The sequence below is a fragment of the Antechinus flavipes genome, chromosome 2, assembly GCF_016432865.1.
Source record: "Antechinus flavipes isolate AdamAnt ecotype Samford, QLD, Australia chromosome 2, AdamAnt_v2, whole genome shotgun sequence".
In the NCBI taxonomy this organism is placed as follows: domain Eukaryota; kingdom Metazoa; phylum Chordata; class Mammalia; order Dasyuromorphia; family Dasyuridae; genus Antechinus; species Antechinus flavipes.
In genome coordinates this window covers 346,858,529-347,387,516 of record NC_067399.1, presented here as the reverse complement: position 1 = coordinate 347,387,516, position 528,988 = coordinate 346,858,529, and the positions used below count along the sequence as shown (strand labels likewise).

The 528,988-nt window shown below is 34.8% G+C and overlaps 1 protein-coding gene and 1 pseudogene across 7 annotated transcripts; both read right to left on the bottom strand.

Annotated features, from left to right (window-relative positions):
- Positions 1-41,864: 41,864 nt before the first annotated feature.
- On the bottom strand, positions 41,865-466,841 carry PACS2 (phosphofurin acidic cluster sorting protein 2). 7 transcript variants are annotated; one of them, XM_051977991.1, is made up of 25 exons: positions 466,024-466,841; positions 334,857-334,944; positions 313,960-314,049; positions 271,809-271,934; positions 254,912-255,074; positions 236,041-236,114; positions 235,694-235,774; positions 224,909-224,968; positions 214,706-214,863; positions 214,093-214,180; positions 213,685-213,747; positions 186,192-186,328; positions 167,074-167,206; positions 154,315-154,419; positions 152,975-153,081; positions 124,431-124,585; positions 121,472-121,582; positions 118,249-118,357; positions 91,212-91,244; positions 79,439-79,481; positions 76,082-76,124; positions 74,879-75,014; positions 51,661-51,887; positions 43,972-44,085; positions 41,865-42,908 (listed from the first exon to the last, which is right to left on the bottom strand). In XM_051977991.1, the coding sequence occupies exons 1-25, from the start codon at positions 466,140-466,142 to the stop codon at positions 42,790-42,792; spliced, it is 2,682 nt and encodes an 893-aa protein (XP_051833951.1). In that variant the 5' UTR covers positions 466,143-466,841; the 3' UTR covers positions 41,865-42,789. The 7 variants fall into 7 exon arrangements, with proteins under 7 accessions (XP_051833951.1, XP_051833947.1, XP_051833948.1 ...); XM_051977987.1 differs by lacking the exon at positions 91,212-91,244 and having other exon boundaries at positions 213,685-213,750; positions 235,718-235,774; XM_051977988.1 differs by lacking the exon at positions 91,212-91,244 and having other exon boundaries at positions 235,718-235,774.
- LOC127549723 (elongation factor 1-alpha 1-like) lies at positions 228,048-229,721 on the bottom strand (annotated as a pseudogene).
- Positions 466,842-528,988: the final 62,147 nt, after the last annotated feature.

Sequence of the window (528,988 nt, the reverse complement as noted above, 5' to 3'; positions counted from 1 at the left end):
TGCGAAATCTGTTCTTCTTTTTCACTATAGAAGATATCTGTAGTCAGAATTTGCTTTGCTTTTTTACTCATTTTAAAAATTTATTTTTATTTATTTATTTTAAAAATTATAACTTTTTATTGACAGAACCTATGTCTGGGTAATTTTTTTACAACATTATCCCTTGCCCTCATTTCTGTTCTGGCTTTTCCCCTCCCTCCCTTCACTTCCTCCCCCAGATGGCAAGCAGTCCTATACATGTTAAATATGTCACAGTATATCTTAGATACAATATATGTGTGCAGAACCGAACAGTTCTCTTGTTGCACAGGGAGAATTGGATTCAGAAGGTAAAAATTATCCGGGAAGAAAACAAAAATGCAAACAGTTTACATTCATTTCCCAATGTTCTTTCTTTGGGTGTAGCTGCTTCTGTCCATCATTGATCAATTGAAAGTGAGTTAGATCTTTTCTTTATCAAAGAAATCCACTTCCATCAGAATACATCCTCATACAGTATCATTGTTGAAGTATATAATGATCTCTTGGTTCTGCTCATTTCACTTAGCATCAGTTCATGTAAGTCTCTCCAAGCCTCTCTGTATTCATCCTGCTGGTCATTTCTTAAGAACAATAATATTCCATAACATTCATATACCACAATTTACTCCACCATTCTCCAATTGATGGGCATCCATTCATTTTCCAGTTTCTAGCCACTATAAACAGGGCTGCCATAAACATTTTGGCACATACAGGTCCCTTTCCCTTCTTTAATATCTCTTTGGGGTATAAGCCCAGCAGTAGCATTGCTGGATCAAAGGGTATGCACAGTTTGATAACTTTTTGGGCATAATTCCAGATTGCTCTCCAGAATGGTTGGATTCATTCACAACTCCACCAACAATGCATCAGTGTCGCAGTTTTCCTGCATCCCCTCCAACATTCATCATTATTTTTTCCTGTCATCTTGGCCAATCTGACAGGTGTGTAGTGGTATCTCAGAATTGTCTTAATTTGCATTTCTCTGATCAATAGTGATTTGGAACACTCTTTCATATGAGTGGAAATAGTTTCAATTTCATCCTTTGAAAATTGTCTGTTCATATCCTTTGACCATTTATCAATTGGAGAATGGCTTGATTTGTTATAAATTAGAGTCAGTTCTCTATATATTTTGGAAATGAGGCCTTTATCAGAACCTTTAACTGTGAAAATGTTTTCCCAGTTTGTTGCTTCCCTTCTAATCTTGTTTGCATTAGTTTTGTTTGTACAAAGGCTTTTTAATTTGATGTAATCAAAATTTTCTATTTTGTGATCAGTAATGGTCTCTAGTTCATCTTTGGTCACAAATTTCTTCCTCTTCCACAAGTCTGAGAGATAAACTATCCTCTAATTTATTTATGATTTCGTTCTTTATGCCTAAATCATCGACCCATTTTGATCTTATCTTGGTATACAGTTTTAAGTATGGGTCCATGCTTTACTCATTTTTTAAAAAGTGGGTATGTGCAAGGAAGGCTTTCCAAGCTTCTTCTATAGGCACCAGTAGACCAGCAGCAGAATGGTTTCTGTGCTGGGATTGCGCTGAGTCACTGTCTGTGCTGGGGGTGTGGCCAGGTCCCATGAGACTCTTTGGGGGGTCATTCTTTATCTTTTGTGTTTGTGTTGGATATTTTATAACTTCTGTGCTGATCTATTGGCTTGCAACCAGGTCAGTGTAGCCAACACTGTTGTAGATTCCTCCCTGTAGATTCTCCACAGCACAAAGTCTGCACTGGCTTGTGGAGACTGCAATCACCCCTGGTCTTGTGCTGGCCTCTGTGCTCTGCTTCCCTGCCTGCGCCTGGCCACCTCCTGTGCCCAACCAAAACAGACTTTTTCTCGCACTCTTTGAAATTATCTTCTGCTGGTAATTTGCTGTACTCCCGATATTCGTGGATTCTGTCAGAGACTGAATTTCGTAATTAGTGTAAGGGTGGTAGGAGAGCTCAGAAAGAAACATGTGTCCTCTCCAACATCCTGACTTTGCCCCTCTATTAACTTTTTAAAATGAACATCATTAATGTAACCACCTCTATTCCTGGAGTGTAGGAGAATGGTGCCTGTAGCTTCACTTCAGCTCTCCCCTCTGACCTGAAACTCCAAACCAAAAGCTTGACCCTCCTTCTAGTTCCGGCAGCCAACAGCATTTCTTTTCCATTGCTTCCGTACTCACTTGATAGGTTGCTTCCTTCTCACTCAGGACAGTGTTTTAGCAGCACACCTGGGGTTGGTCAAGTTTCTCAGAACTCTGACTCCCTAGGCTGTTCAGAAAGTGAAAATTCCTGTACTTTGGGATGAACTTATGTCCAAAGTCAGCTAGCCTTAGAGCTACTTGCTTGCTGTTTTTGTACACCTGGCCAGGAGGTGTTTATACTTCACATGAGTTTAACCCAATTCTAGGCTTTTTCTTTGGATCTTCTTAGATTGTACCAGAAAAGACCCCTATTTTGCCCCAGTATTATTTGTTTGTCACTGATCTATGTTTGCCTTTAGGCATAATTTCATTTTATTTGTGGGGGAAAATCTGGAGAGCTTGGAATTTTCTGACCTACTCCTCCATCTTCCCAGAATCCTCCTTTTATAGAGTTTTAATCATTATACCAACATCTCACACCACATACAGAGATAAAATTGGTATATAATTTAGATATAAAATATAATATCACAAACAAATCAGAGGAGCATGGAACTTTTTACCTATCAGATTTGTGGATAAGGAAAGAATTTATGACAAAAGAAGAGGCAGAGGGATGAAAGATTGTAAAATGAATAATTTTGATTCCATGAAATTCAAAAGTTTTGTACAAACAAAACCAATGCAGCCAAGAGTAGAAAAAAAGCCAAATACTGGGGAAAATTTTTATAGCAAGTTTATGTGATAAAAGCTTTATTTTTCAAATGTGTAGAGAACTAAGTCAGATTTATGAGAATATGAGCCATTATAAATGGTCAAAGAGAATGGGCAATTATCCAAAAAAGAAATAAAATTTCTCTATATTCATACAAATGCTCTAAACCTCTGTTAACCAGAAAAAATTGTAAATTGAAAAACAACTTTGAGGTACCCCCTTATAACTATTAGACTGGCTAATATTACATAAAAGAAAAGTGATAAATTTTGGAGGGGAGGTGGGAAAATAACAATAATTCAATGTTGGTTGAGTTGTGAATTGATCCAATCATTCTGGAGAATAATTTGGAAAAATTTTATAGTCCAAAGAGCTAAAAAAAGGCAATCCTTTGACTCAGCAATACCTGTATTTCAAAGATATCAAAAGACAAGCAAAGGGAACAATAATTACCAAAATATTTATAGCAGCTCTTTATGTGGTGGCAAAGAATTGGAAATCAAAGAAATGCCCATTAATTGGGGAATGGCTAAGTAAGTTGTCTTATATGGTTGCGATTGAATAGTATTGTGTAATGTCTGGGCTAGCTCTCTAGAGGACCTCGGGATCAGCTCAAGTCCTTGATCTTTAGGTGGAGAAGTGAAAAAGGAAAGAGAGCTACCATGTGGCTGGTCAAAGATAAACTTTGGAATCTGGAGTCTGGAGCCTGAAGTCTTCTTTGTGTTTGTGGCTGAGAGCTGTGGCTGAGGACTGTGGCTGAGAGAGCCGTCTGTGTTTGAGACTCCCTTTAATACCTCAGTACAATTACATCCCTACAGCACACTGAGTATGTGCAACCATTACATCACCATAAGCACCATGCTGTCCTAGAGTCAAGTATACTTCTTCAGAGTTCTGGCCCTCCACAGTATTGAGCTTTAAAAAATGATGAGTGGGATGTTTTCAGAAAAACTTGGAAAGACTTATATGAACTGATGCCAAGTGATGTGAGAAGAACCAGAATGATGTATGCAATAATAGCAACATTGTACAATGATCAACAATGAATGATTTAACTATTTTGTAATACAAGGATTCCAAGACTATTCATTCTGAAGGACACATGATGAAAAACGCTATCTACCTCTAGAGAAAAAATAGATGGAATCTGAATACAGATCAAAATATACTTTTAAAAAACCTTATTTTTCTTGGAAGCTTTTTTTTTGGGGGGGTACAGTGTTTTCTTTTTCAGTATAGGTAATATGGAATATATTTTGCATGATTTCACATGTATAATCTACATAAAAAAGGGAGTGGGTTTTGGAACTGAAAACTTTAAAAATGAATATCAGTGATTGCAGATAATTTTGAAGACAATGATGAAAAATGCTATCTACTTCCAGATAAAGGACTGATAAGAATCTGAATGCAGATTGAAGCATAGTTTTGTTCACTTTAGTTTTCTTGCTTTTTCTTTACTACATGACTAATATGGAAATATATTTTGTATGATCTTAAATGTATAATTGATTTCATATTTCTTGCCTTCACAATGGGTCGGGGACAGAGAACAGGCAGGAAAGGAATTTGTTACTCAGGTTTGTTTTTTGTTTTTTGTTTTTTTAAACAAAAAGGTAAGAAAGTATTATGGAAATTCCATTGAAGGCTTTTGAGCAATATAGCATTGGATACCCCTCAACCACTTAGGGTTACACATAGAATCTTGAGGGGGAGGCAGTGGCCAGTAGTCGAATGGAGAGCTGTCTTGCTTTTATGAATGGGAATTGGTAGAGTAGATCTGTATTACTTGTGCATTATGTTCTTACATGTAACCTATGTATTTGGTTAATGCATGGAACTCTGATGTGTGATGCTTAATGTATGATTTTGGTATTTTATTACTGTGAATGTAATATATTTTACTATACATGTAATATATTTTAAGACCCTACATGGTCTATAGTATGCACTCCAGTAGTTTTGCCATATGTACTATTGTTTTATATTTTTTATGTTCTCATGATTTTTGCATATAATTCTAATGTGGATAATATCTATTTGATGTTTGTACATATATTATAACTATATAATTGGGTAATCACTTATAACTGTTACATATTTATATATATAAACTGACCTTGAGGAGATATTTGTTTTTTTTTTTTTTAACAGCTACAGCATCAACACAACTTAAATTTGTTAGTCAGGCAGAAGACAAAGCAAGTAATAAGAAGAAGTCATAATATGGTGTCCAGATAAAGTTGGGGAGATAAGAAGAAAAAGGAAGTAGAAGAAAAATTAATTAACATCACTCAAGGGAGTTACAAGACTCTTGCTGATTATTCTTCTTTAAGTATCATATAGAGAACATTTAGGTTTTCTGTTCCTTGTCTATATTTAACCAGCATTGTGAAGCTACATTCTTTCATAATCAGAAGACTTGAGCTGGGAGCATGCCAGAGAAAAATATAATTTGTGGAATGATAGAGGAAGAATCAGAGAGACTTGGGTTTTATGTCTTATTGTATAGTTAATATAACTTTTGTTAATATATAGTAATAGAGATGGAATGGTAGCCCAAAGTTTGGCCTCAAATACTAGTAGTGTGATGTTGTATAAGTTATTTAACTTCTCTCAGACTCAGTTTCCTATTATGTAAAGTGGAAATAATAATTATATCCATCTCACTAGATTATTTTGAAGATCAAATAATATATTTATAAAGTACTTCTTTGAAAATCCTAAAGTGGTATGTAAATATTAGCTATTATTATTAACCCACTAACTAGCTATACCTAGGAGAATTATTGAAATTTCTTGCAGTTTACCGAGTTCCTAAACTACTAGTCTATGATGAAAAATTGGAATATTTTTTCTTCCACTGAGGTAGGAGATTGAAAGCACTGTACTTCCTTTTTTGTTGTTCCTAAGGCAGAGAAGTAGGAAAGAAATTATGTTCCTCTATGGAGAATAAGAGGACAATTAATTTATGGTTAGTGTGAAAGTGAGAGGAGGGAGATACTTATGACAGTACAGCTGAACGACCTATTTCTTTCCCTTCTCTCCTCCACTTCATCTAATGGGGCAACAGTCACCTTGGGAGGGGACTGCTTTTGCTTCCATTATGCTAAATTATACCTGCTGCAGCTTGATATTACTATATTTCCCTTAATTAAACAAAAGTTTTACTTTGATAGAAGAGCTAAGTGGTTTCTTAAAAACCAATACAAAAATAGTTATGGAGAGAATATAGTTCCTCAAACTTTTGGCATTTATGGGTTACACTTGAAAATATAACTCTTGCTCCCTGATCTTCTCACCTCTGTCTTTCTGCTGTCCCCATACCTGTTCTTTGACCTATTTAGGTAAACCAGTTTGGTTCACAAGTAGGTAATTTAGATTATTCATGGGTCTGTAGTATTATTTGAATTGGGAAACATTGCTAGTTCCTCTTTCTGCAACCAGTTCTTATTCTTGGCCTAGAGAAGCAGCAATTAAATTCTAGAGGAATTTCAAAATAATCTGCATCCAGACCCATCTTGATATCAACAAATATTTGGGTTAGATCTGCTTAGGCAATTCTTTTGTATTTCAGGAATGCCAGGGGAGGAAACTAAGGGGTTGATTGGCAAGTTTGGAAAATTTTAAATGAGTTATCTACATTGACTGAAATTCTGGTTGACTTAACTTTCCTCTTTTCCAAAGATATCAGGATCAAACAGAAGATCAAGATAAGCTAGGTCTACTTGGGATATGTGGTGATGACTTAGTGTCTCTTTAAGGGGAAGGCTTTATTAATCTGACTGAGTCTGTGTTGAGAACTCTGGGAATTGTTTGTAGACATATGAGCTGGGTCTTTGTGGGGAGGGAGGAATGAAGGAGAGATGGTACTTTATATAATATATACAAATATATTCCCCATTTTGGGGGGAATGGCAAACAGTCACAGTTTGAATTATTGAAGGTGGTGGTAGTTGATTATGGCAAGGGCCCAAGTACAGTGACACATTGTTGAAGGGTATAGCACAAAGTGCATATTTCTAGCCAATTTATCACTACATATATTTATTAGTGCAAGTGAATGTCATTTAAAATTACTTCTCATTGTAACCAAACTTTATTGAGAAATGTAAAAAGGCAAACATCAGCCCCTCTAAGAAAAAGCAGATTACTTACCAAGACTTTCCTAGATGTCCATTTTATACCTGGTTTTCACAGGTTCCTACTCTGCCCAGCTGAAAGCTTTGTCTCCTACAGTGTGTCCAAGTGCCCATTAATCAAAATTACTTTCAAATCAATAGGGGCTCCTTGAATGGAATGGGGAGAGGGTAGGAACACAGAAGCCTGTCCCAGAAATGAATTACTAGGTAGGACCTCTGGTGGATTTTTAAAAATAGTATTAAATATGGAAGACCCTAATTTGATTAGTAGGACAAATAAGGCCTGGGGTTAAAAGAATACTTGAGTTCAAATTCAGACTCAGATACAAGCTAGTTGTGTGACCCTAGGCAAGTCATTTAATCCCTCTTTGCCTCATCAGTAAAACGATGATAATTACCTCTCAGAGTTGTTAAGGATCAAATAAGTTAATGATTGTAAAGCACTGTGCCTGACACATAATAAGTACTAGAGTCACTGGTACTAAGTTAACTAGAATACTAGTACTAAGTCAGCATAATTATTATTTTGCCACATAGATTAATGATTTATTACATAAGCAACTGATATTCTTTGTAATATTTTTATTGGTGGTCTGTCCACCATATACTTATTCACATAGAAGGTCACATTCTTATGAGTTGTTTATGAACACAGACATGTTATTTATCTAGATCATACCACCTTTTGGGGAAAAAAACAATTGGTAGGAAAATGACTTACTCAAAACAACTCAGTCATAAAAAGGAAGCTTAAAGCAAAATGGAATTGAATTATGCTAAGTTGACAAATATATTCCTAATAATTTATTAAGGAAATTCAGGTTATTTTCACTACTGAGAGGCAGCTAGGGATTTGCCCTGCTGGGTAGGCTTGACCCTTAAGGGAAGGAGAAGCACTTGGTTTTTTGGGTTTACTGGTGCTTTGTGATTGTAATAATATGAAGAAAGCAGTTAACAATTATTAGTGAGGTGAAATAATGAAGAAAAACTTATATTTGCATGTATTTCTATTAAAATCTTATTTCGATATTTTACTTTGATGTGAAAATGATCCTGGGTTCTCAAATTATAATCCCATAGTACTGCAATAAAAATTCTGGCAGGTTCTATCATGCTAAAAAGATTTCAAATACATGGATTGTATGTGTCAATCATCTGATGACTAGACTAGACAAGTAAAGAAAAACTCATCAGATTGACCACTTTTCACTCATAGCAAAACTTTGAGAGACTCTCAACTGAGATATTTGAGAGTTAAAACTTCTGTTAGATTAAGGAATATATCCAAAAACTCACAGTAGGGCAAATATCCTGAGAGAAAGCAATGTGTAGTGTGTAGGGATAGAATCTAAAATCAAGAAGTTGTTAAGACTTTTCCATTGTGTCCAATTCTCCATGATCTTACTTGGAATTTTCTTGGCAGAGGTCCTATAGTGGTTTGTCATTTCCTTCTTCAGCTTATTTTATAGATTAGGAATTGAGGCAAATAGGGGTAAATGATTTGCCCAGAGTCACACAGCTAGTTAGTATCTGAGGCTAGATTTGATCTCAAAAAGATGAGTCAGACGTAGGCCCAGTTTTCTATCCACTTTGGACCACCTAGTTGCCCAAAGTCAAGAAAACCTGGATTTAAATTTTACTTCAGAGCTTTGCTCATCATATGACTCCAATAGATGCCATTTTATTTCTCTGTGTTCCAGTTTCTCCCTTCCAGCTTTAAATCTGTAATTTCTATTTTTTAAAAAATGTGGGCCATATCTGAGAGATAGGTAATTTCCCTGGGGTCACATGGCTAGTTTATGGTAAAATGCCCTCTAGGACCTAGATTTCACTTTGAATCCACAGATCTCTATACTATTGAATGCTGACATTTTTAGAGAGAAGAAACCATAAGCAATAGAGATAGAAGCACCTAAGAAAGAAGCATAGAGGAATAGGAGGGAGAAAGAAAGCACCTGATTTTTGTTTATCCCCAGAAGCTCATTTTCCTAATGACCCAGACATCTCTCCTCCTTCTTCATCATTCACAACTATTTATTCACTAAGTTTTACAGATTTTTCCTCTGTGTCTCCATTTACTCTTCTGTAGCCAACATTCTATAAAGTCCCTCATCATCTTTTGACTGGCGTATTAATGTAGATACTTTTTAATCAATCTTTAAGATTCTAGTTCCCCCATCCTGTGTTGTGTTTCTTTTTCTTCTTTTAAAATAAGTAGCATAGTTCTCTCTGGGGAAGAGGTGCAGGTTTCTCGGGGAGGTTTTCTTGGAGGCAGCCTTAGTATCAGTTGAAAGTAATAATCACCTCAAAATGCAGCCAGGTGATAAAAGTTCAGATCTTTTATTGTCTCTAATATAGCCCGGTTAGCTTAGAGCCCTCCAAATGTCTCCAAATCCAAGGGTTTTGTCCTTCAGCCTCTGCCTCTGCTTTCTTCTGCCTCCAGCCAGCACAAAGATGGAATGTATCTCTTGTCTCCTTCACTTGGGGCTCGGCTAGCTTTCTGGTGAGTCTTTCACACCAGGTTGGTCTCAGTGGGGGCATGTAGGAACCTAGCCACCAACCACAGTGGTGTGAGATGAAGATGAATCTGGTTGTCCGCTGAACTCTCGACTCATAGCTTCTTCCTCTGAAAACTCTTTCTTCTGCCACCAGCCAGCCAAGTGGAAAATATTCCTTCTTGCCTTGGAGAGAGGGCTTCTGGCGTAATTCCGCTGAATTCTGACGGAGAGCCTCTGTCTGTTTCTTTTATACAAAAGGGAGGAATTGTGGGATACGAGAGAGAGGGATTATGGGTTTTCTCCCATAGTGCTCTCTGGCCCTAAGAGCTTCAAGGGAGGTGTGAATTCACAAAGTTACAAAGTTTACTTTATGAATCTCTCATACTTGTGAACTCCAATGAGTAAAGGTGTAAACACAAGCATTGTACTAATTAGTTCTACTTAGTACCTTATTTCAGGTTCTGGCCCAAAACATCTTCTTGTAAGATCAGATCAACTCTAATGAGTTAGCAGTTTGTAAAGATTCCAACATCTCCCCCTTTCTTTTGTTTTAGAACATAGGGTGGTCATGACCTCCCTGACTTCTCAAGGAGGTGAGAACCCTCCAAAAAAGGTGATCACGCCTTCCCTGACACCTCAGGAAGGGAGATGAAAACACCAAAGGAAATAGGAAGTCAAATCAGATTAGCGGGTTTCTGAAGGGGCTCACTAGAAACAAGTACACATAAATCCATCAATATGGATCAGAACTTTGAAACACATATACATGGTATACGTAAATCCATCAATATGGGAGGCATTATACATAATTTACAATAGCACATAGCAATATAACACAGGCTAGTAGTAATGTAACATGAAAATTTAAGTACTGCAATAGTCTCATCAACAATATTTCATCTCAAGAAATCCAATGATTCTTGCAATTACATAAAATACATAAGCACATAGCAATATAACACAGACTAGTGTTAATGTAACAAATAACATGAATCAACCTGAAAACTTACACATGTCCATAAGTCCTAGAAATAGTCCATAAGGAATCCATTGTCCATTAGTTCATGTGCCAGGAATCTAATAATTCCTGTAAGCTTGAAATACTGCAAAAAGTTTCATCAACAATTTTTCATCTTAAGGAATCCAATGATTCTTGCTGTTTTTTTTTTTTTCCAAGAACTAAAACAGTCTCATCTTGTGTTAGGAAATCCAATGATTCCTAAAGTTTTTAAAAGTCCTTTTAACAGTCTCATTGTCAGCTATGCTCTTTCAATGGTGAGCACAATCAGCAACAGAACCACCTGATGTTTCTTGGATCTTCTCCTTTGTTTCAAGGGTCTGCTCCATCTCTCTGTGATGGACAAGGCGAATAGGGCTCGTTGGCACCCATCTGATTCCTTCTCCACATGTAGAGATGCAAGCAAACCCTCTCCCCCAAGCAGTTAACCTATCTGGTCCCTTCCATTCACCACTTTTTGGGTCTCTCCACATCACCTGGCGATTATCTAAAGATAGTGGAGCTGCTCACACTGGACACTGCTCTTCTGATGGGTTATAAAACCTGTCTGCCGGAGCCAGTGCATCTTTATCAAAGATTAAAAAATTAATGGTATAGAGAACTAAATTTAGAAGTTCTCTAGGGTTACCTGTGGCTCCCCCTTTCTTTTGTTTTTGGAGGAGTGGCTTAATGTCCCTGTTTCTTCTTTCTACAATTGCCTGACCTTGAGGATTAAAGGGTATGCCAGTAGTGTGTAAAATCTTATACTGTGCATAAAAGTGTTCAAAATGTTTGGAGGTATATGTTGGTCCATTATCTGTTTTTATTTCTTGTGGCACACCCATAATTGCGAATGCTTGAGTGAGGAATTCAAGTGACCACTCGGGCTGTCTCTTTTGCTGCTGGTATTGCAAAAGTGAATCCTGAAAAGGTGTCTACTACAATGTGGATAAAAGACAGATGGCCAAAAGATTTATAATGGGTCATATCCATTTGCCAGATTTCATTGGGTCTCAAACCACGAGGATTCTTCCCTGGAGGCAGTGTAGGAGCGTGGAAAGGAAGGCAAGATATACAGCTTTTTACTATGCTCCTAGCTTCCTCTTTTGTAATCCCAAATTGTAAATGCAAAGCTCGAGCAGCCTGATGGTATTTAGAATGGGATTCCTGGGCCTCCTGAAATAAAGGCGTACTGGCTAACATAGTTTTTTTTTTTTTTTTAATAACTTTTTATTGATAGAACTCATGCCAGGGAAATTTTTTTACAGCATTATCCCTTGCATTCACTTCTGTTCCACTTTTTCCCCTCACTCCCTCCACCCCTTCCCCCAGATGGCAAGCAGTCCTTTACATGTTGAATAGGTTACAGTATATCCTGGATACAATATACATGTGCAGAACTGAACAGTTTTCTTGTTGCACAGGGAGAATTGAATTCAGAAGGTATAAATAATCCGGGAAGAAAAACAAAAATGCAAGCAGTTTATAGTCATCTCCCAGTGTTCTTTCTTTAGGTGTAGCTACTTCTGCCCATCTTTGATCAATTGAAACTGAATTAGCTCTCTTTCTCGAAGAGATCCACTTCCATCAGAATACATCCTCAAACAGTATCGTTGTTGAGGTATATAATGATCTCCTGGTTCTGCTCATTTCACTTAGCATCAGTTCATGTAAGTCTCGCCAGTCCTCTCTGTATTCATCCTGCTGGTCATTCCTTACAGAACAATAATATTCCATAACATTCATATACCACAATTTACTCAACCATTCTCCAATTGATGGGCATCCATTCATTTTCCAGTTTCTAGCCACTACAAACAGGGCTGCCACAAACATTTTGGCACATACAGGTCCCTTTCCCTTCTTTAGTATCTCTTTGGGGTATAAGCCCAGTAGAAACACTGCTGGATCAAAGGGTATGCACAGTTTGATAACTTTTTGAGCATAGTTCCAAATTGCTCTCCAGAATGGCTGGATGTGTTCACAATTCCACCAAAAATGTATCAGTGTCCCTGTTTTCCCACATCCCCTCCAACATTCCACATTATCTTTCCCTGTCACTCTAATGGCTAACATAGTTAAAAGGCTATCTGCCTTTGAATTTCTGTCAAAAATAGGACCTGGAAGTCCACTATGTGAGTGGACATGCAAGATATAAATCTTTCCTGGATGCTTTCTCACTTGCTCTTGAAGTTCCTTAAAGAGCTGATATATATTAGAAGCTGCAAATTTTATTTGGGCTGTGGCAATTCTTTGTACCACATCTACTGAATAGGCTGAATCAGATATTATATTTAGGTCTCCTGGGTAATAAGTGAGAGCTAGCATGATCGCATATAATTCGTTCTTCTGAGTGGACTGAAAAGGAGTTCTGACTACTCTTTTTATGGTTAAATCATGAGAGTATACAGCACAAATATTTTGTTTGGCTGCGTCTGTAAAAATAGTTGGTCCTTTAAGAGGAACCTTAGAAACCTTCTCTTCAAAAATCCATTGCCAATTATGCAGTAGTCTGGTTATCTTTAATGGAGATCCATGTGCAAAATTTGGAGCCATGGCCAATAAAATTTGCCACTCTGGGATGGTCTCACAACACACATTAATTTGTGCATTAGTATAAAAGGTGTATATCTTATCAGGTCTTGTCCCAGATAATTGTACTGTTCGCTTAATGGCCTTTAATAAAATTCTAGCCACAAGCACTGGGTAAGGAGTAGGCTTTGTTCTGGTTGTGCTGAGAGGTTCACCCACTCTATCACACTGTCTTCTTGATGAAGGACTCCTGTGGGTGCTTCTTTCGTAGCAAAAACTGATATTTCCAAGGGTTTTTGAGTTACTTTTTCAACCATATTAGATAAAGCCAGTTCAACTTCTCTCAAAGCCTCTCGAGCTTCTTTTGTAAGCTGGCGTGGTGAATTTAAAGCAGTGTCTCCCCTTAAAATGTCATATAGAGGTTGCAATTGATTGGTAGTTAAACCTAACACTGGACACATCCATTGGATATCTCCTATTAATTTTTGGAAATCATTTAAGGTGTTCAACCTCTCTGTTCTTAAAGACAGTTTTTGTAGTGTAAGTGCCTTAGGATATATTTCATATCCTAAATATTGAAAAGGAGCATGCCTTTGAATTTTTTCTGTAGTGATATGAAGTTTGTAGTTTCTCAGTGTTTTTATGGTCTTTTGTAGACATGCTTCTAACATTCGCTCCTCAGGTGCACATCCCAATATATCATCCATATAATGTAATAGCATAACTTTTGGAAATGTTTTTCTTACTGGAGCAAGAGCAGCAGCAACATACATTTGGCATATAGTAGGGCTATTTTGCCACCATTCCCTGTGGCAAAACTGTCCATTCATATCTTTTATAAGGCTCAGCTAAATTAACACTGGGCACTAAAAAGGCAAATCTTTTCATATCCTCCTTATCTAGAGGAATAGAATAGAAACAATCCTTGATATCTATAACCCAAAGAGGCCATTCTCTAGGCAACTGAGTAGGAGATGGAAGTCCAGGCTGAAGAGTTCCCATAGTTTCCATCTGTTCATTTACCTTTCTTAAATCACTTAACATCCTCCATTTTCCAGATTTCTTTTTTATAATAAATACTGGAGAATTCCAAGGACTTAGAGAAGGTTGTAAGTGTCCTTGGTCAAGTTGTTCTTGCACTATATCTACTAGGGCTTGGATTTTATCTTTTGTTAAGGGCCACTGTTCTACCCACACTGGTGTATCAGTTTTCCACTGAATAGGAATTGTGAGAGTTCTGGCAGGCCTTCAAAAGCAGCCCTGCCTAAAAAGCCGAAGTACTTAATTTTAATCCTATCTGCTGCAAAATGTCTCTTCCCCACAGATTGATGGGGATTTTTTCAACCACAAAAGGAATAAAAACTCCTGTTTCATTTTCAAATGTCCATTTCATAAGGGCAGCACTAACTTCTGCTGCTATTGATCCTCCTACACCAGAGGAGATGTAGCATCTCCTTATATAGGTGTCTGCCTTAATCTTTGGCCAGTGACTGGGCCAGCTGGCACCTCTAATTACAGTATGATCTGCACCTGTGTCTACCAATCCTTTTAGTGGTATTCCATTCACATAAATAGTGAGCATAGGTCAGTCATCTGTCACAGCTGCAGTCCAAAATATTCCTGGACTCTGCTGCTTGAAGTCAGCATCTGGGCAACCATCATCAGATTGTCTATCAGGGATATGTAACAGTAAGCCTGATGCTACTACTTCTCCTGGTTGATAAATCACAGGTTGTCTACTTGTGTTAGTGACTGGGATATTAGCTACAAATTCCCCAGTTTCCCACACCAGTGTGTGGATGGCCACTGTTTTGTAAGCACCCTCAGGAGGTGAAATGGTCAAGCCTACTGTGCCCGGAGGCTGGACAGGAACAGATTTCACCTCTCCAGGGGATATCTCAGTAGTCTCTACTGCATACTACTTAGTACCTTGTTTCAGGTTCTGGCCCAAAACATCTTCTTGTAAGATCAGATCAACTCTAATTAGTTAGCAGTTTGTAAAGATTCCAACAATCCTGTATATGCTTCTATATTCATTTTTATTATTCCTATTCCTTTTTCTTGAAATATGATGGTTATAGGGGATCAAGATGGTAAAATAGCCTGACATATCATATAAAATAGCCCCAATATCTCCTGCATACAAATCCATCCACCCACATCCACACACTCATGTGTGTGTGTGTGTGTGTGTGTGTGTGTGTGGTGTGTGTGTGTGTGTGTGTATTTGTGTATTTTTGGTTCTCATTGTAGATTTTCCTGCACAATTGCCCTAGGGATGTAGTTAGTAGTCCATGATTCCCTGTTACTTTCAAAGTTTGCAAAATTCTCTTCAACAAAATTGAGGAATATGAAAAAGAGAAAGAGAACTACTCTGTCACACCAAGACCTCTTTTTCCTATCCCCAGGTAATTTTTCTTCAACAGTTTTATTGTAAAACTACACTCACTCCAACCTTTCAAATGTGTCAGGTCTAATTTGATAATATATAGATTTCTAAAATATGAACATCTTTTTTCATATTATGCCAACATGATTCCTATGCAATATTTTATGAGTTCTAAGGCTTTTCGATAATTGAATATACTCACACTATGTAACCTATGGTAAACTGATTGCTTTCATCTGGTTAAGTTACCAGGGAATCTTACAATTTTCTTTAAGTGTGGATGAGGTGACTTGATTGAGTAAAACAGTCTATCTCATGCTAACAGATTTATTGATGGAAGAGATGACAGAAAGCATCTAGTCTAATTTCCCCATGATGAAATTGACACCCAGATAGGTTAAATTACTTTCTCAAGGTCATAAAGTTAATAAGCATCAGAATTAAGATTTTAAATGACACCATAACCAGTATTCTTTCCATCATATTCCCAGTGTTCATATCTAGACTCTGGACCTTATGGATTCTCTTTGACTATTTTTTTTTCCTGTAGCAAGACTACTGAGGGCTCAAAATTCTGCCAAATATATATATATATATATATATATATATTTCTATCTGCTAAAGCTTGATTATCATAGCTCCCCAAATGCTTCTAGCAATCCATGAAATTGAATGAAATCCATTAGGACCCAGGAACATCTCTCCACATAGGATTGGCTCTGAAGATCCACATTTGGATTTCCTTCTGCCATTTTACATTTTAACCCAAGAATTGTCTCTGAGCACACTTGGAAGCACTCCCTCCTTCATATCCCCTCTCTTTCAAACACAGTTATTCCTTTTCACCCATTCTTGCCATCATAAGCACACCCAGAGAGAGATCTTGTGCCATCATGACCATCATGACCTCTAGCATCAGAAGTCTATTCTAATGAGTTTTATTGCCTAATGGCTTAATTAATAGTTTCTAACAACAGTATACATATATTATGCCTTTCCCTAAAACTCCTCATAGATGGGAATCTTGCATTAGTTAAATTTAAGTTATCCTTGTGGATCATTGGTTCCTCATATTACATTATGGCCAGAAGTTCCACAATATCCTTAAATTTGTCAGGATCCCCATCCCAGGAACACTCCTCTTTTTATTTCTATCTTTTTGAAGACACTGTTTTCCAGAGTTAAGGCCTAACAAGCAAGCTGTGTTCTGAGCTTGGCATAACAAGAATTCTTTACACTCACTTGCTAAATCATAGGAATTTGTTGTTCCTGATTTCAAGCAAGCAAACACCAGCACGCCCAGTTATGAAGCCCTGCTATGGATAAACTTTTTGCAAGGTTGCCTGGATGTTACTATTATGCTTCACTACTTTAATTCTTTGTCTAGATGCAACTATATGTACCAAGGCTTAGCCTCACTGCCTTGGATATTCTTGTAGAAGAAAACTCTAGCTCATATGCTCAATTTTTCTCCTATAGTGAAAGTTTTTTGCTTATAACTTTTGTGAACTCTTTGTTGAGTTGGTGAATAACATCCATGACTCCTTGGTTATTTATTTTCAGGGTTGTCAAATTCATTAAAATTTTTTGGTTTAATAGCATTAGTCTCTAGGATTTAGCTTTGTATAGTGTCCTAATCATGGATTGCCAATTATGGCATAAAAAAGTTGATAAAAAAAAGAGAAGCATATAAGATGTCATTAGAGAAATATATGATTGGATAACAAGATAGAAAGTAAAGTAGAAAGTGATTAGAGTAAGAAGTAAACCCTAGTTATTGATGATTTATTATGCTCAGTGGACTGTACATAGACCAAAAATATCCATATAATATTATCGAGAGAACTTGGTCCCCAGTTCAAGGGGTAAATCCTGTGAAATGTTTATGGGAGAACATGGACAAGAATCTGCAAGAATGATGCCTATTACTTCTAAGTCACAATTTCTAAGGTCTGGTTTTCTTTAGGTGTAAAATAATTCAGCAATAGAAAGAACCCATGATGTCTAGTTAGAGGAATTGGGTTCAAATATCCACTTTACTCCTTACTACTTATGTGATCTTAGGCAAGTAATTTAATTTCTCTGGGCCTGTTTCTTCATTTGTAAGACAAGTGGGTTGAACTAGATGACCTCTAAAGTCCTTGCTAGCTCTACAATTTTGACCTTGTGATCAGAAGGGGAAGTTAGAATGGAAGCATATTTGGGAAAAGTTTAAATGCCAAGTTAAGAAGTTGATTGTGCTTTTTATTGACCTCTGCTTTAATTGATAGTTGATTGTGCTATATATATTGATCTCTGCTTGATCTCTGAGGTCCATTCTAACTACAGAGATATAATTCTTCATATCCTACATTAATGAGATACAATGAAGTAGTTCATTAGTTCTAGTAGAGGAGAGTGGAGTAGTTCTCTCAGGACCACCTGAGAACAGGTTTTTACAAGTCCTGATTGATCTGGATTTAGCCATTTCACCAATTTTGCATCTTGGATAATGTTAAACTGGAAACTAGTTGAGCTGGAGATTAATTCTTTCCAAGTGAATCTGTAAAAGAATAGGTTAAATCTATGGTCTGAAGTATCATCATTTAGATTAAGACAGTCAATTTTCCAGCATTGATTCTCCTTCAGGCTGTCATTGTGGGCTTCTGAGGAGAGAAATGAAATTTTATTCACTAAATATTAAGCACCTAATTGGAGAAGTTATAAATCACTAAAATATAAAACAACATACAAAAAGATACAAAAATGTGTTATAAAAGTTCAGAAGGGAAAAGGTCATATATTTTTGGATGATTGGGAAAGACTTCATGTGGAAAATTTTGAGGGGGAGTTCGAAGCAAGGGCATGCTAGGAAATGTGAATCTTTGAACGTACCTTTCTCTAAATATAATTATATTAAATTTCAATTAATATTTTCTCAATAATATTCTTAAGTTTAGACAATCCACAAAGCCACAGAGTCATATTTGTAGTGTTTGCTGCTTTCCAGGGTCTAAATATGTTCACACTGAAAATTAAAAAAACAATTTTTCCAGATCTCATTAGAGCAGCTCAAGTGCATTGCTGCCTTGCAACTTTGATGAGATGGACTAGTACAAAGAACATATACTGGGCTTTTTAACAAAACTGACTGAGTTGAAAGGATAGGTTAGATTTGGGGGGCTGGCTAATAAAGACATAAAATTCTGAAAGACAAAAGTATAAAATAAGACTGTATGGGAGACAGAAAGAGCTCTCAATGTTTAGTTAGAGAAACCTGGTTCAAATATGCACTTTATTCCTTACTACTTGTGTGATCTTAGGCAGCCCATTTAACTTCTCTAGCTCTCAGTTTCATTTGTAAGATAAATGGGTTGATCTCTAAGGCCCTTGCCAGCTTCTACACTTTTGACCTTGTGATCAGATGGGGAAATTAGAATAGCCATATTTGGGAGAAGTTTAAATGCCAAGTTAAGAAATTGATTGTTCTTTTTTCCTCCCAGCAATAGGGAGTTCCTGAAGATTTTTGAGAAAGACACATGATAATACCTGAACATTAGGAAGATATTTTGGCAGTTATACAAAAGATAAAATGGAGAGCTTTTGTCTAACACTTTTTTAAAGATGTAATTTTTGTTGTAAGAAATATGTTAGAGATTGTGCTTCATTCAGACAGAGACTACAATGCTTGTTTGGGCATTATGTGCACAGATATCTTGGGACATTTCTAATTCTCTTCTCTCCCCCTTCATTCTAGTGCAGATTTTGGAAAGGGAGGAGGCACAAGACAAGCCAATAGATGAATTATTCAAGGAATATATGATCTTAGGCTACATTTATAGGACATTTAATTATTTCAATTCAACAAGCATTTCTTAAGTGCCAACTGTATGGATGCCATGGTATTAAGTACGAATGATAACAAAATAGGATAGTCCTCTAAAGAAGCATACATTCTATTGAATATTTGTGCTTAGAAAGGATAACACTTGTATCCTCTCTTGTGGTCAGATTAACTATTGTATTCAATTCTGGACATCATTTTTTGGAAGTGGGAATATGGGACAATTCTGGAGGTGATTAACTTATTTTGAGAAAACTAAATTAAACTTTCAGAAAATAAGATTTGTAAGGTGACAGGACATTTTTTTTTTTCCTGAGGCAATTGGGGTGAAGTGACTTGCCCAGGGTCATACAACTAAGAAGCGTTAAGTATCTGAAACCAGATTTGAACTCAGGTCCTCTTGACTTCAGGGCTGGTGCTCTATTTACTGCACCAACTAGCTGCCCCCAGGATATATGTCTTTTAAGTGCTGGAAGTTTTGCTGTTATGAGGCAGACTTATTTGGTCCCATGGGGGAGAACAAAAACTAGTAGATGGAAATCACAGATAGAAAGATGTACAAATTTGATTCAATTTCTTAGAAATGAGATCTATGAGACAAATGAGAAACCTACTATGAAGACTTCTCTCTACACCACCATTTATCTGCTTTTCTTTTAATTTTAGCTGCATTGTTTTCATTGTGTAAAATCTTTTAAATTTTATATAGTCAAAACTGTTCATTTTGCCTCCCATGTTTCCTGTTAGATCATGAACTCTTCTTGTAGATCTGACAAATAATTTCTTCTACCTTCCGCTAACTTGTCTATGTGTCACTCTTTGTGTCTAAATTATGTACCAAATTTGAGCTTATCTTGTATACAGTGTGAGATAATGGCTTATATCTAGGGTGGTTTTTGGTTAATTTTTGCCAGACCACTTTCTAGTTATCCCTACAGTTTTCATTGAATAGTGAGTTCACTCAGTAGTTGGGATTTTGGGATGTATCAAAACACTAGGTTACTGTGCTTAGTTTTTTTTTTTTTTGTTTTTTTTTAATATTGTGTACCTAATCTGCTCTATGGATCAACCTCTCCATTTTTTTATCCAGTACTAAAATGTTTTGAGGATTACAGCTTTGTAGTATTGCCTGAGATCTGGTACTGCTTGATTCCTCTCCCCATTTTTTCCCTATTGATTAGTTTGATTTAAAAAAAAAATTGTTCCTCCAGATATATTGTATTTTTTTTTAGCATTATGAAACAATTCTTTAATAATTTGATTGGAATTGAACTGAATGAGTAATCTAATTTAGATAGTATTTTTATTTTTTAAAATATTGGCTCAGCTCATTCACAAGCAATTAATATTTCTCTAATTATTTGATCTGCCTTTCTGTGAAGTCTTTGTAATCTTGTTCACATGGTTCCTGTGTGTATATTGGCAGATAGATTCCCAAGTATTTATTTTATTTTATTTTTTATATTGGAATATCTTTTTAAAATTTTTTATTATATCTTTTTATTTATAAAACATATGCCTGGGTAAATTTTTCAACACTGACCCTTACAAAATCTTCTGTTCCAAATTTTCCCCTCCTTTCCACTACGCCCTCCCTAGATGGCAGATAGTCCAATACATGTTAAATGTTAAATTGTATGTTAAATCTAATATATGTATACATATTTATACAGTGATCTTGCTGCACAAGAAAAATCTGATCTAGAAAGAAAAAAAATACGAGAAGGAAAACAAAATGCAAGTACACATCAAGAGAAAGCGTGAAAATGCTATGTTGTGGTCCACACTCAGTTCCCACAGGCATCTCTCTGGGTATATATGGCTTTCTTTATTACTGAACAATTGGAACTGATCTGAATCATCTCATTGTTGAAGGGAGCCACGTCTATCAGAACTGATCATCGTATAGTCTTCTTGTTGCTGTGTATAATGATCTCCTGGTTTTGCTCATTTCACTCAGCATCAGTTCATGTAAGTCTCTCCAGGCCTCTCTGAAATCATGCTGTTGGTCATTTCTTATAGAACAATAATATTCCATAATATTCATATACCATAATTTATTCAGTCATTCTCCAATTGATGGGCATCCATTCAGTTTCATTTCTAGCCATTATAAAAAGGGCTGCCACAAACATTTTTTCACATGCGGGTCCCTTTCCCTCCTTTAAGATCTCTTTAGGATATAAGCCCAGTAGAAATACTGCTGGCTCAAAGGGTATTTGATAACTTTTTGAGTTTAGTTCCAAATTGCTCTCCAGAATGGTTGGATTCATTCAAGTATTTATTTTAAATGAAATTTCTCTATTTCATTCATTTCATTTCTATTTCATTCATTTCATACAGTTGAACAAAATAGCTCTTAATAAATTGCTTTTATTTCTTTTTTCTTTGTGAATTCATCATTTTCATTTCTGATATTGATAATTTGGTTTTTCTTTCTTTTTTCAAATTACAGAGTGGCTTGTCTATTTCATACTTTCTTTCTTTCTTTTTTTTTTTTTTAAAAGCTCCTACATATTAAACTAATATACATAAGTACAAATGTATATGTATGCATGCAGACATACAAAAAGTTTGATATAGATTTATATTTTTATATATATGGGCACACACATATATCTCTATCAAACTTTTTGTTTAATTCTCTGATTTTTCAGGATTTCCATTATATTGTTTAATTGGAGTTTTTAATTTGTTGGTTTTCTAAAGTTTCATGTTCAGTTTTCGATCTGAATTTTCTTTCATTTAAAAATAGGTTTACCCCTAAGTATTGATTTTTCTGCATCCCTGAAGTTGTTTCTTTGCTCTATTGTTTGACCCACCCTTTCATTAGAATTAAGTTTGTTTAGTTTCTGATAAATTTTTAATCTTTGCTTCAGTGCTTTCTTTGTAAAGTTTTTAAAAATCCTAATGTATTACCATTTTTTTTTGGTACAACTGAAAAGCAGCTATACATTTTTCTGTTGACATTTAGTATTCTCCAGAGGTCTATGAAATGCAATTTTTCTAAAATTCTATTCGTGTCTTTCTTGTTTATAGTTTAAACACACCTATACATACATATATAAAAATGTTTAAAAGATGCAAATTGAGGTCTCTTAGTATTATTTTGCTTTTACTTTGAGATTATTATTGTTGCCCTTGCTTTTTAAAAATTTCAGCTGAAACACAACAGATTCTTCCTTAACCCCTTATTTAAGTTCTGTGTGTACATTTCTTTTTCAATTGTATTTCTTGTAAGTAACATATTGTTGCTGGTTTCTAATTTATTCTGGTACCCTTTTCCATTTTATAGGGGAGTGAACCCATTTGCATTCAAAATAATGATTTGCTGTGTATTTTTATTTATCTTTTTTAATATACTTTTCATTCTTTTCCCTCCCCATCTCCTTTTTATAAGAATATATGTTTTTTGACTAATGCCTCCCTTAGTTTACTTTCTCTCTTTTTTATCTTTTCCTTTCCTTAAATTTTGTTTTTTGTTTTTTACTATTTCCTGTTGGGCTATGGGATTTTACCAAGAGGGAGTACCAAGGTCACCTCGACCTTTGGTGCACAGCAAGTTTTCTGTCACATTGCAGAAATGCCTTTATTGAGCAAGGAGCAGTGATGCAGACATGGGAAGGGGATTGATCTGAGGGTCACAGCACAATTGCTCATAAGCAAGAATGCCTTGATAGGGCCTTTTGCCTGAGTGGGTTGTTAAAATGGCTGGATTGACTCACTCCTCCCAGTGGTAGATACCATGCATACGCAAATCCCATGAGCTGCTTCTCTGAATGGAGATTGGGGATTGTCCACTATGATTTCATTTTGTGACTCAATTCTGGAGCTAGCTTAGTTCTCTTTCTATTCAATTATGGATCTAGTTCAATTTTTGTCTTGTGAGAAAACTTAATTCAGTTGTAGGAACTGTGAGAGGACTTCATTGAATTGTTTGAACTTAGTCCTGTGAGACTGGAAAACTAGGCCATATCTACCTGATATTTATGCTGAACAGAACCCAGTCAGATTTGAAGATTGAACTAAGTTTTTTCATAGTTATCTATCTCAAGCAACCCATATATCTATCTGGAAACTGGTCCCATATTGGTCAATCAGTTTACTATTTCTATGTTTCTTTGACTGTTTAGACCCTTAGGCAAAGTGGATGCCTCTCTAATTTCTTGAAATTACACTTGTTTGCTTTCTATCTCTCCCAATTTGGAAAGTCCCTTAATTTCCCCCCTAATTAGAAATCAAACAACCAAATTTTGTATCATGGCTAATTGTTTTCTTTTACTTAATTGGTCTTGTTTGATAAATTGGTTTTAATGCATAAAAGTCTATTTTTCCCTTTGTTGAGGGTCTGTGCCAAAGCTAAAGAAAGTTACTGATCCTGATTTGCTGGACAATTGACAAGCATTGCTTAATAAATCAATATACTCAGAAGCTTAAATCTTTTTTTTCCTCAGTCTTTCATCTTTCATCTGCCACAGGTGGCACAAGACCATCACTGTTGAGATGACTAGAAGTTGGAACATTGTGTGTACTTCATCTGTTTTGTATCTAGAGATAAGATCAATCACCACCAAGATGCTTAGAAATGTCCCATCCTTGTTGAGGCTGAGGAAGAATATCCTACTTATGTAGTTTGGGAGAATATCCTAGAAAAAACCTATTAAAACCCTACTCAAATAGTTACTGACTGGACAGCCTATCTTCCACATTTGGGAAATGCTAAGATTACTTCCTCCAACCCATAAGAATCATCTAATTCCCTGTATAGGAGCACTACTCCTTTTCTCTCCCTGTCCCCATTAAGTTTTATCTTTGCTTTTCCACTTTCCTCTGAACTATTGTGACCTACCATTGATTGATACTGTTGGTAAGCATCAATATATCACTAATAAAGCTTCCTGTAATGACTCTTGCAGTAATCTCTAACAGAATCCAAATGAACTAACTAGATGGCTAATAACTCAACACTAGGCTACAAGTTTATTAGCCACTGACCAAAACTGTGACTATGGTTCCTGGCAGCTACAATTCTATAGATAGAATGGGACTGGAAACTTTACTTCTTTCTGCCCCACCTTCCTCTCTAGAGAATTCAAGGGCCAGCGTCATATGCTTCAGTGGGAATGAATGCCTTACTCATATCTTATCTCATATATATCTTCTCTCATATATGTTCAACTTTCAAAAGTATTCCTCATACTTGGAACTAGTTAGCCAGGCAGCTGCTCCCAAATCCTGATGAGAATTGTGCCATAATTTAGGACTCAAACGCAAGAATTCATGATTTAGGGTGCTGATCAAGGTTGTAACAATGCTCCCAGTCACCTTCTTGGGCAAGATTTCCTGTCCTTACAAAGACCAGAGCCTGAACTGCTTGCCTCACAGACAGAGGATTCTCCTTCTCACCCATACAAACCACTGACCTGGGCCAGGATGGTTTGTTATGTGCTAGTGATAGGGAACTCCTCTACTGCAGTCAAGGCAAAGCCCAAGTCCTCTAAGCAATACAGAAGAAATAAAGAGAAATAGAAAGACAATGAAATGAAAGAGAGTAAGGAAGGAGAAGAGATTGATGTCACTGAGAGGGCCCAGTGGAAAGGGAATTAACAAATAAATGGGGCAGGGATGAGGAAGCATAGTGTGTGTATGGGGGAAATAATTAAAAGGCATAGGGAGACCTCAAAGGAAAAAATAAAAAAGAATAATACAGATCCGGGATAAACTAAATGAAGACCTTTCATCGGAATGTGGCCTTAAATTATGCCCTAATTGTGACTATATCCCAAAGGTATCAATCCTACTCCCTACAAGCTCTTCCCTTTCAGGCTCTAGTGGGCCATTCATTCCTTTCCCAGAACCTTTTCCTAGTCACCTTAATATATCAAGTCCCATTCTGAAGTAAGTCTTTATACCTAGTTGGGATTGAGGAAGACAAAGAAAGCAAAGAAACCTGTGAGCTATAAGGAACCTTACAGATAATCTTAGCCAATCTTTATTTTATACACTTACAAGAAATGGAGGTCCAAAGAGGTTAAGTGATTTGTCCACAGAATGATAAGCGCTTTGAGTGAGCCTTTTTCTAGGAAGGAACAAGGACCTTGGGAAAAGGGGAAAAGGGGAAAAGGGGAAAAGAGAAGATGGTTTGGGAGGAAAGATGTCATGTCCAGGAGCCAGGGCTCATGTGAGAGAGACAACACAGGAACATGGTAATAATTCCCAACAAGATAATCAGGGGTTCACTATGACCCTTGATTTCATTAACAGAGTAGAGATTAAGTCAATGTCTCAGGTTACACAGTCCAATCAGATATTTCTATATCTGCCTTCTGGCAGAGAGGAACATTTTATTATCATTATTATGCTGTGTTGAGGGTAGCTAAGTGCACAGAAGATAAGAATGCTGGGCCTCACTCATCTTCCTGAGTTCTAATCTGGCCTCCTGGGCAAGTCACTTAACCCTATTTGTCTCAGCTTCCTCACTTATAAAATAAACTGGAGAAGGAAATGGCAAACCATTTTATTAACTTTGCTAAGAGAGAAAGCACTCCCACCCCCATCCCAACACTGTCTATAATTATGAACCTAGCCCCTAGGGAATCCAAAATATATGCAAACAAGTCAAACATTTGGAAAGGTAGGAGCTGTGCTCTCTTAAATTATAAAACCTGGTTATAAGATTCAGCAATTAAGAAATTTAATTGTTTTAGCTAAGCAAAACTGAAGACAAAGCAAAAGAAGACAAAGAATTGTAGTATATTCTGACTTTTGAAAAACCCATGTACTGGGAACAAAATCATTGTGTTTTAAAAATAAAATTTCTAAGGCATTTTATGGCTCAGATTACTACATAGAACGCAATGATTATTTTTTCCTAGTCTACGGTTGAGAGACTAAGCTCCATTAACTCGGAAAAAGAAAGTTTTTTTCTTATTCCATTCAACGGTTAACTTAGTCACAATCTTATACGATGATTCTGTTGAGACTTTGTTTCAGATAAAGTTACACAATAGAGCAATTCTAAAGAAAGACTGAAAGTCAGATAGTAGTGCTTGATGAAAACAGAAAGGTGCTTGGACTTGAAATGAGTCTGACCTTTTTCATTTAAAGGGGGGATTCTGACTCCATGGTATTTATGGTAATTTTATTTAGGAAAACTTTCTTTCCATATCACTAAGCCAATACAAAACTACTGAGGTGACCAAAAGAGCTGCCAGAACTAAAGGCAAAGAACTGTGTTACTTTGGAGTTTTATAATTTTTCCAGAATATAAGCAAGTTATTTTATCCCAGTGTCATGCATATTGGTCATTCAGTTTGAACTAGCATTTTATTCCAAGGCTATCCACAATCAAGTCTGCCTACTTAATTCTGACAAGGCCGACTCCCACTAACTCAGCTCTCACACATTGGCTTTATTTTCTGTATGTAAGCTCTTGGATGGCTGGTGATCTTTTACCAATTTTTTTATTTTTTTTATTTATTTTTATTTTCTATAGTTTTCCTCTGAAGTGTACAAAATCCTTAGAGTATTATTGTGGGGTAAATAAAGCATTATTATCCTCAATTCTTGAAAGAGAAAATGAAGCACATTGAAGTGACCCAAGTCACACAATGAATGAGTCAGGCCAGGACTAGGACTTGGAAATCTTCTTTCTAGATCATTCCTTGATCTCTTAGTTTGTTGTTGAAAAGAATAAGATCAGAAAGATTTTCTGTATGTTTCTGAGGAAGTGCTGAGTAATTGGCTGTAGTTGGCAGAGAACTAGAGTACTGATGAGATTACTCCCTGGGGCAAGCACTGGGAAAGGCACTGATGGAGATCAGTTTTTGCCCTCTGTGAAGGTCATGGGCAGCCCCACTTTGTTATGTCTGGCCAGAAATCTAAGTTATGTCAAACCCCTGAAGTTAAATTTACTCTATAGATCTGTCTATGGCTCATGTCATCTTTGCTGAACATCCCTTGAGTCAATCCACCAAGGCACTTTGCCCTATGGCGTTTCTTCTTTTCCTTCCATCTTCCCCTGGCCATATGGTGTCTTTCCTCTCAATTCACCATGCCTTATGGTGTTCCCTCCTCTCATTTCCCACTATGCCTCTGTTCTCTTCTCCTTTTTACAGCTAACTAGCTCTTTAGGAACTAAACTCTTCTATATAGATTTTGCTTGCCAGCTACAGGCATAATCCAACAGCATATTCCAATGGGTTGGAACCTATTTCTCCTGGTTAATTATTTCCCTAGGAAATTTTTCTTTTCCAGCATTAATTGTTAAAACCCCTTTCCTTCCTAATTATATGCTCTCCCAACTGTATTTCATATTTACCATTCTTAGTGTCTACTGTATCTCTTTATTTTGTCTGTAACCTCTTTTCCTAAATAAACCTAGCTTTTGTCAAGGAGAATGACCATTAAGAATTCTTCACATGATCAAACTCCAACATTTGGTGCCTAAATCACATCATTTGGTACTAAAACCTGGGAACAATTCCATGAATACTTCAATCCCTCTCTGCCAACTGCACTGTTACTCACGACTTCATTTTCACAAAGGAACAAAGATAGGTGATATAATTAAAAAAAAATCCTAGTAAGTTAGTAATTAAACATTAAAATCCTAGTAAGTTAGTAATTAAAAAAGATGTTGGAAAAAATCCTCAAAAAACAAAACCACTAACAGAAACCTTTTGTTATTAAAGCCTATATAGGATGCCATAGAGAGAAAATGGGAATTACAACTTGAACAGGTGTAAGAATCAGAACAGTTAAGAAAACCTCCAAAAAAGTTTTTGAGAGATGGATTCATGAATAATTTAATTTGCAATTAAGCTAAAGAATTAATAGGAAGGCTGAAAATGACTTTTGTATTTCCCAGGTCACAGAAAATACCCATATCTCTGACTTCTCATTGGATGTGACCTCCTAGGCTGGAAGGAGATGCAAAGAGCAAATCCAGTTTCCTGAAGTACAGTGATTTAGAATACACTATATAATCTAAAGAAAGATAGAATAAAATGAAAAAGATATGTAAATGTTTCAGTCACTTGTGGAGCAAAGAATATGGGTGTTAGCAAAGCCTTGTTTGATACCATTTGTTAATGGTTGCTTCAAAAGCAAAGTTTAAAGTTTGTCTTTTCTAGGAAAGGCTATGCCCAAGATCTTTATGGTAAATTGTAAACTGCTTTAATAATAAATTGCCAGCAAGATTAACACTACTGATATTTATAGAGAAGTTGGGTCCAAGTTAAATACATATTTATCTTTTGCACTTGGTTTATTATGGATTAAAGAGTCAAAGAGGGAGATTCTACTAATCTTATAGACTTATAGAGTCTTTCCCTAAGGGGCAAAACGAAACCAGTCCTGTACCAGTAACAGAACAGGAAACTGAGGAATTCAATGCAATGCTTCTCTCAGGAGATTAAAGAAATGAAAAGACATTAGGATGAAGCCTATTTTCCATTTAAAATTGCTCAATAAATATAAAGTTATGTATGGAAGCAGATTCCTTCATGCACATTGCCCAAATGAAAATTCTTTTTGTTTAGGGTTTTAACCCTAAGTTCAGAAGTAGAATAGTAGCATCAAAAAAAGGGAGCTATGAAAAATATTTAATAAAAGAAAAATGAAGAAATAGATGGAAGGATACAATGTAGGAGGAAATTTTATCCCTGAATATTAATAACTTTTTAAAATAAATATAAATCTGCCTAAACACTTTTAGCTTTCTAAAATCCCTAAAAAGCACAAAATCTAGTTGGGACCAGTTCTGACTACTCAAAAAGTCAGCTGGGACAGAGACTTGGACTGGTGAACAATGAAATGCCCAGTATGGGAGAAGGCTGAGATATTTTGAGATCCAGCAGCCCTTAAGGAAATAACAAAGGACTGAGAATCAGAAATGAACAATAAAGAAAATAAAGTGGGCAGTGAAAGAGATTGAAAGTACAAAAGATTCCAGGATGAAGAAATCTCAAAGACCTTGAACATAAATAATAATTGAAATATAAATAAATAATAACTGAAAAAACTAACAACAAAAGGAAATATGACTTCTAGTTTGAGTAAACGAATTCAGGTATTTATGAACAAATACTATAAAACAAAAGAAAATGATCCAACATTTTCACAGGACCCTGTGGAATTTAAGGAGAACATATAGTTCCCAAGTAGTTTAAAAGACAGAGGAAACTTAGCAGAGCAAAATTTATGTCCTACACAGGCAAAAATAAGCAGAATAGAAAAACTTGAAACCGCAGAGTCAAGCCTCATCAAAGAAACAAAAGAGAGAACAAAAGATTGGGCATGAAAATACACAGAAGAAAAAGATGATATAGAAAAAAAGAAGAACATAAAAAGAAAATATGCTCACTATGCAAGCAAAACCAATTGGTCTTGAAGACAGGATATATGAAGACTACCTAAGGATCACAGGTCTCCCAAAAGAGCAGGGCAGGACAAAACATCTTTAACATCATAATGAAGGAAATAATAAAAGAGAGCTGTCGCTGTCCAGAACTTCACAATGTAAAAAAATAAAAATGAAATTTCAATGGAGAGACCACCAATTGCCTCCAGAAAAAGAAACCAACAACACTCAGTGCTGTAAATTCTGAGAAAATAGTGGTTAAATTTATATTCTATTCAGAAACAAGTTCTGCAAGTCATCTAGGAAAAAACCTTTAAATTCAAGGGAAAGGAGAATATCTTATATACATTAGGAAAAGAAGGGAATAGAATAAATAGTTCTAAAGAACTTGAGTTCAGGATGCTGCCCAGGATGACCCTATCCTGCAAATCTGACCCTAACCATATAAGACAAAAGAAGGTATTCAATAATAATGAAATTGAGTCTGCAACATTTTTTAGAAAGAAAACCAGAATTAAAGAGATTATTTGCTTTTCAAACATCCCCCAAAACATAAAAACACAAGAAGAGTGAATAAATGTAGACATCACCATCATCAAAATGACAAAAGAAAAACTAGAGACCTCTAAGGATACATGAGGTGAAGGCAAAAATTTGGGCAAAGCATCAGTGAAAGAGGTGAATACAGATCATTATGGTCAGAAATTAAGAGAATCTGTAAGAAATACAGATGAATGCTTTTTTAAAATGGGGTTACAATATGTTAGGATACAGGGAAGTTTGGGAGAGAGGATAAGGGAGATACAGAGGACTGATGCTTCAGGGTCAACTCAAAAGCTAGCAATGAGGGAAGGTGACTTCTTTGGTCTCAAAAAGAGAAGAGTCTTAAATAGAGTAGGTGGGGAGTGGGAAAAGATTGAAAAGAGGAGGAAAGGAAAAGGCCTTATTTTGGAAGTGGGAGGGTATTGCATTGATGAATGCTTCTACTGGTGAAAGGGGACAAGAAATCTATCCAGAGTGAAGTCTAGGGGTTTTGGCCCCTGAAAAATATACTTGTCTTGAAGAAAGATGGGTAGAGTTGTAATTCCTGGGGGCAGGTGGCATTTGGAGGAATAGGAGAGATTAGATCCAGGCAGATTTCTGGGGGGGGAAAAAGTCAATACCAGAGAAGATCTATTATCAGTGAGATGGAGGTGCCTTATCATGGGGCAGGGTATTCTCTGATACCTGCATAACTGACCCTGTTCTGAGAGATAAAATGAAAAAGGGGAATTCATGGGATTAACCCTACATAGCAGAAAGCACCTATAGGGCAGAGTCTAGAATGGATACCTTGGAAGCTTTGATTTTATGAAGAATATAGAGGAAAGCGAGAGATCAAATGATTATAGAGGCCATCAATTAGAAAATGAGAGTCTAGAATAAAGAGAAAACATAAATACAGAAGAGTGAAAGAAATTCTTTTTTTTTAAATGGTACAAAAAAAAGAAGTTAAAAGGAAGGGGGAATCTACTTGAGTAAAAAACAGAGAGTAGAAATATATGACCAAATAAAAGCAGGTGAAAGGAATAAACAAAAATGTAAAGAGAAAGAGGTAAAAATGAGAAGAGAGTCTTGCAGTGAAATATAGTCAGAACAGAGTCAAAAAAGATTAAAGTAATTAAATAAACATAATTTAGGTTATTCCTTCCAGATTGTGATTTTCCCCTTTGGGATTTCAATATATTTTGGCATAAGAAATTAAATAGAAATTTTTTAGGAATTTTGCAGAAAGTGGTAAATGACAGAATCTATGACCAAATAATTTGTTAAGTCCAAACTAGCTCCCTGGAGGCCTCAGGATAAACCAGAGTCAGGATAAGTAAAAGTCCTTGGTCTTTAGGGGGAGAAGTGAAAGAAGCGGGCAAACTGCCAGGAGTTTTGCCAAAGATTTCTTCTCAATTCTGGAGTCCAGAATCTCTACCTTTCTCCTCCTTGTCCTGCCACCAAGTGACAGGCTTGTCTCATCCCACCCTCTAATTCTTGCCTACGATTATCTTAAGATCAAACATTGAGTAAGCACCAATTAGTTAGAAGAGCCATTTTCCCAAACATATGCTAATAGTCATTGGCTCATATCGAATAGGTAATTAGCCTTAAGTGCTCAGTTGTCTGATTCAAATACACCTTTTCATAGTTTTAGCCTTTTACATCTCCCCCTTTCTTTTGTTTTAGTACACAGATGGTTATGCCATCCCTGACTTCTCAGGGAGGTGAGAACTCCCAAAAGGAGGTGATCACGCCCTCCCTGACTTCTCAGGGAGGAGAAAGCATTAAAAAGGAGATGATCATGCCCTCCCTTACTTCTCAGGAAGAGAGATGAAAAACATCAAAGGGAAGTGGGGAGTCAAGCCAGATATTGTTAGTGGTTTCTGGGCTGAAGGGTCTTACTAGAAACAGGGATACACAAACCCATCAACATGGAGGATATTACACAAGCACATAGCAATAAAGCACAGGCTAGCAGTGATGACTCTCCCCTAGCCGGTGCAGGCCCAATGTGGTGTAACAAATATGAATTGCACATGCAAGTAGTGATATAACAAACAATATGAATCAACATGATATTATGAAAGATTTCTAGAAGTCCTAGAAGGAGGGTATGTAAATAACAATCACATATACGCCTCCTTCAGCACCCAAGAGATAGTCCAAAATCAATCTATTGTCCATTACTTCATGTGCCAGGTAATCCAATGATCCCTGCAAGTTTTTGAAGTTCTGCAACAGTCTTTTTATGTATTAGGGAATCCAATGATTCCTGCAGATTTTGAAGTCTTGCAACAGTCTTATCATATCTCAAAGAATCCAATAATTTCTGAGGGTTTGAATTCCTGGATCAGTCTCATTAACAATTTTTGATGTCTATGAGTCAATAGCCATAACTGTCATGCTCTTTCAGTAGTGGGCACAGTCAGCGATGGGACCACCTAATGTTTCTTGGGTCTTCTTCTTCGTTTCAAGGATCTGCTCCATCTCTATCTGATGGACAAGGAGAATACAGCTTGTTGGCACCCATCTGATTCCTATCTGTAGAGATACAAGCAAACCCTCTCCCCCAAGCAGTTAATCTATCTGGTCCCTTCCATTCACCACTTTCTGGATCTCTCCACATCACCTGGCGATTATCTGAAGATAGTGGAGCTGCTCGCACTGGACACTGCCCTTCCGATGAATTATAAAACCTGTCTGCCGGAGCCAGTGCATCTTTGTCAAAAATCAAGAAGTTAATAGTATAAAGAGCTAAATTTAGAAGTTCTCTAAGGTTAACTGTGGCTCCCCCTTTCTTTTGTTTTTGAAGGAGCGTCTTAATGTCTCTGTTTCTCCTCTCTACTATTGCCTGTCCTTGAGGATTAAAGGGTATGCCAGTGGTGTGTAAAATCTTATACTGTACACAAAAGTGTGCAAAATGTTTAGAAGTATATGCAGGTCCATTATCTGTTTTTACTGCTTGTATAAGGAATTCAGTGACCACTGGGGCTGTCTCTTTTGCTGCTGGTATTGCAAAAGTGAATCCTGAAAAGCTGTCTCCACTTTTCTCCTCCTCATCCTGCCACCAACTGACTCTGGCTTGTCTCATCCTACCTTCTAATCCTTGCCTGATTATCTTAAGGGTAAACAGTGAGTAAGCACCAAACAGTGAGAAGAGCCATTTTCCCAAATATATGCTAATAGTCATTGTCTCATATCTAATAGATAATTAGCCTTAATTACTTGGTTATCTGATTCAAGTAAACCTTTTCATAGTTTCAGCCCTTTACCATAATTAGCCCAAATTTTAAAATAAGGTAAACACCCATGGAAAAAAAAAGAAAAAAAATCCAGACTTCTTTAGTTGAAGAGAAGGATCAAAAAGTTTTACACAGATTTTACAGACTGTAGGAGTGCTGGCTCTAACCCACATAATATGAAAAAGATAACTGTACTTTGTTTATGGCAGAAAGAGGGAAATCATAACTTGAAAAAAAGCCCAATTTTAGAGATAAATGATAGGAAATATAAACCAAATTCTTATAACTTAAAAGTGAAGGGATTAAATAATTCAATAAAATAAAAGTCACAAATTGGATAAGAAAACACCTAAAATCTGTTGCTTGTCAGAAATACATTCGAAAAACAATGGCACACACAAAATAAAACTGAAGAGATGGGAAAAAAAATTTACTATGCATCAAATGAATTTAAAAAAGTAGGAGTTGCTTATCATACAATCAGACAAAATAAAAATAAATATTCAAAAATGAAAAAAAGGAGAAACAAGAAAACTATCTCATGTTGAAAGCAGTCATAGACAACAAACCAAAATCAGTAATGTACTTAAATGCTTTAAATACCGAAAGGAAAAAACTGAACTTTAAGAAGACAGACAGTAATACAATAGTGACAGAAGACTTCAATATTCTTCTATAAGTTTTGAGTAAGTCTAACAGAAAGATAAACAAAAGGGAAAATAAGAAATAATAAATATCTGGAGAAAGTAATGAAATTTATGATGTTTTTTAAATGGGACAGCAAAAGAACACACATATTCTTTGTACCACGTGGAACTTTGACAGAAAATGACCATGTACTAAAGCACAGAAATACTGCAAATAAATGGCTAAAATAATCAATGTATTTTTTACAGACTATAAAGTAATATGAATAGAGATTAGTTTATGGACCACAAACAAAAGATATTTAAATGTCTCCAAATGGAGATTTAACAATGAAATCTTAAATGAGTGGAATGAGGTGGTAAAATGCATTTCCCTCAAGGATGATTGCCATGTCAAGAAACCCCTTCAGAAGGTTTAAATTTTACTCATACTGATTTGGCAATGATTTTGGGGCTTCACAAGTTTAAATACAAATTCTTTCTCAAGCATAATTTGTTTTTGTTTTTTTTCCCCTCTTTGCATTGTCTCAGTCAACTTTTGACCTTGTGTTTGCAATTTGCTAATTCTAAGCATGATTTTTATCGATATGGTTTTCAAGGCTACTGAACAGAATGCAGATGTATGTAAATGAGGAAAGATGGCATGTACAGGAGTCAAGGGAATAGCCTTGAAAATGTAGCACCAAGAATGAATTTCTTTTGCTGGCTGATTCTTTTTTCCAACTAGTAGCCAAAGAAACTAAACCTACAAAGAAAAACTAGAATTAGTCATTAGAATGACATTTTTTTGGAAACTATATGATGAAATCAAACTTCAAGAGCAAGCGCTCTTGTGATCCAGGATAGGGAATGAAACATTTTGCTTTTACTTTATCAATATTCTTGTTGACTTCAACCTGGTACAAAGATCTTAAGTATGGCTGCCAAATATCAACTTTAGAAGAGTTAGATGTTGGAGTCCAATTTTTTTTTTTTTAACAGAAATTCTTGATATCAAGGTCTCAAAGTGTTAGGAACTCTTTATAAATAATTTCAAATCAAAACTATTTTGGAACACTGTCTCAGCTGGATTATTCTCAAGAAATTCCAGTAATTCTTTGGGAAATTCTTTCCATTTGAATGAAATATAATCTAATTAATGCCCAATGGAAATGAACAGTATTGCAGATGGCTTAAACACAGCAGTTCACAGAAAGAAAATTCAGACGTGGGACACAAAGAGCACATCAAGTCCTCAAGGAACTTAACAAGTCTGGCATAGGAGGGAGTGCCATCAGAAAACCAGAGACTACAAAGACAGAGGAATTTGAATATCTCTCAACATCTTTTTTTGTTTGTTTTTGTTTTTTTTTTGCTGAGGCAATTGGAGTTAAGTGACTTGGCCAGGGTCACACAAATAGAAGTATCAAGTGTGTGAGACCATATTTGAACTGAGGTCCTCCTGACTTCAGGGCTAGTGCTCTATCCACTGCACCACCTAGCTGTCCCATCTCTCATCTTCTTAATGATTCTTTCCCAAATGCAAAAAGGGAAGCTGGAATTGTATATTTCCCCAGCTTCCCTGGTAGTTCTGAAAATCTCTGATTCTGTGAAGAAATATTTCAGAGTAATAATATAACCCATTGCATCGTATCACAAATAATTGTTCCTCTATTATTACTATTGCTGGATTAATATGAAATGAAACCCTCTTGAGACATACCAATGAGACCCAAAATATTAAAATGTTTTTCAGATTCATCTCAAAACTTGTTGCCTTCAGGAAATTCCCAGAGCAATATGCAGAAAACTTTTATATCCTCGAAGTAAATAGTTTCTGTTTCTTGCCATAGAAAGAAAAATAAAGGTCTACTTTTGGGTCATTTTAAGGTTTTTTTTTTGTTGTTGTTTTGTTTTTTTACAAAAAAACAAAGACTATATTAATTTCTATCCTTCTTTATTTGGCCCTCCCCATATTTCCTGTACTCAATAGGGAAAAGAAGAAAATACACATTTAGTAAGGACTTTAGTATAGTGCCAAACACTTTGTGAATAGTGCTCATTGCTCAATAGTAAAATTTTCAAAGCTTTTGCACACCTTTCTGATGGCTTGCTTTTAGAATGGCTTCATTGACTTTGACTACAAAGAAAACCTATGGATATAAGTTTCTGATATCTCAAAGAGATATTTCTAATCACAAAAGATTGTGAAATCAGAGTTACTCACCTAGTCACTATTTTCAGAATTGCACAAGGATGTTTTGCTAATTAAATATACACAGCTAGGTGTTTGCTGGGGAAGCAGGTGGCAGCAGAAAAAGGAAGACTTAAGGAAATGTTGCTTTAAGTAAAGATTGGACTAGGTGACTTATAAGCTGCCTTCCAACTCTGTGATTCTATGCTACCCTCTCCTTTTCAGCCCACATGCCTTCCTGTGTTATGCCACAGTTCTCTTTTATTGTCCCGACTCAGTCTCCCTAATTATCCTGACCCAGTCCTACTCAGTTTCTCTGCTTCAGTTTATAATAATCAGCTAAAAACTCAGTCCTGCAAAACCTCCCCTCCCTCTTTATCAGAATATTTGATAAGGATAAAATATCTTATGTTTTAGAATATCAGAATGTCTCTTCCCATTCTAAGCAATTGGAATGTCAGATACCATTTTATCAAGATGCCTCTACCCGTCTTTGGGGTTCTTCCTCCCATTAGGTCATCCCATCTCCCATGTCCTGTCAGAACCAGACTGTCAGAGTTTCATTCCTGCTCTCAGTACCCTGACTCCACCCCTGCCTCAATCTACCCCCTGAGTCTGAGCCATGTATATATGGGTCATTGAGAACTTTGAGAATTTGAATGTGTCATTGAGAATTTTGGAGGCTTCCTACCAAGATATTAGAAAAAAAGCAGGATTAGAGATAAAAGACCTTTGGGTCTTCCCCTTGGGCTCATAGTGGTTGGGGATCTGGGTTCTTTGCTTAGAAGAGGCCAATCCTCTGAATTTTTTTCCAGAGTCTCCAGGAATAAGCAGTTTTCAGCCATATCTGTGCTTTATGGTGGATACTCCATTTCGGCCATAGAAGAGTAAGTCTGTAAGTCTTAAGACCTGTTATGTTCTGTGCTAGCGTCTGGATTCCCAGAAAAATGAAATGCTGACGGACATAAATTCTGAGAGTGGTGTCTTCTGGATGCAGGGAGCACTACCTGGTGTCTAAAAACACATCTGATTCTGTGTGCCAGTTGGCACAACTCTGGGCATTCCAGAGTATAAATCTGGATGTCTTTTTTTTAAGACATCTGGCTAAAAAAAAAAAAAAAAAAAATCTCCATTTGGATTCTGGGAGGAAAGATTCTAGAGCTGACAACTTCTCTCAGGGCTATTCTAAAATTTCCAGATTAGCCCCTGATCTGTGTGTTACATTTTTGGCTGCACAGTCATGTCCATGTCTGTATGTGATTTGTTTGTCTGTCACTTGTTTGTGACTTGTTTGGTTCAGAGCTCTGCTAAATTAAGAAATTTGGGAATTAGTTAAAATTTGCTTGTGATTTTAAACTTTAAAAACAGGCACTTGGGTAGTCTAAATTCAGGTGTGGCTTGGATTGAGCTAACCTAGATAAGGCCTCTGGAGAACAAAAGAGTTTATGCTAATTGCTTTGAACTCTGGCTGGAGAAAACATCTGATTAGAGATTTTAGGATGATTTTAAATTTGTGGGAAATAATTTTACTATTGCCTTTGCATGTCAGATTTGTTCTAAATAATCCTTTTGGGAAGTTTTAAAGTTGTGGGAAATAATTTTACTGTTGCCTATGCAGGCTAGATTTAGTTATCTTTCAATGTAAGATCTTAAGAACTTGGAGTGAAATTCTGTTAACTTGCCTGAAAGGGGTCACATACCTTTAGGAAAGACAGGTCAGACTTTCCTAAAGGCCAAGTTGGAGTTTAGGAAAAGTCCATTGGGAAGGGTGGCCATGTGAAATACTCATCCCCACACCCACCCCACTAAAGGCTGGGTGGGGTAGGGATCTTTTGTCTTCAAAGGTGAAGATTAAACACCTCCACTGCTCTCTGCTACTTCAGCTACAAAGCACTTAGTTAGCCTGGGGTGAAGGTTAGCTTGCCTTCCCTCCCCCCTGCCTCTCGGGAGGTAAAGAAGGGAAAAGAGTGGCCACCTAGAATTCCCCCCCCCCACCCCCCCACTGTGTGTTCCAGATTTCAAGAGATAGGCCTGCTTTTAAGTTAACTGATCTATAATTTGGTAGGACTATTTCTAAAGGTTTAAAGGATATTTTAAGAATTTTCTGTAGAATTAGGTATTCTGTATAAGTTTAATTGATTGCATCCTGAGGTTATGCCCATCATTTAAAGGCCTTCTGAAAGTAATTGTTTTTTCTTGTCCTTTTGAAAAATGTTTCTGTTAAATATGAAAGCTAACTTGTGAACTTACTGAAACCAATTTATTACTGTTATCAATATGAGGTTATGGTATTTCTAAAAGTTTAATATTTTAAAGAACTTCTTGGATTCTTTTAGTATATTCTAAGTTTTAATTGATTGTATTAGGTCATCCTGAAGTCATTTAAAGAGCCTCTCAAAATTTTTTTTGTCCTTTTGAAAATGTTTCTGTTATAAACAATATGTAATTTGGAATATCTGTCTATTTATTGGGTATTTTTAAAAGGAAACTGATTTGTATGTATAATGTTCACTTATGAGAACATCTACTTAGATATGAAAGAAGTGAACTTAACTGAGACAAATTCTTACTGTCATAAAAATAAGGTTATGGTAAATATCTGTTTACTGTCTGAAACTTGGTTAAATAGAATTTGTTAGTAGAAGTAAAATTCCTTGGGCTTATAATTAATACTTTTTGGGAGTTTTAAAGCCCCACCCTCTGACAGTTAGTGGGACAATTAACTGAATAATGAATTAAAAATGAATTAAAGCTATTTTATTCTGTTTTGCTGAAAGTTACATTTTAACTGCTTATGTTATGGTTGTATCCCTGCATTTTTTCCTCTAGTAACTAATTTCTATGATCAAAGCAATGGTCAATAAGGAATTGTTAATGCAATTCAATTATGTAATACCTTGCTATTTCCAATCTGGTTATATGTTATACCTTGCCATTTCCAATCTGGTTATATGTAATCATTATATACTTGGCAAATAAGTATTTACCCAGGTCATCTATCTGTTACTGAATATTTGTGTCTGTGGATATTCAGGTTTTTAAAGGTTTCTAAATAATGAGAGGACAAAAGCCTAACTGCTGTTTTATCTATTGGGAAGCTGCTGGCCAATTCATAGTGGCCTCTTCATGTTTTGTATCAATCTGTTCTAACCTTTACTTGTTAGATTTGTATGTTTTTCCCTAGATTTTGGTCAAAATTACAGGTATTGACTTGCTTCTGAGACATGGATCAGCCCATCTGAAGCTTTGGTATCAGGCAGCATGGCCACGCCCATCCCCTCCAGAGATGGAGCATCTCCTCAGCAGGAAGCAGGGGGAGTGGGAAAGTGGTTGAATTACTGTTAAAATTTTAACTGTATTACTGTATTTAAGATTTGTTAAAACTGGCATTTGTTAAAACTGTTTAGCTATTGCTGTATATTTTAGGGATTTTTAGGAAACTTATTATACTAGTCTGTTACGTATAGAAATTTTGATTCACTCTTGGGATTTATATGTGGAATTTGATAATTCCTTTTCTGTGAGGAAAAAAAAGGGAGGAAGGAAACTGGTTGAAATTGGTCAGGAAATTGGGAAAAACTGATATATTTTTCTACTTCTGCCTTGGCCCCTATTTCATTAGTTCAGATTGAATTGGAAATTATTTAAACAGTCCTTTTCGTTTTTACTCCTTTCTTAAAATTTACTGGATTATGATATACTAGTTATATTTTAACTTTGAAATCCCTTATTCTGCTGGAATTGCCCTGGCAAACTCAGTTTTTGGGATTATTTTTTAGAAACAACCAGAAATCAGACACCTGTCCTGGGACTGGCAGTCTCTCTGATCTGTTTATCCACTCCTGTTACCCCAGTTCCTTAATTAGTATTTCAGCATACTTAAAAGGATCTTGCAGTATTGATATCAGAACTCTAATAGTTCGGGATTGCCTGCCTTGGTCTAACTTCATAATTTGCTCAGAAACCTGTTTCCCAGTAGCAACTCCTGTTCTATTGAGAGGGAACAGGTGGAGCTACTCCAGGCCCCATTTTTCCCCTCTTTGAAGCCCCTGACAGACTTGGGGTGCCCTCTTAGGGGCAGGACTGTGGCTGAGTTAAATGCACACATGACCACAGATCTAACACAGTGAACTGTCCATCTCAAACTGGATTCTCTGGCTGAGATACTCCCCAATTGCAGAGGACTTGCTATTTCTGCAACAGGGAGGCCTGTGTGTCTCCCTAAATGAGGAATGCTGTTTTTATGCTAAGGACTCTGGAGTTATCAAGGAGAGACTAGTCCTTGCCATAAGTCCTTGCATTTTCTAGTTTTAGTTTGATTTGCTTTACATAGGAGTGATCAAAATTATGGTGCTAAGACCTTCTAGAGGAAGCTAATTCAAAGATACTGCTATAATTTTAAATAAGAGAATTGTTCCTTACATTGTTGATTGTTTATAAGACTTGGAAAAGACTACTTGGAGAGGTCGAGAGTGCATCTTTTGGAATGTTACAGATTTATATTTATATTTAAAATCTTGTCCTGCTAATATCTTCACTGCCCAAAAGATGGTATAGAAGGTATATACTGCCATCTAGTAAGATTTTATTGCAGGCTTTAAGAGTACACAGTTCTCAGTATCAAGAAGACTGTTAAGCTTAGGGGGAAAAAAAAGCTTTTACTTAAATACATTTTTCCTGGAGATGAAAAAGTGTGGACAACTCAATAGTTTGTATCTATGGTGTGAATAGACCAATAACATAAATACAAGCTCATAGAAACCCTAGATACTGATTCTAAAACCTTAAAAATTGACATATGTACCTTCTAAAGTATGTTCATCAAAAAAAAGCACATAGTATTTTCTAAAGGATTGTATGTTTTGATGATACTAGTATACTTCTTTGGTTCAATCCAACAGAGATTTTACCTAATACCCTAACAATCACTCTAAGTGCAGATGATGCATTCATGTGTCAATAGCCACAAACACAGATCAGTTACTTCTGAAGATGCACAGGACATTTTCCAGGAAAATGATACCAAGTGTTAATGGAAGGTATATGAATACAAGCTTCCCAGAGCAAATGAATGCCTCAGGAATCAGAGAAATATTAAAGGTATATATAAGTTTTTTACTTTTCTAGGAGAGCCTGTTTTGTGGCTCCCCTTTGAGTCAGTCTTGGCTATAATAAACTTTATCCCCATTATTCTATATCTAGTACAGTAGCCTGAGACTAAATGAATTGGGGTGCTAAGAGTGAGAAACAGAGAGAAAACAATTTAGCAAAACACTTTTCTAGAGGTGAATAGATCCATTTTAGGTAGTGTATACGATCCATTTTAGGTTGTTTAGCTAACAAAAGTCACAAGATAATAATGGTGTTTTTCAACAAAACATAGGAGGTGAAGTCTATAGGAAAAGTTGCATGACTGGTGAGATTTAAAGAAAGTAGTATTTGAGGCTGTTTGCAGCATTTGGATGTTAATTTAGCTGGTTCTATTCCAACAATGGGGATGCAGCAGAATGATCTAGAGATCACACCTGGCTCAGTTACTAGTCACCAAAGTAATGCTGAGACATAAGAACAAAAACATTCCCCCATTTTTTGGGAGGAATAAGTAAATTAAAGTATACATGTTTAAAAGTATTTTTTAAAAAATCTGCTACTAAAAATATGTTTATGAGGCTGGAGGTTTTATTGAAAAGAATGAGTTGGTGAAAAACTCTAAAGGATAGCAGCAAGCCTGCTGACCACCAAGCACTGGCAGCAGTTTCCTGGAAACAGGAAGAACACGGGTGGTTTGAATTTGGAGTGGCATTGTCCTTGAGTCTCTTGCCCTTAGGATTTTTTCCAGGTAGGAGCACTAAATCAGATTCCATCTTGACTGTGAATCACCCTGGGCAATTCTTCCTCAATGACTTATCTGGGAGCTTCCTTCTCTTCTACCTTCCACCCGCTTTGAGATGTAGTGAGCTGAATAGTCCCCGTTTGAGCACGCCAGATGGAATCGTTAACTTGATGCAAGTGACTTACCCTTTTATACTATTGCTACTTGAGAAATCTTCAGATCTCATATTCTCTATGAAAAAGATGGTGGAGAGCAAGAAAATATTTCCTGTTTCAGAAGTTCTGGGTAGAAAAGTACCATTTGGAAACCTCAAGTTGCATATCTTTTTTTCTTTTCTTCAGTGTTTTCCTTTCCCCACCAAACAAAAAAAAATCCTAAATGAGATTCCCAAATTTTAGTTTTGTCCTTATTCTCTTTCCCCAAGATCTTTCTTCAAATATGTTCAACATTAATAAGCAGTGCAGTTACTTTGCTCTCCAACTTGGGAGTTGTTCCAATTAATTTCTAGCTTATAAGTACATTCATATTTAAGACTGTTCTTTCTTTGTGTTTTTAAGGGCATGTCCCTTGTGGTAAACTGAAATATTAATAAAAAAAAAAGTAATTCAGAAAACATTCCAGCAAAGCAGTCAATCATCTGCAGGTTAGAAAGCAAAATGGACTTTCAGTCAGCAAACAGGTAACACTTGATAGTTCCAGTGAGAATGATCATCCCTCACTTATTCCTTGCTTGTTCACCTTTCAGGAATCTAGAAATTGAATTTAGAGTGTCCAAAGATGTATATAGGGAAATGCTTGACATGGGAAGACCACTGTGCTGCCAATTGAAAGAACTTGACGTCATTCCATTCTACTCCATCAATGAGAACTAGATAAAGAAAGAAACAAGAATTCAGGTTTTCCAAAGCATAAGTCAAACCAAATTCTCTGCTCTGATAAACTTTTTTTTTTTTAAATAACTTTTTATTGATAGAACTCATGCCAGGGTAATTTTTTACAACATTATCCCTTGCATTCACTTCTATTCCGGTTTTTCCCCTCCCTCCCTCCATCCCCTCTCCCAGATGGCAAGCAATCCTTTACATGTTGAATAGGTTACAGTATATCCTGGATACAATATATGTGTGCAGAACCGAACAGTTTTCTTGTTGCACAGGGAGAATTGAATTCAGAAGGTATAAATAATCCAGAAAGAAAAACAAAAATGCAAGCAGTTTATATTCATCTCCCATTGTTCTTTCTTTGGGTGTAGCTGCTTCTGCCCATCTTTGATCAATTGAAACTGAATTAGCTCTCTTTATCGAAGAGATCCACTTCCATCTGATAAACTTCTAATGTTTATATGCCTGGCCCATATCATTCTAACTTTGTAATAATAAGATTTTTTTTTAAGTGTTCCAATTATTTTTCATTATCTGTTATTCCAGGTTAGCCATCAATGAAGGAGTCTGAGGGGTATATAATATAGGTTAAAAAATGAGAAGACAATTTTTTTTTTTTTTTTTAAAGAAAGACATTGTGTTAATTTTCCAGCTCAAGTGTACACCCAGGATTATATTAAGTACTGTTATCATTCTGGGAGCATTTAAAATAATCCCAAGTTAACTGATTTTGCTAGGATTTTTCAGAAGGAAGATACAAGGATAGTAAGAATGCTTACAATTAGGGGCAGCTAGTTGGTGTAGTGGATAGAGCACCAACCCTGAAGTCAGGAGGACCTGAGTTCAAATCTGTCCTCTGACACTTTAACACTTCCTAGCTGTGTGACCCTGGGTAAATCACTTAATCCCAATTGCCTCAGCCAAACACCTCCCCCCCCCAAAAAAAACAAAAAACTTACAATTGAAAAATACATTAGGAATTTAAGAATATTCTAGATTAGAAACACAGGAGTTTGTGCAAGTTTTTTTAGAAAATAATTCAGCACTTACCCCGTAGCATGTTCTGCTGATGCTTTGCAGTACAAATCAACCTACTAATTCCTTCAATACATTGACTCTTAGACTCAATTTCCTTGTCCTTTGTTTTCTTAGGCAAAAACATTACTAGGGGGGAAAAAAAGCAAATTTTATCTTGTACATCAATTAAATATTTAAATTCTGATGTTCAAATCTGTACATAAGAGACTCTGGGTAGGTTTTGAAAAGAAAAAAAGTTACATTCTTTTTCATTATTAAGAAATGAAATCATGGCAATGGAAGATGCAGAGTTGGCAGCCTGAAAAAACAAAATGACACCTAATATTCAAAATTATTTAACTGGGAGTAGAAAATGAAATTGTGCCAATTTATATTCAGTATTTATATAATACAATTCATTCTTGTTATGGTCAGGCAAAAAGCTGTTTTGGACGGCCTAGTTTTTCTCTTCAAACAATTGTCTATGTTCTAGACACATTTGTTCTTTTGCTTGATACTTTCTCCTCCCAGCCCTGTGCCTTTTTTTAACTCTCTGTATCTGAATCTACTATGCTTAGAAGTCTCTAGACTAGAAACAAGAGTTTGTTAGATAATTTATATCTCCTTGCCTATGACTACAAAGGTGGGAAGCAAATTAGACTCATATAATAAAATACCTGAATTGGCCCGATGATATAATTGAACCCAGAAGTTTCCATTCAGTGAGCACTGTGAATTGCCTTTTCTTGTTACACCCTGAAGATCACAAAACCTGGCAATACCCTTGGTTATATCCATTCCCTTCTATTCCTTGCCTTGTTTTCATAGTCCAGTTCCCAGTATATTAACTCAGTAGTCTGACTATATAACTTAGTCCTTCACCTATAAATATTTTTGTACATCTTTTGTTAGTTTTCCTTAGAACTAATTCTTCCCTTAATCTACCCTTCTAATTTCATTTTCTTCCTTTTCCCTCTATTCTCTTAATTCCCTATTGGGTGGGTTATATTTTTATACAAGTGTGTATGCCTATTCTTCCCTTTTTTGACCAGCTCAGATGAAAGTTGGTTCAAGTGTCAGCTGATTCTCATTCCCTCCTTCTTGTTGGTATTAGATGTCTACTTACACACCCAGATTATGGGAAATAATTTCCCCATAATCTTCCTTTCCTCTCCCCAATCCCTATTATACCTATTCCTCTCCCTTTCCAATCTTTTCAAGACATAAAGGAAAAGAAAACAAGAATTTATAAGGATCCCTACTATGTATGAGGCACTATGCTAAAAGCACTTCACAAAAAAATCTCATTTGATCTTCACAACAACTGTGTGAGGTAAGTTATTCTAATTTTACATTTGAGGAAACTGAGGTAAATTGAGTATTTGCCCAGCATCACACAACTAATAAGTATCTGAGACCAGGTTTGAACTCAGTTCTCCCTGACTCCAGGATCAACTTTCTAGCCACTGCACTCTCTATATCTAATAGAATCACTCCCAGACTGGTTTTTTTTAGATTCCCTCTTGACCCTTGATTAGGATTGAGAGGAAACATAAACTTCATATCCCCATATTAGAATCAATTTATCCTTGATTAGTTCTTTTTTTTATATTTCTCTTAATTCCTGTGATTGAATCTTAAGTATCCTATTTTATTAAAGGTCTATTTTTTCTCTTGTAGAATTATATTCAAATATGCTATCAGTTATTACTGCCTATGTTTCTTGTTTCCTGAAATACTACATTCCAGGGTCTCTGCTGCTTTATGGTAGAGGTTGCTAAGTTGTCTGTGGTTTCTTGGTACTTTAATTCTTTCTTTCTGGATATTTGCAATATTTTTTCTTTGATGGGTTTTGCCCAGGATGTTCCTGAAGGTTTTTGAGTTTTGTTTTTTTTTTAAAGTAGGTGACTAGTATATTCTTTCTCATTCTATTCTGCCCTCTAGTTCTAAGATATCTGGCTAGTTTTTTTTTCTTTTTAACGATTTCTTGGTATTTATACATCTATCTAATTTTTTTTCTTTGCGTCATGGATTTTAGGTAGTCCAATGATTCTCATTTTTTTCTTCTATTCTTTACATTTTCTTCTTTTTTAAAAAAATAGTCTTTTGACTTTGTTTTTATATTTCTTTTTGTCTCATGGAGTTATTGGCTTCTTTCCTGTCTATTCCAGTTTTCAAAGCGTTTGTTACTTGGGTAAGATTTTGGACCATGCTGTTAATTACCTTTCCAATTTTTTCCCCCACAGCTCTTCTGTGAGCCTCCACTGCCCATTTTTTCTTCTAGCACTTACTTCATTGACAAAATCTTTTTAAACTCAAAGTTTTAAAAAAATTAAAAAAAAATTTCATCTGTTCTAGGATTCTAGGTGAATTTGTAGTCATAATATTTGGAGTTGTTTTCTTTTAGGTTTGCCTTCAGTTTCTCTGTCACGACAATACTTTTTTGTAGTAGGATTTGTTTGTTTGTTTCCTCATTTTTTTGGCATATTTCTTGACTTTGGATTTGATATTAAGGTATGGCTTGGTGTGGTTCTGAAAGCAAGATGTGGACTGAATTGAAAATAAGTTCAGAAAGTCACAGAATCCCACTTATACATAAAATCCTTCTATAATAGTTCTAACAAACTGTCATATAAGCTTTGCTAGAACTCTAGAAGGTAAACCTCCTCTCTCCTGAGGTAGGCTGTTCCATTTTTGAATAATTAGATATCAGGACATTTTTCTTTATCTCAAGTCTAATTTTTTTTCTTTTGATTCATTGCTCTTAGTTCTGTTTCTCAGCACTAAGAACAAGTTAAATCCCTTTTAGGAAGACAGTACTTCAAATATTTGAAGACTACTCTCTTCTTTTTTAGGCTAAACAGCTCTACTTTCTGGAAACTATTCTTATATGGCATGAACTCAAGGAATTTCCTCATTTTGGTTATCTTCCTGTAGATGTGTTTCAGCTTTTCAATGATGTTCCTAAAAATGTTACCAAGATTTGAACATGATAAATTTGCTACTATTAAATTTCATTTTATTTGATATAATACAAACACCTAATCTTTGAAGATCCTTTTAGGTCCTGATTTTCTCATTTAATGTGTTGGCTATTCCTTGTAACTTTGCAATAAGTAAAATTTTATTACATGCTTTCATTTAAGTTGTTAGCAAAAACCTAAATCACATAATCTAAAACACTGATAGATTCCTTTTAGAAGTCCACCAGAGAAATCTAATATTAAGCCTTTTCATGACTGCTCTTTTATTTATCAATTCCAAATACTCACAAATATAATAGGATAGACTTGGTTAAATTCTTTTTAAAAACCTAATTTTGATATTCACTTGATTTATCAAGATAATATCCTTGACAAAGGAAAAGAGGTTATTCTGATATAATTTGTTTTTGATGATACCCACCATCAAAGTTTAACTCATTTAATCATTTCTTTCTAGGACAAAGATAATTTTATGTGGCCAAAAAATCAAGAAGAACATAATATGGGACAATTCTGGCTTTTCTTTGTCATTTGTTATTATCATTCTATCTACTCTGTCTCTATGTGCACCTAGCTAAAAAGGTGTTCCCCTCCCTTTTTTTACTCTTCTCCAACAGCTTGAGTACACTCCAAGATTTAGCTTTCTCTAACACTATTTTTAAAAAAAAAATGTCATATTTTGTTTTATATCCTCTGTTTATGTGCCTTTGTTTCTATCTTATCTATTTTAAAAAATCCTGGTTGACTAATTTCTTGTATACTTACATTGGTCTTTTTAAAAACCCTCCCCTCCTTTCTTTTTTCCTGAATTGTTTCTTAATGTCTTTACAACTTCATTCTTAAGTGACCTTCACTAATACTCCTAAACAGATGACCTTGTAAAACTTCAGTTCATAGAACTAGCCTTCTTTTGAATTTTTTGACACTTGTTGTCTCAAAAATAAGGAAATTATGAATTATTCTGATTTTGGTGAAGAAATTCAGAAATTCAGTAAGGATAATTGAAATTTCTCATTATTTTGGGGTCCCAAATTACAAGTTCTGAATTTACAAAGACTTGATTCAATCCTGGGGGATTTTAATAAACTATTCTTTTTGACTTGTTTTGTTCTCATCCAAGGCTTTCCTGTGGAGTTTCAGACCATAGTTCAGATTTCATTCGCCACAAATCAACTCTTGTGGAAACACTAAGTCCCTACTATTGGAAAAAAGGTACTTTTCATTTCACCTCATAGGCAATACAAAACAAAAAAGGCACAAAAATTCATTGTTTTGATTTAAATTTCATTTAAACCCAACATTCCATTGAGACTCACCTGCACTCCAGGGATCCAGGTCTTTAATCTTTCAACATCACCCTACCCATATATCCCAAATTTGAACCCTCTTATTTAAGGAGTCCCCTTCTCGTGGGATCTGCACCATATTAATAATTATTGTAGCAGAAGACAAAGTCTAAGTTTTGTTCCGGCAGCTACAGGGACACATAATCAATCCTTGGTTTAGCAACTCTATTATTTCTTCATCCCCTTAAGACAGCAAGGATTCATGAACTCCTACTACTTGACTGCAAATATCCTATATCACATATGATATTTTTGGGATTAAAGTAAATGTTTCTGGGGCAATTGCAAAAATACTTTGGCATGAATGTGTTGCAAAAGTCAGGTTTTAGCTCAACTAGGCACTTAAGTGTGCTTCACGTTTTTGATTTGTCTTTATTCCACACTTCTGTATAGATCTGGAACAAAGAGATGACTCTGTTCCATAATAGCCTAAGCTACTGAAGTTATCCTGGCATTAAGCTTAATCATTTTATGGTGATATTGGTACCTATTAAGGAGACATAAAGTTCTTTATATATAATCAAAATCTAAAGAGTCCAAAAGTCCCTCATCACTTTAACCTCATCAGATTGATCATGTTTTCCTGATCAATTTCGTATACATGCTGTTATGACATGAATGTCTTGAAATTAATTCTGAACTCTTCATTTCAACATCTTTCTACCTAGATGGTTTGCAGTATATTCTTGATGACAATACTGCTTTCTTTAGCTGATAGTATCTTAATATCCTTCTTTTTTTTTTTAACCTATTTTTCAATTCTTGACAGAATTATAATATTCTAGAGCCCTAAAAGTGGTCCAAAACTTCCAACTGATAAACATTTCCGTTACACATTTTTACTTGTCTTCCCCTTTTATAAGAATCCTCTTGATTATTTTCTGTCACCTTAGTCTTTTGTGGCAACAATATATTGCCTATTACCCTGCTTCAGCTCTCTCCCTGACTCACCCTAAATTTTGGGGGTTCTTCATTTTTCCTAAAGATTTGTATATTGTTGATAAACTACCATCAGTTCTGGAGGGCTAAAAGGTCCAGGATGTAATTCCTCTCAGTTCAACATTTATTATTTAATGGATGATTTTGTTCAAAGAAAGATATAATATCTCATTACTATCTTATAGTTGGTTTTGCTTAACTGTTTTCCAAGAAAATTTTCTAAGAAGACTCTTTGAGATGATATGCACTATGAAATTAAAAAAAAATCAATAATACATTTAAAAAATGAAAAGAATGATTCTTCAATTTTATATTTTAAAAATCTATATCAGAGTAATGTGCTAAGTGTGAGCTCAGATACAAAAGTCAAAAAAAGTTGGCATGTGGGAAAATCATATAATTAACTATAATATAAAACAATACTTAGTACAAAATATGATATGACGGAAGAAAGGTTAATATCAATTGTGGAAAATTAGGGAAGGGTTCCTAGAAGAGGAATAAATATGTGATGAAAAGAATAGCAACATATTGAGGGGAAAACTTAGGGAACAGTATAAATTAAGTAATAAGGTTAGGAAAGAACAGGGTACACTTATGCAACATCAAGAAGTTTAATTTGGCTGCAGTGTAATATATGTGAAGGAAGAAGTATGAGAAAGGCCTATATTAATCTGTATTCCTGATGTGGCTTGAATCTTAGACAAAGACTATAGAGCACAAAGACTATATGAAAATTTCTAAGCAATGACTAGATTTACGTAAATAATGTAAATTTGGTAGTGGAATAAAGGATGGTCCATAGAAAATGGAACGAAAAAAACTTATTAAGAGGCTATCACAATATCCCAGATAAATGGTAAAGAGGGTCTATATTAAAATGACAAAGGGAGGAACAGATATGAGAGATATTTTAGGCCAAGGATCAACAGGGTTTAGCAAACCTTAGCTTTGTAAGGTTTGCAAAAAGCTTCTCTCATAGTAAGGATGTGAGGTAGGTAACATATAAGAGATGAAAAAAAGGGAAAAGTAAAAAAGTAAAAAAGAATTGTGGTTTTTAACATGAGAGACAAAGTCAAGAGAAAATGAATTAGAGGAAAAAATAATGAGTTCAGTCTGGTACATTCATTCATTCAAGTAATATTTATTTAGCACCTACTATGTGCTAGGTGCTGAGGGTACAAAGATAAAACAAGGACAATTCCTAATGGTATACACCCACCCATCCCCATCCCTACATAGATTAATATGGATACATGTGACACCTGTCAATTTGTCAGGCACTACAGTAAGCATTTCATAAATATTACCTCATTTAATCTTCACAATAATTTGTGAGACAGAGGCTATTATTAATCTGATTTTAAAGATGAGGAAACTGAAAACTGGAATCATTAAGTTATTTGTCCAGGGTCACACATCTATTAAATGTTTGAGGTGGGATTTGAATTAAGGTCTTCCTGACTCCAGACTTAGTGCTCTATTTACATTTCAAGGAGATTATGGTATAGTGATCATACTGAATTTGAAGTAGTTAAAAAAAGATTTGGTAGAAATGTGAATCTGGAGCTTAGAACAGAAGTTGGGATTTGGGGATATGGATTGAGAAGTCAGTTATAGAGAGATGGTTGTTGAAATAATGAAATTATGAACTCCTTGTGAAGGACTTTTTTATTTTTAGCCTTTTTTGGTAGTGTTTAGTACAGTGCCTAGTACATTAGAGGCACTTAAGTAGTTGTTGAACTTAAGAGAAGAAAAGAAGACAGAGGAGAGAGAAAAAAAAAAGAGAGGCAAGAGATCTTTTTGGAAAATCCTCTCTGCTAACATGTCATGAAGAGGACAAGAAACCAATGAAAAAGACAGAGGAGTTGATAGAGAAAAAGACATCACAGAGTATCCAGAAGGAGTTGTGGCGAAAAACTGTAAAGGATGAAGATGAAGATTAGGATTTAACAATGAGGAGGAGTGGTACACCAGTGGAAGCAGAAGTCAGATTACAAAGGAGAGACCAAGAGTTGGAAATATGGAGAAACCGAGTTTAGATACCTTTTAAAAGAAGTCCAGTAATGGAGAGAAGAAGATAATAGTTAGTTGATTAGGAAGAAGGGTCAAAGGAAGACAGTCTGAGGCAATAGGGTCAGAAAAGATGAGTGATAATGCTGAGAATTTTGGGGAAGAGGAGAGTTGAGAGACATTCTTTTACACAGTCTAATGATTTCAGCAAAGTGGGTGGTTACTTCTCCAAGTATGACGAATGGGGAGTTATGACAGGGATATAAGGAGAGATCATAATATAATGGGAACATCTTTATGGAAAATGAAGAATAGAGCCAATCAAAATAGAATGGAATGGATGTAGGCAGAGCTCTCCAACAATGTCCTATGTCTTAAGACAGACCCACGTCTTGCAAAGGGTGTATAAGGTGCACCCAAGTTCATGTTTCCCTTCTTACCTTTTTTGTTTTTCTCCTTTGTTACAACAGTCATGGACATTGTTGGAGTGACTATTGTCTCACCACTGCTAGGAAGCCTGCTAACTTGGAGAGACCGGAAAGTGCATTTCAGTGTGTTTTTGGCAGTGGAAGGATCTTTCTTTTCTGTGTCCTTCTTTTTTTCCATGGGCTGAGTAGCAATCCAGTAATCTACTTGCAATCCCATTAATTCAACACCAGTACTCTGACTAGAAAACAGAAGGTGGAAAAAGAGCTAGTTACTTTATCATATTGTATATTCTTTTCTAACTTCTTAATAGGTGCCCAAATATCACTAGAAAATAATTTAAATTTTTTCAAGTTTTATAAACTAATCAACATAATATATTTGAACAATATCTTAAGACATTTTTTCATCCTGAAAAATGTGCATGATACTATGATTTAAAATTTATTTGTTAGACGCTATTGATTACAATTATTTGTCTGAAGAACACATAGATGTATACATACCCTAGTTATTTTCTCTTATTTTACTTTTTTTTTGGACACACATTCTTGAATTACTTATCATAAAATTATGGTTTTATCCCATGGGATAATAAGCATGCCATTTATATACAGTTCATTTTTTCCAAGCTGAGTCTTGGTTAGAGTTCATAGGTTTTCTTTTTTATTAATCTATCCCTCCCCCATTCCACATCTCCCCCACCAATGAGCAAATTAAAAACAAAACAAAACAAAAAAACTGAAAAATAAAGTCCTCAATACACTGCTGAATAATTCTCACAATGATCACATTCAGAAATATATATCTTGTTCAGGATTTTAAATTCATTACCTCTTTGTCAGAGGATAAGGAAGTGATTTATTTTATCTTCAGCATTTTGGGATTTGTTTATATCATTGCATTTTACAGCAATTGATCAAAATTCTAAAGTTACTCAAAATTGTTTTTATAATGTATTTTTTATATAAATTGTTCTCTAAGTTCTCACTTTGCATCAGCTGAAGTTCCTCTGAAACTGTTCATTATTTTTCATGGCATAATAATATTACATTTTATTTAATATAGACTAATTTAGTCATTAGCCATTAAGATATCCCCTTTATCTCCAGACTTTGGTTATAACAAAAAAGCCATTATAAATATAGTTGTACATAGCAATTCTTTTTTTATTTCTTTGGGATATTTATCTATAATAACTCCAAATTATTTTGCAGAATGATTGAATCAAAGAATAAATCCATCATCAATGTATCTGTTTTCTCATAGTCCCTGCATCATTTGTTATTTTCCTTGTTTTCTTCATCTTTGTCAATCTAATATGCACGAGATAAAGCCTCAAGAGTTGCTTTAATTTGCATTTCTCCAATTACAGGTGATATCAAAATTTCTTTCATAGGGTTGTTTTTGCTTTTTCCTAAGAAAACTGCCTATGTCTTTTCAGATAATAAAACCAAAGCTATCTATAGTTATGAAAAAAATGCTCTAAATCATTACTGATAAAAGAAATACAAATTAAAATGATTCTGGCACACTATCTCATACCAATTGTATAATATGACAGAAGAGGAAAACTACAAATCTTGGAGGGGATATGGGAAACACTAGGATTGTACATTGTTAATAGAATTGTGAACTTATCCAACCATTCTGGAAAGCAATTTGCAACAATGCCCAAAACACTATAAAATCTTTGATTCAGCAACTATTAGGATTTAACAAGGAACTTAAAGGACTTATGTAAACTGATACAAAATGAAGTAAGCAGAATCAAGAGAACATTGTATATGGTAACAGCAATATTGTACAATGATCTATGAATGACTTTTTAGATATTCTCAATACAATGATTCAAGATAGTTCCATAGAACTTTTGATGAAAAAATATTATCCACTTCCAGAAACAGATATTGGATTATCTAAGCATTTTTGTTTGTTAATCTGGGTATTCTCATTTTTAAAAATATTCATTGATTTCCTCCAACTTACCATTTTTGTTAGCATATCCTAAGGTAATTTCTGATAATTTCCTTTACTTCCTTTTCAGATGCTTCCTTTTGATGTGTGATACAATTTGATTTTCCTCTTAAAAACAAGATTACTAAAAATTTTAAATTAAACTAAATTACTAAATTTAATAATAACTAATTAATACTAAACTTTTAAATAACTAAATTAATAAAATAAATAAATTTAAAAAACAGCTCCTATATTTTTGAATTTTCAGAATTTCTACTTTGTTATTTAGCTGAACATTTTTTATTAAGTTTTAGTTGGCTGCCTAATTCATTAATTTGTTTTCTCCCTTTTATTGATAAAAGTATTTACAGATAGAAAATTTCCCCTCAGAACAGCATTAGTTGTAATTAATAAGTTTTGGTATGATGTTTTTATTGTTTTCTTTGCTGAAATTTTTCTATTGTTTTTGTAACTTGATACTTTACCAGTTTTTTTTTTTGAATTATGCTTAGTCTCTAATTGCTATTTATTTTAAATTTCCTTCATTGAACATATTTTTGACATTATGATCAGCAAACAATTTGCTTAGGACTGTTTTTCAACACTTTGTTATGTTGCCGTATGATATGTAAATTTCCTTTCTTGTATGTAATTATCAAGTATCTATCCTTTCTTATCTTCTAAAGTTATATTCAGATCCTTTTACTTGTTTAACTTTTAGTTAGATTTTCTAAGTCTGAAATGGCCACTCAATTTTATTGTTTTACTATTTATTTATCTCCAATTAAACTATTAGGTGCTATATTATGGGCTGCATTTATTTGATATTAATCATGATTTGTTATCTCTGGTGCCCTTAAAGATAAAACTTCCTGGTTTATCTTTTTATTCTGTCTATATTTAAGAGAGGCTGAACTGATATTATGATTGCTTACTACTGCTTTTTCTTTAGTTCAGATAAAGCATAGGTAATAGATTTTACTTTGTTCCCCTTATAGTAACTTTATGAATATCCTTGTTTCAAGTATTTTTCTAGAAATCTATTTCTGAATTCTGTTACTAATCCATTTTATTATCCTTTTCTTTTTAGTGGATATTTTCCCATTTTCATTCAGTTGTGACTGTTTATTGTGTATTTCCCTCCATCTATCCTCTTGTACTTTTTTTCCTTTGTTCCCACATACCTGTTTACAAATAAGGTGATTGAAAAAAAAAAGTGATCTAAGGGAAAATCTGTTTTTCCCCTGTTGCTTTTTCTTCTCTTCTTACTCTGCCTCTTAACACAGGTTTTCAGTCTTTCTTTCCTTTTAATTTCTACTTCACGTTCTTCACTCTAACATATTATGGTTATGACTAAATCCTTACCTATCTTACCCTTCCTGTTAAACCCCTATCTCCCTCTTCATTCCTCATTTCTCCTTTTGAGTTTAATGAAATCCCTGTGTAAAACTGTGTTCAATCTTCCTTTATTGGATTAATATGAAATTGAGGTTCTTTAGATGCCGCTTGCTCCTTCTCTTCCAGACTTTCCTGTGGACTATGCACTCATTTTATGAATCTCCATTATGTAAAAGTGTTTTGCACTTTTTATCCTCCTCCCTTCTGTATAGTCCCGCATTCTTCCCATTTTTTCTTCTCCTAAAACCTTTGCATCAGAACAAAACCACCTATTATTTATCATTTAACCATTTTCTATAACTTCTAAAGATTACAGAAGACTTTTTTTAGTTCCCTATGAATATGGAATCAAGCAATGACTATATAGTCTTTTCTAATGAAACAAATATGTCTATCTCTCAAGTCTTTCTCTTGCCACCTGCATTTTCATTTAAAAAAATTCTCCTCAGTTCTAGCCTTTTCATCTGAAATGTTTTAAAATATTTTATTCCAAGAAAGGCCCATTTCTGCTCCCTGTAGGATTATATTTAATTTTGTCAGAAAGGCAAAACTTATTTGTAAACTTTTCTTTTGGATTCTGGAATATTCTATTCCAAAGACTTTTTGCTTTTACAGACAGTAAACAATCTTCGACAATCCTTTGAAAGGCTCCTTGGTATTTTGATTCCTTCTTTTGGGGTGCTGGTAATATTTTTTCTTTAACCTAGGAACTCTGGATTTTGGGTGTGGTGTTCCTGGAATTAATTTTTTTTTTCATTTTGGGTGATCAGAAGATTTTACTTTCATTTAGTTTCCTAACTTTAAAGTAAAAATAATTCTGGACAATTTTTCTTAATAATTTCTTGAAATTATACTATCGGTAATCTTTTTTCTCTCCCTGATCATGATTTTCCCATAGTACATTAACTTTGACTCAGAAAATAGATCAAGAAGAATCTAAAAATCATTTTGGTTTTCTTTTGATTAATAAGTTTAAATTTTAGGGCCCTAAGTTCTTGAGGTTTTCTACCATCTATTCTGTGGTTTAAAATTTTTCTTTTCATTCCTCTCCAGCTTTTCTATTATATTCCTGTGGTTAAGACATTTATTTTCCTCCAAGGGATTTGTATGTTTGCTGTCCTCCTCAAACCAAGGTATTTTCTCATGGTATTTGAGTGTGAGCATCCCCTTCCATTTTGGTAATTAAGCTGCTTGGGGGGGAGGGGCGGGGAAGAGGTCTACCCTTGGTTTAAGCTACACAATTAAAAAAGAAATTTTTTTTTTGCCTGGTTAGTCCTGAGTATAGTGGTTTACACTAGAGCTTTCTTTCAAGTGACTAGAACTGCTATGATCCTGGGATTGCATTTTATCATAAGACTTCTGAACCTCTGCTTGGGGTTATTTCTCTCTGTGGCTGGGCTCAGGGGTTATTTCAGTGCTGGGTGCTTGCTACAGCCTTCAGGGCAGCCTTGAGTTTTGTTTAAATGCTCTCTCTTCACTCCCCATTTCCAATGACTTGATATTTCTCTAATTAGGCTCCTACATTCTAAGGGCACTTGGCAATATTAATTTGGGCAGAGAATGCTGTACTGGATCCTGCTGGGAATTTGAGGAAGGGTTGGGTTGCGTTTGGGATAAGTTAAGCTTGGGAACTTACTGGCTCAGGCAGAGAATGAAATGCTATATTCACCCACAATACTTCAAAGCCATTTTTCTGGTGTTTCTTTAACAATAAAACTTTTTTTTTTTTTTTTTTTTTTTTTTTTTTTTTACCATAGCCTTGGGTTTAGTGAAATTTCTTTGTCCGAAGTCCCGCCTTGGACAGCTGAACCTTACCCATTCCTGCCTAACCTCTTCTTTAATACCCTCAGCCCTCATCATTTGGTAGCCCTTCCATGAGGTTTTCATCCACAAGGGTCTTTCCGACTGAGGTAAGTCTATCATACTACCCTTCTATAGCAGGGGACAGCTCGACTTCCCCAGGGCACACACATGGAACTGTCTGGAGCCTTGCACTTGTGCAGATTTGTCTCTCTGAGGATGCTTGAACAGATAAACTTCTGCAAGGTGACAAATAGCCCTCTTACTGAGGAGAGCTTTTGTCACATCTTTCTATCTCTCTGGGGATGCCTAGAGCAGACGAGAGCTATAAAAATGGGGACAAATTCAGCTTGAGAGATTTAAAATTGAAAAAGTTCATCTTATTTTTGCAATACTGTCTGGCCACAATATAAGTTAGACAACCAAGAGGAACGGCCAATTAATGGCTCAATGAATTTCACTACTATTAGAATATAAGTCACTGGACTTATTTTGCAAGAGACAGGGTAGATGGACCGAAGTTGCCCATGTTCAGGCCTTCATAGGTCTGTCTCAGGATCCTCAATTTAGATTAAATTGCAGGATGTTGCTAGTTAAGTTTATTGCGGGGGAAATGGAGATAGATACTGATTCCCTAAATGACCCCTTCTTTTCCATTTCTTTGGGGGTGCAAGGAGCGTCTGCCCCCACTGAGGCCCTCAGCAGGACGCTTCTGAATTGCCTCCAAAACCTGCCCCCTTATCAGAAAGGGAACCTCGGATCCCACGCTATCCAACTCCCCTCTCCCTGAGAGTTGGACTCTGGGACTACCTCACTCCTTAGTCCTTCTTAGAAGAGAAGCTGTGCTTCCTCCTTCTGAGGTCCCCCTGCCCCAAGCCTCTATCCTTCTCTTACTCCTCCCCAGGAACCTGATTCAGCTACAGCTGCTGCTCAGGACCCTGATTTGGCTACCTCCTCTAAACTTTGCTCCTTGAGGAAAGTGGCTGACTGGGGGGGGGGGGGAGGGAGGAGGGAAAGACAGGACAGGGGAACTCAGAGTGCAGATGTCCTTCTCCATGTTGGATCTTTCCCAAATTAAGAAGTTGGGCAGAGATTCTGAGGATCCCAACAAGTATGAGGGGCTTAAAGCCATTATCCTCCAATTCTATCTGTCCTGGGGAGATATAAATATCATTATCTCCTCTTGATGTACCATAGGGGAGAAAAGGAGGATCTGGGATCTGGCCCAGAAATTTGGGGATGACATGGCTGCCTCTTTATATCAAGCAGAGGCCATTGCTGTGCCTGTCTCAGACCCTGGGTGGAATTATCAGGAGGGGAGCAGGGACAGAGAAAAGAGGAATCATCTCCTAACTTGCCTCACTGAGGGTATGAAAACGGGGATTAAAAAGCAGGTGAATTACGATAAGCTTAGAGAGATCACCCAAGCAGCTAAGGAAAACCCTGCCTTCTTTCAGGGTTGCCTTGTAGAGGGCCATGAGGAAATATACTAATCTGGACCCCCCTTCTTCAGAGAGGACCACTGTCTTTGGCATGCATTTTATCAATCAGTCTTCCCTAGATATAAGACAGAAACCCAGACTCCCATGACTCAGTTACTGGTTGCCTTTGGGGTATTCAATAATAGGGACTGAGAGGAGTATCGGAAGGCCAGAGCAAAGAACAAAGAGCAGGTCTAGATTCTAGCTGCTGCCATTTCCAAGGAACCCCAAGGCTCGTGCTTTAGGTGTAAAAGGCACTGGACACTGGGCAAGGAATTGCCCTCTGAAAAGTCAGCCTCCAGGCCGTTGCCCTAGATGCAAACTGGAAGGACACTGGAAGAACAACTGCCCAGGGAAGAGGAGGGCCATGGCCTCCAGTCTCACTCTCTGGGCTTCTCAAGACCTGGACTGAGGGCCCAGGGTTTGGCTATCGCTCCCCTTACTCATCACCACCACAGAACCCAGGGTCACTTTGGACATAGCAGGTATGTCCATCTTGTTTTTCTTTGATACGGGGCCTCTCTTTCTGTTCTGCTCATGCATTTGGGTCCTGCTTGTCCCTCCCCCCATAAGGTGATGGGAATTGACAGGAGACACCATAAGTGCTTGAAAACCCTTCCCCTGCCTTTTCAGTTTGGGGACCTATTGTTTCTACATTCATTTTTAATTATTGCTTCCTGTCCCACCCCATTAATGGGGAGAGACTTGATGGTGAAGCTGGGAGCCCAATTCTCTCTGCTCAAACCTCCAAATAATCTCTTTGTGCTCCTTTCCAGATCCTTCCACATTCCCTATAAAATCTGGGGGGACATAGACTCTTCTGTGTGGGATCAGGGCATCCCTGGAAGAGCTAAGCATGCCACCCCAGCTCTCATTAAGCTTTGGGATCTTAGTATATTTCCTCATAGATGCCATTTTCCAATTATTCCTGGGAATACATGATGGTTTTCTATCCAGCATCTTAAAGATGCCTTTTTCTGCATACCTCTGCATAAGGTTTCTCTTTGTATTTGAATGGGCTAAGCCAGGGGAATTCCCCTACCAGTTAACCTGGACTGTTCTGCCTCAAGGCTTTCGGGATAGTCCATACCTGTTAAGGCAAGCATTAACTGAAAATTTGAGAGACCTTGAGCTGCCTGGAAGCAGCCTTATCCAATATGTGGGTTATATTTTGCTCTGCAGCCCCATCAGGGAGGAGTTCCTAACAGCAGCCACAAAGACCCTAAATTTCCTAGCCTAGAGAGGCTACAGGGTGTCTTCCTACCAACTGCCCACATAGCCTGCCAGTCTGTCAAATATTTGGGCCACAATCTCACCCCCACCTCTCACTCTCTGAGGAGAGGAAATAAGCTATATTAAGCTTCCCAGACCTTGCCTCAAAGAAGCAGCTGCATATCTTTTTAGGCATGGCTGGCTTCTGCAGGATCTGGATTCCCAATTTTGGGGTTATTGCCAAACCCCTCTATGATTCTATTCAAGGTTCTAATAACCTTCCTCTTGAATGGGGACCTGATCAGGCCAAGGCTTTAAAAACCCTGAAAGCCAAACTGACCTCTGCCCCTGCCCTGGCCTTCCCTGACTTACAGAAACCTTTCACTCTGTATGTAGATGAGAGGCGGGGACAGGCATTAGGAGTCCTTACTCAGCCTCTAGGACCTGATTCCAGACCTGTGGCTTTTTTCTCAAAGAAGCTGGATTCAGTTTCCTTAGGATGACCTTCCTGTCTCAGAACAGTGCTTGCCACAGCCCTGTTAACTGAGGAAGCCTCCAAACTGACCTTGGATCAGCCATTAGAGATTTTAATCCTCCACAGAGTCCAAAGTATTCTAGAAGCCAAAGGGCACCAGTGGCTCTAGAGTGGGAGGCTTACTAGGTACCAATTCCTTCTGCTAGATATCCCTGACATGACTCTCCTACTCAATCACACTTTAAATCCTGCCACTCTTCTCCTTGATGTCTCTTAATCAGAAGAGATTGTCCACAATTGCGAGGAAGTTATGATTCTGTCTACTCCAGCAGATCTGACTTAAGGGACACCCCCCTTGAGAACCCAGATGGGGAGTAGTTCACAGATAGATATAGCTTTCTTGAGAATGGGGAGAGAAAAGCAGGTTATTCAGTGATGTCTCTTCATAACACCCTTGAGGCTAAGCCATTATCTCCTGGGACTTCTACTCAGAAAGCTGAGCTCATAGTCCTAACCCAGTTTAAAACTGGGGAAGGGGATGAGAGTCAACATCTACACTGACTCCAAATATGCTTTCCACATTTTACATGTTCATAGAGCTATTTGGAAAGAAAGAGGCTTGTTGACAGCGGAAAAACTCTTCCATTAAACATGCGGGAGAAATTCTGCATCTATTGCAAGCTGTCCATGAACCTAGAGAGGTCTCGGTCATATTCTGTAAAGAGCACCAGAAGAGAGATTTACTTCAAGCTAAAGGGAACAGGCTGGTAGATTCAGCTGCTAAAGCTGCTGCCCTTTCACCATTGACTATGGCACCTTTGATTACCCAGCTGCCTGAGTCTTTTGTTCCTTCCTATAGCCCACAGGAAAAGGCTCTTGCAGAGGAAAGGGGGTTCACCCTTTCTCCCTCTGGTTGGTTTCAAATGCCCTCAGACCACCTCTTAATCCCAAAGGTAAGTCAGTGGAAACTAATCTCTGGTCTCCATCAGGTGTGCACCTGGGGAGAAATGCTCTCCATTCCCTGGTGAGATGCATTTCACTGGCCACAAGCTGGAAGAAACCATCAGACAGGTCTGCCGGGTCTACCCAATTTGTGCTCAGGTGAATCCCGAGGGAGCTGTTAACCCCCCACCTCTCCTGAAGACAGTTCAGAGGAGAGGCACGTACCCTGGTGAGGATTGGCAACTAGACTTCAAGCATATGTCCCCTTGTAGAGGTTTCAAGTTGCTTCTGGTGTTTGTTGACACATTCACTAAGTAGAAGCTTTTCCTTCCAGGACTGAGAAGGCTAAAGGAATATCTAAGTGCTTGCTGAAAGAGATCATACTGCATTTTGGCTTGCCCAGCACTTTACGGAGCAATAACGGGCCTATCTTCATTTCTCAGGTAACCCAAGGGGTAGCCAAAGCACTTAACATTTCTTATCATCTCCACTCTGCCTGGTGTCCTCAAGCCTCTAGGAAGGTGGAGAAAATGAATCACACATTTAAGAGACTCCTTACTAAACTATGTCTAGAGACTTGAGAGGACTGGATAAAGAATCTACCATTGGGACTACCCAAAGTCAGAATTGCCCCCGGGGAGATAATTAAACTGAGCACCTTTGAACTCCTTTATTTGGCCCCTGCATTTTCAGATTGCTTGTGAGATTTGTTTCTTCTAAACTTCCAGCTGCAAACTTCCAACTTCTCCTGCAACCTGGGGATCATGAGACAACTGATGAGCAAACTCAACATCCACTGGATGCTGCAGCTGCTGTTTTCAGATCTTGTTTCTCTCCTTCAAGCACAACTCCCTATTAGGGGAAGCTCTACGACCATTTTCAGCAGGAAGTAGTTATAGAAGACCTGAGACCTTCTACCCTTTTCCCAAAAGAATTTGTTCTTACTGCTTGAGGGGAGAGATGATGAGAGTAAAACTGTGCTTGATCTGAGTCAGCCCTGTAAAATTATGTAAAATCACCAACAAAATGTCTCCTTTGATCTATAAACCCAAATGGTCTTGCATCCTCTGGAGCAAGATAAGCTTTCTTGGAGGAAGTCACAACCCCTGGCAAGATTTCCCTTCCAATGGAGACTTCTCTTAGACTCGTGCATAAAATGGGTCTTCAGAAAATGACTCTTTGCTGATCACTTCTCTCTTGAGAATGATATGCCCTCTAAGAGAATCCCTTTTGGTGTTTCTTTAACAATACATACATACATATACATACACACACACACACACACACATACACACACACACACACACATATATATATATTTTTACTACCATAGCCTTGGGTTTAGCGAAATTTCTTTGCTGGAACTTGAGCCTTGGACAGCTGAACTTCACCTATTCCTGCCTAACCTCTTCTTTGGTACCCTCAGCCCTCATCAGTTACATATTTCCCAAATACTACTATTAATAGTATATTAGCCACCTTATTTTAAAATTGTAGATGCAATTATATAGAAGTAGTATTTGGGAAGTTAAATTCAGAAAGATTCTGATGTGGTTTGAATGGTCTCAATTCCTGGTGATCAAGAGGTTAGTAGCAATAAGAGAGTTGTTAAGAATCCCCTTAAAATTGGCTGCAGGTTTAGAGTGAAAAAATTCACTCATTCCTGAATTATCAGTTGCAAAATGAAAGTTTATTATTAGATAGAAATCTGTTTCTAGTGGGAAATGGAGTTTTGGCACTGAGAATACTTTCTCAATGGGCAGAATGGTCCTGGCAAATTGCTTAGTCCATCTGCAAAGACCTTGGTTGAGGGAGGCTGTTATATTGGGTATCCTAGTGGGAGCTGGGACAGTCAGACCAGGTAGGGGCTGGGACAGCCAAGGTTCCCGGGTTTAGATTCTTATCAGTTTTCCTATTGGAATTAACAACATTTCAAAGGTGTGCTTTTTGACCAGGATTTCTAATTGAATCTGGCATTCTGGAAAGACAACTTGTTTGGGGAGGATATGCCTTCCCCAGGAGGGGCTGAGAATCTGAAAGGGATCACAGATCAAAAGGAAATATAGTTTCTTAAAGAGACCACAACTTAGTAAAGGAAACTGTTCCCTCCTGCTTCAGTCCTATACGGACTAAACTATTTATAACAATACTTTCTGTAGTATCACATCATAGGTGCTCATCAAGCATGGAATATTTAAACAAATTATGGTACAGAAATGTTATGGAATATTAATGGTTTATTATTATGCCTTAATAAACAATGAATATAAAGAATACAAAGAATCATGAGAAGACCTAATTGATCTGATATTGGGTGAAATATGCAAAACCTGGAAAAACCATATATATGACAATAATGAAAAGAAAGAAAATCAAATAAGAATTGAAAAAAAATGCATTTCCTCCATTATGGAAGTAGATTGTAGATTTGTAACATTGCATATACTATCAAATTTGGTTGTTGAGTTGAGTAAGTTTTTTAGTTGGTTTTGTTTAATTGCTTCTTTTTCCTTCTTTCTTTTTTATTCTTAGGAAATATTCTTTATTTATTCTTTATGTCTTTCTGAGAATGGAAATGCGAAGGATATATTTGAAAATTAAAATACTGTAAAAATGAAAGCTATTAACATTTTTTAACATGCAGAAAAAATGCAACATTTCTTTTACAAATTGTGGCACAGAATTTCAAGTATTCTGTGATCTATTGCTTATATAAAACACGGACTCACTAAATTGCTGATTCTTGCAAAAAGCTGGCAAATGCTCCAATGAAGATCAAATTCAGATTAAAAATCTGGAGACATTAAACTTAAAGCAAAAATGCTCATTCAACTAACACTTGTGTGAAGTTTTTTTTAACACAATTTCTCCTCTAAGTCCCCCAATGAATTTGCCAGAGGGGATCCACACAATGTGCCAGGAGTTGTATTCAATTTCTCTAGGTGGTATAAAGAAACACCCATATTGTTTATTGATTACCTTCACTCCTATTATGTGACTATGTTATCTTTTTTTTTAATTGTTCATACATTTCTTTGATGCTATCCTTTGCTGTAGTTTTCCTTCATAATTCCTTACTTGTGGGCAAGGCAAGACAAGGCAAGAAATACTTATAAAATGCTTACAAATGCAGGCAAAACAACAAGTTCTAGAACGTGTGTGCGTGTGTGTGTGTGTGTGTGTGTGTGTGTGTATGTATGTAAGAGAAAGAGAGTACAGAGTGGGGGGGGAAGTGGAGGGATCTAGAAAGGACCAAGTGTTGAAGTTTTATAAAGATTGGCCCACTTGGGTCCCCTTTCAATTGAGGCTCTAGGGACATTTCTGGAGAGCATGATGTTAAAGTTAAAAAAGTCAGAAGGCATATCTGTATTTGTTATCTTGTTGCTACTCATACCTCTGTACTTCTCCATTACCTTCTGGATTATGTTTATATTTCTAATTCTTCAGAGGCTATAGCATTCCATGACTCATACCAACATACTATAATTTTCTTTTAAAAATCTTTTATGAACTTGATCAACAAACTAATCAAGTAAATTTAAAAGCTATTTATATTCAAGTAGTTAAACAAATAATAACAGATAAAAATCTGTTAACAATTTATGTTACTTCCTTTATGTTCTCTCAAAAAATGTTGGGGGTCCATTTATCTTAATATATTCATGTACTATTTTGTTGGTTTTTTCATAAAATCAACTCTTAGTTTTATTTATTAATTCAATAGTTTTTTTTTTAACTTTCAATTTTATTAATTTCTCCTTTTCATTTTATAATTTCAAGTTTAGTATTTGATTGGGGGTTTTTAATTTGCTCTTTTTCTAGCTTTTTAAGTCTTAAGCCCAATTCATTGATCTTCTCTTTCTGTATTTTATTCAAGTAAGCCTCAAAGATATAAAATTTCCCCTTCTTACCGCTTGGTTTGCATCCCACAAATTTTGGTATGTTGTCTCATTGTTGTCATTCTCTTGGGTTAAATTACTGTGTCGATTCACCCAATCATTTTTTAGGATGAGATTACTTAGTTTCTAATTATTTTTTGGTCTATTTATCCCTAGCTTTTTGTTGAATGTAGTTTTTGTGAGGGTATCCTTTAATTTTGAGGTCTTTATGTCCTAATATGTGGTCAATTTTTGTAGAGGTTCCATGAACTACCAAAAAGAAAGTGTACTCCTTTCTGTCTCCATTCAGTTTTCTCCAAAGATCTATCATACCTAACTTATTAAATATTCTATTTACCTCTTTAACTTCTTATTTGTTTTGTGGTTTGATTTATCTAATTCTGAGAATGCAAAGTTGAGATCTCTCACTATTTTAATTTGGCTGTCTATTTCTTCTTGCAACTCTCTTAACTTCTCCTTTAGAAATTTAGATGCTATACTACTTGATGCAAATATATTTAGTATTGATATTGCTTCATTGTCTACACTACCTTTTAGCAAAATATAGTTTCCTTCTTTATCTCTTTTAATTAGATCAATTTTTTGCTTTTACTTGATTTGAGATAAAGATGGCTACCCCTGCTTTTTTGACTTCACCTGAAACCTAATAGATTCTGTTCCAGCCTTTTATCTTTACTCTGTATATATCATCCTGCTTTAAATGTGTTTCCTTGTAAACAACATATTGTAGGATTCTGGCTTTTGATCCACTCTGCTATCTGCCTCCGCTTTATGGGAGGGTTCATCCCATTCATATTTATGGTTAAAACTAATAATTCTGTATTTCCTGCCATCTTATTATCCCCAGATTATGCTTTTCTTTTTCTTTCCCCCCTCACCCTCCTCCCTAGTATTAAACTTATGGGCCCCACTTGTCTCACATAGCTCTCCCTCTTTAGAATCCCTCCCACCCCCTTTGAGTCCCTTCCCCTTTCTTATACCTTTCCCTTATTACTTTTTTCCTTTTCCCTTTTCCTCTCCCACTTTTTAATGACGTGAGAGAAGTTTCTCTGTAAACCAAATATGTCTAATATTTTCTCTTTGTGTCAAATCTGATGAATGTAAGATTCACACAATGTTCCTCCCCCTTCCTTAATTCCCTCAGATATGATGGGGTGGATAGAATTTCCCTCTTTTTATCTCCCCTTTTCCCTTTTTCTGATATTATCCTCTTTCCACTTCTAATTCTCTTTTTTGGGGAGTATTATAACAGTAAATAAAATTATACACACGCTTTTTATGTATGCCCATAACAGAAATACAATTGTCAAGAGTTCTTTTTATCTTTTATGCTTCTCTTGAGTCCTATATTTGGAGATCAAATTTTTTGTTTAGCTCTGGTTTTTTCATTAGGAATAAAATGGAATTGACCTGTTTCATTGAATGTCCAACTTCTTCCCTGGAAGAAAATGCTCAGCTTAGCTGGATAGTTTATTCTTGGCTGCATTCCAAATTCTTTTGCTTTCAGAATATCAGATTCCAGAACTTTTAATATGGAAGCAGCTAGATCCTGAGTGATCCTTATTGTAGCTCCTCGGGATTTGAATTTTTTTTTAATAGCTGCTTGTAATATTTTTTCTTTAATCTGATAGTTGTGAAATCTAGCTACAATATTCCTTGGAGTTTTTATTTTTGGGTCTCTTTCAGAAGGTGTTTGACGAATTCTTTCAAAAGCTATTTTACCTTTTGATTCTATTACATCTGGGCAGTTCTCTTTGATGATTTCCTGTAAAATATTGTCTAGACTCTTTTTTTTGTCATAATTTTCAAGACGTCCAATAATCCTCAGATTATCTCTCCTAGATCTATTTTCCAGGTCTGTTGTTTATTTATTATTTTTAAATTTATGTTTTATCATTATTATTTATTTATTTATGCATGTATTTATTAATGTTTTTAATTTTATTAATTTATTAATGTTATATTTAACATTTTTTCTATTTTTTCCATTTTTTTGGTTTTGCTTGATTGATTCTTCATGTTTCAAAGAAGCATTCATTTCTTTTGTTCAGTTCTGATTTTCAATGTTATTTTTTTCATTAGCTTTTTAAAAACTTTTTGTACATGTCCAATTGAGTTTTTAAATGAGTTGTTTTGCTTTATGGAATTTTTTTCCATTTCGCTATTTTTTTTTTTTAACTGAGTTATTTTCTTTTTCCAATTCACATATCCTACTTTCCTGGGAGTTCTTTATCTTTTCCAATTCACATTTCAGGAAGTTGTTTTCTTTTTCCACTTTACCAAATTTTTCTTTTAATGAGTTATATGCCTTTTCCATACTCTCTTGCAAAGCTTCTCTTTCCTTTCCCCATTTTTCTTCTAGCTCTCTTTTAAGATCGTTTATAATTTCTTCTAAAAGAGCCTTGTGTGAAGGGGACCAGCCTATATTTCCCTTTGGCGTTTTGTCTGGAGACTGCTATTAATCTCCTCAGGGTTGGAAACCTGTTCTCTTTCTGTATAGAAGCTATCTATAGTTAAAGCTCCCTTTGCTTTTTTACTCATTTTTTAAAAAGCTCTTGAGGTCTGCCTTCAGGGCAAGAAGGCTACCAGCTTCCTCTACAGAACAGGGATATATGGACAGTAGCTGTCCTGTGAATGGACTGCAAAGAGCAGAGGAGCTGCAGAGTGCAAATGCCCTGGGCAGGGCCCCATGGTGGAAGTGCCACTGCCTTGGGGGGAGTCCCGCTGTGCAGAAGTGTGACTGCTCCAGGGAAACACCTCCTTCTCCTTCCCCTCCCCCCCCCCCCCCCCCCGCTCCCCTCTCTGCCCTCCCCAAGTGTGATTGTCCTGGGCAAAGGCCCTGTGCTGTGGAATGCAGCTGTGCAGCTGTGCGGTGATCCGTGCTGAGTCACTTCTGGTGTTGGGTGGGTGTGACTAGGTCCTGTTAAACTCTGAGGTTTTGGGGTACACTCTATCTTTGACATTTGTGTAACTTCTCTGATGATTTACTGCTTTGCAATCAACCTGTGGTAGAGTCTTCCCTACAAATTCTCCATCTTTGGAGACTGCATCCAGCCTTTGTCTGCTCAGCATGGGCTAGCCTCTGTATTCTGCCTCCCTACCTGTGTTGGCCTCCTGTTGCCCTATCAAGACAAACCTTTTCTGGTGATCTGCCAGATTATCTTCCGCTGGTAATTTGTTGTACTTCCAATATTTGTGGATTCTATCAGTCAAGCACTATTTCAGAGGCTGAATTTGGTAATCAGTAGTGAGGGTAGAAGGGGAGCTTAGAATGAAGTGTGTGTCCTTTCTGCCATCTTGGCCAATATATTCATGAACTGAGGCAGCATTGTGTACTGCATAACAAGCTGGTCTTGGAGTTGGGAAAAATCTATTCACGCTAGCTAATTCCTGGCCTTGTGATCCTAAGCAAAGTCATTTAACCCCTTTGTGCCTCAGGCAACTCTCTAAGACTACATTATAAAACAACTATGGATTTGGTCTGGTGGACAGTTTCTTTCTGGGAAAGTAAAATTACAAAATAAAAATGAAAAAATTTGCATATTTTTCTTTTAAAATCAGTTTAATCTGCCCTTTTCTCATTTTTTTCACTCTGCATTATTTCATATTATTCCTTCCATATTTACATATGTTCCTTTATACTGGTCAATCTTAACAGCATTATACTTGAAAATGATGTAGATCGTTAATTCACTTAATCTTTGGATTTCCTTAAAATTTTTCCTTAAAATAAAAGGGTTGATGATGTGATAATGATAATGAGAATGATGATAGCCAGCATTCTGACTCCTCTCTTCTAAACAACCAGATAAAACAAGAAAGGGTGAGTCACTGTAAAGGGCCAAACACTTTAAAGTTCTTTAGTCAATTTGAATGAAATTGATACCATAATTCTAGGGGCCAAGAAAAACAAAAATTGAAAAACCAAACACAAACTGGCCAAATCCTAAAAACAAATTAGCAATACAAGAAGAGGTGACTTTGGAAGGAGCTTTCTGCATTTGAAGATCTGCTGTTATATCTTTTGAAAAAAGTGCCACAATCTAAGTGGGGAAAGAGGGACCCCAAAAGTTTGGGTTAAACCCATCACCTAGTCAAGAAACAAATTTTATTGAAAGTAATAGTAATGCCATTACAAAACAGACTAAATTGTAAGGAATTCAGTAAAGAAACAGAAGCAAGGAGAGATATTTATCCAGCTTCTACCATAGATATGCTAATTCTATGGCTCAAGGATAAGGCTAGGGAGTCTATCACTAGCATATTAATTCTATGGCCCAAGGGTAGAGCCAGGGAGTAGTCTCCAAGTTGAGGGATAGTCTCCAAAATTTTATTATCACTTACCAGATCATTGAATTGAGAAGTAATCTATTAAGAATCAGGTTGGGCGTGAGAGTTCCTAGGGCAGACTCCCAAACCAAAAGACCCAGGATTTCCTGACTCACTGCCAGAATAGATGCCCTGCCTAAAATCAGGGGACCAAAAAATCATATTACATCATAAGGGAGGGTTCATTTCTTTTCTTATCTCCTACCATGGCAATGGCATCTTGTAGGAGAAAAAACGTGACTATGACACACAATAATACTGTGGTATTGTCTAATAGGAGAATTCAAGAACATGAGCTGCTGAAATATCCTTCTTTTCATTTTTCTAATGAAGAGGAAGTTCAAGGAAAATGAACTTGGTGCCTAGAGTTGTATCCTGCTGCTTGGTAGATGTGTAAGGCTCAAAGCCTCTGAGGAAGCAGACATGGTGAGAGTACCTGGAAATCCTAAGATAATCACTCTGATTCCCTCTGAGTCTAACACCGCTCTAGTCTATGGTGGGAGAACAATGTATTGTGTAGATGACAGGACCAATGAAAACTTGGAAGAATAAAATGGCTTGCTTAGCAAAAAACCTATATGGCACATTATGAGAAGATATTAGGTTTTCTGCAGGGTCAGTTTCATTTGTATTGTTCTCACATAGGGCTCCTCATACACAATCTCTGTACATGCTAATGTTCCCAGCTGATGTGAATGTGGGAGAGTATACTTAATATTTATGAGGGGGAAACTTTTTTTTAAACTAATGCTTCTTCAGGAATTGTGTTTGCTCTTTGATGTTGTTCCCTTTGGCTAAAAGGTAAAAACACAGATGGAACTGCATGATATACAATTTTATAAACATAGTCTCAAAGGGTATCTTGAACCTAGATTGTCCTCTTCTTAGGTATCTAAGCTACAAGTACAAATTGAGTGTAAGTACATCCTTTCTACAAGAAGTTTTGTCATCTTAATACACAAAAATATATTCAGTCATTCCCTGATTGCAAGACACTTCAGTAGTTTCCATTCTTTTTGGCAATAATAACAAATGCTGACATGAATATCTTTGAACATATAACCATTCTTTTTAGAATGTTCTCTTTCTAGAATACATTCTTTTTAGAACGATAATTTCTCAATAATGAAATTGTTGGGTTAAGGAGTAACTTTTGAAAAATATGAATGACAGTACTCTAAGAAGAGATTTTGCCAGTTTGATTCAGCAGATCTGCCAGCACTGCATTAATTTAATCAATTTTGCAATTTTGATAAGTGATATATTAATAGGCAATATAATTGTATTTGATAATTGATGAGATTAAATGTTTTCAAGTAATGTACAATTTTTGTTTCTTTTTTTAAAAACAATCTTTTCATATCCTTTGATACTTTATCCATTAGGAGTAGGGTTTGTTGTAGAATTTTCTTTTTATTATTTCCTCATATTTTTTAAAATCTTTTTTTCTTCCGGAGGCAATTGAGGTTAAATGACTTGCCCAGGAAGTAGGCACACAGCTAGGAAGTGTTAGGTATCTAAGAACAGATTTGAACTCATTCAGGGCTGAGGCTCTATCCACTGCGCCACCTAGCTGCCCCATTTTTTCATATTTTTAAAAGTTAGGTTTTTATGTAGCATGCTTATCATAAATATTTTTCCAGTATGCTATTTTTATCTTGAAAATCTTTTTCTTTCGTACAACCATTTTCAGTTTTTGTGTAACACATTTACTTTGTAATTAATCATTTCTTCTATTTGTTTAAAAGATAGAAATTTAGTTTTCATCTATCACTGAGGAAAACATTCTTGGGATATTTCATTAGCGCCACTGGATCAGATTATCATCCACTATATGAACAGATTAATACTCGAATCTGTATATACAACACTTATCTCTGTCCTGAACACCAATGAAGGATCACCAAGTGCTTCCTGGGTATTTCCTCCTGAAGGTATATATGTCTCTCAAACTCAATATATACAAAATAGAACTAATTATCTTCCCCTTTTAGTCCACTCCTATTCAAACTTTCCAGTTTTGGATGAAAACAGTCATCTTACTAATTACCTCAGTACATATAAACCATATCTTATTTCTCCATACCCAATAAAGTGCCAAGTTTTGTGAAATTTACCTTCATAACATATCTTAGAGCTGTCTCCCTTTCTCTCCACTCATGGCCTACATTAATTCAGGCCCTCATTGTCTTTCACCTGGACTACTACAACAGCTTTCTCACTGGTCTTTCTGTTTTAAAATGAGATTGTAAAACAAAACAAAAAACTTGCTTAACACGGGGCCTGGTACATAAAAGGAACTTAGTAAATAGCTATTCCCTTTTTTTAATGTGTTCTAACCCATCTTCCATAAACTTTCAAAATAAACTTTGTAAAGGAGAGATGTGACCATGTCAAATCTTGGTCAAAAAGCCTTCAGTGGTTTCCTACTGCAAATAGCATAAAATAACAGTTCCAAAACTTTTTGGTCTTATGATTCCTTTATACTTTTAAAAAATTATTAATGACCCAAAGAACATTTGTTTATATGGCTTATACCGATAGTTACCATATTAAAAATTAAAACTTTGAAAAATGTTTAAAAATATAACAATAATAAACCCATTACAAGTTAACATAATATTTTTCATGAAAAGTAACTTTCAGAACAAAAAAAACCGGTGAGAAAAGCAAGGCCCTGTTTTACATGTTTTTACAAAATTCTTTTTTGGGCACATCTCAAATGTCTGGCAGATGGATTCTCATTTCTGCTTCTACATTCAATCTGATACAATATATTGTGTTGGTGAAGTGGAAAAGCACCCCAAATGGGACTGTGAGAAACATAATCTTGAATCTTTGTAGTTAGAAATTTATCACTAGTTCTTCACTCCCTAATGCAGATGGGTATTTTTACACCCCAGGTGTAAACCTAAAAAAACCTAAGACCATGACAACTTGATAAACTTAAAGAAATACTGCTTATTGCTGTCTGGGAATGACTTCATTAGAATGATAACTTTTTGCCTCCTGTTTAAAATAGAAATTCCTTTATTATGACAAATGTATCAAGAAACATTTTGATGTCTTTCTTCTTTCTATAAATATATGTCCCTGAGGCCACTCATCACTCACCCCTCCCGTCTTGGTGTTGGGAGATCAGTCTTGGCCAGTAATAAAGCCTCTTAAAACTTCATTATTTTGGCTGCCCTGTTTTTCTCTTGCCTAGGTACTTCACTGGAATCAGCCAGAGAAGATATGTAGTTAGGAAAGGAAGGCATATTTTAAAAGGCAAATGACAGCTAAATATTATTTGAAAAGTTTTAACCTCATGGACTCCCTAAAAAGGTCTCATGGACCATACTTTGAGAACTTTTAGCATAACATATTAAATTTTTAACCTGATATTTAAGATACACCACCATCTAGCTCAGACCTATTTCCTACCCTTATTACACATTACTGTACTTTAAGAACCCTAATATTCCAAAATGGAAAACTGTTTTCATCTTAGACAAATTGTATGGGTATTAGTGAGTTTAAGGATTCTATGAAAGGTGTTATGGGCCAGAACTCTGAACTTGAAACAAAGGATTCTTACAAGGTACTAAGTCAGTGGAATTGATAAGAGACAATAATTTAGCATGGTTCAGTATGATTGGTTTAATACTACAAGGAGATGTTATGGGCCAGAACTTGAAACAAGATACTAAGTGGAATTGAGAAGATAATGGTTAAATCTAGTTTAGCACTGATTTAATCCTACAACAAATGATGATTTCCTAGTGATATAATGATTGGTGTGTACTTAGTGTACATCATATAAGCAAGAAGCTCTCAGGGCCAGAAAGGACAAGCACACTAAAAGCTCTTGAAGTCTCAGCCAGGATTCAGTCAGGGAGATTCAGAAGCCAGAGAAGGCAGGTGGGAACGCAAGCTCTTGGAACCAAGGCCAGATTGAAAGACTCTCCAGAAAGCTGCCAGCCCCAGGAAGGAAATAATAAAGGATCTGGATTATAAGAAGCTAACCAGGCTACGGCAAACAAAACACAATACAAAGAACATCTCGACTCCTGTGAAAAGGTAGCTGGTGCAACTGTATGTAGACATGCTTTATAAACTATTAACTAACTTTATAAGCAAAAGGCTCCATTTATTTTAAATAAAATTGAGTTCTAAAAAGTATACTCATAATTTTTAACAAACTTTTTGGCTTTTATGCAATACAGTATCACAAAAGTATTCAAGCTGTATTCTAATAGAGGGCTCTGGAAATACTTAATATCCTTCAAAGAGACTCAAAAGATATTATGATCTAGAGTGGAAGGTCCCTTAAAGATGACTTACTCATTACCTTAATCATTACCTAGCATTACCTTTGAAGATGAAGAAAATGACTGGCAGAAAAATTAAATTAAATGATTTCTCCAAAGATGTAGAAATAAATAGCAGTTAGTATTTAAACCTAGATATTATAAAACAAATCACTCAATTGCTCAGAGCTCAAAAAAAAAAAAAAAAAAGCAAATGTGTGCTGGATTTGGAGTAGTCCATCTGACTTAGAGCAGTCATATTTGAAGCGATTTACAAACCTTAAAGTATGTTACAGTATTACCACTTATTACCACCACATATAAAGTTATTTGCAAACCTTAAAGCATTATATGTCATTATTAAGCTCTCTGGTTCCCAATTATAATGTTCTTCTAAAAATGTAATATTCTCTGTTGAGCTTTTCTTGGGGTCTCTGGAGGCAACCTTCGTTTCAGTTCAGTAATCACTACAAGTGAAGCCAAGTGTTAAAGTCCAAATCCTTTATTGTCTCTTTTCAAGTCTGTCAAAGTATGTTGACACTGTGTTTGATATGCTGGCTATTAGACTAAAGTCTCAAGGTTAATAAGCATTACTTTTCTAGTTTGTGCTGGCAAATCTTACCACCCTATGATAGAATATCCTTAACATTGGTACTTTCAAAGAAAAAAAGGATGACATTTCCTTAATGCAGAAGAAGTCATTAACCAGAACACTATGTCTCAATGCCATATAATAACTTTATGGATTTACCTTCATATTTAGTGTGAATATGCATGTGCACAGTTTTGTTTGTGTTTCATCACTGGATTGAATCTGTGCTAGATTTTTGATTCCCAGGGTAAGGACTATGTTTTCCTCAGTCTCAAATTAGCCCAAATACTTGAGAACTTGAAAATTAGATATATGATCCGGACAGAGCTAATGAAGGAATACATCATTGCTCTGAGGAGATAGAACAGCAAAGACTGTTTTCACCCTTCTGATACAGATTTCATTAGAACTTTCCAGTCTATAACCTTACTGAAGTATCCTCCTTAATTAAACCAAGAACAAAAACCCAATTCTTACTTTAGTTTTCAGTGGCTCAGTGTTTCTTAAAATGCATTTAAGAGTTGATCTTAATTATTGTTCTAGTTTTGTAAGAACCCTATGCATTGCAAATTATTTCAAATGGTAAAAGAAAATTAATTTTAAATCAAGCAAAATACAAAGAAAAGTATAAACTATCTGGAAGTTTTTTATGTGTGAGAATTATGATGAACCAAACCACATATCAATAGAATATTTACAATCTCCTCTGAGAGGCCCTGATTTTGTGGGAGTATGCACCAGGCCTTAGGAAAGAAAGTTAGTGAAAGAGGTGGCTATCAATGTTACTCATGTATCAAAGTCTCCTTTTTTCTCTAATATGATACATTTCTTTTGAGGGGAAAATAAAATTTACCTGGGAGAAGAAAAGCCGCTTGTCACAGATGGAGAAGAAGGAGGAGTAGGTGATGCTTCCTTTCCAGCAGGAGACATTGAAGGTGGGGTAGAGGAAAGAATACTGGAACTAGAGGGAGCTGCATCATCTGAATCACCTTTAAAAGAGAAGGAATTAACACAATCAGCCAGATAGTTGCCTGTTATCGTCTTGGAATTATCCGTCCATGCAAGGCAAGACAAGACATGAACTCCTCACCTAGAAAAGATAAATTTAAAGATCAAATAAGCATTGACCTTTACCTCTCGGAAAGGGAAATGGAGGTGTATGTTCTATGGTGAGAGTAGTGAGATGTAATAGAGGATTTTGGTTCTGACACCTAGTTTAGCTATTAATTTTAGGGATACATTAGTAAGTGGCATGGTAAGTGCTGAAAGAATTTCTTGCTGAAACTGAAACTTGATTCTTCTACCCCTTTCCCAGAGTTTACTACTTTCTTCTTTTAAGTTTAATGGAACATTTTGACCTTCTCTAGTTAACCTGTCCTGTATTATTATATATTATGGTTATCTGTTTTTGTGTCTTATCTCCTTCCTACTAGATTGTGTTATATGAGTGCTAGGACTATGTCTTATCTAGACTTATCTAAGTCTCTATGACCCAGCATATGTTTTACATTCAGCAGATACTTGTATTTATTTAAATTTTTTTCCATAGCTTTTTATTTACAAATTATACGTATGGATAATTTTACAGCATTGACAATTGTCAAACCTTCTGTTCCAATTTTTCCTCTCCTTGTGTGTTTTATTTAATTTAATAAAAAGTAAATGCTAGCTTTGACCTCATACATCAAAGAATAAGGTGAAACATTGAATGAGCCAGTATGTTTAGCTTTATATTCTTGGGGAGTAGAGGAAAGGACAGACAGGGGAACAGAACTAAAAAGTATTGTTAATAGTTCCATTAAACTATAATACAAACAAGGCATTTCTTTCTTCCAATGTAAATAGAATGAGTTGATATTTATCTTGGAAAGGAACAACAACAACAACAACAACAAAATCCAGGACTTCCAATTCTACCACAAATATACAATGAATGTGTGTGCCTAGGTTTGCTTTTAGTTCTACAGGACCTGGTCAAACCAGAAAACCTAACTAAGCCATTGGGAATAAAACCTATCAGGAAACAAAATATATGTGTGTACATGAATCAATTTACCTGATGCTGCAGAAGATTGTTCTACTATTCCAACCTTCACCACCTAGAAAGCAATGACATAACTAATGAATTATGAAATATATAATTGTGGGCTTGAGTCTAGAAGAGCATGGAGGATGTCACAGAGCTGGTGTTAGTTTGAGGTTTTATTGCTATATTTAACCTGCTTTCCACTATGCCTCCATATAGGAAGCCGTATGAGAAAGTTACAACCAGACAGTATCAGAGGCCTTCTAACTCTATGTTCTGAGTATACATACCACTCAGGTGTCCAATTTGAGGTCCTTTAAGTGGGGCCTGAATCAGATTAAAATGTAGTTGAGAAATGTTTAACAAAATAAGTAAAATTATAATACAACATAAATAATGTTAATTTGTGGTTTTCTACAACAATATATGGCCCAAAGGAATTCATTTGAATCTGACACTACTGATAGGCGATCTTGCCTGGGCAATGAAATATCTTATATGTGTCTCAATGAATAAATTCCAGAAAAGTAAGACTTGTTTCTGCAACTTCTATATTCTGCACAAGGATTACAAGGGGCAAGCAAAAAACTTGACTGCTTGATGGTTCAAACTATAAGGCTTCGGCAGATGTGGGAAGATGGGATTTGATTCTATATTATAGGCAAAATCAGAAAAAGTTTATTAAAATTCATTTTCTCGGTAGTATGATGATATGATTTCTACGACTGACAAAAGCCTCCTGCTAGTTACTGGCTAATAATGAATATTGCTAGTCATTTATTTTAAGTTGTAATCATAAAAGTCTTTTAGTAAAGCAAAATACAATGATATTTTCCCATTGGAACTGATGTATTTCTTGGCTCTGCTGTATAAGACTACTTACAAATAATGCTTGGCAAACGGATTGGACCTATGAGGATATTCTTTCTACTGAGCAAGGCTCAAGCAACTTAAAAGTCTTAGAGAGTTGTTTGGAACACTTAAAGGTTACATGACTTGCCCAGAGCTCACACAGCCAATATGTATCAGAGACAGAATATGAATCCAGGTTTTCCTGAATATGAGAGGCTGGCTTTTACATTCATGCCAGGATGTTATCTATTTTGAAACATAGCAGCTACTTCATCAATACTTGTTGAAATAGATTAGAATAAATATCCAACAAGTCAAGAGATAATGTGTGGAAACATTTTGCAAATCTTCAAATTCTATATAAATGTTTGCTATTATTATTATCGCCTATCCAATAAAACTAATTTTAAAATAGTAATACTCAAATGAGAATTTTTCTGAGAACATCATGCAATTCACTTATAGTGAATGAAGACTTTATGCAACTGACCAGATGATAAAGATGAGATCATAGTTGTATTAGATAAAGAGACCAGAATACTGTAAACTATAAGTAAAAAGGTCAGGAAGGGGGAAAAAAGTAGAGTAACATCCTTTAGACCCACAACCAAGTGGATAAATGAAATGTAAAAGGAAGCAAAGCATAGGGCTTAGTATAAATAGTTTAAGTCAGAGATTTGAGGCAAAGTTGATCATTCACAGACTCCCAAATGTTATTGTAAAATAGACTTTACATAAATATATATGTAGACCTATATCTGTGTGTACATTTGTGCATGTGTGTGTGTGTAAAATAAAATATATGTTAGCACCTATACAGGACTAAGGGCCATTTTACATTTTTAAGCATGCATTACCTCACCTTCCCAACAATTGTTTCCAATCTAAAGCATAACTATGTTATCCTCTTATGAGATTTTTGGTTAAGTTTCTAACACCTTAGTTTTGGCAGATGGCACAAAGTAATCTCATTACATGTTATCAACAGAAAATAGAATGATAATCTTATAATTATTAAAACTAAAAGTTCATTAAAGATAATTTAGTCTAACTTTCTCTCTCTCTCTCTCTCTCTCTTTTTTTTTTTTTGGCAGATGAGGAACCTAAGTTCAGAAGAATTTTAGTCATAATGCAGTCACTCCCAATTTTTAGTATATACTGATCACTGACTTGATTTTATTAAGATTTTTATATTATTTTTCTCAAAACAGCATTATTATTAATAGTCATGTAAGATTAGAATCGTGAAAACTCTCGCTAGCCAAAATTCTCTAAACTATTTCAAAGCAATACATTTTTTTTGAAAGGTAAAGTAGTATTCATAAAATAGACTTTTAAAATAGGTTTTCCTAAGGCTTATGTCAAGAAAAGAAAACACAGTTGCTTGGTTGAGTATTTTAAATTCTTAAAAATGGGAAAATTATAACTAATTCTTTACCAAGAATTTTTTTAAAACTTAAAACTTTTAGATCCCAAAAATATGTTCAGTGTTAAATTTAAAACTAAGATTGCACAAACATCACTATATGTATGTACATATATATTAGTATGTATGTGTGTATATGTGTATATATGTATGTACATGTATAAATGATTCTTTCTTCAGCATTCCATTCCAGCAATGAGATAGATTTATCAGTAATTGATCATAAATATTTTAAACAACTAATCAACATACATATATGTTTTTTTAAAAAATAGTTTTAATCTACAATCATAAAAAATTAAATTAAAATAAAAAAAAACTGATTAAAAAGACAGGTTTAGGGGAAGCTAGTTGGTTCAGGGATAGGGTACCAGTCCTGAAGTCAGGAGGATCTGAATTCAAATCTGACCTCAGACACTTAGCACTTCCTATCTGTGTGACCCTGGGCAAGTCACTTAACCCTAATTGCCTCAGCAAAAAATAAAAAAATAAAAAGACATTATTCATTCATTTCACTTTCATATACAGACATATGAAATAAGGATTGGAGTCCAGTCATAATGATACACGCTTATAGTCCCGTGGAGTTCAGGACTGCTGAGCTGGATAGTAGGACTGAAGGTAATTAGGTATTTATATTAATTTTGGCATCAAAATAGTGAGTTTATAGGAGTGAAGGGCTATCTAGCTGTTTAAAGAGCACAAATTAGAAAAATGTAACAGGTTAAAGTTTTCACGCTCATCAGTTTTGCAAGTAATTCTGTGAGAGGCCACTATACCTCTACTCTGGAAGAAAAAGAGATCCAGGCTCAAAAAATAAAATGCAGTAATTAATGCTTTTATATTTTAGTTTCCTACTGTGGCAAGAAGTCAAAGGAAACAATCAAAACAAGTGCCACAGGTTGCTAGAGTAAGAAAAACAAAACAGTTTTTGAGTTGAAGTAATTTACATGTACAATTTTTAATCAAAATGGGGAAGATGATTCAAAAGGCTGCTTCACTGTGGTGGAAATCCTGACAGCTTGTCTATAATTTGCTGATGAGATGACAAAAGCAACCAATTTAGGAAACATACTTAATTTCAATTGCCATGTTGAAGAAATACTCACCCCAACAAAGGGAATGAACTTTTGGGAAGATTCTTCATCAGGGCTAAAAGTAAGAAAAACACAGATAGTTAATACTTGTTTTCAAAGTACATCCAGAAAACAATCTGTCTATAAGGCATGCAGCAAGATCTCAAAAGACACAAGTGTTGGTTTGTAATTCTTTCTTCAGCATTCAATTGCCATTAATGAGAGAAACATCAACAGTAACTTATCTGATCATCATAAATATCGTAAGTAACCAAGTCAATAAGCATTTATTTAAAACTTGATATGTTACTAGGCATTGTGCTAGATGATGATACAAAAATTTAAAAAAAGTGAAACAATTCCTACCCTCAAGGAGTTGTAGTGGGGGAAACATCTCTATAATTAAGTATATGCAAAATCACTACAAGGTAAATATGTCTTTGGAGGAAAAGCTATTGGAAGCTAGGAATGTGGGTAAGGGGATGGACTGGAGAAGCCTTTATGTTGAAGGTGAAGTTTTGAAAGCAATGTTTTGAAAGAAATAGGAATTTTAAAAGAGATTCCAGGCATGGAGCAACACAGCTCTAAAGGCATGGAAAGAGAAGAGGAAGGACCTGAAATCAGTTTGGGTGTGAGGAGGTCAGTCCAACCAGATTGGAGAGTGTAAAGAGTCATATAATAAGATCAGAAGAGTAGGGTTGGAGAGGTTGTGACTTTGAAAATAAAATCCTAAGGATATTAGGGAACAATGGAATGGAATGAGTAATGATATGGTGTGGCGTACTACAGGAAAATCACTTTGGCAGTTGAGTGGAGGATGAAACAAAGTGAGGAGAGACAGAAGCAGAAAGTCCAATTAGGAGACTACTACATTAGTCCAGATAATTTGTGACAGAATATGCACTAAAATGGTGGCCATATGAATGAGAAGAAGATGCATGCAAGATATATATTATGAAAGTAGAAACAAGAAGATATGGCAATTGCAGAGTAAAGGAGAATAGCTGGAAGAAAACGTTGAGGTTGTGAATCTGGGTAAATGAAATAGTAGTACTTTCTACAGAGAAAATAAAGTTCAGAAAGGAGATAGTTTTGGGAGAAAAGGAGTCAGTTTTGGATATGGATAGTAGTTGGAATAAGTAGTTGGAATGTATGATTGGAGCTCAATAAAAAGAGGTTGAGGCTGAGAGAGAGGATAAGAGATTTGGAAGTTATCTTCATAAGGATGATAATTAAACCATGGAGGCTGATGAAGTTATTAAGTATATATAGAGAAGAACCCCTACCAACAAAAGTAACTGAGGAGAGAATATATTAATAAAAGAATAAGTAAGAGGGAGAAATGTCACAAGAAGAGAAAACACAGTATCTAGGAAGATGTATCATCAATTCTGGGACACAGGTACCATTATTATTCCTATTCATCAGATGAATAAACAGGTAGGTAACTTGCCCAGGGACATACAGCTAGTAATTGCAATAGGATTTAAAATCAGGTCTTTTGAATTCCATATTTTAGGCACACATGGTGCATTTAGACATAATTATCCTCCCTGAGGTCAAATATAATTGATATTTCAGTTTTTATTCTTTGAACCCATCAATGTACAAATTTAATATGAGCAGATGATCGAATTGATGGCTATTTACCCAATGCCTCCCTTCTTTGCTCTCCTTTTTAGAATGGTTAGCAGGACAAGAATTGAGAAAAGACCATTAAAAGATCATTGCATTGGTAAATTTGGATTAATTTTAACTATTGCAATGTAAGACTGAGAGAGGAGTGAAGACAATAAATATAGATAGTTAATTCTTTGAATTTAGTTATGAAAAGTGACCTATATGAAAGGAGCACAGCACAAATTCTAATCAGAGTTTTTCCCCCCCAAGATTGGAATGAGACAAAAGACATGGATATGTTTATAGGTAGTAGGAAAAGAACCACAAGATAGTGATGAGAGAAAAAAAAAGTTGGTTACAGGGGTGATCTGATAGAGAACAAGAAGGAAGGCAATCATGGTTCTGTGTTGAGAGAGAGTGGCTTTGGTGAGAAAAATCACCTCCTCACTGGAAGGAATGACATGATGTCACTAAAATGATGATGGGTTTTATGATGAGGCAAAGAAGGACCTTACAGAGAATGAGATATATTCTCAATTAATTGATCAACACGTATTTATTAAAAACCTATGCAACATACATTATGCTAGCCACTGGGTATAAAAAAAGACCAAAAAAAAAAAAATCCTGACTCTTGCAAAGCTGACATTTTATTTGGGGAGATAATATGATTTATATAAGTATAAAAATAACAATACAAAATAAATGCAAAGTTGTTAAAAATCTCTCTCTCCTATACCCCACCCAATGATAGGGGGAATCAGGAAAGCTTTCATGAAGGTGATGGTGCTTGAGTTACATCTTAAAAGAAGCAAGTTATATATAATGTTCTATATAACATTAGTAAAAAGGGAGTATATTACAAGTTCTAAGATGGGAGATGGGAACACTGTATATGAGGAAACAGAAAGCCATTTTAGTGCCAAAAAGTTATATGATGATAGATAACATGTAATAAAGTTGGAAAAATACACTGGGGTCTTGTTGTGAAGGGCTTTAAAAGCTAAACAAGGAGCTTCTGTTTGATCTTAAGATATATTAGGGAGCCACTGGAGTTCAAATAAGTAGAATAACATGATCAGATTTGTGCTAAAGAAAAATCACTTTGGCAGCTATGTCTATGAACTAGAATACTCAAAGTAGAGACTGATTAGGAGGTAATTGCAACAACCTAGATGAGAGGTGACGATCATGTCAAATAAGGTTAGTGACTGAGAGTTGAGAAAATTTTTTTTTTACTTATTGAGTAGATTCAATGGGTGTCTTACATATAATATCTGACAAATGATTGGTTATTTGGGATGAGGAAGCATGAGGAGTTGAGAATGATACTGATACCAACAGAGAAGTTTGGTAGAGGGTGGACTTTGGGGGAAAGATATTGAATTCTGTTTTGGATATGTTGAGTTTGAAGACATTTTTGAAGTAAATTATGATTTATTTATTTATTATGGCCTTTACTCTACTGGTGAATTCAGAGATAAAGGTGTACTGTAATTTGATGCTGTTGTTCAGTTGTTTGCAGTTGCAATTTGCTACTCTTCCCATTTGAGGTTTTCTCAGCAAAGATACTGGAGTGGTTTGCCATTTCCTTCTCCAGCTCATTTTACAGATGAGGAAATTGAGGCAAATAGGTTAAGTAACTAGCCCAGGGTCATACAACTAATTAAGTATCTGAGACCAGATTTGAACTCAGAAATATGAATCCTCTTGACTCCAGGCCCAACATTTTGTACACTGTACCACCTAATTGCCTTAAATGCATTGTAAAGATCATAACAAATAGGATATATATTGTGCAGAAGGAAAAATTAGCTCTATTACATTCAGTACCATGCTTACCAATACAGGAGTTTTCAAACCTGGTATCAAAGTCTCCATACAGCTATACTCCAATTCTCAAGGCTGCTTATGAGAAATTTAGAACTAGAATAATGTCTATATCTGAACACTGGCATATACTACAAGTTCCAAAGAGCTGTCTACCATGTTTGGCTGGCAAGTTCAGAATGATAAATATTCAGTTAATTGCTATGGCACCCAAAAAAATTAATGCAATCAAAAGCTGTATAGACATATAACTTCCAGGACAAGGGAGACAATAGTTTTTATTGTTTTCTGGCATATTTAATTCACAATTGAAGTATGGTACAATTCTGGGTGCAAGATTTTAGGATGAACATCGATAATTTGGATAATGTCCAGAGGAGGATAACTAGGATAGTGAGGCACCTTGAGTCCATTCCAATTAAAGACCAGTTGAAGAAATTGGGATGTTAAACCTAAAGAAGAGTTAGAGAGAACTGTCAGTTGTCTTTAAGTGTCTGAAAAGTTGTTATGTGGAAGAGGATTTAAAACTTATTCTACTTGGCCATAGAGAGGAGAACAAGGAATAGAAGTTACAAAGCAGCAAATTTAAACTTCATGTGAGGAAGAATTTCCTAAAAATTAGAGCTAGCTAAAAGACATTCAGTATGAGAAAAGAGAGTATTATTTCTTCTTATTTGAGGTCTGGAAACTTGATTTAATGATTAGGTATACTGTAAAGATAACACTTTTTTCCAGACATGGCTCTTGGACTGAAAGGAGTCTTACAATTCTTTGCTTGGAAATCAATTTTTAAACTTGCAATTGTGTAATCTCTGGTTGTACTGAGAACTCCTGAACAGATACTAAAACTGTGATTTTAGGAGATAGATATGATAGTGAAAGAAATAGGAATGAAAGAAAGGCAGAAAATGGAAGAGATCAGAATTATAACCAAATATTTAATTATTCAGAATAATTAGTAATGGCTAATTACTTTTTAATTGCTAGTAAAATTGGAGCTTCCACTTTCAGATGCCTACTAAAAAAATAAATCTTGAATTTATTCAAACAAAGACTGCTAAAAAATATAAACAAAATATCTGAAAGTTTCCAACTGTTTCTGACTGAACTCTTTTAGGAGATAATTCTAAGTCCTTTCTCCCATTAGTTCATTCTTTAATCCATCAGAGACACATTTAATATCTCTCAAGGGATGGCTCTATAGAATTCCAATAGCAATTCAAAAGTTACAACTAATCATTTAACAGTGATGATAATCCTATATGAGACTCCAGATTTTGTCTTGGATATTTTTCTTAAGGCAAAAAATACTTATACAGAAATTCCTAAGCTATCTTAACAGTGAAATGGCAATAATGATCATTTTCTTTTTTCCAATTTTTAACTTTAATTTGTGGAACAGACTAATGCTGAAAAATCTTTGGATAGACTGGCATAAGTAAAGTAGATGACTTACCACTTTGAGCAGATAAAAACATGACTTAGTCCTGGAGCTCACTTACTTCCTTTTAAGTAAAACCCTTATCAATGGGAGTAGAGAAGGTGGAAAAAAAAAGATAAGAAAAAAGATCCTAATATTATAGAAGCTGGACCTCATATTTGAAGATTTGCGATGAAAGGAAAACATAAGAGGGTTATACATATGATAACTTAAAGAAAGGGCAATGGGGTAATATTAGAAACTTTTGAAATAACATTAACGTCACTGTTATTAAATGATCTTTCATATAACTGCTGAGATACTTAATTATTGGTGATAACTGAAAGGTAATGGGAAATAAAGAGATGGTATTGTAGGACAAAAAAAAAAGGGCAAATAACCTGATCCTTAAAAACAAAGGCCAGTAACTTCAGTCCCTCAAAAATAACCTCATGCTATTCTTGTGAAAAAGATGTAGAGATATGGGATTAGGTAATAATTAGATTAAGAACAGGTTGAAAGATCTAGTTCAGTATTAATAGGACCTCTGGGATCTGTATCTGGTGTCCCATTATTTAACATTTTTTATCAATGACTTAGTTAAAGTATAGATAACATTTCTATCAAATTAGCAGATGACACAAAACAGGAAGGGATAAACAATACTGGACAATGAGAGTCAGGATTCCAAAACATATGACAACAAAAAACTCTGGCCTCAATAAGAGACCAGAGCTACTAAAGAGAAAGAGCTAGTCTTAAAGTTAAAAAATTATCTTCACAAGTATACTATAGGGGAAGCATGATTAAAAAACAATCTGTCTGAAAAACAAATTTGTTTTGATGGACTGCATCCTCAATTATTAAACAATGTGATATAGGAACAAACTTGTTTAAAAAAGAGATAGCTTCCAGGAAAATGAGGAGATGATAAAACCAGGTTGGTAAAGGGTCCTAAGTCCATTCCATATGAAAATGGGTTAAAACAATTGAGGACATGAAGCTCAAAGAAGAGCAGACTTAAGGAGAATAACTGGAAGGTTTTCACATGGAAGAGAGATTAGATATCTTTTTGGCTTTGTTCTTTTTGACTCCAAAGGGCAGGACCAAGAATAATAGTTGGAAGTTATTCAGAAACAGATTTCAGAGGGAAAAAAAACACACACACACACAAACTTATATCAAGTAAAAACACTAAAAGTAGAATGAGTCTTCTCTGGAAGTTAGGTTAACTTTTACTGGAAGCTGTTTAGAAATAAACTGAATAACTATTTGCTGGATTATTACAAATGAAAATTCTTTTGATCATAGATTGAACAAGATGACAGCCAATATCCCTTCAACTTTAAAACGTTTTGATTCTGTGATGACATCTCTGATTTTGAGATTCCTTTCAAGGATTTGTGATTTCTCAATTTGGGTCCTCTGTCAACTGTGGCTGATTTTCAAAGTAGCTGATTTTCAAAAGCTGTTACAACAAAAAAATCCAACACCCTGCCTATAATCTGATGATATATATCTTTAAGCTTAGGTAGGATAGTTCTCAGATAATAGATATATTGTGCCCATATCTGAAGTTATTTCAATTTAGAAGGACTGATCAGAATTCTAGTTATGCTGACAAAGCATAAGAGAAAACAAACTCACTCCATCACATAAGGAAAATCTGGAGAATGTTAATTATGAAGTCAAAATCTTCCTCACATTATGTACCCTAAACAATATATAACTATTACTACTCAAATTAGGCAGTATTTACTATCTATCTGCATATCTCTAGTCATCAATAATAAAGACTGCTAATAGCTAGATATCTACATTCTTCTAACTCTTCAGGAAAGGCAAATAAAATTCACAAATATTCCTTCTCAATAGCTTATTATTGAGTAAATAATGAGTAAAATTTGAGTAAAACTCAGAGCTAAAAATAAGATCAAGGGCTTCCAAAGTAGAATATCTCTCTAGTTGAAAGAACACGTGAAATGTTACCAAAAGATGTTAAAAAAATTTTTTTAAGGCTATATGCAGAAATAGTAAGTCCTTAAGTAGATATTTTAATGTGAAATTTGTCTAATTTTAATGAGTTCATCATTTGTAATGCCAGTTATTTGCAAATGTCATTTCTATTATTTAAAATAATTTTATTTGTAATTGTATCAGAATTAATGATCTCAGCAGTTAGGTGGTCTAATGCCATCTAATGCCATCAGTTTACAATTTTAAAAGGATTCTGAATCTATTTCTGCATGTTAAAAGGATTTATATCAGCAACCTTTATGCATAGTGGGAAGAATGTATACCCATGCAGTAAAGAAATCAAAATAAAGATAAATTACACACTGATACTTTGAGTATTCTTATTGCTGTACTTGGCCAATAAGGTAGTAAATTGGGGACTTCATCACATCATTCAGATTAATGTTGATGTTCATGAAGAGTTCTTTCTAAGAAAGTGTGAATAGTTTCACTCAAGAAAATCTGGTAACAGTTAGTTACTTAAAAAAAAAAAAAATCCCCAGGAAAAATAAAAGAGAACTACTAAGTATTTTAAGGCCCTATATTTCTCTTATTCACAAATGTCACTTTTTATTGAATTTGAAACTTTAAATAAAAAAAATAAAAAATTCTGTGGTTTCACTGGTCCAAGTTTTCTTTCTAATGCATATTGTAAATGCATAAAGGTTGTTTCATGTATTGCTGTAGCCAAAGAAATACATCAACTTATGTGATAATCATTTCAAACTTAAGCTAGATTGGTCTTCAGATGACAAACACTAAGCCCAAACTCAACTCTTTTATAGGTCAGTCATTATGATTATGCTGTCTTGGAATTCTGTTAAAAAACGTAAACAAAAAAATGAAACAAGAGTCAACATTATACTATGAAACATCTCGATACCATGATGAAATATCATAAGAGGAATAAACATAGTAGTTTTCATGAGGGCACAGTGAGAATAAAACTCCAAAGTAAACTTGAACGATAAACCCTTGGGTTTTAAAGCAAAATTAGCAATTTTTTAAAAAAGAGACATTAACTAAAGAAATATATAAAAACTTGTCATTATTATAACAAAGCAAAAAAAAAAAACAGCTTTGGATAAAGGAATCTAAACAACTCACATTCTCTCCATTTCATTTATCTGCTCATTTCCCATCTGCTTTTTGATAAGGTACAGAAGATATTTATGCTTTTAATTTTTGTTTATACCCCATCTTCCATAACATACACCAGCTTGGATTTTAAGCAGTGAACTACAGTTTTCCCTTTCTACTTCAGCAACTTTCACATTTAGTAATTATAAGGAACTTCAATAGTAATTTCTAGATGCTTCCTAGGTCACAGATATAAATGGCAGATGATCATATTTGCACATGTTTTGGGTTATTCCAAAGACAAGAATTAGTTAGGATATGGCAAATATCCGAAGGTCATATTGCCTCTGAGCCACCACTTCTTTCACACTCTTCCATCTCTCAAACTGGTATAATTTGTAGTAGAAGCTAATATAAACTCAATTCATGGAGTAGAGTGTTATAGCAATAACAATTTCTTTACAAGACTTCTCTCCTGAGCAAGGCACAGAAAAAAGGACAATAACATATTTAGTATAGTAAATATTAAGTATGGAGAATATACCAACATGTGAAGTTTCCATGTGAAGGAAACTGCTCAAATTTCAAAAGCCAAGCTGTACCTCAAGATTCATGCAGACAACATCCAGGGACTATATGAGAGATTCTGAATTACAGTGGGTGACAGAAATGACAGAGTGGATAAAAATTGATTTTGGAGTCAAGAAGATATGATTTCATGTCCCAACTCGGCTATGTAATGATTGTATGTACTCTGGGCAACTTTCTTAGAATATAATTTGCAAAAATGGTGGCTACTTGAGTTGATAGCATTTTCTCACCTATTAATTTACTCTACCAGTGAAATTATAGATACAGATTTTAACCCAATGAATGCTCAGAGATTTTATAATAAATTTTCATTGACATGACTGATATGGTCATTTATACATGGAGACTATATATATCTCCCAAATTCTAAATATATTGTATAATACTTTTTTCTTTATGAAGAATGAGGCTCAAAAATTATCTGTAATCTCCATATTTCTTTGGGTTAAACAAAACTAGGTTTTCCAAGAAAGATGGTGTAGAGAAAAGCACTCTCTATTGCTTATAAACTCATTGATATATACACTTGTCTGAGTGTCTATTAATATATGGAAGACAAAAATAAGGCAAGTGGTTGTTTTGCTTTTCAATTTATATAGCAGCTCTGTGCAGGCACAACTAAAGATGACAAAAGTTTTTGTAATTTTTAAAAAAAATTTCAACTCCTCAAAGAGGAGAATTTGGTTTTATTTTTTAACTGTTCTCAGAAAACACAAAAGCAAAGCAATGCCCACAAAGCATTAAAGTTGAATACATATAAATTTCTAATTGAAAAAGTCAAAGAACTATCATAATTGTTAATCACATTCCTAATACTGACTATTCTTAGTATAAATATAATTTCTTTTCCTCAAAGAAGATAAGGGGCTTGTTTTTCTGTTCCAACTGTCTTCTGGGGAAAGGTTTTGCTTTAACTGTCATTTGAGATTAATTCATATGGGATCAAGGGAGAAGGAGAGGAAAATAAAGGTATTTTCTGATGGTAGTGGGGAGGAAGTTGTGACATCTTACTTAATAAATCCAGGAAATTGCCACAAAACAGCACATTTTATTAACACCAGTGAGCTTTTCTTTCAATAGCTACTTACTAGACCTATATTTGAGAATGATGCTACTCAATACCCATAGAGCCTTCCACTTAGCACAATGTGTCACCCAGTGTAAAACAAGAGAGACAGAGAGGGAAAATATATTTGTTTGTTTTTCTCCCTAAAGCCAAAACTTTGGTCAAATTTAGCAAAAAAGATTTAAGAAAAAACCCCACATGATACACAGCATATTCACAAGCAGCACATGCTTTAAGCCTTTTGTTATAACCATACAAAGAGATAAAAAAAAATCTATAGAGTTTTGCTCAGTACAAAAATCTAGGAAGATCAGAAAAAAACGCATAGAAAGGTGTACACCATGACTGGTCTTTTCCCCAGGGCAATAAAGGCTTGTTTATCAGAGCAAATTCAGGGATACCAAAGTTGTCTCTCTACTTTACATTTTAAAAAATTTTTAAGCCATTTCCAGAAAGTAGTTCCTCTCCCAGAACATACAGCCCTTAAATTAAAAAAAAAAAAATCAATGACCTGAGAACTGTGGAGGCAAGAATGCTGGACAGAAAAAAATTTAGTTTAAATTGGTCATTCTTTTCACTTAGATAGACTTTAAGTGTTCAAATACTTTCAAATACACCAGCCACTTGGGTAATAGAGTAAATCAATCTTTCAACTTTAGAGTAATCCTTAAATTAATTAAGAAAAAACAACAATAACTAAGGAAACAATGTAGGACAGAAAGGAACTTATCCATTCAAGTGAAAAGTTTTTCTTATTCTGTTGGCAAGAAGAATCAACCCAGTTTGAGGATAAAATGGCAATTCTATTTTAAAAGGTATCTCAGCTCTGAGAACAGAGAATGTTCTTATAATCTACAGATAAAAAAATTCTTTGTTAAGGAAGATCATTTTATAATACACTATTTATATTGTAGATATTTACCCTGATAGGTGACTTTAGATTCCACCATTCCTATCTACACAGTACAAAGACCATAACTTATTATAGTTATAGATTCACAGTCTTATTAGCATCTGAGTAATTCTCTGAGGTGGGTTGAAAAGATCTGGCAGAAACTACAAAATGCTAAAGGAGGAATCCTCTTAATTTATCATTCAGAGTGCAAAGAGTGCGAGAGAAACTAAGGAAGAACAAATAGAGCAGCACAAACACAAAAAGAGCTTTTAAATTTCATCTATAATAAAGAACCAAGAAAGTAAGTGAAATTATTAAATCTATGCTGTAGGCAATTTAGTTGCTGATTCTCCAGACTAGAATTCTTGAATTCTCTCTATTTTTGTTACCACTGTGGCAAATGTTTATTTTGTCCCCATTAAATTGAGCAGCATCATTTTACAGAACTCCATGTATCTATATATATACATATGAAAGAGAGCTACATATTCTACCCTACCTCTCTGCACTTCTATCGAAACCTTCTAGCTCATTTAAGAGAAATACTTAGATGTCACTGTAGATCAGCAGTACCAAGATTTTATTTGTGGAGCCTATAGTTGATCTCAAACTCTTTCCTTCTTCCTGGATAAAAATAAAGTAGAAAATGTCCTTGTTATCTGATCCCAAATAATCTTAATGTAAAGGTAAGAGGATATTTTACTGCAAAATTCCAACAGCATTAAGTCTGAATTCTGGGGTTCTGAAGATCCCCATAACTTTTTCCAGTGGAATGAATTCAAAATTTTTACAAATTGTTTTTCTTATAAGCTGCTCTCTATGGTTTAGAATATGAGAGAAAGAACTAGAGCAAGTGGTCTTGCTTTTCAAATTACATAGCAACTCTGTAAAGAACTAAAGGTGACAAAAATTTATATAATAATTTCTTCTGATTTCTTTATATATCATCATCCACAAAACTATTTCTTATATCCTTTCCAAACTAACTTACTGTGATATTACACATATTTCCAGTTTTATAATTTTAAATCAGTGCAATTAAGCTTGAAATTGGTTGGCGGCAAAGTGTCCATTAGTATATACTTTAGAAAAGAGATCAAATATAGTCATTTTGTGGCAAAGATGTGGGAAGCACCAAAGCAAAAAATTGAATTCGGAATGCAAAGTATAGATTAAGTATCCCAACCTGTAAAAACTGTTAAACAAGACTAAAAGACCAGCCTGGAGAAAGCAAAAAAAAAAAAAAAAAAAAAAAAAAAAAAGGGAGAGTGAACTTTAAGATTAATACCTTAAGGTAAAATCAAAATGAAAGGTCTTTTTCCTTTTCAGAAAGCCACCAAAAGAAAAAACACACACACATTATTACACTTATCAAAGAAAACAACTCATCAATTAAAAAACAATATAGTCTATTTCTTGATTACCTTTAAAAGGGGCTCTTTAAATAAGAATCTTTAAGTTACAGAATTTCTATTGAGGTATTATACCAGCAAGCCATTTCTCAAAAATCTCATTAAGAGAGTTAACCTCTTGCCCTGAAATTAGTACTTTGTCTTTTGGCTTTAAACAAATCCATAAATAAGCCTATCAAAAAAGTCTAATGAATTTTTCATTATCAAACAATACAATATGTATAAAGTATTTTGCAAGCCTGAAAGGACTATATGAAGATAAGATGTTATTATTTTCACTACATAGATAGATCTTATTCATCCAACTAGGTTGTTATTTTTTTAAGAGGAGGACCATATAAAGTAGTATGAATTACTTGGAACAAAGGAAAATAATTAAATGTGTTTGATTTCTAGAATAGACATTAAACTTGTTATATCATCTTAAAAATTTTTTTTTATTTTTAATTTTATTTTTTAAAATAATTTTTTTTTGACAGAACCCATGCCAAGGTAATTTTTTACATTATCCCTTGCACTCACTTCTGTTCCGACTTTTTCCCTCCCTCCCCCAGATGGCAAGCAGTCTTATACATGCTAAATAGGTTCCAGTATATCCTAGATATAATATATGTGCGCAGAACCAAACAGTTCTCTTGTTGCACAGGGAGAATTGGATTTAGAAGGTATAAGTAACCCGGGAAGAAAAACAAAAATGCAAGCAGTTTACATTCATTTCTCAGTGTTCTTTCTTTGGGTGTAGCTGCTTCTGTCCATCCTTGATCAATTGAAACTAAGTTAGATCTCTTTGTTGAAGAAATCTACTTCCATCAGAATGCATCCTCATACAGTATCGTTGTTGAGGTATATAATAATCTCCTGGTTCTGCTCATTTCACTTAGCATCAGTTCATGTAAGTCTCTCCAAACTTCTCTTCTCTTCATCCTGCTGGTCATTTCTTACAGAACAACAATATTCCATAACATTCATATACCACAATTTACTCAACCATTCTCCAATTGATGGGCAACCATTCTCCAATTGATGGGCATCCATTCATTTTCCAGCTTCTAGCCACTACAAACAGGGCTGCCACAAACATTTTGGCACATACAGGTCCTTTTTCCTTCTTTAATATCTCTTTGGGGTATAAGCCCAAAAGAAAAACTGCTGGATCAAAGGGTATGCACAATTTGATAACTTTTTGAGCATACTTCCAAATCGCTCTCCAGAATGGCTGGGTGTGTTCACAATTCCACCAACAATGTATCAGTGTCCCTGTTTTCCCACATCCCCTCCAACATTCCGCATTATCTTTCCCTGTCATTTTAGCCAATCTGATAGGTATATAGTGATATCTCAGAGTTGTCTTAATTTGCATTTCTCTGATTAATAATGATTTGGAGCATATTTTCATATGGCTAGAAATAGTTTCAATTTCTTCATCTGAGAATTGTCTGTTCATATCCTTTGACCATTTATCAATTGGAGAATGGCTTGATTTCTTATTAGAGTCAATTCTCTATATATTTTGGAAATGAGGACTTTATCAGAACCTTTGACTGTAAAAATGTTTCCCCACTTTATTGTTTCCCTTCTAATCTTGTCTGCATTAGTTTTGTTTGTACAAAAACTTTTCAATTTGATATAATTAAAAGTTTCTATTTTGTGGTCAATAGTGATCTCTAGTTCTTCTTTGGTTATAAATTCCTTCCTCTTCCACAGGTCTGGGAGGTAAACTATGCTATGCTCTTCCAATTTATTTATAATCTCATTCTTTATGCCTAGGTTATGAACCCATTTTGACCTTATCTTGGTGTATGGTGTTAAGTGTGGGTCAATGCCTAATTTCTGCCATACTAATTTCCAATTTTCCTAGCAATTTTTGTCAAATAATGCATTCTTATCCCTAAAACTGGGGTCTTTAGGTTTGTCAAACACTAGATTATTAAAGTTATTGGCTGTTTTGTCCTTTGAATCTAATCTATTCCCTTGATCAACTAGTCTATTTCTTAGCCAATACCAGATAGTTTTAGTAACCACTGCTTTATAATATATTTTTAGATCTGGTACAGCTTATCTTCAACATCTTAAAAATTATATATAGTATATGTCCTTTCACTTTACCTGTTTTACATAATTTGGAATGAAGTTAACAAGATTCTGACATGCTATTCAATTCTTCATCATGAAATTACATTTTTATCACATTGGCTATTAAATGTATCTTTAACTTCTTTCAAATCTATTCTTGAACATGATCCATAGATTTTTTAGTAGCACTTAAAATTGTAAGAATCATCAAGCCATTAAGGCATCTTTATTCCCTTCTCAAATATATATCTAAACTTTTCATGACATATGACATGGTGTATATAAGACTGTGTTGCAGTTTTTCATCTCCATTTGGGAATGAATATCATTATAGAATTTTTCTGTTTCTTAGTATATCAGAATATTTATCAAAATTTATGATTCCCTCAAAGGAAACAAGAATGAGAACTACTGGAAGTATAAAAAAATCCTTAAAACATCGTTGGATTGGATGTTGTTACACTTTGATCAAGACACTCAAATTTTAAAAGAACTCTTGGGCTTCTGACAACATTTTCATTTCAGAGCAGCTTTGAAAAAACAGATTGTCTGAATATCTTTTTTCAGTCTTCAGTACTCTAGTGGGACACATGTTATTTCCATTAGCAATGAATAGCAGTAGTTAATTTTTTTTTTAACTTTTCCATTGTTTCTCTTTTAATAGTTATACTATAGAGGAAATAATAACAACCCTTTTAGATGCCAGTTGTTCTAAAGGCTTTAGCTTCATTTTCTGAGGATTAATTAAGCTGTTTCATATTAAAAGTTTGTCATTCTTTGTGTCATTTTTTAATTTCAATGCACTCTGTGGGTCTGAATGACTATTGGAAAAAAAAAAGTTGAGTTTTCCACAATAGCTGTTGCAGTACCTTTAAGAGCCACAACTTTTGCACATATCTTTGGAGTAATATTCCTTCTTTAAGACACAATTTAATATAAAGTGGGAAACAAAATACATATTTATTGAATGTCATCTAGCACTCAACTGAGAGAGAATAAGATCAAAGGTGAAGAAACCAGCTCAAACTGTTTTTATCTATTCAAGATCAGATGTTCTAGTCAGCCTAGTGTAAGGAGAAGCCCACCTGCATAATCAATGCTATTCCAAAATTAAGCCATTAAAAAAAAAAAAAAAGCCTCAGACTTGGATCACTGCAACTATTCACTACTTCATATATATACAGCAACTATTCACTACTTCATACACACACACACACACACACACACACACACACACACACACTAGTGAACATGGAAGGAGTAAAAGCACACAGTTGCTGTGACTGAACAACAAATATACACATTTAGTGGATCCAATCATTTCAATTGTTTGACACTTGGTGACCTCATTTGGAGTTTTCTCCACAAAGATACCGCAATTGTTTGCCATTTCCTTTTCCATTTTATACAAGAGGAACTGAGGCAAACAGGATTAAATGACTTGTGCAAAGTCACATAAAGAAAACTCATCTTCATGAGTAGATCTGAATTCATGAAGAATTTTCCTGATTCCAGGATCACTGCTCTATCAGTTGTGTACCTAGTTGCATTAAAAAAGCCAAACAAACAAAAAACCTATTATATCATCTTAACTGCTGCTCTGAATTCTCAAAGCCCTCATTGCTATTAGTTTTCTTAATAATACTTCCCTTAACAATTCACTATCCCATTCTCCCTACTTGCTTTTCCAAAGCTTTTCATCTTTTCTCAAACCTCGAATGGTAGGTACCTTCTTCCTCAAACTCTCAACTAACAAATTTGCCTCATATTTTACTGAAAAAATTGCCATTTCTCAAGCATGTTTTCCCCTATTCCTCCTCTTTCATTCATGTACCTTCTGCTACTGTCATATCCTTTCTTCCTGTCTCATATGATTAGTTAGCCCTATTCTTTATTAAGGCTAAAACTCCTACCTGTTCAAGCAATTCCATTCACCTCATCTCCTCCAAGAGCTTTGCAATCTTCCCCAACCCCATTTCGTCTACTTATTTTCAGTCTTTCCCTATCTACTGGCTATTTCCCTACTGATTATAAATATGCTCCCTACCTCAATTAAAAAAAAATTCTTGATCCTTCCATCACCTGATATTGTTTACAAATAACAGGGCAGATTATAATAGGTACCTTTAACCTTCTCTTCTCTCACTTTCTTAAATATTTACAATTAAGCTTCCAACCTTATCCCATTCAAAACTGTTCTCTCTAAAGTTATCAATGATCCAATAACTTTTTCTCAATCCCTATTCTCCTATTGCTTTCTGCCACCTTTGATACTATTGATTAATGTTATAAAACAAGTAGCCTGCATTGACTTAGAAAACCTCAAATTAATATGTTGTACTGCATCTTTATTTTTATTCAAATTTCCCAATTTTAATCTTCTTCTGATCCTTATGGGGAGTTTTAGTGGTCCATGCTAGGATAACCTTGATATGAAATCTCTGATGTTGATCACAGTCAATTCCTAGATACTATCTTCTAAGCTAAACTTCCTGTAACGCCATTCTCTTCAGGTATTTCTCTTACCTACCAAATTTCTCCTTTATTGGATTTTATCAAGATCGTACCCTTTGTCTTGGACCCCATTCTCTTCCTTCTCTATACAACTTCACTTGGAAATTGCTTTAGTTCTCATGGATTTAATTACAATTACTGGTGTGGACTTAGTCTCTTCCTCTGTTAGGAAGACCTCATTATCAGACATAACCAATTTCTGTTTGTATAGAGTGATTGTGAGGATGGAACTATCAACCTCTACTGTCTATCCCCCAGCCTCTGGGGATCTTTAAACAATCTCTGAGATATTGATTAGTATATCTTTAGAGAGATGTGGGACCTGGTCTGCCAGATGCATTCTATCTCCTCCTTGACTCCTTCCTCTGAGCTGCCAAATTCTTCCCTGGTTCTGAGATCTCTAAAACTGTATTTCCCCTATAACATATCTGTTCATGATAAAGATCCTTGCTAAGTCCTTTTCAAGACTAAACCCACTATGGTTTCTCTATTCTTCCTTCCCTTCAATGGAATCTTTGTCTTTACTCTAGCTATCTCTGTTTAGTCTGTTAAATTCCTCTATGGATCTGTGCCAATCACTGGCACACTCAGGCTTTATTGCATATTATTTTAACAGATTCTTCCCAACTCCTTTCCTTGATAATGGTTTATACCTGTTTCCCAATTTTATTTCACATCTTATTTTGTCAGTACTCTCTTCTCTTAAATAAACCTATCTTTTGGCAAAGAGAGTGGCCCCTGTGAGTTTGTCATATGATTATTTTGAATTAAGAATTGCTACCCTTAATAAACTGGGAAAACATTTTTACACTCAAGGGTTCTGTTAAAGGCCTCATTTCTAAACTATTTAGAGAACTGGCTCAAATTTATAAGAATTCAAGCCATTCTCCAATTGATAAATGATCAAAGGATATGAACAGACAATTTTCAGATGAAGAAACTGAAACCATTCTAGTCATATGGAAAAGTGCTCTAAATCATTATTGATCAGAGAAATGTAAATTAAGTCAACTGAAATACCACTACACATCTCTCAAGATTCGCTAAGATGACAGGAAAAGATAATGATGGACGTTGGAGAGGATGTGGGAAAACTGAGACACTAATACATTGTTGGTGGAACTGTGAATGGATGGATCCAAGCCATTCTGGAGAGCAAATTGGAACTATGCTCAAAAAGTTGTAAAACTGTGCATATGCTTTGATCCAGCAGTATTTCTATTGAGCCTATATCCCAAAGAGATCTTAAAGGAAGGAAAGGGATCAACAGTTTTGGCTGTTCCCTCTGCACAGTAATGGGGAAATGAAATTCACTCTGTTCAATTTTATTTGCATGTGAAAAGAAAGCATGGCATGAAAATATGCCTGATACCCTATCAGCCCTGGGACAGTTTAGGTTATGCACAATGATTTGTAAGCCTCTGAAAATCTTTAGGCTCTGATGAGAAAACTCTATTTGAGAGAAAATCTCTTGGGACTATAACTGATATACTTTTGAGTTTTGAATTTGGGTATGATTGTCTGACAGATCATAAAATTAGTAATCTACCATTCAAAAGAAATGCCCTAAGTTACTCAGAAAAATGCCATTCTGATATTACAAGTAGATGTCTCTACATTTGGGGAAGAACTGGAATGACAATCTTGGTGTTTGCTTAAAGTTGGATCCTTCTGACTCAATTTCCCAGTTGTGTTCCTTTGAACATTTCCCACCTGATTATTCCTGAGCCTGGTAATAGAGTGAAATTTATTTCTGAATTCCTACTTGAAGTCAAATAGTTATGGATGCGTTGTCCTGTAATTATGTCCTGCTTTTTTTTTCTCTTATACCAAATTTCTATACTCAGAGCAAGTGGGCAGCAAAAGCTGTCAGCAAAGTGCAAGCGCAAAGATCTTGCTGTTTTCTTCTTGAAAATGTGTAGTCATTAAATAAATTACTGTTTTCCATCACTGGGTAAATGAATATTTGATCTAGTCACCTTCTTTTACTAGAGATAGAAATATGTTTGTATGTGATTTCTAACCTTTCATAATGTAAGAACAACTAGGTATGAGACTTACCTGCTCTTCTCATGCAAGGGGGTTTAGAGAATTTTAGTATAAAAAGTTATTTAGGAGATGTAACATAGTTTTTTGTTACACTGATGTAGAAGTCAATTTTGAGCTAATGTGGAAATAACATGTTTGTCCTGTATGTCCTGTGGTACAAACATGTTTTCGATCTTTATTTATTTATTTTTTAAAAATAACTTTTTATTGACAGAACCCATGCCAGGGTAATTTTTTACAACATTATCCCTTGCACTCTCTTCTGTTCCGATTTTTCTCTTCCCTCCCTCCACCCCCTTCCCCAGAAGGCAAGAAGTCCTATATATGTTAAATAGGTTACAGCATATCCTAGATACAATATATGTGTGCAAAACCGAACAGTTCTCTTGTTGCATGGGGAGAATTGGATTCAGAAGGTATAAATAACCCAGGAAGAAAAACAAAAATGCAAGCAATTTATATTCATTTCCCAATGTCCTTTATTTGGGTGTAGCTGCTTCTGCCCATCTTTGATCAATTGAAACTAAGTTAGATCTCTTTGTTCAAGAGATCCACTTCCATCAGAATACATCCTCAAACAGTATCGTTGTTGAGACATATAATGATCTCCTGGTTCTGCTCATTTCACTTAGCATCAGTTCATGTAAGTCTCGCCAGTCCTCTCTATATTCATCCTGCTGGTCATTTCTTACAGAACAACAATATTCCATAACATTCATATACCACAAGTTACTCAACCATTCTCCAATTGATGGGTATCCATTCATTTTCCAGTTTCTAGCCACTACAAACAGGGCTGCCACAAACATTTTGGCACATACAGGTCCTTTTTCCTTCTTTAGTATCTCTTTGGGGTATAAGCCCAGTAGAAACACTGCTGGATCAAAGGGTATGCACAATTTGATAACTTTTTGAGCATAGTTCCAAACTGCTCTCCAGAATGGCTGGATGTGTTCACAATTCCACTAACAATGTATCAGTGTTCCTGTTTTCCCACATCCCCTCCAACATTCCGCATTTTCTTTCCCTGTCATTTTAGCCAATTTGACAGGTGTGTAGTGGTATCTCAGAGTTGTCTTAATTTGCATTTCTCTAATTAATAATGATTTGGAGCATATTTTCATATGGCTAGAAATAGTTTTAATTTCTTCGTCTGAGAATTGTCTGTTCATATCCTTTGATCATTTATCAATTGGAGAATGGCTTGATTTCTTATTAGAGTCAATTCTCTATATATTTTGGAAATGAGGACTTTATCAGAACCTTTGACTGTAAAAATGTTTCCCCACTTTATTGTTTCCCTTCTAATCTTGTCTGCATTAGTTTTGTTTGTACAAAAACTTTTCAATTTGATATAATCAAAATTTTCTATTTTGTGGTCAATAGTGATCTCTAGTTCTTCTTTGGTCATAAATTCCTTCCTCTTCCACAGGTCTGGGAGGTAAAGTATGCTATGCTCTTCCAATTTATTTATAATCTCCTTCTTTATGCCTAGGTCATGAACCCATTTTGACCTTATCTTGGTGTATGGTGTTAAGTGTGGGTCCATGCCTAATTTCTGCCATACTAATTTCCAATTATCCCAGCAGTTTTTATCAAATAATGAATTCTTTTCCCAGAAGTTAGGGGCTTTGGGTTTGTCAAACACTAGATTGCTATAGTTGACTATTCTGTCTTGTGAACCTAACCTTTTCCACTGATCCACTAATCTATTTCTTAGCCAATACCAAATGGTTTTGGTGACTGCTGCTTTATAATATAATTTTAGATCAGGTACAGCTAGGCCACCTTCATTTGATTTTTTTTCATCAATTCCCTTGAGATTTTCGACTTTTTATTGTTCCATATGAATTTTGTTGTTATTTTTTCTAGATCATTAAAATATTTTCTTGGAAGTCTGATTGGTATAGCACTAAATAAATAGATTAGTTTAGGAAGTATTGTCATCTTTATTATGTTCGCTCGGCCGATCCAAGAGCACTTAATATTTTTCCAATTATTTAAGTCTGATTTTATTTGTGTGGAGACTTTTTTATAATTTTGCTCATATAATTCCTGACTTTCCTTTGGTAGATAGATTCCCAAATATTTTATGGTATCAACAGTTATTCTGAATGGAATTTGTCTTTGTATCTCTTGCTGTTGGGTTTTGTTGGTGATGTATAAAAATGCTGAGGATTTATGGGGATTTATTTTGTAGCCAGCTACTTTGCTAAAATTATGAATTATTTCTAATAGCTTTTTAGTAGAATCTCTGGGGTACTCTAGGTATACCATCATATCATCTGCAAAGAGTGATAGTTTGGTTTCCTCATTGCCTACTCTAATTCCTTTAACATCTTTCTCGACTCTTATTGGCGAGGCTAGTGTTTCTAATACGATATTAAATAATAATGGTGATAGTGGGCAACCTTGCTTCACTCCAGATCTTACTGGGAAAGGTTCCAGTTTTTCCCCATTGCATATGTTGCTTACTGATGGTTTTAAATATATGCTCTTGACTATTTTAAGGAAAAGTCCATTTATTCCTATGCTCTCAAGTGTTTTTATTAGGAATGGATGTTGGATTGTATCAAATGCTTTTTCTGCATCTATTGAGATGATCATATGGTTTTTGTTTGTTTGGTTATTGATATAGTCAATTATGCTAATAGTTTTTCTAATATTGAACCAGCCCTGCATTCCTGGTATAAATCCTATTGGTCATAGTGTATTATCCTGGTGATGATTTTCTGTAATCTTTTTGCTAATATTTTATTTAAGATTTTAGCATCAATATTCATTAGGGAGATTGGTCTATAATTTTCTTTCTCTGTTTTCAGCCTACCTGGTTTAGGTATCAGTACCATGTCTGTGTCATAAAAGGAGTTTGGTAGGACTCCTTCAATCCCTATTTTTTCAAATAGTTTATTTAGCATTGGCGTTAATTGTTCTTTAAATGTTTGGTAGAATTCACATGTAAATCCATCTGGTCCTGGGGATTTTTTCTTAGGGAGTTGATTGATAGTTTGTTCTATTTCTTTTTCTGAGATGGGACTGTTTAGGATATTTACTTCTTCCTCTGTTAGTTTGGGCAAGCTATATTTTTGGAGGTATTTTTCTATTTCATTTAAGTTGTCGAATTTATTGGCATAAAGTTGGGCAAAGTAACTCCTAATTATTGCTCTAATTTCCTCTTCGTTAGTGGCGAGTTCTCCCTTTTCATTTTTAAGACTAACAATTTGATTTTCCTCTTTCCTTTTTTAAATCAGATTTACTAAAGGTTTGTCTATTTTGTTGGTTTTTTCATAGAACCAACTCTTAGTTTTATTAATTAATTCAATAGTTTTTTTACTTTCAATTTTATTGATCTCTCCTTTTATTTTTAGAATTTCAAGTTTAGTGTTTGACTTGGGGTTTTTAATTTGTTCCTTTTCTAGCATTTTTAATTGCAAGCCCAATTCGTTGACCTTCTCTTTCTCTATTTTATAAAAATAGGCCTCTAGAGATATGAAATTTCCCCTTATTACTGCTTTGGCTGCATCCCATACATTTTGGTATGATGTCTCATTATTATCGTTTTCTTGGGTGAAGTTATTAATTATGTCTATGATTTGCTGTTTCACCCAATCATTCTTTAGTATGAGATTATTTAGTTTCCAATTATTTTTTGGTCTACTTCCCCCTGGTTTTTTGTTGAATGTAATTTTTATTGCATCGTGGTCTGAAAAGGATGCATTTACTATTTCTGCCTTACTGCATTTGAGTTTGAGGTTTTTATGTCCTAATATATGGTCAATTTTTGTATAGGTTCCATGAACTGCTGAAAAGAAAGTGTATTCCTTTCTGTCTCCATTACATCTTCTCCAGAGATCTATCATATCTAACTTTTCTAGTATTTTATTTACCTCTTTGACTTCTTTCTTATTTTGTAGTTTGATTTATCTAATTCTGAGAGTGCAAGGTTAAGATCTCCCACTATTAATAGTTTTACTGTCTATTTCTTCTTGCAGCTCTCTTAATTTCTCTTTTAAGAATTTAGATGTTACACCACTTGGTGCATATATGTTTAATGCTTCATTATCCATGCTACCCGTTAGCAAGTATATTGTGCCCTTCCTTATCGCTTTTAATTAGATCAATTTTTGCTTTAGCTTGATCTGAGATCAGGATGGCTACCCCTGCTTTTTTGACTTTCCCTGAAGCATAGTAGATTTTGCTCCAACCTTTTACCTTTAACCTGCATGTATCTCCCCGCTTCAGGTGTGTTTCCTGTCAACAACATATTGTAGGATTCTGGCTTTTAATCCATTCTGCTAACCGCTTCCTCTTTATGGGGGAGTTTACCCCGTTCACATTTATGGTTAGAATGACCAATTCTGTATTACTTGTCATCTTGTTAACCCCGGTTTATGCTTTTCTCCCTTCTTTCCCCTTTCCCCCCTTCCCAGTATTAAGCTTGTGAGCACCACTTGCTTCTCACAGCTCTCCCTTTTTAGTATCCCTCCCCCTACCTTAGAGTTCCTCCCCCTATCTTACCCCTTTCCCTCCCAGTTTCTGTATTCCCTTCCGCTTAGCTTATTCCTTCCCTTTTCACTTTTCCCTTCTCACTTTTCAATGAGGTGGGAGAAGTTTCACCATAGATTGAATATGTCTTAAGATTTTTCACTTAAAGCCAATTCTGAAGGCAGTAAGATACCCACTATATTCATCCCCCTCCATTCTTTCTCTCAGATATAATAGGTTTCCTATGCCTCTTCATGAGATGTAGTACCCCCACTTTACCCTTTTTCTGGTACAATGTCCTTTCCACATCAATTTCTAGAACAAGGTATACATGTATTCTTTATATATCTATATAGTCGAAATATAGTTCCCAAGATTAATCTTTACCTTTTTAGCTTTCTCTTGAGTTCTATATTTGTAGATCAAACTTTTTGTTAAGTTCTGGCTTTTTCATCAGAAATAGATGAAATTCGCTTACTTCATTGAATGTCCATCTTCTTCCCTGGAAAAAGATGCTCATTCTCGCTGGGTAAGTTATTTTTGGTTGCATACCAAGTTCCTTAGCCTTTCGGAATATCATATTCCAGGCCCTTCGATCTTTTAATGTGGATGCTGCCAGATCCTGGGTGATCCTTATTGTGGCTCCTTGATATTTGAATTGGGTTTTTCTAGCCGCTTGCAATATTTTTTCCTTCGTCTGAGGGTTCTGGCATTTGGCCACTATATTCCTTGGTGTTTTGATTTTAGGATCCATTTCAGTGGGTGATCGATGAATCCTTTCAATGTTTATTTTTTCCTCTGTTCCTATGACTTCTGGGCAGTTCTCTGATAATTTCCTGGAAAATAGTGTCCAGGCTCTTTTTTTCATCATGTTTTTCTGGAAGTCCAATGATTCTGAGATTGTCTCTCCTGGATCTATTTTCCAGGTCTGTTGTCTTCCCCAGAAGGTATTTCACATTCTTTTCCATTGTTTGATTTTTTTGGATTTGCTTGACTGATTCTTCTTGTCTCCTCGAGTCATTCAATTCCAGTTGTTCAATTCTGATTTTCAGTGAAGTATTTTCTTCACTCACTTTTTTAAAATCTTTTTCTAATTGTCCCATTGAGTTCTTTTGTTCTGTGGAATTTTTTTCCATTTCGCCAATTTTGTTTTCCAGTTCACCAATCCTATTTTTCAAGGATTTTACTTCTTTATCCACTCTTTCTTTAACTGACTTCTCCAGGCTCTTTTGCCAAGCCTCCCTCTCCTTTTCCTAAGCTTCCCTCTCCTTTTGCCAAGCCTCACTCTGCTTTTCCCATTTTTCTTCTAGCTCCCTTGTGAGAGCCTTTTAAATTACTTCTATGAGGTTCATCTGTGCTGAGGAACAGATGATCTCCTCCTTTGGGGATTCACCTGGAGACAGTCTGTTTTTAGTCTCCTCAGGATTTAGAGTCTGCTCTCTATCTGTATAGAAGCTGTCAAGGGTTAAAGTCCTCTTCAGTTTCTTGCTCATTCTGTCTAATAATCAAAGACAAACTAGCAAAGAAAAACAGAAAAAACTGGAGTCTTTCTTTGGGGGAGGGGCTGGGTGGTGTTACCGAGCTTCCTCTCCAGACTGCGGGGGGCAGCAGTGAGGCACTAGCAGGACTGTGCTGCGCCTGCGCTCTGAGATCCCAGAGTGTGCTGAGTCACTGTGGGGGGGGAAGGGGGAGACGGCCAGGTCCTGAGAGACTCCAGCTGTTTGGGGTTGTATTCTCCCCGGTGTTTTTAGCTTCTCTGCTGGGCTGCTGACTTGCTGCCGGAGCAAAGTATCTAATCCTGTAGCGAAGCTCTCCCCGCAGAGACGGCTGCGATCACTCCCCACCCCCGCTCCAGTCTGCTCCCTTCACTGCCGCTGCCCGCCGCCTGCGCCCGATCTAAAACCATCCCAGCCCTCCAGTAAAGACAGACCTTTCTTGGCGAATCTCAAGGATGGCTTCTCTTGGTAACTATTTGTGAGTTTTTTTTTCAGTCAAGCATTAATTCAGAGGCTTGTAATGAAATGGATAGTGAGAGAAAGCGTAGAGCTACACAGATGTGTGCCTCCTCTCCGCCATCTTAACTGGAAGTCCGACCTTTTGTTTTTCCATATGAACTTTGTTGTTATTTTTTCTAGGTCATCAAAATAGTTTTTTTGGAGTCTGATTGGTATAGTGCTAAATAAATAGATTAGTTTAGATAGTATTGTCATTTTTATTATATTTGCTCACCCTATCCAAGAGCATTTAGTATTTTTCCAGTTGGTTAGATCAGACTTAATTTGTGTGGAAAGTGCTTTGTAGTTTTGCTCGTGAAGTTTCTGATTTTCCCTTGGCAGATAGATTCCTAAATATTTTATACAATCAGTAGTTACTTTAAATGGAATTTCTCTTTGTAACTCTAACTGTTGGGTTTTGTTAGTGATATATAAGAATACTGATGACTTAAGTGGGTTTATTTTGTATCCTGCAACTTTGTTAAATGTGTGGATTGTTTCTAATAACTTTTTAGTAGAGTCTCTGGGGTTCTCTCAGTATATCATCACATCATCAGCAAAGAGTGAAAACTTGGTTTCCTCATTGCCTATTCTTATTCCTTTAATCTCTTTCTCAACTCTTATTGCCAAAGCTAGCATTTCTAATACAATATTAAATAGTAATGGTGATAGTGGGCAACCCTGTTTCATTCCTGATCTTATTGGGAACGGTTACAGTTTGTCCCCATTACATATGATGCTTACTGCTGGACAAACATGTTTTCTTATAAACAACTCTGAGCCACAAGAAAATGGCTTGCTGACAATCTATTACACTGTCTTTCTTACTCCTCTAGTTCTTACAGTAGACCCTGGCAAAGAGGGAATATATTCTTCCCCTTTTTGATGGTTTCAAACATCCTTGGATCAGCTTCTAATCCCAGAAATAAAGTGAAAACTTTTCCTAGGCCTCCATTAAACCTCCTCTTCTAAAAGCTGTTCAGAGAAGGGATACTCGTCTAGGAAAAGGGCAGAGAAGTTTAACACAAATGCCTCATGTAGAAGTTAGGGCAAATGCCTCTATCTCATGTCCTGCTTTTGAAAGATAACTGTGAAACGTATTAAGGAAAAATTCTGTCAATATCTCTGATGGGATTCCCCTTTCTAAAAATTGTTTTTGGGTTAAGGTCTCCAAAGCAGTCTCCTTTATGGGGATCTTAGTTATTCTCTTCGCTTGGCACTTCTAATCAACACCACAGCTTTAAGTAGATCTTTTGTTCTTAAGTAAATTTTTGGTGGAGGTCCCTAGAAACCGAGATCTCTAGAGATTCTTCCTGCTTTTAATTGTTACTTCTGGATTTCTTTATCAACTGAGTACAAAATATCTCCTTGAAGACAATATATTCTCTATTAAAAAAGCTGATGCCTAGCTATTTACAATTTTTAAGGAAAGATATACCTCTTTCCTCTTCTTTCTCTCCCTTCTACTCTCCCCATGCTCCACTAATCTTTGGTGCCCCTTTTAATATCTATTTTACCTCTTATTTTGTCTGTACCCTCTTCTCCTAAATAAAGCTACCTTTTGACAAAGAGATTGGCCGTTTTGACTACATTCCTTCCTTCAAATAAGGAGGAATAACATTTGAACCACACTATAGGCTGTAATATGAACTTTCTCTAAACATTTTTGAAGGTTCTAGTAAGAAAAATGCCTTTGATTGCAGACTCTCCCCCCCCACCTGTTATCCTCTCTAATCAATGCCTAAATTCTTTTGAATATTATGGCACATATATCCTTGCTTACCCAAGCGACCTTCTTACTGTCTGTAATGCTAATGTCCCTAATCTCTAATTGTTAGATTTGTTTTCTCCTAAGTTTTGATCAATTCAATGATCAGCACTGAGCAGTTCAGGGATCAGACTCAAAACCCCATTAAATGTTACTTTAATCAGTTCCTGGACTATCCCTTGACCCTGTAGGATGACCCAGCTCTATAACCAAGAATATATATTCCTGGCAGGAAGTATTTTCAGAAGAACTTTGGGTCCCATTTGTTTGGGAGGAAACTGATCGTTGATGCAAATGAACCTCAGCAAAATACTACCAGTGTCTGAGTGGGTTGCCACTAAGGAGAAAACAACTGACCCTGTGCTAATCTCCACTATTGTGCTCTGGTAAACAATTTTGTACCCCTATGGTGTCACCAAACTTTGGCTACTGTACTTCACTCCCAGTTTCTTGACAGCTTCTATACTTGTTAAGCATAACAAGTGTGTTTTCAGCATTGTTTTTAAAATCCCACCCTGTTTATGGACAACCCCCTCCCTCCTCCAACATTTTTTTTGAAACATTTATTTTGCAAATCAAAGAGTAGGGAATGTCTCCTGTCAGGAAGAAACCTACCCGGTTATTATCAGCCATAACCAATTCCCAGACTATCTTGTTTGTATGATGACTGTAAAGATGGAAATCTTTTTTTTTTTTAAATTTTATAATAACTTTTTATTAACAGAACCCATGCCAGGGTAATTTTTTTTTTTACAACATTATCCCTTGCACTCGCTTCTGTTCCGATTATTCCCCTTCCTCCCTCCACCCCCTCCCCTAGATGGCAAGCAGTCCTATATATGTTAAATATGTTGCAGTATATCCTAGATACAATATATGTTTGCAGCACCGAACAGTTCTCTTGTTGCACAGGGAGAATTGGATTCAGAAGGTATAAGTAACCCGGGAAGAAAAACAAAAATGCAAATAGTTTACATTCATTTCCCAGTGTCTTTCTTTGGGTGTAGCTGCTTCTGTCTATCATTTATCAATTGAAACTGAGTTAGGTCTCTTTGTCAAAGAAATCCACTTCAGGATGGAAATCTTTATCAATCTCTACTGTCTATCCCCCAACCTCTGGGGATCTTTAAGTAACCTTTAAGATAATCATCTGCCAGGTGGCCATCTGGTTTCTTCTTGTTTTCTTCCTCTGAGCTGCCAAATTCTTCCCTAATCCTGAGAATCTCCAAGGCTGTATTTCCCCTAAAAAAGATCTATCTGCTCATGATGAAAATCTTAGCTAAATGTATTTCAGGATGAAGCCCACTATGAAGTATTCTTTTTCTCTCCTCATAATGCCTTCCCTTTTTTAGCTAACTGTTTAGTCTGCTAACTCCTCTATGCCAGTCAAGGGCAATCCCAGGCCTCATGGTGTATTCCTTTAATGAATTCTTCCAACTCCTTTCCTTGATAATGAAAACTCTGCTGCTCTCCCAACTTTATTTCATATTTGCCACTCTTAATGCCTATTTTACCTCTTATTTTGTCTATACCCTCTTCTCCTAAATAAATCTACCTTTTGACAAAGAGGTTGGCCGTTTTGACTACATTCCTTCCTTCAAATTAGGAATTGCTACCCTGACCTCAATTACCATTTCTATGCTGATGATTCTCCGAATTTACTTACCATGGTCCAATTTCTTTGCTAAAACCTCTCTACCTCCTTCTCCTATCTTCTCTATTAGTAAAGAGGGCAACATCATCCTCTCAGTGCCTTAGGCTTGTGGCCTAGGAGTTATCCTGTACTTCTCATCCCACACTCTAAATATACAATCTAGTGCCAAGACCTGTCAGTTTCATCTTTCCAACATTTCCAAAATATATTTTCCACCCTTCTCTTCTCTGACACTTCCACTGATCTGGGGCAGGCTCTTTATCACCTTATACCTAGACTATTTCATAAACCTATTGATGGACCTGCCTGCTTTGAGTCTCTACTTACTTTACAATCCATCCTCCATTCATCTACCAAAGTAATTTTCCTAAACTCAAGTCTGACCATTTCATTCTCCTACCCTTATGACCTCCAAGATCAAATACAAAATGCTCTATTTGGCATTCAAAGCCCTTCATAATCTTTCTCCCTCCTATTTTTCCAATCTTCCTATACTTTATTCCTTGATTGTACTGATACTGAACTCCTATCTATTCCACTTCATCTCTCACTGCTGAGCCTTTATAAGCTCTTACTGTCTTCCAGTCCTGGAATACTCTCCCTTCTGATCTCTTCCTGACTTCCTTAGCTTCCTTTTAGTCCCAAATAAAATCCCATCTTCTATGGGAAGCCTTTCTCAACCCCTTTTTAATTCTAGTGCCTTTCCTTAGTTAATTATTTCCTATATACAACTTCTCTCCATATATTTGTTCACTTTTTGTTTCCTCCAGTAGACTGTGAGCTCCTTGAGTGGAGGAAGTCTTTGGCCTTTTACAGTGCCTGGAACATAAATGTTTACTGACTATGCTTATGACCTGTTTAATAAATGTTTACTGACTAATTGAAAATTACTTTGTCCCAAGTAATTTGCCTACAATATCACTTCTTGTATATTCCATAATGCCTTCAATTCCATAATACATTCAATGAATATTTTATTGACAGTATTTCAGAATATTATGTGTGTTGTTCTGCTAAATGGATACATTCCTGAAAATTAACTTAGTAAGTAATGTTATATAAAGATCATTGGGTTGGAGGACAGAGGTAGAGTAAAATAATCTTCTAGTCCAAAAAACTTGGAAGATCGTTTCATTTGGATTAAAGGAGAACACAGTCCACGAGAGGAAACATTCTACCAAGCCATCAGCAAGTCCCACTTCAGCAAATCACTGAAAAATCCATTATAGTAGAACAGGCAACACCACATCAGAAGAACTCACATGCCTCAGCACAATCAGGGGAAAAATCAGCTCTGAAAACCAAGCAGGGTTTCAACAAATCCCCTAGAAAACATAAACCTCTGGACCCTGCAGGTGCCTGAGAAGATTGCAGACACCAATGCAGGGAAATGTATCCTAGCATGATCAGATAAACAGACAGACGTCAATGGAGGAAAGCCCTATGGACCTCTAAAAAGGAGCAGACTCCAGCTGTTAGACTGGCCACATTGCATCAGCATAGTCCTAAGGAAATAGGGAGATGTCAGTGCAGTGACCCTCTCCACTCAGGCCTCAATATGTATCAGACACCGGCACTGGGAATCTAGCTCAGCACCAGGTAAGTTACTAGACCTATATGGCCTCCAATAGTGCCAACCATTCCCTACTATATTCCTTCAGCATAGAATCACCTATGAGGGTGGGCTTCAGGACAACACAGTACAGCATCAGGGAAAAAGCAAGTGTTTGTAGTACCTGGCACAAAAAGCTTGAAACTATGACCCTTCTACTTCAGGAGCAGAGCTCAAAAAGGGAAAAGGCTGAAAAAATTGAGCAAAAAACAATAGAAAAATAATCTGACCATAGAAAGTTATTATGGTAACAGGGAAGCCGATCAAGACACAAACTCAGAAGAGGACCACAATGTCAAAATAAAAAAAAAATGAGAATTGATCTCAAGTCCAGAGAGAACTCAAAAGAGCTCAAGAAGGAGCTCCAAAATCAAATAAGAGAGGTAGAAGAAAAATTTGAAAAAGAATTGAGAGTGATGCAAGAGGTTTATGAAAAAAAGATTCAACAGTTTGAAAAAAAAGAAAACAACTGCTTAACAAGTAGAATTGGTCAAATGGAAAAGAAATCACATCCCTTGAAGAAAACAGCTTCTTAAAAAGTACAACTGACCAAATGAAAAAGGAGATACAAAATCTGAGGAAAATAATGACTCTGAAACATCAAGAATCAATCAAACAAAATTAAAAGAATGAAAAAATAAAAGAAAATGTAAAATAACTTACTGGAAAAACAACTGACCTGAAAACAGCTCTAGGAGAAATAATGTAAGAATTACTGGACTAATTGAAAGCCATAGTCAAAAGAAGGTCTGGACAGCATCTTTTAAGAAATTAAGAAATTAAGAAACTTCCCTGATATCCTGGAACCAAAGAGCAAAAAAAGGCATTGAAAGATTCTACTGATTAACTCAGGAAGAAGATCCCAAAATGAAGAACACTAGAGCCAAATTTCAGAACTATAAGGGAAAAAAAAAACCTGTAAGCAACTAGAAAGAAACAATTCAAATAACAAGGAGCCACAATCAGGATTATATAGGACTCAGCTGCTGCAACATTAAAGGATCCAAGATCATGGGAAATGATATTTTGGAAGGCAAAGATATAACCAAGAATTATTATTATTATTATTAATTTTTTTGGTGAGGCAATTGGGGTTAAGTGACTTGCCCAGGGTCACATAGCTAGGAATTGTTAAATGTCTGAGGCAAAGTTTGAACTCAGGTGCTAGGATAATACTGCAAATGAAAAAATGGTCATTCAATGAAATAAAAAGATTTCAAGCTTTAATAAGGCCAAACTCAAACAAAAAACCTGATCTCTAATATCAAGACCCAAAAGAAGCCTAAAAAGATAAAAAGGTAAAACAACAACAACAAAAAGGATTCTTTTGAGCCAAACTTCCCTATATGGGACAATGATACTTGTAATTTTGAAGAATTGTATTGCTAATAGTGCAATTAGAAGGAATATACATAGGCAGAGGGTATGACTATAAGATGCATTTGAAGGAATGACATAAAAAATTAAAGGAGGAGAATAAGAAGTATAATGGGTACAGAAGGAAGGAAGAAATAAAATGGGGCAAATTATTTCACATGAAGAGGCATGAAAGACCTATTACAGCGAAGGGAAGATGGAAGAGTGGGTGAACCTTGACTCTTACTTTCATCAGAATTGGTTCAAAAAGAGGAAGATATATGGATATAGATATATAGATAGATATGGATGAAATGAATTGTGAAAGCTGTCTCACAAGATGGAGACAGTATTCTAAAAATTGAGTGAAAACTGGCTGTGCCCCAGGCCTAAGTTTCTTTCTCCAGAAATTATTTTGATTTACAAAGAATGGGATCATATAATCCTTTTCTTTGTGAGACTAAGGGACATTTTGACATTAAAACTCCATATAAGGTAATTTAGTAATCCTAACGATGTGATTGGATCAGAAGTATTCCATCATTTATGACTTAGAATTTGAGGTCATTTGTTCTGACTAATCAGAACAGAGATCCAGCCTATGGGGAATGTTACCCAAGAGTTGTATATAATCTTTGTCTGCTTTCTGTACCTTCTGTCTCCTTGTCTGACTGCCTGTTGGGAAAGAGATGCCCTTTCTGGCAAGAACATAATAAAATTCCTTTCTGCTTCTACTTTGAGAAATTTCCTTGATTTATTTGAGCTGGTGGTCTTTGTCCCATACAGATAGATAGGTAGATAGACAGATAGAAAGATAGATAGATGTAGATATATACACAATCAGTTATACACAGAAATCTATCTTACTCAACAAGAAAGTGAGAGGAAAGGAAATTAATTAAGGAATGAAGGGGATTGACAGAAGAGAGGGTAAATTGGGGGAGGCAGTAGAAAGAAGCAAAACACTGGTGAGAAGAGGAAGGGTGAAAGGAAAGAAGGGACAAAAAGATAGAAAAATAGGATGAAAGGAAATATATGTTAATAATCATAACTCTAAATAAAAATGAGATGAACTTTCCCTTAAAAGAGAAGTGGCTAACAGAGAGGATCAAAAACTAGAATTCTATAATATGTTGTATACAAGAAACACACTTGAAGCAGAGACACTCACAGAATAAAGATCAGGGACTGGAGCCCTAGAGGAAGCATCTATTATGCTTCAGCTGAAATAAAAAAAAGTAGGGATAGGATTCGTGATCTGAGACAAAGTAAAAGCAAAATTACATCTAATTAAGAGATAAGAAAACTACTTGGTGCTAAAGGGTATCATAGACAGTGAAGTAATAATAATACTAAACATATATGCACCATGTGGTATAACATCTAAATTCTTAAAGAAGGATTTAAGTGAGTAGAAAGGCAGAAATATTAAATGTATCCTTTTTGGATCATGATATATTAAGAATTACATTCAACAAGTGATGGCAGTGGAAAGACAGCTTAAAGAATCAATTGGGGACTAAAACAACCTAATTCTAAAGAATAAGTGGGTCAATCATAAAAATAATCAATAATTTTATTAAGTGCATGACAAAAATGTCATTTATGGGAGTCAGTAGGTAGATGAAAATTAACTTCTCTAAATTCTTACGTCAACAAAATACAAAAAGAACAGATGAACTAGGCTTGCAACTAAAAAAAAAAAAATTAGAGCAAAACAACAAATTAAAAATCCCTAACTGAGCACTAAATTGAAAATACTGAAAACCAAAAGTGAGCTTAATAAAATAGAAAATAAACAAAAACAAAACTATTGAGCTAATAAATAAAATTAGGTTTTATGGAAGAAAAAAAAACCTCACAACCAAACAAACAAAAAACAAACATGACTTAATAAGACAAATAAACCAATGAATACTTTGAGTTTAAAAAAAGAAAACAAACTACTCTGTATCAGTAATGAAAAGGATGAAATCACCACCAAATGAAGAAGATTTTAAAGTAATTGTTGGGAAAAGGTGACTGATTATATGTCGATTAATCTAACAATCTGAATGAAATTAATATATATAAAAATATAAATTATCCAGATTAACAGATGAGGTAATAGAATGCCTAAACAACCCCATTTTAGAAAAAGAAATTGAACAAGCCATTAATGAACTGCCTAAGGAAAAAATCCTAAGGGCCCGATAAGTTTTGTAAGTCAACTCTATGAAATAATTAAAGAACAATTAATTTCAATACTATTTGGAAAAACAGATAAAGAGTCCTACGAAATACCTTTTATGACACAAATATGGTATTAATAACTAAACCAGGAAGAGCTAAAACAGAAATAGAAAACTATAGTCTAATGTCCCTAATGAATATCGATGTAAAAATTTTTAAATAAAATATTACTAACAAGATTACAGCATTATATCACAAGAACCATAGACTATGACCATGTAAGATTTGTACCAGGAATGTAGGGTTATTAGGAAATTTATCAACACAATTGACCATATCAACAATAAATCCAACAGAAACTATATGATTATCTCAAAAGATGCTGAAAATGTTTTTGACAAAATATAGCACCCTTCCTATTAAAATACCAGAGAACACAGGAATAAATGGAGTTTTCAAGCATAATTTGTAATGGAGATAAGGTAGAAGCCTTATCATCTTGTCACATCAGGGGTGAAGAAAGGATATCCACTGTCACCACTATTATTCACTTAAGAGTACTAAAAATAATAGAATAATTAAAAACTTTAGCAAAATTGTGGGATATAAGACATACTAATTATGAGCATTTCTTTTTAGGACAAACAAAGCTCAATAGCAAGAGATAGAAAGAAAAATTCCATTTAAAATAACTGTAGATAATATAAAATATTTAGGAGTGTACCTATTGAGACAAACCCAGGAAGTACATGAAAGCAATTAAAAAATGCTTCACACAAAGTCAGATCTAAACATTGAAAAATATTAATTGCTCAAGGACAAGCTCAGCTAACATAATAAAAATGGCAATTCTACCACAAGTAATTGAACTAATCAGGGACATACCAAACTACCAAAAGTTATTTGCTAGAGATATAAAAAATGATAATAAAATTCATCTGACGGATCAAAAGTTCAAGAATATCAAGGGAATTAATGAAAAAATTCAAAGGAAGGTTGCTTAGCAATATTATATCTAAAATAATATTGTAAAGCAGAGTAGTGCATCAGTGGAATAGATGAAGCACAGAAGATATAGTAACATAACATAGTAACCTATGTCTGAAAAACCCAATGATTCCAGATTTTGAGATAAGTAGTCAATATTTGACAAAAACTGGAAAATAAAAGGGTACAAACTAGGTATAGACAAACATTTTACACTGAATACCAAGACAAGGTCAAAATGGGTACATGACTTAAAAATAAAAGGTGATACCATAAAACAAATTAGTAGAACAAGGAATAGTCCACGTATTAGATCTATACAGAAAGGAACTGATGACATAACAAGAGAGGGAGAACATTAAAAAAAATGTAAAATAGAAAATTTTGATTATATTAAATTTAAAAAAACCCTGCAAAAACAAAACCAATGCAATTAAGATTAGAAGGAAAGCAGAAAGAGAGGAAATAATCTTTATAGCAAGTATCTCAGACCTATAGATAATGAAGTCAAATTTTATAATAATACTATGTATAATACAACCTATTTCCCAATTATAAATGGTCACAGGATATGAATTAGCAGTGTTGTTACTGTTGTTATTGTGTACAATGTTTTTTTTAATTCTGCTCCTTTTACTTTGCTTCAGTTCATACTAGACTTTCCAGGTTTTTCTGAAATCTGCCAGCTCATAATTTCTTAATGCACAATAGTATTCTATTACATTCATATGCTACAACAATACTGCGAGATGATCAAATATGATTTGCTTCTCAGCAACACAATGATCCAAGACAATTACAGAGGACTCATAGTGAAAAATGCTATTCACATATTCACATCCAGATAAAGAATTGATGGATTTTGGATGCAAATCAAGGCATAGTTTTTCCTTTTTTTTTTTTTTTTTTTTGGTGGCTTTATCCTTTGGATCTATTTCTTCTTTATAACTGTGACTAATACAGAAACATGTTTTACATGATTGCACATATATAACCTATATCAAATTACTTACCATTTTAGGAAGATATTAGGGGAAGGAGGGAGAGAGAAAAATTTGGAACATAAAATCTTGTAAAAATGGATACTAAAATATTCTTTATGTATATTGGTAAAAAAAATTTAAATACTACTAAAATATTAATTGTTAAATAGGATGGCTCTCAGGGAGGGAGAGGATCAGGAATACTAGAAAAAATTATAGTAATATTTTAAAAAAAGCATTAAAAACTTAATTTTTTTAAAAATGGAAAAAATATGCTGGCTGTTAAGTATCTGAATGGTTCCAGATATAAATTGTAATAAGGTATTAACACTTGTTTCTTGAACATACTTAAAAAGAAAGCTCAGAGACTTAATTCAACCTGGTGGGGAAAAGGAGGAAAAATACATGTTTTTTCAATTCTGGATTGAAGGGATGGAAGATGAGACATTCCAATGATGACAGTAAAAGTGTTCTTGAAACAGCAGTAGTTAATGGCAGCAACTGTTTCATGAGCGGAAATATACAGTGAAGACAAACTAGATGTTTTGATGAAAGGTAGCTTCATCACCCAGAATCCAGAAGAAAGCTACTATATCTAGAAGGAACTTTAATTATCTCTCTAATTGGTATCAAATAATAACTAATGGGAGAACAAACAAGGGCAGTTTCATGATAGTACTGAGACAATATCCTCTATTCTCTCAAAGTTACTCCAAGAAACATGAGGAAAGCAGTAACCAGCTATCCCCTGAAGATTCAATCTACTGCTGTGAACAAAATTGGAAAATTGAGTCTCAGACCCTCTATGACACCAATGAAGCTCCTATATGGACTCCTTTGTGCTTCTAATGAAAACCAATTTAATTGAAAAGAATATCTGACATTCAGCCCATTACTATTACTTTCACTAGATTTTCCATTTCCCACATCATCCTCAGGCAGCTGATGCTAGAGAGCAGAAGTGGACATTGGCTTTTTGGACATTGGGGCTTACACCCCCAAATGGGTGTTCTGGGAATGGATATCCTATCTTCTAAAGGCAGTGTTCTTGATAAATCAGTACTATTCCAAAAAAGGAGGAGGGTTCTCCATTCTAGCTATTTACTTCATCTAGCCTTTAGGAGTTCTTAACTGATTGAAGGATTAAAGATTAAGAAGGACTAATAATGGATATAGCTTTAGGTACCCTTCCCTAACACTACCTTACTCCATTCTCTGTGTATTGCCTAGTATTTAAGGTTTCTGTTCTCTTGTAATGCTGGAGAAACTGAGGCAAGATAGAGATTAGAGAGTTTTATATATTTTATTTATTGGAGAGCGTAATTGATTGACTGGACAGGACTCTCGTCTCAAAGTATCCAGCGGTGAATGTGAGACTCTCAGATTTTTTTTATAGGACTATAGTAAGAAGAGAAACAAAGGCAGGAGGCAAAGAGTGGGAATTTAGAGGGATGGACCATAAATTCTATTCTAGCAGGATGGAATTTCAGTATAAATTCTTACTATCTGAGAGGCCAGAGTCAAGATGTCTGAACAAACAGAAGTAAAGATATCAATAAGGTATCTGAGATAGTCTTATCTTTTGGAATGTTTAGAGTGGGTAGTACAGCCCTAATGGATAGGAAAAAAGGTAGGGGTTGCATACTAACTTAGGGCAATGGAGATATAATTCAGGAAAACTAATGCAGAGAAACTGAAGTGGAACAGCTCAAGGATGCTGTGGCATAACAAAAGGTTCTATGCAAATCAGGAAAATGGTTCACTTCATCTTTAAATTTGTAAGAATTCTTTCACCCAAGAATGGTGATTAACATTGTGACAGAAATGGTGACTCTTCTATTGCTACAATGCTAACTCAAAACATCCAATTTTGACTAGATAAAATTGAACTGAGTTGGTATTTTCCATCTTTGTTTTGTTCTCTTATTGGTTAACAGTTACATTTCAAGTTGCACAAATCTATAGAACTATTCCCTTTTGTTATAATATCAGTTCTATTATTTAAATAAGATAAACCAATCTTGATTCTCTTTCTTTTTAAAAAATTCTGGGGCAACACAGAAAATTCCAGATACTGTATTGTTCTGGATATAGTATATAATATAATGTAATTATATTATATATATAAGAATCCTACATCTTAAATAACATATTTAAACAACTGTTAAGAGATTCTCAAACAATTATTATTGGGATGATTATTAAGCATTTCAAGGACCAGTAAAGTTCATAATGAAATAGGATCAGTCACACCAAAATGCAAAAGGAAATGCAGGCAAAAATGAAAATCAGTACCTATAGTTAAAAAATTATTGTTATGAAATAGCCTAATTAATCCTCAGAAAATGAAGCAAAAATCTTCAGGAGAACTGGCATCTAGACGGTTTGTTACTGATTCTCTATAAGCTTCTTGAAGTTGGAAGGATATAAGCTGATCTCTGTTATAAAAAATGCTTCTCAAAAGCAAACCATGAAATTCATTTAGTTCAAGCACAAATGTGCCTGTAAGATTTATGTATCTTCATCAGACAGTATGAGTATGACCTTTACTTCCAAAATATTTGGAGATTTAAAAAAATTCTAATAGGTCTGTATTGTTCTCACTAAAAAAGTTAGAAACATTAGTAAATATTCTGATACACTGAGAAATAGAATAGTTCCAGAATTACAGAAATTCTCAAATGGAGATGAAATATTACAGCACAACTTGTTCTATGTCACATGTTATAATATAGCTAAAAGAGATAAATGTGTTTTAATGACTTGAGAACTCACATGATTTTAAAATTCAATTTAAATTTAAATTCAACTGAAAACTGATGAGTTATATAATCAAGACTAAATTTGGGAAAATGGATTATTTGTTAAAATTATACTTACTATTCAATGGATAGAAGTATGGTTTATGATCAAAAATTAAAGAATGTCAAATTTTGCAACAAATCATAATGAATGGAGGACATTAAATATTAAAACACTTAAGATGTAAAAAAAAAAAATTATAAGATTTCCATATAAGTCAATACATCTTAATTATTATGCTTTGTCCCAAGTAATTTATACATTTCTCTATTTGCCAGGATGGGGGGGGGGGGAGTCCTAACTGGGGATATCTTTCTTTGAAAGTGCTCTACAAATGAAAAAGTCAGCACAAAGGAAATTTACTACTTTGGATCAGTCAGTTTTTGTATTCAATTTAGATATATTTCACTGCATTTTTTCATGCCACTGCCATTTCTAGAATAAGGATTAATAACAGATTTTACCTCTTCTGCTTATACGTCAACATAGCTTCTGCAATTGGTAACTGATGGGAACAGTTAGCCCCCGCGATGTACTGTGTTATTCGGGACACAATATCTGGGGTTTCCTGAACTGTAAGAGAATGAAAAGGACAGATAATCAGGATTATTCCTCAGCAAGGTTTTGCAAAATTTACATGCTATTAATTTTCAATTCAATAAACATTTATTAAGCACCAATAAATATGTATTAAACATTATATGTTAGGTACTGTACTAAGTATTAGGGATATAAGAAGAGGCAAAAGACACTCCCTGTCCTCAAGGAGCTAAAAGTCTAATGGGGGAAACAAAATCCAAACATACGTACGTGAATACACACACACACACACACACACACACACACACACACGTACAAGCCAAATGTAGGAGGAAGAGGAAATTGTCAGGAAGGCAATGGAATTAATAAATGCTCTTACTGTAGAAGGCGAGATTTTAGTTGGGACTTAAAAAGAAGAGTGGTCAGTAATTGGTGTGGAGGAAGGAGAGCACACTAAACATAAAGGACATCCAGAGAAATGCCCTGAGCTGAGAGATGGAGTGGCTTGTTGGTGGACTAGCAAGTACGCCAGTGCCTCTAAGAGCACGATTATTAGTGTGAAAATAAGATAACCAGCTAAATCAGTTATCAGTAGTAGCTGCTCTAGGTCAAGGATTAAATATGTTTTCATAAGTAAAACTTCAACAGGAGTCTATAATAGATTTCTCTTACATGCAAGTCAAATTAGTGCTAACTAACCAACAAGTATTTTTCTGAACCTTTTCATTATTCCCCAGAAAGTTCTTTCTGGAATATCATTTCAGTTCCTGAACTCATAGTTCATAGCTCTCTGCCCATGAACTCCTTCCTTTGACTGGAAGGTACAGAGCTCCTTTCAGGACATGCAATAAAGGATTTTTACTGAGGACAACTTTATCTTTGTTTGTTACACAGCTGCACTCCTCTAGACTTCTCCCTAATGCCCCTATGATAGGTACCATCCTTTCTTAACCTCCATCCTTCCCCTCCTCCCCAACTTTCTTTTTTAGCTTCTTTTTATGTATTACTTTAATGAAAAGCAAGCTCCTTGAGGGCTTGTTTTTCTTTTCATCCCTAGGACTTAGCATAGTGCCTGGCATAGAAGTTACTTAATAAATGTTTCTTATTTCATCTATAATGTCTCTGAGAACTGTACTAGGTGCTAGGAATACAAAGACAAAACCAAATAATTCCTGTTTTCGGTCTTCTGGGGGAAAGAATATTATGTATATAAGTATACAGTGAATAAACACAAAGTAAATACAAGGTAGTCAGGGAGGAAGAGCACCAGTAGTAGGGGAGACTAAGAAATATTTACTTTGAAAGAAAGTGGTGCTTGAGCAGAGTAATGAAGAGAGAATTATTCTGTATAGATGAGGAGATAAAAAAGAAAATGCATTTCTTACATAGGAAGTCACCAGTGCAAAGGTATAGAGGCAAGAGATGGAATGTTATATGTAAAGAACAGAAAGAGGCAAGTTGGGTTTGAAGCAGGTTGTGGTCTCTTTAAGAAACTGTATTTCCTTTTGATCTGTGATCCCTTTCAGAGTCTCAACCATTCCTGGGGAAGGCATATAATCCCCAGATAAGTTACTTTTCCAAGATGCCAGGGCCTTTGATTCAATTAGAAATCCTGGTCAAAAAGCACCCCTTTGAAGTGTTGTTAATTCCAATAGGAGATCTGGACTGTTCCAGCCCCCACTGGGTCTGACCTGCTTGGGCTGTCCCAGCCCCCACTAAGAGTCAGTATAGTAGCTTCCTTCAATGAAGGTCTTTTGCAGATGGATCCAGATAGTTCACTCAGTTATCAGGACCCTTCTGTCCACTGAGAACTGTATTCTCTCAGTGCAAAACTCCATTTTCCAATAGATCTGCCACTATTAGAATCAGTCTCTTGGTAAACTGATTTCTATCCAACAATAAACTTTCATTTTGCAACTAATAATTTGGGAATGAGTGAATTCTTTCACTCCTAGAACATGCAACCTATTTAAAGAGTATTTTTAACAACTCTTATAGCCACTAATCTTTAGACCACTAGCAATCTAGACCACTCAAACTGCATCAGGCTGGAGTGTAGAGTGCAGGCAGGGGCTGGGATATGAAGGAACTTTAAAAGCTAAACAGGAATTTCTATTTGATTCTAGAAGTACTAGAAAACAATTGGAATATAATGAATAGGGAAGTGATATCATCATATCTGCACTTAAGGAAAATCACAGCTGTATTTAGGAGTAACAGTCAGACTTAAGGCAAGAATGTTAATTAAGAGGCTATTATAATGATCTAGTTGAGATTGAAAATGGCTTAAACTGAGCTGATGGCTCATTGAGTAGAGAAAAAGGAAACAGCAACAAAAGGCAACTAGTTAGGTATTTAGAGTGAGAAATCAAGAATAACATTGAGATTTCAAAAACAGAAGACTGAAATAATGGTGGTGCCTTAGACTGAAATAGAGAAGTGTGCTAGAAGGGTATACTTTGAGGAAAAGATGGGTTTTGTTCTGTACATGCTGAATTTGAGCTATCTACAGGATATGCTGTTGATTAAACTCATGAGAAAAAAACACAGCTAATAATAGATATCTGAGACTCATCTAAAAGATGATAACATCTGTGAGATAATAACAAGACTTCTGAAGACTAAAGAAGGCCTATGATAGATCCTTGAGGTATCTTCCTATTTAGAGGAGTGTGTGTGAGATATGAATAATTAGCCAGTAAAGGAGACTGAGGAGGAGCAATCAGGTAAGTAGGAAAAAACCCCAAAAAAACAGAAGAGTAAAAGTGTCATGAACATCTAGAAAGAAAGGAAATATTAAGTATATAGAAGGAAAAAGGGTGTAACATGATCAAACGAAACAAAGACATCACAAAGACATCACTATAAGACAAAATACCATTAGATATAGCAATTAAGGTTACTCTGGGAAAAGAAAGTTCAATGAGCACAGTTTAAAGCATTACTAAGAGATGTAGGATTTTGTGATACTGAAGAAAAATATAGGGAAAAAAGATGAAAGTCTGGAGGGAGATCTAAGTATTTTATATATGTAAAAGTTAACAAAAATATAATCTTTTAATATTTCCTATTGTGTGACATTTTTATTAATGTAAAACATTCATATCATTTGCTGCATCAGAGCAAGATATGGAAATAACTTCTTACCAGCAGTATGTGTTTCAAGTTTACTGAACAAATCCCTCCAGGCCAAATCCTGGAAAAAGTTGTTATACCGATGATCAACAGAACCAAGATATTTAGCCACTGGATGAGAACCTAGAGCAAAGAAAATGAACTTAATGAATATGAAATACAAATTTCGTATGCATAATGGTATTTGTAAAGAAATAGGGATCAAATGGCTATTTTCTTAGCACATCTAACATGTTGACCATTCAAATTAGTTTATTATACACATGGTCATTTTGTTAATTTTCAATTAATCTTCTGGAAGAAGTTCTTTCCTATCTAATTTGTAATTCTCAGAGCTCAGTAAAAAAAAAAAAAGACATTGAAATGTTACTTCTCTGAGTAGGTCAATGTAATTTATACTTGTTTTTGGATTTATAAAAGAAAAAAGAAAATGTGAGAAAGGACAAATTTTTTTTTTTAAATGTCACTTTACTATTAAAAAAATTAAGTGTTTAACACAACAATATTTCTACCCTGTAAATAAAAGTGTTAATATTATTCTTAGTTAACACAAACATAGAGGACTTGTCCTAAAGAAAAAAGTGAAAATCAAAGCTGCTAAACTATAGATATCAATAAACATTTATTAGTTTACTATGAACTCTATTGTGTTTACTACATAACAGGCATCGTTAAATGCTAGGGATAAAAAGAAACAGTTCTTGCCCTTAAGGAACTCAGATTTAATGGACACAATGTACATAACAAGTACATGCACATTAGGCTACCGAAGAGTTGTCTTAAAAGAAGATGGTACTTGAATTGACTATTAAAGCAAACCAGGTATTCAAAATGTGACCACTATTGTGACCTGTAAAACTCAATTATTGCTAGAATCAAATAAAATGTAATTGAGAAATATATAACAAAAGAAATAAAAATACATTAATTTGTTGTTTTCTAAGTCAAAATATGGGCTGCAGGGATCTGTTTCTAATTGAGCTTGATACTATCATTCTAAAAGATCACAGTGAGAGAGAGCATTTAAGGCATGAGGTACAGCCAGTACAAAGACATGGATATAAAAGAGGGAACATTATATACTAGAAACAGTAAATATATCAATATGATTGCACAGTAGAGAGTATAGAGGGGAAAAATATATAGGAATATTAGAAAGATGGAAAGACACTGGGCTGCAAAGAACAGAAATGTAAGAGAAATTACTAACAGAATAAAAAACTTTAAAAAATTTGACCCTAGAGATATTGGAATATAAACTATAAATGGAGGAGACAAGGTCAATTCTGTGCTTTTGGAAAAATCATGCCAGCTGTATGCAGAACAGATTGGAATGCAGAGAGACTAAGAAGAAAGTTAAGAGGAGAAGGTAGTCAACAGTGGCAAATGCTGCAAAGAGGTCAAGGAAAAATGAGAAAAGATCTGGTAATAAAAAGATGACTAATAGCTGAAGACAGTAGTTTCAGTTGAATGATGAGAAGACAAATATCACAAGATTTAGAAAACAGTGAAGGGCAAGATAATTGTATAAATATGTATGCAAATATTGGATTTAACATATATTGGACTATTTGCTATCTAGGGGAGGGAGTAGGGAAAGGGAAGGAAAAATTGGAACACAAACTTTTTCAAGGGCTAATGTTGAATAATTGTCCATGTATGTGTTTTGAAAAATAAAAAGCTTTAATAAAGGGAAAAAAAGAAAAGAAAAGAAAATGCATTTAAAAAAATTAAAGAAAAAAAAGAGTGAAGGCACTAAATATAGATGTCTTTTTCAAATTTAGTTGGGAAGGGGAGTGTAGGATTGTAACTGGCGGAAATGTCTCACTATGACTAGTGAGACTTTTTTCCTCTTTTATTTTTAAAGAATGAAACAAACTTAGAATGATTATGGCCAGCAGGTAAAGGGCTAGAATATAAGAACAGATTGAAGATAGGAAAAAGACAGTTGGGGCAATTAGTTGGGAAGAAATGAGATCAAGAGTATATATGATGTTATTTGGCCTTCATTTTGAGGAGGACCAATGACATTTTGGGATTAACTTGCTTGGGAGCTAGATTTAAGTGAGACAGAAATGCACAGAATAATCAATCTTAATCTCTTTTCTAGAGACATCAAAATCTAACAGCAAGACAAAAGTCAGGACAATTGACTATGGCCTAGAATGCAATAGAGAAGAGTTTCTTAAACTTTTTCCATTTGCAACCCCTTTTCATCCAAGAACTTTTTACATGACCCTGGGTACATAGGTACATAATATAGGGATAAACATCAAACATTTAACTGATAATAAATCATAATTTTGTAATCCCCCACACTCAGTTTATGAGATATCATATGGGGTCATGAACCACAATTTAAGAAGCTGGGCACTAGATGACATTGGCCTCTTTGATGTCAGGATAAGAAGGACAAGAAGTAAGATTGTAAAGAGTTAATAAGACAGAAAAAAGGAAGTGAAAGCACCTATTGTAAAAGGCTTTCTCAAGGAATTTACTCACAGAAAAGTATAGGATGCTAGTTAGTGGGAATATTAAATAAGAGAAAAACCAGGAAAGATCTTTTGTTTTTTTTTTTATGGATGGGGGTAACATGGATATGATTGCAGGCAGTAGGAAAACAGCCAGTAAACAGGAAGTGATTGAAGATTAATGAGAAAAGTAAGGATTATAAAAGAGGAAATCTGCTGAAAAAGACAGGATGAAATGGGATCACTTGTGCATAGAGAGGTACAAAGAGACCAGATTTGAACTCAGGTCCTTTATCCACTGTGCCACCTAGCTGCCCCAACAAATTGATTTCCTAAACACAAGTACATACTGCTAGCGATTAGAGGATATGCACAGACAAATAAGGTATGGATCCTGCCTTCAAGGAGTTTACTGTCTAAGGAAGAAAAAACACATAACAAATAACTATAATACAACTAGTAAGGAGATACACAAGAGTTGTGTGAGATTTCTCACTTACCTAATGGGATGATGAGGAATCTCATATAACCAAGCCAGTCAGGGGTTTTATGAGACAACTGTTCCACAAAAAGCCTCAATACAGCACTGAGATAGTTCTGAGCACCTGCTACAGCAATCTTCACTGGATTGGGAGGCTGAGAATTGCAGTTACAACTGAAATCAATCAAGAAACTTAATTAAGTACTTACTTTGTTCCACATACTGTGCTGAAAAGAATATGAATTTTTTAGAAGTTTTTATTAAATATGTTTGCTATTTTAAAACACAATTTAATTCTTATCAATGAATGAAAATCCACCTCTTTCTCTTCCACCTCCTTTCCCATACTTGAAAAAGAAAGAAAAAAAATGCTTCCAACAAAATAGTCAATAAAACAAATTCCCCACACTGGCCATGCAAAAAACAAAACGTTTCTTTCAATCTACACTCTGAGTCTATCACCTTTCTATATCAGGAGGTGAGTAGCATTTTAATTGCAAGTCCTTCAATATCATGGTTGTTCCTAAGTCTTTCAAATTTTTTTTTTCAGTAGTATTATTACTGTCAAAATGTCTGCTCACTTCACTTTGAATCATTAATTCATACAAATCTTACCAGGTTTCTTCAGAATTATACTCCTCTATTTCTATTTCTTTGGTACCACAAAAAGAGCTGCAAAGATTTATTTTCAATTTATATGCCTCTCTTTCAACTATAGCTATACTGATTTTGTTTGAGCAAAAACTTTTAAACTGTATGTAACTAAAATTTATCCATTTTATCTGCTCTCATCTTCTCTATCTTTTGTTTGGTTGTAAGCTTTGATGATTATATGGTTCTGAAAGATTACATGCATCATTTCCCCATATTAGAATGTAATCCTTGTTTAGTTCCTAATTGGACTACTTATTCATATTTGCTTTTTTACATTTCTCTTGACTCCTGAGTTTGAAACATTTCAAAGTTTCTACTTAAGTCCAATCTATCTCTTTTTAAAAATTTATTATTTTATTTTTTCCTCAATTATATGTAAACACAATTTCCAACATGTTTTAAAAAATGAACCCCCTCTAAAAGAATTTCAGATGTTCTCTTTCCCTCTTCCCTTCCTCCTCCCATTGAGAAGGGAAACAATTTGATATAGATTATACATGTGCAGTTAAACAAAACATATTTGCATATTAGCTATGTAAAAGAAAATAAACCAAAATAAAAAAAAAACAAGAAATATAAAATTTTAAAAAAGTGTGCTTTGATCTGTATTTAGACTCTATCAATTCTTTTTCTGGAGATGGGCAGCATTTTTCATCGTAAGTCCTTCAGAATCATTCTCCAAATGATAAATGGTTAAAAAATATGAACAATTTTCAGATAAAGAAATTAAAGCAATTTCTAGTCATATAAAAATGCTTTAAATCACTATTGATTGGAGTAATGCAAAATTAAGACAACTCTGAGGTATCAATTTCACACTTCTCAGGTTGGCTAAGATGACAGGAAAAGATAATGATGAATGTTAGAGGGAATGTGGGAAACAGAGACACAAATGCATTGTTGGTGGAACTGTGAAATATCAAACCATTCTGGAAAGCAATTCGGAACTATGTGCAAAGGGTCACAATACTGTGCATACCTTTTGACCCAGAAGTGGCTCTGAACCTGTATCCCAAAGAGATCATAAAAGAGGGAAAAAGATCCACATGAGCGAAATTGTTTGAAGCAGCACTTTTTATACCAGTCATCCTGTATTGCTGAGAACAGCTAAGTCATTCATAATTGATCATCTCAGAATATTGTTGTTATGGTGTTTTTCTAGTTATATTTATTTATTTTATTCTGCAACAGGTCATTTTCAGGTTTTTTTTGAAAGCATCTGGCTCATCATTTGCTATAGCCAACAGTATTCCATCAGAACTATATACCACAATTTGTCATCCCTTCAATTTTCAATTCTTTGCCATCCCAAAAGAGCTGCTATAAATATTTTGGGGGTATATGTCACTTTCCTTTCCTTAAAAAGTTTTTTATTTTTGCATATAGACCAAGTAGTAGTGCTTTGTCAAAGAGTATGCATGATTTTATAGGCCTTTGGGCATAGTTTCCAATTGCTCCCCATAATAGTTAAATCAGTTCACAATTCCATCACCAGTGTATTAGTTTCTCATTACCTCCCATTCCCTTCAATATCTGTCATTTTCCTTTTCGATCCTATTAGTCAATCTGATAGATGTGAAGTAATATCTCAGCTTGCTTGATCAACAACTCCAATCACTAGTGATTCAGAAATTTTTCTCATATAGTTATAGACAGCTTTGATAATTTCAGCTGAAAATTTTCCATATTTTATCAATTGGGGAATGGCTCTTATTCCCATAAATTTGACTCGTTTTTCCATATATTTAAGAGATAAGGACTTTATCAGTGAAATTTCAAAAAATTTTTTCTGTTATGACTGCTAACTGTATTTCCCTCTGTCCTATTTCTTCTTATTTATTTTACTCTATCTTCTTTCATTCTGTTCTTAATCAAGTGTTTTGCTTGATTGCCCCGAACTGCCTTCCCTTTTATGAAACCCTCCCTACACCCAAACTTTTCTCATCCCCTTTCCTACCTACTTTCCTGTACCAACTGAGAGTATATGTTATTCCCTCTTTGAGCCAATTTCGATGAGAGGATTTCCTACTATCAAACCCATTTCCCCCTCCACTGTAAAAGTTCTTTCATGCCTTTTGTGTCAAATAATTTATTCCATTCTATCTTTCCTTTTCCTTTCAGTGCATTTTTCTTTTTCACTCGTTTTATTTTTAAAGATATCAACCTATCATATTCAACTTACACCTGTGCCCTCTGTCTACACATATTCTTTCTAACTGTCCTAATATTGAGAAAGTTTTGAGTTACTATTATTTAGTTCTGAGATACAAGTATAATCGTCTCCTGTAGGAATATAAAAATTTAATCTTATTAAGTCCTTTATGATTTCCAATTCCTGTTTACCTTTTTATGTTTTATCTGAAAGTTAAATTTTTTATTCAGCCCTGGTATTTTTCTTTCAAAGTACTCAATTTCAGGAGGCGGAGTCAAGATGGTAGACAGTGGACAGGACTTTGAACTCTTTCTGGCTTCACTCACATCAACACCAGATCAAGCCTTTGAACAGATTTTGGAGTGACAGAATCCACAAATATTTGCAAAGTAACGAATTTCCAATAGAGGATATTTTGGAAGAACTTCAAGAAAAGTCTGTCTCAATTGGGAAGGGAGGGAAGCCACCCAGAACAGGCCCAGCTCAGGGATTCAGGGCAGAGAGATATTCCCCTGTTAGAGAATCTAGTAGGAAACTCTTAGCCAAATCACAGCAGCATTGGCTACTGGTTCAGAAGTCAGCAGATCAGAAAATTAGCTGTGAGACATTCAATATAACTAAAGAAGGCAAATAGTGAGCGTCTTAACCCCAGACAAAGGACTTGGCCATGCTTACCAAGCATGGGAGGAAGCCAGAAGCACTGGCCCTGAGGTAGTGTGAAGAGCTGTTGCCTACAGAGGAAGCCTAAGCAAAGGGGACAATCTCCCCTTTGCCCTAAGAGCAGACCTCAACTTTTAAAAATGAGCAAAAAGAGCTCTGACCATAGATAGCTATTATGGAGATAGTGAAGAACAGACCTCAAACCCTGAGAACACTAAAGACAAAACATCTTCAGATGAAGGTTCATACGAGTTGCTCTCTAACTCAAAAGGCTCTCTTGAAAGAATTCAAAAAGAATCCTAAAAGAGGATTAGAAGAAAAATGGGGGAAGCAAATGAGAGCTTTGCAGGAGAGTTTTGAAAAGGAAACACAGAAATTATCTCAAAAAATAGATTTCGTGAAATGGAAAAAAAATTCAATGAACAAAACAACTCATTTAAAAGTTCAATTGGTCAAATGCAAAAGAAGATAAAAAAGCTAATTGAAGAAAATAACTCACTAAAAATTAGAATTGAACAAATGGAAGTGGATGACTCAATAAGACATCAAGAATCAAACAAAACCAAAAAAGAAAAAGAAAAAAATGATGAGAATTTAAATTACCTCATCAGAAAAACAACAGACCTGGAAAACAGGTTTAGGAGAGACAATCTAAAAATTATCGAACTACCTGAAAACCATGATGAAAAAAAGAACCTAGATAACATCTTTCAAGAAATCATCAAGGAAAACTGCCCTGATGTCCTAGACCCAGAAGGAAAAATAGCCATTGAAAGAATCTACTGATCACTTCCTGAAAGAGACCTCTAAATGAAAACTTCAAGGAATATCATAGCTAAATTTCAGAATTTATCAGATTAAGAAGAAAATACTGCAAACATCCAGAAAGAAACAATTTGAATACAAAGGAACCACAATCAGGATTACCCAGGACCTAGCAACTTCCACTTTAAAGGATCAAAGGAGCAAATGAGCTTAGACTGTAGCCAAGAAGCAACTATCTAGCAAAATTAAGCATTATCTTTCAGGGAAAAAGATGGACATTCAAAGAAATAGGGAAATTTCACTTATATTTTATGAAAAGACCAGAGCTGAATAAAAAAGTTGATCTTCAAATAAAGAATTCAAGAGAAACATAAAGAGGTAAAAAGGGAAAGAAAAAAAAAACACTTTGTTTTTTAAAGGTTAATATGGTTACATCTTCATATAGGAAGATGATATGTTTAACTCTTGAGAACTGTATCTTTGTTAGAGGTATACTTAGAAGGTGTAGGTATAATATGACTTTATTGTGATTTTATACACACACACACACACACACACACACACACACACACACACATATATATAAAACTGGGGAGGAAAAAGGAATGTACTGAAAGAAAAAGAAAGGGGAGGTAAAATGGAGTAAACTACATCACATGAAGAGGCAAAAAAGGCTTATTAGAATTTAGGGAAAGAAGGGAAAGGGATGAGCATTGTGTGAAACTTAAACTCACCCAATTTGCCTCAAAGAGAGCATATCAGGTATATTTAATGTGATGGTGAAATTTCCTATAGGGAAGTAGGAGGGGAAAGGGGAAAGGAAAGGAAGAAAGGAAATAGAAAGGAAAAGGGAAAAAATGGGGAGAGCGACTGTAAAAGGGGAGGGCTGATTGAGGGAGATGGTAATTAGAAGCAAAACACTGGAGAAGAGAGAAAGGAAAGAGAAAAATATAACTTGGGGAAAATAAGATGGTGGGAAATACAGAATTAGTAATTTAAACTGTGAATGTGAATGGGATAAACTTTCCCATAAAATGGAAGTGGATAGCAGACCAGATTAAAAGCTCAAATCCTATAATATGTTCTTTACAAGAAACACATTTAAAGCAGAGTGATACATATAGAATAAAGGTAAAAGGTTAGAGCAGAATTTGTTATGCTTCAGAAAAAGTTAAAAAAAAAAAGGGTAGTAATCCTGATCAACTTAAATTAAGGAAAATAGATCTAATTAAAAGAGATAAGATAGGAAACTATATCTTGCTAAAAAGTACCATAAATAATGAAATAATATCAATATAAAACATATATGCACCAAGTGGTATAGCATCTAAATTTCTAGAGGAGAAATTAAGAGAGTTGCAATTAAGAAATAAACAGCAAAACTATACTAGTTTGGGATCTCAACCTTGTTCTATCAGAATTAGATGAATTGAATTATTAAATACAGTTATCACATAATTTTGTTGCCCTGGTGTACAATATTCTCTTGGTTCTCACTCCATTTAGCATTACTTCACATAACTCTCTCTAGGACTTTGTGAAATTATCCTGCTGATCATTTCTTATAGAACATAATATTCCATAATGTACATGTATCATAACTTATTCAATTATTCCCCAACAGATGGGCATTCACTCAATTTAGGAAGGTGATTCTTGGTTGAAGCCCTAGCTGTTTTCTCAGGAATATAACATTCTAAGCTCTCTGATCTTTTATATAGAAGCTGCTAAATCTTGCATAATCCTGACTATGGCTCCATAATATCTGAATTGTATGTTTTTTATTCTTTTTATTTTCTTATTCATTTCCTTCCTTCCTTCCTTGCTTCCTTCCTTCTTTCCTTCCTTCTTTTCTTCCTTGCTTCCTTCCTTCCTTCCTTTTTTCCTTCCTTCCTTCCTTCCTTTCTTCCTTCCTTCCTTCCTTCCTTCCTATTCTTTCCTTTTTTTCACAATTGAGATTAAATGACTTGCCTGGGGTCACACAGTTAGAAAGTGTTAAGAGTCTGAGTCTGGATTTTAACTCAGGTCCTCCCAATTTCAGGGTTGGTGCTCTATCTACTGCACCATCTAGCTGCCTTTTCAGTTCTAACTTTTAAGGAATTATTTTCTTCATGAGGTTGTATACCTTCTTTTCCATTCGGTTGATTCTGCTCTTTTAAGGAGTTGTTTTCTTCAGTGAATTTTTGTGTATCTTTTCCCACATGACTAATTCTGTTTTTCAAAGCATTCTCTGCTTCACTGGCTTTTTGTTGCTCCTTTACCAGTTCACCTAGTCTGTTTTTTAAGATCTTATTTTCTTCAGTATATTTTGGTATATTTTTTTCCATAAATTGAATTATTTCTCATGTTTTACTGCACCAATCTCATTTCTCTTTTTTCTCTACTTTTCTTACTTGATCTTCAAAATCTTTTTTAAGCTTTTCCATGGCCTGAGATCAATTAATCTTTTTCTTGTAGGAGTTTATATTTTTACTATCTTCTTTTAAGTATGTGTTTACCACTCTTTTGGCTCTGGTTTATGAGAAATCATAAGCATTCTTTTCTGCCCTAGAACTGTGAGGAGGGTTTCATCATTTCGTGATGTTGTAGTGGAGAGCCAAGATGGTGGATTAGGGGCAGCTATTCAACTAAACTCTGCCAAGGTTCCCCTCCAAACAACTTTAAAATAATGCCTCACATTAAATTTTGGAATGACATAGACAACAAAAGGTCAAAATGAGACATTTTTCTGGACTGAGAAAACTTAAGCTGTCAGAGAAATCAGTGGAGGTTTATCTGGAGTCCATATGTGAGGCAGTGGCAACACTGCTAACAGTAGCTTTCAGTGCTCTTATCCAGGGAACTGGCCAGAACAAGATTATGGGGGACCTTTGGCTGGCATAGGGTTCAGCTGGAACTGATTGGCAACTCTATTGCCCATATGTAGTTCTGAGTTGTAGGTCCAGAACTGATAGGAAGTACTGATAGTGTCATTCACAGCCACAAAGAGAAATGCTACCACTTGTGGCTGCAGAGGACCCAGGATCCTTTCTGGATAAAGATCAAAGCACAGACTAGGAGAGCTATGGACCATTTTCTCTTTTAGTTTCACACCATTTTTGAATTGCCCAAAACTTGCAGACTTCTAGAACTAGCTCTGAAAACAACAAAATGAAAAAGCCTGAAGCTTGGGAAAATGCAGGAAGCAGAGACCAACTTAAACATAAACTTAAAAGCAAAAAGAAAAAAAAAACTGGGAAAAAATTATATTTAATGAAATAAATAGCTTTGAATCATTCCTGAGGAAAAGACCAGAGCTAGCTATTCAGCTAAAAAAATTTAACATATGGGGTGAAGCCAAAATGGTGGAGAAGGCACATGCCACATTCTAAGCTCCTCTCATACCTTCACTACTAATTACTAAATTCAGCCTCAAAAATAGCACTTGACTAGTAGAATTCATGAAGACTGGAAGTATAACAACTTACCAGCCAAAGATAATCTGGAAGATCAGCAGAAAAGGTTTGTCCCGAGTGGTGAGACCAGACCAGCGCAAGCAGGGATAGGAGAGGCTACCATTCGGAGCGGACCAACGCAGGGGCGGTCCCTGTGGCTGGAAAATTTACAGGGAGGACTCTACCACAGGTTGGTGGCACTGCTTTGGTTACAAAGCAGTAGACCAGCAGAGAAATTAAAATCAAAGGTAGAGGGTACTCCTAAAAACCTAACAGGATCTGACTATACCCACCCAAAACTGGAAGTGAGTGACTGAGCACAGACCACAGCATAGCTCTATGCAGTTACATTCTGCAGCATGGGGCCCCAGAGCAGTCACAAATCTGAACAGCAGAGGGGTGCATGCCGGGGGCAATAGAACTTCCACAGCCATGACTGTGCTCCCTAGAGCAGAGACACTTCCGGTGCCTGGTGCTGTGTGGGGCTATTCTCAGAACTGCTATTACCCATAGCCAGCTTCTGCTGGGATAGTGATACTTTTGCTGCTCAGCCTCTAGCCCCAGGGCAGTCACTAATCCACATAGCAGGGCTCTTTGCAGGGCACTTCCTCAGCTTGACAGAACTATCCAGGCCTGAATCACTTCGGTGCAGAGATTTTCACAGAGCATTTCCACAGCTTGGCTGCTCTTTGCAGCCCGTTGACACGATAGTTACTGTCTATCTACCTATCCCTGTTCTGCAGAGAAAGCTGGTAACCTCCCTGCCCTAAAGGCATACTCTAAGGGCTTTAAAAATGAGTAAAAAAGCCAAAAGGACCATCAATAGCTTCTATACAGAAAGAGAACAGGTTTTCAATACCAAGGAGACTAATAGCAGACAGTCTCCAGACAAAACCGCAAAGGGGGATGTAACCGGATCCCCATCACACAAGGCTCTCCGAGAAGAAACTATAAAAAGTCTTAAAAGAGAGCTAGAAGAAAAATGGGGAAAGGAAAGAGAAGTTATGCAAGAGAGTAACAACTTCCTGAAATGTGAATTGGAAAAGGTAAAGAACTCCTAGGCAAATAAGATTTGTGAATTGGAAAAGAAAAAGAACTCCCAATAAAGTAGGATTTGTGAATTGGAAAAGATAAAGAACTTCCAAGAAAGTAGGATTTGTGAATTGGAAAAAGAAAATAACTCAGTAAAAAAAAAAAAAAAAATTAGTGAAATGGAAAAAAATTCCATAAAGCTCAATTGGACATATACAAAAAGAAGTAAAAAAAGGTAATGAAGAAAATGACTCATGAAAAATCAGAACTGAACAATTAGAAATGGATGATTCCGTGAGACATCAAGAATCAGTCAAGCAAAACCATTAAAAAAAAAAAATAGGAAAAATGTTAAATATCTACTTGGAAAAACAACAGACCTAGAAAATATCTGAGATATTTCTGAGATATTCTGAGGATTATTGGACTTCCTGAAAATTATGATGAAAAAAAGAGCCTAGATACTATTTTACAGGAAATCATCAAAGAGAACTGTCCAGATGTAATAGAACTAGAAGGTAAAATAGTCACTGCAAGAATTCATCGAACACCTTCTGAAATGCCCTAAAGACCCTAAAATAAAAACTCCAAGGAATATTGTGCAAAATTTCAGAACAATCAGACTAAGGAAAAAATATCATAAGCAGCCAGAAAAAAAAACAAAAAAAAAAAAACAAAAAAAACAATTCAAATACCGAGGAGCCACAATAAGGATCACTCAGGATCTAGCTGCTTTCGCATTAAAACATAAAAGAGCCTAGAATCTAATATTATGAAAGGCAAAAGAACTTGGAATGCAGCCAAGAATAAACTACCCAGCTAAGCTGAGCATTTTCTTCCAGGGAAGAAGATGGACATTTAATGAAAGAGATGAATTCCATTTGTTTCTAAGGGAAAAACCAGAACTAAACAAAAAAAAAATCTGACCTCCAACCATAGAACTAAAGAGAAGCAGAAAAAAGTAAAAAGAACTCTTGAGAACTGTATTTCTGTTATGTATAATTTGTATACTTTGTATAATTTGATGTATAATTTGATTTTACTGATATAACATTTAAAAAAGGAAGGGGATAATGGAAAGGGTATAATATCAGAAAAAGGGAAAAGGGGAAATAAAAAGAGAGAAACTACATCCCATGAAGAGGCAAAGGAAACCTATCATATCTGAGAGAATTTAGAGAAGGGGAGGAATACTGTGTGACTCTTACACTCATCAGAGTTAGCTCAAAGAAAAAATAATTGAGGTTTTTGGTTTACAGAGAAACTTCTCTCACCTCATTAAAAAGTGGGAGAGGAAAAGGGAAAAGAAAAAGTAATAAGGGAAAGGTACAAAAAAGGGGAAGGGATTCAAAGAGGGTGGGAGGAATTCTAAAGAGGGAGAGAGCTGCGTGAGGAAAATGGTGCCCATAAGTTTTAATAGTGGGAAAGGAGGTAAAGGGGAGCAAAAAAAAGAAAAACATAATCTTGGGATAATAAGATGGCAGGAAATACAGAATTAGTAATTTTGAACGGGATGACCTCTCCCATAAAGCAGAGGCGGATAGCAGACTGGATCAAAAGTCAGAACCCTGCAATATGATGTTTACAGGAAACACATTTAAAGTAGGGAGATACATACAGAGTAAAGGTAAAAGGCTAGAGCAGAATCTATTATGCTTCAGGTGAAGTCAAAAAAGCAAGGGTAGCCATCCTTATCTTAGATCAAGCAAAAGCAAAAATTGATCTAATTAAAAGAGATAAAGAAGGAGACTATATCTTGCTAAAGGGTAGCATAGACAATGAAGCAATATCAATACTAAACTTATATAAACCAAGTGGTATAGCATCTAACTTCCTAAAGGAGAAGCTAAGAGAGTTGCAAGAAGAAATAGACAGCAAAACTATAATAGTGGGAGATCTCAACTTTGCACTCTCAGAATTAGAAAAATCAAACTACAAAACAAATAAGAAAGAAATTAAAGAGGAAAATAGAATATTATAAAAATGAGGTATTGTTAGAATCCTAGTGATAACTCAATGGAATTGATGGAAGCAATGCTTGTGTGCTTGGGTTTACACCTTTAAGAGTTTACATATTAGAGCTCACACATTAGAGTTCACACATTTAAGAGAATTTACACATTGGCTCACAGATTGGAGTTCACAAGTACGGGAGATATACAAAGTTAACTTTGCAACTTTGTGAATTCACACCTCCCATAATCCCACTCTCGGAGAAGGAGTTAACCTTTGAGTTTACACCTCTAAAAGAAAGTATAAAAAGAGCTTCAGTCAGTCAATCAGTCAGTCAATTCAGAAGACTGACAAGCTAGACTGCAGTTGGGCAGAACGAAGGATTTGGAGGAGTAGAACCAAGACTGAGAGGGAGAGCTGGAGGCAACAAAGGACAAGCTGCAAGAGCTCTTGGAACCAAGCAGAGAGATAGGCCTCTAAGAAAACTAAGCAGGCTATTTTGGAAGAGACAATAAAAGACTGTACTTAAATCCCTGGCTGCATTTGAGGTTATTATTACTTTGACCTGAAACTAAGGCTGCCTCCAGAAAACCTCCAGAAGAAACCTGCTCCCAGAGAACCGTCATATATTAGAGAAAAGAAGAGAACACTACAAGGTATAACAGATCTTTGGAGAGAACTGAATGGTGACAAAAAGGAATATAGTTTCTTCTCAGCAGTTCATGGAACCTACACAAAAAATTGACCATATGTTAGGACATAAAGACCTCAAATTAAATGCAGGAAGGGAGAAATAGTAAATGCTTTCTTTTTAGATTACAATGCAATAAAAACTACATTCAACAAAAAGTTAGGGGTAAACAGACCAAAAAGTAATTGGAAACTAAATAATCTCATCTTAAAGAATGATTGGGTGAAGCAGCAAATTATAGACACAATTAATAATTTCAGTCAAGATAAAGACAATGATTAATATTATACCAAAATTTGTGGGATGCAGCCAAAGCGGTAATAAGAGGAAATTTTATATCTTTAGAGGCTTGCTTGAATAAAATAGAGAAAGAGAAGATCAATGACTTGGGCTTGCAACTTAAAAAGCTAGAAAAAGACCAAATTAAAAACCTCCAATCAAATACTAAACTTGATATTCTAAAATTAAAAGGAGAAATTAATAATATTGAAAGTAAAAAACTATTGAACTAATAAATAAAACTAAGAGTTGGTTTTATGAAAAAACCAATAAAATAGATAAACCTTTGGTAAATTTGATTAGAAAAAAGAAAGAAGAAAATCAAATTAATTAGTCTTAAAAATGAAAAGGAGAACTTTATACCAATGAAGAGGAAATTAGGCCAATAATAAGGAGTTACTTTCCCCAACTTTATGCCAATAAATTTGATAACCTAAGTGAAATGGATGACTACCTCCAAAAATATAGGCTTCCCAGATTAACAGAGGAGGAAGTAAATTGCTTAAATAGTCCCATTTCAGAAAAAGAAATAGAACAAGCTATTAATCAACTCCCTAAGAAAAAAATCCCCAGGAACAGATGGATTTTCATGTGAATTCTACCAAACATTAAAAGAACAATTAACCCCAATGCTATATAAACTATTTGAAAAAATGGGGAATGAAGGAGGCCTATCAAATTCCTTTTATGACACAGACATAGTACTGATACCTAAACCAGGTAGGTTGAAAACAGAGAAAGAAAATTACAGACCAGTCTTCCTAATGAATATTGATGCTAAAATCTTAAATAAAATCTTGGCAAAAAGACTACAGAAAATCATCCCTAGGATAATACACCATGACAAGTGGGATTTACACCAGGAATGCAGGGCTGGTTCAATATTAGGAAAACTATCAGTATGATTGACCATATTAATAACCAAATTAACAAAAATCATATGATCATCTCAATAGATATCTCAATTGATAAAATCCAACATCCATTGCTATTTAAAACACTAGAGAGTATAAGAATAAATGGACTCTTCCTTAAAATAGTCAGTAGCATCTATTTAAAACCATTAGTAAGCATCATATGAAATGGGAATAAACTGGAACCATTCCCAGTAAGATCAGGAGTGAAAAAAGGTTGCCCATTATCACCATTACTATTCAATATTGTATTAGAAATGCTAGCTTTGGCCATAAGAGTTGAGAGATTAAAGGAATGGTAATGAGGTAATGAGGAAACCAAATTATCACTCTTTCTTGATGATATGATTGTACATGTTATGAGCCAGAACTTGAAACAAGATGATAACTCAATTGATGGAAGCAATGTTTGTGTGCTTGGATTTGCACCTTTAAGAATTCACACATTAGAGCTCACACCTTTGAGAGTTCACACATTAGCTCACCCATTGGAGTTCACAAGTTCGGGAGATTCACAAGTCAAAAATGCACAATCCCACTCTCTCAGAGGAGGAGTCAACCTTTGTGTTCACACCTTTAAAAGATCATATATAAGAAGCTCTTAGAGCTTCAGTCGGCCAGTACAGTTCAGAAGAAGCCACGAGTTGGAGTTGAGCTAGAGCTAGAAGTCACTTTGGAAGATTAGGTGAGAGTTCAGTTTGGGAGATTGAGAAGCTAATCTGCGGTTGGGCAGAACCAAGATTCAGAAAGAGGCTGAAGCTAGCAACAAGAGCTCTCAGAACCAAAGAAAGCTAACTGGGCTATTTTGGAAGAAACAATAAAAAACTACCTTAACACCTGGCTGCATTTGAAGTGATTGATTATTGATCTTTACCCGAAACTAAGGCTGCCTCCAGAAAACCTTCCCAAGGAACCTGCTCCAGAGAACGATCACATATTATATAAAAGAAAAGAACACCAAAGGTATACTTAGAAAACCCCAGAGGTTCTACTAAAAAGCTATTAGAAATAATCCACTTCTTTAGCAAAGTTGCAGGATACAAAATAAACTCACATAAACCATCACCATTCTTATATATCACTAACAAAATCCAACAGTTACAAAGAGAAATTCCATTTAAAGTAACTGCTGATAGTATAAAATATTTGGAAATCTATCTGCCAAGGGAAAATCAGGAACTATATGAGCAAAACTACAAAACACTTTTCACATAAATAAAGTCAGATCTAACCAAGTGGAAAAATATTAAATGCTCTTGGATAGGGCAAGCAAATACAGTAAAGATGACAATACTACCTAAACTAATCTATTTATTTAGTGCTATACCAATCAGACTCCCAAAAAACTATTTTAATGACCTAGAAAAAATAACAACAAAGTTCATATGGAAAAACAAAAGGTCAAGAATTTCAAGGGAACTAATAAAAAAAAAAAAAAGTCAAATGAAGGTGGCCAAGCTATACCAGATCTAAAATTTTATTATAAAGCAGAGATTACCAAAACCATTTGGTATGGACTAAGAAATAGACTAGTTGATCAGTTGAATAGGTTAGGTTTACAGGACAAAACAATCAATAACTTTAATAATCTAGTGTTTGACAAACCCAAAGACCCCAGCTTTTGGGATAAGAATGGTCCCACATGTGCAAGTTTGATGTGTTGTACAGGAGATTGCTTAGAGGATTTGGTGGGTGGAGTGTGAGAGCCAGAGGCACTGCTGGCCGGATTTGTGTGGCGATTGTTCTCACTTTGTATCGCCATTCCCCTTCACCTCTGCAAAGAATAAAGATCAAGGATTTTCCCTTATGCTGACTCCGGCTGATTTTAATATACTCTGGGTGCTAAATGCGGTCATCACAGACTTTTACTTGACTTTATCAATTAGTACTGGTTTGTATATTTTCTAAATGTTTGTAGAGATGTGGAGAGACCTGACTCTACTTTTCTTCCATTGCCTTATATTAGCTGATCACTCCATAAATGTTTGTTGATTGATTGCTTACTATTAAGATTACATAAGATAATCTCATCAAACATGATGTCCAAAAGACAGGGAGAGAAGGTATTCATGATACTGAATGTGTATGTGAGTGTACATGTATGTGTGCGTGAGGGTGCATGTGTGTGTGTGTAAGGAAACATTCTGAACATCTGAAAATGCTATGCAAATGTTATCTTATTCTCAGACAGTATGTAATGCAGTAATTCATAATTCTGTATTTAGAAAAAAAGCCTTGAGTTCAAATTTTTGCCCAGCAGTGTAACCTGGGCAAATCATTTAACTTCTCTTACTTTGCTAAGCTATAAAATGGGGATAATAATATTTGTAGCACTTTTAGAATTTTATTTATGTACATGAAAGCAATATATTCTATTACATGACATAAAAAAGAAAATCAGAAATGCTGTATTATAATTCAGCTCTTTGGCTATTTTGCCTTGAGAGATGTTTCCACAGAGAGGTCCTACATGAATGCTATAGGATTTGATTAGGTCATCATCTGAAATAAGAGAGTGCAAATGTGCTAGCCAACATGGTAGAGTAGAAAAGAAACTCCAGGTATATATTTATGAATATAGTTAAATATGGAGCTGGGATCATAATACAGTACTTCTGACTCCTTTCCTTCTTAATATACAGGATTTCTATTTGGGTTTGATGTGGGTGAACGCTGTAAAAAATTAGGTACCCTTTGAGCTATTAAGAAGGGAGATTCGAGTCTTAGGCCATCCTGGGAAGACTATCTCCCCAGATAAGTTAAGTGGTGTCATTGGACTGGGCCTTTTCTAAGGCAAATCACCACCTCTCTCCCTGCCTCATTGGTAGCTGGATCCTCATTCAGAAAGCCTTCAAAGTGATTTTCATTCAATTGGAGATCGGGGCTTGATATTGATAAACATCTAGGCCGAAAACTTTGTCTTTCTTTTCTATTTGAAACCTGGCCCTCAGATTTCCTATTAAAGGGAAATTTTAAACTCATTTCTTTGCAGAATGTCCAAAGCAGGACTATGCCTCTTCCCTTGACTTAGCTGCCTGTCAGGATTCCTGCTCGCTATGAAGACAGTCTCTTTTCAGTGACAAACCCTATTTCCCTAATAAGACTTTGCCACTCAGAAGTCAGTCTTCCAAATAAAGCTGACTTCTCATCCGACAATAAACTTCCCTTTTTGCCACTTAAAACTTTTTGGGTTTGTGAATTCTTTCACGAAGGACCTGTGCCTGTAATCAAATGGGGATTCCCACAACTCTCTGACTGCCACTAGAACACCATCAGGTTCGCTTGCTAATTCATTCTACAGGGTCTGATTTTCAAACGTTTCCTCTCTAGCTTTATCACATTGAGATCATATCTACTAAGGATATACTTAAGGGCATCTTTATACATACAAAATTCCACTACATCAAAACAATTTGGATATCCCAAGGAGTTCAAATTGGACTATATGTGCCACTTAATTACAAACAAAAGATGAGGTAGTCTTGTTTCCTGGGGAACTGTTTAAATTTCTGTTCCTATATGAGAGTAATAAACCACAATATTGGGTCATAAGTTATCAATCAACAAACATTTATTAAGTGCTTTCTATGTGACAAGCTAAGTGCTATACATACAGTTGAGTTCTGAGGATATAAAGAAGAGGCAAAAAATAGCCTTCTCCTTCAAGATGCTCACATCCTAGTGAGGGAAATAATAGGTATATAAATATACAATAAGCAAGATACATACATAATAAATGAATAGTGGCCTCAGAGAGGGTAATAGGAATCTCCCGCAGAATATAGTCCTTGAGCAGATTTCTGAAAGAAGCCAGGAATTTTAAGAGTGGAAGTAAGGGAAAAAAAAAGCATATAGTCACAGAAGACAACCAGTGGGAATGTGTCAAGATAGAAGATGGAATATTGTGGGTGAGGAAAAACAAGTTGGTTAATATGGCTTAAGCATATAGTGTACAAAGAGGAATACTACCTAAAAAGACTGGAAAGATAAAAAGGGGCCTGGCTGTGAAGAGCTTTCAGTGCCAAACATAAAAGTTTACATTTGATTCTAGAGGTAACAGACACTGGAATTTACTGAGTAAGGGGCGGGGAATGCAGGAGTGTGGGGGTCCTTTAAGAAAATCATGTTGGGCTCTCCAGATTTCTTCCATAAATAGAACAAATTTGCACCTGGGTGAACACAGATCAGTGAAAAATCAAGATCATTTGGGATAGAACAGGGTTCCTCCAGATACAACCAGAGAAGATTTGAAGAAAGACCTCAGGGCTGGGGATTAACCTGTCTGAAACATCTCTGGGCTAGCTCTGCATAAACATTAAGTGGGGACCCTTGGGGCTAGCTGGTTGTGGCTGGACTTCAGCAGGAACCACAGAAACTTTTACCTCCCCTATTGTTTATATAGTGGTGTTTGAGTTCAGGAAGACAAAGTGAATGTTAGCTGATTGGGAACCAGGCCCTGCTGTGCTGTGACTACTTGCAGGACAGAAGAACTCTTGGTTTGGGATTCCTCATCAGAGTGGAGGGCTGAAGGCCTGAGGCACTGTGATCCTCCCAACTCATGATTAGAGGCACTTACACTAATACCTTGTTAAAAAAATGAATTGTCAAAGAAGAAATATACTGAAATATACTATGGGAACAGGGAAGATGGTATTCATCTTCAGAAGAGGACACTTTAGTAAAGAAAACTTCTACCACAAAGAGTAACATGAAATGGCTCCTTGCACAGAAAGAATTTATAGAAGAACTAAAAAAAAAAAATTTAAAAATCAAATGAGAGACAATGAGGAAAAATTAAAAAGAAAAATAAAAACCATCCAAGAAAAACAAGAAAAAAAAAAGTTAAACAACTAGAAAAGGAGGTAAGGAGTCTCAAAAATGAAAATAATTCTTCAAAAATTAGAACTGGGCAAGGGTAAGCCAGTGAAGTTGTGAGAAACCAAGAAATAACAAAATAGATTATAAAGAATGAGAAAATAGAACAAAATGTGAAACATCTTTTAAGAAAAATGCAGATCTAGAGAACAGATCAAGAAGAGAAAATATAAGAATAATTGGTAGAAAGATATGACCAAAAAGAGAACCTTGACACAATATGCAGGAAATAATCAAATTGTCCTGGAGTGATAGAACATGAGGGGAAAGGAGCAACAGAAAAAATATATCAATCACCACCTCAAAGAGATCTTTTGTGAAAAACACACAGGAATGTTATTGTCAAATTCTGAAACCCCCAGATCAAAGAAAAAATTCTGCAAGAAACAAGGAAAAAAAAATTCAAATATGCTAGCAGCAGCTACAATAAAAGACTACCTGAGGCCAAAATTGTCATATCCAGCAAAATTATCTGTAATTTTGAATGGGAAATTCGAAAAAAATAAAAAAGATCAATTTTAAGGAACTTAACATGGACCAACTATTTAAACATGGACAAATTATGTTTTAAAATATATTACACATATTACATATTAATAAATACACAATATATTTAGTAAATATATATTTAACATATTAATATTACATATTAATATTTAATACAACAGAATAGAATATATTTAATATAATATATTATGGAATATAATAATATATTAACATATATGATATATAGAATTAAATATATCATATATTTAATATATGACATTTAACATATTAATAGAATGTTTAATAACATATAATATGATTTCTATAATATATTAATATAATTTAACATAATTATATATTAACATATAATACAATATAATATATATATTATATGTTTAAGATTCACATCAAGAATAGAACGATTGGTAGAATTAAGGTAAAAATAGCAATCATGTTATACAAATGAAGTGCAGAGGAAAATATACACAGAGGTATTAGAGGGAGGAGGAAGGCTTTTGTTCAAAGAAGAAACTTTATTACATTGGGAATGGGTTCAATAAGAAACACTACATATATATCATGAAGGGTATAGAACTCTCCAAAATCTATAAAGAAATAAGGGAGGAGTGATGAGTGGATAGGGAAGCAAAGAATGAGGGAAGAAGACAAGGGAAGAATTCTTGGGTGGAAGAAGGTTAAGTAATGACAAGGCAAATTAGGGAGCAAAATTTAATTAAGGAGGTAGCAAGAAAGACATGTTTGTGTATGTGTGATGTGTTTAAGTGTGTGTGTATATATATATATGTACACATATTTATCTTTTCTTAACTGAGGTTTGCTGGAGGGTGGAGTATGAAAGGGAGAAAAAAGAATAAAGTAAATAAGGTGCACAGCAGAGATCCAAAGAACAATTTACAAGGAAGCAAAGAAAAAAAATGATCATTCATGAATATAATTTCTTCTATTAATATATGTACTTTCTTGATCTGGTAACATGTTGTTATGTATTTCGAATCCTCCTTGATGTTCTGCCGGGTACATAACAATGTTCTCTTTTGTTTTGCTTTATTTTGTTTTATATTTCTTTTTTGCTTTTCTTTGTTACTGTTTTTTCAAATAAAATAAATTAAAAAAAAAAAAAGAAAAGAAGAAAAGAAAATCATGTTGGGAATTCTGGGGGAGGAGCAAAGATGGCAGCATGAAGCCAGGAAACTGCTCAATTTCTCCCAGTTTCCCTTGAAAACTAAGTCTCTGAAACCATTTTCCAGCTTAAGATAGACTGAAAGGAATTTAAGAAAGGTCAGTCTCACTGAGGTGAAAGAGGTATTCAGCCCAGCTCAGATGGTAATTGGGAAAGCTAGTGAGAGAGTCTTAATCACAACAGATCAGCAATTGAGAGCCTCTGTCCTGGCTCAATAGCAAGGCAGACCAATGGGACAGCCTCCAATCCCAGCTCAGAAGGCAAATTCTGGGAAACCAGGATGTTTCTTAGAAAAAGCAGTTTAGGCTACCCCATGGCAAGACACCAAACACAGGGAGTCCCAGTGCTCAAAGTCAAGGCTCAGAGGTGCACAGGAAGTTTGAGACAGAGTCCTGTTTACTCCAGGAACAAAGCTTGACCATAAAAAGCACAAAAAAGGAAATTAAAAAAGATGAGAGAAAATGAGCAAGAAACATAAAAGAATCTTAATCAGTAGATCAATTCTATGGTAACAGGGAAGACCAAAAGACCAACTCAGATGAGGACAAAATGTTTACAGAGGAAATCTCAGAGTGATATGAATAGATTTCAAGCCCAAAGACACTTCTTGGAAGTGCTCAAAAAAGATTTTAAAAGGCACATAAGAGAGGCAGAAAAAAAAATGAGAAAAGAACTGAGAGGTATGCAAGAGAGAGTCAACAGATTAGAAAAGGAAGGATAAAAATAGACTGAAGATAAATAATTCCTTAAAAAACAAAACAGGATAAATGCAAAAATCCATTGAAGAAAATAATGCTTTTAAAAGTAGAATTAATCAAATGGAAAAGGAGATGCAAAAACTAATTGAAGAGAATCACACATTAAAAACTAGAATGGGGCAAAAGGAAGCTAATGCTTCTGTCACACATAAAGAATTGGGCAAAACAAACTAAAAAGAATGAAAAAATGGAAAAAAATGTAAAATACCTTAGTGGAAAAACAGCTGACCTGGAAAATAGATTCAGAAGAGACAATTTAAAATTTATTGCTCTACTTACTAAAGACCATATCCAAAAGAGTCTGGATAGCATTCTTCAAGAGATCATCAACAGTTATACTAGACCCAAAGAGGGGAAGAATCAGTGAAGGGATCCATCAAATGCCTACCTATCCAGGACAAGATTCCACAAGGAAAACCCCAAGGAACATTGTTGCAAAACTCCACAACTAGAATCTCAAGGGAAAAAAAAAATACTGAACTAGTTCAGTAGTACTGATAGAAACAATTCAAGTATCAAGGAGAAATAGTCAGGATTACCCAGGATCTGGCAGCTTCTACAATAAAGAATCAGAGGGCCTGGAATACTATATTCTAGAAGGCAAAAGATGGGGTTACAATAAAAAATTAACTAACCAGTGAGATTAAGCATTATCTTTCAGAAGGGAGTTGGACCTTCAATGAAGTAAAAAGAAGGTGGACTAACTTTCAATCATTTGAATTGAAAAACAAAACAAAACAAAACAGAACTAAACAGAAATTTTGATCTTGAAACACAGGACAAGAGAAGCATAGAAAAGTAAGTGGGGGAAAATATATGTATATTATTTAAAGGTTAAACTGTTTAAATCTTTAATGGGAAATTTTATCTGTAACTCTTGAGAACTATATCTGTTAATGGGGAAGTTAAAGGGGGTATACCTGGATGAAGAACATGGCTGTTGAATGGGTTCTGATGCGATGTGTGAAAGAAAAAGAAATTAAGGAATGCAAAAAAGATTGTACTGAGAGAAAGGGGAATGGGGAAGAGTATAAAGGGACAAATTAGATCACATAAAGAGGCAAAAAAGATTTATTACAATAGAAGGAAAGAAGGGAAAGGATTGAGCATTATCTAAATTTAATCTCATCATTTTTGGCTCAAAAAGGGAATAATATAATCACTCAATTGGGCATAAAATTTACCTTACCTGTAATGGGCTGAGGCTTGAGTTGATGCACTGAGGTCCCAAGCACATGAGGCTAAATAGTAATTGGACCATACTCTATTAATATATAAGCTTGGAGAAAGAATGGCCCCTGCCTACTCTTTGTGCAAGTCCTGATGTGTTGTATAGGAAATGACAATTCTGGTGGGTGGAGGCAGGGAAGTGAGAAAGGAAGGGGAGGAGAACTCAGATCTCTCTCTCTCTCTCTCTCTCTCTCTCTCTCTCTCTCTCTCTCTCTCTCTCTCTTTTCTGTTTGTTTCTCTTCTTCTTTTTGCTTTTTGCTGAGGCAGTTGGGTTAAGTGACTTGCCCATGGTCACACAACCAGGAATTGTTAAGTGTTTGAAGCTGGATTTGAACTCAGGTCTTCCTGACTTCAGGGCTGGTGCTCTACCCACTGAGCCATCTCCTCCCGTTTTCTTCCCCTTCCTTTCTCACTTTCCTGCCTCCACCCACCAGAATCATCATTTCTTATACTACACATCAGGACTTGCACAAAGAGTGGGCGGAGGCCATTCTTTCTCCAAGCTTATATATTAATAGAGTATGGTCCAATTACTATTTAGCCTCATGTGCTTGGGACCTCAGTGCAGCAACTCAAGCCTCAGCCCATTACACTTACCCTTTAAGGAAGTAGGAGGAGAAAGGAGAAAGAAAAGGGAGGGGCTGTGTGGAAGGGAGGAGAGAAACATTGGGAAAAGGGGGTAAGAGAAGGGAAAGGGGATGATAGAAGGTAGGGTAGGTAGAGAGTGGGGTGGACTAGAAACAAAGCATTATTAATGAGGTACAGGGTAGAAAGAGAGAACAAAATACAGAGGAGAAAATAAGATAGAGGGAAATACAGAGCTGGTAATCATGATTATGAATGTGAATGGAATAAAGTCTCCTATAAAATGGAAGCAAATAGCAGAATATATTAGAAAGCAGACTCTTATAATATGTTGTTTATAAAAAACACATTTGAAACATACAAAGTAAAGATAAAAAGCTAGAGCAGAATTTATTATGTTTCAGCTGAAGCAAAAAAAAGCAGGTATAGAAAAGTAAAAACAGATCTAATGAAGAAGAGATAAGAAAGGAAACTACATCTTACTAAAGGGTATCAAAAACAATGAAGTAGTATCGATACTAAATGTATATGCACCAAATGCCAGAGCATCCAAATTCTTAAAGAAGCTAAACTAGTTATAAAAAGAAATAAGACAGCAAAATTATATTAGTGGGGGACCTCTCCTCAGAATTAGATAAATCCAACAATAATATAAACAAGAAAGAAACTAGGGAGCTTAATAGAATCATAGAAAAATTAGATTTGATACCCTCTGGAAAAACCTGAATAAAGACAAGAAGGAATAAATCTTTTTTTTCAGCAGTACATGGCACCTATACAAAAACTACCCAAGTGTTAGAGCATAAAAACCACACAATCAAATGCAGAAAGGCAGAAACAATCAACATTACCTTTTCAGATCATGATGCAAGAAAAATTATATTCAATAAAAGGCCAGAAAGACAGACTAAAAGCCAATTGGAAATCAAATAATCTAATTCTAAAGAATGAGTAGGTCAAACAACAAACATCATAGAAATTATCAATAATTTCATCCAAGAGAATGACAACCATGACACAACATACCAAAACCTCTGGGATGCAGCCAAAACAGTTCTTAGGGGAAATATTATATCTCTAAATAGTAATATGAATAAAATAAAGAAAAAGGAGATCAATGAATTAGATATGCAACTAAAAAAGCTAGAAAAAGAATAAATTAAAAACCTCCAGTTAAATACCAAATTAAAAATTCTAAAACTTAAAGGAGAGATTAATAAAACTGAAACTAAGAAAATGATTGAACTAATAAAACTAAGAGTTGGTTTTATGAAAAAACCACTTTGATTTGAAAAAAGGAAAAAATCAAATTGCTAGTATCAAAAATGAAAAGACTGAACTCATCACTAAGGAAAATGAAATTAAAGTAATAACTAAGAGCTATTTTGTCCAACTGTATGCCAGCAAATATGATAATTACAAAAATATAAATTGCCTAGATTAACAGAAGAGGAAATAAATTACTTAAATAGTTCCATTTTAGAAAAAGAAATTGAACAAGCCATCAACGAACTCCCTAAGAAAAAATCTCTAGGGCCAAATGGATTTACAAGTAAATTCTACAAAACAATTACAGAACAATTAATTCCAATACTATGTAAACTATTTGGGAAAACAGGTAACAAAGGAGTCTTGCCAAATTCCTTCTATGATACAAATATGGTACTGATATCTAAACCAGAAAAAGAGAAAACAGAAAATGAAAATTATAGACCAATCTCCCTAATGAATATTCATGCAAAAATTTAAATAAAATAATAAGGATATTACAGCAATTTATCAGCAAGATAATATACTATGACCAAGTGGGATTTATACCAAGAATGTAGGACTGGCTCAATATCAAGAAAACTATTGCCATAATTTATCATTTCAATAACAAAACTCATCTCATTAGATACAGAAAAGACTTTTTGAAAAAATTCAGCACCCATTCCTATTAAAAACACCAGAGAGAAAAGCAGCTACACCCGGAGAAGGAACACTGGGAAATGAATGTAAACACTTTGCATTTTTGTTTTTCTTCCCGGGTTATTTTTACCTTCTGAATTCAATTCTTCCTGTGCAACAAGAGAACTGTTCGGTTCTGCACACATATACTGTATCTAGGATATACTGTGATATATTTAAACATGTATAGGACTGCTTGCCATCTGGGGGAGGAGGTGGAGAGAGGGAGGGAAAAAGTCGGAACAGAAGTGAGTGCAAGGGATAATGTTGTAAAGAATTTTTTTTCAAAAACAAACAAACAAACAAACAAAAAAACAAACACCACCAGAGGGCATAGGTATAAAGGATGTTTTCCTTAAAATCATTAAGTACCATCTATCTAAAACCACCAGCAGGCTTATTTGTAATGGGCAGAAGTTAGAAACGTTCCCAATAAGATTAGGGGTGAAACTAAAGATGTCTATTATCATCAGTATTATTCAATATAGTACTAGAAATGTTGACTTTAAGAACAAGAAAAGATAAAGAACTTAAAAGATTTAGAATGGGCAATGAGAAAATATAACTATCAATCTTTGCTGTTGATATGGTATACTTACCGAGTAGTCTAATCATCCAAAAACTTACTTGAAACCATTAGTAAAGTTGTGGGATATAAAATCACCACACAAATCATCAGCATTTCTATATATTACTTATAAAGCCCAGCTGCAAGAGATATAAAGAGAAATTCCATTTTAAAATATCAGCAAACAAAATAAAATATTTGGATGTTTACCTGTTAAAAGAAACCTAGGAACTCTAGGAACACAATTACAAAACACTTCTAACATAAGTAAGGTCTGATCTAAACAATTGGAAAAATGTTAATTGCTCATGGAGTAGGCTGAGTAAACATAATGAAAATGACAACTCTTATAGAGCGAGAAAAAATAATAAAACTCATCTGGCAGAACCAAAAAATCAAGAATATCAAGAGCATTAAAAAGAAAATGCAAAGGATGGTGGCAAAGCAGTATCCGACTTAAAACTATATTATAAAGCAGCAGTCACATGACATAATTATCAATGACTATAGTAATCTAGTATTCAATAAATCCCAAAACTCCAACTTCTGGGATAAGAACTTACTATTTCACAAAAATTACTGGGAAAACTAGAAAATATGTCAGAAACTTGGCATAGACCTACATCTTACATATCATACCAAAATAAGGTCTAAATGGGCACATGATTTGGGCATAAAGGGTGATATTACAAATAATTTAGGAGAGCAAGGGATAATTACCTATCAGATCTCTGAGAATGGAAGAATTTATGACCAAAGATGAACTAGAGAACATTATGAAATGAAAAACTTTGATTACAGTAAATTAACAAATTTCTGCACAAAATCAACACAAGATTAAAAGGGTAGTACAAAGCTGGGAAAAATTTTTTTACAACCACTGTTTTTGATAAAGGCCTCATTTCGAAAATACATAAAGAAGGGTCTCAAATTTATAATACAAGTCAAGTCCCAATTGATAAATGGTTAAAGGATGTGAACAGACAATTTTCAGATGATGAAATTAAAGCATCTATAGGCATATGACAAAATGCTCTAAATCACTATTGATTGGAGAAATGTAAATTAAAACAAATCTGAGGTACCATCTCACACCATTCAGATTGGCTAAGATGACAGATAATGATAAATGTTGGAGGGAACCTGAAAAAATTGGGTCACAATGTTATGGGCCAGAACTCTAAATTTGAAACAAGGATGCTTACAAGGTTCTAAGTGGAACTGAAGAGACAATGGTTATCTAGTTTAGCATGGTTCAGTATGATAGATTAATCTTACAACAAATAATGGTTTCCTAGTGATATAATGATTGGTTTATACTCAGTGTAGAACATATAAGCTAGGAGCGTTAGACAGGATTCATTTAGAGAGGGACAGAGCCAGAGAAGACAAGCATACAGAAAGCTAGAGGCTGGAGCACAAGCCCTTGGACTCATCTTATACCATCCTGGTGGCAGGCTCTCCTCCTGTATTTCTCCACTGAGATCAAGGCTAGTCTGAAAGGCTCTCCAGAAAGCAGCCCAGCTCCAGGAAGAAGATAATACAAGATCTGGACTATAAGAAAGCTTACTGGGTCCCAGGAAAGAAGACAAGAATTTGAAAGAGATAATAAAGGATTTGGACTTTAACCCTCGGCTACTCTTGTGGTGATTACTCTCCTGAAATGAAGGCTGATCCCAGAGACCCCAAGAAAACCGAACCAGAGAACATTATAACACAATGCATTGTTGTGGAACTGTGAAATGATCTAACCATTTTAGAGAGAATTTGGAACTATGCCCAGAGGGCTATAAAACTGGACACACCCTTTGATCCAGTGCTACCATGGCTTTGTATCCCAAGGAAAACATAAAAGAGGGATAAGGACTCACATCTGCAAAAATGTTTATAGCAGCTCTTTTGGTGATGGCAAAGAATTAGAAAATGAGTAGATGCCCATCTATTAGGGAATGGCTGAATAAGTTATGGTACATCAAAGTAATGGAATATTATTGCTTTATAAAAAATAATGAACCTGATTTTAGAAAGGCCTGGAAAAATTTACATGAATTGATACTAAGTGAAACAAGTAGAACCAGGAATACAGTATACACAAGAACAGCAAGGTTGTGCAATGATCAATTATGAAAGACTTGGTTCTTCTCAGAGGTTCAGTGATTCAAGACAATCCCAATAAAACTTTGGACAGATAATGCCACCTGCATCCAGAGAGAGAACTATGGAGAATTAATGTAAATCAACATAAGCCATGCTTACTTTTTTTTCCCTTGTACTTTTCCCTTTTGTTTTGATTTTTCTTGCCGAACATGATTCATGAGGAAATGTGTATTTAAAAAAAAAGTTTAATGTACTTGTATAATTAGAAAAACAGAAAACAATAAAAAGAAAAGAAAATCATGTTGCAATGTAGAAGATGGATTGGAGACACTTGAAATAGAGAAATCAATTAGAATGCTATTTGATAAATTGGAAGAACATAGGATAGTTTAACTCTCAGACCTGTGGAAGAGGAAGGAATTTATGACCAAAGAAGAACTAGAGATCACTATTGATCACAAAATAGAAAATTTTGATTTTATCAAATTGAAAAGTTTTTGTACAAACAAAACTAATGCAGACAAGATTAGAAGGGAAGCAAAAAACTAGGAAAACATTTTTACAGTCAAAAGTTCTGATAAAGGCCTCATTTCCAAAATATATAGAGAACTGACTCTAATGTATAAGAAATCAAGCCATTCTCCAATTAATAAATGGTCAAAGAATATGAACAATTTTCAGATGAAGAAATTGAAACTATTTCTAGCCATATAAAAAAATGCTCCAAGTCATTATTAATCAGAGAAATGCAAATTAAGACAACTCTTGAGATATCACTACACACCTCTCACATTGGCTAGGATGACAGGAAAAGATAATTATGAATGTTGGAGGGGATGTGAAAAAACTGGGACACTGATACATTGTTGGTGGAATTGTGAATACATCCAGCCATTCTGGAGTACGATTTGGAACTATGCTCAAAAAGTTATCAAACTGTCCATACCCTTTGACTCAGCAGTGTTACTACTGGTCTTATATCCCAAAGAGATTTTAAAAAAGGGAAAGGGACCTGCATGTGCAAGAATGTTCATGGCAACCCTCTTTGTAGTGGCCACAAACTGGAAACTGAGTGGATGCCCATCAACTGGAGAATGGCTGAATAAATTGTGGTATATGAATATTATGGAATATTATTGTTCTGTAAGAAATGACAAAAGATAGAGAACCAGCCCTCAAACATGATCTCAGAAAGGCGTGGAGAGACTTACATGAACTGATGCTGAGTGAAATGAGCAGGACCAGAAGATCATTATTTACTTCAACAACAATACTATATGATGATCAATTCTGATGGACAGGACCTTCTTCAACAGTGAGATGAACCAAATCAGTTCTAATAGAGCAGTAATGAATTGAACCAGCTACACCCAAGGAAAGAACTTTGGGAGATGACTAAACCACTATAAAGACTTCCCAATCCCTCTATTTTTGTCTGCCTGCATTTTTGATTTCCTTCACGGGCTAATTGTACACTATTTCAAAGTCCGACTCTTTTTATACAGCAAAATAACTGTTTGGATATATATACATATATTGTATTTAACTTATACTTTAACATATTTAACATGTAATGATCAATCTGCCGTCTAGGGGAAGGGGTTGGGGGAAGGAGGATAAAAGTTGGAACAAAAGGATTTGCAACTATCAATGATGAAAAATTACCTATGCATATATTTGCAAATAAAAAGCTATTTTACAAAAAGAATGCTATTTGAGCAGTTTATGTGAGAGTTTATTCGATGACTTTGATCATTTGTTATGGCTACTATAATTCCCTGAAAAATGAAGCAAGGAACAAACAGAGACTTTTAAGAGTTGCAGCCAGAAATCTCTGTTACTGGTCATGCAGTAATTTCTCTGGAAATTTTCCAAACAGGAATGGGAGTTGCTGCTGAAACATGGTAGGTACTATTTGCTGTAAACTGAAGTTTATTTGAAAGATAAGTAGTCCCTTTATCTCCATTATCTGGGCTTGCTGCTCAGGAGTATGCTTTGATAATTCTGAAAGGAAAAAAACATTGTCCACCACCCATTTAAAAGAATGTATTTTGTAGTAAATCACTTTCATAGCAGCTTCCATTCCTATCTCTAGGTTTCTTACCATTTTTCATGGGAAGAAAAAGCATCATCATTATCATCCATGAAAGAAGTTTATGTCAAGATTATGGAAAGGAAGTTAATTAACAGGATAATCAGTACTTTATACTGAAGCAATTCCTCTACTTTAACACAGATTTCTGTAAAGCTTGGCCAAAGGAAGAATTATAAGAACTTACTATCGCTGGATCCGTGAGACAATAGTACTGAAAGCTGCTTGAATATCTGCTGAAGAACATGTGCAGACCACTGGGAGGGTGTGTTTTTGTAAAATATCTGAAAGAAACTAAAATTAAACAACATTAAATATATATACACACATACATGCACACATAAAATCTTGTTTGCGTTTACACACATGTAATCTTATGTATACATATGAAGAATTCTTTGTGTGTGTACAAATACACACATCCACATCCATGAGAATGACTATCAGAAAATTTTCATTCTCCCTGGGGCAGCTAGGTGGCACAGTGGATAGAGAACCAGCCCTCAAGTCAGAAAGTATCTGAGTTCAAATCTGGTCTTAGACACTTAACACTTCCGAGCTGTGTGACCCTGAGCAAATCAACTTAACCCCAATTGCCTCAGCAAAAATTTTTTAAAAAAAGCAAAATAAATAAATAAATAAATAAATAAAAGGCTCCCTTGAAGGATGATCGAATTGATTTTTTTTACATATACATTACTACTACAATTTTTTTCTCAAGCCTATCATTTACAAAAGAGAAAAAATATAATTAAAAGCAAATTTTGCTAAAAATAAATGAACCAAATAGTATTTTGATTTGAGATATGATTAGATTTAATAAAATTTTGTTCTAATTAGGATGACTATTTCTCACATTCAAAAAATATTTCCCACTACGTTTGGGGCTTCATGATAGGTTCTATGAAGGATATAAAGTTATATAAGACACAATAAATTCCTGGCCTCAAAGAATTTATAATTTAGTAGTTGAGATATAAATGAATTTTCTTTATATTATATCATATTATATTTTTTGTGTATGTGTTCCATCTGTTCAAAGGAATTTAAGTTCCTTGAGGCCAAGGACTGTTTCATTTATTTTTTTGTATCCTTAGCATTTAGCACATACATTTGTTGAGATTAATCACAGAATCATGTCCAATGTGTGAAAAATGGATGAATGGCTGTATATAACATTCCTGGACAAGAATGTTATACAAATGACAACAAGGAAGCATTTGAAGACTATGTCTAGCCATTTCATTGCTAGAAATTGAGCTGAAGTGAAAGAGATTCACACTGCATAGTATTAGGAAATAGATCTCATGGATAAGGTATATCAATTATACACCACAAATTATGTTGATAGCACTACATTAGATATTACCAATAGTAGATAGAAAATCTGAAAATAACCTTGTTCAATCACACCAGAATAATCTGCATCTATTTTCTCATTTTATCCTTCCCTACCCTAGAGCCAATCCTAATTTTGAAGGAAAAAAAGGATAAAATGATAACAAACAATAGTGTTTATCTTCTTACCTGTCCTTGCCAGTCAGAAGTATTAACAAGTATTATATTTTCAGGCAGCTGGTCATCAGAAATTAAAATGTGATTTAATTGGTCATATACAGTTTTTCTTGGGATCTATTAAAAAAAATGAAAAAATGCTACAACTCAATTCTTTTTTTTCTCCTTAATTTTGAAAGCTAGCAACACTATCCAACAAAATTATAATAAAATAGCAGAAATCAAATAACTTGTATAAATAAATTTCTAAATTATAGGCAAGATGGTACAGAAAATACTCAAATATGCAAAAGGATTATTTTATTAACTATTACCAACAATGAGCATGTCACTTCCTCTCTGCTTCAGTTACCTCATGTGTAATATGGGGAGGTTGGATTAGATGATTTCTAAATCTCAATCCTATACATCATTTTAATGCAAATGCGACTTTTTTTTCCTTTTTTTTTTTTTTTTAATTATAGCTTTTTATTTACAAGATGTATGTATGGTAATTTTTCAGCATTGACCCTTGCAAAACCTTCTGTTCCAACTTTTCCCCTCCTTCCCCCCACCCCCTCCTCTACATGGCAGGTAGACAAATACATGTTAAATATGTTAAAGTATATGTTAAAGACAATATATGTATACATATCCATACATTTAATTTGCTGCACAAGAAAAATTGGACTTAGAAATAAAGTAAAATTAACCTGAGAAGGAAATAAAAAATGAAGTAGATAAAAACAGAGGGAGAAGAAATGCTATGTTGTGGTTCACACTCATTTCCCCAGAATTCTTTCGCTGGGTATAGCTGGTTCTCTTCATTATTGAACAAATGGAACTGATTTGGTTCATCTCATTGTTGAAGAGAGCCATATCTATCAGAATTGATCATCATACAGTATTGTTGTTGAAGTATATAATGATCTCCTGGTCCTGCTCATTTCACTCAGCATCAGTTCATGTAAGTCTCTCTAGGCCTTTCTGAAATCATCTTGCTGGTCATTTCTTACTGAACAATAATATTCCATAACATTCATATATCACAATTTATTCAGCCATTCTCCAATTGATGGGCATCTATTCAATTTCCAGTTTCTAGCCAATACAAAAAAGGCTGCCACATACATTTTTGCACATACAGGTCCCGTTCCCCTTCTTTAAGATCTGTTTGGGATATAAGCCCAGTAGTAACACTGCTGGATCAAAGGGTACGGACAATTTGATAACTTTTTGAGCATAGTTCCAAATCACGCTCCAGAATGGCTGGATGTATTCACAATTCCACCAACAATGTATCAGTGTCCCAGCTTTCCCACATCCTCTCCAACATTCATAATTATCTTTTCCTGTCATCCTAGCCAATGTGAGAGGTGTGTAGTGATATCTCAAGAGTTGTCTTAATTTGCATTTCTCTGATTAATAATGACTTGGAGCATCTTTTTATATGGCTAGAAATAGTTTCAATTTCTTCATCTGAAAATTGTTCATATCCTTTGACCATTTATCAATTGGAGAATGGCTTGATGTCTTATAAATGAGTCAATTCTCTATATATTTGGAAATGAAGCCTTTATCAGAACTTTTGACTGTAAAAATGCTTTCCTAGTTTATTGCTTCCCTTCTAATCTTGTTTGCATTAGTTTTGTTTGTACAAAAACTTTTCAATTTGATGAAATAAAATTTTTCTATTTTGTTATCAATAATGATCTCTAGTTCTTCTTTGGTCATAAATTTCTTCCTCTTTCATAGGTCTGAGAGGTAAACTATCCTATGTTCTTCTAATTTATTTATAATCTCATTCTTTATGTCTAGAGCATGAACTCATTTTGACTTTATCTTGGTGTGTGATGTTAAGTGTGGGTCAATGCCTAATTTTTGCCATACTAATTTCCAATTTTCCCAGCAGTTTTTGTCAAACAGTGAATTCTTATCCCAAAAACTAGATTTGTTAAACACTAGGTTGCTATAGTTATTGACTATTTTGTCCTCTGAACCTAACCTATTCCATTGATCAATTAGTCTATTTCTTCGCCAATTCCAAATGATTTTGGTGACTGCTGCTTTATAATATAGTTTAATTTCTGGTACAGCTAGGCCATTTTCATTTGATTTTTTTTTCATTAATTCCCTTGAAAATCTTGACCTTTTGTTCTGCCAGATGAATTCTGTTATTTTTTCTAGATCATTAAAATAGTTTTTTTGGAGTTTGACTGGCATAGCACTAAATAAATAGATTAGTTAGGTAGGTATTGTCATCTTTATTATATTTGCTCAACCTATCCAAGAGCACTTAATATTTTTTCAATTGGTTAAGTCTGTCTTTATTTTGTGGTAAGTGTTTTGCAGTTTTGCTCATATAGTTCCTGACTTTCCCTTGGCAGATAGATTCCCAAATATTTTAGACTATTGGCAGTTACTTTAAATGGAATTTCTCTTTGTAACTTTTTTGTTAGTGATATATAAGAATACTGATGATTATGTGGGTTTATTTTGTATCCTGCAACTTTGCTAAAGTTGTGGATTATTTCTAATAGCTTTTTAGTAGAATCTTTGGGGTTCTCTAAGTATACCATCATATCATTTGCAAAGAGTGATAATTTGGTTTCCGCATTACCTACTCTAATTCCTTTAATCTCTTTCTCAACTTTTATTGCCAAAGCTAGCATTTCCAATACAATATTGAATAGTAATGGTGATAGTGGGCAACCTTGTTTCACTCCTGATCTTATTGGGAATGGTTCCAGTTTATCCCCATTACATATGATGCTTAACTGATGGTTTTAAATAGATACTACTGACTATTTTAAGGAAAAGTCCATTTATTCCTATATTCTCTAGTGGTTTTAATAGGACTGGATGCTGGATTTTATCAAATGCTTTTTCTGCATCTATTGAGATGATCATATAGTTATTGCTAATTTGGTTATTGATTGAACCAGCCCTGCATTCCTGGTCATGGTGTATTATCCTAGGGATGATTTTCTGTAATCTTTTTTCTAATATTTTATTTAGGATTTTTCCATCAATATTCATTAGGGAGATAGGTCTATAATTTTCTTTCTCTGTTTTCAACCTACCTGATTTAGGTATCAGCACCATTTCTGTGTCATAAAAGGAATCTGGTAGGAGTCCTTCATTCTCTATTTTTTTCAAATCGTTTATATAACATTGGAGTTAATTGTTCTTTAAATGTTTGGTAGAACCCAAAGAAAGAACACTGGGAAATGAATATAAACTGCTCGCATTTTTGTTTTTCTTCCCGGGTTATTTATGCCTTCTGAATCCAATTCTCCCTGTGAAACATGAGAACTGTTTGGTTCTGCACACATATATTATATCTAGGATATACTGTAACCTATTTAACATGTAAAGGACTGCTTGCCTTCTGGGGGAAGGGGTAGAGGTAGGGAGGGGAAAAATCAGAACAGAAGTGAGTGCAAGGGATAATGTTGTAAAAAATTACCCTGGCATGGGTTCTGCCAAAAAAAAAAAAAGTTATATAAAAAATAAATGTTTGGTAGAATTCATATGAAAATCCATCTGGTCCTGCAGATTTTTTATTAGGGAGTTGATTAATAGTTTGTTCTATTTCTTTTTCTAAAATGGGATTATTTAAGCAATTTACTTCCTCCTCTGTTAATCTGGGAACCACTGGGAAGTACTATATTTTTGAAGGTAGTCATCCATTTTACTTAAATTATCAAATTTATTGCCATAAAGTTGGGCAAAGTAACTTCTAATTACTGCTCTAATTTCATCTTCATTGGTAGAAAGTTCTCCCTTTTCATTTTTAACACTAACAATTTGATTTTCCTCTTTAAATGCTACTCTTTCTAAGTCAAACATTATCTACTTTTTGGTTTTGGTGAGAGAAAAATAAGGGACTTTAGCTTACAGATGAAAAGGAATTTTTAGGGTGACTTGAAAGGCTATGGAGTTGTAATGAGGGATAGTGTGAATGAATTTGGGAAGCAGATATTTGGAAAGACTTGATAAGAAGCTAAAGAAAGAAGAGAATTGCAAATAGAAGAGAATACTTGGGGAAAAGAAGGACCTGAAAAATAGGAGAAGGGGAAGAAAAGTACTCAAGGAGAAGTAATAAGCAAGAAAGATGAAAATAAAAACAACATACTTTTATTGTCCAACCTTTTCTCCCTTTCTCAGCTACACTCCCTAAAAAAGTGTCTTTACTTGTTTCTTTCATTCTTTAATCAACAAAACTGGGCCCAGAAAGTAATCTGGTTTTTTAGCTCATCACTTAACAGACATTGCTTTCTCCAAAGATGCTAGTGATCTCTTAATTGACAAACCTGGTGGTCTTTTTTCAATCTCTATATTTGTAGCTCTCTCTGCTGTATTTGACAGTACTGACCACTATTTCCTCCTGACTCCTCTTTTCTGTTCCCTTCCCTCTCCTCCTCCCTCCCCCAACCATGCCTCTTGCTTTACTTGTTTCCTTGTAGAGGGCCAGTATTGAATAAGTCCAAAAACAGCTAAAGTTCAGTCCAGGTATTAATAATTGTAAAGACATATTTGGTAAAATTAGGATAGTGCTAATGGAGAATGCATGCCACAGGAACAAGGAATTTCAACTATACTATTTGCCTGTATTAACAATGTTCAACTATACTATTTACCCTTAAAAATGAATGAAGGACATACTTAACATAAATATATTAGTATGTCAAGTAAATTAGCATATAAAATATGCTATTTACTACTCTTTTCGACAAGATAAACTGATACTGATATCCTGATACAACATTATAGCTATTTACCATTTTCTTGATGTTGGTGAACATCACAATTAGGTTATTTACAATTCTGTGTTGATAAGTATCCTGGTATTGATATTTAAGGTGCATACTGAAAAGTCAAAGAATGGAATGTGCATTACCCCTGGAGGAAAATAATGTCAACTGAAGGTAGCTAGTAATGTTGTAACATTAGCCTAAAAGGTATATTAAGCGTGGCACTCAGATTAATAACTGAAAACTGCAAAGCACATCTTCCTCCTGGCTTTGGGTATTCATTTCACACTCTTGGTTTTCACTGGAGTTAGATTCCAACATTTCCTTTTCCTTTCAATGTCTAACCTTTCTTTCTCAGTAACCTTTGATGGTTCAGCAATTACTTCATACTATTTAATTGTAGATGTTTCCCAAGGTTCTATCCTGGGCTTTTTCCATCCCTGCTCTATAAATCTATGAGTTTTTGTGAGTTCAACTATTATCTACATGCAGGTAATTCCCCTAATTACCTCTTGGATATTTCAGACTACTCTCCCCTGAGCTTTAATACTGTATCACCTAATTGCCTTTTGGATTAAGACCAGATGTCCTAAATATATCAACAAGTCTAAAACTAAAGTCATTATCTTTCCCCCAAAACCTTCCAAACTACATTATTTTTGTTGAAAGCACCATCATCCTTTCAGTATCTCAAGTTGGTAATCTTAGTATTATTCTCAACTCCTCACTCCATTTATAAAATCAATCACTAAATCTTGTGGTATCTACCTTCATATTTTTCTCAACTTTCCCCTTTCTCTCTACTCACACAGATACTGCTTTAACTCATGTCCTCATAACTTCTTTGCTAGTTTACTGAGCAGCCTCCTGAATGAGACTGATTGGATGAAGTATTTTTCAGTATTGAATCACATGATCCCTGTTCCCAGAAATGGGAGATTGGGCTTTGGACTCTGGGTCTGGGAATGACCCAGGGGTTTCACATGATCTCTGGAGGGATGAACCTTGAACACAGGGGTGCAGGAAATTAGTGAATTTACAGAAAGTGACATGATCTGTGGGAGGCAGACAACATTGGTGACCACTGGCCAAGGATGGTTATGTCCTTTTAGTCTATCCAATGGAAAAGCTCGGGTCTTTTGTTTTTAAATCCAGACAAGCTAGAAACTGGCCAGATTCAGGAACACATGGCGGGATTTGGGATAGCTCCCAGATTGTTAGGGCCTTTTCCTGCAGGGATTAAATAAATGCTTTATCTCTGTATCTGAAGATGTCTCAAATTAGTTAATTTCAAAAAGGGGGTCTAGCACCCATCTCATACACTTTACTCCTAATTGGTCAATTTGCTTAAATTTTTTCACTGTTCTAATTCAAAGTAATTTTTCTTAAACACAGATGATTTCACATGTTTCTTCTAGTCAACCAAAAATGGTTTTATGATGCCTTCAGAATAATATATAAACTCCCTCTGTTTAACTTTTAAAGGCTTACATAACCTGGTCCCAATTTACCCTCCTGCATCCTGCAATCTAGGGAAATTCATGTTTATTCTGTTCCTCATCCAGGATATTCCATCTCCTGTATTAATATCTTTTTGTCCACACCTGGTATGTATTTTCTTTCTACTTCCTCCTTTTAGAGTCTTGCTCTTTAAAATGCAGCTCAGACACAATCTTCTGAATGCTTTTCTGCTTCTCCCAACTGTCAATTTGTATTGCTGCCATAGCCAAATAATTGCTTTCTATGCCCAAAGTATAAAAGAAGAGAAGATAAAATGGATCAAGAAATGTCTTTTCACTCTCTTAAGTTATTTAGTAGAGAAATGTTGAAGTAAAACAGTGGGAGAAAATGGGGAAAGAAGAAGAAGGGAAGAATCTAAGGAAGACACAGAAAAGAATCCTGCATTGTGTTGAGAAGCTGGACAATTAAAGAATGGCATATAGAAGAGAAAGAACAATGAACATTTTGAGTTGCCTAAGAAACAGAAGTGGGTAAAAGGTGCAGACATAAATTTAGGCTTGATAAAAGGAAAAACTTCCTAAAATTTCAATCTATTCAAAAGTAGATAGTCTCTGAAGGTGGTAGATTCCAGGCACTGAATGAAGGTCTTCAAACAGAGGCTTGAGGACCACTAATGAGAATGCTGTAGGTGGACTTCCTTGTCACTTACTGACGGGGATGAACCCTAAAAAGTCCTCCTTGACTTTTGGGGTGATCCACCCTTCAGGCAGTTGAGTGGTTTCATTAAGATTAGCTCAGGATCACTCTCTACGAGCTTGAACTTAAAGTGGTCTCATTCAGCTAGAGATCTGGCCTTGATATAACTTAAGTGGTCTCATTCAACTGAAAATCTAGGCCTGGAGACGTGACAACATTGAAGGAATCTCATTCAATAAAAACTCCAATCTCAGAATTCTTATAAAAAGAATTTTAAACTCATACCTTTGCAGAAGTAAATAGGAATTATGCCTTGCCAAGGGACCTCTCCTCTTGGCACAGCTACCTATCAGGACTCCTGCCCACTGTGAAGAGACCTTCCCAGTGATAACCGCTTATTATTTCTCTGCCAGGACCTCTTGCAACTGAGGAGTCAATCTTCCTAGCAAAGCTGGCTTTTCAGCCAACAATAAACTTCCCTTTTGCCAGTTAGACTTTTCCAGTTTGTGAATTCTTTCACATTGAACCTGTGTCGCTGACTAAAAAGGGGATTCCCACAACTCTCTCTGTACTGCAACTAACTACATCATTACAATTCAAGTTTTGAGGCTTCTTCCAACTCTGAGATTCTGTGATTCTGAAAATCCTAGGTAAACTGCCTTTTTTATATTATCTTGAGTTTAATAATCTTTTAACAAAAGTATATACTAATGTTTCATCCTGGATGTTAAAATAAAAAAGTTATCTTTAGATTAAATTGCTAACATTTTTCTCGAAAATATACTTTTGCTAAAATATACTTTTGGCCCCTAAACATTTTATAAATGGGTTTTTCTTTATTACTTTCTGATCTTCTCGTCCATGTTTAGATAAAGTTTTTTGGACTGGATTGCCAGTGGTATTATGGATCCTTAATGTGAGTGACTCACTTCTCTCTGAGAATCTGTTTGTTTTGAATCTACCCAGATTTTCCCCTAAGAACAGAGAGATTTGGCTCATGGTTCTACATAAAAAAAAAAAAAAAAAAAAAAAAAAAAAAAAAAAAAAAAAAGGCAAAGGTATTCTTTCCTGTATGTGCATTTGAGCTGTAAAATTATCAATCAAAAGACACTTACACAGAAAGTGAGCTCACACTTGGGCCTTGAACAGTTGAGTCATTTTCTGGAGGCTATCATAAAACACTTCATTATGCTGGAGTCTCCCTTTCTTACGAACTTAATACTTTCCACAAAACTCATAGTATCAGTGAAGGAAAAGTTCCAAATTGCTTCTTAGTGAAAACAATTTACTGCTATATCAATTCTCCTTCCCCCAACCCCAGGACCAAAATATGATATGTTTAGTTACTTCTTAAATGCCTTTAAATATATTTGATCTTTCTTATTCTTAAAAAAACTTTCACTCAACTTTATCATTCTGTCATGCTATATCTGTCCTCTCTTTCTCAAACAAACTCCTAGGGGAAACAAACAAACAAACAAAAACAACAAAGCTGCCTAAATTCATTTGTCACCATTTCCTCTCCTCTTACTTATACTCAAATCTTTGTAATTTGGCTTCCAAATAAGGGAAATCTGTTTCTTTTCACATTATATCTTTTCATTGTTAAATCTTTTTTTTTTCCCTTTTCTTTTCAATCTTCAGCTTTCTTGCCCTAATGCCCTGAATTTGACACTGAAGACCATTTTTTTCTTCCTGGATATTCTCTTTTCTCTTGGTTTTCTACTTCAACCTCTTTAACCATGCTTTTTTGGTATCCTTTCCTGATTTATTACCTATCATGAACTTTGTAGATTTAATTATCATCCCTATGCAGATACCTAGTAGACATAAATATATGTAAAATACACACATAATAAAGCAGGTTGTGGTCTCTTTAAGAAACTGTGATTCCTTTCAGATTCCCATCCCCTCTTGGCTGAGGCATATCCTTCTCAGACAAGTTGTCTTTCCAGGATGCCAGAGCCTTTGATTCAATTACAAATCCTGTTCAAAAAGCATCCCTCTGGGCTTGTCCCATCCCCAATTCTGACTTGCTTGGGCTGCCCAGCTCCCACTGGTTCTGATCTGCTCACTGTCCTAGCCCCCACTAAGACAATATAAAAGAGCCAAACTAAAACCCTCTCTTTGCAGAGAATATGCCAGCTCCATGCTTCGGATGCCAAGGGCCTCTGTCCACTGGAATATTCTTTTCCATGTTATCCTCTCTTTACCCTCACCTGTTTCCTTAAACAGACTTCATGCCTCTCTGTCAGGATTTCTAACCTTACTTCCAATACCCATAATAAACTTCTTTTATCAATCTTCGTTTTCAGGTCTGTAAATTCTTTTACAGAGGACCGCTGCACCGCCAGAAGGGAGTCCCCAAAACTCCCTACCCTTGCCCCGAATCCCAAAGGGTTGCAGGGGAGCCAAACCTCTCCATTTGGTTTCCTGAACCTCGAACCTGACACTAGACCTTATCATTTAACTCTTTGACCACCAGAAACCCTAATCTCATTTTGGTTCCCTAAATCTAAACCTTATCAATAACACACACAGATATGCCTAATTTAATTCTGAGATTCAATTCCACACAAACAGATGTCTGGGAGACATATCAAACTTAGTATGTCTAAATATATAACTCATTTACCTTTTCCATCCTTAATTCTTCCTCTATTCTAAATTTCCCTCTTTCTGTCAAAGGCATTATCATTCTTTCAGTCCCCTAAGCTTGTAATCACAGTATTACCTTTGAGTTTCCTTTTTCCACATATCCAATTAATAGCCAAATATTGCTATGTCTCTGTCCAGAACATTTCTCTCATCAGATCTACTAATAAAGCTATAATCAGATTCCACTTATAAAAATGCTACCACCTTTGTTAGTCTTTATCATTTCTCATCTAGATTACCACAATATTCTCTTAAATGGAGTCCTTGCCTCAAGTTTCTCCCTACAACAATCAAATCTTACATGAGGAAATAAATAGAATCCTGAGCCTGAAATCAGGAAAATCTGAATTCAAATCTAGTCTCAGATACTGTGCGACTCTGGACAAATCATTTAATCTCTGTTTCTTCAACTGTAAAATGGAGATGGTAACAGAATATTTTTTATGAGGTTGGTGTGAAGTCCAAATGAGATAAAATTTGTAAAACATTTAGCATGATAAATAAGCACATAGTAGGTGCTTATATAAATGCCTATAGCCTTCCTTTCTTTTTCCTTCTCAACTTCATTGTTGCCCAAGTTCTGACTATGTCAATATCCCACTCATTCAACTCCTCCATTGGTTCTCTGTTATCTCTAGCATAAAATATAAAGTTTCCTAAAGCCTTTGACAACTGGACCACAACCTATCTTTCCAGGCAAATTGTATATTACTTCCCCATTTTTCTGACATTCTCTATATTTCTTACATATGACACCTTATTACTTTGCAGTGGCTTCCTGTCAGACTTACAATGCTTTCCTGTTGGAATCTTTACAAACTGCTAACTCATTAGAGTTGATAGATTATTGATCTGCTCTTACAAGAAGATATTTTGGTGTTTGTAGCAGCCCTGTTTGTAGTGGCTAGAAACTGGAAAATGAATGGAAGCCCATCAATTGGAGAATGGCTGGGTAAATTGTGGTATATGAATGTTATGGAATATTATTGCTCTGTAAGGAATGACCAGCAGGATGAATACAGAGAGGCTTGGAGAGACCTACATGGACTGATGCTAAGTGAGATGAGCAGAACCAGGAGATCATTATACACTTCGACAACGATATTGTATGAGGATGTATTCTGATGGAAGTGGATTTCTCTGACAAAGAGACTTAACTGAGTTTCATTGGAGAAATGATGGACAGAAACAGCTACACCCAAAGAAGGAATAATGGGAAATGAATGTGAACTATTTGCATTTTTGATTTTCTTCCCGAGTTATTTTTACCTTCTGAATCCAATTCTCCCTGTGCAACAAGAGAACTGTTTGGTTCTGCAAATATGTATTGTATCTAGGATATACTGCAACATGTTTAGCATATATAGGACTGCTTGCCATCCTGGGGGGGGGGGGGAGGAGGGAGGGAGGGGGAAAAAACGAAACATAAGTGATTGCAAGGGATAATGTCGTGTAGAAATTATCCTGGCATGGATTCTGTCAATGCGAAGTTATTATTAAATAAAATAAAATTTATTATTAAAAAAAAAAAAAAAAAAAAGAAGATATTTTGGGCCAGAACCTGAAACAAGGTACTAAATAGAACTAATTAATACAATGCTTGTGTTTGCACCTTTACTCATTGGAGTTCACAAGTATGAGAGATTCACAAAGTAAACTTTGTAACTTTGTGAATTCACACCTCTCTTGAAGCTCTTAGGGCCAGAGAGCACTATGGGAGAAAACCCATAATCCCATTCTCTCAGAAGAGTCATATATAAGCGAATGAAGAGTGATTAGAGAGAATAATTTCCTCTTGGTTGGCTGGTGGCGGAAGAAGAGTTTTCAGAGGAAGAAGCTATGAGTCGAGAGTTCAGTGAAGATTGAGAAGGCTCTCTCATAGGTACAACCAGATTCATTTTCATCTCACACCACTGTGGTGGCTGGGCTCCTGCACTTCCCCCACTGAGATCAAGCTGGTCTGAAAGACTCGCCAGAAAGCTAGCCGAGCCCCAAGTGAAGGAGACAAGAGATTCATTCCATCTTTGTGCTGGCTGGAGGCTGAAGAAAGCAGAGGCAGAGGCTAACGGACAGAACCTTTGGATCTGGAGACATTCGGAGGGAGCTCTTGGAACCAAGCAGAGAGATAGGCCTCTAAGCTAACTGGGATATATTAGAGACAATAAAAGATCTGAGCTTTTATCACCTGGCTGCATTTTGGGGTAATTATTGATCTGAACTGATACTAAGGCTGCCTCCAGAAAAATCTTCCCCAAGAAACCTACCCTCTCCCCTAGAGAGAACTATTCTACTTATTTTAAAAGAAGAAGATCACCACACACTCCTTCCTCATTCCTAGTTCACAGCTTTCTTCAAGACATAATTAAAATATTGTATTCGCTATGAAATCTTTATTGAACTAAGCTTCCATCATTTTCCCTCTCAAATTACCATGTATTTAATTATTTTGAATTTCCTTGTATTATTATTATATGTTCTATATGTATTTTAAAATAAATGTCCTTGCTGACTTGCTTGTTAAAATGTACTATTTATTATATTGTATCTCCTGTATGAGGCCTGATACATAGCAAGAACTAAATCAATGATTATTGACTTATTGGTTGATTGCTTTCTTCAAAATTTAAGATGCATGACACACTATACACTGTTTTCCTCTCTTTAAATTCTAAGTGGAGTTTTCACTTCTGCTCAAGTCCCTGTCTTTTCTACTCTATCAACCAAATCCTTTATCAGTGAATAGGGTTCAGAGCTGCAGTTCTGCGATAACAGAAAAACAATAGGTTGTTTTTTTTTTTTTTCTACCTATTGAAGGGTAATTCTCTGTGCTATTATTACTCACATATTTACATTGCTTAATTATTCCAATGAAAATGTGGCAGTATCCCTTTATTTTCCAAAGAAAAATTCTTAGATAAAATTGTTAATCTCTACTTTCCCCACAAATTTAAAGAATGCTCACATTCTTCTGATGTAGTATAAAGTTGTTTTCTTTCTAATACTTCTCTTGATACTTAGGAAAGAAGTCATCTAATCTGAATTATCACAGACCAAGTTTAATGGTTAGATAAGAGTTTATTTTCTGTCTTTTTAGTGTTTTTCTTGGGGAGTTAGCCTTATCCTTACACATAATTCAATTGTTACTATAACTTCTGTAGTCAAATGGTTCAGACCAATTTTTTCCTTTTCTTCCCAAACCAAAGGAGTAAGTTATCTTCACCTGCAAGTGATTCCTAGTGTCTGGTGAGCGCTCATTATCCAGACTGTTAGCTCGTTCATTCTGTGGCCTCACAGGCTGTCTTTCTTTTAGTGAAGTGCTTCTACCCCGCCGACCAGTCTGCTTTCCCTCTGACCTGCAGAGACAATAAAAGGAGAGGTTTTTTTTTGGGGGGAAAATTGTTTAATTATAAGAAGCAGTTTGTTCAGAGATTGCAGTGAGATAACACTGATACGTTGAAATACACCCATTAATCATCAAACCCTTGCCCACCAGTGGTAGGTCAGAGTTTTGATGTAGAAAAAACAAGACCTTATAAAGTCGATCAACTTATTAAAAAAGCCTTCCTTTATTTTTGCCCCAAATCATCTTCCCCACAGGAATGCTTTAAGAAGCTGAATGAAAAACAGAAAAATATTTTACTAGCTCTACAAAAGAAGAATCAGTGAAGAAAGAAATGCTAATAAAACTACTATTATAATTCTATCTACAATGTAATAAAAAGGCAACCTGCTTATTACTATATGTAATTTCTAATGAAAATTTTCATAGATATCCTGACAGATAACAATTAAAAGGAAAAAAATAACAAAATATCAGGTACCTTAACCTTAGATTACTTAAGTTCAAAATATTTAAATTCAAAGTATCTGAATGAAAAGACATTTAATCAAAGATAGATATAGGGCCTTAAAAAGCTCCCTAGAAAAAGGTGAGATAAGCTTATCAGATGGTAGTTTTTGAAAGCACATTTGAACTCTTAGACTATCTATAATTTTGTCAGTGCAAGTATTCCCCTCCCCAATGCACACTGTAACCCCAGTATAAATTTGTAGAAGACCTTTGGTAGTTGCTGTGGCTAAATAATTTACTATTCTGATCAATTTCATCAACGTGGTGTTGGAACTTTTCTCAATTAACCTGGTCCTTATGCAACATACCTTCTATCTCTGCAAAGCTTTTCTCATTTGGGAGAATCTGTTAGGAGCTTATTCTTTATGGACATCATTTTTAAGACTCCCAGGGTCACCTCCAAATTATTGTAAGGCTTTATTAGAAGAAAATGTCCATATAAATTATAAACATTAGATAGAAATGGTACTAAATGAGTACAATTTTAATGGTAAAAATTCACACACACACACACACACACACACACACACACACACACATATATATGTGTGTATATATATATATATATATAGAGAGAGAGAGAGAGAGAGAGAGGTATACAATGCACATATAAACATGTAATAATAATTAGTGAAATTAATTTATTTAAACTGCTGAAATTCCAAAACATTTGCTTAAAAATATTGCTGTTCTATAATAGGACTACAGAGAGTATTTTTATCAAAGATAAGGAAAATATTCAGAGGCAGAAAAAAGCTATAAAGGAAAATAATTACTTCTTAATAATAATAATAATGATAATAATGATAATAATATTCCCTAAGGAATCATAGCAAAAACCAATGCTTTTAAAAATATTTTTTAGGGATTACCAATAAATATTTAAAATTTTTATTTAAAATTTTAAAACCATATCCCATGAAATCCAAACTTGCACATTACTGCCAGATCTTTTCAAGTCACTTAACCCTGATTGCCTCGGCCAAAAAACCCCAAAACATTATGGTTTCTCCCTCTATCCATGAAAACAACTTAACAGACAGTACTCAGGAGTAGTTATATGGCCGAAAAATTTGTCAATTTATGGCCAATATGGGGAAAAACTTCTACAAACTTTGAAAGGCTAATGCTTTTCTAGAAGCAGCAGTAAGAAGGTATTTCTCAGAAAAGTATAAAGCCTGTTGCTGTGTCCATATTGCAAGCCTTTTTATCTTGATAGGACTAGATAGACTAGGATAGAGCTTGTGCTTTACTGGTATAGGTTTGAAGAACAAAGAGTTATTTTCATACTATGATATGAAATAATTTTAGTGAAAGCACTAACAAATTAATTTTCTTATAACTGATAATTAGTAAATACCTTCTCCTTAAAAGAAGAATGTGTCTTCTAATTCTGGTAATATTGTATTAATATCAACATTTATATTTGAACTTTATTGTTACTTCCCTATGATGACTTTATATTTTTATAGTCATGTTTTGGGGATCTCTTTTCCTTAACAATATTCACTTGATATAAATATTCAGATACCATTTGTTCAGTCATTACCCAATGCTTGAATTCAGATTTTTTTTATATTTTGTTATCACACAGAATCTTAATATGAATATTTGAGTACATATTGATTGCTTTTCTTGTTAATAAGTTCTGTTAATAACATCACAGTTTCATTAAGAAAGTTCTGGAATTCAAAATGAAAAGAACATTATTAAATTTTTTTGGTCCAATTTCAAGTTGTTCATAAAAATTCAAACAAATCACATATTGTAAGATAGTAAACTAGCATTTCTTTCTTCTTGTAGACTTTCATACAATCAGTTTCCTTCTCTCCACTCCTCTATTTAGAAGTATTTTATTTTTTACTAATACACATTCTGATTTTGAGTTCCAAATTCTTTTTTTTTCCTTTCTTCTCCTCCACAAGATGGCAAACAATCTGAAAAGGTTCTATGTGTATATTCATATTAAATATATTTCCACATTAGTTATGTTGTGAAAAAATCAGAACAAAAGGAGAAATCCACAAAAAAAAAAAAAAAAAAAACCAAACAAATAAAAATAGTGAAAATAATATGCATCGATCTGTATTTAGAGACCTTAGTTCTTTCTCTGGAAGCGGATAGCATTTTTAAATTTTATCATGAATCTTTTGGAATTTTCTTAGATCACTGCATTGCTGAGAAAAGCTAACTCGATTAAAGTTGATCATATTTTTCTTCCACAATTTCATCTAAAAACTGCCTGTTCATATCCTTTGACCATTTATCAATGACTTGTATTCTTATAAATTTGACTCAATTCTCTACATAGCTGTGAAATGAAGCCTTTATCAGAAACATTTGCTATTAAAATTGTTTCCCAGCCTTTTGCTTTCCTTCTTAGTTGAACTAGTTTTGTTTCTACAAAAACTTTTTAGCTTAATATAATCAAATTATCCATTTTGTAAATTCTTCCTTCTTCATAGATTTGATGGGTAAACTATTCCTTGCTCTCCTATGTTGCTTATGGTATCACCCTTTATGTCTAAATCATGTACCCATTTGGACCTTATCTTGGTATACAGTATGAAATGTTGGGTCTATACCTAGTTTGTGTCCTCTTGTTTTCCAGATTTCCCAGCAGTTACTATTAAATAATAAGTTCTTATCCTAGAAGCTGGAGTCTTTGGTTGTATCAAACAATAATGACTAGTCAATGATTTCTGTGTCTTGTGTACCTCACTTATTCCATATTTTTTAGCCAGTATCAAGTAGTTTAAATGATTGCTACTTAAGTTTTAGATCTGATATGACTTGTCTACCTTCCTTTGCATTTCTTTTCCATTAATTCCCTTGATATTCCTGATCTTTTGTTCTTTCAGATAAATTTTATTTTTTTTTTCAGCTCTATAAAATATTTTTTAGCAGTTTGGTGTGGAACGAAAAAAACAATTTAGGTAGAATTGTAATTTTTATTATATTGGGGTGGTCATGAGCAACTGATATTTTTCTAATTATTTAGAACCTGCTTTACTTGTGTGAAAAGCATTCATATTGTTTTCATAAATAGTTCCTGGATATATCTTGGGAGATAAGACTCCCAAATATTTTATACTGTCTACAATTATTATAAATGGAGTTTCTCTTTCTATCTTCTGCTGCTGGGTTTTGTCAGTAATATAGAGAAATGTCAATGATTTCTGTGGATTAATTTTATATTCTGCAACTCTGCTAAATTTGTTAGTTATTTCAATAAAGGTAGAGTTTTTTTTGTTGATTTTCTAAGTATACCATCACATCATCTATTAAGAGTGATAGTTTTGTTTCCTTATTTCCTATTTTAATTTCTTCAACATCTTTTTCTTCTCTTATTGCTCATATTGAATAACAGTGGTGATACTGGACATCCTTTGTTTCATTCCTGATCTTACTGGGAAAGTTGCTAGCTCATCCCCATTGCATATCATGTTTGCTAATTGTTTTCTAATGATTTTAGATAGACACTGCTTAACATTTTCAGAAAAGCTCCATTTATTTCTATGTTCTCTAATTTTTAAAAATAGGAATGGGTGCTTTTTTTCAAAAGCTTTTTTCAGCATTCATTGAGATAATATCATTTGTTAGTTTAGTTATTGATATGGTAAATGACATTGATAGTTTTTCTAATATTGAACCAGTCCTGCACTCCCAGTATAAATCCAAATTAGTCATAATATATTATTCTGGTGATCAAATACTGCAATTTCTTAGTATTTTATTAATTTTTTTGCATCAATATTCATTAGGGAAATTAGTCTATAATTTTCTTTTTATATTTGGCTCTTTCTGGTTTATGTGTGACATAAAAACAATTTGAAAAGATTTCACCTATTTTTCTAAATGTTTTACATAGTATTAAACTGTTCCTTAAATGTTTCATAGAATTCACTTGTAAATCCATGTGGCCCTGGAGATTTTTTTCCTTAGGCTTGTTTTATTTCATTTTTTTCTAACATGAGGTTAACCAATTTTACTTTATTTTTTGCTGAGACAATTAGGGTTAAGTGACTTGTCCAGAGTCACATGGCTAGAAAATGTCTGAGACCAGATTTGATCTCAGGTTCTCCTGACTTCAGGGCTGGTGCTCTATCTACCTAGCTGCCCCTCTAATTTTACTTTATTTTGTTAATCTGAGCAATTTATATTTTTGTAACTATTTATCCATTTCACTCAGATTGTCAAATTTATTGCTATACAGTTGGTAAGATATAGTTTCTTTCCATATACCTTTTAATTAAATCTATTTTTGCTTTATTTGAGATCAGAATTGCTACTCCTGTTTCTTTTACTTGTAAACAACATATTGTAGGATTCTGGTATTTATTCCACTATGCTATTTGATTCAATTTATTGCTAGCTTAAATGGTCTTCCCCAAACCAAAAAGCACTACTTTATTACTCTGCATGTGCATTTATTCTTTTTACATTTATTCTATAACACACAGACACACAGACACACAAGCAGAATCTGTTAGTATGTAAGCTCCTTGAGGTTAAAGATTATTTTATTCTTTCTATTTATATCCCAGTATTTAGCACAGTGTCTGGCACACAGCTGGCACTTAATAAATACTTGTTGATTAATTAGCTTATACAATTCCTTCCCTCTTTCTCTTGGATTTTGTTAGGAAAATAAAGAAAGGCTAATGATTTTACAGATTTATATTTTTCTACTTTAATGAAGGTAGTGTCTTAATTTTTTATAGAGTCTTAGCATGTCATCATTATCTCCCAATATACTAAGTTGTTCAGTAGAAGTGAGCCTCATTGAAGGGAGGGTTTATTTTTATTTTTGTCTCTGCATTCCTGGTATCTGAAATTTTTTTTTTTTGGGGGGACAGGGAGGCCAGAGGTATAAATAAATAATTTTATTGGTACAGGTTGTACCTGAATTAAAAATTTCTTCTACAAATGTATGTCACCACATTCTTGCAACTTCTGAGTCCAAAGACAGTTCTATCCATTATATCTTGTTGTTGCTTGCATGGCAGAAAGTAGCTGCTTAATAAGACTGATGAGAAAAAATACTGAGAAAGCTCACAGTATTTCTCTGTTACAACTAATGCTAATTTTTGGTTTTAAATACTTGACTAAAAATTTAACATGGATAATTACTTTGATCTACTAAACTTATTTAATAAAGATTTATACTTAACACATAATTTTAATACTATCAGATTTTAAAAGAATTTTCCTTTTAAGTTCATTTTGGGATTATTTCATTTTTCCATTATTATTCATTTTCTTGTGGTATGATTAAAGAGAGGCTGGGTATGATAGTGGATGTGAATCAGAAGTACCCAAGTTCAAGCTCTGATGTATACTGGCTGTGTTAATGGATGAATCACTTAATTTCTCAATCTCACTAGGCTAGTATTATTGCTAGTATAAGATAAACTGCCAATCTGTATCAATGCAAGAAGTTTCCTTTCCAAGGGTTCTTCAGACCAAATGAAATCAAAGGTGAAAATTTAAATTCTATTTGCCAATATGAAAGAGGCAGTTTAATTTTTCCATTTTTGAATAATGAGATTTTCAAAAGATTATTAAAACCCATTTGTTTCTTCTTCAGAAAATTGCAATATGTCTTTTAATCAGTTATCATTTATCCAGTGATTAGAATAATAGTTTACAGATTCATTAGGAGTTATAACTCTGACATTTAAACATTTCCTTATATATTTTAGAAGGCAAGTTTTTTTATTTATTTTTTATTAAAGCTTTTTATTTACAAAACATGGGTAATTGTAATGGGCTGAGGCTTGAGTTGATGGACTGAGGTCCCAAGCACATGAGACTAAATAGTAATTGGACCATACTCTATTAATATATATGCTTGGAGAAAGAATGGCCCCGCCCACTCTTTGTGCAAGTCCTGATGTGTTGTATAGGAAATGACATTTTTGGTGGGTGGAGGCAGGGGAGTGGAAAAGGGAAGCGGAAAGAGAGACTACTGGCTGGCATCTTGTCACAGCTGTTCGTATTGCTATCCCGACTGCCCTTCACCTCCGACCCCGCTCTGCAAACTGGCTTCCTGTCGCAGCTGCCCACATTGCTATCGTAATCCTTCTTCACCTCTACTGAGAATAAAGATTGAAGATTTTCCCCTTAACCTGAATTCCTGACTCCGGCTGATTTTAAATACACAGTCATCACAGGTAATTTTTCAACATTGACTTTTGCAAAGCCTTCTGTTTCAAATTATCCCTTACTTCCTCCCACCCCCTTTCCTAGATGGCAGGTAGTCCAATGCATGTTAAACATGTTAAAATATATGTTAACGCTCATATATGTATACATATTTATATAGTTATCTTGTTGTAAGAAGGCAAGTTTTTATTACGTTTGCCATTAGTATATCTGCCCCCACTTTTTCCAAATACATATCTTTATCATACAAAAGTAGTTACAACAAAATGATTGTCTTTCTACTTTAAAGTCATTTTATAGGCTGAATCTAAAAATATTAGTCCCAAGATGGAGCTAAGAGATGAGTAAAGATAGGGACTCACCCAAGTGCTACCAAATTCTCTTACAAATAATGTTAAAATTATGCCTCAAATCAAATTTTGGAATGGTACAATCAACAAAAGATCAAGGCAAAATAGTTTTCCAGGTCAGAAAAAGTTAAAAAGTTTCAGGAAAGGTCTCTCCCAAGGGGATGGGGAGATGAGGAAGTTGAACCTGGAGCCCTAGCACAGACTGAACAATGTACACCATCCCAGGTACCAGCAGCAGGACCCAGGAGGCAGTTTCCTAGCAACATCTTCAGGAGCCCTCAACCCACAGATGGTAAGAGAGAAAGATAACTAGTCAGAAAGAAATTACAGGGGACCCTCTGTTGGCAACGGGTGCAAGAATCTGTCATACTGCAGTTCCAGATCTAAGAGAAATACTAAATTACTAGTACTTGAAACTGCAGGAGATGCGAGGGCCCTGGTCTACCAGGGGAGAGTAGAGTGTTTGTGGTTGCTCAAAGGCCAAAGCACAAGCCAAGAGACCAAAGTCCAAACCTCTCATTTGAGCATACCATCTTGGAAGAAATGAAAAACTACAGACTCCTAGCTCTGAAATAGCAGCAAGAAAGATCTAGAGCTTGGGACTATGTGCCTATACTCTGGGAGGAGAGCCTGAATGTAACATGAAGTCAATATATAAGCTGGAAAAATCAGCAAACAACCAAAGAAGAAATTGGTCATAAAAAGTTACTATGGTGACAAGGAAGATTAAGACAAACTCAAGAGATGACAATATGATACAGCTACATGGAAAGCTTCAAAGAAAAATGTTAATAGGTTATAGGCCTAAAAAGAATTCTTGGAAGAGGTTTTTTTAAAAAAAATTTTTTTAAAAATTAAATAAGGGAAATATGAGAAAAAGTGAGAAAAGAAATGAGAGTGATGCAAGAAAATTATGAAAAAAGAGTTGATAGATTGGAAAAAGAGACAGAAAAAAGAAATATCTTTAAAAAACTGAATTAGCCTGAATTAACTGATTAAAAGGGGCACAAAAATTCACTGAAAAGAACTGCTTAAAAAGCAGAATTGGTCAAATAGCAAAGCGGGTACAAAATTCACTGAAAAAAAGAACTCCTTAAAAATTAGAACTGGTGAAACAGTAAAGAGATATGGTACTAATGCTTACTAAAGAAAATGATTCCTTACAAATTGGGCAAATTAAGTTTATAACTCCACAAGATATCAAGAAATAGACAAAAAAGTCAAAAAATGAAAAAAAAAGTGAAATACCTCATTGAAAGAACTGACCTGGAAAATAGCTCCAAGAAAAAACTAAAGAATTCTTGGATTATTTAAAAGCTAAGATTTTTAAAAGAGCATAAACATATTTCAGGAAATTATTAAAAAACAAAACAAAACAACTGCCCTGATATCTGAGAATCAGAGGATAAAATAGAAATTGAAATAATCCACTGATCACCTTCTGAAAGACACATTCAAATGAAACATCTCCCAGGAATTATGGCTAAATTCCAGAGCTCCCTGGAGAAAACCCTGTAAAGAGCCAGAAAGAAACAATTCAAATATAGATAACATAAGATCTTAGCATTTTCTATGTTAAAGGATCTAAAGCCTTAGAATGTGAGATTCTGGAGGGCAAAGGAGCTAGAATTATAATCAAGAATCACCTCCCCAATAAAACTGAGTGTAATCCTTCATAGGAAAAAATGGATATTCAATGAAATAACGTAGTTTTAAATAATCCTGATGAAAAGACAAATCTGACTTTCAAATACAAGACTAATAGGAAGCATAAACAAGTAAACTGTGAAAGAGAAATAATAAAATGATTCAATAAGATTAAACTTTTTACATTCCTACTTTTAACTACTAAAAATTTTATCATTATTAAAATAGTTAAAAGAATTACACATAGACAGAGGGCACAGAAGTCAGCTGATTATGATGGGATGATTTTTAAAAACAAAATAAAATAAAGGGATAAGAAAGAGTGATAGATTGGGAGATAGTGAAAGGGAAAAATACGGGGTAAATTGTCTGACAAAAGAATCATGAAAGAAAAAGCTTTTACAGTGGAGGGGAAGATGGGAAGTGGCAGATAATGTTTGAATCTTACTCCCATTGGAGCTGGCTCAAATAGGGAATTACAAATAGGGAATACACATTCAGATAGATATAGAAATCTATCTTGGCCTATATATAAGGAAATATGAAAGGAGGGGGATGAGAGAAGGCAGGATGATAGAAGGAAGGGCAGATTAGGGGAGGTAGTGGTCAGAAGCAAAACAGATTTTTGGGGAGGGAGAGGGTAAAAATTGGGATGGAAAGAAAAAACAGTAATCAAAACTGTGAATATGAATAGGATAAATTCACCCATGAAACAGAGGCAGAAAGAAAAGTGAATTAAAAACCAGAATCTGACACTATGTTGTTTGTAAGAAAGACAGCTGAAACAGACATAGAATATATGTTGAGAACCAGGTATAGAACAACAGCCCACACCATATACCAAGATGTACTCAAAATGGGTATACGATTTAGACATAACAGGTGATATTTTAATTAGTAGAACATGAAATTACTCTTGCCTCTCGGATCTATTAATGAAGAGAGAATTTATGACTAATCAAATGATAAGAGGGCACTAAGAGACATTAAATAATTTTGATTATATAAAATTAAAGTTTTTGTACAAACAAAACAAATGCAGTGAAGATTAGAAGGAAAGAAAAAAACTGGGAAAAAATTTTATAGCAAATTTCTTTACTAAAGATCTTATCTTTCAAATAGAGAAATGAGTCAAAACAATAAGATTATGAGATATTTCCCAAGTTGATAAATGGTCAAAGAATATGAAAAGGCAGTTTTCAGAAAAAGAAATCAATTAGCTACAGTCATAGGGAAAAAATGGTCCATTTTATGACTGCGAATACAAATTAAAACAACTCTGAGACTCTACCTCATATCTAACAGATTGGATAATATGTCAGAAAAGGAAAATGACAAATGTTGAAAGAGATGTGAGAAAATTGGAACATTAATTAGTGGAATTGTGAACAAATCCAACAATTCTGGAAAGCAATTTGGTCAGAAGCAAAACAGACTTTTGCTTTGCATATTCTTTGACCCAGTAATATCACTATTAGATTTGTATTCCAAAGAAATGAGAGAGAGAGAGAGAGAGAGAGAGAGAGAGAGAGAAAGAAAGAAAGAAAGAAAGGAAGGGAGAAAAAGAAAGAAAAAGGGAGGGAGAGGGAGAAAGAAAAAGGTTTATATGTACAAAAATATTTATAGCAGCTGTTTTTGTGGATGCAAAGAACTGGAAATTGAGGGGATGCCTACCCACTGGGATATGGCAGAACAAGTTGTGATATATGATTGAGATGTAATACTATTGTGCTATAAGAAATAAAAAGCAGGACTGGTTGCAGAAAAACTTGGAAAGACTTACATGGATCGATACAAAGTGAAGTAAATAGAACCAGGAGAACATTTTACATAATAACAATTTCCTTTGCTTTAATCTTTTCAATATTTTAAAACATCATTATGGATAAGTTTCTTATTCCGTGGGAATTCACTGGCTCAATACTGTGCAAGATATTTTTATTTTTTCCTATCAAATTACTCATTTTTTCAAGAACATCTGTTTAATTGAGGATGAATCTTTTCCCCAGTTTTTATTTTCCATAATATTATGAAACACTAAAATTTTGGGTGTCTGGTGTAACTACTCAAATTTCTTTCTTTCTCGCTTCTCTTTTGCCTAAAATCAAAAATGATATTTGTTTTGAGTTTTAGGAGTTGTCAGTTTTTTTTTCTTGCTTTGCTCCTTGATATTATTGCCTGATTATTTCCATATAAATTTTCACTGTGACTTTGGTTCTAATACATAAATTTCTTGGTATTTTAACTTGTACCGTATTAAATAGATGAAGTAATTTGGCAAATTGTCATTTCTATTATGTGAACATAATATAGCTATGAACAATCGATAGCCCTCCAATTTTTTGTTTCTTCTTTATTTTGGCCAACAAAATTTTATTTCTATGTAGCTCAATTTCCAAATATTTAATGGTTTTTGCTTTTAATGCAGATGGACTAAAAAATGTTATTTGTTCTTGCTCTTAATTACTAGTAAATGAGAATTTTAATTTTTTTTGAGGGTGCTAGGTTAATTTTTTATCTTGTAGCTTTGATAAACTCAATTTTGTGGCTGAAATGGTATTAATTTTTTGATAGGTCATCACATCATCCCCCATGAAAATGATGATATGATTTCTTTTCTAATACTGATCCCTCTAATATGCTTTTTTTCTGACTAATGGCAATTGTTAGAATTTCCAATATTATGTCAAATAAAAGTGATGAGAGTTGACATTCTTGTTTTCTCTATCTTTTTTAGTGCTTCTCCATTGTAAATTATGCTGGATCTTACCTTAAAATACTTTTTATTGGTCTGAAGAAAAAAAATTTCATGTGTATGCTTTTGGTGAGTATGGACAGAGGGTAAAAATTATCCTCCTAACAACAGCAACAACAATCACCACCACCACTTTCTGAATCATGGTCCAGGTTGATATTGAAAAGAATGAGGTAGTTCATTAGGGATTTGATTGGGCTTTGATGTCCTTATTGCATGTACTAATAGACATATCAAACCAAATGCCAAAGTAGAGAAAAAAAAAATAAGGGTTTACTATTTGTGCCTGTTTGTGGATAATAAATATTGAATATCTCTTTCAAAGTTGATTTTTAGTTCTCATCCTTCTTAACTTTGGCTGTGTTTCTCATTGTTGACAATCTCACATGTACTGGATATTCTCTATTTGAGTTTTCATGACACTATTGTTGACTGGTTCTTTCCATGACCAATTCTCAGGCTCCTTTCCTGGTTCATCATCTCTATCATGCCCTGCTAATTGTGGGTATTCTGTTGTCATGTCTTAGTGATTCTATTTCCAGAAGCCTTCTCACATTGTTCCCCCTTTTACTATTCACATGGTCCCATCATCACCCATCTGAATTATTGTACTAGCCTTTCAAATGATCTCTTTGTTATAAGTCTCTCTTTATTCTAATCCATTCTTCACATAAATGCCAAAGTAGATTTTCTTTGAAAGTAGATATGTATTTTCCTAAAGTCTTGGATTTCTTTTAGAATAAAATAAAAACTTGTCTTCTGAATTTAAAAAACTCTTCATAATATAGCCCCAACCTAGCTTTTCAAGGAAATTATATTTCCCTTTTCATATTCTATGGTTCATCCAAACTGGTTTTCTTTTTATTCTTTACATGTGATATTCCATCTTCCCTGTCTAGGTCTTTAGAACAGTCATCCTCAAAGGATGAAATTGTATTCTCTCATCTCTTCGTTCAAGACACATATTAAAAGCTATTTTTCATAAAAAAACTTTTTCTTATCACCCCAACTGCTAGTGTTGTTATTCAGAAATCTAAGTGTGTCCTATTCTTCATGATCCTATGGACCATAAGTCCATGAGATTTCTTGGCAAAGATACTAGAGTAATTTTCCATCTTCTTCTCCAGTGAATTAAGGTAAAGAGAAGTTAGGTGACTTGCCCAAAATCAAACAGCTAGTGTCTACATTTTGAACTCAGGTTTTCCTATTTCCAGGCTTAGTACTTTATACATTGAGCCAAGTAGGTGCTTAAACTGCTAATAGTTCATCCCTGATTATCTTATATTTATTTCACTTTTATTTATCCATATTTATTTTACATATACTTTCCTTTGATAGAATATAAGGTTCTTGAAAGCAGAGCTAGTTTCATTCTCTGTATGTGTAATCTAGTACTTGACAAAGTAAGATCTGCTGATTGAATGATTGGTTGAATGTCTCCAAAACTGATAGGCTCAGGTCAGTAGGTAATTAATGAGTGGGTGTATAGGAGGGAAGGGGTCGTGCAAAACTCCTGCACTTTCACAACTAACTCAGGCTAAAAGCTAGCAGAGGATGGATGGAGGTACTTAGGTGGAAAACAATTCAGATTGTTGTCTCTCGTATTTAATCTCTCCTCAAACCCCGAGATGATGTCTTAACTTCTGTTTTGTGTTCCCCTTTCTTAATTATTCTCCTTGGAAGAAGATGGAGGGTGGGTAAAGTGTCATGATTGGTGAAGAGTTAATGGCTTTCTTGGCTTTCTCACTGGGAAGATATGTTACCTTAAGTGTTCTGGCTATTAATTTTACAAAGATCTCTTTGGTCAAATTAAGGTAATTTTATTCTGAGTTTCTCAGCATTTATAATTTATGTGGCTTGTTTTTTTTCAAAGAACTTTTTAAAAACTCTTGATCATGTAACTTTCATTATTGATAAGATTTGTTTTCTATAAACTTCCTAATAAAACTAACTTAATCATAATAATTTTTTGAAAATATAAACATCTTAAGAATTCTTTATATTGTTATATTTTACTATTTTATGTTAACATTCACCAATCATTTAGCTTACACTTTCAGTTTTCTGCTTCCTCTTTCATAGATTTGAGTACCAGGGCATAATTATCTGATGGGAAAATCTGGTAAATTGATCTTTTTTCAATTTCTGCAAAGAATTTATGTAATGAAGAAGTAATTTGTTAAAGTATTTGACAGAATTTGCTGGTAAATGAATTTATGTCAATGTTTTTATTTTCTTAAAGTTCAATTGAGATTTGTTCAATTTCTCTTCTGAGACTGGTTAGTTTATTTATTTATTAACATCTTGATGTTCTGCCTATTTTATATTTTTGTAATTATTCATCCATTTCATTTAAGTTTTTGGTTTTATTAGTCACCTAATTGTGTACAATAAGTATTACAAAATGGAAAGATTGCCGAGATTTAAGTAAAAAAGATGAGAAAACATTGACTCTGAAAATTACCACCTGTGTTAATAAAGCTGAATCATTCAATTCCTCTGAACTTTGAATTAGGAATAAAATAACTCTAACATCTAAATAATAGGTGTTATCATAAGATTAGAATGAGATGATGTGTATGAAGAACTGTGCAATCTTTAAAACACCAGATAAACAAATGTAGTCACATCATTATTAGATTAGATAATTTTCTTTATTTCTTCTCCTTCAGGCATGAATTTAAAAATTCTTTTAAAATTCTTTTTTTTTTTCTCTGCCTTAAAAAAACGGAATGCTTAATTGTTTTAATTGGCCTTTTCAAAAGGCAGCTCTTAGTTTTCTAGATTTTATAGTCATTTGTTTTCCACTTATTGATTACTTCTTTGATTTTCAGAATTCTGTACTTGTTTGTGAATATTTAATTGTTTCTAGTTTCTTTTTAGATACATACACTATTTTTCTTCACTTTCTAATTTTTGACTCGGCATTGTATTTTATTCTTCCAAATACATGTAAAGATAGCTTTCAACATTCACCTTTGCAAAACTTTGTGCTCCAAATTTTTCTTTATCCCTTGTCTCCTTCCCCCTTCTCAAGAAAGCAAGCAATCTGATATAGGTTAAACATGTGCAATTCTTCTAAATATATTTCCATATCTGTCATGCTATACAAGAAAAATCAGATCAAAAGGGAAAAAATAAGAGAGAGAAGAATCAAACAAGCAAACAACAACAACAAAGGTGAAAATAACCATGCTTTGATCCTCGTTCAGTATACATAGTTTTCTTTCTGGATATAGATGGCTCTTTCTATCATAAGTCTATTACAATTGCCTTGAAGGACTTCATTGTTAAAAAGAGCCAAATCCATTACAATTGATCATTACATAATCTTGTTGTTGCTGTGTACAATGTTCTCTTGGTTCTACTCACCTCGCTTAGTGTGAGTTCATGTAAGTCTTCCAGACTTTTCTGAAATTAGCCTGCTCATCATTTCATATAGAACAATAATATTTCATTACATTCATAATTTATTCAACCATTCTCCAAATAATGGATATCTACACTCAGTTCCCAGTTCCTTGCCACTACAAAAAAGGCTGCTACAAACATTTTTGCATGTGTGGATCCCTTTTGTTCTTTTATGATCTCTTGATAGGATACAGACCCTAGTTAGCTTTTCTCTCTTTTTGTTAACATAAGTGTCCACAGAGAAAAAATTTCCTTTAAGGACCACTTCTGGCATGTTGCCTCATTCTATTTAAACAATTATTAATTTCTATAATTTATCCTTTGACATAAATTATTTAGGACAACTATCTAAAAGCATGTATTACTTGTTCATATTTACTCTATCAATGATTTTTATTGCATTATAATCTGTCAAGGATATGTTTAAAACTGAGGACTTCAACTGTAGTGTTCTTCTTTTCTAAAATATGATAGTTCTCTGAGAGCAGCTTTCTCGGGGAGCTTCTAGAGGCAACCTTAGTTTCAGTTCAGTGTAATAATCACCTCAAATGCAGCCAGCTGTTAAAAGTACAGTCCTTTAATGTGTCTTCCAAAATAGACGGGTTAGCCTTTTTTGGTTCCGAGAGCTCTCGTTGCTAGTCTTTTGCCTCTGTCAGCCTCAGCCTCTCCTCTTCCGAATCCTTCGTTCTCAATCTGCCAAAAGTCTCTAATGCTTGTCCTTTTATATGCTCTTTTAGAGGTATGAACTCAAAGATTGACTCCTCCTCCGAGAATGGGATTGTGGGTCCCTGACTTGTGATTCTCCCGGACTTGTGAACTCTAATGTGTGAGCTAATGTGTGAACTCTCAAAGGTGTAAACTTAAGTACATAAGCATTGTTTCTATCGATTCCAGTGAGTTAATACTTTGTAAGGAATTGACATTCAGCAATTGTAAATTCTTTATACTCTACAATATTTTCATGTTTGTAATGAAATAAAAGTAATATAATAGTGAAAAGTAGTTAACATTAATTAAAAGTTTTAATTCAATAATCAAGCTCATATCTAGCTTTTTAATTTAGATTCAGATGTAATTCAGGTTAGATACATCATTTTCCTTATTTAACTGTGTAAGTTTTGTCTAAGTCTAAAAAAGGCAATAAACAATATCAATCTTAAATCTATTCCATGCTTTAATTTTCTTTATTTAGATATATGCTAATCAATACATAAATGTAATATTGATCCTTTCATATTCTAAATAATCTTTAAGTACAATGAGGTGTTACTGCTTTTCTCTTTTAATTGTATGTACATTTATGTTTGCCTTGCCTGAAAGCACGGATCCCTATCTGTTTTTATTTGACTAAGACAGAATAAATTCTACTCCAACACTTCATTATTAATTCTATAAAAATGTTTGCATATTGAAGGGCTTCTTGTACACGGAAAATTGCTGAGTTTTGTTTTCTAATTCATTTTGTCATTCTTTTTTATGTATGAATTCAATCCCATTCACATTCATAGTTATGATTGTTTGTTTTCCCTCTCTCCAACTCAAGTAGGGATTGTTTCATTCTTTGTTCTTATATCTCAGTGCCTAGCACAGTGAATATCACGTAGTAGGCATTAAAAAATGTATGAGACTGATTATGATATTTTTTATTTTCTAAGAGAAAAAGACAAAAATTAGTAGTAGGTTTCTGTCGTTTCCCTAGTTGGAACAATCTGAGCCTAGTTTTTTTCCAAGTAGAACAAATGATACACTGATAATATTTAACTATGTACTGATAATGGTTGAAGCAGGTAGGGAGCCAATGTAAGGAGAACTGGATGTGGATTCAGGAAGATTTAAATTTAAACCCAGTTATAGATACTTTCTAGCTGTGTGACTCTGAGCAAGTCACTTAACTTCTCTTAGCTTCAGTTTCCTCATCTATAAAGTGTGGATAATAAAATACCTAATGGTACTCTAAAATACTCTATGAAAACTAGTATTATCATTATCATCATCAACATCAACCCATCTTTTCAACCTTATCTATCACAATTCCCTTATGTTTGAAACTTTTCTGCTCCAGCCAAGACAGCAAACTCAAAGTTGCTGAAATCTATCTTATACTTTTTCTCTCCTTATCTTAGCTAACATTATTTCCTTGACCAAAAAAGTACTTCCCATTATTTTCCGATGATCAAAATACTATCTATTGTGGTTTTGTTTCTTTAAACATTCCTAAAATGTTTAAACTTGGTCATTTTATTGGGAAAATAATTTTTTTCTTATGAACTTAAATAGCATTTATTATCTACATTCCATTTATTCTTTGTAAGCTCTTTTAGGGTAGGAATCAACTTCTTTGCTTGTATTTTTATCTCTAGTGCATAACAAAGCACCCTAAAATATAATAAATGCACTATCTTATTATTTACTCCCTTAAATTATTTTCATTATTTTATAAAACATTGTAGAGGGCCACAGATAGTGGATAAAGTACAACACCCTTCAGCCCAGAGGACATCTGCTGACAATGTCTGGTTTGGCCCCCCAATCTCCCTTTGATGTTTTCACCCTTCCTGAGAAGTCAAGGAGGGCATGATCACCCTTCCTGAGAAGTCAAAGAGGGCATGACCACCTGTATTCTACTTGAAGCAAGGGATAACAGTAAGAGGAATTTACATATCAATAGCAGGGTGCTTATAGTTAACACATGTCCAATGTGCTGTGGTGATGTAATGCTACCATAGTTAGCACTTGCAGTATGCTGTAATGCTATGGTGATATAATGGTTCTATAGTTGGCACATGCTCAGTGTGTTGCAGTGATGTAATCATACTAAGGTACTTAAGGCCTGAAAGGACTTGAAATAAATGGACCATCCTCGTGGGTCTCCTGCCTTCATCACTCTTCCATTAAGACCAAAGACTTGGGCTGGTCCTGAGATCCCCCGGAGAGCTAGTTCAAACAGTATATTTTGACACCCTAGCTCTAGAAAACAGAGTTTATTTTGGCACCCCAATTTGGGGATTCTAGAAAGCACAGTACAAAACATAATTCTTTTCTTAAAAAATACTTTTTTTGTTTTAAATACATAATGTTTTAAAGACATAAGTCCTCATTCTTTGCACACAGTATCTGTTGATGGATTTACTTCTAGAGTGGATAGTAACTTATTGGCACACAATAGGTTACTGCCCCAAACAGTGATTAAGGTTGAACATAAAGAATTACATAAATAAAGTTAATGGATAATAAGTACAAACATATTTATAAAAGCTATTTTTATTGTAACCGTAAACTGGAAACTGAGGGACCATTTATGGAGAATGGTATATTAATATATTGAAAGTTATATTATATTGTTACAAATAAGGAAATGGACAATTTCAGAAGAAACAGGGAAGATCTCGATAACTTAATTCAGAGTTAAGTGAACAGAACTAGAAGAAGAATTTATACAATGACAACATTATAAAGAAAATAACATTAAGGAATGAAGAATCAATCATGCCATTCTTGTCAGAAGTGATTGCCTTAAGGTGTAGATATGAGACATACATTTTTGAACATGACTAATGTGGAAATTTGTTTTGCAGGACTACATGTCTGCTATGAAAATTTTATTTAATTGTTTAATGAGAAATAGGTAGGTAATAAACTCAAGAGATTAACATTATAGAACATAAAAATGTGCTACCTTATTAACACTATCTAATTCCTGGGCTATTTCTAAGTATGTAAATTCTAATATATCTTTAAACTGGGTTCTTTTCTATTACTTTTTTTTTTTTTTTGCCTACTTCAAAATTTTTTCTTCATTTGAGTGATGAAAACTTTCTCAATTAGGTGCTACAAATTTTCATTATTGGCACCATCATAAACAGTTGTATTTTGGATGCTATTTCTAGATGATATGAGAATTTTCCCCTAGGTGGGATCAAATGTATTGTCTTTAAATCACAACAGCGATTAAAAAAAATAACTTAAACTTGCAACACAAAATGAGTCAAACAGCAACTCACTGCAATGATGATACAAATCAGTACTATGTATAGTAATAGTAATTGCAGGTTGTCAGATTAACATTTCAAAGTCAGATTTTCTCTTATCACTGTACATATTTCTACTGGACAATGTCAGGAATAAACATTGTCATGAATGGTATTTAGAGATGTTACCTGGTGGAAGGAATAATCAGAGACTCTGTCTTGGTAATCTTCCCACTTGGTGGAAGCTTCCCAATGAACACATCCAGTGTAGAGAGTTCAGTTTCCTGGCTGTCTTCTTGCTGACTGGCTTCTTGTGGAAGCAGATTCTGGCATGAGCAAAAATTATTCTTGAATATCATTAGTTACACTCATTATTTATATAGGTACACTAGATTCTTTCTCATCTCTTTTTATGTCTGTCATCCACCACCCATACCCCCTTTATAAATAACCTTTGGTTAGAGGGGCTTACATGAATTAAAATTTTTTCTCTCTACTTGTCCCTTAATTTAAAATCTATTGACTTAGGAAACTACGAATTATACAAATACCTAGTTTGGTTGAAGAAATGCTTTATCAAATACAGGGCAGAGGTTGCAATATCTGAAGAAATTAATTCAAAGCAGTGATCAATATACCTATCTGTACAAGAGGGACAATGTGAAAATCTCTACTACATCCACTAAAGAGTGTGCAGATGCACAGATTTCCAAATGCTCAAAGAAGTCAATATATAGAAGGAACTAAAGAAAAGCAATGTCTTAAGTGTCACATTATGCTTCAACAAAAGTACCCTCCTTTTAAAGTTTCATAATATTCATCAATTATCCCTGTTTAAATTGCTTTTTATAAAATGTGATTAAAATTCCCTTTGTAAAAGTGGATAGAACATTTATAGATTTAAAGAATATAATAAAGATAGTTTCAATTTGGCTTGATTTCTACATTGTTCTGTCTTTTCACTAGTTATTTTGCCTACTTGAAGGTACCCTCCCAATTCCCATTTATGTTGTTGTCTCCTATTAGAAAGTTCTTACTGACAGTAGGAACTGTCTTGTCTTTTTTCTGTCTCTTTTTCTCTGACCCTTTTCCTCTTTTTTTTTTCCTTCCCTTTCTCTAAACTAAGTCACCTATATTAACACAACTTTCCTGATCCTCCCAACTATTCTCTTAAGCTTTTAAACTTTTCTCATTTTAATTTGAATTATATTTGTTTGATGTTTCATCCCACTAAAGTATAAATTCCTTGAGGGCAGGGACTGTGTTCTTTATCTTTGTTTAATTAGCACCTTGTACCCACGTGTGTACAAGGAAAAATCTTGTTGAGACTGGAATAGTTACAAGTATTGAAATAAACCATAAATAAGTTATTACTGAAAAAAAAAAAAAGGATCAAGAAATCTTTGTCAAAATAGAACTTATTCCTGTAGAATCTCTTAAAATGTATGGAAGACGTTTTGAAACTATGGACATTCCTGTTAGCAAGGCCAGCTAACAATTCATTGAAGCATTGAAGGATTGTTTCAGAGATGAAATACTGGCAACTTATTGTGGAGCTATGGGCAGAAAAAAAGTAGTAAAATTACTGTCATACTGCCACCAAGAAAACCAATCAAAAAACTCAACAATTGAAATAATGTATTAGAATTTGATTGACTTAAGTCTGGAAGGAAAAAAATGGGCAGAAAAAATGTTTTCCATGAGAAACCAGGAAACTTGAACTGGTTTGACAGTGCAATTTACATGTCCCAACAGTTGTAACATTTTTGTTCACCTGTCCCACTATCTTTCCCTTCCCTTCTTTAATGGCTGCTTTTTTTTTTAAAGTTTGCCCTATCCCAAATTTGAATTCTTATTGCCAAACAAAAGTTCCTTCAATTTTATACTAATTAAATTAGTACTGCAGTATTCAATTAACTAAGCTTTTGCAAACTTTATCAATCTTGGACTTTTCTCATGTAAAAAAATTACTTCTTTATGCATATTCTTTCTTCAGTCATTTTCCTGTGTACTGCTTTGTGTTTATAGGAATTGTTTAGGATATTTCTATATTTGCTTAGTGTGAAACAATGATATAAAGCATAGCTGATTGCCTTTTATTGCTTGTACAATGCATGGAAGTCAACATAAATTGTAACAATTACAATATGGAGCCATAAATAAAGGGAATGGACAATAATATTAGGCAGTGACTTGAACACAGGCATAAGGACTAGATTTGTTATTTAATTTGTATGAGAAACACTGAGATGGGAAAATTCCTTCTACCAATGCAAGTCAGCACCTTCTTTTACAGTCTTAGGAAATTGCTAAGAACACTAAAAAATTAAGTTATTTGTCAAGAGTTAAACTAGTATGTTCCAGAGATGGGAGCTGAACTCATCTTCTCAGCTCCAAATCTACCAGTCTATCCAAAATACTATATAACCTTCACATGAAAATTTATTCACATTCGTAACTCCAACAAAATCAAAGTGCTAATGTTTTATGCAAAATTTATCATAATTAATGTTTTAGCCTTATCTCAATTTATTAATTCTCCTTTATGATCATTATGCCAGCTATAATAGACCAACTAGTTATTCTTTAATTTATTTTTTTCCGTCTAATCCAATAAATATTTTTCAAATATGTTATTTATTTAAAATGAAAAATAAGAAAAAATAGAAAAAGAAAAAGATTGTCATGTGTTCAGCAGTCAGTAATTATTAAGTGTCTTTGTACTATGCACTATGTTAAGTGTTGGAGATAAAATTAATAAAAATAAAGATAGCCCTTTCCTTCCAGAAACTTGCAATATAAAGGGGGAAGGTAATATATAAAAAGAGGCAAAAAAGTGGGGAATAGAAATCAGGAGATAGTACAGTAGAGGGACATCCTGTATACTAGAGCAACAGATGCAAAGAAGAATGAGATGAAATTCCAGTTTTTGCACTCTCTAAAGGAAGAAATTGGAAGGAGTTTGGTCCTGCATGCTTTAGTCCTCTGATCAGAGGGGAGAGGAAGCTAAGAAAGATGTTACCAGTTCAGGCTTGAGTTTAGTGGCATGGTGATGAGATTAAAAATGATGACTTTATTCTGGGAAAAGCATCTTGTTCTTTGCACTTGAAATCAATCAAAAAAAAAAAAAAAAAGCCCACTTTCTTTATATTTTTGTATATACTGTATTCCGAAACTGGAATGCATTTCTATGATAGGTTATAGTCAGGCTTGTATACATTACCTGGGTTTATTTAGACACTGTAATGTAGATAGGCTGTGGAAGAAGAAGGATTATAAAACACCTGGGAATCAAAGAATGCTCATGTATAATACCACATAAGCAGCTAGAACTTAAGTTTCTTTGTGTCATGCATAACCAAATGCTTTATATAAGTGACATGGTTCCAAGAACTGCAATTAGCATAGGAAAAAGCACACAGTAAGGAAGCCTAGCAGATTTTTCTGGAGGACTTAAAATATTTAGGAAAAAAAAAAAAAAGAATCCACTTGTTTGGTAGGAGAACTGTACAATTTAAGAGATGTAATATGTAGGAAAATTCAAGAAAACTGAATTTTTAAAAGTGACTGGGATACACATCTAGGTAACAATAGCATCAAAGAGGCAATGATATTCTAGTATCGTTAAGATTCTCAACTCTGAGCAGGGATATATTTATCATCACCTGACAGTATTATCTCTGAGAGGAAAAAAAGAGAGACCAAGGAAGACCTTGGTGCTTAACTGAGAAGAATCATCAATATTTATATTTGTTATGTATTTGACAACTCTATAAGAAAAGTAAATCTTTTTTGAGAACATTTTATATTACTCTGATAACTTAATTTAGAATAGCTAAACAGACATGCATCATATTGGTGCAGCTAAGAGATGGGTAAAAATGACTTCTGCTCCAAACAAAGAGAAATAAAGGGCAAGTATTTAACTCTCTGCTTATGGGATATTAGCTCATGGCACTCTATGGTTAAAGAACTATGGGATTATTTTTTAAAAGAACTCCATCAATGTGATGAAAGTGTTTAAAACACTTATCTTTTAAGTTTATGTTTATAACCCCACCTTTTAGGTGGGGTTCTCACCTCCTTGAGAAATCAAGGAGGTCATGACCACCCTATGTTCTAAAACAAAAGAAAGGGGGAGATGTTGGAATCTTTACAAACTGCTAACTAATTAGAGTTGATCTGATCTTACAAGAAGATGTTTTGGTCCAGAACCTGAAACAAGGTACTAAGTAGAACTAATTAGTACAATGCTTGTGTTTACACCTTTACTCATCGGAGTTCACAAGTATGCCAGATTCATTAAGTAAACTTTGTAACTTGGTGAATTCACACCTCCCTTAAAGCTCTTAGGGCCAGAGAGCACTATGGGAGAAAACCCATATGTTTATGTTTTTTATGTTTAAAACATAAAACACTTCAGAGTGTTTTGAGAAAAATAGAGAAGAAAAAGAAAAGGAAAGAAAATGCATATAGAGAGCCAGAAACAATAGGAGAGAGAAAAACAAATTTCTTAGCCCTCTGAATATGAGTTTATTTCACAATCTTAGAGGAAATTCAAACAGCTTCCATGAAATCTTTTAGATGACAGAGAAGTCAGAGCAGTCAATATGCAAAGAGCAAAAGGAAGCATTCCAACTTTCACTTCACACATTAACAAAAATCTAGAAAATATATCAGTCTGAATTCTTACTGGAAAAATCGAGAAGATACAGTGAGTCATTTTTCTAGCCCAAGGAAGCTTTGGGAGATAGAGAGAGAGAGATCTACAGACACTAGGAAGTGAAATATGGCCAGGAGGACATTTGAAGAAATCTAGGAAACAAGAAGGGAAAATTATGATGAAGAATATTTGGGCAAAGGACAAAGGAAGGAAAAATAAAAGTACTTTTGGCATTGGAAAGCTACTATAGGCCAATGTGTCATAAAGGAAAAATAGCAGGGAATTTGAGAAACAGATCACAAATCTAGCAAAGCATTCTATGTGATATGACGAACTTGAATTAACCCATCAGCTACTGAAGAGCTCTTTCTCTCTGAGAAATCCAGAGCAGCTAATAACTTTTATGACTTGCCTAGTAAAGGAATGTCACTTTCAAAAAGTGGTGGAACCAATAAGGGTAAATTCTGTTTTGGATATGATTCACCTTAAAAAAAAAAAAAAAACTGAATTGATTGATGGAATAGAAATCATGAAAAATCTGGGGGTAAGTGACCAATCAATCTTTTGTGCTTGATGAGAGGAAATCTAGGCAAAATCTGACATATATTTTTGGATCAAGAAATCTAATGAGAACTAGAAAAATTGATTTCATTCATCCTAGAACTGCACAAAAAGCTAGCCAGAAATATGTGCATAATACAGAGTAGGTTGCTGGCAAATCCAGTAGTAGTACAGATAAAAGAGCTGTGTCCCAGAAAATAGAGGCTAGAAATATGTGAACTGCAAGCCTGTGTCTAGAGATAGCAAGAGCTGAGAGAGCCCAAGAAAGACCCAGTTCTATGATGGAGACTTTTGAAACCCCAAGGAGCAGCAATGGCCAGAATGGTCAACTCAGACTAGTGGCTCAGTGACATTCAGGTGTTCCGACTAAAAGAACTTGTCCTAAAATGCCATAGAAGATATGATTCTCTGAACCTCATTGATTTAAAAAGGCCTAGTCCTGAGAGACAGAAGTCATGCAAGAACGAAGGGAATTCTCTATTCCCTCTATTCAAGACCAGGTCATGTCAATCCTAGCACAAACCCAATTAAGAAACTAAAGCTGGAGAATTAAACCAAAGAATACATTGACAGGAAAACAAACAAATACAGAGAATGATTCTGTAACAATTATAATTATTGACTCAATGGGAAAAATAGAATTTCTGCAAGGACTATATGAATACTCAGAAGAAATGAAGAGAAATATGTGGAAAACAAATGAAAGAGAAATAGTTAAGAATCACTAAGCTACCAGAAAACTATGATTAATGTTTTTAATATCTGGAACAAAATTTCAAAAAATCATAAATGACTATGTAGACCTATTAGGAAGAAAGGGCAATAAGTTTCTAGTCAGACAACGAAAAAGATATAGGGCTAGATTGTTTATCTAATCTTCATGACATCCCAAATTATTCTAAAACAGAAATTATGCACAAGATTATTTAATTTCAGCTATCTCTACAGTCTACAACACCAACGACCTAAACGAAGTAAAAATTTGATGAACTAATTCTTAAGCTTAAACGTAAATCAATACCTCCATCTTTATGATGCACCATAATTGGTCACAAAAGGTGACTCTTAAGCTTGCAACAGAACTGAACTCTTCACTATAACCTCCCAGTGTTGCAGAGAGAATTACTAAGAGCATTAATGCTCTAAGATGTAACAAAGAACAGCCAAGGAATTAAAAAATAGAGGGAACTGGGGCAGGATATGTGTGTGAGGCTGCATTAGACTAGTAAGCCTTAAAGAAAAAGTCCAATTCTATTCCCTTAGACACTAGAAGCCAAGACCTAATTTGATAAACTGCCATCAAGGGAGAGGGACTCAGAATGTGATAAACAAGGGAAAATACGAAGGAAAAAAAATGAAATTGCTAAAGATTTCAGGAGGAAGAAAATTATGTTTCTCAAATAACTCATTACAACAGAATTACAAGAAGGGTAAACAAATGCAGCAACCAAGGACAACAATAGCAAAATAACAACAGAGAAATCATTAAGAAATTTCTTCTTGAAGGAATTCATGAAGAAAAAGAAAAAAGCCAAATTAAAACAGAAATTTGGGAAAAAAGGTCAAAATATCACAGACCAAACCTCATTAACAACTTGCCAACAGGTGAATCAATATTTTTTGTGGTATTAAATTACAAAATAGAGGGAAATACAAAGAGAGAAAGAGGATAAAGGAGAAATGTGATATATTCATGAAGGAAAAAAAATTCATGAATTATTATTAAGTCATGAAGAAATAAAGACAATGAGTAAAAAGCAAAAGAAAGGACTGAAAAAAGAGTTACCACCAATGAATATTTCAATAAGAGAAGAAAGATATTTCATAAAGGAATGTGTGGAATTTATAATGAACATTATCTGAAGGGATTTGGTACTTAGAAAGATCATTCATCCTGCCTCAGATGAAGAGGAATAAGAGCTCCCGGGGCAACTGATACCCAGAAAAGTTGGTAGATCTAGATCCAGGGGGAAAATTTCTAGGTAAATGGGAACAAATAATCAAGGGAGAGCAAAGATTCCTACCTTGAACGCTTATTATCATCTGCAATTAATATGTAGAAGAGAAAAAAACAGAAAGCAGGAATGGCATCACTTTAAAACAGATTAAATTACAGTAAGAGAGAAGAAATGGGAGAAAACCTAATTTGAAAAGAAAAAACAACATGAGAGAGAAATGGAGAAAAACAGAATTTTTAACTTTTAAGCGTGACTGGACAATACTATCCAATCACATGAAAAAGAGTGGTGGCTGGATAAAAAGAGCTAAAATTCCACCATTTGATTACAAGAAACACACTTCTGAAAAGACACTCACAGGATAAAAATGAGACACTTTGAAAAACTATTATACATCAAATGATTCCACAAAAGCAGGAACTGCAATCATGTTATCAGATAAAGCAAGAGGAAACAGTCTAAAAAAGGATAAACAAGAAAACTATATTATGCTGAAAAGAACCATAGATAATAAAACAATATTAATACTAAACTTATACTTTAACAAGATACTCAAATAGGGAATATAGAGATTTGGATCAAACTAAATGAGAAACTAGAACCAAAAGAATTATGGTATCTTCTAAAAGAAATTTCTAAAAAACATACTTATTGCCCAGCACTACGTGAAGTTTTTACAAAAACTGACCATATATTAGGGAGTAGAGAAATTGGAAACAAATGTAAAAAGATGTTGATTTTAAGCATATGTTATATAGACCATAATGCAATAAAAGTAGTAACCAATTCAGGAAGGAAAAAAACAGATCCAAATAGAGATTTAACAATGAAATCCTAAAGAATGAGGGGATCAAAGAACAAATTATAAAAACAACTAATAGTTACATGAAAAACTTATAATTTAATTGTAAACTTCTGAGATGCAGGTAGAACAGTCACTGGGGAAAAAAAATCATATTCCCTACAAATGTATATTAGCAAAATAGAAAAAGAGATAATTAATGAATATGCATTTAAAAAATTTAGAAAGCCAAAAAATGGACAATCCTAAAATAAGAGATATTTAAAATTATAGGAGAAAGAGACAAACTAAAAACACTCTTCCCAAATGAAAAATATATCTAAAGGTTCTTTGTAATGATTTTTAAAATTGATAAATCTTCAGCCAGTTTAATTAAAAAAAAACAAATCAAATCAACACAAATTAAAATCACATCAAAACAAAGGAAATAAAAATAATTTCAAAATCTATTATATATTCTTATTTACATGCTAATAAAACCAAGATTACAAAAAGGAGGAATACCTTTAAAAATATGTAAGATTTAAACTGACTGAAATCAAATGGCAATCTCAGGAAAGGCAAAGAGAAAAAACTTTAAAGAAATTATCAGACAAAAACTGTTTCTAACAGATTCACTGGAGAATTCTCTCATACTTTTAAAGAACAATTAATTCCAATATTACACAAATCATTTTTTCCCTTCTTTTATTAAAGCTTTTGATTTGCAAACCATGTGCATGGGTAATTTTTCCAACACTAATCCTTGCAAAACTTTTTGTTCCAAATTTTCCTCTCCTTCTCACCACCCTCCCTTTAGTCGGCAGATAGACCAATACATGTTAAATATGTTATAATACATGTTAAATCCAATAAATCATTTTCAAAAATTGAGAAAGAAAACACCCTATTAGAATCCTTTAAAGAAACAAATACAATTTTAACATTTAAACCAGGCAACGATAAAACTGAGTTCAACTATAAACCAATATTCTTAATGCATACTGATTGAAAAATTTTTAATAAAACCTCACCAAACAGATTATGGTGATTTATCCAAGAAACCACTCATTATGATCAAGTTGGAATCATATCAAGGATGCCAAGATGGGTCAAACAATCAACAGAATTTAATCATCTTAAAAGCATTTTAAAATACATCTAAAACCACATGATAATCTCAATAGGTGAGGAAAACAAGAATCATTTATGCTAAAACCCTTATAAATTATAAACATAAAGGTATCACTTTTTAACATTATAAAAAATATTTGTCTAAAACCTAAGGTCAATAATTCAATAGGGGTACACCAGAACTTTTCCCAGCAAACATGTAAGTAAAGATACCCATCCTCCACAGTATTATTTCATATGATTCCAAAAATGCTAAGAGCAGTATTAAGACAAGAAAAAAAAAATACATAAATAAATATAGGTAAAGAGAGAGTAAAACTATCCCTATTTGCTGACAATATGATGGTTTGCATAAAAGAAATGCAATTGTTTTTTGAGGATTTTGTAGCCATCAATTTAGGTGAAGCTATATGCCATTAGTACCTTTATTGATTCTCTAGGCATTTTGATGTAAAATCTGAGTTTGATTGGTATGGCACTGAATAAATACATTAATTTAGGTAGTACTGTCATTTTATTATATTATATGAGCATTGATATTTTTCCAATTGATTAGATCTGACTTTATTAGTGTGGAAAGTGTTTTGTATTTGTGTTCATATAGTTCCTGATTTTGCCTTGGCAGGTATACTCTCAAATATTTTATATTATTGATACTTATTTTAAATGGAATTTCTCTTTGTATCTCATTGTTGGACTTTGAAAAAGTCCATTTTTTGAAAAATGGTAATATATAAAAACGCTGATGATTTATGTGGATTTATTTTGTATCCTGCAATTTAGCTAAAGTTGTGAATTATTTCTAGCAGATTTTTAGTTAATTCTCTAGGGTTCTCTTATACCATCATAACATCTGCAAAGAATGATAATTTAGTTTCCTCATTACCTATTCTAATTCCTTTAATCTCTTTTTCTTCTATTGCCAAAGCTAACATTTTTAATACAATATTGAATAGTAATGGTGATAATAGGTAGACTTGTTTCATTCTTGATATTGGGAATGGTTCTAGTTTGTCCTTATTACATATGATGCTTGCTGATGGTGTTAAATAGATGCTACTGATCATTTTAAGGAAAACTCCATTTATTCCTCTACTCTTTACTGTTTTTAATAGGAATGGGTGTTGGATTTTATCAAATGCTTTTTCTGCATCTACTAAGATAATCATATCATTTTTGTTGGTTTGGTTATTGATATAGTCAATTATGCTAATAATTTTCCTAATATTAAACCAGCCCTGAATTCTTGGTATAAATTCTACTTGGTCATAGTGTATTATCCTGGGCATAATTCTTTTCTGTAATCTTTTATTTAAGATTTTTGCATCAATATTCATTAGGGAAATTGGTCTATAATTTTCTTTCTCTGTTTTCACCCTATCTGCTTTAAGTATCAGAACCATGTCTGTGTCATAAATTGGTAGAATTTACATATAAATCTATCTAGCCTTGGAGATTTTTTCTTAGGGAGTTGATTAATAGCTTGTTGTATTTCTTTTTCTAAAATGGGATTATTTAAGTAACTTATTTCCTCTTCTATTAATCTGGGCAATTTATTATATTTTTATAAGTATTTCTCCATTTCACTTAGATTATCAAATTTATTGATATATAGTTGGGCAAAATGACTCCTAATGACTGCTCTATTTTCCTCTTCATTGGTGGAAAGTTTTCCCTTTTAATTTTTGAGACTAACATTTCATTTTCTTCTTCTAATCAAATTAACTAAAGGTTTACCTATTTAGTTGTTTTTTTTTCTTCCACAAAACCAACTCTTACTTTTATTTATTAATTCAATAGTTTTCTTATTTCCAATTTTATTAATCTTCCCTTTTCAGAATTTCAAATTTGGTCTTAAATTTAAAAAAAAAAATTTTCCCTAGCTTTTTTAGTTGCAAATCTGTGGTATACTTTTCCTTAAAATATAATGGTTCTCTCTGGGAGCAGGTTTCTCGGAGAGGTTTTCTGGGGGCAGCCTTAGTTTCAGTTCAGAGTAATAATTACTCCAAATACAGCCAGCTGATAAAATCCAAATGTTTATTTTCTCCTGTTTCTGAATCTTCTTCCTGGGGCCCGGTTAGCTTTCTTAGAGGCCTATCTCTCCTTGGTTCCAAGAGCTCTTGCCCCTAATCTTTTGCCTCTGCCAGCTTCGGCTTCTATTCTTCCAAATGTCTCCAACCAGCTCCAAGGTGAAAGTTGGAATGACTCTGTCTTGCTTCCGAGAGAGTGCTTCTGTGTCTGTTCCAGAGTGCCTCTGTGTCTGTCCCAGAATGGTCTCTGGTCCTACGAGCTTCTTGCTTATATGAGCTCTCTAAAGGTGTGAACACAAGCATTGTTTCTATCAGTTCCACTTAGTAAACTTGTTTCAAGTTCTGGCCCATAACATCTCCTTGTAAGATCAGATCAATCATACTGAACTATGCTAAATTGATAATTATTGTCTCTATCAACTCTAATGAGTTAACACTTTGTAAGAATTCCAACATCTCCTGCTTTCTTTTGATTTTAGAACATAAGGTGGTCATGACCTCCCTGACTTCTCAAGGAGGTGAGAACCCCGCCAAAAAAAGGTGATCACACCTTCCCTGACTGCTCAAAAAAGAAGTGAAAACACCATCTCAGGAAGGGAGATGAAAACACCAAAGGAAATGGGAAATCAAATAAGATTAGCAGGTTTCTGAAGGGGCTCATTTGAAACAGGTATACATAAATCCATCAATATGGGAGGCATTACACATAATTACATAAGCACATTGCAATATAACACAAGCTAGTAGTAATGTAACAATGAATCAACATGAGAATTTATACATGTCCATAAGTCCTAGAAATAGTACAAAAGGAATTAGTTCATGTGCCAGGAATCCAATAATTCCTGTAAGCTTTGAAGTACTGCAATAGTCTCAAACAATTTTTCATCTCAAGGACCTGTATTCTCCCCAAATGTAAGCTCTTCCTGTCATGTGATTATTTTTAGGCTAATTGATCACATCAGAGTCCTGACTTTCTAAGACTCTCTGGGTATAACTTCAGCTGTCATCATGCCCCACCTATCTTTTGATTGATACCTTGGAGCTGGGCTCCACCTCTTATTTCTCTGGGTTAATCTACATTCAGAGGCCCAGTGAAAGCCTCAGTTACATTTTGGACATGGGATTTGGGGTTTTATTCTCTCACCCTGTCCTCTCACTCTATGTCCATATCTGCACTGAGCTCTAAGATGTCCTATTTTTCTATACTGAAAGCATCTACGAGTTTCTCTAGAAGTCCCTTGCCAAGAGGGACCCTGAATTCCCATATTCATCATAGTTTGGGTATAATAAGCATTTGTGCCCACTGTGGCACAGCGTCTTATGATTGCCTCTAAAGGAGCATCTTTGTCTAGTCCCCATATAATTCTTTTGTAAACTACACTGGCATTTTCCTTAGCCAGATGTCTGGTCATTATTTCTGTGGCAGCATTATCTCCAATGGTTCTTATGACAGCTGTTTGCAAACGTCCAACAAAATCAGCAAAAAGTTCATTGGGACCTTGCTCTAGTTTTGTGAAAGCTTTACCTCTATCTTTCTGTCCAGGGAGAGAACTCCAAGCTTTTATTGCAGCCTTAGAAATTTGCTCATACACTGTTATGGGATAATAAATCTGTTCTGAATTCTCTCCATACTGACCTTCACCAGCTAATTGGTCAAAAGTGATTTGTCCAACAGCTTCTGTTTGCCTGTTGGGTTGGGCTTGAATCCTACATAATTCATGAAACTCCAAAAACCACAACAAATTTTGTCAGGTTTCAAACATGTTCTTGCTATGGATTTCCAATCATTCGCGGTTAAGATTTCATAAAACAAATTATCTAGTAACAGCTTAACATAAGAGGATGTAGCCCCATAAAGAGTGCAACCCTTTTTCAAATCTTTAATATTTTCCAAATTAAAAGGAGTGTATTTTCTCTTTTTGACCTGAAGAGTCAAGCTTTTCAATCACAGGATATGGATTTATAAAATCAGATATAACTTCTCCTTCATTTTTAGCCTTAATTAATGCCTTTTCTAATCTTGTTATATTCTGCTTCACAGGAGATGCTGATTGTGTTTTTGCCTCTCTCCCTCCCCCTTCGTCCTCCATCCATGAAGGGTTAATTGAGGGGGGAGGGTCATGAGATGTGGAATGATCAAATTTCTCCTGCTATGAAGTATCACACTCAGAATTGTACTTAACTCCATTCTTATCTAATTCTTCCTGCTTTTCACCTAGTTTAGTTGGCACTTCCCCTTCTTGCTCTTTCTTCTTTTTCCTTATTTTAACACTTATAAAATTTCCTAAAGCCAGTTGTATTAAATTATATGTATTAAGTATGTCTTTGAAAATTGCATTTTTATTGCAGAATTGACAAAAATACTCTCCTAATTTCCACTCCATTGAGTTTGGATCAGATCTGTAGTATTCACCCAGTTGCTCTCCTATTAATTTCCACTCGTCTAGATCCAATTCTTTTTCCATAGAGAACCAAGGACATATGTGCTTTACAGTTTCTAAAAGTTCAGTGATCCGCTCCAAAATTATAATCTCACCCTGGCTTTCCATAACCTTGACAATGCTCTATAAACATTTTCCTTGAACAGAAACAGAAGGCTGTTTCTAAACATCTGTCCCATCTTAGCTAAAATTCTACTTTAACTTTTTTAGCAAAATTTCTTTGTTGTACTCACCCTAATTTCTGGGTTGAGGAGACTTTTCCACTGGATTCAGGATCAGAGGTTTTTCCAGTGAGATCAGGATTGGAGGCTTTTCCACTGAAATCCACTGAGGGGCCTGTCAGTCCCATGTTCAGAGCGCCAAAATGTGGTGTTCTCTTCTTTAAAATATAATGGTTCTCTCAGGGAACAGGTTTCATAGGGAGATTTTCTGGAGGCAGCCTTAGTTTCAGTTCAGAATAATAATCACTCCAAATACAGCCAGCTAATAAAATCCAAATGTTTATTTTCTCCTGTTTCTGAATCTTCTTCCTGGGGCCCGGTTAGCTTTCTTAGAGGCTTATCTCTCTTTGGTTCCAAGAGCTCTTGCCCCTAATCTTTTGCCTCTGCCAGCTTTGGATTCTCTTCTTCCAAATGTCTCCAGCCAGCACCAAGGTGAAAGTTGGAATGGCTCTGTCTTGCCTCTGAGAGAGGGCTTCTGGCTTTCAATCTCCTAGGGTGCTCCTGTGTCTGTCCCAGAGTACCTCTGTGTTTGTCCCAGAGGGCTTCTGTGTATGTCCCAGAGTGCCTCTGTGTCTGCCCCAGAGTGCCCTTTAGCCCTGGGAGCTTCTTGCTTATATGTGCTCTCTAAAGGTGTGAACACAAGCATTGTTTCTATCTGTTCCACTTAGTACCTTGTTTCAAGTTCTGGCCCATAACATCTCCTTGTAAGATCAGATCAATCATACTGAACCATGCTAAATTAGATAATTATTGTCTCTATCAACTCTAAATGAGTTAATACTTTGTAAGGATTCCAACACAAACCCAATTCATTGATCTTCTCTTTATATTTTGCAAGTGGGAAATAAAATTTCCCCTAATAACTGCTCTGGCTGCATCCCACAAATTTTGATATGTTTTCTCTTTGGTATGTCATTCTCTTGGATGAAATTATTGTGTTCCATCCGCTCATTCTTTAGGATTAGATTGTTTAGTTTCCAATTAATTTTTGATCTATTTTCCCCTGGCCTTATATTGGATGTAATTTTTATTGCCTCATGACCTGAGAAAAATGCATTTACTTTTTCTGCCTTTCTGCATTTATGCTCTAATATAAGGTTAATTTTTGTATAGGTTCCATGTACTGGCAAGAAAAAAAGTATATTTCTGTCTCTATTCAATTTTCTTTCTTTCTTTCTTTTTTTTTTTTGCTGAGGTAATTGGGGTTAAGTGTGACTTGCCCAAGGTCATACAGCCAGGAAGTGTTAAGTGTCTGAGAGATCAGATTTGAACTCAGGTCCTCCTGACTTCAGGGCTGGTGCTCTATCCACTGTGCCACCTAGCTGCCTCTCAATTTTCTCTAAATATCTATTACCCCTTTTTTAGGATTTTATTTACCTCCTATACTTCTTTCTGATTTATTTTGTGGTTTGATTTATCTAGCTCTGAGAGAGCAACATTGCAATCCTCCACTAGTATAGTTTTGCTGTCTAATTCTTCTTGCAGCTCTCAATTTCTCCTCTAGGAATCTAGCTGTTATACCACTTGATGCATATTTGTTTAATATTGATATTACTTCATTGTCTATGGTACCTTTAAGTAAGTTATAGTTTCCTATCTCTTTAATTAGATCTATTTTTGCTTTTACTTGATCTGAAATCAGGATTGCTACTTATGCTTTATTATTATTTTTTTAAATCTCAGCTGAAGCATAATAGATTTTGCTTTAGCCTTTTACCTTTATTCTAAATGTATCACTTAGCTTTAAATGAGTTTCTTGTAAACAACAAATTGTAGGATTCTGGGTTTTAATCCCATCTGCTATCGACTTCCATTTTATGGGAGAGTTCATCCCCATTCACATTCACAGATAAAATTACTAACTCTGTATTTCCTGGTGTCTTGTTTATCCCCCGTTATATTTTTCTCTTCCCTTTCTCCCTTTCCTACCTCCCAAGTATTTTGTAACTGTTCTCTCCCACCCTCAAACAGTCCTCCCCTTTTGCAGCCCCTCCTCCTTTCATATACCTTTCCCCTTCTATCAGCCTCATCCCTCCTTTTTCTCTTTTCCCTCCTATTTTTCTATAGGTTGAGACAAGCTTCTCTGTAAAGCTAAATGTGTCTGATATTCTTTCTGAGTCAAATCAGAGGAGAGTAAGATTCACACAATGTTCTTTTGTAAAGGGCTGAAACTATGAAAAGGTGTACTTGCATCAGACAATCTAGCACTTAAGGCTAATTATCTATTTGATGTGAGACAATGACTTTATTAGCATATGTTTGGATAAAAGGCTCTTTTCACTGTTTGATGCTTACTCAATGTTTGATCTTAAGATAATTGTAGGCAAGGATTAGAGGGTGGGGTGAGAGAAGCTAGACTTCACTTGGTGGGCAGGAAAGGAGGAGAAAGGTGGAGAGTCTGGACTCCAGAATTGAGAAGAAATCTTTGGCAAAACTCCTGGCAGTTTGCCTGCTTCTTTCACTCTTTCCCCTAAAGTCCAAGGACTTTTACTTGTCCTGGCTCTGGCTGATCCTGAGACCTCTAGGGAGCTAGCTTGGACTCAACATTCTTCTTCCTCCCCTCTTTCCCTCAGTTGCAATAGATCTTTTTTGTCTCCTCATGAGATGTAATTTATCCCATTTTAACTACATTTTTCCTCTTCTTCCAGTAGAATAACTCTTCCTCCTCTAGTTTCTTCTTAAAATCGTTAAAAAAAAAAAATCAAATTATCTTTGTACCCTCTTAGTATATCCATAAGAGAGAAACAGATCTCAAGAGTTAAACATATCATCTTCCCATATAGGGATATAAGCTTTTTAACTTTTAAAAGAAAGTTATTTTTTTTTTCTTTCCTTTTTACCTTTTTTATGCTTCTGCTGAGTTCGATATTTGAATATCAAATTTTCTATTCAGTGCTGGTCTTTTAATCAGAAATAGATGAAATTCACCTGTTTCTTTGAATGTCCATCTTTTCCCCTGAAAGATAATGCTCAATTTTACTAGATAGTTGATTCTTGGCTGCAATTCAATTTCTTTTGCCTTTCAGAATATCAGATTCCAAGCCCTTCAATCTTTGAAAGTAGAAGTTGATAGGTCCTGAGTAATCCTAATTGTGGCTCCTCAATATTTTAATTGTTTCCTTCTGGCTGCTTGCAATATTTTCTCCTTGATTTGATAATTCTGGAATTTAGCTACGATGTTCCTTGGAGTTTTCATTTTAGGGTCTCTTTTAGGAGGTGATTGATGAATTCTTTCAACCCTCTGGTCCAAGGACATCTGGTCAGTTTTCTTTGATGATTTCCTGAAAGATGATGTTTACGCTTTTTTTTTTTTTCATTATGGTTGTCAGGAAGTCCAATAATTCTTAGATAGTCTTTTCTAGATTTATTTTCCAGGTCAATTTTTCCAATGATGTATTTTACATTTTCTTCTACTATTTCATTTTTTTTTTCCTTTTGGTTTTGTTTAATTAATTCCTTAAGTGTCATTGAGAAATTCACTTACATTTGTTCAATTCTAATTTTTAGTGATTTATTTTCTTTAGTTAGCTTTTTTACTTCCTTTTGCATTTGTCCAATTGAGATGTTTTGTTCATTGCATTTTTTTCATTTCACAAATTCTGTTTTTCAACGAATTGGTTTCTTTTTCATATCTATTTTGCAAGAAGTTATATGCTTTTTCCATTTCATCAAATGTATTTTACAAGGAGTTATTTGCCTTTTCCATTTCATCAAATCTATTTTTAAAGGCGTTTTCTTCAGATAATTTCTGGTTTACCTTTTCCATAACTTCTTGCAAAAATCTCATTTCCTTTCCCCATTTTTCTTCTAACTCTCTTTTAAGATCCTTTTTGAATTCTTAGAAAGCCTTGTGAAATGAGGACCAACTCATATCACCTTTTGGGGCTTCATGGGGAGCTGATTTGCCTTCAAGATTCTCAGGATATAAAATCTGTTTTCTTTCTTCATAAAAGTTATCTATGGTCTGAGTTCTTTTTGCTTAATTTTTTTTTTTTTTAAAGGTTGAGATCTGCTCTTAAGGCAAGGGGGCGATAGCCGCTTTAGTTTGCCTTGGGGCCAGTAGTGCTGTCTGACTTCAAATGCTGGGTAGGCATGGCCATGTCCCACATCCTTCTGGGTTTCAAGGGCTCATAGTTTGCCTTTTGTATTTGCTCTGGGTGTTTTACAGCTAATCTGCTGATTCATTGGCTTATAACCAGGACAGAGTAGCCTTATAGCCTTGCAATAGATTCCTCAGTGTGCAGATGCTACAATGTCCTGGCTTCCCTTCCCAGGTCCTTGCCCCAGGCTCCCTGCACTGTGGTCTAGGTGTGGCAGCCTCTCCCACTGCCCAAATAAAAGAGACCTTTAATGAACTTCTTCCACAGTTATCTTCTGGATAATTGTTTTACTCCAAATATTTGTGGGTTCTGTCACTCCAAAACCAGTTCAGAGGCTTAATCTGCTATTGATTTGAGGTAAGCTCAGAGAAAGTCGGATAGAAATTTGCCTACTCTCAGATATTTTGGCTCCGCTTCCCCCCCAAAGTTTTTTTAATGCTATATGAACATAAGGGATACTTTCAGAATCTGATAAAATACTAACAAAATCCAGTGAGGGGGAGGAACCTAGACTAGAAAAGGAAATGATAAAAATAAGTAAGAATGAAGGAAGAAGAGCACTTCCAGATTTTAAACTATATTAGAAAGCAGCAATCACCAAAACCATCTAGTATTGTCTAAAACAAAGAGAAGTAATAGATCAATGAACAAGGGAGAATCAGAAATAATGGAAATCAATAGTGTCTAAGAAAGCAGAAAACAGCAATATTAATATATCATATATATTATGCTGTTGGAATCTTTACAAATTGTTAAGTCATTAGAGTTGATAGAGACAATAATTATCTAATTTAGCATGGTGTTCAGTATGATTGATCTGAACCTACAAGGAGATGTTATGGGCCAGAAGAAACAAGGTATTAAGTGGAACTGAGAAACAATGCTTGTGTTCACACCTTTACTCATTGGAGTTCATAAGTATGGGAGATTCACAAAGTTAACTTTATAACTCTCTTAAGGCCAGAGAGCACTCTGGGAGGAAACTCATATCCCACTCTCTTATCCCACAATCCCACTCTTGAAGAAGGAGCGTAAATACAGCTTCAAGGAGCCAGTTGAGTGAGTTCACTTTGGAATATTGCCAGGAGTCGGAGAGGAGCACTCTGGGAGGAAGCCCACAAGCCCACTCTCGGAGATGGAGTCAGATTCATTCCAACTTTTACTTTGGTGCTGGCTGGAGGCTGAAGAAAGCAGAGGCAAAGGATAACTGCAAGAGCTCTTGGAACCAAGCAGAAAGATAGTCCTCCAAGAAAAACTAACTGGGCTATTTTGGAAGGAGAAAATAAACGTTTGCATTTTAATCAGCTGGCTATATTTTGAAGTGATTATTGCTTTCAACTGAAACTAAGGCTGCCTCCAGAAAACCTCCCCAAGAAACCTGCTCCCAGAGAGAACCATTATATTTTAAAGAAGAAAAATACCACATTATATCATTTAAGAAATATGTAATGTGTATGATAGATAACATTATTTTTTCCTAGTATTATATCATATAACTAAGTATGTTACTTTAATATATCATGCTCCACTATGATACATGATACATTATATATGCTATGCTATTTATATTATACATTAATATAAGCTTTAATCCAATTAATAATCAATGTGATGAATACAAAGAAATATGGAAAAGTTTATCTAAAACTGTGAAGTCAACAGAGCCACAAAAAATAATACACATAATAATTACAACAGTTTAAATGGAAAGAACTCCCTCCCCTTCCTCAAAACCTAAAGTAGATGTTAGAAAATATAAAGAACAAGCATGACTTTAAATAAGAGATATGAGAAGACACTCCCAGTGCACATCTTTGCAGAGATGGAGATCTACATGTATTGCACACTATAAATATTTTCTCTTTCTTTTACGATATCCATTTCTTTTTCATTTTTTATTTATGAAAATGCTATTTTTTAAATACAGATTGCTTCTCTGGGAGGGGGAAGAGAGAAAACTGCGGGAAACTAATGTAAAAAACAAAGAAGGCAATAATATTTATTTTAAAAAAAAAAAAAAGAACCAAAAGACAAGATAAAAGTATCAATCAATAATTCCTTTAAAAAGGGGGGATAGGAGGAGTGCCAGAAAAGTCACACCCAAAATGCAGAGTTCCCACATCAAAGAAAACAACAAATATCCAGAAAGCAGTTTAAGTACCACTTTATGTAAGGATCACACAATCCCTGGCAAATTTTATTCTAAATGAGAGGAAATCTTGAAATACGATATTCCAAATGGTGAAAGAAACTAAGAATAACTTACATTGTAAAGGTAAATATCATACTATTGATGAGGTCTTCAGTGTTAGGGGTGGTTAGCAGAGAAATTGATAAAAATTAATCCCTCAGGCAGGCAGGGAGAAGGCACTAAGAGAGATCAGTCTGGGGAGGTCATCTGGTCTGAAATTCAAACTTCTAAGACCCACCCTTTGGAGAGGTCCCAATAGTTTCATATTACCATGCTATGTCAGAAATCCCAGGTTAAATTTTTTCTATAAAATCTACTTATGGACCATCCCATGGCTGCTGCCCTTCTTTGGGTTAACTGTCTCATGGTGTCTTTCTCCTTACTCCTTTCCTCATGCCTTCTTTCCTAAGTCCACTATGCTTTTCAACCCCACTTCTCCTCCCTACAGCTAACTAAACCTTTTTGGGTACTAAGGCCCTTTCAGGATTTAGCCTGCCAGCTAAGGGCATGTCCCAACTTTATGGGATGCTGAAGGAATATTCCCTATTTCTGAGTAAGTTCACTCTGTCCTTTAGCTGACTTCTCAAAGAATGTTATCTGCATGCATTGGCTGCTTATCTAAGTTTCAGGAACTAGCCTCTCCTGGAACTCAAGGACAGTACTTGGAAGAAATGGCTAATCTCCCATGTATGTCATTTATTAATTACAACCCTGTGGCCCCTCATGGTTATCTCCTTGATGAGCTAACACATCTGTATTTTCATGGCCAAAAGCCAAGAAAATGGGCTGAAGCCCAAAACCCCTGGCCCATCCATATCCCAAATCCTTGGCTCAAAGCCTTCTTTGTCTGAAACCCCATAAAGCCCTTGCTCTGAAACAGCTCATTGGAATCTCACCCATGGAGAGGACACTCTATCTAGGACCCTCCCATTCAGGACTCTAGGCTGCATTTCCGGGATTCACCAGCCACAGAGGATCAGAGTTGGTGCTCTCCTGAATTGGTGATGTTTTCTCTCTCTTTTTCGTCTATTCTGATTATTGTATTAATAATTATAGTGTGCCTAGTTATTAATCTTATACGCTGGTTTTGTTATTGCAAAAGGTCTATTCTCTGCTGTTTTTAGATATTATTAAAGTTTTTTTATATTTGGCTTCTGAAACATAAGTCATTTGTGATAGCTAGTTCAAACTTTAAAATCTTACAACAGATGCTCCCTTATTACTGGGTAATTTTGCATTCTACTAAAGAACTTGTCTTTCATATGCTCTCCCACTCTATTCCAGATTTACAATTCCTGGTATCTAGTGTGTCCCTTCATCTTGTCTTATATAAACTCTTCCCTAAATAAATCTACTTTTTGCCAAAGAGAAGGACCACTGTGAATTCTTCACATGATCAAACTACAACTTTTGTTGCCTATCATCATCTGATATCTACATAACCCATATCATTTTGGTGCTCAAACCACATCACTATGGGAAGGGGGGGGGGGGCTGGAGTGGAGAAGAGATTTTTAATGGAATAGAAGACTTTAAAGCATTTTTGTTGAAAATACCGGAGCTGAGAAGGAATGTTAAAATACAAATATAAGATTCAAAAAAAAACTTACAAAGTTGAGAAGCTGTGTGATGATGCAGATGAAGAAGAATTAAGTGGCTTTTCAGAACTACACTATATCCAAAAGGTAATGAAAAAAGATAAATAAAATAAGAATTGGGAATAGTTTGGTTGTGTTCTGGAGATTTTAAGAAGAAAAGGGGAAGGAAGAGTAAAAGGACTATTCAAGTATGGAAAGGAAGAAGAAGGCATTATAACTTTCTATTTCTTAAAAAAGAATATATGGGAAGTATATACTAACAGAGGAAGGGGTAAAGGAAAAGAACATCAATTGAATGTCACTTATCTGAACAGATAATGGAGGATTGACCAGACAAAAACTGTTTTGTGTAGAAATACATTACATTAAACAGGGAAACAAATTGGGATGTAGCTGAGAGAGGATTAGGAGAGAAGATAATAGCAGGAAGGGAACAGCTAGCAAGTAAAACAAATTTCCTGTCCCTGAAATGGGGACTGAAAAAAAAAAAGAAAAAAGAATAACTAGAGTCTTGGGAAATACCCATTAATTGGAAAATGGCTGAATAAGTTGTGATTATATAAATTTAATATAATATAGCCCTTTAAAAAAGAACAAGAGACAATTTAAGAAAATTCAATTTCTAGAACATTATAAAGAAAACAATTTTGAAAAACCTGAGAACTATCATCAGTGCAATGAGCACCTGTACTTCCAGACCACCTATAACAGAACATGTTACTTGTCTCCAGATAGAATACTGATAGCCTTAAAGTGTAAAAAGAAACATACAGTTTTGAATATAACCATTATGTGGATTTATTTTGCTTAACTATATTTATTTGTTATGAGGGTTTTTCTTCTTTTTTAATTGGGGTATTCTCTGCCTCATTTCTTACCTACCTTTAATCACTGATTAGGTAATTTCTCAAACTGAGACCCTTTAAAGACCTTAACTTAAAAAAGCCAAGGTCTCCCATTGCATCCAGGGTTATCTCTAATGTTCTGAATTACATGTTGCCACTGGACCCAGATTGTTTCAGAGGAGAAAGTGAGGCTGGAGACTTTGTATAGCCCTCGCTCATTTAATCCATCTCATTTGCTGATGGCATGGCATATCTCCCTGATGTCATGATTCTCTTTGAGAACAAAGGACAAATAACAAAAACAACAACAAAACAACATTTAGGGGATATGTTTGGTTAGATTAGAAGGTTAATAAGAAAGATGACTCCTAAAAAGAGAGGATCACTGAAAAAAAAATTTAAAGCACAAAAAAAAAACAGAAGCACTTTCAAAAGGAAGCAGGAATAAGTATGACAGTTTTTAAAGTAATATATGGAAACATATATACTTTTCCAAAAAAGCAAGTGGTATGAAGATTCAGTTTGATATACAATTCTGTTTTTGTGCTATATGTAGGGAAGTGCTCTCTTTTGGTTCTTTAAGTGCAGAATTTTTTAAAAAATTAAATGAACTATTATGATTAAAAACAAAGAGTAATGATGAGATTGGATAATGGCAACTCATATCCTGATGAAAGCAGGGAAAGAAGAGTCTTTAAACTATAAATGATTGAGATTAACTTTAATTCTTAGGAAAATTCTAGAATATATTTCTGAAGAAATGGTTGTGGAATGTCTAGAAAGGGGAGTAGCAATTACAAAGAGCAAGAAGGGCTGAAGCCATATTATAAGAATAGGCTATGATACTTCTGATGGGATTATTAAATAGAAGGGAATGAAAAGGATATAGATTTTTTTCCATAAGTAAAATAAAATATTTAATATAATTTTTATAAAGGATATGAAGAGATAAGGATTAGACAATCATATAATCAGAAAAATTCAAAATTGGATGAATGGCAAGGCTCAACAAATTCTTAATGATTCACTGTCTTTGTGGAAAAGGTCCACAGCAGAGTATCTCAGAAATCTGTTCTTTGCTCTGTTAAACTTAATATGTATAAATAAACGTGAATAAAGGTGTAGCTATCATGCTATCATCAAATTTTTAGATAATACAAAGCTGAAAGGGATAACTTATGAAGTAAATGATGGCGTTGGGATCTTAAAAAAGTCTTTATAGGCTAGAACACAGAGCTGCATTTATTAGAATCCTAGTGTTAACTCAATGGAATTGATACAATGCTTATTGGTTTACACATTAGAGCAAATCCTTACAAGGTGTTAAGTCACTAATATTGATAGAAACAATGCTTAAGTTAACACCTTTGAGAGTTCACACATTAACTCACACATTGGAGTTCACAAGTTCGGGAGATTCACAAGTCAGAAACCCACAATCCCACTCTCTCAGAGGAGGAGTCAACCTTTGGGTTCACACCTCTAAAAGATCATATATAAGCATCTCTTAAAGCTTCAGTCAGTCAGTTGAAAAGATTGAGAGGGAAGCATCAGTTGGAGATTGAGAAGCCATGAGTCAGAGTTCAGCTAGAGGCAGAAGCTGGAAGAGCTAAAAGACAAGCTGATGATGGTTTTCTGTGAGGTTTCTTGGGGAGGCTCTCTGGAGGCAGCCTTAGTTTCACTTCCAAGTAATAATCACCTCAAATATAGCCAGGAGTTAAAATCCAAATCTTTTATTGTCTCTTCCAAAATAGCCCGGTTAGTTTTCTTAGAGGCCTATCTCCTTCCTTGGTTCCAAGAGCTCTTGCAGCTTATCTTTTAGGTCTTCCAGTTTCTGCCTCTAGCTCAACTCTGAGTCCTGGCTTCTCAATCTCCAACTGACTTCTCACTTTGTCAAACTCCCGAACTGACTGACTCCAATGACTCAGCTCCTTTTTGTGTTCTTTTAGAGGTGTAAACTCAAAGGTTGACTCCTCCTCCAAGAATGGGATTATGGGAAGTGTGAATCTCATTCTTGTGAATCTTCTACTGAATTCTGACTTGTGAATCTCCCAAACTTGTAAACTAATGTGTGTGAGCTAATGTGTGAACTCTCAAAGGTGCAAATCCAAACACACAAGCATTGTTTCCATCAATTCCAGTGAATCAACACCTTGTTTCAAGTTCTGGCCCATAACAGTTTGTCATTAATAATTCTTTATAATCTAGCCTCTTCTTATGTTTCCATTTTTCTTACACCTTACATAGATGGCTACAAGATGAAAGTTTTTTTGTTTCACACTTAAGTGAAGGCTTTGTGAAGTGAATTGCTGGCATTTACATTAGCAATGAAAAAGTACCCACTGATTGAGCATCCTGCTTTCTCAGATCTGGTGATCACTATATGGTAGGAATTTCTATATTCATCCTGGAGAAAAATGTTGGCATTTAACTTGAAGGAAACAGAACCTAAACCAATTAATTTTTTATCTTGTCCAATATATGACAAATCTGTGTTAATAAGCCTTATTTTATAGTCCTCTGATACCCAAGATTAGGATGGTTGGGCAGCTGTGCATCACAACTCACATTTATGTTTGTTTAAATCTTTGCTGAGTTTCTACATCCTTTGAGTTTCCTTTATTCTTCCAACTGGCAGTCATCTCTCTTGCCTCAGTCTCATAGGCATTTGTCTAAATGCCTCCCTTGTCCTTATACTTTTATGCCCTTTATTTTGTATCATGTATATTTCTATACATTTAGTATTTCCAATTAGACTATAAATTTTGCAGTTCTTGACATGCTATGTCTTTGTACACTGAGCAACTTGCACATAGCAACTGCTCAATAATTGATTGAAGAAGGGATGAATTCATCATCACTTTACACTTTACAGCATAAGGCATTATGCTAAATGCTACACTGGATACAGTACTGAAGGGGGTCAGAAGACCAGTTGTTGGTCCCAGTTTCATCCCTAATATATGCAAATATGAACAAGCTGCTTAAATTCATTGACTCACTTTTTTTTAATCTCTAAAGTGAGGATAAGAATCTCTTTCCAAACACTTCCTAAGGTGGCAGTGAAAACTGAAACAAATGATGGATAGGCATTATGAAATTTGCAAAATGCTATATAATTATAAGGCTCTAGTATATTATTATTAAAGAGATAAGAAAAGCAATATGTATGCATCTTTAAACCTACAAAGGATGTTATGCATAATATTTAAATTAAATCTTACAAGTAGATAATACATATACTACTTATTTCATTCCTCTCAACTTGGATTTCTACCTCACTTTTACAACACAGATCTAAAGTAGGTCCTTCCTCCAGGAAGCCAGCCCTCTTCCCTGGCTGCCTGCTGAGACCTAACAGAGCACTTTGACTCCCACATTACATACTTAGTTCTAGGCAACCTTTCTGATTTTGTAGACAAAACCTGAGACCCAGAGAATTATATGAATTGTCTATTATTAAGCAGTAATCAGTATTTCTCTCCCTCCCCCAAGTCGATCGATAAGCATTTATTAAGAGGTTATGATATACTGGGAACTGTGCCGAAGGTTGGGGAGACTAAGAAAAGACAAGAACAGCCCTTGCCCTCAAGAATTTACAGGGCTTTTTTTGTTTTGTTTTGTTTTTAGAAGCAGGATTTCTTGTTGCAACATCTGTAAAATTCCAAATCTCTCTCTTTCCCTGGCATCATGAACTTATGTGTTTTTCTTCTAGGTAAGTTTTATTATGATGGAATTAGGAAAACAGAATTGTAATGGCTATAACATGAGGGAGAAGCTAAATTGGGGGTTTGAACTCATGCACATAATCCTCTTTTCCAACTACTCTATGGATGTCCTGTTGCCTTTTCCCCAGAAAAAAATAAAGCAACCTTTGCTACTTCCTCCTTGTATCCATGCACCATTCCAATTAGTTTTTCCATTTCTTCTTACACATAACCTTATATATAACTGGGATCAAGAGGATTGTTCCTGTGATTAGTTAACTAGAGAAACTATCCCAGACTAAAGGGAAGAGAGTTCTAATTGGTTGTTACTGCTATAAAATCTTTTATTACTAGAAGATTGATCCTGAGGGAATTTGAATACAGACTCTTCCACCAAGCAGAAATAAAAGAATCACCTAAAACTATAAAGATCAGAATCTGTGATTTTTTTTTTTTCAGGCAAACTTGTGGAGAAAGTCTTAGGGGAAAGCATTTCATAGCTGTTAAAGAACAAAGACTTGTGTCCTTTCAAGGAGATATTCAGAGGATAAAATTAAGCACTTCTGAATGGAAGGCTCTTAGACTTTAAATTCAAAGGAAACTTAACATAAGGAAAATCTCATTCTCCTCTCTCCACCCCTCCCCCTCTCCCCCAAGACTCAATCTGCCTAGTACTCTTATCATTACTCTATGCTTCTCTGACTGAAAAGGGCAAGGACACGCATTCAAAAGCTTCTGTTTAAGGAAGGGGCTCAGCAAAATCTTCTCCCCTTTTCCCACTGGTTACAATGCTTTTGGACTTCTCAGGATTTCTTTGATTTTCAATTTTCTTTTTATGTATTTTTTTTTTCCATTAGAGTATAATAAACTCCATGAAAGCAGAGATTGTCTTGTTTTTTACTTGTAATGATATCCTCATTTTTAGTACAGTAACTGCCAAGTTGGTCCTTGCTATTATCCCTATTTTGCAGATATTTTGCAGATAAGGAAGCTACAGCCATGGATAAGTGATGTGGCCAAGTACCCAGGTAATAAGCATTATAGGTAAAATGAAAAATCAACTTGGAATTCAAATCCAGCATTGAAGCTGGTGTGGCCTGGTCTGCTTCTTATACTATAACAGAGAAAGCCTACAAAGGAGGAGGATTATGTAAGTGTATAGGAGCAGGAAGGACATATATATATATATGGTGAAGATCATGAATAGTCTGGTATGGTTAACGAGATGGGTTGATGGAAGAAAATGGAGGAGAAGAGATTAAGACTGGAAAACTGAAACCAGATTTTGGAAGAAATTTCAGCTTTTTCAAAATCTCTATGGGTGATAGGATATACTGAATTTTTATAGACCAGAGGCTGAGCAGGAGCAATGCTATTGTAGAAATGAACAGAAGTCAGAGGACTATTAAATGGTTAGTAAAGAAAAAATGATTTAAATCAAAAACTTACATAAGATACAGAATCAGAAACACTGTCTCCTTGGTGCTTTCTTGTCTTTTCAGGCTTTTCCATCTGCTTGGAATAAGATAGTCAGAAAAAATGTCCAAAATGGAGCACTTAATAATGAATGATGAAAAGCATAACAAGAGTTCTGGATTAGTAATTTGGCAGAGAGATCTACCTGGAACTAGCTAAATTCAAGAGAGCAATCAGGATAAATATTTGTGCAATAGATTGAGAATAATATACTCAAAAGAAGTCATATAACTTCCATACAATAAATTACTCTGAGACATGGGTTTAACATAGGTTTACTTTAAAGGGCTGGAGGCAGAGACAGATTTATGGGTTGCAGATTCTATTTATATTATTGTTAAATATAAAAAAAGATTTTTTTCCTAAATAACATTTACTTACTGGACTTGATGGTTCCTTATGGCTTATACTGTGGATGCTGCCAATTTCTGTTTGAGAACTGGAGTGTGATAAACCTTCAAAATAGGGCCTATAAAGTTTGAATACAGAAATAGTAATCTTACTCTCCAAACTTTATTTCAAGAATTCAAACAAATCTCATTTGTCCCCAGAAAACCCTGATGAAAAAGAAATTCTCAGAAGATTACAAATTTAATAGAAAATTGAAGTTGGACCTTCCAAGTGAATTAGATTTAGGAAGATTTCAAGTTTGTTAGTCTTCTTTCAGGCAAACTTTTGAATAAAAATTTCTTGATTAGAATACTCTCTTAAGCTCTGTTTAGTGAGACTATGCAGTCTCTAATAAATAAATTAAAAGGATAAAAACAAAAGCATGATTTCGTGTAAACCTATTCATGGAGAGGCAACTGGGAATTTTTAATATTGTGAACTTCCTGTCCAAGAAACTTATTTTATTCTGAGGATAAAAAGGAAAAGTGAAGATATAACAACCAATTTCAAAGGAAGAAAAGAATATCTCAACATATTACTTAACTCAGTAGTCAGGGATAATGGATTTGGCTGGGTTGTAATGAATCTCTATGACTCTCCTCACCTTAATTTTGGTTTAGGAGTACTAAGGACACTATCATCATCTTCCATTTCAGGGCCACTGTCACTTGGATTCTCAATATCTAAGGTATCATACAGGAGGTCCAAGTCTTCTTCAACTTCGGGAACATGCTCTGTTGGGTCTTGTTCTGAGTCTAGCACCTATATTTAAGAAAAAGAAATATTAAATAAGAGAAAAGTCAGGTATCATAGAAACAATTAGAAATATGAGCAAATGACTTGATATAGTTGAAAATAAAAGAAGCTTCCAAGCCTTGGTCTTCAGAAATTAAAAACAAACTAAAATTTCATATATAAGTCCTCCTATTAAAGACATCATAAACAACTCAGATCAATATGATTTCAAATATTTCCAAAGTAATTTTAACTAAGTCTATCTACTAAAATATGAAGGTGAAGACAGAAGGTTACCCATGAAAGAAACAAAAGTGGGAGAGACAGAAGTATTTCATGTCATACAAAAATCTTTTTTTCTATTCTTATCTTATTCTGAGGAGCCCTTTCAAGAAAAACAGCTAAATTGATAACGATGAATAAAGTTACACCTTCTATCTTTTTCATTTTATAAAAATGGAAAATAACAACTAGCCACATTTCCTAAATGAAATCATGAGAAGTTGAAGAGAATTAATTTTAAAAAATTCTAATTTTTGATTTTATTATTTTTATAATTCTCTTCTTTATAAATTTTGAACTCCGATTTCCTTTCCTTTTCCCCACACCCTCTCTCATTGAGAAGGCAAACAATAGGATGCTGAGATGAAATCATGCAAATCATATTTCTCTTAGCCACATCACAAAAAAAAAGAAAAGAAAGCAAGAAAATTATACTTCAATTTGCATTCTGAGTTCCAACAGATTTCTCTCTCTGGAAATGAATAGGAATTAAAAGTCATTTGGTATAGCAATATTCCTGAAGTCAGGAGGATTGGAGTTCAAAGCTGGCTTTAGAAACTTAACAATTCTTAGCTCTATGACCCTGGGCAAGTTACTTAATCTCAAATGCATCAAAAAACAAAACCAAAATAAACAAAAAAGTCATTTGGAATTGTCTTGGATTTTAATAGCCAAGTATTTCACAATTGATCAACATTACAACATTGCTGCTACTGTGAGCAATGATCTCTTGGTTCTCTTCATTTTCCTTTGCATCAGTTCATATAGATCTTCCCATGTTTTTCTGAAACCATCTCTTTTGGCCTTTTAAGAGTACTTCTTCATAATCACATGCTACAACTTGTATAGTCATTTCCTCAAGTGATGGTCATTCTCTTGATTTCCAGTTCTTTGCCACCACAAAAAGGGTTGCTATAAGTATTTTTGTACATGGAGATAGGTTCTTTCCCCAAATTTTTCTTTAATGTCTTTGGGATACTGACCTAGTAGGGTCTAGGCCCAAATTATTCTTCAGAATGGTTAGGCTTGTTCAATACCCCATTAATGCTTCTATTTTTTCCTTTATCAGTATCTCAGAGTTGTTTTATTTTTCATTTCTCTAAGCAATACAAATCAAGAGCATTTTTTCACCTGATTATAAATAGCTTTAATTTCTTCTTCTGAAAACTAATTTCATATCCTTTTATTATTTATCAATTGGGGAATGGCTTTTATTTTTATTTATTTGACTCAGTTCTAAACTCGGCATATATTCAAGAAATAAGTTTTTTATGAAAGAAACTTACAGTAAAATCTGTTGACATAATTGCTTCATTGTCTATGGTATCTTCTACCAAAAGGTAGTATCTCTGATTATCTTTAATATACAATTAAAAGAAATAATCAGAGAAATAATGTTTTTATCTAAGATCATAATTATGATCCCTGCCTTTTTTTTTTTTTAACTTCAGCTGAAGCAAATTTGATTATGCTGTAGCCCTTTAATTGAACTTTGTGTGTTTACTTTAAAGTATATTATGCAACAACATATTGTTGGATTCTGGTTTCTGACCCATTTTGCTGTCTGCTTCTGTTTATGGCTTAGCTCATACCATTCACATACATATGATTACTAATTGTATTTCCATCCATCCTATTTTCTTCTTTTTCTTTGTCTCTCTTTTTATTTTGTCCCTTCTCCAAAGTCTATTTTGCTTCTTATTAATGCCTCCCTTAAACTGTCCTTTCTTTTATCATTCCCCCTCCCTTCCTCTATTTCCTTATTGCCTACGTTATATTTCTATACATAACTCAATATGTATAAAATATTATTCCTTCTCTAAATTAATTTTGATGAGAATGAGGTTCAAACACTGCCTGCTACTACCACCATCCCACTACCATTTCTCTCTCCATTATAAAAGCTTTCTTATGTGCTCCTTTTATATGAGAAAAATTTCCTCACTCTACCCCTATCCTCTTTCCCTGCCTCTTTTTCTCCCTCCTTCCTTCTCCCCCTTCTCTCTGTATATATCTATTATCTATAGGTATATATCTATCTCATGTGTACAGGTATAGGTAGGAGGAAAGAAGAGATTTTTATAAAGTGATAAAAATTTTTTTTACTGGTATGAGGTTTGAATCGACAATTTGTGAAGCTGATCAGGCTTTAAATATATTTTTTCAAAAAATCGATTTAAAAAAATTAATTACTGAGGAGGAAACATGGTAAGACAGATAATGAGAGGCAGTACTCTATAAATGATTAGTACTGTTTTTGAAGTCAGAAAGAGGTCAGATACTGTCTTTGACACTAATGTCATATGTGATTATGGACAAGTCACTTAATCGATCTTATATAATATCCTAAGATTTATTTATCATGTTACACACATTGCAATATGTATTGTTGGAATAAGTTGCCAAACCAATGAAACAACAGATCAATTATGTATTTGATTAATATGCAAATTTGATTAGAATAGAGATTATATGAAGCAAAGTAAGGCTGGAAAGGCAAGGAACAAGATTATGAAAGTCTTTAAATGCTAGACACAGGATTTTATAATTTATCTTATAAGCAACTTGGAGTAAATTAGACTTTTGAGTGTGTGTATGTATATGTGTGTAATGGAAAGGACATGGGGAAGAATGACATGGTTTTATAGCTGTGTGGATTCGGAAAGGGGAGAAGACAGGAGGCAGGGAAATCAATTAGGAAATTTAGCTTAGCTTAGTTTCATTTAAGTGGTTAAGCCAGAAGCTAGATTGAAAGAGTTGAAAGGGAATTGGTAGTTACAGTAATGGAAACAAGAGTACAGATAACTTTGTAGAATTTGACTGTAAAAGAGAGAAGAGATGTGGGGATAGTAACTTGAGAGGAAGAAAAGATCAAATAAGGGCTTTTTTTTTTTTTTTCTTAAGAATGGGAACAAATCGGGCATATTTGTTGATATTAAGGAAGAAACTAAAGGTTAAGACATTGAGATGAGAGAAACAGAGATGGGGATAATTTAGGGGATAAGCTTCTGAAAAAAATGGGTGAGGTAGAACTAAAGGTATTTGTGGAGGGACTGATAATGACAAGGAAAAGAGCCATTCTTCACCAGAGACTAAAGCAAATGAAAAAAAAAATGGTAGATGATGAAGATGGATTTTGAAGTGTAGAATAGAGAAGAAAAGAGAATTTTCAGTTGTCAGAATTAAGCTTTTCAATAAAGGAGGTAGTAAAGTTTCATACTTAAGACATGGGGGGAAATAAGAGATTTAATAGAAGATCTGTGAAAGTTACTTTTGAGAGTATGAGAGGATCAATCATGGAAGAATAAAAAGACCACCATGTTATAATGTAGACTGATTTACTATTAGATAACAAATAAGTAATGAATCCAGTGTCAAAGGATTTGCATGAGTTTTTCCAGGAGCTCATGGAGAGAAATGAAAAAGGGTTAACTCATGTGAGATGCTGGCAATGACTATCTAATAAAAGAATAAGGGAAAGGATTCAAGGGTAGCTATTAAGGAAAAATAAAGTGATGAATCTACAGTCAAGATTGTAATAGGAAGTAAGAATATGAAAAATGGAATGAGAGAACAAGGTTATAAAATCAAGAACCGATTTAGAAAGGAAGTTAGAGATTGAAAAATAGAAGTTATAGTTGAAGGGAGAAATTTCTTATTTCTAGATCACAGAGGTGGAATAATTATGGGTAATGGTTAGATCAGGGATATGATTATCTCCTGTTTAGTGTGGGTGAGGGAGACTGAAGGTACAGATAATGGAAATTTTGGAGAATGAAGAAATGGTGGGGATAGATTACTGGAGAGGACATTAATACATATAAAGTCTCTAGTATGACATGCATGGTTGGGATAAAAATGAAGACTATGATTCAAATGCTGACCTTGAGAAAAGAAAAAGAATAACTTGGATTCCAATCTTTCTTTTTATTTTTTAATATCAACTTTGCTCATCTGATGATTCTCAGATGATATTGCAGAATTATTTAATTTGCTTTTTTCTCATTAATAACTTTTTTTTTCCCACATAGCTATTGATAGCTTAGATTTCTTCCTCTAAATATTACCTATTCATATCTTGGCCATTGATCAATTGACGAATGATTTATTCTTCTAAACTGAAGTTTATATTTGTAGTTTCCTATATGGCTTAGAAAGAAGACTTTTAGGGAAAGGGACCCACATATGCAAAAATGTTTGAGGCAGTACTTTTTGTAGTGGCAAGAAATTGGAAAATGAGTGGATGCCCATCAGTTGGAGAATGGCTGAATAAGTTATGGTATATTATTATTATGGAATATTATTGTTCTACAAGAAACAATTACCAGGATGATTTCAGAGAGGCCTGGAGAAAATTACATGAACTGATGCTAAACAAAATGAGCAGAACCAGGAAATCATTGCACATGGCACAATTGTACAATGGCCGATTGTGATGGACATGGTTCTTTTCAACAATGAGATGATTTAGGACAGTTCCAACAATCTTGTGATGAAGAGAGCCATCTACACCCAGAGAGAGGATTGTGGGAAGCAAGTGTGGATCACACATAGCATTTTCACTCTTTTTGTTGTGGTTGCTTGCATTTTATTTACTTACTCATTTTTTTCTCCTTTTTGATCTGATTTTTCTTGTGTAGCAAGATAAGTAAATAAATATGTATGCATATATTAAATTTAACATATATTGGATTACTTGCCATATAGGGGAAGGAGTGGGGGAAACATTGGAACACGAGGTTTTGCAGGGATCAATGTAGAAAAATTATCCACGCATATGTTTTGAAAATAAAAAGCTGAAATAAATTAATAAAAAGAGATGAGACCTTTATCAGAAAAAGTGATACAATAGTTTTTCCCCCTTTGTTTGCTTATCTTCTAGTTTTTGCTACAATGATTTTGTTTGTATAAAAATGTTTTAATTTTATATAAAAGAAATTGTCCATTTTATCTTCTGTGATCCTCTCTATTTTATTTGATCATGAATTCTCCATATCTAGATGACAGTAATTTGCTCCATGTTCTGCTAATTTACTTATGATGTCATCCTTTATACCTCAATTATGTAACCATATGGAGCTTATCTTGTTATACAGTATGATATGTTGGTCTACACCTAATTTCTGTCAGTTTGCTTTCCAGTTTTCCCAAGAATTTTTGTCAAATAGCAAGTTCTTACTTTAAAATCTGAGATCCTTATGTTTATAAGATACTATGTTATGGTACTTGTTTAATTCTATATACCATGTACTTAAGCCATTCCATTCATCAACCTGTTTCTTTTCCACTACCAAATTATTATTATTTTAAAAAAAAAAAAATTATGGCTTTAAAGAATGTGATTGAGAGCTGGTCTTGTGATGACCTCTTCCTTATGACTTTTTTGTAGCTCTATAAAATAGTTCTTTATTATAGCACTGAATAGAGAAAATTAATTTAGCTATTATTATCATTTTTATCAAACTGATTTGTACCTAGCCATAAACAATTCTAATTATTTAAATTTGTCCTTGTTTTAAGAGTGTATAAGAGTATTCATATAATTCCTATAAACATCTTGTCAAAAAGACTCCCAAATATTTTTATTTTATAGATTTCCAAATATTTTAAATGGAATTTCTATTTTTATTACTTCTTGCTAGATTTTGTTGGTTAATGTCAAAAAATTCTGATTATTTGCAAATTTATTTTATATCCTACCACCCTGATTGTTAATTATTTTTATTTGATCCTACAATACTCTCCAAACATACCATATCACATACAAAAATTGATAATCTTGTTTCCTCTTTGCCTTTGCTTATTCCCTCAACTTACTTTTCTTGTCTTATAGCTGAATCTTTAGTACAATGCTGAATAGCAATGGTGATAATGGACATTCCTGCTTTATCCCTGATCTAAGTGGATAGGTCTTTAGTTTATTCTCTTATAGAGAATGCTGGCTCTTGGTTTTATATAGCCATTACTTATTATTTTAAAGAAAACTTCATCTATTGCTATGCCTTCTAGTGTTTTATTTCATAGGAATGAGTGTTGGATTTTATAAAAAAGCTTGTTCTGTACCTAATGTACTTATTATTTTGTTGTTTTGTTGTTCTTTTTTATTAATATAGTCGTTTCCAATTTTCTTAAGACTGTACCAGCCTTGTATTCCCAGTGAAATTCTTGATCATAGTGCATAATATTTGTGCTATATTGTTTAAATATTCATCAAGGATATTGATCCCAGACAGTATTGGAATTCTTTTAAATTTATGGTAGAATTTGATTTTGAATTCATCTGATTCAGGGGACTTTTTTTTTACAAATATTCATCCATTTTATGATTAATTCTAATTCATCGATTGTGAGTTTAATTAGCATGTAGTAGGACCAAATAACTTCATAATAATTTCTTTGAGTTTGTCTTCATTGTTTGCTTTCTCTTCATTTTTGTTATTAATAATTTGTGGGGTTTTTAATTTCATTTTAAAAATCAAATTGGCAAATGGCTTAACTATTTTGCTGTGACTTTCTGCAAGAGAAAAAAACCTCCTAGTTTTATTTATTAACAATTTGGAGGACTTTAATTTTCTTAATTCTGTTTTGGTTTTTGAGATTTCTGTTTTAATATTTAACTGAAGGTTTTTAATTTATTAGTTTTCATTGTAAAACTCAATTCAAATTTTTTTAGTTCATGTCCAATTAATTGATTTGTTTTCTCTTTTTTTCTTGATGAAAATATGTGAAGATAAAAATTTGGTAAAATGACTGTGGACAGTATTGAAGTACTGGAGAATAGCAAATGGTTTCCAATTTTCATGAAAGGGAAGAGAATGAAGTTAGAAACAGACTGCCAAATTCTGGAACCCATTTGTAGTAAGTGGGATCAGACATTGTCTTGGATCCTTGTTTATTAATGAAGACTTTGTTTTGGTACTGATAATACTTTCCCTTAACAAAGTTAGCTCTTTCACAAAATATAAACCTGGACTTAGGCACCTACTGACCGTTTTCTATCACAATGGTGATTATTATTTATTAACCATTTTTTCATAAATACCTGAGCTTGAACTAAGTACTTATATTCTAAGTGCCCAAGCATTTTAAAACGCATTTTAAAAAAGAGGATGAAAAATCAATGGAAGAAAAGAGTAATGATGAAAGACAGTGGGAAGATTGTTCCGTAGAGGCAGTAGCTTGCTGATAAATGTTTAACAATTGTCTCTCTGAAAAAAAAAAAAAGTGCATGTGACAGACAAGGATATTTTTTTACAATAATAAAATTTTCGACATCATTTTACACTATACAATTGACAAAACAGAAAAATTGTCATGATTTTGCATGGTTGGCTGATTTCTGAGGTATAAAACTCAAATTGGCAACTTCAAATTTAACAAATGGCTCCAGCTGGTTCTAGCACAATCTTGTCTAGAGGCAAGCCTGCATAACTATCTGACCTTCTAAGGAACAATGAATCTCAAAAAATTTATATCAGATGAAGAGCCTGAGAAGAAAAATTGCTAGATCACACAGAGAAATTCTTAAACTAACTTTTCTAGACCAAGTCTAGATGTCTGGTCATGCCAAGTTCCTGAACAAGCACATTTAATCTCCAGACCAAATGCAAGACTTGCTTAACTAAAAATTGAGACTTTTAGGATTATACAGAAGTTTAGGAGAAATAAGAAGCAAAGCCAGAATGTGAAGGAGTCAACAAATTTTGACTTCTATTGTTATTTTATGTTATTCAGAAGTAGGATATGTGTTCTTTGGTATATTGTAATAACTTCCCAATTAGTCTTCTTGGCCAAGTCTCTATGTGCCACAATCACAAACACACACACACACACACACACACACACACACACACACACACACCCTGCCAAAGTGATTTTCCTTAAGCAAAAATCTAATGATATCATTTTTCCATTCAATAAACTCCAGTGAATTCTAGGATAACAAATGAATGTTCTGTTAGATTTTTATAGCCCTTTACAAGCTGGGCCTTTGTCTACATTTCAAATCTTATTACAGATTACATATCCTTCTGTACTATAAGATTGCCAAACTGTGCTTTTCACTATCCCTACATGTGGCATTATGTTTCTGTAGCCGTGCATCGACTGTATTCTCTTTCTGGAATGCATTCCCTCTTTATCTGCCACATACAATGTTACTTCTTTTAACTCAGCTCAAACACTGCCTTCTACATAAAATTCTGGGTTTTTTTAAAAGTGGATTTTGAGCTAAATATGTTAACAGCTTATTTATTGCAATCTTAAAGAGTAGGTACAATCTTTTTTTTTTTTTTTCCTGATGAAATTGGGATTAAGTGACTTGCCCAGGACCACACAGCTAGGAAGTGTTAAGTGTCTGAGGTCAGATTTGAATTCAGATCATCCTGATTTCAGGACTGGTGCTCTATCCACTATGCCACCAAGCTGCCCCCAAAATAGGTATAATCTTAAACTACATAAAGAGAACCACAGAAATTTTAAAAAATGACAGATGATAGTTAAGAGTATGGTCAGAAGATATATACCATGTTCAACTTTGCGAAAATGACATTATTTTGGAAGGGACAATGGCAAATTTTAATGATCCCAGAAAGGGACAATCAGGACGGTGAAAAGGGGATATTTAAACTGAATGAAAAGGGAGACAGGAGAAGAGAGCTGCTTTTTTAAGTATGGAAACAGCTGTCAAATGGAAAAAGGATTAAACTTATTTTTCTTAACCCTAGAGGACAGAATTAGGAATAATGGAGGAAATTGCATAGAGGGAAATTTTGGTATAAAAACAAAACTTCCTAATAATTCAAAACTGTCTCTAAGTAAAAGAGGTTATCTTAAAAAGCAATATGTTTTTAGTCATTGACTGGAAGGATTTGTCCATAGGGAAACTGCTGCTACAGTAGAAGTTGAACTAGAGACTTCTGAAATCCTTCCATTATTGAGATTTTGTGATTTAAATAATAGACAATCTCAACACCTTCAGTTATTGATCCTCCCTGTTCCTGGGTAGTGAGCATCTCACATGGACCATGACATCCAGGCCAGTTCCAGTCATGCTTCATTTATTTCCTAGCCATTTTCTTGACACTTGCCTTGACAAGTGTCCCTACTGCCCTGTTACTTTTATATCCAATTGTTTTAGCCAATTGTTGAAACTTAGTTTATGGGAAAATCAAAGTAAGAACTTTATTTTTCCTAGGATTTTTTTTTTTTTTTTTTGCTATTAATCATTCTTGGCAGGCAATAAATCAATCAGAAGTGTTATGTTATCCATCTACAAATCCATTTTAAGCTTTATTTTTAAATAAATCTTTTTTACTTATTAAAGCTATTTCTAGAATAAGGATTTCTGAAAAACTGCTTTAAAATGAATCACAACACTGTAAATTTGCCCTTGAAAAAAAGAGTTAATAAAATGTACATTCCTCCTTCACTACTGAGGTAGAGGATGTAGAAATACTGCTTACTGCCAGAAGCAGATCATGTCTTGGTTAATTTTGCTTAACTTTTCTCCCCCTTTTTATTAGAAGTAATGTTTTTCTGAATAGAAGAGGAGGAAAAGATATATTTAGGCAAGAATGACATGTAAGAAAAGAATCTGCTTTTAATACTGTACTAAGTTGGTTGTTTAATTTAAAGGCATTCTAACAAAAATATTAGTCAAGAAAGATATGGAACACAGGCCGAAAGAAGAAAACGTAGGGGCCTTGGAAAAATGACTTATTTAAGTGAACTCAAATACAACATTAACATTAAGATGAAAGGAAAAAAAATTAATATCCAGCTGACATACCTCATCAGAAACTTTAAACCTTCGCAACAATGCTACCACCTTCTGTTTGAAGTTTTGTTGCTGTAAGCCAAGGAGAAAATAAAATCAGCAATCACAGAAAACAGAATCTTTCTGATGGTAAACAAAATATAGATCTGTTTGATAAATGTAATCCTATAGCGTATGTTCTCTTATTGTTATAGAAGATTCTTTTCAATAAAGTAATCCTATAGGGTCTGTTCTCTTATTGATCACAGAAGATTCTTTGCAATAAAGTAGAATTTACTACTTTGTATAATTTGTATATAATTTGTACATAATTCCACTTGGATAGCTTCCCACCGTGGAGAAACCCCTAAGTTTGACTTGGGAAATGTGAAATCTCAAAAAGAAGCACTATCCCAACAGAAAAACATATCATTAGAACTGCAACAAAGAAACTCAGGACAGCTCAATATGGAATGTCATATTCATTAATTCATATGAAGGAATGCACATAGAGTTTGTTGTTTTATATCTGGGAGTATTATCCAAACTTTATTTTATATACTGCTTTTATTAAATTCTAACATTTACTGAAAGGATTACCCAAAGTACAACTTTAGCACATTAAATCCAAAAGCATTTTAGTCAAAATATTCAATTATTAACGAAGTATTTTTGCATAAAGTGACCATTTAAGCCTAAACATATACTGTTAATAAGCTATTCAAAAATTCACTTTGCCGGTTCCATACTATGAAGATCACTTGAATAGTTTCCCATCTTTTGAGATTATAATTCCTTCTGTTCTTTACTTCCTGTTCTTAAGATATCCCTTCACATATGCTTATGACAAACAATTTTATATGATCTTGAGTTAGAATGCAAGATCTACTCCTTTTGTTCCTATTCATGAGTTACTAAATGAAGCTACAGAAAACTACAGTGAATCTCACCATATTAGACATAAACTCTAGCAAAATAATCCTTATACACCTCCCTAATTTGATTTACAATCCCATTCACCACATTAGCCTTTCCAAAACGTTTTATCCCTCCTCAAAACTGTCATAGTCCCTACTATTCTCAAAGAAAGTGAGCCATTAATTATTCTCAATTCCTCATTTTACCATCATTCAGGTGCCTTCCCCCACAATTTCTTCCTTCCCTTATCTCAAATGAAGAGGTGAGCCTTTCCCTTGACAAGGTAAATTCCTTTACCTACAAAAGTGATCTCATTCCATCCCAGCATCTCTAATAAATGTTCAATAATTTTCTATCTCTGTTTACTGGTTGCTTGCCTGCTACCTTTAAAACAAATCTACATCTCTACTATCCTAAAAACAAAACAAAACAAAACAAAACAAAAAACTCTCCCACTGAATCTATCCATTCCTCCCTATCATATTATATATCCCTCCTCACTGTCATAGTTCAATATCATCATTCAACTAAAATTGCTCTTTCCAAAGTTACAAATGATTTCTTAATTACAAATCTAACAGCCTTTTCTCAATCCTCATCTTTCTTAATCTCTTTGAAACTTCTGTGGATCACCCTCTTCTCGTTGGAACTATCTTTTCTCTAGGTTTTCATGATATACTTTCATGAATGCTTTACTTTCTCTGGGTTCTCCTGTACCTGATTCTTGACAATCTATTCCTCAGTCTTTTTGCTGGATCCTCTAGGTCAGGGATGTTCTTGGATGGTACTCAAGGCTCTGTAATGAGCTCTCCTTGTAATCTGTTTTACTCAGTAAACTCATCGCTACCTACAGATTCATTTATCATCTCTATCACATCAAATTATCTAGCCTTAAAACTTTCTCTGAATCTCTTCAGTCTTGCATCTTCACATGCCTCCCCAACAATTGGAGGATCTAAAGTTTTAAATCAAAATGTCCAGCAGTACATTTCTTATCTTTCTCCCAAATCTTTTTACTCTTCTGAATTTTATGACTGAGGGCATCATCATCCTTTTAGTCACCTAACCTCTGAACCTAAGTATTATCCTAGACCTCTCACCCTTCTTCATCTAATCTATGGTCACATGCTATAAATTCTACATTCACAATCTCTCTGACATATATTGCTTTCTCTCTTCTGACATGGTCTTCACAACAGAGGAGGATTTTATTATCTCTTGTCTGATCGATTGCAGTTAAAGCTGGTCTCCCCACTTCAAAATTTTCTTTACTCCAATCCATCCTCCTGTAGCTACCAAAATGATTTTCTCAAATTGCAAGTCTGAATGTATTATTTCCTTAGAACACTAATTACTCCCAGGATCAAATTTTAAGTCCTCTGATCAGCTTTTAAAAACCTTTAAAACTTTTACAACCCTTACAAACTTTCCATTCTTCTATTTAACTTCTCTTTACATATTCTACAATTCAATTACCCTAGCCTCCTTGCTCAAACAAGACAGGCCATATTCCTTGAGGCAATGGTTCTCAAAGTATGGTCTAGAGAATCCTAGGGATCTCTGAAGCCCTTTTAAAGGGTCTACAAATTAAAAAATAGTTTTTATTTCCAATATGGTAGACGTCTATAAATATAATCGTGATAAACAAAAACTCTTTGGAGAGATCCTCAATAATTTTTAACAGAATAAAGATAGTGAAAAAAAAAAAAGTTTGAGAACCACTGCCTTGACGTTTCTCAAACTGTCACCATGCTTGGAATTCTCTCCTTCCTGACTTCTATCTTCTAGTTCCCTTGGCTTCCTCCAAGGCTCAACTAAAATCTTATCTTCTTAAGCTCCTTCTTAATATCAATGCCTTCCCTCTGAAATAATCTCTAATTTATCTTACATACATATATAATTTATGGATGTAGTTGGTTCAGTGATGTTTCTCTTCGTTAGGCTGGAAGATCCTTGAGGAAAGGCACTTTCTTTCTATTTTGTTTCTATTCCCAAAGCTTAATACAGTGCTTGGCATATAGAAGGCACTTAATAAATGCCTAATGACTTGACAATATTCTTTTTCAATAAGTATTTAAAAGCTCAAATGTACTGCAATTGGATTAACCATTCCATATCTGTGGTGGTTTCAATGCACCACTCAAATATATGTGATCTTACTGGTCATTATTCCTATTATTAGTTATGCTAGAACTATGGTAAGAACAAAACAATACATAAAAATCATAAATGTTATAAGAACTAACAAGGCCTGAGAAATTCTATATATATATATATTTTTTTTTTTTGCATTAGACTGTTTTAAGGGTCTCAAAATTCTGTGACAGATTTTTGGTCAAGTTGTTTCTATTTAAAAATTACTGACTTTAAAAATTAATTAATAACTTAAAATTGCCACAAAACAAATGGTCCACAAAAACATTCCTTTCCTCCTGAAGCTTTTACTATGCATTATAATCATTAACCAGTTTTTTATTATTAAACTTAAATGGCCAATTGAGACAGTTCTGAGACTGTTCTTCCACCACTGATTAAGACTGGGGTGACAGGTATTCATTTAGTTTTCTGGGCAGATTTTGTGACTTTATCAGCTCCAGCAACCTTCTTGTCAACTGCTTCATGACACCAACTGTAACAGTCTGCCTCATATCACAAATAGCAAAACGACCCAGAGGAAGATAATCAGAAAAGCTCTCCACACACACAGGCCTGCCTGAAAACATGTCAATGATGGCAGCACCACCAAATTTCAGGAATTTAGGGCCATCTTCCAGCTTCTTACCAGAACGATAATCAATCTTCTCCTTCAGTTCAGCAAACTTGCAAGCAATGTGAGCAGTGTGATAATCCAGAACAGGTACATAGCTGGCACTGATTTGGCTGGTTCAGGATAATGACCTGTGCAATGAAACCAGCAGCTTCCATAGATGGGTCATTCTTACTGTCACCAGCCATACTACCACAGCAGAAATCTTTCTTAGACATGTTCTTGACATTGAAACTAACATTATCCCCAGGCAGAGCCTCAGTCAAAGCTTCATGGTGCGTTTCAACAGACTTTATTTCAGTTGTAACATTGACTGAGACAAAGGTGACAACCATGCCTGGTTTCAGAACACCAGCTTTCACATGGCCAACAGGTACAGTACCAATAGCACCAATCTTGTAGACATCTTGGAGGGGTAGACAAAAGGGCTTATCAGTTGGACGAGTTGGTGACAGGATACAGTCCAAAGATTCCAGCAGTGTAGTTCCGTTAGTATTCTCATCCTTACAGGTGACTTTCCATCTCTTAAACCAAGGCATATTAGAGCTTGGCTCCAGCATGTTGTCACCATTCATTCTGAAATTGGCACAAAACCACCATATCAGGGTTGTAGCCAATTTTCTTGATATAGGTACTGACTTCTTTAACAATTTCCTTGACTCTCTTCTGGTGGCTCAGTGGAATCCATTTTGTTTACACCAACAATCAGTTGTTTCATACCTAAGGTGTAGGCCAGAAGGGCATGCTCACAGGTCTGCCCATTCTTTGAGATAGCAGCTTTAAATTCACCAACACCAGCAGCAACAATCAGGACAGTACAGTCAACCTGAGATGTGCCTGTAATCATGTTCTTGATAAAGTCTCTGTGCCCCGGAGCATCAATAATAGTCATGTAGTATTTGCTGTGATCAAATTTCCACAGGGAGATATCAATAGTGATACCACATTCACATTCAGCTTTCAGTTTATCCAATATCCAGGCATATTTGAAGGAATTCTTTCCCATCTCAGTAGCCTCCTTCTTGCACTTCTCAATGGTTCTCTAATCAATCTCACCACATTTGTAGATGAGGTGACCAGTAGTGGTGGACTTGCCACAGTCTATGTATCCAATGACGACAATGTTAATGTGAGTCTTTTTCTTGCCCATTTCTGTGGAAGTTTAGCAATGGTTTTCACAACACCTATGTTATGGCAGCAAACCCATTGCAAAAAAGGAAATTCTATTTTTCTGCTCTGAATTTTTGATTTGCTCATTTTTGAATGATTGGAGAATTTTACAGGCCAATTCTATAACTAATTTCTATATTGATAATCAATGTAAACTCCTTCCAGCTTCAAGGAGAATAAATATGATTATTATAAAGTGCCTTCACTTTAATGAAATAAATTTTTTCCTTTACATATTTCTAAAAAACACTTACATACAAAGACATCTATGACAGATTATCTTATACCCCTGGCTTATATATTTCTAGCACTGACTGCCCCCTCAGACTGGTCTTGGAAGGAAATTAAAATATCCCCTATGCTCTATTATTACTTGCTCTTTCATTCTTTGTTTCCATCCCTCATCTTCTCTCATCTGAATTTTACTTTGTAAATTTATGACACAGTACAGAACATTCTAGCTCGAATTCTTTGCCCAAATTTCTTACCTCTTTTTGTTACTTAGTCTTGACAAATCCTAGCTCTGGATCACACCAATCAATTGCCTCATTTTTTCCTAGCCCTGTCTTAAGTTGCTATATAAGATTGAAAGAAGTCACTCAATTGAACTGATTGGTTACATTACAAATTTGTAACCTCACTTGGGCCCTCACTGCAATATGGTACTCCTTTTATTTCTCTCTGATTCTCTATATTATACACCACACACAAAGACTATTCCAAATTTTCTCAAGTCTCCTTCCTCTCTCAGTATTCTGATGATGTGTGATCTCATACTTTACTGAGGAAACAAATATGGTTCTGGTTCACCATTTTGATATACCTCAAAACCTCTTGCCAATTTTACCCAATCTCCTTTCCTCCAGTCTCTGGAAATGAGGTCTTCTTTTCTTTATAAAGGTCAACTCCTAATATATGTAGTTTTGATCCCATTATTTTCCATTTTCTTCAATAAACTGTTCTCTGCCAATTATTTGGTCTTTTTCTAATCTCATAACTAAGGCCTAAAAAACTTATCCTAAAAAAACTTCACTACAACTTACCAACCCTTCAAACTGTCATCTTATAACTCTCTTCCTTTATTTATTCAGCCAATCTCCTAGAAAAAGCTGTATAAAATGTCTCTCCCCTCACTTACTCCTCAATCCTTTAAAATCAGTCTTCTTATCATTCAATTGAAATTGTTCTCTTCTAAGTCACTAATGAATGTTAAATATGACATTTTCACAAATCTCATCCTTCTTGATTTCTTGAAAGGTACTTGATTCTGCTGACCACCCCTACTCTCCTGGATGTTCTCTTCTTTAGGTTGTTGTTGGCACTACTCTCCATCCATATTCTTCTCTTACCTTGAATCTCTTCTGGTGGCTCAGTGGAATCCATTTTGTTTACACCAACTGGATCATCATCTATATTAAGTTCTTTAAGTATGGTTATATCCCAAGGCTCTTTTTTTGGTCACTCTTTTCTTTCACTTTCTAGGTTGGTGATTTTAACAGTTCCCAATAGGTTTTATCATCATGGTGTTTTCAAGACTTACATATCATTAAGTTCTATTACTACCACATCAACTGCCTATTAGACATTTTTAAATGGGTGTCTCACAGACATCTCAAACCCATTGTGTTCCAAAGCAGAACTCATTAACTTTCTTTCTCCACCCACCATCAATTCATTCCCTTTCCTAAACTTCCCCTACTTCTTTTGAAGTATCTATTTCACAAGGTTTGCATCATCATTGACTCTTTACTCTTCCTCATCTTAGATATTCAAACAATTGCCAAATATTGCCATTTATATGTCCACTTGATCTTTCACACATTATCTCTTCCTCACTGCTCAGAGTTATCACTTTAGTTCAGATCTTTATTTTTTGCTTAAACTAATCCAATAACTTCCTAATTGTTCTCCTACCTCAAGTTTTTCTTCATTTAAATCTGTTCTCCATACTACTACTGAAGTGACTTTCCTGATCTCTTCAGTTAATAGTATGGTGCCTCTCAAAACTACAATGTAATTCTCTAAGTGTTTATATATGTGCATATTGTCTATTTTGAGAAAAGGAAAGCTACTTGAATCCTTGTATCCTCAGTGCCTAGAAGTTAAGTGCTTGATAATTTAATGTGTATGTATGTATATGTGCATACGTACATAAAATAGAGATTTAGAATTTTTTAAAAGGGGGATATCTGGTCAATTTTAGTGCCAGTCTCCAACAAATAGGAAAGTTTCTATTTTTAGATGTGTCCCCTATTATTCTAACAAAGCTGTTAAATATAGGCCTTATATGGTATAATTTCATCTAGGAAGTAGATGGATATCCACCTTAGTGACAGTAAATATAGGAAATGGAAATAAAATAATTTGTATTTTCTGTTCAACTAGGATGTTTAAACAAACTGAAGGAATTTTATTCAATTCAAAGATAAAAATTTGAGTTTGAGATAAATTTTAAGGATAAGAGATTATCTCTGATAACATGACATACTATTTCTAAACTATAATCTAATTCATCATTAAACCAATATTTTAAACAAAAAAAAAATCTACCTAGATGCTTCTTTTAAAGAAAACATTCCTTTCTGATAAAAGACAATATGATTATTTTGAAAATTTCCTCATCTTAAAACAAGTATTAGAATATACAAAATGGAAGTGTTCTAAGGGTAAATGATTCAGACTTCTTTAAATTAAGACAATCAACAATATAGCAATTGGCATTTTTTTAAAAAGTCACTAGTATGATCTGACTCTATTTCATTTTAAGTTAGGTATTTTTATTTTAAGAGGCTAATTTTTTTTGTTTGTTTTCAGGTGAATAGGTGTATTTAATAAGTGTACTTAAATTATAGCAATTGCTTTAAAATAGAATAAATTGTATTTGAAAGACAAGTGAAGATTACTAGGTAAAAACTGATGTTGGAAAAATGGTCTCTGAAACAAATCCTAAGGACAGCTTTGAGTACAGGGAAGAAATCTGAAATAAATCAGAAGCCTACTTTCTGCCCAAACCTGATAATTCTATAGCAAAGTTATGTTTTAAACACTTTCTAGGCAAGACATTTGAGAATCCAAGTGTAATAACATATGAATTAATGTTAGTGTAAAAACAGATTTACCATGCTTGCTGGTACTTAGGGTGCACTGCGTTTAATCAGATGAAATCCAACTTTCTCCCAAGACCATAATTTTTTCTTCTTGTGCCTAAGACAGTCACATTTGGAGCTGCATTTAAGGCTTAAACAGTGGCAAATATATTAAATACTCTAATATCTTTATGAATTGGAATTTACTTCTCAAAAATCCATAACTATAAGAGAATTTTCAAAAGCAATTGGAGCCATCAGCTATAACGATAAAATGTGTAAATCTAATCAGTGAAAGAGCTAATTTTTGGGATCAATCAATAAAAGGAAAGAATATTTATTCCTAATTACTGACTCTTAGCTTCACCTCATGCAGAAATAAAACTATCACTATAGGCTATATTTGTAATTCTTTACATTATAGGCCATATTTGTACCCTTTATATCAGAGGGGTTGTGATATTTAATATACAGCTTACATGTAATTTGTCACAAATCCACATTTAACTTGTAAAATTTCTTATCTAAATTATTTAAGATCAAAGTTTCCTTTTACCCGTGTGGATTTTTTTTTTTTTTATTCTTTGGAAATTCCAAACAAAAGTTTTCTTTTATAAATCTTAATGTTTCATACTTCAATGCCCTAAGAAACTATCAGGCAATAGCAAAAAATGTCCTAAATAGTGGAACTAATAAAGAAATACAATTCCTTTTGCTTTTAAGAAATTCTCTGCCTTCCAAGATTAGCACTGTACATAAACATACAAGTCAAATATGATATTGAAGGTAGGTTGTCTCAGATTTCCACGTAATTCATTATCCAATGTGACAACGATGAATTAAAGATTTTACCCACCATTCAACTCTGTACTTGCTTTTAAATAAGCAATCAGAAAGATAGGAAATATCCAAGTATCAAAAGGCAAGGGATTCAGTTAGATGTCACTGGAAGTCCCTCAAAGCTATTATTTTATATGTTTAAATAAAAATGAAATTGAAACTTATACCTTGAGATATTCAATCTTAAGAAAACTTAATAATAATAATAGATGAGGTTTTGTTTAGTTTATTATTGAATTTTATATAACTTATTAAGCCCATTTACAAACTGCTTGTGTGCATTTATTGTACTGTATCAATTCCATCATCTAGAAAAATGGGGGATTCTTTCAGCAACACTAAATTGAAGACAGGAGCACATAAAAAACTTTGAAGAACTTACTGTAGTTGAATATTGTTAAGGATTTCTGGGTATTTATCCTGATTATTGCTTTGGAAAAAAGAAGAAAGATTTGAGTTCATTTCTATGTTCTCTTACTTTTAGAAATGACTCATTCTCTAGTAATTCTTTACTGAATTTTTTCTGCTAGTTATTAGTGAATCCTAATGGAATATATTAACATAGCATATCTCATCAGAGTAATGAAAAAGATCAAGAAATTAAAATTTATTAGTCTAAATAAATAGATTGGATTGGTTAATTCATAAACAGAAAACTAACTTTTAAAGAAAGTTAATTTCCCCCAAATAAAGTGATGCCAAATTGAGCACCACTTATTTATACCATAAATTGTATTAGGATTTGGATTTTCATAAATTGAGCAATCTTTTCTAAAATACTAGAATGGAGGAAGAGGTAATATTGATATAAGAAAGAAATAGTGAAATATGTTTTCTAAAATGGTCATTCTTCTCATGGTGGGGAGCAGAGCTACAGGAATTTGATCTGTGTTTTAATCTTTTGTCAAGGCAGGCAATATTATCACAGTGTACCCTTTTTTTTTATTAGAAGTATCTTGCACAACCAAACTTTTACTACTTTATTATCATTTCCCAGTTTATTCCTTTACGTTAGGAAAGAACAAGTTTATTCACAGATAGATCTCTCTATATAAATATTCCTTTATTATCTATCCCTTTAACAACACTATAAACTAGTTTCAGTCCAGATTCAAAAGATATGAATTTAAAAAAAAAAAAAAAGGCAGGATGGATAGGAGAGAGACAGTAATGAACTTAACATGTCATTAGCTTTTTTTTTGGAATTTGGAAGGGGAACTTTCTAAGAGCACTACTATCTTTTTTCAAATATTAAGGATTTTCTTAATCTAAAGCTGCCAAACAATAATCAATAATTGTTATCTCCACTCACAAATTAAAATCAAATGTAATTTGGTACCTTTCTTATGGACACAACTGTTACAAAATATCTTAAATATTGTAAATAGGATATCTTGGGGAAAAAACCCACAACCAAACCTATTTTAGTATCAAAAAAAGTGAATTAATTAGTGCACCTGGGGAACTGGAATCACTCTTGAAGAATATATGGCTTCTCAAATACCATGTATGTGCAATGGATTATAGAGCAGGTATTTTTTTTTTCTTTTTACAGTTTTATAGATGGAGAAAACAAGGGATTATCTGATTTATCCAGCAAGGTCACTGAGAAATGGATAGCAGATCTGGAACTAAAATGGACTATCTCAACTTCTCACTTAATATTCTGCCCACAAAATAAATTGGTTCCCAAATTGTGCTTTATTAACTAGTTTTATTAGGTCACAGGCAGATAGTAAAATAATGTCTCATTTTGCTAAAAACTTTTTTTTTGGTTTACTTTATCTCAGGACAAGGATGTGCCTTAAGATTTTTCAAATATAGAAAACAAACAGGCAAATGCCCACAATTTTTTTTCAATCCTAGATTTACTACCATGAAAACTTGTTCTCAATATTTAGCCAGATAGGATTTTTCTCTTTCCCAACTTTCTTTTTTTCTCAAAACCAAATTCAGCCTTGTTAAGCTCACCAGATTCAAGTACATCCCAGGCAAAACCCCTCACATACAGTGTTAGTAAAACTAATTTCCACCGACCCTGGTTATGGATGTCGTTCTTACTATCGATCTCCGCTGTTTCTTTGGCTTCCCCACATCATACTCATCATCATCCAAATCCTGCAGAAACACAGAAGCCAATGATATAAAAATGTTTGTTTTACTCAAAGTTCTCACCAATAAAAATGATATTGTATAAAAGAAATTGGGATCTATGCCAATATGTAGAGTGAATTCAATGCAAATTTTGAGTTTTAAATTTCTAATTCTTTTATTATTTCTTTTTCAACATCTTGCTGCAATTAAATAATTTGTTAGGATACAATTAATTTTCTGATACCAAATCTTTTCCATGCTATAATGTGATCTCATCAAAGGGTGAATACCTGTCCTTGGACAGCATCATCACTGGCTTCCTGTTCTGAAGAAAAGCTCTCATATTCTTCCTCAGAATAGTTATCTGTGAATCAAGAATGAGAACAATGAATATCTGAGATTTTTCTTCAGGGAGACACATCATTGTTCACATGAGTAGTGGTTTTAAGGCTAACTTCCTAAAAGTTGTAAAAATAACAAAAACTGGTATTTTCCTTCAAAACAAACCAATATATAAAGACAGATTATTGAACAAGCTATAAAAGCTCTTTATTGAATAACATTTGTTGCATAGGCAACTTTATAACAATAACAAATCCTGACAAGATTCTACAAACCAAGTGAATATGTATTCATATTTGATGAATTCAATGTAAAAGTGAGAAAAGGTGAGGCTGGTAAAATATATACTTGAATACATGGTTTGGTATTAAGAAATTTGTTAGCAAAAAGCTTATTAAGAAAATGTTATTGGGGTAGCTAGATGGCACAGTGGTTCTAGAGTCAGGACCTGAGTTCAAAATTTGGGTTTGATACTCTTAACATTTCCTAGCTTGTAAACCCTGGGCAAATCACTTAATCTCAAATTGCCTTTCAACAACAACAGCAACAACAACAACAACAAAGAAAAGATTATTGTTAAATCCCTCAACTATATATAATACTTTTTTGAAAGACTCAGAAAATACTTTCACATGTGACAATATTGAACATTACCAAAAAGAGTAACTAGCACTTAAAGAAATTGAAAGAAAATTCTGAAGATAAATAGGAAGATAAAATGTTTTACATAAATAGAACACATTTGATAGCTGGATGTCCTCATGTCTTTGTGTCCTATTTTGTGTGCTTCTATTTTTTAAATAAAGTCCCATCTCCCAAATAGACAAGAGAAGCTAATATCTAAGGAAGTAAAAGAGAGATTCAATAAAGAAATGACAAGGTAAAATTATGTTATGCAGAACTCATGACATAACTGAATTGCATCTTGTGTCTTACCTATGTCTCTAGCTAAAATTAAGCCTTACCCGACAAGAGGTATAAGAGAACTCTGCATTCAGGAAAAGAGAGAAGGTTACAGAGGACAGTAGTAAGAGTTGACATCATTAAATAACAGCCTTTTATCTCATGTCCTTGTCTGCTAAACAAATTATACCTTACTATGTAAGAAGGGACAGAAAAACTGTCATAGAGAGAGATAAAAGATTTGAAGGGTAGTGGCAAAATTGATTACATTTGCGTCTTACAAACAGAAAGCCCCCAAAGTGCCTAGAAGGGCCAAAGAACTATGGAATTTGCTTTAAGCAAATATAGAATGAGGACAAAGATAATTTTTCTTTGACTTAAAAAGAATATGAATGGTTATGTTTGTGTTTCAGTCATACCATGAAACATCCACATATGTACAATGTGTAAATATACTAGAGGATGAAAGAGATAAGGCTAGAATAATACATCCCCCCCCCATTATATTTTGTTATATTATATTTATTTTTTCCAATTACATGTGAAGATAATTTTAAACATTCAATTTTTGGTAAAAATTTGAGTTCCAATTTTTTTTTTCCCTCCCTCTGTCCCTAACCTTCCTCTTCCCCAAAACAGGAAGCAATCTGATACATGTACAATCATTTAAAACATATTTCCATAATGAAATAATACATTTTTGCTTTTGATTTTAAGAGACTGAAGTGTCCTTTAAAAGAATGGAAGAGGAGGTGGAGCCAAGATGGTAGAGTAAAGGCAGGAATTTGCCCAAATTCTCCCCCAAACTGCTCCAAATTTCTTTAAATAATAATTCTATGGCAGCCCTCTTTGTAGTGGTCAGAAACTGGAAACTGAGTGAATGCCTATCAATTGGAGAATGGTTGAATAAATTGTGGTATATGAATATTATGGAATATTATTATTCTGTAAGAAATGACCAGCAGGATGATTTCACAAAGGCCTGAAGAGACTTACATGAACTGATGCTGAGTGAAATGATCAGGACTAGGAGATCATTATATACTTCAACAATAATATTATATGATGATCAATTCTGATGGATATGGCCTTCTTCAACAATGAGATGAACCAAATCAGTTTCAATAGAGCAGTAATGAATTGAACCAGCTACACCCAGTGAAAGAACTCTGGGAGATGACTATGAACCACTACATAGCATTCCCAATCCCTCTATTTTTGTCCACCTGCATTTTTGATTTCCTTCACAAGTTAATTGTACACTATTTCAAAGTTCAATTCTTTGTGTACAGCAAAATAACTGTTTGGACATGTATACATATATTGTATTTAACTTATACTTCAACATATTTAACATGTATTGGTCAATCTGCCATCTGGGGGAAAGGGTAGGGAGAAGGGAAAATGTTGGAACAAAAGGTTAATTGTCAATGCTGAAAAAATACCCATGCATATATCTTGTAAATAAAAAGCTATAATATAATTTTTAAAAAATCTGAAAAAATGCATAGCATTGTAAATGAAACAAATTGTACCAATAATTGAAATATATTTAAAATAAAAAAATAATATTAAAAATTAATAACTCCAAACAAAGTTTATAGTATCAGAACACTCAAAAAAAAAAAAAAAAAAAAAAAAAAAAAGGAACAGAACATTTTCTAGCCAAAGGCAACTTAGAAGCTCAGCAGAAAAGTCTGTGATACCAGGATGGGAATCTAATGTGCAGTCCTGGCCCAGGCCTGGCCTCTCAATCAGCAACAGTACTGGTGGCTTCCAGACCTCTTAGCCCAGAGACACCAAATAGGAGCTGGAAAGTCAGAAGAAAAGGTCTGTGGAACCAGAGTGGGAAACCAGCATGCAATTCTAGCAAGGGCCCAGCCCTGACCCCAGCACCAGCTCTAGCCTGGACCACAGAATCAGCAGCAGTGCTGGAGGTTTCTGGACTTCTCAGCCTGGGGACACTAGGAGGACTCAGGTCAGTGGAGAGGGTCTTTGGCAACAGGATGGGAGTCTGGTGTGCAGTCCTAGCAGAGTTCCAATCAGCAGAGCCCCAGTCCTGGTCTGTACATTAGATCTTGCCAATGGAGCAGGGAAATACCTAACAGCTCCAGGGAAGAAGAGAGTGCTTGTAGTTAAATTTTTAGAAGGATTTTTAAAAACAGCTGCACAAAATCCCTGAAGCTTGGGACAGTGCACCCTCTACCCTGCAAACAAAGAGTTAACAAAAAATTTAATTTTAACAAAGAGTTAAAAGCCAAGTAATAGGCTAGGAAAATGAGCAGAAAAGAAAAAAAAAGTTTCTGACCAATAAAAGTTATTATGGTGACAAGGAGGATCAAAACACACACTCCAAAGATGATGGCAAGGTCAAAGCTTCTTCATCCAAAACCTCCAAGAAAAATATGAATTGGGCTCAGGCCATGGAAGACCTGGGACTTTCAAAAGGGACTTTGAAAATCAAAAGAGATAGAGGAAAAATAAAGGGAAAAAACTGAGAGAAGTGAAAAAAGAAATACAAAAAGCTAAAAGAATGGAAGAAAGGATTACAAGATAAAATGGAAAAGATAAAGGCCTTGAGGCAAAGATGATAATTTTTTTTAAACTTCTGCTACAGTGGATAGAGCTATGACCTTGAAGTCAGGTTTAAGTTCCACTTTTAATATATAATGGTTGCTTGGTACTAAGCTAGTCATAAACTCTCAGGGTTCTATGTAATTTTCTATTATAAAATGTTGACTTAACTTTAATGGGCTGAATTTCCTCATTTGGATTATTTCCTATACAAATAAAATCATGACAGATCAATATATTTTGGAAACAACTATTTACTTACTAACCAATTCTCTGCCAAAGTAAAAAAACAATACTCTTCTTCAATCTGGTACCAGATTATGTCAGCATTATTAAAAAAAAAAAAAAAAAAGCTGGACTCAGAGTCAAAAGATTTGCATTTAAATATAAGGAAGGGTATTCGAGGCACTAAAAATACCAAGTACAAACGTTTAGAGAAACATAATGAGAAACAAGACAGAATGTGAGTTAGATAGAGAATTCATAAGAAAGTTATAAAAGATCTGCCTTGTAGTGGTGAGGATCCAGTTAAAATTAGATAAAATAGCAAGGGATAATGTAAAAAATTACCCAGGCATATGTTCTGTCAGTACAAAGTTATAATAAAAATATTTTAAAAATTAGATAAAATACATTTGTAGTAGAATCATTTAGCATGCAAAAGAGTAGGAGCAAAACAGGAAGATATTGTGACCTACAGAAGACTAGTGTTTGGGAAAATATGATCAGCAAGACAATAGGATCAAAGGCAGCAGAAGATATTGTATAGCTAATCTGATACATCAGTAAGTCAAGAACTGAAATCCTGGGTAAGTATTGAAGAATGGAAGGATTGGAAGAGAAAGAAGAGAATTAGAGGTTCCTAAAGCACAAGGAAAGATAGAATGAATAAAAGTTATTATCAGATAAAGGAATTTCAGAATTCTTGAACACAGAATTTGATCATTTAGAGGTGATAGCAAGATCAAAAGTGTAATCATTCTTCATGGACTGAGGACAACTATAAATGTAGGGTATGACAGTTGAACAGATTAGTAACTAGTAGATTAGACTATTTAAAATCAACATTTATATAGAAGTCCTCTAGTTGGGGTGGATAAAAACACTAAAAGATAGGCATTGTATGGGAGAAGTCATGTTCAATGAGCCCAGAATGACAGGTTAAAGGCAGTTATGAAGGGCATAAGGGGGAAGAGTTCTTTATTCCCATAAGCAATAATAGTTCTTCTTCCTCCTCCACTTGACACTGATGACAATGAACCCACAAGTGTTATACTTTCATCACTAAGAACTCTGAAATCACATGATTTGATCACAACCACTTACATTATTCCATTTTCCCCTACATCGTAGCAGTCTACGTGAGGCTATGGATAAATTTCAGAGGATCTCAATGTATTTCTTAGACATTTTAAGCACATTTCAACATAATTATATTTTAAAACAATATTATGATAAAGAATCTATAAGCTTTCAAAAGGATCTGTGGCAAAAAAAGTTAACTAGCTCTTCCTCTATGTCTTCCTTCTCCCTATTGCTTGACCTCTTTAGAGCGACCTCTAGGCTCTATATCTTCAGTACTTCCTCAAGTTTTCAATCTGTTTTGGTTATATTATCTTCCCTTCTCAATCTTAATACTTTTATGAATCAACTCATTACTATCCCTCTCTACTCTTTTAATCCTTTTTCTTATTGTCACAGATATCTTGACAAACTCCAGTTCTGAGCAGCTCACCATGTGCCTCCTTCAATCCTACTCATGTGTAACTTGAGTGAATCAGGAAGTGCTGCATCTATGTTGACTGGGTCCACTAGAAATGTCAGCAATCCTAATCCTTTCTATTTTCATGATATTAATCCCACTTGATTCTCTTTCTAATTGTTCTCTATTTTGCCGGATCATCATCCTGGTCATACACTCTAACTGTTGGTGCTCCTCAAGGTTTTGTCTTCATTTCTTTATTTTATTATTATTTTTCAAAGATGTCATTTTAAAATTCTATACCTTTAAGCAAATTTTAAGATGGCAAAATGCAGTCTGTTGTTGAATATTACTTTTAAAAATCAATCAACAAATATTTATTAAATGCTTTCTATGTGCCAGACTCTATACTAAGTGTGGGGGATACAAAAAAGGGCAAAAACAACAGTTGCCTCAAGGAGCTTACAGTAAAAATTATTTCCCCCATATTTTTTATTTATTTATAACATTCTTATTTTTAAAATTTGTGTCCATATATTGTTCTCTCCCTCCTATCCACTGAGAAGGCAAACAACATATCAATATTTCTTTAATAACCACACATCATCAAAAAAGGAAGAGAAGAAAATAAAGTGAGAAAATTATACTTCAACTTGCATGAAGTATAATTCTCTCTCTACAGGTAGATGCAGTTTTTCATCATAGATTCCCTTGGAATGGTCTTGGATCACTGTATTGATCAGAATAGACAAGTCTTTCACAGGTGATCATCACTACACTATTGCTGTCACTGTGGGCAATCATCTTTTGGTTCTTCACTTTGCCTCAGTTCATGGAGATCTTGCCATTTTCCTCTGAAACCATCTCTCCTGTTATTTCTTACAGTTCAACAGTATTCCATCACACTCAATATGCCACAATTTGTTCAGTCATTCCCCAAGTGATGAGCATCACATCAATTTCAAGTTCTTTGCTAGCACAAAAAGAGCTATTATAAATATTTTATGTCATTTTCCTTTGATTTCTTTGGGAGTAAAGAACTAGTAGTGGTATTGCTGTATCAAAGGCTATGAACAATTGTACAACCTTTGGCCTTTTTATTCTCCAGAATTCTCATTTATGTATACATGCTCTAACTTGGTAACTTTATCAGCTCCCATGGTTTCAATTCACTCATCTGTGTATAGGTATCTGATGAACTCCAGTCTCTATGTCACCAATCAGCTCCTCGACAACTCAAAACGGGCATCCCAAAGGCACCACAAACAAAATATATCCAAAACAGAACTCTATTTTCCAAAACCACTCCTCTTTTAAACTTCTCCATTACTATCATGGGCATAGCCACATTATAGTGACTTAGATTCTCCTTTTCAGTGTCACTGCTGACACAATGGTTCACTTATTCCATGTAACCAACCAATTGCCCAATCTTTTTGTTCCCCCTTCTTAATATTACTCATGTATTGTCTCTTATATTCAATGACACAGCCAACAGTCCCCCCATTTCAGGGACAGTTGGTGGCAGTGGAAAGAATGCTGGCCTCATGATAAAAAGATGAGTTAAAATTTGAAACCTTAGGCACTTACTAGCTGAGCAAGTTGCTTGATTTTTGTTTTCCTCATTTTCCTCATCTATAAAATAAGGATAATAATCATCAGCACCTACCTCTCAGGGTTGTTTTAAGGATCTAATAATAAAGCACACATCATTGTGCATGGCACATAGTACACACTAATAGTACTATTAATATTAGTATTAAAACATTAATACTAATAGTACTACTATTATTTATATATTAGTACTAATTAACTCTAATACAGATTCCTGCTAACACTTCTAATTGGTTTCTCTGCCTCAAGTCTTTCCCTACTCTAATCTATCTCCCACATAGTTGGTAGTGATTTCCTTAAAGCACAGGTCTAATCATGATACATCAGTCCAGGCAATAAACTCCATGACTTACTACTTTAAAATCATCTGTTTTGACATCTGAATAACCTTATAACCTGGCCCCTTTTTAGCTTTACTATTTTCTTACACATTGTTCCTCTCCAGATACTATAAGGTCAAGCCAAATTGGCCTACTTATTGATCCTCACACACAGTACTCTCAACATGGGCTCCCCTTTACCCATATATTTCTTTGGGATCAAGCAGAAGCTCATTCCACAAATTGGAAGCCCTGATTTGATTCAAAATACTATAGATAGGGATGTCCTGGTATAGTAGTAGGAAGGATGTTAGGAAATATCAATAACATTACCATATTCACTAACCTAGGCAGGAACAAGGGGTAAAGTGAGAGTAAGAGAATGTCTCTCAGTTTCAACCTATTCATAAGATCAAAGTTTCATTGATCTAGAGCTGAAAGAAAATTCAGAATCCAATTTGTACAAATTTCTTATTTGAAAGATGAAGAAAATGGATTTAAAAGAGGAAACTGATTTGCTTAAAGTAGTAAAACTATTCAACATCCAAGATGGGATTTGAACCCAAATACTCTGATCCCAGAACCAAAGATCTTCTGACTCTACTCTGCAGCCTCTCACCTTCACAAGGGTTCTTCAGTTTTTGATACTTGTGAATGTCTTCTAGATACTATCTCCTTCTTGGCTTTCATGACACTGCTCTCTCCCACCTGTCAAGACTGTTCTTCTCAGTCTTCTGGGTGCCTCTGTTCCCCAAAAGATTATCCTTGTTCCTCTCATTTCTTTGCCATTATATTTTCTCCTGATGATCTCAACAGCTGTGGTGATTTCAACCACCATCATTTTGTAGATGAGTTCCAACTCTATATACCAAATGAATGAACATTACCACTTGGTGTTTGTGAAGTCTTTTCAAATTCAACATATATGAAATATAACTTATTCTTCTTCTGAACTGAGTTATTTCTTTTTATCCCTATTTAATATTATTTTATTTTTTCAAATTACATGTAAAGATAGTTTTCTATATTTACTTTTATAAGATTTTGATTTCCATTTTTCCCCTCCTTCCTTCCCTTCTCTTTTCCCTCCCAAGATGGTAAATAATCTGATTTATGTTATATATATATAATCACATTAAGCATATCTCTACTTAATTGTTGTGAAAGAACCAGAACACAAAAGGAAAAAACTATTTAATAGAAAAAACAAACAAACAAAAAAGTGAAAATAGTATGCTTTGATCTGCATTCAGACTCCATAGTTCCCTAGATATGGATAGCATTTTTCATTATGAGTCCCTTGGAACTGTCTTAGAAAATTATACTGCTGAGAAGAGTAAGGTCTCTCAAAGTTGATCACACAATATTGCTATTACTGTGTATACTGTTCTCCCAGTTCAGCTCTCTGCTCACTTAATTCAGCATTAGTTTGTGTAAATCCAGATTTTTCTGAAATCTGCCCACTTATCATTTCTTATAGAACAGTAGTGTTCTACCACATTCACATACCACAATTATTTCAGCCATTCTCCAATTGATGGGCATCCCCATGATTTCCAATTCTTTGCCATCACAAAGAGTTACTATGAACATTTTTTACATGTGGGGTTCTTTATATGATCTCTTTTTGATATAGACCTGGTAGTGGTATTGCTAGATCAATAGGATATGCACAGTTTTACAGCCCTTTGGGCATAGTTCCAAATTACTCTCCAGAATGATCAGATCCAGTGTTTCACTTTCCTTAGTATTTCAATTTTCCCACATCCTCTCCAACATTTGTCATTAACCTTTTCTGTCATATTAGCCAATTTGACAGGTGCAATATGATACCTCAATGTTGCTTTAATTTGCATTTCTCTAATCAGTAGTGGGAAATGACTTGTATTCCTATAAATCTGAACTTATTATTTCTAATTGCTAGTATTTATTTCTTCCTAAAATACATGGCCACCATCCCTATTTATGTCCTTACCAATTCCTGCTTAGACTACTACAATAACCTCATCATCATTGTTAATAATTTTGTACTGCTATCTTTAGTTTATCTATCACTTAACATTTCCCATTATATCCCTTTTCTCAGAAATCTGATAACAAATTTTTAAAAGGGGAGAAAAGGAAAAATAAGGAAGCTAAGTGGGCAGAGTAGATACAAAACTGAATCTGAAGCAAAAAAGTAAAATCAGAGATGGTTTTTATAAAGATAATAAAAACAATGAGATAACATTTCAAAATTTTTTTTTCTATAAAACAGTTCTTAGGGAAAATTTTATAGCTCCAAATACTTCACTCAAAAAGAAATTCTTTTAAAAAAGAAATTAGAGCAAGGAAGTGGAAGTGAAAAATGTGAAGAAAATTTGACATGAGATCAATCTAAGTTGCTTCATACTGAGAGCACTCAAAGAAGAAAGTGTCAGAAGGAAAGCAAATAGGAAGCCAAGAGAACTTCTGGAGGGTGAAGCCAAGATGGTGAAGTGAAGCCAGAAAGCTGCTCCAGCTCTCCCACTTTCCCTCAAAAACCACATGAAACCAAATCTCTGAACACAATCTGATGGAATGAAACCAGGATGCAGATCAAAATAGACTGGAAAAGCTTCAAAAAAGGCCAGTCTCACTGGGGTGAAAAGAATTGTTCAGCCCAGTTCAGACAGAGTTTAGGAAAATCAGTGATAGTCTTAATCACAGCAGATCAGCAACTGAGACATTTAGTCCTGACTCAGTGGCTGAACAGATCAGTAGGGCAGCCTCGAGTCCCAGGTAAGACGGCAAATTCTGGGGAACCAGGTTGTTTCCTGGAAAGAGCAGACAAAGATACCCCCTGCAAATACAAGGAGCCCCTGTAATCAAAGACTCAGAGATGCACAAGGAAACTTGGTTCAGGGACCCCTTTACCCCTAGAGCAGAACTTAATCATAGAAGGCACAAAAGAAGTAATATAAAAAGAGAAAGCAAGACAATGAGCAAGAAACAGAAAAGAACCTTAACCTGCATGAGAGAGACATCAAAAGGCTTAATAGAAAGGACTATGCCTGTACTACCAGACAATCCTCGAGAAGAGGTGAAGGAAAAGACAGTACAGAGACAAAAAATTATGTTTCAAGGTGCATTTGCACTGGATAATGTCCAAAAATTACTGAGAGGGAAGGATTCAGAGGCAGCCAGTGGGGAAAGTGGTCAACTTAAAAGTCTATCAGACCCAAGTGGATGTAGTTCTACTAAACAACTCTCAGCAAAGATGGTGGGAAGAATGATGGCAGAAAGGAATAAGAGAGTGAAGACAAACAAGTTGAGTTAGGAGAAAGGTGAGACTCACAGTGGAAAATGGAGTTAGGAAAATGAGTTCCTGTTCAATCTCCTCTAACTGAATCTCTAATTCCTTCAAGCCACATCTGAAATACTAATCTCTACATCTTGCTTACTATCCATGTATTATCTGCTTTTAATTTTGCCTATATTTATTCTTACCATAAAGGCACATAAATGAAAGGGAGATAGACTGGACTGCTTTATGAAGGAAGTATATCCCTATTCTTGTACATGGAAAAAGAGGTACAAAAATTCACCAAGGGAAAAAAAAATCCTTAAAAAATCCAAATAGGAAAAAAGAGATAAAGATAGAAGGTTTAATAACTCCACAAAACATCAAGAAACAATAAAACAAAGCCAAAAGAACAAAAAGAGGAGAAAAGGTGAAATATCTAATTGGAAAAACAAGTGACCTGGAAAGATAAAGGAGAGTTTATTTAAGAATATTTGGACCAAAAAATAATTATTGGACTACCTGAAAGCCATGCTAAAAAAGATAGAACAGACATATTTCAAGAAATTATGAGGAGAAATTGCCCTGATGGCAACAACCCTAGGAAAAAAATAGAAAGCAAAAGAAAAAAAACAATAAATTCCTAAAAGAGATCCCAAAATGAAAACTTCCAGGAATATTATAGCCAGCTTCCAGGTCAAGGAGAAAATATTGGAAAGACAGAAACAAACAAATCAAATATCATGAAGCCATAATCAAGAACATACTACATTTAGCATTTTCTACATTAAAAGAAATGAAAAGCTTGGAATATGAAATTCTGGAAGGAAAAGGCCAAGAATTACAACAAAGAATAACCTACTTAGTGTTCATAGGAAAAAAAAAAAAACATTCAATGACATAGAAGACTTTCAAGCATTACTGATGGGAAAAAAACAAAAAAAACCAAACAGAACCAAATAGAAAAAACAACATTCAAACAGAAGACTCAAGAAATAAATATAAATATAAAATAAATAAATAAACAATAAAAACAAAAAATAAATAAATAAAAAACAAAAAATAAATTAATAAATATAAAGAAATAAACATGAAAAAGAAATCATAATGGAATTAATATGATTAAACTGCTTATATTCCATTATTGGAAGATGACACTTGCAACTCCTAACAATTCTATCAGTTTCAGGACAGTTAGAAGGATGAGTGTGAATTGAATATGATGAAATGATGACCGAGAAAAAGGGAGGAAGGCAAGTTAGATGTACTGGAAGAAGGGGAAAGGGAGAAGAGAGAAGAATGGGTAAAATCATCTTAGGGCAGAGGTAGAAAGCACATGAATAGAGTACAAGGGCCTAGATTTAGGAAGATTCATCTTCCTGAGTTCAAAATCTGGCCTTAGACACTTAAAGAGCTGTATGATCCTGGGCAAGTCATTTAAGTGTGTATACCTCAGTTCCTCATCTGTAAAATGAGCTAGAAAAGGAAATGGTTAATCATTTCATTATCTATGCCATGAAAATCTCAAATAGGCTCACAAAGAATTAGCTGTAATTGAAAATGACTGAATAACAGCAGCAACAATAAAAAATATTTCTTATAAAAGAGGTGCACAAAAAAGAGCTTTTATAGTTGAGGGGAAAATAAGAGAGGTGACATGTTGGACAAATCTTGATTCTTGATCTCATTAGAATTGTTTCAGAGAATGAATAACATGCACACTCAGTTGGATATAGAAATCTAGGGAAGCAGGAGGAAAAGAGCATAGAGGGTTGGGGCTAACAGAAGGAAAGATTGAGGGAAGCAGTGGTTAGAAGCAAAATAAACTTTTGAGGAAAGAGGGTAAAAAGAGAGAGAAGAAGAAACAAGATAAAAAATAAGATGGAGAAGAAAATATATGGTAATTTTAACTGTGAATGTGAATAGAATGACCTTACCCATAAAACAGAAGAGGAAATAAAATCAATGAGAAACAAGAATCAAACAATATGTTGTTTACAAGAAAGATACCTGAAATAGAATGTCATCCAGAACAAAAATAAGGGATTGGGGCCGAATCTATCATGCTTAAGCTGAGGTAAAAAATATAGGAGTAGCAATCATGATCTCACAAAAAACAATGATGACAACAAAAATGGATTTAAAGGTGATGAGCAAGGAAACTACATTTTATTTAAAAGTACCAAGGTCAATGAAGCAACATCAATACAAAACACATATGCATGAAATGGCATAACATACAAATTCTTAAAGGAAAAGGAGGAAACAAACAGTAAAACGATACTAGTGGGGGACCTCAACTTTCCTTAGAACTAGATAATTTTAATCATAAAATAAGTAAGAAAGATATTAAGATACATAGAATGAGGAAAGTTAGATATGACAAGATATCTGAAGAAAACTAAATGAAAATAGAAAGGATATTTCATTCTCAGTTGTAAATGGAACTTTCATAAAAACTGATCATGTATTAGGGTAGAAAAATTAAGTATATCTTTTTTAGACAATGCAATAAAAATTACATTCAATAAAGGATCATGAAAAGATAAATTAAAAATAAACTGGAAACTAAATAATCTAATTATTAAAAACAAGTGGCTCAAATAATGAATCATAGAAAGAAACAATTATTTTATTGAGGAGAATGTGATAACATGCAAAACTTTATGGGATGCAGCCAAATCAGTACTTAAGGAGAATTTTATAGCTCTAAACATTTAGATAAAAAAATAAAGCAATGCCATAAACTGGACATGTAATTAAATAAACCAGAAAAAGAATAAGAAACTTTCCAATTAAACACTAAAACATTTCAATTTTCCACTTCCATTTCTGAAAATCAAAGGCAAAATGCATAGAAATGAAAGTTAAAAACAAAAAACCACCACTGGACTAATAAATAGAACTTGGAGCTGGTTTTGTGAAAAAGAAAAACAATAAAATAGATAAACCACTTATATGATTAAAAAAATTAGCAGTATTAAAAATGAAAAGGTTAAAGTATACCTCCAATGAAGATGAAATTAAAGCAATTAGAAGCTATAATGCTAACTTATTTTCAAATATATGTGACAATCCAAGTAGATCAATATTTACCAAACATTTTAATTGCCCAAATTAACAGAAGAAGAAATAGAATAAATAATTTCATTTTAGAAAAAAAGAAATTGAAAAAGTCATCAATGAGTTCTCCAAGAAAAAATTTCTAGGACCAAATGGGATTCACAAGTGAATTCTACCAAACATGTAAAGAACAATTTAATTCCAATACAACATAAACTCTTTGGAATAATAAGAAAAGAATATTAGCAAATTCTTTTCATGACACAAATATAATACTAATAATTCAACCAGGAAGAGCAAAAATAGAGAAAGAAAATTATAGATACATTTCCTTTATGAATATCGATGCAAAAATTTTAAACAAAATACTAGCTAGGAGATTACCGCAATATATCATATACTATGACCAGGTAGGATTTATATCAGGCTACAGGGCTAATTCAATTCAAAAAATTTTTAATATAATAAATCAATAACAAAACCAACAAAACCCACAGGATTATCTCAACAGATACAGAAAAATGTTTCTGACAAAATACAATAATCATTCCTATTGATAATACAAAGCATAGTAATAAATGACAATTTCGTTAAAATGATAAGTAGTATTTCTCTAAAACTATTAGCAAGCATTACTTCTAAAAGTAACAAGCCACAAATCTTTTCAGTAAAATCAGGGATGAAGCAAGGATGCTCACTATCACCACTATTATTCATTACTGTACTAGAAATATTAATTATAACAATTAGAGTACAGGCAATGAGGAAACAAAACTATCTCTCTTTGCAGATAATATGATGGCATGCTTAAAGTATCAACCAAAACACTATTTGAAACAATTAACAATTTTATTCATGTTGCCTGATATAAAATAATAAGCCCACATAAATCATTAGCATTTTTATATATTACCAATAAAGTTCAGTAGTCAAAGAAAGATAAAGTCCATTTAAATATATTCAATATAAAATATTTGGAAGTCTACCTGGCGAAACAAACACAGGATCTATAGGAACACAATTACAAAATACCTTTCACACAAATAAAATCAAACTTAAACTAGAAAAATATTAATTACTCATGGAGCGACATATAATTTACCTAAGTTAATTTACTTATCCAATGCTACACCAATCAAGCTACCAAAAATGATCTCTTGTAGTTAGAAAAAATAATAACAAAATTCATTTGAAAAAACAAAAGATCAAGAACATTAAGGGAATGAATGAAAAAATATGTGAAGGAAAAATGGCTTAGCAGTATCATGCTTCACACTATATTACAAAGCAATAATCATTAAACTGATACTTGCTAAAAATAAAGTGTTGGCTCAGTGGAATAGATTAACTACATAATATACAATAATAAATGACTATAGTAATTTAATATTTAGTAAAACTCCAAATTCCAAACTTTTGAGAAAAGAACTAACCATTTGACAAAATTGCAGAGAAAACTGGAAAACAGCATGGCAGAAACCAATATTTTAAACCATATACCCCCCCCCAAAAAGGTAAAAACAATACATAATTTAGATATGAAGAGCAATACTATAAGCAAATTAGAAGAGTGGGAATAATTTACCTGTCAGATCTATAGATGAGGAAAGAATTTAGAAAAGGATGAGGAAAGAGATAGAGAACAATAGGAAGTATAAAATGGATAATTTTGACTAAGTTAAATTAAAAATATTTTTGTGCAACCAAGATTAGAAGCAGGTAGGGAAAAAAAGTTATAGCAAGTATCTCTGAAAAAACTTCATCTCTCAAATATAGAGAAATATAGAGAAAACTGAATCAAGTTTATAAGAATGCAAATCAGTCCTCAACTGATAAGCGGTCAAACTGACAATTTTCAAATGAAGAAATTAAAAGTTATTTATAGTTACATGAGCTCTAGATCATTACTGATTACAGAAATGCAAATTAAAATAATTTTAAGGTTCCAATGAGGGATGTTTATGAATTGGGGAATAGTTGCAAACAGTATATGATTGTGATGGAATACTACCATGCTATAAGAAATAAGTGGGATAATTTCCAAAAAACCTGGAGAGAAATGATGCAAAGAGAGATTAGGTAGAACTAAGAGAACATTATACATAGGAATAACAATACTGTACAATTATTAACCTTGAATAACTTAGTTATTCCAATCAAGACAATGATCCAAGATAATTCCAAAGGAGTTATGAAGAATAGTACTGCTCCAGAGTGAACTGATGGAGTCTGAATAAAAATTGAAACATAATTTTTTTCATGTTCTTGTCTTTTTTTATTTTTGGTAACATGGTTAACATGGAAATCTGTTTTGCGTGGTTTTACATGCTTAACTGATATCATGTTTCTTGTCTTTTCAATGGATGGGGGAAGGTAGGATAGAATTTGGAATTATTTTAATTACTTATAAATAAATAAATGTGTAATAAATGTACTTAAAAAAATATAAGAATCAATTAAGTAGGCAAGCAAGAATTCATTAAGTAGCTCCTCTGAGTCAAATACTGGGGATATAAAGATGGGAAATCAAGCTTTCAAAGACAATTTCATACAGCAGATTTTTTTTTTAACAGTTACAAAACTGAATAAAATTGCAAAAAATTCTGGCGTGCATTCAGTGATTGTTTTTTGGGGGGTGCATATAAAAATGCAGCCTTTGAGTTTCTCTTCCAACAACTTATCATATAACATTTCCTGTTGAACTGTGAAAACATATATGCTAAGGTGGGGGTTTTTAACCAGGGATCCATGGACCCCTAAGGAATGTACATGAATAAATTTCAGGAAGTGTGTTAATACTACTGGGATAAAATTACATTTATATTTTCACTTACATCTAATTGAAATTTAGTACTTCCTTCAACTATGAATGTAGGCAACAAACATTATCCTGAGAAAAGATTCATAGGCTTTATACAAATACCAAAGGTGTCCACAACATAAAAAGTTAAGATCCCTTATAGAAAAGCTTTTTTTCCTTCTTTTGAAAATTGAAAAATAATGTTATAACAAACAGCTTTTTCTGAAACTTTTGTTCCTGTTTAAGTGGAAAAACTATTATCAATGTCAAGGAGGCAAAGTCCTATCATGAAGCCTTTGATTTCATTTTTATCACAGAACTAATCAGTTTTTTGGTTTTTTTTTTGGGGGGGGGAGAACTGATGACTCATTTCATGTAAGAACCCAAGTTTCATGAAATTAAAATCAGAGTGGTGTAATCATACTAAAAGTACGAATGTTTTTGGTTAAATCTAATTAAAAACAAGATCTCATGATTAGATTGAATGATTAAAGGACATTTCTCCAAAGGTCAAGTGATACCAACATTATTATTGCTCAGTTCAAATAAATCCAATAACTAACAACTTGAACTTTGTACCATTGGCATCTTGCTATGATGTCTTATCTTCTGTTTTATTATTACAATAATAATTACTATGATGGATAATTCTTGTGTAATGACAAATTCCAAACAGCACAGGAAACTTTGCCAGTTTGGTTCTTTCTCAAGAATGTTCTTATATTAATAAATACATCTCCAACAAATACTGGATAAAAATTGCAGAGTACAGAGCTTTTCATTTACTCTATTCATGGAGTAGAAGAAAAAGTAGAATATAATCACTCTTTTCAGTGATTACCTTATTACTATTATTTCTTTGTCTAGCACTGTAATTTCATTGGTTCCACAAATATCCTGGAAAGAAATTGTTCCATCTATGCCAATCAGTAACTGCTTTATAAATGCATAAAGTTGCACTCTAGAAAAAGGTTATCTCTAGATAACTCTTCTAAGATGAATCAAAAGCAGAACTTATGCCCTGGTCTGATTCCTAAGACCAGCTCTTTTTTTCAGAAGGTCATGCTGTCTTTCTCATTACCTTATATGTGCCTTTGTTTAGGGCATTATCTAAATCCTGGAAGCAGTCCAAACTCAGCTCTCTGTCACTAAATCCATAATTTATTTCAGGCAATAGCTGATGTACTGCTTTTTACATGATACCTATTTTCACTAAAATGCATTGCCCTCCTTTGCTATGTTGAATTTAATTCATTCTTATTGTGCATATAGTTATTCTGTAAATTTGTAAGAGGCAGCATGATACTGTAAGCAGAGAGCTACTCTTTATGTACTCTAATTACATACATTATATGACTCTGGTTAAATTACTTAACCTCTCAGTGGTTTATGGAATTTTGTAAGACAATCAGGTGCAGAGAACTTTCCAACCACTATTGATGGAAGGAATTTCTTCACTCAGGAGGAATTCTTTATAAAGATGAAAATACAAGTTCAGTCCCTAAGTCCATTCCATATATACATGTCATTTCCCTTGAGAGATGGAAATTACTTGAGTTAAAGTTATTTTGGTTTTTTTTGCCTTAATAGTTTTTTTTTTTTTTTTCTTTTTGCTGAGGCAATTGGGGTTAAGTGACTTGCCCAGGATCATATAGCTAGGAAGTGTTAAGTGTCTGAGACTAGATTTGAACTCAGGTCCTCCTGATTTCAGGGCTGGTGCTCTATCCACTGCACTACCTACCTGCCCCTAGCATAGTAATTTTAATACTTTCTGATTGATTAAATGATTTATTGCTATGGTGCCATATTGTTTTGAATCTTAAAGCATCACAAATATATTTTGCATGTACTAGAAAAAGTAGGTGATAATATATTTCCAAAAATATATGTGCTTGTAGAATAAGGGAAATCCCTATTGAAATATATGACTGAAAAAGGAAGCGGGCTAATTATTTAGCATGAATGGGGAATAACCTAAGAGCTACAAAAATATCTAGGGGAAGCCTTTAATAGTTTGAATAGCTTCTTTGTGGAAGGAACATTGATAGAAGATTCTGACATCAATGGGAGAATATAAACAACAGGTTAAATTGAAACTAGCTGAAAACAGGATGAATCAACTTGGAATTTTCCTTTGGAAAATCAGGTTTATCTAAATAATACTTTGAGCTTAAATAGCTCCAGGTTAATATCTATGAATACACTTGTTTTATATGTAGAGCTGTATTCGAACTTTCCCTCTATATATATAGGGTTTTATAGTCAGTGAGTCAAATCTTATTTTTTTCTCCATGATATTTTTAAGTGTCATACACATTTTGCCCTCCTGATCAAATGTCATTTAAACATCAGACTCAGATGGGTCATTTCTTTTATTTATTCTTATTATAATACAATAATCATACATTAGCAGGGTTCTATTATGGCCAGTTTATGTTTTAGCTTGGGGTTTTTTCCTTTGTCTTAGAAGTAGATACCTCATGCTTACATATTCATGATTTGAAATATGATGAAAGAGAGTGGTTAAGTAACCCATTACTTATTAGCTGAGTCAGGAAAAAAAGTGGTAAAAAAAACTCACCTGTGGATTTGATTTTCTGGCTAGAATGAATAGTGCTGTCATCATGGTCTATTGGTTGACTAGACAAAGAGAAGATCCATATTTCAGCTACTTTAGCAGTGACTTCCTTGATATTGCTACAAAGGTTCAGAACCTGGCCTCCTTCAGTTGGGTGCTGCATCACCTGTGTTTGGGTAATTCAGATGGTTAATTGAAGTATATTTAAATATAAAAAGTCAAAATGTTTTTAAAGACATCTGATTATATTCACTACATCTTTCAAGTATTTCAGTATATGACTTACTTGTTTTTTCCTTCTTAGTCAGGTCAAAGGATATCCAGTCAATGCCCAAACTGCAGTGTAGAAGGAATTCTGATGTTGAGAGATAGAAAAGCATTCTCTCTGAGCATAATTATCATTTGAAGATTTAAATGAGAGGATATATAGTTGCCAAACAATTTCACTTCAGTTATAAAGGAAATCCAAGATAGTGCAAGTTGAAAAAGGAGATCCAAGAGAAAGTGAAGAATAGAAAGATGAAACCCTTCACATGTTCCTGTTTGCAGATGACATCGTATCAAAGTTATCAAGCCTTGGAATATTTCAAATAACCATTATTTCTCAAGAGAATTTTGGCCTAAGTATCCACATAGTTTTAACTGAAGAAAGAATAAAGAAAGAATAAAAATTCTCCAAACTATGATATACAATTAGATAATCTATAGAACTTCCCAAAGAGGAAATATAACTCAGAGTCAAAATTAAGAGAGGAAAGAAGACTGGATTGCCCAGGGAAAACTGTAAAGTGAGTCCAAGCTTCTCCTTGGAAAAACATTTTTTTTTGGGGGGGGGGAGGAGAGATACTAATATTTTTCTAGTGATATTATATGGCTGATACATGGGGTGGGCACAAGCAGGCTGCAGTACTTAAAAGTATTAAATTAAATCAGTACTCCCTGATGTCCCTAGGCCAAGAGGTCCAGAAGCCTCTAGTATTGCTGCTGATTCAGAGGTCCTGCTTCACTGACATTGGGGCCAGGGCTAGAGCTGTGCTGGTATAGCTTGCATTGAGACTGATGTCACAGACCTTTTCTGCTGACTTTCTGAGTTGCCTTCATCTTTTTGGTGTTCTATAAAATTTGTTTAGATTCACTATTCACTAAAATTAGATTCACTGATTTAAAGAATCTCAGAAAAGAAATGTATAACATTCCAGGAACTCTGCTAGGTATTAAGACTTATAGTTTATAAATGAATTAATGAAAAAGCATTCATTAAATGTTTACTATATACAAATAAAGCAATGTGATATAAGCTAGGACATGCAAAAAGAAGAGGTGAGATAGTTTTTGTTCTTAAGTAGTACATCCATATCAGCATAGTCAGATAGAAAGGTATATTGTTTCTTAAGAGATACAATGCTAAAAGAAAGAGATTATAATGCATCTTTTAAAATTTCATTTACACTGATAAAATCATATCTGTTTCTGATGTTTAACCATTTGATGATATCAAGGAGATTTGTGCTAACAGTTTTCTTTTTCAGGTCTTCAACTTCTCAAATTGCTAAGGAAACAGTAGAGGTTGTTGCACATACTGGAGGAAGGTAAGTAGTTAGTGGTGGCCATTGAGATGGTTTTACTCCAAGAAAATGAGAAAAAAAAGAAAAAAGAAAATGAGGAAAACCCATGATGAATTTATGGGAGGCAGGAATGAATTGAGCTCTACAAAACTGAAGGGAAAACTCATATCAATTATGTTCATAGAATCACTTTAGTACTGGTGTAATTGAGAACATCTTGCTATGATTAAACTGTTTCAGAATGATGAAACTGTTTGGCTAGATTTCATGTCTGTAGCAGATGCATTTCTTTCTTTTTTATTTTTTATTTTATATAACTTTTTATTGACAGAACCCATGCCAGGGTAATTTTTTACAGCATTATCCCTTGCACTCACTTCTGTTCCGATTTTTCCCCTTCCTTCCTCCACCCCCTCCCCCAGATGGCAAGCAGTCCTTTACATGTTAAATAAGTTACAGTATATCCTAGATACAATATATGTGTGCAGAACCGAACAGTTCTCTTGTTGCACAGGGAGAATTGGATTCAGAAGGTATAAATAACCTGGGAAGAAAAACAAAAATGCAAGCAGTTTATATTCATTTCCCAGTGTTCTTTCTTTAGGTGTAGCTGCTTCTGTCCATCCTTGATCAATTAAAACTGAATTAGCTCTCTTTATCGAAGAGATCCGCTTCCATCAGAATACATCCTAAAACAGTATCGTTATTGAGGTATATAATAATCTCCTGGTTCTGCTCATTTCACTTAGCATCAGTTCATGTAAGTCTTGCCAGTTCTCTCTGTATTCATCCTACTGGTCATTTCTTACAGAATAATAATATTCCATAACGTTCAAAAACCACAATTTACTCAACCATTCTCCAATTGATGGGCATCCATTCATTTTCCAGCTTCAAGCCACTACAAACAGAGCTGCCACAAACATTTTGGCACATACAGGTTCCTTTCCCTTCTTTAGTATCTCTGGGGTATAAGCCCAGTAGAAACACTGCTGGATCAAAGGATATGCACAGTTTGATAACTTTTTGAGCATAGTTCCAAATTGCTCTCCAGAATGGCTGGATGTGTTCACAATTCCACCAACAATGTATCGGTGTCCCTGTTTTCCCACATCTCCTCCAACATTCTGCATTATCTTTCCCTGTCATTCTAGCCAATCTGACAGGTGTGTAGTGGTATATCAGAGTTGTCTTAATTTGCATTTCTCTGATTAATAATGATTTGGAGCATATTTTCATATGGCTATACATAGTTTTAATTTCTTTGTCTCAGAATTGTCTGTTCATATCCTTTGACCATTTATCAATTGGAGAATGGCTTGATTTCTTATAGATTAGAGTTAATTCTCGATATATTTTGGAAATGAGGCCTTTACCTTTAATCGTAAAAATGTTTTCCCATTTTGTTTTCCTTCTAATCTTGTCTGCATTTGTTTTGTTTCTACAAAAACTTTTCAATTTGATATAATCAAAATTTTCTATTTTGTGGTCAATAGTGATCTCTAAGTTCTTCTTTGGTCATAAATTCCTCCCTCTTCCACAGGTCTGAGAGGTAAACTATCCTATGCTCTTCCAATTTATTTATAATCTCATTCTTTATGCCTAGGTCATTTTGGTGTATGGTGTTAAGTGTGGGTCAATACCTAGTTTCTGCCATACTAATTTCCAATTTTCCCAGCAATTTTTGTCAAATAATGCATTCTTATCCCAAAAACTGGGGTCTTTGGGTTTGTCAAACACTAGATTATTAAAGTTATTGGCTGTTTTGTCCTTTGAACTTAACCTATTCCTTTGATCAACTAGTCTATTTCTTAGCCAATACCAGATGGTTTTAGTAACTGCTGCTTTATAATATAATTTTAGATCTGGTACAGCTAGGCCACCTTCATTTGATTTTTTTTTCATTAATTCCCTTGAAATTATTGACCTTTTGTTTTTCCATATGAACTTTGTTGTTATTTTCCTAAGTCATCAAAATAGTTTTTTGGGAGTCTGATTGGTAAATCAGATAATTAGCTAAATAAATAGATTAGTTTAGGTAGTACTGCCAGCTTTATTATATTTGCTCGCCCAATCTAAGAGCATTGAATATTTTTCCAGTTGGTTAGATCAGACTTAATTTTGTGGAAAGTGTTTTGTAGTTTTGCTCATAAAGTTTCTGATTTTCCCTTGGCAGATAGATTCCTAAATATTTTATATAATCAGTAGTTACTTTAAATGGAATTTTTCTTTGTAACTCTAACTGTTGGGTTTTGTTAGTGATATATAAGAATGCTGATGACTTATGTGGGTTTATTTTGTATCCTGCAACTTTGTTAAAGGTGTGGATTGTTTCTAATAACTTTTTAGTAGAGTCTCTGGGGTTCTCTAAGTATATCATCATATCATCAGCAAAGAGTGAAAACTTGGTTTCCTCATTGCCTATTCTTATTCCTTTACTCTCTTTCTCAACTCCTATTGCCAAAGCTAGCATTTCTAATACAATATTAAATAGTAACGGTGATAGTGGGCAACCTTGTTTCACTCCTGATCTTATTGGGAATGGTTGCAGTTTGTCCCCGTTACATATGATGCTTACTGCTGGTTTTAAATAGATGCTACTGATTATTTTAAGGAAAAGTCCATTTATTCCTATACTCTCAAGAGTTTTTTTATAGGAATGGATGTTGGATTTTATCAAATGCCTTTTCTGCATCTATTGAGATGATCATATGGTTTTTGTTAATTTGATTATTAATATGGCCAATTATACTGATAGTTTTCCTAATTGTGAACCAGCCCTGTATTTCTAGTATAAATCCTACTTGATCATGGTGTATTATCCTGGGGATCATTTTCTGTAGTCTTTCTGCTAATATCTAGCATCAATATTCATTAGGGAGATAGGTCTATAATTTTCTTTCTCTTGTTTTCAACCTATCTGGTTTAGGTATCAGTACCATGTCTGTGTCATAAAAAGAATTTGGTAGGACTCTTTCATTCCCTATTTTTTCAAATAGTTTATAAATCACTGGGGCTAATTGGTCTTTGAATGTTTGGTAGAATTCACATGTAAATCCATCTGGTCCTGGGGATTTTTTTTTTAGGGAGTTGATTAATAGCTTGTTCTATTTCTTTTTCTGAAATAGAACTATTTAAGCAATTTACTTCCTCCTTTGATAATCTGGGAAGCCTATATTTTTGGAGGTAGTCATCCATTTCGCTTAGTTATCAAATTTATTGGCATAAAGTTGGGCAAAGTAACGTATTATTTCTTTAATTTCCTTTTCATTGGTGGAAAGTTCTCCCTTTTTATTTTTAAGACTACTAATTTGATTTCCCTCTCTCCTTTTTCTAATCAAATTTACCAAAGGTTTATCAATTTTATTAGTTTTTTCATAAAACCAACTCTTAGTTTTATTTATTAGTTCAATAGTTTTTTTTTAACTTTCTATATTATTAATTTCTCCTTTTAATTTTAGAATTTCAAGTTTAGTAATTGATTGGGGGTTTTTAATTTGGTCTTTTTCTAGCTTTTTAAGTTGCAGGCCCAATTCATTGATCTTCTCTTTATTTTATTCAAGTAAGTCTCTAAGGATACAAAATTTCCCCTTAATACGGATTTGGCTGCATCCCATAGATTTTGGTATAATGTCTCCCTGTTGTCATTATCTTGAGTGAAATTATTAATTGTGTCTATAATTTGCTGTTTCACCCAATCATTCTTTAAGATGAGATTATTTAGTTTCCAATTACTTTTTGGTCTATTTACACCTAACTTTCTGTTGAATGTAGTTTTTATTACATTGTGATCTGAAAAGAAAGCATTTACTATTTCTGCCTTCCTGCATTTAATTTTGAGGTCTTTATGTCCTAATATATGGTCAATTTTTGTGTAGGTTCTATGAACTGCTGAGAAAAAAGTATACTCCTTTCTGTCACCATTCAGTTTTCTCCAGAGATCTATCATACCTAATTTTTCTAATATTCTATTTACCTCTTTAATTTCTTTCTTATTTGTTTTGTGATTTGATTTATCTAAATATGAGAGTGCAAGATTGAGATGTCCCACTATTATAGTTTTGCTGTCTATTTCTTCTCGCAACTCTCTTAACTTCTCCTTTAGGAAATTAGATGCTATACCACTCGGTGCATATATGTTTAATACTGATATTGCTTCATTGTCTATAGTACCCTTTAGCAAGATAAATAATTTCCTTCCTTACCTCTTTTAATTAGATCAATTTTTGCTTTTGCTTGATCTGAGATAAGGAAAGCTACCCCTGCTTTTTTGACTTCACCTGAAGCACAACAGATTCTGCTCCAGTCTTTTACCTTTACTCTGTATGTATCTCCCTGTTTTAAATGTGTTTCCTGTAAACAACATATTGTAGGGTTCTGACTTTTAATCTAGTCTGCTATCCACCTACACTTTATGGGAGAGTTCATCCCATTTACATTTACGGTTAAAATTACTAATTCTGTATTTCCTGCCATCATAATTTCCCCAGATTATACTTTTCTTTTTCTTGCCCTCCTTCCCTTCTTCCCTAGTATTAAACTTATTGGTCCCACTTGCGTTGCACAGCTCTCCCTCTTTAGTATCTCTCCCTCCTCCCTTTGAATCCCTCCCCCTTTCTTGTATCCTTTCCTTATTACTCTTTTTCCTTTTCCCTTTTCCTCTCCCACTTTTTAATGAAGTGAGAGAAGAATCTCTGTAAAACAAATATGTCAATTATTTCCTCTTTGAGCCAACTCTGATGAGAGTAGGATTCACACAATGTTCCTCCCCCTAAGTTCCCTCAGATATGATAGGTTTCCTTTGCCTCACTGTCACATGTAGTTTCCCTCTTTTTATCTCCCTTTTTCTCTTTTTCTGACATTATCCCCTTTCCATTTCTACTTCCCTTTTTTATGTTACATTACTAAAATTAAATTATACATATGGTTTTTATGTATATCCACAACAGAAATACAGTTTTCAAGAGTTCCTTTCACCTTTTTCTACTTCTCTTGTGTCCTGTTGTTGGAGATCAAATTTTTTGTTTAAGTCTGGATTTTTCCTTAGAAACAAATGGAATTCCTCTATTTCATTAAATGTCCATCTTCTTCCATGGAAAAAAATACTCGGCTCAGTTGGGTAGTTTATTCTTGGCTGCATTCCAAGCTCTTTTGCCTTTCAGAATATCAGATTCCAGGCCCTTCAATCCTTTAATGTTGAGGCAGCCAGATCTTGCGTGACCCTTATTGTGGCATCTCGGTATTTGAACTGTTTTTTCCTGGCTGCTTGTAAAATTTTTTCTTTAGTCTGAAAATTCTGAAGTTTGGCCACAATATTCCTCGGAGTCTTTATTTTAGGGTCTTTTTCAGAAGGTGTTCGATGAATTTTTTCAACGCCTATTTTACCTTCCGGTTCTATTACTTCTGGGCAGTTCTCTTTGATGATTTCCTGTAAAATAGTATCTAGGCTCTTTTTTTTTCATCATAATTTTTGGGTAGTCCAATGATCCTCAGATTATCTCTCCTAGATCTATTTTCCAGGTCTGTTGTTTTTCCAAGTATTTGACATTTTTTCCCCAATCTTTCATTTTTTTGGTTTTGCTTGACTGATTCTTTATGTCTCAATGAATCAGTCATTTCTATTTGTTCAGTTCTGATTTTTAGTGAGTTATTTTCTTCATTAGCTTTTTTCACTTCTTTTTGTATATGTCCAACTGAGTTGTTTTGCTCTATGAAATTTTTTTCCATTTCACTAATTTTTTTCTTTTAAGTGAGTTATTTTCTTTTTCCAATTCACAAATTCTGTTTCCCTGCACTTCTTGGGAGTTTTTTACCTTTTCCAATTCACATTTCAGTTCTTTTTCCACTTTATCAAATTTTTCTTTTAGTGAGTTACATGCCTTTTCTGTACTCTCTTGCATAGCTTCTCTTTCCTTTCCCCATTTCTTTTCTAGTTCTATTTTAAGCTTTTTAATTGTCTCCTCTACGAGAGCCTTTTGTATTGGGGACCAATAATTGTCTGGAGACTGTCTGCTGTTAGTTTCTTCAGGGTTGAAAAGCTGTTCTCTTTCTGTATAGAAACTATCAATCATTCTTTTGATTTTTTTTACTCATTTTGTTAAAGCCTGTAGGGTCTGCCTTCAGAGGCAGGAGGTTACCAGCTTCCTTTGCAGAGTAGTGAAAGGTGTATGGACGGGTAGCTGTCCTGCCAGCTGGCTACAAAAAGCAGTGAGGTACTGGAGTGCTCTGGGAAAGAGTTCCCCACCCGGGAGTAACTCAGGCCCACAGGGTGGAGCTAGGAAAGTGCCCTGCAAAGAACCCCCATTGTGTGAGATAATGACTGCTAGATGCTGAGCAATGAGAGTTTCACTACCCCAAGCCAAAGCCTGCCCTGGGACTGTGGGTGTTAGCAGTTGAGCAGTGAGTGGATTTGCAGGGACCAGAAGTGTCTGCCCGGGAAGCACAGTCTGCTGGGGAAGTTCTATTGCCCCAGGCTGAGCCCCCTCACTGTGCCAATTAGAGGCTGCCCAGGCTGTGCCCCCCTGTCATGCAGATTTGTAACTGCCCCCCGCAAAAGCCCCGAACTGCAGGATGTGGTTGCAGGGCTGCGTTACCGTCTGCCTGAGTCACTTCTGGGTTTGCGGGGTTACAGCCAGATCTCGTTTGGTTCTGGCGTTTTTTAGAGTATCCTCTATTTTATGCTTTAATTTCTCTGTGAGTTTACTGCTTTGTAGTCAAGGCAGAGCAGTGAGCCTATAACAGAGTTGTCTCTATAACTTCTCTAGCCACAGAGATCACCCCGCCCATGGTCTGCTCAGGACGCTAGCCTCTTGCTGCCTGTACTAGTCTGTTCCTGGCCCTCAGGACAAACCTTTCCTGGCGATCTTCCAGATTGACTTCGGCTGGTAAGTTGTAGCACTTCTAATTTTCATGAATTTAAGCAGTAAAGAGCTGTTTTTGAGGCTGAATTAAATAGTTGGTTATAAGGGGAATGAGAGAAGCTTAGAGAGTTATGTGTGCCTTCTCCGCCATCTTGGCTCTGCCCCCAGAAGTCTCCGCAGATGCATTTCTAATTGCCACAGAAGAGTTACTAGAAGTAATTGTTTAACTAACGGACATTTACTGCAGGGGAGTAAAAAGGAGGAGTCCCAAAAAATGACAAAAAATAAGGTTCTGGACTTGTCTTGTTGAACATTTTAACCAACATTATATGATCAAAATAATTCAATAATTTAAATTTATAAAAAATGACTACCGCTGACATTCAGAAATAGAGAAAAATGTCATCAGTGTTTATCAGACTATGACCAAATCAGTAAAAATATTAGTAATCCCTTGCTTCATATGGGAGAAAAATGCCCTCTCCTCAACATTTTTTGGGCAGATTCACTCCTCCCAGCTCTCCATTGGTAGATAGGGTTCCCATAGTTGTATGATGAGGAAATCTAGTAGTAACTGAATTATTTTCCTCAGTAAGCTTTTGTACCTCCTTTTTTCCCTTCCAATTTTGCTTTTTAAGGCATTCTTTTCTTCATTAGCTTTTTTCATTTCCATTTGCACTATTCTCAATTCTTTTCCTAATTTTTCCTCTATCTCGATTTTCAAAATCCCTTTTGAGCTCTTCCATGGCCTGAGTCTAATGCTTATTTTCCTTGGAGGCTTTGGATGAAGGAGCTTTGACTTTGCTATCATCTTCTGAATGTATGTTTTGATCTTTTTTTGTCACCATAATAACTTGCAATGGTCAGAAACTTTTTTTGTTTTCTGTTCATTTTCCTAGTCAATTACTTGGCTTTTAACTCTTTATTAAAGTAGGACTCTGTTTCTAAGGTGGAGGGTGCTCTGTCCTAAGCTTCAGGGGTTTTGTGTAGCTATTTTCAGAGATTCTTCTAAGAACTCAATCACAGCATTCTTTTCTGCTCTAGAGTTTTTAGGAGTGTCCCCAGCCTACAGTAGCTATAAGTTGTAAGTAGTGTGGTGAATCACAGAGTTCAGCTTTGCTGATGCCATGGTCCAGTGTTGGAGCTTTGGTATGGCCTATACTGGGACTGCACACCGGACTCCCACCCTGTTGCCAATAACCCTTTCTCTGCAGACCTTCTAAGTTCTCCATGATGTCCCCAGGCTGAGAGGTCCAGAAGCTTCTAGCATCACTGCTGATTCAGAGGTCCTGCTTCACCAACACTGGGGTCAGGACCAGGGTGGGGAGTTGGGGCTGCGCTGGTGTAGCTTGCATTGGGACTGATATCACAGACCTTTTCTGCTGATTTTCTGAGTTGCCTTCAGCTGGAAAGTGTTTTTATTCCATCTTTTTGGGTGTTCTCTAAATTCTTTTAGATTCACTAATTAAAAGAATTTGGAGTAGTTTGGGGAAGAGGTTGGGCAAATTCCTGCCTTTACTCCACCATTTTGGCTCTATCTCCTAGTAGTAACTGTAGATGTCATTCAGGTGGTTATTAAAATTCATAATCAGTTGTTAAACATTTAGTAAGTGCTTATTTCCTAGACACTGTCTTAAAGACTGGAGGTACATAAGAAGGCAAAAAGAAGGCTTTCAAGGAGCTTACTGTCTTAATTGGGGAGACAAAATGGCAACAGGAAACTAAGTACATAAAGGACAAACTGGAGATTATTACAGAGGAAAGGCATTGTCATTAAGCGGGGGGAGGATTTTTGTAGAAGGGATTTTAGATAGGACTGATTCATAAGGTTTTGTGGGATCTTCTCTCTAAATAAATAACTAGATTCTCTGGATTAGTCTGGAACGTTATTGGGAACAATTGTGAATTATCACTGTAAAAAAAGAAAACAACAGTATATATCTCTGTGCCTCAATTTGATTTCATAATGTTCATATTTGATAGAATCTGTGCACTGATACCAATTGCTAGTCCTCACCTTGCCAAACTACCTTGTATGTTGTATGTGTTTATTAATGATATTCATGCTTTCTAAAACACAGGACTACTCATGTCACCCATGATCACCTCCACTCAATAAACTCCAGTGTCTATTACCTCCAGGATCAAATATAAAACTCTCTATTTGTTGTTCAAAGCTTTTTATAACCTAGCCCCACACTCTTATCTTTCCAGTATTCTTAAATTTATCTCCCCACTCCACATACTGTTACATCCAGTGATTCTAGCCTTTTTTGCCATTTCTCAAACAAGATACTCTTATTTCTCAACTCTGGGCATTTTCACTGAATGTTTCTCATGATGTACTCCTTTTCCTCATGTCAGTCTATCTCTTAGCTTCCTTCAAATTCCCAGTAAAATGCACCTTCTATAGGAAGCCTTTCTCCTTCCCTCTCAATTCTTGTGTCTTTCTTCTGCTATTTCTAATTTATTCTCATATATCTTGCTTGTATATATTAGTTTGCAAATTTTCTTCCCCATTAGAGTGTGAGCTCTTTGAGAGCAGAGTCTGTCTTTTCCCTTTCCATGTTCTCCTAGTCCTTAGTAGATTGGCTGACACATAGGCACTTAGTAAATAGTAAAATTTTATTGACCAGAATTCATAGTAGACCAACTACTTATTTTTTCTCCCATGAATATTTATTGCATTTTTTCATTCTTTATACTTCAACCCTAGCATCTATTAGCGCCTGGGCACACAGTAGGTACTTAATAGTCATTTGGTGATTGACCATCATAAACTTTGTATTGCCCACTTAGATGAGAAGAGCAAGTTCTGCAATTCTAGAAGCTATCTTTTTGGTGACATGTTTGTTTACATGAAATTCTTTAAATGTTTTCCAGCTTGATAACCAGTGATTATATAGATATAATTTCTATCCATGTAGCACTGAAGCAATTAAAGTAAAGGATATCTATAGCATAGGGATCATAGCCGGGATGCCATTGCAAAACAGTTTACAAAAAAAGGATATTAAGTGGTTTCAAGCCCCCTTTGTCCTATCTGGCTTCTGTTTCTCAGTACCAGGAGCCTAGTAAAAAGTCCTGCATCACAGGACTTGACTCCCTATAGCCTGGGTGATTAGCTCCAAGTCTTCAATACTTATCATAATAGTAATAAAAAGAAGAAAACAGTCAACAACCATTTATTAAGCACCAGCTGTAGTGCCAAACAGAGAGATAAATGTTGGAGATAACAAAGGCAAAAAACAGTCCCTATTCTCAAGGAAATCACAGTCTAATAAGTGAGACAACATAATTAAGTACATACAAGATAAACTGAGGGGAAGGCAATAAGATTAAAGAGGACCAGGAAAGTCTTCTTGTAGAGGTGAGATTTGAGCTAAGACTTGAAGTCAGATAAGCTAGGAGACTCATATGAAGAATAAGAAAAAGAATAGGGAATTGGGAAATAGAGTATCATATGTGAGTAGTAGCAAGGAGGACAGAGTCACTAGATTGTAGTACAGTGGAGATGTGAAAGATGGCCTGAAAGGTAGAAAGGGAACCAAAGCTTTTAAGAACCAGAGAATTTTAAAAGAAACACAAACTTAAAATAACTGTTTTCTTTAAAATCTTAAAGCTCAAGCAAATGAAAATAAAACAAACCAAGGATAGTATATGCTAATCAAAATAGCAAATCTTTTTTAAAATCACAAAATTCAATATATATTGATGAAAAAGGATGCTGTCAAGATAAGTATGGGAAATATATATATAATTATAAAAAATTTATGAAATAATTTAAACCCAAGAAAGGAGAACTAAGAGAAGCTGAATATTGTATTGACTACTACTATATAAAAGGAAAATTTATTTATAAACAATTACTATGAATGGACAAATTGAAAATTAAATAGGTAGAAACTGATATTTTGTATGATGAAATAAGCATAATTAAATCTAAGTAAATGTAAAATACATTTAGTTTGTTCATGTTTAAAACTAAGTTTACATATATTAATTCTCTATACATGGCCCCCTGGGAACACATGATAATGATTAAAAAAGAAATGAGTAGTTATTAATAAAAAGTCAAAGAACTGAAAAATTTTAAGCTAGAAGGGATTTTATTAGTCATCTAATCCAACCCATCCTCAAATGGATTATGTGACACTAGAGAAGTGACAAGTGCTCATCTAAGCTTTTGTTTGAAAACCTCCAGTGAGTAACAAAAATCACTTTTCAACAGCTCTCATGGTTAGGACATTTCTCCTGACCCAAGTCTTTGCACTTTCTATTTATTGCTTCTTGTTTTGCTATTTGGGGACCAAAAGAATAAACCTAATCTGTGTTCCACATGAGGGTCTGTCAAATACTTCATACAATGCTATTTCCAAATCCTTCTCTGTAAGTTAAATACTCATAGTTCCTTTAGTTGATATTCATAAGGCCCTTTACCATCTTGGCTGTCATCCTCTAGACATTCTTCCATTTATAAATGAATAATGTATTTATTAAGCACTTAGTTTATGCCATGCTATGTGAGCTATGTGATGGAGATACAAAAAGACAATTCTTGTTCTTGAGGTCACATTCTAATCAGATAATAAGAGATAACACAAATAAAAAAGGGTTCAGCTTCAGTGCTGATGGAAAAACCCAATGGACTTGAGCATGCAGCAGCAAGATCCAATACCCTTTGGTCCCCTGAACAGTGCCATCTGAGCTGTCTAGCATAAAACCTTCTATAAAAAGCCACTATCTGTTCTCCTTTGCCTTCCTTGTGACAGTATATCCAATTTACTGAACGTATACACATATGTTTTGGACATATTTGTTTGCTTTAGTCTTTCTTAGATTATGAGTTCACTGAAAACAAGGATTGATGAGTTTTTTCTTTTAGTCTTTCTATTTCTAGTGCTTAAAATGGTCCTTAAACACAGTAGCTTCTTAATAAATGCTTGTTTACTAAATGACTGCCTTTATGATACTAGAATAACAAACCTCAGTTTCCTTATAAAAGAAAATAAGAGTAATGACACAATATATTCTTTAAAATGACAGTCTTCCCTCCTACATTATTTAAATTTCCTCCATCTTTGAGATGGAATTCTTATGATAAAGAATTGTTTTGAAAAAAAAGAGAAAAAATCCCCAAACTGATTAACATAACAGAAAACAATTGAAATCAGATGAAATGTTACACACCTGTATTCCCAACATAAACCACAGCAAGAGTAAAGAAGTATATTCTTATTAGTCTTCGAGAACAAGCGTATTCACTGTAATGTTGCAAAATAGTTACATTGTTGTAATCATTATGTAGATTATTTGACTAGTTCTGCTTCTTCATTATGAAAATATTCATGTAAATGTTATATTTATTCTATTTATATCTTATCATTTCTTATACCACAGTAATATTCTGTAGCATTCACCTTCATTTTTTCAGTATCCAGGGATAAGATCATTTAGGCTAGATAAAATTTATCAAGCATAGCTAGGAACTTCATTACTATCTCCTTACTCATATCAAGTCCCTGTTTTTATCATTCTTTATTCTGTTATTTTTATTGTCATGGTCAATCTCTTTGGCAAAGAAAAGAGAAATAACATAAGTAACTTTCCCTTCTTTCTGTTGTCACCTACCCCATCCATCCCAAGCCACCTTCTTTTCCTTCTTTTTCCTTAAAAAAAAAAAAAAAATCTGTCTTCATTGTTTAGTTTCCCACTTTAGCTTTAACTCATTCTGAGCTTCACTCATTGCCAGACACTATTTTTTGGTGGGAGAATGCCATGTTTTATATTTCTCCATTATTATCTGCTACCATCTTTGAAACAGAGGTTTAAAAGATGTCTAAATTGGTTGAGTTGAATGTGCATTGACATTGGTCTTTCAAACAATTCTTATATTTCCTGCTTATAGGAACTGCTTTCCTTTGTGTCCTAAGAAGTTCATCTTGAGAATTCCCCATGGCTCTCAGGCTATTTCCTGTAGAACTCTTAGTCCTACCTCTCCTTCTTATGAACCCTTGGAAAATTGCATTCCCAAATCTATGTCCACATTTCCACTCTTCTATTAGATACTCTTCGTAAGGAACTGCTATTCCCACTATAATGTTCTCCATGATTTCCACTCCAATTCAGTTCCAATCATGAGAATAAGTCTAGACTAGAATATTGCATTATTGATTCCTCTATTCTTTGAAGGATGAAATCAAACAAAAAGTTGTTAGCTTTTCTACTCATGACACAGAAAGAATTTTACTAGATGTATGATGTTCTCTATCATTATTTTAATAATCTGATAATTCTCCTATTTTTTTCCCCAAAGTTTTTTACCTGAATGTTCTCTTTCATGTTTTCTACTTCTGGTTTTCAGATTTATGTGCAGGAGTATACTTCAAAAATATACGTTAACTCAAATCATTTGTGTTGCAAATGATGTTCTGAGAGTTATGGGAAAACAAATAGAAGTCTTATATATTATGCTTCAGTAGTGTCTTGCTAAAGTCTTAAAGTCAACTAAAAATACAAGAAAATTTCACTTTATCTTAAAGGTTTTTTGCCATGCTTCCAATCAAACTATCATCTCATATTCCTACCCATTTATTCCTCCAGCCCTTGAAGCACATTTCTGACTCCACTGTTCCACTAAAACTGCTCTTTCTCAGCTGCTAAATCCAATGTTAGCTGCTCAAATTTTTCAACTTCTCTGCATCTTATGAAACTACTTATTGATTCTTTCCTTGTCTTTCTGGAAAGGCACTGATTCTTCTCCTATTAAATAATTTATTTTTCACCTCTTGGATTGGCTCATCATCCATCACCTCAGAAACGTGGGTGACCTCAAAAGACATTGTCCTAAAATCACTTGGGACATTACTATCTGGATAAACTTCTAGTACTTTAAAACTTAATAAATTCCAGACTATACTTATGATCTTCCTCCTCATATTTGTTCCCCTTTCCAGAAGAAGGTAGCATATGAGCTGAGCTAGAAGAATTTTTAATAGTGGAGATGAGAATTCAATTTAGGCATGAGAAACAGTAATATTTCTCCATTTCTTTTTTAAAACCTTTTTATTTTCAAAATACATGCAAAGATAGCTTTCACTATTTACCCTTGCAAAACGTTGTGTTCCAAATTTTTCTCCCTTCCTTCCCTCCATCCCCTCCCCTAGATAGATAGCAAGTAATCCAATACATATGTTAAATAAGTGCAATTTTTCTATACATATTTTCACATTTATCAAGCTGCATAACAAAAATCAGATCAAAAAGGGGAAAAAGTGAGAAAGTAAAAAAAGCAAGCAAGCAAATAACAACAAAAAAGTGAAAATACTATATTGTGATCCCACATTCAGTCTCCCAGTTCTTTCTATCTGAGCAGATGGATCTCTCTATCACAAGTCTTTTGGAAATGAATAGTTCCATTTCCTAGGTTTCTATCTTCTACCAAGTATAACAAGCTTTCCAACTACTGTCAATATGTTACCTATATAATCTCTCTCATCCATTCCTTTTTCTACACTCAAACTACCATCACCTATTTCAGACCTTCATCACTTTTCCCCATAAGAAAAATATTTATGACAGATTCTTAAATAATATTCCTATGACCCAGTATTATCTCTAATTTATTCTTTGGACAGCTGCTGAGATAACCTTCTAATGTCCTGGTTCATTCACATTGCCCCCCTCACACTGCCCTATAGTGGCTCTTTCCTTAGGTTAGCATTTGAAGCCTTCCACAATCTGGCTCTAATTCCCAACCTTATTTCACATACTCTACATTTGAGCTAAAGATAAGGTTGCCTAATCTTACCATGAATATACTCCCATTTGATTTCTATTAAAATTCTATTTTATTTTCAAAATGTAACATGAGGCCACCTCCTTACTGATACCTTCCTTGATACTCCAGCTAAAGGCAGTCTATCCTTCCTCAAATTTTCTTAAGGGACCTTTCCTTTGTCCTTATCACACCATACTTTGCATTACATTTATCTCAATCTTGCTGCTATGCCTCTTTATAGCAGACATAAAAAAAGTGTTTATCATATTAATACAGTTGTTGTCAAAGTTTGCATAATTTTTTACATAAAAGCTATGTGTAACTTCCAATAAATGAATTTCTAATAATATAGTAATTAGCTTATACAGAACAATAATAGGTCTAAATTTGGTACATCAAGTATGTGTATGCTACTTGAAGGCAGAAATTGTATAATTTTTCAATTTTATATTTCTAGTGTATCAGAGTGTCTTGAACACAGTAGATGCTTGATAAACATTTGAAGTGAAACATTGTGATGACTTCTTTCTGATATCCTAGTAACAACCTTCCTCTCTTCTCAATTTTTTAATGTAATCTAAGATGTTTGCTTTATATTAATGGCACCCTGATAGTGGATAATACAATAGGCTCTAGTGTACATCTCTGAATTTATAATTATTCATTTTCCAGTTGTTAAATTTTTAAGAACCTACCTCAGCCATGTTGATGGATCCCACTGCCAAAGTTTTGTAGCCCAAAATAGTTCGGTTTTTGTATCGTTTCCTTCTCTGCAGCATAATCTGAAGTTTGTTGCCTTCTCTTTTCAAGAAATGAGGATACTGTGCAATACAATTCAACAGTTTAAACTTCCACACTTTTGTTATTTAACTTTATATATAAAATTTATAATAATCTATTCCCCAAAAGAGATGAAAGCCTTTCATTGTATGGAAAGGGAGAGTAAATAAACCCCAAGACCTTGAGTATCTGAAAGTATCTTAGCAAGTGGGAACTGAAATGTTTTAATTGCTGAAATTAAGTAATTAAAGATTTAGAAATTAACTATTTCTATAAACATCACATTTAAAAATAGGAACAAGCATGAGTAATATGGGCCACTATCCTTAATGCAATAACATTCGGAGATGGTTCTAGCAAATTATGGTTTTACGCTTCATTTGCTAATTTCCCCTCATTCTACTCCTTTAATAGCAGAGGAAAAAGGAGTTACAAACATGCCTATACCTCCTATTAGGGGTAATTTACAATTCTATCTTCCATATTGAAAGGTATTCTTGGCTTACTGGAAATATATTTTTATCATTTTTATAAACAGTACCAAGACTAAAAATGGCTTAATGTCAAATAGGATATATGTAAAACATGTAAGATAGTCACCTGTATAAGAGAGTCGACATTCATTAACATACACTAAAATATTATCCTTATATTTCTGTAAGTGTCATTTTGTTCGCTTTCATTTTAATTATCCAATGTTTGTGAATGCAATTTTTATGTATGCAAGTGAAAATTTAATGCTTCCTAAAAATTCTATACATGTAACTTGTTGCCACATACCTATATCAAATGGTCCTTTTTTCACTTAGTTATGTAAATATATATTTTAGCATATTCATAGATATTGCTATATTGCATTATATTCATATGTATTACAATCATACAGTGTATAATAAAGACAATGTATTATATATCTGCATAGCCATTAAATAATTCTGTATTTGCATACTTTTAATAATTATCTTTCTAAAATTAAAAAATGAAAATATAAATTGAAAACAATTATAGGCTGACAGATTCTACATATTTTTTAGCATATTTAGCAGATATATTCTATATAAATTGTAAATTTTTTATGAAATGAAAATGATATATAGAATGGTCAACCTTACTGATTCCAAGATCAGTAAATAATATACTGTAAAGGTAGAAATGACAAAGCTAGTTTTTTGATGACATAAAAAGAAAAATCTTTCAGAAAAAGAAAAATCTTATAAACCCAGATTTGTAGTAACATTTGTTAAAATCATTAAAATAAAAAATTACAGTAGGTAAGTAGCATACTAAATGGAATGTTGGGCCTGGACTAGGTAGATCTGAGTTGAAAGCCTGCTTCAGACTAACTGTGTGACCCTAGGCAAATCACTTAACTTCTGGTTACCTCACAAATATAGTCAATTCCTAGGAAATGGGGAAGAGGGAAATAAATGGCCATTAAGTAGAAAAAAAGTAAAAATAAAACAACAACAAAACAAGCTGATTTAGTAAGAAGAATCTTTTTAACAATCTAGAATAATGATTACTGTGATTCTTTAAATTTCACCAAAATTTTCATCAAAAAGTTGCTATAAACTCATGTTATTAAAGTTTAAACTTAAAATTATGGAATTACAAATCTCATAGACAGTTTAAGTTTGTGTCTATATTTTTGAACATGAATTTCTCACATGGGCAGAACACAGGGTGATTTCACTCTTAATGAGCACAGGTATAAATTAGTCTATTCATATACTCTGTGATAACAAACTATAAGACCATCCCTACATTTATCCATTAATCCCAGGATCACAGAGATGATAACATGAACTGATTGAAGAAATATTATGTACACTCTGATGTAACTACTTCACACCTTTCAGATTGGCTAAGATGACAGGAAAAGATAATGATATATGTTGGAGGGTATGTGGGAAAACTGGGACACTAATGCACTGTTAATGGAGTTGTGAACTAAACCAACCATTTTATGTTGTTTTTTTCATTTTTATTTATTTATTTTTTATTATAGCTTTTTTTATTTACAAGTTATATGCATGGGTAATTTTTCAGCACTGATAATCGCAAATCCTTTTGTTCCGATTTTTCCCCTCCTTCTCCCCACATGCTACCACAGCTGGCATGTTGACCAATACATGTAAAATATGTTAAAGTATAAGTTAAATACAATATATATACATATCCATACAGTTATTTAGCTGTACAAAAAGAATTGGACTTTGAAACAGTATACAATTAACCTGTGAAGGAAATCAAGAATGCAGGTGGAAGAATTGGGAATTCTATGTAGTGGTTCATAATCATCTCCCAGAGCTCTTTTGCTGGGTATAGCTGGTTCAATTCATTACTGCTCTATTGGAACTGATTTGGTTCATCACATTGTTGAAGAGGGCCACGTCCATCAGAATTGATCATCAAATAGTGTTGTTGTTGAAGTATATGATGATCTCCTAGTTCTGCTCATTTCACTCAGCATCAGTTCATGTAAGTCTCTCCAGGCCTTTCTGAAATCATCCTGCTGGTCATTTCTTACAGAACAATAATATTCCATAATATTCATATACCACAATTTATTCAGCCATTCTCCAATTGATGGGCATCCACTCTATTTCCAGTTTCTGGCCACTACAAAGAGGACTGTCACAAACATTCTTGCACATATAGGTCCCTTTCACTTCTTTAAGATCTCTTTGGGATATAATCCCAGTAGTAACACTGCTGGATCAAAGGGTATGAACAGTCTCATAACTTTTTGAGCATAGTTCCAAATTGCTCTCCAGAATGGCTAGAATATTCACAATTCTACCAACAATGAATCAGTGTCCCAGTTTTCCCACATCCCTCCAACATTCCACATTATCTTTCCCTGTCATTCTAGCCAATCTGACAGGTGTGTAGTGGTATCTCAGAGTTGTCTTAATTTGCATTTCTTTGATTAATCATGACTTGGAGCACCTTTTCATATGGCTAGAAATGGTTTCAATTTCTTTGTCTGAGAATTGTCTGTTCATATCCTTTGACCGTTTATCAATTGGAGAATGGCTTGATTTCTTATAGATTAGAGTCAATTCTCTATATATTTTGAAAATGAAGCCTTTATCCGAACCTCTGACTGTAAAAATGTTTTCCCAGTTTATTGTTTCCCTTCTAATCTTGTCTGCATTCGTTTTGTTTGTACAAAAACTTTTCAATTTGATAGAATCAAAAATTTCTATTTTGTGATCAATAATGAGCTCTAGTTCTTCTCTGGTCATAAATTCCTTCCTCTTCCACAGGTCTGAGAGGTAAACTATCTTATGTTCTTCCAATTTATTTGTAATCTCATTCTTTATGCCTAGGTCATGAACCCATTTTGACCTTATTTGGTGTATGGTGGTAAGTATGGATCATCAATGCCTAGTTTCTGCCATACTAATTTCCAATTTTCCCAGCAGTTTTGTCAAACAGTGAGTTCTTATCCCAAAAGCTAGGGTCTTTGGGTTTGTCAAACAGTAGATTATTAAAGTTATTGACTGTTTTTCCTTTGAACCTAACCTATTCCATTGATCAACTAATCTATTTCTTAGCCAATACCAAATGGTTTTGGTAATCGCTGCTTTATAATATAAATTTAGATCTGGTACAGCTAGGCCACCTTCATTTGATTTTTTTTTTCATTAGTTCCCTTGAAATTCTTGACCTTTTGTTTTTCCATATGAACTTTATTGTTATTTTTTCTAGGTCATTAAAATAGTTTTTTTTGAGAGTCTGATTAGTATAGTGCTAAATAAATAGATTAGTTTAGGTAGTATTGTCATTTTTATTATATTTGTTCATCCTATCCAAGAACATTTAATATTTTTCCAATTGGTTAGATCTGACTTTATTTGTGTGAAAAGTTTTTTGTAGTTTTGCTCATATAGTTCCTGATTTTCCCTTGGCAGATAGATTCCTAAATATTTTATATTATTGGTAGTTACTTTAAATGGAATTTCTCTTTGTAACTCTAACTGTTGGATTTTGTTAGTGATATATAAGAATACCGATGACTTATGTGGGTTTATTTTGTATCCTGCAACTTTGCTAAAGTTGTGGATAATTTCTAATAGCTTTTTAGTAGAATCTCTGGGGTTCTAAGTATATCATCATATCATCAGCAAAGAGTGATATAATTTGGTTTCCTCATTACCTACTCTAATTCCTTTAATCTCTTTCTCAATTCTTATTGCCAAAGCTAGCATTTCTAAAACAATATTGAATAGTAATGGTGATAGTGAGCAACTTTATTTCACGCCTGATCTTACTGGGAATGATTCCAGTTTATTCCCATTACATATAATGTAATGGGCTGAGGCTTGAGTTGATGCACTGAGGTCCCAAGCATGTGAGGCTAAATAGTAATTGGACCATACTCAATTAATTTATATGCTTGGAGAAAGAATGCCCCCCGCCCACTCTTTGTACAAGTTCTGAAGTGTTGTATAGAAAATGACGTTTTTGGTGGGTGAAGGCAGGGGAGTGGAGAGGGAAGTGGAAAGAGAGACTGCTGGCTGGCGTCTTGACACAGCTGCTCGCATGCTATCGTGACCACACTTCACCTCCAATCTCCCTCTGCTAGCTGGCTTCCTGTCTATCCATAATGCTATCACAATCCTTTTTCACTTCTACTGAGAATAAAGATTGAAGATTTTCCCCTTAACCTGAATTCCTGACTCCAGCTGATTTTAAATACACGGTCATCACAATATGATGCTTACTGATGGTTTTAAATAGATGCAACTCATTATTTTAAGGAAAAGTCCATTTATTCCTATACTCTCAAGTTTAATGGATATTGGATTTTATCAAATGCTTTTTCTGCATCTATTGAGATGATCATATGGTTTTTGTTAATTTGGTTACTAATATGGTCAATTATACTAATAGTTTTCCTAATATTGAACCAGCCCTGCACTCCTGGTATAAATCCTACTCGATCATGGTATATTATCCTGGGGATGATTTTCAGTAGTTTTTTTGCCAATATCTTATTTTAACCTCAATATTCATTAGGAAGATTGATCTATAATTTCTATCAAATTCTATCAAATTGAAAAGTTTTTGTACAAACAAAACGAATGCAGACAAGATTAGAAGGGAAACAATAAACTGGGAAAACATTTTTACAGTCAGAGGTTCGGATAAAGGCTTCATTTTCAAAATATATAGAGAATTGACTCTAATCTATAAGAAATCAAGCCATTCTCCAATTGATAAACGGTCAAAGGATATGAACATTTCCTGGGGATGATTTTCTAGTCTTTTTGCTAATATCTTATTTAAGATTTTAGCATCAATATTCTTTAGGGAGATTGGGCTATAATTTTTTTTTCTCTGTTTTCAACCTATCTGGTTTAGTACTAATACCATGTCTGTATCATAAAAGGAATTTGGTAGAACTCCTTCATTTCCTATTTTTTCAAATTGTTTATATAGCATTGGGGCTAATTGTTCTTTACATGTTTGGTAGAACTCACATGTAAATCCATCTGGTCCTGGGGATTTTTTCTTAGGGAGTTGATTAATAACTTGTTCTTTTCTTTTTCTGAAATGGGACTATTTAAGCAATTTACTTCTTCCTCTGTTAATCTGGGAAGCCTATATTTTTGGAGGTAGTCATCCATTTCACTTAGGTTATCAAATTTATTGGCATAAAGTTGGGGAAAGTAACTCCTTATTATTGCTCTAATTTCCTCTTCATTGGTGGAAAGTTCTCCCTTTTCATTTTTAAGACTAACAATTTGATTTTCCTCTTTCCTTTTTCTAATCAGATTTGCCATTTTTAAAAATTTTGCCATCTATTTTATTGTGAACCAACCATTTTAGAGAGCAGTTTGGAACTATGCCCAAAAATCTATCATACTCTGCATACCCTTTGATTCAGCAGTGTCTCTACTGGGTCTGTATCCCAAAGAAATCATTAAAGAGGGAAGAGGATTTACATGAAAAAATGTTTGCAGCAGCCCTTTCTGTTGTGGCAAGGTACTGGAAATTGGGTGGATGTCCCTCAGTTGGGGAATGGCTGAATAAGTTATAAGTATGTGAATGCAATGGAATATCATTCTTCTATAAGAAATGATGAGCAGGCTGACTTCAGAAAATTCTAAGGACTTAAATGAACTGACGCTGAATGAAGTAAGCAGAACCAAGATAACATCATACATAGTAACAAAATTATATGATGATCAACTTTGATGTACTTGGCTCATTTCAATAATAAGGTGATTCAAGGCAACTCCAATAGACTTGTGATGGAAAATGCCACCCGCATTCAGGGAAAAAACTATGGATACTCAATGTTGATCTATGCATAGTATTTTCACCTTATTTGTTTCTTTCTCATGTTTTTTCCCCCCTTTGACCTGATTTTTCTTGTACAACATGACAAATATGGAAATATGTTTAAAAGAAGTACACATATGTTTAACATATCACATTGCTTGTTGTCTTGGGGAGAAGAGACCCCTGCCTGATGTGAAAAGACATTCTCTTCTCAATGATAAACTTTTTATTATCTGCCAGGATTTCTCTGCTAGGACCCTTATTACTTTGTCACTCGGAAGTCAGTCTTCCTAGCAAAAGCTGGTTTCTGAAGTGCCAACAATAAACTTCCTTTTGCCAGTCTAATATTTCAGGTTCATGAATTCTTTCACATTGGACCTGTGCCAATCAAAGAGGGGTTTCTTCAATTCTCTGCACTGCCACTAACAGCATCATTTGCTTCCCTAACCTCATCATTTGGTTCCCTGACTGGGAATTAAACCCGGGCCAAATATTTATGATACTCTCCCCAGGATCCTGACCTGAGAAAAACTGCGAAATGCTCTTGGGCAATCTTCTTTTTAAATCCTTACTGGTTATAGATATGAGTTCAAAAGCAGGGACTGAGTGTTCTTGACAACCAGACCTTATCCTCCCTCATTGGACTTTTCGACATTGAATTTTCAATCCCTGGTCCTCAGGCTCCATCCCCACTTCCCTAACCCCTAATATCTGAGCTAGGTTCAGGGATTGACTCCAAAGTACTTGTAGCCAGTGGTGATGTAGGACACCATCCCACCCTCATCACCCCAACCTAAATCCAACACTTCTCTTATCTTATCCTTTTCTCAGCCTATACTTAGTCAGGGAACCCCATTTTAGCACCCCTTCAACCTTTCTGTATTTTCTTTATTCTAATTGAGTACAAGCCTTTGCTAAAAGAAATTATGCCCAATCCATGTTTTATAGAGTATCTCCAGAGTAAATGCTTTTCTCCACACTTCTTGACTGTCTTCTTACTACATTCTAAGGATGAGTGCTCTCCTTTAGTGTTCTTTCTCTCTAGTTCTTCTTGACTTACCTTGTGGGATCCTATAAATGGGAAATAACTGGCCAAATTACAGGTTGAAAGCTATATCAAGAGGATTGTCTCCAATTGGAGAACCCCTCAACCAGTCATTTTTTCTTACCAATGCCTAGCACTTACTAATGATACTGTTTCTAACTCTGTATACCCACTTACAACTTCTCTTTGGATCCCGCTAGATCACAATCCCTGTGTCCTTGACTCCCAGAATCCTAAAATCCTCCTTAAATGGGATTCTGTGGTTGTGGAAAGATATAGCTTTTTAAGTTCCCTCTAGACAAGAGAGCCAAGTGGTTCCTCCCTCCCTCTCTCAAATGAGAGAATGCCTTCACATGGTTTAGGGAGATGTGAGCGACTCACCAGTCAGGAGATGCTTGGATCCCTGAATACAGTTAGGACCCCACTTTAAGAACATTTTTTTTTCTTCTCCTTTCCTTTCTTTCCTGACTTTGGCAGGACTGAGAGAAGGCAGAGAAAAGAGAATCCTAAAATTTTAAACAAACCCCTACCATTTTGTTCCTGGGCAGCATCTGGAAAAAGCACATACCTATTTCTCTCAAATAGTTCATTGCCACTTTAAAGAACTTTGTGACCAGGAAATTAATTTAAAGTCATGTGCATGTAAACTGAAAATCTGATTCTAAATTACATGAAACTAAAATAATTTAATTGGTGCATGCTAAAATTGTGAACTTGACTCTTTATATGGGCAGAAGATTTTATAAATATTACTACTAGAAATTTACAATTGTATTTAAGCAAAGTTCTCAATGGTAACTGACTCAATCCAACAAGGCCACATGTCTATGAAATTTGTTTAAAGTGTTATAATGTTTTCTAAATTATATATTGTGCAATTTGTAAAAATTGTATGAGTTATGTTTTAAAATTCTGTTAGCCCTATAAAACTGCAAACTCCGTATTTCTACTGGCTCTATAGTTCAAAGAGATCACAAAAGGGGGAAGACCCACATGTGCAAAAATATTTGTAGCAGCCATTTTTGTAGTGACAAGGAACTAGAAATTGCTTACCTATCAGCTGGGGAATGGCTCAGTAAGTTATGGTATATGAATGTAAAGGAATATTACTATTCTATAAGAAATGATGAGCAGACTCATTTCAGAAAAGCCTGGAAACACATGAACTGCTGCTGACTGAAGTAAGCAGAATCAAGAGAACATTGCAAAAATTAACAACAAGATTATGTGATAATCAACTGTGAAGGAGTTGCTTCTTTTCAATAATGAGATGATTCAAAGCAATTCCAACAGATTTGTGATGAAAAGTGCCATTCACAGCAATTCAACAAACTTGTGATGGAAAGTGCTATTCACAGCCAGAGAGAGCGCTATGAAGACTGAATGTGGATCAAAGCACAGCATTTTTACCTTTCTTTTGTTGTTTGATTTTCTCTCTCATGTTTTTTCACTTTTGATCTGATTTTTTTAATTGCTCAGAATGATGAATATGGAAATATGTTTAGAAGAATTTCAAGTTTAACCTATATCAGATTACTTGTTGTCTTGGGAAGTGGGAAGAGATGAGGAAAGGGAGAAAAATTTGTGATTTAGTGAAGATGAATGTTGAAAACTATTTTTGCATGTATTTGAAGAAAAATCATTAAAATTTAAATATGTGCTGTAAATTTTGTGACAGTTTACCCCAAATTATTTCGCTATTGCCTTTGTTCTGAATTTTAAGCTCATCTTATTTTCTCCCTTAAACAAAGAAATTTACTTAAAGGGGTCTATGGACCCAGCATTGCCCAAGTTAGGTCTACAGAATGAAATTACATAACTGAAGTTGTAGCTGTAGAATTTGCTAAATCGTATAAAAAGTTTGAAAATGTTTTAAAAAGCAATTGGTAAGACTAATAGCTTCATTATAGAAAAAGAAAGAGTATTAATCTTTTCCTGACTGCGAAGATAGGTGAATAAGATGTATCAGCCTCAGGCTTAGTCCTTCCTCCTGTGGAAATACCTTACTAATGAGAATGGTTTATTTGAGGTTATGAGCCCTAGAAAAAGAGCTTGATATGGGAGATCAAATTCCCATATAAGGAAGAAAATACAGATGAAATTATTTTGAAATCCCTTCATCTTTAAATTGCTTCTATTATTTAAGGGGATAGCCTTTGCTTACATGGTGTTAATAACTGTGATGTTTTTCAAGTCTCGTTTTAAAATGATGTCATTTGTGTAATGTTGCAAAGATTCTATTGCTTAGCAATGCTACAAACTTCTGAGAGAAATTAGACATTTTAATTTCTGGTTAACTGCAAGTTCTCTGAAAATATTTATTTTAAAACCCATCACTTCTACTATGGGTTCAATCTCCTTTCAGCAAACCATCCTGGTATTATTTAACATTTATTTAGTATACATCCATTATTTAACCAACATGATATATACAGCATCCTTAAATTCCTAACGCAAGATTTAAACCTAATACTATTGGTTGTTTTGCTAGCAAAAAACTCTATTATTTTTTCTTTGTCTTGCACCTTCTGCTGTTCCTGTGAAAAGAAAGCATAGCTTAAGAAAGCCCATAACAGTCCTGAGATAGTTTGGTTATGCACAATGATTTATAAGCTGCTGTTGTCATCGTCTTATCTTCTTCCTCTTCTTCCTTTTCTTCCTCTTCTTCTTCTGAAAAGATCTAAAGCCTCTGACATGGGACTTAGCTATTTGAGAGAAAATTTCTTGGGACCATAATTGATATGATATCTTTTGAAATTGAATTCAGGTGTGGATGATGAACATTAAATCAGTAAACCCATCAAAACCAAAACATAACAAAAGAAAAATGACACAGAGCTTCTCAGAAGGTGAAGGCTTGTTTGCAAAAATTTGGAAGGAAAAATTTTCAATCCTTGACATAAGAATCCTTCTTAATTATTTCCCAATCCTGTTCCTTTGTGTTGGAATGGTTCCTTATCTATTTCTGAGGTAGAAATGGGGTAGAATTGTTACGACATGTATGGTCTTCATTTGTGATTGACATCTGAAGTCAAACAGAGTTAAGGGTGTTTTGTTCTGTTATTAATGTCCATGCTTTTTCTCTTTTTTTATTTTTATTTTTTTATTATAGCTTTTTATTTACAAGATATATGCATGGCTAATTTTTCAGCATTGACAATTGCAAAACCTTTTGTTCCACTTTTTCCCTTCGTTCCCCTCTCTCCTTCCCCTCTTCCCCCAGATATCAGGTTGACCAATACATGTTAAATATGTTAAAATATAAGTTAAATACTATATATGTATACATGTCCATACAGTTATTTAGCTGTACAAAAAAATTGTATTTTGAAAGAGTGTACAGTTAACCTGTGAAGGAAATCAAAAATGTAGGAGGGCAAAAATAGAGGGATTGGGAATTCTATGAAGTGGTTCATAGTCATCTCCCAGAATTCTTTGGGTGGGTGTAGCTGGTTCAATTCATTAGTGCTCGGAATTGATTTGGTTCATCACATTGTTGAAGAGGGCCATGTCCATCAGAACTGATCATCATATAGTATTGTTGTTGAAGTATATGATGATCTCCTGGGTCCTGCTCATTTCACTCAGCATCAGTTCATGTAAGTATCTCCAGGCCTTTCTGAAATCATCCTGCTGGTCATTTCTTACAGAACAATAATATTCCATAATATTCATATACCACAATTTATTCAGCCATTCTCCAATTGATGGGCATCCACTCTATTTCCAGTTTCTGGCCACTACAAAGAGGACTGCCACAAACATTCTTGCACATACAGGTCCCTTTCCCTTCTTTAGTATCTATCTCTTTGGGATATAATCCCAGTAGTAACACTGCTGGATCAAAGGGTATGAACAGTCTCATAACTTTTTGAGCATAGTTCCAAATTGCTCTCCAGAATGGCTAGAAGTATTCACAATTCTACCAACAATGAATCAGTGTCCCAGTTTTCCCACATCCCTCCAACATTCCACATTATCTTTCCCTGTCATTCTAGCCAATCTGACAGGTGTGTAGTGGTATCTCAGAGTTGTCTTAATTTGCATTTCTTTGATTAATCATGACTTGGACAACCTTTTCATATGGCTAGAAATGGTTTCAATTTCTTTGTCTGAGAATTGTCTGTTCATATCCTTGACCGTTTATCAATTGGAGAATGGCTTGATTTCTTGTAGATTAGAGTCAGTTCTCTATATATTTTGGAAATGAGGCCTTTATCAGAACCTTTGACTGCAAAAACGTTTTCCCAGTTTATTGTTTTCCTTCTAATCTTGTCTGCATTAGTTTTGTTTATACAAAAACTTTTCAATTTGATATAGTCAAAATTTTCTACTTTGTGATCAATAATGATCTCTAGTTCTTCTTTGATCATAAATTCCTTCCTCTTCCACAGGTCTGAGAGGTAAACTATCCTATATTCTTCTAATTTATTTGTAATCTCATTCTTTATGCCTAGTCATGAACCCATTTTGACCTTATTTTGGTGTACGGTGTTAAATATGGGTCAATGCCTAGTTTCTGCCATACTAATTTCCAATTCCCAGCAGTTTTTGGCAAACAGTGAGTTCTTATCCCAAAACATGCTTTTTCTCTTAAAGCAAATTTCTATATTCAGAGCAAGTGGTCAGCTAAAAACCCATGAGATCTTGCTGTTTTTCATCTGAAATATATAACTCATTGGGCAAGATGAAAATTTGGCCTAGTCATCTGCCTATAACTACAGAATAGAGCATTTAGCTCTACTGTTTGGGAGCTATTTTAATGCAATGCAACTAATTTTAAAGTACAGAATTTTCGTGCAGTGTTCTTAGAAGATATAACTTTTGGAGTATTTTGTGTAACAAAAACGCAAAAGTCAATTTTATTTAAGTTAATGTGAAATAACATCTGCTTAATTGTGAACACATCCAGCCATTCTGGAGAGCAATTTGGAACTATGCTCAAAAAGTCATCAAACTGTGCATATCCTTTGATCCAGCAGTGTCTCTACTGGGCTTATACCCCAAAGAGATACTAAAGAAGGGAAAGGGACCTGTATGTGCCAAAATGTTTGTGGCAGCCCTGTTTGTAGTGGCTAGAAGCTGGAAAATAAATGGATGCCCATCAATTGGAGAATGGTTGAGTAAATTGTGGTATATGAACGTTATGGAATATTATTGTTCTGTAAGGAATGACCAGCAGGATGAATACAGAGAGGACTGGCGAGACTTACATGAACTGATGCTAAGTGAAATGAGCAGAACCAGGAGATCATTATATACCTCAACAACGATACTGTTTGAGGATGTATTCTGATGGAAGTGGATCTCTTCGATAAAGAGAGCTAATTCAGTTTTAATTGATCAAAGATGGGCAGAAGCAGCTACACTCAAAGAAAGAACACTGGGAGATGAATATAAACTGCTTGCATTTTTGTTTTTCTTCCCAGATTATTTATACCTTCTGAATTCAATTCTCAGTGCATTGAGCACTGTGCAACAGAGAAACTGTTGCACACAAGAAAACTGTTTGGTTCTGCACACGTATATTGTATCCAGGATATACTGCAACCTATTCAACATGTAAAGGATTGCTTGCCATCTGGGGGAGGGGGTGGAGGGAGAGAGGGGAAAAATCGGAACAAAAGTGAATGCAAGGGATAATGTTGTAAAAAATTACCCTGGCATGAGTTCTATCAATAAAAAGTTATTAAAAAAAAAAAAAGAAATGAGAGAAAAGAAAAAAAATGGATCTTTAATAGAATAGAAATCAACCTTCAATTATCATAATGGGTATAAATAAGAGTAATTTACCTTAGCTTAATTTGATATTACGATTAAAATCATTAATTATGTTTAAAAAAAAAAAGAAATAACATCTGCTTGTACTGGGTCTATGTAGATCAAGCTCATGTAGCCATAAAAAAGGTTGCTGACAATATATATTGGCCTCCTCCCAGTCCATGCTGTAAACTGTCCTTTGTGAACAGGTCTTTCTATCTCTAACCTCCTGCTTTTAACAAGTAATTGTAAGAGAGGACTGGCGAGACTTACATGAACTGATGCTTAGTGAAATGAGCAGAACCAGGAGATCATTATATACCTCAACAATGATACTGTTTGAGGATGTATTCTGATGGAAGTGGATCTCTTCGATAAAGAGAGGTAATTCAGTTTCAATTGATCAAAGATGGGCAGAAGCAGCTACACCCAGAGAAAGAACACTGGGAAATGAATATAAACTGCTTGCATTTTTGTTTTTCTTCCCAGGTTATTTATACCTTCTGAATCCAATTCTCCCTGTGCAATAAGAAAACTGTTCGGTTCTGCACACATATATTGTATCTAGGATATACTGTAACCTATTCAACATGTAAAGGACTGCTTGCCATCTGGGGCAGGGGGTGGAGGGAGGGAGGGGAAAAATCAGAACAGAAGTGAATGCAAGGGATAATGCTGTAAAAAATTACCCTGGCATGGGTTCTATCAATAAAAAGTTATTAAAAACAAACAAACAAACAAAACAAAACAAAACAAAACAAAAAGTAATTGTAAGATCTCTTAAGGAAGGGTTTGTGATCCTGTTAGTCGGGTGGAATCCCCTTTCTGAAAGCTGCCTTGGAGTTAATTATCATTTCAATTCCCCAAAGCAATCTCCTTCATGGGAATCTTGACTACTCTCTTTGTTTGGAACTGTGATTACAGGTGGATGTCTTTAGAAACTGAGGTCTCTAGAGACTCTACCCCACTAGAGACTAATGGTCACCAGGGAGTAAACTTACTAAATATTCAGGTCTTATTGTTAGACACCAAATCTAATTCTTAAGATCTATCACATTCTGCCTTCCTGCTCCCAAAAAATCCAGTGACAGATTTTTTAGAAAATGAGTGTGAGATCATAGACTCTATTTACTCTAGTGGCTCTGATTTGGGGGAAAAAAAACCCAAAACTCTGGATTATCCTGATGAAGTCTTGGTTCACAAACAGTTCCATTTTACACAAGGAGGAACTTGTTAGGCAGAATATGCTGTAGTTAGTCTTTCACTACATTATATAAGTTCAGGCCTTGTTCTAAGGCACTTCTCCCCAGAAGCTGAAACTTACAGCTCTAAAAAAAGCCCTTGTACTCAGAAAAGGAAAAAGATTTAATACTGACTCTAAATATGCCTTCTACATACTTTAGATCCATGGAGCAATATGGAAAAAGAGGGGACTGCTAATATCTAAAAACTTTCCTAAAAAGCGTTGCCCTGAGATAATATAACTGCTTGAAGCTATACATGCTCCTAAGGAAGTTGAAGTTGTATGCTACAAAAGGCATCAAATGATTGCCTCTATGGAAAAAAGAGAAAACCACTAAGCAGAAGCAGCTAAAGATTCTGTTGAAAGGTCAGTAATCATGACTCCTTTGGTACCCAGCCCCATGCCAGACATTACCCCATTTTATACAAACAAGAGGTATGCTTTGTCTTATGAGCCCAAGAGTTATATCTTGTTCCCCCCATCAGGACCGTTGGCCATCCCTGAATCCATTGTGTAGAAGTTAGTATTTGCTTTCCATTAAGTTACCCATCTGGGAAGAAGGGTCCTTAGCATACTTGGGTTTTTTTTTTTCCCCCTTCTCACTCCCATGCCTTTTGAATTTTTCCTTTTTTTTTTCTTTATTATCTTTATTTTTCCCAGCTATATGTAAAAACAGTATTTTTTTTTTTTTTGCTATACGTTTACATTCATTTCCCCCAAAATTGTTTTACTTATTATTTCCCCTCCAGTTATGTTCAAAACAATTTTTTAAACATTTGTTTTTAAGATTTTTGAGTTCTTGGTTCTCTCTCTTATCTCGACCCACAATTAAGAAACCACATGTGAAGTTATGCAAAATATTTCCATAAAAGCCAAATTGTGAAAGAAAACATAGATCTTCCACTCTAATGAAAATAAAAACTTTAAAAATTAAGTTAAGAAAAAGGTAAAGAGAGAATGCTTCAATTTGTATGAGATACAATCAGTTTTTTCTCTGGGTATGGATAAGATTTTTCATTTTTAATTCCTTCAGAGTAGTTGTGGATGATTGTACTACTGAGAATAACAAACTCATTTATAGCTGGTCATCTCAGAACACTGTTATTACTTTGCATACAGTATATATTTCACTTTGTTCATGAAGAATTTTCCAGGTTTTTTTTTCTCCTGAGAGCATCCTGTTCATCATTTCCCAGAGAACAATAATATTCCATAATAAACACGTACCAGTTTTTTGAGCCATTCCCCAATTGAAGAGTATTCCCTCAATTTCCATTTTTTTTATCTTGCAAAGATATCTGTTATGAATATTTTTTGTACATATAAATTATTTTCCTTTTTTTTTTTCTTTTCTTTCCCCCTCCTCCAAGTCTCTTTTGGTATTCTTACCTGGTAGTGGTGTTTTTAGATCAAAGGATATTCATGAAATTTGGCCCTTTGGGCATAGCTCATATCTTTCAATCATTTATCAATAAAGCATGGCTCTTTTTTTTTTTTTTCTAAATTTGACTCAGTTCCTTCTATGTTTGAGCAATGAGGCCTTATCATTAACTTGCTTCAAATTTTTCTTTTTACAATTATTATTGCTAATTGTATTTCCCTGCATTTATTCTCTCTCCTTTCACCCTGTCCCTCCTCAAAAGTGTTTTGCACTTCCTCCCCCAATATGCCTTCTTTTTTTTAATCACCTTTTTCCCCTTCCCAAATCCTATTCCCCTCCCATTTTCCAGAAGGCTAAGATATATATATATATATTATATATATATATAATTTTTTATTTAATAATTACTTTATATTGACAGAATCCATGCCAGGGTAATTTTTTTACAACATTATCCCTTGCATTCATTTCTGTTCTGATTTTTCCCCTCCCTTCCTGCACCCCCTCCCCCAGATGGCAAGCAGTCCTATATATGTTAGATATGTTGCAGTATATCCTAGATACAATATATGTTTGTAGAACCGAACAGTTCTCTTGTTGCACAGGGAGAATTAGATTCAGAAGGTATAAATAACCTGGGAAGAAAAACAAAAATGCAGATAGTTCACATTCGTTTCCCAGTGTTCTTTCTTTGGGTGTAGCTGCTTCTGTCCGTCATTTATCAATTGAAACTCAGTTAGGTCTCTTTGTCAAAGAAATCCACTTCCATCAAAATATGTCCTCATACAATATCATTGTCGAAGTGTATAATGATCTCCTGGTTCTGCTCATTTCACTTAGCATCAGTTCATGTAAGTCTCGCCAGTCCTCTCTGTATTCATCCTGCTGGTCATTTCTTACAGAACAATAATATTCCATAACATTCATATACCACAATTTACCCAGCCATTCTCCAATTGATGGGCATCCATTCATTTTCCAGTTTCTAGCCACTACAAACAGGGCTGCCTCAAACATTTTGGCACATACAGGTCCCTTTCCCTTCTTTAGTATTTCTTTGGGATATAAGCCCAATAGAAACACTGCTGGATCAAAGGGTATGCACAATTTGATAACTTTCTGGGCATAATTCCAGATTGCTCTCCAGAATGGTTGGATTCGTTCACAACTCCACCAACAATGCATTAGTGTCCCAGTTTTCCCGCATCCCCTCCAACATTCATCATTATTTTCTCCTGTCATCTGGCTAAGATATATTTTTATTGACTATGTATGTCATTTCCCATTTGAGCTAATTCTGATGAAACCAAGGTTCACTCACTCCCCTTCTTCCCCTCCACTGTAAAAGCTTTTTCTTATCTCTTTTTTTATGGGAGATAATTTACACCATTGCACTTCTTCCTTTTCCTTTCTCCCAGTACATTCCTCTCTCACCCCTTAATTTCATCTGTTTTTAAGTGATTAAAAAAGTGATTTAAAAAGTTATTCAAATCACACCCATGCCTTCTGTCTATATATACTCCTTCTAACTGCCATAATAATGAGAATGTTCTAATGAGTTAAAAGTATCATCCTCCCATGTTGGAATGTCTCTTATGATATTACTTTTCCAATTACCTCCTTATGCTTCTCCAGAGTCCTGCATTTGAAAATCAAATTTTTCCATTCAGTTTTGTTCTTTCCATCGTGAAATGCTTGAAAATCCTGTTTCATTGAAAAAAAATTTCATTTTTCCTCTGAAGGATTATACTCAAAAGTTTTTCTGGGCAAATGATTCTTGGTTGCAATCCTAACTCCACTGCTCTCTAGAATATCATATTTCAAGCACTCTGATTCTTTAATGTAAAAGCTGCTAAATATGATTTGTGTTATCCTAACTGTGGCTCCACTATCTTGGATTATTTCTTTTCAGATTCTTGCAATATTTTCTCTTTGACCTGGGAGTTCCAGAATTTGGCTGAAATATTCCCAGGAGTTTTTATTTTAAGATCTCTTTCAGGAGGTGATCAGTTGATTTTTTCAATTTCTGTTTTACACTCTGGTTCTAGAATATCAGAACAGTTGATAATTTCTTCAAATATGATGTCCAAACTCTTTTTTTGATCATGATTTTCAGTTAAGCCAATAATTTTAAAATTATCTCTCCTGGATCTATTTTCCAGGTCAGTTGTTTTTTCAATGAGATATTTTACATTTTTTTCATTTTGCTTTATTGTTTCCTGATTTCTCATTAAAGTCATTAGCTTCCATTTGCTCAATTCTAACTTCAAAGAAATTATTTTCCTGAGTGAACTTATTAAAAAATCTCCTTTCCCATCTGGCCAATTTTGCTTTTTAGGGCATTCTTCTCCTAATTAGCTTTTTGCGTCACTCATTTCTCTTCCAATTTTTTTTCCTATATTTCTCTTACCAAAATCCTTCTTGGTGTTCTAATGTTCTAAAAGTTGTTTAGAGTTATTATTTAAAGGATTTTGGAGTAGTTTGGGGGAGAGATTGGGCAAGTTCTACATTCATTATTATTATTGTTTTTTACATATTTCCAAATATTTCATGTTGGGAGAGAAAAATCAGAAAAAAAAAAGGAAAAATATTCTGCAACTTGGATAAAGTTATAAATTGTTTCAAGTGCATTTTTTTTGGTTGATTTTCTAAGTATACCATCATATCTGTATCTACTCATTGCCTACTCTAATTCCTTTAATTACATTTTCTTTTATTATTCCTATAGCCAACATTTTTAGTACAATACTGAAGAGTAGTAGTGATAATGGGCATTCTTGTCTTACCTCCAATTTTACTGGAAATGCTTCTAGCTTCTACCTGTGGTGATTTTCTTCTTTTAAAATAAAATAATGGTGGTTCTCTCTGGGAGAAAGCAGGTTTCTTGGGGAGGTTTTCTGGAGGCAGCCTTAGTTGCAGTTGAAAGTAATAATCACCCAAAATGCAGCCAAGTGATAAAAGTTCAGATCTTTTATTGTCTCCAATATAGCTCCGTTAGCTTAGAGGCCTATCTCTCTGCTTGGTTCCAAGAGCTCCTTCCAAATGTCTCCAAATCCAAAAGTTTGTCCTTCAGTCCTCCAGCCAGCAAAGTGGAAAATGGAATGCATCTCTCTTGCCTCCAAGAGAGGGCTTCTGGCTCTCAATCTCCAATATAGCCCAGTTAGCTTTTCTTAGAGGCCTCTCTCTCAACTTGGTTCTAAGAGCTCTTGCAGCTTTGTCCTTTGCTTCTGCCTCTGCTTTCTTCAGCCTCCAGAGCTAGCACCAAATTGAATCTGTCTTGCCTCTGAGAGAGGGCTTCTGGCTCTCAATCTCTCAGAATGCTTCTTTCTGACCCCAGTCAATGTTCTGAAGTAAAACTCCTTACTCAGAGAAGGCTTCTGGCTGAACTCACTTGATACTCCCTTCTCAATCTAAATTCAGCTCCAACTCTCTTCTGCCACCAGCCAGCCAAGTGGAAAATGGAATGAATCTCTCTCCAAGAGCCTCTGTCTATTTCTTATATATGAGAGAGAGAAATTGTGGGATACAAGAGAGAGGGATTATGGGTTTTCTCCTATAGTGCTCTCTGGCCCTAAGAGCTTCAAGGGAGGTGTGAATTCACAAAGTTACACAGTTAACTTTGTGAATCTCCCATACTTGTGAATTCCAATGACTAAAGGTGTAATCACAAGCATTGTATCAATTAGTTCTATCTAGTACCTTGTTTTAGGTTCTGGCCCAAAACATCTCAACTCTAATGACTTAACAGTTTGTAAAGATTCCAACATCTACCTATGAGAAATAATGCTTGCTGATAGTTTTAGATAAATCTTCCTTTTATTTAACCAGCCCTTCATTCCTGGTATAAATCCTACTTGGTCATAATGTGACAAGTTGTTGTAATCTCTCTGTTAATATTTTATTTAAATTTTTTGCATCACAACAAATTATACGATTATCAACTCTGATGGATGTGACTCTCTTCAACAATGAGATGATTCAAACCAGTTCTAATTGTTCAGTAATGAAGCGAATCAGTTATACCCAGAGAGAGAACTATGGGAAATGAGTGTGAATCACAACATAGCATTTCTACTCTTTTTGTTGTGTGCTCACATTCTTGTTTTCCTTCTCAGATTTTTTTCTTTCTTTTTAGATTAGATTTTTCTTGTATAGAAAGATAACTGTATAAATATGTATGCATACATTGGATTTAACATGTATTTTAACATATTAAACATGTATTAGATTACCTGCCATCTAGGGTAGGGGGTGGGAGGGGAAAAGGAAAAAAAAATTGGAATAGAAGGTTTTGCAAGCTTGGGCCAATGTTGAAAAATTACCCATACATATGTTTTGTAAATAAAAAGCTATAATAATAAAAAATAATAAAATAAAAATTTTCCATTAATATTAACTAAAGAGATAGTTCTATAATTTTCTTTCTCTGCTTTGGCTCTTTCTGGTTTGGATAGCAGTATCCCATGTGTGTCATAGAAGAAATTGAGCAAAATCCTTCTTTGCCTATTTTTCCAAGTAATTTATATAGCATTGGAATTAATTGTTCTTTAAATGGTAGGCTCCATTTGGCCCTAAAGATTTTTTCTTAGGGAGTTCACTTATGGCTTTTTCAATTTCTTTCTGTAAAATAGGGTTAATTATTTTATTTCCTCTTCTGTTAATCTGGATAATTTATATTTTTGTAAAAATTCATGTACTTTAATTAGATTGTCAGATTTGTTGGCATCCAGTTGAGCAGAAAAGCTCCTAGTTATTGCTCTAATTTCATTTTTGATGATGGTAATTTGGTTTTTTCCTTTCCTTTTTCTAATCAAATTAACCAAAGATTTATCTATTTGTTGGCTTTTTCATAAAATCAGCTTGTTATTAATTAGTTCAACAGTTTTCTTACTTTCAATTTTATTAATCTCTCCTTTGATTCTCAGAAATTCTAATTAGGCATTTAATTGTGGGTTTTTAATTTGCTCTTTTTCTACTTTTTAGTTGCATGCACAATTCATTAATCTTCTTTCTCTATTTTATTTACATAACTATTTAAAGATATAAAACTTCCCCTAAGAACTACTTTGGCTGTATCTCATAAATTTTGGTGTTATCTCATCATTGCCATTCTCGTGGATGAAATTATTATTTCTATGATTTATTGTTTGACTCATTCATTCTGTACAATTAGAATATTTAATTTCCAATTGGTTTTTAGTCTATCATTTCCTGTAATCTTTTTTTGTACTGTGATCTGAAAAAGATGCATTTACTATTTCTGCTTTTGATTTGAGGTGAGGTTTTTATGCCACAATACACGGTCAATTTTTGTATAGGTTTCATGAGAAAAAGGTATCCACATTCAATTTTGTCCAATTTTTAAAGTTTTTAAAAATTCTATTAACCTCCTTAATTTATAGCTTGTTCATTTTGTAGGACATTAACAGTTATGACTACCAGCTGTGTATTTCCCTCCATGTTATTTTATTCCCTGTATTTATTTTTTCTCTTTCCACCCTGACCCGCCTTAGTAGAGTTTTGTTTCAGACCAACCCCTCCCTCAACCTGTTCTCCTTTCTATCAACCTTCCTCCCACAGCTCTTACCCATTTCCCTACTGCCAAATCCTGGGTAATCCTGATTGTGGCTCCTTGATAGTTGATTTATTTTCTTGGCACCCTGAAGTACTTTTTCCTTGAGATTATAGTTCTGTAATTTTGCAACAATGTTTCTTGGAGTTTTCCTAGTGAGATCTTACTGGAGGTGATCAAAGGAATCTGTCAATGTCAGGGTGATATTCTTGCGTGCTTGTGAGCTATCTCCCTTCTTTCTTTCTCTCCTTCTCTTTCTCCCTCTCTCTTTTTTTCTCTCTCCCTTCCCCTTCCCTTCTCCTTTTCTCTCTTGTTATTTGGCCATTGGCTTCAGGTACTCCAAAAAATTTAAAAATTCTCTCTCCTGGATCTATTTTCCAGATCAATTGTTTTTCCAATGAGGTATTTTACGTTTTCTTCCATTTTACCATTCTTTTTAGTTTGACTGAATCTTGATGTCTCATAGAATCAGTTAGCTTCCATTTGCCTAGTTATATTTTTTTTTGTGTTTTTTTTTAATATTTTATTTTATTTTATAATAACTTTATGTTGACAGAATCCATGCCAGGGTAATTTTTTTTTTACAACATTATCCCTTGCATTCGCTTCTGTTCTGATTTTTCCCCTCCCTCCCTCCATCCCCTCCCCTAGATGGCAAGCAGTCCTATATATATTAGATATGTTGCCGTATATCCTAGATACAATATATGTTTGCAGAACCGAACAGTTCTCTTGTTGCACAGGGAGAACTGGATTCAGAAGGTAAAAACAACTCGGAAAGAAAAACAAAAATGCAAATAGTTCACATTCGTTTCGCGGTGTTCTTTCTTTGGGTGTAGCTGCTTCTGCCCATCTTTGATCAATTGAAACTGAGTCTTTGTCAAAGAAATCCACTTCCATCAGAATACATCCTCATACAATATCGTTGTCGAAGTGTATAATGATTTCCTGGTTCTGCTCATTTCACTTAGCATCAGTTCATGTAAGTCTCTCCAAGCCTCTCTGTATTCATCCTGCTGGTCATTTCTTACAGAACAATAATATTCCATAACATTCACATACCACAATTTACCCAGCCATTCTATAATTGATGGGCATCCATTCAATTTCCAGTTTCTAGCCACTACAAACAGGGCTGCCACAAACATTTTGGCACATGCAGGTCCCTTTCCCTTCTTTAGTATTTCTTTGGGATATAAGCCAAATAGAAACACTGCTGGATCAAAGGGTATGCACAATTTGATAACTTTTTGGGCATAATTCCAGATTGCTCTCCAGAATGGTTGGATTCTTTCACAGTTCCACCAACAATGCATCAGTGTCCCAGTTTTCCCACATCCCCTCCAACATTCATCATTATTTTTTCCTGTCATCTTAGCCAATCTGACAGGTGTGTAGTGGTATCTCAGACTTGTCTTAATTTGCATTTCTCTGATCAATAATGATTTGGAACACTTTTTCATATGAATGGTAATAGTTTCAATTTCATCATCTGAAAATTTTCTGTTCATATCCTTTGACCATTTATCAATTGGAGAATGGCTTGATTTCTTATAAATTTGAGTCAGTTCTCTATATTTTTTGGAAATGAGGCCTTTATCAGAATCTTTAACTGTGAAGGTGTTTTCCCAGTTTGTTGCTTCCCTTCTAATCTTGTTTGCATTAGTTTTGTTTGTACAAAAGCTTTTTAATTTGATATAATCAAAATTTTCTATTTTGTGATCGGTAATAGTCTCTAGTTCATCTTTGGTCACAAATTTCTTTCTCCTCCACAAGTCTGAGAGATAAACTATCCTATGTTCCTCTAATTTATTTATAATCTCGTTCTTTATGCCTAGGTCCTGGACCCATTTTGATCTTATCTTGGTATATGGTGTTAAGTGTGGGTCCATGCCTAATTTCTGCCACACTAATTTGCAGTTATCCCAGCAATTTTTATAGAATAATGAATTCTTATCCCAAAAGTTAGGATCTTTAGGTTTGTCAAACACTAGATAGCTATAGTTGACTATTCTGTCTTGTGAACCTAACCTTTTCCACTGATCAACTAATGTATTTCTTAGCCAATACCAAATGGTTTTGGTGACTGCTGCTTTATAATATAATTTTAGATCAGGTACAGCTAGGCCACCTTCATTTGATTTTTTTTTTTCATTAATTCCCTTGAGATTCTCGACTTTTTATTGTTCCATATGAATTTTGTTGTTATTTTTTCTAGATCATTAAAATATTTTCTTGGAAGTCTGATTGGCATAGCACTAAATAAATAGATTAGTTTAGGGAGTATTGTCATCTTTATTATATTTGCTCGGCCTATCCAAGAGCACTTAATATTTTTCCAATTATTTAAGTTTGACTTTATTTGTGTGGAAACTTTTTTGTAATTTTGTTCATATAATTCCAGACTTTCCTTTGGTAGATAGATTCCCAAATATTTTATGCTATCAACAGTTATTCTGAATGGAATTTCTCTTTGTATCTCTTGCTGTTGGATTTTGTTGGTGATGTATAAAAATGCTGAGGATTTATGGGGATTTATTTTGTATCCAGCTACTTGGCTAAAATTGTGAATTATTTCTAATATCTTTTTAGTAGAATCTCTGGGGTTCTCTAGGTATATCATCATATCATCTGCAAAGAGTGATAGTTTGGTTTCCTCATTGCCTACTCTAATTCCTTTAATATCTTTCTCGACTCTTATTGCAGAGGGTAGTGTTTCTAATACGATATTGAATAATAATGGTGATAGTGGGCAACCTTGCTTCACTCCAGATCTTACTGGGAAAGATTCCAGTTTTTCCCCATTGCATATGATGCTTACTGATGGTTTTAAATATATGCTCCTGACTATTTTAAGGAAAAGTCCATTTATTCCTATGCTCTCAAGTGTTTTTATTAGGAATGGATGTTGAATTCTATCAAATGCTTTTTCTGCATCTATTGAGATGATCATATGGTTTTTGTTTGGTTGGTTATTGATATAGTCAATTATGCTAATAGTTTTCCTAATATTGAACCAGCCCTGCATTCCTGGTATAAATCCTACTTGGTCATAGTGTATTATCCTGGAGATGATTTTCTGTAATCTTTTTGCTAATATTTTATTTAAGATTTTAGCATCAATATTCATTAGGGAGATTGGTCTATAATTTTCTTTCTCTGTTTTCAGCCTACCTGGTTTAGGTATCAGTACCATGTCTGTGTCATAAAAGGAGTTTGGTAGGACTCCTTCAATCCCTATTTTTTCAAATAGTTTATTTAGCATTGGAGTTAATTGTTCTTTAAATGTTTGGTAGAATTCACATGTAAATCCATCTGGTCCTGGGGATTTTTTCTTAGGGAGTTGGTTGATAGTTTGTTCTATTTCTTTTTCTGAGATGGGACTGTTTAGGATATTTATTTCTTCCTCTGTTAGTTAGTTAGCAAGCTATATTTTTGGAGGTATTCTTCTATTTCATTTAAGTTGTCAAATTTATTGGCATAAAGTTGGGCAAAGTAACTCCTAATTATTGCTCTAATTTCCTCTTCATTAGTGGCGAATTCTCCCTTTTCATTTTTAAGACTAACAATTTGATTTTCCTCTTTCCTTTTTTAAATCAGATTTACTAAGGGTTTGTCTATTTTATTGGTTTTTTCATAGAACCAACTCTTAGTTTTATTAATTCAATAGTTTTTTTATTTTCAATTTTATTGATCTCTCCTTTTATTTTTAGAATTTCAAGTTTAGTATTTAACTGGGGGTTTTTAATTTGTTCCTTTTCTAGCATTTTTAATTGCAAGCCCAATTCATTGACCTTCTCTTTCTCTATTTTATGCAAATAGGCCTCTAGAGATATGAAATTTCCCCTTATTACCACTTTGGCTGTATCCCATACATTTTGGTATGATGTCTCATTATTATCGTTTTCTTGGGTGAAATCATTAATTATGTCTATGATTTGCTGTTTCACCCAATCATTCTTTAGTATAAGATTATTTAGTTTCCAATTATTTTTTGGTCTACTTTCTCCTGGCTTTTTGTTGAATGTAATTTTCATTGCATCGTGGTCTGAAAAGGATGCATTTACTATTTCTGCCTTACTGCATTTGAATTTGAGGTTTTTATGTCCTAATACATGGTCAATTTTTGTATAGGTTCCATGAACTGCTGAAAAGAAAGTGTATTCCTTTCTGTCTCCATTACATTTTCTCCAGAGATCTATCATATCTAACTTTTCTAGTATTCTATTTACCTCTCTGACTTCTTTCTTATTTACTTTGTGGTTTGATTTATCTAATTCTGAGAGTGCAAGGTTGAGATCTCCCACTATTATAGTTTTGCTGTCTATTTCTTCTTGCAGCTCTCTTAATTTTTCTTTTAAGAAATTAGATGCTACACCACTTGGCACATATATGTTTAATAGTGATATTGCTTCATTATCCATGCTACCCTTTAGCAAGATATAGTGCCCTTCCTTATCTCTTTTAATTAGATCAATTTTTGCTTTAGCTTGATCTGAGAGACTTCACCTGAAGCATAGTAGATTTTGCTCCAACCTTTTACCTTTAACCTGCATGTATCTCCCTGCTTCAGGTGTGTTTCCTGTAAACAACATATTGTAGGATTCTGGCTTTTAATCCATTCTGCTAACCGCTTCCTCTTTATGGGGGAGTTTACCCCGTTCACATTTATGGTTAAAATGACCAATTCTGTATTACTTGCCATCTTGTTAACCCCTGTTTATGCTTTTCTCCCTTCTTTCCCCCTTCCCCTCCTTCCCAGTATTAAGCTTGTGAGCATCACTTGCTTCTCATACCCCTCCCTTTTTAGTATCCCCCCCTCCCCGCCTTAGATTTCCTCCCCCTATCTTACCCCTTTCCCTCCCCATTTCCGTATTCCCTTCCGCTTAGCTTATTCCTTCCCTTTTCACTTTTCCCTTCTCACTTTTCAATGAGGTGGGAGAAGTTTCACTATAGATTGAATGTGTCTAAAATTTTTCTCTTAAAGCCAATTCTGAAGGCAGTAAGATACCCACTATATTCATCCCCCTCCATTCTTTCTCTCAGATATAATAGGTTTCCTTTGCCTCTTCATGAGATGTTGTACCCCCACTTTACCCTTTTTCTGGTACAATGTCCTTTCCACATCTACTTTCTAGAACAAGGTATACATGTATTCTTTATATATCTTTATATCAGAAATATAGTTCCCAAGATTAATCTTTACCTTTTTAGGTTTCTCTTGAGTTCTACATTTGTAGATCAAACTTTTTGTTAAGTTCTGGCTTTTTCATCAAAAATAGGTGAAATTCGCTTACTTCGTTGAATGTCCATCTTCTTCCCTGAAAAAAGATGCTCATTCTAGCTGGGTAAGTTATTTTTGGTTGCATACCAAGTTCTTTAGCCTTTCGGAATATCACATTCCAGGCCCTTCGATCCTTTAGTGTGGATGCTGCTAGATCCTGGGTGATCCTTATTGTGGCTCCTCAATACTTGAATTGGGTTTTTCTAGCCGCTTGCAGTATTTTTTCCTTCATCTGAGGGTTCTGGCATTTGGACACTATATTTCTTGGTGTTTTAATTTTAGGATCCCTTTCAGTGGGTGATCGATGAATTTTTTTCAATGTCTATTTTATCCTCTGTTCCTATGACTTCTGGGCAGTTCTCTTTGATAATTTCCTGGAAAATAGTGTCCAGGCTCTTTTTTTCATCATGCTTTTCTGGGAGTCCAATGATTCTCACATTGTCTCTCCTGGATCTGTTTTCCAGGTCTGTTGTTTTCCCTAGAAGGTATTTCACATTCTTTTCCATTGTTTGATTTTTTTCGATTTGCTTGACTGATTCTTCTTGTCTCCTTGAGTCATTCAATTCCAATTGTTCGATTCTGATTTTTAATGAAGTGTTTTCTTCACTCACTCTTTTAAAATCTTTTTTCTAATTGTCCCATTGAGTTCTTTTGTTTTGTGGAATTTTTTTCCATTTTGCCAATTTTGTTTTTTAGAGAGCTATTTTCTGTTTCCAGTTCACTAATCCTATTTTTCAAGGATTTTATTCCTTTATCCAGTCTCTCTTTAAATGAGTGGGATGACTTCTCCAGACTCTCTTGCCAAGCCTCCCTCTCCTTTTCCCATTTTTCTTCTAGCTCCCTTGTGAGAGCCTTTTTAATTACTTCTATGAGGTTCATCTGTGCTGAGGAACAGATGATCTCCTCCTTTGGGGATTCACCTAGAGAAAGTCTGTTTTTAGTCTCCTCCAGATTTGGAGTCTGCTCTCTTTCTGTATAGAAGCTGTCAAGGGTTAAAGTCCTCTTCAGTTTTTTGCTCATTATGTCAAAGAATCAAAGACAAACTAGCAAAAAGAAAAAAAGAAATCCCCCCGAATTTGGAGTCTGATTTTGGGGGGAGGGGCTGGGTGGTGTTACCGAGCTTCCTCTACAGACTTCGGGGGCAGCAGCGAGGCACTAGTCCTACTGTGCTGCGCCTGCACTCTGAGATCCCAGAGCGTGCTGAGTCACTGTGGGGGGTTGTGAGGGGTGGCCAGGTCCTGAGAGATTCCAGCTGTTTGGGGTTGTATTCTTTACCCCGGTGTTTTTAGCTTCTCTGCTGGGCTGCTGGCTTGCTGCCAGGGCAAAGTATCCAAACCTGTAGCAAAGCTCTCTCCGCAGAGATCACACCCCACCCCTTCTCCAGTCTGCTCTGCTGTGAGCTGCCTGCCATGCTCTCAGCTGCCTTCCTGCACCCTGCGCCCAATCCAAAACCATCCCAGCCCTCACGCAAAAACAGACCTTTCTTGGCAAATCTCAAGGCTGGCTTCTCTTGGTAACTATTTGTGTTTTTTTCAGTCAAGCATCAATTCAGAGGCTTGTAATGAAATGGATAGTGAGAGAAAGCGCGGAGCTACACAGCTGTATGCCTCCTCTCCGCCATCTTGGCCGGAAGTCCCTAATTCTATTTTTAATGTATGATTTTCTTCAGTTAGTTTTTCTATGAAAACCTAAGTCTACTTCTCAAGGTATTGTTTTCTTCAGCGAATTTTTTGTTACTGTTGCATTTGGCCAATTGTATTTTTAAGGAAATGTTTTCTTCAGTCAATTTTTGTCTTTCCTTTTTCCAAGTTATTGACTCTCTCTTGCATACTTCTCATTTCTTTTCCAATTTTTTTCTCTTTCCTTTATGAGCTTGTCCATGAAGGTTCTTTGGGCTTGAAACTAATTTATATCCCATTTTGAAGTTTCATACATAGCCATCTTATCCTCTTCTGAGTAAATGTTTTAGTTTTTCCTGTCACCATAGTAAAGATTCTCTTCTGTTTCTTGCTCAAATGACAATTTGCCTTCTATGTTGAAACTGGAGGCTGTCCCATTGACTTGCTTTGCTACTGTTTTACTGAGCCTGGAACAAGGGTCTCAGTTGCTAATTTACTGTTACTAAGACCCTCCCACTGGCTTTCCAGACACTGTCTGAGCTGGGGTGAGCAGCTCTTTCACCCAGTGAGACTGATATTTCTTTTTTTTTTTTAATTTAATTTTTATTTAATAATTACTTTATATTGACACTCGTTTCTGTTCCGATTTTTTTTTCCTCCCTCCCTCCCTCCCTCCCTCCCTCCGCCCCCTCCCCTAGATGGCAAGCAGTCCTTTATATGTTGGATATGTTGCAGTATATCCTAGATACAATATATGTTTGCAGAACTGAACAGTTCTCTTGTTGCATAGGGAGAATTGGATTCAGAAGGTGTAAATAACCCGGGAAGAAAAACAAAAATGCAGATAGTTCACATTCGTTTCCCAGTGTTCTTTCTTTGGGTGTAGCTGCTTTTGTCCGTCATTTATCAATTGAAACTCAGGAGACTGATATTTCTTGAAGTCCTTTCAATATATTTTGAGCTGGAATATAATTTTATCTCTTTGTAGGCTCTGTCGTTCCAGACTCTATTCAATCTAGGTTTCGTGTAGTTTTCAAGGAAAACTCCCTTGCTACATTTTTAAAATCCCTCTTCCAGACCCCTCAGGAACTGTTTCCCAAATCTGCAGGACATGCTCTGTCTATGAATAAACCAACCCTGAGGGAACAGCCTATCCTTCCCCTCTCCTAGAGTTTGTAAACATCGAGTGCAGGGGCAGAAGGGTGGATAGGGAAGAGAAGCAAGATATCCTGGGGAGGACTGGCAGCTGGGCTTCACACATATGTCCCCAGGCAGATGTTTTTGGTATCTCCTATTCCTAATAGACACCTCGACCAACTAGATTGAGGCTTTTCCCTGTAGTTCAGAAAAGGCCGACAAAGTCACTTAGGTACTGCTTAATGAAATTATTCCTCATTTTGGGTGACAATGGGCCAGCCTTCACCTTTCAAATAACACAAGGGATGTTCACTTACAATCACTTACAATATTTATTTTGAGCAAGATTAAAAAAGATCCTTAAATGAACACTCATTAAATTGTCCAGTCACTAAAGCTAATTTAGGTTATACTTCTTTCTGTTGCTCTGCTCAGAATCTGCATTGCTCTTAGAACAACCTTGCAACTAAGCCCTTTTGAAATGCTGTGTGGTAGTCCATTTCTTACCTTAGACATAATAGTGAACTCTGAGTGGCACCAATTACTCCATTACTCAGTGTCTGGGGCAGGTGGAGAGTAGGCTAATATTCACCTGCTGAGCCTAGGTATTACACACTAATCCCTTCTAACTCCCAAATCTGTGAATCCAAGGGTTAAGATATATATTTCAGATCTTGGGAATCCCCTGGCACTGACACCCTGAGATCCAAAGGGATGGTTCTAGAAGGGTTATTCTGACCACTCTTACTGCTCTGAAATTTAAGGGCTTGCCTAATTGGTGCCATATCTCTTGCATTGAGCCTGTTTTTACTCCCAATGAAAAGAACATTTTTCAGAAGGAAGAGCTTCTGAATAGCATGGACATGAATAGCAACACCTACTCCTGTGAACCAGTTGAAGACTGCTATTAAAAAAGATATCTACCACCTGAATCCTGCCTTAGGAAACAAGATACTGAGTTCTTGCCATATCTGTGCTAATTTTCTTGCTTGTCTTTTTATATTATACGATACATATGCACAACCCCCTTCTCTAGGTTTAACTCCACACCCCTACCTCCAATGCAAGATTGTTATTAAATATTTTAATCTCTCCTCCTGTCAGTTATGCCCTGGAGTTTCCAGCTTTGCTCAGAAGTCTATGATCTCAATTTTTCGTTCTTATCAGGACTGGGGAAATATAATCTTCAGGGTTCCAGCATTAATGCTTCTTCCCTAGCGAAATAATTCTCAATTTCTCCCATATAGTACAGGAATTAAGGAAGCTTTGTTTTGTTTTGACATGATCCCCCATTTTCTGTGCCTCTGTTTTTTATCTTAGATATTTTTAAAGGTTTTTATTTCCCTTTTTGTTATAAGACTAATTCCAATGGACCAAATGTAGGCTTTGTAAATGTTTCCCAACGTTCTCCTGTAATTAATATTTCCAGCACTGGCTTCCTGTCCACCACAGGAGATAGGCATAATCTGGAAGTAATGGTCTCTCTGACATGGGCAACCCTTAATACTACCTACTCATACTCCTTCAAATAGCTTGGATGAGGAAAAGGAAGTATATACTGTTAGGGCCATCCCAGTGGGGACTTTGCCAACTAAAAACTATGGCACTCCAGACTGACTGGACAACTGTAAATTCTTTAATATTCCTGTCCAAATAAATGGTCTTGGATTATATCTCTGGATCTTCCGTAATGTCTCTGGCAATTAGTCAATCCACTAGAGAGATCATACCTTCAACTCAGCCCCATCCTTCTACAGCTTTTCTCCTATCACATTTATAGCTAAAATGTGCCTGTTACTGGTCCAGGCACATGCCAGAGCCTAATTATTTGGATTTTTAAAAGTTCTCTTCTGAACTCTGGCTTATTCTTATTTTTAATGGCAATAATCTCTTCAGTACTTTTCTACTATTCTGGATGGATGTCTGTACTTTAACTCTTGCAGTTCTCTTCATGACTACCATATTTCTTCTACTATTCCTGTTTCCCTTTCAATGTATGCTCAATGTCCCCTTGACCCCCTTGTCTCACTTAACAGAATTAGAAAGGCACTGCCTCTCTTACCTAATTTGCTTTTATAGGATCAGTTGGGGGTGGGGGAGGAGGGCAGGGACTGAAATCGTAGGATTTTTCACATCCCAGAAGATTTATAATGATCTTTCCAAAAGTCTGGCTGAAATCAACAACTACCTTACTAGTAACATTTGAGCTTTGGCTCAGCAATAACAATCCTTAGCCATTCTTACTTTATAAAACTGATGGGCCCTGTTGGTATCTGGGTACCTATGAATTCCTTGGAGAGGAGTGTTACTTTTATATCAACAACTCTGGTATTATTCAGTCCAGTGAGATTAATGCCAAACAATTACACAATAACTACAGTTCATTTTCCTTCACTCCTTGGTTAATGTCCCTATTAATTCCCTAATTGTCCCCTTGTGCATTTTGTCCCTTTTGCTGACCTATGCTTCCCTCCTCCTTTATTTAATTGGTTTGTTTCTTTTGTTTCCTCCTGACTCTCCCAGGTCAAGTTACTCCCATCACGTACTCTGGATCTCCTCTATTATGAATGAGGCAACAAGGGACTTTCATTTACAATAGCTTTAGATACAACTCTATGCCTCATGTCAGCTTGAAGTTATTACAGAACAATGATCTTCCAACTTGCTCCCAGCTCAGAAATGTGCCCTAGAAATTCCAACAGTGAGGAAGGATGGGAACTCAAACCAGCTTGTTCTTCCCCCTCCTTATTAGGAAACCTTTTTTTTTTTTTCTTTTATAATAACTTTATATTGACAGAATCCATGCCAGGGTAATTTTTTTACAACATTATCCCTTGCACTCGCTTCTGTTCCAATTTTTCCCCTCCTTCCCACCCCCTCCCCTAGATGGCAAACAGTCCTATATATGTTAGATATGTTGCAGTATAATTAGGAAACCTTTTATCAACATCCTCTGTGGTCATCAAGCATCCTTTATTTCCCCGATTCCTCTCTGATTCCTTTATCTCAATTCTTTTCTGGGTTCTTCTCCTTCTCTCTGTCTATAAAAATCTCTTCACAAAGTATTTCAAAAAATTTCAAAAAATCCCCTTTGGATTTTTCTATGACCTTTTCTTGTAAATAAAGGTACCTTTTGGTAAAGAGAACATCATCATTTTAATCTCTTTGGAATATGTTTATAATAGTGGTATATAACAGCCTCAAATGGTTATATAGCTTAGTAACTGAATATATTTGAAAATTGTTTTTCACAATAAGAAATAGCAGTAGAGTTATAAAAACTAAATTCATATCCTAGATCTGACATATACTGGCTCTAGTTCTTGATCTTCATTGGTAGAAGGGAGTTTCTTCTCTAAGTTCTTTGTACTCATGAAATCACAATCCCTTAATGATGGGATAAATTTATAGCTCCTTAACAACTCCACTAGTGTCCTCTAACAGTCTCTCCTAAACCACACAGTTGTTCTAATGTGTTTTTCTTTTTATCAATGACTGGGTGCAGTTTTTTCATAGTAGTTGATGCCTTGCCATAGCTGTTTTGAGAAAGCTAGTTCATATCCTTTTGAACATTTACCTATAGGAGAATAACTTCTATTCTCATAGATTTCTATCAGTATTTTATTAAATATCTTGGACAGTAGACCTTTAGAAAGGAAGTTGCATATCAAGTTTTTTTCCTCTCAACTATTTCTCAACTATTTTAATACAGTTATAATAAATATCAATATGTTAATGTGATTATGTATTTTAATTATTCAAAAATGTTCATTTCATCTCTTTCAATCACTTCATCATGACATGAATTCATGTCATGGCCTGGTATGAATAACATAAAAAACTCATCCCCTACTCAGAGTGAATTCCCTTCCTTTCTAATTTAATGGTGATATGGCTTTTTATGTTTAAATCATGAATCCCATTTGCAGCTTATTGTAGCAAATAAATGTTAGACTGTTTCCCAGTTTTTCCAGCATGCTTATCAACTATCAAGTTCTTACCTCAGTAACTGGTTTTTGGCTATATCAAACATATTACCATGTTTAATTATGTTTGGAGTCTGGTGTACCTAATCTATTATATTGAAAAGTTTTTTTTATTTTTTAAACTAGTAGTTATTATTTTTATATTTTGTGATCTAGTACTTCTAAGCCCTCTTTGTCCCTATTTTTGAAATAATTTCCCTTGTTATTTTTTTTTGTTGTTCCTCTAGGTTAATATTGTAATTACTCTCTCTCATTCTAATGCTTTATTTTTAGTAGTAGTCTGTAAATTTATTTTGGAAGTGTTTTTTTTAAAAATGTTGACAACAACCATAAACACTCAATATTCTCCAATTATTTACATCTTCTTTTACTTCTATAAAAAGAAAATTTTGTAATGGTTTATGTGTGTCTTGGGGGCTGGACTCCTGGAAATCTATAGTTATAAAGAATGAATTTCCCCACAAATTCTTTCTGTGAAATTTTATTGTTAATATGCAGAAACACTAGTTATTTCTGTTGATTTGTTTTATATATTGGTATTTCAATGAATTTTTAAATTGCTTCAAATTGGTCATTAATTGTTAGTTCATGTTTCTCTAAGTGAAACATCATATGGTCTGAAAAAAAAAGTATTAATTTTGTTTCTTCTGTTCCCTCAATTTTTTCCTCAAGCCTTAAGCTAATATTTTTAGGAGTATATCAAATATCTATGGCAAAAATAGATATGTTTGTTTTCAATTGAATCTTATCAGAAAAACTTCTAGTATATTTCCAGTGCAATTAATGATAGTTCTTATCTTTAAACACAGTCTATCAAAAGGAAAGGCCAGTTTATTCTTATAGTTTAAAATTTTTTTTAAATGTAAAAGCCTATTATATTTTATCTAAGTTTTTTTATACAGTCATATAGAGCTTATTTATTTTTCGTATTAAAATTGTCCACAATATTTTTAGGTTTCCTAATGTTAAATCAACCTTATATTCCTGGTATAAATCCATTCTGGGCATAGTACAGTCTTTTAGATATAATCCTGCAGCATTCTGCTGAAATTTATTCAGCATTTTAAATTGATTTTCATTAGAGATATTGATCAATAGTTTTATTTTTTCTACTTTCTTCTTTGGTTTCAGAAGCAGAATCCTATTTATTTATCTCATGGGGAAGTTGGTAGGATACTTTCATTTCCTATTTTTACAAATAATTTATGTAATGATGAAAATAATTGTTCTTTGAATATGTGATAAATTTTATTCACAATTTTATTTGTTCCTAGATTTTTCCTCCTTGATACTTTTTTCAAATTCTTTAAGTTATTATTAAATTCTTAAAATATCTATTTCTTATACGGTTTAATCAGAGTACTTGACATTTTTATAAATATTCACTCATTACATTTAATCAATCAGCACTGTCATACAAATGGGAAATCAGTTTATATTAATTTACTTTATTTCCTCGTCATTTATTGTGAATTTATTTTTCTAAATTTTCATTGTGCCAATTTGTTTTATTTCTCTGTAGTTAATGGTTTTTGTTTTGTTATTATTTTCAGAAACCATTCTAAGTGATACTATTAATTAGGTGGGATTTTTTCCTGTTCAATTTTCATCATTATCTTTGATATTTCACAATTTGTGAATTGAGGTGGGAGTTCTTTGTTGTTTTTGTAGTTTTGCTAGTTCTACTAGCAAATAATTCCATTATTTTTCTGTGCAGTTGGTAAAAATGTTAAGAGATTCCAATTCTCCCTTAGAATTTTTTTTTTGACTGCAATTCCCAAGCTTACTATAATTGTCATTTCATTAAGATATCTACTATGTACTATCTACTATATATCTACTATCTACAATGTAAAAAATTAGTGACTAATCACTGGAACTGGGTTCATATCTGACATATAAGTGACATTTAATACTTCTATGATCTTGGCAGTTACTTCACCTTTCTACATCTTGGTTTCCTTTTTTTTTTTTTTTTTTTTTTTTAAATCAAGTAGGGGCTTGTATTTGATGGTTTTTCAGATGCTCTCCAGACTGAAAGCCATGGACCTATGATTTTTTTTTAAATAGAATCCACCAATTTTTTGTTTACAAAATGTATCTTTCATTCTAAATTTCATGTCATTTCTTCATATTTCCTTTACTAATAACTTTTATTATATACTGGTTAATGATTGATATAATCATAATAATCTGCTTTCCTGTATTTGATTGTGGGGTTTGTATATGCTCTAGAATGGGGTCAATTTTTTATAAAAATGCTATGTACAACATATATATCTTTCAATCCCTATTCAGAAATTAACAAACACCATATTTAATTCTTTAAAAATTCTATTCAGGTCTTTTATTTCTTGCTTATTTAACTTATTGCCAAGAATTGTTAAATCAAAGAGCAACTAGATGGCACAAATGAATAGAGCACTGGCCCTGGAGTCAAGAGGACTTACTTCAGTTCAAATCCTCTCAGACACAACACTCATTAGCTGTGTGACCATGAACAAGTCACTTAACTCAATTGCCTTGCCAAAAAACCAAAAAAACCCAATAACTAAAGATACCAACTACAACTGCTAGATTTTTCAAAAAAATTATTGTCTATATCTGAAAGGGACACATTAAGATTTCTTACTATTAGAAATAGAAAAACTATTTCTCTATGTAATACTATTAAGGTTTTCCTTCTAATCATTGGATGCTTAATTAGAGTATATAATATTGAGTATTGATATCTCATCATTGATGGTATCTTAATTATGTTTCTTATTAGTATCGCCTTGTTTCAGAGATCATGGTTACCACCCTATTTTTTTATTAATTCATTCAAAATATGCTAAATTTTGCTCTAGCTTCTTTTAGCCATGTCAGTCTTTATGTTTTGAGTATGTTTATTTGGTCCCGAAGTTAGAAGGACCCGAGTTCAAATCTAGTCTCAGACACTTAACACTTCTTAGCTGTGTGATTCTGGGCAAGTCACCTAACCCCAATTGTCTCTGAAAAAAAAAAAAAAAGTTTATTTGTAGATAACACACTGCTGAACCCTGATTTTTTAATCCAGTCTGTTACTCTCCTGAATTTTATGGACAAGTTTATCCTATTTACATTTACAGAATTAACTACTAATTGTGTATTTCTTTTTTCATTTTTCCTTTCTGTATTTTCCTCCTTTAAAAAGAAAAGGAAGGTGACAAAAGAGGAGTAATGTGACTAATACTAATATTCAGTTATTTAAATGGGTTTATTCCCAGTTCTTTGCTCTAGTTCTCTTCACTTACTTTAGATCTACATTACTAGTTCTTCTAATTTCTCTCTCTTGTTTAGTCTTGTTTCACTCTATGAAAATTGTTTTAAGACTAATATTTTCTCCTTGACTCTATTCTCCTTCTTAAAATCCCTTATGTTCATTTTTATCCCAACATATTTCCCTATATAGTTTAATATATTTTTACACTAAAAACAATGTGCTTTTACACATATATGTTCAACTTACTTTTCTTCAAATAAGTCAGATTTAGAGGGATGATCATCATTCCCCATTTCCTCTAAGTTTACACATTCTTCAGAATTTCTGCACAGTAAAATTACGAGAAACAGAAACTCTTCCTACTTCTTCCCTAATGTATTCCTTTCTCTCTCCATTAAAAACAAACAAACAAACAAAACAAACAAACAAAAAAAAAAAAAAACAGAACAAAAACATGCTGAGGTCCTGTGTTTATCTTTCTTAATTTTTTCTGTGGTCACTAAAAATAGTGGAACTATCAAGAGAAATCTCTTTTCCTTCTACTGAAATTTAAAAAGGCTTTATTATAATAAATGCTCAAATATATTTGCTTTTCTGGCAAATTTTATTTGCCAGAATTTATTCAACTGTCTTTGTTTCTGTGTTAATGATTCTACTTAATGCTGGTCTTTTCATTGGGAACACTTGAAATTCTTATATTAAAGGTACATTAAAGGTACATTTCCCTCCCTCCTCCTCCTAGGCCCATAAGATTATCCTTGGTCTTATATGATTAAGTCATTTGGGGTTCTAAATATTTTATGATATCATATTCTATGATTGTCTCTTCAAAAAAAGAATTATTGCATGCTATTGAGCAGTTCCTTATTGTTTTGGCTATTTGCCAAATATTTTTTCTTTGATCTGGAAATTTTGGATTTTTTAAAAGACATTTCTGAATGTTTTCAATGTGGGGTTTCTTTAAAAAATGATTGGGGGCTATTCATATTTTTTTATTTTTCCCCTGGTTTCCAATATATCTGAGCAGTTTCCAAATTTTATGATCATGAAATAAAGTATCCAGATTTTTTGATCGGAAAGAGCTTTTCATGCGGTTCTCTTTCCCTGTAACCTATTTTTGATGTTTTTAATAATATGCTAGATACTATAGTTGAAATAGCATCTCTTTTAAAAGAAGTTGAGATGTCTAAACTCTTTAAAGTCAATAGGGATAAACCTTAGGAGTTAGTTGGTGCAAAGGAACAGGGATATAATAATCTCAGTTAATTAATGAAATCTCAAGAAATTTCTCCTGCTCCCAAGTGACTTCTTTTTTTTTTTTTTTAATTTTTTATTTAATAATTACATTATATTGACACTCGTTTCTGTTCCGATTTTTTTTTCCCCTCCCTCCCTCCACCCCCTCCCCTAGATGGCAAGCAGTCCTTTATATGTTGGATATGTTGCAGTATATCCTAGATACAATATATGTTTGCAGAACCGAACAGTTCTCTTGTTGCATAGGGAGAATTGGATTCAGAAGGTATAAATAACCCGGGAAGAAAAGCAAAAATGCAGATAGTTCACATTCGTTTCCCAGTGTTCTTTCTTTGGGTGTAGCTGCTTTTGTCCGTCATTTATCAATTGAAACTCAGGTCTCTTTGTCAAAGAAATCCACTTCTATCAAAATATGTCCTCATACAATATCGTTGTCGAAGTGTATAATGATCTCCTGGTTCTGCTCATTTCACTTAGCATCAGTTCATGTAAGTCTCGCCAGTCCTCTCTGTATTCATCCTGCTGGTCATTTCTTACAGAACAATAATATTCCATAACATTCATATACCACAATTTACCCAGCCATTCTCCAATTGATGGGCATCCATTCATTTTCCAGTTTCTAGCCACTACAAACAGGGCTGCTACAAACATTTTGGCACATACAGGTCCCTTTCCCTTCTTTAGTATTTCTTTGGGATATAAGCCCAATAGAAACACTGCTGGATCAAAGGGTATGCACAATTTGATAATTTTTTGGGCATAATTCCAGATTGCTCTCCAGAATGGTTGGATTCGTTCACAACTCCACCAACAATGCATTAGTGTCCCAGTTTTCCCGCATCCCCTCCAACATTCATCATTATTTTTTCCTGTCATCTTAGCCAATCTGACAGGTGTGTAGTGGTATCTCAAAGTTGTCTTAATTTGCATTTCTCTGATCAATAGTGATTTGGAACACTCTTTCATATGAGTGGTAATAGTTTCAATCTCATCCTCTGAAAATTGTCTGTTCATATCCTTTGACCATTTATCAATTGGAGAATGGCTTGATTTCTTATAAATTTGAGTCAGTTCTCTATATATTTTGGAAATGAGGCCTTTATCAGAACCTTTAACTGTGAAAATGTTTTCCCAGTTTGTTGCTTCCCTTCTAATCTTGTTTGCATTAGTTTTATTTGTACAAAGGCTTTTTAATTTGATGTAATCGAAATTTTCTATTCTGTGATCAGTAATGGTCTCTAGTTCATCTTTGGTCACAAATTTCTTTCTCCTCCACAAGTCTGAGAGATAAACTATTCTATGTTCCTCTAATTTATTTATAATCTCGTTCTTTATGCCTAGGTCATAGACCCATTTTGATCTTATCTTGGTATATGGTGTTAAGTGTGGGTCCATGCCTAGTTTCTGCCATACTAATTTCCAATTATCCCAGCAGTTTTTATCAAATAATGAATTCTTTTCCCAGAAGTTAGGGGCTTTGGGTTTGTCAAACACTAGATTGCTATAATTGACTATTCTGTCTTGTGAGCCTAGCCTTTTCCACTGATCCACTAATCTATTTCTTAGCCAATACCAAATGGTTTTGGTGACTGCTGCTTTATAATATAATTTTAGATCAGGTACAGCTAGGCCACCTTCATTTGATTTTTTTTTCATTAATTCCCTTGAGATTCTCGACTTTTTATTGTTCCATATGAATTTTGTTGTTATTTTTTCTAGATCAATAAAATATTTTCTTGGAAGTCTGATTGGTATAGCACTAAATAAATAGATTAGTTTAGGGAGTATTGTCATCTTTATTATGTTCGCTCGGCCGATCCAAGAGCACTTAATATTTTTCCAATTATTTAAGTCTGACTTTATTTGTGTGGAGACTTTTTTATAATTTTGCTCATATAATTCCTGACTTTCCTTTGGTAGATAGATTCCCAAATATTTTATGGTATCAACAGTTATTCTGAATGGAATTTCTCTTTGTATCTCTTGCTGTTGGGTTTTGTTGGTGATGTATAAAAATGCTGAGGATTTATGGGGATTTATTTTGTAGCCAGCTACTTTGCTAAAATTATGAATTATTTCCAATAGCTTTTTGGTAGAATCTCTGGGGTTCTCTAGGTATACCATCATATCATCTGCAAAGAGTGATAGTTTGGTTTCCTCATTGCCTACTCTAATTCCTTTTATATCTTTCTCGACTCTTATTGCTGAGGCTAGTGTTTCTAATACGATATTAAATAATAATGGTGATAGTGGGCAACTTTGCTTCACTCCAGATCTTACTGGGAAAGGTTCCAGTTTTTCCCCATTGCATATGATGCTTACTGATGGTTTTAAATATATGCTCCTGACTATTTTAAGGAAAAGTCCATTTATTCCTATGCTCTCAAGTGTTTTTATTAGGAATGGATGTTGGATTTTATCAAATGCTTTTTCTGCATCTATTGAGATGATCATGTGGTTTTTGTTTGTTTGGTTATTGATATAGTCAATTATGCTAATAGTTTTCCTAATATTGAACCAGCCCTGCATTCCTGGTATAAATCCTACTTGGTCATAGTGTATTATCCTGGTGACAATTTTCTGTAATCTTTTTGCTAATATTTTATTTAAGATTTTAGCATCAATATTCATTAGGGAAAGTGACTTCTTTTTTGACCCAGGGCTACTACTCTGGTGAATGTGGAGATAAAAGGAAGTAGAATTTATTTTTTATAATTATACTTTTATAAAATTCTTTATTATAAAATAAAGCTGCATTTCAAACCTAAACCTGAATCACTGACTTAGATATAGCTGAAAATATTTGGTGCTAGTAAAATTTGACTACAATGCATCCCAGGTTAATTTGCTATAAATTTGTGAAAGAAAAGGGACCAAGTAGATATGGTAGTCAAGTGCTCTCTGGTTGTAGAAATTTACCAGAATACAAGGAAACATAAATGGGAATCTGAGGAAACTCCTCAGTACCTAGCTCAGTACTTAACTCTTTCTTTCCTCTGTAACTCTTGTTCTCATACTAGGAGACCTCAACATACAAAATGACACTCCTACAAACTATTCCTATTCACTTCCCTCCACCACCAAAGATGGTGCTATCATAAATGTCCCACTGTTATATTCAAGAAATCTGAAATTATCTTGCTATTATCTACTGTCTTTCTTCCTTTCAGCCTTCTCATATCAAAATCTCTAACTCCTCAATCCTTCAGTTTTTTTCCCCACGTTAACATAGCGGTACAAATCTTTTTATTCTTTTTTTTCCTCCAACTTGACTCACTGGTGACTCACTTCAAATCTATACTATTTCTTTTTTCTTCAGTCTTCTTTTGAACTTTTCAAGTCCTCCAAAATCCCTTCATCTTTTCAATATTCTTATATAATATTCCTTTATCCATACACACTCTGATTCAGTGATACTGGCCACCTTTTTGTTCCTTGCAAAAAACACTTTATCTCTCAACTCTGGTCATTTCCACCAGCTGTCCCTCATGTTTAAAATGTCCCTTTTCACTTCTGCCTCCTGATTTTTTTCAAGCTGCAATTAAAATTCCATATTCTGCAAGATGTTTTTCCCAATCCCCTTTGTTAGTGCTTTCTGCCAAGATTATTTTCAAAGTGATATATCTCTTTTTTATATATAATTGTTTGTTTATGTGTTATTTTTCCAATAGACTGCTCCTTAAGAAGACAAACTGTTTTTTACTTTTTTTGTATCTCTAGTGCCCAGCTTCTAGTTGTCATTCAAAAAACACTTGTTGATTTCTCTTGGTACCCTCATAAGACATTGCTGCAGTGTATATGAGAAAGCTAGACTCCTCCACATTAGCATCTTAGCTAGAAATATCACATGTATAGTTTATCTAGATAGAAAAAGATACAAATTTAAATACACAAAAAACATATATACTTAATAAACTAGAAATAATGATTTAAACTAGTGTTTTACTTGTTTACTGACTTTACAAAAGAATTTAGCATGAAAAACTTGTGTATTTTTCTCCTTCATTTCCTTATTCTTTTTCCTTATATTGTTAATGAAAAAAACCTTGTTAACTCTTGCCAAGTTGAAAGAAATTCTCTAATCCGTAAAAGTTAAAAACTATGAGAACCTCCCCCCCCCCCACAAAACTCCTACAATAATAGACAATTTTAAGGCTCAAAAAAACTTCCTGAAACTGAAATCAAATACAAAAATTTAATCACTGCACATTTACCTCTGAAATAATTTCATTACCTACCTGTAATGAAAATGTTAGTGCAAGATCAGTTTCCACTTGTCCACTGGGAGGCAGCACAATTTCGTGAGACCTCAATATTCGTTTTGAGCCCTGTAATAAAAAGTAAGAAAACCTCTCACCAGATATAAAAACGAGAAATTTCCTGATTTAGATAACATAACTCAAATGATGAAAGAATTTCTCTAAGTTATATGGAGAAAAATCAGTTAGAGGTAAATTTAAATTCTTATTTTCCATTTAATAGTATTCTCCTCCCCATTTCCCCCACATGTCAACATTCACTTTTATAAGATTTTGAGTTCCAAATTTTCTTTTCTCCCTCCTTCCATTCCCTGCCCCTTCTCCAAAACAGCAAGCAATCTGATTTAGGTTATACATATACAATTATATTAAACATATTTCCACATTATTCATGCTATGAATCAGAATCACAAAGAAAGAGAAAAAACACCACATGGGGGTAAAAAAAAAAAAGAGAGAGAGAGAGAAAATAGTGTGCTTTGATCTGCATTCTGATTCCACAGTTTTTTCTCTGGATGTGAATAACATTTTCCAACATGACTCTTGTGAAATTGTCTGAGATCACTTACTATTGAAAAGAGTTAAATCTACCAAAGGTGATCATAGAACAATATTGATGTTACTATACAATATTGCTGTTATTATATACAACATTCTCCTAGTTCTACTCATTTCACTAAGCAACAATTTACATAAATCTTTTTTTGTTTTTTTCTGAAGTCAGTCAGCTCATCATTTCTTATAAAACAACAGTATTCATATATCATAATTTGTTCAGCAATTCTCCAAATGACAGACTTTCCTTCAATTTCTAATTCTTTGACACCATTCTGATATAAACATTTTTTGTACATATGAGTCCTTTTCTATTTTTTATGATCTCTTTAGGATACAACAGACCTAGTAGTGACATTGCTGGACCAAAGGCTTTACAGTTTCATAGCCTTTTAGATATAATTTCAAATTTCTCTCCAGAATGGATAAGTAAGCTTCAACAATGAATTGATGTTTCAATTTTCCCAAATCCTCTCCAATATTTATCATTTTCCTCTTCTATATTAGTCTGACAGGTGTGAAGTGGTACCTCTGAGTTGTTTCTATTAGCATTTTCTAATCAATAATAAAAAATATTTAAAACTAAATGCAAATTAAGAAAAAAAAGCAAATAGAAAAATACAGAAAAGAAAAATAAAAAACAAAAAGCATTGTCATGTGCCCAAACATGAGGGAATATTCAAAATATGCAACAATAAATTTCCATTTTAAAAAAGCATATATAATAATAGAAGAAATTCATGACTGTTCAACTTTTCTTGGCTTCCTTATATGCTATTCTTTTATTTTCTGCTGTATGATTTTTACTTTATTCTTTTTTTCTTCTCTTTCATCCCCTATACAACCTTCTCCTGAGCAGGCTCAATATTATACACTCTGAATAAGCATCCAACTATTGAAAGAAAAACCTTAATAACATAACATGGAGAAATAGTTTTTCTATTTCTAATTGTAGGAGACCTTAATGTATTTAATAAACAATTCTTTTTTTTTTCTTTTTGAAATCTAACAGTTCTAGTTGATTATCATTGGTGGTAGTGGTGGTTGTTTGCTTGTTTTGGCAAGGCAATTGGGGTTAAATGATTTGCCCAGGGTGACACAGCTAGCGAGTGTTCAGATTAGAACTCAAAACCTTCTGACTCCACGGCCAATGCTCTATTCACTAGCTGCCCCTTGATTTAACAATTCTAACAAGAAGTTAAATGAGAAAGAAATAAAAGACCTGAATAGAATTTTAAAGGAATTAAATATGAAGGTGATTTCCAAATAGGACTGAAAATTATATATTTCTTAGTAGTACATAGAACTTTTATTGACTCCATGCTAGAGTATACAAACCTCATAAACAAATACAGGAAAGTAGATATATTGAATGTATCAATTATTAACCAGAATTACTAACCAGAATATAATAAAAATTATGATCAGTGAAGTGATATTAAGAAATAACTTGAAACTTAAAAAGATACAATATATAAAACAAAGAATTGGTGAACTCTTAAAAAAAAATCATCAAAACCATAGTTTTCAGTCTAGAGAGGACCTAAAAAACCATCAAATACAAGACCAATTTTATTTTAAAAAATAATAATTTAACAATTTTTCAGTTTTTCAGCAGTTTTGTTTTTTGTAAAATAGTAAGTTCCCATCATAGAAGTTAGAGTCTGAATTTATCAGACACTAGATTACTACAGTCACTGACTGCTGTGTCTTATGTACCTAACCCATTCCACTGATTCACTACTCTATTTCCTAGCCAGTACCAATTAATTTTGATGACTGCCACTTTATAATACACTTTTAGATCGTCCTTAACATTTTTGGGTTATCACTTCATTTAATATTCTTTACCCTTTGCTCTTAGATGAATTTTGATTTTTTTGTCATTTTTTGTTTGTTTTTATTTTTTTCTAATTCTAAAATAATATTTTGATAGTTTTGATTGATACAGAACTGAATAAGTAAATTAACTTAGAGCTGACATTTTATTATATTAGTTTGCCTTACTTATGAACAATTAATAAAAAATTAATTAAATCTGACTTTATAAAAATAAGAATTAAAAAGTAAAAATGTTTTCTAATTGTGATTATATAGGTTTTGGTGTTATCTTGGCAGGTAGACTACCAAATATTTTATATTGTCTATAGTTATTTAAAAATAACTTATTATTTAATATTTTATTTTCCCCAATAACAAGTAAAAAAATTTACATTTATTTTTAATAATTTGAGTTCCAGATTCTTTCCCTTTCTCTATCCTAGTCACTGGGAAGGCACATGTGAAGTTATGCAAAATATTTCCATAAAAGTCACACTGTGAAAAAAAACAAAACAAAAAAAAACCTTCAAGAAAAAAAAAGTTTTTTTTAAAAAAAGTATGCTTTAATCTGTCTTCAGACACAAAATTTTTTTTCTCTGAGCATAGATAGCATTTCTCATCATAAGTCCTTTAGAATTGTTTTAGATCATTGCATTGATGAGGATAGCCAAGTGATTGACAGCTGATCATCTTATTATATTATTTATACTTTGTACACAGCCCATTTCACTTTGCATGAGCTCAGGCTTTTCTTTCCAAGTTTTTCTGAGAGCATCCTGTTCATCATTTTTTAATAATACAGTAGTATTCAATCATAATGACATACTACAATATATTCAGGCATTCCCCCCACAATTACCAATTCTTTGCCCTGAAAAAAGAGTTGCTATAAATTTTTATATATCTATGTCCTTTTTTTTTTTTTTTTTAAAAGCTTCTTGGGATACATGCCCAGTACTGGTAATGTTAGGTCAAAAGATATGCATAATTTTATTTAAAGTTCTTTGGGCACAGTTCCAAATCACTATAGAACGCATGAATCAGTTCACAATTATATCAACAATACATTAATGTCTCATTTTCCCCATGTTCTTTTAACATTTGTCATTTTTCTTTTCTGATATACTAGTCAATCTAATAACTATTAGGTAATAATTCAAAATTGTTTTATTTTCATTTCTCTAATCAATAGTGAGTTAAAGTATTTTTTTCACATTACTATAAATAGCTTGATTACTTCATCTGAAAACTATATCTTTTGGTCATTTAACATTTGGGGAAGGTTTTTATTTGTTATAAATTTGACTTGGTTTCCTATATGTTTGAGAAATAAGATCTTCTCAGAGACACAGTTCAAAATTCTTTTCATGATTACTATTTCTAACTATACTCCTCCACTTTTTAATTCTTTCCCCTTCTTTTACTCTGCCCCTTTTCAAAGGTCTTTTACTTCTGGCTACCCCTTAACAATATGCCCTCCTTTCTAGCACTCGTTCCACTTCTAGTATTCCCTTTCTCTCAATTCTTACAGGGTAAGATAAATTTCTATACTCAGTTGAGTGCATTTTAGTTCTTCTTTGAACCAATTCTATTGAGAGTAAAATTCAGTTACTCCCCTCTTTCCCTTCACTGTAAAAGTTTTTTCTTGCCTTTTATGAAAATAATTTACACCATTCCACTTTCCCTTCTCCTTTCTCCCAGAACATTCCTTTCTCACCCTTTAATTTTATTTATTTATTGTTTTTTTTAGAAATTAACCCTTCATATTCAATACACACTTATGCTCTCTGTCTATACAAACTCCTAATTGGCCTAATAATGAGAAAGCTCTAATATGTTAGGAATGTTAATAGATTAACTTTATTAAGTTCCTTATGATTTCCCTTTCCTGATTAACCCTTTATGCTTCTCCTATGATTGAAACATAAATTTTCTATTCAGTTCTGGTCTTTTCATCATGAAACACTGGAATAGATGAATGCATCTATTTCACTCCCTTGAAGGATTATACTCACTTTTACTGGATAGGTGAAGGTGAATCTTGATTGTAATTCTAGCTCCTTTGCTCTCTGGAATACCAATATTTCTTCTCCAAGCTCTCCAAAACTTTAATGTAGAAGCTGCTAAATTTTGTGTTGTCCTGACTGTGTCCTCACCATACTTGATTTGTTTTTTTCTGGACATTTGCAATATTTTCTCTTTGACCTGTAAGCTCCAGAATTTGGATATTCCTGGTACTTTTCACCTTAGGATCGTTCTCTTTCAGGACATGATTGTTAGAGTCTTTCAATTTCTATTTTATCCTCTTATTCTAGAATATCAGGACAGTCTTCTTGGATGATTTCTTGAAAGATGATGTCTAAACTATTTTTTTGATCATGGCTTTCAGGTAGACCAATAATTTTAAAATTATCTCTTCTGGTTCTATTTTCCAGGTCAGTTCTTTATCCAATAAGATATTTTACATTGTTTTCTATTTTTCATTCTTTTGTTTTTATTTTTTCTTTATTTCTCATGAAATTATTAGCTTTCACTTGCACAATTATTTTAATTCTACCAAACATTTATTTTTTTAATTGCAACTTTTTATTGACAGTACATATGCATGGGCAATTTTTTACATTATCCCTTGCATTCACTTCTGTTCCGATTTTTCCCTTCCCTCCCTCCAACACCCCCCCCCCCCCCCCGCTCCAGATGGCGAGCAATCCTATATATGTTAAATATGTCACAGTATTTCCTAGATACAATATATGTGTGCAGAACCAAACAGTTCTCTTATTGCACAGGAAGAATTGGATTCAGAAGGTAAAAATAACCTGGGAAGAAAAACAAAAATGTAAGTAGTCCACATTCATTTCCCAGTTCTCCTTCTCTGAGTGTAGCTAGTTTTGTCCATCATTTGGGATCAATTGGAACTAAATAGATGTTCTATTTGTCGAAGATATCCACTTCTATCAGAATACATCCTCATATGTTGTTGAAATATATAATGATTTGGTTCTGCTCATTTCACTCAGCATCAGTTCATGTAAGTCTTTCCAAACTGTATTCACCTTGCTGGTCATTTCTTACAGAACAATAATATTCCATAACATTCATATACCACAATTTACCCAATCATTCTCCAATTGATGGGCATCCATTCATTTTCCAGTTTCTAGCCACCACAAAAAGGGCTGCCACAAACATTTTGACACATACAGGTCCCTTTCCCTTCTTTGGTATCTCTTTGGGAATTAAGCCCAGTAGTAACACTGCTGGATCAAAGGGCATACCCTTTTGAGTTTGATAACTTTTTGGGGATAATTCCAGATTGCTCTCCAGAATAGTTGGATTCATTCACAACTCCACCAACAATGCATCAGTGTCCCAGTTTTCCTGCATCCCCTCCAACATTCATCATTAATTTTTCCTGTCATTTTAGACAATCTGATAGATGTGTAGTGATATCTCAGAGTTGTCTTAATTTGCATTTCTCTGGTCAATAGTGACTTGGAACACTGTTTCATATGAGGGGAAATAGTTTCAATTTCATCTTCTAAAAATTGTCTGTTCATATCCTTTGACCATTTATTAATTGGAGAATGGCTTGATTTCTTATAAATTAGAGTCAATTCTCTATGTATTTTGGAAATGAGGCCTTTATCAGAACCTTTAACTGTGAAGACGTTTTCCCAGTTTGTTGCTTCCCTTCTAATCTTGTTTGCATTAGTTTTGTTTGTGCAAAGGCTTTTTAATTTGATATAATCAAATTTTTCTATTTTGGGATCAATAATGATCTCTAGTTCTTCTTTGGTCACAAATTCCTTCCTCCTCCACAAGTCTAAGAGGTAAACTATCCTATGTTCCTCTAATTTATTTATGATACTGTTCTTTATGCTGAAATCATGGACCCATTTTGATCTTATCTTGGTGTACAGTGTTAAGTATGAGTCTATGCCTAATTTCTGCCAAACTAATTTCCAGTTTTCCCAGAAGTATTTGTCAAATAATAAATACTTATCCAAAAATTTGGGATCTTTGGGTTTGTCAAACACTAGATTGCTATAGTTATTGACTATTTTGTCTTGTGAACCTAACCTATTCCACTGATCAACTAATCTATTTCTTAGCCAATACCAAATGGTTTTGGTGACTGCTGCTTTATAATATAATTTTAGATCAGGTATAGCTAGGCCACATTCATTTGATTTTTTTCATTAATTCCCTTGAAATTCTTGACCTTTTGTTCTTCCATATGAATTTTGTTGTTATTTTTTCTTGGTAATTAAAATATTTTCTTGGGAGTCTGATTGGTATAGCACTAAATAAATAGATTAGTTTAAGGAGTATTGCCATCTTTATTATATTCGCTTGACCTATCCAACAGCACTTAATATTTTTCCAATTATTTAAATCTGACTTAATTTGTATTGAAAGTATTTTATAATTTTGCTCATATAATTCCTGACTTTCCTTTGGTAGATAGATACCCAAATATTTTATGATATCAACAGTTATTTTGAATGGAATTTCTCTTTGTATCTCTTGCTGTTGGATTTTGTTGGTGATGTATAAAAATGCTGAGGATTTAGGTGGATTTATTTTGTATCCTGCAACTTTGTTAAAGGTGTGGATTGTTTCTATAACTTTTTAGTAGAGTCTCTGGGGTTCTCTAAGTATACCATCATATCATCAGCAAAGAGTGATAATTTGGTTTCCTCATTGCCTATTCTTATTCCTTTAATCTCTTTCTCAACTCTTATTGCCAAAGCTAGCATTTCTAATACAATATTAAATAGTAATGGTGATAGTGGGCAACCTTGTTTCACTCCTGATCTTATTGGGAATGACTGCAGTTTGTCCCTGTTACACATGATGCTTACTGCTGGTTTTAAAGAGATGCTACTGATTATTTTAAGGAAAAGTCCATTTATTCCTATACTCTCAAGAGTTTTTAATAGGAATGGATGTTGGATTTTATCAAATGCTTTTTTTGCATCTATTGAGATGGTCATATGGTTTTTGGTAATTTGGTTATTGATTGAACCAGCCCTGCATTCCTGGTATAAATCCTACTTGGTCATGGTGTATTATCCTAGGGATGATTTTCTGTAATCTTTTTGCTAATATTTTATTGAAGATTTTAGCATCAATATTCATTAGGGAGATTGGTCTATAATTTTCTTTCTCTGTTTTCAACCTACCTGATTTAAGTATCAGTACCATTTCTGTGTCATAAAAGGAATTTGGTAGTAGTCCCTCATTCCCAATTTTTTTCAAATAGCTTATATAACATTGGAGTTAATTGTTCTTTAAATGTTTGGTAGAATTCACATGGTAATCCATCTGGTCCTGGGGATTTTTTCTTAGGGAGTTAGTTAACAGCTTGTTTTATTTCTTTTTTTTTAAGATCGGATTGTTTAACCAATTTACTTCTTCCTCTGTTATATTTTTGAAGGTATTCTTCCATTTCATTTAAGTTATCGAATTTATTGGCATAAAGTTGTGCAAAGTAATTCCTAATTAATGCTCTAATTTCCTCTTCTGTAGTGGCGAGTTCTCCCTTTTCACTTTTAAGATTAACATTTTGATTTTCCTCTTTCCTTTTTAAAATCAGATTTACTAAGGGTTTGTCTATTTTGTTGGTTTTTTCATAAAATCAACTCTTAGTTTTATTAATTAATTCAATAGTTTTTTTACTTTCAATTTTATTAATCTCTTTTAATTTTAGAATTCAAGTTTAGTGTTTGACTGGGGGGTTTTAATTTGTTCCTTTTCTAGCATTTTTAGTTGCAAGCCCAATTCATTAACCTTCTCTTGCTCTATTTTATGCAAATAGGTCTCTAGAGATATGAAATTTCCCCTTATACTGCTTTGGCTGCATCTCACACATTTTGGTATGATGTCTCATTATTGTCATTTTTTTGGGTGAAGTTATTAATTATGTCTATGATTTGCTATTTCACCCAATCATTCTTTAGTATGAGTTAATCAGTTTCCAATTATTTTTTGGTCTATTTTCCCCTGGCTTTTTATTGAATGTAATTTTCATTGCATTGCAGTCTGAAAAGGATGCATTTACTATTTATGCCTTACTGCATTTGAATTTGAGGTTTTTATGTCCTAATACATGGTCAATTTTTGTATAGGTTCCATGAACTGCTGAGAAAAAAGTGTACTCCTTTCTATCTCCATTTAGTTTTCTCCAAAGATCTATCATATCTAACTTTTCTAGTATTCTATTTACCACTTTGACTTCTTCCTTATTTATTTTGTGGTTTGAGTTATCTAATTCTTAGAGTGCAAGACTGAGATCTTCCACTATTATAGTTTTGCTGTCTATTTCTTCTTGCAGCTAGCTCTCTTAATTTCTCTTTTAAGAATTCAGACTGCACAATTATTTTTAAGGAATTATTTTCTGCAGTGAACTTTTGTATCTTCTTTCCCATTTGGCCAATTTTGCTTTTTAAGGTATTTTTCTCCTCATTGGCTTTTTCCTTTTCATCCCTCTCATTTCTCTTCTCGATTATTACCTCTCTTACTTGATTTTCAAAATCCCTTTTTGAGCTCTTACATGTCCTAAGACCAATTCTTATTTTTCTTGTAGGCTTTGGATGTGAGAATTTTGACTATGTTACTTTCTTGTGTTTTGATTTTCCTTATCACCATAGTAACTTTCTATGGTCAGAATCTTTTTTCTGTTGTTTGCTAATTTCCCCAGCCTATTAGCTGATTTTTAATTGTTTGTTAAAGAAGGGCTCTATTTCCAGAGTGGATAGTGCAATGAATCAAGCTTCAGGGCTTTTGTGTAGTAGTTGTCAGAGACCCTTATGGGATCTGTAAGTTTTAAGATCTTCCAAGATGGCACGATCCAAGGAAAAGTGTATTTACTATTCTCCTGATTTATGTTCTAGGCTGTAAGTGATCACAAGCATTTTTTTCTGGCTTGGCACCATCTACTAATTGCCCTGGATTATATTGAGGAGGATCACAGTTCACTGCGCTTATAAGTTCTAGTGTGCTAAGTGTTCTGTCTCATCCTGAGACTGTGATCCAGGACTGCTTTCCTAAAGGGCAAAGCAATAGAGTTCTGCCTCAGTGCTTGGAAAGGGACTCATAATCTCCTTCTGACCAGCTGTTTGATCTCACTATAGTCTGTGGCCTGAGATCTCCAGAAACTGTTAATGCTGCTGATTCAGTAGCTTCCAAATCCCACTCTTGGTTTTCCAAGTCTGAGACTGCTGGCATGGCCTTTGTTGGACTGTTACCTTAGGGTGACAAACCTTTTTTTGCCCATCTTTTAAGTCATTTATAGAATCTGTGGACTGAGAGGTCTAGAAACCCATTGCAGCCACTTATTTGGTCATTCCAAGGCTTATTCATGATTTGCTGGGGTCAGGGTTGTGCTGGTGCTGCTTGAGACAGACTGCCCTCCATTCTCTCATCCTGGTATAATAGACCTGCTGACCTTTTAAGTTGTCTTCAGCTGGAAAATTGATTCACTTCCTCTTAGTGTGAGTTCTGAAATACTAAGTTTTTTTTAGAATTATTATTTATAGGTATTAGAAGGGGTTTGACTGAGATCTCTGAGGAATTCCTCTCTTTACTCTGCCATCTTGGCTCCGCTTCTTGTCCATAGTTATTTTAAATGCACTTTTTCTATCTGGGCTTTGCTAAAAGCATATATCTATTTATCTATCTATATCTATAAATAAATATACATATAGAAATGTCAATGATTTATATGAGTTTATTCTGCAATTTTGCTAATTCTATAAGTATACCATCATATCATCTGCAGACATTTTTTTCTCACTACTTATTCTAATTCTTTTCATTTCTTTTTCTTTCTCATTGTTAAAGCTAACATATCAAGCACTATATTGAATAATGGTAGTGATAACAGACATTCTTGTTTTACCAGATTCTACTGGGAAGGCTTACAGCTTATCTCCATTCCATATAATGCTTGGTGATGGTTTTAAATATTGCTTAGAATTTTAAGGAAAATTTCATTTATTCCTATGCTTTCTAGTGTTTTAAAAAGAATCAGTACTATATTTTGTCAAAACCTTTTTCTGTATCTATTGAGTTAATCATATGTTTTCTTTTAGTTTTGTTATTGATATTATCCATTAAGCTAACAGTTTTCCTAATATTAAATCTGCCCTACATTCCTGATATAAATCCCATTTGGTCATAGTATCCTGGTGAAAAATTGCTGTAATCGCAGTGTTTCTATTGGGCTTATATCCCAAAGAAATACTAAAGAAGGGAAAGGGACCTGTATGTGCCAAAATGTTTGTAGCAGCCCTGTTTGTAGTGGCTAGAAACTGGAAAAATGAATGGATGCCCATCAATTGGAGAATGGCTGGGTAAATTGTGGTATATGAATGTTATGGAATATTATTATTCTGTAAGAAATGACCAGCAGGATGAATACAGAGAGGACTGGCGAGACTTACATGAACTGATGCTAAGTGAAATGAGCAGAACCAGGAGATCATTATACACTTCGACAACGATATTGTATGAGGACATATTTTGATGGAGGTGGATTTCTTTGACAAAGAAACCTGAGTTTCAATTGATAAATGACAGACAAAAGCAGCTACACCCAAAGAAAGAACACTGGGAAACGAATGTGAACTATCTGCATTTTTGTTTTTCTTCCCGGGTTATTTATACCTTCTGAATCCAATTCTCCCTATGCAACAAGAGAACTGTTCGGTTCTGCAAACATATATTGTATCTAGGATATACTGCAACATATCCAACATATAAAGGACTGCTTGCCATCTAGGGGAGGGGGTGGAGGGAGGGAGGGAAAAAAAAATCGGAACAGAAACGAGTGTCAATATAAAGTAATTATTAAATAAAAATTAAAAAAAAAAAAGAAAAATTGCTGTAATCTCTTTGCTAATATTTTATTTAACATTTTACATCAATATTCATTAGGGAAATTGGTCTATAATTCCTTTTCTCTGTTTTAGCTCTTCCTGGCTTAAGCAGTATATTTATCTCATGATAGGAATGTGGTAAGACTCTTTTTTTCCAAATAGTTTAAAGAGTACTGCAATTAATTGTTTCTTAAATGTTTAGTAGAATTCACTTGTAAATTCATCTGGCTCTAGAGATTTTTTTCTTACATAGCTAATTGATGGCTTGTTCAATTTCTTTTCTAAAATGGGGTTAAGTAGTGTATTTCTTTTTCTGTTAATATGGGCATTTTATATTTTTTTATAAATATTCATCCATTTCACTTAGATTGTCAAATTTATTGGCATATAGTTGGGCAGAAGAGTTCCTAATTATTATTTTAATTTCCTCTTCATTGATGGTAAATTCACCTTTTTCATTTTTGATACTGGCTCTGTTTTGTTTTTTAATCAACTTAACCAAAAGTTTATCCATTTTATTGGTTTTTACACAAAAGAAGCTCTTAGTTTTATTTATTAATTCAAAACTTTTCTTACTTTCAATTCTATTAAACTACTGAGTTTCAAAATTTCTAATGTGGTATTTAATTGGGGATTTTTCACTTGTTCTTTTTCTAGCTTTTTTAGTTGCATGCCTCATTTACTGATCTCCTTTTTATTCATGGAAACATTTAGAAATATAAAATTTCTCCTAAGAACTGCTTTGGCTATATCCCATAAGTTTTAGTATGTTGCTGCATTATTGTTATCTTTTTTAGTGAGATTACTGATTATATATGTGGCTTGTTGTTTGAGCCATTCATTCTTCAGGATTAGATTGTTTAGATCTATCCTTCCACAGCCCTTTATTATACATAATGTTGATTGATTGCATCATGATCCAAAAAAAGTGAACTTAATATTTTTCCTTTTCTGTATTTGTGAAATTTTTATGATTTAAAGTGGTCATTTTTTTTGGGTAGGTACCATGCACCATTGAGAAAAAGGTAAATTACTTCCTATGTCCATTCAATACTCTCCAGATATCTATCATATCTAATATTTCTAAAATTCTATTTACCTTCTTATTCTTGTTTATTTTGTGGTTAGATTTATCTACTTCTTAAAGGGGGAAATTGACATCCCCCACTAGTATAGTTATATATTACATAGTTATAGTTTAGTATAGCTGTTTATCAGAGAAGGGTTACTCCAAAGAAGAAAATCTCTCTATGCATTTGCAAGTCAAATCACTTATCTCCCTGAACTTGTTTACTAATATGTAAAATAGGAACATATATATACACTTGTACTAACCATGTCATAGAGTTCTTATAAAGAAAGTAATATATATATAGTATATATGGTTAAAGCTAAACTATTATAATTATTGTTATTTGCCTAAGATTACATTGTGACAGAAGGAAAAAACCTTAAATTTACCCACACAATTGCTAAAATTCACAGCAGTTATCTAAAATATCTGATCATCACTTTTTCATCCTCATCTAGAGGACATTTTAAATGGTTCTTTAGAGAGTTTTCCCTTGACTTTGGTCTTCCAAAGACCTGTGTTAGGTAATTTCTCATGACAATCCAATTATGTGATAAAGATGCTGGAAGATCAGGAAGAATCAAACCATTTGTGAGAAAGACAAAAACTCCTAAAATATCAATGTTAGAACTGGCAAAAGAGAGCTGGCACAATGGACAAAGTGTAGCAACAATAAATTGTTCAAGTAAGTATGAAAGATGTGAAAGCTTAATAAGAGATATATGTATTAATAAACCTAGTTAAGTTAGGAGAGTTAATTGTGCAATGGGTGTATCCTGAGATAACTAAAGTTGTGAGGATGTGTCTAAAAGCAGAGGAAAAGATTAAATTGGGGGAAAAGGCCCCCTGAAGGAGGTGGCCCTTGTGCTAATAAACTAGGAAGCAGAAGTAATAATATATAAGTTAAAGTTTACAAGTATAGGCAATCCTAAGGCAGGAACTGAGATGGAGAGGAAGCTCCAACACTTATTCACATATACTCCAAAAAAAACCTGAAATTCACACAAGACTGAGTAAGATAAAAATTCACTGAGAAATATAATAAATAACTTCTTTAAAGTCCCAGAATGGATATAAACTCACACTAGGGTTCCTGGAAGGTCTAGGAAGCAAAAATAAACAGTGTAACCTTTACCTCCAAGATCCTGAGAATCCATGAAACTCCACAAAATGCCTTGAAGATCTAATTCACTGAAACTCAAAGATCCAGATAGGCCTAACTACCATTTCTGTCTGTTTTAAACAGTCACATTTGTTTATATCATCACTGACTTTACTCATATAAGACAAAGCAGGTAGATACCCCAGGAAAGAAAGATAACAGAAAGATAGCCACTCAAGGAAGAAAGTAGATTCAAGAACTTTGACCTCTTATTCCAGAAAAGAATGCAGTTATGAGTTTATCCTTTGTCAAAATATTATCTACATAATGTATCTGATTATCATACTCTAAATTTAAATTACACTCCAGTCTCTATTTGTATATGACCCAGAACTCTTATTTTTGTACTGAGGTTCTTATGATGATATCTTAGTAAATAAACTCTAAAAGCTAGTTAAAATTTGGCTGATTCAAGTGAATGGAAAGTATACCAAATAGAGGCTCATAAATAACTACTAGAAATTTCAGCCTTTAAGTGTTATGCCTTGAACTCAATTCAAGAGTAGTAGTAATTACTACTACTAGTACTACTACTACTACTACTACGAGTAGGAGTTAGATGACTTCTGGGGTCCCATCTGCCAGTGTGATGTATGTATTTATTATCCTTCCCACTAAAAATTTAAGATCCTTGAGAACAGGATTTCTTGCATTCTGGGTATATGTTTACAGTGTGTGTGTGTATGTATATAGATATAGATATATAGATATAGATATAGATATATATAACATAGTACTGGATACCAGGTGCTTAATATTTGTTAATTGATGTCTCTTGACAACTATACCTTGCACATAATTCCCAAATCAATATCCCTTATTCTGATGTCTCTTACTACCAAGACCCTATATTTCTTGTCTATGTCACCAAAATTTAAACTGAGATCCAAAATTCAGATTTTTCTCACTCATTGAGGGGAAAGTCTTTCTGATTTTAGGATTTATGTAAAGTGATACTAGTTTTCACCAGACTCCCAAATTTGAAAAAATATTTTATTTGATTCTTTCCCCCCATAATGTTTAAGTTACCAAGTCCTATTGATTATAGGCTATAACAGCCTCTTTACAGGAAATTAAAGCTTCACTATCTTATGGAACCTTTATATTATTAGTAGTCTAATCTTTCCATTTTTCTATTGAGTAAAGTAAAAATATAGCATCTTAATCTCTCTAGTAGCTTCTTATAAGGCAATCATCTTTATCCTTCCTTTAAAGCCTGACTCGGATATCAATTTCTCAAAAATTTTATCTTTCTGAAAAATGATTTTTTAAAATCAATGTCATATGGAATTATGAGGGGAAAAAAAGGGCACCCTAATGCACTGCTGTGGAGTGACCAATGAGTAAAAAGTATTTTGGAAAGCAATTTGAAATTATGGTTTTATTTGGGTTACTTTGACTCCTATACAAACTCTCCCAGATTTAAGTATGATACTTTACATTGCAGAATACAGATTTTCAGGGTCTCTATCATCTCTCAAAACAGAGGATTAAGAATTTCAGAGGCCCTGGATATGGGATCTACTATTCTGACTTCTGCAGCAGTGAGATATTAATGATTGGTGCCCACTGGACCTCTCCAGGGATTCTAAATCCTTACCCTGGAGCCTTCTGATCTCCTAAGGACTTTATCAGAAGGGTCTTTTATTCCCAAGGCCTCCAAAAACTGAGGCTTGCTGATTACTGATTATATGTGTCCCTGGCCATCTTTGCTCATACTGGGAGGTTATTCTTCACTAAGGAGCTGATGGGTTCCTTTCTTATTTCCAGTGAGTTTCTGGATGAAATTGTTTATTTGGGAATAAAAGAGATCACTTACTGTAGTTTTTATTGGATTTCTTAATAATTATTTGTCCTGGTATAAACTTAACAGTTTTGCTAGAGTAGATATATGGGAGTTGGAAAGTATACCTCCTTTTTTAAGGCAGTTATCTTTGGCCAAAAGTATCATGTTGGTTGTTTTCTTAATACAGAATCATCTTTGACATAAATCTAATCTAGTCATATTGAATTTGGGAGGAATATATTATAATCTTATTGGAGATTTTTGTTTATAATTTTGTTATTAATATTTATCAGTGACATTTATATAATACTCTCATTGCCTCATTCTTTTCTGTCTCGGTTATCGGGACCATATTTGACATTTTAAAAGTTTGGTAGTGTTTTCTCTCTTCTCTTTTGAAAATTAGCATAGCTATTAACATTTTGAAATTATATACACATAGAATATTTCCACACACACAGCAAAACATAAACAAGATTCTTTATGAACCAGAAAACTCCTTCCTACCATTTGACCTTTTTAATAAGTGTATAGTAAATTCTACAATTTACTTTCAAAATTTCCTGCACTTGCTTATGCTTTCCCTGAACCTCTTTCAATTTTCTTCTCTGCATTCTTTAAAATGATTCAATGTCTCTCTTTAAAAAATAAAACAACTCATCCATCACATTACTAGGTCTGTATCCCAATGAGATCAAAGAAAAATGAAAGGAACCTACTTGTACAAAAATATTTACAATAGCTTTTTGTAGTGGCAAAGAATTGGAAAATGAGGGGATACCCATCAATTGAGGAATAGCTGACCAAGTTATATTGTTATGATAGAAGTACTATAAGAAATGATGAGCAGAAGAATTTCAGAAAAACCTGGGAAGATCTATATGAACTCATGCAAGATAAAGTGAGCAGAACATTGTACATGGCAATATTGTAAAGGTAGTTTTAATCACATGGTTCAAGACAATTTCAAAAAACCCACAATGAAAAATGTTGTCCACCTCCAGAGATGAAAAAGCAAACTTTTTCAACTGTGTTTTTACATGTGTGTCTTCTTTTATAACAAACATGGCTTATATGGAAATATGTTTTATAATACTAAACATGTATATGACTGATATAAAACAGCTTGCCACCTCAAGTAGGCGGGAGAGAGAATTTGAAGCTCAAATTTTTAAAAATGATTATTTTTTTAAAAATATACATGCAATTGAGAAATATTTAATGAAATAAAAATATAACAAAAAATCAAAATAAGCCAAAAGTAATATCACTTTTGTCCTCCCCTTAATTAATGAATGAAGACAAAGAAAGAAAAAAAAATGTGACACCATAGTCATGTAAAACCAATCTACACAGTAGATTTGTATCATGTTCAAAAAATGTACCCAATATCTTGTGTCAATTACTTCTGTAAAGAGGAGGGAAATATGCTTCATCATAGGTAAAAAACAAAACAAAACAAAACAAAAACAAAAACAAAAACAAAAAAAACAATGCTGGTCTCTGCACTGACCAGAGTTCTTATATCCTTCATTGTTGTTTTTCTTCACAATGATGTTGGTCCTGTATAATTTTTTTCTTCTAGTTAACTCAACTCTGCATCAGTTTATGCTCCCTAAAATTCTCTGAAATTATCTCTTTCATCATTTCTTATGAGGTAAAACTATTCTGTTAATGTACCATTATTCTGCCATTCATCAACAATTTAAGAAGCAATCTAAGAAACCACTTTGTAGTTTAATTCTCCTTCCACTCTTTTCTACTTCTGCCTTTCAAGATCAGGAAGTTTTATTTATTTGCAGTGATTTCTTCCTTAGTATTTTTCCCCTCTTAATGTCCCCCGACTTTTTTTCCCCAGTTGAATTCAATATATTTCTGCACCAAACTCTTGTGTGTATATGTGATGCATATGTAGTCTCTTTTCTGTAATTCAGATAATAGTCATGATAGCCACTCCCTCCCTCCCATCCATCCTTTCATATTTGTGGATTATTCTTCTTACATATCTGATTTATGAGTGATAAGTTCTATCATCTTCTTCCTTTCTACATTAGTATGTTTCTTTTAACTTCCCTTTTACAGAACCAACCCATTACTGAAATCTGTTTTTCTTATTTATCTTCCTAAATATCCTTTGAAGATACTAAGTTTTTTCACACTATTAGAATGTTAGCACTATGTCATCATAAAGTTCCCTCCAAGAATTCAGATTTACCTTCCTAGTTTCTCTGTACTTTAGCATTTGTATTTCAACGTACGTATATTTCATCAAAAATGAAAAGTCCTAGAAAATAAGACTTTATAAAATAAAATAAATTAAAAGACCATTTTTATCCCTTCAGACTACCCCCAATTTTGCAGTAAATTGTTCTTGGTTATAAAGTTTTAGTTTTTGCCTCTTGAAATGAAGCTGCCAGATCCTGATTTTGGTCTACTGACACCAACTGCTTCTACCTGAATGCCTATATATAATTTACATATGCTTTTATTTTTTAAATGCTTTTATTTCTTATACTATTTCATGTTTTCTTGTAGGATTATTGATTCATATTGGTATATCCTGGTTTTCAAGGAATCAAGTTCTTGAGAAAAGATCATTACTTTCTCTCCTAATCTATTTAAGAATAAATATTCCATTCTTCTTCATAAGACCTATGCCAAGTCTAGGAACTGAGAAGGAAGAGTATTCCCAACATGAGGGATAGTCAGTGAAAAGAAATCATGAGGGAGAGTGTTGTGTCAATAGAAGCAAGAGAGTTAGTGGCATAAGATAACAGAATACTTGAAGGGAAACAAAGATTGAGAGGAAACCAAAGATAAGAGGGAACAGATAATGATGGGCATTAAAAGAAAATAAATAAATACCTGTCTTTGGTACTGGTAGTAATAGGAAGACAATGAAGTATATTCAGTACTGAGAAGGCTAGTAGTGGGGGAAGGAGGGTGAGGTTATTGGTCAAACCTTCACTTTCAGTTGGCATGCAAGAGACTTAGGATAGGAAGATTATTTTGATGGCTATTTTCATGGTCCAAGAATGAGGTAAAGAGGGTCTGCACTAAAGTGTATGAATAGAAAGAAGAAAATGAATACAAGGAATGTTGTGAAGAAGGCAGCTAAGTGGCATAGTGGATAGAGCACCAACCCTGAAGTCAGGTTCAAATCTGGTCTCAGACACAATATTTCCTGGGTGTCTGTTCCTGGGCAAGTCATTTAACCCCAACTGCCTCAGGAAAAAAAAAAAAAAAAAAAAAAAAAAGTTGTGAAGAAGAAATGACAAGACTGAGATTGTGAGCCTGATGGTGCTAATCTTTGGTAATAATAAAGAAGTTTATCCCTGGGAGGGAGAGAGTCTACCAGCAAAGAAAATGTGTTCTATTTTGGATATGTTGAATTTAAAATGTTTATAGAACATTGTCTGACACTGAGTCCAACAGGCACTACAGTGAGGTGATACTTGAGTCCAGGAAAGAAGTCAAGGCTAGATATATAGATCTGGGAATCATCTATAAAGATATGAAATTGAATGTATGAAAACTGATGAAATAATTGTAAAGGAAAAGGAAAAGGGGAAGGAAGGAGGGTGGGAGGGAGAGAAGGCAGGAAGGACAAAGGGAGGGAGGGAGAGGGAGGGAGAGAAGAGGGAGGGAAGAAGATAGGAAAGGAGGGAGGGAGGGAACAGGGAAAGAGTGGGGAGGAAGGAAGGAAGGAAAGAAGACTTAGAAAGCACGCACATTTAGGGGATCTGACAAAGGATGAAGAACCCCAAAAATGCTTACATTTTTGCTCTTGTGGGTCCTTTTCCCTTTTTTATGATCTCTTACTCAAATTACTCTTATGCTCTTTTTATTATACATATATATATATATATGTATATATTTATATATATATGTATGTATGTATGTATGTATATATGTATGTATAATATATATGTGTGGGGAATGCTTGAAAAAGTTATGGTATATGAATGTAATGGAATATTATTGTTCTACAAGAAATGATGAGCAGGCTGATTTCAGAAGCCTAGATAAGATTTACATGAACAGATGCTGAGAAAAGTCCGCAGAACCAGGAGAATATGGGAACAGTTACAAGGAGACTATATGATGAGCAACTGTGAGGGACTTGGCTCTTCTTAGCAATGCAGTGACTACAAAACAATTCCAATAGACTTGGGATAGAAAATGTCATCCACATCCAAAGAGGGAACTATGAAGACTGAATGTGGATCATAGCATAGTATTTCCACCTTTTTTTGTTTGTTTTTTTCTTTTTCGTGGCTTTTTTCCCTTTTGGTCTAATTTTTCTTGCTCAGTATGACAAACATGGAAGTATGTTTAAAAAATTGTACATATTTAACCTATATCAAATTTCTTGGAGAGGGAGAAGCAAGGGAGGGAGAGAAAAAGCATGGAACACAAAGGTTTACAAAAATGAATGTTGAAAACTATCTTTACATGTATTTGGAAAAATAAAATACTATTGAGGAAAAAGGAGTAATTTGAGGCATGAAGTATAAGCAACTCTTTCAAAGACATTAAGCTGAAAAAGGTAGGAGAAATATAGAAAATTTGTCACCAGGATGGCAGAATCAATTGAGTTTTCAAGATTGGAGGAAACATGATTTTTGTAGATAAAGAGGAAGATATATGCCTCTCTGTTGTTTTTTGATGAGAAATTCCACCTCCTGGCTCCAGGAATTTTCACTGGCTTTCCCTCAAGTGTGGAATTTCCCACCCCCTCCCCTTCCTTATCTCCATATAGGGGTTTCCCAGGGTTCCTTCAAGCATCAACTAAAATTTCATCTTCTACAATGAGTTTTCCCTAACTCCCCTTTAATGCTAGTACCTATCCCATGAGATTATTTATTGTTAATGCTATAAACACCTTGTTTACACAGATACATTGGCATGCTGTCTTCCCCAAAGGAATATCATTTCCCTCAAAATATGAACTGTTTGCCTTTTTTTACATCTCTAGCACTTAGCCCAGCACCTGAAACATAGTAGATAATTAAATACACTCTTGCTGACATGACTATTTGAAGATGGGTAAATGTTAACCTTGATTTGTGTTTCATTACCCTATAAAATTTTCCTACATTCAAAAGTCCTATGATAGACCTTCAAAATGACTTGTGGAAAGATATCTGAAAGTAAGATTAGATTGTAAGTTTAAAAAGTTCTATGACAAGTAGGACAATGTTTCATTTCAGAATAATAAATTAATAAAAGTTGTTTCAGGCAGTCTAGTCTATAACACAAAGTCTACAACACAAAAACACTAATATTTTTTTCAACAAAGTTATAGAGAACAGTACAGAACTTAAAAAGATTAAAACCCCAGATCCACAATTCAACACTGATACCTAACATCGTGAAACCATGGATTAGCTTCAGGTTTCTATCCCTGTGAAAGAGAGATAATAAAATTTGCAACACCTAATGCAACAAACTATTGTAAGAAAATTATTTTGCAAATCTAATGGATAATGGCAAATTATTAAGATTTTTATAATTTAGTGATTTTATCCACTTAGGTTAAATTAAAGGTCTTACACTTCTAATCAAGTAGCTTTTTTTAAAAACAAGTATTACCTGCATTTTGACAGCAATTACAACAGAGATGAGTTCCTTTTCCAATTCCTTAAAAACGACCAGCTTTTTCAAGGTCAGACTGCATAACCTGAAAGTAAAAACAAATAGAGGGTACTTACTTTACTAATGATCTATATCAGGATATATCAGGCAACTTTGCTTATATAGAAATCAAATGAAAGGTAGCCAGAGAAAAGACAAATGAAGACGCACAAAAGGAAAACTACCAAGCCGGAATAAACACTTTCATAAGGATGTTGTTTTGTCTGTCTTCTAAACCATGACTACATATAAAGTAATTAAGCATATTACTTCTTGTGCTATATACAGAAATAGGTAATCAGTTGTTTACTAAATATTTAATGTGTGCTCTCTGAAAAGTGAACTCTGTAACACCATATGCCATGGGAAGTTGGAGAGGAAGAAGGGGGAAAAGATGGTGGGGGAGGAAGGAGGAGGGATGGGAAGGAAGGGGGAAAACAAACTAAATCTATACAAACCAGGTGTAGAAAACAAAGCAATAATGTATTAATAGTTTTGGCTTGTAAAACATGAACACTTTCATCCATATCACCTCATCAGATTGCCTAACAGTCTTCTGATCATAACTCCACATTAATTAATCTCTCTTTAAACTTCGACATTACTGTTAGACCTAGAGCCTTGGGATTTTTCGGGTCAAAGTTCTTTTAATACTGAGAGGCAAGAAAGAATAAACACCGAGACAAGTGCTTCACTAGAAATACCAGCACCAGGGCGAAGGAAGGCTCCTAAGCGGCTTCAACCCCAGCTCCAATTCTCAGTTTTAGTTCCTCCTTAGCTCCTCAGTTTAGCTCTTCATCTCAGCTCCTCCTCTTCACAGATGAGTCAGTTTTTTGAGGTAACAAACAAAAGAGGCAACTTGCCAAGGCACAAATAAACAAATTCACAGTGCTTAAGGAAAGAAAAATGACTACAGCTGGGAATCTGGGATCCTTGAGGTTTATTTTACACTATATCCTTACAACTATTAAGCCTATCACCCTCATCACAACTTTCAAACCCTCTTTAGTACTTTCTAAAGGCCAAAAGTTTAGCTAGGATTTTCTACTTTTTACTGCAGAGTTAATAAATTTAAATCTACGATGCTGTCTAATCTCAAATCTCTCATCCTCCTGTGTGGAAAGGTGAAGAACTTATAGATTAAGCACATATTAATCAGAGACTGTTAGCTAAAGTAGATCAAGCCTATAGGCCTCAGTTTCGGCTTCTCTGGAGTCACATGATTTTAGATAAGGCCTGGACTACATTCTATTGTCCAAAGAAGGGATTGAAAACATATATGGGCCGAAGAAACTGTATATCACCTTGTCTACTACATTCCACTGACCAAATAGGGGAACTACAGACTTATGTGACCAAGCACAACATATAGAGGGTGGGATTTTGAGGATTCTTTGTCTGAAATGTATAACTACTGTAAACATTTTCAAGGCTCTGGCCTTGTCCTGCTGTGAATTCAGCTCACAGAACAGGATGGGGTCTGCTTCTCTAGATTCTAATAAATAATTTTGTTTTCTATGAGTGATCTCTGTAGTAGTCAATTTGGGTAGATCTTTTTGTCCCAAACACTCCTTTTACCTAAAACTTCTTATCCCTTGCCAAACTTTAGCCCTGGATTACTTCCTACCATCTATATCCTGTGAACCTACTGCTGAAAATAGCTAGAAAAAGTCTCATAATCATGCTTACTAGCTACATTACAATTCATATCATCTAATATTAACTGGCCTTCACTGTGGCAAGGCAAGCCTTTTTTTTTCCTCCTAAAATGATTCCATTAAAAGTTATTCCATTCTCTCCTCAGATTTCCCAAACTATCCTGTGCCCCAATCTCTAAGCTTAATATCTTACTTCTTAATTTACAGAATAAAAGGAATCACTTCTTCTTTTATCCCCTTTTCTTTATCTCAACACTTTATATTATCTCCCACTTTTCCTTTCTCAGTTTTTGAAAGAGAAATGATATAGCAAGGACATGTGGCAGAATGCCAAAGAACTATCCACTTACTAGCTCAGACACTTACTAGCTATTTGATTTTGGGCAAGTCATTTAACATTTCTGTACTTCTTTACTCCCTGCCAGCTCTACTTTCATGAATATGCTAACAGTCATTTCTGAGTACAGTTGAGTGTGAGAATGATAGCCAATAAAGAAAGGAGTGGAGAGAATGGAGCTCACAGGGAGGATGAAGAAGTGTTAGGGGTGGTAAGGCTTTGGGAAAGATGGGATGATGAAAGATTATGAATAGGGGAATTTCATTGTTTCTAAATACAGAAGCTCAACACCTGTGAATGACTTCAAGATTAAGGGTATTATTATGTTTATGTACAGCTGAAATGAATTGGAGGAGTCATGTGAATTAAATTGACTGAGGTACTGTGAAGTTAGAGTATTTGAGGAAAAGAGTATGTGTGTGTATATACACACATACATACATCACATCATATGACACAAGCATGAGTGTATGTCAAGTCTCTTAGAATAAGTGCAGCAAGTGGGGTGAAGAGAAAAAGCAAGAGTCAAGTTCTCCATGCAAAATGATTCGAGAACCAGAAAAACAATACACACAATGATAACATGTAACTGGAAAAAACAGTAACAAATTGATCAAAACTGAAAGTTGTAAATTTTAAGAAGGCTTGGCCCCAAAGGAGAAATATATAAATTCTTATCTTCCAACTTCTCTGAAAATGTTAAGTATCTTGGGTACCAAATATAGTACCATTTTTTAAAATATATGTTCATTAGGTTTTTTTTTTAAAAGCTTTTTTTCTTCCTTATTATAAGGAATGACTTACTGAGAGGAGTGGGGAAAGGAATACAATAAGAAGTATAATATAAAAATAGAAGAAAACAATTAAGTTTTGTTTTAATCCTATAAATAAATGGCTAACAACTACAGGTTTAGCTGGCTTTAGGAAAACTTGTTTTATGAATTGAAAGAACTGATAAGATATTTATTCCTTTTTCAAAACTACTCATAATAAACAAATCTTAGACTCATAAGTATCATATGAGTTGGGGAGGAAGCCTAGTGCACCAAAAAGAATATTGGATATTAGAGTCAAAATTTAAACTTCAGTCAAGCCACTTAAGAGTACCTGAGTGACCTTGGGCTTTACTTAACTCATGTATAAAATGAGAAGACAGGACCAGAAAACATCTAAGGCCTATCTGGTTCTAAGTCTATTAACTGATGATTGTATTTGTTGGATCTATAAAATCAATGAAAATTAAGTGTGTTAGGGAAAGTGTCTTAATTTTACAGGGATAAAGAGGGATGAGTACTGAAAGCCAAAAACTATTATATCTTTAGAAGGAACAATTGCAGCAGAATGACATTTCCAAAAGACAAAATGCAGTTATTTCAGAAAAGAGTAAAAAGGCCTGGAGTATAGATGATTTTTTCAGAGTTTAGCTAAGAAGGGGAAGAGAGATATAGGAAATTAGGCATCAAGATGATAATGCTCCCTCACAAATGATGTTGTATTTAATTACTTATCTTTTATGTATTCTTTATACTTATTATATATTATACATGCATCTTAGATTTAGCAATTGATCAGTATTGTTTTTGGGTTATTATCTTCCTAATTAGCATATAAATTTTTCATCTACTGAAAAATTATAACAATTGGGGAGCTTGAAGAAAATTAAGGATGTGAAAAGAATTTAAGAAAATTCACACATGACCAGATCTCTGGAGATTACTGAATGGAAAAAGAGTTCACATTTCTCAGGTTAGGATAGAAACTTTACAAAAACTAGAGCATTCTCTAATTTAGGCCTTCTTTTTATATTTATATTTTAATGTTTTTACTTTCCCAATTGCATGTAAAACAATTTTTTACATTTGTTTTTAAAATCTTAAGAGTTCCAGATTCTCTCCCTTCCTATCTACCTTCATCCCTCTTTAAGAAGGTACCTGTGAAGTTATGCAAAATATTTTCATCAAAGTAAAAGAAAACATAGTTCCTCTCCAAAAAAAAAAAAAAAAAATCTTCCAGAAAAATAAAGCCAAAAAAAAAAAAAGTATGCTTCAATCTGGATTCAGATACAATTAAGTCCTTCAAAGGAGTCATGGATCATTGTACTGCTGAGAATTGCAAAGTAATTCACAACTGATCATCCCACAACAATGCTATTACTTTGTACATAGTATATTTCATTTTGCTTGAGCTCATGGAGGACTTTCCAGGTTATTCTGAGAGCATCCTGCTCATCATTTCCCACAAAACAATAATATTCCATCATAATCACACACCACAATTTATTCAGCCATTATCCAGTTGATGGGCATTTCCTCAATTGACAATTCTTTGCCCTGAAAAGAAAGCTACCATAAATATTTTTGTACATGCAAATCTTTTTTCTTTTTTAAATCTCTTCTGGTATTCATGCCGAACAGTACATAGTTCATATCATGTATATCGTGTGCATATACATACATATTATGTACTTATATAAATTGGGAGATGGCTTTTTTTTTTTCCTTTATAAATTTAACTTAGAGAACTCAGTTGAGAAATGAGGCCTTCAACAGAGAAACTTGCTTCAAAATTCTTTTTACAATTACTATTGCTAACTGTATTCTCCCTCCCCCCTTAATACTATTCTCCCTCTCCTTTCACCCTGACCCTTCTCAAAAGAGCTTCCTCTAATATGCTCCATTTTCTATCACCCTCCCCTTTCCATGTGACCTTCCCCTCCTTCTTTTCTGCAGAGTAAGATAAAATTCTATATCCATATTGAGTATGTAGGTTATTTCCACTTTGAGCCAATTCTGATTAGAGTAAGATTCACTCATTCTCTTTTTCTTTTCCCTCTTCCCCTACACTGTAAAAGTCTTTCCTTACATTTTATGGAAATAATTTACACCATTCCACCTCTCCCTTCCCCTTTCTTCTAGTAGTCTTCTCACCTCTTTAATTTTATTTTTTTAGATATTTCTTCATATTTATCACACACCTGTGCCCTCTGTTTATAAATACTCTTAATTTTATTTTTTTAGGTATTATTTCTTCATATTTCTCACACAACACCTGTGCCCTCTATTTATACATACTCCTAACTGTCCTAATAATGACAACGTACTAATGAGTTAGAAGTATCATCCTCCTATGTAGAAATGTAAAAAGATAAACTTTATTAAGACTCTTATAATTTCCCTTTCCTGATTACCTCCTTATGCTTCTCCTGAATCCTGAATTTGAAATCAAATTTTTTATTCGACTCTGGTCTTTTCATCATGAATGCTTGAATCCCCTGAAGGATTATACTAAATTTTGTTGGGTAAGTGCTTTTTGATTATAATCCTAGCTCCACTGCTCTCTAAAATATCATATTCTAAGGATAACACAAGATTTAAATTAAAAGTAGAAGTTGCTAAATCTTGTGTTATCCTAACTATGGCTCCATTATACCTAAATCGTTTCTTTTTGGATGTTTGTAATGTTTTCTACTTGACCTGGGAGTTCCAGAATTTGTCTATAATATTCCTGAGAGTTTGCATTTGGGGATCTCTTTCAGGAAGTGTTTAGTAGATTTGTCCAATTTCTATTTTTACCCTCTGGTTCTAGAATAGCATGGCAGTTTTCCTTAATAATTTCATGAAAGATAATATCTAAGCTATTTTTTGATCACAGACCAATAATTTTTAAATCACTTTTCCTGGATTTGTTTTCCAGGTCATGTATTTATCTAATGAGATATTTCATAGTTTTCTACTTTTTTCATTATTTTGATTTTGTTTTACTATTTCTTGATTTCTCAAAGTCATTAGCTTCTATTTGCTCAGTTTTAATTTTCCAGGAATTATTTTCTTCAGTGAACTTTTGTACCTCCTTTCCCATTTGGCCAATTTTGCTTTTTATGGCATTCTTCTCACTAGCTTTTTGCATTTTTTTTTTGCACCATTCACAGTTCTCTTCCAATTTTTCCTCTCTCTCTGATTTAATTTTCAAAATCTCTTTTGAGATCTTTTACAGCCTTCTTATTTTTCTTGTAGACTTTTGAATGTAAGAGCTTTAACTTTGTTATCTTCTTCTGAGTGTGTGTTTTGGTCTTCCTCATCATAATAGTGTATGGAATAGAGGGCGATAAGGTGAAGAACTTACAGGAATGTATGAATTCTTTTTCTGTATTTTATTTTCATTATTTCTGTCATTTTCCCCTATGACCTGTATAATATGTGCAGGCTCATATTTACTTGAGCCTTGGCCAGTTAGAAACATATTTACTTAATCTGAGCTGATGACATTTATTAGTATTTCACATTTATCAATAGTTAATCTAATAGCTGGACCACTATCTGCTTGATTAAGTCTGAAGGCCTGACTTTCTTTTCCCCCAAAATCAGGAGATTTCGGGGAAACAGAAACCTTACATTCCAATCTCTCCAAATAGCAACAATCAAATTAGATGCCTCCCCCTTCTCCTTCTCAATGCTCTCTTGTGATGTAATTTCTTGTATAAAAGCTATGTATCTTTACTACTTCTTTAGCCCTCCTACCACGAGCTTTCTCTTTCTTATCTAGTGATGGGATGGCTCATCTTCTGGAGGTTTTCAATAAACAACTTTTCTGCCTTCTACTGAGTGATCTTTGAGTAGTCATTTTGGGTAAGGGTCTTCCACATCCCTCACAATAGTAACATTTTATGGTCAGAATCTTTTTCTGTTGCTTGTTCATTTCTACAATTCACAAGCTGTTTTCAGAGAGTCTTCTAGGGACCTGACCTCAAGCATTCTTTTCTGCCCTGGAATTGTGAAGAGTGTCCCAGGTCCAGTGTAGCTCTAAGTTCTAGTGTGCTACAGTAATAGAGTCCTTCCTCAGTGCTAGTAAAGAGACTTCCTGTGAGCTGAAGGCTCCAGAAGCTGCTGCTACTGCCACCCATGCCCACTTCTTGTTTGCTGGTTTCCCAGTGAAAACACCCTTTCCTGCTGACCTTCCAAGTCATCTCTGATGTGTCCAGCCTTAAAAACCACCAGTATTGCTGCTGATTCAATGGCCTAAAGCCTGTTCCTTCCTGTTTTGCTGGCACTAGAGGTGGGGCTGGAACTGGGGCCAGGTCTGCACTGGTGTGGCCTGCACTAGGACTGTGTGCTGCTCCCTCCTCCTCCCTGGTACCACAGACCTTTTCTGCTGATCTTCTAAGTAATCTTTGCCTGAAAAATGTTCTACTTTATCTTTTTGTGTGTCCTGATGCTTTAAAATTTGCTTAGGGTCATTATTTAAAGGAATTTGGAGCAGTTTGGGGGAGAGTTTTGTGAGTCCCCTGTCTCTACTCTTTACTCCACTATCTTGGTTTCTAAACATTTTGCACTCTTAACCCCTCTTTGCCTGAGAAATTTTTATGTGACTCCAGGTATATAAGTATCTTGGTACCTCAGTCTTGTTAATTAGCTCTAGAAGGTATGATGAGTAGTGAAAACAAATACCAAATGAATTTTCCCCATAAGATATGCATCTCCAATCTACACCTAATTACCCTTTCCTAACCAATTCCTCAAAGAGGCAAGTGGGGTTTCTAGGTGTGGAGAAACAAGCCAGCCCAGTCCAGCCCAGCCCAGGATCCTCCCTTCTTGATCTAACTCACTTTCTCCGAGAGGAACCCTGACCTTTATACTCTTCCCCCCACCTCATGTTGTCCTATGCTCTCTGCAGCCAAAAGCAATGGCCTCCACCTGAGGATCGGAGATCCCAAGAATCCTGGATCTTCTGCCACCACCACTGTCACTGTTTCCACCTGATCTCCCCCTGTTGAGCATACTGGATACTACCTGAACCTTTCAGTACTACAATATTGGCAGCCAATAGACTATATGCAGCCATATCATTCTTCAGGAAATGCCCGATGAATTGTCTACTGATTCTCCACATTGTAATACTTTCTCCGACCTGACAATCCTGTGCACTACCACCTTTACTGAGGAGGAGCTGCCCATGGCAAGGGCAAAAGTAGTAGAGGTGGGAAGTGTGCCTGGCCAACCTCATATCCCTACTATTCAACCTAGAAAAATGATCAAGTTCAACAAGTGCAGAGCAAGTGTCAAGTGCTAAAGCATTTTTTTCTTGTTGAATATCAGATAAGTTTCAAGGCCAATGAGTGTCAAGGTGCCATAATATGTAAAAATAGGTATACAAATCAAACATTTATTGATAATAAATCATAATTTCATGACCTCCATATTCAATTATAAGATTCCATATGGAGTCACAATTCACATTTCAAGAAGCTGGGCTCTAATTGATGGGCACCTTCTGCCACCATAAAAAGAGCAACCATAAATATTTTTGTACAAATGAGTCCTTTGGTATACACAAAGTAGTATGTATAGTTATACTGTCATTTGGGAATAATTCCAAATTATTCTCTAGAAGAGTTGGACCAATTCACAAGCATAACACTGCATTAAGATACCTATTTTTCCACATTCCCTCCAGGAATTATCATTATCCATGGATTATCATTATCCTTTTTTATCACCTTAGTCAATAGGATGGGTATGAAGTGTTATTTTAATTTGCATTTCTCTATTATTTAGTGAATTTTTTTCTTATGACTATTGATATCTTTTCTTCTGCAAACAGCCAGCTCATATCCTTTAATCATTTATCAACTGGGGAATTGGTCTTATTTTTGTAAACTTGACTCAATTCCTTGTATATCTGAAAAATGAGATCCAATCTGTAAGGATCTGGATGCTCACTCATTAGAATGTTACAAATCAGATCAGGGTCTCCACCTCAAAACTCCATCTCTTTTCTTATTATTGGGAAACACTTTGTTTTCCAAGCCTAAGACCCAGCAAACAAGTTGTGAACTCATCCTCTATAGAACTAGTGGTCCCAGAGCCTGGGCAATGACCTGCAAGAACCATGTCCTGTTCATTAAGCTCTGCTATAAACTGACTTTCATCTTTTGTTAAACTTGCTATATTGCTACTGTTTCACCTTTCTGGTGCCATTACACCTCACTACTTGATTCTTTGTCTTCCCACAACAATATGTGTTAAGGGTTAGCCTTGCTGTCTTGAGTCTTCCTTAGTTCTAGAGCAACTCCCAACACTCATATTTAGTTTCCCTCCTCCAAGGAAATAAAGAAAATATTTTGCCTATAACAGTTGTGATCTCTTTGACATTTTATTTTTCAGAGTTGACTGTTATGGGCCACAACTCTGAACTTGAATCAAATGATTCTTACAAGGTACTAAGTGGAATTGATGAGACAATGGTTATCTAGTCTAGCATGATGCTTAATAGTTCTCTAAATTCAGTATGAATGATTTAATCTTACAACAAATAATGGTTTCCTAGTGATATAATGATTGGTTTATCCTCAATGTAGAGCATGTAAGCTAGGAGCCTCAACCAGCCTCATTCATACACAGAGCTAGAGAAGACAGTGGATTGGAGGCTGAAGCACAAGCCCTTGGACTCAGATTCATTCATCCCATCTCACACCACCTTGGTGGCAGGGCTGTCCTCCTTAGTTTCTCCACTGAAACCAAGACTCCAGAAGGCCTTTAAGAAAGCTAACCAGGCCCCAGGAAAGGAGACAAGACTTTGAAGGATTTGGACTTTAACACCTGGCTATTCTTGTGGTGATTATTACTGAACTGAAAAGAAGGCTGCTCTCAGAGACACCAAGAAAAGTGAACCAGAGAACATTACAGTTGACAGTTTAAAGTTTTTGTTAAGTGGGCTCTTTGATAACTTACTTTTCAGAGTTGACAGCATGCACAGGTATGAAATATTTGTTCCACATGAAAAATGGAAAAAAGTTTCATCCAGCATAGGATAAAAATAACTGAATGAACTGTAAGATACCTAGATGTGAAAGACGATTGTGATGGTACTCAGTAAATGTTGGTGGAACCATTTATAACTATGTTAGTCGGTTTAGTTAAAGATTATGAGGTGAATCAATAAGGGATACATGTGAGAAGTTAAATTTCAATTACATATATGAATTTGATTTTTCCCCCCTCATGCTAAGTGGACAATCTAATAGGACTCTTTTGATAAAGACTAGAAATAGGGTAGTCTACTTCTGAAACAATGTTCTGGGATTGTAAATTCTAAAAGAAGATTGGAAATGGAAAATGGATTAGTATAAGGATGTTAAGAAATGGAGTCACTCAATCATGTCTATAAGGGATATAAGAATACAAAAAGAATGAGAAAGTTAGTTGATGAAGATTATTATTGGATTTTTAGTAGGTCTTAATGCAGCTTATATGGCATTAGTGAGATTCTACTTCTAAGAAACTATATCCCATTCTCAATCATCTCAGAACAGACTCATCTCAAGGAATGAGAATTCCTCAAGGAATAAAGCAATGGCTGAGGGATCCATAGAAGACTGGTTCAAGTGGATCTTAAAAAAAAATAAGAAGACTAAACAGGCAGAATGGTTTTCCACTACTCATGAATTCCTTTGGGGATTAAAAGTAGAAGGTTTAAGATTAAGCAGTTCAGGATTATAAGTATACTCAATATGGCCCCAAATGCCCAAATTTAGGTATATTTTGAGGCAGAAAAGACCTTGGAAACAAATAAATTGATAAATGCTTATTAATGTGCCTATAATGCCATGTAAAACAAAAACCATTTAGGTAGGAATCATCATGGTTTTCTGTCCCTAGTGACATTCAAAAGTAAAATGAGAAACAAAAAGAGATATTGTTTTCACTACTCAGATATTGGTAAGGCTCTTTTTTTAGAGAGTAATGACATATCTGAAAAATTGTTAATTGGCACAGTGCTGAATCTGAAATCAGGAAAACACTGGACAAATTACATTAACCATTTGTCTCATTTTTCTCATTTGTAAAAGGAGCTAAAAAAGAAAATGGTAAACCACTCCAGTATCTCTGCCAAGAAAACTCCAAATGGAGTCACAAAGAGTTCAAGACAACTGAAATGAACTATAATTCAAATTGGACTTACTACAAAGATTACAGAAGCATATCTTAAAAGTATGGCAACCAATAAGCTGGGTTTATATGATGAGTGGAATCCATTAACTGAAAGATAAATTGAAAAAAATATATTGACACAATGAAAGCTGTAAATTGTGCTAATGTTGCTTAATATGTTTTAAATTAAGAGTTTGATGATAATTATATTTTTGCCTTCCTACAGAACCATTCCAAATAGCAAATTGATTTTTTTTAAGACAAAGGAAGATGAGAGAAAAATAATCAGTATAATCAATTGAAAAGGTCTGAAAACATGCGATATACAACACCTATGGATATGTGACTTCCACAATAGGATTTCCAAAACAGAGGCATTTCTTCATTTAAGTAATTTTTATTCTTTTTATTTCTTTAATATTTACTTTTGATTTTTTTTTGTGAATATCTGTTGTTCCTTCCATCTGCTTTGTTGTAATCACTGAATATATTATTTTCCTGGCTCCACTTACTTCATTTTGCATCGATTCAAGTATTTCTATGCTTTTGAGAAAAATGATTATTAATAATTAATGAGTTGGGGAAATTTAGAGTTTCCTTTTCTTTTTTTCCATTTTGAAGACTGCTTCTATCTGACCCAACTCAACACTACAAGGAATCTCTAATCTCAGGTGAATTCCATTCAATCAAGCTTGGATAGAGACAGATCCTTCTGTTTAGCCAGTCAAGGCTGAAGTAGTCTGAGCACAAAGATAGTTTCTCTGTCCAAGAGTGACACGACATCTCTCATACCCGTCTTTTAAAACAGCTCACTTCTGACTGTGTAAACAAATCAGAGTTGATTGCTAATTCTCTACCAAAAGAGCAGGTAATCTCTGAGCCTGCTACCATGACTGCTTGCTCCAAGAGATGGCCAAATGGTCATCCTTTTATTGAGTACTGGCTTTAGTACTAAGAAATCTAAATTGCCTTGAAATCATGTCTTTTGTATAAGCCTAGCAAAAGGATCTCTAAGTCAAATGGTACTGACATTATACTAACTTTATTTTGGAAAATTACAAATTGCTTCCAAAAATGCCAAGGAACAGCTTCATCAACACTGCACTAGTATAATTATCTTTGCACAATTTCTCCAACATTGACTACTGCCATCTTTTGTCACATTAACCAATTTGCAGGGTAATGAGGTGAAACCTAAAAATTATTCTGATTTACATTTCTCTTTCATATAGTTAACAATACTCTGAAAATCTTTTGAGAACTTTTTGTTTATATGTTTTGACTAGACATCTTATTGAGAAATAGCTCTGCTGATTATATGTATTTATGACACACCCATGTATATTTATTTATTCTTACAAGTAAAATTTTATTCAAAGATTATTTCCCATTCAATCAAATCCCTTCTTTCCCTAGTTGCAATAATTTTGTCTGTGCGGAAGCTTTTCAGTTCCATGAAATCAAAGATACCAATTTTTATCTTTATTTTAATTCTTTTTTGGTCAAGAATGTCTCCCACCATGTTGGAGGGGATGTGGGAAAACAGGGACACTGATACATTGTTGGTGGAATTGTGAACACATCCAGCCATTCTGGAGAGCAATTTGGAATTATGCTCAAAAAGTTATCAAGCTGTGCATACCCTTTGATCTAGCAGTGTTTCTACTGGGCTTATACCCCAAAGAGATACTAAAGAAAGGAAAGGGACCTGTATGTGCCAAAATGTTTGTGGCAGCCCTGTTTGTGGTGGCTAGAAGCTGGAAAATGAAAGGATGTCCATCAATTGGAGAATGGTTGAGTAAATTGTGGTATATGAACGTTATGGAATATTATTGTTCTGTAAAGAACGACCAGCAGGATGAATACAGAGAGGACTGGCGAGACTTACATGAACTGATGCTGAGTGAAATGAGCAGAACCAGAGATCATTATATACCTCAACAACGATACTGTTTGAGGATGTATTCTGATGGAAGTGGACCTCTTTGATAAAGAGAGCCTTAATTGATCAAAGATGGACAGAAGCAGCTACACCCAGAGAAAGAACACTGGGAAATGAATATAAACTGCTTGCATTTATGTTTTTCTTCCCGGGTTATTTATACCTTCTGAATTCAATTCTCCCTGTGCAACAAGAAAACTGTTTGGTTCTGCACACATATATTGTATCTAGGATATACTGCAACCTATTCAACATGTAAAGGACTCTTGCCATCTGGGGGAAGGGGTGGAGGGAGGAAGGGGAAAAATCGGAACAGAAGTGAATGCAAGGGATAATGCTGTAAAAAATTACCCTGGCATGCGTTCTATCAATAAAACATTATTAAAAAATTAAAAAAAAAGAATGTCTCCCACCCATAACTGTGAGAAGTATATGATCTAGTTTTTTTTTAATCAATAATCTTTAATATTAAAGTCACAAATAAATTCAGAATATACTGTAGAATAAGGTATAAGGTGTTAATCTAAGACTAATATCTATCAGACAGCTTCAAAGTTTTACCATTAACTGTTATCAAATAGAGACTTTTTGCCTAAGTGTTTTTTTTTTTTTTTTGGTTTTACCACATAAAATGGGTTATTGAATTCCACTGTCATCTCTGTTCCCATTAATCTATTTCTTTGTTTTCTTTAAACTAGTATCAGATAATTTCAATGACTGTTGCTTTACATAATAGCTTAAGTCTGAAAGTGCTAGTATTTTCCTTTTATATTGTACAGAAGTACAGCACTTCACTTCATGTTATAAATTTTGCTGGTATTTTCTTAAGTTCTATAAAGTATCTCTTTGATAATCTGATTAGTATGATATTAAAAGATTATATTAACTTTAGCAGTCTGGTCATTTTTGTTGTTGTTGTTATTGTTTGTTTGTTTTTTGGCAGGGCCCAATCACCACCACCAAATATTACTCAGCTATTTAAGTTTTTTTTTTTTTTAATTTCTTTAGGAGAATCATGTAATTGAATCTATATAAATATTCTGTGTGGTTTGGTAGATTGATTCCACAAATACTTCATACATATACATTTAGTAGTTATTTGGAATGAGATTTTCTTTTTTCTTTTTTTTTTTTTTAAATAACTTTTTATTGACAGAACGCATACCAGGGTAATTTTTTACAGCATTATCCCTTGCACTCACTTCTGTTCCAATTTTTCTTCTCCCTCCTTCCACCCCCCACCCCCAGATGTCAAGCAGCCTTTTACATGTTGAATAGGTTACAGTATATCCTAGATACAATATATGTGTGCAGAATCGAACAGTTTTCTTGTTGCACAGGGAGAATTGAATTCAGAAGGTATAAATAACCCAGGAAGAAAAACAAAAATGCAAGCAGTTTATATTCATTTCCCAGTGTTCTTTCTTTGGGTGTAGCTGCTTCTGGCCATCCTTGATCAATTGAAACTGAATTAGCTCTCTTTATCAAAGAGATCTGCTTCCATCAGAATACATCCTCAAACAGTATTGTTGTTGAGGTATATAATGATCTCCTGGTTCTGCTCATTTCACTTAAGCATCAGTACATGTAAATCTCACCAGTCTTCTCTGTATTCATCCTGCTGGTCATTCCTTACAGAACAATAATATGGAATGAGATTTTCTTTTCTATTGATATCCATGTTGTTTCATCATCATCATTTTTGTTCACATGATTATTGTTTCTGTGATTTGTTCCTTGACCCACTGATTTATTTGGTAAATCACCATTGAGTCTTTTGTTTTTTGGTTTGTGCTCCTTAAATCAATCATGATTTTTATTGCACTTTGAGCTATGAAGGATATATTAACTATTTCGGCCTTTTAATATGTTTACAGCATCTCTGCCTTTAAAAATATAAAAGCGTGACTTGTGGCATTCCAAAAAAAGTAAAGAAATCTTGGGCTACATTATGTCAGTCCCACCATATTCTGACCTCATCTGGACTATCATGTTAGTTCTGTGCACCATATTTAAGATTACTGATAACCTGAAAACTGTCCAAAGGAGGGCAAATAGGTACTCAGTCTTTGACATGAGGATTGGCTAAAGGAAATAGTTTAGTCTAGGAAAAAGACTTGGAGGAAGGGTGAGGGGTGGGAGGAGGGTTCTTAATATTATAGTTGTCTTCGAGTATCTGAAGGGTTGTCATGTGAAGAAAGAATTAGACTTGTTCATATATTATATATTGCACTGATTCTTATAATAACTCATATTATATGTTTTCTATTAAAAGAAGACTGGGTTCAAGTCCCATTTCTTACAAATCCTAGTATGTATCTCTAGGCAAATCAAATATCAAAGCCTACAACTTGCAATAAAATGTACTAACTTGCATTGGAAGAGGGTATTTCCTTATCCAGAAATCCTCCATATCAATGAAATCATAGGTTTAGTTTTGATTCCTATCCTATCACAGTGGAATACAGAGATGAAATCTAGGAATAGAAATGAAAAACAAAACAAAACAAAACATAACCTCTTCTTTTAAGAAACTCACTTTAAGAAAGATAACAATACATACATTTAGATACGTATAAGAATATATGTGTGTATGTGTATATATATACATATATATACACATACACACACATACATACATACATACACACGTAAATATGTTACATAAAGAATAAAGTTTTGTTTTGTTTTTTTTTCTCCTTGATGAATAAAGAGTAGTTTTAGGAAGGAAGACACTAGTAGCTGTAGGAATCAGTAAAGGCTTTATGTAGAAAATGACAGTATGATCTGCTGTACAATGGAAACAAGATTTCAAGAAGTAGTGGTAAAAATGTAGGCATCTTTGGAGGGACGTAGTACAAAGACATAATGACAGAAAATAGGGTGTATAATATGTAAAGAAAAGAATGTAGACCACTATAGATTGCTTACACAGTATTGAAGTGGGAGGGAAAATGTTTCCTTGACTGAAGCTGTATTCCATTTAAGATTATAACTCTGAAACTGTGTTCCCTTTAAAATTAAATTGTGTCCCCTTTTTGATCTGAGAGATCACAATCTCCTAGGCTCCAAGAAGTCTAGAGAGAGAGTCCATCCTTCCAGGATGAGAGAAGCAACACTATTCAAAGGCACATCCAACTCCCATTAATCTTTTTGAAATTCTAAATTCTCATTTAATTGAGAAATCCTGGTCTGATCAGCTCAGACTGTCCTAGTTCCTCACCAAGAGCTACCCATATAACAGGTTTCTTTAAACTCATACCTTGCAGAGGCCCAAGCAGTTTGCTAGGACCCTCTGCCCACTGAGAAGGCATTCTCTTCTCAGTTCCAGACTCCATTTCCCTAACAGGACTACACCCCTCTTTACCTCTCTCTCGGGATTTCTATGCTGAGAGATTTGTCTGCTAGGAAATTTATCTCTACCTCCACCAGGACTGCTCTGCTAGACGTTTACTTCTCTGTCAGGACCTTGGCATTAAGGAAGTCAGCCTCCTAGCAAAAGCTGACTTCCCAGTACCAATAAACTTCTTTTTGCCAGTCTTTTTGGGTTCATAAATTCTTTTACGAAGGACCTGCGCCGACCAGAAGGGACCCAGAAAGGGTTCCCACAACTCTTTGCCCTGGTCCAACCTCATCAGTATGAGATGGGGAATAATGTGTTTCAAGATTGAGAAGGTAGCAATGTCACTTCTCAACCGAGCTGAAGAAGACCTACACTGAGCTCAGCACTTTCTCCAGTACTATTAGACAAGGAGAGCCTGAATATTCACAGACCATTTCTCTCCTTCAATCATCAATTACCACTCAGAAAACTGCCCCTAACATCTCCTCTTCTTATTGTCATCTCCATGTCCTTTAATCCTACTTTTTCCATGTTCCTATTTCAATTCTCACAATTGTTTTATGTGTTCTGGTATGTGTTCTAAGATTCCTGTTCCATGGTGAACTCCCCTTTCTCTCACAAAACTAACATAAATGGAAACTTAGCAACCCTTGCATAACTGCACAAAGCATGCTCTCTGTAAAACAGAAATACAAAAAACCTAAACACGTGGCAATGAAAAGACTCAGTTAAAAAAATAAATTTCTCCGGGGATGAGGGTGAGGAACTAAGAAAAAGATAGAAATGTGAATATAAACACATAGAATGTGCGTGCGTGCGTGTGTGTGTGTGTGTGTGTGTGTGTGTACAGAAAAGAGAGATCTACATAGGCATGTAGATATATGCCTATATGTTTTAGAGACTTTATGGTACAAAGATGCTGTAATTTAGAAAAAAAAGGACGGGTGTATGTGTATATATTTTACATTTCTGCACATATATGTGTATATGTGTGTGTGTGTGTGTGTGTGTAAATCAGTGATCAGGTAGGTATTCAGGGATAAAAAAAAGATGAGGGACAGTGAAAAAAAAGTTTGTAATCTCATTTAAAGATCACTAAAATTAAGCATATTCTTTTCCATCTATTATCTTCTTCTCTCTGTTAGAGTGAGGTAGTAGACAAATAGAGGATTAGAAAAGAAGGAAAACACCTTATCTGCCAGAGTAGCACTAAAAAAGGATGAATTCACCCATAAAATGGAAGAGGATAACAAATTTGACTACAAAAATGAAATCCATTTATCATTTACAGTAAACTCGAAACAAAAATTTATAAAAGCATTAAAATTAGGGCCTGGAGCAAAGCTACAGTAAAAACAAACATGGTTAAAAGAGATCAAAAGGCAAACAACATTATACTTAAAAGGTTCTACAGACAAAGAAATATTAAAACTTAACATATATACTTATAGTGTGGTATCAAAATACTTAAATGAAAAGTTAAAAGGGGAAAGAGAAAGGAAAATTATAATAAAATTTAGGGATTTAAATGTACTACTATTTTCAGAACTAGGAAATTCTAACTAAAAGATGACACAGGTTGAGAACCTACACAGAAAATTAAAAAAATAAAACAAGAGACCTTTGGAAATTAATAAAGAATACAAAAATACAATTTTTTTCTCAGGTGTACATGTATACTATTTTCCTGATATACACATGTGTGCACATGCACACACACACACACACACACACACACACACACAGACACACACACACACAAAATCATTCTTATCACTTTTCTAAAGTTCACGAAGGGAGAAGTTAGCCAAACAAATTCTGTTTCCTGTATATGCAAACATTAAGATACCAAGAAAGGGGTTTTGTTTTCTCCTGAGACACTTAATACATCATTTCCAAGTTGAGCAAATCACCTATATTAGCTTTATTGCTTTGTAACAATTTTTTTCATGATTTAAAGAGAAATCTCTAAAAACAAAACAAAGTTTTAAAAATAGAATCCATGTGTTCAGTTTGCTTACCAAGACACTTCAAACAAAATATAATGAATATTTTTGCCACACTTTTACTATGATATAAAAACCTCCCATAAAACTAAGTATCAGATTCCTTAAAAAAAAAAAAAAGAAAAGAAAAGATGGAGGCCTCAGACTAATAATTTGACTAATAAACAAGTTCAACCACATCCAATTTCTATGCTGGAAAAATTCAATGCCTAGGAGTTCATTGCCTTTAAGGTAATTCATTCCATTTTATGATTATCTTGAAATATAACCAAAATTTTCTTGTTATTAGTAAGGATACTATCCATGTCTATATACATAATGTCTATATGCATAGATGCAGAACTAGAAGAAATGCTAAAATATTGTATAGTTGAGAGAATTAAGACTATGAAGTAGAGGCAGCATTCTAACAAAACCTACAAAATATTCTCTAGCAAACAACTTTAAAATAGCATATCAAATTAAATTTTGGAATAGCATAACCAACAAAAGATCAAGAATAAGACACTTTTCCAGCCCAAAACAACTTGGGTGGTGGTCACATGGAGCAATCTCACACCATGTACTGCGGTAGTGGTTAACTCAGAGTACATATGGCAGCAATACCAGTTATACAGCCTTTGAGATGGCAGCAAGAGCAACAGCAACATCGAAACTCTCAGCTCAGAAATGATGAGGGGAATAGAAAATAAGTTGAGGTGATAGGACAACGTTGTGCTAGCACTAGGTGAAAGACCCGTGCATTTTTTGACAACTCCATTGCTGATACCTAGTTATAATCTTAATTTAAGGGCAGAGAGGAGAGCTTTCAGGTCCAAAGGATCGGATCCAAAAGGATCAGAGGTCCTTTTCAAAGGTTCAGGAAGGAAAAGTGCTACCATTTGTAGCTGAAAAGAACCAGGTCCTGTATCTTAGTAATCACCAGAGCACAAACCAAGAGAGCAATGCCATCACATTAGAGGCACTGAAAACTTAAAGGCTCTAAAATCTAGCTGAAAAATAACACAATGAAAAAAATCTTGAAACCTGAAATAATGTCCCAACTCTATAAGTAAGGTAGAGTCTTAACTTAACTTGAACTTAAAGTTCAGTCCAAAAATGGGCTGGAGAAATGAGCAAACAACAATAAAAGAATTTGATCACAAAAAATTACAATAGTATGAGAAAGTTAAGACAAATTCAATAGAAGACAAAACAAGCAAAAACATCTACAAGCTTCAAAGAAAAATGCAAATTGGAAACAAAACCGACAAGAATTCTTAGAAGAGCTAAAGAAAAAACTAACAAAAAAAAAAATCTTAAAAATGAAATCACAATCAAAGCTTTGAAAAACAGAATTAGTGAATTGGAAAAAGAAAATAGCTCTCTAAAAAATAAAATTCACGAAATGGAAAAAATTTCCACAGAACAAAACAACTCACTTAAAAATTCAATTGGACAATTAGAAAAAGATATTAAAAAAGTGAGTGAAGAAAATAATTAATTAAAAATCAGAACTGAACAAATGGAATTGAATGACAGGAATGACACCAAGAATCAGTCAAGCAAAACCAGAAAAATGAAACAATGGAAAAAATGTCAAATACCTTCTTGGGAAAACAACAGACCTGGAAAATAGATCTAGGAGAGATAATTTGAGAATTATAGGACTTCCTGAAAAATATGATGAAAAAAAGAGCCTAGACACTATTTTCCAGGAAATTATCAAAAAGAATTGCCTAGATGTTAGAAAAACAGAGGGTAAAATAGACATTGAAAGAATTCATCAATCACTGACTGAAAGGGACCCTAAAATCAAAACTCCAAGAAATATAGTAGCTAAATTCCAGAACTATCAGACGAAGGAAAAAATACTACAAGCTGCTAGAAAAAATTAATTCAAATATAGAGGAGCCACAATAAGGATAACTCAGGATCTAGGAGCATCCACATTAAAGGATTGAAGGGCTTGGAATATGATATTCTGAAAGGCTAAGGAACTTGGTATGCAGCCAAAAATAACTTACCCAGCTAGAATGAGCATCTTTTTCCAGGGAAGAAGATGGATATTCAACTAAATAAGCAAATTTCACCTATTTTTGATGAAAAAATCAGAACTAAACAAAAAGTTTGATCTACAAATATAGAACTCAAGAGAAACCTAAAAAGGTAAAAGAAATCTTGGGAACTATATTTCTGCTATAAAGATATATAAAGAATACCTTGTTCTAGAAACTAGAGGTGGAAAGGAACTTGTACCAGAAAAAGGATAAAGTGAGGGTACTATATATCACAAAGAGGCAAAGGAAACCTATTATATCTGAGAGAAAGAAAGGAGGAGGATGAACATAGTGTGTATCTTACTCTCATCAAAACTGGCTTAAAGAAAAAAATATTAGACACATTCAATTTATGGTGAAACCTCTCCCACACCTTATTGAAAAATGGGAGGGGAAAAGTGAAAAGGGAAGGAGTAAGCTAAATGGAAGGGAATACAGAAATTGTGAGGAAAAGGGGTAAGATAGGGGATGTAATTCTAAAGTGGGGGGAGGGATACTAAAAAGGGAGGGTTGTGAGAAGAAAGTGGTGCTCACAAGTTTAATACTGGGGAGAGAGGTAAGGGAGACAGAAGGGAGAACATAAGCAGGGGTTAACAAGATGGTAAGTTGTAATGTTCTTCTTTTCTCAAATATGATTGTTGTCTGGGAGCAGGTTTCTTGGATTTCTGGAGGCAGCCTTAGTTTCAGTTCCAAGTAATAATCACCTCAAATGCAGCCAGCTGTTAAAAGTTCAGATCTTTTATTGTCTCTTTCAAAATAGCCCGGTAAGTTTTCTTAGAGGCCTATCTCCCTCCTTGGTTGCAAGAGCTCTTATTGCTTGTCCTTTGCCTCTGCCAGCTTCAGCCTCCAGCTCTCTCTGAATCTCCAGTTCTACTGACTCCTGACTGAGGCTTGTCCTTTTATATGCTCTTTCAGAAGTGTGAACTCAAAGGTTGATTTCTCCTCTGAGAGAGTGAGATTGTGGGTTCCTGACTTGTGAATCTCCTCCACTGAACTTGTGAATCTCATACTGAATCTTGACTTGTGAATCTCCCTAAAGTGTGTACCCCAATGAGTACGTAAATACATTAGTGAGCTAGAGAACTTGCTAAGTACCATGCTAAATTAGTTAAGTGGCTTAACACTTTGTAAACATTCTAACAACAAGTAATAAAGAATTGGTCATTTTAATCATAAATGTGAATGGGGTAAACTCCCCCATAAAGCCGAAGCAGATAGCAGACTGGATTAAAAGCCAGAATCCTACAATATGTTGTTTATAGGAAACACACTTGAAGCAGGGCAATACATACAGAGTAAAGGTAAAAGTTTGGAGCAGAATCTACTATGCTTCCGGTGAAGTCAAAAAAGCAGGGGTAGTCATCTGGATCTCAGATCAAGCAAAAGCAAAAATTGATCTAATTAAAAGAGATAAGGAAGGGCACTATATCTTGCTAAAAGGTAGCATAGATAATGAAGCAATATCAATATTAAACATATATATGCATCAAGTGGTGTAGCATCTAAATTCTTAAAAGAGAAATTAAGAGAGTTACAAGAAGAAATAGACAGCAAAACTATAATAGTGGGAGATCTCAACCTTGCACTCTCAGAATTAGATAAATCAAACCACAAAATAAATAAGAAAGAAGTCAAAGAGGTAAATAGAATACTAGAAAAGTTAGATATGATAGATCTTTGGAGAAAACTAAATGGAGACAGAAAGGAGTACACTTTCTTCTCAGCAGTTCATAGAACCTATATAAAATTTGACCATATATTAGGACATAAAAACCTCAAATTCAAATGCAGAAAGGCAGAAATAGTAAATGCAGCCTTTTTAGACCACAATGCAATGAAAATTACATTCATTAAAAAGCCAGGGGAATACAGACAAAAAAATAATTGGAAACTGAATAATCTCATGCTAAAGAATGATTGGGTGAAACAGCAAATCATAGACATAATAACTTCACCCAAGAAAATGACAATAATGAGATGTCATACCAAAATGTGTGGAATGCAGCAAAAGGTGTAATAAGGGGAAATTTCACATCTCTAGAGGTCTACTTGCATAAAATAGAGAAAGAGAAGGTCAATAAATTGGGTTTGCAACTAAAAATGCTAGAAAAGGAACAAATTAAAAAAAAAAAACCTAGTCAAACACTAAACTTGAAATTCTAAAAATAAAAGGAGAGATTAATAAAATTGAAAGTAAAAAAAAAACTATTGAATTAATTAATAAGAGTTGGTTCTATGAAAAAAACAACAAAATAGATAAACCCTTAGTAAATCTGATTTAAAAAAGGAAAGAGGAAAAACAAATTGTGAGTCTTAACAATGAAAAGGGAGAACTTTCCACCAATGAAGAGGAAAATAGAGCAATAATTAGGAGTTACTTTGACTAACTTTATGCCAAAAAATTCCATAACTTAAATGAAATGGAAGAATAACTTCAAAAATATAGCTTGCCCAGATTACAGAGAAAGAAGTAAATTGGTTAAAAGTCCCATCTTAGAAAAAGAAATAGAACAAGTTATTAATCAACTCCCTAAGAAAAAATCCTCAGGGCCAGATGGATTACCATGTAAATTCTACCAAACATTTAAAGAACAATTAAGCCCCAATGTTATATACACTATTTGAAAAAATAGGGATTGAAGGAGTCGTACCAAATTCCTTTTATGACACAGACATGGTACTGATACCTAAACCAAGTAGGTTGAAAACAGAGAAAGAAAATTATAGACCAATCTCCCTAATGAATATTGATGCTAAAATCTTAAATAAAATATTACCAAAAGGATTACAGAAAATCATCTCCAGGATAATACATTATGACCAAGTAGGATTTATACCAGGGCTGGTTCAATATTAGGAAAACTATTAGCATAATTGACATATATATCAATAAACAAATTAACAAAAACCATATGATCATCTCAATAGATGCAGAAAAAGCATTTGACAAAATTCAATATCCATTCCTAATAAAAAACACTTGAGAGTATAGGAATAAATGGATTTTTCCTTAAAATAGTCAGGAACATATATTTAAAACTGTTAATAAGTATCATATGTAATGGAGATAAACTGGAACCTTTCCCAGTAAGATCAAGAGTGAAACAAAGTTACCCACTATCACCACTATTATTCAATATTGTATTAGAAATGCTAGCCTCGGCAATAAGAGTCGAGAAAGAGATTAAAGGAATTAGAGTAGGTAAAGAGTGTGGTGTTCTTCTTCTTTAAAATATAATATAATGGTTCTCTCTGAGAGCAGATTTCGGAGATTTTCTGGAGGCAGCCTTAGTTTCAGTTAAAAGTAATAATCACCCGAATGCAGCCAGGTGTTAAAAGTTCAGATCCTTTATTGTGTCCTTCAATATGGCTCAGTTAGTTTTCTTAGAGGCCTCTCTCTCTCCTTGGTTCTAAGAGCTCTCGCAGCTTTGTCCTTTGCTTCTGCCTCTGCTTTCTTCAGCCTTCAGCCAGCACAAAGGTGGAAGATGAAATGGATCTGACTTTGCCTCCGAGAGAGGGCTTCTCTCTGAACTGACTTGACGCTCCCCCCCTCTCAATCTTTTCAGCTGAACTTACTTGATGCTCCCCTCTCAATCTTTTCAGCTGAACTCCCTTGATGCTCCCTCTCAATCTTTTCAGCTGAACTCCCAACTGAGCCTCTGTCCACTTCTTATATATGATCTCCTAAAGGTTAACTCCTCCTCTTTGAGAGAATGGGATTATGGGATTTTTCCCAGCATGCTCTCTGGCCCTAAGAGCTTCAAGGGAGGTGTGAATTCACAAAGTTACAAAGTTAACTTTGTGAATCTCCCATACTTGTGAACTCCAATGAATAAAGGTGTGAACACAAGCATTGTTTCTCAGTTCCACTTAGTATTACCTTGTTTCTTCTGGCTCATAACATCTCCTTATAGGATCAGATCAATCATATTGAACCATGCTAAATTAGATAATTATTGTCTCTATCAACTCTAATGACTTAACAGTTTGTAAAGATCCCAACAAAGAAGAAACCAAACTATCACTCTTTGCAAATGATATGATGGTATACTTGGAGAACCCCAGAAAGTCTAGTAAAAATTTATTAGAAATAATTTATAACTTTAGCAAAGTTGCAGGATACAAAATAAATCCCCATAAATCCTCGGCATTTTTATACATCACCAACAAAATCCAACAGCAAGAAATACAAAGAGAAATTCCATTCAAAATAACTGTCAATAGCATAAAATATTTGGGAATCTAGCTACCAAAGGAAAGTCAGGAATTATATGAGCAAAATTACAAAACACTTTCCACACAAATTAAGTCAGATTTAAATAATTGGAAAAATATTGAGTGCTCTTGGATAAGCCACGCGAATATAATAAAGATGACAATACTCCCTAAACTAATCTATTTATTTAGTGCTATACCAATCAGACGCCCAAGAAACTATTTTAATGACCTAAAAAAAATTACAACAAAACTCATATGGAAGAATAAAAAGTCAAGAATTTCAAGGGAACTAATGAAAAAAAAAATGGTGGCCTAGCTGTATCTGATCTAAAACTATATTATAAAGCAGCAGTCACCAAAAACCATTTGCTATTGGCAAAGAAATAGATTAGTTGATCAGTGGAATAGGTTAGGTTCACAGGACAAAATAGTCAATAACTATAGCAATCTAATGTTTGACAAATCCAAAGATCCTAACTTTTGGGATAAGAATTCATTATTTGACAAAAAACTGCTGGGAAAACTGGAAATTAGCAGAGCAGAAACGAAGTATGGATCCACACTTAACACCACTTAACACTGGGACATTGATGCATTGTTGGTAGAGTTGTGAACAAATCTAACCATTCTGGAGAGCTATCTGGAATTATGCCCCAAAAGTTATCAAACTGTGCATAACCTTTGATCCAACAGTGTTACCACTGGGCTTATATCCCAAAGAGATACTAAGGAAGGGAATGGGACCTGTATGTGCCAAAATGTTTGTGGCAGCTTTTTTGGTAGTGGCAAGAAACTGGAAAAAGAATAGATGCCTATCAATTGGAGAATGGTTGGGTAAATTAGTGTTATGGAATATTACTGTTCTGTAAGAAATGACTAGAAAGATGAATACAGAGAGGCTTGGAAAGACTAAAATGAACTGATGCTGAGTGAAATGAGCAGAACCAGGAGATCATTATATGCTTCAACAACGATACTGTATGAGGATGTATTCTGATGGAAGTGGATCTCTTCGACAAAGAAAAGGTCTAATTCAGTTCCAAATGATCAATGATGAACAGAATCAGATATACCCAGAGAAGGAACACTGGGAGATGAGTGTGAATTGTTTGCATTTTTGTTTTTCTTCCCAAGTTATTTTTACCTTCTGAATCCAATTCTTCCCATGTAGCAAGAGAATTGTTTGGTTCTGCATACATATATTGTATCTAAGACATACTATAACATATTTAACATGTATAAGACTGCCTGCCATCTAGGGGAGGGGGTGGAAGAAGGGAGGAGAAAAGTCGGAACAGAAGTGAGTGCAAGGGATAAGGTTGTAAAAAATTACCCATACATATTTACTGTCAATAAAAAGTTTTGATGAGGGGTTGGTTTCAGAAAAACATCTTTTAACTCATGAATTTATATCTAGTGAAGTAAGATGAACTGGAAGATTATTGTGCACAGCAATAAAAATGTAATAATGGAAAAAAAAGACTATATAGCACAAAAACAACTGTATGGACATGTATACATTTATCATATTTAACATATACTTTAACATATTTAACATGTATTGTTACCTGCCATCTGGGGGAGGGGATGGGGGGAAGGAGGGAGAAAATTGGAATAAAAGATTTTGCAATTACCAATGCTGAAAAATTACCCATGCATATATCTTAATAGAAAGCTATAAATTAAAAAAGAAAGAAAGAAAGCATACAAAAATTTATGGGATACAGCCAAAGCAGCACTTGGAGAAAAATTAACTCTGAATTCTTACAGTGACAAAATAGAAAAAGAAGAGATCAATAAAATAGGTATGCAACTAAAAAAACTTGAAAAATTATCAACTAAAACTTCCCAATTGAATACCTAATTGGAAATCTTGAACATTAAAGATGTGATTAAGAAGACTGAAATTAAAAAAAAAAAAAATGACAAGTTACTAAGTTATTAGAAAAAAAGAAAACCAAATACCCCAAAATGAAAAGAGTGAAATCACTATAAGTGAAGAAATTAAAGCAATCTAAAAAAATTACCCTGGCATGGATTCTGTCAATATAAAGTTATTATAAAATAAAATAAAATATTTAAAAAAAGAAAAGAAATTAAAGCAATCAATAGGAAATATTTTGCATAATTATATGATAATAAATCTGATAATTTAAGCAAAACTGATGAATATTTATGAAAACAGAGATTACCTACATTAACAGTTCAGGAAAAAAAAAAAAAACTCTAATCTCTTTTTAGAAAAAGAAATTGAATAAGACATTGCCCAAACCTTACAAGGAAAAAATCCCCAGGTCATGAGTGAACTCTACCAAACATTTAAAGAACAATTAATTCTAATACTATATAAATTATCTGGAATAATAGGTAAAGAAGAAGCCCTACCAAACTCCTTTTAATATCGTGCTGTTACCCAAACTGGGAAGACTAAAAGAGAGAAAGAAAATTGTAATGACCGCGTATTTAAAATCAGCGGGAGTTAGGAACTCAGGTTAAGGGAAAAATCTTCAGTCTTTATTGAAGTGAAGAGGTGAAAAAAGATTGTGATAGCAATATGGATAAGAAGGATTGCGATAGCAATATGGGCAGCTGCGACAGGAAGCCAGCTAGCAGAGCGAGAGACCTCTGAGCTCTCCTCCCCTTCGTTTTTCACTCCCCTGCCTCCACCCACCAGAATCGTCATTTCCTATTCAACACATCAGGACTTGCACAAAGAGTGGGCGGGGGCCATTCTTTCTCCAAGCTTATATATTAATAGAGTATGGTCCAATTACTATTTAGCCTCATGTGCTTGGGACCTCAGTGCATCAACTCAAGCCTCAGCCATTACAGAAAATTAAATATCAATTTTCCCAGTGAATATAAAGCAAAAGTTTCAAACAAAATATTAACAAGGTAATTACGCAATACAGCACAAGGATTATACACTATGAACAGGTGGGATGTATTCTAGGAATGCATGGTTGGTTCAATATTAGGAAAACCATTAATATAATTAACCATATCAAACCATATCAATAATAAAACCTGTTAGAATCCTAGTGTTAACTCAACTTGAAACAAGATGATAACTCAAGGAGATGTTAGAATTCTAAGTTAACTCAATGGAATTGATACAATGCTTATTGGTTCACACCTTAAGAGTGAATCCTTACAAAGTGTTAACTCATTAGAGTTGATAGAGACAATAATTATCTAATTTAGCATAGTACTTAGCAAATTCTCTAACTCACTAATGTATTTAAGTACTCATTGGAGTTCACAAGTATGAGAGAGTCACAAAGTTAATTTTGTAATTTTGTGAATTCACACCTCCCTTAATCCCTCCCTTGGATGAGGAGTCAACCTTTTACACCCAGCATAAACAGAGCTTCAGTGAGTCAGTCAAGGTAGTTCAGCAGAAGCCCTCTCTTGGAGGCAAGAGAGATTCATTCCATCTTCCACCTTTGTGCTGACTGGAGGCTGAAGAGAGTAGAGGTAAAGGATTAGCGGCAAGAGCTCTTGGAAACAAGGAGAGAGAAGGCCTCCAGAAAACCAGCCAAGCCCCAAGTGAAGGAGATAAGATTTTGGAAGGGACAATAAAAGACTGTACTTTAATCCCTGGCTGCATTTGAGGTGATTATTACTTTTAACTCCAGAAAACCTCCCCAAGAAACCTGCTCCCAAAGAACCATCATTTACATTATAAAAAAGAAGAGAACACCACAAAAACCAATAGAAATCATATCATTATCGAAATAAATGCTGAAAAAATGTATAAAATACAGCATCTATTCCAATTAAAACCACTAGAAAACATAAAACTAGTAATGATTCATTTCTAAAGATGATAAGCAGCATCTAGCTAAAATCATCAGCAAGCATTATCTATAATGAGAAGTTAGAAGCATTACTAGTAAGATCAGAGTGAAATAAGGATGCCCATTATCATCACTATTATTCAATATGGTGCTAGAAATATTAATTTTAGCAAGAAGAGAAGAAAAAAATTGAAAGAATTAGAAACGGCAAAAGGAAACAAAACTGTAACTCATACACATGATATGGTGGTATACTTAGAGCACCCTAGTAAAAACTTAGCAAAGTTGCAGGACATAGGATAAATTCACATAGATCATAAGCAATTCTTTAATATGACCAACAAAGCCCAGCAAAAAGAGATAGAAAAAGAAATTCCATTTAAATTAAGTGTAATAAAATAAAACACTTTTGAACACAATCCCAACACACTTTTCACATAAATAAAGTAAGATCTAAACAACTAAAAAAAATCAATTTTTCATGGGTAGGCTAAACCAATATAATAAAAATGACAACTAATTTACTCAAAAAACTGTCTGAAAGCATTAGAAAAAAATAATAAAATTCATAAGGAAGGACAACAAAGAATATTAATTCAAAGGAATTAATGAAAAAAAATTACAAAGGAAGGTGGCCTTGCAATACCAGATCTCAAACTCTATAATATATTAAACATCACCTACAGGCTTTTGTCTAATGGGATTCCCCCTCTATAAACCTAAGGAGTTTGTGTTTATCATTTCCCCATTTAAGAAAAGAAAATAGTTTAATCTAGGTTAGTTAACCTTATGATTTCTCAATCATGTTTATCTTCTTTAATGCTTCTTTTTATTCCTTTATTGAATGTCAAGTTTTATTTAGCTCCCTGGTATTTTTTATCAGGAATGTCTGATGATCCTTTATTTCATTAAATGTGTGTTTTTTTTCCTTTGTAGGATTATGTCTGTTTGTTGAGTAGATTATCCTTGGTTGTAAGCCTGTATGCTTTGCATTCTAGAATATCATATTCCAAGTTCTCTGCTTTAAAATGTGTGTGTGTGTGTGTGTGTGTGTGTGTGTGTGTGTGTGTGTATGCATGTGTGTATACTAATACAAAGACATGTTTTGTTTTTTCTTTTACAATATAGCTAATATGGAAATGACCTGAATAATTTCACATACATAACATAGCATATTTTTTGCATTCTCAATAGATGAAGAATGGCAGAAAGGAGGAAACTCAAAGTTTTTGAAAAACAATGCCAAAAATAAATAAATAATAGATTTGGGGAAAACTTTTTAAAATTAGATAAGCCATTTCTTAATCTAATAAAGAAATAGAAAGAATGAATCAAATTATCAGAGTTAAAAATTATAATGGCAAATTCACAACCAAGAAGAAATAAAAGCATTTATTAGGAGTGACTTCAGCTAATTATATGCCAACAAAACTGGCAACTTATATAAAATGGATGAATGCTTATAAAAAAATACAAATTGTTCAGAATACTAGAATAGGATATGTAATATATAAACAATCCTACAGTTAAAAAATAAATCTTAAAAAATGAATTCCAAAAGATAAAAAACTATTTACTTATTTTTATTTATAAATATATTTTATATTTACAAATGAATTTTATCACATATTTACAGAACAATTAATTCCACTATTATATAAAATTTTGGGGAGATAAATAAAGGAACAGAGGCCTTACTAAACTATTTCTATGACAAATATGGTCATGATCCCTAAACTAGAGTCAAAAAAGAAAAAAAAAAAAAAACTAGACCAAATGAATATTGATGAAAAAAATTTTTAAATAAAACTTTAACAAGGAGACTACAGAAACAATCACAGAATCATACATTGTGACTAAGCAGGAATATAGTTTTTGCTCACTATTGGAAAAAAATTAAGCTTTAACTTACCATGTTAATAATAATAATAAAAAAGAATCACACAATTATTTCAATAGATCCATGAAAAGTTTTTGAACAAAAAGACAATACCCATGGCTATTAAGACACAAGAAAGCATTGGAATAAATAAAGCTTTTCTTAAAATAAGAATTATCTATTTAAATCCAAGAGCAAACAGTATCTATCATGTTAGAAGATTTTCTGCTATAACAAGGGGTAAAGCAATGATGCCTATCATTACCCCATGTTCAATATTGTATTAATTATGCTAACTGTAACAAAAATATAAGAAAAAGAAATTGGAAAAAGAAGGCAACAAAGAAACAAAAATAATCATTTTGGGTAGATAATTCAATTCCTTTAAGAATTCACATGAGAAGTAAAAAAAAAATAGTGGCAGAAGATGTCTGAGCGATATATATGGTGTGATGTAATACATGATATGAATAGAGAACTTTGAAATGGTCACTTTTTTTTTCAGTGAATAAGAAGCAATAATCTCAGCTGAGAAGGTAAATGGATGAAAAATGGATGGCTGAGGGGTGAAAAGGTTTAGTAAAGTCAGTGTGGTTAAGACAGATAGTGAGCTAATTAGGTAGCTATATAAGGATTGCCTTTTAAGGACTCAGTTCAGGTTATTTTAACAAATTTGTAGTGGACCTAATTTTTTTTACACCTTCTTTCAAGCAGCACATAAGTAAGAACAAAGTCAAAAGATAAAAGAATTAATCAAAGATTTAGGCATAGCAGAGCAAAATGAGTGACATGATAAGGAGGCAAGGCACTTAAGTATACAGTGTAGCTAGTTCAGGAATGAAGACATGGGACAGAACTGAAGGGTCAAAGGACTGCAGATCAAAGCATGGACACAGAACAAGGTTTGAGACAGAAAGGCAGAGGGGAACATGGGAATGATAACAGACTAAGATCAGATAAAAGAATTTCAGAGTTCATAAACATGAAACTTGTGCATTTGTGGGATATGACAATATCATGGGTATGAGAGTGACCATTTTAATTTTTTGACCACTTTTATGTGTAGCTGAGTAAAGGTAGTAGCATTAAAGAACAGTGAGGTAAGTGTTTGGGGAAGTGTCTATATGTATACTGCATATGTCTATAGTAAGTCTATTTGCATGAAAGAGTGTGAAGAGATAATAACAGAGAGCAGGTTCTGAACACAGTGAAAAAAAAAAAAAAAAAGAATAACCTAGAGGTTGGTAGACAATAAGTAGCAGAATTTTGACTGGATGGGGGATAAGGATTAAAAAAGAATCCCGAAGAAGGGGAAGTTACTGAATAATGTCAGTCAGTGAATACTTATTAAGCACTGACTTTGAACCACACAAGTGCTTAGGGATACAAGGAAAGGCAAAAATAGATGATGGCAGTAGAGGGAGAGCCCAGAAGTGACAACAGATTGCTAATAGGAATCCAACTGCCCTATTTTGGTCATTTAGAGGGAAAAGAATCAAAGGGCAGCTAGTAATGAAAAGGGTGAGTGGCTGTGTCATCAGGAATGAGTCAGATAAAGCTAAGAGTTAGAAGATAAAAGATGAAAATCTTCAAGATGAGAGCAAATTTTTGTTGTCTTCTGAGTAGGCATTTACTGAATACAGGTGAATGTAACGGGGAAACTGAGGAGCCCTCACTTGATAATTCCAGACCTAATTCAAGGATCTCCTAATCATGAAGGCTGTGGAAAGGAGAATGAAAAATTTGCTCCTTGAGTAGAAATATCTGATCTTCTGGACTTTTACTTTACTTCTTAGAAGAAGTTAACTAATTAATGAACTGGAGACATTCTAAGGGATCTGTAAACTGGGTAATCTCTATTTGTTGAGGAAGCCTGAGGTAAACTGAGTCTCCTTGGTTGTCCTAGTTTAATGGATTACTTGCCTCTAAACAAATCTCTTTGTGAGGGGATTATATGGTTTCATATAAAATCATTAGCTAAGGTATTTTGAACTTATAACTTAGATTTAGTTTACCTGGGGAGATGAAATAGGGTAAACAGTTGTAAGCAGTTGCAAAACTGACCATTAGAAAATTCAGGTCAAAATTTAACGAGTTCATATTATTTCCAAGCATTATTCTCGTGCTCATTACTATATTAACTTATTTCAATCTCTGTGGAAATTAACCTCTCTAGACTGGTTTGGAGTCCAGTCTGGAGAAGTTCCCTTCTTGCAAAATTCTAAGAATAAATATTTCTATTCTTCATTTGAGATATCTGAGTATTTGTAAATTGGATTTGCCGTATCACACACAGGGAAAAGGATAATTTGAGGAGAATGGGAATAAAAGAGAGTATCAGCCTTGTAGGCAGAACCCAAGTTCAAATTCAGCCTCAGAAACATAATAATCGTGTAATCCTGGACAATTCACCTTTTTGCCTTACTTTCCTCATTTATAAAATGGCCTAGAAAAGGAAAGGCAAACTACTCCAATATCTCTGCCAAGAAAACCCATAATGAGGTTAGGAAAAGTAGAACACAATTGAAATAATTAAACAACAAGAATGAGGGAACAGAGGATAGACCACAGGTGAGTTCAGAGTCACTGGAATGAAGAGGCTAAGGTGGAGTTTGTTAATCATTAGGGGAAGAATTTAGGTAAACTGAAAGTCCAAAATAGGTTAGTTTTCTTTTGTTTTTGGCTTCAGGGTGAAGTCCGTTTAGCGCTTTAGGCTAATTTATGCAAGGAAAAGGGAGGGTAAATATTATTCTCCTTTCCCTCAAAGAAAGAGACCAGGCTAAAGACTTAATGGATTTTACCATCTCAGATCAATACAGGAGACTAAGAGGTAGAATGCCTGATAGTTTTGTTTGTTTTTTTACTAGAAACAGGGGGAAGAGAGAAAAGGAAAAACAATCATAATACCAGTTTTAAATCAATGAAACATTCTTAATGCCAAAAAAAGAACAAGAAGGAAGCTCAAAAGGAGAAAGAAAAACATGAAAATAATGAATTCTTTACATATTTACAAAAACCAAGCTGTACACAATGGAGAATCACTTCTCTCCTTAGATCTCACTTCTTATCTGTGAAACATAGGGATGGATATAGTTCCCTCTTCACAGAAGCACACGAAAGATAATTTTGCATATATTATTACTCTATAGCAGATCACTGATACACTTAATTTTGAAGAGTTTAATTCTGGTGTGTGAAAAAAGTTTTATTAAAAAATTATACGATATAAATAAATGATTTATAAACAAAAGGCATTAATAGAAGTTATTTAAAATTTTTTAAAGCTGGATCAATCAATAAAGGTCCCTTTCAAATTAAAAAACATTGCAATCCTATGATATTTAACTAGGTTACAATATTAGGCATGATATTTAATTTGTAAAATGTTTTATTTCAGTGAAATCATGGTTTCCACTGATGTTTATATTTATTTTAAAACTTGGGATTTGACAATTTCTTTCAAGAAAATAAAATTCTAAAGAGAAAGATAATTGCTCATAATAGGGACATGTTATTGTGCCACAGTTCCCTTTTACTGTCCTGCCTCAGTTTCCCTGAATTGTTCTGCCTCACTTCCTTGAATTATTCTGCCTCAATCCCCCTGGTTGCAACCCCCTCTTCCTGATCATTAGAACTGAAATATCAGGGTTGTAGCTAGCTATTTTTCCTCTGTTTCTCTAGCATTACAATGTTTGGGAAGGGAAATATTTATCCATTTAGAAATTGTCTTTCCATTTCCTCCTTTTCTTATCTTAAAAGGGCTTAGTTCTATTAATACAAATTAAGTTATTCAGGAATTTGTTCTACATTTAGTGAAGAAGCTGTATGCTGGTATTTATATAATACCTTTCTGCATTTATTAACAGAACATTTTGTAGCAGAATACATGTAAAATCAAGATTTTGTGAAAACTGTTGCCTCAAGAGTCATTTCCCAAAAGATAAACAATCAGAAGATGCAAACAAAGTCTTCAAGAGAATTACAAAACAGCAGTTGATCCTATGAAAGATTACTTATCTGTAAGTAATCACTAGAAAAATTGTCTAATTTAATCAGAAAAATTCTAAGAATTCCCCTTTCCCCTAATAAATTGCCAAAGATGAGAAAAGACTGAAATAGTGTCACGCAGCTACACTTATATTGTCGGTGGAACTATGATCCAATTACTTTGGAATCAATTTGAAACTGAATAGGACCAGGTAAAAAAAGAAAGATAGATTCCTTCCTTCTCTCTCTCTCTCTCTCTCTCTCTCTCTCTCTCTCTCTCTCTCTCTCTCTCCCCCCCCCACCCCCTCTCTTTTATTATAGCTTTTTATTTACAAGATATATGCATGGGTAATTTTTCTGCATTGATAACTGCAAAACCTTTTGTTCCAATTTTTTCCCTCCTTCGCCCCCCCGCTCTCTCCCCCAGATGGCAGGTTGACCGATACATGTAAAATATGTTAAAGTATAAGTTAAATACAATATATGTATACCTGTCCATACAGTTATTTTGCTATACAAAAAGAATTGGATTTTGAATAGTGTACAATTAACCTGTGAAGGAAATGAAGAATGCAGGCGATAAAAATAGAAGGATTGGGAATTCTATGAAGTGGTTCATAGTCATCTCCCAGAGTTCTTTCACTGGGTGTAACTAGTTCAATTCATTACTGCTCTATTGGAACTGATTTGGTTCACCACATTGTTGAAGAGGGCCATGTCCATTAGAATTGATCATCATACAGTATTGTTGTTGAAGTATATGATGATCTCCTGGTCCTGCTCATTTCACTAGCATCAGTTCATGCAAATCTCTCCAGGCCTTTCTGAAATCATTCTGCTAGTTATTTCTTACAACAATAATATTCCATAATATTCATATACCATAATTTATTCAGCCATTCTCCAATTGATGGGCATCCACTCTGTTTCTAGTTTCTGGCCACTATAAAGAGGGCTGCCACAAACATTCTTGCACATACAGGTCTCTTTCCCTTCTTTAAAAACTCTTTGGGATATAAGCCCAGTAATAGTACTGTTGGATCAAAAAGTATGCACTGATAATTTTTTGAGCATAGTTCCAAATCACTCTCCAGAATGGCTAGATATAGTCACAATTCCACCAACAATGCATCAGTGTGCCAGTTATCCCACATCCCCTCCAACATTCTGCATTATTTTTCTCTGTCATTCAAGCCAATCTGACAGGTATGTAGTGGTATCTCAGAGGTGTCTTAATGTGCATTTCTCTGATTAATCATGACTTGGAGCACCTTTTCATATGGCTAGAAATAGTTTCAACTTTTTTGTCTGAGAATTGTCTGTTCATATTCTTTGACCGTTTATCAATTGCAGAATGGCTTGATTTCTTATAAATTTGAGTCAATTCTCTATATATTTTGGAAATGAAGTCTTTATCAGAACCTTTGATTGTAAAAATGTTTTCCCAGTCAATTGCTTTCCTTCTAATCTTGTATGCATTTGTTTTGTTTGTACAAAAACTTTTCAATTTGATAGAATCAAAAATTTCTATTTTGTGATCAATAATGAGCTCTCGTTCTTCTTTGGTCATAAATTCCTTCCTCTTCCACAGGTCTGAGAGGTAAACTAACCTATGTTCTTCCAATTTATTTATAATCTCATTCTTTATGCCTAGGTCATGAACCCATTTTGACCTTATTTGGTGTATGGTGTTAAGTATGGATCAATGCCTAGTTTCTGCCATACTAATTTCCAATTTTCCCAGCAGTTTTTGTCAAACATTGAGTTCTTATCCCAAAAGGTGGGGTCTTTGGATTTGTCAAACACTAGATTATTAAGGTTATTGACTGTTTTTGTCCTTTGAACCTAATCTATTCCACTGATCAACTAATCTATTTCTTAGCCAATACCAAATAGTTTTGGTAATTGCTCCTTTATATACAAGTTTAGATCTGGTACAGCTAGGCCATCTTTATTTGATTTTTTTTTTCATTAGTTCCCTTGAAATTCTTGACCTTTTATTTTTCCATATGAACTTTGTTGCTATTTTGTCTAGGTCATTAAAATAATTTTTGGGGGAATCTAATTGGTATAACGCTAAATAAATAGATTAGTTTAGGTAGTATTGTCATCTTTATTATATTTGCTTGCCCTATCCAAGAGCATTTAATATTTTTCTAATTGGCTAGATCTGACTTTATTTGTGTGAAAAGTATTTTGTTGTTTTGCTCATATAGTTCCTGATTTTCCCTTGGCAGTTAGATTCCTAAATATTTTACACTATCAATAGTTACTTTAAATGGAATTTCTTTGTTAACTCTAACTGTTGGATTTTGTTAGTGATATATAAAAATGCCAATGACTTATGTGGGTTTATTTTGTATCCTGCAACTTTGCTAAAGGTGTGGATTATTTCTAATAGCTTGTTAGTAGAATCTCTGAGATTCTCTAAGTATACCATATCAGCTAAGAGTGATAATTTGGTTTCCTCATTACCTACTCTAATTCCTTTAATCGCTTTCTTGACTCTTATTGCCAAAGCTAGCATTTCTCATACAATACTGAATAGTAATGGTGATATTGGGCAACCTTGTTTTACTCCTGATGTTACTGAGAATGGTTCCAGTTTATCCATAATCTGGGGATAATAAGATGGCAGGAAATACAGAATTAGTAATTTTAACCATAAATGTGAATGGGATGAACTCTCCCATAAAGCAGAGGCGGATAGCAGACTAGATCAAATGTCAGAATCGTACAATATGTTGTTTACAGGAAACACAGTTAAAACAGGGATATACATACAAAGTAAAGGTAAAAGGCTGGAGCAGAATCTATTATGCTTCAGGTGAATTAAAAAAAGCAGGGGTAGCCATCCCTATCTCAGATCAAGCAAAAACAAAAATTGATCTAATTAAAAGAGATAGGGAAGGAAACTATATCTTGCTAAAGAGTACTATAGACAATGAATCAATATCAATACTAAGCATATATGCACCAAGTGGTATAGCATCTAACTTCCTAAAGGAGAAGTTAAGAGAGTTACAAGAAGAAATAGACAGCAAAACTGTAGTAGTGGGAGATGCATTCTCAGAATTAGATAAATCAAACCACAAAACAAAGAGGAAAGAAATTAAAGAGGTAAATAGAATATTAGAAAAATTAGGTATGATAGATCTTTGGAGAAAACTAAATGGAGACAGAAAGGAGTATCCTTTCTTCTCAGCAGTTCATGGAACCTATACAAAAATTGACCATATATTGGACATAAAGACCTCAAAATTAAATGCAAGAAGGCAAAAATAGTAAATGCTTTCTTTTCAGACCATGATGCAATAAAAACTACATTCAACAAAAAGTTAGGGGTAAATAGACCAAAAAGTAATTGGAAATTAAATAATCTCATCTTAAAGAATGATTGGGTGAAACAGCAAATTATAGACACAATTAATAATTTCACTCAAGATAATGACAATGATGAGACATCATACCAAAATTTGTGGGATGCAGCCAAAACGATAATAAGGGGAAATTTTATATCTTTAGAGGCTTATTTGAATAAAATAGAGAAAAAGAAGATCAATGAATTGGGCTTGCAACTTAAAAAGCTAGAAAAAGACCAAATTAAAACCCCCCAATCAAATACTAACCTTGAAATTCTAAAATTAAAAGGAGAAATAATACTGAAAGTAAAAAAAAAAAAAAAAAAAAAAACCAAAAAAACTATTGAATTAATAAATAAAACTAAGAGTTGGTTTTATGAAAAAACAAATAAAATAGATAAACCTTTGGTAAATCTGATTAGAAAAAGGAAAAAGGAAAGACAAATTGTTAGTCTTAAAAATGAAAAGGGAGAACTTTCTACCAATGAAGAGGAAATTAGGCCAATAACAGGAGTTACTTTCCCCAACTTTATGCCAATAAATTTGATAACCTAAGTGAAATGGATGACTACCTCCAAAAATATAGGCTTTCCAGATTAACGAAGGAGGAAGTAAATTACTTAAATAGTCCTATTTCAGAAAAAAGAAATAAAACAAGCTATTAATCAACTCCCTAAGAAAAAATCCCCAGGACCAGATGGATTTACATGTGAATTCTATCAAACATTTAAAGAACAATTAGCCCCAATGCTATATAAACTATTTGAAAAAATAGGGAATGAATGAGTCCTACCAAATTCCTTTTATGACACAGACATGGTACTGATACTTAAACCAGTTAGGTTGAAAACGGAGAAAGAAAATTATAGATCAATCTTCCTAATGAATATTGAGGTTAAAATAAGATATTGGCAAAAAAACTACTGAAAATCATCCCCAGGATAATATACCATGATCGAGTAGGATTTATACCAGGAATGCAGGACTGGTTCAATATTAGGAAAACTATTAGTATAATTGACCATATTAAAACCAAATTAACAAAAACCATATGATTATCTCAATAGATGCAGAAAAAGCATCTGATAAAATCCAACATCTATTCAAATTAAAAACACTTGAGAGTATAGGAATAAATGGACTTTTCCTTAAAATAATCAGTAGCATCTACTTAAAACCATAAGTAAGAATCAGGTGAAGACTTCTCAAAAAATATATGAGATGCAGTGGATTAGACCCTAAGCATTGGATCCCTATTCTCAGAGATTTGTAGAGCAGTAAAGGTCAGACCCTAGGTCTAAAAAGCAAGAAGATAAGTGGCCCACAGAAAGTAGACAGCACTGCTCCACCACTGGTCAATAGTTACTTCCTTTTCAGTCCACCCAATGAATCCTAGTCTTTTGCTATTTAACCAAATTCACTATTCCCAGCTAACTAGGCCAGGCACGATGCTGGGAGATAGGAGCTGAAAGGCTCTGGGTCTGCTCAGCTGTTATGTTTGGACCTTTCCTTGTAAGGACCAAATAAATGCTTCCTGTCTTTATCTGAAGATGCCTCTAAGTAGTCAATTTGGGTAAGGGAGTCTAGCACTGGTTCCACACAGAACTACGCTAAAAAATTAAGTGACTAAAATGTCTATAACCTTTAACTTAACACTATTTCCTACTAGATAAGTATTCCAACAAGATCAAAAAGAGAAAAATGGGAAAATACTTACCAAGGGAAAAAAAAGGCTTACGTCTCATATGTACCAAAATACAGCAGCCTTTTGTGGAAACAAAGAACAGTACTTAGTACAGAACCTGGCACACAGTAGGTGCTTAATAAGTTATTGTTGAATATTTAAATACTTATCACTTGGAGAAATTTAATGTAATGAAGTACTATTAATGAACAATAAGATCTCAAGAATTTAGAGAACTATGGAAAGACTTTTTTGATCTCATTCAGAAGAGAAATAAAATAGAAAAGCAATACACATGGCAACAAGATAAGTGAGAGGGAAGAAAATATCCCCTACCATTATAATAACCAAATCTAATTATAAAAATTGAGAAAATGATGTAGAATGAGACAAATTTTTATTTGGCTAAGACCAGAATTTGTTTTGCTTAACTATGCATATTTCTTGTAAGAATTTTGCTTTTGCTTTTCCTTGACTGGTGAGCAGAGGAGGAGAGAAATAAATGATTAACTGAACATCACAACAATATTTCAGTAGCTCTTCTTTACTACTGAGTGTCCAGCGCGCATTTAAAATTTAAAAATTTGAAACTATTATTATGTAGGTTACATAGTAATAATTTCACACAATCACATGAAAAAATAAACTCCCCCAGTCCTTTACAATCATTAAGTTGCCAGGACTAGTGGCACAGAATTTTACTGAGGATTAAAGTGTCAGACAGTTATTATTAGGACACATGAAAATGCTTGCTGAGGAACAGATTATGCCAGCTAGATGGTGCAGTGTGTGGGGTGTTGGATTTAGAATCAAGAAGACATAAATTCAAATCTAGCTTCCTGGTTATGTGACCTTGTTCCTAATTGATGCTTTTTAACTTTCCTCTTGCTGTCGTAATTCGAGACTCTTTGTCCCTTTGCAGTTTACTCCCTTTGCAATTTATGTATCCTTCCCGAGTCATTTATTGACTCCAGTTTAGTTTACTTCTTAGAATTTCAACATTTATACTCTCTCATACTTTGAGATTTCACTTACACACAATTATTATTTCAAACACATTAGCCTCCCAGTTCACCCATGTTAACTGTTTTAGCAAGCACCTTACAACAATTTAATCAAGAGAGGGGTGGTTCTATTCCCAGAAAAATCCATGTATTTATTATACTCAGGCTGCTTCCTCACTTCCCTCTCCTCAAACCACTGTTTTGTGGCTTTCAATTTTGATTAAAACTATTCTCTCCAATGTTTTGAAAAACAGCAAAACAATGCTGGCGGGACTGTGTGGATAAAAATGGTACATTGGGAATACTAATGATGGAACTAAAAACTGGGATAATCATAGAAAGCAAACTGACAAGTACTCTATAAGTTACAAAAATAATCATGTTCTTTGACCCACTAACTCAGTAGACACATACAGTTCTCACTCTAAGTATATTAGAAATTATATAAATTGTTTTATATATTGTTAAAGAAATCCAAATTAAAAGAAAAAGCCCCACCCATGTTAACTTTACTGTATAGTACTGTTCCTTCTGATCAGCTTCTGCCTCTAAGCTTGGTACTCCTCAATTTATTCCCACTCTCCCTCACCAAAAAACTCTCCTTAAAAAAAGTCCCCATCTCCCTAAATGAAAGAGGATCAGATGTAGGAGAGACTACTGCCAGTAGACTTGGCTTGAGTTCCCTAATCCAAGGAAATTTTTTGTTTTACTCTGTCCAGCCTCCCATCTGTCCACAAAATAAGTGTCTTTCCTCCATCAGTGTTGGGTAATAGTGTCTGCCTCTGGCCCCCTTGCATTGCCTGTCCTCTCCAGAGTTCCTACTGGTCTACCACTTCCTATTGCCCACCTCTCATCTTTCTCTCAATTCTGGCTATATCTCTACATAGCTGGCCCTACTTCTTCCTTTTACTCTCATCTGCCCCTAATCTTCAAAATGACTTTGTCATGTCATAGGCTCTCTTCCTGCCTTCTTCCCCTCTCTCCCCCATATGTGGTCAAATTGGCACTACTTAAAAATCACTTTATCTAAAAGTTACTTAAGGTAGAGAAAAGTGGAATGGTGCACTTATGTAAGGCAATTAATGTCTTTACACTAAAAGCAGTATCAAAAAAGGAAACTTATGTGTTCAAGGTTAAGTAGTATTTATTTGTATTTGCAAAAACTGAAAACAATCTACATAAAGTAAATAAAACTATGGTATTTTTGGAATACTGAATATTGAAATAATGGAATGAATAATGTATTGAAATAATGTATCTTCTTTGACCTATCTCCTGTGAGTATCCCCTAAAAAGTTAGATTTTGGGTTTTATTGTATTTTCTTGTATTGTAACCTAATGAAAGTTCTCTTGGATTAAATTATATCTATAAAGATGACTTCCAAAATTTGTATTATATATTTACAACAGTTTACTAATAATTTATATTATTCATAAGACAAAATATTTTTACAAATGATATAATATAATAAGCTAATATAAAAGTAAACTATAACATAAATTTTATTATATATTCAGTGTTTCAATCTTTCATAATTCTGCTGGAGATAACTACTTGTAAGTCCCAGAGCTGCTTTAAACTCAGCATGGCCAATAGAAAGCTTCTCCCTTAAACATAGTTCCAAATTTCCCTATATCTATTAAGGATACCACCTTTCTTACAGACACATAAGTTCCTAATCTCAGTATTACTTTGCCTTCCCCCAATCCCTTACCCCAAATATAGTTAATTCTTTTGTCATGTGTCTCATATGAACTCTTTTCTCTGTATTTACACAACCACAACTAATGCAATAGCCTTTAATTGACTTCTCCTGCTCCCAGTTTCTCCCTTTTATAATCCACTGTTTATATAGCTTATCAAATTGATATACCTAAAGCACAGATGTGATATATCACTAATTTACTCGGGAATCTTCAGAAACTAATGCCTCTTTAACAAAAAAAAAAAAAAAAAAAAAAAATCACTTCCTCTGCCTGGCCTTTAGTTCCAGCCTTGCCCAAACTTACATGTCCAAAATTACTATATGTTATTCCTGAATGGGACCCAGTTGAAGATTTCTCAGAGGGCTGTAGGGCAGTAAAACTCAGATCCTATGTCTAAGCTTCAGGAAGTTATGTGACCCACAGGAAGTAGGCAGCATTGCTGACCATTGGTCAATAGTTATTTCCTTTTCAGTCCATGCAATGAACCTGTGTGGTATGGCAAATGCAATTTACAAATATTCAAGAGATATCTCAAATGAAGAATAGAAGTATTTATTCTTAGAATCTTCCAAGAAGTGAACTTCACACGGGACTCCAAACCAGTCTAGAGAGGTTAACATCCACAGAGATTGAAATGTGTTATATAGTCACAACCACAAGAATAATGCTTGGAAGTAACACAAACTTGTTAAATTTTGACCTGAATTTTATGATGGTCAGTTTTGTAACTGTTTACCCTATTTCATTTCCCCAGATAAACTAAATCTCAATCTACCTTAGTTAATGATTTTATAAGAAACCATATAATCCCCTCACAAAGAGATCTGTTTAGAGGTAAGTAATCCATTAAATTAGGATAACCATTGGTTTACTTCAGGCTTCCTCAACAAATAGAAATTACCCAGTTTACAGAATGTCTCCAGTTCATTAATTAGTTAACTTCTTCTAAGAAGTTAAGTAAAGGTCCAGGAGATCAAATATTTCTACTAGAGGAGCAGATCTTCTTCCTAGATCTCCTTCCCAGAGCTTTAATGATTAAGAGACCCTTGAACTGGGTCTGGAATTATCAAATGAGAGGTTCAGGTTTTGGGGTTCTCTTCAGAATTATCAAATAACAATTCTTGGGAAGTTCTCAGTTTCCCCTTATACTCAAACCTAAGTCTTTTTGCTATTTAATCCATTCCCAGCCTGGGGCTACACACCATGCTGAGCTGCTCCATTGGTGTGCTTGGATCTCTCCTTGAAAGGACTAATAAATGCTTTCTGTTCATATCTGAAGATGCCTCTGAATAGTCAATTTGGGTAAGGGGGAGAAAGGGGTCTAGCACCTTGGCCCACACAACTTATAGGAACTTGTCTGGGACCTATGACTTCCTAGAAAGATGACTGGGATTCTGATGCAGGAAAGGCACTAGTTTGGGTTTTTTTTTTAACCATCCTTATATCAGACTCTCAAGCTTCCCTCTCTGTGAAGTATGCGTCTAAAGAGAGATACTTAAATATAAACAGAATCAGAAGTCTCTAAAGAAGCCTGAGAGTTGAGTTGGTAGACAAGTAACTTGTGCTTGCATAATCCAGAGGTAAGAGCACTGCCTGTACTCTTATGCTGTCCTTAGCCCTGGGATCATCAAGGCCTGGTGATCCAACATAGGGGATGGCGCCTAGTAAGCCAAAAAGAAATCCTGATATAGGGCACAGAGCAGGGGCATTCTGGATGATTGCTGGGTGATGGAGACCCCTCCAGGTTTGGGGATCAAAGCTAAGAGGTCAACTCTCTGTATTACAGATCGCAAGCCATGACATTGGCTCCCCAGAAGGCAGTCCAAACCCAAATCTTCGAAGCAAAAATCTAAAATACCAGCAGAGAATGTACTGTATGAGATAGCTGCTGTTTTGTGTGGGAAAGGGGTGATTGTTTTCCATGTAATTTTTGTCTGTGTCTTTGTCTTTGTGCAGAATGTCTGAGCCATGTCTGTTCTGCAAGCTAGATTTTGTTACCTGGAAAGATTTACAATGCAGCCAGCAAGAAGAAAAATTTCTATGCTATAGTTAGAACACTGGGAAAGATTTTTTTTACACCCTTGACTCCCACTTTAGAAGGGGGGGAAAAAAAGCCTGACTTTTTCCTGTGGACTCCAGCTCTGGTCAAGCTGGGGGTTACAGAAATAAAGTTAAGTAATTTTTGAGAGCAACGATTGACAATTGGTCATTTCAAGATTGCAAAAGTGCTTAGCATAGTTTTTTTTTTTTTTTTCCTTTGTCCATTTGAAAATGTTTCTGTTATGGACAATATGTAATCTGGAATATCTGTCTATGTGTTGGGTATTTTAAAAGCAAAATGATTTGTATGTATAATATTCACTTTTGAAACTGTCTACTTAGATATGAAAGAAGTGAACTTATTGAGAAATTCTTACTGTTATAAATATAAGGTTATGGTAAATATCTATTCAGGACTTATTCTGAAATTTTGGTTAATGGGATTTGTTATTGGAAATAAAAGTTCTTGGGCTTATAGTTAATACTATTTGGGAGTTTTAAAGCCCCACCCTTTGACAGTTAGTGGGACAATTAATTAGAATAAAAATGAATTAAAGCTATTATTCCTGTTTTGCTGAAAGTTGAGTTTTAACTACTTATGTTATATTATAGTTGTGTCCCTGCATTTTTTTCCTCCTATGACTGATTTCTATGATCAGAACAATGATCAATAGAAACTGTTAATGCAATTAACAATGTATATCAATCCATAATGCAATTATGTCATACCTTGCTATTTCCATTCTGGTTATATGTAATAGTTTTGTTTTTTTTTTTTTAATTTCTAAATAATGAGAGGACAATTAGCACAGTGAGACCTAATTTCTATTTATTTGGGACTATAGATGACAGCTATTTGCCTATTCTGTTAAGCAAACTCATCTCTTCATATAGGAAGCTGCTGGCTCTTTACATTTTGCAGCAGTCTTGTGAACCAAGTCTTTCTTAAATCAGACTGTTCTAACCTTTATTTGTTAGATTTGTGTTTTTGTTGTTCTAGATTTTGGTCAAAATATAGATTATTGAACTGCTTCTGAGACATGAATCAGCCCATCTGAAGCTTTAGTAGCAGGTAGCACACCACATGTATTTCCTGCATGGACTGAGAATCTCTGCTAGTGCCCAGCCTGAAGCAGTTTTGAATGAGGCTTTGTCCCTTACCCCTGATGGACTGATATGGGGGAATTTAGGAATCCTGATTAGGTCATCTATTACTGTGTGTTTAAGATTTAAGATGGAAATTCTTACAACTGCGTAACTATTGCTGTATATGTGAGGGATTTTTAGGAAACTTACTGTACAAATCTGTTATAAATAGGAATTTTTATTCATTTTTGGGATTTATGTGTGGTATGGTTATTTGATAATTCCTTTTCGTGAGAAAAAAAGGGAGGAAGAGATAGGAAATTGGGGAAACTGGTGTAAATTCTTTAAACAGTCTTTTTCGTTTTTACTCCTTGCTTAAAATTTACTAGACTATGATTTGCTATTTATGTTTTTACTTTGAAATCACTTACTCTTTTGGAATTACCCTGGCAACTCAGTTTTGGGGATTATTTTTTAGAAACAACCAGAAATCAGACACCTGTCTTGGGACTGGCAGTCTCTCTGATCTGTTTCTCCACTCCCACTCCTGTAATCCCAGTTCCTTAATTAGTATTTCAGTATTCTCAAAGGACCTTCCAGTTTGATATCAGGCCTCTAAGAGTTCGGGGTGGCCTTTCTTGGTCTAACTGTGCATAATCTGCTCAGAAATCTGGATAGCAGCTCCTGTTCCATTAAGAAGAGACCAGTGGAGCTACTCCAGGCCCCACTTTTTCCCCCTTTTTTGGAGTCCCTGACAGACTTGGGGTACCCTTTTAAGATGAGCAGCAGGACTGTCCTGAGCACTGCTACTCCCTATATAAGCAGAGGCTGAGTTAAATACACAAATGACCATAGACCTAACTCTCAGTGAATTGTCCATCTCAAACTGGATTCTCTGGCTGAGATGCTCCAGAACTGCAGAGGATTGACATGCTAGCAACAGGGAGCCTTTGTATTGCTGATTAACTCTGGGGTTATCAGGGAGAGACTTGTCCTTGCCATAAGTCCTTGCGTTTTTCTGGTTTTATTTTGGTTTATTTGCTTGATATAGGGTTGGTCAAAATTATGATGCTAGGACCTATCTAAAGGAAGATAATCAATGATTTGAATATTCAGAAGAGAGTGTGTGGAATGTTATGCCACAGTTCTCTTTTATCATCCTGACTCAGTTTCTCTAATTATCCTGACTCAATTTCCCTGAATTATCTTGCCTCGGTTTCCCTGAATTGTTCTGCCTGAATTGTTCTGCTCAATCCTGCAAAACCACCTCTCTCTCTTAATCATCAGAATATTTGATAATGATAAAAGATCTTATAATTATTATCAGATGGCCTCTCTCCATCCCAAGCTATTAGAATATCAAATACCATCCTATCAAGATGCCTTCCTGCATCCTGTCAGAATCAGATTGATAGTTCCTTCCTGCTCTCAGTGCTCTGACTCCGCTCCTGCCTCAGTCTACCCCCTGTATCTGAGTCACATGTATATATATGCCATTGAGAACTCACATTGTTTGCTGGATTCTTGAAGACGATAGTCTCATTCAGTCCTGGGACCAAACCATAAATCCATTTGGTCCCAGTAAATCTCTCCCTTTCAAATAAAATATTAAATACTCTCTAATCTCTATCTTGCCTCAGTTTCTCTGGCATAACAATAGCTTTCTTGAAGAAACTAGAGCAAGAGTCTAAGCTGACAATCCTTCATCTAGCTTTTGACTGTGTTCTACAGGCACATGGGATAATTAGTTTAGAAACTAAAACCTGATTAGTGAAACTTGCTATTGAGATAAACCTCTTGGGACTGTAACTAATATTGTTTTGAGTTTTGAATTTGGATAGGAATTGCTTGATGGATAATTAAGTCAGTAACCCACCATTTGGGACAAATGCCATAAGTTACTTGGAGGGATGCCTTCCTGAACTGTTACAGGTGAATATCCTATCTGGGCAACAAGGTGGAGAACAAACTTAGCCACTGCCTAAGGTGGAATTAGTTTCCCAGTTTTGTTTCTTTTTTCCCCATCTGATTATTCCTGGCTCTATGAGGTAGAATTGTTACTGTATGATTTGTTGTCAACAACAGAGCTAAGGATGCTTTATCCTGTCATATATGTGCTCTTAGGCTGAGGCCTTGAAATATCAGTTTTGAATCTATTATAATCATGCCCCTGCTTTTTCCTCTTACACAAAATTTCTATAGTCGGAGCAAGTGGTCAGTAGAAGACATGAGCATAATATAAATATGTAGATGATATCTTTATCTTCAGTTCAGCCCTGGCTGTTTGTCTAGCTGCTGCCATAAAACTCTTAACTTTCTGGCTTCCTAGGGCAAGAGTTTCTTTGTTTGAATGCCCACTTTTATTTGGGCTATGGATTAACTCCCACCTCCCTTTTGCTCATTTCAGAGAGGATGAAGATAATCTTATCACTCCCTCATCGGGCCAAGGCTCTTTAAGACCTTGAAAGCTAACCTGACCTCTCCCCCATCTTAGCCCAACCCAAAGCCTTTTATTCTGTATGTTGATGAAAGGTGGGGCCAGGTCTTAAAAGTCTTAACTCTGTCCCTGGAATCCATTACAGACTCCTTGATTACTTCTCAAAGAAACTTGGTGTCTTTAGGATGACCCTACAGCTTAGAGCAATGGCTGCCATAGTCTTTTTGAGGAAGTCTCTAAGCACCCTAGGTCAATCATTGGAGATTCTAACTCTCCACCAGAGCATTTTTGCCTCTTAACAGAGCTTTAGAATTGGGTAAAGGAATGAGAATGAATATACTGACTCCAAATATGCCTTTCATGTCGCCAATAAGTATAAAGGGGAACAATTATTGCAAACTATTCATGGATCTAGAGAAATTTATGTTATGTTTTGTAAAGGACAACAAAAGTGGGATTCATTCAGGCCGAAGGAAAAAGGCTAGCAGATTCCAGTTGCATGTGCTGCTGCTTGTTTGTTTCTGGCCACAGCACTTTTAATTTCCCAACCCCTGACTCCTATACTTCCTCAAATAGCTCCTAGGTAAGTAAATTCTGAAAGAGCTATTAAAACTCCTCTCTCTGAAGCATATTTGGGGAAGGATTGGCAGATGGATTTTGCACATATTCCTCCTGGCAGAGGCTTCCAACTGCTTTTGGTTTTTGTTGACACCTGTACTAACTGGGTAAAAGCCTTCCCTTGTAAGACTGAAAAGGCTCTAGAGTTTTTGCTAAAGGAGATCATACTCACTTAAGACTACACTACCCTACTTCTTTGAGGAAATAAAAGCAGGAATTTGGGGAAAATGTTCCTTTGATATTTATTCCAGGAAAAGCTGTCTGAATGAGAGACATTCATGATAGCCTCATCTTCCCCCTCAGTCTTCCTCTGGGTGGGATTCCTGATTACTTTTCCTAGTAACCTCCATACTAACTCCACTTTTGTTTATTCTTTCTGTTTTTTCCCCTTTTTTTCTTTTTTTTGCTCATATTTAGTCCTTGCATTTTTAATCTATTTGTGAGAGTTGTTTCTTCCAGACTCTAAGCCATGAAATTCCAATTGCTTGGTCAACATGAAATCACCTAATACCTGATTCTGACATTCAGCATCACCACGCTGCTGACATCAGCTTCAAGTCAAATTTCTTCCTTCCTTAGTCTGGAACCCACTAGGCAGGGCTAGCTCCATGCTCCTTATTAGCCTGAAGCAGCTCCAGGAGACCTTCATCCCCTTTTGTAGACAGCAAAAACTCTGGAGAAGTATACTTGAAAAAAGGTGTTACTTCAGAGGAATTGATGAGACAATGGTTATCTAGTTTACATATACTTAGTATTTAGCATTATGATGTAATAGTTCTCTAGTTCACACATATTCAGGATGCTGTAATAATGTAATTGTAGCAGAGTATATAAAAACTGAGGACAGAAAGTCCGACCAAAGTCAGACTGGCAGAATGGCAGACTACTGAAGGAGACTGGGTCAGACTGAGATTGGGTCAGACTATGACAGACACAGACTGTGTAGAGACAATAAAGACTTTGGCCTCTATTCTTGTCCATTCTCGTAGTGTTTATCCTACGAAGACCAAGGCCCTTCTGGAGGACCTCCAGAAAACTAACCCCAACATTACGTTTTGGAGTCCAAACGTGGATTTAAGGATTTACACTTAGCAATTCAACTGATATGATTGTGACTTCATTGGAGAAGTCCCCGTGATCTAGAAATAGGGTGAGTAGAAAAACAGACAAGCAGGAAACTTTAGTTAAGGGCTAAACTAGTGTTTCAGCTGAAATGGGACAAATACTTAGAAAAGAGTCTTCTCCACCCTAAAGGAAGTATGTAGAAAGCATAGTTAGGTTAATAGAAGGACAAGGTTTGATTGTAACTTGGAAGCAGATCACTGGACTCTTAAATATATTACAATGCACATTTCCTTGTCTATCTAAGGAAGAAGAATTAAAGCCAGATATGTGGGAACTAGTGGAAGAGCAACTAATTGAACATTATTAAGCTATGGGTCCTGATTCAATTTCTGAAGAAGCATTCCTTATATTCAATATAATACAATTGACTTTAAAGAATCCCACAAGTTCTAACAAAGCAGCTGAAAAGCATGGAGAATTGGATAACAACAGCGCTGATGAACTTAAGGGTTGTGGTGAGAAACACTTTCACAGCTCAGTCACACCCGAGCAGGTGCCATTAGGGCATTTCCCATCACTTCACCATCTTCCCTCAATTTCACCTTTGTGGGTGGAGGAAGAGAGGGAAGGGCATTGACACCATCAGCACCACCAATTAAGGAGCTTTGTCCATCACCCTATGGACACAATTACAAAGGGCATTAATTAAAGCTAAAAATGAAAGACAAGATATATCTCGTTTAAAAATAGAAGTATACCCTGTGACTGAAGAGTATGACACTTCAGGTCAAGAAAAAAGAAAATACACTCCCTCTAATTTAGAAATTATCAAAGATCTGAAAAAGGCTTGTACTCTTTATGGGTCTACATCATCTTATATTAAGATGATATTAGAGAATTTGGCTTTTGAAGTTTTAACCCCTAATGATTGGAAATCTATAGCAAGGACATATTTACAACCTGGACAAAACTTGTGGCTTTCGAAGTATAATGAACTCTATAGAATACAAGCCCAACAAAATAGGCAACCTGGAATTAATGTACCAGTCACCTTTGATCAACTAGAAGGTTTAGGTCTTTGATGCAAATCTTTAGCACAGATTAATTACACTATAGCAGCAAACGAACAAATTGCTGCTGCTGCTATCAAAGCATGGTGCACTATCCCAGAAGGAAAAGATAGAGGGGGAAAGAATTTACAAAAACAGCACAAGGTCCAAATGAACTCTTTGCTGATTTTGTAGGATGTCTGTGGATAGTTGTCATACGAACTATTGGTGAAAATGCAGCAACAGAAATTATGATAGAACAACTTGCTAAAGAAAATGCTAATGAGGTGTAGAAGAATTATACTAGGACTACACAAGGATGCTCCTTTAAATGAGATCATAAGATGCTGTGCCACAGTGGGCACAAACATTTTTTATACCCAGGCTATGATGCAGATTCCTCAAGATCTGAACATGGGAAGACAGGGTCCCTTTTGGCAAGGGACTTCCAGAGAGATTCACCAATGCTTTCAATGTGGTAAAACAGGGCATCTGAAAGCTCAATGTTGGCACAGAAGACAGGGTGGGAGAACAAGACCCAAAACCATATGTTGAAAATGCAACAGAGGCATCAGAATGTAGATTGACTCAGGGAAATGGGAAGTGTGGCCTAGGTGCAGGGCCCTAGGCAAAAAACACTTTGCGCATGATGGCAGTCCATGAAGTTCAGTACTCAGACATGATCAATCAGCCGAGAAGCAATATGATGGGAGAAAGGGATTACAATTGGGGAGAATAGAGTTATATGCAGTTGGGACTATTGAGATATTCCCTGGAGAGGTGAAATCTGTCCCTGTCTGTCTTATAGATCCCTTGCATCCACATACAGCAGGCTTGACCATTTCAGTTCCTGAGAGTGCTTAAAAAAGAGTATTTATCTATACGCTGATTTGGGAAACTGGGTAATGTGTAATTAACATCCCAGTCACTAAAACAGGTAGACAATGTGTGACTTATCACCCAGAAGAAATAGTAGCATCAGGTTTACTGATACAGCCTCCTGATAGGCAATTTGGTGATAGTTGCCCAGATTTTGACTCCCAGCAACAGAATCCAAGAATATACTGGACTGCAGCTGTTACAAATGACCATCCTAAGCTTACTATCTATGTAAATGGCATAGTGTTGAAAGGGTTGGTAGACATGGGTGTGGATGGCCCAGTCATTGGCCACAGTCTGGCATAGAAGGATCAATAGCAGCTGAAGTTAGTGTTATCCCTTTGAGATAGATATTTGAAGGTGAAAACAGGAGTTTTTACTCCTTTTGTAGTAGATAAAATCCCCATCAATGTAAGGGGGAAGAGACATATTACAACAGTTAAGATTGGCTTTTTAGGCAGGACTGCTGTTGAAGGTCTGCTTCCACTCACCTGTTTCCATTCAATGGAAAACTGATTAACACCAGTATGGGTGGAACAATGGCCCTTAGTTCAGGCCTTAGTACATATAGTAGATAAAACCTTCTCTAAGTCCTTGGAATTCCCCTGTATTTGTTGTAAGAAAGAAATCTGGAAAGTGGAAGATGTTGACTGATTTAAGAAAAGTAAATGAATAGATGGGAACTCTTCAATCTGGACTTCTAGCTTCTATTCAATTGCCTAGAGCAGGGGTCCTCAAATTTTTTTTAAATAGGGGGCCAGTTCACTGTCCCTCAGACTGTTGGAAGGCCGGACTATAGTAAAAACAAAAATTTTGTTTTGTGGGCCTTTAAATAAACTCCATAGCCCTGGGTAAGGGGGATAAACGTCCTCAGCTGCCGCATCTGGCCTGCAGGCCATAGTTTGAGGACCCCTGGCCTAGAGAATGGCTTCTCTGGGTTATACACATTAAGAATTTTTTTCTATTCTATCCCTCTGGATAAAGAGGATATGAAAAGATTTGCATTTTCAGTGCCCAGCATTAATTTCGCTAAGCTTTATAAAAATATGAATGAACAATTTTGCCACAGGGAATGAAAAATAGCCCTACTATGTGCTACTGTTACTCCAATAAGAAAAGAATTTCCAAAAGTTATGTTGTTACATTACATGGATGATATCTTGGGGTGTGCTTACTCAGTAGATGTGGCACAAAGAATTGCCACAGCCCAAATAAAATTTGTAGGCTCTAATATATATCAGCTCTTTAAGGAACTTTAAGAGCAAGTGAAAAAGCATCCAGGTAAGATTTATATCTTGCATGCCACTCTCACAGTGGACTTCCAGGTCTTATTTTTTAATAAAAATTCAAAGGCAGATAGCCTTTTATGTTAGCCAATACTCCTTTTTTTCAGGCAGCCCAAGAATCTCATTCTAAAGATCATCAGGCTGCTCAAGCTTTATGTTTGCAGTTTGGGATAACAAAAGAGGAAGCTAGGAGCATAGTAAAAAACCTGTACACCTTACCGCCTTTTCCACGATCTTAAGCTCCCTTCAAGGAAAAATCCTTGTGGTTTGAGACTCAACGAAATTTGGCAAATGGATGGTGACCCATTATAAATCTTTTGGTTGTCTGTCTTTTATCCATGTTGTAGTAGACACCGTTACAGGATTTACTTTTGCAACATCAGCAGCAAACGGGACTGATGGAGAAGTCATTTAATTCCTTATACAAACTTTTGCAATCATGGGTGTGCCATAAGCAATAAAAACAGATAATGGACCTGCATATATTTCTAAACATTTTGCACACTTCTGCGCACAGTATCAGATTTTACACACAACTGGCTATACCTTTTAATCCTCAAGGATAGGCAATAGTAGAGAGAGAAACAGACATCAAGACGCTCCTCCAGGGGGAGCCATAGATATTTCTAGATAAGTTTTAAATTTAGCTCTTTACACTATTAATTTCTTGATTTTTGACAAAGATGCATTGGTTCCGGCAGACAGGTTTATAACCCACTGGAAGGGCAGTGTCCAGTGTGAGCAGCTCGACTATCCTTAGAAAACTGCCAGGTGATGTGGAGAGATCCAGAAAGTGGTGAATGGAAGGAAGCAGATAGGTTAACTGCTTGGGGGAGAGGGTTTGTTCATATCTCCACAGATAGAAAAGGAAGGGTGCCAATGAGCTATATTCACCTTGTCCATCAGAAAGAGACAGAAAAAGAGAAGACCCTCAAAGGAGAAGACCCAAGAAACATCAGATAGTAACTGATTCATGAACATCAAAAATTGTTTGATGAGACTACTATAGAACGTCAAAATCTACAAGAATCATTGGATTCCCTGACACATGAAGTAATGGAGAATAGATTGGTTTGGGACTATTTCTAGGACTTATGGCTATATATAATTCTTGATGTTGATTCATGTTGTTTGTTACATCACTACTAGCTTGTGTTATATTACTATTTGCTTGTGTAATAACTCCCATGCTGATGGATTTATGTATACCTGTTTCAAGTAAGACCCTTCAGTCCAGAGGAAACCTGCTAACAGTATCTGGTTTGGTGTTCTCACCTCCCTGAGAAGTCAGGGAGGGCATGATCACCTCCTTTTTGGTGTTTTCACCTTTCTTCCAGAGAAGTCAAGGAAGGCATGACCACCTGTGTTCTAAAACAAAAGAAAGTGGGAGATGTAAAGAGCCAGAACTCTGGAGAAGTATATTTGAAAGAAGTATACTTGAAAGAAGGTGTTAACTCAGAGTAATTGATGATACAATGGTTATCTAGTTTACATATACTTGGTACTTAGCACTATGATGTAATGGTTCTCTAGTTCACACATATTCAGTATGCTGTAATGATATAATTGTAATAGAGTGTATAAGAATTGGGGACAGGAAGTCAGACTGGCAGACTGCTGAGGGAGACTGGGTCAGACTATAACAGACAAAAAGACTGTGTACGAGACAATAAAGACTTTGGACTCTATTTTTGTCCAGTTCTTGTGGTATCTATCCTTCTGAGACCAAGGCCCTTCTGGACGATCTCCAGAAAGCTAGCCTGAACATTACACCTTTATCCCAAATGAATTTGGGTCTGCACTGCTTGAGGTGGGAATGATGCAATAATGGCCCTGAGGCCACTGGGCCTTGACAAGTACTAGAGTTCCACAGATAACTGGCTGCCAGATGCCAATCTGTTGGTATGTGATGACAAGGTTTCCAAGATAGTGGGAGTTGGTAGATAGAAATGGAGTGTTCTTTGCTATAAGCAGCATTATAGCTCAAGATTTCTTACTAAAATGGTTCCTAGAAGCTTCCACTGATGTATGGATATTGGTTCTAAATGGCAGGGAGTGGATGATAATGAAGAGAGGAATGAGTCTAGAGACCTAGACCTAGGTAACAAGGATATCATAGTGGAAGAAATGTATTCTGATACATTGGTGTGAGAAATCTTCAAAACTATGAAATAAAAAAGAGGGACTGAATGGGACCAAGTGAAGATTTCTGAGAGGGCTGGAGGGCAGAAAAGGTCAAATCCCCAGGTCCAAGCTTCAGGAAGTTACATGAGCCACACATCCCAATATAATTCATTCACAGCATTACTGGCCATTGGTCAATGGTTAATTCCTTTTCAATCTCCAATGAATGAATCCAAGTCTTTTTGCTACTTAATCCAGTTACTGTTTCCAGCCCAGAGCCACACAACATGCTGAGCTGTTCAATTGGTGTGCTTGGACCTCTTCCTTGCAAGGAGTGAATAAATACTTTATATGTGAAGATGCCTCTGAGTAGTCAATTTGGTTAGGGGATCAGAACCTTGTCCCATACATTCACCTTCACTGGCCTCTAGTTCACTAAAAAATGCATATTTTTTGTAATTTATTTTAATTTTTAAATTTTATTTTACTTGAGGATCTAAATTCTTTCATCTCACCTACCTCTTCCCTAAGAAATCCCCCCAAAAGAAAATTATTACAAATATATGTAGTAAATCAAAACAAATTCCTCCATTAACTGAGTGACTCCCCTCTCCTCAAATCCTTCTTTCTGAACTCCGAATCTATCACTTTTCTATCTGGAAGTGGGTAACATATTTCTTCAGGAGTCCTTTATAACTGTGGTTGAATTGTACTAGGAATGTTGGCTTTAGCAATAAGAAAAGAAAAAGAAATTAGGATAGGTAATGAGAAAATGAAACTATCACTTTTTGCAGATGATATGATATACTTAGAGAATCCTAGAAAATCATGCAAAAGCTTACTAGAAACAATTCACAGCTATATAAAATAAACCCACAAAAATCAACATATTACTGACAAAGCCTATTAGCAATAAATATCAAGAGAAATTCCATTTAAAATTATTGTAGGCAAAATAAAATACTCGCGGGTCTACCTGCCAAGATAAACACAAGAATTATATGAACATAATTACAGTATACTTCTCACACAAATAAAATCAGATTTAAACAACTGGAAAAATATAAATTGTTCATAGCTAAGATGTGCTAATATAATAAAAATGACAATTCTGCCTAAATTGGTCTACTTGTTCAGTGCCACACCAAACTGCTAAAACATTATTTTATAGAACTAGAAAAAATAACAAAATTCATCTGGAAGAACAAAAAGTCAAGAATATCAAGGAAATTAGTGACAAAAAAAATTAAAAGGATAGTGGCTTAGTAATACCAAATCTAAAACTATATTATAAAGCAATAGTCATCAAAGCCATTTGGTACTGACTACATGACACAACAGGCAAGGCCTATAATAATCTATAATTGGATAAACCCCCAAACTCCAGCTTCAGGTATAAGAATTCAGTATTTTGACAAAAATTGCTGGGAAAACTGGAAAATATGTCAGAAACTAGGCACAGACCTAAAAGTTAACATCCCATACCAAAATAAGGTCAAAATGCATTCATGATTTGGGTATAAAGGATGATACCATAAACAAATTAGGAGAACAAAGGATAAATTACCTATCTGATCTTTAGAGAAGGTAGAAATTTATGACCAAAGAAGAACTAGAGAACATTAGGAAATGCAAAATGGATAATGTTGATTACATTAAATTAAAAAGGGTTTGCACAAACAAAACCAACAGAAACAAGATTAAAAGAGAAGTACAAAGCTGGGAAAAAATATTCACAGCCAATATTTCTGATAAAAGTCTCATTTCTAAAATATATAAAGAACTATGTCAAATTTATAATACACATCATTCCTCAACTGATAAATGGTCAAATGATATGAACAGACAATTTTCAGATGATGAAATTAAAGCCATTTGTAGCTATATGAAAAATGCTTTAAATCACTATTAATTAGGATTCTTACAAGGTACTAAGACAGTGGAATTGAAAGAGACAATAATTATCTAATTTGGCATGGTTCAGTATGATTGATCTAATCCTACAAGGAAATGTTATGGGCCAGAACTTGAAACAAGGTGCTAAGTCACTGGAATTGATAGAGACAATAATTAAGTACTTAGTACTTACTAGAGTTTTACAAGATTCACACCTTTAAGAGCACATATATAAGCTAGAAGCCTCAACCAGGATGCAGTCCGGAATATTCAGAAACCAGGATTCAGTTGAGGAGATACACAAGCCAGAAAAGGCAGCTTAAGCTCTCGGAACCAAGACTACAGAAGGCCTCCAGAAAAACTAGCCCAGCCCCAAGTGAAGGAACAAAACTTTGAAAGAAACAATAAAGGATTTTGACTTTAATCCTTGGCTGTATTTGGGGTAATTACTCTGAAATGAAATGAAGGTTGCTCCCAAAAACCCCACAAGAAACCTGCTCCAGAGAACATTATATTTTAGAAGAGAGTATTACAACAATCAATAGTTGATTAGAGAAATGCAAATTAAAACAACTCTAAGATACCACCTCACACTCTCAGATTGGCTGAGACAACAGGAAAGGATAATGATAAATGTTGGAAGGGATGTGGGAAAACGGGGACACTAAGGCATTGTTGGTAGAGTTGTGAAATGATCCAACCATTTTAGAGAGCAATCTGCAACTATGCCCTAAGGGCTATAAAACTATGCATACCTTTTGACCCATAGATGCCATTAAATGGGTTTGTATCCCAAAAAAATCATAAAGGAAGGAAAAGATCTCAGATGTGCAAAAATGTTTGTGGCAGTTCTTTTTCTAGTAGCAAAGAACTGGAAAAGGAGTGCATACCTATGAATTGGGGAACAACTAAACATGAAGGTAATGGAATATTATTGTTCTATAAAAAATGATAAACAAGCTGATTATCGAAAGGCCTGGAAAGATTTACATGAACTGATGCTAAGTGAAACAAGCAGAACCAGGAATACATTGTACACATTAACAACAAGAATGCGCAATGATCAACTATGAACCAATTCTTCTCAGTAGTTCAGTGATCTAAAGCAATCCCAATAGACTTTGGAGAGAAAATTCCATTTGCAACCAGAGAAAGAACTAGGGAGACAATGTAAATCAACACAAAGTATGTTCACTTTTTAAAAAAAAATCTCTACTATGGTTTTTCCCTTTTGTTCTGATTTTTCTCTCCCAACATAATGTATAAATCAACGAGCATTAAAATAAACTAAAAAAAAAAAAAAAAATAGAATTGTGGTTTTAATTCCATTGTGCTGATCAATGTTTTTTTCAGAGCTATTTGCTATTGTATAAATAAACAAACTGAACTACATTTTTCCCTTGGATGTAAGATGCCTGCCCTTGAATATTCCATTGCAGGATAGAATGCAGGATATGCAAGGCTGGAAGCCAGAAAGTGGCTCAGAACTCAATTTTCTGATTCTACTGTTGGCTTCTGGTCTTATTCTTCACTTATACAATTAGGAAACACACAAAGGTCTCCACCTTAGCCTGCCTTCAATCTAAGATGCTGAACGGGGTATTAAATTATAGAGCTATCACATCGTACCCGTTCTTGGATCCAGGGCAAGTTAGGAGATCCCCTATTATCTCAATCTGTTCCACTGCTTCCTGCCCTTACTTCCTATACTACCTACTGCAAAGTTTCAGTTTTTTTTCAACCTCTGGGGTGCTATTCTGTCTACTTGCAGTGAGCTCCTGGTCTCACTCAATTACTAGTATTCCTCCCCACCTCCAAAAAAAAAAAGTCTGTCTCCCTAAAATAGCATAGATTGGAAAAAGAACTCATTGTGATTTATTCTTTGGTTTCCCAATCAGAATGCAGTTCCATGTTTTTTCTAAATCTCAGTGGATGAGATATACAATGGAGTATTTGTCTCCATAAATTTATAAGTAGAAGTTAGAAGAAGAACCTATTCAAGGGTAGGAGATAGTAAAGTAGAGCTTTATTTGAAGTGTTCATGTGTAATTAACTCATAAATACTAATTTCTCCTCTCCAGGAGGAGCTTAAATTCACTTTAATGATTATGCAATGTGTATGGTGGGAAGGGGAACATATTTAGGCCTGGTGGAGTGAAAAGGATTATCAGCAAGTAAGGAAAGAGGAGTGACCTTGTGGTCAAAATAGGGATATAATGTTTAATCTTTCTCTTCAAGATGTATGACTATCTTATCCTATGATACACACTTACTTCCGCAGTTGTCTATAATAAAAGACTTTGCACCCTTTTCTATGTCCAAAAAGTTTATTTTTCACAATTTGGGGCTTGTCTGCGATCTAAGTATTGAAATGAAGAGATGACACTATCAAAGAGCAAAGGAAGCATGCACCTTTGAGTTCAGTTTCCTCATGGATTGAAGGCAAGTACTTTTATCATCTGACTGCAGAAACCTGAGACTGAAAAGGAAGAGTGAACAGAAAAGTTCATTCTGGGCATCAAAACCATGGACATTCTATAAGGCAAGATAAGACAAATGGACTGAAGTTCTACCTTGTTGGTGGAAGTGGTGCTTCATCCCACAAAATCGAAGGTTGAGTAAATATCAGGAGAGTGGTCTGGAACTCCAGGAGTGTGAAAGACACCCACACAGAAGTACAGACAGGATCTGCACAGGAAAACTTATCAGGAATAGACAAGGATTAAATAGCATGGGAGAAGAGGTGGGATGGGGAATCAGAAATGTAAAGTGCTAGGGAAGGAGAAGAAAGCTTCTCTGGGAGAAGTCCCTCCAGATATTGCTTTGGCTTTGAGAAGGATGTTGAAGTATTAGAAAGATGACTATTGTAAAGAGGGAAGGATAAAAAAAGAAAAATGATAAAAGAATATCTTTTGAAAGTATTATTACCTTATTTGGTCTACACAAAGTATCATACTATATATATATATACATATATACTATATTTTGACCAAAATATGGAGCAGACAAAAACATTAAATATTGTTGTGAACAACAAAGATCTTTTCAGTCAGGAATCATTTTAATAATCTGATTATGCCTCCTGCAGACAAGGGGGGAGTTCTATCATATTATTTTTACTTAAGTCAGAGGGAAAGGAGAAATGTGATGTGAGGGAGGAGGAAGATCCTCAAAAATATTCTTCCATCTTGCCCTTTCATCTCTTTTTGCTCCTTCTAACCCTAAGGATCCAAATAAACATTCGATAGATCTAGAGGAACTGAGTTTCAGGACTCAGGATCTCAGTAAAAGAGAAAGAAAGTTGAGAAATCATAGGAAGATCCAGAACGTTCAGGGACATGTAGTGCTCCCACCTTCAGTAAATTAAGCAATTGGTTCAATGTCAGAAAAAACTTCAGAATTACTCCCTCCTCCTTTCTTCTAAAGGGGAAAGAGCATCTAAGTTTTATATCCCTTGAGGGAGAGCCCAGTAGATCAAGGGAAGACTGGATATGTGAATGCTTCTTTAACAAGTGCTGAATTAAGAAGTAAAAGAAAGAAATGAAATCCCCAACAGAGGAGCCAACTAGCTCAGTAGATCAATTAGACCAATTTTTAGGTCCTATTTTTTATACCTGGCCTTAAATGATGGCAATTATGAATATACTGTTCTCAGGAGAGAAGAAGTGGATGATAAGGAAGGCAGCTATGAGAGAATGGGTGAGGAATAATGTGCCAGCTCCAGGAGTTCTAGTTGCAAATTATCTACTGTTTACTTATATTTACATTCAAACGGCTTCCTATTCCCAAAAAGAGGAAGGATTAGACTTATTTGATATTTTAATCTATGTTGTTTTTATAACCCCAAAACCTTACACATAATAGATGGCTGAACATGCTTGTTCAGTGGAATTGAATTGTAGAAATATACTAATTTCTAAAGTCTTTCTAAAACTTTGTACTATTTAAAAATTCTAATATTATTAACCAGATTAACTGGAGTCAATGTCTCCCTTTCCACTTAATTTCCCCTTTAATTATCTAATTTCCTTTGTTGGAGAAATCTGGGCTATCAAATGCAAGGAGTTAAGCGTCTGCTCTTATTAAGAATCTTAACAGTCACACTATAGTGCCAATCCTTATGATAAAAGTAGACCATTATACATTCAAATATCATACTGGCAAACATATCTTTTGATTCATTTAATGTTAAAAATAAATAATAATCATTTCATCCTCAAGATTCTAAATCTAAATACTATTCTTTTTAATGTTTCCATAGGATTTTGTTTTTCTAAATACATATGAAGATAGTTTTCAACATTCATTTTTGTGAGACTTGGTGTTCTAAATTTTTCTCTCTTCTTCCTTTATCTCCTTCTGATACAAGCCATCTGATATAGGTTAAATATGTACAATCCTTTTAAACATATTTCCATGTTTATCATGTTGTGCAAGAAAAATCAGAGAAAAAGGGGAAAAAACTATGAGAAAAAAAAAAGCTGAAAATATTATACTGTAATCCAAATTCAGTCTCCATACTTTTCTTTCTGAGCATGACTGGCATTTTCCATCAAACTCTATTGGAATTGCCTTGCATTACCATATTGTTGAGAAGAATCAACAATTCTTTTAGTTCTATTCACTTCACTCAGCCTCAGTTCATCTAAGTCCTTCCACAAGCTTTTCAGAAATTAGACTGCTCATTATTTCTTATAGAGCAACAATATAACATTATTATGCTTTTTATGTAATATGATTATTATACATCAGATGCTGTAACTTATTCAGCCATTCCTGAACTAATGAGAATTCACTCAATTACCAGTTCCTTACTACTACAAATATTTTTGCTTATATAGATCTTTTTCCCTTTTTTTTTTTTTTAATTGTCTCTGAAACACAGATCTAGTAGAGACACTGCTGGATCAAAGGGTAGGCATAGTTTTAAAGCATTAATCTCTAGAATGGTTGTATTAGTTTATAACTCCACCAACAATGCCTTAATATTCCAGTTTTTCACATTTCCCTTCAAAATTTATAATGATCTTTTCCTGTCATCTTAACCAATCTGAGAGATGTGAGATGATACCTCATAGTGATTTCAAGCATTTTTTATATGACTAAAAATGGCTTTAATTTCTTCATCTGAAAATTGTCTGTTCTTATCTTTTGACCACTTGTCAACTGAGGAATGACTTTTATTTTTATAAAATTTGAGTCAATTCTCTCTATATTTTAGAAATGAGGCCTTTATCAGAAACACGGTGTAAAAATTTTTTCCTCCAGCATTCTGTTTCCCCTCTAATCCTGGCTCTATGCAAAAACTTTTAATTTAATGTAATCAAAATTATCCATTTTGCATTTCATAATATTTTCTAGTTTTTCTTTGGCCATAAATTCCTCCCTTCTCCAGAGATCCAATAGGTAGGTAAGCTGTCCTTTGTTTTACCAATGTTCTTATAATATCAACCTTTAAATCTAAATCATGAATCCATTTCTACCTTATCTTGAATTCTAATATTTCTATAGCAATTTCATATTGCTATCTATTGAACCATCACCTTCTAACATGTTCGAATATCCAATGTTTCCAAATGCTCTTAGTCATCAAAACAGCACTCAACAAAATAAAGTAGAATAAGTTGAATATGTCTACCAAAATCCATACAAAGAAAATTTGAGCTAGCAGTGACAATTTTAAATACTTTCAGTGATCAATTTTTAATATCTTAAAAGGATGGGGGGAAAAACCTTCAAATTATAGTAATAACCCAAAAAGGAACCTAGAAAATATAAGTTAAATATTGAACTTAGTTCAGTATATGCCTTTCACATCTCTATGAAATCTTTATGAAATTAATCTATAGACACATGCAAACACATTCTCATTAACTATTTGATAAACCAAAGAACATAAATACCTTAGGAAAGAACTTCCTATTTGACAAGAACCCTTGGGTAAACTTGAAAACAAATGATAGAAATTAAGCTTACTTTATCACCTTAGACATATACTACAATAAACAAAACATAGATAATTATTGTGAATATAAAAGTCCCCCTCCACAAAAATACTAAATAAGAATGAGATCACAAATAATAGCTATAGTTAGAGGAAATATATACATTTTTAGAAGTCATTAAGAATTTATTTATTCAATTGTTGAAGTATACAAATATAGTAGTAATACAAATTAGCTGTTCAGAGATATTTGTTACCAATACACAGTTTCTAACTACATTTGCTGCAGGTGATGGAAGATCAAGAACTGTCCATAACCAAACATAACTTTAGAACTCTGCATCTGAAACCATTTTTCAAATATACTCTTGATAATTTCAGGTCCTAGATACAGGGAGGAAGAAAGGCTACTTTTTGCTAGGTCTTTCTGACATTTCATCAGAAACTAGATGTTTACAAAGAAAGCACACTTTGGTGTAGCAGTCTACCTGAAGGATTAAAACCTAACTTATTAAGACATTCAGTTACCTGTGCATACCCTTTGATCCAGCAGTGCTACAACTGGGTTTATATCCCAAAGAGATCTTAAAGAAGGGAAAGGGACCTGTATGTGCAAGAATGTTTGTGGCAGCCCTCTTTGTTGGCCAGAAACTGGAAACTGAGTAGATGCCCATCAATTGGAGAATGGTTGAATAAATTGTGGTATATGAATATTATGGAATATTATTGTTCGGTAAGAAATGACCAACAGGATGATTTCAGAAAGGCCTGGAGAGACTTACACGAACTGATGCTGAGTGAAATGAGCAGGACCAGGAGATCACTATTTACTTCAACAACAGTACTATATGATGATCAATTCTGATGGACCTGGCCATCTTCAGCAATGAGATGAACCAAATCCGTTCCAATGGAGCAGTAATGAACTGAACAAACTACACCCAGCAAAAGAACTCTGGGAGATGACTAAGAACCATTACATTGAATTCCCAATCCCTATATTTTTGTCCGCCTGCATTTTTTATTTCCTTCACAGGCTAATTGTACAATATTTCAGAGTCCGATTCTTTTTGTACAGCAAAATTAACAGTTTCGACATGTATACTTATTTTGTATTTAATTTATACTTTAATATATTTAACATATATTGGTCATCCTGCCATCTGGGGGAAGGGGTGGAGGGAAGAAGGGGAAAAATTGGAACAAAAGGTTTGGCAATGGTCAATGCCATGCATATAACTTGTAAATAAAAAGCTATTAAAAATTAAAAAAAAAAAAGACATTGTTACCCACAAAAAAAATCCCTCCACTAATCAACACTTTGAATCTTTCTAATGCACTCCAAAAATTCTATCTATTAATATGACTATTGATGATTCTTGTAGATCAGTCCCATTCAAAAGAAAAGGTCCTCATGATTACTAAAATCTTTAGGTTTGATATAGATATTTATCAGTTTAAAGCACTTAATAAAGTTCTATCCAAAGAAAAATCTTGATGTTTTTATTAAAAGATAGTGTATAGAGCACCAGCCCTAAAGTCAAGAGTCTATAAAACAGAGTTAGCTCTATTTATATCATTTGAATTTGTCTGTGTGTATCAAAAAAGGAGGAAGGGAAGAAAACAGGAAGGGAGCTATCTGTAGAAGGATTAGCTTGAGAACATTCTGGGGTCACAGATAGAGAAGCAAGAGTATGCAGGGCTATGGCCAGCAATAAGAAGGGCTAGCCAGAACAGAAAGGCAGAACATATTGGGTGAGGAGAGCACACATGGGTGCAGGACACAGACAAGAGAGGACAGGTGACATATGGAGGCCAGGGACAGACATGTTAAACCTAAGCATAGACAGAGAGAAGACAGACCTGGTAACGCAGATGTTGGGCAGAGTAGGACAAGTCTCTCTTGGAAATGGAATTCTCAAGCCAAGCAACCTTTGCAGTAGTAGTAGTAGAAATTTCTTTGAATGTCAAATCATTCTTATCATCCTCCTTTTTGTTTTGGTACTCTTCATCTTTTAGAATCTGGTAAGAGTTAACACTCCATAATTTACAATACAATTTCCTTGTATTTACCTTTCACCAACATTACTTATAAAACACCAGTTTTTTTTTTTTAAACAATGTATTTATCATTTTAACAAATTAAGGAATTTTTACAATAATTGCATTTAAAGCTATGATAGACAAACCTGGATCAAAATGTTTTAAGACAAAAATGTATTTTTGCATTTTTAAACACATTGCCTAATGTCAGAGATATATTGGGTGGGTTGACAATTCTCTAAATTTAATTTAAACATAATCTACAAACTTTAGTTTGGGATCTAATTAAACCTGAATTCATCTAATGTTGGAATAATAACAAAACATCTTAAGTTAGCTTTTCCTCATCAGCCCAAATAAAATAAATCTTCAAAATAATACCCATATGAACACACATATGCATACACATACCCACACCCACACACAGAGTAACTTTTTTTTTCTTTTCTAATTCCAAAATATAGCTATTCTATCTTTGGTTCTTTTTCTTCTGTATACCATAAATCTATCTGTTAATATGACTATTGATGATTCCTGTGGATCAATCCCATTCAAAAGAAAAGGTCCTCATGATTACTAAGATCTTTAGTTTTGATATAGATATTTATCAGTTTAAAGCACTTAATAAAGTTCTATCCAAAGAAAAACCTTGATGTTTTTATTAAAAGATAGTGTATAGAGCACCAGCCCTAAAGTCAAGAGACCTGAGTTCAAATCTAACCTCAAACACTTAACAGTTCCTAGCTATGTGACCCTGGGCAAGTCACTTATCCCCAATTGCCTCAGCCAAAAAAAAAAAAAAAAAAAAAATCCCTTCCCTGATTCCACCTCCAAACTGTAAATTCTTGGATTTTATTCACATTTAGAAAATATAGTCCACATCCTAAAGACAAAACCATACAGAAAGAAAAAATAGAGATTAAAAACTACTATACTTACTTTATTTTACTTGCCTGTCTGCTGTCAACTCCGCTCATAGCAAATTTCTTTTCCTACTCAATCCTACATTTATTTAGCCTAATTCCTACTGAAAAATACACACAACTTAATTTATATGTAACCATTATCAAGATATCAGAAGACATCAGGAGACAATATTTAATTCATTTGTGTATCAGGGTTTCTAAATTCAAAAGTCTTATTACAACATTTTTTTATTCATAGTTGCATGTATAGATATATATTCAAAGGACCACAAGGAATTGCTCTCCAAGCTGCAATTGGCTATTTTATAAGAATGCTATGCTGGGGATATAAAGGTGCCTTGAGCCTAGGCTGAATTGAGGCTTGAAGTTAGGAGGACCTGAGTTCAAATCTGGCCTCAGAAACTTAACACTTCCTAGCTGTTATGACCCTGGTCAAAGTCACTGGCAGATGACAAGGCCACATATTTATTTACCTAATTGTTTAGGATACAATGACTACACATTTTTAGATTGAAAATCGCAAAATCTCACATATTTTTGTATTGTACTCATAGCTTCTACTGAACACTTGTTAGAAATTTTCTATAAAAGAAAAAGGCAGGAATATGATAATAGCTTCAAAACTGGTCCTTTAGACTTCAGGCTGAAAGCATGTATGTAGCAGGATAAAGGATCCTTAGCTCCATTTGATTTCAGGTCAATCATTGAGTAATTGTACCTCGTAGCCAGATAGCCAGACTCAGGAATAATCAGGTAGGAAACATTCCTATGTAAATGGATATAAATTGGAAATGAGTCAGAAGGATCCCACCTTAAGCAGAAGCCAAAGTTGTTCTCCTACGCTATCCAGAAACATATCTCTATCTTTTAATAGTTCAGAATCATATCACTCTGAATAGCTTGTGGCATATTTCCCTCAAATAGTGTATTTAGTGACTTAATGATCCATCAGACAATCAAATCTGAATTCAAGACTCAAAACATTATAAGTTCCAGTCACAAGAGATTTTATCTCAAATAGCAAGTTCCATTAATCACAGCTTAGGGCTAGATATAATTACTTTTATTTTCATAAAATTGCAATAAGTAATAAAAATTTAACAGTACTCACATAAGAGATTTCACTTAACATTTTTCATTTGTTTTTCTTTTCTTCTTGAGTGTAAATTCATTTTGGTATAAAAATCAATAATTAGAATTACTTCTATTTAATAAACTTGTAGTTTCTAGTAAATACATTCCTTGTTTACAAACTATGAAACTCAAACAAACTCTTTTCACTTGGCTGATGGCAGTGCCCACACAGATGGTTTCAAAAAACCTGGCAAGTTTATAAGTTAAAGGAAGTTGACAGAGATCCCAGAGAAGAAACTAAGTCTGCTACCCCTGACTGTCCATTTTATCCTTTAGAGCCATTGTGGGCTATACTTTCTAACCACAAGCATCCCTCACCCTATAAAGAGGAGTAAAATAGACTAACCTTGCTGAACACCACAAGGCAGACTTCTCTAAATAAGCAAAATCAATTCAGATAATGTTTTCACCTTATTTGCTTTTTCCCAAAGTTTTAAATTTTTACATTATGACAATAAAACCAAATATCTTCGATAACAATCTTAGAATTTTTCTTAAGTGATAGCCAAATAGGCAGAGCCAAGATGATGGAGAGTAGACAGGTTTTTGTCTGAATTCTTCCTGATTTCCCTCAGAAAAACACCAGATCAAGTCTGAATGGGTTTTGAAGTGACAGAACCCATAGATATTTGCGTAGATATAGCAAATTTCCAGGAAAGTATGTTTTGGAAGAACTTCAAGAAAGGTCTGTCGCAATTGAACAGTGGCAGGGAGGAGGAACAAGGGGCAGTTTACAGGCCAGCACAGCGCAATGCAGCGTAGTTTAGTATAAGGAGACCCAGGGCAGAGAGCCTTCTGGCTGCTGGAAAAATCTAGGGTGAGGCTCATAGTCAAAATAAAGCAGCTTGTGCTACTCTGTCCTGGTTCAGAAGCCAGTGAATCAGCAGATTAACTGTGAGACCTCCAATGCAACTACAGAAGGTAAATAATAAGCCCTTGAACCCAAGAATAATGAGGGCCACACCCATTCAGCACAGAAGGGAAGACAGCTGCTGAAGCCAGCAGCACCAACCCCAGGGCATCGTGAAGCCACTGTTGCCTACAGAGGAAGCTTAGGACAATCTCCTCTTTGCTCTATGAGCAGACCTCAACCTTTAAAAAGGAGCAAAAAAGCAAACAACAACAACAACAACAACAAAACCCCCCAAATTCTCTCACCGTAGGGAGTTTTTATGGAGGCAAAGAAGAACAGACTTCAAACCCTGAAAACACAAAGGTAAAACATTACCAGATAAAGCCTCAAAGAGTGATATAAATTGGTTTCCACCTCACAAGGCTCTCTTAGAAGAATTCAAAATTGTTCTTAAGGTTGGACTTCCAGCCAAGATGGCGGAGAGGAGGCACACAGCTGTGTAAGCTCCGCGTTTTTCTCTCAGAATCCATTTCATTACAAGCCTCTGAATTAATGCTTGACTGAAAAAAAAAAACCATAAATACTTACCAAGATAAGATATCCTTGAAATTCACTGGGAAAGGTCTGTTTTTGCTCGAGGGCGGGGACGGTTTTAGATTGGGCACAGGCTGAGGGCAGGCAGCAGCAGCGAGAGCACGGGAGCTCACAGCCGAGTAGACCAGAGAGGGGGTGGGGTGTGATCTCAGCCATCTCTGGGGGGGGTGCTTTGCTACAGGATTGGATACTTTGCCCTAGCAGCAAGTCAGTAGCCCAGCAGGGAAGCTAAAAACACCGGGGGTGAAGAATACAACCTGAAACAGCTGGAGTCTCTCAAGATCTGGCCACCCCTCCCCCACAGTGTCTGAGCACACTCTCTGAGTCTCAGAGTGCAGGCGCAGCACAGTCCTGTAAGTGCCTCGCTGCTGCCCCCACAGTCTGTAGAGGAAGCTGGGTAACACCACCCAGCCCCTCCCCCAACAAAGCAGACTCCATTTAGGGGTTTTTTCTTTTTCCTAGTTTGTCATTGATTCTTCTCTGACAAAATGCGCAAAAAACTGAAAAGGATTTTAACGCTTGACAGCTTATATACAGATAGAGAGCAGACTCTAAACTCTGAGGTGACTAAAAACAGAATGTCTTCAGGTGAATCCCCAAAGGAGGAGATCATCTGTTCCTCAGCAGAGATGAATCTCATAGAAGAAATTAAAAAGGCTCTCACAAGAGAGTTGGAAGAAAAATGGGAAAAGGAGAGAAAGGCTTGGAAAGAGAGTCTGGAGAAGTCATCCCACTCATTTAAAGACAGAGTGGATAAAGAAATAAAATCCTTGAAAAATAGGATTAGTAAACTGGAAACAGATAATAGCTCTCTAAAAAACAAAATTGGCGAAATGGAAAAAAATTCCATAGAACAAAAGAACTCAATTGGACAATTAGAAAAAGATATTTAAAAAGTGAGTGAAGAAAATACCTCATTGAAAATCAGAATGGAACAAATGGAATTGAATGACTCGAGGAGACAAGAAGAATCAGTCAAGCAAATCCAAAAAAAATCAAACAATGGAAAAGAATGTGAAATACCTTCTTGGGAAAACAACAGACCTGGAAAACAGATCCAGGAGAGACAATCTGAAAATTATTGGACTCCCAGAAAAGTATGATGAAAAAAAGAGCCTGGGCACTATCTTCCAGGAAATTATCAAAGAGAACTGCCCAGAAGTCATAGAAACAGAGAGTAAAATAGACATTGAAAGAATTCATCGATCACCTACTGAAAGGGATCCTAAAATCAAAACACCAAGAAATATAGTGGCCAAATGTCAGAACCCTCAGACGAAGAAAAAATACTGCAAGCGGCTAGAAAAACCCAATTCAAGTACCGAGGAGCCATAATAAGGATCACCCAGGATCTAGCAGCATTCACATTAAAGGATCGAAGGGCCTGGAATATGATATTCCGAAAGGCTAAGGAACTTGGTATGCAACCAAAATTAACTTAACCCACCTAGAATGAGCATCTTTTTCCAGGGAAGAAGATGGACATTCAACGAAGTAAGCGAATTTCACCTATTTTTGATGAAAAAGCCAGAACTTAACAAAAAGTTTGATCTACAAATATAGAACTCAAGAGAAATCTAAAAAGGTAAAGATTAATCTTGGGAACTATATTTCTGATATAAGTGTATAAAGAATACATGTATACCTTGTTCTAGAAACTACATGTGGAAAGGACATTGTACCAGAAAAAGGGTAAAGTGGGGTACTACATCTCATGAAGAGGCAAAGGAAACCTATTATATGAGAGAAAAAATAGAGGGGGACGAATATAGTGGGTATCTTAGTGCCTTCAGAATTGGCTTTAAGAGAAAAATTTTAAACATATTCAATTTATGGTGAAACTTCTCCCTCATTGAAAAGTGAGAAGGGAAAAGTGAAAAGGGAAGAATAAGCTAAGCGGAAGGGAATACAGAAACTGGGAGGGAAAGGGGTAAGACAGGGGGAGGAATTCTAAGGTGGGGGGGGAGAGATACTAAAAAGGGAGGGCCGTGAGAAGCAAGTGGAGCTCATAAGCTTAATACTGGGAAAGGGGGTAAGAGGGAAAGAAGGGAGAAAAGCATAAACAGGGGTTAACAAGATGTCAAGTAATAAAGAATTGGTTATTTTAACCATAAATGTGAACAGGGTAAACTGCCCCATAAAGAGGAAGCAGTTAGCAAAATGGAAAGCCAGAATCCTACAATACGTTGTTTACAGGAAACACACCTGAAGCAGGGAGATACATGCAGGTTAAAGGTAAAAGGTTGGAGCAAAATCTACTATGCTTCAGGTGAAGTCAAAAAAGCAGGGGTAGCCATCCTGATTTCAGACCAGGCTAAAGCAAAAACTGATCTAATTAAAAGAGATAAGGAAGGGCACTATATCTTGCTAAAGGGTAGCATGGATAATGAAGCAATACCAATATTAAACATATATGCACCACATGCTATAGCATCTAAATTCTAAAAAGAGAAATTAAGAGAGCTGTAAGAAGAAATAGATAGCAAAACTATAATAGTGGGAGATCTCAACTTTGCATTCTCAGAATTAGATAAATCAAACCACAAAATAAATAAGAAAGAAGTCAAAGAGGTAAATAGAATACTAGAAAAATTAGATATGATAGATCTCTGGAGAAAATGTAATGGAGACAGAAAGGAGTACACTTTCTTTTCAGCAGTTCATGGAACCTATACAAAAATTGATCATATATTAGGACATAAAAACCTCAAACTCAAATGGAGTAAGGCAGAAATAGTAAATGCATCCTTTTCAGACCACGATGCAATGAAAATTACATTCAACAAAAAGCCAGGGGAAAGTAGACCAAAAAATAATTGGAAACTAAATAATCTCATACTAAAGAATGATTGGGTGAAACAGCAAATCATAGACATAATTAGTAACTTCACCCAAAAAAAACGATAATAATGAGACATCATACCAAAATGTATGGAATGCAGCCAAAGCAGTAATAAGGGGAAATTTCATATCTCTAGAGGCCTATTTGTATAAAATAGAGAAAGAGAAGGTCAATGAACTGGGCTTGAAACTAAAAATGCTAGAAAAGGAACAAATTAAAAACTCCCAGTCAAACACTAAACTTGAAATTCTAAAAATAAAAGGAGAGATCAATAAAATTGAAAGTAAAAAAAACTATTGAATTAATTAATAAAACTAAAAGTTGGTTCTATGAAAAAACCAACAGAATAGACAAACCTTAGTAAATCTGATTAAAAAAAGGAAAGAGGAAAATCAAATTGTTAGTCTTAAAAATGAAAAGGGAGAACTCGCCACTAACGAAGAGGAAATTAGAAGAATAATTAGGAGTTACTTTGCCCAACTTTATGCCAATAAATTTGACAACTTAAATGAAATAGAAGAATACCTCCAAAAATATAGCTTGCTCACTAACAGAGGAAGAAATAAATATCCTAAACAGTCCCATCTCAGAAAAAGAAATAGAATAAACTATCAACCAACTCCCTAAGAAAAAATCCCCAGGACCAGATGGATTTACATGTGAATTCTACCAAACATTTAAAGAACAATTAACTCCAATGCTAAACAAACTATTTGAAAAAATAAGGATTGAAGGAGTCCTACAAAAGTCCTTTTATGACACAGACTTCTTACTGATACCTAAACCAGGTAGGTTGAAAACAGAGAAAGAAAATTATACACCAATCTCCCTAATGAATATTGATGCTAAAATCTTAAATAAAATATTAGCAAAAAGATTATAGAAAATCATCCCCAGGATAATACACTATGACCAAGTAGGATTTATATCAGGAATGCAGGGCAAGTTCAATATTAGGAAAACTAGTAGCATAACTGACTATATCAATAACCAAGCAAACAAAAACCATATGATAATCTTAATAGATATAGAAAAAGCATTTGATATAATCCAACATCCATTCCTAATAAAAACACTTGAGAGCATAGGAATAAATGGACTTTTCCTTAAAATTGTCAGGAGCATATATTTAAAACCGTCAGTAAGCATCATATGCAATGGGGAAAAACTGGAACCTTTCCCAGTAAGATCTGGAGTGAAGCAAGGTTGCCCACTATCACTATTATTATTCAATATTGTATCAGAAACACTAGCCTCTGCCATAAGAGTAGAGAAACGGAGTAAAGGAATTAGAGTAGGCAATGAGGAAACCAAACTATCACTTTTTGCAGATGATATGATGATATACCTAGAGAACCCTAGAGATTCTACAAAAAAGCTATTAGAAATAATTCATAATTTTGGAAAAGTAGCAGGATACAAAATAAATCCCCATAAATCCTCAGCATTTTTATACATCATCAACAAAATCCAACAGCAAGAGATACAAACAGAAATTCCATTCAAAATAACTGTTGATAGCATAAAATATTTAGGAATCTATCTACCAAAGGAAAGTCAGGAATTATATGAGCAAAATTACAAAAAAGTTTCCACACAAATAAAGTCAGACTTAAATAACTGGAAAAATATTAAGTGCTCTTGGATAGGCCGAGCGAATATAATAAAGATGACAATACTCCCTAAACTAATCTATTAATTTAGTGCTATGCCAATCAGACTTCCAAGAAAATATTTTAATGATCTAGAAAAAAATAACAACAAAATTCATGTGGAACAATAAAAAGTCAAGCATCTCAAGGGAATTAATGAAAAAAAATCAAATGAAGGTGGCCTAGCTGTACCTGATCTAAAATTATATTATAAAGCAGCAGTCACCAAAACCATTTGGCATTGGCTAAGAAATAGATTACTTGATCAATGGAAAAGGTTAGGTTCACAAAACAGAATAGTCAACTATAGCAATCTAGTGTTTGACAAACCCAAAGATCCTAACTTTTGGATAAGAATTTGTTATTTGATAAAAACTGCTGGGATAACTGGAAATTAGTATGGAAGAAATTAGGCATGGACCCACACTTAATACCATATACCAAGATAAGATCAAAATGGGTCCATGATCTAGGGATAAAGAATGGAATTATAAATAAATTAGAAGAACATAGGATAGTTTATCTCTCAGACTTGTGGAGGAGAAAGAAATTTGTGACCAAAGATGAACTAGAGACCATTACTGATAACAAAATAGAAAATTTTGATTATATCAATTTTTTAAATAACTTTTTATTGATATAACTCATGGCAGGGCAATTTTTTACATCATCATCCCTTGCATTCACTTCTGTTCCGATTTTTCCCCTCTCTCCTTCCACCCCCTCCCCCAGATGGCAAGCAATCCTTTACACATTGAATAGGTTACAGTATATCTTGGATACAATATATGTGTGCAGAACTGAACAGTTTTCTTGTTGCACAGGGAGAATTGAATTCAGAAGGTATAAATAATCCAGGAAGAAAAACAAGAATGCAAGCAGTTTATATTCATCTCCCAGTGTTCTTTCTTTGGGTGTAGCTACTTCTGCCCATCTTTGATCAATTGAAGCTGAATTAGCTCTCTTTATCGAAGAGATCCACTTCCATCAGAATACATCCTCAAACAGTATCATTGTTGACGTATATAATGATCTCCTGCTTGTGCTCATTTCACTTATCATCAGTTCATGTAAATCTCGCCAGTCCTCTCTGTATTCGTCCTGTTGGTCATTCCTTACAGAACAATAATATTCCATAACGTTCATATACCACAATTTACTCAACCATTCTCCAATTGATGGGCATCCATTTATTTTCCAGCTTCTAGCCATTACAAAGAGGGCTGCCACAAGCATTCTGGCACATATAGGTCCCTTTCCCTTCTTTAGTATCTCTTTGGGATATAAGCCCAGTAGAAACACTGCTGGATCAAAGGTATGCACAGTTTGATAACTTTTTGAGCATAGTTCCAAACTGCTCTCCAGAATGGCTGGATGTGTTCACAATTCCACCAACAATGTATCAGTGTCCCTGTTTTCCCACATCCCCTCCAACATTCCCCATTATCTTTCATATGAGTGGTAATAGTTTCAATTTCATCATCTGAAAATTGTCTGTTCATATCCTTTGACCATTTATCAATTGGAGAATGGTTTGATTTCTTATAAATTAGAGTCAATTCTCTATATATTTTGGAAATGAGGCCTTTATCAGAACTTTTGATTGTAAAAATGTTTTCCCAGTTTATTGTTTACCTTCTAATCTTGGATGTATTTGTTTTGTGTGTACAAAAATTTTTCAATTTGATATAGTCAAATTTTTCTATTTTGTGGTCAATAGTGATCTCTAGTTCTTCTTTGGTCATAAATTCCTCACTCTTCCACAGGTCTGAGAGGTAAACTATCTTATGCTCTTCTAATTTATTTATAATCTCATTCTTTATGCCTAGTTCATGAACCCATTTTGACCTTATCTTGGTGCACGGTGTTAAGTGTGGGTCAATGCCTAGTTTCTGCCATACTAATTTCCAATTTTCCCAGCAATTTTTGTCAAATACTTATCCCAGAAACTGGGGTCTTTGGGTTTGTCAAACATTATATTATTAAAGTTATTGGCTGTTTTGTCCTTTGAACCTAACCTATTCCATTGATCAACTAGTCTATTTCTTAGCCAATACCAGATGGTTTTAGTAACTGCTGCATTGTAATATAATTTTACATCTGGTACAGCTAGGCCACCTTCATTTGATTTTTTTTTTCATTAATTCCCTTGAAATTCTTGACCTTTTGTTTTTCCATATGAACTTTGTTGTTATTTTTTCTAGTTCATTAAAGTAGTTTTTTGGGAGTCTGATTGGTATAGCGCTAAATAAATAGATTAATTTAAGTAGTATTGTCATCTTTATTATATTTGCTTGCCCAATCCAAGAGCATTTAATATTTTTCCAGTTGGTTAGATCAGACTTAATTTGTGTGGAAAGTGTTTTGTAGATTTGCTCATAAAGTTTCTGATTTTCCGTTGGCAGATAGATTCCTAAATATTTTATACAATCAGTAGTTACTTTAAATGGAATTTCTTTTTTGTAACTCTAACTGTTGGATTTTGTTCGTGATATATAAGAATGCTGATGGCTTATGTGGGTTTATTTTATACCCTGCAACTTTGCTGAAGGTGTGGATTGTTTCTAATAACTTTTTAGTAGAGTCTCTGGGGTTCTCTAAGTATACCATCATATCATCAGCAAAGAGTGATAATTTGGTTTCCTCATTGCCTATTCTTATTCCTTTAATCTCTTTCTCAACTCTTATTGCCAAAGCTAGCATTTCTAATGCAATATTAAATAGTAACAGTGATAGTGGGCAACCTTGTTTCACTCCTGATCTTACTGGGAATGGTTGTAGTTTGTCCCCGTTACATATGATGCTTACTGCTGGTTTTAAATAGATGCTACTGATTATTTTAAGGAAAAGTCCATTTATTCCTATACTCTCAAGAGTTTTTAATAGTAATGGATGTTGGATTTTAGCAAATGCTTTTTCTGCATCTATTGAGATGATCATATGGTTTTTGTTAATTTGATTATTAATATGGCCAATTATACTGATAGTTTTCCTAATTGTGAACCAGCCCTGTATTCCTAGTATAAATCCTACTTGATCATGGTGTATTATCCTGGGGATCATTTTCTGTAGTCTTTTTGCTAATATCTAGCATCAATATTCATTAGGGAGATAGGTCTATAATTTTCTTTCTCTTGTTTTCAACCTACCTGGTTTAGGTATCAGTACCATGTCTGTGTCATAAAAAGAATTTGGTAGGACTCTTTCATTCCCTATTTTTTCAAATAGTTTATAAAGCATTGGGGCTAATTGTTATTTGAATGTTTGGTAGAATTCACATGTAAATCCATCTGGTCCCGGGGATTTTTTTTTTAGGGAGTTGATTAACAGCTTCTTCTATTTCTTTTTCTGAAATGAGACTATTTAAGCAATTTACTTCCTCCTCTGATAATCTGGGAAGCCTATATTTTTGGAGGTAGTCATAAATTTCGCTTAGGTTATCAAATTTATTGGCATAAAGTTGGGCAAAGTAACCCCATATTATTTCTTTAATTTCCTCTTCATCAGTGGAAAGTTCTCCTTTTTCATTTTTAAGACTGCTAATTTGATTTCCTTCTCTCCTTTTTCTAATCAGATTTACCAAAGGTTTATCGATTTTATTGGTTTTTTCATAAAATCAACTCTTAGTTTTATTTATTAGTTCAATAGTTTTTTTTTTTTTTTACTTTTTGTATTATTAATTTCTCCTTTTAATTTTAGAATTTCAAGTTTAGCAATTGATTGGGGGTTTTTAATTTGGTCTTTTTCTAACTTTTTAAGTTGCAGGCCCAATTCATTGATCTTCTCTTTTTCTATTTTATTCAAATAAGCCTCTAAGGATATAAAATTTTCCCTTATTACTGCTTTGGCTGCATCCCATAAATTTTTATATGATGTCTCACCGTTGTCATTATCTTGAGTGAAATTATTAATTGTGTCTATAATTTGCTGTTTCACCCAATCATTCTTTAAGATGAGATTATTTAGTTTCCAATTACTTTTTGGTCTATTTACACCTAACTTTTTGTTGAATGTAGTTTTTATTGCATTGTGATCTGAAAAGAAAGCATTTACTATTTCTGCCTTCCTGCATTTAATTTTGAGGTCTTTAGTCCTAATATATGGTCAATTTTTGTGTAGGTTCCATGAACTGCTGAGAAGAAAGTTACTCCTTTCTGTCACCATTCAGTTTTCTCCAGAGATCTATCATACCTAACTTTTCTAATATTCTATTTACCTCTTTAATTTCTTCCTTATTTGTTTTGTGATTTGATTTGTCTAAATCCGAGAGTGCAAGGTTGAGATCTCCCACTATTATAGTTTTGCTGTCTATTTCTTCTCGCAACTCTCTTAACTTCTCCTTTAGGAAGTTAGATGCTATACCACTTGGTGCATATATGTTTAATACTGTTATTGCTTCATTGTCTATAGTACCCTTAAGCAAGATATAGTTTCCTTCCTTATCTCTCTTAATTAGATCAATCTTTGCTTTTGCTTGATCTGAGATAAGGATGGCTACCCCTGCTTTTTTGACTTCACCTGAAGCATAATAGATTCTACTCCAGCCTTTTACCTTTACTCTGTATGTATCTCCCTGTTTTAAATGTGTTTCCTGTAAACAACATATTGTAGGGTTCTGACTTTTAATCTAGTCTGCTATCCACCTACACTTTATGGGAGAGTTCATCTCATTCACATTTATGGTTAAAATAACCAATTCTGCATTTCCTGCCATCCTAATATCCCCAGATTATACTTTTCTTTTTCTTGCCCTCCTTCCCTTCTTCCCTAGTATTAAACTTATTGGTCCCACTAACGTCACACAGCTTTCCCTCTTTAGTATCTCTCCTTCCTCCCTTGGAATCCCTTCCCCTTTCTTGTACCCTTCCCTTATTACTCTTTTTCCTTCTCCCTTTTCCTCTCCCACTTTTTAATGAAGTGAGAGAAGAATCTGTGTAAAACAAATATGTTAATTGTTTCCTCTTTGAGCCAACTCTGATGAGAGTAGGATTCACACAATGTTCCTCCCCCTCTCTAAGTTCCCTCATATATGAGGGTTTCCTCTGCCTCATTGTCGCATGTAGTTTCCCTCTTTTTATCTCCCTTCTTCCCTTTTTTCTGGCACTATCCCCTTTCCATTTCTACTTCCCTTTTTTATGTTATATCGGTAAAATCAAATTATACATATGATTTTCATGTATATTCACAACAGAAATACAGTTCTCAAGAGTTCCTTTTACCTTTTTCTACTTCTCTTGATTCCTGTTGTTGGAGATCAAAATTTTTGTTTAAGTCTGGTTTTTTCCTTAGAAACAGATGGAATTCCTCTATTTCATTAAATGTCTATCTTCTTCCGTGGAAAAAATTACTCAGCTCAGTTGGGTAGTTTATTCTTGGCTGCATTCCAAGCTCTTTTGCCTTTCAGAATATCGGATTCCAGGCCCTTTGATCCTTTAATGTTGAGGCAGCCAGATCTTGCATGAACCTTATTGTGGCATCTCGGTATTTGAACTGTTTTTTCCTGGCTGCTTGTAAAATTTTTTTCTTTAGTCTGAAAATTCTGAAATTTGGCCACAATATTCCTTGGAGTCTTTATTTTACGGTCTTTTTCAGAAGGTGTTCGATGAATTCTTTCAACGCCTATTTTCCCTTCCAGTTCTATTACTTCTGGGCAGTTCTCTTTGATGATTTCCTATAAAATAGTATGTAGGCTCTTTGTTTCATCATAATTTTCTGGTAGTCCGATGATCCTCAGGTTATCTCTCCTTGATCTATTTTCTAGGTCTGTTGTTTTTCCAAGTAAATATTTGACATTTTTTTCCAATCTTTCATTTTTTTGGTTTTGCTTGACTGATTCTTGATGTCTCAATGAATCAGTCATTTCTATTTGTTCAGTTCTGATTTTTAGTGAGTTATTTTCTTCATTAGCTTTTTTTTTTTACTTCTTTTTGTATATGTCCAATTGAGTTGTTTTGCTCTATGGAATTTTTTTCCATTTCACTAATTTTTTTTTTTTTTTTAGTGAGTTATTTTCTTTTTCCAATTCGCAAACTCTATTTCCCTGCACTTCTTGGGAGTTTTTTACCTTTTCCAATTCACATTTCAGGAAGTTGTTTTCTTTTTCCACTTTATCAAATTTTTCTTTTAGTGAGTTATGTGCCTTTCCCCATTTCTCTTCTAGCTCTCTTTTAAGGTTTTTAATAGTCTTTTCTAGGAGAGCCTTTTGTATTGGAGACCCACAATCGTCTGGAGACTGTCTGCTATTAATCTCTTTAGGGTTGAAAAGCTGTTCTCTTTCTGTGTAGAAACTATCAATCGTTCTTTTGATTTTTTTACTCATGTTGTTAAAGCCTGTAAGGTCTGCCTTCAGAGCCAGAAGGTTACCAGCTTCCTCTGCAGAGCAGTGAAAGGTATATGGACAGGTAGCTGTCCTGCCAACTGGCTACAAAAAGCAGCGAGGTACTGGAGTGCTCTGGGAAAGAGTTCCCCACCCGAAAGTAACTCAGGCCTGCAGGGCTGCGCTGGGAAAGTGCCCTTGAAAGAACCCAGGCTGTGTGAGATAATGACTGCCCTGGGGCTAGATGCTGAACATTGAGAGTTTCACTTCCCAAGCCAAATCCTGCCTTGGGGCTGTGGGTGTTAGCAGTTGAGCATTGAATGTATTTGCAGGGACCAGAATTGTCTGCCCCAGAAGAGCAGTCAGCTGGGGAGGTTCTATTGCCCCAGGCCGAGCCCCCCACTCTGCCGATCAGAGGCTGTCCAGGCTGTGCCCCCTTGTCGTGCAGATTAGTAACTGCCCCTGCAAAAGCCCCAAACTGCCGGATGTGGCCGCAGGGCTGCAGTAAAGTCTGCCTGACTCACTTCCAGGTTTGAGGGGTTACAGTCAGATCTCGTTAGGTTCTGGCGGTTTTTAGAGGACCCGCTGTTTTAGGCTTTAACTTCTCTGCCAGTTTACTGTTTTGTAATCAAGGCAGAGCAGTTAGCCTATAGCAGAGTCGTCTCTATAACTTCTCTAGCTAAAGAGATCACCCCCGCCCCTGGTCTGCTCAGGACGCTAGCCTCTCACTGCCTGTGCTAGTCTGTTCCTGGCCCCTCAGGACAAACCTTTCCTTGCGATCTTCCGGATGGGCTGGTAAGTTGTAGTGCTTCTAATCTTCATGAATTTAAGTAGTGAAGAGTTATTTTTGAGGCTGCATTAAATAGTTGGTTATGAGAGGAATGAGAGGAACTTAGGGAGTCGTGTGTGCCTGCTCCGCCATCTTGGCTCCGCCCCCGTCATCTGATTATATCAAATTAAAAAGCCTTTGTACAAACAAAACTAATGCAAACAAGATTAGAAGGGAAGCAACAAACTGGGAAAACATCTTCACAGTTAAAGGTTCTGATAAAGGCCTCATTTCCAAAATATATAGAAAACTGACTCAAATTTATAAGAAATCAAGCCATTCTCCAATTGATAAATAGTCAAAGGATATGAACAGAAAATTTTCAGATGAAGAAATTGAAACTATTTATAGACATATGAAAATATGCTCCAAATCATTATTAATCAGAGAAATGCAAATTAAGACAACTCTGAGATACCACTACACACCTGTCAGATTGGCTAAGATGACAGGAAAAAATAATGATGAATGTTGGAGGGGATGTGGGAAACCTGGGACACTGATGCATTGTTGGTGGCATTGTAAACGAATCCAACCATTCTGGAGAGCAATCTGGAATTATGCCCAAAAAGTTATCAAACTGTGCATACCCTTTGATCCAGCAGTGTTACTTCTGGGCTTATATCCCAAAGAAATACTAAAGAAGGGAAAGGGACCTGTATGTGCCAAAATGTTTGTGGCAGCCCTGTTTGTAGTGGCTAGAAAGTGGAAATTGAATGGATGCCCATCAATTGGAGAATGGCTAGGTAAATTGTGGTATATGAATGTTATGGAATATTATTGTTCTGTAAGAAATGACTAGCAGGATGAATACAGAGAGGCTTGGAGAGACTTACATGAACTGATGCTAAGTGAAATGAGCAGAACCAGGAGATCATTATACACTTCGACAACGATATCCTATGAGGATGTATTCTGATGGAAGTAGATTTCTTTGACACAGAGACCTAACTGAGTTTCGATTGATAAATGATGGACAGAAGCAGCTACACCCAAAGAAAGAACACTGGGAAACGAATGTGAACTATTTGCATTTTTGTTTTTCTTCCCGGGTTATTTTTACCTTCTGAATCCAATTCTCCCTGTGCCACAAGAGAACTGTTCGGTTCTGCAAACATATATTGTATCTAGGATATACTGCAACATATCTAGCATATATAGGACTGCTTGCCATCTAGGGGAGGGGGTGGAGGAAAGGAGAGGAAAAATCGGAACAGAAGTGAGTGCAAGGGATAATGTTGTAAAAAAAATTACCCTGGCATGGATTCTGTCAATATAAAGTTATTATAAAATAAATTTTTTTTTTAAAAATTGATCTTAAAAGAGTGAAGAAAAATGTGGAAAGGAAATGAGCTGTGGAAAAGGAAACACAGAAATTCTCTTAAGAAATACAGTCCTAAAGAATAATTTTGGCAAACTAGACAGAGAAAACAACTCCTTGAAAATTAGAATTTCTGAAATGGAAAAAAAAAAAAAAAGAATGCAGCAAATAAAATAACTCATTTAAAAGTTCAACTGGCTAAATGCAAAGGGAGATAAAAAAGCTAACAGAAGAAAATAATTCACAAAAAAATAGGACAAATGGAAGAAAATTATTGAATGAAGAATCAGTCAAACAAAAGCAAAAAAAAAAAAAAAAAGTAAAAACAAAAAATAAAAAACCTATAGAATATTTCATCACAAAATCAACTGACCTGGAAAATACATCCAGGAGCAACAATTTAAGAATTATTGTATTACCTGAAAACTACGATGAGAAAAAGCCTAGACAACATCTTTTAAGAGATCATCAAGGAAAACTGCCCTGATGTCCTAGAATTAGGGGTTAAAATAACCATTGAAAGAAACCACCAATCACTTCCTGAAAGAGAAGGTGAAAATGAAAATTCCAAGTAATACTGTAGGTAAATTCCAGAATTATCAGATGAAAGAGAAAATGTTTCAAGCAGTCAGAAACAATTCAAATATGGAAGAACCACAATCAGGATTACCCAGGACCTACCAGCATCCATTTTAAAGGATCAAAGAGTCTGGAATATGACAGGAGGAATATGACAAAGGAACTTGGACAGTAGCTAAAAATTAACTATTCAGCAAAATTAAGCATTATCTTTCAGGGAAAAAATGAACATTCAATAAAATAGGGGATTTTCATTTTTTATGATGAACAGACCAGAGCTGAACAGAAACTGTGTTTCTCAAATACATAAACAAAAAGATAAAAAGGGAAGAAAAAAAAATTTAAGCTAAAATGTTTATATCAGATGACATGTTTAACTCTTGAGAACTGTATATTAGCAGTATACCTTAGAATGTATAGATATAACTTGATGTTACTGTGATGATATAAAAAAGAAGTTATGGGTAGAAAAGTGATAGTAGAAAAGTACTGGAAGAAGAGGGAAGGGGGTGATAAAATGGGGTAAATTATATTACATAAAGAGGCAAAAAAAGACCTATTACAATTGAGGGAAATAAGAGAAGGAGATGAACATTGTTTGAACCTTAATCACATTGGATTTGGCTCAAAGAGAGCATACCAGACATATTTGGTTTAATATAGAAATCTGTCTCATCCTACAGGGAAGGAGATGAAAAGGGAAAAATAAAAGGAGGTAACAAAAGGGAGAAGACAAGTAGAAGGGGAAGGGATAAAAAAAAAGGGAGGGATTGTAAAGAGGGAAAGCAGATTGAGGGAGATGGTAATCAGAAACAAAACATTAGTAAGGAGGGAAAGGGGGAAAAGAGAAAAATGTAACTTGGGGGAAAATGAGATGGTGGGAAATACAGAGTTAGTAATTTTATTTGTGAATGTGAATGGGATGAACTCTCCCATAAAACAGAAGGGGATAGCAGATTGGATTAAAAGTCAGAATCCTAAATTATACTGTTTATAAGAAAGACATTTAAAGCACAGTGATATATACAGAGTGAAGGAAAAAGACTGGAGAACAATCTATTATGCTTTATCTAAAGTAAAAAAAAAAAAAAAAAGTGGGGGTAGCAATCCTGATCTCAGATAAAACAAAAGCAAAAATAGACCTAATTAAAAGAGATAAGAAAGGAAACTACATCTTCCTAAATGGTACCACAGACAATGAAGTAATATCAATATTAAACATATATGAACCAAGAGGTTTAGCATCCAATTCCTAGAGAAGTTAAAGAGAGCTGCAAGAAGAAATAGACAGCAAAGCTATACTAGAGAGAGATCTCAACCTTGCTGTCACAGAAGTAGATAAATTGAACCACAAAATAAATAAGAAAGAAGTTAAGTAGGTAAATAGAATTTTAGAAAAGTTAGGTATAGACCTTTGCAGAAACTTGATGGAGACAGAAAGGAATAAACTATTTTCTTGGTAGTACTTGCAACCTACACAAAAATTAACCTTGTATTAGAGCATAAAAACATCAGAATCAAATGCAAAAAGGCAGAAATAGTAAATATATCTTTTTCAGACCATGTTGCAATAAAAATTACATGTAATAAAAGGGCCATGGAAAAACAGACCAAAAATTAATTGTAAACTAAATAATCTAATCCTAGAGAATGAATGAGTGAAACAATAAATCATGGACACACCTGAAAATTTCATCCAAGAGAATGACATTAATGAGACAACATACTAAAATTTATGAGGTGCAACTAAAGCAGTTCTTAGAGGAAGTTTTATATTTCTAGATGCTTACTTGCATAAAATAGAGAAAGAGAAGATCAATGAATAGGGAATGCAACTAAAAATGTCAGAAAAAGAACAAATTAAAAAAATTAAATACCAAATTTGAAATTCTGGAAATTAAAGGGAGATTAATAAAATTAGAGTTAAGAAAATTATTGAATAAACAAAACTAAATGTCAGCTTTATGAAAAACTCAAAATAGATAAAACTTTAGTTAATTTGATTAGAAAAAGTTAAAGAAAATCAAATTGTTAATATCAAAAATGAAAAGGGTGAACTTTTCACCAATGAAGAGGAAATTAGAGCAATAATTAGGAGCTATTTCGCTTAAGTGTATGCCAATAAATCTGATAATCTAAGTGAAATGGATAAATATTTACAAAAATATGGATTTCTGAGATTAACAAAGGAGGAAATAAATTACTTAAATAGTGCCATTTTGGAAAAGGAAATTGAACAAACTATTAAATCAACTCCCTAAGAAAAAAACCTCCAGAGCCAGATGAATTTATATATAAATTTTAACAAATATTTAAAGAACAATTAATTCTGATAATATGCAAAATATTTGGAAAAATAGGAAAAAAGAGTCCTACCAAATTTCTTTTATGACACAGATATGGTGCTGATATCTAAACCAGGTATGTTAAAAATAGAGAAAGGAAATTATAGATCAATTTCGCTAGAAATGTTGATGCAAAAATCTTAAATAAAATATTAGCAAAGAGATTACAGCAAGTTATCACCAGGATAATGATAATACACCTTTGCCAAGTAGAATTTATACTAGGAATGCAAGACTGTTTAAAAAAATGTAGTTCTTAGCAAAACTATGAGCTTAATTGACTATATCAATAACCAAACTAACAGAAATAATGATTTTTCCATAGATGAAGAAAAAGCATTTGACAAAATTCAACATCCATTTTTATTAAAAACACTAGAGAGTATAGGAATAAATGAAGTTTTCCTTAAATTGTAATGGGGATAAATTGGAACCATTCCCACCAGGATCAGGGGTGAAACAAGGTTGCCCACTATCACCATTACTATTCAATATTTTATTAAAAAATATTAGCTTTAGCAATAAAAGAAAAAAAAAGAAATGAAAAGATTTAGAGTATACAATGAGGAAACTCTTTGCAGATGATATGATAGTATACTTAGAGAATCCTAGAGAATCAACTAAAAACTACTAGAAATAATTCACAACTTTAGCAAAATTGCAAGAAACAAAATAAATCCACATAAATCATCAGATTTCTATGTTACCCACAAAGCCCAGCAATAAGAGATAAAAAGAAAAATTCCATTTAAAGTAAAACTGTGGATAATATAAAATATTTGGGAGTCTACCTGCCAAGACAGAGTTAGGAATTATATGAACACAATTACAAAACACTTTCCACACAAAAAAAGTCAGGTCTAATCAGCTGGACAAGTATCAAGTGCTCATAGGTAGACCAAGCTATTATAATAAAAATGACAATTTCCCCCAAAATTACTTTACACAGCTAGAAAAAATAATAAAGTTCATCTGGAAGAAGAAAATTTAAGAATTACAAGGGAATTAATGAAAAAAAAAGCAAATGAAAATGGCCCAGCTGTATCAGACCTAAGACTATATTACAAAGCAATGGAACATCAAAACTATTTGATACTGGCAAAAAAAAAAAAAAAAAAGAGTGGTGGATAAATAAAATAGGTTAGGTATTCAAGACATAGTAGTCAATGACTATCTAGTGTTTAACAAGCCCAAAGACCCCAGCTTTTGTGATAAGAACTCATTATTTGACAAAAATTGTGGGAAAATTGGAAATTAGTATGGCAGAAACTAGGCATTGGCCCTCACTTAACACCCTCTATCAAGATAAGGTTGAAATGGGTTCATGTCTAAATCATGACACATACAGGTCCCTTTCCCTTCTTTAGTATCTCTTTGGGGTATAAGCCCAGTAGAAACACTGCTGGATCAAAGGGTATGCACAGTTTGATAACTTTTTAAGCATAGTTCCAAATTGCAGAGAAATGTAAATTAAGATAAGAAAGAATGATACTATAAGCAAATTGTAAGAACAAAGGATAGTCTACCTCTCAGATCTATGGAGAAGGAAGGAATTTGTGGCCAAAGAACTAGAGTATATTATGGAATGCAAAATGAATAATTTTGATTTATTAAGTTAAAAATTTTTGTACAAACAAAACCAATGCAGACAAGATTAGAAGGGAAACAGTAAATAGGGGGAAATTCTTTACATCCAAATATAAAGGCCTTATTTCTAAAATATATAGAGAAGTGACTCAAATTTATGAGAATACAAACCATTCTGTAACTGATAGTCAAAGGATATGAACAAATTCTCAGATGAGGAAATTAAAACTACTGCTAGTAATATGAAAAAATGCTCTAAATCACTTCTGGTCAGAGAAATGTAATTTTTTTTAAAATAACTTTTTATTGACAGAACCCATGCCAGGGTAATTTTTTTACAACATTATCCCTTGCACTCACTTCTGTTCCGATTTTTCCCCTCCCTTTTTCTATCCCCTCCCCCAGATGGCAAGCAGCCTTTACATGTTAAATTAGTTACAGTATATTCTAGATACAATATATGTGTGCAGAACCGAAGAGTTCTCTTGTTGCACAGGGAGAATTGGATTCAGAAGATATAAATAACCCGGGAAGAAAAACAAAAATGCAAGCAGTTTATATTCATTTCCCAGTGTTCTTTCTTTGGGTGTAGCTGCTTCTGTCCATCTTTGATCAATTGAAACTGAATTAGTTCTCTTTATCGAAGAGATCCACTTCCTTCAGAATACATCCTCATACAGTATCGTTGTTGAGGTATATAATGATCTCCTGGTTCTGCTCATTTCACTTAGCATCGGTTCATGTAAGTCTTGCTAGTCCTCTCTGTATTCATCCTGCTGGTCATTTCTTACAGAACAATAATATTCCATAACGTTCATATACCACAATTTATTCAACGATTCTCCAATTGATGGGCATCCGTTCATTTTCCAGTTTCTAGCCACTACAAATAGGGCTGCCACAAACATTTTGGCACATACAGGTCCCTTTCCCTTCTTTAGTATCTCTTTGGGGTATAAGCCCAGTAGAAACACTGCTGGATCAAAGGGTATGCACAGTTTGTTAACTTTTTAAGCATAGTTCCAAATTGCAGAGAAATGTAAATTAAGATAACTCTGAAGTACTACTATACACCTCTCAGATTGGCTGATAGGAAAAGATAATAACGAATGTTGGAGGGGATGTTGGAAAACCGGAACACTTTTTTTGAAGTGTTGAAACTTTTCTAGCATAAATTATCAATAACTACTTGAAAAAATATTCAAAAGCACTAGTACAGTGGTATTTCAGTACTCATCATTAATTAATTCCAGAAGACATAATGAGTGGCAAAAATAAGTACTAAATGAATTTTTCCCATAAGGAATATATTTCAGTTTACAGCTTAACCATGCCTCTCAACCAAATTCCTTTAATGGGGCAAGTGAGGCTTCCAGCTACAGACATACAAGCTAGCCCAGCCACATTACTCCCTTCTTGACCCAACTCAATTTATGAGAAGAACCTCAACCCCCATGCTGTCCAAGCTTCCTTGGGAGGGAGGAATGCAGTCTGCTGGATGTGAAGGCAGAAGCCATGGGAGACTGAAGGCTTCCAGGACTCCTGGATGCTCCATTGCCTTCACCACCATTCCTACTGAGCATACTGGACGCTCCATGTTCCTTTTAATACTATTTTGGGGCATACAACCTAAGCATCATAAGCTCCAATCCGACAGTCCTAAGCACTGGGGAGGAGCTGCCCAAAAGCCAAGGGAAATAACAGTGGCAGCAGGAATTTAGGCAGTAGCCTAGCCAACCTCACGTCCCTAGTGCTCAACCGAGACAACAACCAAGGGCAATGAAGACTGAGCAAGCATCAAGTGCTGAAGTAGTGTCTTCTAGTTGAAATGTGTCAAATACTGTATTTGGTGAATTTCAAAGTAGACAGGTACAGAGGTACCTGTAGAGAACCAGAACTCTGGAGAAGTATAGTTGAAAGAAGTATACTTGAAACAAGGTGTTAACTCAGAGGAACTGATGAGACAATGGTTATCTAGTTTATACATATTTAGTACTTAGCATGGTAATGTAATAGTTCTCTACTTCACACATATTCAGTATGCTGTAATGATGTAATTGTAATAGGATAACTGGGAACAGGAAGTCAGACTGACAAACTGGCAGACTGGCAGACTGCTGAGGGAGAATGGGTCAAACTATGACAGACACAAGCTGTGAAGGGGACAATAAAGACTTTGGACTCTATTCTTGTCCATTCTCATGGTGACTATCCAACAGAGACCAAGGCTCTGCCAGAGGACCACCAGAAAGCTAGTCCAAACATTACAAGTACCAATATAATCAGAAATATCAATTAAAAACAAACATGAGATATTATTACCAACAGGTATTTAAAGGCAATTAAAACTTGATACGTCCAAAACAAAGCCTGTTATCTTTCCCCTTAAACTCATCAGTCTTTCAAAAATGTCTATCTGTTGTGGGCTTTACTATTCTTCTAGTTACTGAGGTTCACAAGTTCAGAATTATCCTTAAAGCCTCCTTCTCCCTCAAATGAAATGACTTCATTTCATGTCTATATCATATTCATTTCAAGTCAGTAGGCAAATGGTGTACATTTTATTTCTATATTTTTCATAACTAAGTATATACCCCTCCCAGGATTGTTGTACAGTAGTATAGTTGTATAGTACAATGAGATTGTAATTGTAAAGCACTATGCCTAGCATTTAGTAAGTGCAATATAAATGCTAAGAGATTATATTTTGTCCATTCACATGTACACCACTCTTAATTCAAGTCTTTTTGTCTATTTTGGAAATTATTACAATATCCTTCTAAATTGGATGTTCTACCATCAATATCTCCACATTTCAATCTATTATTTACTCTCTACCAAATAGGTGTTCCTAAAGCTCCAAAAGCTTCAATAGTTCCCTATTATTTCTAGAATAAAGTAGCATCCAATTAGGTGGCACTGGCATTGGTCTGGAATCTAGAGATCTAATTTCAAAACCAAACTCAGACACTAAATAGCCAGTCTATTTGCCTCAGCTTTCTTAATTATAAAATGAATATAATATTGGCATCTACCTTCCAGGATTGTGAGAGGCAAACGAGACAACTATAAATTATTTAGTTCCATAAGCAAACATAGATGCTTCATAAATGCTTGTTTACTTCTTTGTTTGGTATCGTTGGTACTTAAAGCCCTTTAAAATCAGGCTTTAACCTGCTCTCCCAGATTTACTGCAAATTATTTTTAATGAAGAGTTCTACATTCCAGCCAAATTATTCTAGAGACTGCAGAGACACTTTGAAAACACCTTTTTTGAAACAATATTGGTCCCTGTTCAGAAACCATTCTCCAAAGCACTCACATTCTCCCTGATCTCTTTTAGGATTAAAAGGCTTCTCTCCCACCCCAGACCACCTGAAATTATTCTATTGCATTTTTATGTTGCATATAATCTGTATTTGCTTATTTGTTTACATGGTGTCAAACTCTTCAAGAGCAGGAACTATTATAATTATCCAGTATCTACAGTAGGCAGCTAGGCTCAAATCTGGCCTCAGATAATGACTGTGTGATCTTGGGCAAATCACTTAATCCCATCTGTCTTAGTTTCCATCATCTGTAAAATGAGTTAAGAAGGAAACGGCAAACTACTTCATTATCCTGCCAAGAAAACCTGAAATGGGATCATGAAGAATTGGACACAACTAAAACAAATAAACAGTAAGAGTGTCTGACACCCAGAATAACTGTGAATTATACTTCCTGAATTCAATTAAAGATGAGAAAGCTGGTGGGAATACAGTGAAGTCTTCAAAAAAGACAAATGACATTTACAGAAAAGAAAATGTGGGATACGGAAATAATTCACAAACAAAATTTGGTAAAAACTGGGCCTTTGTGGTAGATTTGTGTGTCTGTTGGGCAATTTTTTTTCTTATATTATTGTTTTTTAAAATAAATTTTATGTAATTGCATTATGGTTAAAACTTTAGAAGATGAAGTTGGACACTAAGTAAAACGTTGTTGTTGTTGTTGTTGTTGTTGTTGTTGTTGTTGTTGTTTTAAGGGAAAACCAGTTCTGAGAAACACAGTATAATGTAATAAACTCTGAAATAAGAGTTCAGAATTAGGCCTACTTAGATTTTCATTTTTACTAAATAACTCAACACATTCCAAATAAGCCACTTCTAATTAAATATATCCATTTCTTCTTGATACTGTAATTTACTATTGTTTTGAGCTTTGATTACAGGAATAGTTGTCTAAATCATCATAAAGCCAATAGCAGAAAATGGCATATTCTGTTAAAGGTAGATGTCAGTGCCTAGGCAAAATTTTGGGGACAATTTTGGCATGGCAGGATCCTCATGATGATTTCCCTACTGTGCTATCTCCTTTCTGAAAAGAAAATTTCCCCATCTGCTTAATCCTGCTGAGCCTTGCTTTTAATATTATTACTACATGATTGATTGTGCTTCTTGCCTGCAATCAAAGAGAGCTAAGGGAGTTTTCCCACAATTAAGACATATGACATTATCATAACTAAGTCCTTTTTACTCTTATAGCAAATTTCTTTAATCACTACGTTTTGAAACTACAATAATTCATTGTACTTTTCATTAAATAATTCATTAAATAATATGGAACATCTTCGAGTTACTATTGTAACAGACGAAGTATGAACATCTTACAATTATACCCATATTTGTGGTCAAATTATAATATAGGAATGATATTCTTTTGAGAGAGAAATGATTAGACAAGAATAAGATAAAGATGTAAAAGATTTTCTAAATAAACAGAATAGTAAATTTTGAGAAAGCAACATAATTAGATTACTTTCACTAAGAACTCTGTAATATATATGTGATTGGCTTCCAAATTTATCTGTCATGGAAACAGAGCCTTTGAGTATGTATGTCCTAGTAATAACGTCTCAAAAACTGGATTATACATTTATTAAGGATTAACTGGATTTTATACATAAATTATATTGATAATGGTAAAGAAAGTGAAATAGTCTAATAGATAATATTAAAAAACAGAAGAATTCACTTTATATTGAATTCTCATGATTGTTAAGGATTTTTATATCAGGTATAGGACTTAGGTAAGAATAGAAATAGCAACTGGTATATCAACTAAAATTCTCTGAAATTTCAAGAAAATTCAAATACTAAATTATATTAAGTCAGAATTCTCTAGGAACTCTAAATTTGGAATCAGAAAAACAGTGCTCTTTTCAGAGCTCTCCTGGGAATAAAACCTATTGTCCAAGAAAAGATATTCTGGAACCAGATATCTGGGATGCAAAATGTGCTGGTCTAATCAACAATGAAAAGAGATCAGTAGGATACATGTAAATAAATGCCCCTTCTCAAATTAGTCCTGTTTGAGTCCTAAATTGTTTGATCTATACGTGACAATGTAATCATACAATTGTGGGAATTGTGAGAAAACTCTATTGCATTGTTTTAACATTATAACCTTCCATGGCTAGGAAACTCACATTTAGAGGTGCTAACTAGAAACTCAGATCTGAAGAATAATTCAAGTTTTCTTATAATTGTCAAATCAATCATTGTTTCCAAGGATCCAAATTGGTCCTTTTGACAATTCCCACAGCTACTAAATTTGTGAGAGTAGACTCCTACATTATCTGAAGAAGATTATCGCCCTGCTCCTGAATGGATAGCAGAACCCTTTGGGTTCATCTAGTATGGACCTAAAAGTAGCTGACACCCGGATGAGACAGCTAGCTGTTCCAATGTTATGAGCCAGAACTCTGTACTTGAAACAAGGATTCTAACTAGGTACTAACTCAGTGGAATTGATAAAACAATGGTTATCTAGTTTAGCATGGTGATTAATAGTTCTCTAGTTCAGTACATGTACTTAATATAGTTCTACAAGACTGACACTTATTCTACAAGACTCACACCTATGATAATGTAATTATAATAGAGCATATAAACTGGGACAAACTCAGCCAGATAGATTCATTCTATCTCACATCACTGTGGTGGCAGGCTTGTCCTTCATTTCTCCACTGAGACCAAGGCCCGTCTGAGCCAGAGAGAGACTCAGAAAAGCTCAGAGACAGACTTGGAAAGGGCTCAGAGACAGACTTAGAGAAGACAGAGTACTGGAGATGGGAGCTCAGGCTCTCAGAGCCAAGAAGAGAGATTCACTTCATCTCACACCACCATGATGACAGGCCTCTCCTCCTTCACTTCTCAACTGAAACCAAGATTCTGGAAGGCCTCCAAGAAAGCTGGCCTGGGCCACAGGCAAGGAAACTAGAATGTGAAGGAGATAATAAAGGATTTAGACTTAATACTGGCTATTCTTGTGGTGATTAATCTGCTGAAAGGAAGGCTGCTCCAAGACCTCAAGAAAACCAAACAGAACACTACATTCCAAGATTCTGGACAACAGCTGATTACATTGTCCTTGTTTTTTCTCCTCTTTCCTTTTGTTATGTTGCCAACAACCAAGGCCCCAATTTAAGAATGTGTTGGTATTTTTTCCCTCTACATTCTTGTTTCCCCCTTTCTTTACTGTTTGCAAGCAAATAATGGCTTGACAGGAAAATAATAATCTTATTCAAGTCACCATCTTGTCCTAGCACAAGTAGGTTCAGGTTCTCATGGTATCTCGGCTTATTCCTGCTTCTCCTTTACTGGCCAGAAAGGTAGGAATTCTTTCTGATACCCTTCCTTTGGCTAAAAGAAGGAAATGTTAAGATATTGGGGAATACCCTGTTTTCCAGCGCTAAAGCTCAGCAAGAAAGCTGTATTCTGAGCCTGGTATTACAACAATACTTTGTTCCCCTCTGGATGAACACATAACTGATTGTTCCTAAGCTTGGACAAGCACCAACAGGTCCCAGACATGAGTCCCTGCAATAAATGAAGGTTTTTGTCACAAGACAATCTTGCCTTACTATGATTGTTTTACGCCTCAATTTTGCTGTTGTGCCTTACTATTCACTGTTGCTACACTACATGGTTTGATTCTTTCTCTAGCCACAAATAAATAAATCAAGTTTCAGCTTCACTAAAGCAAGTTCTGATTAGGGTGTCACCCTGGCAGATATGTCTTATTCCCTCCTTGTTTGCAACTCATTTCCCCCACTTTACAATTAAAACTCTGTTTGGCTCTACATAGGTTAGAGACTGGATCAGTCCAGCTGACAATATATTTGATTGCTTTTAACATATTTTTAATACATTAAAGAGTCTGTTTCTCCCTATATTCAGGGTCCAGACCTAAAGAGACATCTGGTTCCAATTTGTTGGGTAATTGCCATGTAATATTTAATAAGTCAATTTGCTCAGATAATTGAATCTTTGTTTATTCATTCATTTCATCTTTTACATATCTCCAAGATTATTTTTCTAAGCTATGTCTCCAAGTTAAATGAGTTGCACTGAGTCTTTTCTATCCACAAGATCAAATGTAAAGAGTCCTTTGGCATTTAAAGTTCTTCATAACATGTCCCCTTTCTTATTTTTTCCATAATCTAACCATTATGCCCCTTCATTAATTCTATGAGATCCAGCTATACTGGCCAACTTGGTTTTTCACACACAACACAATTTCTCATTTTCCTGACCCAGCACTGATTGAGTTTCATACCTATTATACCATGTTCCTACATCTCTACTTCCCAGTTTTCCCGACTAGATATTTTCTCTGATCCCCATAATCATGTGCCAATGATAAAGAAATATCAGACCTAACTGAGTTTCAATTGATAAATGACGGACAAAAGCACTACACCCAAAGAAAGAACACTGGGAAACGAATGTGAACTATCTGCATTTTTGTTTTTCTTCCCGGGTTATTTATACCTTCTGAATCCAATTCTCCCTGTGCCACAAGAGAACTGTTCGGTTCTGCAAACATATATTGTATCTAGGATATACTGCAACATATCCAACATATAAAGAACTGCTTGCCATCTAGGGGAGGGGGTGGAGGGAGGGGAAAAAAATTGGAACAGAAATGAGTGCAAGGGATAATGTTGTAAAAAAAAATTACCCTGGCATGAATTCTGTCAATATAAAGTAATTATTAAATAAAAAGAAAAAAAAAAGAAATATCAGTAGTTTCTATGGCTTAGGATACTCAGAGATAATAATAATAAAATAATAAAGAATAAAAAAGAATTAATACCTACTTTTAACTTTAACTCACACAGCACCTCTTTCCACACCATCCATTACACTATTACCAACAAGGCTGCATTAGTCAATTAGACTTGCAACAAAACTCAACTCTAACATTTCAATCCCCTCTCACTTTTTCTAATGCCATGATATTTCTAGCTCTAGGCTGTGAAAATCTGCCATATTCTTGGTTACTGCTGCCACTCTGGCATTCTGTACTGGAGATTTCTGCAGAATAGAGGAACAAAGGGAAAGGAAAACAAGCATCTGCATTTGAATGAGAGCTCTATCCTATGCATTAACATAGAGCATGGTTCAGTATGATTGATCTGATCCTATAAGGAGATGTTATGGGCCAGAACTTGAAACACGGTACTAAGTGGAATTGAGGAGACAATGGTTCGATTTAGTTTATCATTTATTTAATCCTACTACAAATAATGGTTTCCCAGTGATATAATGATTGGTGTATACTCAGTATACAGCCTATAAGCAAGAAGCTCTGAGGGCCAAAGAGCACTCTAGGAGAGACAGAAGTCCACTCTTGGAGGCGGAGACATATTCCACCTTTGTGCTGGCTGGAGATATTCGGAGGGAGTTAGGAGCTGAAGCTCAAGACTTTGAAGGACACAATAAAGGACTGTATTTTAACTCCTGGCTGCATTTGAAATGATTATTACTTTGAACTGAAACTAAAGCTGCCTCCAGAAAACCTCCCCGAGACATCTGGTTCCAATTTGTTGGGTAATTGCCATGTAATATTTAATAAGTCAATTTGCTCAGATAATTGAATCTTTGTTTATTCATTCATTTCATCTTTTACATATCTCCAAGATTATTTTTCTAAGCTATGTCTCCAAGTTAAATGAGTTGCACTGAGTCTTTTCTATCCACAAGATCAAATGTAAAGAGTCCTTTGGCATTTAAAGTTCTTCATAACATGTCCCCTTTCTTATTTTTTCCATAATCTAACCATTATGCCCCTTCATTAATTCTATGAGATCCAGCTATACTGGCCAACTTGGTTTTTCACACACAACACAATTTCTCATTTTCCTGACCCAGCACTGATTGAGTTTCATACCTATTATACCATGTTCCTACATCTCTACTTCCCAGTTTTCCCGACTAGATATTTTCTCTGATCCCCATAATCATGTGCCAATGATAAAGAAATATCAGACCTAACTGAGTTTCAATTGATAAATGACGGACAAAAGCACTACACCCAAAGAAAGAACACTGGGAAACGAATGTGAACTATCTGCATTTTTGTTTTTCTTCCCGGGTTATTTATACCTTCTGAATCCAATTCTCCCTGTGCCACAAGAGAACTGTTCGGTTCTGCAAACATATATTGTATCTAGGATATACTGCAACATATCCAACATATAAAGAACTGCTTGCCATCTAGGGGAGGGGGTGGAGGGAGGGGAAAAAAATTGGAACAGAAATGAGTGCAAGGGATAATGTTGTAAAAAAAAATTACCCTGGCATGAATTCTGTCAATATAAAGTAATTATTAAATAAAAAGAAAAAAAAAAGAAATATCAGTAGTTTCTATGGCTTAGGATACTCAGAGATAATAATAATAAAATAATAAAGAATAAAAAAGAATTAATACCTACTTTTAACTTTAACTCACACAGCACCTCTTTCCACACCATCCATTACACTATTACCAACAAGGCTGCATTAGTCAATTAGACTTGCAACAAAACTCAACTCTAACATTTCAATCCCCTCTCACTTTTTCTAATGCCATGATATTTCTAGCTCTAGGCTGTGAAAATCTGCCATATTCTTGGTTACTGCTGCCACTCTGGCATTCTGTACTGGAGATTTCTGCAGAATAGAGGAACAAAGGGAAAGGAAAACAAGCATCTGCATTTGAATGAGAGCTCTATCCTATGCATTAACATAGAGCATGGTTCAGTATGATTGATCTGATCCTATAAGGAGATGTTATGGGCCAGAACTTGAAACACGGTACTAAGTGGAATTGAGGAGACAATGGTTCGATTTAGTTTATCATTTATTTAATCCTACTACAAATAATGGTTTCCCAGTGATATAATGATTGGTGTATACTCAGTATACAGCCTATAAGCAAGAAGCTCTGAGGGCCAAAGAGCACTCTAGGAGAGACAGAAGTCCACTCTTGGAGGCGGAGACATATTCCACCTTTGTGCTGGCTGGAGATATTCGGAGGGAGTTAGGAGCTGAAGCTCAAGACTTTGAAGGACACAATAAAGGACTGTATTTTAACTCCTGGCTGCATTTGAAATGATTATTACTTTGAACTGAAACTAAAGCTGCCTCCAGAAAACCTCCCCGAGAAACCTGCTCCCAGAAAATCATCATGTATTATACAAAAGAAGAGAATATCACAAAAATCAACAGGGAAAACATTAACAGCAGATAGAAATATGGCCACCAGATACAGTAAACATATCTATGAATAAAGCAAGGGAAATAAAATGAAACAAATGAAAACAAAACAAAGAAATATGGGGAAATGACCCAACATTTAATGAGACAGAAAACACTGTGAAATTAGAGAACATATGTAATGTCCGGACTAGCTTTCTGGAGGATCTCTGGACAAGCCTTGATCTTAGGTGGAAAAGTGATGAAGGCAGGAGAGCCACTACGAGGATGGTCAAGAATGGAGTCTGGAGTCTGTCTAGTTCAAGTCCTTTCAGCCTTTAAATACCTTAGTATGATTACATCACTAGAGCATACTGGGCTTGTGCCAACTGTAGAACCATTACATTACCATATCACACTAAGTATATGCCAACCAGGGTGATTACAGCATTATATCACACTGAGTATATATCAATTAGAGAACCATTATCTCATCAATCACACTCTGAGTAAACACTCTGCTGTAAGTATTCTTGCTTCAAGTATACCTTTCCCGGAGTTTCCCTATTATCCACAGTCCTCTTTTGTTTTAGAACAGAGGTGGTCATGCCTCCCTAACTTCTCAGGAAAGGAGGTGAGAACACCAAAGGGACATGGAGAACCAAACTAGATATTGTTAGCAGGTTTTCTCTGGGGAAGGGTCATAATTGAAACAGGTATATGTAATGGGCTGAGGCTCCAGCTGATGCACTGAGGTCCCAAGCATGAGAGGCTAAATAGTAATTGGACCATACTCTATTAATATATAAGCTTGGAGAAAGAATGGCCCCCGCCCACTCTTTGTGCAAGTCCTGATGTGTTGTATAGGAAATGATGATTTTGGTGGGTGGAGGCAGGGGAGTGGAAAAGGAAGGGGAAGGAGAGACTGCTAGCTGGTGTTTTGACACAGCTGCTCGCATTGCCATTGCAATGGCCCTTCAGCCTGATCAGGTCTCTCTCTGCTAGCTGGCTTCCTGTTGCAGCTGCCCGTATTGCTGTCGCAATCCTTCTTGCCCATATTGCTATCGCAATCTTTTTTCACCTCTTCACTTCAATAAAGATTGAAGATTTTTCCCTTAACCTGAATTCCTGACTCCGGCTGATTTTAAATACGGTCATTACAAGTATATATAAATCCATCAGCATGGGAGGTATTATACAAACACATAGTAATATAATACAGGTTAGTAGTGAGGTAACAAGCAATATGAATCAACATGAGGAATTATACATGGCCATAAGTGTTAGAAGAAGGGTAGACAAATAACATTCATGTATACACTTCCTTCAGCAGCCAAGAGATTGTCCAAAACAGTCTATTATCCATTATTTCATGTGTCAGAGAATCAAATGATTCCTGTAGGTTTTGAAGTCTTACAGCACTCACTAACAATTTTAGATGTTCATAAGTCAATTGCCATGCATATTGAGTTAAAGCCATGCTTTTTCAGTGGCACATGTAGTCAGAGATAGAACCATCTGTTTCTTGGGTCTTTTCCTTTGTTTCAAGGGTCTTCTCTCTCTCTCTCTGATGTACAAGGCGAATACGGGTCCTTGGCACCCATCTGATTCTTTCTCCATCTGTAGAGATACAAGAAAACCCTTTCCTCCAAGCAATAAACCTATCTGCTCCCTTCCATTCACCACTTTCGGGATCTCTCCACATTACCTGGTGATTATCTAAAGATAGTGGAGCTGCTCGCACTGGACACTGCTCTTCTAGTGGGTTGTGAAATCTTTCTGCCAGAGCCAGTGCATCTCCATCAAAAATCAAAAATTTAGTAGTATAAAGAGCTAAATTTAAAAGTTTTCTAGGGTTACCTGTGGTTCTCCCTTCTTTTGTTTTTAGAGGAGCATCTTGATATGTCTGTTTCTCCTCTCTACTACTGCATGTCCTTGAGGATTAAAAGGTATACTAATGGTGTGTAAAATCTGATACTGTGTGCAGAAGTATGCAAAATGTTTAGAAGTATATGCAAGTCCATTATCTGTTTTTATTGCTTGTGGCACACCCATGATTGCAAAAGTTTATATAAGGAATTAAGTGACTTCTCCATCAGTCCCTTTTGTTGCTGGTATTACAAAAGTAAATCCTGCAACGGTGTCTACTACAACATGGATAAAAGACAGATGACCAAAATATTTATAATGGGTCACCAACCATTTGCCAAATTTCATTGGGTCTCAAACAACAAGGGTTCTTCCCTGGGTGGAGCATAGAAGTGTGGAAAGGAAGGCAAACTGTACAGGCTTTTACTATGTTCCTAGCTTTCTCTTTTGTTATCTCAAATTGCAAAGGTAAAGCTCGAGCAGCCTGATGATATTTAGAAGGGGATTCTTGGGCTGCCTGAAATAAAGGAATATTGACTAACATGATTAGAAGGCTAGCTGCCTTTGAATTTCCATTAAAAAATAGGACCTGGAAGTCCACTATGAAAGTGGACTTGCAAGATATAAATCTTACCTGGATGCTTTCTTATTTGCTCTTGAAGTTCCTTAAAGAGATGATATATTAGAGGCTACAAATTTTATTTAGGCTGTGGCAATTCTTTGTACCATACCTACTGAATAAACCAAATCAGATATTATATTTACATCTCCTGAATAATAAGTAAGAGCTAACATAACTGCATATAATTCATTCTGCTGAGTGGACTGAAAGGGAGTTCTGATTATTCTATTTATAATTAAGTCATCAGAATATACAGCACAAATGTTATGTTTGGATGCATCATAAACATAGTTGGTCCTTTAAAAGGAACCTTAGAAACCTTTTTTTCAAAAATCCATTGCCAATTATGTAATAGCCGAGTTATCATTTAATGGAGACCCGTGTGTAAAATTTGGAGCTGTGGCCAATAAAATTTGCCACTCTAGGATGGCTTCACAGCACACATTCACAGCATTAATTTGTGCATTGGTATAAAAGAGATATATCTTGCCAGGTCTTATCCCAGGTAACTGTACTACTCGCTTAATGGCCTTTAATAAAATTCTAGCCATAAGCACTAGGTAAGGAGTAAGGCTTTGTTCTGGTTATGCTGAGAGGTTCATCCACTCTATCACACTGTCTTTGATGTTAGCTTCTTTTGTAAGCTGACATGGTGAATTTAAAGCAGTATCTCCCCTTAAAATGTTTTATATTGGTTGTAATTGATAGCTAGTTAAGCCTAACATTGAATATCTCCTATCAATTTCTGAAAATTATTTAAAGTGTTCAACTTCTCTGTTCTTAAAGAAAGTTTTTGTACTGTAAGCACCATTCTAAATATTGAAAAGGAACATGCCTTTGAATTTTTTCTGGAGCTATATGAAGTTTGTAGTTCCTTAGCATTTCTATGGTCTTTTGTAGACATGCTTCTAACATTTGCTCCTCAGGTGCACATCCCAAGATGCAATGTAACAACATGACTTTTGGAAATGCTTTTTTAAACTGGAGTTAACAGCAGCAGCAACATACATTTGACACACAGTAGGACTATTTTTCATTCCCTGTGGCAAAAGTGTTCATTCATATCTTTTAAGACTAAACTAAATTAACACTAGGCACTGACAATGCAAATCTTTTCATATCCTTCTTATCTAGAGGGATAGAATAGAAACAATCCTTAATGTCTATAACCTAAGAGGCCATTCTCTAGGCAAGTGAATAGAAGACGAAGTCCAGGCTGAATTGTTCCCATAGTTTCCATCTGTTCATCTACTTTTCTTAAATCAATCAACATCCTCCATTTTCCAGATTTCTTTTTTACAACAAATACAGGGGAATTCCAAAGACTTAAAGAAGGTTGTAAATGTCCTTGGTCAAGTTGCTCCTCTACTATATCTAATAAGGCCTGAATTTTTTCACTTGTTAAGGGCCACTAGGTGTGGCTCCTCTACTATATCTAATAAGGCCCTTATTTTCTACCCACACTGGTGTATCAGTTTTCCATTTAATGGAAACAGGTGAGAGGTGAGTGCACACAGGCCTTCAACAGCAGCTCTGCCTAAAAAGCCCAAGTACTCAATTGTCATCCTAACTGTTTTTTAAGATGTCTTTTCGCCACAGATTGATGGGGATTTTTTCAACTACTAAAGGAATAAAAACTCCTATTTCACCTTCAAATATCCATCTCAATAACTTCAGCTCCTATTGATCCTCCTATGCCAAACTTATGGTTGTCTGCCATAATCTTTGGCCAATGACTGGACCAATTGGCACCTCTAATGACTGTACAATTTGCACCTGTGTCTACCAACCCCTTCAATGATATGCCATTTACATAGATAGTGAGCATAGGTTGGTCAGCTATACCAGCTGCAGTCCCGAATATTCCTGGATTCTGTTTTTGGTAGTCAAAATCTGGATAAATATCACCAAATTGGCTATCACAAGGCTGTATCAGTAAACCTGGTGCAACTACTTTTCCTGGGTGCTAAGTCACACATTGTCTACCTGTATTAGTGACTAGGATATTGTTACACATTATCCAGTTTCCCAAATCAGTGTATGGATAGACACTCTTTTGTAAGCACTCTCAGGAACTGAAATGGTCAAGCCTGCTGTTATGTGGATTCAAGGGATCTATAAGCCAGACAGGGACAGATTTCACCTCTCCAAGGGATATCTCAGTAGTCCCAGCTGCATACAACTCTATTCTCCCCAATTCTAATCCCTTTCCTCCATCAGCTTGCTTCTTGGCTTTTTGATCATGTTGGAGTACTGAACTTTTGAAGACTCTATCTGTAATACTGGCTGCCATCATGCCCAAAGTGTTTTTTGCCTGGGGCCCTGGAGCTGAGACCCACTTTCTATTTTCCTGAGTCAATCTACATTCTGATGCCCAATAGAAGCCTTTGTTGCATTTTGGACATAGGGTTTTGGGTCTTGTTCTCCCACCCTCTTTTTTCACTTTATCCAGATTCTCATGTCTAGAACCCCACATTTAGATGCTAAAATGTAATGTCTGGCCTAGCTTTCTGAAGGATCTCTGAATGAGCTTTGGCCTTAGGTGGAAAAGTGATGAAGGCAGGAGAACCAACACGAGGATGGTCAAGGATGGAGTCTGGAGTCTGTCTAGTTCAAGTTCTTTTAGCCTTTAAATACTTTAGTATGATTATATCACTACAGCATACTGAGCATGTGCCAACTGTAGAACCATTACATTACCATATCACATTAAGTACATGTCAACTAAAGTGATGACATCATTACATCACACTAAGTATATGTGAACTAGAGAACCATTATATCATCAATCACACTGGCTATACACCCTCTTGTAAGTATCCTTGCTACAAGTATACCTTTCCCAGAGTTCTCCCATTATCTGTGGTCCTCTACAAACATGGAACTATAACACATTGTTCCTGAATGGTTTAAAAGAAAAATGAGAATTATAAGAGCAGAATTTATTATAAGTGCAACAAAAATAATGGGCAGAGGAAGCAGCTAGATACATTCACAATGGATAGAGCACTAGTCCTAAGGTCAAGAAGACCTGAGTTCAAATCAGCCTCAGACACATAACACTTAAGAGCTGTGTGATCCTGGGAAAGTCACTTAACCCCAACTGCCTCACCAAAAAATAAAAACAAAAAGTAAAATAAATAATGGGCAGAACAGAAGACTGCTCAAGTTGTATCTTTTATAAGAGGACTCTTCTGGCCCCTTCAGTTATCTTATGTGCTTCCCCTCTCGGATTAACTTCCATCTTCTTTATATAGCTCTTGTACTTATATCACTGTAAAGCTCACATGTCAATGTGTGCCAAAATGTCAAGTGTACAAAGCCCTTGGTAAATCTTAATATAACTATTAAAGAAAGGAAGAGTCATAGACTTAGTGTCACAAAGACAAAGATTCAAATTCAACCTCAGACACTAACTAGTAAGTCACAACATCTAAGTAATTCAAGTAACTCCCTAAAACTTAGAAATCTTTTAGCCATTATTTTCATAGTGTGTGGAATAGAGAGATAAGATAAAGAACTTACAGGAATATGTGAATTCTTTTTCTCTATTTTATTTTTCATAATTTCTGTGTTTCTCTGGTGACTTGTATAATATGTGCAGGCCCATATTTATTTGAGCCTTGGCCAGCTACAAACATATTTACTTAATCTGAGCTGATGACATTTATCAATATTTGACATGTATCGATATTTAGTCTATTAGCTTGATCACTGTCTATCTGAAGCCAGAAGGCCTGATTTTCTGTTTCCTAGAAATCAGGTGATTTCTTTTCCATTCTTCCATTCCAATCTCTCCAGAAAGCAACAACTAATTAGATGTTGCCCCCCCCCCCCCCCCCGCTTCTCTTTTCAATGTTCTCTCACTTGTGATGTAATCTCTTGTATAAAAGCAGTGTATCTTTACTTCTTTAGCCTTCCTATCAAGAGCTTTCTTGTTCTTATCTTGTGATGGGATGGCTCATCCTCTGGAGGTTTTAATAAACAACCTTTCTGCTTTCTACTGAATGATCTTTGAGTAGTCATTTTGAGTAGTTTTCTCCATGGTCTCTGGCTTTGGGTGAGCAGCCTTCCTCCCCTCTTAGACAACGACCTGAGGCAGAGATACTAAGTGGAAAGCAGAATTAAAGACTGAAGGAAGTAGAGTCCTGATGGCCAGCATTGCAGCCTGAAAGATATGTACTCATATAAACTCTAGGTAACGCTCTTGGGAGTCTGGGGTTCCATTGGCTGGGGGGAGGGAAACCAAGAGATATTAGCCCTCCTAAATTTGTTTTTGGTGTGGACTGCTGTCAACTCCAATGATAAAGGACTTTCCTGAGGAGGCTCTTGGGTGGCTGTGGAGCATGAGGGTAACAAAGGGCCTCCACCAACACTTGGACTGGGTCCAAGGTGATAAAATGGGATAGAAATGAATTAGGATGTTAGCTAGGGAATTCAAGACTGGGATGAACTTCCCAGATATAAAAGGGAAGAAAACTGGATGTTCCCAGGACTATTTGGGTATATCAGACTTAAATATGTATGTGAATGGTGAAAACGAGAGTTTTGCGTGTGTGTGTCTACTTTGCATTTTGTTCTGTGTTAAAAGTTAGTGAGTTTGTAAGAGATAAGAATCCAGCCTCTATGTTACAGGCTTAGAAAAATATCAGGCTGAACTGTTGGAATTCATTCAGAGTAGTAATTCTTTCAGAGTGTCTTAGAATGTATTGGTCTTACATCAGGGTAAGATAATTTGGGAACTAGTTTTGGGCTTCTCAAGATTAGGATGGAGCAAGAAAATAAGTTTGAAAAATCTTTTTTTTTTTTCTTTCTCTCCCTCTGCTTCTGGCTGACTGCAGAGGCTTTGTAGGAGTGGGAGAGGAGGAGAAAATAAAAAACATAGATTGAAAGTTTGGATAGTTTTGAGAAAATAGAAGGACAGTGGCTATCACTCCTGTAAACAAGGGGACTTGTTATCAAAACTCAGGCTTATGGAATTCTGCCAGAGGGAAAAAAAAAATCTCAAAGTAAAGCAAAGATTGGTGCTTAACTCTTTCTTAGCTTACTAAAGAAAATAAGTTTTAATGGAATATCTAGGTAGATTTTAGGAAATTTCACAAACTAAAGTAATGGTTAATTTTAAAATAACTTTAAATTGGAATTTGTGTTAAGATTGGAAACTTAACCCATTTCAGAAAAAGAAATAGAACAAGCTATTAATCAACTCCCTAAAAAAAAAATCCCCGGGACTAGATGGATTTACATGTGAATTCTACCAAACATTCAAAGAACAATTAGCCCCAATGTTTTATAAACTATTTGAAAAAATAGGGAATGAAGGAGTCATACCAAATTCCTTTTATGACATAGACATGGTACTGATACCTAAACCAGGTAGGTTGAAAACAGAGAAAGAAAATTATAGACCTATCTCTCTAATGAATATTGATGCTAAAATCTTAAATAAGATATTAGCAAAAAGACTACAGAAAATCATCCCCAGGATAATACACCACGATCAAGTAAGATTTATATCAGGAATGCAGGGCTGGTTCAATATTAGGAAAACTATCAGTATAATTGGCCATATTAATAATCAAATTAACAAAAACCATATGATCATCTCAATAGATGCAGAAAAAGCATTTGATAAAATCCAACATCCATTCCTATTAAAAACTCTTGAGAGTATAGGAATAAATGGACTTTTCCTTAAAATAATCAGTAGCATCTATTTAAAACCAACAGTAAGCATCATATGTAATGGGGACAAACTACAAGTATAGGAATAAATGGACTTTTCCTTAAAATAATCAGTAGCATCTATTTAAAACCAACAGTAAGCATCATATGTAATGGGGACAAACTACAACCATTCCCAATAAGATCAGGAGTGAAACAAGGTTGCCCACTATCACCATTACTATTTAATATTGTATTAGAAATGCTAGCTTTGGCAATAAGAGTTGAGAAAGAGATTAAAGGAATAAGAATAGGCAATGAGGAAACCAAATTATCACTCTTTGCTGATGATATGATGGCATACTTAGAGAACCCCGAGACTCTACTAAAAAGTTATTAGAAACAATCCACACTTTCAGCAAAGTTGCAGGGTATAAAATAAACCCACATAAGTCATCAGCATTCTTATATATCACTAATAAAACCCAACAGTTAGAGTTACAAAAAGAAATTCCATTTAAAGTAACTACTGATTGTATAAAATATTTAGGAATCTATCTGCCAAGGGAAAATCAGAAACTTTATGAGCAAAACTACAAAACACTTTCACACAAATTAAGTCTGATCTAACCAACTGGAAAAATATTAAATGCTCTTGGACTGGGTGAGCAAATATAATAAAGATGACAATACTACTTAAACTAATCTATTTATTTAGCGCTATACCAATCAGACTCCCAGAAAACTACTTTGATGAACTAGAAAAAATAACAACAAAGTTCATATGGAAAAACAAAAGATCAAGAATTTCAAGGGAATTAATGAAAAAAAAAAATCAAATGAAGGTGACCTAGCTGTACCAGATCTAAAATTATATTATAAAGCAGCAGTTATTAAAACCATCTGGTATTGGCTAAGAAATAGACTAGTTGATCAATGGAATAGGTTAGGTTCAAAGGACAAAACAGCCAATAGCTTTAATAATATAGTGTTTGACAAACTCAAAGACCCCAGTTTCTAGAATAAGAATGCAGTATTTGACAAAAATTGCTGGAAAAATTGGAAATTAGTATGGCAGAAACTAGGCATTGACCCACACTTAACACCGTACACCAAGATAAGGTCAAAATGCATTCATGACCTAGGCATAAAGAATGAGATTATAAATAAATTGGAAGAGCATAGGATAGTTTACCTCGCAGACCTGTGGAAGAGGGAGGAATTTATGACCAAAGAAGAACTAGAGATCACTATTGACCACAAAATAGAAAATTTTGATTATATCAAATTGAAAAGTTTTTGTACAAACAAAACAAATGCAGACAAGATTAGAAGGGAAACAATAAACTGGGAAAACATTTTTACAGTCAAAGGTTCTGATAAAGGCCTCATTTCCAAAATATATAGAGAATTGACTCTAATTTATAAGAAATCAAACCATTCTCCAATTGATAAATGGTCAAAGGATATGAACAGACAATTCTCAAACGAAGAAATTGAAACTATTTATAGACATATGAAAATATGCTCCAAATCATTATTAATCAGAGAAATGCAAATTAAGACAACTCTGAGATACTACTACACACCTGTCAGATTGGCTAGAGTGACAGGGAAAGATAATGTGGAATGTTGGAGGGGATGTGGGAAAACAGGGACACTGATACATTGTTGGTGGAATTGTGAACACATCCAGCCATTATGGAGAGCAATTTGGAACTATGCTTAAAACGTTATCAAACTGTGCATACCCTTTGATCCAGCAGTGTTACTACTGGGCTTATATCCCAAAGAGATACTAAAGAAGGGAAAGAGACCTGTATGTGCCAGAATGCTTGTGGCAGCCCTGTTTGTACTGGCTAGAAGCTGGAAAATGAATGGATGCCCATCAATTGGAGAATGGTTGAGTAAATTGTGGTATATGAACGTTATGGAATATTATTGTTCTGTAAGGAATGACCAGCAGGATGAATACAGAGAGGACTGGTGAGATTTACATGAATTGATGCTAAGTGAAATGAGCAGAACCAGGAGATCATTATATACCTCAACAATGATACTGTTTGAGGATGTATTCTGATGGAAGTGGATCTCTTTGATAAAGAGAACTAATTCAGTTTCAATTGATCAAAAATGGGCAGAAGCAGCTACACCCAAAGATAGAACACTGGGAGATGAATATAAACTACTTGCATTTTTGTTTTTCTTCCCGGATTATTTATACCTTCTGAATTCAATTCTCCCTGTGCAACAAGAAAACTGTTCAGTTCTGCACACATATATTGTATCCAGGATATACTGTAACCTATTCAACATGTAAAGGACTGCTTGCCATCTGGGGGAGGGGGTGGAGGGAGGTAGGAGAAAAATCGGAACAGAAGTGAATGCAAGGGATAATGCTGTAAAAAATTACCCTGGCATGAGTTCTATCAATAAAAAGTTATTTAAAAAAAAAAAAGATTGAAAACTTAAGATTAGAAATAAGAAATTGTAGATATTGAAAGGGAAGAATAAAAATAGAGTAAAATAGGTGAATAGCTGAACACAGGGGCTCTCTGACCTGTTGGACCCATGGGAAAACTAGACATACTACTAAAAAGAAAAAACTGTCTCAGGAGAAGAAAGAAAAATCATTATTAGTAAGTTTGCTTTCATGGAATTAGAGAACAGAAAGTTTAAGAAGGCTAAACTTGGTAATTGCAACATTTGATTAAGAATTTTGAGAACTTACTATATTTTAAAGAGGTACTATAATTTTGAAATGGGGGAAATAATTTTATTGTTGCCTTGCACCTGTTAGCTTTATTGAGGGTAAAATCTTAAATATTGTGGCCTTTACAACTGAAGAAAAACTTTTTTTTCCTTTATTATTTGGTTGAACTTCAAAATAAAATATAGGTTATTAAACAAAATGCCAGTAGCTTACCTTAGAGGAGGTTGAATGTGGATCTCTTTACTTAAATGATATGTTGCTTTCTTAATGGGTAATTTGTAAACTATATTATAAGGTTTACGAAATTTGGTTCAAAGTTAATTGTGAATCTTGAAGTTTGAAGTTTAAAAAAAAGTGATTTAAACAAAAGAAAAGAAAGATTGATTTACAAAAGCAATTACTAGTTTAAATGGGGCATCTAGTCAGAAGGGTTATTGGTTTGGGAGTGTTTAAAGTATGTCAGAGAAGGTTTGAGCAAGTAGGCATTGGGAGGAGAGAGACAAGAGAGATGGGAAAGAAGAATGAAGGTGATTTAAGAAGGTGATTAGATTAGTAGGAGCACATGATTTCAAGAAGAAATCAGTGGGAAAAAGAAGGACCTGGTTGGAAAAGGTAGTCACAGAGAGAGGGCTGTGAGACAGGATGTGTTTTTGCAGGAGGGGAAGGGAGGGGTGCAGGGAGGAAGAGCAGCAGTGGAAAGGTGCTGCAGTTGTTTGGTTTCTCTTGCTGAAGAAAGCAAACGGTGATTTAAAGGGACAGACTGCTCTTACAAGATGTTAATTGATTGAACATTTGTTTCTTTAGATACATAATGGTTATGAATATTAAAGAATATGATCAGAAGTGTGATATAAAAGTTTAATTAATGTTTTCAAGAACTTTTCAGATTCTTTTATATGAAAATAGGAAGTTTTAATTAATTGTGGGATGCCAATTATCTGAAAGGGACTCCAAGAATAATAGTTTTTGCCTTCATGCTTTTGAAAATGTTTTTGTTATGAACAATATGTAGTTTGGGATATTTCTGTGTTAAAAGCAAAATCATTAATATAATATTCAACTTATTCAAGATTCAACATCTACTTAGGTATGTAAGAATTGTGTGCATTTTCTGGGATAAATTTCTTACTGTTACTGTATAAGGTCATGGTAAATAACTATTTGGGATTTTCTGAAACTTTGGGAATAAAATCTCTTGGGCTTAGAGTTAATAGTATTTGGGAGTTTTAAAGCTCCACTCTCTTATGTGCTGAAGGTTGAGTTTTAACTGCTTATGTTATGTTTTAGTTAATGTTTTTGCATTTTTTCTTTCTTGTAACTGACTTCTATGATCAGAGCAATGGTCAATAGAAACTGTTAATGCAATTCAATTATGTCATACTTTGTTGTTTCCAACCTGGTTATATGTAATCATTATATCCTAAATGCTTAGGCAAATAAGTATTTAACCTGGTCATCTGTCTGTTACTGAATATTGTGTCTATGATATTTAAGTGTTTTTCAAAAGGTTTCTAAATGATAAGAGGACAATTAACAATGCTCTGTGAAATCTAACTGCTATTTTATTTATTGGGAATATAACTGAGAGCCGTTTGCCCTGTGAAGCAAACTCAGCTGCTGGCCCTTCACATTTGGCAACTGTCTGGTGAATCAAGTCTTTTTATTTCAGACTGTTCTAATCTTGTTAGATTTTTTTGTTGTTGTTCTAGATCTTGGTCAAATTACAGATTATTGAACCTCTTCTAAGATATGGATCGGCCCATCTGAAGCTTTGGCAGCTGTCAGCACGTTACACCCACACCTCTGCATGGATTGAGAGTCTTTACCCATTTCTCAGTTTGAAGCAGCTTAGATTGAGACCATCGTCCATGCTCCTGATATAATTTGGACTGATATGGGAGAAGTAGTAAAGTTAAATAGTAAAGTTATTGTTAAAATTACAACTGTATTACTGTGTGTTTAAGATTTGGGATGGAAATTGTTAGATTGTGTAACTATTGCTGTTATGGATGTATAGAAACTTTATATGTGAAATGGTTATTTGATGCTTTAGCTCTGAAATCCCTTCTTCTGTTGGAATTGCTCTGGCAGACTATTTTCTGATTGTCTGTTTTTAGGAAATATCCAAGATATAGACACCTGTATTGGGAATGGCAGTCTCCAGCTCTAAAACCCCAGTTTCTTAATTGGTATCTCAGCATTCTCAAGGGACATTGCAGTTTTGAGCTCAAGTCTCTAAAGTTCAGGGTTTCCCTGCCTTCATGATCTAACTGTGCGTATTCTGCTCAGAAATCCTTTCTGAATCCTAGTACTAGTATTAGAGGGGACAGGTGGAGCTACTCCAGGCCCCCACTCTTTCCCTCCTTTGAAATCCCTGACAGACTTGGGGTGCCCCTCCTAGCATGGGTCTGTCTTGAGCACTGCTACTCCCTATATAAGCAGAAGCTGAGTTAAGTACACAAATGACGGAAGACTACGTAACACAGTGAACTGTCCATTTCAAACTGGATTCTCTGGCTAAGATGAGGGCCTTTGTACTGCTGATAACTCTGGGGTTGTCAGGAAGAGACTTGCCCTTGCCATGATATCTTGCATTTTCTAGTTTCATTTTGGTTTATTTGCTTCACATTGGGTTGGCCAAAATTATGATCCTGAGACCTCCTAGGTATCCAGGGGAAGGTAATTCAATAATTCAAATATTCAGAAGTGTGTAATGTTGTGCCTCAGTTTCCCTAGATTGTCATTTTTGTTAATTTATCTGCATATTTTTATGTCTGCCAAATGCCAATCTGTTTTGTGATAACTGTTTCTATGATAGTTGGTGGAAGCAATTTTTATGGTATGAACTTATTGCAATTAGTGGTATTATCCTGTTGCCACTATGTCTACCCTGTATAATTACATTAGTAACCAGAATAGTTCAATAGTCCCTATCAAAATATTGCATTACAGAAAATGCTATTAAAATGATGATTCTTCAGAAAAAAGGCTGGAATGTATTAGAGAGGGATGATTTAAGGTGAACTTGATAAACAATGTATAGATAAGTTAACTGATTTTGAAGAGTTCTTCACAGAAATATGATAAAAATCATTTACATATTACAAGGGGGGAACTGTGTGAAATAGATAGATAAGGTGAAGAACTTACAGGAATATGTGAATTCTTTTTCTGTATTTTATTTTTCATTATTTCTGTGTTTCTCCTATGACCTGTATAATATGTACAGGCCCATATTTACTTGAGCCTTGGCCAGCTATAAACATATCTACTTAACCTGAGCTGATGACATTTATCGATATTTAATCTATTAGCTTGACCACTGTTTATCTGAAGCCAGAAGGACTGATTTTCTGTTTCCTAGAAATCAGATGATTTTGGGGAAACAGAAACCTTCCATTCCAATTTCTCTGGATAGGAACAACTAATTAGATGCCTCCCCCTCCCCTTCTCAATGCTCTCACCTGTGATGTAACCTCTTGTATAAAAGCTGAGTATCTTTACTACTTCTTTAGCACTCCTATCACAAGCTTTCTCTTTCTTATCTCGTGATGGGACAGCTCATCCTCTGGAGATTTTAATAAACAACCTTTCTGCTTTCTACTGAATGATTTCTGAGTAGTCATTTTGGGTAAGGGTCTTATACATCCCACACAATAGTAACTTTCTTTGGTTGGGTACTGTTTCCTTTGCATGCCTTTTTTTTTTAAAGGATAAGAGCCGTCTCTGCCCTTCAATACTCATTGGGCATATGCTGGTTCCTTCTTGCCCAGTGTGCTACTCCTCAACTCCCTTCTTCCCCCCACCCCCCATCTCCTCAGCACAGATAAGCCTAGTGTTCCTTATCAACAGAGGTTCCCTTCATACTTCACAACTCAGATTCTTGACTTTCTACACTGTCTGAAAAGTGAAAGTTGCTATCATCCATTATAATTATATCATTAGTTCTCTTATTTTTTATTAAAATATTAATTAGTTAAAATTTTAATCACATAATCTTAATTAAAATTAATTTATATAATTTTAAAAATTAAATTTAATTAATTTAGTTAAAGCTTTTTTATTTTCAAAACATATGCAGGGATAATTTTTCAACGCTAACCCTTGCACATAATTTTGCATTCTAATTTTTCTCCCTCTCCATCTCCACTCCCTCTCCTCGGAAGTAATCCAATATATGTTAAACATAGTAAAAAATATATGTTAAATCTAATATATGCACACATATTTATACATTATCTTGCACAAAAAAAATCAGATCAAAAAGGAAAAAAAGAAAACAAAATGCAAGCAAACAACAACAAAAAGCGCGAAAATGTAATATTATGATCCACACTCAGTTCCCATAGTCCTCTTTCTGGGTACAGAGATGACTCTCTTCATCACAAGATCATTGAAACTGGCCTGAAACATCTCATTGTTGAAAAGAACCATGTTCATCAGAATTGATCGTCATATCATCTTGTTGCTATATACAATGATCTCCTGGTTTTACTCATTTTAGATCCAAGCTGAAGTCAGGAATTTGCAGATCATAAGGGCAGTGACAATATTGCATCCTTAATCAAGATGACTCTGGGAGCAATGAAAGTTTGCAGATGGCCAGTTGGAGCTGTCCCTGAGAATCTAGAATAACAAAATATTTAATATCCCCAAAGAGAAACAGATATTTTCTACAGAAGCATGTATAAAGCCTGGCCCGAAGTCATGAAGTAGGCTGGAAGGATGAAAAGTCAAAAAAAGAAATGTCACCATAAAAAGTTACGAACGTAACGAAGATATTCAAGACACAAATACAAAAGAAGAGAATTCAAAACATTTACAAAGACCCAAAGCAAAACAGCATGGGCACAAGTTCAACTAGTTCCTGATTTTAAAAAAATCAAAAAAACAACAATAAAAAAAAAAACATAAAATAAAATGAGAGCACTAGAGCTACAAAAGAAATAACTAGAAAGAAAATTCTCTTGTTGGCACAAGAGAAACAAAAGCAAAACAAGCAATAAATTCCCTGAAAATTTAAAGACACTAAAAAGAAGCCAATGACTCAGAGAGACAGACATTCTTAAAGTCAAAAGACTGAAAAAATAAAATGAAATGTTAGTTATTTCATAGCAAAAACCATTGACCCAGAAAATAGATTTAGGAGAGAGAATTTCAAAATCACTGGAGTGCCAAAATACCACAATCAGAAGAATCTAGACATCTTTTTCAAGAATGAAAACCTGCCACCATCTTTTAGAACTAATAGAAATAGAAAAGAGTCTACTTGTCACTTCCTAAAAGAACTCCATGAAAACTACTTGTACATTAGAGCCAAAATTCAGAATTTCCAGGCAAAGCCAAAATAAGCAACTATATAACCAAATAAATAAATGAATGAATGAAAATGGTGCAAGCAGCCAGAAAGAACATACTTGGATAATAAAGAACCAGTCAGAATCACACATAATTTAACATGCTACTAGTATAAAGGAGTACAGAACTTAAAACACAATAGTTCTTAAAGCAAAAGATGGCTTGTAATAATAAAAAAAAATAACTTATTCTGCAAAACTGAGCATAATCTTTCAAAGGAAGAAATGGGGAAAAGCAGAGAGAAGTGGATGATCTTTAATGAAATAAAGGATAACAAAAGTACTCCCAATCATTCCTGATGGAAAAAAACCAAAAATTTCATAAAAATAAAGTCAGGAGAAACATATAAAGGTAAAGATGACCATCAAGGACTAAAGAGGATAAAATATTTTTCTACTATGGGGAGAAGAAACATTTCTCTTCTTCGAACCTTATTATCATCAGAAGTCACAGAGGAAATCTTATTAGGCAGAAGGCTTGAGTGTGTTGTTATGTTTTAATGATCTCTTAAAAGAATAGAAAGGGAGAGGGAGTCGAAGAAAAGAGAAGAAAGATGGGAAAAATTATCTTACACAATCATATTGAACAAACAGGACTATACAAACAATAATGAAGAAAGGATAGGGGAACCTAGTGACAAGTGAACTTCAATCATCTTAACTGGTCAAAAGGAGAAAAAATGCACACAAGTGACCAAAGAAATACATTTTGACAAGGAAATAGAGGAAAAGATGAGAAGGGAAAATGAGGAATAAGAGAAAGGGTAAATTAAGTCCCAAGCAAAATAAAACTCTAAGTTTATAAAATATTCATGAGAATTCTCTTTAGTAGAAAAAAATTCATAAAGGGGAATATCCATCAGTTGAGGAATGGCTGAATAAGATAAATCACATGATGGAATATTATTTTGCTTCAAGAAATGAAGAAAGTCAGAAAAACCTAGGAAGAACTCTAAGAACAAATACAGAAGGTAAGCAAAACCAAGAGAACTGGTTTTATACAATGACAAAAAAATTGCAAACACAAACAACTTTGAAAGATTTGGATCAACACAATGACCAACCAATTTGGAAAAAATTCCAAAAAATTCATGAAAAACAGGAGATAGACTCAGAGTGAAAATTAAGATATCTTTTCTTTTCTTTCTTTCTTTCTTTCTTTTTTTTTTTTGGACACAGACATTGTAGAAACAGGCAGGGTTTTATTTTTTCATCTCAAATGGAAGCAGGAGATAGAAGAGAGAAAAGGTGGGTAGCTGACCAAAATAAAATTCAATTTAAAAAATGAGCATGTATATTACTCAGCTATGCATATCACTTTTACCAAAACTGAATGTTCATAGAGCATCAAAATCTCACAGATGTAAAAAACTCAAAATGTTCAATTGTTTATCAATCATAACACAATTAAAACTAAATTAAAGGACCTTTGAAGTAAGGATTAAATATGAAACTAAATAACCAAAGCCCACATAATTTTGTATCAAAGGACAAATCAAAGAAACAATAAATTTCTTTATCCAAGAAAATGACAACAATGAGACAAGTGTTTACAATTCAATCAAAGCAGTTCTAAGGAGAAAATTTCTACAAAAGAGAAAAAGAATAAATCAATGAATTGGGCATACAACTAAAAAAAGTTTAAGATCAGCAAGTAAAAAAACAAAATACATAAGTAGAAATTCTGAAAAAATCAAAGAACTTAAATTGAAAACACAAAAAAGGAGCTAGTCTTTTGAAACTGCTAGATGGTTGAGTGTATGAAATATTGGGCCTGGAGTCAGGGACACCTAAATTCAAATGTACTCTCAGATATTTACTGGCTGTGTGACCCTCAGCAAATAATATCTATTTGTCTTAATGCACCAGTGAAGGAAATGGCAAACCACTCCAGTATCTTTGCCAATAAAGAATGAACAATAAGTCTTTTCAAAAGAGTAATAAATTGGATTAACCATTAGATAGTATGATTTAAGGAAGAAAAACACTAAATTGACAAAATCTCAAATAAAAAAAATGTTTACAGTAAGTGAAAAGGAAAATAAATTATTAGTAATATTTTGCTCAAATATATGCAAATGGAAATGAATATTCCTTGTATCAATTCATCCATAAGGCACTGTTCCCAAGCAATTCTTATTCATGTTTCCTTCTCAGACTGTTTATACTCTTAACAGTGTTATAAGTCCTTGAGATGTCCAATGTCAGCCCTTCTTCTCACTATAAAATTAATCTCATTTTTCAAATCATGCATTTCTCCTGAATAATGTTACCTATAACATTCTTTCTATGATCTATGGTCCCAGAGTAAGTTATCACTAGAAACATGCTGTAGTTTACTTGCACTCACTATACATCTGTAAGAAAGCCTTAAAAAAATGTACTACATAAAAAACAAAGGCCATAAAGTATGGTTTAGGGTAAAAAGCACATGAGTCATGAAGTGAAATATTTCCTGAGATTTACCTTCCTATATAAGATACCTTAAATAAACTTGAACAGAGGATTACATAATTACCTATGACCCTAGGCAAGTCACACTTTTGTCATCTGTAAAACAGAAATCTAAGAGAAACAGTTCACAAAACTTAAAGGACTGTAACAATGTGAGTAGTTAACATTTATATTCACAGGCCCCAACACTGAGCAAGTCCTAAATTCTTATTTGCTGATGACCCTTATTTTTATCCTATCCACATTCCTCTTTCCTGGAATGCCCTCCTCTCTGCCTACAGACATCTTACTTTTCCTTCAAGATTTGACTAAAATTCTGTTTTCTTTAGTCCTCCATAATCTCTCCATTTTTCGAACTTGTGCATCACTCTATACTACCAGACATTTGACCATATTATACTATCTTGTTCAGAAGTAGTTTGGTGTCATTAATAGAGAGTTGGCTTCACAGAAAACTGGGAAACAATTTTTACAGCCAGTGTTTCTGATAAAGGCCTCAGTTCTGAAATACATATATAAAGACAGAACTGAATCAAATTTATAAAAATACAAATCATTCCCCAATTAAGAAATGGTCAAAGGATATGAACAGATAATTTTCAGATGAAAAAAATTGAAGTTATCTATAGTCATATGAACAAATGCTCTAAATCATTACTGATTAGAGAAATACAAATTAATACAACTCTGAAGTACCACCTTATTCCTTTCAGATTGGATAATATGACAGTAAAAGATAATGATAAATGTTAAAAGGCATGTGAGAAAACTGGGACAGTAACATATTGTTGCTGGAGTAGTGAACTGATCCAACCATTCTGGCATGCAATTTGGAATTATGCCCAAAAGGCTATCAAACTGTGAATACACTTTGATTGTCACTATACATTTTGAGGGGAGTCTATAGCCCTGAAAATCATAAAAGAGGAAAAAACTACATACACAAAAATGTTTTTGGCAATATTTTTGTGGTGACAAGGAATTGGAAATTGAGTGGACGTCTTTAAGTTCAGGAATTCAGGTACACCCTGAGACAATTGTGGAGACTGTGTAGAATTATACTTTCTTTTGTTTGTTTTTTCTTTCTCATGGTTTTTCCCTTTTGTTCTGATTTTTCTTTCACATGACTAATGTGGAAATGTTTAAAATTTTTACTTTAAAATTTTTCCAAAGGGAGGAAAAAAACTCAAAATCTTATAAAAATAAATGTTCAAAACTATCTAATTGAAAAAAATAAAGTTACTATTGAGGAAAAAGAAAAGAGATTCAAAACTGGGATATCTAAGTTCAGGTCCTACCTTTGACATATGACTGGCTAAGCCATTTCATTTTCACTTTCAGTATCCTAAAATAACTAGCAGCTCAAGTACCAATTAGCATTTGTAGATGGAGTTTCCTCCAGTTCTCTAAACTAATTAAATTACAAGCCCAGCTTCTATTCCCCAGAGTCCCACAACTAGTGAGGCTGGTTTTGAATTTAGATCTTCCTGACTCCCGGTCCAGCACCATGTTCCATCTCTGCTAAAATACAATGAAGACCATAATACTTGTTAAATTATTTGCAGAAGAAGAAGGTAGTCTGATGTGGTAAACAGAGGGCTAATTCTGAAGTCAAAGAAAGTTGGGTTCAGATCCCTTATACACATATTGGTTGTATGACTATGAGTTAAATCATTTAATCTTTTGATTCTCTTAGGGAAAACTCTAAACAGTAAATTACAAAGGATTTGCTAATCTGCATTGTTGGAGGAAGTGGTCCTAAGAGGAGTTCTCTATATCAGTGAAAGGATGGGTCTTCCATTTACCTCCCTTAATAGTGTCATCCTTGGATAACTCATTTAATCTCTGAACCTCAGTTGTAAAATGACTAGGAGCTCTAAATCAACTATAATACAAAGTCAACACACAACTGACTAGTTGACACCCCAAGAAGAACTAAGACACATTCTTCTATAAAAATCAAGGCATCTGATTCACAGAATGTTAGCCATAGAAGGGACCTTGTAAATCATTTAGTCAATGCTTTCATTTTACAGATGAGGAAGTCCTCTAATACCTATGATCCAAATGTCAATAAAATTACTATCCCTTGCTCTCTTACACCCTACTTTTATCTTAGACTAATTTAGCTTTAATTCCCTGAATTCCTTATCTTACTCTAATTATTTTCTGTATTCTTGAACCCCAATTGTTAAATGTCCCTTTATTCTTTTTTTTTCATTAAAGCTTTTTATTTTTCAAAACATATGCATGGACAATTCTTTAACAGTCCTTGCAAAACTTTGTGTTCCAATTTTCCTTTCCTTCCCCCACGCCCTCCCCTAGATGGCAAGTAGTCCAATATATGTTAAGCATGGTAGAAAAACATGTTAAATCCAATATATGCATACTTATTTATACAATTATTGTGCTTCACAAGAAAAATCAAATCAAACCAGTAAAAAAAAATAAAAGAAAAGAAAAGAAAAAGCAGAATAAAATACAAACAAGCAACAATAAAAAAGAGTGAAAATACTATGTTGTGAACCACATTCAGTTCCCACGGTCTTCTCCCTGGGTGTAGATGCTCTCTTCATTACTGAACAAATGGAACTGGTTTGAATCATCTCATCATTGAAGAAAGCCATGTCCATTAGAACTGATCATTGTTACCATGTATAATGACCTCCTGGTTCTGCTCATTTCACTTAGCATCAAGTTCATGTACATCTCTTTAGTGAAATCATCCTGCTGGTCGTTTCTAACAAAACAATAATATTCCTTAACATAGATATACCATTCTCCAATTGATGGGCATCCATTTAGCTTCCAGTTTCTTGCCACTACAAAAAGGGCTACCACAAACATTTTTGCACATCTGGGTCCGTTTCCCTACTTTAAGATCTCTTTGGGATATAAACCCAGTAGAAACACTACTGGCTCAAAGGATATGCAAAGTTTGATAACTTTTTGAGCATAGTTCCAAATTACTCTCCAGAATGGTTGGATCCATTCACAGGTCCACCAACAATGTATCAGTATCCTATTTATCCCACATCCCCTCCAACATTCATCATTATCTTTTCCTGTCATTTTGGCCAATCTGACAGGTGTTTAGTGGTATCTCAAAGTAGTATTAATTTGCATTTCTCTGATCAAAAGTGATTTGGAGCACCTTTTCATATGACTACAAATAGTTTCAATTTCTTCATCTAAAAATTATCTATTCATATCCTTTGACTATTTATCAATTGGAAAATGGTTTGGATTCTTATGAATTTGACTCAATTCTCTATATATTTTAGAAATGAGGCTTTTATCAGATCCTTTGAAGGTAAAAATGTTTTCCCAGTTTATTGCTTCCCTTCTAATCTTATTAGTTTTGTTTGTACAAAAACTTTTCAATTTGATATAATCAAAATTTTCTACTTTGTGATCAATAATGATCTCTAGTTCATCTTTGGTCAGAAATTCCTTTCTCTTCCACAGATCTGAGAGGTAAACTATCCTATGTTTCTCTAATTTGTTTTTAGTATCATTCTTTATGTCTACATCATGAACCCATTTTGATCTTATCTTGGTATACGGTGTTAGATGTGGATCAATACCTAGTTTCTGCAATACTAATTGCCAATTTTCCCAGCAGTTTTTGTCAAATAGTTAATTCTAATCCCCAAAGCTGGGATCTTTCAGTTTGTCAAACACTAAATTGGTATAGTCATTGAGTATTTTGTCCTGTGAACCTAACCAATTCCACTGATCAACTAGTCTATTCCTTAGGCAGTACCAAAATGGTTTTGATGACCACTGCTTTATAATATACTTTTAGATCTGGTATAGCTAGGCCACCTTCATTTGTTTTTGTTTTTTGTTTTTCCCATTAATTCCCTTGAAATTCTTAACCTTTTGTTCTTCCAGATGAATTTTGTTGTTATTTTTTTCTTTTTTTTAATTATAGCTTTTTATTTAGAAGATATATGTATGAGTAATTTTTCAGCATTGACCTTTGCAAAACCTTTTGTTCCAATGTTTACTCTCCTTCTCCCTCCCACTCCCCCAGATGACAGGTAGACCCATACATTTAAATATGTTAAAATATATATTAAATGCAATATATGTATACATAGCCATACATTTACTTTGCTAAACAAGAATCGGACTTTGAAATAATGCACAATTAACCTTGAAGGAAATAAAAAATGCAAGTGAACAAAAATAGAGGGATTGGAAATGCTATGTAATGGTTCACATTCAGTTCTCAAAGTTCTTTTGTTGGGTATAGCTGGTTCTAAATGTAATATTCTTCTCTAAAAAATAATGTTCTCTTGGAGCAGGTTTCCTGGGGGGCTTCTGGGAGCAGCCTTAGTTTCAGTTCCAGTGTAATCATCCTAAATGCAGCGGGGAGTTAAAGTCCAAATCCTTTATCGTCTCCTTCAAAGTCTTGTCTCTTTTTCTGGGACCCAGTTAGCTTTCTTAAAGGCCTATCTCTCTCCTTAGTTCTGAGAGCTCCTGCCATTAGTCCTTTGCCTCTGTCAGGTTCTGCCTCTAGCTCCCTCTGAATGACCTTCTAGTGGGCTTGTATGTCTGCCTTGAGAACTCCTCCTTATATATGCTCTCTTAAAGGTGTAAATCTTGTGGAATTATAGTAAGTACTAAGTACATGTAAATTAGAGAATCATTACCTCATCAATTCCACTGACTTGGCACCTTGTAAGAATCCTAACATCTCCCACTTTCTTTTGATTTAGAACATAGGTGGTATGTAATTTAGGTAATAGGTGGTCATGACCTCCCTGACTTCTCAAGTAGATGAGAACCCCCAAAATGAAGGTGATCATGCCTTCCTCGACTGCTCAAAAAAGGGGTGAAAATACCATAAAAGGAGGTGGTCATGATTGGAATGCTTAGGAAGGGAGATGAAAACACCAAAGGAAATGGAAAATCAAATCAGAAGGGGCTCACTCTTAAAACAGGTATACATAAATCCATCAATATGGGAGGTATTACACATAATTACATAAGCACATAGCAATATAACACAGGCTAGTAGTGATGTAACAAATAACATGAACCAACATGAGGATTTATACATGTCCATAAGTCCTAGAAATAGTCCAAAAGGAATCTATTGTGCAGTAGCTCATGTGCCAGGAATCCAATAATTCCTGCAAGTTTTGATGTCCTGCAATAGTTTCATCAACAATTTTTCATCAAGGAATCCAATGATTCCTGCTGGTTTTCAAGTCTTACAACAATTTATCTTGTGTTAGGGAATCCAATGATTCCTGCAGATTTTGTTCTTAGATCTTCTCCTTTGTTTCGAGGTTTTTCTCTTTCTCCCTCTCTCTTCAGGTGCTCATTGCCACCTATCTGTTTCTGTTTCCATCTGTTTCTTCTCCATCTGTAGGAATACAAGCAAACCCTTTCTCCCAAGTAGTTAACCTATCTAATTTCCTTCAATTTACCACTTTCTAAATCTCTCCTCATCATCTAGCAATTACATTGGAGCTTTTTGCACTGGACACTGCCCTGATGGTTTAAAAAGCCTGTATTCTCCCCAATTGTAATCCCTTTCTGCTATCTGATTGCTTTTTGGCTGATATATCATGTAATCCCTTTCTGCCATATAATTGCTTTTTTGCTGATTGATCACATCAGAGTATTGAGCTTCTAAAGGTGTAACCTCAGCTGCTATCATGCCCCATCTGTCTTTTGATTGGTATCTTGGAGCTGGGCCCTGCTTCTCATTTCCTTGGGTGAATCTACATTCTGAGGCCCAGTAGAAGCCCTTGTGGCATTTTGGATATAAGGTTTTGGGTTTTATTCTCTCACCCTGTCCTCTCCCTCTATCTCTATCTCTATATCTACACTGAACTCTCAGATGTCCTATTTTTCCACACTGGAAACATCAACAAGTTTCTCTAGAAGTCCCTTGCCAAGAGGGACCCTGTCTTTCCATGTTCATCATAGTCTGGGTATAATAAGCATTTGTGCCCATTGTGGCACAGCATCTTATGATCTCCTCTAAAGGAGCATCTTTGTTTGGTACCCATATAATTCTTCTGCAAACCTTATTGGCATTTTCCTTAGCCAGTTGTCTTATCATAATTGTTGTAGCTGCATTTTCTCCAATAGTTCTTGTGACAACTGTTTGCAAACGTCCCACAAAATCTGCAAAGGGTTCGTTGGGACCTTGCTCTATTTTTGTAAAGGCTTTACCTTCATCTTTCCCTGGAAGAGTACCCCAAGCTTTTATAGCAGCAATAGCAATTTGTTCATATGCTCCTATGGAGTAATTAATCTGTGCTGAATTCTCTGCATACTGACCTTCACCTGCTAGTTGGTCAAAAGTGATTTGTATGTTAACTCTAGTTTGCTTATTGCATTGGGCTCGAATCCTACATAATTCATGATACTCCAAAAGCCACAACAAGTTTTGTCCAGGTTCTAAACACGTCCTTGTTATGGATTTCCAATCACTGAGGGTTAGGATTTCATAAGCCAAATTATCTAGTAACATTTTAACATAAGACGATGTAGCCCCATAAAGAGTGCAACCGTTTTTCAAATCCTTAATTTTTCCCAGATCAAAAGGAGTGTATATTCTCCTTTTCTGACCTGAAAAGTCAAGCTTTTCAATCACAGGATATGCATTTATTTTTAAATCAGATATATCGTATCCTTCATTTTTTACTTTAACCAATGCCTTTTGTAATCTTGTCATAGGCTGCTTCATAGGAGGTGCTGAATATGTTACTGCCTTTCTTCCTCCTTCTTCTCCCTCCACCCATGAAGGGTTAATTGAGGGAAGTAGGTCAGGGGATAATTTCTCCTACTGTGAAGCTTCACACTCAAAATTGTACTTAACTCCATTCTTATCTGATTCTTCATTCTTTTCACCTAGTTTATTTAGATCCTCCCCCTCCTGCTCTTTCATCTTTTTCCTTATTCCATAACTTATATAATTTCCTAAAGTCAGTTGTATTAAATTTTATGTATAAAGTGTATCTTTGGAAATTGAGTCAAGTCCATTTTCATTGTAGAATTGACATAGTTGCTCTCCTACTAATTTCCATTCCTCTAGATCCAATTCTTTTTCCATAGAGAACCAAGATTTTTACTGTACAGTTTCTAAAAGTTCAGTGCTCTGCTCCAAAATTATAATCAAACCTTGGCTTTTCATAAGTCTGACAATGCTTTCTACAAATTTTCCTTGAATTGGAAAAGAAGGCTGCTTTCTAAATATCTGTCCCATTTTAGCTGAAATAGTATTTTAGCCCTTTAACAAAGTTTCTTTGTTGTACTCACCCTAATTTCTGAATCACAGATGAAGGTTCTTGGTCCCACGTTCGGGCGCCAAAATGTAATATTCTTCTCTAAAATATAATGTTCTCTTGGAGCAGGTTTCCTGGGGGGCTTTTGGGAGCAGCCTTAGTTTCAGTTCCAGTGTAATAATCCCAAATTCAGTGGGAAGCTAAAGTCCAAATTCTTTATCGTCTCCTTAAAAGTCTTGTCTCTTTTTCTGGGACCCAGTTAGCTTTTTTAGAGACCTATCTCTCTCCTTGGTTTTGAGAGCTCCTGCCATTAGTCCTTTGCCTCTGCCAGCTCCTGCCTCTAGCTCCCGCCGAAAGAGTGGGCTTGTGTATCTGGCCCTGAGAGCTCCTCCTTATATATGTTCTCTTAAAGGTGTGAATCTTGTGGAATTATAGTAAGTACTAAGTACATGTAAATTAGAGAATCATTATCTCATCAATTCCACTGACTTGGCAACTTGTAAGAATCCTAAGAGGTTCTATTCATTATTGAACAAATGGAACTGATCTGGTTCATCTCACTGTTGAAAAGAGCCACGTGGATCAGAATTGATCATCATATAATATTGTTATTATATATTGTCATATAATATATAACATTATATAATAATCTCCTGGTCCTGCTCGTTTCACTCAGCATCAGTTCATGGCCTTTCTGAGATCATCCTGATGATCATTTCTTACAGAACAATAATATTCCATAACATTCATATATACCACAATTTATTCAACCATTCTCCAATTGATGGACATCCACTGAGTTTCCAATTTCTGTCCACTACAAAGAGGGCTGCCACAAACATTCTTGCACATACAGATCCCTTTCCCTTCTTTAGTATCTCTTTGGGGTATAAGCCCAGTAGAAGCACTGCTGGATCAAAGGGTATGCACAGTTTGATAACTTTTTGAGCATAGTTCCAAATTGCTCTCCAGAATGGCTGGATGTGTTTACAATTCCACCAACAATGTATCAGTGCCCCTGTTTTCCCACATCCCCTCCAACATTCTGCATTATCTTTCCCTGTCATTCTAGCCATTCTGACAGGTGTGTAGTGGTATCTCAGAGTTGTCTTAATTTGCATTTCTCTAATTATAATGACTTGGAACATCTTTTTTATATGGCTAGAAATAGTTTCAATTTCTTCATCTGAAAATTTTTCATATCCTTTGACCATTTGTCAATTGGAGAATGGCTCAATTTCTTAAAAATTAGAGTCAATTCTCTATATAATTTGGAAATGAGGCCTTTATCAGAACCTTTTACTGTAAAAATGTTTTCCCAGTTTATTGTTTCCCTTCTAATCTTGTCTGCAATAGTTTTGTTTGTACAAAAGCTTTTCAATTTGATATAATCAAAATCTTCTATTTTGTGATCAATAATGATCTATAGTTCTTTTTTGGTCACAAATTCCTTACTCCTCCACAGGTCTGAGAGAAACTATCTTATGTTCTTTTAATTTATTTATAATCGCCTTCTTTATGTCTAGATCATGGACCCATTTTGAGCTTATTTTGGTGTATGGTGTTAAGTGTGGGTCAATGCCTAGTTTCTGCCATACTAATTTCCAATTTTCCCAGTAGTTTTTGTCATTCTTATCCCAAAAGTTGGGTCTTTGGATTTGTCAAATACTAGATTATTAAAGTTATTGACTGTTTTGTCCTGTGAACCTAACCTATTCCACTGATCAACTACTCTATTTCTTAGCCAATACCAAATGTTTTGGTGATCTCTGCTTTATAATATAGTTTTATATATGATACAGCTAGGCCACCTTCATTTGATTTTTTTTTTTCCTCATTAGTTCCCTTGAAAGTCTTGACCTTTTGTTCTTCCAGATGAATTTTGTTATTTTTTTCTAGGTCATTAAAGTAGTTTCTTGGAAATCTGATTGGTATAGCACTAAATAAATAGATTAGTTTAGGTAAGTATTGTCATCTTTATTCTATTTGCTCGCTCTATCCAAGAGCACTTAATATTTTTCCTATTTTTTAGATCTGACTTTATTTATGTGGAAAGTGTTTTGTAGTTTTGTTCATATATTTCATGACTTTCCCTTGGCAGATAGATTCCCAAATATTTTATATTATTGACAGTTATTTTAAATGGAATTTCTCTTTGTAGCTTTTGCTATTGGATTTTGTTAGTGATGTATAAAAATGCTGATGATTTATATGGATTTATTTTGTATCCTGCAACTTTGCTAAAGTTGTGGATTATTTCTAATAGTTTTTCCTTGACGTAGGGTTCTCTAAGTATACCATTATATCACCTGCAAAAAGGGATAATTTGGTTTTATTACCTACCCTAATTCCTTTAATCTCTTTTTCTCTTCTTATTGCCAAAGCCAGAATTTCTAATACAATATTGAATAGTAATGGTGATAGTGGGCAACCTTGTTTCACCCCTGATCTTGCTGGGAATGGTAGCAGTTTATCCCCATTACATATGATGCTTGGTGATGGTTTTAAATAGATGCTACTGATTATTTTAAGGAAAAGTCCATTTATTCCTATATTCTCTAGTGTTTTTAATAGGAATGGGTGTTGGATTTTATCAAATGCTTTTTCTGCATCTATTGAGATGATCATATGGTTTTTGTTAATTTGGTTGTTGATGTAGTCAATTATGCCAGTAGTTTTTCTAATACTGAACCATTCCTGGTATAAATCCTACTTGATTATAGTGTATTATCCTGGGATGACTTTCTGTAATCTCTTTGCGACTATTTTATTTAAGATTTTTGCATCAATATTCATTAAGGAGATTAGTCTGTAATTTTCTTTCTTTGTTTTCATCCTTCCTTGTTTTTCATCATCCCATCAGTATCATGTCTGTGTCATAAAAGGAATTTGGTAGGAGTCCTTCTTGCCCTATTTTTTCAAATAGTTTATATAATATTGGAGTTAATTGTTCTTTAAACATTTGATAGAATTTAGATAGAATTTCATCTGGTCCCAGAGATTTTTTCTTGGGGAACTGATTAATAGCTTGTTCTATTTCTTTTTCTAAAATGGGACTATTTTAAGTAATTTATTTCCTCTTCTGTTAATCTGGGCAATCTATATTTTTGTAAGTATTCCTCCATTTCACTTAGGTTATTTATTGGCATAAAGTTGGGCAAAGTAACTCCTAATTATTGCTCTAATTTTTTTTTCACTGATGTAAAGTTCTCCTTTTCATTTTTGAGACTAACAATAAATGTCCCTCTATTCTAAATTTTTTGCTGTAATTGAGCCATGTTCAACTCTTTGTTATGCCATGGACCATATCAAGTCAGACTCTTCTATCCTCTACTATCTCTCAAAGTCTGTTCAAATTCCTGTTTATTATTTGTATGATACTATCTAGTCAACTAATCCTTCACCATCTTCTTGTCCTTTTGCCTTCGATATTTCCTAACATTAGGTTCTTTTCCAACGAGTCCCATTTTCTCATTGCGTGGACAAAGTATTTAAGCTTCAGCTTCATTATTTCACCTTCCAGTGAATAGCCTGAATTAATTTCTGAATTTAATTCTTGACCTCCTTGCTGTCCAAGGGACTATTCTCCAGCACCACAGCACCACAATTTTAAACCATCAATTCTGTGTTGCTCAGTTTTCATTATATTCCAACTCTCCTAGTCATACACTGCTACTAGAAAAACCATACCTTTGACAGGAAAGTGATGTCTGCTTTTTTAGTATGCTATCCAGATTTGTCATAGCTCGCTTTCTGATCAGTAACCACATCATTGTGGTTAAAAGTGATGTTAAGATCTTTCTTATATAGTTCTTTGTGTACTCATGCCACCTCTTTTAAATCTTATCTGCTTCTGTTAAGTCCCTACCATTTTTTGTCTTTTATCATGCCCATTTTTATATGGAATATCCTCTTGATATCTCTAATGTTGTTGAATAAAGTATGTAGTTTCCCATTCTATTGTTTTCCTTTATTTCTCTGTATTGATCATTTAAGAAAACATTCTTATGCCTCCTGGCTATTCTATTAAATTATGCATTTAGTTGGATATAGCATTCCTTTTCTCCTTTCCCTTTGGTTCCCCTTCTTTCCTCAGCTATCTGTAAAGCCCCATGATGATCATTTTGCTTTCTTGCTCTAATTTTTCTCAGGAATGTTCCTGTACAAATCAAATTTTACTTTCTTTGAAAGACACCACCTTTCTAGCCATTTTCTCCAATATAAGAGCTTTTTAAAAAATCATATATACCATTAAAATGTTGAGTCAGCATATTCCTCATTTCTCAAAAAGCCACTTCTAATTCATCTCTCTGGCAACTTCAAATCTTTTTTCTTTGAAATTCATAAAACTTGTCCAGATCTTAGCTGTTGCCATTTACTAGCTTACAAGAAATCATCCCTTTTCTTCCTAACAAATTCAGTCTCTAGCTCAGAATCCTTTCTACTCCAACTCCTTTTCTCAAATCTGGTGACTTTCAATGGTTCTGTTGTGCTCTCAGGTCACAAACTTCCTTCAACTCTCATGAACTGAGATCATCTCATTTTACTTAACCTTAATCACTTTATTTAATGCTTAAATTTAACCACCTTCACCACGCTCAATTTCACCTCAAAAGATTTTAAACTCAGAAATTATTTTGAGGGTATTCTGGATGAAGTACTTAACTTGGCGTAAAGATGTCCTGAATTCAAATCCTGCCTCAGATATTATAAACTCTGTGACTCTGGGCAAATCATTTAACCTCTTAGTGCTTCAATTCATCTGAAAAATGAGAATAATAGCAGCATCTAACTTCCAGGATTATTGTGATGATAAAATGAGATAATAATAAACGGTTTCACAAATTTTGAAATGCTAAGTAAATGATAGCTATGACTTTTCATTTCTCATTCCTTAAACCTATTCTTTGGCCTCAACATTACTTTCATTTCTTTCAATTCTTCTTTGTCCTTGTTTTGACTTTGCTTTTCTCCCTTCACAATCTCAACCAGTTAACCAGTCCAAGAAGGTACAATGCTCCATTCTTGAATGCTTTTCATCTTATCTTTGTTGTTTAATCCTAGATAGTGAGTCACCTTTTTCACCACTTCCCACATCTTGTTTCACTCCTGTCTATAAAAAAAAAATGCAGGAAGTTACAAAACTCTGCATGTTAGTGCACCACAAATTTGTTATTTAATCTTAATAGGGCCCTCACAGCTTATGGCAATTCTGATGGTTACTAGTATCTTTTTACAACAACTGTCCCACGTGTCTCTCCTCACAGCTCCACTGGAACATTAAAGTAACAACTTTCTATCTTGTGAGCTTCCCTTAATCCAAACTTCAAACTCTCACTAGATCTTCCCCAACCACTCCTTTGCTCCTTAGCCCAAGGTCAGAGAATGACCCTGACCTTGAGCCTATTCCCCAGAATCTGAGAGATGGAAGAAACTTCAAAGACATAGGCCAAATTGCACCTAAAGAAAATCCTTTATAACATAGGTGTTAAACTCTTAATCCCCATATGGCCTGCAAAACTTTCCCTGTTCAGGTAATAGTTAACATTTTTAAGAAATACAGCAAAACAAAAATAAGTTAATTTGTGAAATCTGTTTCTATTTGAATTTGATACTCACTATTCTAATAATATGTCTAATTAAGGGAATCCATAACTTCCCAGGGCTGACCATTCCTTTTTGATATAGTTTGATAGTCATCCTGTTCTTTACATTGTTTTAAAAAAAAAACAAAACAACAGTTTGGACATCTTATTCAAGAGTTTGCCGGTGATCTCTGTACCCTTTGCTCATTCTTCTATTCTCCTTATCTATCAGCCCTTTTCTCACTTTCATCAAATGTTATCAGATGTTTCCCTCATCCTTTAAAAAACAAAAATCCACTTAACAAAGCTATCCCTTCAGCAGGATTAATCCATCAGAAAGCATTATTAAGCATCCTACTATACATACCTGGAAACCATGTTCACTGCTGGAGATACAAAACAGATTCTATGCTCTCAAGGAATTTATATTCTATAAATACAGGAAAAGAGTGCATGCGTGCATTTGTGTGTGTGTGTGTGTGTGTGTGTGTGTGTAAGAGAGTAAATACAAAGCAATTTCAATGGCAAAAATGGGAAATATCAAAGCCATAATTGGTGGTGGCACCTGAGCTGAGCTTTGAAGAAAGTTCTAAGTAAGCATTTCTAAAAGGACATGTGTGAAGTACATCAATAAAGCCAGTGTAGAAGCTGAACTATCTGTGTACATCCACACATATATGTATATATACATAAATATACAGGTATACACATGCATATGCAGGCAGGCACAGACAGACACACACCCCTCTGAAATAATTAGTCTGGAAAGATAGGCCAGAGCCAAGTACTAAAAAATTTTAAATGTCAAATAGTGGTTTACATTCTTCTCTACCATTAATTCACTCTTTAATTCCTGCCTCCTCAAGTATCACCTAACTGCTAAATCTGACAGTTTTTTTATTTGTCATGCTTCTTCACTTTTTTCCCTCTGAGGCAATTGGGGTAAAGTGATTTGCCCAGGGTCACACAGCCAGGAAGTGTTAAGTTTCTGAGACCAGATTTGAACTCAGGTCCTCTTGACTTCAGGTCTGGTGCTTTATCCACTGCACTATCTAGCTGGCCCTCTCCTTCACTTTTCCATACAATTTGACACTGCTGATTACCTTCTCTCAACACTTATTAGTCTCTTCTCCATGGTATGTCTCCTATTCTCCTAAATGATCCTTGTCTTCTCTGCTGTTTCATCATACCTTTTCTGTCAGAGTGGGTATTTTAAAAGGCTTTGTCCTAGACCTCTCTATTCTTTTCTCTCTAAAATCTCTTCTTTGGAGATTTCATCCACTCCAAAAAGTTCAATTATAATTTCTACACAAATGTATGATAATATGAAGCTGAAAATTCAATCCTAAATGTTTTAGCTGACCTATTGAAGACTATAGCTTAAAAAGTCTCCCTCTGCATCCAGGGTCATCTTCAGTCACCTGATCTATATTTGGCCAGTGGATCCAGATGGCTCTGGAGGGAAAAGTGAAACAAGGGACTTTGCACAACCTTCCCTCACATAAATCCAATTCACTTGTATATCATGGCATTATCTCCCTAATGTCATGGTCCTCTTTGAGAATGAAGGACAAACAAAACATGTGAATTCCAGGTTCCCCTCTCCAATTATATGCTATACATATTTCCCTAGATATCAGATGGGCATACAAACTGAATTCATCTTCTTTTCATAAACCTGCCCTTGTGCTCCTAACTTCCTTATTTCTGTTAATAGTATCATCTTCCTAACCATTCAGATTAAAAATTTCATTCATCTTCAATTCTACCTTTTTCCTCATCACCACAGTCAATCAGCTTCTAAAATCCTGTCACTTCTATTCCTAACACATTTTATATCTGTCTCCTTTCCATTCAGACCACTACCATTACAGCTCACAACATTATCATTCATATGTTTCAAAATCTTTAGTGGCTCTTTGTTGCTTACAAAATCAAATTCAAATGCTTAGCCAGGAATTTAAAGCCCCTTAAAATCTATGCCATTCCTACTTTTCTATTGTATTATTCCCCCTTCCAAAATCTATTCCAACTATATTATAATTGCTATTTCCCATTCCATATTTCTCTCCCGTTTATTCCTCTACCCCCCCAAAAAAATGAACAATCCATCTTTCATGATCTGCCTTAACTATGCCTTTCAGAATTCTTCAAGGCTCAGCTCAATACCTTTTACTTGAAGCCTTCCTTGATTCTTCCCAAATGAAAGTAGAATTTTAACATTTAAAGATGGAAGAGAACAAGTCATGTAGTCAAAACTTTTTATTGCACAACTGAAAAAACTGAGGCTCGGAGACATTGAGTAATTACTCTAAATCACAGGGGGAGCAGTTGGGATCCTGGGTATAGTTTCCTTTGCATTATACCTGTCTATGTAAAATTTTCTTAATACAATTTATCTAGATTTGTCTCCTACACTCTATGATCATGTCTCTCTCAATATAATGTTAAGTTTCTTGAGAGCAGATACATGACATTTTATGTACACATATGTATCTACATATATATAAAGTATATCCATTCCATCTCATTCATCCAAAAGATCATACTCTTCCAATGTCATCCTACTCATCTATTTTCAATCTCACCCTATGACTATTGCCCACAAACATGCTCAAGTCTCATACCTACTGCTTATAAACATCCTCAAAAAACCTTCATTAGATCCATGCTGCAAACTATCATATTTCTCCTGATAAAACTCCTTAAGTAGACTTTTCTCTCTTTTTACATTTACAATCTGGTTTCCAACCTCATTGTTCAATTTAAACTACTCTCTCCAAAATTACCATTGCCCTCTTGTAAACTCCAATGGTCTCTTCTCAATAATCTTAATTTCTCTGCAGCCTTTGACACTGTCAATTACTCTCTTCTCATGATTATCTTCTCTCAGTTTGGGGGCACAATTTTTTCCTGGTTTTCCTCCTACCTTTCTAATCACTCCTCAGTCTGTTTTGCTGGATCTTTATCCAAGCCATAACTATAACAGGGCCCTCAGGGCCCTCTTCTCTTCTCCCTCTATACTATTTCACTTGGGGATTTCATCAATTTTCATGAATACATAGCAGGTGATAAATAAATGCTTACTGACTGTCCATGCATATCCCTAATGTTTGGCACATACCAGGGACTTAATATTTAAACAGATTGTGATAGTTGCTGCAGTTTTTTTTTTTTTAAATAAAGCCATACTCTTATGAAGCTTATCCCTAATGTTGAAAGCTGAATTTTGAGAAGCCAAAACTAAGATGCTACTAAGTAACATATCTTTTAGAAAAATAACTCCGGCTCCTAGTTTTAGGATAGCAGAAGGAGCCACGCACATAAATTACCAGATTGCTAAACAATCATTTGCAACAGAGGAGCAACTTCACTGATGCAGGGATGATCTACTGAACAAGATCACTGCCTATAAAGTATAGCCAATCTAGGTCTATGATGGTTAGCCTCAGCGACCCCACCTTCTGGTATATTTTAATAACTGAGCTTAGAGCTACACTTCCAGACATCAATGTGTTGCAGAAGCTTTTCAACGCTCCTCCCACAGGTGGGAAGGAAGAAAAAAAGGAATGAAATTCTTTTTCATCAAATCTATATTCTCTATTTAGAGGAAAACCCTTCATTACTCAGAGCAGAAAAGATTTTTTAGACTTTCCGCCAGGACTTTACAAATTCGGATAGTGCTCACACCCGCGTCACTACTCCCCTATCCCCTCTTGCCTACAGCCGGGAAGTAGTAGATCTGGTCCTAGTTCAAGCTCTTACCTGGGGACGCAGCTGGGACTAGAGCCATCGATCTCCCAGGTGGCGAACAGGTTCATGGGTACAGGCGTGTTTAGGGCGCCGGGCCCTGTGGGGAAGCTGAGCCTGCCCTTCTCCGCCATGGTGCAAGCCGGCCAGATTCTGTGGGCCAAGCCCCGTCCCAGCAGTAGCCTATCCTTGGAGCCCGGGGAATAACAGGGATGGGGGTGGGGGGAGGGACGGACGTCCAGCTGGCGAAGTCTTAGTTCGGTGTGGCCTGGATGGGGGTTTAGAAAAAGTAGGGCAACAATCCCAAGGCTGCGGCCGGGCCCTGAGGGACCCAATCTGGGAGTTGTGATCCGAAGCAAAGGAGAGGGGGACAAGGGAAGAGGAGGGGTTTACATGGCTGTGGCTGGCCGCGGGTTAGCGAAGGGACTGCGAGGGAGGGGAGAAGCACTTGGACCCACACAGCTGATGAGAAAAGGTAGTGGCCGCTCGGCGCGCGCCGGCCCCCTCAGTCACAACGGGGACAGAACAGCAAAAAATACTAACCAGCGGTCTGGACTTCGAGCCCCGCCCCACTAGCTACTCCTGAGCCGTAATTTGGACCTACCGCAAGCGCCTGCGCACTGAGATTTGACGGAGAAAAAAAAAAAAAAAGACTACCAACTAAAGTGTAAGCAACCAACTCCAAGCTCCTCAGTAGCTTGGTAGCCGCCCCGGCGTCGATCGATTGGCCGAGCTGAGTTTGAGCGCTCGGGTCAATGAACCAATCAAGATCCACCGGAAATGAGGTAAAGGGCTCGTTGTCTTCTCACTCTCCCAGTTCCCTTCTAGCCCCATTCTCAGCAATCACCAATAATTCTTCCTTTTCTTTCTGTGCTCCACCCATCACCGTCCTTACCCTACCATGCTCCTGTCCCCGCCTTGGGGAGGCCCTTCCGAGGTACTTGTTTGGTTTGAGGCCTGGCAATGGGTACATTTCGTGGGAAATACTGCACATGATAGAGTTGATAATTTATGATTTACCAAACTACCTAATCTTTTACGTACCTGGAAGGGGGGGGAGGGGGGAAGAGATCCAGACCGACCTCGAAGTTTCCGAAAGTCAGGACTCAAAAAAGCAGAGAAGGAAAAGCTTAACTTTTGCTAACTAGGGTAGGCCAGCCCCACTCCAGGGAGCCGCCGAATTCATTGAACTGCAGCTCCATATCGGTGATTAAAGGTCAACACCAAATGCTGTTCCAAACAATTAGAGATGGTTTCCCTAAATGATAAATGGCCCTGGTGTAATATAGTTTATTTTTATAAACTAGTATTGAGGAGACAACAATAATTTTGAGGTCCCCTGACTTAGGGGGCTTCAGTTCTAAAATGATTCTAAATCTTCTGGCTTTGGAGTCTGCCTTAGGGAATTCCCACATCCAATCTAAGAATAACAATCTGAAGACTGTCAAATAGCTTCTGGCCTCAGGATAGTCCCATGGACCAAACTCCTGAGACAATAGTGATAATGTTGGTCAGTGAGAACCAAATTGCAGAGACCACTCCTTTGTCCTAACTCTGGGCCATAAAATTATCGTATCTATAACATGAAGAACTAGGTAACTGGGTCTCCTTGCTCCAGTTTCTTTGATAAATTCTCTTGAAATTTAGTCTGCTTGTAATGGCATTACAATAATAAACTTGGCCCCATGATCAGGAAATGGGTTCAAGCCTGAAAATTCTTTTGAGACACCTCATGACACTAGTCTGTGACCCCAAACTTTTGGGGTCCCTTTCCTAACCTCAGCCCAAGAATATGAGCAAGCTGTTTTCAAGAGGAGAAATGCCAACGATTCCTAGAGCACTTTTTATCGCTGGCCTTTGTGTTCTGATAAATTTGTTGAGAACCCTAGAAGATTTTTATATATTTTTATAAGTTTATATTTATAAGTTTTGTTAGTTCTAATACCTTCCCTCTGATAATTATTTCCTATTTAGCCTGTATATACAGGATATTTGTTTTTGTTGTCTCCATCATTAGATTGTAAATTTCTTTGAGGCTGGGAATACCTACTTTATTACCACTTCATCTATTCCCAGCACTTAGTAAATAATACATGTTGACAAATGATTTATTGATCAATAAATCAATTTATTTATTGATTTAATAATTAAATTAAACAATAACTTTAAAAATAATAAATCCATTACATTTAACATAAATAACATCTTCATGAAAAATAACTACCAAAATAGAAAAGAGCTGCATTGTTTTATATTTTTGCAAATCTCTTTGATGTCTGGTTCAATATTGGGGAGATAGTTGAATCCTCAATATATTTCTGCATTCAAGACTTTTCTGAAGTAAAGAATATTTAACCTCACATGTTTAGGTAGTTGGAAAAGGGAAGAATAATTTTCAGATAAATTTGTGCTGAAGCCACTCTTTCCAGCCACCTTCACAGAGCCTGCCTTCCTTATGACCAAGAATCTTCCACAATTCACTCCCTTTCCAGCCATAATCAATTTTCTGACCTCCTGGGACAAGTTCTGAAACTACTCCCTGTGAACATAGATAACCTACCTGAACTCATTTCTCAATGACTAATATTCTTTCCACCCCATCTTAGTAATTTTGAATCCTCGCTTACTTTGTTCCATCCCCCCACTGACCAGTCTCTTATTTCCATTCCCTTCAAAGCAGCATTCCATCATCTCAACCTTTTGTTGTTCTACTGCATTTTCGGGACATAGGTAACAAAACAGCTTTTATTTTAAACTTTTCTTTTTTTGTTCCAACTATTTGCAATCACTGAGTTCTGGTCCTCTTTTAAAATGATAGAGCTGCCCTGGATTCCCAGCACTAGGTTACACTTCCACTTATACTTCTGACTCACCAGTTGTGAAGGGGGAATTAGATTACTCCTTGCTCAATAAAGTAAGACAAGGACTTTTGTAGAGTGCTCATTACATCATAAAATATGTAAATTTTGAGGTTACCAGTAGAGTTTGCTAACATGGGGAGGATGGACAGTTTTGTTTATATATATATATATATTTTTTGCTGTCTCCATCATTAGTTGGGAACTTCTTGAAGGCTGAAAATACCTACTGTATTATCTCTTCATATATTCCCTTGGTGGAATTGTTCCTGTGGTTACCCAGAATGCATTCAGAAAAGGATGGGGTGGGGAATTGAAATGGGGGGCTGGCTGGGCAAGTATTAAATGTAAGGTAATGATATTATAATTAGTGTAAGTTCACCCATGGACAGCAAAGCAAAGAAAGTGAACATGTATCACATTGAAGAAAGTCCTTTCTGTGTTTTGCAGCCCAATATCCTGTTCTATATGATTGATTTTTGTATTTTGTTGATGCCAGATGGTATGGTCATAGGGTATGCTGACCTTCTTGTTGCTATAATTAGGGATTTCTGAGGCATTTGGACTAGGAGCAACAGTTAGAATCACATTATCCCATACCTACCCTTTTTATATTACCATTTGGGCCTGCCTTGACCCAGCCTTGGATGACTCCCACTATTTACCATCTTAACTTCCACATACTTGCTGCTTAATTAAAAGAGAGAAAATAACACAACAATTCTTACTGGATCCACTACAGATTTCTGTTATGCAGTCTTTACATGCTGCCAAGCAATCCTACTCTACCTCTATCAACAATTTCTTATTCTATTCTTCCTAGTAGATTATCAAAATCTTATCATATCTCCCATGGCTCTCTCTCCTTCCACTCTCTTAGCTGAGAACCTTGCCTCATATTTTACAGGAAAAATTTAGGTCATGTACTTGGAGCTTGCTATTCTTTACTCTCCCAGCTAACTCAATTTCCTGCCTCTCCTGCTTTATCCTTGTTTCACACGAAGAGTTGACTTTACTCCTTACCAAGGCTAACCTCTCTACCCGCACAAATGATCCCATTCCATCCTATCTCCTCAGATTGTCAACTCTATTATTTCTACTTTTATCATTTATTTCCAAACTCTATTAGTTCCTATCTTCCTGTCTCCATGTCTCCCCAATCCTCAAAAAACCCTTACTTGTCTGGTTCATCCCTACTATCATCCTGTAACTTTTCTGCCTGTTTTAGCTAAACTTCTTGAAAAAAACCATTTACTTTCTCTCTTCTTAGTACTTTGCATCCAACTTTCATCCTCATCATTCTCCTGAAACTACTCTCTCTAGTTAGCAAAAATATCATAATGAATAAATTCAGTGATCTTTTCTCAGTCCTTATTTTCCTCAATCTCTCTGCATTATAGAAAAATATGATTTTCATAATTACCAACATGATATATGTAATAAATATACTAATAATTTAGATCTCTCAGAGCCTTTTCTGATTTGGGAGTTGCATTATTTCTTGTTGCATTGCATTTTCTGACTTGCAACTCAAAATGATCAATCAATTCTTGATAATATTCCCTTGTGTATGTTAAGAGAAGTAATCAAAGGTTTTAGAACCCATTCTCCTTAAACAACTCTTAACCTATTCCCTAAGATTTGAAACAATCATATATTAATTGTTCCCAATGAGAATACTCATATTGTGTTGCATTCATGGGCTTATCATGGGAAACCACTCAAGCTCTGAAAATGATTGTAATGTAATTCACCTTCCCTCTTCCTTCCCATTTATGATTTGTGTATAAAATATCTACTTTTCTTGGAACAAGAGGAGGTCTCCTGCCCAGGAGCTCTTCCAGTTTGCAAACTTTATTCCTCATTCTGAAAAGGAGTAATTAAACTGTGACTTGATCTCTAAAACTGTCTCTAGGCCTGCTTTTTGTGGCTCTAGTTATTCAGTTTAGAGACTGCTGGTGTTTCTCTTCTTTAAAATAATAGTTCTCTCTGGGAGAAAGCAGGTTTCTCGGGGAGGTTTTCTGGAGGCAGCCTTAGTTTCAGTTAAGAGTAATAATCACCCAAAATGCAGCCAACTGGTAAAAATGCAAACGTTTACTTTCTCCTTCCAAAATAGCCCGGTTAGTTGAGCCCTATCTCTCTGCTTGGTTCTAAAAGCTCTTGCAGTTTTGTCCTTTGCTTCTGCCTCTGCTTCCTTCAGCCTCCAGCCAGCACCAAGTTGAATCTGTCTTGTCTCTGAAGTGCTCTTGCAGCTTTGTCTTTTGCTTCTGCCTCTGCCTCCAGCCAGCACCAAGGTAAAAGTTGTAATGAATCTTTCTTGCCTCTGAGAGAGGGTTTCTGGCTCTCCCTGAGTGCTCTGTGTCTGCACCAGAGTGCTCCTCTCCAATCTAATTCAGCTGAACTCTCCCTACTGGGTTCTATTTATGCTCCTTCGAGAGAGAGGGATTGTGGAATACAAGAGAGAGGGATTATGGGTTTCTTCCCAGAGTGCTCTCTGGCCCTAAGAACTTATAGGGAGGTGTGAATCCACAAAGTTACACAGTTAACTTTGTGAATCTCCCATACTTGTGAATTCCAATGAGTAAAGATGTAAACACAAGCATTGTATCAATTAGTTGTACTTAGTACCTTATTTCAGGTTCTGGCCCAAAACATCTCCTTGTAAGATCAGATCAGTGATATTGAACCATGCTAAATTAGATAATTATTGTCTCCATCAACTCTAATGACTTAACAGTTTGTAAAGATTCCAAGGAGACCAAGACAGTAAAATTCTTTTAATAGCATCCTTGTGATGACCGCGTACTTTAAAATAAGCTGGAATTCAGGTTAAGGGAAAATCTTCAATCTTTATTCTTTTTGAGGTGAAGAGGGATTAGCAATGTGAGCAGCTGCAACAAAGCACCAGCCAGCAGTCTCTTTGTGCTTCTCTCTCCGCCCCTCTGCCTCTACCCACCAAAATCGTCATTTCCTATATAACACATCAGGATTTGCACAAAGAGTGGACGAGGGTCATTCTTTCTCCAAGCATATATATTAATAGAGTATGGTCCAATTACTATTTAGCCTCACGTGCTTGGGACCTCAGTGCATCTACTCGAGATTCAGCCCATTATACTTGTTGATCACCCTCTTTTTGATACTTTATTCTCTATAGGTTTTCAAGAAACCATTTTCTTTTTGTTTTCCTCTCATTAATCAGGCTGCTGTTTCTTAGTCTTTTTTTGCTAGATCCCCTCTGAGAACTAAATAAAACTAATTAGAAAATAGCAAAGAAATTGATGAATAGCATTTTAGAAAAATTAGATATGATAGAACTTTGGAGAAAATTGAATGAAAATAGAAATCATTGAAAAATCATAAGTAAAAGTTGGTTTTGGGGAAAACCAATAATTTTGTTTACTTTAACTTAATTTTTTTTTGAGGCAACTGGGGTTAAGTGACTTGCTCAGGATCACACAGCTACGAAGGATTAAGTGTCTGAGATTAGATTTGAACTCAGGTCCTCCTGACTTCAGGGTTGGTGCTCTTTAATTTTATTTTAAAAAATAACAAAATCAGTAATGAAAAGGGTGAATACATTACTAATGAAGATGAAATTAAGGAAATTATTAGGAGTTATTTTGCCCAATTACATGCAAACTGATAATCTAAGTAAAATAGATAATTTTTGCAAAAATATAAATTGCCCTTATTAACAGAAAAGGAAGTAAAACATTTAAATGATTTCATGTTAGAAAGAGAAATCGAACTAACCGTCAATGATTTATGATCATCAAGGAATGTTGTGAAACAAAACAATGATCCATGATGCTAGTAACTCTACAGTGTTGACATGCATAATTTGCAGTGAAGTTCTTGTAAGAAAGATTAGGGAAACGATTCTTATTAAATAGGCTGAGGTAGGATTCTTCTAACTATTTCTTCCCTATGTATTTCCTCTTGAATGGAAAATATCCTACCTGGCTAACTTTAATCTTGTCTCAATGAAATTGATCATCTATATAACTTTTGCCTGGAATTGATATGAAATTAGGGAATAATTATTCCCTTACTATGTATCTGTCTGATTCTTCTTTTATGGAAAATTTATATAATTATTTTGGGTGATCACTATCACCTAAGTATACAACTAAGTAGATTTTCTTATGTTACTATTGGACTATATCTGAGTAAATATAGTGAGATGCAGGTATAAATCTTGTTGGTCCAGAATTTTGGTCTTTTCCAAATTCCCAGTAACTAAGTGAACAAGTATTTAATCTTGTTTTTTGATGTTATTAATTGTTCATGTATAAAATAAGGTCCTTTAATATTTCATAATAGCATAATTAGGCAAATGATTCAAGGATTTGTGAAACCAAGTTATAATTTTTTTTATTTAGTATAAAGTTAATATCATAACTGTCTGGTTATCTTAAAAGAAGAATGATATGTGGTCCATCTTGTAAATACTTTAAAGAGACATCCACTTTTGTTAGTGGTTATTCATTTGAAAATGACTATAAGTTGAAAATGTTTTATTATAAATAACCTAGTTGATATGCACTGCTTTGAAATTGATAAGATGCAGAAAGAAACTTTTTTTTTCTTTTTGGCATGGCCAAAAGGGAAAATTGTTTTTCCCTACTACATACATTTGTCAGAAGGATTTTGCTCAGTTCCCCACCCCCCCATTTCACACACACACACACACACACACACACACACACACACACGGATGAATAGTGGAAGGGAGAGAAAATAGGTTTCTATAAATTTTAAAATTAAACACAATGTAAGCACTCCATTCTCATGTACTTCTTTAATAATTACACACTCCTATTAATCTTTTTATATTTCTTGTGACACCTGTGCTTGTTTTTTTAATACCTTTACTCACCTCTGGTATTTTCATTATGAATTCTGGGAACTACAAGTTGAGATTGGATTTTGCTAGTTACATATATATATGTGTATATACAAATATATATGCATATATATAATGTGTGTGTGTGTGTGTGTGTGTGTGTGTGTGTGTGTGTGTGTGTGTGTATTTTTTTTTTTTTTTTGGCTGGATGCTTAAGCTTTTTCTCTTTTGGAGTGTCAAATTCCAATATCTTTTCTCTCCCGATTCTGGTGACTGCTAAGTCTGGTGTAATACAGTATAAACTGACTGTTACTCCTTAGAACTTGAATTTTTTTTCCCTGGATATTTGCAATATTTTGACTTAGAAAATTTGGATTTTGGCTATGATATTTCTGGGAATTTTCATTTCATACAAGAGGCAATAAACAGATTATTTCTAATTTTACTTTGCCCTGTGATTCTAATAGACAGATCTTAGAAGGTTTCTTATGTAGGGAGGGGAGTAGATATGTGTCAAGTTTTTCAAATAGTCCAATTATCTTATATGATGTCTCCTTGATGTATTTTACAAGTTATTTAAAAATTCAATATATATTGCATTTTCTTCTGTTTTTTTTTTTTCCCAGTCTTTGTTTTAATATTTATTATTGTCTCACAGGATCATTAACTTTGGTTTGAACCATTCCATTTTTCAAACAGTCTGTTATTTCCATATGATTTTGTATCACATGCTAAACTATTAGTTCATCTTCCCAAGTCATTCTTCAATAACTATCATTTCTTTTCCTTTAGTGCTCTTGGTAATAGGACTTTGTGTCCCCATGATCTTTTGCGGGGTGGACCTGCGTTGGAAAAATCCTGAATCTCAGCCTCTGGGAGCATCCTCTTACCTAGTTCCCACTGGGAAACTCCTACCTCCAATTGATCTAGGAATCACTTTGGTCTGGGAAACAATTACCACCTTATTGATTTGAAAATTAACCCCTCATTCACTTCCTAGCCCCAAGCTATAGAAGGCTAAAGAAGGGGGACTTCTGGCCAAGATAGTGGAGAGAAGGCACACATCTGTGTAAGCTCTGCATTTTCTCTCAGAATTCATGACAAGCCGCAGAATTAATGCTTGACTGAAAAAAAACCCACAAATAATTACCAAGAGAAGACATCCTTGAAATTCGCCAGGAAAGGTCTGTTTTTGCTCAAGGGCTAGGACAGTTTTAGACCAGGTGCAGGCTGAGGGCAGGCAGTGGCAGTGAGAGCATGGCAGGTAGCTCACACTGAGTAGACTGGAGAGGGGTGGGGTGTGATCTCAGCCTTCTCTGTGGGGAGAGCTTTATTACAGGATTGGATACTTTGCCCTGGCAGCAAGCCAAGAGACAAGCAGAGAAACTAAAAACACAGGGGGTGAAGAATACAACTCCAAACAGCTAGGGTCTCTTGGGACCTGGCCACTCCCCCCCCCCTCCCCACAGTGTCTCAGCACGCTCTCAGAGTCTCAGAGCGCAAGTGCAGCACAGATATTGCTGTCCTGCTAGTGCCTCACTGCAGCCCCCTCCTCCCCTGCCCTCCACAGTCTGTAGAGGAAGCTCGGTAACACTACCCAGCACCCTCCCCCCCAAAAAAAAAATCCATTTGTTTTTTGTTTGTTTGTTTTTGCTAGTTTGTTTTCTTTGATTCTTCCCTGACAAGATGAGCGAAAAATTTAAATGGCCCTTAACCATTGATAGCTTCTATACAGATAGAGAGCAGACTTTAAACCCTGAGGAGACTAAAAACAGACTGTCTCCAGATGACTCCCCAAAGGAGGATATCATCTGGTCCTCAGCACAGATGAATCTCATAGAAGAAATTAAAAAGGCTTTCACAAGAGAGCTAGAAGAAAAATGGGAAAGGAAAGGGAGGCTTGGTAAGAGAACCTGGAGAAGTCATCCCACTCATTTAAAGACAGTGGATAAAGAAATCAAATCCTTGAAAAATAGAATTAATGAACTGGAAAAAGAAAATAGCTCTCTAAAAAATAAAATTGGCAAATGGAAAAAAATTCCATAGAATAAAACAACACACTTAAAAACACAATTGGACAATTAGAAAAAGATGTAAAACAAGTGAGTGAAGAAAATACTTCATTGAAAATCAGAATCAAACAAATGGAATTGAATGACTCAAGGAGACACCAAGAATCAGTCAGTCAAGCAAAATCAAAAAAAATGAAACAATGGAAAAAAATGTCACTTACTGTCTTGGGAAAACAGCAGACCTGAAAAATAGATCTAGGAGAGACAATCTGAAAATAATTGGACTCCCTGAAAGGGATCCTAAAATCAAAACACTAAGAAATATAGTGGCCAAATGCCAGAACCCTCAGATGAAGAAAAAAATAATGCAAGCAGCTAGAAAAAAATCTATTCAAATATAGAGGAGCCACAATAAGGATTACCCAGGATCTAGCAGCAGCCACATTAAAGGATCGAAGGGCCCGGAATGTTCTGAAAGGCTAAGGAACTTGGTATGCAACCAAAAATAACTTACCCAGGCAAAATGAGCATCTTTTTCCAGGGAAGAAGATGGACATTCAATGAAATAAGCAAATGTCATCTATTTTTGGTGAAAAAACAAGAACTTAAAAAAAGTTTTATCTACAAATATAGAACTCAAGAGAAACCTAAAAAGGTAAAAAGAAATCTTATATTTCTACTATAAAGATATATAAAGAATACATGTATATCTTGTTCTAGAAACTAGGGGTGGAAAGAAAATTGTACCAGAAAAAGGGTAAAATGGGGGTACTACATCTCATGAAGAGTCAAAGGAAACCTATTATATCTGAGAGAAAGAATGGAGGGGAATGAACAAAGTGTGTATCTTACTGCCATCAGAATTGGCTTAAAGAGAAAAATTTTAGACATATTCGATTTATGGTGAAATTTCTCCCACCTCATTGATAAGTGGGAAGGGAAAAGTGAAAAGGGAAAGAATAAGGTAAGTGGAAAGGAATACAGAAATTGTGAGGAAAAGGAGTAAGACAGGGCCAGGAACTCTAAGGTGCGGAGAGGGATATTAAAAAGGGAGGGCTGTGAGAAGCAAGTGGTGCTCACAAATTTAATACTGGACCGGGGGGTAAGGAGGAAGGAAGGGAGAAAAGTATAAACAGGGGTTAACAAAATGGCAAGTAATACAGAATTTGTCATTTTAACCATAAATGTGAATGGGTTAAACTCCCCCATAAAGAGGGGGATTAAAAGCCAGAATCCTACAATATGTTGTTTACAGGAAACACACCTGAAGCAGGGAGATACATATAGAGTAAAGGTAAAAAGTTAGACTATGCTTCACGTGAAGTCAAAAAATCAGGGGTAATCATCTGGATCTCAGATCAAGCAAAAGCAAAAATTGATCTAATTAAAAGAGATAAGGAAGGGCACTATGTCTTGCTAAAGGGTAGCATAGATAATGAAGCAATATCAATATTAAACATATATATGCATCAAGTGGTGTAGCATCTAAATTCTTAAAAGAGAAACTAAGATTGCTGCAAGAAGAAATAGACAGCAAAACTATAATAGTGGGAAATCTCAACCTTGCACTCTCAGAATTAGATAAATCAAACCACAAAATAAATAAGAAGTCAGAGGTAAATAGAATACTAGAAAAGTTAGATATTATAGATCTTTGGAGAAAACTAAATGGAGACAGAAAGGAGTACACTTTCTTCTCAGCAGTTCATGGAACCTATACAAAAATTGACCATATATTAGGACATAAAAACCTCAAACTCAAATGCAGTAAGTTAGAAATAGCAAATGCATCCTTTTCAGACCACGATGCAATGAAAATTACATTCAATAAAAAGCCAGGGGAAAATAGACCAAAAAATAATTGGAAAATAAATAATCTCATCCTAAAGAATGATTGGGTGAAATAGCAAATCATAGACATAATTAATAACTTCACCCAAGAAAATGACAATAATGAGACATTTTACCAAAATGTGTGGGATGCAGCCAAAACGGTAATAAGGGGAAATTTCATATCTCTAGAGGTCTACTTGCATAAAATAGAGAAAGAGAAGGTCAATGAATTGGGCTTGCAACTAAAAATGCTAAAAAAGAAACAAATTAAAAACCCCCAAACACTAAACTTGAAATTCTAAAAATAAAAGAAGATATCAATAAAATTGAAAGTAAAAAAAAAAAAAACTATTGAATTAATTAATAAAACTAAGAGTTGGTTCTATGAAAAAATCAACAAAATCAACAAACCCTTAGTAAATCTGATTAAAAAAAGGAAAGCGGAAAATCAAATTGTTATTCTTAAAAATGAAAAAGAAGAACTCACCACTAATGAAGAGGAAATTAGAGTAATAATCAGGAGCTACTTTGCCCAACTTTTTGCCAATAAAATCGACAACTTAAATGAAATGGAAGAATACCTTCAAAAATATAACTTGCCCAGATTAACACAGGAATGAGTAAATAGACTAAACAGTCCCAATTTAGAAAAAGAAATAGAACTAGCTATTAACCAACTCCCTAAGAAAAAATCCCCAGGACCATATGGATTAACATGTAAATTCTATGAAACATTTAAAGAACAATTAACTCCAATGCTATATAAACTATTTGAAAAAATAGGGATTGAAGGAGTCCTACATAGTACAGGCATGGTACTGATACCTAAACCAGGTAGGTTGAAAACAGAGAAAGAAAATTATAAACCAATTCCCCTAATGAATATTGATGCTAAAATCTTAAATAAAATATTGGCAAAAAGATTACAGAAAATCATCCCCAGGCTAATACACTATGACCAAGTAGGATTTACACCAGGAATGCAGGGCTGGTTTAATATGAGGAAAGCTATTAGCATAATTGACTATATCAATAAACAAATTAACAAAAACCATATGATCATTTCAATAGATGCAGAAAAAGCATTTGATAAAATGCAACATCCATTCCTAATAAAAATACTTGAGAATATAGGAATTAATTGACTTTTCCTTAAAACAGTCCAGAACATATATTTAAAACTGTCAGTACGTATCATATGCAATGGGGAAAAACTGGAACCTTTCCCAATAAGATCAGGGGTGAAACAAGGTTGCCCACTATCACCATTATTGTTCAGTATTGTATTAGAAACACTAGCCTCGCCAATAAGAGTCGAGAAAGAGATTAAAGCAATTAGAGTAGGTAAAGAGGAAACCAAACTATCACTCTTTGCAAATGATATGATGGTATACTTAGAGAACCCCAGAGATTCTAGTAAAAATCTACTAGAAATAATTAATAACTTTAGCAAAGTTGATGGATACAAAATAAATCTCCATAAATCCTCAGCATTTTTATACCTCACCAACAAAATCCATCAGCAGAAGATACAAAGAGAAATTCTTTTTAAAATAACTGTCGATACCATAAAATATTTGGGAATCTATCTACCAAAAAAAAGTCAGGAACAATATGAATAAAGTTACAAAAAACTTTCCACACAAAGTCAGATTTAAATAACTGGAAAAATATTAAGTGCTCTTGGATAGGCCAAGCAAATATAATAAAGATGACAATACTTCCTAAACTAGTCTTTTTATTTAGTGCTATACCAATCAGACTCCCAAGAAAATATTTTAATGATCTAGAAAAAATAACAACAAAATTCATATGGAAGAACAAAAGGTCAAGAATCTCAAGGGAATTAATGAAAAAAAAAAATCAAATGAAGGTGGCCTAGCTGTCCCTGATCTAAAACTATATTATAAAGCAGCAGTCACCAAAATCATTTGGTATTGGCTAAGAAATAGATTAGTGATCAGTGTAGGTTACATTATAGGACAAAATAGTCAATAACTATAGCAATCTAGTGTTTGACAAACCTAAAGATCCCAACTTTTGGGATAAGAATTTATTATTTGACAAAAAACTACTGGGAAAACTGGAAATCAGTATGGCAGAAACCAGGCATGGACCCACACTTGACACCGTATACCAAGATAAGCTCAAAATGGGTCCATGATTTAGGCATAAAGAACGAAATTATAAATAAGAGGAACATAGGATTATCTCTCAGACTTGTAGAGGAAGAAGAAATCTGTGACCAAGGATGAACTAGAGATCATTATTGATCACAACATAGGAAATTTTGATTATATCAAATTAAAAGCCTTTGTACAAACAAAACTAATGCAAACATGATTAGAAGGAAAGCAACAAACTGGGAAAACATTTTCACAGTTAAAGATTCTGATAAAGGCCTCATTTCCAAAATTTATAGAGAATTGCTACAAAATAAATCCCCATAAATCCTCAGCATTTTTATACATCACCAACAAAACCCAACAGCAAGAGATACAAAGAGAAATTCCATTCAGAATAACTGTTGATACCATAAAATATTTGGGAATCTATCTACCAAAGGAAAGTCAGGAATTATATGAGCAAAATTATAAAAAAGTCTCCACACAAATAAAGTCAGACTTAAATAATTGGAAAAATATTAAGTGTTCTTGGATCGGCCGAGCGAACATAATAAAGATGACAATACTCCCTAAACTAATCTATTTATTTAGTGCTATACCAATCAGACTTCCAAGAAAATATTTTAATGATCTAGAAAAAATAACAACAAAATTCATATGGAACAATAAAAAGTCGAGAATCTCAAGGGAATTATTAAAAAAAAAAATCAAATGAAGGTGGCCTAGCTGTACCTGATCTAAAATTATATTATAAAGCAGCAGTCACCAAAACCATTTGGTACTGGCTAAGAAATAGATTAGTGGATCAGTGGAAAAGGTTAGGTTCACAGGACAGAATAGTCAACTATAGCAATCTAGTGTTTGACAAACCCAAAGCCCCTAACTTCTGGGAAAAGAATTCATTATTTGATAAAAACTGCTGAGATAATTGGAAATTAGTATGGCAGAAATTAGGCATGGACCCACACTTAACACCATATACCAAGATAAGATCAAAATGGGTCCATGACTAGGCATAAAGAATGAGATTATAAATAAATTAGAGGAACATAGGATAGTTTATCTCTCAGACTTGTGGAGGAGAAAGAAATTTGTGACCAAAGATGAACTAGAGACCATTACTGATCATAAAATAGAAAATTTTGATTACATCAAATTAAAAAGCCTTTGTACAAATAAAACTAATGCAAACAAGATTAGAAGGGAAGCAACAAACTAGGAAAACATCTTCACAGTTAAAGGTTCTGATAAAGCCCTCATTTCCAAAATATATAGAGAACTGACTCAAATTTATAAGAAATCAAGCCATTCTCCAATTGATAAATGGTCAAAGAATATGAACCGACAATTTTCAGAAGATGAAATTGAAACTATTAGCACTCATATGAAAGAGTGTTCCAAATCATTATTGATCAGAGAAATGCAAATTAAGACAAGTCTGAGATACCACTACACACCTGTCAGATTGGCTAAGATGACAGGAAAAAATAATGATGAATGTTGGAGGGGATGCGGGAAAACTGGGACACTGATGCATTGTTGATGGAGTTGTGAACGAATCCAACCATTCTGGAGAGCAATCTGGAATTATGACCAAAAAGTTATCAAATTGTGCATACCCTTTGATTCAGCAGTGTTCCTATTGGGCTTATATCCCAAAGAAATACTAAAGAAGGGAAAGGAACCTGTATGTGCCAAAATGTTTGTAGCAGCCCTGTTTGTAGTGGCTAGAAACTGGAAAATGAATGGTTGCCCATCAATTGGAGAATGGCTGGGTAAATTGTGGTATATGAATGTTATGGAATATTATTGTTCTGTAAGAAATGACCAGCAGGATGAATACAGAGAGGACTGGCGAGACTTACATAAACTGATGCTAAGTGAAATGAGCAGAACCAGGAGATCATTATACACTTCGACAACGATATTGTATGAGGACATATTTTGATGGAAGTGGATTTCTTTGACAAAGAGACCTACATGAGTTTCAATTGATAAATGATGGACAGAAGCAGCTACACCCAAAGAAAGAACACTGGGAAATGAATGTGAACTATCTGCAGTTTTGTTTTTCTTCCCAGGTTATTTATACCTTCTGAATCCAATTCTCCCTGTGCAACAAGAGAACTGTTCGGTTCTGCAAACATATATTGTATCTAGGATATACTGCAACATATCCAACATATATAGGACTGCTTGCCATCTAGGGGAGGGGGTGGAGGGAGGGAGGGAAAAAATCGGAACAGAAACGAGTGCAAAGGATAATGTTGTAAAAAAAATTACCCTGGCATGGATTCTGTCAATATAAAGTAATTATTAAATAAAAATTTAAAAAATATATAGAGAGAATTGACTGCAATTTATAAGAAATCAAGTCATTCTCCAACTGATAAATGGTCAAAGGATATGAACAGATAATTTTCAGATGATGAAATTGAAACTAGTTCCACTCATTATGAAAGAGTGTTCCAATCACTATTGATTATAGAAATGCAAATTAAGACAACTCTGAGATACCACTACACACCTGTCAGACTGGCTAGAATGACAGGGAAAGATAATGTGGAATGTTGTAGGGGATATGGGAAAGCAGGGACATTAATACATTGTTGGTGGAATTGTGAATACATCCAACCATTCTGGAGAGCAATTTGGAGCTACTGGCAACTTTGGCTTTTTTAAGTCAACAGGTCTTAGTTTTCAACGAGGTCATCGCATTTGGTGATTAAGTGATTAAGGCTAGGTAGTAATTGAGGCCAAAAAAAAAAAGACCTATTTCTCCTAGTCACAAAAAAAAAAAAAAAAATCTGGAAGAGGAAGATCCTCAGGATTTCTGGCCAAAACAGAAATGCTATTTACATTAACATTGAGTCAATCAGGACCCAAACAATGACCAATTGGGGTTTAGTCTACGACCTATTGATGGAATTGTAGCTTTTTCTATTCTGCAGTTTCAGCTGGGTGCAGGAATGGATCTGAAATCTACTCCAGAGTCAGTCACATGGCTGCTATTTGTTTCTATTCTTGCTTCTTGGACATACTCAGGCTCATACCATGACTTCACTAACATGCTGGTTCACCATCCCTAGATATAGAGATCTTCCTCAGTCTTTATTGAATCTTCAACCAAACTCTTAGATGTGATTCATTATTGGATGTGACTAGATGTGGCAGTAAGTTCTAATTCTTTCCTTGGAAGCAATTTTCTACAGTTTGTTTGCTCAGCATTACATCCTCCTTGCTCTGGAATATCCAATCATCCATGCAATCTCCTCATACTGAAATATTCCTCTATCATGATAACCTGCCCAACATTTTTGCTCTCTTGCTCTGCTTCTCCGTCACTAAATTTCTCATGAAGCCTTAATTTTGTGGAGGGGCTGAAGCTTTGCCACACTTCACTCTCCTTCCAACCATTAAGGTCACTCTTCCATTTTTTATGGTCCGCTCTATATCTTATTCCTGTCTTTCTGAATCTCAAAACCATCCCCTCTCCTGTATCTGCTCTCAATTTTCTAAACTTTAAAGCCATTCCCTTCATTAAGGACTCCTGATTAATTAGCCTGAAAAAACCTGATCTCTACTACTATCTCTTCCTCAAAATATGTTCTTAGTGCCTAGGCCTCACCATTGTTCATGTGTCATTTTCACTCTAAATTCCTCTCTACCAAGTTCTTCCACTTCTTCTATTTATGAGGTGATCATGTAGACTTTATTTTGTGAAGGTATTCAGGCCCACGACCCTTCATTCCTTTCTCAGCCCTGCTCTAGACTCTCCAAATTACAAAAGCATACCTATGTTGCTATTTCATCTTGAATTTCTCCTTTATTTCTGGGGTCTCCTATTTGTTCAATATGTCTGTAGCCCTTTCACCTTATCTCCAGTTGGCATTTTTTTTTTTTTTTGAGGGCTCCATTTTATGGAGAAGCCAAGGCTTTCCTACCTTCATTACTTCTACTCTGTTCCTGACTTTATGGACTTTGACACCCTGCTTCAGTTTTTGTCTCCATCTGATACTTTCCTTTTTACTTAGTCCCTCTTACTCTGGAACATCTAGCCACCCTGGTGATTTTCTTACCTTGTCATATTCTATCACTACGTTTCCTCCCCTTTCTCCCATTGATGAATGGCTTATGGGATCTCCAATTTTACTTCCTCCTGACCTTGCTTCTAATTTTTCAAATTCAAAACCATATCTCTGTATCTGTCTATCCTGGAACTTCTTCACTCTAGAACATCTAGTACCCTTGTGACCTTCTTACTTAGCCTGCCCTTCTCTATTAGTGAGTTGTACTCCATTTTATGAAGACGGTTTAGGCTGTCCTTCATTTCCCTCCTATTCCTACTTTTTCCTTCTCACTCCGGAATTCTCTTTGTCAGGGCTACCTCCATACAGACAAGAACTTCTCCAACCAAAGGTGTCAGGTACCACAAAAATCCTCTTTAGAAGTTGATTCAGGAGCACTACTTTTTAATTCACAAAGTTCATTATCCTAATTACTGAGCTCAATTCAAATAGAGCTAGTATTCCCTAAAATGTCATTGCCTACCAATGTGAAATACTTAGAAAGTTTAAAAAGTTAAAAAAGTAAAAAAAAAAAAAAAAAAAAAAAAAAAAAAAAAAAAAAACTAAACTAAAAAAAGTTTTTTTTTTTTTTTTTTAAATGAAATACTTAGAAAGTTTAAAAATACTTAGAAAGTAAAAAAAATTTCTGGTTCTGCCTTTTTTATAGGCACATTTATGTAAGCAACATTTTAGAAAAAAATCTCTCATTTTATTTTAAAATAGAAGTTTTTTTTTAGCAACCTTGCTTAACACTATTTAAAATTTATTTATATATTTTAAATTGAAGGTGTCTTGTAATGTAACATCTTCACTTTCTTTCACCAGAAGCACATGATTCATTTGACTATATCGAAAATTGAACTTCATGCTTCCAAAGTGTTGAAGAGAGATGGAAGGTTTACATCACTTAACATTACTTCAATACATTTATATTATTTTTGTGTTTAATAATCACAACAGAAAGCAGGTCTGTAAAATAAATGAAACAGATTTTCAGAAGCATAGTTTTCAGGTTTCAAGTATGATACTTGATAATGTAGTCAATGTTTAAGTTTTTCTCAGAGGTACTATTTTTCCTTTCTCCATAGTACCCCTCCTCCTTCCCACACTGGTCTTTCACCTAAAGAGTTATTTCAGTGCTCCCCAATACTAATGGAATACCTTCTGCCAGGCCTGCCTGCCTTCTCACATTGGTGATTTTATTCTGGGGCTTGGATTGTATGAATGGATCCAGGCTAAATAGTCTTCATTCCCCTCCAGGCCCAGCTGTTAACTTGCCATATTTTTATAGCTCCGTGAAGTACTTCCTTCATTGCTTGGTATCTCCTTAACTTGCATTTAATTAACCCTATGGATTTTTCACCCTAGAAAATCCCTCCATCAGACCTGTCTTTCCATTTGATAGATGGGCCTAAGCTAAGCCACCTTACTTTCATTCTCCTCTGGCTCTCTTCCTTACTTTCTAGATCAAATTCATGTCTCTGCTACTATTATAATCTTGGAATTTCCTTTAGCAATTGGGGCCACTTCACCATGTAATATACAAAACATTATGTGGATTTTTCACTCTAAAATATACCTCCACAATCCTTACATTCATTTTTAACATATTTCCATATAAGTCATGTTAGGAAAGAAAAAGGAAAGAAAAGGGAAAAACCACAAGAAAAAAAAACAAACAAAAGAAAAAAAAGGGTGAAAATAGTATGTTTCAATAAGCATTCAGTCTTCATGGTTCTCTTTCTGGATATAGATGTCATTTTCTATCCAAAGTTTATTGGTATTGCTTTGGATCATTGAATTGCTGAAAAAAGCTAAATCTATCATAGATGATCATCAACAATCTTGCTGTTCCTGTGTACAGTGTTTTCCTGGTTCTGCTTGTTTTAGTTCACGTAAGTCTTTCCAGCTTTTCTGAAATCAGCCTGCTCATCATTTTTTATAGAACAATTTATTCTATTACTTTCATATACCTTAATTTATTCAGCCATTCCCCCAAATATCCACTCATTTTCCAGTACTTTGCCACCGTAAAAAGATTTGCTACGTTCTTGTACATGTAAAAGATACAGGTATGGGGATAAGATTCTTTAGGCTTCACTCTCAGTTTCCCTCCATGTCCATGGGATAATTAAAGTACAGTGAACTATTATAATTCACCCCTATTTTTCAGCTGCTGAGAACCCTGCGAACAAATAAAGTTTAAAGAACACCATCCTGGGTGGATTCTGGCCAAATGAATTAATTTATATACTAGTCACCCCAGGAGTAAAATTTCACTCTTGACAGACTCTGGACTGGCCCCTATTTATGGATTCACTCAAGAAAGTGAAGTTAGTATTGCTGGCATGTAGCCTCTTTTGTTCCCTGCTGCTATTTAAATCATGATAGATCAATACCCAAACTGGAATCTCACCCATGGAGAGGACTCTTTGCCTGGGATCCTCCCAGTCAGGAATTGCAGGGCTGTGATCCGGGATTCCCCAGCCTGAGGTCAGCAAAGTTGGTGCTTCCCTGAATTGGTGATGTATTCTTTCTTCTCTCCCCCTTTAGTGTACTTTTGTACTGTACTTTTGTATTGTACTAATTATATTAATCACAGGATGCATTATGTGCTTTTGTTGCTAGAACTGCACTATCAATTCTTGTTTTCGTTCTCTCTCTCTCTCTCTCTCTCTCTCTCTCTCTCTTTATAAATAATTCTTTGTTATTAAGCATTTTCACAGAACTTGGTATCTTGTTGTGGGAGCAAACCATTCCAAAGGAGCAAATCATAAATCTTAACCTAACAACATGTGAGTCCTTTTCCCTCTTTTATGCTCTCTTTGGGATACAAACAGTAGTGGCATTGCTGAATCACTGTGTATGCACAGTTTTATAGCTCTTTGGGTATGGTTCCAAATTCCTCTCCAGAGTGGCTGGATCAGTTCACACTTCTACTAACAATGCATTAATGTCCCAGTTTTCCCACATCCTCTCCAACATTTATCATCATTTTTTCCTATCAAATTATCCAATCTGAAAAGGGTGTTGTCTTAATTTGCATTATTCTCATCAGAAGTGATTTGGAGTATTTCTACAAATGACTATAGATGGCTTTAATTTCTTCATCTCAAAATTGTTCCATTGACCATTTATCAGTTGAGGAATGACTTGTATTTTTATAAATTTGACTCAGTTTTATGTATATTTTAGAAAGGAGGCTTTTATCAGAAATATTAGCTATAAAAATTATCTCTCAGCTTTTGAGCTTTAAATCTTTAAAACAGTGAATAAATCTCAAGTTTCAGAATTTGAAATAAATGAAAGGATCTGCTTTATGGAAGTGTCTCAAAACAAATAACACAAGAGGAAAAAATGGATACCTTTTCCAAAGGTATCCCGTACTTTTAACAACTATATAACAAAACTTGTTTCTTCTTAAGCCAATCAACAAAATATGTATTTATTTTTCTCTTAATATAAAAGAAGTATTCATGTTTCCAGTCCTGAAAATAAGGCTTCTACCAAAATGAAATGGAAGAAAATAGAAATGAAGTAATTTCAGAGAGAGCATATATAGGAAACAAGAAAACACTCTAAGTATTTCATGAGAAATAAAAGAAAATATAATATATCTACATTTGCACAGTAAACAAATCACAACAAAACTATCAGAAATAGGTTATTCATGTACAATCCAGCCTCTATTCTTTGTTTCAGGTAGATGATCTCTGATATATATATATATATATATATATATATATATATATATATATATATACACACACATATACATATTTATCTTATTTTTATATTATGTTTATTTTTAAACAAATAATTAAATAAAGAAAAATAACCTCTAATTTTTTTATTGCTTTAGGGTAAAAGAGAAAGGAATTTAGCTTATCTAAGTGAACTTTCCTCAGTCCTCTAATGAAAATATAAATGATATATTGAGAGATAAGCCAGTAAAATGTGACTTTCTTCATTACCTATCCAGAGGGCAGTATTTTTCTACAGACAGGTTTTCACTCTTTCAGAATAAGTCATTTTATGTTTTTATTCCTTGCTTAACATTAGTGTATGCTCCCTGAAAACATAAAGATTCATCAGAGATAGCATTTTTTATATCTAAATTTGTAAACGTTTTAAAGGTTTCTAAACTATTTTATATAAATGCAGAATGCCAAAGAACAATAGGCATTATTATCACAGCAGGAAATACTTAATGAAAAGCAAAAAGAAACTTTAAAATAAGCAAGATGCAGTTGGGATTTACGGGAACTAAAGGGGCATATATTTTAATAGGGAAGACTGTCGAATTATGGGGGAAATATAAGCTTAATAGTTTTTATTAACTACACTGGAATTGGTCTCTAACCTGTAGGTGGTCAGGGTCAAAATAGAGTATGTATGGAGAGGAGACTCAGGACACAAACAGAAGTCTAATTAGTTTTAGAATGAAGAAATGATGTTTGCAAATGCAAACCCCTCTCCACCAAGAGGAAAGGTTTAATGTTGCTGCTTCGGGGGCCACTTAAATACATGAAAGAAGTTGACCCGTGACACAATCATTCTTTGATCTTGAGATCGTTCTCATGCTTAACATTTCTTGAGAATATACAGATGGGAACAATCATTGAATCAAATTTTTTTGGGAGGGTCATGGCCTCCCTGCTGAGAACATAATCAGAGTTATGAGAACAGGAGTGTAGTACCTATCAATGACAAGGTGATAGATGGTCCTAAGAAATAAAGGGGAGCTAAATACCTTAGTGAACACTTGCTACTGGTCCAAGCAATACACTTTTTCAGAGGATGATATCATCCAGAGCACAAAGAAATGTTTTTATGTCAAGGGTAGGATACAGCTAGGCCTTAGCTCTAAGAAGCAGGGTTTGCATCTTCAGCTGCATTTTGAACACCTTGAACTGGATGTCTCATAGACATAACACAATATGTGTTTTCTTTCCCTTATCACCTGGACCAGAACCAACCATTAACCTGCGGGTGGCTGGAACCAGACAAAGCAGGTTAGAGACAGGAGAAACAGGATACAAACAGAATTTCAATTAATTTCAGAATGAGGTGTAATTTTACACTTGCAGATAGAAGACCATTTCCTAAGAAAAGGGCTTGAGTTTGAGGCATGCCCTTAGCTGGCAGGTTAAATCTTTTATTCCTATACTTTCTAGTGTTTTTAATAGGAATGAGTATTGGATTTTATCAAATGCTTTTTCTGCATGTATTGAGTTAATCATATGATTTTTGTTAATTTGATTATTGATATATATATATAGTTAATTATACTAATAGTTTTCCTAATATTGAACCAGCCCTACATTCTTGGTATAAATCCTTCTGGGTCATGGTGTATTATCCTGGGGATGATTTCCTATAATATCTTTACTAATATTTTATTTAAGATTTTTGAATCAATATTCATTAGGGAGATTGGTCTACAATTTTCTTTCTCTGTTTTTGTCCTACCTGTACCAAAGGAATTTGGTAAAAGTCTTTTTTTCCCCCATTTTTTCAAATAGTTTATATATAGTATTGGAGTTAATTGTTCTTTAAATGTTTTGGTAGAATTCACATGTAAACCCATATAGTCTTGGGATTTTTTCTTAGGGAGTTGATTAATAGATTTTTCTATTTCTTTTTCTGAAATAGGACTATTTAAGCAATTTACTGCCTCTGTTAATCTGGTCAATTTATATTTTTGTAGGTATTCCTCCATTATAATTATCATTATTATCAATTATTTGATAATAAATTATAAAATTTATTGGCATAAAAATTTTCTTTTCATTGGTGGAAAGTTCTTCTCCCTTTTCATTTTTAAGACTAACAATTTGATTTTCTCTTTCTTTTTTCTAATCAAATTTACTAAAGGTTTATCTATTTTGTTGGTTTTTTCATAAAACCAACTTAGTTTTATTTATTAATTCAATAGTTTTTTACTTTCAATTTTATTTATCTCTCCTTTTATTTTTAGAATTTCAAGTTTGGTATTTGATTGGGCATTTTTAATTTGCCTTTTTTTCTAGCTTTTTTAGTTGCAAGCCCATTTCATTAATCTTCTTTTTCTCTATTTTATGCAAGTAAACATCTAGAGATATTAAATTTCCCCTAACAATCATTTTTGGCTGCCTCCTACAAATTTTGATATGTTGTCTCATTATTGTCATTCTCTTGGATGAAATTATTAATTGTGTTTATGATTTGTTGTTTCACTCATTCATTCTTTAGAATGAGATTGTTTTGTTTCCAATTACTTTTTGGTCTATTTTCCTCTGGTGTTTTATTGAATGTAATTTTTATTGCATTGTGATCTGAAAAAAATGCATTTACTATTTCAGCCTTTTTGCATTTTGAGGTCTTTATGTTCTAATATATGGTCAATTTTTGTATAGGTTCCATGAACTGCCAAGAAGAAAGTGTACTCCTATCTGTCTCCATTTATTGTGCCACAGTTCCCTTCTAATTGTCCTGCCTCAGTTTCTCTTAAATTGTTTTGCCTCAATTCCTAATTGTTTTGCCTCAATCCCCCTGGTTGCAACACCACCCTTCCCTCCTGATCATTAGAACTGATATAATTTAGGGTTGGCTGCGCTAAGATTATAAACTGTAAATGTTTAATCCAGATAAGGAGAAAGACCTTCTATCTTGATCTTCCCTACTTATCAGAATGTCTATTGCCTCCACCCCGCCCCCATTCTGTCATTGTTCTTCTTGATCCCAACTTATCAGAACCAGATTAATAAACCGTTCCCACTTTCAGTGCTCTGACTCTGCCCCTGCCCCAGTCTACCCCAGTAGCTGGGAGCCACATGTGTATATATATTCATGGGAACCTCACATTCCATGCTGGATGCTTTGAGACATCAGCCCTGGGGGCAACATCTCTCCCTTTCAAATAAAATATTAAAACTCTCTAATCTCTGTCTTGCCTCAGTTTCTCCAGCATCACACATTCAATTTTCTCCAAAGATCTATCATACCTAACTTTTCTAGTATTCTATTTACCTCTTTGACTTCTTATTTATTTTGTGGTTTGATTTATCTAATTCTGAGAGTGCAAGGTTGAGATCTTCCACTATTATAGTTTTGCTGTCTATTTCTTCTCCTAGCTCTCTTATTTTCTCTTTTAAAAATTTAGATGCTACACCATTTGGTGCATACATGTTAGTATTGATATTACTTCATAATCTATGGTACCTTTAAGTAGATTGTAGTTTCCTTCCTTATCTCTTTTAATTAGATCAATTTTTGCTTTTGCTTGATCTGAGATCAGGATGGCTACCCTGCTTTTTTTACTTCACCTCTGAAGCATAATGGATTCTGCTCCAGCCTTTCACTTTTACTCTATATGTATCACTCTGCTTTAAATGAGTTTTAAATGAGTAAACAACATATTGTAGCATTCTGGCTTTTAATTCTGTCTGCTATCCACATCTGCTTTATGGGAAAGTTCACCCACTTACATTTACAGTTAAAACTACTAATTCTGTATTTCCTGGCAGGCTAAATCTTGAAAGGGACTTAGCACCCTAAAAGAATGTTAGCTTAAGAAGGAGAAGTGGGTTGAGAAGCAAAGTCCTTAGGGGAGATACTATGTGACATGGAGGAAGGGGAAAGGAAAAGACATCACAAGGCAGAGTGCCATGACAGGCAGACCCAAAGGAAGGTAGCAGTAAAGCCATGGGCCATAAATTATTTAAAAGGGAAATTTTAGCCTGAAGGAATTAACATAACTTGGATTTCTGACTGGATTACCTTTAGAGAATGGGACCAAGGAAATAAATTGATATCCATTATCAGAACCTTATTCCTGCTTCCCTAAGGGATTAGATTTTATCAGTTCCTCTGCAAACCATAGTTAGCATTTAAGACCTCATCATATCTAGTTTGAGAGCCTAGACGACTGTGGGGATAATGGCAGTGGAGGTAATAATAGGGAAGTTTGGAAGAGGGGAGTTTTGGAAGAAACAGATAATTCAGTTTCGGATATGTTAAATTCAAGATGTAGAGGATATCCATTTTCTGATGTCAAATGGGCAGGTGTGATTTCACTTAATTTCTTTTTAAGAATTTGAATGCTATCCAACTTACTGCACATATATTTAGTGTTGATAATTGTGTGGGACAATATCCACAAAGAGACTCAGAGTAAGAAAAAGCAAAAAGTTTATGATGATCTCACTAGAAAGGACATCTCCCATCTGACAAGGTGTTTGTCAGTAAAAGGAGTGCAAAGCATAAACTGCAAAACACCAGGTTAAATAGAACAAAAACCCTATCCTTGATCTTTCCTCCCATTGTTTGGGGGAGTTCAGACTTAGGCGCTAAACCTAGAAATCTATCCCAGAAACAAAAGACTACAAGTCAATAATAATAAAATCTATATTTAATATTATGGGCCAGAACTTGAAACAAGGTGATAACTCAATGAAATTGATAGAAACAATGCTTGTGTTTACACCTTTGAGAGTTCACACATTAGTTCACACATTAGCGTTCACAAGTCGGGAGATTTCAGTATTCAGTATGAGATTCACGAGTTTACACCTCCCATAATCCCACTCTCGGAGGAGGAGTCAATCTTTGAGTTTGAGCATAAAAAGGAGCTGAGTCAATGGAGTCAGTCAGTTTGGAAGATTGACTGAGTGAGGGGTCAGTTGGGAGATTGAGAAGGGAGGAGTCGGAGTTGAGCTAAAGGGAAAGGATTAGCAAAGAGAGCTCTCAGAACCAAAGAAAGCTAACTGGGCTATTTTGGAAGAGACAATAAAAGATTTGAACTTTTATCAGCTGGCTGTATTTGGAGTGATTATTACTTGGAATTGAAACTAAGGCTGCCTCCGGAAACCTCCCCAAGAAACCTGCTCCCAGAGAATCATCATTATTATACAAAAGAAGAGAACACTACAATTTAAATTTCCATAGAGAATTGTAATACAATTAATTAGATATCCTCAGATAAAAGAATTCAAAGTCATTCTGACCTTTGAACGATTTAAATTTAAATGCTAATTAAGAGGGGATGGGAAACAGGAGGGGAATGTCCATTTAAGACAATTGAACATTTGTAGCTTTTTAATTATAGCTCTACTTGTTATTATAAAATCTCAAGTCACAATTAAGGTATAATTTAAGGCTATATTTCCATGAGAGGTCTTTATTCTATTAATTCCACACAATTTCTCCTTATCCTTTGAAGATTTCTCACACCATTCTTTTTTTTTTTTTTTTAAGCTTTTTATTTTCAAAACATACGCATGGATAATTTTTCAACATTAACCCTTACAAAATTTTGTGTTCCAATTCCCCCCTTCTCCTTGTCCCCTCCCCTGGATGGTAAGTAATCCAATATATGTTAAACATGGTAAAAATACATGTGTTAAATACAATATAAGCATACATATTTATACAGTTATTTTGCTGCACAAGAAAAAATCAAATCAACAAGGAAAAAAATGAGAAAGAAAATAAAATGCAAGCAAACAACAATAAAAAGAATGAAAATGCTATGTTATGATCCACATTCAATTTCCACAGTTCTCTCTCTGGGTGTAGATGGCTCTCTTCATCACAAGACCATTGGAACTGGCCTGAATCATCTCATTGTTGAAAACATCCACATACATCAGAGTTGATCATCATATAATCTTGTTATTGCCATGTACAATGATCTCCTAGTTCTACTCATTTTGCTTAGCATCAGTTCATGTAAATCTTACCAGGCCAAGGGGCAGCTAGGTGGCACAGAGCACACCAGCCCTGAAGTCAGGAGGACCTGAGTTCAAATCTGATCTCAGATATTTAGCACTTCCTAGCTGTGTTACCCTGGGCAAGTCACTTAGCCCCAATTGCCTCAGGAAAAAAAAAAAAGTCTCTCCAGGCCTCTCTGAAATCATCCTGCTGATAATTTCTTATAGAACAATAATATTCCATAACATTCATATATACCATAACTTATTCAAACCATTCTCCAAGTGAGGGGTATCCACTTAGTTTCTAGTTTCTTGCCACTACCGAAAGGGCTGCCACAAAAATTTTTGCACATGTGAGTCCCTTTCCTTCCTTTAAGATCCCTTTGGGATATAAGCCCAGTAGAAACACTGTTGGATCAAAGAATATTGGCAATTTGATAGCCCTTTGGGCATAGCTCCAAATTGCTTTCCACAAATTGCTAATTGTTTGGATCAGTTTACCAACAATATATTAGTGTCCCAGTTTTCCCACATCCCCTCCAACATTCGTCATTATCTTTTTCTGTCATCTTAACCAATCTGAGGGATGTATAATGGTGCCTCAGAATTGTCTTAATTTGCATTTCTCTGATCAGTAGTGATTTGAAGCATCTTTTCTTATGAGTAGAAATGGTTTTAATTTTTTCATTTGAAAATTGTTCAGATCTTTTGACTATCAATTAAAGAATTGGAGAGGGCCGTAGATAGTGGGGGAATTCTGGGCAAGGTATAAGACCCTTTAGCCTACTGACAATATCTGGTTTGGCTTCTCATTTCCCTTGGTGTTCACATCTTTTCCTGAGAAATCAAGGAGAGTGTGACCACCTGTGTTCTATTTGAAGCAAGGATACTTATTGCAGGGTGTTTACTCAGTGTGATTGATGAGATAATGGTTCTCTAGTTTGCATATGCTTAATGTAATATGGTGATGTAATGGTTCTACAATTGGTATGTTCTCAGTGTGCTGTAGTGATGTAATCTTACTGAGGTATTTAAGGGCTGAGAGGACTGGAGATAAAAGTGTGTGCTCAATCTCAGACTTCAGACTCCATCCTTGACCGGATGGTCATGGTCTTCTGTCTTTATCACTTCTCCACCTAAGACCAAGGTCCCTCCAGAGATCCTTCAGAAATCTGCTCCAGACATTACATTTTGGTGCCCAATGTGGGGCACAAGAATTACAAGAAGAATCAGCATCATTCAAGAGCTTTTCATGACTAGAATCCTCCCAAAGTTACTTTGGTAACCCGTGAGGAAGAAAAAGGAGAAGAGACCTGGTAAGACTTTTTTAGTCAGGGTAATTAAATGGGCCAACACATAAAAGGGCCCAATCAGAAGACTGATGAGAGACTTAAATGGTTTTTCTGACTATAGTCCTCTTCTCCATTTGAAAGTTTGCCTCCATAATATCTCACAAGATTCAACACCTGCTGTAGTACTGTTTGTACTTCCTAACATGCAGAGACTTACTGACAATGCTCTGGGGAAAAAATAATTACATTTAAAACAAAAAAAGGGGGAATTGTTAAGGACCATGCCTGGGTAAGGGGGCAGGTCAATTATCTGAGAGCCTCCGCAGCTGTGGATCATGACATTGACTAAATGCAAAAGGAGATAAAAAAAAAAAAAAAACTAACTAAAGAAAACAATTCACTAAAAATTAGAATTTAACAAATGGAAGTGAATAACTCAATGGGACTTCAAGAACCGAATAAACCTCCCCCAAAATGAAAAAAATAGAAAATACCACATTGGGAAAAAAAAAAAAAAACAAAAAACAAACCTGACCTGGAAAATGGATCTAGGAGAGACAATTTAAGAATTATTAGATTTCCTAAAAAACATAATGAAAAAAGAGCCTAGACATCATCTTTCAGGAAATCACCAAGGAAAACTACTCAGATGTCCTAGAACCAAAGAGTAAAATAGCCATTAAAAGAAACAAATCACTTCCTGAAAGAGACCCCGAAATAAAAACTCAAAGGAACATCATACCTAAATTTCAGAATTATCTAATCAAGGAAAAAACATTATAAGCAGCCAGAAGAAAACAATTCAAATATCAAAGAGCCACAATCAGAATTACCCAGGACCTAGCAGCTTCCACTTTAAAAGATGGAAGGGTGTGGATTCTGATATTCTGAAAGGCAAAGGAATTTGGATTGCAGCCAAGAATCAACTATCCAGCAAAATTACCATCATTTTTCAGTAAAAAAGATGGATATTTAATGAAACAGATGAATTTCATCTATTTCTGATGAAAAGCCAAATAGGAAATTTGATCTTTAAATACAGAATTCAAGAGAAATATAAAAAGGTAAAAAGGAAAGAAAAAATAACTTTTTTTAGAAGTTAAAAAGCTTATATCCCTATATGGGAAGATGATATCTCTGTTATGGATATACTTAGAGGGTATAGGTATAATTTGATTTTCTTGTGATGATTTTAAAAAGAAACTAGAGGAGGAAAGATGATTTTACTTAAAGGAGGGAAAAATGGAGTTAAAATGGGGTAAATTACATCTTATGTGGAGGCAAGAAGAGAGAATAGAAGTAGAAGGGAAAAAGTATAAGAAGGGGGAGGAGCTGCAAAAAGGGGGCTGTTTGAGGGAGGGGGTTATCAGTGATGAAATACTTGAGAGGAGGGAAAAAGGTAAAGGGAAAAGAAAAATATAACTGGGGGCAAACAAGATGGCAGGAAATACAGAATTAGTAATTTTATATGAGAATGTGAATGGGATGAACTCTCCCATAAAAAGGAAGCAGACAGCAGACTGGTTTAAAAGTCAGAATCCTACAATTTCTTATTTATAAGAAACTCATTTAAAGAAGAGTGATACATTTTAGAGTAAAGGTAAAAGGCTGGAGCAGAATCTATTATTCTTCATCTGAGGTTTAAAAAAAAAACATCTTAGATCAAGCAAAAGCAAAAGTAGATCTAATTAAAAGAGATAAGGAAGGAAACTACAACCTACTTAAAGGTACCATAGATAATGAAGTAATATCAATACTAAACATATATGCACCAAGTGGTATAGCATCCAAATTCCTAGGGAAGTTAAGAGAGCTGCAAGAAGAATTAGACAGCAAAACTATTCTAGTGAGGAATCTCAAAGTTGCTCTCTCAGAACTAGATAAATTGAACCACAAAATAAGAAAGAAGGTAACTAGAATACTAAAAAAATTAGGTATTATATTCCTTTGGAGAAAATTGAATGGAGACAGAAAAGAATATTCTTTTTGCTTGGCAATACATGAAAGTGATACAAAAATTGACCATATATTAAGGCCTAAAGACCTCAAAATCAAATATAGAAAGGCAGAAATAATAAATGCATTTTCTCAGATCATGATGCAATAAAAATTATATGCAATAAAAGGCCAGAGGAAAATAGACCAAAAATTAGTTGGAAATTAAATAATCTAATTTTAAAGAATGAGTGGGTGAAACAACAAATCATAGACACAATCAATAATTTCATCCAAGAAAATGACAACAATGAGACAACATACCAAAATTTGTGGGATGCAACCAAAATGATTATTAAGGGAAATTCTATATGTCTAAATGCTTACTTGCACAAAATAGAAAAAGAAAAAACTTGGGCTTGCAACTAAAAAAGATAGAAAAAGAAGAAATTAAAATCCCCAATTAAATACAAAATTTGGAGTTTTGGAAATAAAAGAGGAAATTAATAAAATTGAAAGTAAGAAAACTATTGAATTAATAAAAATAAGAGTTAGTTTTATTGTAAAAAAAAATATAGCTAAACCGTTAGCTAATTTCGTTAGAAAAAGGAAAAAAGAAAATCAAATTGTTAGTTTTCAAAAATGAAAAGGGAGAACTTTCCACCAATGAAGAGGAAATTAGAGCAATAATTGGAAATTATTTTGCCCAACAATGTGTCAATAAATTTGATAATTCAAGTGAAGTGGAGGAATATTTACAAAAAAAATAGATTGCCAAGATCAACAAAGGAGCAAATAAATTACTTAAATAGTCCCATTTTAGAAAAACAAATACAACAAGCTATTAATCAACTCCCTAAGAAAAAATCTCCAATGCCAGGTGGATTTACATGTGACTTCTACCAAACATTTAAAGAACAATTAATTCCAATACTATGCAAACTATTTAGAAAAATTAGGAAAGAAGGAGTCCTACCAAATTCCTTTTATGACATTGATATGATGCTGATACCTAAACCAGATAGGGTGAAAACAGAAAAAAAAATTATAGACCAATCTCCTTAATGAATATTGATGCAAAAATGTTAAATAAAATATTAGCAAAGAGATTACAGAAAGTCATCTCAGGATAATATACTATGATCAAGTGGGATTTATACCAGGAATCCTGGGGTAGTTCAATATTAGTAAAACTATTAGCATTATTGACTTATCAATAACCAAACTAACAAAAATCATATAATTATCTCAATATATGCAGAAAAAGCATTTGATAAAATCCAACACCCATTCCTATTAAAAACACTAGAGAGTATAGAAATAAGTGGAGATTTTCTTTCTTTTTTTCTTTTTTTTTTTAAATTTTGCTTTTTTTTATTTTAGCTTTTTATTTACAAGTTATATGCATGGATAATTTTACAGCATTGACAATTGACAAACCTTTTGTTCATTTTTTTCCCCTCCTTCCCTCATTCCCCTCCCTCCGATGGCAGGTTGACCAATATATGTTAAATATGTTAAAATGTAAATTAAATACAATATGAGCATATAGGTCCTAACAGTTATTTTGTTTTACAAAAAGAATCAGACTTTGAAATAGTGTACTATTAACCTGTGAAGGAAATGAAAAATGCAGGTGGGCAAAAAAAAAATATATAGGGATTGGAAATTCTATGTAATGGTTCATAGTCATCTCCCAGAGTTCTTTTGCTGGGTATAGCTGGTTCAATTCATTACTGCTCTATTGGGACTGATTTGATTCATCTCATTGCTGGAGATGGCCATGTCTATCAGAATTGATCATCATATAGTATTGTTGTTGAAGTATATAATGATCTCCTGGTCCTGCTCATTTCACTCAGCATCATTTCGTGTAAGTCTCTCCAGGCCTTTCTGAAACCATCCTGCTGGTCATCTCTTATCAAATAATAATATTCCATAATATTCATATGCCACAGTTTATCCAGCCATTCTCCAATTGATGGGCATCCACTCAGTTTCCAGTTTCTGGTAACTACAAAGAGGGCTGCCACAAACATTCTTGCACATACAGGTTTCTTACCCTTCTTCAAGATTTCTTTGGGATATAAGCCCAGTAGAAAAACTGCTGGATCAAAGGGTATGCACAATTTGATGACTTTTTGACCATAGTTTCAAATTGCTCTCCAGAATGGCTGGATGTCTTCACAATTCCACCAACAATGTATTAGTGTCCCTGTTTTCCCACATCCCCTCCAACATTCCGCATTATCTTTCCCTGTCATGCTAGCCAAACTGATAAGTGTGTAGTGGTATCTGAGTTGTCTTAATTTGTATTTTTCTGATTAATAATGACTTAGAGCATCTTTTCATATGATTAGAAATAGTTTCAATTTCTTCATCTGAGAATTGTTTGTTCATATCCTTTGACCATTTATCAATTGGAAAATGGCATGATTTCTTATGAATTAGAGTCAATTCTCTATATATTTTGAAAATTAGGTCTTTATCAGAACCTTTGATTATAAAAATGTTTACCCAGTTAATTGCTTCCCTTTTATTCTTGTCTGCATTAGTTTTTACTTTTCTTTTTTTTATAGCTTTTTATTTACAAATTATATGCATGGGTAATTTTACAGCATTGACAATTGCCAAACTTTTTGTTCTAATTTTTCCCCTCCTTTTCCTCACTCCCTCCCCTAGATGCCAATATGACCAATAGTTGTTAAATATATTAAAGTATAAATTAAATACAAAATATGTATACATGTCCAAACCTTTATTTTGCTGTACAAACAGAATCAGACTCTGAAATATTGTACAATTAGCCTGTGAAGGAAATAAAAAAAATGCAGGCAGGCAAAAATATAGGGATTGGGAATTCAATGTAATGGTTCTTAGTCATCTCCCAGAGTTCTTTTTCTGGGTATAACTGGTTCAGTTCATTACTGTTCCATTGGAACTGATTTGGTTCATCTCATTGCTGAAGATGGCCAGGTCCATCAGAATTGATCATCATATAGTATTGTTGTTGAAGTATATAATGATCTCCTGGCCCTACTCGTTTCACTCAGCATCAGTTTGTGTAAGTCTCTCCAGGACTTTCTGAAATCATTCTGTTAGTCATTTCTTACTAAACAATAATATTCCATAATATTCATATACCAGAATTTATTCAGCCATTCTCCAGTTGATGAGCATCTACTCAGTTTCCAGTTTCTGGCCAATACTAAGAGGGCTAACACAAACATTTGTGCACATACAGGTTCCTTTCCCTTCTTTATGATCTCTTTGGGATATAACCCCAGTAGTAACACTGCTGGATCAAAGGGTATGCACAGTTTGATAACTTTTGGAGCATAGTTCCAAATTGCTCTCCAGAATGGTTGCAAGTATTCACAATTCCACCAACAATGCATTAGTGTCCCTGTTTTCCCACATCCCATCCAACATTCCACATTATCTTTCCCTGTCATTCTAGTCAGTCTGACAAGTATGTAGTTATATCTCAGAGTTGTCTTAATTTTCATTTCTCTGATTAATAATGACTTGGAGCATCTTTTCATATGACTAGAAATAGTTTCGATTTCTTCATCTGAAAATTGTTTGTTCATATCCTTTGACCATATATCAATTGGAGAATGGCTTGCTTTCTTATAAATTGGAGTCAATTCTTTATATATTTTGGAAATGAGTCCTTTATCAGAATCTTTGACTGTAAAAATATTTTCCCAGTTTATTGCTTGCCTTCTAATCTTGTTTGCATTAGTTTTGTTTGTACAAAATCTTCAATTTGATGTCATCAAAATTTTCTATTTTGTGATCAGTAATGATCTCTAGTTCTTCTTTGGCATAAGAAATTCCTTCCTCTTCCATAGGTCTGAGAGGTAAACTATCCTGTGTCCCTCTAATTTATTTATAATCTTATTCTTTATGCCTGGGTCATGAACCCATTTTGACCTTATCTTGGTGTTTGGTGTTAAGTGTGGGTCGATGCTTAGTTTCTGCCATACTAATTTCCAATTTTCTCAGCAATTTTTGTCAAATAGTGAGTTCTTATCCCAAAAAGTGGGGTCTTTGGGTTTGTCAAACACTAGATTATTAAAGTTATTGGCTGTTTTGTCCTTTGAACCTAACCTATTCCATTAATTAACTACTCTATTTCTTAGTCAATACCAAATGGTTTTGATAACTACTGCTTTATAATATAATTTTAGATCTGGTACAGCTAGGCCACCTTCATTTGATTTTTTTTTCCATTAATTCTCTTGAAATTCTTGACTTTTTGTTTTTCCATACGAACTTTGTTGTTATTTTTTCTAGGTCATTAAAAGTTTTTTGGGAGTCTGATTGGTATAGCGCTAAATAAATTGATTAGTTTAGGTAGTATTGCCATCTTTATTATATTTGCTTGCCCTATCCAAGAGCATTTAATATTTTTCCAGTTGGTTAGATCAGACTTACTTTGTGTGGAAAATGGTTTGTAGTTTTGCTCATAGTTTCTGATTTTCTCTTGGCAGATAGATTCCTAAATATTTTATACTATCAGTAGTTACTTTAAATGGAATTTCTCTTTGTAACTCTTAACTGTTGGATTTTGTTAGTGATATATAAGAATGATAATGACTTATGTGGGTTTATTTTGTATCCTGCAACTTTGCTAAAGGTGTGGATTATTTCTAATAACTTTTTAGTAGATTTTCTAGTGTTCTCTAAATATACCATCATATCATCAGCAAAGAATGATAATTTGGTTTCCTCATTACCTACTCTAATTCCTTTAATTTCTTTCTCAGCTCTTATTGCCAAGGCCAGCATTTCTAATACTATATTAAATAGTAATGGTGATAGTGAGCAACCTTGTTTCACTCCTGATCTTATTGGGAATGGTTGCAGTTTGTTCCCATTACACATGATGCTTACTGATGGATTTAAATAGATGCTACTGATTATTTTAAGGAAAAGTCCATTTAGTACTATACTCTCAAGTATTTTTAATAGGAATGGATGTTGGATTTTATCAAATGCTTTTTCTGCATCTATTGAGATGATAATATGGTTATTATTATTATACTGATTAGTTTTCCTAATATTGAACCAGCCCTGCATTCCTAGTATAAATCCTACTTGAGTATGGTGTATTATCCTGATTTTCTGTAGTCTTTTTGCTAATATATTATTTAAGATTTTAGCATCAATATTTATTAGGGAGATTGGTCTATAATTTTCTTTCTCTGTTTTCAACCTATCTGCTTTAGGTATCAATACCTTGTCTATGTCATAAAAGAAATTTGGTAGGACTCCTTCATTTCCTATTTTTTCAAATAGTTTATATAGCACTGAGGCTAATTGTTCTTTAAATGTTTGGTAGAATTCACATGTAAATCCATCTGGTCCTGGGGGATTTTTTTTAGGGAGTTGATTAATAGCTTGTTCTATTTCTTTTCCTGAAATGGGACTATTTAAGCAATTTACTTCCTCCTGTTATTCTGGGAAGTTTTGGAGGTAGTCATCCATTTCACTTAGGTTATCAAATTTATTGGCATAAAGTTGGGCAAAGTAACCCCTTATTATTTATTTAATTTCCTCTTCATTGGTGGAAAGTTCTCCTTTTTCATTTTTAAGATTTTCTTCTCTCCTTTTTCTAATCAGATCTACCAAAGGTTTATCAATTTTATTGGTTTTTTTCATCTAACCAACTCTTAGTTTTATTTATTAGTTCAATAGCTCTGCTGCTACCTTCCTTTTAGTCAGCCTGCCATAGCATTCTACCTTGTGCTTCCTCTGTAACATATGGTATTTTTCCTACTTGTACTATGCTTCCTGACCCCACTTCTCCTCTTTACAGCTAATTAACTCTTTTAGGGGGGCTAAGTGCCTTTCAGGATTTAGCATGCTCGCTAGTTTTTCTGGAGGCCTCTCTCTCTCTTTGGTTCCAAGAGCTTGTTCTCCTGCCTGCCTTCTCTGGCTTCTGAATCTCCTCTACTCCAAAAGTTTCTGCTTCAGTTTCCAGCCACAACAAAGGTGGAAGAGGGAATGAATTTTTCTCAGTCTCCAAGAGCTTCTGGTTTGTCTGTCCTTCCTGGTTATGAAAGCTCTTCCTTATATATTCCACACTGAGTATACAGCAATCATTATATCACTAGGAAACCATTTTTTGTTGTAGGGTTAAATAAATGCTAAACTAGATTTAACCATTGTCTCCTCAATTCCACTGAGTACCTTGTTTCAAGTTCTGGCCCAAAACATCTCCTTGTAGGATTAAATCAATCATAATGAACCATGCTAAATTAGATAATTATTGTCTCTATCAATTCCACTGACTTATTACTTTGTAAGAATCCTAAGAGAAAATATTGTTAATGTTGATAGGGTTTTTAATATTAAATTATGATAGTACATAATATATTCAATATGATTTTTAATTGGTTGTCTTGAATTGTTTTAAAGCTGTTCCCTTTGTTAGGGAGATTCTAAGAATAGTGTCTTTGTCCCTTGGAAAATAGTTAATAACATATTTTAATATAGACTGGTTATTGAGCATCTTAAAGCAAAATGATTTGTGTAATGAATTTAAAACTATCTACTTAGATATGAAGACAAGCTGTGAATTTTCTAGAATCAATCTTTTACTATTATCAGTATAAGTTTATAGTCAATACTTAAGATATATGATCCTTGAAAGCTAATTCACCTGAAGCTTTGATTGATGAGACTTGCTATTTGAGATAGAACCTCTTGGGACTGTAGCTGATATTATTTGGAGTTTTGAATTCATATATGATTGGCTGATGAATCATCAAACCAATAATCCACCATCTGAAAGCATGATGCCACAAGCTACTTAAAGAAATATGATTCTGAATTGTTACAGGTGGAGGTTAGTAACTGGACAAGGATTTGAATGACAGCCTTGGCCTCTGCTTAAGGTGGGATCCTTCTGACTCAATTTCCTAAGAACCCACCTGATTATTCCTGAGTCTGGCTGGCTATAAGGTGGAATTAGTAAACTGAGCTAAGGATGCTTTATCCTTGTCATGTATGTCCTCTTAGGTTATGGCCTGAAGGACCAGGTTTTTTAAAATTATAATCATGTCCCTACTTTTTCCTCTTACAGCAAATTTCTATAATCAGGGCAAGTATTCAGTAGGTATAAGATCTTGCAGTTTCCTATCTTAAAATAAGTGGTCAGTAAGTATTTGGCCTATCATCTCTCTGTTGCTAAATACATATATCTTATCTGTTTCCTTTAGTATTCTGTTTTTGATAGGCATTTTTATTTGTAAAAGGTTACCTACTCTAATTACTAGGGGTACAAATGGTTAGGGTGATAGATGGCCCCAAATAAGAGTTGGGGGTACAGAACCCCAATTTGTATGCTGAATAGATTCATTAGACTCCAGGCTCTGGTCAAAATAATTATTAACCAGACGACAAAAGCATTGGATTTATTACAGAATTGAGAGAGCATATAGTTAGCAAAGGAAGGGCTTTTATAAATTCCTTGGTGGAACTTACAAGATCTTATACCTACAAATTCCCAAAAAGGAAGCCCCCACTTGGGGCTCTGCTAGTTTCCTTAGAGGACTACCTCTTTCCTTGGTTCCAAGAGCCTGAGCTCTCACCTATGTTCTCCCAATCCAAAGATTTGTGCATCAGCTTCCAGCCACCACAAGGTGGGCGATGGAATGAATCTGTCTCAGTCTCCAAGAGTTTCTAGTGCACTTCTTTTCTCTGGCTCCAAGAACTTCCCCTTGTGGCTCACTCCCTGCATATATGCTCCACACTGAATCACACCAATCATTATATCACTAGGAAACCATTATTTGGTGTAGGATAAAATCAATGCTAAAGTAGATTTAACCATTGTCTCCTCAGTTCCACTTAGTACCTTGTTTTAAATTCTGGCCCATTAAAAAAAAATGATTTGGAGCATCTTTTCATATGGCTAGAAATAGTTTATATTTCTTCATCATTGCTGTCATTCTCTTGGGTGAAATTATTGTGTCTATGATTTGCTGTTTCAACCATTCATTCTTTTTTTATTTGTTTGTTTTATTTTTATTATATCTTTTTATTGACAGTACATATGCATAGGTAATTTTTTACAGCATTATCCCTTGCACTCACTTCTGTTCCGATTTTTCCCTTCCTTCCTTCTACCCTCTCCCCTAGATGGCAGGCAGTTTTATACATGTTAAATAAGTTATAGTATATCCTAGATGTAATATATATGTGCAGAACCAAACAGTTCTCTTGTTGCACAGGAAGAATTGGGTTCAAAAGGTAAAAATAACCTGGGAAGAAAAACAAAAATGCAAACAGTTTACACTCATTTCCCAGTGTTCCTTCTCTGGGTGTAGCGGATTCTGTCCATCATTGATCAATTGGAACTGAATTAGGTCTTCTCTTTGTTGAAGATATCCACTTCCGTCAGAACACATCCTCATACAGTATTGTTATTGAAGTATATAATGATCTGATTCTGCTTATTTCATTCAGCATCAGTTTATGTAAGTCTTTCCAAGCCTCTCTGTATTCATTCTGCTGGTCATTTCTTACAGAACAACAATATTCCATAAAATTCATATACCCCAATTTACCCAACCATTCTCCAATTGATGGGCATCCATTCAATTTCCAGTTTCTAGCCACTCAAACAGGGCTGCCACAAACATTTTGACACATACAGGTCCCTTTCCCTTCTTTAGTAAATCTTTGGGATATAAGCCCAGTAGAGACATTGCTGGATCAAAGGGTATGCACAGTTTGATAACTTTTTGGGCATAATTCCAAATTGCTCTCCAGAATGGTTGTATTTGTTCACAATTCCACCAACTATGCACTAATGTCCCAGTTTTCCTGCATCCCCTCCAACATCCATCATTGTTTTTTCCTGTCATCTTAGCCAATCTGACAGATATGTATGTAGTGGTATCTCAGAGTTGTCTTAATTTGCATTTCTCTGATCAATAGTGATTTGGAACACTCTTTCATATGAGTGGAAATAGTTTCAATTTCATCATCTGAAAATTGTTCATATCCTTTGACCATTTATCAATTGGAGAATTGCTTGATTTCTCATAAATTAGAGTCAGTTCTCTATATATTTTGGAAATGAAGTTTTTATCAGAACCTGTAACTGTAAAAATGTTTTCCCAGTTTGTTGCTTCCCTTCTAATCTTGTTTGCCTTAGTTTTGTTGTGCAAAGGCTTTTTAATTGTAGATGTAATCAAAATTTTCTATTTTGTGATCAATAATGATCTCTAGTTCTTCTTTGGTCACAAATTCCTTCCTCCTCCACAAGTCTGAGAGGTAAAATATGCTATGTTCTTTTAATTTATTTATGATCTCATTCTTTATGCCTAAATCATGGACTCATTTTGATCTTATCTTGGTGTACGGTGTTAAGTGTGAGTCCATGCCTAATTTCCGCCATATTAATTTCCACTTTTCCCAGCAGTTTTTGTCAAATAATGAATTTCAAATAATGAAACCTTTATGAGTTCACACCTCCCTTGAAGCTCTTTGGGCCAGAGAGCACTATGGGAGAAAACCCATAATCCCTCTCTCTTGTATCCCATAATTCCTCCCTCTTGGATAAAAGAAACAGATAGAGGCTCTCGGTCAGATTTCACTGGAATGACATGAAGAGTGGAGCTGGCTGGAGGCTGAAGAAAGCAGAGGCAGAGGCTGAAGGACAAAACCTTTGGATTTGGCGACATTCGGAGAGAGCTCTTGGACCCAAGCAGAGAGATAGGCCTCTAAGCTAACCAGGCTATATTGGAGATAATAAAAGATCTGAACTTTTATCACCTGGCTGTGTTTGAGAAGAAAAAGCTCACCACATTTTGGCGCCCGAACAGGGACTGATTCAGATCCATCTGAACTAGATCACAACATTTTGGCGCCCAACGTGGGGCCGACAAAATCCTGATTCCAGGGAAGGCACCCAGAGAGAACTTTTATAATATTTTATAAAAGAACAAGAACCCAACACTAACCTATTCCACTAGATCAACTAATCTATTTCTTAGCCAGTACAAATGGTTTTTGTGACTGCTTCTTTATAATATAGTTTTAGATCAGATACAGCTAGGCCACCTTCATTTGATTTTTTTTTTCATTAATTCCTTTGAAATTCTCGACCTATTGTTCTTCCATATGAATTTTGTTGTTATTTTTTCTAGGTCATTAATGTCATTGTTGTCATTCTCTTGGGTAAAATTATTAATTTTGTCTATGATTTGCTGTTTCACCCATTCGTTCTTTAGGATGAGATTATTTAGTTTCCAATTACTTTTTGGTCTATTTGCCCCTAACTTTTTGTTCAATGTAATTTTTATTGTATTATGACCTCAAAAGAATGCATTTACTATTTCTGTCTTTCTGCATTTAATTTTGAGGTCTTTTTGTCTTGATATATGGTCGATGTTTGTGTTGGTTCCATGAAGTGCTGAAAAGAAAGTATACTCCTTTTTGTCTCCATTCAGTTTTTTTCCAAAGATCTATCATATCTAATTTTTCTAATATTCTATTTACCTTTTTAACTTCTTTCTTATTTGTTTTGATTTATCTAATTCTGAGAGTGCAAAGCTGAGAATTCCCACTATTATAGTTTTGCTGTCTATTTCTTCTTGCAACTCTCTTAACTTCTCCTTTAGGAAGTTAGATGCCATACCACTTGGGGCATATATGTTTAGTATTGATATTGCTTCATTGTCTATGCTGCCCTTTAGCAAGATATAGTTTCCTTCCCTATCTCTTTCAATTGGATCAATTTTTGCTTTTGCTTGATCTGAGATAAGGATGGTTACCCCCCTGCTTTTTTTACTTTACCCCTGAAGCATAATAGATTCTGCTCCAGCCTTTTACCTTTTCTCTGTATGTATCACCCTGCTTTAAATGTGTTTCCTGAACATATTGTAGGATCCCTAATCCAGTCTGCTAGCCACCTCCGCTTTATGGGAGAGTTCATCCCATTCACATTTAATGGTTAAAACTACTAATTCTGTATTTTCTGCCATCTTATTATCCCCAGATTATACTTTTCTTTTTCTTTTCCTCCTTACTCTCCTCCCAAATATTAAACTTATGGGCACCACTTGCCTCACACAGCACTCCCTCTTTAGAATCCTTCCCACTCCCTTTGAGCCCCTCCCTCTTTCTTATATCTTTCCCTTGTTTTTCTGTAATTCCCTTCTATTTAGCCTACTCTTTTATTTCTTCTTTTCTCTCCTACTTTTTAATGAGGTGAGAGAAGTTTCTCTGTAAAACCAGATATGGCTAATATTTTCTCTTTGAGCCAAATCTGATGAGAGTAAGATTCACACAGCATTCCTCCCCCTCCCTTAATTCCCTCAGATATGATAGGTTTCCTTTGCCTCTTCATGGGATGTAATTTCCCTCTTTTTATCTCCCCTTTTCCCTTTTTTTTTTTTTTGATACAATCCCCTTTTCACTTCTAGTTCCCTTTTTTTATAACAGTAAAATCAAATTATATATGTGCTCTCTATGTATGCCCATAACAGAAATACAGTTGTCAAGAGTTCTTTTTATCTTTTATGCTTCTCTTGAGTCCAGTATTTGGAGGTCAAATTTTTTGTTTAGCTCTGGTTTTTTCATTAGGAATAAATGGAAGTCACCTGTTTCATTGAATGTCCATCTTCTTCCCTGGGAAAAAATGCTCAACTTTGCTGGGCAATTTATCCTTGGCTGCATTCCAAGTTCTTCTGCCTTATGGACTATCATATTCCAGGCCCTTTGATCCTTTAATGTGAAAGCAGCTAGATCCTGAGTGATCTGTATTGTGACTCCTTGGTATTTTAATTGTTTTTTTTCTGGCTGCTTGTAATACTTTTTTCCTTATTCTGATAATTCTGAAACTTAGTCACAATATTCTTTGGCGTTTTTATTTTGGGGTCTCTTTCAGAAGGTGTTCTATGAATTCTTTCAATGCCTATTTTACTGTATGATTCTATTATATCTGGCCAGTTCTCTTTGATGATTTCTTGTAAAATAGTGTCTAGGCTCTTTTTTTCATCATAATTTTCAGAATGTCCAATAATCCTCAGATTATCTCTCCTAGATCTACTTTCCAGGTCTGTTGTTTTTCCAAGTGGATATTTAACACTTTTTTCCTATTTTTTTTTCATTTTTTTTTTGGTTTTGCTTGACTGATTCTTGATGTCTCAATGAATCGTTCATTTCTATTTGTTCAGTTCTGATTTTTAGTGAGTTATTTTCTTCATTAGCTTTTTTTGCTTCTTTTTGTATATGTCCAATTGAGTTTTTAAATGAGTTGTTTTGCTCTATGGAATTTTCTTCCATTTCGCTAAATTTTTTTAATGACTTATTTTGTTTTTCCTAAAAAATTCACTTTTTCTTTTTCCACAAATCCTACTTTCCTGGGAGTTCTTTATCTTTTCCAATTCACAAATCCTACTTTCTTGGGAGTTCTTTATCTTTTCTAATTCACTAATTCTGTTCCTCTGAGAGTTCTTTACCTTTTCCATTTCACATTTCAGGAAGTTGTTTTCTTTTTCCACTTTATCAAATCTTTCTTTTAATGAGTTATTTGCCTTTTCCATACTCTTTTGCAGAGCTTTTTTTTTTTCCTTTCTCCATTCTTCTTCTTTTCTCTCTTTTAAGATCTTTTCTAATCTTTTTAAAAAATACCTTAGGGTCTGGCTTCAGGGCAAGGAAGTTCTCAGCTTCTCTACAGAACAGGGATATAAGGAGAGTAACTGTCCTATGAACAGGCTGCTGTGGAAGTTTCACTGCCCTTGGCAGAACCCCTCTGTGCGGAACAACAGCTGCCCTGGGACAAGTGGCTGAGCAGTGGATGTTTTACTGCCCTGGGCAGAGCCCTGTGCTGTGGGCTGCAGCTGTGGCTGTACAGCTGCACTGTGGTTTGTGCTGAGTCACTTCCGATGCTGGGTGGGTGTGGTCAAGTCTTGTTAAGCTTTGGGGTTTTGGAGTATACTTTACCTTTGGCTTTTGTGTAACTTCTCTGCTGATCTACTGCTTTGCAACCAAAGCAGAGAAGACAACCCATGGTAGGGTCTTCCCTGCAAATTCTCCACCTGTGGAGACTGCACCCCACCCCTGCTCCACTCAGGGTGGGCTAGCCTCCTTGTTCTGCCTCCCTGCCTGTGCTGGCCTCCTCCTCCGTGCTCTTTCCACTCCACACCCCAACAACACAGATCTTTTCTGGCGATCTTCCAAGTTATCTTCAGTTGGTAATTCATTGTACTCCCAATATTCGTGGATTTTCCCAGTCAAGCACTATTTCTGAGGCTAAATTAGGTAATTAGTAAGTGAGGGTGGAAGGGAGTTTACATTGCATTTTGAACCCCCCATCTTGGCCCCCCCTCCTTGCCCCCCCGCCCTTGCAAAGTCAATTTTAGAGATTATAAATTATTCTTAACAGTCCATTCTTGAGGTTCCTGCATAGATCATTTAAACTTGGTGTTCTTATCTTTTGGACTGCAGTCTCATTCATCTGTAACATCCTTCCCACTTTGCTTCTTTGAGGATTCCTGGAACTGCAAACTCCAAAGGCATTGTCAGGACCAGCAATTCTTCCTTCCCAAGGGCTGAAAGGCATGAGGATACTGCCAATATATAATTCACAAACATAAGAAGCTTGGGAAATCCCAGAGAAGGCAGTGGTTTTTTTTTTTTTTTTTGAATAAGCCTCAAGTTCTGGCCCTCAAAAAGCTTTTTAATAATGTAAATTAGGCCTATTTAAAAATAGACCAACTCAATTTAGTGCCAAACAACTTAAAATGGAGTCTCAAAACCCCCAGAATCTGCTAAAATGTTTTACCAGTTCTGTAACTTTTAACTATTTCTGCAGACCCAAATTGACTAGTTCTAGGTCCATAGAAATATTTTTTTTTCTTTTTAGTTAAAAACTTTCTCTATTTCAGAACTCCTTCTGTCTAGCTAAAAGTTATTTGCTTAAGTGCAATTATGCACAAACAAGCACTTTTAAAATTCCAAACAGCCAGATTTTTTCCTTTGTAATTCACCTGAGAAAAACACAGAAGACAAACACAGACTCATACACACAAGCACAAATTGCTTTTCTAAATCATCTTGACTCTATCTTGGAGTGGAAGTGAGGAGGGGCATACAGGAGCCAGAGTGGCAGACTGGGTATTGAAGCCTCCTTTGAATTTACGTCCTGATCCTTGTTTTTCTCTAACTAAGTTGCCCAAACAAAGCAACACTATTTCCCTAAACATTTTGGTACTTCATCCCAATTCTTCCTAAAGAGCTATCTTCCTGGAACACCCGGCAAACATTTGTTTGTATTTCCTAAGATTCACAGTATCTTATCCACTTTTAAGGCAGGATTCATCTGATCTTACCAAAGGAAAATAGGAGAATTTTTATGGACTTGAACCCACATAGGATTTTTCCAATATCCAATTGGCTCACCAATTGCTTGGCAGAGGAGAGTCCTCTTACAGATAGTCTCTCCCTTTCCCCCTCAGCAGTTTTTGCCATTCAAAGGGAAATGGGGAGCTTTTACAGATTCTAACTGCCTAAATTCTACCAATCCCACTCACCTAGTTGGCTCACCAATTGCTTGGCAGAGACTCTTCTTCTTTCACCAGTTCTAATCCCTTCTAGGCTGTGCTGCATGATGTACTGACTGATTTCAAACTTTTCTCATCTGGCTTATCTCCTCGGCCAGTTTATTCTCTATGCTAACCTACTTCAGTTTTTGCTTTCTCTTGAGTGTCTCCTTTTGGGAGTTTACAATTTTGGAGCAGGAATTCCTGAGTCAAATGCAAAGACCTCCAGAGAACTCTCCAGAGTTGGACAGAGAACTGCCCGAGGATTCGGTATAGGAGAGACCGGTACAGAAAATAACCTAGATGAGCCCCAAACTGTGTGGGACAGTATCCACAAAAACAATAAAAAATTTAGAAGCAAACTGAGGTTCATTACAATCTCATGAGAAAGGGCATCTCCCATCTGATAAGGTGTTTGTCAGTAAAAAGGAGTTCAAAGCATAAACTGCAAAATACCAGATTAAATAGAACAAAAGCCACCCCACCCCTTGACATTTTCTCCTATTGTTTGGGGGAGTCCAGGATTACACCCTAAATCTGGAAATCTATCCCAGAAACAAAATGATATACAGGTCAGCAATAATAATAATAATAAAAAACTCAATTTAAATTTCCCTAGAGAACTGCTATATAAGCATTTATCCCTGGATAAGAGAATTCAAAGCCATTATCACCTTTAAAAGAAGTACTTAAATGCTGATTATGAGGTAGTGAGAAACAGGAAGGGAATGTTCATTCAAGACAATGGAATACCTGTAGCTTTTTAGCTATAGTTCTACTTGTTATTTTAGTCTCAAGTCACAATTAAGGTTTAAGGCTATATTGTGAAAACTCACAAGTGCTTTCTCTTTGCCAAAAAGTACCTTTTTTTGTGAAGAAAGACCACAGGTAAATTTTAAAATGATTTTTGTGAAAGGGAGAGATTTTTGGGAAAGGAGAGATTATATAGACTGTTAGAGAAAGAGAAGTACCAGGGAAGAATACACAAAGAGTTATGTATTCTTAACAAAACAGTCTGGAGAAGTTCTCAAGGGCTTTTTGAAGATGCTAAATAGTTTCAGAGAGGACTGGGACAAAGGAAGCTGTTAAAGAGTTTCACCTATCATTATTTGTAGAAGGCCACAGATAGTAAAGAACCCTGGGTGAGGTATAAGATCCTTTACTTCAGTAAAAAGAATCCTGCTGACAGACTCCCCATCTGCTTTGGCTCCCCATACCCCCTAGTGGTGTCTTGGCCTTACTGAGAAGTCAGGGGGCATGAAAACCTGTGTTGTTATTAAAGCAGAGTAATGCCAAAATGGCAAGGAAAACATCTGCATACAATAGCAAGTTGTTTATGTGGTCTCCGCATGAACAGTATCCTATAGTTAGTGAATGCACAGTGTGCTATAGTTATTAAGGTATATAAGCCTGAGAAAATTTTGAATAAATGGACTCCTGTTTGACCACCTTCGTGAGTTCTGTCTCTTCACTCCTCACTCATGATCAGGATTCGTGCTGGTAATAAAATCATCCAGTGAGCAGGTCCAGACAATTATTGAGACAATAGAAATTGATTATAATCTTATTTCCTTGAGACAAGCAAGGTCCAATATAGGAGTTTTGACCTCTATTATCTTATATAAACAGGATTGTCTGGGAGAAGTAACTTCCTTTTAGCACTTAATAATAAAATGGCTACGAAGTCCACATCTGTACTGATAATAAGGACAACGGTCATTCTTCTGTAACTGCTTCTACCTGACCTAGGACATAGAGTTATCCCTAAAGGTGATGCAAATGAAAGATCTTAATTGCCTCATCCATAATAGAGGGGAGAGTGGGGTCAGAATTACATGATGGAAATATCTTGATTTGGGACAATTACTTAAGTAATCATTTGATATTCATCTCAGCTGAATCGGTGATGGATTAAATAGTGACAGAATTGTTACAAAAAAAAGAAAAAATGGTCCTCTCCAAGGAGTGCATATGTAGCACCTTGGACAGCAGTGAGAATGTCCAGGGCCTATATGTAGGTTTTGTAAAGTCAGGGCAGCCAAAGAGTCCATGGCTCAAATGCTGGCAATAAGGCCATTCAGCTAAACTTCAGGAAAAATCATTATAAATCTTCTGGGATTAGATGATTCCCCTGATTCTGGTGCCTAACCTCCCAAATGTTCCCATAAGAGTAAAGCTAGGTAAGAGAGACAATGTCCTCCTAGCCTAGCTAAGGGAGACAAGGGGGACAAGGACACATCAGGTTTACATTGGAAGGGAAACAGGAACAGTAAAAGACATAATAGGGAGGAACTGCAAGGGTTAAAGTGCAGACACCAATCCAAAAAGGTAGAAGGATTCTGAGGAGATTAGAATAGGCCAGAATTCAGAGGAGAAATTTTTAAAATGTATGTAATTAGGCTCTGACATATTCCTGGACTAACTGTGATCAAATTTTAACTGTAAATGTGATATGAGAAAAGCCATGGAGGGATTAGGAACTGGGTTAAAAAGGGTCTCTCAGGTGGATTGGCTGATTGCCAGAGACAGTATGGAAAGCCCAGAGATATCCACAACTAGGATCATAGACTATTAAGAGAGATATTAAGGAATTTACAACTGCCAGGCCAGTCTGGAATTCTATAGTATTTAGCAGATGATTGCTGTCAGCCAAGATCCTGCTGGACAGCCTTGACAGTATATACTCTCTTTCCCCATCCAGACTGTTTGAAGAAGGAGGATGAGAATATAGTATTGAGTGTTGCTCATTCTTGTGAGACCATGACATCCTGATTATGCCCATCCCCTATGGTAGGTGTGAAGTCAGGGCTGGAAATGTGATGTGAAGTCAGTGCTGAAAATGTTAAGATATGAGAACATTGGGAAACATTTACAGAGCCTACATCTGGTCTAGTAGAATTAGCATTATAGCAAAAAGGAAAAGAAAAACCTTTTAAAATATATGTTGTAAAAAATAGAATCCTGGCAAATGGGGGATCATGTTTAATGAGTCACCAATTGTCCTTAATTATTGTGCTATATGGGAAAAATTGAAGGCTATTCCTATAAGGAAGAAAGAGGCATTAGTGCTGGGAACTCCAAAGATAGAAAACATATTTTTCCAGTCCTGATAAAAACAAAGAGTAATTAAAGTCATAGACATTTGAATGGAGCTGGAAACCCCAGAGCATAACCAACAGGAGGAGTAATTGAAATGTTTAATGGCATCTTCAACACTGGGAGGTAGGGATGTGGAGTCAAACCACAGGAAAGAGATGGGGATTGGCCAAAATATGCACAAAATAATATAAAAAGACAAGCAAGAAAATGAGCACATATATGGCAAGAACTCAAGATGTTGTTTCTCAGGGTAGCATTCAAGTGGTAAATGTCTTTTTAAACAGCAATCTCAAGTCTTCAACTGGTTCATTGGAATGTGCTGTTTTCATGTGCCAATGTAGCACTTCTTCCTCAGGAATTATCTCTGTATTGGGAATAAAAACAAGCTTAATGTGGGAGATATGACACCACCTAGGCAGGCCCTCAAGTTTCACAGCAAATTTCATTCTATATGGGCACTTCCACTTGGGGAATAGGGGGGTCAGAACTAGATTTGAGATATACCTGATCTGGATTCACAGCTTTAGAAGTTAGAGGGGTGTGAATATCTGGGTTTGGCAGGTAAGTATTAGCATAATCTTTTTTTTTTCTTTTTTTTTTTTAATTTTTTATTTAATAATTACATTATATTGACACTCGTTTCTGTTCCGATTTTTTTCCCCCTCCCTCCCTCCACCCCCTCCCCTAGATGGCAAGCAGTCCTTTATATGTTGGATATGTTGCAGTATATCCTAGATACAATATATGTTTGCAGAACCGAACAGTTCTCTTGTTGCGTAGGGAGAATTGGATTCAGAAGGTATAAATAATCCGGGAAGAAAAACAAAAATGCAGATAGTTTACATTCGTTTCCCAGTGTTCTTTCTTTGGGTGTAGCTGCTTTTGTCCGTCATTTATCACTTGAAACTCAGGTCTCTTTGTCAAAGAAATCCACTTCCATCAAAATATGTCCTCATACAATATCGTTGTCGAAGTGTATAATGATCTCCTGGTTCTGCTCATTTCACTTAGCATCAGTTCATGTAAGTCTCGCCAGTCCTCTCTGTATTCATCCTGCTGGTCATTTCTTACAGAACAATAATATTCCATAACATTCATATACCACAATTTACCCAGCCATTCTCCAATTGATGGGCATCCATTCATTTTCCAGTTTCTAGCCACTACAAACAGGGCTGCTACAAACATTTTGGCACATACAGGTCCCTTTCCCTTCTTTAGTATTTCTTTGGGATATAAGCCCAATAGAAACACTGCTGGATCAAAGGGTATGCACAATTTGATAATTTTTTGGGCATAATTCCAGATTGCTCTCCAGAATGGTTGGATTCGTTCACAACTCCACCAACAATGCATTAGTGTCCCAGTTTTCCCGCATCCCCTCCAACATTCATCATTATTTTTTCCTGTCATCTTAGCCAATCTGACAGGTGTGTAGTGGTATCTCAGAGTTGTCTTAATTTGCATTTCTCTGATCAATAATGATTTGGAACACTCTTTCATATGAGTGGTAATAGTTTCAATCTCATCCTCTGAAAATTGTCTGTTCATATCCTTTGACCATTTATCAATTGGAGAATGGCTTGATTTCTTATAAATTTGAGTCAGTTCTCTATATATTTTGGAAATGAGGCCTTTATCAGAACCTTTAACTGTGAAAATGTTTTCCCAGTTTGTTGCTTCCCTTCTAATCTTGTTTGCATTAGTTTTATTTGTACAAAGGCTTTTTAATTTGATGTAATCGAAATTTTCTATTCTGTGATCAGTAATGGTCTCTAGTTCATCTTTGGTCACAAATTTCTTTCTCCTCCACAAGTCTGAGAGATAAACTATTCTATGTTCCTCTAATTTATTTATAATCTCGTTCTTTATGCCTAGGTCATAGACCCATTTTGATCTTATCTTGGTATATGGTGTTAAGTGTGGGTCCATGCCTAATTTCTGCCATACTAATTTCCAATTATCCCAGCAGTTTTTATCAAATAATGAATTCTTTTCCCAGAAGTTAGGGGCTTTGGGTTTGTCAAACACTAGATTGCTATAATTGACTATTCTGTCTTGTGAGCCTAGCCTTTTCCACTGATCCACTAATCTATTTCTTAGCCAATACCAAATGGTTTTGGTGACTGCTGCTTTATAATATAATTTTAGATCAGGTACAGCTAGGCCACCTTCATTTGATTTTTTTTTCATTAATTCCCTTGAGATTCTCGACTTTTTATTGTTCCATATGAATTTTGTTGTTATTTTTTCTAGATCAATAAAATATTTTCTTGGAAGTCTGATTGGTATAGCACTAAATAAATAGATTAGTTTAGGGAGTATTGTCATCTTTATTATGTTCGCTCGGCCGATCCAAGAGCACTTAATATTTTTCCAATTATTTAAGTCTGACTTTATTTGTGTGGAGACTTTTTTATAATTTTGCTCATATAATTCCTGACTTTCCTTTGGTAGATAGATTCCCAAATATTTTATGGTATCAACAGTTATTCTGAATGGAATTTCTCTTTGTATCTCTTGCTGTTGGGTTTTGTTGGTGATGTATAAAAATGCTGAGGATTTATGGGGATTTATTTTGTAGCCAGCTACTTTGCTAAAATTATGAATTATTTCCAATAGCTTTTTGGTAGAATCTCTGGGGTTCTCTAGGTATACCATCATATCATCTGCAAAGAGTGATAGTTTGGTTTCCTCATTGCCTACTCTAATTCCTTTTATATCTTTCTCGACTCTTATTGCCGAGGCTAGTGTTTCTAATACGATATTAAATAATAATGGTGATAGTGGGCAACCTTGCTTCACTCCAGATCTTACTGGGAAAGGTTCCAGTTTCTCCCCATTGCATATGATGCTTACTGATGGTTTTAAATATATGCTCCTGACTATTTTAAGGAAAAGTCCATTTATTCCTATGCTCTCAAGTGTTTTTATTAGGAATGGATGTTGGATTTTATCAAATGCTTTTTCTGTATCTATTGAGATGATCATGTGGTTTTTGTTTGTTTGGTTATTGATATAATCAATTATGCTAATAGTTTTCCTAATATTGAACCAGCCCTGCATTCCTGGTATAAATCCTACTTGGTCATAGTGTATTATCCTGGTGACAATTTTCTGTAATCTTTTTGCTAATATTTTATTTAAGATTTTAGCATCAATATTCATTAGGGAGATTGGTCTATAATTTTCTTTCTCTGTTTTCAGCCTACCTGGTTTAGGTATCAGTACCATATCTGTGTCATAAAAGGAGTTTGGTAGGACTCCTTCAATCCCTATTTTTTCAAATAGTTTATATAACATTGGAGTTAATTGTTCTTTAAATGTTTGGTAGAATTCACATGTAAATCCATCTGGTCCTGGGGATTTTTTCTTAGGGAGTTGATTGATAGTTTGTTCTATTTCTTTTTCTGAGATGGGACTGTTTAGGATATTTACTTCTTCCTCTGTTAGTTTGGGCAAGCTGTATTTTTGGAGGTATTTTTCTATTTCATTTAAGTTGTCGAATTTATTGGCATAAAGTTGGGCAAAGTAACTCCTAATTATTGCTCTAATTTCCTCTTCGTTAGTGGTGAGTTCTCCCTTTTCATTTTTAAGACTAACAATTTGATTTTCCTCTTTCCTTTTTTTAATCAGATTTACTAAGGGTTTGTCTATTTTGTTGGTTTTTTCATAGAACCAACTCTTAGTTTTATTAATCAATTCAATAGTTTTTTTACTTTCAATTTTATTGATCTCACCTTTTACTTTTAGAATTTCAAGTTTAGTGTTTGACTGGGGGTTTTTAATTTGTTCCTTTTCTAGCATTTTTAATTGCAAACCCAATTCATTGACCTTTTCTTTCTCTATTTTATACAAATAGGCCTCTAGAGATATGAAATTTCCCCTTATTACCGCTTTGGCTGCATCCCATACATTTTGGTATGATGTCTCATTATTATCGTTTTCTTGGGTGAAGTTATTAATTATGTCTATGATTTGCCGTTTCACCCAATCATTCTTTAGTATGAGATTATTTAGTTTCCAATTATTTTTTGGTCTGCTTCCCCCTGCTTTTTTGTTGAATGTAATTTTCATTGCATCGTGGTCTGAAAAGGATGCATTTACTATTTCTGCCTTACTACATTTGAGTTTGAGGTTTTTATGTCCTAATATATGGTCAATTTTTGTATAGGTTCCATGAACTGCTGAAAAGAAAGTGTATTCCTTTCTGTCTCCATTACATTTTCTCCAGAGATCTATCATATCTAACTTTTCTAGTATTCTATTTACCTCTTTGACTTCTTTCTTATTTATTTTGTGGTTTGATTTAATCTAATTCTGAGAGTGCAAGGTTAAGATCTCCCACTATTATAGTTTTACTGTCTATTTCTTCTTGCAGCTCTCTTAGTTTCTCTTTTAAGAATTTAGATGCTACCCCACTTGGTGCATATATGTTTAATATAGATAGTGCTTCATTATCCATGCTACCCTTTAGCAAGATATAGTGTCCTTCCTTATCTCTTTTAATTAGGTCAATTTTTGCTTTAGCTTGATCTGAGATCAGGATGGCTACCCCTGCTTTTTTGACTTCACCTGAAGCATAGTAGATTTTGCTCCAACCTTTTACCTTTAACCTGCATGTATCTCCCCGCTTCAGGTGTGTTTCCTGTAAACAACATATTGTAGGATTCTGGCTTTTAATCCATTCTGCTAACCGCTTCCTCTTTATGGGGGAGTTTACCCCGTTCACGTTTATGGTTAGAATGACCAATTCTGTATTACTTGCCATCTTGTTAACCCCGGTTTATGCTTTCCTCCCTTCTTTCCCCTTTCCCCCCTTCCAAGTATTAAGCTTGTGAGCACCCCTTGCTTCTCACAGCCCTCCCTTTTTAGTGTCCCTCCCCCCGCCTTAGAGTTCCTCCCCCTATCTTACCCCTTTCCCTCCCAGTTCCCGTATTCCCTTCCGCTTAGCTTATTCCTTCCCTTTCCACTTTTCCCTTCTCACTTTTCAATGAGATGGGAGAAGTTTCACCATAGATTGAATATGTCTTAAGATTTTTCACTTAAAGCCAATTCTGAAGGCAGTAAGATACCCACTATATTCATCCCCCTCCATTCTTTCTCTCAGATATAATAGGTTTCCTATGCCTCTTCATGAGATGTACTACCCCCACTTTACCCTTTTTCTGGTACAATGTCCTTTCCACATCAATTTCTAGAACAAGGTATACATGTATTCTTTATACATCTATATAGTCAAAATATAGTTCCCAAGATTAATCTTTACCTTTTTAGATTTCTCTTGAGTTCTATATTTGTAGATCAAACTTTTTGTTAAGTTCTGGTTTTTTCATCAGAAATAGATGAAATTCGCTTACTTCGTTGAATGTCCATCTTCTTCCCTGGAAAAAGATGCTCATTCTCGCTGGGTAAGTTATTTTTGGTTGCATACCAAGTTCCTTAGCCTTTCGGAATATCATATTCCAGGCCCTTCGATCTTTTAATGTGGATGCTGCCAGATCCTGGGTGATCCTTATTGTGGCTCCTTGATACTTGAATTGGGTTTTTCTAGCCGCTTGCAATATTTTTTCTTTCATCTGAGGGTTCTGGCATTTGGCCACTATATTCCTTGGTGTTTTGATTTTAGGATCCCTTTCAGTGGGTGATCGATGAATCCTTTCAATGTTTATTTTTTCCTCTGTTCCTATGACTTCTGGGCAGTTCTCTTTGATAATTTCCTGGAAGACAGTGTCCAGGCTCTTTTTTTCATCATGTTTTTCTGGAGTCCAATGATTCTCAGATTGTCTCTCCTGGATCTGTTTTCCAGGTCTGTTGTCTTCCCCAGAAGGTATTTCACATTTTTCTCCATTGTTTGATTTTTTTGGATTTGCTTGACTGATTCTTCTTGTCTCCTCGAGTCATTCAATTCCACTTGTTCAATTCTGATTTTCAGTGAAGTATTCTCTTCACTCACTTTTTTAAAATCTTTTTCTAATTGTCCAATTGAGTTCTTTTGTTCTGTGGAATTTTTTTCCATTTCGCCAATTTTGTTTTTTAGAGAGCTGTTTTCTGTTTCCAGTTCACTAATCCTATTTTTCAAGGATTTTACTTCTTTATCCACTCTCTCTTTAACTGACTTCTCCAGGCTCTTTTGCCAAGCCTCCCTCTCCTTTTCCCAAGCTTCCCTTCCTTTTGCCAAGCCTCACTCTGCTTTCCCCATTTTTCTTCTAGCTCCCTTGTGAGAGCCTTTTTAATCACTTCTATGAGGTTCATCTGTGCTGAGGAACAGACGATCTCCTCCTTTGGGGATTCACCTGGGGACTGCCTGTTTTTAGTCTCCTCAGGATTTAGAGTCTGCTCTCTATCTGTATAGAAGCTGTCAAGGGTTAAAGTCCTCTTCAGCTTCTTGCTCATTCTGTCTATTAATCAGAGACAAACTACCAAAGAAAAACAGAAAAAACTGGAGTCTTTCTTTGGGGGGGGGGGGGGGGCTGGGTGTGTTATCGAGCTTCCTCTACAGACTGCAGGGGGCAGCAGTGAGGCACTAGCAGGACTGTGCTGCGCCTGCGCTCTGAGATCCCAAAGTGTGCTGAGTCACTGAGGGGGGGAAAGGGGGGGGCGGCCAGGTCCTGAGAGACTCCAGCTGTTTGGGGTTGTATTCTTCAGCCCCGGTGTTTTTAGCTTCTCTGCTGGGCTGTTGACTTGCTGCAGGTTCCAAACCTGTAGCGAAGCTCTCCCCGCAGAGATGGCTACGATCACTCTCCACCCCCTCTCCAGTCTGCTCCTGTGCCCTCACTGCCACTGCCCGCCGCCTGCGCCCGATCTAAAACCGCCCCAGCCCTCCAGTAAAGACAGACCTTTCTTGGCGGATCTCAAGGATGGCTTCTCTTGGTAACTATTTGTGGGTTTTTTTCAGTCAAGCATTGATTCAGAGGCTTGTAATGAAATGGATAGTGAGAGAAAGCGTGGAGCTTATGCAGCTGTGAGCCTCCTCTCCGCCATCTTAACCGGAAGTCGTATTAGCATAATCTGTCAGAGCTCTTTGCACTTTTCCTAGAGACAGAGTAATGGAGTAGCTGGTGCTGCCCAGAGGTTCATTAGTATATATATGGCATGGCCTACCATATAGAACAAAAAGGCTTAGTTGCAAGGTTATTCTAGAAGTAATACAGATAATGAGCAGGGCAATCTAGATTAGTTTCAATGGACAATTTAGTGAGTCCATTTAATGATATGATATGATTCATCTTTTCAACCTTTCCTGAGCATTGAGGATGCAATGCAGAATGAAAAATGTAAGTGATAGAAAGGGAAAAACCTCTTGGGTTATTTGAGAGATAGTAGGCTGGCTCATTGTAGCTCTTTAAAGAGTTGGGTAACCTAAAGTGAGGAATAATTTTAAGTAGTAGTTGAGTAACTTTATTTGCCTTTTCTGAATGACAGTGAAAAGTCTCAACCCAGTTGGTTAAAGTTTCTATTAGGACTGGGAGATACCAAAAACATCTGCAGGAGTGTGAAGTCTAACTTCTTCTTATGATGTTACCCTTAATGTTGGACAGGGTCTAGGAGAGGGAGAGAGTGAGCTACTCCCTCAGGGTTGGTTTGTGCACAGAGAGAGCTGTCATGCAGACTTGGAAAATGGTTTCTGAGATGCCAGGCCCCTGGAAGAAAGGGTAGCTTAGTGGAAGACTAGTATTAACTTCCATATAATGGATTCAGGGATGAACAGTTTTCCAATTGGAGAAGTGTACCATCCAGTGGGGGACAAAGCATATCTCTTAGATTCTAAGAGTTTTTCCTTGTTTGTATAAGAGGGAATAAGGTCTGCAATGGTGTGGAGCACCAAGAGAGCCATAATTACTGCCCTTTAACAGTTGCCTTAGCTATAGTATCTGTTAATTAGTTTTGTGAGGGATAAAGAAGACTCTAACCCAAAATGACTACTCAGAGATCATTCAGTAAAAAGCAGAAAAGTTGTTTATTGAAAACCTCCGGAGGATGAGCCATCCCATCATGAGATTAAAAAAGAGAAAGCTCGTGGTAAGAAGGCTAAAGAAATAGTAAAGATACATAGCTTTTATTCAAGAGATTACATTACAAGTAAGAGAGCATTGAAAAGGGGAGGGGAGAGCATCTAATTGGTTGTTGCTATTCAGAGAGATTGGAGTGGAAGGTTTCTGTAAGTTGGGGAGCATTGAGAAATAGGTGCCCTCTCCCCTAATTGAATGTTAAACATTGGTGCCAAAGGCAGATTAGAATGGAATGATTGATTACAAGAGGAATCATCAATCAGACCTTCAAACTTCAGATTACTGAGCTGACATCATTTAAACTAATAGTCTAAATATTGATAACATTGAACAAGGATAAATGTTAAAGTTTTAAGTAAATATTGGCTTATACACACTGTACTTATGTAGGTCACAGAGACATAGAAATAATAAAAAATACAGAAAAAGAATTTAAACATTCCTGTAAATTCTTCACCTTATCTCTCTTTATTCCATACAGTTTCCTTTTGCCTCTATATAGTTGTTTGATGCCCTTTATAGAATATAACTCCAACGTCCTTAGGAGCATGCACAGCATTGAAGCTGCACTTTCTTAGGGCCATGCTTGCCAGGAGAATTTTTTTTTATTAGCAATCCCTTCTCTTTCCATATTGCATCATAGGCTTCATGGATGTAGAAGGCATATTTAAAATCAATATAGATATTAAGCTTTTCTTTTCCCAATAAAAGGGCTCTTGCAAGAGCTATAACTTCTGCTTCCTGGGCAAAAATGACTTGGGGTAAAGCCTGAGCTTCTATAATGTGGTGAAGACTAATCAAGGCATATCCTACTTTACTAGTTCCTTCTTGTGCCATCTGTGAACCAGACCCCATAAGGATTGTCCAGAGGGCTGCTAGAATAAAGAGAATCCATTATCTCACACTCATATTCTAAGGAGTCTGTTATTGGATTTTCTGGGAGCAGGGAGGCAAGATTCAAGGTGTGGCAGGTCTTAAGAGTTAGATCAAATATGTTTAACAGTAAGCTTTAATACTTAGCAAATCTGCCCTCTAAGAGCCAGTGGTGACCCTTGGTCTCCAGAATACTTTGTATTCTAAGGGGTGGACAGGTATAATTTTGTTAACTTCAGACATCATAAGGGCAGTGACTGTTTACTGTCTGAAGGCAAGTTAACACCATTTAAAAGACCAGAGAAGTAAACAACTGGTCTTTGGTCCAGACTAAAGGTCTGAAGAAGGATGTCAAATGCTTGGCCCCATTTCCCATGCATAAAAAAGAAAAAAAAAAAGGCTTTCCTAGGTTAGGAAATGCAAGACCAGTGACTGAAACTTGAACTTTAGTATGTTAAAAGCTTTGTCCTATTCCTGTCTCCAAATCAGAGGTTCAGAGTCAGAACCCTGAGTAGATTCATATAGAGGTTTTGTAAGGAGCCCCAAATTGGGAATTCATATTCTATAAAACCCTGCCATCTGTAGGATAGCTCTGAACTCTCTTTTTGAGGCATAAGTGGGATAGCCAAGGAAGGCTTGTTTTACACTCTGGAGTTAGGAATTGGGAGGAAGCACATGACAAGATACTAAACCTGAATAGCAATCTTAGTCTTTGGAAGTGAAATCTTATACCTCAAAAAATTCAGGGTATCTTTTATGAAGGATTCCCAAGCTGGACTGCAAATAAAGATATTTTCAACATATTGGATTAGCTGACTATTTGTTAAATTAAAGTCTCTAATATCTTTATTTAAGGCTTGGCCAAATAAGTAGGGGCTATTCCTGAATCCTTGCAAAAGCACTGTCCAGGCAATTCCCCTGGGATTGTCCATTCAAAAACAAAAATGAATTGGAAGTCATGTGAATGGGAATGCAGAAAAAAGTATCTTTGAGATCTAAGGTTATAAATCTTTCTGGGATCTGATTGTATGCGCTTGGGTGAATAGATACAACTATGCTATTCACTGGTTTCAAATCTTGCACCATCTGATTCTCCCCACTTGGTTTAAGGACAGGAAGTATCAGAGTAATGCAGGATGATTGGCAGGGGGTGAGAACCCACGTAGAGAGGAACAACACTGTTGGGTTTTCCAGGGGTTTGCTAATCACCTAGCATAATTGGATGCTATCTGACTGGACTTATTCAGGGAATGCCTTGATTAAGTTGCTTTGTCATTTCTACTGTGAATCCCACTTTCCTGGAATGCTAGATCTGTGGGAGTCAGCTAAAAGGATGATTCCTCAAAACTCACTCTTGGGGTATCTTCTCAAAAATTAGAAAAAGTCTGGAGAAGGCAATTTGAAGAGGCTTGTGTCTCTTTGTAATAATGCCTGACCATCATACTATGTAGGGAATATAGAAAGTTGACCAATTAACAGCAGTCTAAATTATAATATCACATTGCAATTGGATTTATACTGCAGTCAAGAAGTACTCTGAAACACCTTAGATGCAAGTATTCATAGCACTCTCCCCGAATCCTGACTTGAGCAAAAAAAGTACAAAATGCTCTTGGGCAATCCTCTTTCTTGCTAGGTATAGATAAAATGGTCCAAGAGCAGGAACTGGATATTCTTAACAATGAGATCTTATCTTCCTTCAAGAACCCAGCTCCCTCCTCAGACTCTTTGACCCTGTATTTTTCATCTTTTGCTCCCAAGGGTCTAAAATTGACTCCATGTTCCTACCCCATCCTTAACCCTCTTTATCTGAGCTAGGTTTGGGGTCTGTTGCAGATGGAGATACCAGGGGCCAGTGGCAATATTGCACCTCCTCCCTCTAATCCAATTATAATACCTGCCTTACCTGATCCTGTTTTTGATTGATAAGGAGAATGCCAGGAAATGATGAAAATATGGAGAGCATATTTTGATTTGAAAGGCAAACTGTGAGATGAACATGGAGGCACAAGTTAAGGTGCTTGTCACAAACTCACAATGGCTTTCTCTTTGTCAGGAGTTAATCCTGTTTATGATGGGTAAAATCTAAAATGATTTTTGTGACATGTTTATAGGAAGGGAAAGATTGTATAGAAGATTATATAGAGAAAGAGAAGAACCAAGAAAAAATTAGAAAGAAAAGATGTGCATTATTTTTTTCCAGTTTTTAAATTAAAGCTTTTTATTTTTCCAAACATATGCATGGATAAATCTTTGACATTAACCAGTGCAAAATCTTGTGTTCCAATTTTTTCCCCTTTCCCCCACCCTCTCCTCTAGATGGCAAGTAGTCCAATATATGTTAAACATGGTAGAAATATGTTAAATCCAATATTGCATATATATTTATATAATTATTTTGCTGCACAAGACAAATCAAATCAAACTGGAAAAAATGAGAAAGAAAATAAAATGCAAGCAAACCACAGCAAAAAGAGTGAAAATGTTATGTTGTGAACCACACTCAATTCCCACAGTCCTCTTTGGGTGTAGATGCTCTCTGGTCTGAATCACCTCATTTTTGAAGAGAGCCATGTCCATCAGAATTGATCTTCGGATAATCTTGTTGCTATTACAATGATCTCCTAGTTCTACTCATTTCACTTAGCATCAGTTCATGTAAATCTTTCCAGATCTCTCTGAAATCATCCTCCTAATCATTTCTTACAGAACAATAATATTCCATAACATTTATATACCATAACTTATTCAGCCATGTTCCAACTGATGGGCATCCACTCAGTTTCCAGTTTCTTGCCACTACAAAAAGAGCTGCTACAAATATTTTTGCACATGTGGGTCCCTTTTCCTCTGTTAAGATCTCTTTGGAATATAAACTCAATAGAAATACTGCTGAATCAGGCTATGCAAAGTTTGATAACTCTTTGGGCATAGTTCCAAATTGCTTTCCAGAATTGTTGGATCCATTCACAATTCCACCAACAATGTATTAGTGTCCCAGTTTTTCCACATCCCCTCCAACATTTATCATTATCTTTATGGATGTATGTTCTTTTTTTTTTTCTTGTTGACAAAGATTTAACTTTAATTCCAACAACAAATCAATATTTAATTTTCCTATAAAGTAAGGAGATTGGAGTAGTTTTCTTTCTTTCTTTTTTTCTTAGTTGTCCAGAGGAGTTTTTATTTTATTTTTTCTACATGTTAAATCCAATATGTGAATGTATTATACAATTCTCTTGTTGTACAAGAAAAATTAGCTCAAAAAGAAAAGAAAATAAGTAAGAAAACAAAATGCAAGCAAACAACATCAAAAAAATGTAACATTGTGATCCACATTCAGTTCTCACAACCCTCTCTCTAGATGTAGATGGCTCTCTTCATCACAAGATCATTGGAAGTGGCATCAATCATCTCATTATTGGAAAGTCACATTCATCAGAATTGATTGTTGTATAATATTGATGTTGCTGTGGACAATGACCTCCTGGTTCTGCTCATTTCCCTTCATATCAGTTCATATAAGTCTCTCAAGGCCACTCTAAAATAAGCCATTTACAATGATCTCCTGGTTCTGCTCATTTCACTTAGCATCAGTTCGTTTAAGTCTTTTCAGGCCTCTCTAAAATCATCCTCCTGATCATTTCTTATAGAACAATAATATTTCATAATATTCATATACCATAACTTATTCAGCCATTCTCCAACTGATGGGCACCCACTCAGTTTCCAGTTTCTTGCATTATGAAAAGGACTGCCACAAACATTTTTGCACATGTGGGTCCCTTTCCCAAGATGTGTATTCTTAATGAAACTGTCTGGAGAAGTTCCCAAGGATTTGTTAGATGATTAGAAATTGGAGACATCCGTAAAGTCTGAGTCAGAACCAAATAAAGTCAAGTTCAGGCTTTTAGTGAGTGTTAGAGTGAGATACTTAGGGTTGGGGGGGAGCCCAGTTTGGGGAGGCTTAGTGCAGGGAATATCAGCCAAAATACAATAGCATTGGTTACTCTATCCTGATTAAGACTAAATCAGGAAACCAGCCGTGAAACTTCCAACACAATCACAGAAGGCAAATTGTGAGACCCTGAACCCCAACATAACAAAGTGGGACTGGGCTGGGCCACTCAGCAGTGGAGAATCCTACAGCACCTACCCTGGTACAATCAGTGAAAAGCTCCCGTTGTCCTGCTGATGAAACTTGGGACAATCTCTCCTGTGCTGTAAGAGCAGACCTCAATCTTTAATAATGAATAAAAAACCAAAAAGAGCTCTCACCATAGAGAGCTACTATGGAGACAGGGAAGACCAGAATACAAACCCAGAAGAGAACAGCAAATACAAATTGCCTTCAGATGAAGTCTCAGGAATATAAACTGGTATCCAGTTGAAAAAAATTAGAATAGTTAAAAAATGATCTAAAAGGAAAAAGAGAAGAAAAATGGGGAAAAGAAATGAGAGCATTGCAAGAGAATTATGAAAGATTTTTGGGAAAAGCCAACACCTTGGAAAAAGAAGCATAAAAATTGACTGAAGAAAACAACTCCCAACTCCTTAAGAATAGAACTGGCAAAATGGAAAAAAAAAAATCCATTGAACAAAACAACTCCTTTAAAAGTACAATTGGCGAAATGCAAAAGGAAGTTAAAGAAAAACTAACTTAAGACAATAATTCATTAAAAATTAGAACTGGAAAAGTGGAAGTGAATGACTCAATGAGAAATCAAGAATGAGTCAAACAAAATTAAAAATAGAAGAAAATGTAAAATATCCCATTAGAAAAACAACTGACCTGGAAATAGATCCAGAAGAGAGATTCTAAGAATTATTGGACTACCTGAAAGCCACAATGAAAAAAAAAAGTCTAGATAACATCTTTCAAGCAATCATCAAGGGAAACTTTCCTGACATCCTAGAACGAGAGTAAAATAGTCATTACCTCCTGCAAGTGAATACTCCAAGGAATATTGTAGCTAAATTCCATAATTATCAGATCAAGGAGAAAATACTGCAAGCAGCCAGAAAGGAACAATTCAAATATTAAGGATCATAATCAGGATAAACCAAGACTTAGTAGCTTCCATATTAAATGATTAGAGGGCCTGGAATATGATATTCTGGAAGCAAAGGAACTTGGACTACAAATAAGAATTAATTAGCCAGCAAAATTGTGCATTATCTTTTAGGAAAAAATATAGACATTGAATGAAATAGGGAATTTTCAATCATTTCTGAGGAAAAAATCACAACTGAACAGAAAACTTGATCTCCAAATACAAGATTCAAGAGAAGTATAAAAAGATAAATGGAAAAAAATATTTTTAAATGTAAAAATATTTACATTCCTTTATGGTCAGAAGATATATGTAACTCTTGTGAACCCTAACAAAGGTTAGGGCAGTTAGAAGGGTGTACTTAGAGGGTATAATTATAAGTTGACTTCAATGTGATGATTTAAAAAAGAAATTGGGGTGGAAAAGGAATTGTAATAAGAGAAGAAGAAAGGGGAGGCAAAATGGAGTAAATTATAACATGTGAAGAGGTACAAAAGATATATGGGAGGGGGATATGCATTTGATCTCATCAGATTTGGCTCAAAGAAGAAATAACATGTACTTAGTCTGATATATTTGTCTTATCCATAAGGTAGTAGGCGGAAAAAGGAGAAAGGAAAGGAGGAGGCTAATAGAAGAGAGGGCAGATGCTAAAGTTTCTCTCTAGTGCCAGGAGAACCCCAGAGCCAGCTGGAGTTTTGTCATAGG

Bases quoted from the DNA above. Each gene is read 5' to 3' on its own strand.
- PACS2 (XM_051977991.1), bottom strand. From the start codon at position 466,142: ATGGCGGAGAAGGGCAGGCTCAGCTTCCCCACAGGGCCCGGCGCCCTA. The intron at 235,775-236,040 runs GTATTCACCCTT...GTGTTTCTGCAG, and splicing joins ATGATGCTGTCCAAGGACAG to GATTTGGATGATGATGAGTA. The intron at 214,181-214,705 runs GTGAGGAGAGTC...CAAACTTTATAG, and splicing joins ACTCCTAAACCAAAATTAAG to GCCCTATTTTGAAGGTTTAT.